Source organism: Chiroxiphia lanceolata, chromosome 5 (assembly GCF_009829145.1).
Source record: "Chiroxiphia lanceolata isolate bChiLan1 chromosome 5, bChiLan1.pri, whole genome shotgun sequence".
NCBI lineage: Eukaryota > Metazoa > Chordata > Aves > Passeriformes > Pipridae > Chiroxiphia > Chiroxiphia lanceolata.
The window spans coordinates 20,808,110-21,384,825 of NC_045641.1; the positions used below are offsets into that span (position 1 = coordinate 20,808,110).

General features: G+C 36.8%; 2 protein-coding genes and 1 long non-coding RNA gene across 9 annotated transcripts; 2 read left to right on the forward strand and 1 right to left on the reverse strand.

The window, feature by feature from the left end:
* The first annotated feature begins 31,507 nt into the window (after nt 1–31,507).
* On the forward strand, nt 31,508–76,116 carry ZNF800 (zinc finger protein 800). Of its 4 annotated transcripts, XM_032688866.1 has the most exons (9): nt 31,508–31,518; nt 34,332–34,334; nt 46,265–46,376; nt 46,968–47,078; nt 49,219–49,314; nt 52,850–52,993; nt 55,377–57,132; nt 75,669–75,832; nt 75,937–76,116. In XM_032688866.1, exons 4-9 carry the CDS (start codon nt 47,018–47,020, stop codon nt 75,975–75,977), a joined length of 2,262 nt encoding a protein of 753 aa, XP_032544757.1. In that variant the 5' UTR covers nt 31,508–31,518; nt 34,332–34,334; nt 46,265–46,376; nt 46,968–47,017; the 3' UTR covers nt 75,978–76,116. The 4 variants fall into 4 exon arrangements, with proteins under 4 accessions (XP_032544757.1, XP_032544758.1, XP_032544759.1 ...); XM_032688867.1 differs by lacking the exons at nt 31,508–31,518; nt 34,332–34,334 and having other exon boundaries at nt 46,245–46,376; nt 46,971–47,078; XM_032688868.1 differs by lacking the exons at nt 31,508–31,518; nt 34,332–34,334; nt 46,265–46,376 and adding an exon at nt 46,520–46,637 and having other exon boundaries at nt 46,971–47,078.
* Nucleotides 76,117–92,875: 16,759 nt separating this feature from the next.
* Nucleotides 92,876–423,936, forward strand: GRM8 (glutamate metabotropic receptor 8). 4 transcript variants are annotated; one of them, XM_032688651.1, is made up of 12 exons: nt 92,876–92,997; nt 93,265–93,523; nt 100,357–101,197; nt 158,047–158,263; nt 241,527–241,662; nt 242,143–242,297; nt 243,255–243,392; nt 298,762–298,962; nt 352,646–352,782; nt 377,212–378,147; nt 417,622–417,923; nt 422,831–423,936. In XM_032688651.1, the coding sequence occupies exons 3-11, from the start codon at nt 100,595–100,597 to the stop codon at nt 417,916–417,918; spliced, it is 2,820 nt and encodes a 939-aa protein (XP_032544542.1). In that variant the 5' UTR covers nt 92,876–92,997; nt 93,265–93,523; nt 100,357–100,594; the 3' UTR covers nt 417,919–417,923; nt 422,831–423,936. The 4 variants fall into 4 exon arrangements, with proteins under 4 accessions (XP_032544542.1, XP_032544539.1, XP_032544541.1 ...); XM_032688648.1 differs by having other exon boundaries at nt 417,622–417,868; XM_032688650.1 differs by lacking the exons at nt 92,876–92,997; nt 93,265–93,523 and adding an exon at nt 94,667–94,770 and having other exon boundaries at nt 417,622–417,868.
* LOC116787224 lies at nt 377,764–380,690 on the reverse strand. The gene is made up of 2 exons (XR_004357218.1): nt 380,586–380,690; nt 377,764–378,016 (listed from the first exon to the last, which is right to left on the reverse strand). It is a non-coding gene; the product is annotated as an uncharacterized LOC116787224 (long non-coding RNA).
* Nucleotides 423,937–576,716: the final 152,780 nt, after the last annotated feature.

Genomic DNA, 576,716 nt, shown 5'->3' on the forward strand with positions numbered 1-576,716 from the left:
ATCTCAGATGAGAAGAACTGAGTACACTTCTCTGGCACGCAAGATTTTTCTTTTTATAGAAATATTTACATACCATCTGTAAGTTTTAGAATGTAGGTCATGTCCATGGAGTGTTTCAATTTGAGGTTATGACAGATGTTAGGTGGTGAATTAAATATTTGGCTCTAAGTCTGTAAATCTAACTTGGTTCCATTGAGTTCCCTGGAGTTAGTTCTGCTGACACACATGTAATGAGATCAGATTTTGACTATCTAAGTACTCAGTTGAGCTCAGCAGAATATAAATCCATCAGTGATATGAGGGAAGAGGCTTGTCAGGAAAATAATGTGCAAGCTACGGTGGGGACACATAAAGATCAGTGCCAAAGAAGCCGAACTACTTGATCTCTAATAGAAGAAAATGTAGGCAAAGCTGTATTTCCTTGTTTGCTGTTCAGTATTTTTATACCATTCTTGAGAATAATAGATCATGCTCTCATCTCTAAATATGGGATTTTTAAATATATAACAATATATATTGCTAGTGCAGTTACTAGGGACACTCCTATACAACACTCCACAAGTCTGTGCCGAGATTTATATATGCATCACAGTTACTCTGTACAAAAAACTTAAAAATCAGTTGTTACAGTAAAGGTCTGCGAAAAATCGATGTTTATTCCACTCTATTGATCATTTGATGTATAGCTGTGGGCTCTGCCAGGTAGGTGAGGACATTGTTCTGTCAAGAGTTGCAGCGAGAATACCCAAGCTCTCCAGCCTGACATTCTAAGCTAGCACAGCTCAGTTGCTCTAAAGTGCTACCTGTGCGACAGGGCTGGGCTGTCTGCGGCTGCCTCATGCAGGACCTCACAGGGCAGCCCTGTGCACTACAGCCCTATGCAAATAGGTGGAAAGTGCAGTGTTTGGAAAGTTGATGTACTATGTGCCTCAAAGCAGACACTGTTAATCTCATGGCCAAACACATACTGCTCTAGCTGTAGCTTCCAGATGGTCTTCAACACATGTACGATGTATTATAATAATCTCATTTGGTCCTCATCCAAGCAAAATGACTACAATTTTGCCAGAGAAGACAAGTTGTCAATGCACTTTACTAGTGTGATGACTGGTCAAAATCCCATATCAGAAAATGCAAATCCTTCTTGTTTTGGCAGGTAAGTCCTGTTGCTATAAATATTCTAAATATTTCATAACAAGAATATAGTGTTTCTGTGGGAGAGATACAGAAGAGCCATATTGTGGTGCTGCAGAATGCACAAGAAGGGGATAGGGAATGTCTTTATCAGAAGTGGAGGAAAAAAGTTTCCTCTTCCCAGTAAACTAAGGCTAACGAAACATAAGGAACAGATAAAAAACTCCAAACAGAATGTGCTGCCAGTCACTGGGGCACGTTTCCTGTATGAGAAATAGAATTTCTCAGCTTCTGCTGAGCTTATTCCATCTTGAGAGGTGGAATAGGCAGTGTCCATTACAGAAGCAGGAGATCACTGATTAGCAGGTTGATGGTGTTTAGTTGCACTGAGAAGTAGTGGCTCCTGGCCAGCATACCTTCTGCTGCGTGCAGGAACTCTGGGAAGGCAGCACCTGGCACCAGGTTCTTGAAGACATTCTGGATGAGGTTGTTTTGCCCCAGAACAGGAGGAAATCCAACACGGTGTTTTAGGTTGACATGATCGTACCATTTTCAAAATATTATTCATCTATTTTAAGTCAGGTAATGGCTTGAGCAAGATTGCTACCTATATTCACTGTTCAGCTTAATATGAGTGTTCACAAAATGTTTTTGTACTCATTTGATTTTTCTGAAAAAGGTAAAGTGTTTGTATGATACTATTATGCCTATATCATGTCCAATTTCATAAAATGAGGAGTCAGTCAAATATCTAAATGACTTTTATAATGTATCTGCAGCCAAGCCTTTAGCTGGGTTAAATGGTTAATATCCTTTCACCTTGCTCTTCAAATTACAGACCTCATCTCATGAATCCCAGAGAACCACTTTTCAGTGGGTTTTTTTTCTGCTTTTTATGAAATTCCACTGCTCAGATTTCTACCATATCCATGACTGCAAAGTATGTGCAAAATAGGTGTTTGCATCAAAATAGATTTTAATACTACGACACAGCAGGTGTAAGAGCAAAATGCATCTCTTTTATCTCCAAGCAATACCTATATACCTTCAGATAGCTTCATCGCTAAATCAGGTATAAGAGGTTTTATAGAAACAACAAACCAATATTGACATTTAACATTATATTCTGAAATAATGATTCTGACTTTAATGATGGAGTGATCACTGACAAAAAACTGACATGGATCATGAAGAAGGCTGGTCAGTTGATAAAAAGTCTAAAACAAGTAAAGCTAATAACATCACCGAGTGCTCAGCAGCACAAGTTTATTGATTGATGGCAGAAAAATTTTTAATTTGCTCGAAAATATGTTTTTAAGAAAGTTGCATTCTTGTGTTTTGACTCACACAGTATTCTGAGTCTTTGAGAACACTCTATTCTTCCTTATGCAGCAAAGGTAGTAATTAAAACATAAGAATAGCTAAACACCCAGGATATATGCAATTATTTTGTCACTCACAAGTCACATATTTTAGTTCAGCATGAAATGTGCATATTGCCCTTAATACAGTACTTGCATAATTCCTTTTCTGAAAAAACGCAACCTCAATCCCAAACCCAGCAGTAAATGTGGTAAAAACTATTACAAAAAAGACTAACATTGAATTGTTTGTAGTATACTGGAGGGAGTTGGCAAACTGTGCAGGAACTGCAGAAATGTTAGTATTTGATAATTTTCACTGGCTTAATCTCTAGGTTCCCTCATTAGATCTGTAAACCAATTGTAGGTGTTTCACAAACATGTAGTAATACATGGTCCTTGCACTAATGAGTGTAAAAATTAGCTAATGTAAGGGATGTGAGGGTCCTTTCTCAGCAAACTGTCCACAGGTACTTTTCATGGGAGATGTTACCAGTAGGTGGAGTTCTTTTTTTCTCTTTCTCCAGTTTTGTTTGAAATGTTTATTCTGCTGTGAATAAAGGTTTTAGTTTTAATGAGCAAGGTGAGAGTAACAGGTTTCAAGCTACTGACTCCTGTGATTTGGTGTGGGAATGCCACATTTCCTTGTGACTCAGAACATCATGCTGGATCTATATTAATTCAAATATATTTACAGTAAAGAAGGTAAAAATAAAAATAGTTATATCATTTCTCTTTCACCCTTCTGTCTAACAAAGCTCAGTATTTTCATTATTCACTGATACCATGGTCCAGAACTGTGAAACAGCCTGAACCATAACAAAGAAAATCTTGTTTGAAGTCTTGATCACCTTGCATGCAAGTGAATCTTAGCAATTTTGTACTTTGCATCCCAGATACAAATGACTGGCACAGAAAATTACCTCTGAATAAATCATGAGATAGCTGGGGGGTGAAGAGTCCTCCAGGATTATCAGGCTTAGATCTTATTCTGAACACTGTTCAGTTTGGCTAATCATGGCCTACCAGTCTAACTTACTTTCTGCAGATTTGAATATATGGGCTGATCGTAGTCCTCGTTTTCTTTCCTGTAAATGCTGGCATCACAATAGTGCATAGTGCACATCTAGGAGTCAGTACTGTGTTGAGGAGATGTAGTAATATTCTTTGGTCAAGACACCATTCCTCTGAGGAAAGGAGGGCAAACAGGTCTGCAGACAGGTTTTGCAAAAAGGTAAACATACGCTGTAGCCCATACATGACACGAACTAGGAACTGGAGGGTTTTTTGAACTCTCATTTACCTTGGAAGAGGAAATGTTTTTTAATGTACTGAAGGCTGAATTAGCTATTTAACTGTTGAAAAGGAGGCTACCAATCTCCAGCCAAGTAAAGAGAAGACTATTGTGACCTTGAATGACTACATGATTTGCTACCAGTTCAATTTAGTGTTCAATTTGTTGCTGATGTTGCTTCCTTCCAAAAATGCTGGAGCCATGCATACAGTAGAAAACACAGGGAACATACTGAAACATTGCTTCTTAAGTCAGCAAGAGTTTAGATGGCTGTTACTAATGTGACACTTTTCTTTGCTAAATACACTGTGGAGCAGGGTCATGAAAGTTGGCTTTGTCATTAGGTGCTGAACTTGGAAAGCCTCAGTTCTCAAATCACACATCTTTGTTCTGGAGGGTAATTATAGTAACTGACTATAGAAGTGAGTCTTTACTGTCTGTGAGGGCAACCAGTAGAGAAGCTTGTTGTTATGCTGAAAAGCAAGCAGATCCAGTTGCCTCTTTGTTTGTTTGTTTGTTTTTTTCCTGTAAAGCTTAAGTCCTCATTTAGCAGACTCCATAAAAAAGCTCATGTGGAAACACAGACAACTGCTAGGATAGGAAGAATGTCACAGTACATTATTATTCTAGTCGAACTCATCTCACTCTTTTGCAGGAAGCTAGCAATGAAAAAGATACCACATTGCTAGTTTGTTCTTAAATAGCTTTCATTTAAGCTGCCATTTTCCTGAAGACTGGTATTTCATTTCCAGGTTCCATCTTACACTTAAAGGGATCCAGATGGAAAAGCTTTTGTGACTAAATTACTATATGTCTTTCAGTGATTTTCAGGATGTAATGCTTACTACAGTTCACATGCAGATGTCAGGAATGCTGAAAGAGTCTCTAGACATGAACTACGTGCTGCTGTGTATTGATTTGTTGTACCTGTTGTTAGACCTCAGCTGCACATGGATATCAGGAGATACGGATATCTACTTCCAGAAAGACTGACTATCGAGTCTTCAGGTTTTTGTCTCACATTTGGTTCTTCATATCCAGGTGACTCACATGTGGAGATGGAGGTGTACTGATTTAGGTTGATCTCCTGGGTCTTCTGAAAATGTAGGATTGTAAAGATGCTGTTACAGTTTGGCACACTTGTTACCAACAGGTGTCAGTGTTGCGGCGTGTTTTTATTGCTCAGGGTCTGCTCGGACTCTGCTCGTTACACGTCTTTGCTCCAGACGAGTAAGTAATGCATCACACAAACGATGCACATATAGCTTTAACACATCCTTTCCTCAAGAACTGCCACAAAGAGTAGCACCTTTTTCCTGGTCATAATAATGAAGGCTATTTGGAGAATATTTCATATTGCAAGTTGCTAAATTAAACAAAGATCTTCTACTGATACAGTAATAGATAATGACAGTATCTGGGAAGTGAAAGGAAGAATACAAAACAGTAAGTCTAGCTGATGGCAAAGAAACTTGTACTGGCAGCTGCTGTCTTCTTAACTAAGGGCTAAACTTCTTGTCTCCAGTTTATTGGCTTGATCCATCAAAACAAAATTGTTAACTATGTTACATTTAGATGTTTATGGAAAAACATTTCATAATTATTTTCTGTACAGTAACAAGTAAATATAAATTTTTTTCTTTTATTGAGAGTGACAAGTAGTGATTGATAGAGACTTTTAAATGAAATTAATATGATATGTGAGGGGACTAAGATTTGCTGGATCACTTTCAAACATCAAAGCCAAAATACTTTAACAGTCTAAACTAAAGATCTACATTCAAAGTTAAGCCCATAAAAAACAGATTTTTAAAGAATCTTCATATCTTCCTCACAAATATTTTCCTTACTGAGTCTTCACGCAACTCATAGAGCCTATAATTTGTACCAGAAACCTGATTTTTATCTACATTTCTATTAGAAAAGGGCAGAGGAACTCCCATATTGGCAAAGTAGAACAGCTCAGCATCTCTTTCTGTCCAGAGACCTTCAAAATTCACAAACGGGATGTCTGTATGTTACCCTGCCTGGCAGGGCTGATCTGAGCATATCTAGTCCAGAGTGGCATCACTGAAAGCAAAAGATAAGGACATCTCTATTTCACGTCTTTCATAAATGTGAAAGCAAAGACGTTCCTGGTTTATCTTTTTCCTTTTCAGGGACAAAGGTTTTTTCTACTTACTTCAACATCATATTGAGACACTTTTCTTCAGCTTTGATCCCATCTGTTATCACCTATCAGGCATTTAACAACCTTCTGTCCAGATGAGTCAGGGTATTATTCATTTTTCCAGTTTTATCACTCCCTGGGGGTACTGTTCTGAAAATAAAACATGGAGACAGGTTCTTTCAAGGTAATCAAGATTGACTTTGGAAAATCTTAAGTGGGGCTAAAAAAGGGGAAGTTTAACTAGGTTTTATGCATAAAGGCAATATTTTGTTGGTGATTTTGTAGACCTGGGTAGTGTGAAAGATATATCTAAAAAAGTGTTTGACTCAGAAAAAGAAAAAAGGTTTAGATATAATATATTATATCTAAATATATATAATATATATATTAATATATATATATGTAATATATTAATCATTAGTCTGTAAAATGATTCATTTGTCACTAAGTCTTCCTTTTTCAAGCAGTTGTGTGATGCAGGACTGTCAGTCTCAGTTTTTCAAAAGCTAGAAATTTAGCTTCCAAAGCCTTGTGTTAAAAACATAATTTAAAAGATAAGGGGCTATATTTGCTAATTTATCAAGCTTTTCTTTGTCACAGCACAATGCAAAGCAGAAAAGATAACTTATTTCACTCCAGAAATGGATAAACACACAGTAGTAACATGCTAGTCATCTACTTAAAATTGCATTTTGCAGCAAAACTGTTGCGTTTGGGAACTAAGTAATCACTACTGCAGAAGAATTAGCTGCTGCAAATGTGCTGACTTCATGCTGTATATAATAGTTATAAGGAAGTATACTCCCTGAAACAACATCTCAGCCTTGGCCATATTGATCACCATAACTGGTCTACTCTGGCCTCCAATCGGAAGGCCTGGAGACACAGCATCTATAACGCAGCTGTCTCCTTTGAGAACACACGCAGGATCACTCTCGAGGAAAAAAGGCAACGCAGAAAGAACCGTTTCTTGCAGAATACACCATCTAAGGAGTCTTTCTGCTGCGCCTTTTGCAATCGGATATGTCTGTCACGTATTGGCCTCATAAGCCACCAGCGTGCCTGTAGCAAATGTGGATAGTGCCTTCCCAAATCTTCGTTCGCGAAGCCCAGCCATGATGATGATGAAGGAAGTAAAAAGCACCTGTTACTTAAATACAGCAAAACATGCAAATGCAGTGCATAGTGCTCTATTGCATTGGCTCCTTGAAAAGAAAAGGTAGACAGCCTGTAGCAGGTTTGTGTAAAATAAATCAATAAATATTCTCTGATTCAGTCCTTCAGAAAGTGCTTCACTGTGAGAAAGCTCAACTTGACAAAAAAAGTTAATAGCAAAGGACTCTTTTTGCATTATTTAGTGTAGATGTTTGTGAAGAAACATGGGAAAGAAGGAAATTTATATTGCTACTGCTGATGCAGAGGATATTTGGATTGTATAGAGTAAAGAAACCATTCAACAGAAGTTAACTCATGAGCATATAATGTTGTTGCTAAGATTAGCAAGAAATGAGTCATAGAAAAGTTGGCTCTGTGACACACCTGCAAGTGTCTTACTGAGCGTATATACTGGCACTATTGATGTTTTAGGCTACTGATGGAGGCAAAACCAGGTTTTAACTAAAACCCAGTATCAGAGTTGCTCTACCTTAGGCGGAAATCATAAAACTTATGCAGTGGGCTGACCCTAGCCAGCAACTGAGAACCCAGTCACCTGCTTACTCCTTTCCCCCAGTATGAGGAGAAAATAGAAAGTGAAAAGACTCGTGGATTGAGATCAAAACAGTCTAATAGTTGAAGCAAAAGCTGCATGTGCAAGGAAAGAAAAAAAGGTATTTATGCACTACTTTTCAGTGCTTGGAAAGCAGGGCCTGAGCATGTGTAATGCCATAAACACAAGCATCATCCCTTACTCTTTCTTTCTTTGAGCTTTTATTGCTGAACACACTTTCATATGGTGTGGAATATCCCTTTGGTCAATTCAGGTCAGCTATCCTGGCTTTGGCTCCTCTCAGTTTCTTGCCTGTGCAAGTGCAATTCAGCCATAAGTAAAACACTGTTGTGTTATCAACACTGGTTTAGTTACAGATCCTAAATGCAGCACCATACAAGATGCTATGAAGACAGACAACAGTATTGGAGCCAGACTCAATACAGCTTATCAAGACAGAACATGTTGGACATGAAGGATTAATTAGAAATTTGTCCCCTCATCTCTCCCCTTGCCTGCCCCCCTGCTCCCCTTACTGTCTGCTGCTTAAAAGAGTAGTGCTCTGGATAAACGAAAGCATGTTCCTCATCAATATCTGTCATTCTTTGACAGAAAGTGAGTGAAGGTTGTATACTGGTTTGTTGTGGTAAGACATCCTGTCTACAGTCATCTGAGTTCTTTCTGCAATATCAGATGTCACAGCTCTTCTTCTGGAGAATGGTAATTCCACAGGACATGCTGAAGCAAATTAAGCAGGAGTGTAGGTTCAACTTTAATAAAAAAGATGGTAACAGTACTTGCAATGTGTCACACTTTATATGAGGTATGAAAGAAAATCAAATGCCATTTATAACCTGTCTTATTCATGTCAGTAGAAGTTACAGATACAACATTGCAAATGCTCAGCAAAAGTAAAATGCATGTGTTACTTTATTATATTAGTATGAAAGATGATTGGCATAGTATTAATTATTATAGATGATTCATATTAATAAAAAATGATTAAGCATAAGTTTTATGATTTAGCAGTGGGTTTTTTGTTTATTATAGGATTCCAAATGCTGTCTAAATACTTACACTGTCTATTGGGAAATAATGTACTTCACATCTATATTGTAGTTGAGTGTAAACACAGGAAAAGAATTGGTATCATAAGTATTTTACATAGGACTTATTTCTGATCACTCTGCTGGGAAATGGAATATGATGTTATTACATAAGTAATGTGAGGGACTGAATTTCCTTTCTTAGAATTGGCTGTGTCACCCAGGTCTGCCCTGATGGCACAATACTCACCATAGGCTTGCCCAGTTCCTACGGTTATCACTGGGCCTTCCAGTAAAATGTTCCTCTGAGGTTTTGAAATGTATCCTTCAAGTAGAAATGGAACTTCAAGCTGGTTTAGCCTGGTTTCCAAAGGAAATCAGACACACGTACCTGCTTGCCTACCAGTATTCTGCAAATAATGTTGACAATTCATCAGTTGTAGTTACAATTGACAAGGCTGTAAGTTTCTCTAAGATGATTTACTTTAGATCTTACAAAAATTACCATCTGGGCATGACAACAATATAATTAATCCACAGGAAATTATGGTTCATTAATTTTGTTGATAGGTTGGTTTATTCTTTCTTTTTTTCCTTACCTGAACAGCTCTATTCTCTTCCGCCTGCCTGACAACCCTCTTTTATCCTCTGTATCTGGGTCCTTCAGACTGTACACCCAAGAAATAATCCTCTGAAGACTTGTAAACACATTAACAACATCTACAATTGGAAGCATTTCTGAAATGATGAGGCCTTCTTTTGCGTTCATTACATTTCTATCATAGAATGTGAAAAACAGAGAAACAGAGTATCTTTAGTCCTCAAAATAGGGGAAATATTTTTTGGTTTGTTTTAGATTTTTCCTAATAGCTAAAGTAGGGTAAGAATTTTCTAATGAAAAGAAAAAGGAAAGAGAATGTAATGTTATGCTTCCTGCAGTATCTTTCAAATATATTGTGCTTGTAATTCAAATAAGCAAGGATCATTAATTCTTCTAGCAAAATTTTATTTACTTTTTATTGCTTACCCTAAAATGTAAACGTAATATGAGAAATTTAGCTCACTAGTTGTCAGACTTTTATCTGTTTTATTTTCTTTGTCATATTCTTCGATTACTTTGTACAAAATATGATTATTTCAACTGGTTTTACTGTATTAATTAAATTTGTTTCAAATTTTTCTGATGTTAAATTCAAAATGGAATTAAAACATTAATTTGTACAAATGAGAAAGCAAGTAAAAATTATCCTGTAAGCCAAAATGAAATATTAAAAATAATTAAAAAAATATTAAAAAACCCCCTTAAAACAGTTAAAAATAATTAATGTCTGCTGTAGAAAATTTTATGGAGTACAATCCCAATCTTGAGACAAATTATGTATTTTCTTGTATTCTTAGAGCTGTTTATTTACACTAATCAAAAGAAATGTACAGCTTTACAGAGTTTTATTCATCAAATTAGCAGATGTTTTTGTTTTAGGGTCCTGTTATTCTCTAGCTTTCTTAAACATATATGTAAATATTAACAAAAAATAAAAGCTACTTCACAAGAACTTTTTGTAAAAGCTCCACAAATTTGTAATGCATCTTGACAACACTCTAAAATTATCTAAAAATGTTGAACAAATGATATTATTACTTACTAAGTATCAATTATTAATAACATTACCTTGTATGCTAGTACAACCATTTGTTAGCCACCAGTTTGGAAAACGTTCATGGGAAAAGGTCTGATAGATGACTTTTGCAGGCAAAGTCATAGAGATTGTATAAGCAAATGCTATGGGACAGCATTCCCTTAGCCTCTCTCTGAAGGTTCCCACCACTGAAGCAAAGAGTAAGATGCTTCAAAAAATGAAGTAACATATTTGCAGCTACTTTGGAAATGGAAATGTATTGCTCCATTCAAGGCGGGGTGGATGGCCCTGATTGTACATAAGAGACTGGCTTTTTATCAGCAGAAATTACTCTGGATGGAGGTGGAAAAGGGAACCAGTCCCTTGCCTTTAATGCTGCTTGTCCACAACAGGTGACCCACATTGCTGTTTGGTCCCCACATGACCAAGATATTGGCTGAATTGCTCTTTAAAGAGTTGTTTGTGTTTGTTCCTAATAGCAATATATTTTCTGCCACTTCAAATGCTTGAAAATTATATAAATGAGATATATCCAGTGAATTTTTGCATTGCCCATTCCATGTCTTTCTATGCTTTTTATTAACATGGATCACAGGATTTAATTATTTATTTTAAATTTATGTAGTAGATAAAATAAGGAAACTACACAAATTTTTTTGTAGGCAACAGTCATCTGGACAAGCAAATACTGTTTTTAAAAACCTACTTATAATTGAGATGCTTTCTTTCCTATGTGTCTTGGTTAACATAGTTCTCTCAACAAGTTTTTTATCTTGACTGTTTTTAGAGTGTATGATCTTCAACAGGTGATGCAACTTTTTTTCATGCTTTTTTTCTTCATGGCTACAGATTGTGACATGATAAACTTCATACCGTGGTCTATTAATGTCAATAATCTGAAGAAACATGTGTTTTGAAGCAGATAGCTGTTAATTAAAAGTGCATAATACAAAAAATAAATTCATCTGAGAACTAATAAAAAGTTCTTCACTTATGAAGAAATAAAAGAACTTGTTTTTTTACAATAATAAAATATTTTTCTAAAGGAGGAAAGCCAAGAGGCAGACATAACAATTTCCTAGCTAAAAAGTGCTTAAGCTTACAAGATGTCATCATAGTTTTTCTTGAGACTTGTATTTCTTTTCCTGATGGAACTGGAAGCCAGAATTCTCCCTTTAATTTTGTTGGGGATGTATTTTAGCTTAAAGAACAAAGTCTGAAGGGAAATCAGTCTTGTAATACATAAAAGATAAATTGTAAAATAGATAAAGTGGAAAGGAATAAAGTATGCTCCATATCCACTGGAGACCGGACAAGAAATAGCCACAAATGCCAGCAAGGGAAATTTGGATTTAACATTGAGGAATTTTTAACAGTCAGAACACATAAACCCTGAGAAAATTGGCCAAAGGCAGCTGTGGTGTTAGGAATTTTTAAGTATAACTCAGATGAGAGGTTTAAAGAAGTTAGACAAGATTTTAAAGATGAGGTTAAACAACTGTGGGAAATTATTTAGATACAGTTGACTCTGCTGAAAGAACCAGGTTGGTTAGGTGGTGAATTTAGGTCTAAAGTTATTTGTTGAAAACAATTCCAGACAGGCTTGTTCTGTCTATTGCTGTGCCCTTCCAGGACAAGATTTAATCAGAGGCTCCTTCCCTCCAGTCTTAGGACTGGCCCTAGAAATCCCTGTATCCCTAAATTTAAGCAAAATGGGGACATTTTTGCAGTATGTCTTTGACCCAGTAGAGCTAAGCAAAATGCAAACTAGTAAACTAGAATATGAGACATTCCAAAAGTTTCTACCAGAGTTAAAAAGACATTAGTTTAATTCATGATATATTATTTCTTTGACATTGAGAATTTGCTTTGTAGGATAGAAAATGCTCTTTGTCACCCACCTTTCATTCTGCGCAACATACACGCACACGTTTGGTTTACTGAGAAATAGAGTCAACCATAATGTGGAACTTTTCAGCATCATTTTGCTTTACTTTTTTGTTGCTATGGTTTTTAGAGGAATTATTTTGAGATCTTGAGGCCTGTTAGGTTGAGGGCTGAATATTTGGTGGGTTTTTTTTCTGAGCTTCTGTGTACTGATGGTGAGGGACAGAAAGTTCAGTAAGCTAAAACTCCTGTCTACTCCCTTTGAGGATATTTTTTGAGTGAGGGAAAATAAAAGTTAGAGCAGTTTGAACATTCGTTATATTAAGTGACTTTCTTTTCTCCAGGCTTAGATTTGTTGTTTGTGTGTTTACTTTTCCTAGGCTGGTGGTGTGATTGTATGGAGCAGAAGAAATTATACCACAGTTGCATTAACACCATTTTCATCTTTTCTGTGACGTTGTCAGCTGTTTCATCTTAGTAAAGATCTTGCCATTGGTTAGTAATTTAGTTGAAACACATTTCCAGAAATTTTCTGGAGAATAATACAGCAATGAGGTAGATTCTACTTTTTGTGTATTATTTATTCTTGATCTTCTTGGAAAGACTAGCTGTTCATTCCTTAGTAACTTGGTGCTGAAATTCTTGTTTTTCTTTTTTAATGGCATTATTCTAGATATTACATCTTCTCTTACCACACATGGATTATTCTGAATCATGGAAAAGGACAAATGAGAAAAAAAAGTCCCTGTATTTTATATTTTACATACATCCCTAACCTCATAGGTTAGGGATTTTTCCTAATGATGTAATAATAGGTCTGGTTCCCTTCTTGGGTTTCATCTACATTTCTGATTTACTTTGATGAGAACCTAAGATCTGACTCACATCAAGGAGTAAGGTTCTGCAGATTTTACCTTCAAATATTAAACTCTGACAATAATGCAACCTTAAAAAATACACAATTCCCTGCTTTCAAAAATTTTACAAATTGTCCATTCCTAAACATAGGGCACACCACGTACTCTTGAAGAAAATGGCATCTGAAAACCTTAAAAAAATTGTGGAAAAACTATAGGAGGGAAAAACTATATAATTTTAAATTTCAAAGCACTGCATGTGAATGCTTCAGGATTTAACTGTGTCTACAGTGTGCAGAAAATGAGTGCAGTGAAAATTGATAATTTTTCAGATATTTTCACATTATTTATATGCTTTCACATAAAATTTAGCATTTAATCTCAACAAATATGGCACATTTAATTCATAAATACACGATAAAATTAAGAAACGGAAAAAAAGAAAGTTGTATTGCTCATGCTTTGGGATTATTCTCTATAGTCTTTTGTGAGGGCAGGGATGTTCACAGAAATGTTGTTGGAGAATATTTGGTCAATCTAGATTTTGAATGTTTAAAGTAAACCTTCACATCATATTCTAGATTCTAAGAGAAATACTGGCAGGAATCAGAATCAAACATATGTGATGCACATAAGCAATGAAATCTAATTGAAACTTTTTAAATTGCACATATTGAAAAGAACTGCTTGCTAGCGAACAATCTTCAGAGCAAAACTCGTTCATCTAAAAGTATCCACTGTGCGACTCTGAAGAACAAATATAATTGAAGAAACTGTAAGCTACTCTTGAACAACTCCTGAACAGAAACATGCTTGATCCATCCAGTTATTCACAATGTATTTGCTCAACTGTAATAGAAGTGGTATCTGCAGAGGTTCCCTCCATCAAATTATGTCACCACTAATATGATAGCCCCTTGCCTGATAAGTTTATTCCTATAAAACTTCTGTGTCTAGAGAAGGGCAACAAAGCTAGTGAAGGGTCTAGAGAGTAAGTCATATGAGGAGCAGCTGAGGGAGCTGGGGTTGTTTAGCCTGGAGAAATGGATGCTGAAAGGAGACCTTATCACACTCTACAGCTACCTAAAAGGAGGTTGTAGCCAGGTGGAGATTGGTCTCTTCTCCCAGGCAACCAGCAATAGGACAAGAAGAAATGGCCTCAAGTGCCAGAGGATGTTCAGGTTGGACATAAGGAAGAATTTCTTCACTGAACAGCTGGAACAAGCTGCTCAGGGAGGTGGTGGAGTCACCATCCCTGCAAATGATGACTGGATATGTCATTTAATGCTATGGTTTAGTTGACATGGCAGTGTATGCTCAAAGGTTGGACTAGATGATCTGGAAGTCTTTTCCAACCTAAATGATTCTATGACTCTGTGATCTCCTAATGTCTGCAGAATGTCGAAGCAAAGGCTTTGGGGTGGGGTGTTGTGGCTGTGATGGAGAACTGCAGACATGTTTGAAACGTCCAATACTGTATAACTTTTTGTGTCCATGAACACAAATGCAGCAGTGACAGATTATCAGGCCTTTCTACAGCTTGTGCTCCATTGTTACAAAGATCATAAAGGTTCTTCTCCTTGTAGTATTTCCATATTTTCCTTTTATTTTTTTTTTAATTATGGTATATATCTAGCACAGATATATTGGAAATTCTTGTGCTTTTCACAGATGATGTATGAACAATGAGTCCAGTCTTTGAGACCCACAGGCCCAGATGTCATACTGAGTGTACTTAGGCCATATGGACCCACTCGTGTACCTGATCTGTAGGGACCTACATGCAGGATGTTTCATTCTTGGTTCCTGCCTGTTGTTCTAGGTCTGTCAGCAGGAGCAAATCTGCTCAAAATCCAAATATATGGTGTGGGCCCTATGAACTTTCTGCCGTTTTTCATCACGTTAGAAATGTACTTCATGCTTCCATATTTTACTCTAATGGTATTGGTTGTGGTTGATAAATATTTAGATCATGTAACCACATAACTTTCTTATCTTTTTAAGATAACATGCATCAACTTGTACTCTCATTACTTCCTCTTTGTTATCTTGTCTGGCATCATGACCTGAAGCCTGGTATTTCCATCATTCATTATTCATGCCCTTTAATTCTCTAATTGTTTTCATTGTGTCACCATCTGAATTAAAGCCATATTCCCATGAGAAGACAAAGAAGCTACTCATGTTGGCAGAAGAGATTACTAACTCTCAAAGCTGTAAGTTGTCCTGAGTACAGGTGCCCAGATGCTGGCCACTGGGGCTGTGGAGGAGAAGCTGAGGCTGCCCCGTGACGGACATGAACAGTTCCAGCTGTCTCCAAGTGATCCACTACATGGCACAGCTGAGCTCCTTGGCCATACTGGTAGTACCCCTGGGAAAATGTATTTTAGAAAGGGTAAAAGATTTCGTGGCAGAGGTAAAAAGTGTGAGGAACAGCCCTGCAACACCATGGTCAGAGAAGGAGGAGGGAAGGAAGTGCTTCAGGTGCTAGAGCAGAGAATTTGCAGGCTGTGGAGGACAACCAGGGAGCATATGGATATTTCCTGAAGGACTACAGCTTATGAAGAGCCCAAATGGAATCAGATTTTCCTGAAGGACTGCAGCCCCTTGGAAGCATCTGCACTGAAGCAGGGGAGAAGTGTGAGGAGAAGGGATTGGCAGAGGAGAGCTCTTCTGGACTGACCATGACCACAACCACATAGCCCCATTCTTCATCCCCCTGTGCAGCTTGAATGTTAGGATGGGTGGAAGAATTGGGAATAAAGGAGTGAAGTGAGGACTGGGAAAAAGCTGTAGGTAGGGGGAAAGTGTTGCTATAATTTGTTTTTCTCTATTCAAATCTAATTTAATCATCAATAAACTAAATTTTCCCTGAGTTGTGTGTATTATGCCTTGATGGTACTTGCTAAGTGACCTTCCTGTCCTTATCTAGACTCATAAGCTTTTTTTTTTTTCCCCACCTTATTTTATCCCCCTTGTCTTGGTGAGAAGGAAGGTGAGAACATCTGGGTGGGTGCCTGGCAGCTGGCCAAAGTCAACCCACCACACATGTAACCTCATGAAGTCAAAAGTACTTTAATTTAACAAGCATTTTTCTACAACTAACACTGAAAAGAAATATCTGACTGCTATTTATGAAATATAAAAAAATCTACATACACCTAGGATCTAGTGTAGATTGGTTGGATCTTCCATGTTTCCACTTTCCACCATGTTCTCTCTTTTGAGTTACCAGACTTCGAGTTTACAACGCAAGAATTGTAAATTCTTATTGTGTGAATCCCTCCTCACTTGGTCCTGTCAAGTGGTTATTTGAAGACCTACCTTCAACTAAAAAAATGCATGGCAAACAAGGAAATGCCTTTCTACTATAAAATCTACGTGATATTTCCTCATTGAATGTTACAACATGGGGTTTGCTGTATTCTACTGACAAGAAAATGTCCATGTTCAAAATCTCCATATGATGTCAATGAAAATAAGGACTGTGAAGAAAAAATTATTTTCCTGGTGCCCAGAAGAAAACAGGAACAAGAGACCAGGTCCATTAACCCTGAATACTGAGTCTAGGCTATTTTAAGAACAACTGCTGTAGGCCTAATTCATGAGGTAGGTGGTCCGTTTTTTAATCTGTATGGGATTTTATTTTTAATGTTTGTAATTCTTGATTTCTATTTCTGTTTCTCTTTCTAGATACTTTTTGTAATAAAGAAAGAAGGAATGGGAAAGCAAGGAGATGCAGAATTGTGAAGAACACATTTGAGAAGGGAGGAAGAGAAGTCTTGAGCCTTCTGGAGACTTAAACATATATAATATGATTATGTATTTTCACAGCAACCTCACATGATTTCTGATAACTAAGTAACAATTAGCAAGATATTCTCTTTGTATAGTGAAAAACTTGATGAACTGGCACCTCTGAAACCTTATAGACTTTTAAAATATGTTACAGAGCTACCATAGTTAGAAATATGTAACTTATATAATATGTAACATTTTTAATATGCACTCCTCTGAAAGACTGATTTTAACAAAAGTTTTACAGACCTGTTATTCCACTGGTATTAGTAGTATAATTCCAGGTATAAATAATGCAAGTATTGGCCTTGAAACTTTTATTTTAAGGTTTATTTTATTTTTGGATATGGAATCTTTCATTAAAATCCTACCCAACATCCTTTACTTTTGCTCCAAGATAATTTTATTCATATTATTAAAAATGATTCTGGGATCTTAGTGTGGTTTACTAATTAAAGGGCTGAAGGATATTTGACAAAATACTTTCTTTATACAAAATCTAATTGTTTGTATTCAGAAATATAAACTATGCTATAGTATAGGCTTACTGCCTGAAATGCAAAGTATTACTGAATCTTTCCCTCTGGATTTTGAAAAATGCTTAAATTTGATGAAGAGCTCACCAGTTGAGAAGGTGGGATACAGGATCTTACAAATAATGTAATTCTGCTTTTTCACTCAGCCTTACAACTTCCTAGTGTAGTCATTTATACCTTAAGGCTGAATTCTTACCTCTGATGAACTGCTGCACACATTTCATCCCACTGAAGCCAATGAAACTGATCAGAATTGCACACGTGCTGTATCTAGCCCTTAGCTGGTAACTTTCCATGACAAAACATTTAATTTGGTTTTACTCCTGTGAGTGGTTTTAAAGCTTATAAACAGCTAAGCAAATGACACTGAAACCAAAACCAAATGAAACTAACAAATAAATCAATCCCCTAACAAAACAAATAAGTAAAAAAAGGCTTATCCTTTGGAAGAGAGGATATACTCAAAAATACATATTTCTGGGGGAGAATCATCAAGGAACTCCTACCCCACCTTTCTGGGACTGGATAGTAAAACCAAATAATTTTTATCACTTAGATTTGGGAATAGGCTGGAGAGGCACCAGAGTCCCTAGGTTTGTAACTCTTATCATCAACAGTACTGAGGTAAAAGTGTTCAAAACTTGTGTCAAAACAGTCAAGTGATGCTGTAGCTATACCTTTGTTCTGTTGTATAAATAACCAGGATGCCAAGAGATGTGCTCATTGCTGTATATACTAGACGTTGCCTGTGCAGGTGTCTGAAAACTAATCATAACAAATACAGATGTTCATCATTAATTGTCCCTGATATTTCCCTGCTGGCCTCTTTTTCTGTTTACATTCAGGAATGCAGCATACAGCTCCGTGTTGCTGAAGTACACAGGACCCAGAGTATTTTAGCTGTGGTGCTTTCAGTTACAGAAGTGCTCTCTAAAGCTATAAGCTCCCCCTGTATTTTTTTCAAAAAAGAGGGTTAGTCCATTCCATAGTGTAAGAGTAAAGGGTGGAAAAGTCTCCTATGTTTAAAAAAAAAAATTAAAGGCCTTTATCTTCATACTCAGGATAAGGGATAACAATTTGCACAGTGTGCAGAATCAGTTTCTGTAAATGTATTGCTCCAGTGGCTTTTCAAGGGATGTTGACTTTTTTTCAGAAATTAAAGGTAATACAATCCAAGACAAAGAGAACTAAGGCTTTCTTGTCTGGATGTTGATCAGGGGCTAACCTAGATTAGGAACCCAACTGTGAAATCAATATTGTTTGCAATATACCACATGATAAACATCTTTAGGAACTGCATGTTTTTCGGAAATACAGCAGCAAATAGTCTTAAAAAAATTGTGATTGTGCCTGTCAAAAAAACCAAATGATTATTTTATACATATGAATGGCTCAAATTCAGCTGGGAAGCTAAATGTGGGAAACAAACATAAACTCTACCAGGGCTCAGTGTAATAACTCACTGCTTAATTTTAAAGAGCTGTAGTATCATTTAGCTTTCAAAATACTACTGTTCCACTTGCACAGAAGAAAAGCATGGAACTTTGTAATGTTTCCGTATGCTTATTTTACACACACAGCTTTTTGAGAACAGCATTTCTATGTTATCCTGATGTTAAAAATTAGACAGGAGTATCCACTGATAGTGCCAAGATGTAGGTGATAGTAACCCAAAAGACTATACTGTTGAGGATAGTCCTTTTGGAGTTTTCTCAAGTAAAATCAGTAAAGAGCTCTTCTGTAAAGCCCTTGAAGGCTAAAATTTATAAGATACTAAAGGCATTTTCCTCGATGACAGCAGAAGCCATGTGTGCTGGTTTTGGCTGGGATGGGGTTAATTTTCTTCTAGTAGCTGGTATGAGGCTGTGGTTTGGATTTGTGCTGGGAACAGTGTTGATAGCACAGGGACATTTTCATTGTTGCTGAGCAGCGCTTACACAGAGTCAACACCTTTTCGGCTGCTCACCCAACCCCACCAGTGAGAAAGCTGGGGGTACGCAAGGAGCTGGGAGGGGACACAGCTGGGACAGATGACCCTAACTCACCCAAGGGATATTCTATACCATATGACATCATGCTCAGTGTATAAAGCTGGGGGAAGAAGGAAGGAGGGGACATTTGGAGTGATGTTATTAGTCTTCCCAGGTAACCAGTAGGCGTTATGGAGCCCTGCTTTCCTGGGGATGGCTGAAAATCTGCCTACCCATGGGAAGTGGTGAATGAATTCTGTGTTTTGTTTTGCTTGTGTGCAGCTTTTGCTTTACCTATTAAACTTTCTTTATTTCAACCCAAGAGATTTCTCACTTTTACCCTTCTAATTCTCTCCCCCATCCCATTGGGTGAGTGAGTGAGCGGCTGCGTGGGGCTGAGCTGCCAGCTGGGGTTAAACCATGACACCATGAAATACATCAAGACCTGGTTCCAGGCAATGTCAAGTGTAAGAGTTTATGCCCCATAAATTTCAAATTACATCTAACTTCTTAGTCCTGATTCATGGACTCTAATTATAAAGTGTCCTTTTGGCTCCTAACACAGAATGAGTTTGACTCCTGCAGTGGATATACACAAAAAAGGTGGCCAGCTGGCTTGGAGTCATGTTGTGTCTTGTATTGTCTGAGCCCTGCACATTGCACATTGTGGTAGGGCAAAAGAGGCTGCTTGTAGGCAGAAACAATCAATGGATTGTCTTTGAACTCCAAGCCCTTTCTTGCAGAATGGAAAACATTTTTGATTTTCACTACAATCAGAAAGCATTGAAGGAACTCAGCACCTCCTACAGTGTATTATGAGTAATTCTGAGAGATTTTTTATAAATGAAAGTAGCAAACCAGAAGTTAATGTGGAAACACATTAGAAGTGAACATGCAGAGTACTTCTTGGGTACCTACTAGGACTAATCTTATCTCTTTCTGCTTGTCTCAAGGGCTGTCTGGATTCCAGGTTCTTCCCTCTATTGAAGTCACTGGCAGGACCTATTCAGCCCCACATATCTTCTTCCTTGCACATCTTGCTGACACTTTGGTTTCTTCACTGTCCTTGTAACAAATCAGGATAGCAGAGAGGTCTGTGGTAATATCTGTACTGTGACTAAGGAAATTCCAGGGTCTAAATAAATCCTTCAAGCTGTGGCTATGTATTAATGTACCAGTTGTAGCAAAAGACAACAATTTTTATTAGATCAATTAATAAAAATTAATACAAACTGATTGGAAACGCACAGGCACTTTTTCAAAGCCAAAGAAGGGTGAAACTTCATCCTATATGTTAGAAAATAATTTTTATCTTTAGGATGTCACAACTGCTGCTTCTGTTTCTTGCTGTTTATGCTTACTACTATGATGACTTTTACACTTGACATGGTTCTAACGTGACCTCTTTATTATCTAGACTCAACTTTGAGAAATTATGTAGGATTCAAATGGTATATATAGCTTGTGTTAATTCTTTATATCAGGTAAATTTAATCAGATATTAATTACAATTTACAATTTATAATTTCAAACAATTATAATTTGTTTGAAAACCTCAAGAGACTAAAAACAACCACAGAGGGGCAGCAGACATTTGGACTCAAATGTTATGATACTTGTATGCTTTTCTCACCAAATCTGTTTACTGTTTAATGAAAAAAACCACAACAATCCTGGAAAATTGTGAGGCTAGGATTTTCTTTTGTGAAGCACAATCTCCACTTCCTTCCTGAAAATGTCATAAAAAGATGTATAAAAATGCATACTTTCAGGCAAAACTCTTTATAATTTTTTTTAATTAGTACTTTTTTAACCATCTTTTTCAAGGAGGTGTGGTGCCTATTATTGAAGTCTGGACCTATTATTACCCCTCTGTCTTCAATTTTCAGAGATAGTGTTAAAAGAACACACAAGAAATGACTGATCCTCACTGGTACAGAAATTGCTGACTTTTGTTGTTTCTGCATTAAAGGCATCAAATAAGAGCTCTGAAAACTCCTTGAACAAGTTGTTTCCTCTGCAGCACGTAATTTTTACTACTGATAAGAAGATTGAATGTCAGTTTTGATATAAGCCTTCTACAATGTAAGGGAAACAAAAAAAAATCATATTTATGAATGACATCACCTATTTGCTGATTTTCAGGACATAAACTTGAAGATACTCTGGTAAACATCTTGCATATGAATATACTTAACATTTAATTTTTATTACTGTTTTATGTCATTTACATTATGTTTTCTTTGTTCTACTGTAGAAACTACTGTTTGCATTAGTGGACATGCAACTAAGAGATTATTTTAAATAATTTCAGATAATTACAACATTTAAAAACAGTAGTTTATGTACACTTGCATATCGAAGCATCAATAGTGTAACTTGAGTAAGATCTTATCATAAGCTTCAAGTAATACACAAACTTACATATCTTTTCCTGAAATAGGACTACTTAAAATAGCTGACGTGCAACATTTCATTTTCTGCATGTGATTTATTGCAAAGTTTGTGTTGCAGTTACAGACCTCTAAATAAAAGCACCCTGGAATTTTAGTCTCTCAGTTTCGGTAATTTAATTTTTCCAGAATGTGATTACATAAGCTGAAAATTCTTATGTTTGTTCACTCAGATGTGAACATTTCTCCAAAGTTAAAAAGAAATCTATTCAGTTCATTTTTAATGATCTGAATATTGTGAGAACCCTGTGGTTTTCATACTTATAGAAAATTGCTCAGTTGTTAGTTCTTCCTGGGTAACTCAGAAGTCTGTTGAATGTAATATTCCAAACTTGTCATGAACAAAATTACTAAAATGGAATACGAGGTTTACTAAATTTAAATCAAAACAGCAAAACCCCTCAAACTTTGCATATACAAGCTCTGCATCTAACACACTCCACATACTCAGTATGTAGTTTTCTACTAATATCTTCAGATTTTGATTCTGCAGGCACTGATACCTCCATATTGATGCACAACAGAGTCATAATTGTGCACAAAGAGACAAATAGTAAGCTTATTATTGTGCCTGAGCAGCTAGGCTGACTGAGTTCTTTCAGGAGGTATTGCTCTTCTCTTAGCTATGTTACAACAACAAAATTATGCCATAGGTGCTTCCTTTGTCTGACAGCTTGAATTGTCCCTATCTGTGTACTACCCATGTAGACTCTGTCCAAGCCAGAATAAAAATACAGTGTTATTCCTTATTAAGAAGGACTTTGACCCTGTTCAAATTCTCAGGATGCTGACTGAGATGCTGCTAAAAGGAAGCAAAAATTCCTTTTCCAATATAAAAAAGTGTTGGCTGCACGGAAGGTAAAACTTGTCTGTGACTCTTTTCCCTCCATTTTTAATACCGAAAGCCATGTTACTCTCTAAATGTGATATTGTACCACAAATGAAAAGACAGGTGAAAAATCAAGTGATACATTTCCCATTACCTTCTTCAGAAGCTTTGTTTCTAGGTTTATGTTTACTGAAACAGTCAGTTCAGATAAATTTGAGTTAACTTTCTTTAGGCAGCTTACCCACTTTGACTAAAGAGCAGTCACTTACACCAGTCTTGCTAAAGCAAGAGTAACCACATTTTGTGATGATGTAACTCCAAATAGTCATTTGATTAGCAGCTCAAAATCTTAACAGTTGGATTAAACTGTCCCCTGTTGGTACAAGCTCAGAACCTGCATTTGCACAGACTTACCATGCACCTATTCCTCTAAAGTATATACATGAAATGATTTCCCATCCTCTGTTGGTTCTTCACTCATGCTGTGATTTGGTTTTTTTGGTTCTCATGGTAAACCAGATCAGTGTATTGAATAGTTGTTTTTCTTGTCAAATTGTATTTCGGTTGCATCAGTGAGTCAGTCCAGATCTCCACACAGCCTTACAAACCATTGGGTCAGCACAACTAAGACTGGTAAATAAATGTCTAAGGATGGTGAAGATGATTCCTCAAGACCTCATTGCTGCCAAGCAAAAGGTGCATGGGTTCACCCATGAGCGTTAGGAACATTCAAAAGCTTCCAGCCAAATGCCATCAAGGTTATGGCAGAAATGGACACATGCAAGATAACTCAATACATAAAACTGAAGCAAACCACCCTTGTGACAGTAGCTTACAATAAAGCTGTGCATCTGAAAGCATGAGAAATAAATAGACTGTGTATTGGAAGGTGTGCAATTAAAATGTGACAAGATTACCTGTGGTTCATCCAAGGGTAAATCTGTCACCACTAGAGCAGGGTCATATTGTCTCTAGAGGTTGAATCTCGTTTGTGGTTTTTAAAAATTTGGACAGCTTAAAATACTGGTTAACTCATTCATGTGTTCATGGTTTCTGCTGGATCTGTGGATGATGCATTTACTGTAGAAATATTGTACTACTGTTAAGGTAGCTAGCCCAGGTACTTCCAGTTATGTGGGCATTTAGCCAGTAATTCTGTGGAATTACTGTAATTCTGTAGAAGCTATACTATTAAATGCTTATCCAGCAATTTCAGCTACTGTTGTAAATCTTTGCAGTAGCATCAAATTGCTTACTCGTCTCAGAAATGTAGGGATGAGGGAAATGTTACAGAAAACTGTGCAGAAAGTACATGCTGCTCCACATATTATGACCTACGAAGGAGCATTAATACTCACTTGAAGGACTTCCACCAAAGAAATTCAGTCAAAAGAACGCTGGAAGTCTTTTAAGCACCAATAGTCAGCATGACTAGAACCAGGGATAACGTTTGCAGTGACAGAAAAAAAACGTAGTAATAGAGGGTGCCACAGGCCTATAAAGGTTTTCTGGTAGGAAAAAAGAGCACCTTTTCCACAAATGCAAATTGGTCATGAATAGGGCATGCAAGTGCATTCACAAGTTTGAGGACCTCTGATGAACTAGGAGTGGAAAAAACTGTGCTACTGCAGATGATGTGCATTTGTTCCTTAATCACTTGCCATGTCCTTTCAATTAATATATAGTTGCTGCTTACTGAATGGCTTGGATGAGCAGATTTTATTATATCTTGTTAGTAACCTATTCAAACATTTGTTGTTAACTATTTCATGGTTCTGAACAACAAGTTTCTTCATTAGTGTGTCTGTGCCACAAGATAATTGTAACTTTGCTTTTATGCTAGAGTATCAATTGCTGAACAAACCTTGTTTGCCTATAACAAGTTCTTACAAGGAACAGCAATTTCTCAAGCACTGCCATGAACAAAACTCCCTTTCCATGGATGCTAAGAAACAGTTAATAACAAGGGGCACTAAAAGCATCACAAAATCCAAATGTTTGGAATTCAGATGAGGGCTTGAGAAAACTCCCTTACTAAATGCCATGCCACATTTATGATTTCAGGGCAAAATATACGCGCACCAGACAATGCGAATACATTAATTAACGCTAATTACATCTCTGCAGTACATATAGGTTCTATTCTCTTGACATGAGTATACAATATATTTGGCATAAATGTCAGTTAACGTGTTTATGCAGAAAAAAAATCTGTAGTTTGCAAATACACAACCAGGTGTCTTTTAATTGTGAAGACGTTATATGCTACAGCCCATACAAACTAACCTGCAATGTGATGGTGCAGATTTTCACCATCATATTTACTCCAGTAACTCCTGGGAATCCTTAAGGTTTTTAAGGTTTTTGCCATTCCTACCGTGTGACTATTAGTAGAACACGGATGTAGATGCAGTATGGGCAGATGTTGCACAGCCTCCTCTGTGTCACATAATTGAGGATGAAGGGGAGGAAAGATTTTGTCCTTCAAAATCCACTCTCTGAAATCCACTCCTTGTACAGGTTCTAAGCATAACTCATGTACATCTGCACTACTTCTCTTGACTCCAGTGTATGTTCCTATACTATATGTACAGGTCTTTGCGCCAGCTGGTTATTCTCACTGGTGTGAATAGGAGGGAGGATTCCTGTCTGTCTTCATCTCCATCCCTTTGGAGTTCTTAACATCACCATTACTGACCTCCGACAAGTATTCTGTTCATAGAATTACGGAACCATAGAATCATACATGGGTTTGGATTGGAAGGGACCTTTAATGGCCATCTGATTTAACACCCCCTGCAGTGAGTGGGGGCATCTTCAACTAGATCAAGTTACCCAGAGTCCCATCCAAGCAGATCTTGAATATTTCTAGGAATGGAATATCTACCACCTCTCTGGGTAACCTGTTCAGTGCTTCACCACCTTATTCATATAAGATGTCTGAATCAACACTCTTTTAGTTTAAAATAATTTCCCCTTCTCCTTTTGCTACAGACCTTACTTAAAAGTCTATCCCCATCTTTCTTATAATTTCCCTTTTAGTACTAAAAGGCTGCAATAAGGTCTTCCCAGAGCCTTCTCTTCTCCAGGCTGAATAATCTCCATTCCTTCAGCCTTTCTTCATAGCAGAGATGTTTCATCCCTCTAAACAGTTTTGTGGTCCTCCTCTGGATTTGCTTAGACAGGTCCATGTCTTTCCTGTGCTGAGGACCCCAGAGCTGGATGCAGTATTCCGGGTAAGGTTGTACCAGAGCAGAGAATAGAGACAGAAACACCTCCCTTGATCTGCTGGCCACGCTTCTGTTGATGCAGCCCGGGACACAGTTGGCTTTCTAGGCTGCAAGTGCACATTGGCAGCTTGTGTCCAACCTCTCTTCCAGCAGCACCCCCAAGTTTGTATTGATATTGGGGATTTCCCTGACCCAGGTACAGGACCTTGCACTTGCCCTTGTTGAATCTCATGAGGTTCACGTGGACTCACTTCTGGAGCTTTTCCAGGTTCCTCTGGATGGTATCCTGTCCTTCATAAGTGTCAACCACACTACTCAGCTTGATGCTGTCTGCTCAGTGGACCAGGGAAGTGTAAGGCCTGCAGTTGCATCCAGCCTTTGCATGCAGACATAGACTAGTAAAAGGCTATCCAAAAGTGAACTTTAATAAAGGCCAGACAAATCAAAGATGGGCCACTTTTGCAGTTTACTGTTATATTTTCCATGGTTTGAGTTAGGTGGATATTTGTCTTAGCTCTGTCAGGTCCTCGTAGAACCTTTCCAGAGGGGATAATTTTATTTTATTTGTTTTAATTTATGAGCTACTATGTTTATTTAGGCATGGAAATAGCAAACTTCTAGTGTGCTTCTGTTTACCTCAGGATATTTTTAAAGTACATAATCTCAATACACATAGTGACATACAATTCCATCTGAGGAAACGCAGTTACTTGTAGCCTAGCTTCTGTCAGTTCCTTCCTATCCAATTTTTTTCCTTTTTTTTTTTTTTTCTTTTTTCAACATAAGTTACCCTTCCATTTGGAGCAGGCATGGGTGACAAACGTTAGGTATCAGATGTTCTAGGAATATTATACATTAATTGTGAACCTGACATTCATTAATCGTCTGACAAGCTGTTATCATCTAATTCTAAAAACATTACTACAATAATGTATTGTAGTATTTATTTTGCACAGTCATTGTAATATATCCCTTTCCCTCATTCTGAGTCTCGTGTGGTGTCTGGAAAACTCATCTCACACTGGGTTGAGGTGTGGGAGGGGGCTTGGACTAGGGAATTGGATTTTGGGGTTCTCAAACCATGACAATTAAGCAGCTAAAAAAATCTTGGGGTTTGTATTACAGTTTTGGATCTCTTATACGGACCCTGTATTCAAGTGAGTTGCCTTTCTTATGTAAGCTAGGTGAAGGCACATGGAATCACCAGGGAATGGGATCCATGAGCTTAGTTGTTCTGTGGTTCTGAAGAGAGTTTTTGAACACAGTTTGAAAGAGCTCATCCTTGTTCCGACATTTCCTCTCCATTGCAGTTCACTGTTTCTGTCTCTAGTCAGGAAGTTTGGACCCTTGCAAAATAATCTCAGTAAAATGTCCCTGACTGGAGACAGAAATAATTGTGAGAGAGGAAAGAATTAAGGCATAGATACTGTTTGGGACTTTTCCCATGTGATTGAACTTTATCTTTCTTCTAGGTTCTACCATAAGAGCAAGCTCCACTTGTCCATGCTATTTCATACCAAAGGGAAACCCTTGATTGTGAGAAAGACAACTATCCTTGTGCCTTGCACACTACCTTCTTCCTCAGTCAATTGAAAGTTCTTGTGTGGTCCTGGAACTTTCTAAGGCTCTGCACTAGGAAAACACAACTTTCTAGCTCAGTGGAAAGAGAAACTGATGGGATTAGGGAAGCTCCTGGCTTTTATGATGCGGTAAAGGCAGCGCTTCCAAGTGTTACAATATTATTGTCTGACATTTTCCAGCTTATAACATCCAGGTTTTATTTCTCTATCACATTGCAAATATTAACTGCTTGGGCTCAAAATTTGTTGCCTAAGACTGACTACTAAAAATCTTTATTACAGTAATAAGGCTAAGGAGAACTATGTGTTTTTGTCTTTTTTTTAAAAAAAGGTCTGGCAATGATTTGAGAAGTTGTACTGTCAGTACTTTGGTGCAGGATTCTTGAAATTTGCTGTGCTGTTGATCTTTAATCAGAGGATCACAGCTAGTCAGTTTAAAAACTTTTGAAAAACTACCACTTTGCCAGTATTACCAGAGATGTGCCTCAAATTCTCAGCCAAATTTCCCAAAGACTCTGCATTTGGCATCTCAGGCCCAAGCTGAGAAGAATTTTTCTGAAGTGGTAGTTCCTACCTAACTGAGATAAACTGGTTTTGAGTAAGGTTTTCTGTTGTCATCTGTCATGTACTCTCACACTTTTACTCTCAAAATTTATGCTTGGACCAAATTGAAGAGGACATACATTGAATCAAGTGTTGATAGATCAAGAGTAGAAATTGGAAAGCGGTGTAGGAAGAGAACAGACTGAAACAATTTGTGAGCAGAGGAACAACTAAGGCAACTGAACTTGCAAGGTGAAAGAAGAGAGGAAATTGAGACCGTGTTGAGTGACGGAGCAACACAGAATCTACTGTCAGTACTTGGGAGAAAGGCCTAGAACCGAGGGGCCACACTTGGACAAAAAATTCTTAAGTGATATGCAGGTTTTCTAGCACTCAGAGGTACTTTCTATGCTCTGGGCTGTGTAGCCCTACATTATAAGAGGTAGGAATGTTTGGTTACTGAAGGTGATTGTTTCTTCAACTCCTTGGTGTGATGAGAAATAAAACAAGGATAATTGTTGCTATAACCTAATCCAGACCTGTTCTGCAATGACTGATGGGATCCTTAGGAAGCCATTATCATCTCTTGCCTGTCACTCATCCTAGAGTTCTCCAAGTATTGTTACTCAACCACTATTGGCATCCAGTCCATGGAATCCAAAAGGTTGGCTATTCTCGCAGTAAATGGTAGAGAATAAGCAATCAGCTGTGGGAGGCAGTGCAGTAAAGGAAAGAGAAAGTGGGAAGAACTGGGCTGATATGATTGGGTAAGCTTACTTTTACTTTTTTTACTTTCTTTTACTTTTTTTTTTTTTTTACTTTTGCCTTTTGTCTCTGTTACATAATTATATATTATGCAAGTACCTTAAGCTAGGCTTCTCTTATCTTACATGATCACCAATTTTGTGTTTGTTTGCTGGATACTGGACTTAGCAGTTAGTAAATGCTCTTAAAATTTAATTAAGTCAGTATTATACTGCTTATACTGAAAAATCACATCAGAAGAGTCACAAACTGACTACTTAAAATTAATAAGTACTTTTGACCTTTGTGTCTCTCTGTTTCACAGTCAACAAGAGGAAAGCAGTATCTCTAATCTCATTTGTGAAAATAAATGTTTGGGAAGCAGTCAGTTCCCATACTGATGTGTATTATGAAAGAATCTCTAAGGAAATTATTAATTCAGAGCAAGAGTTGAATTGTGTACAATAAATAGGGCATAAAATACACCGCATAATGAGGAGAAAACAGTTTATTGGAGAATCAGTTGTTAAAGGAGCTCAGTACATCACGGGAACTTGGTGAATACTAGCTTTGCAACTTCAGTGTTCTGCTAATGTAGTTTTTATGTTTAATATCTGCAGCAGTAGTCTGTAGTACTTCTAGAAGGATTAAGCTTAGGGTTTTGGAAGACAATATTTAGAATCTAATTTTTAACAGTGAAATAATTTCAGGTTATAGAAATTATGGAAGACAATTTTATGACCTGTTTTACTGCATAGAAAATACCGTTTTATGCTGTGAAATCGGTTTCTGAAATTCCTCTTATCTCTATATGTTACAGTTTTGTGATCTTTGAAGAAAATCAAAGGTATTTCTCTCTCTTAAAAATAATTTTCTGATAATTTTCTTAGTTTTAACTACAGAGATTATTAAGTGGAATTGTGATAAGAAAGCGAGAAAAAGTTAAGCAGTCACAGCGCAAAGGAACATTTTCGTTTCTATTTGTTTCTTTTAGTCTTTTAAACTTGTTATTTACTAATCCCTATTTACATAGCTCCAATAACAAATACAGAATTCAGTAGAAGGTTTGGTACCTTTTTACATCCTTTATAATTATTCAACAGCAGAATCAGGCAACCCTAGGACTGACATTTATATTATTAGTCTGTCAAAAGCACATAAAATTAAGCAATAGCAAATGAAGTTAAAAACATTTCAGGACTAAGAGCAAGAAAACACAATAAAAATATTTATTACCTTTGAGAGTCAACATGAAGCAGTGGTTTAGAGTAGATGTATACTCTTACAATTTTCCTGGGCATATATGAAAAGAATCAGAAGGTGTTCGGGACAGCTCTTTAAGAATACTGTATTTCAGTATTGCAGATCGTAGGGTTGGCGAGTGCAGCAGGGCAGGAGGGGATGCCATAAAATCATATGAGATATCTACAGGAATTCTAAGTGAAAACCATTTTTTTAAAGGGGTGAAAACAATAGACTTAAATAAACTTCCGAGAATCAAAGAGAAGATAGTCAAAGACCTTGATCTTAGCAGCCCGCAATAGGGGAGTGAATTACGAAAACTTTAAATCTTTTCTGGTACAACAATATCACTGCCAATCAACAAAAGGGAGAAACAGCACATGTAATCAAGGAACCTTAAGCATATCAAAGGATTATGTACATTGAGAGGGATGACTATAAAAGAAGTCCCTCTGATTCTCTAGTAGCTTTCTATGTGGAATGCTAAAGGGTTTCAACTTTGATGGCTCATTTCTGATACTTATTCAGCTGGCCTCGATCTCTCCTTGTGTACTTGATCAGGCATGAGCAATCTCCCTCACAGCTATTTTGTCATCATTTGCCGCCTCTTGCCTTACTCTAAAAGGAAGGACAAAGTGACACATATCTCTGACCCATGTTATTGTAGTTTAAAGGGTTTGTAGAGTATATGCCTCCCTGCCTCTGCGTCTAGGAGATGAGTTTGTCACAAGCCGTTTGAAGGCTTTTGTCCAATTACAAAGACAAATATTTGTGGCTTTAGACTTTTATTCCAATCACTTTGGATTATAACAGGTACAAAGCTGTTACCTACCATGTAGTTCTGCACAAAGATATAACCTCGTTTGTTTAACATTCTGTGGTTCTATGAACTGACAGTTTGTAAAAATGACATTGCTCACTTAGATCTTTATTCTGCAGACAGTGTTAAGTGAATGAATAAATGTTCCTTTGAATAATAATTGAGACTGTAATAGATATGGATGATTTTGTATGTCACCTCCTCCTTTTTTTTTCCTTTTTTTTTGTTCCCTCAGAGCTAGATTTTCAGAAAGTAGGAATAAATACCTTTGAAAAACATTATTTTTGAGGGCCTTGAACAAAAAGTTAGTAGCTGATACTGAAGATTCTAGAAAGATTATCTCAGGAGACTCATTTCCTCCTCAGATGCATTATGTGTGGCTTGTTTCTGTTGCCGGACTTTTCTACTATTACTTCTGCTGGTACAAGTAATAGGAAGTACACTTGGAGCATGCTGACCTGTGTCTCTGCTCTAGTGATCATAATCCACAAAAAATCCTACCTGTTCCAGTCAGCAGATGCAGACGCACAGAACGTTATGAACACTAATCTGCTGTGTTCTTGATACTCATTTAGTATTTTGTTTCTAAGGAAGCATTTGGACACAGGCTTCAGAGTTTTCTGGAGGAAGAAAGCTGGTACCTGTTCAGCACCTCAGTGCCTGCTTAGGCTCTTCCTATGTGGGCTGTCCTCCCTAGGCAGAGAAGAATGTGCCATTGAGGAGGTATCGTGCCACAGGGATCTCAGGGTCCACTGTGGCACAATCACAGCAGGCAGCTGCTAGTGTCAGGGATAAAGAAACATGTATAAATCTTTGTCATCTTTCCTTCTTGTTCCTTGCCTCATCCTGCAGGCCTAACCTTAGAGTGCAAATGCTGCCAACAGCTTGCAAAGCAAAATTTAAAGCAAAAAGTATTTCTCCTCCAAGAATGATTAAGAAAAATATTTAGGCAACTTTACCTGACCTTTTTACTGAAGGAATAAGTATTCGCTGAGAGAACATATTGTATAAGAGGTGGTACTGATCTTAGTATAACATGCTGAATTGTTGCATATCTTGGTTTTAAAGATAAATAAAAACAAATTTTAAATTGTCCTTATGAAAATGAGAACAAATCACCACTGACTATTTGAAAAATGTGACAAAATACAGGGAATAACACTAAGTGATGAGTGTCAAACCAATGGAGACGAATTTGACTGTGATAAACAGTTGCTGAGCATGTAAATAAAATTATAGATGATTAGAGATGAAGTGAGAAAGAAAATTAATATACACAAAGACAGCATGAATAGCTGCATGCTAGCATGTGGTCAAAATAGTTTCAATTTTTCACACACACTTCAGACAAGCCATTCCTCAAATGTCAGAAAAAAATAGGACTCTAATGGATGTAGAACACATGTAGCCCACCAGCTGAAATTTAATTGTAAAGATATAGGTCTAACAGATGTCTGAAAACCCAGGAAGATAGAGATTCTACACTTCCTTAGCCAATCTACACAAATATTTTGGATCTTCCTGTTAAAAATCCTCCCTGTGGATTTGGATCCCAAATCCTCTTTGCAACAGCTTTCTATGTTTTATTCTTTATTCCTATGATACAGTGAACAATTTTTCTTTTTTCCTTGATGCCAACTTTACCATATTGGAAGTATTCAGTCTACATTAAAGATTTGTAATATTTTTCATGTCTCTTACAGGTCATATTCTTTGGACTTTTTTGTGCTTACAGATTTCTTTTTCTGGATATTTTTGCTTGAAATGCAATGCCAAAACCTGGCCAGTTTTCCAGGTATAGATTTACCATAGTTGAGATGAAGGGAAATATTCCTTCAAATTCATGTCTTCCTTTACCGCTTGATGCTTTTCATTTTCCAGAGCAGTATGACATTTCTGACTCTTGTTCTGCTTGTCATATACTATATCCCCAAGAATCTTTTCTGCAGAACTTCTGTCTAGAATATCATAATAATTTCATAAGAACTCGTGGCCTTTTACGCCTGACTGAAGGGCAGTGCAACCCAGAGCCATGTTCACAGCTGAAGCCATTATGCACAACTTCCAAGAAGAGCATAACAGTAATCCTACCTCTGCTATATCTTCTCAGTTAAAGAGCTTCCTGGACTGTAGGCCATCGTATTTTAGAGCTACAAATGGACTTTTCCGCATCCATTTATCCATCAATCCATCACTTTTGGAACTCATTTGTCCTTTTAGTTTCCAAAGTATTCTGTGACAATGAGATCCACAATTTAGTTATTTATTATATTAAGAATTAGTAATGTTTACATTGCTCTGAGGGCTTGATAGTTTCTGTGAATTTAGAAATAATTAATAAGTAATTAATAAATTCTAATTCATCTTATTCAAACAATTAACAATTTTATAGCTCTCTATCATATCCCTCTGTATCTTCTCCAAGCATGGAAAGCATTGGCCCTTTGTCTCATCCCTTGTACAGATGCTGCTGTTCTTCTCAGTGACTGACTCTCCCTTGTAGTATTTTTTAAAAAATTCTATAGCACCTCTTTTCAGAATTCTATAGCACATCTTATCAGAACTGTATGAAGTGTTCAAAAGGAGCATCAAGATGAGTTGACACAGAGATAAATGGGATTTTCTGTTTTGTTCTCCCTATTCCTAGTAATTTCATCATTTTCTTTGCTGTTTTTTCCCCCACCTCCAGTGGTTCCAGACCTCTTTCTGAAAGATAACAGATACCATAGTTTGAGACAGCTGTCAGATATTTATAACTAAAGTTATTTTTATCTCACTTGCATGGTATTATACTTGTCACAATTTAATTTGGTTGTTTTTACTGGAAAGATCTTCAGTATTCAAGGTCTCCGTGGATTTCTTTGCAGTCAGTTTTATGTTTGTCTAGCATGCATAATACTTCATCACCTGAAAATTCTTTTTTTTCATAATTCCCTCCTTTTCCATATGGTTATGTTTGCTTTACAGACCAAATATTCTACCTCAGATTCTCAGGGGGTCTCCACTCATAGTTTCTTCTCATTGTAAAATCTGATTATTTAACCTTATGTTAGCTAGGGTATCAAAAGTTTGGACTTCAACTTCATAGATATTCTACTTGTGTTGGGGTTTTTTCCCCTCTTTTGAGCATGACTACATTTTTAGGAAGTTATTTCTGTATTTTAGTATCTTTCTTCACAGTTCAATCAAAACAATGTTGTTTTGGTTTTAAATGCTTTTGATGTCCTCTTAATGACACTCGGCCTATAACACGATGTTTTTATAAAGTCCCCAATACAATGAAACATTTTTTATCTTCTTTTTTTAAGTTTCCCTTTTCTTTTCAAAATTTGAATGTTACCGTTGAAGAAGTCTTGTCTCATTTTCTTCCTAACTTTTATCATCTCAGGATGGGCTATTCACTCCTGATTGCTAGGAATCTTAATAGCATGACAGCAGATAATCGAAGCCTGTCATTATTAGAATTTTCAACTTCACTAATTTCTTCAGCAGCTGGTGATAATTGTCACCAGTTTGGTAATCTGATAAACTGCAGCTCTAATATTATACTCCTCATTTTTAGGAATATGATTCACAGAGGTTCATGTACACACACATTCTGGTAGCATCCTTACCTTATTCCCCTGTATGATTTTTTTTAAATACTAATGCCTGTGTGCCACCCACACATTGTCTATTCTTAATCGAGAGCAGAATTTCAAATTTCCAAACTTGAAATATACCTTGTGCCAAGAGGATGGAGCCAGGCTCAGTGGTGCCAAGCAATAGGACAAGAGGCAATGAGCAGAAACATGTATAGGAAGTTCCACTTTAATAGGAGGAAGAACTTCTTCACTCTGCAAGTGACCAAGCACTGGAACAGGTTGCCCAGAGAGGTTGCGGAGTCTCCCTCACTGGACGCAGTCCTGTGCAATGTGCTCTGGGATGACCCTGCTTGAGCAGGAAGTTTGGACCAGATGACCCACTGTGGCGCCTTCTAACCTTACCCATTCTCTGATTCTGTGATACTTTTTGTAGATTATTCTTTGAATTCATCAAAATAATTTTAAAGTCTCATGTTGGCCTTGTGTGCTGGCAGGTCAGTCAGCTTGAAATCATCTATAAATTTAACAAACACACCCAGTTATGAACAAATGTATTTAATTGTATTGGACCAGAATAGAGTCTAAATATAGTTTTCTAGTTTGACAGTAAAACACTGATAAATTCTCTTTGCATGTGGTTTTCTAATCATGTTACCTTGCTTATGAATGAGAATCCCACATAAGAAAACATAAAAAGCCTTCTTGAAATTCTGCTAGATTCTCTTTTTCTTGAGGTCTATTACTCATCAAGAAGCAAATTAGGTGACCTGTCATGATTTGTACTTGGCAGATATATGTTGCCTTTTACATATCCCATTTATCTTCTAAATGCTTAGCAACAGTGTCTTCCACTACTTGCTTCATTATCTGGGGTAAACTGTCAGGTTTGTTAAATCCTTCTCTTGATAGTGAGTTTACTCTGTTTCAATGAATATATCTTCTAACACAGAATGAGTTAACATCACTGATGAGTTCATGGAATCCAACTATTCTTTTGCTACTACAATTCTCTATGGGCTATAGCTCATTCCTTTGGACATAACTAACTGAATTCACTAGCTGTCTGGGACCAAGTCTAGGCTACATACTCTCTATGGTGCTAAAAATTGGAAGATGCAACATGTTCACCAGACTAGTGATAACACCAACTTCACATGGTTTTCAGAACTATTCTCTAATATCTATACTGCTTAATACAATATGATTACTAATTGTGCACCAGATGTCTTATAGGCAAAGTAAATGACAGAATTAATTCATCTAAGAGGCAGTTGGCATGATGCTTGGACAATATATTTTGAATATATTTTAAATACCCCATATTAAGTTAGCTTGTTGGAAGTATCAGAAAAGTGTGCCAAACTAATGAATGAAAAATGATGATTTGCGCCCCAACATTTTCTTTAACAGATTAAAAAATACAATTAGTAAAAGTTGTGAGATAAGAACAGTTTGAGCAAGAGTCATGATTAGCTCCTCTATGGAAAAAACATCCTGTGCCAGAATACATTCTGAGAACCTCAGTTCAGCTGACTTTCGTCAACTGAGTTGACTCACTCCAGTACTGTCAAAATGTGGCACAGAGACCCAGAAGGTCAGCACCAGAGCAGATCAGTCCTGCTCATTACAGGGATTGATTCTCTGAGGTTTGATCCTTTGAGCCTATTTGTCATTACTGTCCAATTCCAACTTGAACAAGGCTGCTGAAATATGTTGTTACTGATGTAACTATCCACTTTTATTGCTGGATACTATTTATGCCATCATTTCTTAACCTTCCAATTCCTGATCTTTTAGTGTACATCCTTCTTATGCATTAATGGATTTTGAACACTGAAATAGGAACAGCATTGTGTCAATCTTTTCTGTCACATTTGTTGTACAGTTTCTTTTACACATATTTGTGTTTTACACCTCCCAATATGTACCTTAGTTTACTGTTATTGACTTCATTTTAATGAATGTGTCCTTTATTTTGGATTTCTAGTCCAAATTAGGCATGCCATGTACTGCCATCTAAGAAACAAATCTGATTTGGAGTGCAAATACAAACTGCATTCAGCTTTAAGGTAGTGGCAGTCAACTATCTATCTGAATAAATATCTCATCTCTTTTTGCTTCTCTACAGTTTTTGCCTCACTTCCTAAGGAAGCAAAATTTACTTTGTTGCATATTCTGTCAGTCCAAGTCTTGCATTAGGTTTGGAATCTTCTTGAAAATTTCAACCAATTTTGACAGTGCTCAAGGTTCCAGTGTTAAAACATTCCCACAAATTGAGTGGAGCCAGGCAGAGTGTAGAAAGCCAATCAGTCTCCCACTGAGGGCAGAGCTGCACCTAAGTTCATTGATATGGATATGCTCTGTCTCAGACAATGTAGACTAGCTCATTAGCTGCCTATCACCAGTTTTCTTTAGGCTGTGCCCCATTTCATTTTTCTTTCAGTTCATCCTGTGATTTATTATTTGTAGTCCTTCTTTATATGAAACAGTAATTTTATGCTGATTGCATTAGTTGTATTTAGTTAATTTATTATGCTTGGGGACTTGAATCCAGGCTGCCAATTTATTTATTTAGTTAATTTTTTGCATTTCTACAACTCCTTGTTCTTAGTACTTTTATTATTTCTGAAATTCAGCTTGCTTTTTTTTGTTGTTTTCATGGCTTGTTCTCAAACATCTTGAAATACTTGCATTTGTTCCTTGATGTCGAGTAATATCTTGTAAGTTTGCTGATGAAATCAGAATCTCTGAAACAAAATTTAAAAGCTTGCTATTGTCCTGTAATACAGCCCTTGATTTACATACAGACATATACACATATATAAATAAGCTTATGAAAATATCTTCTTCCTTTTTTAACAGAAATACTCTTCTTGTTTCTGGATTTGTTAAGCACTAATTAGACCCAAAACCTGGATGCTTTTGTTATACCTCCTTACTTTTACTACAAAGCCTAAGAGATTGGTCAGCAAACAGGATAATATTATTACAAGTCATAAAACCTCAGGAAACTTGGCTTAATGAATTCTATTGCTTGTTCTTTCTTTCTGGGCTTCCTACTTCTTCCCCTCCTTTTCTGCTATACTTCTTGCTGTCAGTCTTGCCTGCATTATTTTTAAGCTACTGCACTTTATTGGATCCTTTCATTCTGAATCTTTCCAATTCTTTCTCCCCTCTTCTCATGAATCTCTGTCATTCTCACTTTCCTTCTTCAAGACTCCTCCCAGATATATTTCTCCCACTCTTCTATTTCCCTTATGTCCTAGTTAGGACAGTTGAGACCAGTTCATTACTGGATGGGTGCAACCCAAAACTGTGTATTCTATAGCCTTCCATGCCATTTCCCAGAAACTGTTATCAATGAACCATTTACACCATCTGCCCATAGAGCCTGACTCCTCAGGCTATAAACTAGGTGCTAAGAGGCCTGTGAGATAGGAGTTGCTCTTGTCCTCACGCCCATTAAGGAACCCCCTCGCCCTGAGGGAGGTACTGAGCATTCCTGCCTGAACTGAAGGATATATAATCTTGGTGTCTTGGGACCTTTTTAACCACTCATGGGATCCAGAGGAAGACTGCAGATCACCGCTCTCAACCAGACTGCAACCACCACTTTTCAACCAGACTGCAACCATCACTCTCGACCGGACTGCAATCACCACTCTTGACCAGACTGCAACAGCACTTTCACCAACAGGTTTTCCCCTCTCCTTTTCCTTTGTACTCAGGGGGCCCAAAGAACACCACTCTGTTCATGCCCCAGGGTGCTGGGTTATGTATTTGGGTTTTGTGGGTTAAAACCAATTGTTTGTCTGTATAATCACACTTATTGTATTATTTTATTAAATTGTTATTCTGACTTATAATCACTCTTTTGAGTTGAGTTCATTTCCCCTGCTGGTTTACCTTTAAACCAGCACACCTTATCTGCCTCCTACACTCATCCCTTCCCATGCTATATCCATACAGTTTCATATGTATATACACCACATATATATGTACACACAGAGAACACGTCCTTGTCTACTTTTCTCCAGTACTTTCCCCTCACCAGGATATTTTGAGATAAGTTTAGGAACATGCTTTTTATATTTTCATCCGAAAGAATTAGGAATTCTTATGTCTTCCTTTCCCTCTCTTCCATCTTCAGCAGTCTAGATCCTTTGCCACCACCTACATAAGAAAGAGACAGCTAGCAATGCTTTATTTTAAACGTCACTAGATCCATAATTTGAAATAGCTTTTATATACACTATGTGGTATGGAACATGATCACCTTGTGAATAAGCATGCTAGACCAGGTCTGCATTTGGCCTCAGATCACTTATCCAGATGCATTATCCTCCATTTCCTGGAGCACATCGTAAGAATAACTAAACCCTTAGAATATATATGCCTCAATTGAAAGATTTCTAAAAGCACAAAGCTCATTGTTTTGCATATCTGTATGTATTTTGTAATAATCAGATTAATCAGGGATGAGAACATAAATTAAATTAACTTTATGTTCATTCTACAGGAAGAGTTTACAGGGAAAAATCACTGGACTGAATGAAAACTGAACGTGGTAAGAAGATGCAAGTTCATTATATAATACTGTAAGCAAGTCCTTCATTTTTCCTAATATATTTCATTAAGTTAATTCTTTTGTTAAGTAAACTATATGTAGTGTGAAAAGCATAGTTTTTTTACCCAGCTAGGCAGGTAAGTAAAAAGGAGAGAATAATTACACAGAACAATGCCTTTCTTAAAAAAAAGTATGCAAGACAAATTATTTTAAAGTTACAAATCATGCTGTATTTGTTATTGATCCATGAGGAGGAAATGAGAATACTGCAACTTTTTGACTTAGTTAAGGGTAAGTTCCCGATGGTACAAGTGTCCAAGTCCTACTCAAAACACCCAAGTTGTGTCTTCAATGCAGTTAGATTTCTTCCTTGTTCCTTGTAAGCAAAGCTTACTGACGACCCCCATCTGACGATTCAGAATGTCTTCTTGGTGCATTACAATGGTCACTTCTTGTAACCTCAGTTGCTTCCAGCTACACAGACTTTTTCTAAAAAAAAGGCCAAACTCTGTATGTTCTCTAACTCTCCTGCCAGAAACCACTGCCAGAAGAAGGGGCAGCACTGAAATGGGCAGCCTGGATTCCAGTCCCCAAGCAGCCTTGCTGGATACTGAACCACCAGCTCATGCTTTCCACAAAAGTTGCTGTAATCATAAGCTAAATACTTCTAGGCCAGAAATTTTTATGCCTCCCTGTGGAGCTCTGTCACTGTGAAACTAGGAATCAAAGCTGAAGGGTGTAAAAGGAAAATAACAGAATAGTTTGAATCTGTGATCAAATGATGACAAGAACCTCCAGGGGAGAGATGCATTGCAAATTATTCCCTTTGCTATACTTTATAATTGTGCACCAGAAAGTACAGAAGGGAATTAGACCTCATGAGAAGTCTAATTAATTATGAGTTTTAATAACTTTGTAAATAAATGAATTATGGGCAAGATAATACACATAGCAATTTATTTTTATCCCAAAAGAGTAATGAAGCTTTATGTTTATTGGGGAACAGAGCATGAAGATGCAGCTGCCTGTTAGATTGGAATACATATTGACTAAGATTCAGAATTATTCTAGCCCAGGGATTTTCTGTAAGATACTGTCAAGGCTAAGGTATAAGGATAGTGTAAATATTGCAATTATGCAGATGTGGATTTGATGCAAATATAACTGAATTCAACGTGAAGATTCCACCAAAATATGAGGCATATAAATATATAGACTTTAAAAGTTTTCTATGCACTACAAATGAAATTATGTGAGCTGGTTATCCAGATGCAATGCAACTTGCTATTTAATATACTTTTTTCCAGTGACTGACACAAGAGAAAACAACATAGAGTTGACTGAGTGATCCCACCTTTATCTGAAAGTCAACATGTCTGTGGTCTAAAGACTAGTTTATTAATTTCCCATTCATGCATCTTTGGATATAAACAAAAAAACAGGATTCGGACTAGCAACAGAACTCAGCGTTATTTTTTCCCTTCCCCAAGTTAATCTCACTCTAATAGAATCAGGCTGTCTTTGTTAATTTCTCTTTAGCCCCCCAGCTCTTGAATTCCTGATTGAACTGTGCCTTGTGCTTAACAGAAAGGGTCTCTAACCTGTAGTTCAGGATTTAGAAGTCAAAGTCCTCTGCTTCCTTGACGAGTGTGCTATCCATCTGGCAATTATAGTCACAGAGACTCTATCAAAGGAGTCTTAATGGGCCTGAAACTGTCTCAATTTCTCTCAGGCATCTATGTCTAAAATCTGTTTCATATAGAGTTTATAAAGGTACAGTTCATCGTGGGATGCTTTTAGAGAGAACATTAGATGAAGACACATCAAATCAATAAATAGACAAAGAGTGATACATTAAGGAATGCTTGAATATCTGTATTTGCAGTGAAACACTTTATGATTTGCAACACTGCTTGATTAGCACACATTACATGTGAGATCTGCCAGAGTTAATACAACTTTACCTTCACCTCTGCAAAAAATGAACTCTGTTCAGTGCAGCATCACAGCATTAATTTACTCCAACACAGAATTATTTTCTCCTAGGAAAAAACAACTGTGAGGCCAGGTGCTTCATCCAAAATGCATCCCAAATACAGAAAAAAGTGTCAGTGGTCATAGCGTATGAGGAGAAGTTTAGTAATCAATTCTTACAGCTCTTAGATGTATAAACAGATGGCAAGGCATCTTGGCAGGTGTTACTACCAGCCCTTTGGCAAGACAAAGCCTCTCAGTGGACATCAAGTTTACTATCACAACTATTTGAGATAATGCTTCAATATCCTCTACCAAACCTCCCTTGCTAGAACACTTTATTTTATATTTTGGAAGCACAATCCAGTAACTTAGAGAAATTGTTCTGAATTTTGGATTTCACAAAGCCATAATCACAACCGAAAAACAATTAAAAAAGAATTTGACCATCAAGTTAGTGCAGAACATCTCACTGGTTCCACATCATCTAAAAGGCAATGAATAGATAAAGATGATGTTTCAAACTCCACTGGTTATGTTGAAAACATTAGCCAGAAAATGAAAGCTAGACTCAAACCCCCTCCCCTAATAATATACTTTATGCCTAGAATTTACATGAAATGGATCAAAAGGGTTTTCATCCTTATCTTTGTTACATGGAAGTGCATCCTGCACTTTTTACATTGTATGTGGTTTAGCTATGAATTTCCATGTTTCCTGGACACAAGTTAATTATGGATTGTGTGAAGTACTACTTCTTATTGTTTTAAAAATCTCTTTCATTTTAATGGAATCTTTCTTATCTATATAAAACAAAAAGTTAGTTTACCCTAATTTCCCCCAAGTTTTTATTCAGGGAGTTTTATTATAAGTTATTATAGATTCCAATTGTGATTCTGTGATTCATATTTAACAGAGGACTACTCCATTTTTCAAAGTCAGGCAACATCATGTTCTTGTTTCTTTTACACATGAAACTCAAATCAGATCTGAGTTCCAGTTTATCCTGTTGGATGAACAACTAACTGCAGCAGTGTGTTGTGAAGTGAGCTTTACCGGGATCTTTGCCACCTTGATCCAAAGTTCTCATACGCAATGCCCAGCCACTGCTGAAAGGAATCCCCTGTGAAAGTGCCCTCCTGAAAGCACCTAATGCTAGGTCAGGTAGAGGTACCTGATCTGTGCTGGCAGCTTTTATCAGTACCAGAGGCACTGTCCACATGACTGGCTTTCTGACTGGTCAAAGTTTGGGTGCGTTTGTTTGCCCACATCACTAATTGTTTACATTATAAACTACATGATGAGTTAAACACAACAACATACAGATCAGGGTCTTCAACTCACAAACCGGTTTCAAGGTCAACCAAGTTACTGAGATTCATACATGCATGCAACAGTGGCCATTTTTTCTGATCTTTCTTAAATGTGGAACACAAAAATTATGGAAATGCATTTAAGATAGGATAAGACTTCAGCTGCTATTTGGCTACCCTCCAAAAATATGCAACTCCCCCTCTCAACAAACAAAACAATAGAGAACTGAATGTTAATTTGAATTTCTGAAACTGGAGAAGGCAAATTTTCCATAACTCATGTCATTGTCTTTTATGGTGAAATGGCGTCTCTGTGGATGAGGTAAGAGCAGAGGGTAACATTCACCTTGATTTCAGCTGGAGTTCTCATGGCATCCCTCTAGCCAAATGTAAATGTAACTGGGTCGAAAAACTATGGGGTAGGTATACATGGCATATAGTTGGCTGGACTGTCAGGATCAAAAGGCTTGCAATCAGTAGTTTGAAATCTTACTGGCAGCTAGTTATATTCCTCAAGGAGCTTATTGGGGCTTATGCTGTTTGACACAGTGATCTGATTGGTGAGTTGGAATGTATCCTCAGCATGTGCATGATGTGAAACCAGAGAAGTGGCCAACATGCTGGAGAACAGGGTTGCTGTGTGAATGGCCTGATAGGACAAAGTCTTGCACTCAGGACAAACCCCTCCCATGAAATGGTGGGGACTGACTGATGAGGTGGCAGCTCTGCAAAAAGGGACCTGTGGGTCCAGTTAAAAACTGGAACAAGGGTCAACACTGCAGCTTTATTACAATTAAGGCTAAACACATGGCATGCTACATTAACAAGCATACAGCCAGCAGATGAATGGCAATGATTATTCTCCTCTGTTTAGCATTTGTGAGGCCAACATCTGCAGTAGTGTCCAGTTTGGGCTCCTAAGTATGCTAGATACTTAGAAGATGAACAGTATACAGAAGAAGGTAACCAAGCTGGTTCCAGGGATTGGAGCATGTGACCTAAGGAGAGGTTAAAGGAATTCAGATTTCTTATCTTGAAGAAGAGAACACCGAGAGTGCATAATCCCAATGCTTCATAGAATGGGTTATGAAGAAGGTGGAACTATATTTTTTTGGAGGTGAATAGGGGAAGGACAAGAGAGAATGGCCCTGGCTGGATGCCAGGTGCCCTCCAAAGCCCCTCTATCCCTCCCCTTCTCAGCTGGACAGGGGAGGGAAAATATAATGAAAGCTCATGTGTTGAGCTAAGGACGGGGAGAGATCCCTCGGCAAAACAGACCCAGCTCGGAGAAATTAATTGAATTAATTAGCAATCAAAATCAAAGTAGGATAATGAAAAGTAAAATGAATCTTAAAAACATTCTTCCCACACCCCTCTCTCCTTCCCGGTCTTAACTTTATTCCCAATTCTCTACCTCCTTCCTGCCAGCAGCGCAGGGGGATAGGGAATTGGGGTTATGCCACATTGTTTCTGCTGCAGCTTCCTAATCAGGGCGAGGAGTTCTTCCCCTGCTCCAACATGAGTTCTTCCCACAGGTTGCAGTTCTTCATGAAGTGCTCCATCATGGGTCCTTTTTTTCAATAGAGAGTCAGTCCTTCAGGAACAAACTGCTCCAGTGTGGGTCCCCCGTGGGATCACAACTCCTGCCAACAAACCTGCTCTAGTGTGGACTCCTCTGTCCACAGGTCCACAGGTCCTGCCAAAAGCCTTCTCCAGTGTGAGCTTTCCACAGCGTCACAGTCTCCTTTTGGTATACACCTGCTCCAGTGTGAGGTCCTCCATGGCTACAGGGGCACAGCTGCCTCACCATGGTCTGCACCACGGGCTGCAGGGTAATATCAGGTCTGGCACCTGAAGCACTTCCTCCCCTGGCCTTGATGTCTGCTGGGCTGTTTCTCACATATTCTCACTCCTCTCTTCTCTGGCCACAATTACTTCTGTGCAGTAACTTTTTTCTTTCTTAATTTTATTATCACAGAGGTGTTACATTGCTGACTGGCTTGGCCTTGGCCAGCAGAAGGTCGATCTTGGCCAGCAGAAGGTCTGCCTCGGAGCTGGCTGGCATTGGCTCTGTTGGACATGTGGGAAGCTTTCAGCATCTTCTCAGAGAAGCCACTCCTATAGCCCCTCAACTACCAAAACTTTGCCAAGCAAACCTGACACAGGCCATAAAGTGCAAACAGAGAAACTTCAATCGGATTTGAGGGGGAAAAAAAGTCACATTGAAAGTGGCTAGACACAGAAGCCCAGATACAACCAAGAGATTCTAAATTTCCATTGCTGATTTCTAATTTTCAGGTTGCTTTTCTCTTTCTTATTTTTTGATCACTCAATAAAATTATATTGGTGACAAGGCTACCAGCGTTCATAGTAAATAACCAACACACAAAGTTAAGCAGTTTGTTACTCTACTCTTTAAACCTTTGTAGTGCAGTGGCATCAGAGAGAATGGAAGATAATCTTTGAATCTGATTCTCACATCTCCTGGGAGATGTGGAATGTTAATTCTCTGAGTTCGATACTTGGTCAAGTACAACAGTCAGTAGGCCGTTGTGCGGAACTAGAGCTCTCAGCCATGTTCCTTGCACTTTGTTACCCATGAGCTTTGCAGTTTTACCCAAATGCTCTATATATGGGCTGAGCACAGGTGCATGGCTGGGTGGACTTTAAGCCTCTTCCACTCTGTGTCTAAAACACAACAGAGATCAGGAAATAGCTAAGCTCAAAGTGAGACCTCTGCACATATGTAGAGACCCAAACCCAAACCCTGTGTTTGGTTGTCTGACATAAAGGTTTCAACTGACTTTTGCTGTACTTCAGAGTTAAGATGCTACTTTGGCACTTGGCTGTTTGAAACTGTTCTCTGATACCTGAGGTGTTCCCAGTTTATTAACCAAAACCCAAGTGCAATTTATGGACTCTGAATTTGTCCTCACATTGCTTTGTAAAAAGAAGTCTGTTTAATGAAATCAATGTCTATGTTTCAAAAGAAGACATTATTGTGTACAAGTGGATGGCCACAGACGGTAAGGTCTCTCCATGTCTGATTTGAGAAAGTGTGAGACATCTTACTCTAAGATGAACTGTAACCTGATTTGTAACTTTGTCTGAAACCATGATCCCATCTCCATTAAGAAGTGATGCTATTACTAGTCAGAGCTTGACAGATTGTTTCCGTGTTAGTACCATCACTTAGCATTTTTTTTTCTGTAAAGATGTGCTTATTCTCTACATTTCCTTCCAGGTTTTCCTTAAACAGCCGAAGCTTTTCCTTACATGTAAGAAAATTTAATTGCATCCTTTCCCTTGGCAGAAACTGAGTATTACCTTTCCATCAACCCAAGCTGTCCACAGAAGTGCACTACAGGAGTGCAAGACTAAGCAGGCTCCCCGTGGAAACGTACCTGGAGACATCTGCTGCCCGGGCAGCGACGTCCTCTTGATATTTGCAATACCGATCACATAATTCTCTCTCTGAAAAGGAGTTTTTCCTCCAGGTGTTCAAAAAATTGATTTCTCTTTTGTGGGTTTATTAGAACTAGGAATTTAGTTTGTATTGGTTTGGGGGCTTTGTGTATGTGTTTGTACGTGTTTAAATTGTAACAGCACAGACCAGGCTGAGAGAGGGCAGAAATGCCACTTCAAGTGATGGTGGCTGCTCCCACTGGTGTCCGAGCAGCGGTGCCCTCAGGGCAGCCCGGTACATCGCGGGCGCGCGCGGGATCAGCGCGGACCTTTCTCCCGCAGGGACAAAGACGGTACCGGTTTCCGCCGCCCGCCGGGCCAGCCCTGCGGCGGGCGCTGCGCCTCAGTCCGCCCCTGCGGCCCCCTCGGCGCGGCAGCATCGCCCCTCGCCCCTCGCCCCTCGCCCCGGCCCCGGCCCCGGCCCGTCCGGGCTGTCCCGCCCGCCGGCACCTGTGCGCCCAAGCCGCGCAACGGTAGCGCCGCGCCTGCGCATTGAGCGCGCGCTCGCTGCCAGGGCCGCAGTCACTTCCTGCCCTCGTGCCCATCCGGCTCCGGGGTCAGCGGCCGCCGCTCTGGCGGGACAGCGGCGAATAAAGTTTAATTCGGGGAGGGGGAAGCCGGCCGTCCTCTCCAGGTAGGGCCGGCCCGCCGTGCCCGCCCGCCGCGCTTTCTCCATCCCGCCGGGCGCCCGCTGTCACCTGCGGCCGCGCGCCGCTCCCGCCCGGGCTGCGCGTGGCGGGCGCGCCCGACTCCGGCTGCGACAGCGGCCGGGAGCGCCTGGCCCGGCCCGGGAGCGCTGCCGCCGCTGTGGCTGTCGGGGCGCGGCTTTACCCCCGCTCCCGCGGGCGTCGAGGGACCCCCTCTCGGTGGCAGGGCTGCGGGACGAAGCTGCGAGGTGGGGACGGAACGCGGCGGGAGCCGCCCTCGGAGGGGGCGCGGGGCCGCGCCGGGCCGGGCCGGGCTGGGCTCGGGGCAGGACGGCGGCCGGGGGCTCTCCCGGGGCCGGGGCGCAGGTGGCGGCAGGGCGGGAGCGGAGCCGAGCTCGGCGTGGCCGTTGCAGAGGGCGGTGTGGGACCTGCCGACAACAATGGGAACTTTTCCTGCGCCGAGGGTGCCGCTGCCTCCGGCCTGCCCGGCCCTGCCGCCGCAGGATGTGGGTGTGCGGAGTTAGCGCTCTGCTGAGCCGCCTGTGCTTCGGCAGTGACAGCTAATTTGCTTATTTCAGCAGAAGCGAGCTGCTGGATGTAGAAAGAAAGTGGGTCGTGCTCACGGAAAATGCCTTTAAGGGACAAGTGTTGTCAGACTGACCACCATCACCATGGATGCTGTGAGCCAGGTATAGTGCTGTGTGATGCTTCACGTGTTTTGCATATCCCCTTCGTTTAAAGCTTGCAGAAACCTTTGCGATGGTTTCAAATGTGTACCATTAGTGTCACTTCTGGATATAAAACGTTTCTGAATTTTGTTTGGAAATATTTTTTTGGTATCTGTGAACTGTCACTTCAAGATTATTTCAGGAAGAGAATTTTTCAGTTCCTACAGGATGTGCAGGAACTACGTGGAGTTCCTGAGCCACTACGTGGGCATTGTATGCAGTGAGCAGAGGAAGGCAAGAAACTGTTTAAAACAACTGGTCTTTTTGTTTCCAAAAAGTACAGTGTTCCGAACCTTTTGTAAAATGATGTTTCTGGCAATCTCTTACATTCGTTGTTTATATTTTTACTCTGTGTCTTCTCTGGTGAGCTCTGATGAACTCAAAGATCTTATTCTCAGAGAAGAAAAAACCCACCATGTCCTGAAATGGCTGTTTGCATTCCACTGCTGTGTGATGTGGAAGGTACCATCAGTGGAAAATATAATGAATGCCAACCTGCTAGACATTTTTTAAATTGTTCTGCCTACTGTTATAGTTGGTATCCTTAAAGAAAATTTTGTTCCTTTTTTTTACCTTCTTGTAGAGTTTATTTGGATGCTTTCACCTGTGTTTTGGAAAGAAAGGTGCTATTTGGATGCTTTCACTTTTGTTTTGGGAAATTAATAGTTCAAAGTGTGAGCGTGGCCACTTTGATTATGCTCCTTTAATTAAATGTAATTTGAAAGTAGTTATTGTTCAGTTAGTAGAATAATTTCTTTGTGTTGATGAAATGGTTTTGAGTTGTTCTAATGCTTTAAACAAGCTGAAATACTTTTCTTGCCTGACAAATTAACAGTGGTGTGTTACATCTGTTCACCTGCATTACTCCTGTGGATGTCAGTGGGTGTTGTACATGCATATGTGTAGAGGCAGCGTGGAAACTAAAATATATTATTTTCAAGTACAGGGAGTAGGCTAGTAGAATACAATACGTCATTCTATTAGATGATCAGCTGATTTGTAATGGTTGTTATGTGTGTATTTAGAGTGTTTTTCTTTTGATGTTCTTTTCAGTTTGAATTTATTTATAACCTTACATTTTTTAACTCAACTTTCCTGTCAAAATTTGTTTAATTTTTAAATAGTAAATCTGTAAGTAGTTTTATACTATGCCTCTACTGCTCTTTCTTAAGAAAAGATTTCTTAGAGGTGCTCTGTGCTTCATTTAGAAACTGAAACCTTAAAATGGGGTTAAAATCAAACCAGATGGATAAGGTGGGAACTGATTTATGAAGTACGAAGCTAACTGTTTTGTCAACAAGTAAAAAAAAAAAAGACCTAATTAATGATTTTACAAACAAAAAATTTGGTTTTCTCTCTGGGCAAAGCTTAATTGCCATATGCATATACAGCAATGGGATGCCATTAATCTTCACATGCATAACTACTGCATATTGGAATAACTAATAATCATCCTGATCAATATATATTTTAGTTTCAATAGCTTTTATGAAGAATATGATGTGGCATGAAACATCAGAAATAAGATATTATTTCAGTTTGCTTGAACCAGAAGCATGTCTTGAATGTGGTTTTGTTGGTTAAAAATATTATGATAACTCTTTTTGATATATACTGTGCAGTTATGCTTGTGGTTTTTTTCTGGTCATTGCTACTTTAAATTTGGATTCATTGTTGCATACTAGCAACATTGAAGGCCTATAGTATGCTGTAAAGTACAGTATTGGTAATGCTTTTCTGTACATTTGTTTTGGTTTTAACAATGGGATTGTTCTAGGGAATTGCTTTAATTGACAGAAATTTCCAGTGAGTTAATTTAGTTTTATATATTTATATGTTTTTGTGTTTGCTACAAGTAACTTTGAATACGCGTTTTCTTTAAATAGTCAAAATTACGGCAAACTGTCAGAAGGTATCATGGCTGCAAAATTCAGTATTGACTTTTTTAATTCAATCTAGATGAAAATTGTAGAATAAGACTAATTTTACTATAGTCCTGGCCTTTCTTTTTATCTAGTTTACTGTATGTGTGGAAAATTCATAACTTATAGGAATCACCCGCATGTTCTCTAATATCTTATTATCCTTTTATATATTTCAGTACACCTGTTGGAACCTGGTGATCCTCCGTTACTGCAGCAGCCTCTGCAAACATCAAAATCTGGTATTCAGCAGATCATTGAATGTTTTCGATCAGGTATGAAACTATGCCTGACTCTGAAAAAGTTCCTTACCTTTTTATAAGAGTTATGCATATTTACTATGTTAAAATAACCAACACCTGACTTCCTGCATATTGGCAAACTGTTCGCAGATTTTTGCAATTAGGTGTTCCTTTTAATAAGAGTTTTCATATAAAGTAATGAAACAGATCTTTCAGAATCATTAAAAATTATTTTTTGTGCTGCTTTGTGTCATTTCACCTGCTTTTATTAATGAGTTTATCATGAAACTGCTGACATGAAGAGAAAACTTTACCTTGAACTTCTTAAATTGCATTATCATGCTACTTTTAAGGTGTTTCTTGATTGTTTTTGGGAGTTGCAATACATAGCAATGAATCTAAGAACAACAACTGAGCATTTCGAGGGAGCATCCCTCAGATGATTGAAAGGTTTAATGTTTTCTAGCTGTTTCTTCACTTCTGATATGGCAAACCAAACATTTTATTTTCATAACCCTTAGTCCTTAGTGCTACTAAGAATATGTGTTTCTAGATTTTTCTACATAGAGCTGTTAAGTATATGAAATGTGTCATATCTAAGTCATTGCTGCTGTGCAATGGAATGCATATCTGGTCTGAGTCTTGTAAAAAGGACACAGAGTTCAAGTTGTCCACTAGCATTTCAACAACTTAATACAAAAACTGGATGTGAGATTATTCATTAGTAACATTTTTTAGTTTGATTGAGGTTGCCTGAGGCCTCAGATATGTGTGACAGGCTTCTTTCACTTGAAGCAGATCAGTGTAATCCCTGCTGGTAATACCACAAACTAGTTGCAAGTATTTTGTCTCTGGGGTGCTTCCAGATTGTCCTCACTGGCAGGTGTTAAATTGATAGCTTACTTTGATGTCTTCAGTCATCTGCATCAGGAAAGTTGGACAGAAGGCAAAAGGACCTAGAACAAGATTTCTGGTTGGCTTTAAACATGCAACATTTCATTATGGAGAGTATTTTGACTCTTGTGGTATAGAAATAGAGATTTAAGAAATTTTATCAAAAGCTTCTGTCGCCCAAAGCATTAAGAGTAACAGGTGAATTTGAATCTATTTTTCTTTTCTAAAAAAAGAAATTGTTTGCTAAAGGCACATACTTTGGTATTCTGAGAGAGGGAGGTATTAGTTATGATCAGTGTTTTCTACTAATTTCTTGTGACTATGATGTTATTCTAGCATCAATATTTATGAATATTAAGAAAATGGGACAAGGTATCACTGCCCCACTTAGATGTAACTACAAAATAGAGAAGACTTTGGTAAGCTGGAGGCAGCGTATGTGGGCAGAACTGACCGCTTTTTGCCACAATCTACAGTAGGTGAAGAATAAGGAGGTGATTTGCTTTTCCTCTACCTACTGTGTCCACAAAACCAGTGGACGTTGTAAATTCATTTGCAGTTTTCAGAAGTTCCTAAAGGTCTGCAGTTTAATTCAAAAGGATCAATTATTTCTGCTCCCACCAGTGAAAAGCTTCATAGTTGCATAAGGGTGATTTGAAGCCAGAGTGACTACTGTGTCATATAGTGTGACTTTCAGTATCTTATAAATCCTTTAATCTCATCCCGTAATTTTTAAACCCAGTAATTTGTATTGGAAAAAAAACATTTCAGTGCTAAACAGGGGGAGACTGAAATATCACTATAACAGGAGAGAGAATGAGGAACTTTTGTGTCCCTCAGTTGGGAAGTAGTGGAGATGATTCGATGATTTTTTTTTTTTTTTTTCTTTTTTTGGGAGAGGGGTTTGTGGCTAGAGTGTGCATGAACAGCATGAGTGATTTCTGGTTTATTGTGTGCTGTCACCAAATTGGAAGCATTTTGTTTGAAATATAATTTGGTATGAATTATAGTTTTGTATGTCACAGGAATTTTATTTGCATGGAGGATCTTCAGTTTTGTTCAGACAGGTTTTTGTCAGTGGTTGTCTTTATATGCAGAAATTCAAACGTTGGTTGGTGAGATCTGAGTAAACAACTTGCTTTTGGGGGGAACTCTCTACAATTTGTTTGTTACTGTAGCAAAAGTGGATAGTGCCTCCCCAAATCTTCGTTCGCGAAGCCAAGCCATGATATCTAAATATTTGTGCAGTAGTCTGTTTGTAAAAATGCAGGTCAAATGAAGGTGAGGTTAATAACACTAAAAGAAAGAGCAGTGAGAGGTGGCCCAGGAAGGCATAGGAGAGGACAAAAACTGGATGGTAGCCTCAGATGGTCAAGTTCGGGTTCCAATTTTAAACAACTGTTAAGAAGACAATGACACTGTACTTTGCTAAAAACTCAGTTGTAAAACATTTTGTGGTACTACTGCACCAAGAAATAAAAGTTTTTCTTGGTAAAGCCTATTAGTATTGAAGAACTGCTAGGCAATATGAAATTATTCATATTTGAAAGAGTTTCATTCAAAAAATAGTTCTGCAGTGTGACTCTGAGTTTGGTCTTTAAAAGGAATTCTTAAGAGAATTGTATGTGGTGATAGAGCACTTGAACTTTTATTTCAGTTTGAAGAATGTCTTGCTGCTGTTTCATAGGTGTCTGATATTATTTATTCATGGTCCAGTTTCATTATATTTTTGCTTGTTTGATTAGTTTTGATTAATTCAGTTCTAAGAAAAATCAAGATAGAGAAATTAGCTGAATCTGGTTAGTGTTTTTTTTCTAATTTGGAGTGGGTAAGTATTCATCATTCATGCTAATTGTAGACATTACTTTCATAATTTTCTTGAGGTAAGAAATGAAGGCGTAAGTTTGAAGTGTAAAAAACTGTGTTCTTTATTTCTTTAAGGATGGCAGAGGCTGGAATACATCAACAATGCCAGATCTAATTATCTTTAGATACAATGTATAATAGTCTCGAAAACTGACATATTTTGTCACACTGCCTATTTTTTAATTGAGAAGTTTTGGATTTAATTATCTGTATTTTCCTTTCATTGGACTGAAAATATGTCTACATATCTACTGTGTCACCTAAGCATCATCATCTTGGTATTGGGTCAGATACCTAGATGCAGTAACATTTCTTCACCTGTTAGTTATTCTATTTGCTTTATTTCATGCTTTAGTTTTTTGCCTTACCGAATGCTGTTTTTCCATGAAATAGCTGTATATATCTTTTCTTAGCATTGTTGGATAACCCTAGAGGTAAAAATACTACAGGCTTTTTTAAATGCTCTAGGTGCTTATTCCTTCTTGTTGGGCAGTTGTATTGCAGCAACCTAATACTGTAGTGTGGACTCTTTCCTAACGTCAGCTGTTAGTTTTTACCATAAATCATTGCACTTCCCTGTAAACTGTAACGTGCGTAATCCTGGAGGGTTTTTTTCATACTAGTCTGGTTTTCATAGTGAAAATTGGAGTATGTATCATAAACTTATAGTGCGATGAAGTAGCATTAACAAAAGATAAAATGCTGTTATAATTATTCATGTTTTAAAATGTTTCCACTTTCATGGGATGATGTGAATTAAAAGCTGAACAGAAAACCTTCCCTAAGTGTAATATTTCCTTTATTACAGGAACGAAACAACTTAAACATATCTTGTTAAAAGATGTGGACACCATTTTTGAGTGTAAATTGTGCCGGAGTCTCTTCAGAGGATTACCAAATTTAATTACTCATAAAAAGTTTTATTGTCCTCCAAGTCTTCAGATGGATGATAGTAAGTCTTACTAATTGAAATATTTAATAAAGCTATATGAAGTTGAAAAAATTACCTTTCTTTACCATTTATACAAACACGTCTGAAACAAAAATGCAAAAGAAAAGGTGCAAAATGCAAAATTTCAGTAATAACGTGTAGATCACTTTTATGGTATTGAAGAAGTTACAGCATTGACTTTATATGAATTAACAATCACGACCCATGGCGATTTCATAATTAGCTAGGTAGTTTGTACATCCAACCTTTTGATTAAGAGTGTCACTCTTAACACTTTCTATTCCTCTGTCCCCTTTTTCTTTCCTCTCTGTCCTTCTTTACTGTGAAAGATAGGGAAAGTATGTCCAAGGACTGAGAAATAATCTCGCAGAAAGAGTGGGTCTAAAAGATGTTTCAGTTTTAGATCATCATAGCTGTGGTGGACTTCAGCTGGATCCTGGCTTGGGTCAACATCCACAGTATTCTCCTGTGCTGGGGAAGCACTTATAGTGCTTGTGTCATGGATACAATCTTTTAGTCTTATTCATTATGAAACACAGACTAAAAAGTTTACCTTTTTCTTTAACGACCTGTGCTTCACTTCACCTTATGCTGCTTTAACATAATTGATGTGATCATACCTAACCCAAAATCTTTGTTGTAGAAATTAAACATTATTATTAAAACAAATAACTTAAATGATGAAAAAAATCGAAAAACTGTATTTTTATGGAAAAAGAAACTTATTAATAAATCTCATTCCAGTGAATATTTTTGTTGAAGCTGCTTACTTTGAAAATGTGCCAACATTCAAAAATGTTTTGTAAACTTTTCTAATTATCTTGATCTCTTGACTAGATCAACGTAGGTGCAGTGAGGATTTTTCTTTCCTGATTAATACTTTTCTACCTCAATATTTAAAATATTGGGAACAAACAGATATACTTAGATGACTCTTTTCCCACGTAGTGTCAGCTAGTGCTGTGAAGGAGAAGGTGAAAAGACTGGTACTGTCAACTTCCTTAAATACGTGTGCTTGGCTAGTTAGAGAGTCACAGAGCTTCTCTGTGAAAAGGGATGACTTGTATTTTCAAAGCAACGTTAGAAGTGCATCTGACTTAGATGCAATAGGTTCTGAGTGAAACAGGATGATGCTGAGGAAACACTTCATGTCCAGCTCCTGACATTCTAGCTGTTGACTGATTAACTTCCATATGTTTTATGGAGTAACATAAAAGTAACATACTCACTGTTCACTATGAGAGGTGAAAATAAAGGGAATAACAATACATGCTCTGAATAAAATTGTATAAATAGTTAAATTTTCTATAAAAATGAGTATAGTTATTATTGAATTAAGTGAGAGTTTTTTTCAATAAATAAAAGATAGTGAACAAGAAGCAGGACCCCATGGTAAAGAATTCCAAAGACTATTCCCTCATAACTTTTTTGAGATGCATTCATTTAATATAGTCACAAAGTAGTCTTAAAAGTTGCTATAAAATAGGAAGGACTTTTTACTTTCGGTAAAAATTATGTGGATAGTCCCATCTGAAACTGACTGCAAAAGCTGTTAAAAATTCAGTGTTAAAAGATGGGTCCTGAGTAACAAAAGAGCGTATTTCTTGTACTGACGCTCTTCCTATGTGTTGCTGAGAGTATTAAAGGAATAACTGAGTAAGTGTGGGTTTTTAATTAGCTGTTACCGGGAATCACATCTTTAAAATTATCCACAGTGATTTGAACTGTGTCATCTCAGTACCTCACCTTTTTGCTGTAGTACCCTGGCTTCCTCTTTATGCTAGTGCAGATGCTTCATGTATTATGCTGGGAACTAGATCACTGAACTAATCTGGCATTTAATAACAGAATATTACTGAGCCCTGTAAAATAGTATCTACTTATGTCCTCATGCAATGCTCAGGTTACACAGATGTTTCATTCTTTGTAAGGATTGTTCAGAATTCACAGAGAAGAGCTTATTTCCAGAATTAGGTTCCTTTGTTGATAGTGCCTGTTTCCAGCAGTAGGAAAATTGGTTTCTAATGATACTTCAGGCTTAGTTGCACACCTGCAGAACAAGCTCAGTCAAATGATAAATGATGTTATTTTTGCAATTGATACAGATTTTTAAAGACCAGCTTAATTCTGAGCATACAGATTTTTAGTTCAGGTGGCTTTTGCATTAGCATGCTAGAAGGGTGTATTTCCAATGTTGGCTTTTAATAAAAAAGCAACTTGTAATGATTACTCGAAACCTCCGAGTGTTCAGAGAGTATAAATACAGGATTTGTGCAAATTTGGAGACTGAATTCACACAGTGTTTTTGAGATTTTAATAATTGGAGATTTTAATAATTGGAAATAACCAAATCATTAAAAAATACCTTTTCCTCTTTTCACAGACCTCCCAGATATAAAAGATAAGCAGAGTCAAGCCATAAATGACCTCCTTGAAGCCATCTATCCACGGGTAGATAAGCAAGAATATGTAATTACATTGAAACCTATAGAAACTAATCAAAATGCTGTATTTCAATATGTGTCAAGGACTGATAGCCCAGATGAGAACACAGAAAGTAGCCATACCCCTGATCAAGCTCCAGTACAGGTACAGGAACCCAGCACTGAGCAACCCAAGACTGTTTCAGCTCCAGCACCAGTCTCAGCTGGGGAGACAGTAGAATTACCTCCTGCTGATCCTGTTACAAACAAGGTGATACCTACTCCTGAAGAACAGCCTCCAGCAGTAAATCCTGAGTTGGACTCTCTGGATAATTCTGATTATGGCCACCAGTTGATTTGTTGCCTTTGTAGGAAAGAGTTTCATTCAAGACGCAGTGTACGCCGGCACATTCGAAAAGTGCACAAAAAAAAGATGGAAGAGCTAAAGAAGTACATAGAAACAAAAAAGAAACCAAACCAATGCTCTGCAAAAGGACGAAATAAGAATGTTCTTGTAGCATTAGGTAGAAGTTGTCCTGTATGTTATAAATCATTTGCTACAAAAGCCAACGTAAGGAGGCATTTTGATGAAGTTCACAGAGGATTGAGGAGGGATTCCATTACTCCTGATATAGCTACCAAGCCTGGGCAGCCTTTGTTCTTGGATACGGTTTCTGCTAAAAAATCTTTTAAGACCCGAAAACAAAAGTCATCTTCAAAGGCTGAATACAATTTAACTGCATGCAAGTGCCTTCTGTGCAAGAGAAAATATAGTTCACAAATAATGCTGAAAAGGCACATGCAAATTGTTCACAAGATAACTCTTTCTGGAAAGAACTCTAAAAGAGAGAAAGGACCCAACAATACTGCCAATGGCACAGAAATAAAAGTTGAATCAGCAGATTCTGTAGAACCTTCACCCCCTTCCATTGCCCTTTCTCCGCAGAATGAATTAAAGGGAACAAATCATTCAAATGAGAAAAAGAACACACCATCAGCACAGAAAAACAGAGTTAAACAAGATGCTGAAAACCCTAAATCAACTTCTAAATCAACCACTAAATCAACCTCCAAATCAACCGCTAAATCAACCTCCAAATCAACCAATGCATCTGCTGCAGGTGGCCAGCAAAAAAACAGGAAGCCAAAACTTTCAGCTGGCTTTGACTTCAAGCAGCTTTACTGTAAACTCTGTAAGCGCCAATTTACTTCTAAACAGAACTTGACAAAACACATTGAATTACACACAGATGGAAATAATATTTATGTTAAATACTACAGGTGTCCACTCTGCTCTTACGAAACGCGTCGCAAACGTGATGTGATAAGGCATATAACTGTGGTTCATAAAAAATCACCACGATACCTTGGGAAAATAACTGCAAGTTTAGAAATTAGAGCAATTAAAAAGCCAATTGATCTTGTTCTAAATAAGGTGACAAAAAGAGGCCCTCAGAGGGATGAAACAAAACAGATTGGTTCAAAACAGGATATCGCATCTAATTCTCCCAATAAAAAGTATGAAGGAGCTGATGTTGGCATTGAAGTAAAAGTAACAAAAAACTTTTCTCTGCACCGATGCAATAAATGCGGGAAAGCATTTGCCAGAAAAGCTTTTCTAGAACATCATAAGAAAACCCACAAAGCAAATGTATCTCATTCACCTGAAGAAAATAAAACCAAAGGCAGAAGTACAAGATCTAAAGCTGTTGTCTGGTGAGGAGAAAGAAAAAGTGTTTTGTCTTTTTTTTGTCCTTTTTTTTTTTTAAACCCCAACAATACCACTGAATTTCTTGTCCTGTTGTTGATTTGTTACCAAAAACATGTTTTCTCATGGATTTTATGGTTTAGCGGCTTAAATGCAACGGTAGATTTCAAATTCGTTTCTTATATTTTGGTTTTAGCATTTTTGAAAAGAGGCAAAATCTTAATTTGTGATTGTAGGAAGCTGGAATATACATTAAACTGTATTGAGTCAACTCTTTAAATTGTCTTAAGGCATCTGTTGTAATCAAGCTAATATTTTTGAAATAGCAATTTTTTTAAATTAATAATAATTTTGTTTGGTTTGGATAACATAACTTGTTAATTAACAGTGACCAGTTGAAGAAGTACTAAAGTTACTACAGTAAAAGCTGTTAAAAGTCTATGAATATACTGGAATTGGCATTTGTAATTTAATTTTTTTTTTTTTATTTAATGTGTATTGCCTATACCCTGTCAACAAAAATGCATAGAACGGTTTTTTGAATGTACTTTGGTTGCCTAATTGCTTTGATTTAAAATCATGGATTAGGTGCCTGCAAACACCTTTGAAATAATCAAATTTAGGATTTCATTCTTTTAATGCTTATTTATATAAGCCTGGGTTTGGAAACTTCTGGTCATTATTGGTTTAAATTGTTCAAGTCTTATCCAAGTTTATTTTTAAGCATCAAAATGTATAAAAGTATGACCAAGAATTTTCTAAACTTGTGCTTATATGGTACTCTGGGAGTTTTTTTGCATTTGGAAGGGTTGTACTTGTAGTTTCTCAGTTTTCCATAGCCTTCATGTTAAAGGTGGCCTATTTTTAAAGGACCTTTTATAAAAGGAAATATTTGTATGCAGTCAGTTTGTATTTCAGAATGACTGATGCCTGAGGATTGGGGGATTGTACAAAAAATTATAATGAAGAGAGGTAGTACATATGATACAGTGATACTTGTAAGAGTTTTTAACATCCTTATTCAGAATTATCTTTCTAGCATATTTGGTAAAAATAAAACCAAGTATATGTGCCTTGTTCTGTATTTCAACTCGGAAATGCTGTTTTCCAGGAGGTAACTTGATTTGAGTTTAGCTTTCCTAGTGAATAACCACGCAGATATGTTAAATTGTAATGCGGTGCTTTTGTGACTTTCTAACAAATCCTGGTTAAGTGGGACAGAACTTCAAAAATTATGTAAGTTGGACCCTGAATTGTGCTGAATTTAAGAATTAAAAATTTAGTCCTGTAAATTATTTATGTTGTGTATTTTTGAACAGAATTATATGGGTAAACTCAAAGTATTAATTAACTCCCATTTCTCTTCAGATAGGTTCAAGTGATGTTTGGAAAGTTTGAAGTACACTTGAATGAAAAAGACTTTTTAATTTGTTTTGGAACCGCTAAGTCTTGGTACTACAAGGAGGAAGTATTTTCATAAGCTGTTTTTTTTCTTAATATATTAGTAACCACTGACTGCCTGTGGGACAGTGCCACCTCCCAAAACACTGAAGTAGTTGAAATGCACATGCATCTAAATTAGCAGTTATCTATGCAGTTGTGGTTTGACACAGGATAGAAAAAACTTTCTGAAATTACAAAAAAGTACACCAGAGGCAAGTCAATGAACAACAGCTTTGGAAGAAGGTTTCTGTTCCTCATTTAGGAAATCATCTCCAGAAAGCTCATCCATGGAAATCATCCATACTGGTCCTCCCTGGTAGTGCTAGTTGATGGATAGCTCAAACTTTGTGATATCCTACTTTGGTAAATGTTGTGGTATATACTGTTTTAAATTTATTACAAATGAATGTATAAGAGCAAACAATGTAGTGTGTATTGGCTGAATTGTACTAATTTTTAGTATTTGCCATAACATCAGTTTGTTCATATTGACTAATTTCCCAGTCCTGGGGCATGCTGAATTTCATGTGCTGAAGTAATTTCAAAGATCTTCATGTTTCCCTATGTGGTTCATAGGAAAACTCTGTAAACATTTGGGAAGTTTACAAGAATATCCACATTCCTCTATTCTTTAATTTTAAAAAAAAAATTATACACAAGCACTTTAATGATAGTTGCAGCTTATTTTTTCAGTTTATTTTTGAAAGATCAACACACTAATGTTAATATGAAGGTAGTGAATATTTGCTGATGTATTATAGACAATCTGTGCACAACCACTTATAATGGTAGCTTATTTCATTAAATATTAATAAAAAGGGAGGATAGTATGGGAGAATCTCAAAATATATTTTCTCTCAAGATCTTAAATGACCACTATGGGTAGCACTTGACTTTGTGTAATTTGAAAAATGTTTTAGATACTTTTTTTTTAACCTTTTAATCAAGATTGTAGTAAAACAGTCCCATGCCTACCATTTTGAAATTCTTGGCAGGTTTCATGTGTCCATGGGTTTGTTTTGGGGTTTTTTGTCGGTTTTTGGTTTTGTTTTGTTATTTTTTACCTTTTAGAAAATACTTTGTTTAGTGATTTGTGTCAAATTGTTACAATTTGAAAGGTATTGTACATCCGAAGAAATACCATGTTTTTTATATAGGTTCACTCCCTTACTTAGGGAGGTGCCTCATGTTCATATATACTTTTTGTATAAAATATATCTAAATGTTGATCACAAGATCAGGAGTAAAAATACTTTTATGGATAGAGGACTATTTGGCCCTGTTAGTGCATTGCACTAAAAATACTGTGAATGGGAACTGAGATTGTAGCTGTTGCTCAAAATGTTCTATATTGAATGTACATGCTTTTGTTTGGATAAACGTACTGTATTTGATGGAAAATAAAGCAGACTGGAAATGATTTTTAAGTGGGCATAAACAAAAAGATGATGTGTTTGTAAACTTGGAATATCTGTCACTCCACAATTGGAACATTGTTTGCGTTTTGTAAAGTTTTATTTGTTGATCACTGAAGCTAGTTGTTTGTAATATTCTGTTGTAATAAATGGGGTTTTTTTATTAAAACTTTGGCACTTGTGGAGTGAACACTTCACACTGATGGTTGACCCTTGCTATATTTGTAGAAAACACGGGCTTTTTGTTCCTTGTAAAGGAACCTCTTCCTTAACTAAGCAACACTTGTTATTGTCCTTTTAAAACAAAATATTAATATTGAAGGAGATAAGCTTTGCTGGGGTGGCTTTTTTTATAAGAAGCATCTAATTGTTTCTTCTTTCTAAACCTTGTTTTCATGGTTGGATATAAGAAAAGAACTTCCATAATAATTATTCTTTTGTAAAGGAAGACATCAGGCTATTAATGTAACTGCATTTTAAGTCATGTTTCTGACTACCTACTAATTAAGAATAGGAAATTAGAAGACAAGCATAGTGATTGTGTAACCGTTCATTTCTCAGCTTATCCTTGTGGTTTTTGTCTGTTCTGGGTAAGTGTGTAGTCTGCATCTTGAAATATGTGAAGGTGAAGTTACTCCTATTTCAAGGTAAGCTATCTACTTACCAGCATATTGGATATGAGTTTTTAATTAACATGCAGTCTTGCATCATTGATGGGGCACATTGGTTTGGCTTGTTTTGCTTAGACTAGCCAAACACAAATGTAGATTCTTTAGTGGACCTTAAAAATTAAGGCTGAGTCTTGTTAAAAGAGTTTTTTGTACAGAATTAATGTGAAATACTTTACAGAAGACTTCTGGGACAATCTAAACAGTCTGTATGGAAGTCTCTCTTTTTTTGAAGTGATACATATCTAAGGCTTGAGGGGCTAGCTTTCAGGGACGTGAAATCTTGCATTATCAGCAAGTGGCACCATGCTTGCTGAAGTCTAAAAATGCTGGCATCTGTCTCAGAATCATCTGTTCTTTAATTTTTTCTCAGCTGAAGATATCTGGTCTTCCTGGTTTTATTTTTTGTCTTTGTTTTTGGAGTAATTTCTGGGTTTATGTTTTATGTGTCTTTTCTATCTGAAGTGTTAGATTCTTGAAATCCTTGTAGTGTTTGATTTCTTCAGTTTTATTGGAGAATAAAGAAATCTGTAGCTTAGATAGTTGGTGACCATTACCACCGTTTGTTTTTGATTGGATTCCATTGGGATGAACTTAAAGTTACTGCATAAAGATTTGTGTGACTGGTCTGGTCCTTGAAATACTTTGACAATGAGAACAGTTTTGAGTGGTGGCTGAAAGATCTGTGGGCAGGTATTTCACATCTTTCTCTTTTGCTGAATGGTGAAATACAACAGTTGGTTAACCACGAAGGTAGACCAGTGTGTTGGCTGGGGGATGAGGAGTAGAGAAGAACAGGCCCTAAACGATTGTATTGATGGAGAAGCCCTGGTGTTCGCAGTAATAAGGGGACTGTCTGGGTGTAAAGATTCTCCTCTCATCTTGAGAAGGGGATCAGAGGGGAAGTGAATGATGTGGGATACACTTTAGTTCTGTTTTGTAGGGAGCTTGCTTCCCGGTGTCCGTCAATTACAGTCTTAAAATAGTAATTTCATAGACACAGAGTGGAATTTAATTTGAAAAGTTAGGATTGTTTGGGTTCATTCATCCCTTTGGGGATTAGCAAAATACTGATAATCCTAATAAAAGTGTGGTATACTTGGAACTGTGTTTCAAATGAAGAAACAATATCATTTACTTTAGAAGATTTAGTGGGAAATGAAAATTGGCCTGAGCCTTTGATAGCACATAGACCAAATACATTGTACTCCAAAACAGATGAAACTATGTAGAGTTTCGCTGCATTGCCAGGAACACCGTGGTTGTTCAAAACACATGGTTGTTTTGAAATGTGGATGGGTGAGGACCATGTGCTTTTCCATCTTGCTCAAATGTTATTCTTCAGAAGTAGATTTTACAGTGTTTTTACCTCAGTTGTAGGAAGGATTGAGGTTCTCTGTGTCAATAATCCACTGTGCTAAATTTGTTAGCATCTGGTAATACCACTATTTTTTTGTTCTGACACTTTACTGCCATTTCAATCTTAAAGCAACTAGGATTTATCTAGTCTGTCCTCAGCATAAACCTTTCCTGGTTCAGCTCCTTGGCTGAACTAGATTTGCTCTTTCAAATTATTTACATGCTTTGAGCCTGGAAGTTTGCTCCTTTATCAGGGGCAAAGCAGTCTGCTTTGATGATCTTCCCACAGCTGTTGATGTTACTTAAATCAGTTCAGTGGGCTCAGGGGCAGAGCATAGACCAAAAAGCAGTCTGGGGTTTGCAGGTCTTGTGTATACATGCTCTTACATTTTTTCTGTCTGTTGCTCAGATACTTTCTTTCCAGGATGTGGTTTTACAGTTCTCAGCTTGTGACTTCCTGCAGCAAACAAATGGATGGTTTGAAGTCACTATCTTGTGGCAAGGTAGGTTGCATTTAGCTTAGACTGAAATAGATGTGGATGTGCAAAAACACTGTAATCAGTTTCCTTCATAACATATATCTAAATTTCAACTGTCACTCTCTCTTTGAAGAAACAATTACCTAAGAGTGAACAGGCCTAAAATGGATACATTTCACCCTTTAAATGTAAAGCTGCATTTTCCATCAGAAATACATTCGGGATATTGGCAAATAACAAGATCAATAATTTTTCTCAAATATAAAGGTGGAAAAGGCTTTCCTAATTAATTGAGATTTCTCTGCATGGTGTCAAACTGGTAATAGATTAGATAGTGACTGAGTTCACAGGGCTTAAAATCAGGTGTCTGCTGTTTCAGAGTGCTTGCTCCCATTAGTATAAATGAGGAAAACAAGGTGCATGTTTCTGTTGACATTGCTCAGAACTGAACAGATTGTAAGTGACTTTGGTCTTTTTTATTAAATCTCCATATGTAAATATGGACATTTGCTCCTCAAAGAATACTTGCATATAGTGGACTGCTCTGTGCTACTTCATACTTTTTTTCTGTGTGTATGTGGGACATGGGAATGGATAAGGATGTAAGAGTTGGCAGATGAGTAAGGATGCATGAGGTGATCTTTTTGGTATGCTGACATGGAATTAATTGTGCATGTGTAGTACATCTGTATAAAAATGAGAAAGCTTAGAGAATGTTAATGGACTATGTGGGGAAAATTTAGATAGGAAGACTGTGGTATATACATCCATCTTTAAATGATGGAGTTGAGTTGACTAGGGCCTTGAGGTGAAACTCTCACATTTTCTTTCAAATTACTACAACAGCAGCCTTCCAATCTGAAATATGGATGCTATAAGAACACAAAATATTAAAATAGAGGCATAATACCTTGTATTGGAACAGAATCTGCCAGTTTAAATGTAAAAAACGTTGAAACAAAAAAATCTCCTTTTGCCATCTTTGCACGTGGGTGTCATTCTTTTTAATATGGGAAAAATTTCAGGGTCTTTCTAGTTTCAGCCAGCTGTTTGCTTTCTCTTCTGAGGTTTGTCAAAATTTCCACTGTGACTGTAGATTTTAATTTTGCTGCAAGTCTCTTACTTCTCTTAGAAGCCCACTGGTGTTATCACAGTTTCCCTCCTTCCCATGTTTGTCCAACAGCCTGGAGGTGTCTCCCGGTTATGTCCAGTTATCGTGAGGGAAGTGGCAGCAGTTGTCCCATGGTAAACCAGCGTCTTTTTTTCTTTTTTTTTTTCCTGAATGTAGCCTATACATTACCTGTGTCCTCACAGCCTGGAGACAGAGCTTTTGTAGAGAGCCATTTGGAAATGAAATAGAAAACTGCCTGTTAGGGGCATCTTTGGTGATAGGCACTGACTACTCTTCTCTCTTGGTGTCCGGAGCTAGAATTACTTGTGGTAAACCAGAAACACCCTTCTGATGGAACAACCTTGCCCCATGTGATAAACTGTTGCCAAGATAAGGCAGTAGCAATATACTCTCTTTGATCCCATATTTACGTAAGAGGAGTGCCAAGGTGGACTATTCTGACTTGAGTCTTCAAGAATTTAATATATACACAACCACAACCTGTGATTAAAGATATCTTGGGAACATCATGAACATTTTGGGTTTGGTCTTTTGTTTTGTTTTTTTTGTTGTTTTGTTTTGTTTGGGTGGTTGTTGGTGGTGGTGGTTTTGGTTATGGTGATTGATCCATTGTAAGTGTATTGTGTTGATGATTTCAGAACATTGGATGCCTCAGTTACATGCACAAACATCTCTTAAAGAGTTTTGACTGCAGTGTCATTCCTAGGAACTGAAACCAACTCATATTGCAGATTCCTATAAGTGAAATGGTTGCAGCTGGTATAGAAAGTATGTTGGGAACATGCTTGGAACTACTAATAAATTAGACATTGTGAAAATAGTCTTTGACACTTAAAGATTGAAGGAACTGTTTTCTTAAGTGTCAATAATGTCCTGAAGCTCAGGCTGGAATCAGTTCAATTTGCACAAGCCATTGTTTCTTCAGTGTAACAGCATGCAAACATCTCATATATTGTACTTCATCTGACATTGGCTATTTTGCGTTACAGTTTACTTATCATTATTTCATGATTCTAACTTTAGAATTTGTTTTTCTGCTATGCAGGGTGATATTGGAGTTGTTCCACTTTGAAGAGCTGTTTCCAAATTTCTCTTTTCAGTAAGCTGTCTTTCAGTTTACAGTTACCTCACTGGGTACAGTGAGGGGTACAGTGATAGGATGTTTGTTTTCCTTATTTTATCTCTCTGTAAATGTTAAGGCAACTAACTGATTGAAGCAATGCAGAGTCAGGTACTCAGTTATGTTTTGAGTGAGACTTTCTTTCAAAAAGAAATTTCATCTTGGAAAAACATATTCTCAGAAGCATGGAGGATGTCCCTGAAACTCTTTGAATGCATGCACAGCCGTGGTCTGACCAACAGTGGTACGAAATGGCCAGCAAAGTATTAGCATTCTTGGCTTCAAGACAAGACTGATAACGGACTAAAATACTTCTGCATCTTGAAAAACAGAAGAAAATATTTTTGTATCTTAGAGCTAATTTTCTCATCTCAGTGGATTGGTTTCTAATGCCTGCAACAGTGTAATGCTGGGCAATGTCATCTAAAAGTAGTAGAATTCCTAATATATTTTTAAACTGGTTTTGGGGGCAAGGCTTATTATGTGAGTGAGAATCAATTAAAGAAGGAAAAGATAAAACTGTAGCTTTGATAGCTACTGTAGCACAGCTATAGGATGATTCATTCTTTCATTGAAAGGTTCTTCCCTTGTAGAAGGTGTTTCCTTTCCTATTTGTGTTTCCATTACTCACCTGTGTAGTTCCCAGTTCAATTTTTAACATTTAACTGTTTGGCTGTGGTTAAGTTACGCTAAATTATTATTTGCTTATTATGTTAGCTTCTTTAATAACTTAATTTTTCGAAGTAGAATTTTTTGTTTGTTTGTGTTTTGAAAGCTGCCTTGAAAGCACTTAACATGTGATAGTGTAGGGCCAGTGATTTTTTTTCTAGAGAGTGAGGTGATACAAGCGCCACTGATTTGAGACTTCAAAATTTGGTTATGGAGTCTCCTAGAAGGTGATTTTCAAAGAGGCAAGGCAGAGCTGGGAGAGATCCAGGCAGGAACAATGTGGATCCTCTTATATTTATGCCTTTAAAAATAGATTAGAGAAACAGTTGCCAGGAGTAATATTTCTCTCTCTGCACTAGGCACCTGATAAATGGCTTGAGAACTTCTGGCCCTGTCCAGCTGTATTTTCTCACTGTTTCTGTGTGCCCGAATCTGAAGTGTTTATTTTTCTCTTGGTTTTGTTTTGTTTTGTTTTGTTTTTTTTTCAGGTGAGGTTTGGTGCCCTTGAATTGTTTTCTCCCTAGTCATTAACTTGTTCTGAGATGGTGAATGGTAAACTGTAATTAACTTCAAATCATTAAGAAATCCTGGTTTCTCTGCTAGGTAGGAACTTGCTACCTGTGGACCTACACTTTCTTTTTATCTTTGGAGCAAAAATAAATGAATCAATAAATAAAATTAATCAGAGTAACAAGGTAACTATGGCAAGACTCATGAAAGCTTTTGAGGCTAGTGTATTTTTTTGAACTGCCTTATACTAAGTGCATGTGAGAGGAACAAGGTAATTCCTGCCCTGCAGCATTCACAGCCTTAAAAACTAATTTTGTCTTTAGTTTAATATAAAGAGTGAAAGGCTTTGGGCAAATGTTTTGTGTGTGGACAGGAAGGGCAGTAGGGCTATTATTGTTATTAGACTGTGTCTATAAACTGCCATAATGCCACATCATGTTCCCTGGACCAGGGGGACTTTGGAAGAGGAGTCTGAAGACCCTGAGCCAGGAAGGAATCTTGCTTTTGTAGCAGTGGCTGCAAGCAGAGCAGCAGAAAATCTTGCTGTGAAGGCAGCTCAGAGTCGGTGAGAAATAAGGTTTTTTGGGTCTGCAGTGGCTTTTGAGGAAGGAGTCTGAATGTGGGTGGAGAGCCAGTATCAAGGAAACCCAGCAATGCCTGCAGCCCACCTGCACACCTTGATTCTTTTCTGGGATGGAAAAGGCGAGGTTGGCAGTCATCCTGCGCTGCCTGAGCTCCTGCTGCTGTGATTTTCAGCGAAATGAATGAAAATCGGTCATTGCAGTTTTGTGTTGTAACTGCTTTCAAAAAAGGTCTTTCCAATGTTCCTGTTCCCTGTATCTGCCCTCCGAGCGACTGGGTGCTGCAGGGCTGAGCCGGGCAGAGCTGCCGCGAGATGGCAGCAGGCAGCCTGCTATCTTGAGAGACCTCGACAGGCGTTTTGAAGATGGCAAATCTGCAAGTATTTTTAGTACGCCCTTTTTCCATAAGCACATCTTTGGAAAAAGAGGTAGCTATTCAAAAAGCAGAGATAGGTTACTGTGGAAAAGTCGGCCTTAGTCAAGTCTGTGACATAGAAATGAGACATTAATGTGATTTCTCTAAGCAGTTCCTAGGTTGTGACATCTGAAATTCTTGAATGATGTTTGTAAGGATGAAGACTTTGTTTGCTTGATTTCGTTTATTTTTTGTCCCCAGGGCTGTGGGATATCTGGGGACAATGCCTTGTAGCAGGGGTAGGTGGCATCTGCTGAGATACTCTCTCAAAATTAGGGCATCAAGAATCTGTGCAGCTCAATAGCATTTAAACTCAGTGCTGTTATTGAGTCCCGTACTGAATATCAAGAGAAGAATTGTACTTTAATAATGCCTTTTACATCCTCCAAGATTCATTTAACTTACCTCTACATTTAAAAAGCAAAATGATGAAAACAAAATTACCTCCACCTTTTAAAATGCAGAACCTTTATCTTGGGGAAGACATATCATAAGCAGAAATTTTTACATTGTTGTTTAGCATGATAACATATAAATCTATAAACATATTGTTTTCAGACCTTGAATTCTATTCTATTTCAGACTTATCATTTGGAGAGGAGAAACATGGGTCATGTCTACAGAGAGATACCATCTTTTTTACACATTTGATAAGGACAACCACCTAACTGGTCAAGTCAACAAAGCTTCTGTCAAAAGAAAAGGAATAATATTAATTAAAAAGCAGTTAATGTATTTTCCAAAGGAGTATTTGTGTGGTTTTTGGTATGTCTTTTTGTCTTTTTTTTTTTTTTTTTCCTTCTTCAAAATGGAAAATATCTCAGTATCTCTCATATTCTGAGCAGTGACTGCAGGGAATACAATACTGTGTTGGTAGCTATAATGAGGCATATACAGGTTGGTAAACCAATGTAGTGACTCTTCTATATCTTGGATGATGGCTACAACCATATCAGAACCCCTCATTTTCACAGCTTATAATTCTGCCTGGGAAGTGAGCTCTGTTATTCTGTTTGTATACAGTCAAACCAGACCTCCTCAGGACATATGGGATTTAATGCATGGATGCTGATCAGTTGTCTGTGGGCATATTTGCATGTGTGAGCACTCTGTAGCTCTTTGTGTGAAATTTATTGGATCCACACAGTGCACAGCTTAAATTTGATGTTTATGTGAAATGATGGTTTTGCTGCAAATGAACGCTCTGCAGCGGTTATATCTGCAATTTTGAACATCCAGAAATCTTGAATGCTTAGACTGCACACCAAAACTTAGCACTGCATGGGCACTGTGTAAGTGCATTGAGTTAGTGAGGAGACTGGCTGGCTCACTGATATCACGATCACCTCAGTTCCCAGCTTCTTCTATGCTGCTTACTGGGTGTTCCTGCTGTACCCCAGCCCTTCACTACCTGCAGCACCTGCAACTAATGCAATATTTCGGCCAGCTTCCTTGGAACCATGGCTCTTTGTGAGAAAAAGGAAAGATATGTCTTTTGCAATTCCCAGGAATGCCTTTCCTCTTTTGACCATCTGTTTATCTCTGCTTGCAGACAGCCCCTTTCAATGAAGTCAGATCTCTTGCTCTTTCTAAGTTTGGGATATGCAATATCTCAAGCTTCAACTCTGTAAATAGTATGCTCCAGGCTCTGAATAATTTTAGTTGGGAGACTGTTCCATCCTCAATTCAATCTCCCCATTGTTCCTGTACAGCTGTTGCAAGTACAGCATACACCTAGCAACTAGATGTTTTTAACAGACATCTGATGGCTTAGGAAGTTATTTGAGTCACATCCATGTTAGAATAGATTATTATTTTCCTGCTGCAGTCTGTGTATTGCTTAAGGTGAGTGAAATCCTACCAGTGCCAGCATGAACTTTCAGTCCTTTCTGTTCTTTTGGGATTTGCAGATCTTTCTGTTTTAGCTGAAAACAGCAGTTGAGTAGTTTCTTATAGGCAAGCGGTGCCCTGTAATTTTTAACAAAGATGACACATTATTCCATTAAATTCTTCCATTTTGTCTCAAGAGAAAAGAGAATTGATATGCGAATAGGCTTTTCCTTTCGGGTTATTGTTGTGATTCTCGTAATATCAGTGATGGCCAGATAGAGTCATTAGGGAGAAGCTGTTCATCCAACATAAAGACTAATTTTATCTGCAGGGGAAATGAATTAACAGGATGCTCCACCTGCCAGGTTCACTGTCATGGTTTTGTTGCCAGCTGATTCACCAGACTAGTACATATTTTTAAGGAATGCTCAGCTTTCAGTGATCCCTAAGAGGCCCTGTGGTGACTGGTTTTCCCTCCAGTAACTGAGAGCATGTGAACCATGGTGAGGTACACAACAGCACCCATTTTTGGATGCAGTCTTTCATGGAGCTCCAGGCAGATAAATCCATCCATGCTGTTGTAGGATGACATGCTCATCAGTGTAGTTTGCATTTGCATCTTTCCATCAAAACACACTTTTAAGCAGATCTAATATGTACTATGAGTGTTCACGACAGGACCTTTGACCACTCTAGCAGTGCTTGTCAAAGGACCTGGGGACCCCCTGAGACTTACTGACCTTCTGATGAGTTCATGCCTCCCTTTTTCCCTTCCCAATCCTGTAGGACCCACTGCAAGGGAAGACTTCAGATACATGCCAACTTTTATGTTGACAAAAGTAAGCCGGTTAGTATGTATTGCAATTTATCATAGGCCAGAAGGGTCAGATTGTGTTTACAAGTTGAGGCTTCCAACTCTATCATGTTGTGCTGGTAAACAGCTATATTAGATCCACTCAGTCAGAGCTGTTCAACTTTTATGGCTTTTAAATAATGTTCCAGTGCTAGAAATCTGTATGAGAAGATCATATGTTATAAGTCCAGTGTTACCCTAAGATAGGAGAGTCAAAGAGGATAATAATTTTGGCAAAGTTGTCCCATAGTCTTTCTTCAGAAAGATGCCAATCAGCTATTCCCTGTGAGACATATCACTTCCTATGAAGACTGATAGAAGGGTAAATACTTGGCCAGAGATGTCAATAATAAAGTTAATGCCTTTTACATACTGCCTCTGCTGTCGTGATAATAATGTAAGGGTTTTATTTCAACTTAGATTTAAACCTTTCCTTGATTTTGTGTATTCACTTCTGCCTTCATACAGCTGTAATTTAGATTTATGAGGATGGAAAGTACTATTATGATCAGGTAATCTGACCTGAACAGAGGAGGCCATAGACTTTTGCCTAAGCTTGTGCCTACATTACAGCTATCCCTTCTGGCTGACTTCCAACAGGTTACTGAGAAAGATCTCCAGTCGTGATTTTAGTATTAACCTTCTGTTGCTCATTCCCCCCCCCTCCCTTTTGTTATATCCTCTGTTACCTGTCTGCTGCTCCTTTTGGCAATTTCTATCATGCTTCATGCAGATGGAACCCCTTTAATCTTTAGTTAATTGCTTTCCTGTTCTTCTATTAAAGCCCAAAGACTCCTTTCACAGTAAGGAAAAAGGATTTTGTGTTAATTAGCCTCTGTGCATATGGTTAGTGAAAAAATATTCATGGTGTTGTGTGATGGGACAGTAGGAGTCTGGAATCTAATCTGTGCTGTGTGTCAAGGATTCATGAAACTGTTATATAACATAATTAATTTCAACTTTTATTTTTCATAGCAGGAGCTATCCTTTCAATATAACCTGAGAAATTAGAGCTGGTCTCTTAATGTAGTGACTCAGATTCAGAAGAAACTGTTTTTTAATTTCTGATCCAATTAGCTGTTTCTTTTGATACCTATTGTCCCTGCCTGTTGAAATAATAAAAAAATTAGGTGTTTTAAATTATACACTTTGCTACATGATAGCTACATATGGAGTCTGAAATACTGCCTCTTGAATATATTTGAAGTTTACTGATCAATGGTGGCTGGGAAGCATCTTGCCCACCTGTCCCTCTATTCTATGTCTCAATGACAAACACACAGAGTATCAGAATTCCTAAAGCTGGTCCTAAATTCCCTATCTAGTCAAGGGAAAAGATAGGTGGCTTTGACAGTTTTCAGGCAGAAGTCATCTTTGCCCTAAATTTGGGCATTTAAATCATCCATGAAGTACAGTCAGTCACCTTTCCAGACAAGCAACACAGCCATGTGGTGTTCGAAGATAATTTTACCAAAATAGATGTTTAATTGGAGACTACTTTGTGTAACACACAGGAGTGGTGACTAGATTTGATATTCTTTGTATGTTAGGCAAATAAGAGGCTTGTGTTTTCCTTGAAATAGTTGTTCAGAGTCTCAGAAAAAATCCCAAATTTTTGATGTCATCTTTTCCCATAAATGAGATGTCATAGGTATTGCACAGGCAGGTGGGGGTTTTGTAGTATGCAAAAGTTACTTATAAATGCTAGATCCTTATTTTGTCATTTAATTTACATAACCACCATATGGCAACAGTCCATCTACCACATACTGGCTGTAACTAATTTTAACATTATTATTCATCTTTCTTTCAGTAACAGAAGGAAAGAACTTCTGCTGTTTGGAATTGTATACATTACCCAATGTGTAGTAAAATGGTGTGTTCTCCCTTAGATAAAATGCAGTCTCATCATTGCAGAGCTGAAAACTGGAAAATAGAATAAACAGAACTGAGAAACAGGACTAATTCCTGAATTATTTCTGTGTCTTTAGTGACAATTGGTTTTGGTCAAGGTCTAAGGTTTCTCTGCTTGCCCATTGAGAGTGTGCTGGTGATGATCTGTTGAGCAAAGTGGTGCAACTTGGGAATAGTTGTCCGAATAGATGGTTAACAATGGAGAAAAATGACTGAAAGTGAGAGAGGTGTTGAACTGAATATTCAGTCTGACTCTTGGAAAGAGCAGAACAGAAGCTGGCCAAGATCTAGATTAGCTGACTGATCTATAAGATGTAGTTTCTAAGACAAATCATTAAGCCTTGAAAGCTAACTATTAATCATCCATAAAGGCTTTTGTATCCTCTATAGAACATTGCTCAGGGAAAGCAGAAACAGCCCTGGCATATGCACAGGAAATTGGAGAGTGGTGGCAGCCGCCCTGGACCAAGTACAGCCTATGTGCTAATCTGGGGAAGGCCGAGAAATGGGAACACAGCAAGACACGGTTATCTAATCCGTGAAAGAGGCCGGCTAGTCATGACGAAGAGATTGCTTTTAAGGATGCAGGATGTTAACTTTTTTTTTTTTTTTGGCAATATGTAGGCAAGCTGAGAATGATAGGGCTGCAAGGAACATGTGGAGTTTATCTTTACTCTAAGGCAGGGTCAGGTAACTTTTTCGAGGAGGGTTTCTCAGACCTCTTCTTCAGGCAGTCCATGCCCACATTTCATTATTCTTGCCAACAGAGAAAATTCCCTTGTCTTGAAGTGGAAACTTTGCTGTTAAAATCTAGACCTGTTACTTTTTCCTCTCTCTGGGATGAACATAGGGAACTAACTTCAATCTTTCCCTGCAGCAGCGTTTTATGTGCTTAAGGGATGTTAGCATGTCTTATGTTCTTTGGATTCAAAATCTCACTACTCTACATTTCCTCCAGGGTCATGTTTCCTAGAACTGTTCTTGCAGCTCTCTTCTTCATTCTTTCCAGCTGGTCCAGTTGAATTTTTACTTATTTTTTGTATTGTGAGAACAAGGCAGTATCACATCTGTGCCTTGTATGGCAGAGGGTTTTTACACGTTTTACATTTTATATTCTGGCTCTTGGGTGCATGTATAATTCTGTTGGTACCTTAAGAAACCTGTCATAGCTTGACGTTGACTTTATGTTTGGCTGCTATTTGATATCATTCAAGGTCCTTTGCTACAGAACTGATTTTCTAGTTAGCTGTTTCCTGTTCTGTATTTGTGTGATTTATTTGCTTTTATAATATCTTCAATTTGTCCCTGTTGGGCAGCATTTTTCCCCCAGACATTAATTCCATTTTTGTCCAGATTATTTCGTCTTTTGCGATACTTTCATTTTCTTCTAGGTTCTTGCCATCTGTATATTTAATATGCATTCTCTGAATCATGGATACTGGAATGTATTGCAGCCAGGACAGACCCCTGGTGAACCCCATGTGACACATCCTTCTGTTCTGATGCTTACTCATATATGGCAATGCTCCGGGAGAGATGCAAACCTAGATTCACAGTTGGAGAATTTTTTGGTCACAGGATTGTAATTTTTACTTTCTCCCGGCTTTATGTGTTACATTAATTACATTCTATCTACCTAATTTTGGGAAACATATATAATCGTGAAATCTAAAAGAATGCAGAAGTTGAAAACTGTGACTTGCAATTGCATATTGTTTGGGTCTGTTTGCAAAGGACATACTGACTGGAAGAAAACGAAAGAAAAACTGCGATGTTGTACTCCCTCCATACCAACCATAATGTCCCTCATGAGATACAGTTTATCTCAGCTGGCAGCAGGTCCTGCAAACTTAAATGAAGACATGGTTTGTGGTGAAAAAAAAAAGGCAATTGTGACTCTTTTTTTTATGGTGTTTTTTTTTTATTTTTTTTTTAAAGTTAAAAATTGGAGCTGCACCAACAGAAGTTGTGTTTACCTTACAGCATTGGCTCATTCTAACTTTCGTTTTTCGTGATGAGATCAGAGGCATTAGAAGTTAACTTCTAAAAGCACTTCTTATTTCCAGGTGCTGAGCGTTAAGGAGGAGCTGAGCATTTATGCCATCTTCTTTTTTTTCTTGAAAATACAATTTTTCAAGAAAGACTACTTCTTTTGGTGCATTCTCCAACCTTGGTCATCTGTCTCAGGTGTTCTAACATCATCTCATGAGAGCAATAGCTACCTCTTTGCTCTTGAACTCAGTATTACAAGAAGTTAACTGACTCAGTTTAGGATAACTGAGTTACCTGGATGATGGGAAGAAAAGACCTTGTGTAGTTCCATCGCTCTGTTTTTCTGCTTTTGCTACCAGCGATGTCATGACTCCCAGCTTTCCGTTATCCTTCATTTCACTTTTGACTGCTCTTTGCTTTCCCTCTTCATTCTCTTTGGTTTGTTCTCTTTTGCACCTGTCTTCCCTGCTGGAGGACATTTGGTGTGTGGGGAGGTGAGGAGGCCTGTTACCAGTCAAAATATCTCATATTTTTCTGCTCCTTTCACACTTACTGCTCCACTTCTGACAGCAGTGAAGCTTCCCAGTGTGAAAGCCTTCCTTCTTGCTCACGTAGTGGGGACTGCACTGAGGGCAGTCATCTTTCCATCCCTGATGGGACTCTGCATCAGGCAGTCTTTTTTATATTATATTCTAACTAAAGTTAGGCTAAAGTTGGTGGTTTGGTTTTTTTAAACTTCAAACAAAGCAAACTTTATTGAATAAAAACTAGAAAATTAAGTTTTTAAATAGAGCAATCTTAGAGCTTTTAAGAAAGACAAAAAGGAAATTAAAAAATTGCAACAATATCTGCTCTTTCAGGCGAGTCCTTGGTTTAGCCAATTCAGTGACTTGCTGAGTTATAGCAAACTCTACCCAGTCTCCTTGTCCCTGGGAAGTTCTTGTTCTTCCCTGAGCTGGCAGGCTCCTTGGTGCTCCTTGGCATGTTCTCGTTCCATGTGATGATTCCGTTGCCTCATCTGTTGCCTTAAGCATCCCATAAGCACAATAGGCAACTCTCCAAAGAAGACTGAGGTTCTTCCCTCTTAAGTTCGGGCTGACCCAGTGTGTTTTCAAAAGAAAATAACAAGAACTTCGAAGCAGTAAATAGAACAGAATCTGTCCCGCAGCGTTTGAGAAAGAGAGATTGTCTTGAGCGCTGGTGGGTGCGTGGGGAAAGAGTAGATGAATAGGACATGTATGGTTACAGTTCTGTTTTGTTAGAAGGAAACTCCTAATGAAACAAGATAAATGAAGAGCAGAATTCTGAATGTCATTGCTCATCTGGGATTTTGGAAGAGGAACTTAATGGTTAAATCAGAGTGTAATTTTACTTAAGTGCCCCCAGTGGCTATGGTATTATTATTTATTTATACCTGTGTCCACACTTAGCTGAACACTTTCCAAACGTTCAGGAAAAGACAGTCTCTGGTCTGAGAAATTGCAGTCTAAGGCTAGAGAGAGGTGAGTACATACAGATTAGCTGTATTTGTTGAATTCTTAATACATCAGGAAGATGATTGCTTATCTGATACTAATGGAAAAAATTGCTTATGATTGATCTATTGTGTAAGAAGAGGAGTTTTTACCTAGACTAAGAAAGATTTCTTATACTGTAATAGAGCTTCACAATCTCATCTCTTTATGTTTTCAATATTAATAAGTCTCTTTTCCTGAAACATGAGTTATACAAAGATTAGCAATGTGCAAAAATGTATATCTTAATCTGAAGCTGTAAGTTAAACCAATTATTGCTAAGGATTTAAGAGGTATAATTTATCAGGCATATGAGATATTTTAAAAAAGCTAAGGTTGCAGTTGCCCTTGCAGAAAGACTGACTGGCAGGGAGGAAGCTGAGTCAGAGCAAGGTGAGGATGATCTGCATGGGAAGGGGTCTTTCTTGCAATATCTAGTGTTCAGTGTGTTGAAGCGTGGTGTGTGTTGATAATCTTTACCTTTTAGTTCTTTGTACTTTAGGTTTTACCTCTTTGCCCCCTGTCCCCTGAGATATTATTGAGCTATGTCCTGAAGTAATTTTACCCATTGGGTCCTGTTCAGACAACCCACCCTACAATTTGATTTATTACTGTTAAAAGGAATCTGCTAATCTTTTTTTTCTTTTTAGCACTTGCAAAGAAAGTCTGAGGGGAGATCAAAAGTGCTTTGCCCATAGTGCTGTACCTGTATGGCCGTGCTTATTTCAGAGTATCTCCTTCTGCGCAGATCATCACTGCAGTGAGTGCTTTGCACTGCAGACCCTGGCCCCTTTCCTCCTTGTTGAACCCTTTGGTAAGTGATGCTCATTCTTGCAAATATGTATTGGTTACAGAAGACAGATGCCTGACCTGAGCAGTGATGGATTCCTGCTTTTTTTTCTTTTCCCCTATTCATAGACTTCAACCCAGGAGCTGTGAGAACCCCCCGCACAGTATGAGCTGCACAACGTCCATGCAGAAATTCATTATTGAGTCCTGTGTTTGTAACAGAGCTGCAAGCATGCCTTTCAGGAAATGATGTCATCTTAGAGGCTCCAAAAAATTACTGATTTATGGTAATCCCAATTTAGTTGTTCCAATGGGTAATAAATGTTCTCTTAATTTTAATTAGAGTTTCTTTGGCTTGTGATTCTCATGTTAGGTCTTGCTATGGTTCTGTTGGTCTAGTAAGCTAAGGAAACATCCAAACCCTTGTTTTTAAGCTGTATTATTAAGAAATCCAACTTCAGATCCTTCTTGTGGTTTGTTTATAACATTTCTTGGCTTTCTATATTCTTAAAATACTGACATTGCACTCAGGTTCCAGTATTTGAATTACAATCTCAGCTGACAGAAGATATGGGATATCAGGAATTCTCTCTGCCAGATCAGAAAAAAAGAGAAGATATTAACAATTTCTACAACTGTAGGCTCAAAAGTAATCTTACAGCAAACATGAGACATTTCATTACAGTTTGACTTTTAAGAGTTTTATTTTTAAAATTTTTAATATGTGATGACACCTAAGATGCAGAAAGCATATTAAATTTAAAACCAAATCATGTATATTTAAAAACATAAGAGAAGTGGCATGAAAATCAAAACCTTTTGCCACTTTTTTCTAAAGGGATTTATTTAAATTCCACCTCCCTCTGAGAATATTGAGTTTTCTGATGGAGCATGTCAGGAGAATAAAATCCCAATTAGCTCATCTCAGTTGGACAGTATGCAGTTGTCCTACTTGTAGCAGATTCATTCTTATTTACATATCTGAAGATCATACTAGCCCTCATAATCACACAGTCATGTTAGGAGCTTATTTTTCATTTACTATTTCCCTTAAACCAGAGCTCTTCTCTAAATCGTTGAACTACAGGATACTGCTTTTCCATATCTGGATATTTGACCTAAATTCTTTGTTTGAATGAAAGTAGCACTTCAAGCACCACAGCCTCTATGTGGAGCTGACCCATACTTATAATTTTGCATGCTGCCAGAGTTTGTACTTTAGCTGCAGTGATCTTTTGTATTCAGTTCAATAGTAAAGGTATTTCATATTGTTGAGCCAAGAATAGAAACTCTGTGCAACACCATTTGAAATACTTCTGTTTAGAAATGTATAAATCCAATTTTCATTTGAAATCCATTTTATATTCAAGAATCTGCAACTGGATGATGAACTAGATAATCTTATGAAGTTTTTTCAGCTTATTTTTCTTATAACTCTATACTTTTTTTTGGTACAAAACTTGTTTTTAAACAGAAGATCCTTTGGTATGATGTAAAATACTTTGTCAAAGCCAGTTATGTCAGTATAATTTACTTTATCACCTAAACTTCTAATCTCCTCCAGTAATGGTATTTGTGTGACAAAGTCTGTTCTCTATAATTCTTACTGAAGAACGTTAATTATGCTACCATACTCTACTTGTGGCAAATGATATCCCTATCAGCCTTCCATCATTTTGTGAGTGATCAATACCAGTCTATCCCTTTAGGTCATCCCTTTTAACGTTCTTAATATCTAATTAGCTTTTTGCCATTCTTTCTTCTTTCCACATTGTACCAATATTTCTTAAAAATCAATGTCAATCTTCTCCCAGACTTTCTTGTTTTTTTGAAGAAGCTCAAGGACAAAGCTCTTCTAGCTCCTATGGAATGCTGAGGCCTTATGAACTATTCACACATGTCCCATTCCCAGATGCTGGGAAGCCATTTGTGCCACAGTTGTATAACATCTGGACATACACAGTGGGGAAAGGTGTTCCAGGGTTCGACTGTAATTTGGAGAAATGGATTAGACTGTAACCTCTGTAAAGTCTTAAAGTGGTCTTGGTGAGACCTTACATATTTGCCTCTCATGTCAATGTTGGCAGTGATTGGCCAGACAGAAAGGTAAAGCAGCATGAGAAAGGCAGCATGTTGTAAGTCCCTTAGCCTGGCCTGAAACTGGGAGACAACAACTTTCCTGTGTCCAAGGTCACTCCTGCCATGCCTCTTCCATGGTACTTTGTGTACCTTTCAGGTAACAAACTTTCTGCTTCCTTTCCTGAAAAACAAAGGATGACATCTATGCTTGTGTGGTAGATATCAAACACTCCAGCTGAAAATCTGACAAATCACTGTGAAATTTTACAAATGGTTTTACAGTTTGCAAATCCTACAAATGTACATCTGTCTCTTCACTCTGGTCAGTCTGGTAAGCCACAGCTCACTATCTCCGTTCTGGTAGGAAAAGAGGGAAAATATGCAGTCACTAAATGTGTGTGCATGTATGGAGAACCTGACTGAGGATTGTCTTTCATGACAAAGGTGTACAGGCAGGAGGGGAGAGGAATTTGCTTTACTTTGAGTTTTAATAAACTTTCTGATGCTCTTCAGCCTTTTATTTGATGGTTTGGTTTACCACACTGCAGCAAGGACCTTTGCTGTGGTAAGCTGAAGTATTGTCATTGTCACCTGCAATTTGAGATTGGTAAGAAGATGACACTAAAAAGTCACCAGCTAGCTGATGGCCATCTTAGTCTCAGTTATCAGAATGGATAGGTTAATATGTAAAAGCCAAACACCAGGTCAGCACATGGCAGAAATACACAATGATTTTCAAGTTTTCTTAACTGTTTTTATAAACCGTACTTATACTGGCCTATTGATCTCCTCTGGCCAGAGAAACTGGACTCATGACTTGTTCATACTACAAACAAGAAAGTTTGTTGAGTAAAATAAGTCAGTTTTAGACATAACTATCGGAATGGATCAAAGCATCGTTTGTTGCACATGACAGAGGAAGTATGATTGACCAGAAAAAGGTTGAATGCTATGGACTTCAGAATGTGCATAAAGTTTTGGCTTTACAATGCCCAGGATTTAAATGTTCAGATCTTCAAATGTCCAGTGTTCCTGAAGCACATTATTTTAATAAACTGGTCCCCTTGAAGACTGCAGGAAAAAAGCCTTAGGCTGGTTGACCAGGTTCCTATTGATTTCCAGCTGGCATGTTGATATCATCTCCTTCCTCCTGCTCACATAATGCAACCACTAAAAAATAATGTCTTGCTTTCTGTATTGTGATTGAGTTTTATTTCTCTGAGATTCTTTTCTAGCAAATGTGTGCATTATCAGCCTTTGTGACTGAAAAAAAATATCAAATTTTCAGTATATAAAATCGGATATAATTTCATCTTAGAGTTCACTACCACTAATATTTATCTGTGAAAGAAATGTGAGATCCTTGTGACACTATTTTGGGCTGGAAATGTTGAAGGCAATAGTATGCAAAGCTATCATTGTCACACAATATTTAAACTGGTTTTATTATACTCTTGTCTTTATCCACCCATTTTGTATCAGCTCTGGAACCATGTGTATCATCTAGTTAGGAACTATGTTTGCTGTGATTACACTTGCCATGGGGTTTGCCAAATTAAACGGAAATTGGCAAAAGCCTTCTCCATCATGTATCTAGAACAAGCAGCCTGCTTCAGTAAGCACTCAGTCACTATGTTGTTTAGATGCTTTCTTTGCTCACAAATTTCATTGAGTGGGCTTTCACTCTAGAACTAGTGTTTTTTCTCTGAAAGACCCATGGATAGATTTCTGTGTCCATATAGCTGTAAACTATTGTATGATCTGATTTACCTCAAAAAGAGAGTGAAATTGCAGGCAGCTGAATCTAACTTTATTCTCTTCCCACTTCCCACAGGCTTCACAATGTGCATCTGTAGAACTAGGGCTATGCTTTGACATGGACTGTTTTCTGTAACATGTTATTAGCATAGTAAAATACACACGTGAACTTATTTTCAACTGGTTTTCACTTCTACCTAATTAGTATTTACTGCTGCTGACAGTATCTTCTCAGTGTACCAAAGTCCAGAAGCAAGGTAAAAGATTTCTGTTCCTAATGTGGGATTTGGTCATTACATAGGCTTGTTGCAGTTGCTAAAACTGAGTCATTTAGTTCCATTTAAGAAGCTACAGTGTATCTGCTGGCCTCCTGCTGCCACTCCAGAGAAATGGGTATCTCCCATGTGGCCGGTGGTGATCTCCCACTTGTACCTCCCTAGGACGTGACAAACATTACTAGACACCTTTTACAGTTGGACAGCTGGACCGGGCTCTTGGTGTCTTTTATCCAAACATCCCAAAGGCTTCTTAACCTTGAAGGTTTCTAAATGCCTTTGGAGATCTTCTTCAACTCAGTCTGCAATGCAGTCTGCCTGTCCAATCTTCAGTGGATCTCAAAAGTAGGCAAAGCAGCATACAAAATCCTTTGAAGTGCACCTGCCTGGCAGACTGCCAAAACTGTGTCCCTCCCATGTGGTAATTATGTGGAAGGTGTTTCTAATGGGCCTCTCATACCTGTAGCACTGACCCAGGAGGCAGAGACATGGGAGGGATACCTTCCTCCAACTTCAGAGACTTCAGGCTCATACTCCCTCTCCTGTAGCACAGCACTGTAGCCACAAGGCAGCATGAGGTCTCCTGGTGAAACCCAGGAGGGGGTAAGGCTCAGCAGCCTCACTAGGATTTAGCTATGAAGAGGCTGGATGCAGTGGAACAGGGGAGCAGGGTTCTCTCCGCTGTTCAGGAGTCAGTTCTTCCCACTTAGTGGCCTATCTGAAGTTGTGGAAGGAGCTCAGGTATCTGACTCTGAATATCGTTCTGAAAATCAGCTTAAAAGGCGTTGCCACCTTGTGGATCTAATCCACAAGGACTAAGAAAAAATATATACTTCTAATGATTTCATTCATGTCTTTACAGTTGTTCACCCTGTAATGTTAATGGGTAAATGTCAGTGCTGACTGCTCTTGTGATTTGGGCCATAAGTCTTGTGAAATATGTGACCATTTGTAAAGACCTGGAAGGTGGGTGAAAATGAGGATGCACTAAGTTTCCATAAAAAAATAAAAATAATTTTTTCTCTATTTGGTATAAAAACCTTGAGAATTTGTCTTCAGTGGAAAGCTGAGGCCCAGAAGACAAATATGACTCCAAGTATAACAAATGACCAACATTCCTAATTTCAGCTAATACAACTCTGAGCCCTGACATGATTTTTTGATTGAATTGTAGCTGCAGAACCAAGCCTGTCTGAGTTATAGAAAAGTCTCCTGAACACTAGAAGTGATAAATAGATGGTATTGGTATCAGACTGATCAGGCTGGAAAACAAGAAATCTCAGGTCATTCCAGAACAGATAAATTATTTATTCACCTGACATTACAGATCACTTAATCATAGATAAACTACTGTCTAGAAAACTTTTAAATGATGCTTTATTGCAAGCTTAACAAGTGTGTTAACTTCTTCAATCCTAAGGGAATATTTCAGGGTGATTTTTGCAAGGAGTTGGAGTCCACGCACAAGTTTTCTTCTTTCCCTCACACTATTTTACATAATTTTGATTTCATGCCTCTTTCTACTAAATAATTATTGTGTTATATGGAGCACATACAGACACTGATATCAAATACAATGCAGCGAGTTGTAGTAATGTTGTTAGTACCAAGTATGTCATCAATAGCTGCTGAGGACTGAAAAACTTTTAAATTTTTAAAAAATTGCTAAATCCCTCTAGTCTTTATCCAAGTAAGTAGTACCAGCAGATTAAAACACGTTCCTTTAACAGAGACATTTCTCAAAGCAAGGTTGTTAATGGATGCAAATGTAATAACCTCAGGTTTATTTTAATTTTTTAATAGGTCACGTGTTCTACATACTCATTGAAGGCAGTGCTATTTTGAAGGGGTGATTGTTAAGAAAAAAATCCTTAAGCAAACATCAAATGTATGAGAAGAAAAAAATCTGAATATCTCTATTACCTGTTCGTTAAATCCCAAAATTAAAATTGACTCCACTGAGGAAAAGCTTTAAAAATTACCCACATTAACCCAATTAACTTCTCTAGAGATTTTAAATTTAATTGTAAAAGCATATTTTTAACTGGTAAATACCAGATTAAATTACTTTTTTATTTTAGCAAATGTGTATATGTTTTAGTCTTAACTTCCATTCATTCAATTAAAGTCTTCATGGATGATGTGACAACTATTGCAGCTCAGAAGCAGAAGCATTTCAGAATCCCAATGAGGAGTGTGTGAGTCAAACATTCCTCCACAAGGCTGCAGTTATGAGTGTTAAGCATTAAAATCCTATTTATCCAATAGCTAATTCATGGGAGATAGCTTTATTGCAGTGAGAAACCTGGACCCAAATGGACCCCTTTCTGGAAGTCTGCCCCTACAGACAAAAAGCAGATTTCTAGAGAATATGGATATGTTGGACACCAGTTCCAGCTTGCTTCAATTTCGAATTCCTCTCTGGAAGGTGTTACACAAAGGGACATGGCCCTTGTGGACTTGCAGGAAAAAACCCTGTGCTGAATCAGGATAAAACCCTGTTTCCAATTAAGTTGTGTGTTTATTTCATTTCCCCAGAGTACGTGAGGCTGCAGAGCTCCTCTGCAGCCAATACATCTGTGCTGACAGTGGTCTAGACTGGGCAGAGAGGCTGGATTTAGGTGGAAATGATCAGATAAGGTGCTCATACTGACACAGGCACTTACAGCTGTGTAATCAGAGCACATACACAGCCCACTAGCGCAGAGGCAGCCCCAACAGCCAAGACCCTCTTGTGTGACTGTGCTCCCTGCACCAAGAGGAAGAGTGTGCCCCATACATGGTCGTGGGTAGTGGTGGAAAGCTGTGATGAGGCTGTCTTTTTGTCTCCATTCCCAAAGCCCCTGGAGCAGAAACAGCCCTTTCACAAGAAGAGGCAGAGAAACCATGGCTCAGAGCAGGAGCATCAGAGCTGTCTGCACTGAGGTTGTGGAAGAGGATATTGAGGGCAGTGAGGAAAGGGCAAACCCATCCAGACCCTCCCACCAGGAAACTCATTACTGAAACAGGAAAAAATCCCTTTGATTTACTTATCTTTTTTCTTTTTTCAACAAAATCTCAGGTCCTTATGTCTGGATAGTTGTGGCTGCAGATGTCTAAAGCTAGTGCCCCCTTTGCTAGTCCCCTGAGACTCCCTCTGCAGTCAATGGAGAGTGTCTGCTACATTTGTGAGTCCATTTCCCAAACTTTCTTAAGACACCTCTTTCAGGATGAAGTGATTGCTCTGGAGAGGACTGTTTCTCCTCCCGGTCTTTAAAAAAAATCAGGGTTACTGTTATATGCCTATGTGAACTGTTATACGCCTAAACCAATGGGCATATGACTCTTGACATCTGGACTTCCTGGAGGATCACTGTCTGGCTCCAAAATCTGGCACAGATCATGATGCACTATTCAGCTTAGTGGTAAATACATTTAGCATGTTCATCAACTGTGACCTGCAAACCCAAGCCTGAAAACCACTGATGTAACTAACTAAAGCCAGTATTATTCCATAATATGGACAAACTCAATCAGTGTGTGCCAAAGCTACTGAATTTTGGTTTTGCTCATTGCTTCACGTGTTCGAAGTTTAAAACAAGAGTCTGTGTTAATGTTTTAAAAGCTCATAAAGACAATATACTTAGCATATTTTAATCCAACCTTATTGTATTTTAAAATGAGCATGAAGCATAGCATGTTGTAATGCTAATTTTGTAGAAGTGTAACTTCAGACCTTAGCAAGTGCAGTTAACACTTATACTGGAATACAGTACAACAGCAGGAAAGAAAGGTAATTTTAAGGTCTTTGACTTGTAAATTCATTGAAATAATATGATTAAAATGTTTCTTTCTGATGATCAACAAACTAGTGTTTTTATAAACCACTATGTGGTGTTTATGTTATTTTTCCCCTGTTATTAGGAAATAGAAGTGACAGAAGGGAATACAACTACTGACTTGCAGCCATTTCTTCTGTGGGCTCTCATCCAACAGTTAGCAATCATGCTTATGTGGATCTATCCTCACAAAACTGTTTCCTGACAGAACTGGCAGGAACTTGATTTTTATGTTGCTGATATTTTAAAACATCCTTTTTTTTTTTTTCCTGTTTGAGAATGATTACAAGATGCTAAAGTTTTCTGAGGAGCAAAAATAATGAAAAGAGATGTTTGGGACACTTCAATACATAATCATTTCCAGATAAAGTATATCTCCTGGTCTGAAACTGATTAAAATCTTCATTATTTTCTCAGTGTTTATTCAGTATTTCTGCAACTGAAGGGATAATATCCCAAGCAGCAGGGAACTGGGGCAATTTTACTACAGCCTCCTGAGCTGCTTGAGCAAAAGACAGAATATACCCTGCAGTCAGTACATGTGTTTGGGCTAATTCTTGAACACAATCTCTGGCCCAGTGGGTATTTTTTGACTGGAAGCAGGAAACACTGCACAAGAGAGAGGTATTGAAGATGTGTAGAGCACATCATTTAGCACAATAGGAACAGATCCATGGGGTGGGCACTAAGGGCCCTGTGTTCACACTGTCCCTGGTCCAGGCGTGTCACCTGGGAATAGAACTAGTCTGGTTCTGAGGTCTGGCTGCCCCATGGAGTTGGAGCATAGCTTATGTTTTGGCTTCATCTGAGATGGTGATCCTGTTGGTTTGGTCCAAGACAGCTCTATGGTACAATCCAAGCAGTTTAAATAGTGGTGAAAAAGAGGCTTACATCAAAATAACAGTCCTAATCCAAGCTAAAATGCAAATAATAGACATGTGCAATGAAACCCTTCTTGGAGTATATTTGAAATTAGAGCAGTTTCTTGATGTCAAAGCATACTGGTTTCAATCATTGGTTGCCATAAGTCAAAACCAGAATGCCTTCATGTGCTTCTGTCATGGAAAATGAATAGCATAGCTACAGGATTGGAGGAATGGGTCTACTCATTAGTTTCTCCTCTTGAATTGCCCCAGTCCTTTATTTTAAAATTTCCTTTGATTTTTTTTTTGAAGTGTTGAATACAAATTAAAAAAAGCCAACAAACAACCCAAACCAACAAAACCAATAACAAAGCAACATAATAGCATTTAGGGGTAAAAATAAATAATGAAGGAGAAATATTCTTGTCTGATCCTAAATAATTTATTTTATGTTTATTTAATTCATTATTTCATCATCCTTCAAGTGTTCAAATGTTTATGAGTTAGTCTGCCAAATATGTTTTAGACTATGGACTTTTTCAACTATATCATCCCCAGTGGAAATATGAAGATACTATATTCCCAAAGGGACCCCTGGTGGTCTAGTGGTTAGGATGCAGCACTCTCACCGCTGTGGCCTGTGTTCGATTCCCGGTCAGGGAAACTCCCCCGGGCAGATGGAGCTCGTCAGCCCTGTAAGGCCATCCATCTAAGAGAAGGTCACTCTAAACAAACCTACGTCCTGAGGACCTCACTGCCACTGTCCAAGCTCGCTCGGCCCTGGCAGATGAACCTCAAGATTAAAGGGTGGGCTCAGCTCAGCGCACACTGTGTCTCACCTAAAAAATCCACTGCGGAGGCTCAAAGGGTAAAGACCTTTCCAAATCTTCGTTCGCGAAGACTGGTCATACATACATATTCCCAAAGGAATATTTTATTTCTCGAAAGCTCTTGGCTGGATACTTGAAATTAATTCTTCGCTGAGTGAAGGGGCTTCAGTTTGAGTCAGAAGCTTTTTGCTCCATTTTACGTGTTTGATCACGTAACAGGCACACTTTTTTTTTTAGTAATACTTTGGTGGGTATTGAGAGTTAATATCGAGGAGAAACATAAGACAATATGGGAGAAGCAGCAAAGACATTAATGAATACGCAAATTTTGTGCCAAACTTTTATAGCTATAGTTGCTACAGTAGTTGTATTTCACGTTTTAAAACAGCTCTATGCCATTCCCAAGTTGTTGCAATAACACCAATGAGGTAGAATTTAAGAACTTGAAATGTTTCTGCTGCAGAAGCATCCCTACTCAGTAAGTGTCTGGTACGACACTGACCTAATTATACCACTAATGGTTACTTGTCTTCAGGTCAGATCTAAGCAAAGAAGCACAAGAAAGCAAGAGTCATTACCCTTAATACAAAGACAGGACAAAGTGGCTTTTAGATATTGTAGGTTATTTTTTTTGATACAAGAAAATGCCACTATCATAAGAATTCATTGCAATTAGTGTTTCTTGATTGAACTAATATAATTGATTGTTTTGTAATTTAAGTAGAGTTTAAATAATAAAGGGTTTTATTAAGATCACCTTATCACTGACAAGTGATTCCCAAACCACAGATGCAGTCCAGAACACTGGATGAATGTTGCGTCATTGTACACTTAATCTTCCTCCCAACAACACTGATAGGGAATTCTCTGTTGTTTCAATTGCATGGAACCTACAGCAAATATGGTTACAGATAAATTTTCTGATCCTCCAGTATATTAAAAAAGTTTTATCTTTACACACATAAGATAGAATTGTGTACATTATTTACGGCTGGTAACTTAAACAAAGTGTGAACCTTCCTTGTGAAACATGCAATGCATCATGCTAGCCTTTCATTAGTTACAAGGGCTAGCTATCTTAGAGCTTCACTGCAGCCTTTCAGCTCTGGCCCACAGGGAAATACTGGGATAGTTTTAAAGACTGTAACCTCAATCTGACGTGGGCTGTAAGTCATCACATGGGCCAACACAAGTCTATAGAGAAAATATTTGGTGCTGATGAGTTGATGTTCACAGCACGTGTGGACATGTGGATCAGACTAGCTCTAGTTTGGTCTGCTAGTGATTGTAATGCTTTAGGTGCACTTCTGGAGTGCAGCTTCAGCTTCTAGTTTTCCTTGAGAGGAATCCAGTCCATGAGCCCTAAGACCACTCTGTTACATTAACCAAAGCACATCGTAAGAAGGGACAGCTAGAAGGTTTACTTCAAGTGTGCTCATGATCCAAGATGAAATGTTAATGTGAACTCCCCCACAAAGTACCATATGGATGTGAAAAGTCATCATATGCGAATCTTGAGCAGCAGCTCAACTACGTCTTGTTCATGTAAAAATCAAGTAGAAAAAAATGAACTCTGACCATTCCTTTTTCCACAGGCAGTTAATTAAAATGATTGCTTAATTTTGTACCAATTAATTTTTAGAAAAAAATTTGCAGAATTGTTTCCTTCTAAATGTATAACTACTTAGTAAATACAAATTTTTCTAAGTCATTTTCACTTTTGAACGCTTGGCACATGGTCGATTGACTCCTTAAGACCATTTGGAGTATTTGTCAGCAACTCACTGTGGGAAGAGAAAGGGAAGAGGAAGGAGTCATTTATGCTGTAATATTAGCTACCACCAGAACAGACATAATAAGAAACCAGTCATGAACTGGTGGTGTGTGCTCTCAGAACCTGAGTCTGACCTGTCTTACTGTCTGCATCTTCCCACACTCCAGTGGGGGATATACCTCACCTCGCTTCGATCATCTACACTGCAGACATTTACATCTGAGCTGGTTGTCTAGACGCCTTTTATAGTTCATGGAGAGAAAAAGACACTTCTCAGGCATGATTTACATGTTCTATTTAGACGTCTATGGTAATATCAGATGACTCACTGCCTGGAAAGTAGCTATTTCTTTCCATTTCCATATTTTGCTTCTACCCAGGGAGCCTAGAGGAATGTTTTAAATACAGGAGTTGACATCTTAGATGGCTGAGAATCCATCCTGAATTCCTGTGTATTTTGCCCAAGAAAACTCAGCTCTAAAAAGCCAAAAATATATTTACATGATTCTTACAGAACAGTTTCAGGAGGAATGGCTAATAGAGCATGCTCCCCTGCTTATTTTGATTTTATGGATCTGGGCACATGAAGTGACACCATAATCTACTTAACATCATTCTTATGAGTTTACATATCCACTCAGAGAATAACCTCAGGCCAAATGCTGTTCTGGATATATATCTGCTGCCTGTATGGACCCTGTATGAAAGCCATGGTTTTAGGGGAATTCTCAGAGCCTCATCAAAAATGCTCTCCCTGCTGCTTGAGGGTGGGTCTTGCAACATTTAAACGTACAATCACATCTAAGTAAAATATTTTTTTACTTCAAGTGAGTCTTCATTCATGATTTTGATGATTTCTAGAACTGCAATTCTATTTCTTCTGCAGCAAGCCATGAAAACAAATGTTTGGCTGTGCAGTGCAATGCCTTGAACTCTAGATGATGGATTAATGGTTTGTTTTCTGGCTGTCTAAGAGGCAGTATTAAAAGTAGAATCAAAGTTTACGTTATATCAAGCCTTGAGGAAGTTTTTTCATCTAGGGACTACACAGGCATTTTGTGCACTTAGTTTAGAAAACAGTCTCCTGACAAATTCTGCTGTCCACAAAACCTATAGAAATACCAGACTTAAAGATTAGCTATTTCCACGCATTGCTAACTGAGAGGATTTTGCCAACATCCTAGAAGGTGGCTGAAACAAGGCAGAGCCTTATCAGCTTCACTTGCTGTTTGGCAAATGACATTGTATGCAAATGACTTATTTGGAAGGGTGAATAATTTTTTTTTCCCCGTGTAAAATAGCTGTATCCATCTGCTGTCTTTTAAGAGGAAAGGTTATGGCTCACATGTTGAAAAGGTAATGTGGCTTTACTTTCTGATTTATAAACCTTTTCTGTACATCACCTCAAAGATGTCAGCATTTCAAAGGCTGGTGAAGTAATCACTATATATAGCTTTTTATCAGTTTTTGTGAAGTGGCTTAGAGTGAAAGGCACTCTTAAACATGATTTCATTTTTCCTTTAGTGAAGGACAAAATGAAAGAGTAAGGTTTTAGAAGCTGCAGAACTTAGTACCTATATAGATACTTTATAGATAGAAACCCATACAGTCATTATATAGATACTTTATAGATAGAAACCCATACAGTCATTATACTAGAGGACATGCTAGTGGAGACTGTCCCCATTATAAAGGTATAAGAATGGATAACTCCCTTTAGGGGTGTTGTAATTTTTAGTTAATTAGGATTGAGTCTCTCTTTTCTTTAGCAAATATTATTTTTCTTCACAACAGCCTCTGCTGACTTCAATGTTCTGACTTGCGTGGGAGAGGATTTTGCAGACTTATCATCCACTTGTATTTTGGAAACTGTGTCTGATTCATGAATATACTATATCCTTCACTTAAATGTAGTATGTGTCCACCATTTTTAACTTCCAGATGTGTCTCCTTAACATTTCAATCATATTGAGAGGCAAATTCTTACACTGCATTAAGAAAATCTGTCAAGTTTTATGACAGTGTTCAGGACAGATATGTCACCGTCATCCTCTAGTTCTGTGCAGAGAAAGGAGATGTAAGAGAATATGACACAAGACTGGCCAGTATACAAGTGAGGGCCTGCCCTACTTCCATGTTTTTGGCAGCCTATGGTCAAGGCCAGCTCTGACACAACATGATGGTGTGACCTTGAGTGAGGCTCCTGAGAACACAGCTTTATGAGAAAGCTGTAAGAAATCTCATTTGGGCTTCCCAGCATCACTCAGGAGCTTTTTTAAACTCTGATATTCCTTTGCCCTTCCCTGAGCTGTTGCAGCCATGCCTGTGCCTTGCCATGTACCCCTCTAATGAAGACGATGATCCTTCAGCTTGATTTCTCTGCTTGACCTCAGATTTGCCTCACCCCTCCAAGTTGTCTAGCAATCTCTGAGATATGCTGACTGTGGTTGCTGTCACCAGACCTGCTCAGCAGTTTGGCTGCTAGGGAACTGTGTCTCCTTTGGAGGGTGCTGCCTCTGCCTGCTGTTTCAAAGGTTTCAAAAACCCATTTACAGAACAGTGTTCTTGTGCTGCTCCTTCCAGCAGAGGAATGATTTCCAACTGCTAAAATCTTCTAACATACTGGAGTTTGTTAGACAGATTTGGAAATTAGATACCAAAAATATTCTGATTCTGAAAATATCCTCTCTGGAAACTATGCTACCTTTCCTACATGGTGGCTATCTTTGTTTTATAGTTTAAGCTCTGACATCTCCTGTTCACTGCTGAAAAGTTTATTTGAAATAAGCCACAGTCGAGGCCTTCTAAAGGTATGTTCTATTTTACAGATGGTTGCACACTTTCTCTGGCCTCCAGATAATGCTTTCTGTCATAGTTACTGCTGTGAAATGCCTTTTCTCCACCTTTTCTTTTTTCACCATGCAATAAATTTTAAAAAGAAATATTAGCCTTAGAGAAGTGCACATAAAGCACTCAAGTTTCAAGTTCTTTTTTTTTAGTGATTATGTTTCCTCTAAAATTTAAACACTCATATTCTGAAACATTTTATAACTCAGAACCCAGTATTCACTTTCACTTTCATGGAAATCACTTACTTTGTGACTCTGTATTCCTTAATGGCTATAATCAGCAGGCCTTTGCCTAACAATGATTATTCAAGAGATTTTATTGCCTTGGTAGGTTTAATTCTCATGTTTGAATAACTTGGAAAGTCACATTTCTCACCTGAATAGCAATGAAAAGCCCATCCAGAGTGTCTAACTTCACACTATTTCAAAGTTAAAAAAAATCAGCCCATTTCAATGTCATTAAAAACTGTACTGGTGAGTGCAGTTATGGAATAGAGCCATTGGAACATGAGTTGCTCTGCCAAAATCACTGCTTGAATGCACAGAGGTTCAAAGTCTTCTGTATAGGAGAAATAGAGGCACAGAGATGGACTGATTCACTTGGTTTTGCTTGGCTTTAAAGAGATGTTTCCATCAAGCATTTATTTTAGGCAGTAATCTCTATGGTCCTGACATTTAGTATGACCATGCCAGTCTTCTAATGTGTAAGATGCTTCCTGTGCGAGTCAGGAGTTCTCATTTGAAAAAGAGTAATTTAAGAGCTCCTTTATGACAGCTTGGTCTCCAGAACTGGATTTCTTGTCTTCCAAGTTAGTTGTGCAAGTAGTAATTGTCACCAGTTCTGACATTAGTCTTCTCTGCAAACTGACATTAGCTACTGTTGGTTTTGAATAAGAATGAATCCTACTCAAAGAATCATAGGTGTGTTTTGCCTCTTTTTTTTTTTTGTAATCTATCCTTACCAAATGGCTATTTTCATGTAAAGCTGCTCATTCTGCCCCCTCCCTCCCAGTAATTTTCTCTGTTTCCATGTAGTTAAAACACAGCAAACTTCAGTTATACATTTATTAATCATACTCCCACAAAAAAGTCATCATGGTACTCATTGTAAACCTATGTAATAAGATATAGTATCAATACCCTCAAAACTGTGCTATAGAAAAGATGTGGCTAGAAGAGATAGGGCAAGGCATCAGATTACATTCAGGTTGGTGGCCAAACTAGAAGCACATTGGAGGTTTCCATATCCTAATCTTTTGACCTCAGCCTGGTTCTCCAGTTGCCAGATTTACACAAGAGTTCAAGCATCAGCTGTGCCCTCTGGACATCACTTGGTTTTGCTTTGCTGAACTTTCTGTTAAGCTGCTGAAGATGCAGAGTATAAATGAAGTTAGAAATTGGTCTATCCAACACAGATGATAACTCATGCATGGATTATTTTCCCAATGCGAGTAAAGGTGGATATCCACTTTAAAATAGAATTTTGCTCATGATTGAACGTCAGGATTAATCTATATGAATATATTCCTGATTTCTGTGATAGATTGCTGAAATCACAGCTCCTTAGTTTTCTTTTATGGAAGACTATGAAATAAAACAAATGCAAACATAAGTTAATATATTCTGTCTAAGACCTGGCTCATTTCCCAGTGCCATTTTGCAATTGTACAAGACCTTTTCCATGAGAGAAGTTACAGGCTTGAAAGACTCATCCATCTGAGTCTTGTGGTTTGCCTAGGGCAGACCTTTAACATTAATCCATGTGGTACCATATAACAGAGATGATCATGGAAACACTGGCTGGATATAGTTGAGCACACTGGGAATTCTTCCTCCTTCCAGCAATGGTGTTTTAAGTAAGCAAGACAGTCACGGCAAAGCAAAGAAAAATGTTATTTGTTATTAAGGAGTAGCGTGAAATGGGAAGATGGAAAAGATCCGGTTGATGTCAGGAGCCTGGCAAACCGGCCATCCTGCTCACACCGTGGGGTTTGGAGCCCTCCCCAACTCCCGAGGCCGGCGGCTGAGCCGTGCCGAGCCCCGCCAAGCCGTGCGGGGGCCGGGCACCGCGGGTGCAGTTGCGGGCGGCGCCCTCGAGGTGGAACCTTCTCACCGAGGCTGCGGCAGCGCTGCCGGGCGGGCGAAGCGGCCCAGTCGGGACTGCGCTGTCGGCTCTGCGGGGCCGGCCCGGGCGCTCCCACCCGGCGGCGCGGGGCATCCCTGTGCGATAGTCGTGTGGTGGGGAGCGCCTTTGAGGAGAGGAACAAACTTCCAGACTCCTCCGGCGAAATACTCCCGGCTGTGTCCCTTATCCTTCGGGGGCCTGGCTTCGTCCTGCAGAAACCTCCCGGGTGCCTGGGGGGATAAATCGGAACTCCGCCACCCGGCATCTGAACTGCAAGACGAAACCGTGGATGGGGGACAAAGAGCGTCGGGAATCTTACCCTGTCATCGATCCTTTGGCGGGGGACACGGCTCCGCCGGTCGCGGAAGGAGGGATGGGGATGGAGGCCCCGCATTCTCGGGGAAAGTGCATTAAACAGCCCCAGCTCAGGCCGGTGACCCCTTCCTTGTCTCCCTCTTTTCTTCCGCTCGCCCACTGCTACCGCCTGAGCCTTTACTGGCTCCCTTTCCCCACGAATCCCGCGGCACATGTGCGCGGCCCCATGTCCCGAGCGGAGCGGGTGTGTCGGCGGAGGGCGGTGCCGGCCGCGGGCGGGCGGGCCGGGAGCCGCAGCCCGTGGCCAGCTGGGGATTCACGTGGAGCCATGCCGTGCCGGGCTGCGCCGTGCCGGGCTGTGCCGTGCCGGGGAGCGCCGCCGCCTTCAGCACCAAGAACAGCTACAAGTGTGGCGCCGCGCCCGCCCCGCTGTGCCGAGCCGAGCCGCGCCCTGCCGTGCTCCGCCAAGCTGAGCCGTGCCGTGCCCGTCCCGCCGGAGAGGTGGTAAGCGCAGGCGGTGCCGCGCCGCTCCCGCCGGCGCCCGGGGACACCGAGCCGTGTGGCTCCTGGCAGGGACCGCTCCACCGGCGCACGCGGACGGTCTGGGGGTATTTTCTCGCTTGGCTGTGAGCGGCACGGCCGGGCCGATGCGTGTGTCCGCCGCTGCGATTGAGCGGTGAGGCGGCGCAGGGCTAGTATCGTCACGGGGGCTGAGCCACTGGTCCCAGAAAGTTGGCTTTTTTTTTTTTCTTTTTTTTTTTTTTTTTTTAGGCGAGGGGAGGAGAAGTGAGGAAGGAGTCAGTGGAGCAGGTTCGGCTTGGCTGATCGCAAGTGTTATACAGCACGACTGAAACCGCTCTCCTGAATACCTGTCCCAGGCTGAGCTTTCGCATATTAAGCTGACGCTGCTGGGGGAAGCTGTCTGAGACGAGGATTGTACAGAAATTACCTCATGCTATTCCCGATCGGCGCCGAGTATAATTCCAGTGACCTCCACAGTAATACGGATATGCAACTCTTTTTGATCAAGGTATTTATGTATCTGTGTGTGTCACCTTTAGTTCTTATTTTAAGGACCGAAGAGCACACAACGCGAGTTTTGCCTCAGTTAAGGTTTTTGGGCTGTGAATCCCGGGCAATCCTCTCCGCCTGCTTTGTGGCTCAGGGGTCTTTTATATTTTTGCTTTAAATATTTATCATTTTTATTGTCGATATCCTCCCCCAATCAGCTCTAACGAAAGAGATCCCGGACACGGTGCCGTCACAGCAGCAAGCAAAAAGGGAGACTCTCGGAGTTCCCGAGCAGTGAGATCTCCCCCTGGCCGCCTTAGCCAGGTCGTCTCCCACCCCCCGGGAGGAGGGGGGCACAGGGGTTCCCCCGCGCTCCCCGCCGCCCTGTTCACGTTTCGCTGGCCGGGAGGGAAGAGGGGGCTCCCGCCACTTCAGGGGGACGGGCCAGTCTGTCTGCCGCCGTCAAGTTCTCCGGGGCCGGGGTCGGGCGAGCTGTCGCCCGCCTGCCCATACATTGTCGGGTGGGCTCCGCTCCCTTGGCTCCGCAGGGGAGACCCCCGTGTCCCTGGGGAGGGAAGGGACAGGAGGATCCCCACTGGACTCCGGGGGCTTCTTCCCCGGAGGAAGAGGGCAAAACGCTGTGCCGGCACGAGGAAAGAGGTTAGCTGTCCTCGTCGTGGAGCAGCATCCCCAGTGTTGGCATGCAGGAATTCGAAGTGTTGGCAGATGAATCTACGACACGGTTAAAAAACCAAACCAAATCCACCAGCCAACCAACCAAAAAAACCTACAAAACAACTCAAGTAATAAAAATCGATCAGTGACCAAAAGTGCATGGAAATCCAGCATCGGCATTTTGGAGTTTGCAAGCTTCTGACCTCTGGGACCAGGGATTCATTAAAAGAGACTTAGGTTTGCATCGAGGGGGGAGCAGAAGCGCATTAAAACTGACCAGTTGATGCAAGGAGAGGAAGGAATCACCGGCGGCTGGAAATAAAGGGCGACGCTTGTTTTTGCATCGCCGCTGACAGAGGTGCATTGCTCCCGGCCGGGGAACAGGGTTCGGAGGGGACTGCTGAAGCCTCGGCTCCAGCCGGGAGATCCGCATGTACCCGCCGTCCCCCGCCCACGGGCCGCCTCGGCTGCAAGGCCGCGGCGAGAGGCGGCTCAGACCCGTCCTACGGCCGCAGGCTGGAAGGAGCGAGGCCGCGGGGAGAGCCGCGACGAGGCTGTGCCGGAATCCCTTAGCAGCAGACGCCAGCTGGGGTACGGATGAGCCAGGGAAAAGAAAAAAAAAAGATCATAAATCGCTCGGCTAAGTAAAGTGGAGAACAATAGGGGGCTCCCTTCAAGAGAGAAGCCCCGCGATGATGGGCGATGGTCGCGGAGTTGCGCGGGGAGAGCCGGCTCGCCCAGCCCGGGGGCGCTCCCCGGGCCCCTCCACCAGGCGGGGCCGGCCGGGCTGCCGTAGCCCTTCCTTGGCCCAGGAAAGGTGCCGATCGCGCTAGGATCCGGGAAAGCACGGAGAAGCCGCGCGGAAAGCCGGTGCGTGGTCGGCTGTTCGCTCCCGGCGGCGTGCGCCGGAGGCGGGCGGAGAGGGATGGAGGGGTAGAGAGCGGGGTGAGGTGTACGCGGGGTGCGGTGCCAGGCGCTCGGCAGGGTGCGGTGCCGAGTGCCTTGGAGGATGTGCGGGGTGCAGTGGTCGGAGTGCTGTGCGGGTGCGCGGGGTGCACGGGTTGCTGTTCAGGGTGAGGTGCGGAATGCCGTGTAGAATGCGTGGGGTGCTGTGCGGGGTGCTGTGCAGGGTGCGGTGGTCGGACTGCTGTGCGGGATGCGCGGGGTGCGGTGCATGGGGTGCGGTTCGCAGGGCGCGGTGCGGAGTGCTGTGCGGGATACACTGGCCCGATGCGCGAGATGCGGAGCGCGGGAGGTGGTGCGCTGCTCGCCGCGACCTGGGCGCCCGGGGAACCCGGCCGTTCGCAGGGACCGCCGCCGGGGTCATGCGCGGACACAGTGGGGGACTTTCCCGCAGGGTGCCCCGGGACGGTTTCGGTGGGCGGCTGCGTTTCTGAGGGCAGAACCCTTAACGCGGAGCACTGGACTATGCCAGCAGCGCCTGCTTTGAATCCAGCTGTGCCGGCTGGGGAGTCTAGTGCGAAGAGGGTCAAATGAAAGAAAAAACAACAGACGAAGCTCTCCTAGGGTGCCTGGGAAAATCTCCTCGATCATCACTTGCCAGACCGGAGGTGAAACCAACTCTAAAGGTGTTAATATTGATGGGGTTCATTAAGCTCTAAGTCCAACGAAAGGCAGAGGAAAATATGCGATGCTGTTTCTTTCTTTATGAATTGTAAGCTCCTGTTAGTTTCACCCCGGCAGAAGGACCTGTGCTGGATTTTCACTGGGTAGCTTGTTTGGTAAATGGATATTTGCAGGGTGTGCAAAGGCGGGTGCTCTAGGGTACTTGAAAAGGGGCCGATCAGACTGAGGGGAGACATCAGACTGCACAGGGAAGAAATAGTTCCTGTAAACGAGACACTGAGAGTGATTTGCCTTGAAGTCCTGATTATTGTGTAAAGGTTACCTCAGTGGCAGGGGCACAGCAAACCATTACAGAAAAGCTGAGGTAGATAAGACTACTTACATCAGTGAAGAATTCTCTTGTAAGTTAGGAGTTGTGATGCCAAGGCCAAAGGTTTTCCAAATTCCCTTTTGCTGGCAGCAAAACCCATTAATCTTCTATATATGTCAGGTTACTGTATGCAGGTGGCAACTCTTTACCTGGTCTGTGTGGAAATTTAGCTACTTGTTCATTGCTGAATGTTGTATGGGAGAAAGAAGCGACTGTTATGAACATTAGCAAGATAATTCTTTCGTAGTTCAGAAGTAACACACCAGTAGTAAAACATCAAAATAGTCACATTTGTTCTTTATTTTTTCCTCCTCAGAACTTAAGAATGAAAGTTATCATTATTTTGTTTTCATTCACTAAAACCACATCAGTTTTGCATTGACTGGACAATCTGATATTTTGTGAATGGGTTTTCACCCTAGGACTCCTCCTAGCCTAGTTCATAGAATTTTTATTTTATTTTATTTTATTTTATTTTATTTTATTTTATTTTAGTGCAGTTCCAATGTGCTTCAAATGTAATGGCAAATTAATTTTTTTGCTCTTAAACAAAGTTTTAAATATTTTTTCTCCAGTATTTTTGTCTCTCACTAAATAGCTTATTTTGTCCCTCAGTGAAGGGTTCAGATGTGTCTGTCTGGCAACATCCATCGTAAAATATTCATCCTCCTTATCCTGCAGAGAGTACTCCTTGCTCCTGCGGTTGTCTTTAATTGTGAGATTTTTTAAAACATATTTCCTGATGAACATATTGAATCTTTCTATATATTTTCAGCCAAGACTTCAGAGCCAGCTGAAGATGGCTCTTTCAGGAACCTTGTTAACAAAATAGAGACATTTTCTGTATTTATTTAAGTATTTATCTGTCACTCTCAGCTCATTATTTAGACCTTTTCATTAACATGAAGAGATTCCACAATGAGCCTGTCGCTCAGTTGCAATGAGTCTGTGGTTGGAGTAATGACTGGTCTGGGCACATTCTGATACACTGACTCTGGCAATGTGGTACCAAAATACCCAACACTGAGTACCAAATATCTGATAAAGCTGAATGATTTTATGAAGGAAGTAATTTCAGAACCAGACACTACATGCAGAAGTTTCCATCTCCCCTGTCTTGCAGTACTCCGCCTCCTTAGGTTTAAAAATACATATATATTCTAGCAGAACAAGTGGAGGTTTGTGCTGAAATCACTTTAAAAATAGCAATATGTTCTGATAATGCCAGATATTTTTAATGAATTAAACCCAAGAGAAGCATGTATTACAAGATGACTGGGAGAGAGGCTTTGTGGTGCACTTACTCTTGGACTATGCTTGGGAAATGTATGAATTTCTTCTCTGAAGTCATGTTTCTAGTGAACACCAACTACTACATATATATAATTAATGTAAATATATTTGCATTAATTTTAACTGTTATGGTCAGTTGGAAAAGGACAACATTTTACTTCAAATGAAATCTCTGCACATGAGAAAAGTTCATTCAGGCTTTATAGCCCAGAGGCCCATACTTTTTCACTAAAATTCATTGTTAAAAATGGAATTAATTTAGATCATACGCTTTCTGCTTAGCTACACAGGCTTGCAATGTTCTATAAAAAATAATATTAATCAATATATAAAAAGCAGTGTGGCATGAATAAATTAGGCAGTATAATAGAAGCTTTTATTTCTTAGGTAACATAAAAAAGACTAAAAGGTCTTAAATTTTTAAAAAGAACACTTTAAAATTTTATTTCTGTTTTATAGACAAGCTATGGACAGTTGCAGCAAAGAAACATTTTTTCAGGAAACCATGCAAGCTGAGGCAGAGCTTATGTAGACTCTAATGTTGAAAAATACTAATTATCAATTCATTTGATCTTCAACCAGTTCTAGATAAAATATTGGACTGAGGATCTTGGGCCCACTGTAGCTTCACCATTGTTGTTAGAATTTGGGTTGCAATAGTTGAATTCATCACTATTTGTTTTCACAAGGACTGAGACTTGCTTTAATTTCTGGTCATTCTTTGGCTGTAAGGAATTGACCTGTGGCTGAGAAAGAGAAAAAACTGTGCTTCTTTCCTTCACGAATATTTTTCAGTGGTGCTTTCTTGTTCTCTATACAGTGTTAAATAAGAGTAATCTTATCTTTTATTCCCTCGGTGAATTGCTCTTTTTCTGGTTTGTACATACATGCATGGACTAATGAGTTGGTTGTTCATTGTGGAATTGTAAAGAAAATTACCTCCATACATATTTTAGGTGTAGATACAACTTCTACTCTTTACTATTTTGAACCCTTCATTGGATTTTTCTACTAAGACAATCAAAACAACAGATAATTGTGGCTAGGTAATAGTTTGGTCTTTTCTCTATAACGTGGAGCATATAAGAAACGTCCTGTGGGCCTGAATCAAACCACATGGTAGTGTGAGTCAAGTTGTTCCATTTGTGACTGAGTCTGTTTGGCTCATGGAGCTGAAGCCTAGGCAGCTTTGTAACCTGTGTTCCCAAAAGGAGCCAAAGGAGGATGATGGGATTATCACATAAAACATCACAGACTTTGTTTCATTTAGATTGAACCCTGAGCCAAATTCAAGCAAAACTAAATGTTAAGAGGCACTGAAAGTCCTGTCTGCTGCTCTCAATTGCAGTGATTTTTTCCTGCACATTAAAGATGTTTCATTTTCAAGTCGTTCTGTTACCAAATCACAGTGATATATCTTCACATTTAAAAGAAGACTTTCCATTGTGAAACTTTTTCTCAGGTCTTCAAATAGCTGCTATTTAAAAACTCTGATTCAACTTTTGTGAGCTTAATATTATCATTTGGAGAGAAACATATAGCAAAATAAATGTAAAAACAGGATTACAAATTTAAACATTATCAATGAGCATTTTTAGTTTTGTTGTCACATGATATATAAAAATTTTGTGGAAGATAATTCAAAATGTTTTTGAGAAACAATATAGACCTGTCTTCTGATTTTGTCTGTAGTTGTGTTCTAGTGTAATCATATTTTTGATAGGAACCAGTCAGATCACTAAGGACAAAGTACATATCTGCAGTTGAGCCTGATGCCCAGATTTTCTGCACAGGCTGTGAGGAGGTGCTTGGCCAGTGTGATCAATTTCATAATAAGTAAAACTTTTGTAAAGGAAAGGATCAGGCGAATTGCACCCTAGGGTGTCCACTGCTTTCTGTAGCCTATAATAGATGTCTTGAGAGACTGCCTCAGACACAGCTGCCCACAGGTGCCTACCTAGTATCAAGTAAAATTAATTCTTTCTTCTCCTCAGAGCTTTAAAAATTTATTGAGACGTGTAATCTTGTTAAATATTGAAATAAATAAATGCCTTCCTTTGAGAATTAAAGTGTGGGCAATTTGGAGATATTTATAACAGTCAGTCAGGTGTTTAGATATGTAGGCTGAAATTCTGATCTTGTTAAAATCAGTGAGACTTCTCCAAATATCAGTGCAGGCACAACATTGTTCCTATTTAATGTGGTCCAAATGCAAGCAGAGACCTTGTTAATGTTGGACCTCAGCTAAAGTAAAATGTCAGAAAGGGAGTACTAGATGTTGAGCTGGTTTCCTAACATAATATGTTGTGCTCCTTTTTCTTAAGAAATCAGCTACCTTTTCATGAAAATAATTGAGTGTTTGAAACTATCTTAAAGGAGATTTAGATATATTGTTAGCCCCCTGCAAGTGAATTCCCCTGGAGAAATAATCAGTTTAACATCCAAATGATTTGAATGTGCTTGTGCAGTGGCTGAAGGGTGTACTTAAATTCAGAAGCCCTGATTACTCCATTGTCATAAACGGGACCTCTCCAGGAGGAGAAGTAGTTACTACATTTTTGTAGGCTGGAATAGAATGATACAGCAAAGCAGAAAATATAATGTGTTATGGAGCAAGTCTGTTTCTGGATGTCAGGCATCATGAAGGTAAATATGAACTACTGTTCAGAATCTGAATACCAAGCTAAGTTTAGTTCCCCTGATTCGGCTGTTGCTCTGCTGGCATCATCAATTTCCTGGCTTGTAGTACAGTGCAGCCAGGTGTTCAAATTCACTGAAGGCCAAGAATTGCTCACTTAAAGAATATGGAAAGTGAAACCTAGGGAATGTAACTTCTATTCCAAAGTAAATACACTGTGTGACAGGTATAAAACTGCTGAACTAAATGGTATTTCTCACTGTTTGTTTTTTTTTTTCTTTTTTTTCAGAAGTACCTCAGCTGTAGGGCAAAATACAAGGACATAAGCTTCTGACTTCCTTTTACCATCAGGACCAGACATACTACCCTACGCAGTCAATTAAGAGCAACTGAAAACCACATCTCAGAAAAGCTGGTCAACCCGTTACAGCAGTGGACATCTTTTGTAAATCACATTTTATGTACTTCTGCTGAGATCCTTTTTCTACCTACCTACCGCATGGTTCTATATTACTTATTGGGCACTGATGGTAGCCTCCAGAAAGTGCAGCTTCAAATGGTCAGCCTCATTCTTTAGCAAGAAGAAAATCTGGATACTGGATAGCAACGTCTTCAGAAAAATGGTATACGAAGGGAAACGATTGGTTTCCTGCCATTGTTTCTTCCTGTTAACAGCCAGATTCTACTGGATACTCACTCTGATGCAAAGAACTCACGGCCAGGAATATGCCCACTCCATCCGACTGGATGGGGACATCATCCTGGGAGGACTGTTCCCTGTTCATGCAAAAGGGGATAGAGGGGTGCCTTGTGGGGAGCTCAAGAAGGAGAAGGGGATCCACAGACTAGAGGCAATGCTGTATGCAGTTGATCAGATTAATAAAGACCCTGATCTTCTTACCAATATCACCTTAGGTGTCCGGATCCTTGATACATGTTCCAGGGACACTTATGCATTGGAGCAGTCCTTAACATTTGTGCAAGCATTGATAGAAAAAGATGGTTCAGACGTGAAGTGTGCAAACGGTGACCCACCTATTTTCACTAAGCCAGACAAGATATCAGGTGTGATAGGTGCTGCAGCAAGTTCTGTGTCCATTATGGTTGCAAATATTTTAAGACTTTTTAAGGTAAGGAACATCTTCTATCTTTCTTTTAAATTTCAAGAAAAATGAAGTAAGTGAGCTGGTTGTGTTGTGTTACCTTCATAAAAGAAAGAACTCTACCACATTCAGAAATCTGAAATGGCTGGTTTGCCCTTTCAAAGCAAAGAGGGGAAAAATACCCCAAAGCAACATTTGCAGACCCTATTTTAAGGTCTAGAATGTTTCTTTGGAGTTCTAGGCAACCAAAACTCATTTTAACTCTTTAGGGATTTGTATCCTTATTTTTTTATTACTCACATTTGCTCCACATTGAGCATTTATGCTCATCAAGACTATGTTGGGATTGATTCCCAAATTTCCGGGAGAACGAAATATAAGATTTTAACACAAATACATTTGTAGGAGGACCAGATAATTTCCTTACCTAGAAAGATATGCCAGTAGTAATCTGGTACTATTGATGTACAATGTCTAGCCAAATGAAGTGTACTGTAATACCTTTGATTTCCTTGAAATCTTAACCTCCTCCATATTTTTTACAAGGTGATATTTTTTTTCCAGACTTTATTATCACCTTGTAAGTGATAATTTTTAGGCAACAGCTCTGACATTTCCTTCCATGTACTTTATTAAGCTCAGACATTCTAAATAATGGAAAAGTAAGCCTGCCACTTTTAAATTTGCTAAGTTAGATAGGAAGATGAACACATTCTGATCAATCAACTTGGATGGAAGAAATCAGGCAAGAGATATTTAATTTTTAATCCTATGCAATGGCAAACAGACGATGGTAAGTTGAGCACTTTTTTCTGTATACAGAACGACTGCAACTTTTGTCTGAATCTATTAGTGTCCTACCACCTACTGTTCCTTCCATCCATTCAGAAACCCTTCCTTATTTCATACAACTTTACAACCAACAAACACTACGTAAAGACTATTTCTTTGACTTTGGTGCAGAAGATTCTGGTAATGTTAAATATTGCTCTTCTATATTTTGAAAAGTGTTGTACTTGTTTTCTAATTGTTGTAACTGAGAGATTGATTAGTAGTAAAGAAAGATTGGTTTCTTTTTTTAAGGTTTCTCACATCAGCAAAGAGTATTTCAGTCATTTGAATGGAGATTTTTGTTCTTCCCTCTGGCTCTCCCACAAAGGGTGTAATGATGGATTTACAGTTCAGTGGAGAAGCAAAATGTCTGCTGTATTGTGGTCAGGTGTCCATTTCATTCTCAAAACTGATCTGCAGCTGCAATTACTGCACAGGTCTGAGAGTAGTGGACTTGTTCTAGTCATATGTTTTGCGTGTGAGAATCAGGTGCAAAAAATTGAGCTAAGATTTAAAAAATATTCTACACGGAGAACACCTCTGGAGTTATGCCTGGTGGGGAGACCTGTCTTTCCTGGGAGCAATCATACATGTTGTGGGAGGTGATTATTTTTTATTTCACATCCTTTTTTTAAGTTGTGCTACCCTATTAAATAATGTATAGTTCTGAAGTAATGATAGATGGAATGGTCAGTTTAAGAGCTATTATAGTGCAGGGCCACACAGACTATGGCTTACACCCAGTTTTGAGTTGAATACGATTCTGTAGACTGATTTAAGAAATTAAGCCTTGTAAGACATGCATTAACTGTGAAATAAGAGCAGCAAGAAGGAAAGAGGCCTATGAATTGTCTAAGATAGCAGCAATTTGTCTTCTGAAACCTTGACAGCTACCTTCTGATTTACGTTATGCAATAAAATTGCAAATAACGTTCTACTGCAGTCTTAATCAATAGAAAGCCATGTGATATCCCCTCTGGGGAAAGATCTTATTTACCCATTTAATTGATGTAACACAGCTGCTGGCAAAAGGAGGAGACATCTCTTTTAGTTTTAATTATAGATCCTGCACAAATATTCTTAATAATGTAAAAATATGACAAATTATACCCTTTAATGTCTGATGGTGGACCAGCATCTGAAATCCGGTTTTACACCTTCCTCTTAGAAGTGGATCTCTTCATGTGTAAAGGCTTCTGGATAAGGCCCTTGGTTAGCAACGCTATAGAAACCATTCACGATGGTTATTGTCAAGAGGATTAGGAAATTAAGGGTCATTTGCCAGAAATACAGATGGATAATCCAGTTTGGGTTGTAGTCAGACCAAAGACATAGGCTGAAATTCTCAGCTGGTGCATCTGCACAGCTCTGTAGCTGAGGACCTGGACCTTGGCCCATGCTCACAAAGGCTCCAGGCATTACTTACCCCAGCTGAGTGACCAGCCTTGACATATATCATATATGTCAAGGCTGGTCACTCAGCTGGGGTAAGTGCCTGTACTTTCATAAAGTCAGTGATCACCATCATGCAAATGCCTGTTTCCATTATATCCAGGATGAGTGTGATTTATCCATATTTCTGTCTAACAATTCTATTTAGCAAGTTGAACCTGTAATTGGAAGCTCAGTAGTGCTTTAATACCTGTTCTGAAATTCCTGAATGTCAGGGCTACATATTTTTTGAGAACGCTATTATCCAGTGAAATTTTAATCTGATGAGATTGTGTGAAGCATATTGTATCATTCAATGTGAATACACAAAGATATACTGAAAAATACTATGCTCAGCAGCTTGAATTTTTATGCTGCTATTTTTCTTTTTCTTGCCATTTTTTTTCTTTCTTTTATTGATTTTACAGCAGAAAACATACAGGTCAATAGTCCTATCTGATGATCTGGTGGATAGCATAAACTGATTGATAGTCATGGTATTCTTTTATCTAAGTGTTTTCATGAGAAGAGGGGAGGGAGGCCACCACAGAAAACAACCTTGATCTATAGACTTTTTTCCTGATCAAATGGCTTGCCTTGAGCTCTTCTCTCTCTTTTCTCCTTTTGCGAATTCTGACGTACACTGCTGCTTAGCAGGTGATTTTCTGTAGGTCTTACCGTTACTAGATCCAAAACATTAAGGTCCAAATTCAGACAGACTAAATTTCACCTCTTGGTGGTTTTAGACCTTTCAGAGGCACTTTACACACAGAAAACACTGGGTTATGGAATTAATTGCTGTTATGCCTTGATTATCGAAAGGTGGTTGTTTTTCATCTTGTATGACTCTGGTACTTGGTAAAAAAAGTTGCTTATTAAACTTTCAGAACTTGGAGCTGGTCTTGCTGCAAATACAATGGAAGAAAGGCAAGCAGAAGACTATGCTAGGTAGTAACACAGCCACTGCCCACTTAACCAGTTCATCAGGGATCTCAAAACAGATTGTGCCCACTTGAATTTGCTGGCTCTTAATTTTAAGTTCTTTTTATCAGTGAACATCAGGAGTGGGCTGCTTCACATGGCAAATAGAGACAAGAGGACAGAGGCTATTCAGGAGCTGGCTGTCTCTGGGTAGCTTTCACAGTCACAAAGACAACCTTTCTACTAACTCAATCTGTCAAAATATTACTCTTATATCCTTCCTTATATTTATTTTACTGAAATTCTGGTTTTCTGTAGCGTGCTCAGGCATGACTAGGTGGTATTCTTTATCTTATAAGTGTGACGCTTATAAGCGTCTGGGCTGCTTCCCACTCCCCAAAACTTGGCATGGAGGAAACAAGAGACTCTTTAACCTAGCTCAATTCATGTATTATGTTCCCTGTATTCAAAGCTTCTACTTGTTTGATGGCTGAATAACTCATGTCAATGGTTAAAATCAGCTGGAAAAAGAGAGACATTTGTTTATGGTAGTGTCCTCACATCTAAAACCCTCATACTATTTCTGAACTCCTTGGTACACTCCATCGGTCACCTTCACACATCTTCTAGCCAGTGTCACACTAGGAGCAGCCTAGAGATGTTGGTTTGCATGCAAACTGAGAGGGGTGGACAGTATGGTTGGTGGATTGTGATCTTAAGGTTTTATGTATATATTTATGTGCATGTGTACAAAGCTAAAATATTCATCAACAGTTTTATTCTTTTCCTTGCTTTGCTTTGCCTTGCCTTGCCTCATCTTCTGTTTTCTCCTCTTTTTCTAAGGCTAAATTACTTATTTCCTCTTTTTGGTCAAATTCCCTTCTTGCTGCACCGCTGTAACCCGCTTTAATAGCTGCTGTCTTATGGGACTAATACTGCATTCACATTTGCTTTATATATTTCATACACATTTACTTCTTCAGAAGTACAAGTACAAATGACATTACGGAGTTACTCTTTCAACTTTATGGCAACCATCCAAAATGCAAGGGATAGCTTCTTTCAGTAAATCTAGAAGGGAATATGTTAGTTCTACCAGCATTTTGTTTATTTGCTTTGATTGTTTCCTTACCTCATTTTGGATCTTTGGCTGGCAGCTTTGCGCAGATACCAGGGCTGTACCTGGATGATGCTATTTTTATGTTTAGTTGCAGGTCTTTTTATATTTGGCTGCCATTTGGCACTTTTGCTGCTTTGTGTTCTAGACCTGCATGAAGAAGCAGACAGGCCTCCCAGAAATGAGGGCATTACCGTTGTACAGAGGCTAACCTCACTGAACTTCATAAATGCAGGGCTACGTATTTAAATTGTGGCAATGGAGTGCATCTCATGTTTGAAAGGAATATGATGTAAATAAAATGTAATAACATCTTACCACATAATTTCAGAGATCACAAACATATTTTTGTGAGGCAACCTGAGCCATACACAGATCCTGATCCTGTCTCTATATCTATGGAAATATTTGCACCTCGTGAGCATTACAGACTTCAGAGGCTCTAGGGAGATGCAGAAGCCAGTCTGTTCCATGTCTTATTGCAGGGTCTTTCCATAATGGGAAAGCTTTATCATATACTTTAATGAAGTGAAGAAGGAGCTCAAGATTTTACACAACATATTGGCGTTCATTAATAAAACATTGTGCTACACTGATTGGAATATATCCATTTTCTGTTCACTGTGTCATGATACATGTGTCAATAACATTTGCTGCTGCATGGCATTTGAAATTCGAAATAGGACAATTTTTTTCCTGGTGGTTAAAACATATGTGGAAATTTTTGTGTGAAGTGTGAAGCAAAATTGCTATTAGGGAGAAGACTACTGAAACATTTTGAAATCAGCTCTTAGGATGAACAGATTTATTTTACCTTTGCTCTAGATAATATTTGTACTTGAATAATTTTTAATTATAAAAGGAACCCATTGCCAATATGTCCCATCCAATTTTACAGCGTTTTTTTGTAGTGCTTAGTACAAGCACATATCTGTTTAGTGCCTGAGCATCTTGTCTTGGCTGGAAAATACCTTTATTATAATTTCTTTCTTTTCCTTTTTTTTTTTTTTATAATTGAACTTCTTTTACGTAGAAGATACATTAATATTTCTTTATATTTCCATGGCCGTAGACACTTGGTTATGCAAAAAACCCCTTTTAACTCAACCATGATTCTTCTGTCAGCACTAGGTTAAATGTTTTGTGGTTGAGAGAGGCGAATGCCAGGTCAACACCAAGATAAAATTATAGGTATGAGAGACACTTTGCTAGTGTCAATAATTAAACAGTTGCCAAATTTTTATTTGCAGCCAGAGGAAATAATAGGTTTTCAGATTCTGTGAAAACTGCTAGCACTGATTAGCATCAACTTTTATTTGTGCTAAGCTGTTTGAGGCAAGGGAGTACAAAAGCAACTTGATGCATTCATTTAGTATTTTACAGTATATTAGTTCCTTAACTGTTCCTCTAAAGATTTAATAATTTTGGTCTTCTAACATTCCTAGATGAAGCTATACCAATGGTTAGAGCAAAGGGGCAATCTGCTTTTCTTTGTTATTTTCTGTATTTGTAATTCATTTGCTATAAGGCTTGAGAAGAATCTCTTGACCTTTTTGTGCTTCTCTTTTGTCATTTTGATTCGCTTGTGTTTAAGCATTTCACAGGAACAATCGGAAGCTTGATTAATGTTTTTTAAATGTTTCAGATGTCTCCCCTCCTTTTGTAAGCATGCTGAAGCTGTCTAAAATGTTGAGGTTTTTACGTCATTCCATAAACACAGTACGTGAGCACCTTACAAAGAGAGTGTAGCTATGAAAGACCAACAGTCTGATTTTCTTTCTACTTCCCTGAGGGCAGTTTGGTATATATATATATACACACACACATCTTTCCCTCACACGAAGGAAACTGCATATGCAGAGAAAATTGTCTTATCCTTTCACGGATGAAGTTTTTCTGAGTTCCTACCACTGTATTAGGGTTGTTTGTATATGACAGTGGTCCCTGAATTATTTGTTAAATAATACCTGTAGTAATACAGATATTAGTCATAATTTCACAAGTGAGAAGAACAAAAGGCTGAGAGGAGCCTAGCAGTTCAACAGGAGCTCACTTATGCACAGAAACACAAATTCTGCAGTGAGGTTTTTTAAAGATCTTGTTTAATAGGAGGCACTTTGTCTACCAGTAAAAAAATATGCCTGGCATAGTTGTCTGGCACCTGGCACCGAGGCCAGCTGACACAGAAAATCCATACCCACATCATACACTCCTTTATTCCTCCAAATCATGGGGCTTCATGGAAATTACCAGAGGGGAATGATTCCTGACCCATGCTGACTTCTGAAGCCTGTCGGGAAATTCTAAGACTTGGCTGGCACAGTCGCGGCCGAGTTGTGGACTGTCCTGACAGTCTGTCAGTGAGGCAGCTGAACTGTTGCTGAGAGATGTGCTCTGAAATGATGTGATTAACCAGTGTAGACATGCTGCTGATTTCTTGGGACAGAGCTCCTCTACTCCTATGTCACGCTGAAGGGGAAGCAAAACACTGCAAGGATCATTGATACTGTTTTAGTGCTTTTGTACAGCAATGTTAGTTGTATTAGCCACAATGAGACCAAATTAAGTTGACCCTTTCCCTTGGTGTTTAATTTTTTCAGTACAGTGACAGTACAAGGCAATATGAATAGTCTTGGTTTCTGACTGTCATCAGAAACCAGGCACTATTGTGTTATAGCCAAGTGGTAGATTTTGGGGGTTGGGTATTTCTATTTCATTATTTTCCCTAAAGCATATTGTGCTTTTAGGATTAAACTGGTTTACAGTGCTTAAATGTATATCTTTGTGTTTGCTAGCATTTATCAGAGAAAAGTAGTCATCCAAACAAAGTCTTACTGAGGGACACTAATTCCACAGGAATGAATTAAATAGCCAAGAGCAATATGCTCCTCTGGGCTGGAATATACATATGCTCCCAGCAAGATGTTATGTCTCCTATCCTTCTGACAGGACAATTAAGCATTTAAGTGAGGCCTTAAATTAGGAGGCAGTTGGCCCTTGGCTGTCTGTGCCCTCAATAGAGAGAATAAATGCTTTCAGAAGGAGACTGGATCAGGCTATGAGCGTGTATGAATCTTTCATGTTGAAGAAAGTTTATGTGTTGATCCATGCTTGCGCTTGCACTTGCACCAGACAGAACCTCTTCTTGTTGGAAGGCTTTGGAAGCCCTGGAGGAAAGTGATAGGTGGCTTTATAAGATTTTAAACTCCTGTAAGGGTGGTACCAGTTTCTTAAACCCTTTCTCACTTTTCTTTGGAGGAATCTTGCTCATCTCCTTTTCTCTTCCTTTTCACACCTGCTCTATTTCTCTCTTGTTATCTTAGGAAAAGCTACTTTTGGCCACTGTTCCCAGTATTTTTCAAGTGACTATTTCATTCTATAGTGTCCAAAGAAAATTTTTTTCAGACGTGCTGAATAAACAACACTCTGACTGGGTCTCGGTTTCTGTAGGTTGTGAGGATGAGCAGGTCAGCAGGAGGTAGAGCTGGAAACTGGACAGCTTAGGAGGAGGGGACTTATCTGTGGGGATAACAGGAAGGAACTGCTTGTTGAAAGATGAGCCCTAAAGGGACAAGAGTCTTTCTGTTTTGTACCGCACTGTAGGATTTCTGGTCTGGCACTTCAGATAAATCTGGACTCTAACTCTTCTCCAACATAAACTATTCCGATAGCAATGCTGAGATATGCCATGGTATTGTTGAGATCCCTCTTTCAACTGTATCTCTTTTACAGCTTGAGGACTGTGGGACAGGAGCCAAAACTGATTTCTCTGAGCTGGAATAATTAATCTTTTGAGTTTTTGGCTTATGTTCTTTCACAGAAGGTGCCTCCAGCATTTAGTTACATAGCAGTAGTATTGTAGAGGCTGAATCTGAATCTTCATTCCTTCTTCACTGGTGCATTTATGCAGATGGCTCTTCTACAAGTTGAAAACTAGAAAAAGGGTGATAGTCCATTTTGGGTATCATTCTATGAAAAGTGCCCTAACAACTTCCCTTAGATTTTTATTTGATAGTGGCGTCTGTCACATTTAAAATGCCATCACAATCTTCTTCCAGGCAGGGCACAATTTTGTCAAGCAGCTCCATTGCATTATGGTAACATTGATCCCCTACAGTCATGGTTACTCTTATTCAGATAAATTTTCTTTGGTTTTGTTTGCAAAGTACTGTGAATATTAAGATATTAGTGAAAACTATATCATCACAGTTGTACTTAGGCTATTCACTAGAGAAACATTTCAGAGAGCTTGTGAATCCTGCAATAGTTTGTTTAGGCCTGACACTTCCAAAAATGAAGCCCGAAAAATGAGCTGAAGAAAGGGCTGGCTACACTACAAACCTAACACTTCAAATTCTACTCATAAAGAGGAGTTAGTAGAGCACAGACATATATAGCTAGAGGTAGGATATTGTTTCAGGAATGAAAATATGGGTTTGACTATTAGGAAAAAAATATTACCAAGAAGTACCCTGTTAAATGTTGTCTAAAGTTTTCATCCAGTTGCGTACTATGAGAAAAATGCCAATTTCCTACTTCATAGCTTTCTGAAAATTAGGTTGGATAGAAGTATAAAATATACATTTATGTATCAGTAGGGAAATTTTCTAGGCAAAGTAGCTAGTGTTTTCCTCTCCTAACTTTGATGATTCTGTTTACGATTCTTGCATAACAAAGCACAGAATTTAAAAGTTACCAGCTGCTATATTTGCTTTCCAAAGTGTGAAGAAACACGTATTGTCCTGAGGATTAGAGACTGATTCTCTTTGTGCTCAGTTCAGCAGAACTGAAATGTTTGTAATGAAAGTTAAAGCTATTGAAAGCATGAAACATAAAAGAAAAATAATGTGTTATGTCTTCTTTGTTGGACAGGATTTGATGATGCCCTTAGAAAGTTTTAGGTGTAAACATTTCTCTTATTAACAAGCATTATTTTGGCATGTTTTAAACACTTCCACTTGCAAATCCTAAGTGCAGTCAGAGCTGTTGTTTCATCCCACTGGGAACTGTTTTGCCAGATATCATCTGAACAGCAAAAACTCATCATCTGTGAGATGGTTCACATCTCCAGTACTGATTGAACAGCATTTGGAAACTGGATGTGTAAGGCATTTGAGACTGCAGAGAAAAAATAATATCTTTAGGGCTAGTTTTGGAGACTGGAATAAGATGGGAAGGTAACTGTGCTGTATATGGGAGCATGAAAAGCTTGCAGTTGGAACAGATGCTGAGGGTGCCCTGTGACTCAAGGTATGATTTCCTGCCATTCCTGCCAAGTTCAAAGATTGTGTTTCTTTTTTCTCTCCTTATTTCTATTTTTAGGCTGAATAGCAAGAACCTGTGCTTCAGGAATGAAGATTCACCATTCCGTTATACCTATTTTACTGTGTCTTTGCATATGCATCAAATAATGTTTGATTCTGGCGTGCAGAAGAGAATGAGAGTAAGATGTAAAAAGCTGACGAAAATGCAGGGTATTTTTGGTATGGATCACATAATCACTTGGCTCAATGGCACGTTGCAAAGGTTGGTCTAAGTGTGACAGACTTCCCTTGCTGTGTGGTAGTGCCCGTTGAAGCCTTACATCTTTTGTCTGCATCAGCATAGATTTTCTCTGTGACCTTGGGCAAGTCACACAGCAGTGAGTCTTCAGCTGGTGGATGATGCCTGTGGAGTTGGGTGCCACAGTGGCCCTGGGAGGACTGATGCCCAGGGTCCCCCGCCCCTGCTTCCCTGTTGGTTAGAGCACTTCTGTGGCTGAAGGGATTTGTGAATATAAAGGTCCTTGATAATCAGATATAAGAGTAAGGGTGGGGGCATATAAGTACTTCAGATAGCTAGTTCTTAATGAGAGATTCCTTGTATCCTCTACATAGTTCTCTCCCTGGGTTTTGCTATGAAAGGAGATTATCCAACTCACAGTATGATTTAAATATGCAAGTCATAGGTCTCAGGAGCAAGTGGTGAAGCCTACCTGACCTGTAATCAGAGGCTGGACATCCCCCTTAGGAAACCGAGACAGTCAAGAGAGCCTCAGAATCAGGAAAAAGTATTTGGATTTCTGCCCAACAAAATTAAAATTGTTAAATTTATACACTGCAGTCTATATCAGAGTAATTGGGAAAAAATGAATGTCTGTAATTGTTATGCCAAAGCAAAAAATTAAGTAGTGCAGGATGAAAAAAATTAGGACAGGTGTGCGTGCAAATGTATGTTCTACTTAACTGAGTGGATTTGTTTTGTTCTTAAATGCTTGAGAAGAGAGACAGTCAAATTAGTTTTGTAACAGACTTGCAAGCTGACAATTATACAGTTTATTTCTTGGTGTCTTAGGAACCATTTTTTGTTTGTTTAATTTTTCACGTAGATTTCATTAGAAGTTTTTTTACTTATCTTTAAATTGAGTAAAAATCCCTAAGAATAGTGCAACTTCTGTCAGCTGTGTGGTAATTAGCTACCTCATCTATTTATCAGGAGTGGATCAGGAACTAAGAAAAAAGCTGATTCCTAATGTTAAATTTCCTCCTTTTCAGTTGTTTTTAATATATCTAAGGTATGAATGCAATATTGTGAGCTAGGGTGTGCAAATAATTAGTCAGTTTGACAGCTAAACTGAAAATAAACATTCATTTTATTCTTAACCAAAATGATCATGTAGAAGTGGAAGGTGGAACTTAGGGGCTTCTTTATTTGGCGGTGCTTTTTTTTAAATTTTTTTTTGTTGTTGTTTTGTTTTATTTTGTTGAGGAAAGCTTTCCACAATATTCTCTTTTGTGTTAAATGATAACTCATATTTCATGTAAAACAAAATGTTTTATTTCTATTTTGGAAATTTCGTAGTGTAAAATACAAGTGATGGGTTTGAAATTACAGTCTTGGGTATCATGCATTGAGTGCTGGTGCCCCTGTTTCCAAACCGTGTTTACGCATGGCTTACACAAATTCTTTCTTGGGCAAATTCTTTCTTTTAGATTCAGAGAAGGGTATCAAATATAGCTTAGGAGATGGGACAGTTCAACTCTAGTCCCCACAGCAACAGACAAGACTGCTTTGCAGTAAAATTAAGAGTTCTGGTCACATGGGGTGAGAGCTCTGCAGAAACAGGGATGCCAGGGCACTCTGTATGTGCTGAACTTCCACCCTGTGAGTTTTCTTTCTGCCAGAACAGGTCTTATCTCACCAGTCTCCTGTGTGCAGGACTTTCCCTGGAGGTCTCTAATATCAGAACTGTTTGTCAAAACAGGCCTGTAATGGTGCATCTTCTTGAAAACTCTTGCCCGCTTTTCTACCTCTGAACAGCTGTATGCACATTGACACTGCTGTTACCAGACGCTGTCTATTCACTGCTGATAAGCTTGCACAATGGGAACATTTTATTTCATCCATGCTACAATTCATTAAATGTTCGTTAGAGTAATGATTTGAACTTAGCTATTCCCGTTCCTTGCTAAATACTGGACTATGCAGTGAATTACTCTCAGGTGGGTCCAATGGAAGTTTAATTGTTTGTGAAAACATGAACAGCTTCAGCAGGAGAGACTTTCATGTCCCAAACCCCTGTAACTCAATGGTTAGTTGTTCCCAGCTGAGTACTCTAACCACTAGGCTATTAAGTATAATTTAGGCAGATACTACAGCCTCATTTTAACTTTTGGAACATATTTGTGCATTGAGAGGATAAATTACAAAAAAGAAAATGGCAGATACGCATGACAGAGACCAGTACCAAAGGAAAAACCTTCAAAGAAGTCCTGTTGAGTGCCATGGGGTGACCTAACAGTAAAGAACATTTGAATACTGAAACATTCCTGTATATGCTTTAGCCATGAATTTCCAAGCTTTCTATTTAAGATTAAGTGTGAAAGTCTTGGCCAGAATGGTAACACAAAATTTATCTCACCCCTGTCTTCATCTGCCTAGTTTAACATAGACCTCAAGGATAGACCCAGGTATTCACCTGAATGGCTGAATCAACCCACGTGAGTCTGAAGTGCAAGTGGACTTTGGAAGTGCCTATCTATGTTTGTTAGTCATAGAGAAAGACGAAGTGATTTCCAAAGACTAGGAGTTTCTAACCACCTGCTGCTATCTCATTTCTGAGCTGTCTAAATGCCAAGCAGGTCCTTCAGTATCTAGGGCTGATAACTCTGCAGTGCAAAACCTGTGCCATGAACTGTCTTATTTATTTACTCTCATAAAATATAGATTGTTTTTGTCCTTGACATACAGGTTTGTAATTATTTTTGATTTACTTTACACATAGGATGTCATAGAAGGAGTGTAGATATTTTTGGTTTGAATATAGAAAATTGGAAGACACCCCCACAGCAGTGATATTTTTTATTCTTTCTTTCTTCAGGATATTGTGAATATTGTAGATGCTATAGTTATTTACGTAGACTGATTCATGATAATAAATAATGTTGTATTTTACTTTACAGCTCCTATTTGCAGCAGTGCTCCAGGCACATCCCTAAAAGTACTACAGATAATTAAAATATTAAAACACACAGAAAATTAACCATAAAAATAATGTCAAATGGACAAATAAAACAAACAATTGGACTATGTTGGGAGCTTACAGCCAACATTTCTGCAAGTCATAATGAAATTATACAGTGGTTGTGACTTTAGTTGGGACACTTTTTAGATCCACTGACTTAAAAAAATGGAGTTATGGAATTAGATCTCAATATATATGAATTTCCCTGATTTAGTAAAAGCTTCTGTTGTAAAGATTAAGGGGAAAAAAATTAAGAAACATTATATACATAATTATTCCTACTTTGTAAGAGCTGAATTCTGCACTCCTTGCACCATGTCATGTGCAAAGGAGAACAGCAAATGATGGCAGGAGCCCGAGGTCTGAGTGCAGGCAATGCTCCACAGCCCCAGTTGCCACCCATGGCAGTGTACTGGGGTGCCTGAGAACATGAGAAATGCAATGTCACTAGATCGAAGTAGCTACACATTTGGAGAAGTAGAGCTGCCCTGTGCTTTGAACCAGCTTATGTATATGCTGCTATTAGCATCAAATTTTATCTGGCAACATATCTAATATGGTCTTTGCTTTGGTTTACAAAAACGAGCCATGTGTGCTCTTTGATGTGCTGGAGCAGCTTGCCCTAAGCCAACAAGTTAAAAGTCATTCACCCTGCCTACAGTGGCAGGTTGTCCTTAGTGTCAGGAAAGCCTTCGGCAGCTGAGCACTGGCTTTGCAGGAGGGAGGTCTGAGTACCCTGGGCCAAGTGTTCTCTCATGGGCATAGGCTCGATTTCCATCCATAGCAATGAGAATGTTTGAAGCTGGTTTACGATCGTTGACTCACTGTAATTTAGTACAAAATGACACATGAAAGTTTCCTCTTCCTTTGGTTACTGATGGAAAACATTACAGAATGGTGTAAATTAAGAAGCATTTATTGCTACCTTAGAAAAAAGTGAAATGAATACTTTGGTTTTCTCATCACACAGGCCAGTGTAGAAGTTTGGTGTGGCTGATGATCATAGGAGTGACTTGAAAATTCTCTCTAACAAGCAAGTGAACAAACCTTGATAATACTGCAAAATGCAAAATGCAGCTCCACACTAGAAAAGCTCAACAGCATTTAATGTATTTTTAAGCAAAGAATTATCAAGTAGGCACCAGTAGAAAAGCAAACTTAGGAGAATTCTGTTGCTGGTAAAACCAAAAGTAACATTAGTTCCATGTGTCTTTTATCATTTTACAGTGCCCCGTGCGTGTTTTTTTTTTTTTTTTTTTTAATGATTTAACTTGCCACAACTGATGTCTGAACTGGCCGTCTATCATTGCACAGTTTGTTCGCAGTGCTTAGGAATTTAACACCCAGAATGACAAGTGTAATTACATGCTTCTGAAACATATGCCATAATTTATGGCTATTAAGCAAGTATAAACAAGAGATCAAATCCTAGTATAAGCAGTCATCCAAGAAATCATCTTGACATTTATTTCATTAGAATCTTCCTTTCAGTAAGGCAGAACTTACCTGTGTACCACTAACAGCCCATCTGCAGATACTCGCCAATTATTGCGTGTTTGCAAAGCAAAAGGTCAGGTACATGCATGCAGTTAACCTTTAATTTTCAGTTACCTATCGCACATGTAGTTATGTAAGTGTTTATCATGCTTATTATTATCCCTTATTATTATTACTATTACTAATCTCCCACAGGTGATTAATATACAGGATTTAAATAGCAACAACCCTTTTCACCTGTTTACACTGTGTGTTAGCATTCACTGTAATTTGAATTAGAAAACTGAGTAAAAAGCCTCAAGCCCTGTAGAGCTGGTGGGTTCTTTACTTGAGATCCTGCTAGGAAGAGGAGCAGAAAAAGAGGAGTGAGGTGTGCTGAGGGAGGTATCCACAAAAAATTGGTGCTGTATGTGCTAGGTTAGCTGCAGACATGGTGCTGTATGTGCTAGGTTAGCTGCAGACATTGAGCACGGGAGCAGGCTGGGCACTCAGACTCCCAGTTGGGATCTTCCCCACCCTCTATTTTAACTGCAGTGCTGAGAAAGCAATAGGGTTACTAATATTGTGTAGATTATAAAGTTGATTTTTATTTCTTGTTGTCAGGAAATGTCTTTGTCTGCCTTATCCCTTCTGCTAAGCAGTGCTTTACTCCATGAACACTGCCAGGGAACTAGAATAAGCCAATATTTTGAAAAGAAGAGAAAAAAAGATGAATCTGGCAACCAGTCCCTGCCAGGGGCAAAATAATGCAACAACTGAGATAAATCAATATTACTATACAATGAAAGTATTGTAATGCCAGCCTGTGCAGAGGGATAGAAAATAGGTCTTGGTAAATAAACCTGAATATCTTAGCGAGACTTAGAGTTGTAAAGCTAACAGCACTGACTTTTGTAAACCTTGGTGCCATGTGTCATTCTGTGAGGTACTGTAACCTTACTTTAACCTTACTTTATCTAATAAAATCATCATAATTTTTTTTATGTATTTCAGTTTTTTACATTAATACCAGTGGTAGCTTGGGGTTTATCTGGATAAGCTTATGATCAGGGATAGGAAGGTTCATGGGGAAAAGTCCTTCTCTGCTATCTGCTGCTGATGTTCTTATGTCAATGCCTGTCACAGTGAAGGAAATGTTTTCTTACCAGATTGTCAGTGCCTTTCCACAGCCACTCTGGGTAAACCCCCAAGCTGGGGGGTTGTTGTAGGAGTTTTCCTTGAACCTTTTTAATTATCCAGCTTGTTTCTAAGGTTTTCTTATAATATTTGTGACACATAAACAGAGCATGCTGGTGGAAGCTAAAGTCTCTGTATTTGCCAGGAGCTCTCTGATGGCCTTCGAGAGAGGTGAGCAGTGTGGAGGAAAGGAGAGAGAACTGCCTGTGAAAGGTGAGGAAATAAGACTGCGTAGGAGAGGAAACCTACAGAAAAATTACAGCAAGCATATTTGGTCTCTGTTGGTTGTGCTATCTGACATTCGTGTCATCAGCTTGGCAAGCTGATACTGGTTAGTTGTATCATTTGAATGTATTGTTTTCCTGTTAGTTCTGTCACCTAAGCAATTTTGAGACATACACATTGAGCCAAAGAAATAGGATTTGTGGGTCGAGATTATTTGTGTTCTCTATGTGTTATGATCTGGCTATTAAAATTGTTAGAAATGCCTCTACCTGAATTAAGATGCAAATGAGACCAGATGCTAAAGGCAATAGTATGGGTTTTATTTAATGGTAAATGTGAGGGAGAGAAAGAAAGGTAGAAAGCAGTGAAAAAGGAGGGGGGGAAAAGAAAGTGACAGAGAGATTAAAATAGAAAATGTATCACCAATCCGTGTAACCTGGTGGTATCCCATCAGTCCAGTTCTTCTGGTCTTCTTGGTGGTGAGGGTCCCACAAAATATGGGATCTAGTGGATTAATACACATTCAGGAGATGCCCAGTCACCTCCCCCGGGGGTGTGGGGGGGAAGTTTTGCAGTCTCTTGCAACAGGCTCTGGATTTGTTGCCTCACTTGGATCACGTGCAGTCCTCTGGTGGTGGAAGGCCTCATGAATGAGCTGGGGAGGCGCCTGGGGGGTCTTTGATCGGTTATCACCCCTTCTCAGCTGCTTCTTTCGTGAATGTCCCATGTGTATGTGGTCTTCCCAGAGCAGGGGGGAGTGTTATCCCAAAACCTTTCTCCTCCACCACCCCCTGAGCCTTGTTTACTTCTCAGACCTGAAATGATTTTAGACAATAGGCTCGTCTCAAGTCTCCCTTCACAGTCCAAATTCCGGTCAGGTTTCGATGGTCGAAGATAGGCAGTTGCTTCCTTGTAGTTTGACAAAAAGTCTGTCTATGATTTTGACAATGTTTTATACATTACCAACATTTTAGTCCATCAGAGTATGCTGCAGTGTAAAATTGTCTCTATAACTAAAAAAAAATAATTTTGCAAATACTGACTTGATCCACAAGTTGTTGCTAGAATTGTCCTGTAGTGAGCCTGATCAAAACCATGATGATTTATCATTAGATTAGGAGAACAGCTACTGCTTAGTTTGTGCTTTAATTCTAATGATAAGTAGCACATACAAGGTTGGGAAAGAGTAGTCAGGAAGAATATTTGAAAATTAGTCATAGAATCATAGAATATATTCTTGAAAGTTCAATAGATAGAAGGCAAAAATGTCCGAGCATGGTACTGTTGGTACCACTGCTGTTGCAGCAGGAGGCTGACAGAAGACGTCTGTTTCAGCCTGCAACCACCATGTGAGCAATACTAACTTACTGCTACAATATTGTGGCCTGCAGGGTCCTGAGCCAGAGGACTATTGAAAAGATTAATTGACTGGAAAGCATTTGGCACCTGAAATCTATCTCTGCTGTTCAACTTTCAAATAGATAAAATCTGAAGCTCCTTTGCACTTGAAATGTCTTTTTGGGCTGGAAACAATCAATTTCCCCAAATACACAGAACATGTGCTTGTTTATAATAAAACATAGTCTTATAAAGGATGGCATGAAATGGTGAAATACAAACTCCCATGGTTACTGTTTTTTCCCCCACACCTACAGTCTTGAACAGATGTATTAGTTTTCAGAAAGTTATTTTCTCTGAAATTTTCTACATTTATTGGACATATTCAAGAATAGCCTAGATGCATTCAAGAGTAGCATAGATGCTATTCTTGAAAAGGCTAGTAACATCTTTGATTATTATTCCTTTCACCTGGAGGTTTCTGGCATATGCAGGGTGATGGGAAGATAGGGGATTATTTGCAAAAGTCACAGTCCCTCTGCAACTTTCTTTTATAAGGGAACAAGCATTATTAATATTGCTGTCTTAGTCCATTCCTTCTAAGATAATAATATCAGACCTTTTCTAGTATCATGAACTTTACTGAAATAAACAAAATTTGCTTTAGGAATCCCTAGCTTTAACAGAGCCTATTCATTATTCTTTAGCTATTCTCCTAAAAGCTGTTGGCTTTTAAAGTACTTTGTACCACTCTGGAATTGGCTGCAGAGCAATCAAGCGTGGAGCAATTTGCTATAAGGCTCATTACTTTTTCAGTTCTTTGAGATCTTTCTCAGTTATACCTCCAGTATGCCCCAATATTACTTTTAAGTAGTACATAACCCATATTCTGGGTTCATCTGTGTCTGCTGCTCTACAGGTTCCACTGCGACCAAGAGTATGACAGTGATCCATTTTTTCTGTTCAGACCATCATCCCGTGTTTCAGAAGACTTGGAGGCATTGGTGTGTGATAGGCTTCTAAATCTCTTTTGTTCAGTTGAAACAATGTTTACATTTTATGATGATAAACATTGAGCCTGGTGGGTAAGGAGGGCATTGGTCACAGACAAGCATTCTTGAGTGCTGGGGGACCTGCTTTTGCTCTTGTGCAAATATGGCAGTCAAAAATCTCCAACTCATTGTCTCAGACATGCAGTTCAATTTTTTTTTCAATTAAAAAAAAAAAGTTAGGAATTAAATTAAATTAAAAAATCAAGTATATTAGTAGCAGCCATTCAAATCTGCTATTGAGCTGTTTACTAAGAGCAACCAAAAACCCCATCCCTCTACTTCATCCTGCTTGGTATTTCTGTTTAACTTTTGGCATAACCCAAGGAAACATGTAAGTCTTTATTTCCTGCATACCAACATTTCCTGTCTCTGATCTTCTGTGTGGCTTTTAACGTTTGCTTGCTTCATAGGACCCATTTGAATAGCTTGAGTAGCAGAACTTCACATATGATTTATTTTTTCAAGTTTTAAAAATAAACCAAATAAAAACTATCTGTTCAGTTTGCTTATGGAAATTTATACATGAATGGAAAAAGGAGAAATTTCAATATACATGACTAATAAATTAGCAGTTTGTGCTCCAGAGAGAAATGGAAAATTGCAGCATTAAATCAATTTTATGTGGTAACATAACAAAACAACAGATTGTTTGGGGTACTTGAGGTAACCACCTTTCCCTAATAATATATGATTTTCAATAGCACTGAGCAACAAATTCTTTATCAAGTTTATAGTGAAAATTTCTGACAGTAGCAGGTGAGGAATTAGTTTTAAGTATGATGTCCTTCTGGTGGCTCATGCTGAGAATGATATTATTTATATTAACTGGCAAAATAGCCTGGCAGCACACAGGCAATTACCTCAATTTTATGTTTAGTGCTCTTCTCATAAATCTGTGTAATGATGGCACCTCTGTTATGAGCTTACATTAACTTACTGGTTACAGTAATTGTGTTGAAACAAGTAAATGTCCACTCTGTGATGAAGGTAGTACAGTTATGGTATTCCAAATAAATAATTGCTTGAGCTATATATAAGAAGAACAGGTCAGGGCTTTATGAAAGGAAACGTTAATTGCACAATTAGGTAGAGCTTTGGTAGTGATTTTTCTTACATAAGTGTGAATTTGTTCTCCATTAGGATTTTGTCTTAAGAAGGTAAAATGGTCACTGTTAATTTCTTTTCTGGCTATGTACTGTCCTCCAGACTGGTGGTTAAAGTCATTAACGAAGGTGAAACAAAATGCAGTATGTGTGTCCTTGATCTTGCCAACACTCCTTTATTGCCCATAACAGCTTAGTCTGATATGATCTATTCAGATAAACAGCAGATCTTCTGCCTTTGCATCTTGCTCTTTCGTGAGGCATTTGTTACTGACCACTGCCAAATACACACCATTGGTTTGTCCCGATATGGTTTTTTTCTCATATGCTACTGTAAGAGGAACTGCAGAGGTTTCTGTGGGGGATTTATGTTTAGTATGAAGCTGGAATTTACAAGAGTGGATATTCAAAGTGTCAGACCAAGTAATTACTGGAATCACACTCCAAGTACAATTAACTTTGTGGTATGTCAGCTAATATATGTGTTCTTTTCTTACAATATATGAAGTATTTCTTTGGACATCCTGGTCAGGTGGGAAATGGGTATCCTTGTATCCTTTTAAATATTCCTGTATTAGTTAATGGAGAGGAACTGTAACTTCTGTTGTCATAGGGGAAAAGTTAAGTTCCAAAAATATTTTCTCCTTCCATGAACATTAGAAATTTATCTTAATGTGCTGACCTTGGTTGTGCACATTTAAAACAGATCCATTAAGGTAAAAATAGCTTTTAAATTATCCAATTTGGTACACTACCTGACCTGCTAAGTACCTGCAAAAAATTAAATCAGGTATTTTCTGTCTGGAGTGCTTTATTATCTGGTGACGAGTGCTTTATTATCTGATAACTGCTTAGGCCGAGCTGTCAATAGGCTTTAGCAGAAAACATTAGAAAAATTCAGCAGTCATCAGTCTTAGGCATTTGACCTACAATTCAGGTGTGCCAAAACCATTGCAAAATGAAGCAATGAAGTCAGATTTGCCATGGGCAGGGAGTGAGGCAGACCGCTTGAAGACCCTTTGCGTTGACTTAAAAATAGTGGTGATTGTTTACTTGCGAGTAATTCTGGATAGATGGTTTCTGTGCTTCCAAGACAAATTTGTAAGTGTGGCATTTCAGGAAAAATGCAGTTCACGAGTACTATCACTGGCAAAGGCCTGGAGTCCCACTCTTTTAACAAGCAAACACATTGCTTCCTTGCCGATATCCTCAGGTACTTTTCTGATATCACTGCTCTGTTACAGCCCTAGTAAGTCACATCTGTAGCTTGATGCAATAAGGTCATTTGGTGTGTCTGGGAATGCTCTGTCATTGCCAAGGGTTATGTGAAATAGGCTGGCAACTCTGGAAGCAGAGTGGGAACATGTCAAAGGACTTGGAAAGTTTTTGCTTTCATTTCCTTTCAGCCTTATTGTTCACATGATAGCTTTGGAAAGGGCACAAGCCAAAGATGCTGCCCCTCTTTTAGAGGAATGGAAATTCATAGAGATTTTGGCTATGAGTCCAACACTTAAATTCTAGCTGTTACTGCTCACTTTCTGGGTGGCAGCTGGCAGGCAAGAGTGAATATCACAGGACCATGTTGAAGGATATGGTCTGTATTTCTGGGTAAGGTAGATTCAAATAAGCAGAGGAGCAAGAGAAGATGAAAATAGTGACATCACTATAGCAGTAAAGAGAGAGGGAACTAATTAAAATCCACACACTTGAGACACCAGAGGATTATTTTTGGTTTAGTCCTGTCTGATAGTAATAATAAAAATGATAATATTATGGGCCCAGCTTCAATGGGAGAAGTGTCACTGTGTCAAATGGCATAGCTTATAAATTAAAGTTACTGATGTTTCTGACATGAATAAAGTTTTTTCCTTTAAGAGTACCTTTTTGAAAGTAGATTTATCTCTGCAAAAGCAGTAAAGCAGATTTTAATATCCTACAGCATTCAGAGATACTGTGAGGTTATTGCTGTAACTTGTTTATCATTTCATCAAGAAATGTTATTCACTGAAATGTCTGGGCCTCTTCTTGTCAAAGAAATTTGTCTCTGAAATAGAAGCAGAACAGAACTCCACAAGCTCTGCTTTATGCCTTCCCAGTTTTTAGCTCTGTTATGTTTTTCTCCCTAATCAAATGAAAAAGGTCTTTCTTCCCTAGGAGATCCTTTCCCATAAAAGACCATTTGATTACCTTAAATGTTCCATATTAGTCAAATTAGTCAAATGGCATTACTGCATGTGACTTGAGAAGTTACTGCATTTTCTATTGTTGATGTGTTTTAAGTCTGCTAGTTTCATAAATGAAGTTGTTCTTATAGCATTTTTTTTTTGTGTTTACTGAGAGGCACCAACCCAAAGACAAAGTTAAGGGAAAGGTAAGCAGTAGACAAGTGTCCTTTGGCTTGGTTTAAGATATTGTACAAATAAGATAGGGATAAAATATGTGTTACTTAAATTCCTGTAAATCCCTGATGGCCATGTTGGAGCTGTGTTAAATTGCAGTAGCATCATTATTACCTTTATATGTCTGTGATTGCAGCCCAAAAGTGCAGACTGGAGACAGACGGTACTAAGAAACAATAAGTAAAAGGTGAAATAGAAAGAAAGTATTGTCTGGAGCAGTGGTTGCCAAACTGGAAAAGGGAAGGCTTTTGAGCTGAGGATGGCATTGAAAGATAAGCAGGTGGACCTTCGCACATGAGAAGTGGAGCGAGGGAGCGAGAAGTGTATTCCTTCTAAATAGCAAAATTACTTCCTATTTTCAAATCTGTGAGATCCTAAAAAAAGATTTGAAGAGGAAAAAGTAGGGAATTGGAAGAGGTAGCTATGCAATCTGACTATCAGAAATGATTCAGTCATACAAGGCTGTCCAGAAGAAAGCAAGGTAACTTGAAAACTTCATTTGAGACAAAGGGAGCTAAAAAAATAAATAAGAAGCATATAAAATTAAATGTGACCTAAAAATAGTCAAGAGATTGAAGTCCCTTTTTAATATTGCCTTTAACAAGAAACAAAAGAAAAGTAAGTCTTGGCCGTTAGAAGACAATTGAGATCATGTGACAACAGCTACTGTCAAAAAAACAGATTTGGGAGTACTTGGGAAATGTAAACAGAGGGAAATAATTCCAGATGATGCTTAATCACTGAAACTCTCTGAATGTCTGACCACTCACAAAGACCACTAGCAAGTGGCATGGCGCAAGAGACTCAAGAAAAGAAAAGGCATTGTCCCGTGCCAGAAGAGGAAAAAAAGGGAAGAGTGATAACAGGAATTACTATCGAGTAAGGACAGCAAATATATAAAATGTGTTATGTGATAAAGCTACAGAAAAGGACAGTGTGATTTTTGTTGTGCTCTCATGAAAGGATCAGAACACAGAAGAAAGAGATGGCAGTTTATGTCAAAATTTATGGCCTTTCACCCATATTTTTCTTACTATATTGACAAATTAGAGCAACATTTCAAAGGTGAACAACAGAAATTATTGTGCTGTGGAGAAATCACTGTTAGGAAAGATTTAAAGAGCTAAAGTAGTACAGCAGTTATACAACGTCTGAGAGAAGAAAATACAGGAAGAAATGACTACTTGGAAGATTTGAACAATGAGATGAAAGAAGACCAGAGATGTCTCCTTGTAGGAAATTATTAGGTCATAGAGAATTACTATGAGTCTTTACCCTGGCAGAGAAACAGGTAAGGAAATTCCATAAATCGCATCCATCCCTACTTTCAGTAGGTCAGATCTGTCAACATTTAGTTCAATTTAACCAGCAAATAATGTCATAGACCTCTGGAGATCAGGTATTAAGCATAAATTCTGATGGTGAATGAGACTGAATGCTCTTGTTCCTTGTAAAATATAGACAAAATTGATTTGGACTATTTTGTCTCTCTTTTTCAGCCTTTGAAATTTTATTTTTGTCCTTTGTGCCAGGTGCTCATACCTGTATAGCAAAATTCTTTCTTCAAGCTAAGACTGAACATATTCTGAGCTGATAGCTGTTGAATGAAGCCAAAACTCTGTCATGGGACTTTTTGAGGTTTCTACCGTGTAGATGATTTTATACCAGCATGAGTCTGTCTTTAGTCTTGTTATGTTTATTCCAAAAGCTTCAAAAAGACTTCTAAGTAAGAGGAACTGACATAATATCAGTCCAGACTGTGCTTGAGCACACTTCGTGTCACGTAACTGCATGACTCTTGGGAAGCAAAAGGAAGGACACTGTTGGTATCCCTGAATGAAAGAAAAGAAATTATATGCATGATTAGGTCAGACAGTCCACATACAGACAAGAGTGTTCATGTTCCCACCTTTTAGAAAGCTACTGGGAAATCCACATGCACTCCCAAATGGGACAATCTTTCTATCTCATTGTACTTCTACTGTGCAGCAGATCTGAAATTTCAGCCTTATATGCCTAAGAAATTATTTAACGATCTGTAAAGTTTAAGAGGCCTTGTAATGACCACTTCACAAAGGAAATTGTTGATCTTGGCACAACTACAACCTGAGATAATGAAGCCACTATTAGTAAGGTTTTTTTACAATGTCTCATGAAATCCTAATTTTTATGCTAATTCAACTAGTCTTTTGATGTGACAATTTAGTAACTGGACCGCAATTGAAAGATAATATAAATATCTAGGCAATAAATTAGTGGAAGTTGTCTAGCAGAGTGCCAGAGAGATCATTAAACCCTTTCCTACAGGAAATTATCTGGGAGGGAGAATTGACAGCAACTGATGACATTAACAGATGATAGCAAGAAAGGAAAGGAGAGGAAGTGAAGATGTATTTAAAGGCTAAGTGAGAATAAAAGAAAACAAAAAGGTAGAAGCAGATACCAAGGATGGAATTAAAACTCCAAAACAGAACAAGCAAGAAAGTGAAGCAAAATATCTGCACAATTTTTCTTAGAAAATGAGGAAAATAGGCTTCATCCCCTAGTTTTCAAAATTTAATGGATTTTAGTTCAGGGAAATGTACTGGTGTTCTTTATGATGCAAAAAAAATGACAAGATTTAATACCTTGGAAGATATAAGGATGGAGCAGAAAGCAAATCTGGTGAGTGACTGCAGTGTAGGAAAAGAGCAAAAGCAGCCTGTACAACATGAGACTGAACAGCATCGAATAACTCAGGAGTATAATGGCTCCTGTTCTGGTCCTGTTGCAGCAGTGTGGCTGCCAGCCTTTCCAGGCATGTTGTCTTCACAAGAGACTCACAGACAGGAAAACTTCAGTTAGGAAACAGGAGAAATTATAGAAGGCTGATCAACTTGAAATTAAATTTTGCAAGAGTTAATAGTCCTGAGTACTGGCTTTCAAAGAAATCAGTAATTTCAGGCTATATTTAACTTAGTTGGATGCAGCAGTTATTCTGAGAAGGCCTGTTACTTAATCCATATGATGGAGTGACATTTTGGCCCCTTTGATTTATCAGTGGGGTAGATAAGATTTCTTTTTTTGTATGCTTGCAGAAAAATGATTCTGGATGATTAGAATTGTCCTAGAGTTTTTAACAAGTAATTAAATGAAATGAAGTAAATAGTCATTGACCTTGACTATCTTTGTTTTTATATCTGCAATATTTTCTGAGACCAAGCAGCCTCCTGAGGAAGGAATATGTCATATCTCATGTGACATCTAACCTGGACTGAGCAAAGTGGCAGAAAATGCCCTTTCAAAAGATAATCCTGTCCTGACAGATGGATAGAGTACATAGATAATAATAATACTTTTATTGATATAAGATCTGCTTATAAGAGATAATAGCTCTTTTTGTTTTTAATTTGTCCAAGTCTTACAGTTCAATATAATAGATCTATTGAAGAAGCAGAGGATTGCGCAGGCAGTCCTGAAGACGGAATTAGGCCCTCTTATTCCATCCTGCTTCTTTTGTTCAGTTTGGGCATTCCTCTCAGTATTTACAGTGTTTAAATTCAATCATATTCAGGCATGTCTTCTCATCTTGGACATAAGGATTTCAAGCCTGAAAGCACTATATCCAAAAGCAAAATTTTTTGAATCAATTTTCAGAAATAAAAATGCATTCAAAAAATTTGGCAATGAGCTAAAATATCAGTGGTTCAATGAAAACCAAATTTCTTTTAATATGTTTCAGTGTCTGAAAGCAACATGATATGGTGTAAGGTAAACATACACAGGTATTCTTCCCAAGAATGCCAAGGCAGTGGAAGGATTAAAAAAAAAAGGTTTATTTCAGATGCAAGGAACACTTTTTCATGATGCAGCACATTGGATCTTTCAGGGACAAAAAGCAATGTCCCGCCTTCTCCAAGGCGGTTTGTATCTTCTCTCTCTCCTCCCCCACCCTCTCTGAACCAAGGAGGCTTTGTACACGTTTGCAAACATGTTTTCTTTCTGCATACCACAGTGAAAGAGAGCTGCTCATAACTTCTCCCTGCAAATTTTTCTGAAATGCAGAAGGAAAAAAAAGCCCCATCTAAACCGTTTGAAAAGGCATTTTGCAGTTTTTCTAAGTGAAACAATTCTAGCTTTCTGTTACAAATTTTTGAGCAATTGCACCTATCCCTACAGATGGACTAATTTATTTGTAATTTTTAAGCCTTTAAAGCTGCACCAGATATTTGCTTGTTGTCAGTCTCCCAAAAGAGTCACATCCATTTCTCACAGAAGGTATATACATGTCAGTAGTAGATCAGAGAAAACAATTGTGAGTCATGATGGAGGAAAAGGAGCTGTTGACTCTGCATTTCCGTTGGTTTAATGATCCCAAGAACAGAGATGTGGTTGGAACATAAGTCTGCAAGACTCTTACAGTTGATCAGCTTTGCTCTCAGGTTGTTCACCTTGCTAGTAAAGCTTTTATAGGAAATAAATGAGTATCAGAAACTAGAAAGTACAGTTCTGAGTATGGGAAGATGTATAATTACCTTATGAATTGTATGAATTTCCTCTTTTTTTTTTTTTAATCAAAGGTACATTTGCTTGAATTGTTGGGCTAATGTCACAGCAGAGAGGATCTAAATTTATATGGTCTTAAGAAGTTAAATCTTAAGAAGTTAATTCTTAAGCAGCTAATGTCTAAGCTTTTTAAGTTTCCTAATCAGAATAGCTGTAGACTCTGCATATAATGAAAAAAGCTGAAGGAAAAGGAAGGAGATGAGTAGAAATCTTTCTGTTGATCACAACGAATTCCAGGAAAGGAGGGAAGAAATCCTAACTTCCAATTGTTGGAGGTATCTTACCCAGCAGTTCGCATGGTTTTTGGCTAACAAGTAGAAGTACTGTCTAAAAGAAGTATTGCAATGACATTTGAGCCTTGGATTCTAAAATCTCTATCATTCTGTCAGAGTGTGCCCTTTATAAACTTTTCTGAATGGAATGTTCTGCCTTGTTTCTCTGTGGTGTTGGCATTGTAAATAAACCATATGCAAGCAGCTGGATTATCTTCATCTGAGGCATCCTTGGTCCAGCTATATAAGGTGGCTCATTCTGAGGTGCCTGTGAGTGGACTTGGAAATTCAGAGAGAAGAGATGCCATCCATAAGTAGATGACCTAAACCAGGGACCTCAGCTAACCTCTTCTACTCTCAGTAACACAACAGCTACTTGTGCGAGTGCACAGTGGTGTGTGATGTAACCACGGTATCTATACACACTGATGTGAAATAGACTCAGCACTGCTTTAAGAGGAATGTTGGCAATTAAGATGTACCAGACTGCTCGAAAATTGGCTCATCTTTTGAAGTTTTAAAACAATCTTATGAGAACTTCTTTGGAGTCCTTATGAACTAGAACAAAACAAAATATCTTTGGGTGTACTAGCATCTGTTTGTGATCTATAGTATTTAAGAAAATCCATTTAAACTAAGGAGCAAACTGTCTGGCCTGGTGAACCTGCTAAACCCTGCCTTTGCTGCAATATGTTCAGAAAGAAAGGGTTACCTGAGATAAACTCAGCCAGCTGGTACTGGTGCAGCTGTGAGGGCTTGGGCTGTACCACCCCCAGACTCTTCAGCCGTGGCCCATCTCAGCCACACCAGCACACATCCCCTTATTAAAGCCCCATCTTGCCTTTGCTGTTCCAGTTGAAATTCTTGTTTCTCTGGGAGATTTTCCTGATTAAATGCTCAGGGTCCTGCTGATGTGTGCAGTTCTATTCTGCTGAGTCTTCCCTAGCACAAACATCTCACAAAGTTTTAAAGCAGAAGGCACTCTATTTTACCTTAAAGTAAAGGTTGAGACTACTTAGCAAAGAAACTCCCAGAGTAAAGCTTTCATGATGTAGATGGGATTGCAGTCATCATTTTATGGGTATTTTAAGCCCTGTTACTTTTACTATGCCCATGAAGGATCAGATTATAAAAGAAAGATTTTTGCAATTGCTTATAAAGTTACAGAAAGCATTTTAAAAATAACTGTATTTGTATCTAAAAATTAACTATATTTAGGCAAAAAGATAAAAGATAGCATTTCCAAAAATAATCTCTGCGTATATCTGGGATGGATAATATTTAATAAAGAGGCACTGGTCCCATTTTTGAAAGACACATGCTTATGTTTAAGCATAGCCCCCGTAAATTTGAAATAATTGTTCATTCATTTCTTAATTTCATAAAAGTTAGGGGAAATAATAATACTTTTAAAAACTGCATTGATCCTGATAAAAACACTAGTGATTTCACAATGATTACATAACACCTACTCCAATGTCAATATTCCAGAAACCCCAGATGCTGTATCAGATCCTGAAGTGCTTGATTACTATTTTTATGCACTGTAATCAATAGGAAAGTTACTTGCATTTAGTACTTTGTTGGCATACTTAGACTAAAGCATATTTGATTGCTGAGAAAGACAGAGGAAAACAATCTAAGTTGTGAAGCTGTAAGATTAAAAAATGCTTTTCAAAGTACAAGAAACTTATCCTTCTCTAGTGAAATGAATAGCACTATGAGATGACAATTGTCTTATTTTGGGATATACTCAGAATAAAAGATTATTCATTTGTTGTAGACAACATAATATTGATAAAATTTATCTGATTCTGTTGTTCTGCTTTTGTTGTTAGCCTTTGTCATTGTTCTTTCAGAAGGTAATTACATTTAGACAAATTAAGATTCAGTCAAAGCATTTCACATTTTAAAACAGACAAAAAAACAAACCACAGGCCATACTTCAAGTCTTTAATTGGTGCAGTATATGAAGATTAATACTCTATACTTGAGCTTAGATAAAGTGGCCAGGTTTAGGTACAAGAATGTTTTAGTTAAAAAAGCAGCCCTATTTAAATAGGTGGTAAGAATAGCTTAAGCTTACAGGCAGTGTGAACACAGAAGTCAGTTGTGCAACACAAAAAGCGTCTTCTGACATAAATAAGTAACTGCTTATGTGAATAAGCATTAAGGCTGGAGGATAAAGATCTTACCCTTCCTTTCAGGAAGGAGTTCTCCATCCTGTTTCTATCTTCTTTAAGAACTCAATAAAGCCACTCAATAGATTGTAAAACCGTAACCTTTACTCTTTCTTGCTTAATTTAACCCCTTTCTAATATAGGTAGCTTTTGCTCTGTTTTGGCTTGGATTCTTATTTCTTTTATTTTTCCCTTCCTTTTTACTTGTAAAGTGTTTTTGCTCAGTTGTCATTTCTATTCTTTGCTTAAAATAGTGACAAGAATCTGTAATTACAGTGATGGAATAAAGTTAAGAGAAAAAGTAATGAAGCAGCAGTATTAATTCCTCAAAGAATTGTTGGGCTAAACGAGTGTCTAAGCAGGAATCCTTTAAATTTCCCATGGATTAAACAAATGTAGGTCTGTGTTGGTAAATTAGCTCTTGGATACAGATTTTCTGTGAGTTTTCTAGGTGCAAGAATGTTGGCTTACAGCCTGGGGCAGCTGGGGAGACGAAAGGGTGGTTGAGGACTGCACTTTCTGCACGGACCCCCAGGGATGTACTTAACTGCAGTGGGACCTGTTCAGATGGGCTGTGAAAGAAGTGTGGGAGGTTCAGATTACTCCTCTCCTGTGCTGTATCTACAGAGCAGTTGAGACTTTTAAGCAAAGAACTGACCTAATGAGTCTCTCCTGCTAAAGCATCTGTGAAATGATGAGGAACCGGGAGGTCAACAGATGCTTTGTGAAGATCACAGAGCTCTTGAGGGTTGGTTTAAGCCTTCTGGTATATAAGATGGTGGTCAGCAGTGAACTGTGATATGTGTTTGTATCACTCTTTGCTAACACAAAGGCATGTGGGCAGTCTGTGCAACAGAAAGCAGTGTCCTTTCTGAGTCTACTCATGGTACAGTGTGTGCATATGCCCTTGGCAGAGTGCAGGAGCTGTGTTTCTCTCTTCCTGTAGCACAACAGATCTCTTTTCTCACCATGGAATCCCAGGCACCAGAAGTGTAATTGGCTTTTGCCTGTGGGTGGACTGGGGAAACCTGCCTGACCGTTCCCCGCACAAGAACCACCGTTAGGTTGGCTATGTTGCTTGAGTTCACATTTCACATCTGTCTGTAGAGCTCTCTAGAAAAAAACAGCATTCTCAGACACAGACATAGTTGTGCATTACTATGTTTAAATGAAAACTATTGTTGATAGAGGTGATTAGGATGCTTTGCTCCTGACACTGATTAAAGGTGGGTAGTATGTTTCATGGGTGTATGTTCACACAAATTGAATTCGAACTGGCAAAATCTCTTGTAGGGGGAGAAAAACTCCACCTAGATTAAAGATTTAATAAAAGTATGTATGCTGAAACTATGAAAGACAGGACCATACTATTTTATAATTTAAAACAATATCAATAAAAATTACTGTCCTATAAGATTTTTCATTATACCCATGGAATAGTGGATTATTGTCCCTATATACTCTGCTTAAATTTTGATGCTTTAAAAATGCCATTTTGGCCACCAGAGGGCAATAATTTCTTCTGTTCCTCAACACCAGTAGTAATTTTTTTTGAGTGAGAATCAGATATTAATATAAGCCCCTGATATTTTTGAGCTTTGTAGTATGCACACTTTCACCTCTAAGTTTAAAACCAACTGCTGTTCGTAGTGATGCAAAATTCTTCACTTGTGATAGTTAATTAGTGTATGTGAAGCAACTTTGGTCTTTTCAGTTCATTTTTTTGGGTACAGATGTTCATAGCACAGAATTGATACTTTATCCTGTTCTTGCAGGTCATTTAAGATCAAATGAAAATGTTTATGGGAAAATTAGACAAAATAAAACATTAAAAAATAGCTTTCCAAGACTTAAAGACTAAAAATGTCCGTTTCTTGGGTTTCCTTTTGTCACTAGCACTTACATTTATTTCTCTATTTACACACAAGCTCTCTATGTTTAGACTCAATAGATTTCATTTTTACAAGAAACCATCATAAAATTCTTTTTGTATGTGATATTTGAATGTGAATTAATTTGAATAAGATTTATCCTTATTATATGCTGCTCATGGAGTTACTTTTTCCAACTGGATTTTGAGACATTATCATTTTAATCATTACCATTAAAATTTCAGCAGAATGAGTTAGAAGCTATTCAGGGAAAAAGTATTGAAGGATGTTATCCCTGTCTTGTAAACAAATTTCATGCCAAAATGAAGATTTAGTAGACAAGTTGCCAGAAAGATGCTGACTTTTTTTGCCACAAAGCTCCTAGAGATATCATTGAATAACTGGGGTCAGCAGATTAGCATATTTTTCAGGTTTTTTAAAGTTTTTTTGAAGTATTTTGAGTGAAGACTCAAAGCACTAATGGGTTAATCCTGATCAATCTTGACCTGTTTTGCAGAGTTTCTGAGTGGTCAGCTGTCTGTTTCTGGTGATCAGGCTCCCAAAAATCAGGCCACTTGTCTGAAGTGGAGCACAGAGATATATCCTTAGTATTTGGATGGAATTATGGACTTGAGCTATGTGGAATAGATATAAATAAGACCATCAAGATTTCTCCAGTATGCCCCTGCCGTTTCTATTTGCATCATCTACTAGAACCTCTAGACAGAAGGGAGGAGTATGTTTGCAAGAGAAAGAAGTTTTAGCATCTGTTTAAGAGCAGATGCTCAGCATCATGTGCTGCCCAAATCAGCTGGCCATCAGCCTCAACCTTGCTGGAGTCATCTCCTGCCCTAATATTTGAAAGAACAATCCTTTGCAGTAGGAACTCTTGCTGAGTGACCTGTGGATTTATTAATTACAAATCAAGCTGAGCTGTCACATGAACCTTCTGTTTCCATGTTCAAAGCCATAAAAGTTTTCACTTAGAAAGTACTGGTTGCAGCTAACATATTTTGTGAGATCCTTCATAGATATTATTCCTAAAACATATCAGTGATACTGAGGGAAGTTTGGAGGAATATTTGTTGTAGAGAAGCTTAAAATATTGCTACCAAAAAAAAAGATGAGAAAGCATTTAGGATATTACGAGTTTTCAGACTTACCAAAGAGAGTAGTTTGTATCTGACGTGTCAGGTTTGGAGTCTTTAGCCTTCTGTGTTACCTGAGACTCAAGTCTGTACAAGACTTATTGGGTCATCCCCAGACAGGCTGTGTGTGCAGCCTCAGTGCATATTGATTTAATTTTATGTAATGAGATTCATAAATTTTCCACATTAGCACCAGCTCTGCTCCTGCAGCAGAAAGTTAACCAAGGAATAATGATCACTGAAAGTATTCTGAAGGGAAATCCCCAAAAGCCTGAAAGTCTGTTCCAGGAATGTAGCTTTTTTCCTTCTTTCATGTTCATCCCATGATGCAGGGAGCACTAAATACTCTTGTGTGCTGCAAAGGAGGCAGGCAGAGAACAGAGTGGACTGTAGGCAGCTACTTGGTGGCATTTGCCATATATCTTGCAGAGATCATGACAAAACAACTTGTGAAATATCCCAGTTTGTTTCACTGTTTCCTGAGGATGGGACTTGGTGGGATTGCAAGCAAGAAAAATGGGATACCACAAGTCTATCTTAACTTGGTCAGGACCTCACCACACATTTCTTTCATCTTTGGGGGTTACCAAACACCTGACTTGGTTGTCAAGCACCGGAACAGGCTGCCCAGGGGAGTGGTTGAGTCATCATCCCTGAAGTTATTTACAAGATATGTAGAAGTGGCACTTAGGGACATGGTTTAGTGGTGGACTTGGTAGTGTTGGGTTAACAGTTGGAATTGATGATCTTAGAGGTCTTTTCCAACCTAAACAATTTTGTGATTCTATGGGGCAAAACTGTTGCAATACATGAGACTGTGGTCCTTTGTGCAATGAGGAGTGCACGAGGCAAAAGAGCCACTACAAAGACAACTTGATTCTAATCGAGAGGAGTTAGGTGACACTGCATTTCTTTTTATATACTTTTTCACCAGTGGTAATGTCATGCAAACTAAACATAGGTTTCCAGGAGCAAGGGCTACCTTCTTGAGTTGTACCCCACTAGACTGCCTACTGACACCCCTTGTCCTCTTTGCCAGTGCCCTGGTGCTGTGTGGCGAGGACACTCATCTTAATGTACGGAGTTTGTTTAACCTGTTTGAACCTGTTTAAATCACACTGATTACGTCTAAGTTCAGCAGGCACTAGAAGTGTATATACACCAGAATTAGTCATTCTGGGGGTGGGCTTACATTCTTTAACAAAAAAAAGAGCAGATTAAAATAAATCAGTGTAAAAAGTAGATTCAGAATATTAACTATGCATTAGTATTCTAGATACTTAATTTGAAAAGTATAAAGCTTTTCTCTAAAAAGCAAAAAACCAGAGAAACCCTCAGACATTCCTAGCACTTTTTAGTGATAGGAAAAATAAACTAAAACCTGTTTCCAGTACCTGGTGATGACAAACAACCAATGCATATTGATTTTATCCCAACATTTTTTTTGGTGTATAGGCAGAACAGTTGCAACTTTTTCAGTCTTGTGAGAAAGAGCTTTGCTGTGTCTGCAAGTTAGCCTTTGTCATGGCTAAAATGACAGTTTTTATTTCTTTTGAATGTAAGAAATGAATGGAAGAGCAATTCTGTAAGTGAATTTTGGAATGTTTTCCCAGTACAAGATAAGAACTCACAATTTACTAATAGGATATTATGCATTAAGTTTATAGAATACATATGGAATGGACGCTTTTAATAGGTTGCTTTTGGTCTAATGATTACTGTGGTCTAATGTTCAAAGTGGGAAAACAGTTTCTCAAGTGAGTTAATCCCTATTCCTTTTTGACAGAATCAAAAGGGGAGATCTCATTAGTTTATGAGTCATAACGTTGACTACATCTAATTAGATAGCTGGTTTGAGTAAGCACCACGGTCTGAAATTGACTGTAATTTTATTTTGATTGACAAATGATTCACTTGCTACAGAATAGTAATAAAAAACTCCATAAAGATAAAATGAGTACTATATCAACATTTGGATACTAGCAACTACTGCTTGTCTAGAATTTTGTGATGAACATTTCCTTTCTTATTTGAAAATGACAACTAGTTGAATCCAGCTTTTTAATGGAAGTGTATAGTTTTGCTAAAACTCTAATCATGGAAAGTTTTTCAGATCCATTAGGCAGTTTCTGTGCTTATAAACATGTACAGCTTCCAGATAACCCCACTGAAATATCAGTGTAACATTTTTGAGTTCTGAGTTAGACATTTAAATTTTGATTTTCCACCTCTTAGAAGCATCTCATGTGGTAAACCATAGTTTTGTTTTATTTTTGGTGGAAAAGTTGGACAAGTTGTGTTTCTATCCTCATGCAAAACAGAAAATATTTTGAAATCTTGAAATTATTGTTGGAGTATAGAAACCTTTTTCCACCCAGCTCTGATAGCATCTAGTTGTAAACTATTTCAATAAGTATGTCTGAAAATTTTGTATTCATTGTCTTTAGTACTGGAAAGAGCTTACCATAGGATTCTTTGTAATTAGCTTCAAGTGTCTTCAATGATATTTCTATTTGCAAAGTGCATATAATTTCTTCCTTGTAGTCATGCACTGACAACAGAAAAGAACAGCACAATAGGTACCAAAAAGCAAACAAGAAATGTCCAATGTAAGAACAACACACTTTGTGGTTGCATTAGGAAATATGAGTGTTGGAAGAGCTGATGTTATGAATTGAAGTTCCTTGTATTATGAGAATAAATGCTGTTTTCCCAAAAAAGGTCAATAGAAATACTAACATTGTATTTCAGCATAGATATATGCTTATGGAAGACATACTTCAGATGCCAAAGGAACTTTTAGACAAGCAGAAAAGTACTCAGAGATTGCATGCAGATTAAAGGGCTGGATTGCTTTTGGAAGTATAAGGGGAATTTGTACATTTGCATTCTGGCTCAGACAGGATTTAGGAGAACAGGATCTGGCCTCAGGTCTAAACTGTGATATGACCAGATATTCCAGGTTGTTGTGCTATATCAACATGGTCAATATTATGTGCAGAAAATCTGATGTATCAAATATATTCAAATTGAGCATTAAACTGAAATACAAGCCCTTTAGGTAGAAAAGTTATGAAAATGTTTAGTCTTTTGTAAAGTTATACTCCTTCCCCCCCCCTGTCTTTTTCTGCAGTACTAAAAAGCTAGTGTTGTAAGGCTCTTTATACCATATTGACCTGAAGAGATACAGAATCCAAAATAGGGAAAATTGATACTATAACTTGAAGATTGCTATTAATTTTCTAGCTCTAAAGGGTTTTGTGCAAAAATGCATGGCTACTGTGTTTTAGCTATAGCAATATGCTTGGAACATCTCTTTAAAAACCCTTGAAATTTCCTGAATATCTGTACACCATGTTTATCTCTCTGTGTGCTATGGTCTCCTTATTCTGTGCTGTAGTAAATACAGTCACTTCCTACTTTCTGTTTTTTCACTCTTAGGTAGTGGTCATAGGGACCGAAAAGGCTTTCCTCAAGGGATGTAGCTGCAGCAAGAGGACAGTGAGAGATTAAATAGATTAGTGAGAAAGAGAGGAACTATGGTAATTTTGTTTGTTATGAGTATATGATTTAAGATTTCTTTGGCACGAGAATTTCTTAACAGTTATACTTGTACTAGATAACACAAAGAAAGTAAAAAACAGGACAAAATTTCAGTACGAGTGTAACTTCAGGATTTTTCAGATAACTGAGTACTCCACAGAAGAAATTGTCTCTCAGGCAGGCAGAGCCCAGAGTTACATATGCATTACTGCGCATTTGTAATCACCTATGCAAATCCTTGCAGGCAGATTGGTTGGTGAGGACCAATTTGCATAACTCCAGTATGATTATTTCTCAGTAACTTTATCACACATAAATCCCTTCCTCCTGACAGTTATTTGTCACTATTACCTAATCAAAGTACAAATATTTATAATAGCTGTGATTATGGAAATTTCTGGCTTTATAATCATTGGGATATAGCAGTAATTGGTTCTAGTTTTTATTTTTATTGGTTAGAGACAGTAAGCTCATCCCACTGATGGGCTGCTTCTTGCAGCGATGAAAGCCTGGCTTTGGGCACTCTGAGAGAGCGAGTACAGGTTTTGTCAAGAGAGTCATCATCTTTCAGAAGCACTTTACCAAAAGCATTTTGCCAGAGGCATTCTGCTTAGCAGAAGATTTGTCTAGGGAGGCATTCCCTGGAAGCATTTTCCTTGCAGGGACTTGTCTGTAGAACTGTTCCCCTGAGGCTTTTTCCCAAGCAAAGGTCTTATTTATGTCATAATTCAAATGTTTTAACAACATATTGCTTTTGTGTTTTTTAATATATATTTATATATATGTGTCAATATAAAACAGACTAGCTATAGTCTTAAACTGACATATGTAATATGTGTCAGAAACAGGTTTCTTCAACTACTTCTTCAGTTTAAGATCTCTAGTGATGTGCTAGCTACAAAAATGGCCACTTCAACTTCCCACTTCTTTCATTTGGAGCAAATTCACTGCTACCTTCTCACATTCCAGAAGGCACATACAGAGCCAGAGTTGCTCCACCCTCAATTCACATACATAGCACTCCTTTCTGTTGTCACACATACAGTCCAAGAGGAAGATACCATTCTACATTTAGTTATTTCAGGCATCAGAACAAAAATTAAATTCACCGTCTCATTTTTGGCTTCCTATTTTTCTTGAAAATGATCTGGGTGAAATATTCTATTGCATTTTTCAGTTTCTAAAAGCTCGTCTGTCACCTTCTAGTGAATATGAAATGTCTTTGCTTTGTTTTTAGCATTTGATGCTTTGCAGAAAATGTGTATGCATGTGATGACAATTGTTAAGTAAAGCCTGCAAGTGAAATGTGCACCTGCTAGATTTCCTTGCTGACTGCCTTTACAGAGCCTTAATCCACTGCTTCCTACAGACTCATTCTTCACTTACAGCATTACAAATGAAGTATTAGAGAAAAGCTTTCAGAGCAGCAAATAGAACATTTCCTTTGTGGCTTCTGGATCACCTGAAATAGCTCACAGGGGCAAATCTTTGCTGTATCGACATACGTGAAGCCAGAGAGAGAGCCCATGTGCATAGAATTGGGTAGCTCCTACAGGTGCCTACTCTTTGCTGGACTGGACTCTTAACAGTTTTTGAGTCCAATCGTTGAAGCAGTTAACTGTAAATAATGCTTTAATTTGGGAGACAAAATACAGTCAAAAGCAAGGTAATTCTCTTTTCAGTGTACTGTACAGAAGTTAGGTTTTAGACAGCTGCATCTTTTCATTGCTGCACAGTGTTTACCACTTTCCCAAGATGCTCTTGCCCTATTTTCAGAAGTTTGCCTTGAAGTACTACTGATTTTCTTTGGCCTTTAATATTATGCATTATAAATATGATTTGCTTAGAAGTTTGTAATGCCTTTTTATCAGTGGTTGGTGTGACTGTGCAGCTGTTCTGCAATTACTTACTATGGAGCTGAGCAGAAACTTTTAAGACATGAAGCATTTTTAGAGAAGTTTGGTAATTGAAAAAACCTAGTTTAAAAGTGAAACCTCAAATACTGGAAAATGAAATAGACTTGTCTCTGAAAATGTTATGAAGGTTTGGATTGTCACTGCATTTGAAAGAATATCCGCAAGCAGAGTGCTAGGCTCAGCACCAATTTAAATTGTGTTCCTTCCAGTAGAGAAAATTAATTTTAAATGTCATCTGTTTAATTGTTTGTTATGCCTAATTTATTTGATTTATTTGTAGCATAGTTAGTATGTTGCTTTATTAAAAAATTACAGAAGTTTGATTTCTAATTATAAAGACTGAAGATTTGTTAAAGCATGTATTTAGAAATATTTTTATTTTTGACAAAGTTGAGACCATTTTGGTAATGTGGAATTCTCTCATTCCTGAAAGATGGATAATGGGCAAAGGAAACATTATATCTTAACAACATTATTCTTGCTTTCTAGATGGTAAGCATGATAACAAGTAAATGCTCTTTCTTACCTTCAGGAATATTTAGCAACCATACCCCATACTTATTTTCACAATTGCTTAACCATAGAGGTTTTTTTGTGGTCTAGGACATACAGCACAAGGAAAGGCTCATCATACTGAGGAGGCTAGAGCTGAAGTGGCACTTATATTGGAATGGTAGCTGTAAAGACTGAGGTTGGAAAGCAAAATAAATCTGATATTATGTATTCTGGAGGAAGATGTAAATGCTTGTAAAAATTAATAAATTTTTTCAAGAGCTGTTTAATGGAGCGGTATTTAAGAGAAAGAAATTGATTAGATGAGATGGACTTTTTTTATGAACAACATCTTCAAAATAATGTGGAAAGGGCAGAAATACAGATAAGGTTTTTCATCTCTTTGTTGCAGTGAAATTGACCTTTTTAGCTGGTTAGTGGAATTTTTCTTTCCTTTTTTTTTTTTTTTTATCAAATACAAAAAGAGCATGTTGCTAAAATATCTTGAGTTTTCTAAATGGTGAAGACTATCCTTCTCAGCAAGACACTGCTTTTGTGTATGAAAAAGAGAAGGAAGTCTTGGAAGTCACCTTTCTTAGTGGTCTTTAGGGCTAGTGGTGCCCCTCATGGGAGAACACCAGGTACCTCTGGGAACTGGACCTTAACAGAGAGAGGTGCCTTACGTTATTTACTGCCTATATTATGGTATCAAAATCAGGATGCATGAGGAGCCAAGAAATTCCTTGCATTTTGTTAGTGAGGAGTGCCACTGGAGATGCTGCAGGGAGGAGTACCACTTTTACTAATAGTCACAGGACCTCATTTCTTGGTATTGTCTATTCCTACACTAAGTGCATGTGCACATATGCATATTTTAAGAAATCATGGGTGTTTAATTCTTGGTTTAATGCAATATCACCTTATTTCCTATTCTTGCCCATACAGTTGGAATTCTCTTTATTTACTATGAAATCTTTCATGTGTGTTTGCTGCTGAGGTTCAGCATCATTTTTAAAATCTCCTTTACAATTTTCATAATTTACTGTATGAAATTTGATAAACCTTCTTTTCTCCATTGGAAGTTTTAGAGAAAGGAACCCCAAAACCTGACTGTGCAGCTGCAATTCCTAAGGCAGCAAAAAATCTGTACAGGTTTAGGTTCTTTCATGTTTTCAGTGACTGTATTATATTTACTTTCCTCTGTCAGGACATAGAGAAGGACTAAAATTAGGTCAGATGATGCCTACTTCCATTCAACTACATTTAAATGAGAATTGAGGCAAATATTTGCTGGTTCTTTGGTACACAGAAAGATATCTGAATATTATTGAGTCTGTGACTTTAATCAAAGCTCTCTCTGGAGTCACTGGAGACCAATAGGTCTCCAGTAGAGGTTTATTAGTTCATTTAGATGTGAATTGCACAATGGTTCCTATCTTTCTTGATGAACTACAGAGAGCACTGAGGGCAACTTAACTCAAAGCTCAGTCTAGTCACCAGTAAGGTAGGATGAGACAGTCTCCTGCTCAAAGCAAGGTCAGCTATGAGATCATACCAGTTTCTCGGGTCAGATTTTTATCTGGTTGGGTCTTGAAAACCCCCAAGAATAGAGGGAGACTGTCTGGGCAATGTGTTGCACTGCCTGACTGTCCTTATGGTGAAAAAGTTTCTCCTCATGTCAGTCTGAGCCTTTATTGTTTCAGCTTTTGTCTGTTGTCTGTCACCCTGCCACCACATGGCTGTGAAGTCTGGCTGTATTTTGTGATGCTGGAGGACTGATGTTCAGTTCCCCTGGAGCCAACTTTGCTCCAAGCTGAGCAATCCCGGCTACCTCAAATTCTCCTCACAGGGCAAGGACTTCAGCTCCCAATCATTGTGGTGGCCCTCTGCTGAACTTGGTCTGGTTTGTCCTTTTTTGTCTTGTACTGGGGGAATCAAAACTTTGCACAGTATTCTAAGTATGGTCTAAAAAGCAATGAATGGAGGGTGATAATTCCTTCCTTTTATGTACTGCTCCTATTACTGGAGCCCAGGATATTGCCAGTCCTCTTTGCTGCCAGAGTGGCTCGTGCTGTTGTCTTCAAGGGCCTTTTTTGCAGAGCTGCTCCCCATTCATCAGTTTCCAGTTTGTATCATTGCAAAGACCATTTCTTTCCTAGGCATGGATTTGCATTTGTCCTTATTGAATTTCATGAGGACCCTATTGGCCTGTTCCTCAAGCCTGTCTATGTCCCTTTATATGACAGCCCTGCCCTGTAGCATATCCAGTGTTCCCCCCATTTGGTGTAATGATGAGAGTGTACTCCATCATCTCAGTAACCTGCAGGTCACTAGTGAAAATGTGGGACGGGATGGGTCCCAGGATAGACCCCTGTGGTAGTCTACTTGTTACTAGCTTCCAGATGGGTTATGGCCCATTCATAGTCTGACTGGATTTTTACCTGTCCAGTTGTTCACTAGCATATTGTAAAGTTGTAACTTGAATACCAGAATACTGTGAGATATGGAGTCAAAAGCTAAAGTCAATGTAAATGGCATTCCCTGCTCTCTCATTTACCACAGACCCCATTACTATACTGTACAGAGATATCAGGGTGGTCAGGCATGATTTGGTTTTAAACTCCTGCTCCTGGTCCCTGCATCCTCCTCCTGTATATTGCTTTTTAAGGTCTCCGCATCATAAGTTCCCTCTTCAGTCATGCAGATTTCCTGGTAAATTTGATGGTCTTCCTGAATATTGGTGAGGACTGCTCTTGCAGTTGTAGGATGCCGTCTGACAGACCTGCCAACTTCCCTGAACTCCTTTGCTTTTCAGAGCTGCCATAGGATCACATCCAGCAGTTTCCTGAATAAGTTGAAGTCTGCTGATCTGAAGTCCAGAATGTACTCTGCTGTCTTATGCTAGATATCAAGAAGTAGAGTCCAGCAAAGTTTTCCAGTTATTTGTTAGTTTTGGCATTCAATATCTTTACATGATTTGTAGTCCTAATTTTTTTACTTTTCTTATTTTAGCTACTGGATCATGTAAAGATTTTATTTTTATAAAGAAATAAGTTTTCTGTGAGTTGAAGAAACTAATGTATTAGACTGTCAAATCATCTCTTGATCTTTAGGTGTTGAATTCACTCTTATCTCAGCTGCAAGGTACTATCATTAAGAAGCAGCTGTACTAACAGGTGACTCATATAGCAGGTGCAAATTATCTGAGATATAGAAAACTTTCCCTCAAGCAGATATAATGAAGTATTAGAGCAGAGATGGTTTTTAGAGAGCTGCTGTGTCTGTAGTCAGTTGGAGGAAAAAAAAACCAGCTTAGATTTCTATTTTGTTATTGTTTGAGTTAACAATAAAAGTCAAAACTCAGGGAGTAAGTTTTGACTCCGTAGAACATCTGTTGACTAATCAAAGCAAGTATTGCAGACTCTACCTTCCAACTGTTCTTTAGATTGAATGTTTACAGTCAATAAAAAGGATAATATATTTTTTCATATTCTTAGAGAGAGTTCAGTATTTAACATGCTGCTTTTTGCATTCTAAACAGATAAAACGATTTAATCTGTTCTGACTATACATCAACAATTTTTTATTAACTGGTAGGTTTGCGCATGTTAATTTTTTTCTTAGATTTCATTTCTACAGCAGATATGAGCTGAAGTGAGATAAGATGTGGAAATTGATGCAGTGTGAGAAGAATCTCAAGTGTTCCTTATTTCTTGAGAATGTGTAGGTGTGTATATAGAAGTTTTTTTTAAAAAAAGATGTGTGTGAGAAGATCAAATTTTGATCATCTGTTTTATTTTTAAACATCAGCTGCTGCTTTCAGGTAAAATTCCACATCCCTGGGAAGCTTCCTTGACCTTAATAAACACTTGAATAGTGAAATGAAATAGTTTGGGACTTGAACATCTGATTTTCTGGGAAATATAGGAAAAATGCTTTAGAGTTCTTTTTGCATTGTCAAGAGCTGTATTGAGGAGTGGTTGATGTTCACATCACATGAAAGTCTTATTTTAATTATCTTTCTGGAAGTTTATTCTGCAGAGCTGAGAATTCCATAGTCTAGGCTGAAATTGTAGCATGTTGACAACTAATTCCCATGCAGAAGGGCTTCTTCTGCTACATTCTGTATTGTGTGACCCAGATGTATCCAAACTGTGAAACAGAGGTCTGAAGAGGGTTTTCTGTTTATTTCTTTTCTATCAGAAAAATCTGTGAAAATACTACTAATAATAGCAATAATTTTTGGTTAGAAGTGGTCAGTCCTGGTGTGGGAGGGGGGAAATAAAAATTGTCTTGTGGAGAAGTGGTGGAATACTAAGGTTGTCCCAGCCCTTGTGCAAAGATTTAAATGGTCTCTTGCCTAGCCAACTACCAGTACTTGCTGAGCTTTTTTTGTCCCTATAACTTAGTCTATAGGCCTTAAAGTGCTGATCCCACCTGAGCACTTAGTGTCTCATTCCCACTGATGTACCCCTGACTAGGAGGACAGTAAATGAAGTGTCACAGAAATGCTGTCTTTGTTTTGTTGCTGCAGTCATGAGGTGCTCCATGCATTCTGGTGCAGAGTAGCTCCCTGCGTGCCAGCTCCTGGCTGCGATGCCCCAGACTCCACAGAGGGGCAACAGCTCTAGCACCTTACTTGAGCTGCAGAAGCTCAGAGGGAGTTTTCATTCTCAGAGTACTTAATACAATGCAAAGTCTTTGCTCACACTCCAGCCTGCCATGGCACTGTGGTGGTGCTTTGCCTCCAGTGAGGCTGCGATGGGGTGAGGGACCCAGCACTGTTCTCACCTGTGGCTCTCCAGTTGTTGGCCAGTGAGGCAGAGCACTGCGTGCCAGGGCCTGGGTTTCTGCAGCCAACTGCCTGTCTGAAAATCAAGTTTTGCTCTGCAGTTGCCTGGAGAACAGAGCAGGCTCTGGAGACTCCAGCACTAAGGCTTATGTCCACCAGGCTGTGCAGAGGGTCAGCTGGCCTCAGAAGGTGCCCTGTGCTTTGACACCAGGGTGGCAGAGGGAATCTGGGGCTATTGGCCACCAGCACTGGTGGTATCTCAGCTTTTACTCTTGCATATTCTGTACAAAACTTTGTGCATAGATAAGTGTATTTGAAACCATTCACTCTTTATTAGAGTCTGATTGTTGTGACACCTGTGTATATAAAGCCAAAAATTTTCTCTCTCAGGTAAAATATTGTTAATTTTTGGCTCAGTCAAATTGAGTTAATGGAAAGGATATATATTATAAAGTGTAAAGGGTGGAAAGGGAAAAACGCTCAGAGATAAGAAACTGATTGATGTACAGACATAGAAAATAACTTCATTCAATTGTATGGGGAATTCTGGCAGGCAGAAATTTCTCTTGTCCTAATAGGGAGTGAAATTGCAATACTTTAGAAATCTGATACAGAAGATTTGCAGATTCATTTCGAAACTGCATAATGCAACTGTACTCCTTAATTGTTTTCATAGACCTGAAGAGTTATATTTGGACTACCTAGCCCAGATAGAAAAAGTAAGACCTCACAGAACCCTCTTATGTGCCTAAAGTGGCACTCAGGCATCTCAGTCTGTGATCTGTTCTTGGATCTGTGAAACTGATGCTATCTAATTTTGGCCAGTGAAGTTCTCTTAACGTTTGCAATTCCGTGACTGCATTTTCCCAGGGGGGCTGTCACCTTGTCAGTTACCTTATTGCCTACATGTTTGGCAAATATTCTATTCAATGTCAAACGTGCCTCAGGAAGTCAAGGCCAGACCCTGGTACCTGCACCGGCTCAGATATAGTGCAGAGCTCTGCAGTTCTGTCTCCTGCACTGGTTTGTTCAGCTTCATGCAACTCATCCACAGAGGATCCTGCTGCCATAGAAGGGTGAGAGAGTCCTTCTCATCTCAGTCTGGCCAGTGTCTCAGAGCAATCCCTTAGATATGGCTCAGGCTGTATGCATGCTGAAGGTGCCATAAGAGCCGTGTTTCATCCTTTGGCTTTTGCTGTAACTCTTTCTGTATTGGTTTTTAACCTAGAGGAAAGAGATTTGATGACCTCCCATCAGCCCTACACAAAAGAACGGCTCTCATCTAAGAGTGAAGGTGCAAGTGCATAAGTTTGGATTCAGTGGCAACTAGCTTTTCTTTTAAAAAATAAATAGAGTTGGCAACATTATCCTCTTCTTCAGAATTGTTTTTAGAAGATGTCTGAACCAATCTTTTGTGTAAAAGATGACTTTGGGCTACGAAAGAAATGTGATCTTGGACACTTCTCTTGCTTAATATTTCAACTAACTAACTTGGGAAGTATAGTGTGAATCCCATTCCAAGGTGCTGAACTTCACCTTATGTTACATAAGCAGCCCACATGCTGATGAAGCCCACAAATTGTGTTTCAATAAACCTCAGTGCTTTGTAGCCTTTGTGATTAAAATGTAAGATCTACAAACTGTGAAAGGGAAGACAGACTAAAGACATCAAAAACAAATGCTTCAAAGTTGTGTGGGTTGGTTTTTTTTTTTTCTTTGAAAGAGATGTAGACGACATTGATATTCCATGGAAAAAAAATGTGTTGATATCTTTCAGTTGGTAATTTTAAACCAATTCTTCCAGTGCCTGGAACTGGATAGGTGACACTGATATGCAGAAATATATTTGTGAAGCAATTTCAGTAAGTAGATAGAAATGGAATTGTATCAGGCTCAGCACAGGCTGGCATTCCCACACCACTTGTCATCAGGAGCATCCACTCAGGCTTTTGATGTCTCCAATGTTTATTCAATGCACTTGACACTTTAAAATCTAGTTTAGTGTAATTTTGCTTTTGATGGGGTCTTTTAACATATGCAGCAACAGACTGAGGGAGGACAATTTCAAAATAAAAGATGTTCACTCATCAAAAGCTGCTATAGTATTCAGAAGTGTTACAGTGGTACTCTAGTTCCTAATACAAATCATTTGTGCACAGTATAAAAGAGGAGATTTCCAAAGACTACTGATGAGTGCACTGATGCACTGCATACAGTAGCTGCAGACTGAAACACTGTCAGATAAGCTTAGGGTTCTCTTTGAAACACCTGTACTAAAGCTGGGTTTAAAAACACGTATTTTGTATCAGTCATAGGAAAAAACAGTTGAAGTGTGTTAAGGCTCCCAATATTTGGTCAGAACAGAATCAATTGGTTTCTTATTCTACCCAAAGAAAGACACTGAATTCTGTGAAATATATTATGGGCTGGCGTGAGCATTTCAGCCCTTTTAGTTGAAAGCAAAGCTTTGTGTGGCACCCTGGGGCCAAGGCTCCCTTGGCTGCCATCTGAAGCACTGCCTGGCTGTGCTGCATAGCAAAGGTGAGCTGATCCCTGCAGGTGGGAAGGCAGGCAGGGGAGCTGCTTCTCAGGGCACTGGAAAGTGGTTGTCAGTAAAGTCTGCCTCTGACTACTGGCATCTTGTCAGAAATATGAGGTGTTACTGGGATTGCTGAAATGGGAAAAAAATTGAGTGGGGGAGCTTTATGAACTTATTGAAAGCTCCTCAGACCCTCTTCTTTCATCATCCTGCTGAGCTGCTGAAGTAGGATGTTGATGGTGGGGCCAGACTTACAGGATCAAGCTAACTGAGGAGGACTTTTAAGAACCTTCAAAAAGACATATATCATTCTGTTTTTGGACTTAGAGATATTGGAGAGTCAGAACTAGGGAGGAAATCTCCATTACACTACCCAGCAAGGCTAAGGCTAACACACTCAAACAAGGCTGTATGGTGGTGATAACAGTAAACTGATTTGTACTTAAATTGCAATGAATAAAAATAGGGAAAAGGAGAATTTGCAGAAATGCTCATCCAATATAGGCTTTTTTCCTGCATCAAATACTACTTTTGCTGACTTTGTGAATGTGTTCCCGATGCAGTCAGAGAGCAAAAATGCCTGTTACAGGGAAGGAAGCCTTACTCAGTAGACAAGAGTGAGGGTTGACCCTGCCCAGCCGTATTTCATAGAAGAGGACTTCCCCTTTGCCCTTTCCACAGGGCCAAGTGGAAGCACCAAGTATCTCTGAGCATGGGCTGCCAAAAGAGAGAAGCAAAGCTGAGAAACCTAAGTCACTCTTTAGGAACCAACCACTGTCTACTCTTCCTTCTGAGTTCAGGCAAGTTGTTGAGGAAGAGGGAGTGAGAAGAGGTAGAGAAAACAAGTGTGAAGGAAAAGGGGTAACTGGGAAGAAGATATACACGTAGAGGAAAGAAAGAACATCAAGAAGAGAGTAGAAGGGAACTGTAGGTTGTTGAAATGTCTGAGGAAAGAAAGTAAGTATGAGATATAGGAAGAAAGGGGGAAAATTTCAGGGAAAAGTACATATACATAGAAATAAGTTCAATAAGAAATAGCATTGAACTGTTTTAAAAAATATTTACTCCATATTCTAATTATCTCCTTTAAATGGAGAAACTAAGAATATACTGCTGTACAGGTAAGAAACCTCTGTAAGATTTCTCTGTTTCTTCAAGTGAGCTTATTCCCTTTAAGCTGTGCTTTTCCTAAAGCTCATGTTGTTCAATTTGAGTCAGTAACCATATCAGCTTAGAAACAAAATTTGGGTAGCCTCGCAAATGGGCAAGTATGAACCACTAACTACTCTGTCAGAAAGGAAAGAAAAGGTGCACACATATATGTGCACACATGGTATATGTGTGCACATATATGTATGTATATGATACATATGTAAAAATACTTTTATATAGAAATATAATAATTTCACCTGTAATTCCTGACTTTCAGGGCAATCATTACTTTTTGGAAACTTTATTCATGACTACTGACAGGGTCAAAGTATGTGGTGGATAAGTTCACACTTCAAGGGTATCTCTGATATGCCTTACCACAGGCACAGCCTCCTTGTGTTGTGATCTGTTTGTGTGTGTTGAGTATAATCTGTAAGTCTGTACTGATCCTATCAGAATGACACAATTTATGAAATACAAGTAATTGTGAAAGGTGATTATTTTGCTTTCTATTTGATACCAAGTACTACTGTGGGTATTTTATGGATGCTAGGTAAAGAGCTATTTTTCCCCCCTTAACCTCTAATTTTTTTTTGTATTCTTTGGTCTGACTGGTTCTTTGTTCTTCTAAGAGTTAGAAAGACTCTTAGCAGTTTGTGCTGTTCTGACTTTTTGGCTGTGGAGCAGCCTCCAAAGTACCATAGCCTTCATGAAGATCCCAAAGTCTGCCTGCAGGATACCTTGGTGGAAATGATGGGTACTGAGTCGTTGCATGTGCTTGGACATGCAGGTTTCAGTGTAGCTTTTTGGTGGAGGGAGAGGATCAGGCATACTTATATACTTTGTACAATGTACTTCTGAGCCCATATTACAAAACTTCTTTTTTCTACACTACGACTGCATAGTTATTCTTGTGGACAATCCCCAAATGATAGATAATGCAGTTACATTCACTTTTCTATGCTGCAAAACTGGGATTTCCAAAAGAGACAAGTAAGATTAGGCCCATCTTAGCCGGGATGTACTTTGGAAGATTCCAGACTCTGGCCCCATTAGACAATAGGTTATTCCTTTTATTTGATATCACTTTTTCACATTATTAATGTAGTCAGTATTCTTGTTTTGGTTTTGCCCCCCTTCACTTCATCCTTCCCTGTAAACCCTTCCATTTCCAATATACCTGTCCAGTTCATGCTGGTTTTCACAGCTTTCTGAAATTCTGTAGCACCTGTTTCAGAGAGTGTTCAAACCACTGACAACATACCACAATCCTACTTTGTAAATACACTGCTGTGCTCTCACACCAGTTACCTGGATTTTTGTCTCTCTATTTACCATGATGTTTTAGCTAAGATAATCCATGGATCAACATACTGATAAAACATAGTGTTCAAGTCAGAAATCATAATGGAAATCTGGTAATGATGGAAAAGAGGAGATGTTGCCCTGTGGTGTTCAGGAATTGTGTGGAGGAGGATGTCTTTTTTTTCTACAACCACCCTACTCTGTCTAAACTAAAGTATATTTTGAATAGAAAGGAAGGCTTAGATATCACACCCTTGTCCCTAGAGATTAATTCATAGATAACTTGCAATCTTTCGATTGGAAATATTTTTTTTTTCCTTCAACTTTTCTACTGGTAGCAACTGGACTTAACATTTCACTGTGGTAATACAGGAAATACTGAACTTTTTTGGAAATGACTAGGCACTGCCTAATGTTTAATTGTAACTTATAACGCTAAAAACTCAAGGTAAAATTGTTTAATTATCAACCCTGATTGTTTTAAGAATCAAAGAAAAATCATCTCAATACACAAAAAAGGGACACTTTTAATTTTTCTTCTTCCAAGTCGATAATACATGGGTTTAAATGATGCTTTATAATCCTATATGAACTGCCTGTGCTGCAGAAGGAATCCATAGCTGTGGTGAATCATACGGATTTCCTTAATGCACTCTGATACGAGGTATCAAAGCCATTAGCGTGGGGCAGAGAGATTAATGGAAAGCTGGGCTTTCTGGGCTATAGCTGAAGTGTAGGCGGCACACTCTAAACATGTGAAAGCACCCACTAAAGCACTGGACATATGTGCCTGGCCAGCTGAGTCCTGTTTACGTATATTCAGGTTGTCCACAACTGTGGAGAGAGCCATCAACAATATAGAATTTACTCTTCCTCCTTGTGTTATTTTTCAGTCACTTGTATCTCATGATGTTAAGCTGGCAGCATGGGTAGCAAAAGTGTAGTACTACTGCTCAGCCAGTGGTGTAAGCTGAAGTGGCCTCACTGTGGTAAAAAATGAATGCAAAGGTCAGAGCTGTCCCTTAAGCACAGCATTTGTCTTTCATTCTGCTGAGAACACCCTCCTCTTCGCAAAAATCACAGGATCATTAAGGTTGGAAAAGACCTCCAAGGTCACAGAGTCCAATCTTTGACCGATCTCCACCTCGTTAACTAGACCGCAGCACTTAGTGCCACGTTGTTGTTTCTTGAACACCTGCAGGGGTGGTGACTTCACCACTTCCCTGGGCATTCTGTAACAATGCTTTCCCATTTCTTCCAGTATCTCATACTTCCTTCCTTCCTTAGTGATGGTCTTTGTAATCAGAAAAATTCCTGTGGACAGCTGTGTGCCCCTGTGGGTGAGTCTCTGAAGTTGCTTGCTTTGTTCTCTATGGTACCAATTATTAAATGAATGTAAAGGAAAACTGTTTTGGACTGAGGAGTACTTCATGAGCTACTGGGTAAATTTGTTACTGCTGAATAATAATAAAAAGTTCACTTTTCTAGTTCAAACTAATAAATTTTTGTGTATTTTTCTCAAACTCATCAAAGGAGGTTAGAGTTTCAGACACAGACACGACAAGCTCTAATGACGAAAATAGGGCTAGAAAAGCTTTGAAATATCAGAGTTCACACTGTGCTTAGCAGAGGCTGACATAAGTCTAACATATTGATACACATAATTGAGTGTGGGTTTTCACAAAAAGTAAAAAGAGAATTTTAATAGTTTAAGAAGTCCCTAAAGCTATCTGGCCATCCTTGACTTCTCATTTGATCTGATGATTGGAGAACATAAGATTCTGTGAAGGAAGAGCTAACAGCCATTTGCAAGCTCAAGGTCCCCTCCATCCCCCCTCCTTGTGATCTCAGTATGAATATTACTCATTTGATCTGCTGCTTCTTTAGTTTATCATTCAGTGCCTGGACCTCAGCTGGGCTTAAAATATTTAGAAAGAGGCTGCCTACAGATGTTGGAAAATTTAATGTGCAACTGCTTAACGTAGTTGGTTTTCAGAGAGCAAACTCCAGGATTTAAAATGATGTGGAAATACTAGAATAGAGCTCCCATACTGAGCAAATACCATTGTTAAACATTTATCAATAGACTCACTTTCACAGAACATTGATGACAGTTCAAGCCGTCTTTAGATGGATTCTCATCTTCCTGGAGTTACACGGTGTTGCACAGTGGGACAAGATGTGCTCCAGCTGTAAAAATGTTCATAATGCATAAATTTCCCTTTAATATTTTGGCCTAAAGTGCATCCCAGATTTTCTGGAGTGGTGAATTTGTTTTGTATATGTTGCATCTATTGTGGGATTTGAGGTTGGGATTTTGTATTATTATTATTTTCTATGGTATCCCTTGTGTGTAATTAAAGGTAATGACTTCTAATGAGTCCCTGACCTACTCTAACACACTGGAAGGAAGCTCCTTCTTAAATTTGAACACTTTATATTTCATATTTTATATTATACACATTCTTTATTTGTTGCATCCTGTTCTACAAGGGCAGCAGAGGAGGTCATAAACTGAAATACGCTTGCTGTAGCATATCTCATTAGACTTTGTGAGAGATGCTTTCTGGCAAGTGAGGATAGAATGCAGTGCAATGGAGATTTAACAGTTTTTCATCCCATAATCTGATACTATGCAATTACATGTATTAACTAGAAAAAATGACTTTTTCTAGGGTAATTCAGTTTATTCAGAGTGCTGTAGTTGCTAGTCCATTTGACGACCAGCAATAACCTCAGAAATAAGTATGATAGATAATTAGTGTGTTTGTAGTGGTGAAAAAAAAAAAAAAAAGAGAAAATCAGTAATGAGAGAGGATTTGCATATTTGATTTTACCTCGATATTTTCACAGGGCTAGTGATTGCATCTGTATGTGCAATTTTTCACATACCAGATTCATATACCAGATGATTGTAGAAATAATTTTGTTGGCAACAAACGGAGCTGCATTGATTCTCAGCTATGTCTTTTCATGAAAAGATCAGTGCAGATAGTTGAAGTTCTATTCTGTTCAGGAATATGTCTTCAGAAGGTAACTGGGAAAAGAAATAAAGCCAGCGAAAGACTAATGGAAGAGAAAAGAAAGAATAGCATAGTTTATCCATCCCAGATCAGAAGCATTTAGGTGTTATGGATCACTTCTGTCCCTGTGTTTTTGGGCAAAAAATAGTGACAACTGTACTGCATTTAGTCACAAAACCCATATCTTTACACAAAACCCATCCAAACATATAGAGAACTTTCAAAAGATTTGAAGGAATCTATCATTACCTCCTCATCATTAGGTGTATGAATTGCAAGCATCCTTGACAGAAACCACTATGATATTTACTGCAAATAGAATGACTTGGAATAATTCAAATGGGTTTAAAAAAAATCCTACCTACCAAGTGAAATCAGCTAATGACAGCTTTCAGATTATACTTTTGTTCTTTCAGTTTCCAAAGCTTTTAAATTCTACTAAACTTTTTTTGAACTAAATGGATTTTAAATTGTATTCATCTGGTTCAATAGCATATCTGTTTTTTCTTGCTTTTGCTCTAGCTGATGTGAACATATTTTTGGGGGAGATGGAAATCTGTGGTAATTTCTGAACAACATGAATGCTGGACACATGATAAATACTGTAGCTGAGTGTCCTTAACATACAGAGCATCAAGTGTTCATCTAAATAAATATAGCTTAGAATTGCTCGTGTTTAAAATGTAAGTGAATACATGAATATATCTACTGGGAAGATGTATTATTGTAGGTTGCTCCTCCTCATGCTAAAATCCGTGGAAAGAGACTGAATCAGAAAACTTCATTTGTTGAAACTTTTCCATGACATCAGAGCTAGCAGAGGTAGTTTGTAGCTGCTGGAGTTGGCAAGGTGTCACCCTGTTCATCTGCTCTGAGCATTGAATGGGGCATCTCACATCTCCAAAAGCATTACTGAATCTTAATGTGCTACATTTTCATGGGGTGATTTGATGTTGGTTTATTCTGAAATGAATGAAACAAGGTCCTCTTGATGGCACGAGTGACCTATCCAGTTTTTGTCGCAGGTGGAAGGATGAAGACATTGTAGAAGGTAGTTGAACATAAGATGCCTTAACAGCTATATGTAGCCAAAATGAGTGAGATTGTGAGATTTGATGGAAGACATGTAGCTGTTTACAGTATTGTTCTATGTGGTGTGTATAGAATAGTCGAATTAATCTCCCAGGCTCTCTTTATTGTCAGTGGACCGAAATGGACAGTTCCAGGATGCATTACATTTCCTCCTATAATTAGTACAAAAAGGGACATTTTTAGTATTGTTTGATATAGAATAAGATATTATTAAGCTTCATCAAATTCTTTTGAATCTTGAATGTCCTCCCTGAATGACTTTGGCATTATGGTGCTGCAGACTGACACGTTTTTCAGAAACGAAAGCAGACTAAGGTGGTGTTCTGGCTGATGGGATTTAAAAATGTCACTAATAGCTAAAGCATGGTGACCTCAGCTCTCCTCTGGCAACTGTTCAATATCTAGGCCCTGAGGATTCATTTCACTGCTGTGAATTTTTTGTACTCAAAAAGAACTCTTTCTTGTTATACAGAAGAGGGAATAAAAATCTTGAAAAGAGAGGGCCATTAATGATTAATAATAGACATTTAAAATTCAAAAAACCATCAAGTTCAAAACATGTTTCCACAGTTAAATTTTATTTCAAGTACTTTTACTCCTTTGCAAGCTTTATTAGTTGGTGGTAAAATGCCAGTTGATATTGAGCAATCATTAACTTAAAGTTTATTGACTGCAATTTTTTAGCTGCCTAAAAAAATGATTGCTTAGTGATTAGAGAATAGAAAAGAGAAATAAGATACTAGTTGATATGTTAAAGTTAGTGGTGATAGGACTGAGTGGGTAGTGAAACTGAAGATGTGAGTAATTTAAGCCCATTACTCTGTGTGACTGTACAGCACAGTTACTGCTGTGCGTATAACTCATAATTTGTAATGTTCAAAATTACTGGTGATTCCTTTCCCAGGTCTTTTTTCTTATGAGCTTAACTCATTTCACTGTCTGCTGTTCTGTTCCTAAATCATGTTTTCAGCTGAAAGACTATATAAAGGAAGATGGCATTTGAAATGTCCAGCTGATGCTTTACATTGACAAATGTAGCATGCAAATGGATTTAAAAGCTCAATAAAAAGGATTGTAGTGAACTTTTGCCCAAAACTTGGACAACATGTAATTAAAAAGAAAGCCTACTAAGAGATGGCTCCTGTAATGAAGACACTCTACTGGAAGGGCACAACTAGGTCACATTGCTTCCTCTGCCACCCTCAGTTCAACTCTTCTATGTTTTTGGGTTTGGATCCCTGCATTGGACCCATCAAACAGATCCAGGGTAATGCTCCTCTATGAACAGTCCTGAATTTAGGAACAGTGGGTGGCTTTTGTTTTCAGTGTAAGAGGAACTGAAAGTGGTTTACCACTTGGTTGGAATAAATCAACAGTTACATTAGCTGCCTTTGGCACTCATGAAGTTGTCCACACCTCCATAAGAGAGTACCAGTCTGTTTTGTAATAATGCTTGGTGGATACCTTGTACAGATGTAGTTCCCTCTTTGAAGAGCTGCCACAGTCACGCTTATGGGCAGTCAGTTCTGAAAGTACCTGCTCCATCTTCTCTAATTCTTTGGGAAGTGGATATTTTAGAGACAGATTTTACATCAGATAGATATATATAGAAAAATCCAGGAAAAACAGACTCTTCTTTACTGTAGATTTTGGTTTGAATGTATCTTGAAGGATTAGGTGCTCTGCTTAGCAGTTTGGGTTTTTTTTGTTGGTTTTTTTTTTTTTTTTTTTTTTGTGTTTTGTTTGTTTGTTTCTTTATTTGTTTGGTTTTTTCTCCAAATTATTTTATTTTTTAAGCATGCAGAACCTTTTCTTTTTTTTTGATGCCAGTGACTGAATAATAGAATGAGATGAAGCCACCACTGACTTAGATTAAAGTAACGAGGGATCACTGGTAGTTTCAGCAGTAGTTCAGTGTGTATCAGGATTAACACCAGTATGTAACTAAAGCAAGATATTGCTTCAAAAAATTACACTAGGATTTTTTTTTTTTAAATAGATAGCTTAAGGTTTAAAAGTAATAAAAATAAGGTTTCTATGAATTCCTCTGTATAACAATTTCAGAGAGTTCAAGTCACTCAACCCACTAGAAGCTGAGAGTTTATCAGCAGCTTATAGGTTAATGTGAGGAAGTGGCCAAACCATAGGACAGGAAAGAATAGAAAAATTGTATCAATGAGCATGCAAACAGGAATGCTTTTAGCAATTGTCAGTGAATGTGACAGCTGTTGTGCGAAAACTGATTCAAATGTGGTTATATAATTGATTTTCTTTTCCCCAAAGGAGAAGGAAATACACTATTAACAGTGATATATATCACTTAGGTACAATGTAAATGTTACAAGTATGGTATTTAATTTAGAAAACTTAGGCTGAGAAATCTAAAATGAGAAATATAAAACTCCTTTACAGGTCTCTTTCAAAATGCAAATTTATGTCTCAAGGGGACAGTGGAACTTAAAGTATAAATACAGTCTGTATTTAGGGAGTTTTAAAAACACATATTACTGAATTGATAGAGCATAACAGTTCCCTTGCTTAGGCAGCATTATGTTCTATCTTGTAAAATGTACTTGGGGTCATGTAAAATGCTTTATTAAACTTACAGTCCATAACTAGAGTTGTTACATTTTAATGTATATATTTTTTATTCATGGATTATTGAAACACTAAATCCAAACAACGTTTTCATGCCAAACAATTTCTTTGAGTCTCATTCTGAGTCTTTTCACTTCCTGTGTAGCTACCCCAAATCCTCAAATTTTAAAGCTATTTTTCAGAGCTACCCTGTATACAAATGTACATTTAAAAGCAGGCAAGGAAGAAAGTTTCTGTTTGCTTTGCATAAAATACTTTCAAAAAAAGAAATCAATGAGGCATTTCTGGGTGGGAGACCTGCAATTTTGGGGAGAAAATTCTTGAATGTTGTGTTGGTTATAACCATGAGGGATATATACAAAAAGAAATAAGGAAAACAATTACATATTTCATTGCAAGAATCCTTTTTTCCTTGAGACTTAGGATTGACTTGCTATTTGGAGAGTGTCTTACTCCCTACTTTTACGTGGTGTATTGTTTTTTTCTGTTATTGAAAAGTTGGCAGAAGTTACAAAACAGTGGTGGTTTAAACATACTGTTGTGCCCAGTGATTGCAGGGTATTGGTTTTGGACTGTATTCACCTTCTGTTTTCTTCTACTGTTATTATAAATAACTCTAGGGAAGAAGTTGAACTGCAAAGAGCTGAAAAGTAGGAAAGTAGCATCTCTTTTCTGCATATTCCAAGCCCCTAGATAAGTGATATTCATAGTACGTATAATATCTTTATTGATCTGAAATGTCTCATTGCTGTGGTTGAACCAATGACTCTCCTACAAGAACATACCTAGGATTTGTTATTCATCTGATACCTGAAGAGAAATGGGAACTGAAAAAGTTAATGGATATAAGTCTGTGGTCTGGGCTTCAAGATATTCAATGCCAAAGTGTCCATCTAAAAGATTTCTTACTGGTGTTGATTTTATTGACATGATTGATGAAGTAACTTTCAGCAACGATGCCATAGTATTTGTGAAACACCAAGGAGTAAAATGGGCAAAATCACAAAAGATGTCTTTATTTTTTTCCATATGTAACAAAATTGACTGGTTTAGAGAGTAATAGAGGAAGTTTAGAAAGGGAAAGATATGTGCTCTAAATATGCATAATTGTGTTATTACATGCCAAAAATCTCTTGTCTGGAAAGAGATAAAGATGTTTCAAACACTTTATGAAAGAAAGGGAATTTATACAAGGCAGGTTTTTTAAGAACAATTTATACTTTGTTTTTACCTGGTGTATCTTTGTTATATTAGGAATATTGATTTCCACAAATTATAACTTTTTCTGTGATCTTCCTTCTTCTTTTTTTCCTGTTCTCACTGGTCATTATTATAAAAACATTTCAGATTATTTATTCTGAGGCTTTTCCATGTGTAGAAAATTTGTTGAAGAAGAATACAGCCAAGATACATAAGAGTTTATTTTGTTTGTTTCTGACTGAGCAGTGATTTTGCCACCCCTAAGGCAACAAACTGTTTTTTCAGGCTGTAATAGTCTACACTGTCTCTGCAGGTATGGTTAATGACCAGACTCTTTGAATCCCTTACATATGCCCCAAATCCCTTTTTTAGTTTGTACTGACGAGGAAACACTGTACTGGATGTAGTGGTTGGACTGAAATCTTCTACTATAGCATCTAATAGGACAGTGAGAATTTACAAGATCACCTGTTGCCTGGGGTGCTAAATTTGGCTCTCAGCAGAGTCAATTTAGTAACTCCATTCAGACTGCTTTCTCCAAGATTATTTCATGTTTTGTGAGACATGAATTTAGCACGTATTATTAATATAGATCACAAATGCAATGCAATATATGGAGTATTTTTCATTTCAAGATAATGACTATTTCATCAGTTTTACCATTTTGAAGGAGAAAATAATTCCCCTTTTAAGTTAGTGTAAATGTTAATTTAATTTTCTTGCACCAAAATATGCTTCATAATAATTGAGTATTTCTTACAGACAGTTTTTTCTGGACATCTCTGAACCATTTATTTAAGACAAGAATTACCAGAAAACTGCCCTAGTTGTTTTTTTGTTTTTTTTTTTTTTTTTTCTAAGAGAGTAAAAATGTATTTTAAAATGTATTTCAGTTATTTAGATTTGTTTCTGCTAAGAATATTGAGGTGTTTTCTACAAAGTTTACCATCCTTGTAAGCTTTCTCCTCCTCTATATGTATGTCATATACAGGTAATTTTTTTAGGGTTTTTTTTTCATCAAATAGCTTTTGCTATTAAATACATAGCTTTCATATTCTTAAAGAATGTACAATGACATATTAAAACTGGAATATGAAAAATCTAGAGAAATCTTGAAAAATCAAGAGAAAGATTTAAAAATGGTAATAAAATGGGAACACACATGCACATGTACATAAGTAAAGAAAACAATGAAATGGAAATAATCCACATTTTACTTGTCGAAAGTAAGTGTAGCATTTTTAAGAATCGCAGTCATAATAACTGACCTTTTCATCTTCTGTAGTAAGATTTCCTCCTTCCCCCTCCCCTTTTTTTTTCTTCACTTATTTCTATCAGAGCCAGGATCAAAAGAGAAGTTGTAACACTTACATGTCAAGAACCATGACACCTGGAGCAAGACTGAATGCATTATTTCTTGATGAGAGTGTTATACAATAAGGCTTGACTGACATACAAAATCTGAGACGCTTTCTGATCAGCTGATATAATTAAAACAAAATACTTGGCTCTGCACAATGCCTGTGCATAATCTATTTTGAGCCTTTCAAACATAGAAGCATATAGTGTAAAATGCGACTAGATTAGCTTGAATGACTTGTCATTCCATTTGCAGATACCTCAAATCAGCTATGCATCTACAGCTCCAGAACTGAGCGATAACACCAGGTATGACTACTTCTCTCGAGTGGTCCCACCGGACTCCTACCAAGCACAGGCCATGGTGGACATCGTGACAGCCCTTGGGTGGAACTACGTCTCCACGCTGGCTTCTGAAGGCAACTACGGAGAGAGTGGTGTGGAGGCATTCACCCAGATCTCCAGAGAAATTGGTGAGTGCATCTTTACCAGGTTTTGTATTTACAGCTGCTGAGTTGCAGAGCATCACTGAGTTCTGCTTGGGTCTATGCAGTGTGATCAGAACACCCATGGATGTGTTACCTGGACTCAAGTGGGTGATTTTGCTTCTCGCACATCTGCCAAGGTGATGGTTCTGGCAGTAATTTAAGAAGAGAGGCAAAAAATGTGTGTCTCTTGCCCCTTCTGGAAAAGAGGAGTTCCTTGATGAGTTAGGGGCAAAAAGCAACCACCAGCTGAATTACAACCAGATTTGAGGAGATGTGATTGATTTAGCTTAGGAAAATTGTAATCCAGTGAGAGCTTTTTCCATGTTCCAGCACTGATAAATCTAGGGGGTTTAATTTTGATGAATTTTTAAAACAACAAAAAAATCCTCTGAAATAAAAGACATAACTTTGCTGTTTTTCTTTCATGATGAAATGTACTGTACAAATACAGGCATTATGATGAGAAGTATATTTAGGTCCCTTTGATCCTTTTGGTTTTTTATTTTTGTCATACTATAGTTATTTCTGGCCTGAAGAAAATGGCTGTTTCTCAGGAGCAGAAGGTTTTGGATAGCAAGTAATAAGATGATGAGTAGCAGGTGGTTTAAAAGAAGGTGGAATTGGTCTTTCACTAAGTGCAGTGTTAAATGACACACCAAAAAACCCCTGCAGACAGTCTTCCTGTCCTTCCTCAGAAAGCCCAGATTAATCTACTGGATTTGACTTTCAGGGCATGTACATATGAAATCTGGTTCTTTTGAATCAGGTTGGGTGAGAAAATATGACAGTATCTCCCACTTTCAATAACTGCATGTGAATACAAAGACCATTGCAATTGTACAGGAAGGCGCATGTGTGTTTAAAGTACTTATGCTTGAATCATAAAGGTAAGTGATTACTCACAACTGTCTGGCAGAAGGACAACACCACAGTGATTCATGCCACTAGAGAATCCATGTATATAATATGCTTGGTAGTTTAACCACTAAATACTCCTTTTCTAGTTTCTAAGCAGTACTGTCAGATCCTAGGTGTCTTCATGGGAGAGACAAAGCTGACTAAGGCATGGATAATTCTTTCGCAGTTGGTATCTCAAAGAGATGGTTTGTCTATTGCAAATAGATTGGCTTCCCCAGACCCTCACTGAGTAGTTTATTGGCTGAAAAATCACTTTTTCTTGAAACAATCTACAATACAGCTAGTTCTGCTGAGTTCTGAAAGCAAACAAATGAAATAGAGTGTTCAGGACTTCTTACTGTTTCCCATTTCCAGGAATATGAGACATCTTCCGAGGGGTGAAAAAACAACACCTATGATTCAACAATGACTTGAGTTTATGTCAGAGGGATCCTAGAATAAAAAAGACCATTGTCATTTGATAAATAATTTACATGAATAGAATTAAATAAATATTTTTAACAGGATTAAGAATCCAAAGCGGTTACAATCATGAATGGGTGTCCTAAACATTACAAGATCTGTGTAATACTAAGAAGCGCAATAAATCATGATTTGTGGTTTGATTTATTTTCCCTCCCCTCACCTTGTGATTTATGTTTTCTACTAGAACACTTGATTTTGGCAACCTCTGTGCTCTCAGTAACTTACCAACTATTGTGGGTACCAGGGAATCTAATGGTTCTAAAGAAGGAAAGCAGAGGGAGGCAGGACAGACAAGTAATTTTTATTTTCTAGAGAAGTGTTCAAGTAAATAATCAGGTAAATCATATGTAACCACAGGGACAAGATTGATAGCCAGTACAGAATTGTCAGGAACAAATACTGTCAAAGCCATCTAATAATTTTCTTTGACAGGATAATAGCTTGTAGCTGAAGAAAAAGCAGTGGATGCGTCACGTCTCTAGAATTTTGTAGTGCTATCTCAACTGTCACATACAATATTCTCCTGAGCAAATTTGGGAATTGTGATCTAGGTGAAAATATCGTAGACTGGATGTAGACCTATTTAGAAAATTTTTCTGAGATTTCTGTTTAAATGAAAGAATGAGTTGTGTGGTATTTGACAGTTTATGCTGGCTCAGGTATTAGATAATATTTCCATGTTTAACCCAGATGGACTTGGAATGAGGAATACTGTAAAATCTTCCTTCCTCAGAAGGACTAGGAGTGTATTGGAAGATACTCTTAAGAGTCCAAATCTGAAGACAGTCTGGAAAAGTAAAAACTTAAGTGACACATGCAAGGCATTGTGCTTCAGCAAAAAGGATCTGAACAATGAGGAATTCAGATGGACTGGTCAGAAAATACTATTTAAAAAAATGATGCGAGAATGACAGTAAATTATAACCTGTCTATATTCCTCTTGTTTTAATGGAACATGCAGATGGGCATTCCATCTGTACAATAATTTGAGTAATCCTCCAATTTACCTGTCAGTTGTGGAACCTCTTGCTCATAACTGAGCAAGGGGGTTAGCCTAAAGAAGAGTTGACTAAGAAGGGAAGGTGATGGAAAAGGTGCTTTCGGTTAGGCTTTTACAGAAAGATAGAGGACACTTGTTCGTCCAAATACAGTGTATGTAAACAGAAGTAATGGAATTAGTCTCTTGTATGATTCTATCTAGATTTGGAGAAAGCCCCTTTTAATATTTAAGACAAAGCATTATACTGGCTTACTTGGGGACATTTTGTAACCTCCATTGCAAAGGATCTGGGAGAATGCATTAAACAAACACCTGCCCAGTGATTATGTAAGTGCAGTTAGTTCTTCCTTGGGGCTGGGAGGTGGATTGAATGATTTCTTAATGTCCCTTTCAGCCTGATCCTCTTGTTCTCTGTCCTCAGACTTTTCACCTGAACCATAGGACTGGAAATGCTTTTAAAATGGAAAGTTTGGATAGCATCTAACTATGAGGTCTGAGACTATAGAGTTTACGTAGGTTTGTAAAAATCATCATATAGTGTAAGACTGCACACAACAGCAAAAGTTACCAGCTCTGTGTTAATAAACTGTGTGTTAAGAGAACCTAATTAGGACACTGCTCCCCTTGTGCAGCTGGTATGCAAATGAATAGGACAGCTCAACTCTTTGCTGAGTATTTTACTCAGATCCTATCTAATATAAGTAGCCAATGACTGGAAGCAAAAAGAATGTGGAGATAAACATAATGAAAAGCAAAAAAAAAAAATTGAAGAAAGGATGTGAAAGATATTGATATATTCATTTCTGAAAAAATCAGTTCATGACAGGCCATGAGATAACAGATTTGAAAATACAAACAGAAAAGCTTGGGGTTTTTTGTTTATTGTTTTTTTGATTTTATAAAGTTGAGAGTTGTGAAAGGGGTTGTGTTTTACATATGTTTAAAATAGAGATTATTTTCATGTACTTATAATTTAGTGTAATTTTTGTTGTGAGCTTGACTCCCTCTAATTTGCAGTTTGATTGACCCTCTGTTCAACTTCTATTTCTTGATCAGTAACAGAAACAGAAAGAAAGAAACAGGCTCCCAAATGAAATGTCGAATACTGAAAAGGTCAAAGTGTTGCCACCCTGACATGTCACCAAATATATTATGTATCAAAATCTCCTCTCATTTTAATGACAAAGATCCTGTCTACAACAAAGCATAGCTGGAAATTAAATATTTTACATGACAATGATTGGAAGGAGATTAGGGAATGGTCCTTATTCCAACTCATTCTCCCGTGCATTATTGTTTGAAGACAATGATTAAAATTTATAGAATTTTTTACTCCCTTTAAAAAGTTAATCAATGATATTACTGTAAAAATATTGACATCATCATCAAATAATTTTGATAAATTGACCAAAGGAATGAATTAATGTAAATTGCTTAAGACTTTCAGTAAACTGTAACTTGACTCAGCAATAGAAATGAAAACAGGGAAAAAAAGAAAGCACATTTTACTAAGTCCTCATTAAACTGTCATGCTATATACTCATCGTCTATTTACTTTGCTGTTAATTATCTTTGACAAAATAAATGTTGTAAAGTCTCTAATCTGACTTTCTTTTAATGGTTCATTCCCTCTTATTAGAAACCAAAAGAATGTACCATTAGAGATAAGATCATGGGACGCTTTTGCTTTTTTTTTTATTCAAAATGCAAAAGCACTTGGTTCAGACAAATCTCTTTGGGTTCAGAATACTTCTTCAGTTAGTGCAATGTTTGTACTAGAAAGGGCAACAAATCTACAAATAATAGATGAAATGCTATATGACAGATTTTTTTAGCCACTATTGGTCAACTGCTGATAGGTACTGGGAGTGAAACTCTTATGAAAGTATTAGAAGAGGAGGCAAAAATGATAAAGGCAGGGAACTGAGCTGATCATCAAGAATAGGTGAAAAACTTTAGTGTTGCTTTCCCCTTTTTGCTTGTAAGTTGATTTTGTGTGTCTTGCCAGAGCTTTAAAGAAGACAGCAAAGTGCATTTAGGACCAGATCTTTGACTGAGGCAAAATGACATAACTTCATGGCAGCTTTTCTCCAGAAGAGAATGATGTATTTATTGTATGCCCTTGAATACCTGTTTTTAGGAACAGTGGTCTGTAGTTTTACTTACTCCTTTTATACTGATATATTGCAGTTAACAGCATTTTTCTGAGGAGTTAACACAGTTACTTTATGACATTTCATAATATTTTATCATGACAGTGACATTGAAAACTATATACTTAATTATAATGAATGCATATGCTAAATGAAGGCTGTAGTAGCTTCATTTAAATTGTTTCAGACTTCAGCATAGGTAGCTATATTTGGTGTACACAGGAAATGGCCTGTGGCATTTCTTTGATATAGTTCTTAAATCATATTTGTCTCTTGTCAGTTCTTTTACTGTGTTTACAGCTGTGCATTGTACCTCTGTTTTTCTCCAAATTATTCGATTTCTTCTTACAGAATCACAGAATAGTTAGGGTTGGAAGGGACCTCTGGAGATCATCCAGTCCAACTCCTCTGCCAAGGCAGGGTTACCTAGAACAGGTTACACAGGACTGAGTTCAGGTGGGTTTTGAATGTCTCCAGAGAGGCAGAATTACCTTTAAAAACTTTTGAACTTCTAAAATTTTCAATGGATAAAGTGAAAATCTATTGGGAAGTGGTGAGAGAGGTTTGAGCAGGAAAATAAAACTTGAGGGATGTAACCTTTCCACTTAGACTAGTCATTGATAATTTAGAAATAGGATGGATTGCTGTTAAGATTAGTTCAAATTTCCTGCAGTAATCCTTGTATATGTTCGATATAAATCTAAAGCTTTTTGTATTTTGTAAAGTAAGATGATGAATAGATTTCTCTTCCAACCCCAAGGTGTTATTTAATAGAAGATTAAAAAGTCTTGCAACATGAAGGTGGAAGAAATACGGTACCTGAAATGTAACCTTTTCCCCAAAGATATTTCTCCTTTAAAGGTTGTTTTCAAGCTTAACAAATTAATTTTCACAACTAAGAATATTCTAACATACCCTCACAAAGGGTAAACAGTTTAATTCAATTTTAAGTTTTACTTCTATATTTATGCGGCTAAACTCTATTGATAACACTGTATTTCAAGCTGCAAGCCGTAATTAATAATAACATGATATAATTGGCTATGGGAGCTTCAAAGTAATGTTTGAAAAATTACAAATTCAGATGGTAAGTGTATTAATATTGCAAAAGCTTGACAATTATTCCAGCAGTTTTTAATATTCGTGCCAATTAGTACCTGATAAAGAACAGTGTAATTTCTAGGGATTTATAGTGAAGGACCATTTTCATTTCTCTCAGTGGTGCTAATCAATATGATGTTTTTTAGCTATAATTACTTGTTTTCTCTATAGTTTTGGGGAGGTGTCTTGGAGCAGTAAGAATACCATCTTGGTATGCTCTCTGACCCTCCAGAAACTGTTGTGACTTTAATAGCTCTTGAAGGGTTTCCTCATCCATCAGTTATCTGAGGCAGTTTTTAAGCATTCTGTAGAAAGCTCACAAGTTACAATACTGTAAGCACTACAGAAGTCATTGGACTATGACTTTTTTTTTTCTTTTTACTTCATCTGAACACTGTTGGTTGTGAACACAAATTCAAAGAATAATAAAGATGTCCAGAAAAGATATCTAGTTTAAGTTTTTTAAATGTAAAAATACAAACAAAATTATAAATGTGTTGATGCTAATTTTAAAAAAGCAATCTTATTAGATTAAAAATTAGATTTAACAGAAGTATTTTTGTTGAAATATATTGTGTGATGTTCATAATGAATACGCATTTTCATGATGAAAGCTGGTTTTTCAAATGCGGAGCTCTTTGCAGGAGTGGTTGGGGATTACGAGTTTCAGTGTCTATAAACTGAAGTTAGTTTTAGGGAAACCATTTCAAATAACATGTAAGGTGTACTTTTTAATATTAGAGGTGGAAAAGCATTTTAAAAATACTAAGAGATATTGGTATATTGATTCGATTAAGTGAAATCTTTCTAAAAGGAAGTTCACTACAAAATGTTGGGCCAAATTTAGAAATCACTACTTGAACTGTAGTCTATACTATACTTGAGACATATATGATTGTAAGGATTTTTTTCTGGCCATATAAACTGTTACTAAATTTCTGAAATAAAACACAGGATAAGTATGTAGGTTTTAAGGTGATGACAGGAAGGAAATTTCTCAAGTGCTGCTGTTCTGTGTATTAGCGTGTATTACCATTGAACTTGTAGCTTCTCATAGATTCTGTGATTCTCTTTTGCTAGAAGAAGTCCCAGAGCAAACAATTCATACATAATTAAAAAACTCCTGTGAAAGCAAAGTTAGGAAATGTCTGAATCAAAATGTAGTCATTCTAGTTGTTTATGACCAAATTTCCATTAAGAGAAGGTGGATTTTAACAGAGTTAATCCCAGTGGATATTCTTGTGTTAAGTAAAAGTATTTGTGAGTGGGATACTATAAGGGAAAGCATTGAGGACACACAATATGATTTGCAGCCTGAATAAAGCTACCCGTGTTTGGTTTTTGCATTATAATTTTATTGTGGTGCAAGACAGAGGACTGTGGAAAATAAATTGACAGCTTATTTTCCATGATGGTTGTGCTTAATTGGTTTAAAAAAAACAATAAATGAGTTAATAATAAGTTCCAGGATCTTCACAGATTCTGCCATAAGTGAGATTTTTTCCCCTCCTTTATTTAGAAATGAGCCCTTTGTCCTCTATGTTTTACATAAACTTCTGTTACTGTCATTTCTGCAGAAAGCTTGTTTTCACATGAGGTTCAGCCAAGCACTTTTTGTAGTGGTGCAAAAGAGTTCAGCTGTAATCAGGGATCAAACAGACAGACTATGGCCCAGCTTTGATCAGAGTCCATGTGAGTGAACTTTGCCAACAGAGCTCTTAGTGGTTTTGCTTTGCCACCATCCAGACTTTTGTAAGGACAACCTTACAACCTTCTGTATTTGAAGACACCATCTGAGTAAAGGTGACAGGAAAGAGCATGGTGACATGGGCTTGGGCTGTATTTACATGGTTCTTTTGTTAACATGTCAAAGGGCTCACAGCATTTAAATGGTAATCTTAGTTATGCTCCTGTCAGGAAGAACTGTTTCTGATTTCACAGAATATTCTGAGTTGGAAAGGACCCACAAGGATCAAGTCCAACTCTTAAGTGAATGGCCCATGCAGGGATCAAACCCACAACCTTGATTATTAACACCACGCTCTAATCAAATGAGCTAATCCCAGGGTCTTTGCTGGTCTGTGATCAGTAGTCTCATTCACATTAAGAAAGTACACACAAATTTTTGAGACCCTTGAGTTTGCTGAGAAAATTTCACTTGTCTGTCTGCGTCTTCAAACGATTTCTAGTAGTTTTAAATGTTTAGCATTTTTTGCAGCTTTGCTTTCTACCTAGAGAATTATATCTTTTAAAAATCATGTGAGAGAAATGCCTTACGATTGATATTAGCAATATACTCTTAGTATCAGCTCTGTTGTGATCTGTGGCTGCAGTTAAAACAATGAAGCTCTGGAACTGTCAGACTGAGTCAAACACTGTGAGTCAATACCTTGTCTCCAGTGGTGGCCTCAGTATATGGAAGGGAAAGATATCACAATCTTACTTAGGCACTGGCAGAATTACCTATCTAAGGAGTATTCTGTAACCCCAGGTATTTAGTGATTGATGCTTAGATTTCCTGAAGCATGAAAACTTATATCTATTATAATTTCTTCTTGTTATTGTTTTAACCTCACTCGTTAAATGTCCGCTTGTTTGGATGCTACAAATGGTATATAGGAGAATCCAGTTAACCTCCTTCATAGTGTGCCTTCTTACTTAACTGTGGGTTAGAAGATATGAAGTAATTGTCATTTAATGGTTTCTGTTGTCAGTTTCTGGATCCCTTATTGCATTTATATCTCTGTTAAGGTGCATAGCCATGACTGAACACTCCAAGCAAAGCCTTACTATTGATTTATGTAGTGTCATTGTAATCTCATTTTTATTCTCAGCCCCACTCTTTATACATCCTGACAAATTGTAAGCTTTTTCTGTTGGCTGCTGGGTAGCAAGCAAATTATTTCCAAAAGCAATCTGTTCTGACACTCAAAGTTTATTAACAAATGGCTACAGCTGATTTAGAACTTAATGATGTGTGTGAACAATTCCAGGTATTCCTGCCAGTCTGTGCTCCCTTGTATTTGTCAATAGTCAATATTTTTCTATGACATATGTGTTTATCTAGCTTTGTGAGTACTCTGTCTTCTCCCTCTGCTCTTTTTTATTTCAAATAATTTTATACCATTTTCTTTCTGTTCAATACTCTCCCTCTCCTTTCAGAGAGCATTGTGTTATCCAAATCAAACCCTAGTACACATTTCTAGAGCACATGTTTATCAGCCTTTTCCAGTGCTGAATTTTGACTGTATCTTTCTATTCTTCCTATTCACTGTTTTTGATCCTCAGGAATCCTTTCCCTTCCCCCACTCCTCAGTTTCTGCCTATTCAAAGTTCTTAAAGTCTTCTAAAAACTCTGTTATGAGCTTTAATATTTTATCTGCAAGGATGATACATCTCTTTTGGTAGTAACTACTTTTGCATGCTACCTAAGTACCAGTAGGAGCAGAATGCAGAGATATTTGAAGTTACCTTATAAATGTGTCTTGTATAGCTATATGCCTTTTCTGAATGTATCTATTCTTCATGGTGCTTTAAATTATGTAAGATTATACTATCTATTACGGAGCCAGTGGTGCCAATAGTTTGAGGGTGAAGGTTAGTAACTATTTTAAGTTGAATTCTTGTTATCATCCAACTCTACATGAAGCCACTGACTCAGTCACATAGCCCATGTGACAGAGAACTAAAGTCTTTCAAGTATTAGGTTAACCCTGAATGAAACTTGGATTTTCTCTTTCTTTAGAACTTTTGACAACTGACAGTTTCATTATGAATTGAGACAGAGGGAAATTGCATTACAGTTTTTTGTACAAACTTCTGTATTATAGCTGAAGCATGTTTTGTTCAGATTTCAGTATAATTTTATTTTTAAAAGCTATAAAATGAAACAGAAAATGAGTGTTTAATGTGATTGCTTTGCAGTTATGCCTTCTGATATTAAAAAGAAAAAATGAACAAATACAACTGAAACTTTGTTTTCAAGATTTGTCAGCAATTTTGTCTAAATGGTAATGTCTATCAGAAAAAAAAAATCATAAAGATTAATGCTACCCAAGAATCATCTTTCCTTCATTGCATAGGCTTAATTCTGGTAATAAATGGTGTGTGTAGATGATCTATGGTCTACTTCCCTGGGCAGTCTTACTGAGATCTGGGAAGCTGTTAAAGCAGATAATGTTGTTTTATTTTCTCTGAAGAGAAAGCAAAACAAGAAAACAGCTATTCATCATTGTGTATGTTTATGTAACATGATATGTTACTTTATGCACATTGTTGTGTACTGTACTATGACATATCATCCACCTCAGAAGTAGAAGGTTGATAGTAGGAGGTACCCACTTTCATTCTTCCTTTATATTACCGTAAATTTCAATGTGTTCTGGGCCTTACCAGTGGGATTTTCACTTCTCATTTTACTTCTTTATGACTTTCCCTACTTGTTCTACTGTTTTCTCCTACACAACCCCAATACAGAAGTATCGAGAAACAAGTTTGCAGTTGTCACTGGCTGCGTTTTTTAATATGCCACGCTAATACACAAAAATGCATTTGGGCTTTGCTCAGCTGCATGATATAGAAGGGTTGAGTGAGTTGAGTGTTACAAGGCTGACAATATTCTTGCAAGATTACAAGCAAAGAATGTCTGATTGGAAATGTCAAAGAGATATTCTTGTCTTCATTTTATTTATTTTCTTTCTGTCGTTGAAGGGCAGGGGGTCATACTGTGCTCTGAGTCACAGTAAACATACATTTGTTATTAAGCTTACAATGGGGTAGCTTAGCAGTAACAGCTCTCTCTTGAATGCTTGCATGAGTCTGCAATTTCAGGCTGGCATAGTAGATCCTGTAGTCAGATACAACTCATTCTTTCAATTCTACTACCTAATGAACTGTCCACAGAGCTCCAGAGAATTCTGTTCAAAGAATAGTATTTCAAAGAATTGCTATTATTTATTTCAGAAAAAAACAGGCATATGCATATGCTTCACTAATAGTTGGAAAGAATCCTACACTTAATTTTTTCTGTTATAAATGCAGGATTTTTATGCAAATTGCAAGCTGTGATGCCACCACTTTAAATTGAGACAGCAGAAATATGCATATTTTGAAACCTCGCAGCTTATAAAAAAAGTTAATTCTTTTTTTTCTCTTACTGGAAAACAAACTATTTCTTAGGTAAAACTCTGTCCTCTCAAGGACAGTTTTCTGTGATGGAAATAGTGTTACTTGTTCCTCCACTTTCGTCAATATAGAATGATTAGTGAATTTTTATCACTTTTTTAGAAGAAATTGAAATAAAATTAATTGTTTTAAATGCTGATATTCTAACAAAAATGTCAGTCTGTCTTTAACATTGTTAATAAAAGCAGGACATTTTGACTAGACAATTAATCAAGACAATGAGTTACAAAATAATACCCTTGAGTAGCAGAGGTGTCACGCAGATAAATCCCTATATGCTGCTGTGGCTGTATGTGTCCCAAAAACTTCCTGCCATGTACTTCCTGAGCATACTATACAATAACATACAGAAGTGCAGCACACCCTCTGTATGTCTTCATAAGTCGTCTTCTCCTTGGGCTGCTTGCCAAAACGCTGTTGTTGGATTGTCACAGAGAGAGGGACGAAATTTCAAACCCCTTGGAAACACAAGAACAAGGGAGTTGTAGATTTCCAAACTGAGGACCTAGTTGTCATGGTTTGAGCTGCACCCTCCCCCTGGGGGGGCTGGAAGTGGTTGGTCCCAGGTGAGTTTCCGATGAGGGGCCAATCAGAGCTGCGTTTCGCCCCCATGAAATTTGGATATTACAACAGCCGGAAGGAAGTTGTTGGCAGAGAGGTAGACAGAGAGAGAGAATCAGAGCCCCGAGGGATGGTCAGGGGCCCCCATGGCCTTGGTTCGGTCAGGGCTGGGGTGGTTTTTTTTGCTGTTTCCCCGCAGTGCCCAGGAGAGGCAGTGGCATGGGCTTGAGAGCCCAGCCAGGGGGTTGGAGCTAGCCCTCCCCCGACAGGCAGGCACGGCATTGGAGCCGAGCCAGAGACGGGCCGAGGGGTGGCCCGGAGCTGCAGAAGCAGTGGAGATCGTGCAGAGCTGGAAGAATTCCAGGCAGAGGATGAGAGAAAGCCTTCAAGCAGTCTCGCTGTAACTTTCCTCCTCCCACAATGGCGGGAGAGGAGGCGACCCTGAGTTGAGACTGAGCAATGGAGAGACAGGCTGAGGGGCTCGGAGGAGGCCCTATTGAGGTTTGGGCGGGGGCAGCCGAAAACCGAAGGAGGAATGTGGGGGAGAGGAATGCCTCCCGTGACACGTGGAAGTCGAGCTGAAGCTGCAGCAGCTGAAACAGAGAGAAGCCAAACCAAGTAGGCTTTTTCTGGGTAAGGGCTTTTGGTGAAAACTATTCGGGGTATAAAGACTGAGCAAAAACCCAGAGAATCCTGCAACCTGGGGAGAAGAGTGGACTCAAAGTGGAGAGTTCCCTGAATCTTACTCTCTGGGAGAAATCTTCATGAAACAGAGAGAAAGGACTCAAAAGCTGACTCCCTGTAGCTCATGATAAAGACCTGGTAAAGCAAATGCTCCTTTGCAGTCCAGGAGGAGACCTCGGCAGAGGCCGAGGAGCTGGTGGGGGTGCAGAAGACCCCTTCTTCGATACCCCAATAAGAGAGAGACTTTAGCTATCATCGTGGAGAGTTATTCTTCTGGATTGATGTGGAAGGACAGCAGGGGTGGTAGAGATTGTATTAATATTGTGTATTTATTTGCTTTTTAGTTTCTATAGTATTTATTGTGTTAGTAATAAACTTTGATATAATTTCCCCATACTAGCAGTTGTGTTATGTCTGAAAACCCTCTCACACTGAAGCAAATTGTGGGGAAGCTTGGAAATTGGATTTTTGGGAAGCCCAAACCACAACACTAGTTCACTGAAGTGCATGCACCTATGGAATTTGTAAAGGGAGAGCTAAGAAAAACAAAACTATCCCAACACCTCAGTGATTCCTGCGAACATTTATGCTGGAAATGCTTAACTGTAATTAAGTGCTCCAGGGCATTTGCAGGATGTCATTAATTCCACGGATGTAAATGCTCTCTAAAGTAAGATCAACTACTGTTTTGGTGGAATACCTGTTTTCAGGAATACCAAGTCAAGATCTGCTTTTTTTCAAAAATCGGAACAAAAAGTCTAAACTAAACTTATGGTGAAGTTCTTAATTTTTTATGGGAATTCTCATTGTCCTCTTTACTTATTTTCCTTTATTTTGACAGTGGGTGGGTGTCTCTTTACCTTCTGCATGGCTTACTTCCTTTAAAACAGCATGCAAATCTCAGAACATCTTAGGCCCCAGAAGGGTGAGAGAGAATGGTATTGTGCAATCCTAGGACATAAACAATCTTCATTCTGTGAAAGTTTAGGCTGAAGTTTGGTATGAGTATCTGTTTTCATGGTAGAATAAGAAGCTATATAACTCAGCAGAGCCTGCCCAGGTCTTCAGTGCTGTCCCTTTGCAGATTTCCCATGGATGAGGGGAATAAAGCACAAATCCATAAACCAGAAACCCTGTTTGCTGCTATGTTCAGACAGAGCCAGATGAAGGCAATACTTCTGCTTATGCTCTGCCAGCTGTATTGTCATACCTTTTACTGGCATATTGGATTTGCTGTGAGATGCATTACAATGTTTGCTAAGGCCAGTGAATTGAGTTATATGATTGTAAGTATTTTACCCAACATGTTATTGCACTTAATGAAGTGCAGATAATCACACCGCTCAATTTATAAGAATTGTCAAACCTCCTAATGAATTCCATTATATTGTAGTATTTTAGAGATTAAATCCTTTCAGAGCTTATTCAGGAGGTAGAAATATTATTTAACTTTGATTAAAATATTTTAATTAGTTAATGTTTTAAATTTTTTCCCAGAATAATTTGTTTTGTAAAGTATAATGTCCCTTTCACAGAATTGAGATGTTAAAGTCAACCTGGAGATATTCTTTCCATTGCTAAATCAAATGCAAAATATGTGATTTTTTTTCTTTTTTTCTCCAGTTAAATGTAAAGAATTTGGTTTAATAGTAAAAAAGCAACCTACAGAATTGTATTGGTGGCACAAGTTTTTACAAACCTAGTTATGGACTTCTTACTGTAGTTAATGGGCATTTCATTATTAAACCTCTTCACTGTTTTGATATTTTAATTAATCAGGTGTACATGAGTTCACAATGTCTGTACAGAGGCTTTTAAAGTCATGGACCACTGAAGATGATTTTCTCCCCATGTGGACCTTGGTAGAGTCTGAACATAGGGTCAGCTGAGGGAAAGAGGATTTCAAGTGTTAGAAAATGTTCAATTGATATGAAGAATGACTTCTCAATTTGAGAGCAATAGTAATGGCCAGTTTTCCACAATAATGTCCATGAAATTGTAAATTTCATTAATTAAGGTCAGTTTAACTGGAGTTGTCTTAGCTTTCTTTGTCTTTCTGTGATAAACAATTACAAAGGAGTCAGCTTTTTGAAAGAAGGACATTTGGATGTGTTCAGGAAATGTGTTAGTTATGGAAGAGCATCAGTTCCCATATGTGCACTTGCCACAGGCATTGCAAGCTTGCGACAAGCCCCTCTGGGCTACCTACACCTCAGGTGCCTCTCAGGAGGAGTGGTGAAAGGCATTCAAGGACTTCTGTGCAGGCTACAGTTGCCTTCTGTTTCCTTCTAAATAACTCTTTCTGCTCATTTTTTATTTCAGTTGTTATATGGGCATAGAAAACCTTGTGTAAGGGAAAGATTATGTACAGGCTTAAATAGGAAAATACATTGTGTTCAAATTCTTTTTTCCTCTAGTACAATGACAGTCTACACAGAAGAAAACAGGGAAAATGGGAAAGTGGAAGAAAGAACATAAAGGGGAAAAATTCTAAGTGGATTTCTTCTGTTATTAGCCTTTAATTTACATTAAGTTCAGCCTAAGAAATGCTTAACAAAATACGGTTATGTTTTGTTAGGATGTGGTATTCTAGGCAGTGTAATGTGTTGCTGAACAGGGAAGTAAACCCCTGAATTCTGCCCAGTTTGGTTTAATTTCTGCACAGGAAGGGAAAGAAAACAAAGCAGGTTTCAAGAATGACCCTTGAGCAGTTTATAAAAAGGACTGTTCAATGCAGGTCCTAAGATCTGTTGATCTTAGGATTTGCTCGGGCTCAGAGGCAGAACAGTTGTGCAGGCTCCAAGCTTGAGAGTTGAGCTTGGCTTCCATCAGCCCCATAAAAACCACCATTTTTTGCTCAACCAATTTACCATTTCTTTCAGATAGTATTGCGATTGATGACTCTGTAATTTCATTCAATTTTAAATGGATTTATTCAAATGAAATTGCAAGTCTTTAGTAAATGTTTCTCTTGATGAGGCACAAAATCCTTATGCTCTCCCTCACTCTGTCTTAACTAAGAGAAATATATCCACAAATATTGTTTTTTCACTCCAGTTCTGAGCTATGATTTTCAAATGTAACTACGAATATGGATCTTCTGGCTTGGAAAGTGTGCTTTATACTAAATCACTGTTTCAATTAGAAAAGCCTGCTGTTGAAACAGTTGCAGTTTTATGGATTATAGGGCATATCAGATATGACTGCTTTCTTTGAATTTTGGTTAATTAACTAAAAAAATGCCAGAACATAGATAATAAAAAGGTTAAGGCAATACCAAATATTTACCTCTGCAATTAAGCTCAAATCTTAGTTATTAGTGCAAAAGCTCCTTTGTTGTTTTCAAACTTCCTATCAGAAGATATTCCAGTAGTACGAGATCTTCATGATTCACCATTTTAGCAGTCTATGCCATGTGCAGCTGAAAGCTTGGTGAGAGAGTTTACACAGTGCTTTTGCTTACCCAACATAATTAATTCTTCACAGCACTGAATTTCCCACCATTCTAATTAATTCCTTTCCATGCATGTGAATAAATACATTTTAGACAATGAAGGAATACAAATAAGACTGATGCCACTAAAAAGCTAGCTTGTCCCTGATTAATTTGTTCAATCAACTGAAATCGCTGTTCCCTGCTAACCAGACAGAAAATAAATCAATCATTCTATCAGAGGCAATGTGAGTGGAGGGAGAGCAAGAACCTGTAATTTGTGTATTAAAGTAATCTTAATACTTCTGAATCTGTAGGACTAAGATAATAGATACAACAAAAATGCTAAAATGACATATATTCTTCTATCTTTTGCATTTAATATGCTAATTATAAAAATTAATATTGGGCTTAATCTCTTGATTTTTGATTGATGGTATGCCACAAGAGGAACACAATTATTGAAGTAAAACAACTTTTGACAGGCAGAAACAAAGCTGGTATTTGTCTGTCTATTTCAAACTTAGGAAAAGAAAGGAAGTAAAGGTGTCTTGTGGACTAGCACTATTTAATACCTTAAGCTGGTGCCAGAAGTTAGTTACAGTTTTAGGTGCAACATCCTGTGCTTCATTTTCCAAGAACTGAGCCATTCCCGCTTTTATAGGGGTTTTTATTGATTGTGTTGAGTGGCAGAACTTAAGGTTTGTATACATACATATTTGTGGTAGCAATGGAGAGTTAAATGAATGGTGCTTGTATACAGGTAGAGACAGAGATTATAGCCCCAAGCTGATGGGAGAGTACTAGGTGAAATGAAAGCATTACGGATACTATGTGCTACCACAAGATCTTTGTGGTGGGGAAAAAACATTTAATTTGTCATAACTTGCTTATGACAATCTTTCAGATTAAGAAAGAGGGGAAAAAGGGAAAACAAGAGATGCAGTTTCTTGATGATAAAGAGGAATTAAGGATGAAGAAAAGAGAATTAATTCTGTAGTATGTCATGAATTGTATTCCTTCCATCCAGTTGGAGCCCCAGATGGCCTTCTAGCTGTTGTTTTTTCCCTAATTAACTCTTAGACATCCAAATTCATTCCTTTAAAAGTTCCTGCTGAAGGCTTCTGGTTCTAAGCCTGTCCTGTCCTCAACTCTTCATAAGTCCTTGGAGAAGTCTGAAACAGTGGCTGTGGTAAGGAGACTGATTTACATCATCCAATGCGGTGATCATCAATGTCATCTCTGGCACTAGACTATGGAATTACTCTAGGACCAGTGGTGTCCTAGGAATTACTCTAGGAATTACTCTAGGACCATGCTGATTTTTGGGATGCATGAATGATCTTCCCAGGCTGACTGCAACCAGAGCCTACCTAGCTGGGAGCGTGTTGTTACCTTTCGGTTTGCATGAGACTGAGCCACTTGCACACTCAGAGAAGCTGGAAAAACTACAAATTATTTTGGGAAATTAGTTTAAGTAGTGCCTTTCAATTTGGGATCTCTAAGGTTGAGAGTAGCGGGCGTGCAGGCTTAGACCCACATTCTCAGATAAACACACAGAAAAACGGTATTGTAAATTTAGAACCTTATTTGGCATAAAATAAATACAAGAACATGAATGTACAAACTTATTTATTTTCTTAAAGCATGCCTTAAAAACAGCTGCACTTTAAAAAGGATTTCTACTATGAACAACGAATCATATCTGTAGTCAGTCCTTTGTCAATTTAACAACTTTTAGTTTCATCAAATAAGAGTTACATTCCCAGGATTTCCTGTGACAAAGGAATCCCCCAAAATCTGGAAGATCATACAATTACAGTTTAAAGAAACTCACAACAAAGACAACTAACTAAAGATAGAAGTCTCTGAGAGCATCAGGAAAAGAGAAAGAAAGTGTGAGAGGGTGTGTGTGAGAGAATGAGAGCTTCTCTTTTGTCTATGATTAAAGCAAGGGAAATTACCCCTGTCCTTTATTTTTGTAGTTAATGTAATCAAGATCCCTGGTCTTGGGTTTGGACCTACTTGATTTCCTTCCTCCCTTCTATTCCCCCTTTTTTTTCCATTTCTCTCTCATTTTTGTTTTGAACAGACCCCATATTTATATGAAAAACTGACATTTGATTTTAATTGAGTGGTTTTAGATCCACATACGTTAACAAAAGTGATCAGTGGTCTGCTCCAGAAGGAGGGAGGTGTATAAGGAGAATGAGATCTTCCTCTGTATTTTTCTATTGACTGTCTAAGCTCTCTGGAGAGTCAGTTTAAGAGGACTGAGGAGTCCCCATTTGGGCCCAGACACTTAAAATTTCAATCAGACAGTGCCTAACTAAATCATCTCATTAGCAAGATTGTATTTCATCCCATGTGTGCCAACAGAAGAACTCTTGCAGGAAGGAAAACAGGGAGTTTTGATTAACCTATTATTTAATATTATGAAACAGAGACACCATTTCATTTAAGGGACATGATAGCAAGCATCTGAATTTTTCTTGTAAGAGAGGTCAGTGAAACTGATTAAAGTAATTATCCAAAATTCAGAAATCATAAGAGCCTTAATGCAGCTGAATGGGGTCTAGTGAAAGGTCCAGATAGCTCAGGTCTCTGTTTGTGGCAAAAAAAACCCCTCTAAGGAACAGGATGTATGTGGAAAGTGATTCACCAGGATTTCCTAGACCATGAAGTGTAGCTGGACTGTTTTATTTAATAGCCATTTGATCAATCTGTGCTCCCTGAACTTATTCATTTTTTGTAGGAGCCTGAAAGCATATAAAAGGCTTTGGAATTTTCTAAACTGTAAATATCTCTGGTTCTAAACATTAAAGGAAAATGAATTTCAGTGAGCAGGGGCATAATGTAGTCTTGTTAGCTACGGCTTGGTATTTCGTGGTTGAATTAGGTGGGAACTTTGATTAAAGTTATATCTATTGTTGGGGCATTTGAAATGACTCTGTCCTGTTTGGATGCTATGGTGTCTAGCAAAAGCTGAGATTAGCCTTTCCACAAGTGAGACCACTAACTGAATCTCTCGTATCTAATCTACCTTGTGCTTTCACAAAAGATGAATGTACTTAATAAGCTTTTGGACCTCTATCTCTCTGTCAAATTTGACAAAACTGTGAAAAAAGCTGGTAGACCTCTTGCAATATGCCAGAAAAAGGAGTACAGTCGTATCCACATAGAATATCATAGCATTATTGCATAAGTTTTGTTTCTTTAGGAAACAAATGAAAGAAAATCTGTAATGTGAAAAGCATGCTAGCAGATAATGTGGTCAAAAGTTGATTTGGGGTGTTAACAGTCTCTTATTTAACCCCTGAAATTAAAGCTATTTTAGTAAATACTGATTTCCCCTCCTAGAAAGCGATTATTATAGATAAAAAGGGAGAAAAATTGTCTTCCCAAAACTATGTTTCCCTTTCTCCCCAAAGAAAAAAATAAAGGCTCAAGTCAAGGCCTTTATTTACTGATGATTTATATGTTGTTTATAAGACACTATCCATGCCTACAACTTTCCCGCATGGCAGTATTTACCTTCCATGTAGTATTTGTGACATTCAGAACTCAATGTGGCATACTGTAAATATCACAGTAACTGTAAGTACTGTGTGTGGTAAATGTCAAGATTTTAATTGCAACTACTAAGCCGTTGGCTTCTTATTACTTGTTTGGAAGAAGCATGTAACGAGCATCTCCCCAGGATATTACATGATGAAGAGATTCTTCAACATAGTTTCCCTGATGCTGCTCTATGAGTGAAGTGGTTTGTGTGTGTAGCTTTAGGCTGTAAAAAACAGAACCTGAGAAAAGGCAAAAGGAAAAAGGTGTTTCTGTGGTGGTGTCTCTCCCACATACACAGTAATTTAATATCACAATAGTTAAATAAATTGTCAGTACCGTAATATGCTTTTTGCCTAGATGCTGCCTAACCTTTGCAGGATATAAATAAAGAGACCATTGTCAAAGACTGCAGCTGGAAACAAATAGTGAAGGAATTTAACTCCCTGCACTATTTTCAGCTGGTTTAAGAGTATTTTCTGCAACCGTGAACAGAATTTATTTCTTACTATACAGGCCTGACTTGGTCCCTCACAGTTCTGACATTTGGGAGCATTTTTCACAAAGATTCAGACAGCCCAAGGTCTGCCTGAAGAGCTGACTGACTTGGACCAGGCAGGTAAAAGATCTCAGTGACATGCTAAGCACAAGCTTCCACATCAGTTACTGTAGTTACTAATGCCCAAGATGCATACATTGTGGAAGTGTGCTTGAGATGGAGTTGCAGAAGGTTCAATGTTATCTCCTTCCTCTGGCACGACAGATTAGAAAACGCTCTTTTACCTGAGTCATTTTTACAGCATCCCTCTCTGACGTTTCCTCAATTCTCCAGCACCAGGGAGCTTACTGGTTTTCCTCTGAACTAATCTTATGTGAAGATTTATTGAGGGGCTAAAGAGCTTTTAACCTTCTTTTCCTTCATATTATCCCAAGATGTGTTTTCCAGTGTTCCTGCAGTAGCAGTCCATACATGTGTCCTTCACTTCAGATCCTCCAAAGCAAGATACTGAAGAATGTTGAGCTGTGGGCCACAAATGTATTATATGTAGCATTTGTTCCTTGATGTGACACAACACAGGGAGAAAGAGTTGGGTCTTCTCTCTCAAGGGTATTTCTCTCTCTGCCTATACCTCCCAATTCTGTGAACAGAGAGCTGCAGGTTAGCTCTGGATGTAGAAACACCCCTGACCTGAATGTTAGCACAAAGATGCCCAAGGAAGCAAATTTTCTACTCAGCTGTTGAAAAAATTTTCCTTGTAAGCTCTCAACCTCTGCTAGTGGCTTTTAGGTATTCATCCTGTAGCAAGATTGCTCTGTAAGCATTTTATATTCTGTTGCATTATGTGAATTGCAGTAATGCTTGGCTGTTATTTCCTCAGTTTGCTGTTTTTTTGTAAGTGTTTGGAGACAGACCTTAAACTTTTGTTTGTTATTGAATGAGGGCCCAAACTGATGTTCAGTGAATCTATTGCCAGACAGTTTGCAGGAGTAGGCTTGAGGACCAATCCAGTTTCATCTAATATCATGTTCCTGTGCACTCGAGCGTAATGTCCTCTGAATGACAGAGAGATATAGCAAAGCTGTTCTTTTTTAGGCAAGCAGAGATTTTCCAGCTTTGTTAGGATTTCTCAAGGGAATTAGTCTGTTACAGGTCACTAAAGGAATACTTATTATGTTGGTCATATTCTCAACTTAGCATTTTATGAGATTTTTTATAACACTTAAATATTATTACTCCTTTTCCAGACTCCTAATTACATTATACATCATCTGACTGCATAGAAAAAATACTTTGAAATCTGGAAATAGATTAAATGAATGCTTGGGTTAGTCCCATAGCATAATATTTTGTTCTAGAAAGAAAAGAACATCTTTAATTCTTTACTCAGAAGGAGAAAAGCGGGATTGGATTTACATCCATTATAATTCTGCCCCAGTGACTTTCAGCACATTGTGTTGTGTTAGGCTCTCATGTTCAATTATGGAAATGATGCTTTAGAAGAAGCTCTTTTTAATAAAATGCATAGAAGTTATAAAAAACCCCAGGCTGATGATCACTGTAAGGTGACAGAGGTAGAATAAACAATTCAGAAGTAATATTATAGTATTCTGTGGGTAACAATTGAAATCTGGGTCATAGACAGACTCTCTACTATACATATTTGAATAGGCTTTGCAAGTTCTTGGATCCCAGGGCCTGACAGCACTGAACAAATCATCCAGATAGCTTGGATATGTCTGTCTTAGCACATCAGCAAATACATCCTGCTTTTCTGAAGCAAGTAGAAAATAGACCTGCAGCATAAATGTGAGTACTGTGCTTTACAGTTTAATTAAGAATATTTTTGATGCTCAGTTGTGTCTGGATGACTTTTTCAGACTGAGTATTCTGGTTGTGCAAAGAACAAGAAACACAATGTACTCTTGTGCTGCTCCAAACTAGAAACAAGCACTTCTAATAGTCACTCTCTAGAAAGCAACATGTGTGAGCAAAAGGGCCTCTGAGCCTTATTGAAATGAAAGGAGAAAATAGATATCTAAAAGCCTTTCTCAGCTTGTCATGGTGGGATCCAAGCATGGCATTGAGTTAAAAAACATGTTTTTTAGCTGCCTCTTAGAAGCAATGCTGCCAGTGTTAATAATGACAACCCCTAACTTGATAACTGCAGAAGAGCAGGCATGTGACATTCATTTTCCTTCCTACTGAGGCACATGATACAATGGGTAGAATCCCCTATTGCTTTCTTGGGGAATGTGACCTCTTGATGACAGCAAAAATGACCTAACTCAATATGAGAGTTTAGGATGTCTGACCTAATGAAATGGGCCATATTGGAAACATTTTCCCTTAAAGCTTGTTGAAAATAATTTGTGCCATCTGCCTGTTGAAATACCGATGCTCTGATATTTTCAGTAAGAACAACTCATGTGCAAGCTGCCTATCAAGAAATATTCATGAAAAATAATTGGATACACCAGTTTTGAAACACGAGTCTAAGAACTGCAGACTAATTGTATCAGTACTGAAGCATAAGAAAAGACAAAATTCAATGAATAAATGATTCATCATTAATTACTGCCATTTCATGGGCACTCAGTATGACAGGCATGTACAAACCTTGCCCAGAAATCATCTATTAAAAAAAAAAAATATGTTCCTGATGATTGCATGAATATTAGGTGCAGTCCTCATCAGCAATGTAATAAGAATTTTTTTTGTGAGAAGTTTGTTTTAGACTGTTTTTTCCAAGCTAAATCTCTCAGTTATTATCTGAAGTCAATCATTTCTTTTGCCTCACTCACCCAACCTAATTTGGTTTCCTCTAATGCACCCACTGGTTCTTTCGAAACCCATCTTGATACATTTCTGCAATTCTAAGAGGAGTTCATGCCTTCAGAACCAAGGCAATGTACTTGAATGTGCTATTTTTTTGTGTGGATGTGGCAGAAGGACTTGGTTTTGCAGAATTATGGGATACTAGGGTTGTGCATCCAACATTACAAAACAATTCATATAGTTGTCTTTATTAAATAAAATTATGGGAACATTATTTGTGGCTTTGTAGAAATTGATTTATTTACCATTATGTAATCAACTGAAAGATTCATGCCACTAATAAACCTTCTGCTTTTGAAGTGTCTGCATTCGTGTAAAGTGAATCAAGGCCCTTCCCTGATAAGCACTACAGGGTTACAGAACTGAAATGTGGCAAGTTCTGATATTTAACTGGCTTTAATGCTACTGTAATTTGAAAGAAAATGAACAACTGCATACACTACAAATGTGTACCACTCTGCAACATTTAATTCCATTGTTGGTGATTACAACAGACAGTGCATGCACTGGTGCCATGTGTAGCAGCTGTCACACAATATCATCGGGTCTAAATTTTCCTTTGACCGTAGAACACGAACTGCAACTAAAGAAAATGTGGAGCTGAGAATCTGGGAAAATACAAACTGGGATGTATTTGGACAGTCCTTTCTGGAAGTCAAAGGAATAATGCACCTGTTGATATCTGGTGATAGACATACATAAATTTTAATTCAAACTGAATTAGCTTCCTGGATATACTGCACACAGATGATTTACAGCTTTATAATTGGTTATGGCAGTCCCTAGAACAATTCCATAAAGCAGTAGAAGTGGTTTGGTTACAGACTATGGTGAAAATCATAGTCTTTGAGTTTAATTGTACAATTTAGATATAAAGAACAAATGAAGACTTTGTAAAATCTGTCTTGACACAACTAAACTGAACAGTAAGAAACACTATGGAAGAGGATGTCATGGTCAAAGAACTACAAGTGTTCATGGGTGTGAATTTTAAGAGATATGAAAAACTGTTGAACTGTATAAAACTGAGGTCATACCTGCTGCTGCAGAAAACAGCCAAGGTGCCCATCTGTCTGGCCCACTGGGATCACCATACAGCACAATAATAGCCCAAAGGCTTATCTGAGCTGCAGTTTGGTTTGTTGGTCACTGAGCCAAACTCTCCATCTACTAAATTCGAAGAATGTCTTTTTAGCACAGAGGAATCTGTATATAGATCAAATCCTTATTTTCTCCTCTCTTGAATAACTAGGGACTCATGTTCATCTAATATTTGCATAAATCAGAAATGTTAGAAGGGTAATAATATGTAACTTCGTACCTTTTTTTTTTTCTGAATTCAGAAAATCTTTAATCTTTTGATGATTACTGGACTGTGTCTGGGTATTGAATAATGGACCTTACCATGTACTCGCCTTTTTTTTTTTTTTTTTAATCTTCTCAATTACAGAACACCTGGCTGGTGTGATAATATTATGACTATGGAGGCAATCAATCTGGACACTTTGAGTAAGACTGTGGGAAGAGACTTGGCCATCTTGCCTTTGCATTTCTATCTCTTTTCTTGGATTATAACAAAATGAAGCTGTCAGCCCTATGGTCTACTGAGAATATTTATATTGGGGAAAAAGAGGCAACACCCCTGTGTGTAGGAAAAGGTAGTGGTTTTGATATTTGTGGTTGTATGAGAGTTTTAGAAACTGCAGTTAATCACAGATGAATTGTGTCTGTTGTAGTTACTTCTGTAGTTTTCCCAGAATACATAGCAAATGCTGGGTTTCAACCTGGACTTTAAATATGATAAAGTTTTGATAATACTGAACAGATGATCTTTCTTTGAGGTATCAAAAAAAGATAATAAAACTAAACAATCTTATAGTTACTGAAAAAGGAAAACTTGCAAGTGGTAAAATTTAAATACTGGGGAAAGTCCTAATATTTGCAAGAAAATACATCAAATTCTCTGAAGAACAGATCGTATGTGTGTTCTTACACTGTGTCACCTGTTGTTAGGGTAACTGTTCTTTTGAAGATAGTCTTCAAAAAACAAATAGCTTGAGGATGCAGATTGATATGTCTGCAGGTGAAGAGTGAAGTATGTACTGAAGACTTCACTAAATGCAATATCTTCATACAGTGGTCTTTGTGAAAGCCTAAAATTACTTCTGTCATTTATTAAATTCAGTAGTATTTTTTTATTTATTTGATTGATTTCTTAAAATATATTTGAGAATACAAGCCTGTGATGTCTTTTCATGATATAACTGTATTGTTTTATTATTGCCAAGACTATTTGAAATAAGAGGGCTATTAAGGCAGGCAGATGGACAATGAAAAAAGACTACAAATATTTTGTCTGACAGAAAAAATATAGCCTGAAAACTAAGGGATTTGTTATTTCAGTTCTCAATACTTGTTGTAGTATTTACAAGAAGCTACAAAGATATGAATTAACAAAGAACATTAAAAGTTAATTATAAATGGTTTCAACAAGTGACAAATTTGAGGCTCTATAAGCGTAATATTACCTGTCTAGTTCAAGTAGATGTTTTAGCATTTGGAGTGGCTTCTGTTCACTTGGCTGTAGATCCTAAAAGTGATAAATGACACAAGCAAATTTAACAGACAGTGCTTTTAAATTCCGTGAAGCAAAACCAACTGATAATCTGTTTTAAGATTATTCTTTTCTTTAATAAAGAACCTTTAAATATTTTCTGAAGTATTGCATATGTAGGCTTCCTCCCTTATAGAAAATTTTAAAAGTCTTTTAAAGTAGTAGAAATCTGCCCACGAGAGAGCTAATTTCTACATTGCCAGAATGCAGACACCTCAGGAGTGGAACCTGCCATGTTCTCTGGGATGGAAAAGAAATTTCTGAAGCAATGGGAAAGATGCTATAGCAAAATTTGGCCAAACTTCTTGTTGCATATATCAGAACTAATGTATAAAAGAAGAGCTACCTGTTGAAAGAGGATATACAGTGATATTTCTGAGGTCGAGAGAGATTTTTAATAAAAACAAAAGCATAAGAGGAAGCTTTGGTTGTTAAAGTTCTTAGTAATAGAGCACTCTGACCTTTTAGGTGCATGATTATTGTAATTCATAGAATCACAGAACATACTGAGTTGGAAAGGACCCACAAGAACCACTGAGTCCAACTCCTGGCCCTGCACAGGACCATCCCCAAGAGTCACATCATTTGCCTGAGAGTATCATCCAAATGCTTCTTGAACTCTGTCAGGCTTGGTGCTGTGAAATTAATACAATTTACATGGCAGTGAACTGACAGCAGAGTTACAGATCTATTAAAAGCTGAGAAAAGAAAGAAGGACAAAATGTTTCTGTATTCTTTAATATCTGTTTTGTTCTTTAATATCTGGTGTTTTGTTCATGGTGTAGATTTTATTTCAGATTCACTGTGTCAATAGTACTAAGAAATTTTTTTTGTTGCCGGAAATGGAAAAGAAACTGCAGCAGTGAAATGAGAAATGTGTTACTGGGGGTATTGGGAATGTCTGTGTTAGTTAAAGGCACTTTTTTCCACCTCAGTAAGAGGAAAAGATGCCTTAGATAACATTCACAATAAACAGGTCTGTTTCCCAAGGGACATATTTTGTCACTGGTCTGTTACAATGGCATATGCTATGCCCATGATCACCCTGATGTTTAGACAGTATTTGAGAGTAGCTGGAACAGTAGACCAAGACCTGTCTGTGTTCATATTCCTTTTCTCTAGACTCATGTCTTGTGTATATCAAAGGAAAGGCCTGCTGCACATCTTCTGGAAGCAGACCTGATACCTATAAGTATCAGAACTTGTCTTACCCATAGACAAAAGTCCTTGTTGTGTGGTAGAGAGAAACCCACTATCTCAGCTCACTGAGCGTTTGGGTCACTGCTGGTACCAGGCTACTCTGGATGTGCTGAACATTGAAAACTGCTGTTTTCATTTGGTAGACCTGGTGTTTATTCCCAGGGGCTGTCTTGTCCTGTTATTCTCAGTAGCTGTCACTTCCTTCCTCTTACTCTTTCCCTTCCACTCCCTTATTGTCCTCCTTTTCTACTCTTTAGCTTTCTCCTTCTAACTTCTCTCTTTCCTCCTGACTGGCATACCAAGGGCTGTTGATACGCCAGTAGTTCTTTTGTATGCTGTATAAGCACTCCATGGTTTTTGTTTGGATCTTTTTTTTTTGTCTTAAGGGTTGACAGCACAAATAGTGTGTCCGAAGTATACAGTAAAATGGTACAGTCCTGTAGATGTTACCAAAATGTAAATAATCACTTGAATATTAATTCCTGATTTTTTGGTGTCTAAAGGTCAGAAAGCTGTGATTCATTGTGAATGCACAAGACATTTATTTGGATCCTGATACTGTTGGTATACAATGTATTCTAAATGCTACAGTCAGAAATTAAGTAAGAGCTATAATAAGAAAACATATGAAAACAGAGTGATAGTAACACAATTATATCGTCAGTCTTTGTGGTCTCGTTGGTGTTCATATCAGGAGCATGTAAGGTGATTAGGTTTAACCCCACCTGCAGCTAAGCCCCATGCAGTTCCTTGCTTACACTCTTGCCCTACAGCAGGATGGGGAGAGAATTGGAAGGGTAAAAGTGAAAAAACACGCGGATTAATATAAAGACAGTCTAATAGGTGAAGAAAAATCTATGCACATAAGCAAAGCAAAACAATGAATTAATTCACTGCTTCCGATGGGCAGGCAGTTGTTCAGCCATCCCCTTGACAGCAGGGCTCCATCACACATAACATTGGCTTGGGAAAACAAACACCATCACTCCAATCCATCCATCACCATCACATGTCCTCCCCTTCCTTCTTCTTCTCCCAGCTCTAAATGCCAAGAACAACACCATATGGTATGAAGTATCCCTTGGGTCAGTTGGGGTCAGCTGTCCTGGCTGTGTCCTCTTCCATCTCCTTATGCATCCCCAGCCCACTCACTTGTGAGGTGGCGTGAGAAGCTGAAAAGTCTTTGATTCTGTGTGAGCACTGTTCAGCAGTAATGAAAGCATCCCTGTGTTATCAACACTGTTCTCAGTACAAATCCAAAATATAGTTCCATACCAGCTACTGTGGAAAAACCCCCGAACCTATATCGTAGTCAGAACCAGCACATAAGGTAAGAAATTAAGCTGTTTATATATATAGTGAGGGAAACTTTATCTCCACCATTTTCAAGTGTAAGTCCATGTCTGTGACATGTGCAGTAGAACATGTAGTCAGGCAGGGTGGTGTTCACCTGTCCTAATTTTAAGGTTCAAACACTGAGTATTTGTGATGGCATTAGTTATCATAAGCTACTTCGTGGACAGCTTGGAAAGATGAAGGCAGCTTCAGAAGCCAATTCATCTGACTTACCTTAAGTATTTGCAATGGGATGAGATTAGCACTACTCTGTTAGGTGTAGTGCTAACCAGTGATGATAAACAGAGCCTGGATAGCTATCTTGTGTTCTAGCTTTTAGACAAGTGAAATTTCAGTGATGCTGCTGTCATTTGTGATTACCTGATTTATATACACTTTTTGGAGAAGAGACAAAATATTCAGGCCTGGGGCTAGTGGAACATCTTGATAGGTTTTTTTTTGCTCCCTACATCGTCTCATTCCACACATACTGCTTCACAGCACAATGAAAATCAGGGCAATGAGGTCTGCATGGAACAATCACATGAGTGCCTTTTGGCGCTAACAGATGTTCAGTAGTGATTCTGATTTTGATTTGCTTAGGATGCACTCCCCTGCTTTCTACAGCTGTCTGTCCAGCTCTACTGCTATGTAGTGGAGTACCCATAATAAGGGTAGCAGAAAGGGCTGTGTTTCTATGTCTCAGTCACCTCTGGGGTACAATGATGCCATATCAATGACTTTCTGATAAATACTCATTGTAATTCTATTTTATCCCTGTAGTGCTGTAACCATAGCACAAACATATGTTTTCTGGCAGAGAAGCAGGGTGATCTGATGCAGTGATTTCCAAAGTGGAGTTTGCACAACCCAGAAGATGTGCAAACTAACCTATTGGAGAGCAAAAAGATTTTATTCGCAGTATTAATAAAATAAAAAAAAAAATCTTAAAGCAGTATTATGTGTGGGAAGAGATTGAACTTGTAGTAACAAGGGAGATTGTATCTTCATACCATTTTTTCAGTCTAGTAATAAAATTTTTAGAGCATTTTAGGATCTTTGAGTGTGGTTTGCCAGACTGATTTTAAGTTCTGAGCATCTGAATGTTCAAATGAAGTCTGTAGTAGTGGTACAATTAAGCATACCTGAAAATCTGTTCTCAAACATCCTTTATGTGTCTGTCATTAGTTTTTTTTTTCCCTTTAGTGTTTTTTTTTTTGGAGATTAGTTATAACAGTACTGCTTTCCTGATGTAGAACAGTGTCTGCATTTTATTAATAATTTGCAGCTATTTAAGGCTGCAGGATGTTGATGTGATCCAGGAGCCATTTTCTCATAATGATGGACGTTACTTTTGAGTTGTACTTGGAAACTGAAAACATCTGCTAACCTTTCCTAAGGTTACTTCTGAAAATTTCCCAACTCTTCCTTCAGATCTGTCAAAATTTCTTAACTGTGCTTTTCAAGATTGGAATTATGAAATTCTTTTGGGAGAGTTACAAGCTCTCCAGCAAGTATCTCCATTTTCATAATTTCATCATTTACAAGATGTCACTTTAGGTAAATGTACATTAACAAATTATGAGGGGACATAAATTTAGTGTATCATTTATAATACTACAGCATCAGAGAGATGTGCTTCTGCCCTAACTGTGATGTAACTTGTCTCTGGAGCATGTATGTGAGTAACTGCTGTAGATTAGTGGCAAATATTTTTTTATATTAATGTACCAGAATATCTGATTGCAATTTGTCTGTGTCCCAGTTCCACAGATAACCAAATGACCTGTACAGTCCAAGCCTAAGCTTTTTCTGAGACTGTTTTTTTGCACTGTTTAAGTCCTTTAGTTTCAGTGTCATGATGGCTTGGTTTGCATTCTAATGTTTGCCTGGTACGGTTCTTGTCTTGAAGTGAGAAACAGCCATGCTCCTTCTGCTTCTGTACTAGGGAGCACTGACAGCATAGCTGCGAGGATCTGTAGCATACATAACACAAAAAAACTGGAGACTACTGACTATGAAGTTTAAAAGAGTCTTAAAAATGCATAAAATTTGCATTGATACAAGCACTAGTGAATGCTATTGCTATTCTGAGTTCTCTTGAAGGTTATTTAGGACACATACTTGGTTGAAGTGTTTGTGGCTTCCGTTTGCAAGTGTGCTCAGAGATCTCACATTTCATATTGACACAGTTAACCCAGGTATGAAATGTACTGTGTATACAGAAGAGGTGGAAGATAGGTTAATGTCATTTGGGAAGAGAAGTGCATCATAACTTACCAGTTGTGTTCTCCCACTCCGTTCTGAGTGCCTTTCAAGTCATCCAAATCCAAGAAAGAGTTTTGTGCTTATGTGCTTAGGTTGCTTCATAAGACTACAGTCTTGGTTTTTTCTATCTTAATTCTGTGAAATAGTTTGAGTTCCTTTTTACTCAATAATTCCCACAGGTTTCAGTCAAATTTGGGATCCTCACTTATTGCTCACTGTATGTGTACACAGAAATTGTCCCTGTCCAAAGACTTCATAATATATGGAAACAGGATGTGAATTATTACAAATAATGGCTGAACTGGAGGAAAGTAAATGAATATGGAGGGATATAATCACTGTCTGTGCATTTCAGTTCTTTCATTTCAGTTAAATATAGCTAGATAATCCTTTCCACTGAGATTTGCATTGTTAATCAACAGATGATTTCAGAGAGGTTGTAACAAAAGTATATATTGAAAAGGTCTTCCACAGGGAAAAGCAAGAAAGTTTCATGGATTTTTCAGATGTTATCTTACCTTATGGAGAAGGAAAAAAATACAATGAAAACTTGACTGAAGCATTTTTTTGCAGAGAGGACCTTTTAAAATGAACAGCAAAGTTTGAATGTCTTGCTGGAGCTGAAATAGTTATTAAAAAATATTCAATGCCCTTTTTTCCTGAAGATACAGACTGTCACTGTCTTATTCGGAACCTGTCTGGTGAAAACCATGGCATATTCTGCGCTCATTACTGAAACCTCACAGTGACCTAAATCACAATATGGGCCTTGCAGTGGAAATCTGTAGAGAAACTCTAGTTCAGATTGATTTTATGCTGCATTATAGGACAAAATTTGACATATGGTTTTCTGTCAAAAATTTTAAAATTTTATTGCTAAAATTTCTTTTCATCAAGTTCAGGAAGGAAATCACAAGTAAATAAAAGAGAAAGAATTATCCTATTTGTTCAAGTTGTGTTACCAGAGAAGTTACAAAAGTAAGATTTAAAATAAACCAAAATCATTTTGCTATAGAGCTCTGGCATGGTAATACATTTGTTACTAGTATAACCACGTCAAGAAAAAACTAAAAATAATTAGAACCCTTGAAAATCTTTTCCTTAGACTATGTTGATTGTGGAGCTTTCTTTTTTTCTTATCCCAAAATCAAACGAATGCTCAAAAACTGTTTTGCAGCAGTAAAAATGTGACTGTGATTATACATTGCAGCTACAGCTGGTCTTCATGGAAATGAGCATGCAAAGGCTAACATGCTCGGTATTTCATGATGTTAAATAGGATTCTGTATAACTTCTGAACTTCTAAGTAGGAGGGTTCCAGAGATGAAGGGACTGTTTGTCCTCAGCAGTTGGTCCCCTAATTCCCTGCTGTTACTTCAGAAATCTGTGGGGTTCTGATGTGGCTTTCTCAGCTTCTTGCTTACTTAGTACTGTGCCTGACACGACCTGGTGAGAGGGGCAATTTCATATTGCAAGCTTAGTGTGGGCTGAACTCTGCCCTTCACCCTGGGCCCGAACTTGTCTTGGTGAGTAAACCATTGGAGCAATCTCACCATTTTTGTTGCAATTCAGAAGGGTGACCTTGGCTGCAAGTGACATTTTAATCCTGCTCTAGACCTTTGAATAATGATTTTGTGTTCCTTACTAAAGGAAATCATCCTTATTTTTCCAGGAAAGAATGAGAAGATGGTAATTATGCACATATTATGTGGACTTTTTCATGTAAATCCACTGAGAGAGTGTTTCAGAGAACTGTACTGGCAGGCTCCTAGAGAAGATTTAAAGAATGGGTGGGAAGGAAGATTGATTATATCTGGGGGAAAAATAATCCCAAACACCTTCAGCAGGAAGAAGATTGATGGAAATCAATAATGTTGAAAAGCAGACCTATGGGCAATAATAGACAATTAGATTTAAGTTTGTTGTGAAATACGGCAGCAAAAAGTCACAGCAGTTTAGAACTGCAGCGTATTTAGAGACATCACAGCTAGAACAGAAGGTGACAATGCCCCTTTATGATTGCTGCTAACACTACAGTTAGAAAAAATGTTACAGTGCTGGGCACTTCGGAACTGGAAAGATGCTAAAAATAATCGGGAAAGTGCCATGGATAACAACCTCTGTAGCCAAGAACACAAACCTATTATCTTGTGAAAGAACAGTAAAGACTGAAATTTATTTTTGATTAACGCAACATGAAAAATGTGACTGTGTTTTATTTGTGGTCATTATAGTGGTTGTTGGTTCCCCACCCAAAAAATATAGCTTTATAGATACTGAAAAAAATTGTAGATATAAAAAAATCTTTATTTTTACCAAAATGGAATTTTTATTTTCCAGAATTCAGTGGATGAAGGAAAGGCACTTAGTGAGGTTTAGGTACTTTTGGAGAGGTCATTTGGCCTCCAGCTGTGGCTCCCAAAAGGCATGGGTCACCTGTTGCTCCAGTGCAACACCTTCCAGGGCAGAGTACTTCAGGTGCTGCTGTGACCACAGGAGAGTAGGCACTTCCAGCCCCTAAAACAGCTCTGGATGTCCATTTTGCTTGACTAATTCTATGTAAAGCATTCAACAAAATAATTTCAATTTCATCATGTTGTTTTCTTTCTTAATTTCTTAATTTCTTTTCTTAGAGAAGATGGCAAAAAGAATCCTCTCCAAAGAGCAGAATTCGTCTCTAATAAAAATCTAGCAAAACTGTATAAAGATACAGAAAATAAGAAAGGTAAAGAATGAAATATAGAATCAAAAGAGGTTATTTATGATGTCCAAGAATTGAAGAGGACTTTGATGACTGCTAGGATAGCTTTTGAGACTGCCTACCTTCCTCGAGTATCAATCTATATGTTAGCTGCTTAGCTGCCACATGGAAAAGATATTGAAATTAAATGACTTTTTTATGTTTCACTTGATACTTTTATGATAAGCTCAGAGCATTTCAGCCAAAGCAGACTTCAAAGGTGAATTTACTACTGCTTTAAGGTCAGCTTAAGTAGGCCTGAGGTAGGACTGTCCCACTTCTGGGCACACCTAGGGTTGCAATTTTAGATATGGAAGGAGTTTTGGTCTCTCTATGCAATTAAACAACTTGGTGTATAAGTTCAGGAGAACTGGTTTTCTCGGTTGTTCTTGAGGTTATTAAGTGCGTAAAATCTCTATATTTCAAATTAAGATGATATAAAATAGTCTGGATCTTGTTCTAAGTGAGCGATAAGATGAAGCTGGCTATTTCATCTACAGTTGCCCTTTCTTTTTCACCTGTGAAAAATCTGGGATATTGTTCACTGATTCTTCAACAAGCCATTTCTGTATAACTGGAAATATCTACTCTAGTGATATATCTGTAATATTCCAATGTGTTACAGGATAGGAGATTGCAACAGTGTTACCAGGACCTTAGTGGTAAAGACAGGAAGCAAAGGATTTTATATGCATGGAGACCAAGTGACACACTTGTTTGAGACACAGACATTCACAGTTATAATTATACAGCATATCTTTCATATTTAGATATGTCTTTCCTTCATTCCTCACACCTCACCTACCACATAAGAATGTCAGTTTAAGAATATCAGTTTTATGGAAAACCCTTTAAAAAAATCTGGATACATCAATGAGGCAAACAGTGTTCTGAGAAAGGAATGAATTACTGAGAAACAAGTTGTTCTCTTTCTCTCTCTCTGTACACATCTTATGTACACTTAAATTCTCTATGTGAGAATGTCCTCTTTTCTTTAGACAGAATTAAGGTTGATATATTTTATTTTTATGCCTAGAGGAAAGATAGTAAATGAATATTGGCAGCGTATAAACTTGTTTGCTTGAAAGTCTTGAGGAAAATAGAAATTATTTGGACTAAATAGCACTGAAGTGTGTGCTTCAGATCAAAGGAGTGATATCTGTTAAACATCTTTAACAGAACAATATTTCTCCAGCCCTACAAATCTTTCCACAGATGGGGACTGGGGAAGACGAACAAAAGGCGATGAAAATAGAAATGTCTTTACAGATTTTGCTACATGGGATGCTATTAATGCAAAGAAGAAATATTTAAATTGATTTCAGAATCATAAAAAAGCATCAAGATGTATGATCAGTTGTGACAAGGTGCACAACTGAACTGTAAAAATGCAAAGGGTATTGTAAGAAAATGCGATGTTACTCTATTTTAAAAGTTTTCATGTACATGACAGCAATTGACAGCAACTGGGAAAGCAGTTGTTTTGTTATGTTATATATTTTATAATGTGTAACATGAGCTTTTTATATAATCAGACTGTACAATTGTCATGATTAAACCGCCGTCATGAACTACTCACCAACAAGCTGCTTGATCACTTCCCTGGTGGGATGGGCGACAAAATCGGCAGGGTAAGACTGAGCAAACATACGGGTTGAGATAAAGGCAGTTTAATAGGTAAAACAAAAGCTACATACACGAGCTAAACAAAACAAGGAATTAATTCACCACTTCTCATGGGCAGATGGGTGTTCAGCCATCCCCACCACAGCAGGGCTCTGTCATGCACAATGGTTACTTCAGAAGACAAATGCCATCATTCCAAAATGTCTGCCCTCCTGCCCCTGCTCCCCACTTCCTCCTTCTTCCCCTGGTTTTATCTACTCAGCATGATGTCATATGGTCTGGAACATCCCTTGAGTCAACTGGGGTCAGCTGTCCTGGCTGTGTCCCCTCCCAACCTCTTGTGCACCCCCAGCCTCCTCATTGGTGGGGTGAGAAGCTGACAAGGTTTTGACTCTGTGAGCACTGCTCAGCAGCAACAAAATCCTCTCTGCGTTATCAACACTGGGTCAGAGATCCAAACCAGAGCCCCATACTACCTACTATGAAGAACATTAACTCTATCTCAGCCAAAACCAGCACAGCAATATCAAAAGATGAACATTATTTAAGGTTATTTTTATTTACAATTATTCACAATCTGTTGTGTTGCTTACAATTTATTCTCAATCCATTCATATTACTTTATGTAACTACACCAGACTTGAGATCTGCAATGCAGCATACAATTATTTAAGGTGCTGGTAGATCACTCAGCATCATCAACTCCCACTGACGTCTTCTCAGCTTCAAGAAGCCTCTCGGCTCCAAGAACAACTGTAAAATGCTATATGTCCCCAGTCAGAATCACTGTGATGAGCAAAGCTAGAAAGCTGTTGAGAAGGATTTTTTTTTTAAAGTTTTAACCTTCACTTTGATATTCTTCTAAACAAGCAGGCAGAAGAGTATTTGCTTAATAAAGTATCTGTTTCCATGTCCTTTATACTTTTTGTGGTTGAACAAACGCTCTTGTATGACAGGCATATCTGTAGGACGTATACAAATACAATTGTCTCCTATATGTTCACACAGTACTTAAGCAACAATTTTGGTTCCTCAGAATGAGTAGAACTGTATTAATGAATTAAAACAGGAATCTTCAATTGGGAGAACTTATCAGGCAACCTGTTCATTTGATCTCTCCTCCTAAACCTAATTCAACAATTTTCACTTGATGAAGTGATCAAAGCCTGCAGTGCTGGCATTATTTTGATCAGGTTAATAATCAATAATCAAAGGTTGATAGTACATAACTTCAGACCTCCTGATGTGATTGCTTAAGCTTAGTTGTCAAATTTCACAGAAATTTTACTATTCTCTGTGTGTGTTTGTGCACATAAGCACAAATGCAAGACACAGAGATTTTCAGATGCTGTGAGTGTGTGGATATTGCAAGACAATTTTGTAAAATTACTAATCAGGACTTGAACTTGGAATTTTCATTCCAATAGGATGAATTTAAAGAGTTTTTCAAGTCAGATGAAGAAAATCTGACTTATTAATAAATTTTGCAAAAAGTGAGTAGTGGTGAGACAGTAAGCTGTGAGCCAGTTTAGAATTCTAGCTGTTCCATGTGGTTGCTGTTGCCTTTTGCATCTCTCTGTGAGTCTCTGGCAGATGAATCCTAATTGCTTTCTCAGCTAGTTCTGCAGAAACACGAGTGAAGACTGTGCCACAAAACTGTGATACTACTCTGCAAATGTCTTGTCACATGAAATAGGCTGCACGTAGAGATAGGATGAGGAAAAGAGAATCCTTCATCACTTTACTTAGTCAAGGTGAAAGGCTAATCTGTTCTGGTGGCCTATGAAGTCTGGAAATAATTTGGTGTCTTTTGGAAGGTGGTTCAGTCTGGAGAGTTCATAAAAGCCTTACACTGGTATGTAAACTCAGACATTATGGAAGAGTCTATGGTGTATAACTGAAAGGACTATGACCTACTTAATTTATTCAGTGAATAAGCTAGTGAAAACTTGTTAAAAGGGCCACGTGCATCATTTGACCAGAAGCAGAGGTGTATTTCCCATGTATAAATATAAAAAATTAAGATTGAGGGAGGCACAACTTATTGGGTGGGAAGCTGTTGAGGTTTATAGGTAATGGAAAGGATAATGAAGTGGTAAAATAAACCTATAAAAAATATAAATCAAACAAAAAATATGGATGCACTTGAGCCACAAGAATTTGAAGACATTTAAATGCAGGGTAGTACACGAAGGGAAGTGTCCAATAGGGAGCTTTGGCTAGTTGGTTAAAGAAATCATTAGATATATAAATGAAGAATTAATTAGAATAACAAAGAGATATTTCCTCTGTGTGTGTTAATGAGACTAATATTGACATAGTGTATGCAGTTTTGAGTCCTGCAGTTAAAATAGATGATTCAGAGAAGGAAAAAGTTTAAGAGCTGGAAAGTATATTTTATGATGAGAAACGTAAGGAACTCACTGAAGAGAAGGTCAAGAGGTGATTTGAGGTAGTCTGTGTGTTTCTTCTCAGGAAGTGAAGATAGTCTTTGTAGAACAAAAGACATTGCAAAATTCAATAGCTAAAACTCTTGCTGCAAAAATTCAGGGATAATTTTTTTTACCAGTATTATCATCTAAGATATGAAAAGTTCAGCAGAGATAAGATAATTCCACTGCTGAATACTGTCAGTGATGTCTGGAATTTTTTCCAGTTGAATTCTTAAGGCTGCTTGTGGTGTGCTAACTGTTGAACAAAAAGATGAACTCTTCATCTGGGAATTCAGAAACTAAGATGAAAACAAAAGAAAATAGAATTCACCATGTCAACCTCAAGGTATGTGTTTGAATTAAAAACTTCTGAGTGATGTAGGGTATACTGTGCAGATATTAGTAATAAGTTCTAGATTTACTCTAAAATAAATGAATTACAGCTCAGAATAGAAACTGAATGAAGGTCATAGGAACCTTTTTCCTTTACAAAACATTCAACAGTGACTGCTGAAGGGGGAGAGAGATCAGACATGAAAGACTTCTAAATGTAGGCTTTTAAATGAACTGCCACCCACTCTCCAGTCATCAGTAAGAGCCCAGAATGCAGTTTCCAACCAGGACTTCCTTGAGTACCCTGGCAGATAGGGCCATAACACAGGGAAACTCTGCACAAAATATCAATGTGATTAGAGAGAAAATTAGTAATATAATTGCTTTCTAGTGATACAGTTCCTATTCAGGGATATTTGAATCATGAAGTGCCGCTTTAATACGCTGTTGGGTATTAACTATCCAGGCAAGAAATATAGTATTTGGCCACATATTGTGGAATCAGAATCTATCCTGAAAACACTGAAATGCGAGGAAAAAAAATCCTAGAAGATGGAAAAAGAAACAATTGGACACTAGATAAGCGAGTAGAATTATTACAGTTTGAAGATGCTGTTAAGCCAGGTTCTCATTGCACTTAATACCTGTGCTCATGGGAGCAATTTGTTGTGTTATTACTTCCCATACGGATGTTAGGGAAGGGAGAATCAGATTCATTGTGTATAGCCCATTGAGTTCCTGTCCTAGCTTCTCAAATGGAGATCTACAGTGACGTGCAGGCCATGTTTACATGTACAGGTTTGGACAGTTGTGCTCCAGTTCCATCTGTGCTCTCAGACAGTTGGATGCAAGCCAGCAGCACGTGTTATCATAGTGCTAATCTTAAAATAATAAACCAGTTAACATGGTTGTGCAGTTTTTTGGCTGGAGCCAGCCTATATCCAGCCAGATCAGACCTCAAGTGAACAAGTAACAGCATCTGCTTGTGTGGATATGCTTGTAAAATCCCACAGGATTTTGTGAAGCTTTGCATTCCCAGGATGTACATATTTGATATTACTTTTGCTTTCTTTCCATCTGTTGTTGAGTTTAGGGGGTAAAGGTAGGGCTGAAAAAAAAAGTCATTCACTGATATTATGCTGACAGTAACTCAGCTAATTCTAAACTTTTTATGTTTGTGGATTATACTCTGTTAAGTATGGTGCATTTTATCTCAATATCAGCTCTTTATCATTCTTTCTCTTAGTGGAGGAGAAGGAGAGAGATCAATACGCTCTTGGTTTTCTTGGGTTGTCAATGAGCAGCGTATTTCTAGCTCAAATTATTTCAATGGATGTTCTTGGAGATGGCACTTGAATATGTGCACATAAAGGCTGCAGATTTTGTTTCTTTTTCTTTTTAAAAATTGTCTGTTGGTAAGGTTTCTTCAACTGAGGCTGATAGAACTGATGATGAATAAACAGGCAGTTCAATCAAGGCACATAGCACAGCTGCGTGCTTTGCTCCTCTCTAAAGTGTGGATATAGAGTAGTTTTTCTCAGCCAGCTCTAAACTCTGACCTCCTGTGAGAAATTATGGCTTTTGGCCTTGAGTCTCTTCTGATTAGCAGCTGTCAGGACTAGGCCCTGTTGATGACCTTAAAGTGGTTCTCAAGATAAGAGTGTTTTTAAAAGGTGTAAAAGATAAAAAAAAGCAGGCAACCAAATAACAGTGCAGTATATGAGCTAGCTTACAATCTACTCTACATACCCATCCATGAAGTTACACAGGGTCATCCTGGGAAGCAGCAAGGTAGAAGAAAATCCATCTGAGTGTTTAGTGCTTGACCTCCTGTCCCAAAAAGAAGGACTAAAGCATGATTAAGGTCAGCATTACTTAGCAATAACTAAACCATCAGTGTGCCATCACATTATTCTCATACTAAAACCAAAATGCAGCACTGTACCAGCTACTAGGAAGAAAATGACTCTATTGCAGCCAAGAACAGAGCAATACAAATTTCATGTGTTTTCTGTCATAGAATGAGAAAGTCTGAAAGTGCTTGTCTGAGAAGGTAGAAGTACTACAAGACTCAGGTTAACATATAAACTCATTCTAAGGTATCCTAATCAAGGAAAGTTGCTATCTCCATTATGAAAGTCATTGCCAATGAGTGTTACTGGATTTAAATGTGTTCACTGGGAGATATCCTGATTAAGCAGATCTCCTGAGTGTATATCCTAACTAAATAGTGCATCTAATAATAGATGTTGCAACAGGTCACTGACTGGGTGACAGGATATTCCTCCTGAGCAGGAATCCTGAAATCAGGTTTATTCAACTATTATGAATGACTGAGAACACGAAAAAAAAATCATTCCATATAATGAATTCTAAATTCCTCAGAAAATGTTCCAATTACTTTATTGGGTTTAATGCATTCACAGCACCTTATAAAGAAAACAGGCAGATGCTTCTAAATTAGTGATTAATTGTGTAATAGATTAGTTATAGCAATTTCAACTGAAAAGATTGACATAAATTGGTGAAAGCAATAGTAGACATGGTTGTCAATAGGTGGGTTGAGAATATTGCTTTTTTTGATATTACATGTTGGGAAATGTTGAATAGGTGATACATCTCAGATAGTAAAATCTTGATTTCATACATTTATAGAATTCCAAACATTTCATGAAAGAAAGTTCAGAGCAAGGCATGAGGAAATCTCTATGTTCTGAAACTTTTACTGGATATCACAACTGTCCGGTACTGCCAGCTCCTGAGCACTGAGGGAGAGGATGATCCAGATGCTGCCAGAACACTGAGTGCAGCCAGGAGCAGCATCAGCCCCTGTGGGCTAAAGAGGGGTTTCTGAGGATCCGTCAGGGCTTTTGCCCTGTCCCTTCCTATGCTTCTGAGTGGGCTGAAGTCAAATCTGAGAACAAAGACCTGTTTTGTCGGGGAGGTTGTTTAAACACTCTCTTTCTTTCTATGCTGTGCTACCTGATTACTTTGAATTTTCTCTCTATAAAAAGCTAATTATAAAATTCTAAGCTAATTATAAATTCTAATCCTGACCATTTTGAGTCTCTACAACTACCTGAGAGGAGGTTGTAGGCAGGTGGGGGTTGGTCTCTTCTCCCAGGCAACCAGCAGCAGGACAAGAGGGCCTGACCTTAAGCTGCACCAGGGGAGGTTTAGGTTAGATATTAGAAAGAAATTCTTTACAGAGTGGGTAATCAGCCATTGGAATGGGCTGCCCAGGGAAGTGGTGGATTCTCCGTCCCTGGAGGTTTTTAAGATGAGGCTGGACGTGGCACTTAGTGCCATGGTCTAGCAACTGTGGTGGTAGTGGATCAAGGATTGGACTTGATGATCTCAGAGGTCCCTTCCAACCCGTCTGATTCTATGATTCTATGAGAGACATAAATTATTTTTTTATAACCCTGTGATATGGAGAAAATCTTGATAGATCCACACAAGACTTTCTTTGTGAGGCAGGAATGGAGGAGGAAAGGGTAGGAATTTTTCACATTCCCAGAGCTCACACTTTTAGCAGTTGTCTAGAAAACAAGCAAGTGGAAACAGGAGGAAAGAGAGAAGATGGAAGTTGTAAAAGCATTTCAAAGACAGAGTGATAATGGAAAAAAAAAGAATTAAATATTGAAATATAGAAGTATTTTGATGTAAAAAACCCCCCAAGTAATTGTAACAGAAGTGAATGATGAACAATAGACAAAAGAAGCAAAAATGTCCCAACATTAATTATACTGTTTCGAGCATTAGAAATTACCAAAAAATTAAGGACTCTTAACTGTAAGGTGCAAGTTTCCAAATGTTGCACCTACCTTCTGCTAGAGCTGCTTTCCATTGTTCACAGAAGTTGAAGAAACAGCAGTTTCCTTGCTCAATCTGGCTACATCTTTTTTTAGAATTCCAGAGTCCTCTATACTTCTTCAAGGTACTTATCCTTCTGATATTCTCTGCTTGTTCAGAAAACTATAAAATGATTTGACGTTGAGTCTATTTTTCCATAGTACTCTTTTTTTAGGTTTTGCCTAGATATCTCAAATCTTCTATTTGTTGTAAAGGACTCTTTTTAATGGGTTCAGAAACAAGGTTTCAGAGTGTCTCTCAGCATATATAATAAAAAGGAGGTTTTCAAAACGTGACATATTTAATAACCAGTTATAAAAGGAAGATGGAGATGTAATGATCAAGAGGGGAGGAACTTTTCACGTAGAGTATGCAATATCAACAGCTATGTAGTAACACTTTTAGTTTTTATTATTTTGTTATCTTACCTGTCCTTTCCTTCTCAAGATCACAATTAATCTCTTTTATGTGGATTTATGGGTCTCTTTTAAGAATTGTCCCTTGCAATATTGATATCAAATATTCTGGCCCCTGAGAATTCAAGTGGTATCTTTTCATGAACTGAACAATCTTGGTAACTTTTAGAATTCTCTAATTGCTGATCAGAAAAAAAATAATCCACATATTGTAAATTATCCTGGCCTCGTATTCAGGTGGCAAGGAAGATTAAGAAGAAGCAATGGTCTAAGCATGAGAGTTGTCAAAGTTGACCCTCATGCCTGCATCTTTAAATATAAACATGCTCGTTTTTCACCTTTCTTCTCACATATACATGAGAGCAAATAATCGTATGGACATAACTGTAGCTAAATAAAACCTGATCTTATAGAAGTATATATATTTGTCTACACTATGAGGTGCCTTTGTGTGTCTAACATTAGATTGCTACCTCTTGCTGCTTCTGCAATGATTCTTATGAAACTATTTCACACTGTATTACATTCTTTTCATGCAATCTTTCCTAACATTAAACTTATTGAAACCACATATAGAATTATGTGTTAAACTATTCAACAAAATGCCTACAGTTCCTCCACCTATAGTTCCAGACTGCTAAAATAAGCACAGCACTTGTGATCATCAGTAGGAGCACTGGAGAACTTATAGTAATATACCTTAATCTTTGGAAAATATATTTTTTTGCTTTGACAAAAATCATTCAGAACTCAAATAGAGACTTCAGAGTCAGCCGAGGATTAGATATAGTGTTGTTTCAAAGATTGATTCAGATTCAGAATCCAGTTTAAGGTTCATATTCAAGTTTTTGGTTTGATTGAGTTCAGATTCTGGTAACTTCCAGTGCTCAGATTCAATATTAGGTATCTGGTAAGTAGGAGTATTTAATCCATGTTGGTTACAGGTGCAGCTAAGGCCCAGATTCTTCCCACCTCATTTTAGATACCCTTACATACCTACTTGTGAGAGAGACAGAGCAAGAAAAAATTGTTGAGATTCTGAGTGGATTGAGAAGCCTGTGGACAAAGCCTGTCATTTTTGTACAGGCAATGAAGAGAGAAGAATGATAAGGACATCTACTTATATGTTACAGATTTAAAGTTGTAGTGGATAATCTTTGGGACTGTGGAAACACGAGCATTTAGTCTTCATGATTTCAAAGGAACTTAACAACATGAGTAAACAAATGGTCCAACATTTGGTGAAATATGACATAGATGTAATGGAAACTCATTTTTCAGAGTTGTGATTCTCTCCCTCTGCTCTTGTGAGACCTGCACCTGGAGTACTGCATCCAGCCCTGGGGTCCTCAGCCCAAGAATGGCATGAACCTGTTGAAGGAAGTCCACAGGAGGACCATGAAGATAGTCAGAAGGATGGAACACTGCCACAGCGCATGGGGGTAGAGGGAAATGGGACCGGGCACTGCAATCAGGGTCTTGACACAGTTGAGGTCTCAGGAAGCAATGCCAATTTATTGAAGTAAACAGGGACTTACATAGGGTAGGTTCAGGGGGTGGACTCAGGCTTAGGGAGGAGCATGAGATGGGCAGCTCAGGGAAAGCAGTGATTGGGGGAACAGGGAAAGGTGGGTGGCAACTTTGGGTCTCCAGGGGAAAGGGCCAATGGGAGCTCTCTCTGCACTGCAGTAAACTATAGCCAATCGGGTGCAGAGGAGCGGGAAAGCAGGGGAGAACAAGGGAGTAAACAAGTTTTGGAGGGAAAAGTGTGAGGGGAGAAGAAGATAATATGGATATGGAGGGTATAAAATTTTTAACAATAAACTGGGGTACACAGAACTTCACAACAATATAACAATAAACTGGGGTGAAACAGGGGAAAAACTGTCCGTCCGGTGAATGTCCAATCCAGCATAGGAATGTCCCTTTATTTTTCGTATATTTTTCTCCACGCCTGGTATCTCTCCCACTCTGATTCTTCCTCCACCACAGAACACCTCTCCTAAGAAGACAGGCTGAGAGAGTTGGGGTTGTTCAGCCTGGGGAGGAGAAGACTCCTTAGAGCAACCTTCCAGAACCTAAAGGGGACACACAGGAAAACTGAAGAGAACTTTTTACTAGGACATGTAGTGACAGGACAAGGGGTAATGGCTTTAAACTGAGAGAAAATAGATTAGATTTTAGGAAGAAACTCTTTACTGTGAGCATGGTAATGCTGTAGATCAGGTTGCCCAAAGAAGGTGTGAATGCCCCATCCTCGGAAGCATTCAAGGCCAGGTGGGATGGGGTTTTGAACAACCTAGTGTAATGGAAGATGTTCCTGTCCATGGCAGTGGGTTGGAATGATGAGATGATGAGATGATGTCCCAGGTCCCTCCCAAACAAACCCAACCCATTCTATGATTCTCTGACCTTAGTTATGCAGCTGAGCTAAGAATGTCTATGTAGTATTTGAAATCCTGGTTGACAGACTACTTGCTCATTCTGTTCAATTACTGTTGAGTTTCATTCCTATCCCCTAGTTGAGTTATACACATTTAGCTCTTTTATGAACTATTTTTTTTTCATGCTGTTGATATCTTTCTTCTTTCATAGGTGTCTGGAATATGGTCTATTGTATTGTTTTACTAAAACAAGTTGTGAAAGCTGTTGTGTTTTAGTTATTTCTTATAGTTTACTATTTTACAGGGTAAGATGAAATAAGCTGATTATGATGTTCCTTTTTATCTGACATAAAAAAGGGAATGTCATCATTGTCCTGCTAGGCCTATGTATCATATACTACACATAATGGGGAACAGAGTGAAGCTTGCATTGTTGATACAGGTTTGATCCTCTGCTGAGAACTGTGATTCACCTGACAGTGAATAAAAAATTCAGTTGAAGATGTATGGGCTAAAGTCTACTAAATACCATTTTCTAGAAATGTGAGTGTGTGGGTGTAGTGAGCAATTAGACTGAAAAAATTCAAAGGATAGGGTACAGTATAAGTTTTCGAACACTTTTAGCCTGCAGAGATCAGCAAAAAGTCTTCTTGTGTTCTTTTCTTGTTTCCCCTTAAAAGAATAGAATTTTGTGCTCAGTACAGAAGAATATACTGTTGTTCACAATGTGATAAGGCATTCACTGAAATGCTGTTAATTTAAGTGCTACTGGTTTGGGAATCAACAGAACATCTTTATTAGAGTACTTAAAGTAGCCAAATTAAATTTAAACCTTTGATCAACTCATCTTTAATCTGATCATTTCTCTAATAGAAAATCTAACATTTAATTATAGAGGCTTACGTTAAAGTTAGTGTTCTACTGATCTTTTCTATGTGGCTTTGAAGATTGGGAATCTTGCTTCTTTTGTTACTACCATCAGAGAATTTTCTTAGCTTCCTTGTCTCCATAAAGCAGGCAATTTATCCATGAATCTTTTTTATGCACAGAAGTTAGATGTCTTTTCTTAACTTTTTAATCTTATAGACTACTTTGTAACTTAAAAATAGAGCTAGAATTTGATTATAACAGTTTTCCAAATTGCAGAGGCTAGGAGTGACTAGGCAAAATTATTCTTTACAAAGTAATTCTCAGTAAAAGATTTTGAAGTGATAAAAGAATAAAGGAAAAGGGATGTGGGAGAGGGTTACAGTTTCTTTGTGGATGGCCACTTTTTATCTGCACTGAGATACAGAACAGGGGTGTTGTTAAGCACAGAAGTGTTATGCCAATTTTCATTCTGCTAGAGGGAAAAAAGAGCACAATCACCTTTCACTGCTCCTCGGACCCCTGCACATACATTCTCATTCAGCTGTTGCTGGGCTAGCTGGGAGGGTTAAAAACCCTGTGATCAGGGTCACTCTTCCCCTTCATCTTCCCATGCAACAAACTCAGATGCTCATGATTTTGTGTCTTGACCATAGTGAAATCGGGTTGAACTAAAGTAGTGCAGGTACTGTAAATAGTAGTTTACTATTACTGGAGTTATGACTACAGAAGCTTTTGTAGCTTGGATCTTGCCTTTGGATTGTGTTATTGTGCCACTGCAGAAACAGCTTCACTGGCAGGTCAGAAATGCAGTGTCGATGTAAGAGGTGCACATGGGGATGACTGCACATTGTGATCCCCTCTACTGGAGTGAAACAGGCTGTGTGGTCGCTGCCGTGGTGCTGTGGTACTTCTGGCTTCATGGAACACAGATTCAGATTTCTTTGGGTTACTGGTGTCCTCCTGGATATGTACGTACTTCTTGTCTTACTACTTTTCAAATGTTTCTGACATCAAAATGTGTAGCTAATGGCATGAAGATAATCACTGGAGAAATTGAAGCCTTGACTAGAGGAGATATGTCTAAGTCACTTTGATGTAAGTCATTGGTATTTTCATTAATATTTTAATGAAATCTTGCTATTATGAATGAAAGTAATATTAAGGAATGTTGCATTATGTAGCTTTTCTGGTGGGACTTTCTTTATACTTGCTTCTTTTCACCTGAGCCATGTCCTTTTATGAGTTTCTAAATCCCAACTGGGTAAGAAGAGTAGAGGGCAAATTTCTTATCAGTTGTACTCTTGGTTATAAGAAAGGCTTTTGCTTTCCCCTGAATTCTCCCACTCTCTGTTTTAGAACTATCCGTTCCCTAGGAGTGTGTTTTCTGCTAACAGGTGTTGAAAGAATGAAGAAGGCTCTAAAAATGAGTTCAGATTCTAATTTAGAGTGTAGTATAAACTTTTTCAGCCCAATTTTTGAACTTTGTAATTTCCATGTCTCCGGCACATTCTAGAATGTCTGGGATAGAAGGGACTGCAGCAAGATTGACAAGACCTGTAACACTTCAAGGTAGATTTTTGGTTATGCTATTAGATATCTGCAATGACAGGCAAGTCACAGCACCCCCAAGCACTCTACTGGAGTGCTCTATCTGCCCTGGTTCTATAGATGCTTTTCCTGTTTCTTACCTGAATCTTTCTTGCTGCAATTTAATCTCACTACTTTTTACCCTTTATACCATGACTGTAGAGAACATATCAATGTCTTTTGTGTAAGATATTTCAAATAGCACTGCATTTCATCTGTTATTTAGTATTGTGAATTAACAGATAGGTATAAGCTTTTTAAGTATGACTAATTTGACTGAAATGTTATTGATTTAAATGTAAGAAGAAAAGAACAGTAGGCAAGATATGTGCTAAAACCAAGAGAATTACATGGACATTTAATGATAAGAAATGCCAGTGGAAATGTAAGATACTACTGTCTGACAAAAGTCTGCATGATAACAAATGCTATTAAGAGTTCTTGTGCTTGACCTGAGTAATTTGCTGGGAACAGGAGAGTCAGTGCAAATGTGTAGTCATCAAGGGAAAGAGAATTTGGATTTGTTTGTTTGTTTTGTTTTTATGGTTATTACAACAGTTAAATATGTGGATCCAATAAGTAGCCAATGTTAAGAAAACAAAATAGTCATGATCTCCACATTTGTTAATAAATTAATGTATTTTTACTTGGTTATTGTTGAGATGTTTTTCAAACAATAAGCTTTTCTACTACCACTCACACCAAGTTCTCTTTCGCTATATACTCCCAACAGCAAAAGTACTTTTACCAAAACCATCATGACAATTTGTCATTTCTGTAGTGAGCATAGTTGAGATTTTTGGCATTGATGATGTACAGACTCCTTTGTAGTGATTTCAGAAGTACCAGTAACAGGATTTCCCTGCACAGCTTCTTAGTTGTTCAAGGGCTGTAGAACGCGTTGTAGGCAGACACTGAACCCTACCAGTGTCTGGAAGAGGCTTTAAAGAAGCAGCAATTCATAGCACAGAGCAGATTAAATGTGTATTCCAAGAGTTACTTTCCCTTGCAGTCATGGTGCTAAAATATACCTCATCACAACTTGACATGCACAGTGGAGCTCCTGTTACCTTTAAGGAATAAAAGCAACTAGTTTATTTTAAAGTCTGGAGAAAGGATGGTTTCTACCACTTCTGCTCTGGATGTGAGATTTTCAGGAGGCATCATGAATCTCACAGATGTGTTCAAAGATAAAAGATCAATGATGGAGTTGTATCATTAGGAAAACTTTTTTTTTTTTTGAATGGGAATTCTACAGCACTTCTGTTCTGCAGAGCTGTTGTGAAGCTGAAAGGTTGTTCATTAAGAAACATCGGTCCATTTCTACAAACTGCAGCTTCACAGTAGTTTTCCTGGGAAAGGCTAAAAATAGTTTGTGGAGATTTTTCTTATGCTATTTCTGGGTTTTCTGATGATGTGACATACTGCTTTGATGTCCCTTGCTACATAACAACAAAAGTCATCTGCAATGACTTCACAGTGCAGAGAAAATGTGGAAGTTTGCAATTGTTTACCTACTGTGCATATTTGATGTAAAGTTTGCAGTGGGGTAACTCATTTTGTTTGTTGTGGCTCCCATTAATCTGAGATGCACTCTGCAGCTGTGCTGGCAGCACTTCAAACAAGGGAGAGTCAGACCTCTGTAGATTGAAATGAAATAATGAATTTCTACTAATAATATAAAATTAAAAAGTAGTGTAACCTTTATTAGCACATTTTCAGCATGCATTTTATGGAGGAAGAAAAAATATCCTGAAGCGATTTGCAAAAATATCACTGGTTATGATACCTGTGTGGGCGCTCTCACCTTGGAAAGGTGATAAAGCCAGTATGTATTCACAATGTAGGAATCTTTCTGCTATGCAGCCCTGTTTTAATACAGTGCTGACAAATGTATTCAACATATTTTCATGCTGTCCTATATTTAGTTATTCTCTGTAGTATTTGCAGCCAGTAGCTCTATGCCTTTAGATATGCTATGCAGAAAAGAAAGGAAAATATGAAAGTAGGGAAGAAAACATTCTTTTAAAATAGAATTTTTTAACCAAAAGAATCCTGTGCTGGTAAGTGGAACAAATAAAAATGATGGGATATAAAAAGATTGTTTTCTTCTCTCTTTTGCATTTGCCTTTTTAATTAAAATAAGTTAACAACTATGTACTATTTAAAGCTTTTCTGCACATGCCACAGGGCTTTCCGTGTCCTGTCATGATGAATCATCATGTGTTAAAACTTTACCATGTCAGATAGGCTTTGCTATTTTGTGATAGTGTTGATTCAGCAAATGTGAGATAGGAATTCAAACAGTAGGGTACCATTAAAATATAAAACAAGTTTCAGAGGTGTGAAGTTACCTTAATGACATGAGGACTGACAGAACGGTTTTGCACTCAAAATATGAGGAGCAGGTAGTCACTCAGTCCTCCTGTCAATCACAACTTGCACCTTCATGGGCCTCACAACATTCAACTGTTGGTGGAATGTGTCCTCAAAATAAGGACCAAAACTCTAATTCAAGAATCAATATGTTTTGTTCCTGTATTAGGAACTGAAGTGTGTTCAGTCTTAAAAAATGACATGGTGTTGGCATCACCTACATCTTTTTTTATGGATAACTTAATGGTGTTAAAAGAACAAATGAGTAAAGTCTAGAGATATGTCTGGACATTTCTCTAGCAACTTGATGTTATCCCACAGCAACGAATCTGCTTGTAGATCAATAGATAAACTGTGGTCTAATGCTTCATAAAGGTGAGAGTATGTGTGTATCTTCAGATAATATAATCTCTGTGCTCGATTTCGGACAATGTAATTGATATCCCTGTTATATGACACACATACAACGTGACCTGGGTTTATGTGTCTTTGGCAGCACTCGCATAGAATGATTTATTGTAATTGCCATCATCTCTGTAATCAGTGGGAGTTTTATGTAAAGAAGAGAGACTGAGATGGACACATATCAGAGTGAGAAAAAAAAAAGTATTTTTTTAAATGAATTATGTGATTAAGCTCGAATTACTATGTTTGCATGCCTTCTGCATTTGCTTTCAGAAGTGCTACATTGAATGACATGAGTACCCACACAGGGACTTCAAGCGAATCACCAGAGTCAATGCTCTTATCGAAGTAGAGGTGTCTGATGGTATGTCTAAAACAAGGCCAACAAATTACATGTCAGAGTAGCCTGAAAAAAAGCAAACTAGAGGTGACTTTACATCTTCCTTACATGAGTAGTATCACAGCCTCCTATTTTTCCTGACTTTGCCTTAGTGGCTTAAGCAAAACAGAAACTTTGCTGTTTTCCATTACACAGCGCAGCTGTTGAAAGGACCACATAGTCTTCTGTTAAAGATCACACATGCTTCCAGAACTCTTAAAAAATTAAATAAACTGATAAATAAACATCTCCACTCACAGTCACTCACTTTTAGAGCAGACATGCATAGAAAGAAGCAGATGTATACATCTGCTGCATTTACCAGATGTGATTACAAATGCAGTGAGAGGCAGTCCTTCCTGGAAATTTTCTGAGAACAGTTGCATCACAAAATGTCTCTTTGTTAAACTCAAATGCTTCACTCAGAACACTTGTGGTGTAAAAACTTTTGAGTGAATTTTATGAGTTTGTGCCTAGCCTCTTGTTGGACTTCACCATTGTAAACTTTCAGGGATTTTGGGTGACTTTCTGTAATTTTGGGGAGGATTTATTAACTGGACTACCTCCCCCTTAGGAATGACTGCTTCCTTAAAAAAATGGGCCCCATGAAAATGTTATTTCACAACTGCTATTAGCAGTAAAAATGATGGGACCATAAGTTTCACTGAGCAGATGCACTATCTGCTCACAGTAGGCAAATATCAGCTTCAACCCCAAATTTAGATAAGAAATTTAAATTTCTTGATAACCAGACATATTGTGTTTATCTGTCTAGTCCCAGCTCCTGTCATTACTGTAAGTATTTCAGATAAAAAGAAGCATGTGCTTTCCATGTAAATAAGAGATTAATGGCAGGTTTTCAGTATTGAAGATCTTCTTCAGTTTGTTACAGCAGTCAAAGGGCTCCTGCAATTTGACTTCCTCATATAGCTTTTGATCTCCCTCTTGTTCTCTCATTTCCTTCTCTTTAAAATTGAGTACAAGTGTCTACGGTTTGTACTCAGCTAAGTGTTCTTCTCCAGATACGCTTTTATTGAATGCAGTTTTTCTAGGAGAGATCAGTCTTAGCATATGGCTGGAATGGAAGAGTTCCTTCCCATCATATTTATCAATCCTGGGGTTTTTTTTGGCATTAATCTAACTGTTGTTTTCCTGTAAGGAATGTTTCATTTTTCCCTTTCTCTGTCTTCTTCATAAACACTTTTATATTCCTGTGGATTTTACTTTATTCTTGAGCTACAAGATAATGTGGTTTGTGCAGTGGTTGAATATTAATTATAAAAGTTTTTCATTCATAAATGCTCAGTTTTTAGGAAATTCAGGTGAATAACCAAATCCTAATATTCAAGAGTCATTCCATTGTTAGCTCTCGCTATTAGTCCCATTACTGATGATTTGTATTTGATATAATAAAGTCAGTAGTTTTATTACCAAATTAAAGCACATTAACAGATTTGTTGGGTGGAAGCTGCAGTTTTACTGAATTGCTTATGATATTTTGAATTCTTCTTTTATGATATTTTGAATTCTTCTTTTGCATGAGGTCTAGTCTGCAATGCAATCTGTTCTCAGAGAGAGAGACATTAAAAGCTGCCTCTTTTGTCTCAAAATGGGAAGACATTATCAGGTATAGTAGGTTGTATGCTGTATTGCCAGTTCACATGGCAACCAGTTAAAACAAACAAACAAAAAAACCAAATCTGGACATAATATAAACTGAAGGAATGAAAAAGGAGTTTACTGTCCATCTTCAAGGATACTTCATCCTCCTTTTCCACTTTATTCTGCTACTGTGTAGCAGGCAAGTATTTCTGAATGCGAAAATGTTTTTTTAGTTGACCAGAGCAGTGGTCAAAATAACTTATCCTTGTAGTAACAACGGAAATACTTAGTTTTGGGAAATTAGGAAAATAATAAAGCTTAAACATATCTTGCAAGGGTGCTTCATATTTCTCAATGACATTATTAATAGTAAAAAGAAATAGTCTATACTGCAGTCACAACAGAGAGCTGTCTCATCATTTACAGAACAGGGCCAGAACAATCAGAAGAAATGTAGAAAATTAACTAAGCTGTAGCTGAACTTATTCAAAATTCTAAATATATGCTGAAAAAATTAACAGGAAAGTCCCTTGCATTTTATTCATGTGTGAATATGGCTGGTGGCATAGTAAGTAAGAATAAATTGTTTAGAAAAATTTCAAACTTTATATTTTAGCTGTAAACATTTTCCCCTGCTGGCAGGAGCTAAAATTAGAGTAGATACAATTATATTGTTATATAAATGCACATTTTGCAACAACTGCAGATGCTGCCTGTCCTTGCAGCAGCTCAAAGAGACATCAGTAGCTACATGGGGTGATTAGGGGAACTTGCATATGTTACGTGGATTCCAATCAATATTACAGAATTATGCTGTAGTTACGAAAATTGTTGTATTGTGAATACTTCTTTGTAAACATTTATCTACATTTACTGACAAGATTTCCAGCACATACCTTTCAGCCTCAGGACAATACTTAAAATTTAATGACTGTCCCTTGACCAAAAATGAATATACTTTATCAATCTGCAGGAAGAGGGTGGAATATGACTAAACACAGAATAAGGAGGCCAAATTTTTTTTATATATAGACAAACTCCCAGCATCACCTGAAAAGCCTGTCACAAAACACTGCAGGTAAAAAGAGAGGAACTGATTGACAGAACCTTGCCACTGAGTAACCTGTGTGTACATGGCTTAAATGTTGGTCTTGCTAAATGGTGAGCTGGGCTGAAAAGACTCCGGGGTTCAGAAGTAACTCTCAAGATACACTGGAATGTCATGAAGATAATGAAGGTACAGCTTAAAAGAATGTTGAACTCTTCATGTTTGCAAGACTTACCTATCTCTAGAACCACGTATTTTTCATATTTTAGTAATGAATAATTTTACTTTAATCTCTAGGTATTGAATGCCTCCAGTGTGACACGGTTAGGCTGAGGAATAGCTCCCCTGCCTTTTTGGCATGAAGGCTGTGGAGAGAACTGGCTGGTGGAGTCAGGGGACTGTCTGTAAGGTTAGCACAGGGACACAAGGGAGATTAATTGTCAGGCAAGAGCTGCTACGTGGGCCCTTGAAATATTCCAGGAGGGAGCAGTCTGGTGGAAGTCCTGTGAGGCAGAGCTTGATCAGACCTGATCAAGAAGCTGGTTGATGGAACTGGTTAGTGGAACTACGATAGCCACAAGCTTGAATGGCTCTGAAAAGTAAAGCTTTATGGGCTCTTCATGATTTTTGCTACTATTTATTTAGCAGCAAAGTCAGAAAGACTCAGAAACTTGTATTTGTCTATGAACATTTTTCTTATCTCCACATATCAACATCCTGTTTTCTGCAGAGAGCAGATGGACATTTACAAATACTTGTTTACAGTACTTTCCAGCAGTATTTTCCAAAGAACTCACTCTTATCTTTACTCTGCTGGAGTAGTATTTTCTGATAGGATGAACATCCTGTACTCATGAATAACTAAGCTTGGTGGGGTGGGAGGGTGAGTCTATAGCTCTGCAATTCACCAGGGAGAGAAAAGGCTTTGATCTTGGCTTTTTCTCTGCGTACCTCAATACATGGAAATCTGCATGTGTCTGGGCCAAACTGCATAAGCCTTGTTTGAATGTGCATTGGGGAATACAGGGGCCTAAAGCAGGTTGGTGTTATTTTACTATGTTGTTATGGTGTTTGCACACAAGAATTGGCCAAGAAAAGGCATTGTGGAACAATAAGTAAGCCTCTGTAAACATTGGTTGCCTTTGCTAACTGCGGCAAGTGGGAATGCCAAATTCCTCTCCTTCTGCTTTGAGTTAACTCATCTCCAAAACAATGAATTCTCATCTGAATTACCCTGATCTAGATGTGAAAGAGACTGATGTCTTGTGTCTCACAGTCTCATTGGACTCTGTGTTTGAAATCCCAATTGTTCTCATTTCTGAGGCTTGCAGCTCACTTATTCCAGGAACAGGAAAATGTGTTCTGAAAAAAAAAGTGGTTAGGGTTTTTTTGTTTGCCTGTTTTTAGTTGTGGTTGCTTTGTTAAGGAGACAGAGGGTAGAGAGAAGGTGTGGTTTGGTTTGGTTTAAGTTTTTTCTGGTTTTGGTTTGGTCTTGGAAGGAGAATTTGAGGTTGAAAATTGTTTTTGATTCTGCCTAGAAGGTTGATGTTTTATCAGCAGAAGCAGGTTTCAGCTTTTATTCTGTGTGATTTCCTGACCAATATTCAGATGCTATTCAGTCACAGTTAGACATCAGTGTGATTAGCACACAACCTTAACACCCTTCAGGATGCTCTGTGCTTGCTTGCAGCTCTGTTGAAATGGAAAGTGTGGCCTTTTAACAAGGTCACAAGCAGTTTTTCACCTTTCTTATGTAAACTTTAATATGCAGAGAAGGTCATTTTTCTCAATACCATCCTCATTCAACAGAAATAAGTCTTCAGTGAATGCTTATTTAACCTAGTACCTGAAGCTGAGCCAATATGGTAGTACATGAAAAAAACGTGATTAATGTCTCTGAAGATGAAGAAAATAGACCACAAAGCTTTTCTTGTAAAATTATACTGTTTATCTAATAAGTCTAATGACTTATTTAAATAGTATTTCTTTTTTAATAAACTGTCTACTGGTGATTCAAAGGAAGATTTTAGGTTTTCGGATATAGAGAGTTGGCCTGGAGTTCTGTGCTATGTAACAAAGGCTGTTTGTTTGAATAATGAACTTCTGCATAATAGCTGTTGGACCACATTTTTTTATTTCCTTTATAGATGTATAAAATCATTTTTCTAAAGTAGTTGGGCATTATGTTTTTGGTATGCTAAATGAGTATGGGACCCATAAGGTTATTTGATTGCTGTCTGTCTCACACATTGTAATCCTTAAATAATGCTGTGTTTATGTGACTGACTATACTTTAGATTGCTTAATAATGACTAAAATTGCATTTACTCTGTTGTGGTTTAACTCCAGCCAGCAACTAAGCACCAGATAGCCACTCGCTCGCTCCTACACCAGCAGGATGGGTAGAAGTGAATTAGAAGGGTAAAAGTGAGAAAAATTGTGGGGTTGATACAAGAGCAGTTTAATTATTTTTTATTTTAATAATAATAGTAATAGTAATAAAAAGTAACAAAGAGACAAAAATAAAACTCCAAAAAGGCAAGTGGTACAAATGGAAGCAATTGCTCAGCACCAGCTGACTGATTCCCAGCCTGTCTCCGAGCAGTGGTTCCTCAGCCAACTTTCTCCTAGTTTTATTGCTGAGCATGACGCCATATGGTCTGCAATATCCCCTGGATCAGCTGGGGTCAGCTGTCCTGGCTACATTCCCTTCCACCTTCTTGCGCACCCCCAGACTACTTGCTGGCAGGACAGTATGAAAAGGCCTTGACTCTGTGTAAGTACTGCTCAGCAATAACTAAAATAACTCTGTGTTATCAACCCTATTTTCAGCAGAAATCCGAAACACAGCCCCTAGTAGCTACTATGAAGAAAATTAACTCTATCCAAGCCAAAACTGACATACTCAAACATGTTTTAATTATGGTTCCCTATACACCAAACTATAGTATCAAGGCATATGTCTTTTATGTTTTTTTTTTGTTTTGCTTAATGAGCAGAGGCAAAGTCTTACAATTCCCAATACTAGATGAGAATGCTTTAGAACTGCAGCATGTTTTTCTTTTGTTTGACATCCCCTTCTCCCTAACGTTTTTCTAATCCTATTATTTCCTTTCTTTATCAGTACAGAGTACAGTAGTTATATCCCTGAGAGGAAAGGACAGACTGACAAGATGACTTGATACTTATGCTGTGTTGCTAGGTTGTTTAAATCCTACATTTGTAATGCAGATGAAAATAGTTTCTGAGCAAAAGTTGGTTAAAGAAATTAGTCAAAATTTTGTATCACAAAGTATTTACTTAAGCAAAACAAAAACATTGATAGAGCCTTAGTGATTAACTGAACAACCTCACAAACCCTCTCAAAAACCAAAAGCAAATCAATAAAAATCACAACAGCCTCACAAGATACAAGCCCTCAAAATGACCAGTTTCATGATGAAGTCACTAAACTTTATTAATTTAGCATGAGGTTAAAGGAGTCTAAAATACTGAAGCTGTGGGATCACATAGCACTTAAGAGATTTGAACTTCAGTTCTATTAAGGTGAGGAAGCCCTAAGGTTTAACAAGTTTTGAAGCAGGATGTGTTTCAAGGAAAACAATCCAGTGAGTCAGTACGCAAAAAACCCTTTTCCTTCATTTTCTGTTGTTATGCACAGGCAGTTGCTGTGAATGTAAATGAAAATGAGATAACTTCTAATGAGAACCGAGCCCTTCTATTCCTTTCACTTTTTGGCAAGTTTGGGCTTAGAGTCCAAATCCAATATTGATTTTTTGATTATTTGAGTTAGCCCTGGTTTCTGTATGGGGATAAAAGAATTCCAGGCAGATATGGGTGTGAACTGCTGTTAGCCCAAATAGCGCTCTGTCTTCTAAGCTATTGTTTCTGCAGTGCTGTCGACTCTCTACTAACCCATCAATAAAGCATATTTATTGAATTTATTCTATTTTCTTGAATTTTCTGTGGCCTTCCCTTCTTGCCAGTTAATTTGAATTTGTAAGCTTTTGTAATAAAGATCTGTTCTTTAATAGGTAGCCTTTGGTTTATTTAGAGTCATCCTCTGAAATGGCCCACAGGGAGCTGTAATTTTACTTCACTTTCTAGAAACAGGAATCTGACTGTACTGTTAGAAGTGGAAGTTTAACACTGGAGGCAATCTGTGAATTTTAGGCTAACAAGCTAGATGTATGACATAGCTACAAAATATGTATGAAAAAATCCTAATTGAATAACATGCTACAAAAACAGTGTTCATAGGAAAGACACAGAAGAGTATAGACTCCGGGTAGCAACAGAGATACAATTTTATACATAGCTTTTTGATATTTTTTCTGACTGTTAAATACAGATAAGCTGCATACTAATCCCAGTGTTTCCTTCTGGGGATGCAGTCATCAGAAGGCATCCACCAGGTAATAACCAGCAGACATGCAGCGTGCCAGTACCTGAACTAAAAAGCAGCTGTGATGGTGTCAATGGCAGAGTCATCATTTGATGTAGCAGCCAGCACCAGCTCAGCACCTCCCAGGAGAGCAGGTGAAACTAAATTTTTTTCCGTCAGAGATGCCAGACTGGGCCTGGCCAAAGTCCTGTTTCTCCTGGTATGAGCAGGAGTGGAGGAGGATGGAGATGAATCAGGAGGCAGAGAGGAAAGGCCCAAAGAGGCAGCTGCGTTTCTCATGCTGAGGGCTGTGGGAGGCAAAGGATAGCCATTCCTTATGCTCAGAGGGGTCCAGTTCTGCCTTCCAGCCTGACCCTCTCCCTTCGCACCCACACACAGACACACACAGACACGCAGAGACACACGCATTCTCCCTTTCCCCTTGGTGCAGCAGCTGCGGTGCGGTCCGGAGCTCCAGACTGGTCTCAGTAGGCAGCACAACCACAGCCAGTGTGTCATCCCTGGCTGCCTCACTTGCTGGTCGGTGCCCTCTTAGCAGTGCTTCTGTCACCTGGTCTGAAATGCAAATGCCAGCTGTGTGTGCTTACAGAGCTAAGGAGCCTGTGCCTGTAAAAATCGAGGTTTTGGAATTAAAAGCATGCTGTAAAGGTAGTTTCGTGATTTCAGCTACTCTGGTATTGGTCCTTGTACCTACCTCTGGTGGTAATAAGTATTTCCTTCCATCACAGATGAAAAGCTTTTGGGATGGTGATGTGCCTGAGGAAACATGAGAGATGAATAGCAGAGCAGCGAACTGAATCCAGGTCACAGCCCAGCCTCCTAGCCAGGAGCATGGCCTTTGTTTGCTTGCAGCATCACAAGTCCTTCTGAGCCTTCAGTGAAGGACCGTGGTTCTTTCTTACTGCTTATAATTCTGACTTGAGCTCAGGGAACATCTCTCAACTGCATAAATGTACATAATTGGAGAAACATTGAGCACTGATTAGAGTGATCAGGACGTATGATTCCATTCATAAACTAGCTTAGGTCGCTCACTGAAAACCTCTGGGCTTTATTGCTCTCTCTACGTCTACTGAAATAATATTCTGTATTTCACAGCTAATTAAGAAGTTTCTAATTTCTAGCCTAAACCTGTCCATAGTTTGTGTGCCTCTATTTCTTCACATGTTAACATTATGGTTTATTTAAATAGCTCTTTTGTCTTCCAATATTTTTTCTGTAACTGCTAAGAGAAACAGATGATCATAGTGGGACTGAATTTGAGGGGTTTAATTCAATGCAGAACTTTGTACTGAGTGCTTTTTTGCAACTGTTAAACATAATTTACATAGGCAGAGATCTGAGGTGCTTCAAAAATATTAACTTAGACATCCTGTCAGCTCCACCGTTTTGTAGGCAGGTATTTTACCACTTCATAGAGTGGCAATTAAAGCATTGGTGGGTCTCACCCTTGAGAGGTCTTCTTTATTTGACTTTAATGTGTTGGCTTTTTAAAATATGTAACATAAAAGCTTATCAGGGTACAAAATTTGAATATAGTTTTGTACCTGATTTTATGTTTATTGCTGCAATATCTGACCTCCTAAGGTCACTGGTTGGGAGTCTGAGCAGTGGTTTTTAGCTGCCTACACTTTCAACATGCAGAAAGGTGGCTTGGCTGAACAGGAATCTTCTCTTGGAGATAAGGCAAAAAAGGGAGGTGTATGCCCAGTGTAAGCAAGGTCAAGTGACATGGGAAAAATACAGAGAGATGCTGCTTGCTGCTGTAGGGAGAAAATTCATGCAGCCAAAACTCAGCTGGAGCTGAAGCTCACCAGAAATGTGGGGGACAGTAAAAAGAGTTTTTTGCATATATATTAATGGCAATAGGCAGTATAGAAATATCATTGGCTCATTACAGGATGATGATGGTCACCTCACAAATGGGGACAGAGACAAGGCAGATGTGTTTAATGCTTTCTTTGCCTTTGTCTTCAAAATGGATGATGGACCAAGGGGATTTCAGTGCCCTGAGCTGGAGGACCATGACTGCAAGAATTATCAACTCCCAGTTGACCCTGAAATGTGCAGGATATCCTGGTCTAGCTGGATCCCTACAAATCTGTGGGGCCAGAATCCTCGAAGAGCTGGCTGATGTCATTGCATAACACCTCTCAGTGATTTTTTGAGCAATCTTGAGAATCCAGAGAGGTGCCAGCTGACTGGAAACTGGCAAATATTGCCCTGATTTTCAAGAAGGACAAGAAGAATGACCCCAGAAACTACAGGCCCTTCAGTCTCACTTCAGTGTCAGGTAAAGTTATGGAGAAGGTTATTCTGGGAGGTATTGAAAAACACCTGAAAGACAACACAGTCATCAGTCACAGCCAGCATGGCTTCGTGAGAGGAAAGTCTTGCTTATCCAACCTGATTTTCTTCTATGACAAGGTAACCCACCGAGTTGATCAAGGGAAGCCAGTTGTTGTAATTTTTTTGAATTTCAGTAAAGCTTTCTATACTGTGTCTCACAGGATCCTTCTGGACAAAATGTCCAGCACACAGCTGGATAAACACATCATGGAATGGGTGGGCAATTGGCTCATGGGTGGAGCACAGAGGGTAACAGTGAATGGGGGAACATCAGACTGGAGACCTATCACTAGTGGTGTTCCACAGGCTCTATCTGAGGCCCTGTGCTCTTCTACATCATAAATGACTTGGATGCAGGATTTGAAGGGATACTAAGCAAGTTTGCAGATGACCCAAACTGGGAGGAGTTGTTGACTCCCTCAAAGGCAGGGAGGCCCTGCAGAGAGACCCCAACAAATTAGGGGACTGGGCAATCACCAATCATATGCAGGTCAACAAGGGGAAGTGCTGGATATACCTGCAGACTGGAGAATAAGATGCTGGAAAGCAGTGCCACAGAAAGGGACCTGGGGGTCCTGGTGGATGGCAAATTGAATATGAATCAGCAGTGCCCTGGCAGTCAGGAGGGCCAACTGTGTCCTGGGGGCATCAGGCAAAGCATCGCAAGATGGTAGAGGGAGGTGATTGTCGTGCGTGCTCTGCTCTGCACTTGTGAGGCCTCACCTTGAATATTATGTGCAGTTTTGGACAGTGTAATATAGGAAAGATATTAAGCTATTAGAGAGTGTCCAAAGGAGGGTAACGAAGATGGTGAAGGGCCTTGAGGGGAAGCCGTAGGAGGAGTGGCTGAGGTCACTTGGTCTGTTCAGCCTGGAGAAGAGGAGACTGAGGGGAGACCTCATTGCAGTTACAACTTCCTTGTGAGGGGAAGAAAAGAGGCAGACGCTGATCTCTTCTCTGTGGTGATCAGTGACAACACCCAAGGGAATGGCCTGAAGTTGTGTCAGAGAAGGTTTAGGTTAGATGTTAGAAAAAGATTCTTCGCCCAGAGGGTGGTTGTACACTGGAACAGGATCCCCAGGGAAGTGGTCACAGCACCAAACCTGACAGAGTTCAAGAAGTGTTTGGATGATATCTCAGGCACACGGTGTGACTCTTGGGGATGGTTCTGTGCAGGGCTAAGCGTTGGACTTGATGATCTTTGTGGGTTTCTTCAAACTCAGCATATTCTATGATTGTGTAAAATAAGAAGAACCTGAGATTAGCAAAGATTTAAAAAGCTTTCTTTACTTTTCCAGGGGAATTACTATCTGTCTTGTCTTTCCATCTCCTAATTTAAAAACATTTTGATGAATATTATTGAATTCCTTTTGATCTGTTAGTTGATTCTGAGATGGCATACAGTGAGATTGCATTATTCTTATTTCCATCTTCGACTAGGCTAAAAAAGTTATATTCACAATTGTGTTATCAAGCACATCTGTACTGGCAATCAAAGAACTATGTTGATTGACACCATCCAGGGAGTATTATCATATTTTCTAAACAATACCAGTGCAGGATTTTGCCAGAAACTTAAAAAACTTCTCCCCTACTTCAATTGTGATTGGTGCAGTACAGCCCTTCATGAGTGGGCCTGACGTTAGGTAATCATGCCTTTGAGGAGTTATTAGGTCACTGTGAACATCTTGAACCTGTGTTATTTGACTGTTATTTTGATGATGTCAGGATGCTGGAATTTTTTAGACTTCTTTTTGAAGACTAAAATGACTATAGATCATAGACTATATTGTGTGCCTAGATAGTTGCTCATCATAAAATGCAACTGTGTGTATAATACACCAAACACATAAATCTCTAATATATTTTTGGCTATTTTTGTTGGTGTTTAGGTCTTACAAGTTTCCCCTTCTGATATCAGCAGGACTTATTTTAAATTTAAGAGTATTTCAGGAGAAATATAGTTAAAACAATCCTTATGGCATCAGACACAATATTATTGTAGTAAGGATTTTTAATATAAACTATTATATGTATTACGAAACTATATAGGCAGTATCATTTGTAAGGTATTTTGAATGAAAAATGTTTGCTCGATTCTGAATTCTCAGTTTAACCCTATGGATGTTGGGATTAAAGTGCTTCATTTAAGAAATAGCAACATAACTAAGTACACTTGGATATTGGTTTGGGTTCTACATATACCTGAAGTGCAGAAGAATTTCAAACAATTGAAATAAAGAGGCAATGTAAGTATGAGGCTTTCTTAATTTATGCAGTGATAGTATTCTTGTTCCCAAGATTTTGTGTGTTTAAGAAGTTTGCCAAATCTGCTAAAGCAAAATGGGATGATTGAAGAAGATATGAATGGGGGTAAAACTTTTCCAGAAGAAACCTCAAAAGAGGAAGGGTATGGCGAAGACAGTAAAGTGAAGCATGAGTTTTGGATGTACAGATAAAACTGCCTTGGGGCTGTTTTTCATGATACATGATGATCACTTGTCTAAATCCTGGTGCAAACTCATCTGAAATGTGTGAGAGTTTTGCATGCATAAGAGAGGCAGGATTTAGCCCCATATGGCTTATCACTTTGATTTTCAAAGGTCAATTTCATATTGCTGAGCCAGTTCTGAATAAGTCCCCAATTAATTAGGAAGAGAAAACACTTCTGTTGAGAAAAAAGGTGCATCTGCTCAGTGTTACTTTTTTTGCAGCACAGGAATTAATGACCGCAAACAAAACAATGTTTCCCGTTACATTCCCTCTGTCCTTATGGAACAGCAATGCAGAATACACCTGCACTCGTTCTTCTTACGTTTTCATCATCTACCTTCCCTGAATAACTACAATAATAGATATAACTCTTGCATGAAACGAACTCTGTTTTCTTTGGTAGAAAGAAATTAGATTATCCTTAGCTTTTTGTATAACATCTTTCAGGTAAACTACATTCCAAATCATATTATAGAGGAAGAACAGCAACAAGAAAAAAACCAAAAATTAAAATAGAGAAATCTAGCTATAGACAAGAGAGAAAATGTAATCTAAAAAAAATTTGTATGTCAATTAGATCAGATATCAATTTCACATGACAGAAAAGACATTCACACCTAGAAATAATAACATTAAATGAAGAAGCAGAGAGGCCCTTGTTAAACGAACTGAGGAAAAAGAGAACTAATAATACCTTTAGCTGAATTTTCTATATGAATAAGTAAACCCCTTTCAAATCCGGAGACCCAACTCAGCAGTCTATTTCTGCTACTTTGCAATGCTCAGCTGGTTTCTGCGGTGGGATGGAATAAGCCTGAAAAAACTGAAGGTTTGTTTTGGTTTGATTTTTTTTGAAATTAGGATAAGGAAGCCATTTTACCAATATTGTTATTGTGAATAACAATATTTTTTTTTATATTTGTTTCACTACTATAGCATCAGAAATCAGCAAAACCTTAGTCTGCTTGGTCTACAAGTGAAATAAGAAATATCCCTTTTTTACACAGAGAGGAAGAAGAGGTTATAATTCTTCAGAGTTGTTTGTGGGTCAGTTACAAACACATCCTTAGTGTTTTGACTGGAATGAGATTACAAAACAATTTCTTCTGCCACAGATCACTCTCACAAATGGCTTTGCATGTCACATGAGTGAAATAGAGTGTTGTTGGCAGATATATTTTGGATGTAACAAGCTAAGAATTTGCATTTTGTTTATGTCAGACTGCAAAATTTGGACTTTAATAAAGTCTCTACAGGAATCATCTAGCACTGCAAGTCAACAAGAAGCAATGGTCTCAACAATAAATGCTGCAGATTTAAGACCCATTCAGCAGGGGACTGTTGTGCAGATTACTTCAGATGTATTCAGAATCCCATAGATGCTTCCAGAACCTGCATGTTCACATGCTAGGAAGAGATCAAATAAGGAAGTCAGTTTGAGATTTATGATAATACTGCTACTGCAGATTTCTCAAGGAGTACTACGATATGTCCCTAATATTATGCTTAAATTCTCTAGAAGAAAATACTTTGGGACATTCTGTGTAATCATGACCTTTGATTTTCCTCATCCACAAAATGTGTGTGGAGGTGTAGAGTGTAGGTGTGTGTGTAGAGGAGATCCAAGGGGATTAAAAGAGAACATTCACAGTTGAACTGAGCTCAACTGGTTGCTGTAGATTATGTGATTTACTCTAACCACAGGTATTCCAAAGAAAGGGATTCTAAGTCCTTTAGTAAGCATTTACAAAAAAGATTTGTCTGCAACAGGGTTTTGCTAATTATTATTATACAAAGTATTGCTAAAAGAATAATAAAAAAATATTGTGGAGTAAATTCAGAGATGTAATGGATCTAGGATCAGTAGAGTCCTTGGATCTTTTTTCTTTCTTTTGTATACTGTCTACCTCTCAGGAACACAGGGATAAAAAATGAGTTCCTAAACGCAAATAATTTTGTAAGATGTGAATGTTATAATGATGAATCAAAGATAATTCGATTCGTATGGCATTTTTCCACACACCTACTCATCTCGAGGAAGGAGAAACGTATCTGCCTTTCCACCTACATAACACAAGGCGCCTGAACTTAGATAAAATAAACTCTGAGTGTTGATGTACTCACTTGGATAGATATATTTATCATGCTCTAAGTACATGTGAAAGAAACACCAAAGAAAATGTGTGCTGTCCCAAGGATGGGTTCAGAAATACAAAATGTCAAAACCTGTCTTTGTGCTTCCCTTTCACTTTAGCATCAGTGGGCTGATAACCAAATAACTTTTGGTTGTAATTTGTCATCATACTGGAAACTCTTTTTTCTATTATCATTGGTTGTTCTAAACCACAGTAAACCTAGAGAAGTGACATACTTATAGTAAGGAGAGGGTCTTTGAAGCTCCTTTCTTTAAAATATAATGCTGTGACAAATGTTTTATGTTATTATTTAATAGAATTTTTGATTGAAATTTTGATGGTAGGATTTGGCCCTAACTTCAGAGGGCTATAATTGCACACTATACCGTGAGACAGTAAGTAGTTGCTTATAAAGTAAGTGGGTATCTCAAACACAAGGGTATTTCAGAAATCAAATCATGTTCCTTCGCTCTGAAAGCAGTCTCTAAAATACCATGCAAGAATCACAATTAATTAAATATACATTTCTGTGTCTCTGCAGCTTTTTTTTTTCTTAGCAGGCAGAGCTTAATGTACTGCCACAGATCTCATTTTAAGTTATCGAGCAGTTTACACTGTGGGACTTAAGGGGGAAGCAGAGGGAAGCAGAGGGACTTTGAGGAAAGGGGAAACAGGGGGAAGTAGAAGGCTGCAGACACGGTCTCTGTCCTTGACCTACCCGGACAAGGTGAATTTTCTGGCTCTAGACAGGCTCAGGATGTTTACAAGACAGGTCCCCTGCTGCTGTGGTATGTGCCTTCTGCCTCACTGGAGGCAGGGAGGAGGCTAGTTCATGGATGTCACTTCTGACACCTCAGGCTGTCCCTGTGCTGTATCCTACTGGAAGTTCGTACTTGTCTATTCATGATTTTGGTGATGATCCAATGTACCATGGGACCTACCTCCAGCCCTCTCACCTGTAAAAGCCAGCTATAGTGGTCACCGTGTAGTTATTGCATGGAAGGGAGTGGTGAGAACAAATTACCTGCCTTATTTATTACTCTTAAAGTAGAGTGGGACAAGCTTACTCATTTTAGGGTTTTTTCTCCAAGAAAGGAGGAAAAACAACAGGAATGGATATTTCTACTTCTAATGACCAACACTTCACAGTTCACTGTGCTGCACTCTAGTTTATGGTTGTGGTTTTGCACTGTATTGAGTGAAAGACCCCTATCGTTCTGTGTACAGTCACTTTGGATTCTCATGGGAACTTTAAATCACTTTCTGCTTTCCTTTATTTTAATTCCTTTCCTATATTAATTTGTCTGAGCATCTGTTTGAGATTGAGCCTATTTACCAGAAGTATGACACAAGCCAAAGAGGAAGCTGTAGACAAGGAGTTTTGTAAGATGCATTCACTGATAAATTGCTGTAAAGATGTATAACGTTAAATGATAAGGTACCTGTAAGGTAAATTATGCTTAAGCAAATAGGACACAACTTTGAATTAAAAGGAAAATCAGACTAATCAGACAGATCACTTTTGAAACAGTTAATCACAGAATCACAGAATAAGCTGAGTTGGAAGGTATCCACAAGGATCATTGAGGGCCTGCACATGACCATCCCCAAGAGTCACACCACACACTTGAGAGTATTCATTGTCCAAATGCTCTTGAGTCCAGACAGGCTTGGTGTTGTGACCAGTTCTCTGGGGAGGCTGAGCCCAACCACCTCTGGGTGAAGAATCTTTTTCTAACATTTCACCTAAACCTCCCCTGACACAACTTCAGACCATTCCCTTGGGTCCTGTCACAGATCACCACATCCTGGTGCTTTTTAAAGACCCTTTGATCAGTGGTTGCAGTGGGCAAAGTGTTTTACTTATTCCAACATTTTTTCTGAAGTGTATTGAGAACAATGAAGATAATTGTGTGCATTTTATATGCTTAACCTTTCTACATTTAAAAAGGATTTTCTTTATCTTCGTTTTCTGCAAGCCTTGAATAAATACAGTTTTAGATATTGCACATAAGACTCCATGTGCACATAAGGGAAGAAGATAATTTATGCTTTCAACTGTAGGTGTATTTCAGGGTGATATGTACAGTATGAAAGGAATATACAGGGGATTTGCCTTCCTCACTTGAAAAAATGGTCATTTCATATCCTAAAGAATAAAGAATTTAGGAAATAGAATATAGGAAAATGAAGAAGCAAAATGACTAGAAAATGCATTTTAAATCGTAAAGAATGTCATCATCTAGTTCAATTGATGTCTGACTATGTGAGCCATACTGAGAGGAGTCTGGACTGAGATAAGGAGATGTGAAAGTCCCTTGAGCAGGAATGGTAGTCAGGGAGTTGATTTCACAAAGATCCAGGTAAAGAAATTTTGGTGCCATATTTTGTCCAGTTTACTACTGAATGGATGCTTTGATGGAAGGTACTTAACATTTAATTATATTCTCTTCAAAATAAACTGTGTGTGAGTAAAGCTTCTGTCTAACCCTATAAATTACTGGCTATGTTATACCCTGGAGTGTGAGAGTTTACTGCCCTAAGAAATTGCTTTTGTTCTATCTACTGTAGCATATTTTTTTCCTATTTTTCATATAAATATCTAATGAACATTCCAAACTATGAAAAATGAAACCCTTTCAGTGACTTCAGTGGGAGTTATGTAGTATGAAATAAGACTTCTAGAAGCAAACTTATGAAATTGGTAAGCTCAAATAAGTGACTAATTTTGTCTTGTTTAATTTATTATTATAAATATGATTATTTCAGATGTATGAGAAAAGCTTCTTCAGCATCTAATATGAGAACGTTACCTTATAACAGTGCAATTATTGGACAGTTACAAACTGAAATAGATGTAGAAAATCATAATATTTGAATACATAACAAGGAGTAGTTCACTATGTAAGTAAAAGATAACTGTGAGGCCATTGTAAAAAAGCCACAAAGAAAATATATATGGTATTACACCATAACTAGTACTTTGAGTAATTAATAAAAAAATAAAGTTCTCTCGATTCCAGAGCACCAAATTGCTTGTCAAATATATCTGATCCTTGATTTAAGTTGTCCTAGAAACTAAAGAACTTGTTACTTCAAAAAGACTTTAATGCAGCCTTTAGAGATGTGCGTATATGCCTGTACATATGCTGTTTTTCTTGGCCAGTTTTCTGGGGTCCATGAAAAAAACCTGCAGACGCACATATGGGGATATAAAAATATATGTACAGTTTTAGACACTAGAATATTCTGGGAAGCTGCATAGAAACGTATCTAAATATACATGACAGATCTATTCATAAAAGAGGGGGAAATAGTGATGAAGTGATGTGTACATATGATGCATAAGACCACCAGCTTAAATGCAAAGTACATGCAGGATTGGAGAGACTTTGCCATGGTATTAGGATCAAACTATGTTTTTGGGAGCTTAAGACTAATCATGGAGAAGTAAAAAAGAAAATTGATTTTTAGGTACTTTGTAGTTTAGACTTAGTGATGTCTAGGGAACCCCTGGACCATCTAACATAGCTTTCACCTGTATTCAGAAGGACTAGATGTATTAACAGAGAAAAATTCTATCAAGGGCTTTTAATGAGCATAAAGGCACCCTCTCTCCCTGGAGCTAGAGATTACTGAAGGCTGGAACAATGTTCCAGCATATATGTTTGGTCGATTCTTCCACTCTTCCATTGTGAGTCATAGCCAGAAAAGGGACTATCAGGCTAGATGAACCCTTGGTCAGACCCATAATGGGTGTTCTGTACAGATTCCCTTGCCACTGGAAAGCCAGTGAGCTCAGTTGGTGAAATTTAATTAATCTGATAGCTGGCAGGGAACTTTCAACCACAACTATTTAAAAAAGAAAAAAAAGAAATGGAGCTAAGTCCTTCTCTGAAGATGTAAAAAGGAGGTCCTTTCCTATCATATATATACTTATATTAGAAGAGAAGCATTTTGTCCATTCTAGACTTTGATCACAATAATAATATGCCTTTTTCCTAGTCTCTTCAGTGACAAACAAAATGTAGCAAATAATTTATGCTTTGATTTTATCTAATTTTTTTCATCATTAATTATCAACAAAGAGGTGTTGCTGCTCACAGATGATCTGAGAAGTGATGGTGAGAGTTTTCATCTGTCTGTGAAGCTCCTGTGAAATAAGACGGGGGATGAATGTGTGTTTAGACTCCAGTGTAACTGTCCTGGTACATGTTGTTACTCTGTGATGAACATGTTTCCTTTCTGACAGAGTAGAGTTATCCTTCTCTTAGTGGAGTGGAAATTTGCATAGCCAAGCTTACATTAGAGTAAATATTTTTCAGTCATATCCTCTCTGGGAAAACTGATTTTGAGTGAGTCATTTCAGTCCTATTGTACTGGTTCATGCTCTGAAAGGATGATCCTGGCTTTATAGACAGAAGTATCTGAGGAAAATTTAGGAGAGAATTTGACAGATATTCAGAAAATGCTGAGTGGGAAAATACCAGGAGTCTGTGGTATAAGAAAAATATTTTCTTATCGTTTTCATTGCTGGTCACTAGTCCCTGGATTTAGCACTTGAGAGAAGCTGGGCTTCTTTCTGGCTAGCTGTGAGAATGAAAACTAAGTTATCTATTAAGACATGATCTTGATTGTTTCTCAGAATTTACATCTCTGACAAGTAACTCTGTGTACATGCTCTTGTGCTCTGTTTGTTTTTGATAGGTCCTTGCCTGTTTCATTTCACTGCCTCTGTTTGAAGGACCAAGGCTGACTGTAAATTCTCCAGTGCCACAGGCACCATTTCACTGTGTCTTGTTAAAAAACCCCAAAAATAGACAGAATATGTTGGCTTTGATTTTAAATCATACTCTCAATGTACCTGAGTAGAGCTTTGTATGCAGTTCCAATATGAGGCATGCAACTTGAAGGAAAACATAGGAACATTGTGAGAGAGCAGGAATTCAATTTAGGAAGTCCCATGTGAGATTGCCTCTGGACTTTTATCATCAGCAGCATTGCCCTTCAGCTTCTAAAGGACTGCCCTGAATCTATCAGCCACACAGATGGTTAAAGGTGATTGCTAGGGCATTCGTATATTATTTTCCAATAAATGATTGGACAGCTTCAAGGAAGCTGATCAATAGTTCATTCTATTGCACATAGTTTTGTGCTCTTAATGTCCTTTTTCCATATAGGGTTTTACAACTAACACTTCTGTAGCTGCTGGAGTCTCTTTAAGTGCATGACAGACATATTTCCTTCATTAAATACTTTTGGGCTTGACTACAGTGATGGTGGTGAGGAGACTAAGCATTCCTGTTCTTTGTCACAAGACAGCATATGACAGTGTCCTTATGCATTGCTTGAAGTTGGAGCATGTCTTGCAGATTGTACAAAAACATCTGAGTTCTAGCAGACTTCAAGTTCATCTGCCACTGTCCCTGACTTGTCCTGTCTTCTTGTAAACAGATATTGTACACAGCACCTTGAGTGTCTTAAACTGTTGTGCATGTGTATATATATATATGTATATATATAATGTTGCTTTTTTCATTGGAATTAAATTTATTTTCAGACAAGTTATCAGGAGTAGTGTTCTGCAGTTCATCTCTTTTTTTTTCTTCTCCCAAATTCCTTTTATTTTCATTTTTTGGCTACTCTGTTCTAAAATAAGTCAGGCCTATGCAGGAAACAAGCATAAGAAAAAAGAGGGAAGAAGGTGTTTGTGCTCTTCAGAGCTATCTCTTAATCTCAACTGGCAGCTAAGCCCCGCACAGCCCCTCACTCATTTAGCCTCGCAGTGGGATGGGGGAGAGAATCAGTAGAGTAGAAGTGAGAAAACTTGTGTGTTGAGATAAAGACAGTTTAATAGGTAAAGCAAAAACTGTGCACACAACCAAAGCTGAATGATGAAGTAATTCACCACAAATGCTATCATTGCAAACATCCCCGTCTTTCTTCTTCCCCCAGCTTTATCTATTGGTATGATGCCATGTGGTCTGGAATATCCCTTTGGTCAGTTGGGGTCAGCTGTCCCAGCTGTGTCCCCTCCTATTTTCTTGTGCACCCCCAGCCCCCTCACTGGTGGGATGGGGTGTGAGGCAGAAAAATCCTTAGCTCTGTGTAAGCACTGCTCAGCAGTAACAAAAACATCCCTGTGTTATCAACATTTTTTCATCCTAAATCTATGGACTGTACAAGTTACTATGAAAAAAATTGACTGTATCCCAGCCAAAACCTGCATGTTACTGGAATTGATTTCCTTCTTCTTTTCCATCTTTTCATCACTGAAAACTTTCTAAATGGTGGGAAAGGCATTCTGATTGATACTGTCTCTTCAAATACTCTTTGTACATCTTTGGCTGATTGTGATGTTGCTAACATACAGGAAAATATTCTCAAAGTTCTGATACTTTGTCTGCTATCAGAATTCAGAATTTGAAAAGGCAAACATTTTAAAACTCAAATTTCTAGTAACTTTTTTTGAGTTCTTCTGGGATTTGAAAACAGACATTTGACTTCAATATTTCAATGCAAACTCCCATAGTAGTTTTATTATGAAGGGTTTAGAAGACCCTTGTTCCTCTACTCTTTCTCTTGGCAGAAGTATGTAGTTCACTGATGAAACTGGTTTAAATAAGCAGATCAAGTTTTTTGGAAGTCTGGAGAATAAATGATTCATTCCTACTGCATATTTTTTCCACTTCAAAACTTGACAGTGATTAATCATAAAGCATTTCAAACAAAGGTATGTTATTATTTTAGCGGTAGGCACTTTCAAAGGACTTTGTTTTAGGATCAGCACTATTATTTGTGCATTACACTGAGTAATGAGTGACTGTAGCACAGCTCTCCAGTCATTACTTGCTTATCTTTGCTTTGTCTTCTATGTTATCTTCATTTTTTTTATTCTCACTTGCTACTTTCAAGTAATGTAAGATGGATTTTTTGTTACTGCAAGGTGGAGTTTCTTTCTCATGAGTCCATGGGACTAATCATATGTGTTTATCCAAGATATAACTTAGAGTAAATTGAAGTACCTTCATTTTCCCTGTTACATCTTCTGACAGATTTGATGGGCAATACATTTTAGAATTAATTAATTTTGAAAACATGTATTTCTACATTTTTCTTTTATAATGTGTGAGATAAAAATTGATGGATAATAGATTTTTGTCTGGTATAATTTCTATAGCTTTTGGGAAAAAGAAAAACATAATGGAGGATGCTTAAAAATGTTACATGAAATAGAAGAATTGTCTTAAATTACTGAAACCATGTGATCAGATGAATAGCGTGGACATAATTCAGAGCCTTGATGCAATAGTTTGTTGATAAGAGTTCTATGTAGAGACTAGATGCAGGCTCAAATAGGCTTTTATTTCATCTTGTATTAACATCATAATGGTGTCCACTACTGTGCAACGCTCAGTAAAAGCAATTTTGTACTTAATGACTATTTTTCTGTATCACTGGTGGGATGGTTTTTTTGGCCTTATTGTCTAAAAAATGTGGTGGATCTATCTAACCTTGTATTAGAAGGGGGTGAGCTGCAGACATCTTTTGTCAGTTATTAGATACCATGAATATATAATATGTGACACAGCAATCAGTTTCTTCAATTTCTTTTACAGCTAATGGTGATTTACTGTAGCGCAGCTCATATTTGCATGGAAAGAGTTAGGTCTGGATTATTCTAATTTTAAAACATTAAAATCAAGGCAGAAACAAAGCCTGAGGCAAGATTTCATCTATGGTAGAACAAAGAATGATGCTGCTCTGTGACAAGGATTAAACCATGGTCCAGCCACCTTCCCAGTGTTTGATCTGTTTTCTGTGTCCTAAGCCTTCCTTGACTTACAGACATTGCTTTTCCTCCATTTGATAACTACACTAGTAAAAGTATCCAGATTTTCCTTTTACTGTAGTGTACTGTTAGCATCTTTATTTCTGAACAGAGTTGCATCCATTCATCTGATGTCACTGAGCAGCTTGACTGAGGTTCAGTGAGATCCATATATTGTAACTGAGATTTTCCAAGTTTGGACTAGGAGAGCCAAAGCTCTTCTTCCCACTAGTTGCCATTCTTTACAGGTGATTTTACATTAACTGTGCACTTTGATGAAAAGAGTAGGCTTTTGTGTTTCTGCCTGCATGGATAGCAGCTTTCTCCTCATGTTTTTCCTTCTTTGATGTTAGGTAGAGCCTTTGTACCTTTCAGAATGTTAATGAGAATGAAGCCATGTTTCTACTATCGGAAAAAAAGGATAGGCGTGGTTAAATCCTGTCCTAGTAAAATTCTTGACAGACCACATAACAGCAGAATTTGATCCTGTTTGCTGGTCATTTGCCAACAAGGCAAGACATTGCATTCCCACTGTTTTAGAAATAGGGTGATCTGAATCAGATCACCCATCAGACCTTCTACCCGGAATCCTTAGTATATGCCTGCTGTATGATTTACAAGAAAGAGTTAATTCAGAAGATTAATTTGATATTTGTGTCCTCAAACAAAAGACAGATGTGAGTAATTAGACATTTTATAAAAGTAAACACTGCTGTATTACTGCAATTTATTTTATATGTGAAGGAAACATTCCTGTCTGGTCATCCAGGAGCCTCTCTGGCAGTCACACTTGGACCACCTGAGCTGGGACCAAAGCACCTTCACAGCGGGCAGCTCCAGTGAGACAATAGGTGCCCTGCTTGACTCCCTACACCCACTCACACAGTCAGGCAAGGTTTCCTTACCTTTTGTACCCTGGCAATCTAAGTGTGTGAAAGTCTGGGGTAGTTGGCTCCTGCTGTGTCTCTCAGTGCCCGCTCGCTAGACTGGTCCCACAGGTTCCTGTGCCTTTTGTGCAAACGGCAGCTCCAGTTCATGGCCTCTTGCCCTGGGCTCCCACCCTCCAGAGCTCAATTTGCAGCTTGCACTGCAGCTGAACACAGAGCTGCCTGCACTAATTCTATGTTCATAGATAGTAACTTTTGTCCAAGAACAAGCAAGCACCGTTTTAGCATTTATTAAAACCATTTCAGTGCTTTTACATTTGTCCTGATGTTTCTACACTGTTGTTACATACCTTACAGCATATTAACACATATTCAGTTTGCAAGGTCTTTTTTGATTTCAGGCATAGGTCTTCTGAACACTTTCTAGCTGCTTGCTTCAGCTGTAAATTCTCAGGCTCGTTGCAGCCCTCTGCACATGTCTACCTGGTTAGTCACCTTTGACCCAATGCCTTTTTTTCTCTAGGGCTTTATGAATTCAGCTAATCCTGTATCCCATCATGCTTTGAGAAATGACCAATTAGCTGATCCACTCACTCCTGGATTTCTCAAGAGATATTTTACCACTTGGTATTAAATGCAGAGACAATAGGCTCCTCTCATTAACTTGGTTCTCTGATCCAGATCTCACAAAACAGTGCTGTAGACTTTCTTAAAGCTACCGTATCTGTGTGGCCAGCTTTAATTCAGTTACATTTTTAAAATTAAGGTAATCTTCGGTAGGTTTATTTACATGGAAGACTGCAGAGTCACTAACTCATTCCCATATTTTAGCTCCTGTGCTACAAAAGAAATACTGTTGCTGCTTAATATCACTTTATTTTCAACTGGTATAAAGAAATATAAAGACCTGAAGCAATATATAATACTTAGCCTCATTATCACAATTTTTTATTATCCTCAATGGTAAAAAGTCAACAGATAAAATTCCTTAATATTTTTAGATCCTAATGGTGTTTTTATCCAAGTGTCCAACTCTCAAAGTACTTTAAAGTCAATAAATACAGTTAGGTGCTAAGATCAAAATAGATATATGAATTTAAAAAATGTAACTTGAAGCCTAGATACCTAATTAAATAAACTCGGCCCTCCTAATTTTTAATGTAACTTGATCACAAAACTTAATAATGTAACAAGTTGTTGTGTTTGGAAGAATGAGGAGGTGAATAACTATTTTTAATGAAAAAGGTGTAAACAGACCTAATTGTTTACAAACTGAAGCTAGAAACATTAAACATTAACCTGATTTAAAGGGACTTTTTTGTCCAGTAATGAGGATTATAAATAATATGAGAAACTTCTACATGGGTGTGACACACCCTTCATATCTTGAAATTGCTTATTTTCTTAGTTCTATACACTTCAACTCAGATGGAAACCATCTGGTTTCAGACATTTTAGGGTAACATTCTTTGACTCACTACACATGGAATCAGTCAGAAATTATATTTCCATTGCATTGAAAATTCTGATATTGAAAAAAAATAAAACAGAGACTGAAACTTGTTTTGTGACATTTCAGAATTCTACAAAAAAAATAAAACATTTACTTCCCAAGCGTTTAATTTCTCTGTCTCAGTAATGCTGGCATGTCATCGTGTACTGAATTAAAAAAAAAAAAAGCTCAAAATGATACATTTGAAATAAAAAAATTAAATTTTACCTTAATGTTTTAATATTGCTAAGACAAAAGGAAAAAAATTAACCACTATGTCATTTCATCCTTTCAAATTTTGTCTAACAAATCCAAAATATTTAATTTTTAATTGAACTGCCTTTCCAAAAGCTAAAATAGGTTTTCAAAAAAGATTCTGATCACCTTTAAGTGTGGAAGAGGCCAAGGTAGATGATAATTGTCCCTTTGGGCCTGAAAATCTTTTCTTTTTTAGTCTAATCCACGAACAGAGCTGCACATACATGGTGTCATCACTGTAAGATAATCATAACTTATAAGAGAACTTCAGCTTGTTCCTGCATGGCTGAAACCATCATGGCTCTTGATGAAATTTCCATGAAAGTGGACAAGGCTCCTTGAGCACAAGGTTGCAAGTGAGCACTCGAATAATGTTAGCATGGGCTTAACTTCAGTGTAGGTGTGCTATGTAGAGGATTTCTGCAGTAAACCTCGTTATTTCCATGTGCATCTCCATTTTATTGTAGCAGACTGTAAATCTGCATTACATTTACTTTCTGGGGGTTAGATTTACCTACAAGATTCCCAGTCAGAAGTGATCCCTTCTTGATTTTCATTGCAAATTTGTTCTTATAATTTCATGTAGAGAAAACCACAGAATTCTCTTTTCCCAGTTTCGGACAAAAATCAGCTGATGGTTATTTTCTGAGGTTATTTTTTTGAACTTCAAATTTTGAGACTGTTTTTTGAATGTCACATTCAAGCTCAAATATCGGTAGTCAAACTTAGATTTATCTTCATCAAAGTTAAGTAATTCTTTATATGCAAACTATTTTGGTAGTTCACATTATGAGAAAATAAATATTGGATGACTAGAGGTAACCTAATATAAATAACACATCCCTAATTTTAAGAATAATTTTCTGATACTGGACTTTATGGTTACAGAAATACATGAGGAAAGACGAAAATTGATTTTGCTACATACCTTCTTGAAGATAGCAAAAAGTAAAATGTTTTTTTTAAAACCCCAGTGAATACAAGAGATCTGTGATTATTTTATGATCACAAAAGAGAAGAATGTCTCCACTTATAAAAACAGACCAAGAACTTTCAGAATGAGAACATTAATCACAGCTACTATTTTTCTTAGAAGGTATGATTAAAAGTCAGGTTCCACTGCCTGTGTACAGCATTTCAGTTCAAAGGAGGTGCCAATACAATCTCTGAACACCATGATAGCACTAAGAAGCATGTAAGGGAGAAGTAGGATACCAGCCTAGTATTAAAATAAGGCAACCCAGGACAACTTAATTGAAAACAGTCTTTTGTATCACTGGTAAAATATTTAAAATAAACAGGGTGGAGAATGGAACAAAAAACAGTTAAACCAAAGAGCACTGTAGGGAGCAAAGTATACTGAAAGCAGAAAGAATATATTTATTTCGAAAAGAATATTTTAGCAAAATCCAGCCCTCCTTGTGATGGACTTTCTTTTCCTGTTTAAACATAGTTGCTTACAAGGAATGCTATAAGCTCCTGTGTCATCTTCATGATGCTCTATAAACCACTGTAAGTTTTCCAGATCTTTAGAAAAAACCACCAAGAATAAAGGGGGTCTCCTTTCCTCATTAAGGGTATACCTGGCATGTATCCAGAAAACAGAAAATAGCAGTAAATTTCTTTTTTTGTATTATGCCTCTGCAAGTTCTAAATCTACAACTAGGAAGAACAATGCTTCCCCAGAGGAAAATATTCACACTCACTGTGATGATAAAAAAAAGACATATCTGTGAAAGCATTGCAGCAGTTGACCAGTAAATGTAAGTGGAGGCCAATTTCAATTAATTTTTTTTTGGCCACAGATCGTTTTGAAGTTTGACTGGGCATCCCATGTCCTTTCTGAACTAGTTATACAGGGATTTACTGTGGAGAGGAAAAATCCTCTCTCACAGCCTACCAGGCTTTTTTTTTTTGGCTGGCTATGTGTTTTTTACCCATTCATAAACATCTCCACTACAGATGAATTTTTCTTTTAGCGTCTCACTTTCAAGACTGTGAAAGCTGGCTTTCATTTACACAAATAGCACTAAAAAGTCAAAGGATGAAAAATGTGTACTTTGTGGATTGGATTCTTTTTTCCGAAATAGAAAAAAAAATCAGTAGGTTTGGTGATAGTGAAAATATCCCTTGCAGTTATTTTCCATCTATGCTGGTGTTAATGGAATATATAGTGGTACACTTGGAACTGTTGTTTCTGGGGAGAACAAAAAAAAAAGAAATAAAAATGAAAAGTGAATATTTTACTGTTCAGAATGGAAGTATGAAATAGCAGATTTCTCTTCCTTCATGTCACCTTAGAAACTGATTCTGATGACTGAAGCCAATAGCCAGTGGTCTCATATGGAGGCAGAGCTGTTTTTTTCTCTCTTCATTTTCTATTTTAGAATTAGCATCTGCTTTCCCCATGATGTAAGGATCTTTGTGAGCACATGTGTTTGTGAAATATGCATGGCTATATGCCTGTGAATGTACATGTAGGAATGTAAAAAATAGATTTAAAAGGAATGGATGAGTTGTCTTTATCATAATGTTTTGCGTTCTTTCATGGTCTCACTTAATGCTTTCTAATTTTTATTTTTTAAATTTTTTTGCAAAAGAATTAATAAATATAAGACACAACAATAAACCTTTGCTAAAAAGCCTTTTCTAGAACACTAAAATAAACAAGAGGGATTTTGATATCCTAAAGGATGTTAGTTTTGGGTAGAAAAGCTCATGACTGTTGCTGACAGGTTAGTGAAAAAGCATCATTGACCTGCTACTGCAATGAAAACACATTTGTAAAAAATATTAGGGGATTTTGAGGAAATAAGTTTTACTTAAGGAATTAAGACACCAATATATGGGCTTGAAACGAAGAGAGTTTTTGTCTGTTCAAAGATTATAACAAAATCCTTCATGCTCCATTATACTTTAGGGTATTAGATACTAAGTGCCACTTTTATCCATTCAGAGTTAACTATTGTTTAAAATCCTTATTTTTTAAATTTATTTTCTTTCTATTACTGTATATCGAAAAGTAGTAACACTATTGGCTGAAGAATTAACTGTCTTTGCAAAAGTAAGTCAGTGAATTTTTTGCTGAGGTATCTGGTGAGCTTCTGAGGAAATGGAAAGCCATAAGGATTTAGGTTATTTCCATACTACAGTTAACTTGTGACTGCAAAAAAGGAGGTGCATTGGAGTGAGATTTTTTAACTTGATTTGGACATGAATAGCAGTGAAGTTACCCTGGTGTGGACTTATGCGGAAGAACAGACCCTGCTGAATGCTCAGGTTCTTACTCATAAAGCTAAGCTATCCTGAAGTCCATATAACTTCATCAGAAAACATATGGTTTCTTGGGGAGTTAAATGAAGGTAGCTCTGGAAAAAATGCAAGGCTGCATTCAGACCTCCCAGCCATAGGACTTTGGCATTGAGGATACATTTAATTGTGAAGAATTATTGGTTGAGAAATTTGATCTTCAACCTGTAATTATATCTTCCTAGATATCACTCCCTGTTGACTCATACTCTAGAAAATTATTTTTAACAGAATCTGGAGACACACAAGGGGATGGCAGCAAGTTGGTTGTAGTTTGAATAATAAATACTAAAAATTATTGATTATCAACATTAGTGAAAGTCTCATGCAGAACAGTTACTTACCTTATTTTTCTTTAACATTCAGACCCAAATTTGTCAAATAATGAACTCTCTACTTAAAAAGAATGTCTTGATGGACTCACAGACTATCCTGATTTTTGTGCACAGATCTTGAGTTTGGAGCATCTTGTAGTTTTTAGTATCTTCAACAATCTTTGTGCTGATCTAGGTTCCTGGCAATTGGAACAGATTTTTAATATAATCAGGTCTAGATTTTCTAGACTTCCAATATAACCAGTGGAAGCACCAGAAGAGGAGGAGAAATGGAATTGTTTGGTTTTCCTCATATGTCACACTGTCAGAAGTGTGCAGTGTCCTGTCAGACAGAGGCTCTCTCTGCCTGTGGCAGCACTCTGTGAGCCTCACAGGAGTTCTCACTGAGGCTTCTTCTGAGTGTCTGACTTCTGTTCCCCTACTTGGAAGAAGAACTTCAAATATTTCTGTAATGTCTTTTTGAAACTTTCCACAGGCCTACATTAAAATTTTTTGGCCTAATGACCAGTCATATATAATTCATCTTAAAACCAGCTGACAAATTCCTGCTAGGTAGAACTGCATCCCAGATATGCCCTGGCTATTTGTCCTGAGCTTTTTCAGGAACAATGTGATTTGTGATGAAGCTGTCATGAAATAATCGACTTGCAAATGTGTATACTGAGTCAGGTGAGGTATACCTCCTTATGCTAAGAAATAGACAGCTTGTCAAAGCAAGTGCATAGCTTGATCCCTTTCCTATTACAATGCTAAGGCTAGTGTTATATTTATGTGGGGAAAAAAAAGTTTAGAGGGTAAACTAGTTCCATGTAGTATGGTTGTGGTTCCAACACTGATCCCACTTGAACTGAAAACTGTCTTCAGCTTTTTTGGTACAAAGACAGTACCCTTTCTTGCATAACCTACTAAGGTGGTCCATAATGTAGTGCTGAGTCCTACCTGGGGTGGGAGACAATACGGCCCTTGTATTTGCATTTATCTTCATCGTTCAATTTTTCTTCAGGAAATTCATTTGTTTGTGCAAATTTTCTACCAAGTCTGTCTGATATTTTCCAAATACACATTCAATGTCGATTCAATTAAATTATGACACCCAGCTTCATACAGTTGAGTATTTAATGGTTTACAAGCACCATGTCATCTTGTGATTTCAGAACCCCAGGGAGTAAAAACTAGTATTTATTATTTTAAAATCATTGCAATTTTAACTGCCAAAATTACGCAGGTACTACATATACTTTTTTCCCCACTTGGAAGAATCACTTCTGTAAGAGCTCCAAAAGAATAGAAAACGTTTATTGATCCTGTGTACTGACAATATCTTCAAAATCTCCCTTTTTTTTTTTTTTGTTTGGTGGTAATGTGTGTTTCCCACAAGCTGTCTTATACAGACCACCTGTAAGCAAACCAAACCTAGCCTTGAACAATTTGTTTAAGATATGACTTTTATCACAATGGAGAAAAGGACTCAGAAACATGCTTTTGTAGATCAGGTCTGGTTACAACTCCATTTTTAAAAGTGGGTTCCCAGCTGCTAACCGTGGTGCAGAGTGGCTGGACTGAGCACTGGATCACAAGTGAGGCAGCTTCTGCCATGAACCTGATTTCCAGCTCCCACCTCTGCTCTCCTTCTCTTTATCATCGCCTGGCCCCAGGTGCTGGATATCGCACTTGATAGGTGCTAGACAGAAGAGAAATGGATACTTGTCATCACTGACACAATGCAGTTCATATTAACTGTTTTCTTTCTCAAATCAAGCTCTAGGATGGCTGAGAATGACCTTAGCTTTACAGATCTGAGAACAGACAAAAGAGGCTTAGCACAGTTTAGTGCTAAGACTTTTATTTTCCCCCAGAGTAGCTGAAGAACTACTTTCCATCAGTGGCCTCTTAATGTCTTTGAAATGCGTGACAGATGCAAACTCTTAATTTCATTTCCTATGTCATATATGAATTAGGGAATGGGTACAAGAGCAGTGGGTAGAATACTAATCTCCATAGTAGAGCTACCTGAAGTGAGTCTGTCTGGCTGACTTTGTTTTTGGTCTCAATAACAGCTTTTAGCGCAGTGCCCTCTGAAGCCTCATCATAGGTTCTTTTAATTGATAGGGCTTAAACATCTAATTTCCTTCTCAGTAAGAAGAAAGTTACTTCTCATTTCTTCTTAAAAATGTTAGATTTATCATCATTTTGGCCAAGGGAAATTTAGACCAATATATTTTTTTAAGTACATCCCCAGACAATGAAGGATAAAAAATATTTTAAAAACCAGCCACAGGGACAAGCAGTCATCATCCCAAATCAGTCAGAAATGCTGACAGAGTGAAATGTGTAGATGCTATTTGTTCTTATGATTCAGAACCATAAATTCTCCAGAGACATTAGATGCCTGAACCACCTGCCCTTTGGCACCTCTGCAGCAAATGGTAAATCCATTGGTATCACATATGAGACATCTGTTCTCAAACCCTATTTCTTCTTGATTTGGGGAAATCTCTCTTTTGTTCACGCTTCATAAGATAAATCCTTACAGCTGGCCTTAAAACTTGTCTTTTTAGTACCTCAGCTACCTATTTTGGAGGAATGATTATTCCTTATTCAGTTTGCTGGCGCATAAGAATCCTTTTCTTAGGCACTTATCTCTCTCTGTGTCTGGGCACTTAGCCCAGGCTGTAGATTTCAAAGCCAGCAGGGCGCCAAGAGGTTAGACACTGTAATGCTGTGAGTATCTTTCTGGATCTAGCATTTCATCATTAGCTGAAATTGATACCCTGTTATTTGTTTGAGCAACAGTTGTGTATGCAATATATAGGTAAGGATGTATACAAGGTGGTTTTTGTGTTGGAAATAGCTTACACAGTCAATTATAAATGTACCAACAAGTCTGAAGTGCATTTTATTTTGTTCCTAGTAGTACTTAACACATTCTTCAATGCAGAGATGCTGAGATACAGAGTACAGTCATGGCTGAACTTGCTGCCACAGTGATGGAAAGGTGTTTCTTCTACACTATTTTCATGCAAATAGCCTCTTTAGATACTGCAGTTTTTCATTGCTTGATAGCCATTTCACTCAGATTGTAGATGGCTATATGTAGTTTATTATATATATGCATTTTGTAATATTTGCATTTGAGTTTTATGTGGATAGAATGATTTTTTTCCTAAGGGCTTTTGCATGAGTAGAAGTAGTTGAAAAATGCGCTCTTAAAATATATGAGGTAACAAATTATTAATTTATGTCATTTTTAGGATCTCTGTTACTTTTTGTGCTGAAGGACTCTGGGGACATCTGGAAGCTTGGCATTTTTTTCTAGTTTTTATTTTTTTAAAAATGAATTGCTGATTGTTTCATTTACAGGTTATCTGCTAAATATTTCTCTTACATTTCTGCCCTGTTACTTGGGAAAGAGGTTGCAGTAAAGGGCTTTTTGAGTGTCTATCACTATAGCCTAATATCATCTTAGATAATTGGCTGAAGCTTTTCACAGTAGAGTGTCCATCTTTTCATTAGTGGATTTTCAAAAATACCATATGAATATTAGGATTGCCTGCTATAAAGGCTTATTTGTTGTTGTTGGCAAATTAGTTGTCCATTGTGGAGGAACCAAGATGTTCATAAAAATGTGAAGAAATTTAATGCCAGAAAAAGGCTCTATATTCCATTTTAAAGCAGATGAGTAAATTATTTATGTTACGTTGTGACACTATTTGTAGATGGTAAAGAATTATGTACAAAAAATTTTTGTTAGAAATGGTAGATGTTCTGACTTGCAAATATTTCTTTCACGTAAAGCAGAGAAGAATTCAGGACAAGCCTATGCTGTAGAATGAATTTCTCAATCTAACAAAATAATAATGTAACCACAACTAATTGATATCTAACTGAAAAAGGTGATATGTTTACCTGCGAATAAAACTGGCTGATATAATTTAAAAGTTGTTATTTTTACACTGGCAGTTGATAATTCTGTGCTTCTTTTATCCCATATCTAAACCTGTTTGCTTGTTTTGCTTAAAGATTAAATACATTAAGCTTAAGAAAGCTTACAAAAGGGGCCTCAGTAAAGTCTTCATGTAAGTCTACATCCCAAGCTTCACCTGGCTGGACCCTTGTTTTTGTTCAAATCCTATCACTGATAGTGTGCATCAACCTAATAAGCAAAGTACTTTCAAAAAACAGAAGGTTGACATTTTGATAGGGGGATAAGACTGCTGAGACTGTTGGAAAGCCTCCCGATACATGACATAGCCATCTAACTATGACTTTGGTTGACTAATTACCCTTAATACATAGTAATGTATGTGCCTCAAATGATCTTATACATCAGAAAATAAATACTAGCATTCATTAAAGATAGAACATCTCTCTTAAAACACGTTCATATTCACACTGAAGGCAACCTTCAGTGTAGAAGTATTCAGATGCAGAGATGCAAAACATATTTTGCTTTGCTTTTGTCTAGTAACATGTCACTTTTTGTTAGAGTTAACATTAATTTTCTTGATTTTCTGGGTTTATTAATGATTAGATTCTCCACAAGAGGCTTTTATGCTTGGAATAACAATGGGCAAGGACAAATACTTTTGGGATGCAGTAGACGTAGTAATGAGAATCAGGTAATAGTTCTTAAGAAAAAATAATTAAAATAGGCAAATCAGCAAACAATAATATATCACCTATGGTATAGGAAGCTGGTGCCAATATAGACTCAGTGATTCAAGCAACAGGCTGAAGGAATTTTTCTCCTTGCATGCATACACAAATAACAATATTGTAACTAGGAAGTAGAGGTTCCCTTGAACTGGTGTATGAAAGCTATTAGAAATCCCTAAGTTTCTGTAGAAATTTGGCCCTTTTTTTCCTGACAGGTAAAACATAAAGATTTCAATTAGCACTTTCCTCCCTCTGTCAGGAAGAGATATAAAAAAATATCATCTCTGAGTTTGTGTTCATTTGCTGATTAGTAATTTAGAATATTCAATGATAACCTCTTAAATAATTAAGACAACTTAATTAAGAATGTCATAATAACAATTAAAAGTGATCTGTATGTATTCGTTCATAAGAGGACATTGCAAATTCTCTACATTGTACTCTCTGCTGAGAAAGTAGAGGTGTATGACAGTACCTGATACCAAAGAGCCACATTAGGAACAACTCCCTCAGGGGAGAAAGAGGAGGGGCAGACACTGATTTCTTCTCTGTGGTGACCAGTGACAGAACCCAAGAGAATGGCCTGAAATTGTGTTAGGGGAGGTTTAGGTTGGATATTAGAAAAAGGTTCTTCACCCAGAGGGTGGCTGGACACTGGAGCAGGTTCCCCAGGGAAGTGGTCACACCACGAACCCTAACAAGAGTTCAAGAAGCATTTGGACAGAACTCTCAGGCACGTGGTGTGACTCTTGTGGATGGTCCTGTGCAAGGCCAGCAGTTGGATTTGATGATTCTTGTGGATCCCTTCCAACTCAGCATATTCTGTGATTCTGTGAACATAAGATAACTGTGGAATTGTGGCTCCATGGTTCAATGCAATGCTGTGGCAAGGCTGAGTTCTCAGGTGCTCTGAATTAGATAAGTCTGTGGAACTCAGTCCAGCTGAGCCAGTGTGGTGCTTGACAATATACATCTGGATTCTGTTTAAAAATGTATTCAAAAATTAAATAACAGGTAATGGTGTTGTAATCTTTAAGACATTAAATGTGCAAGTAAGTACAGTGAATATTTCAAAATACACAGATAATTTTACTTTTGCTGTGCTGCTGTATCTCAGATTAGCACCTTACTTTCTTTACCTGCCTGGCTAACTCTGGATTATCTGAAGTATGGATATTTAGTGTGTTAAAATTCTTCTTTTTTTTTTTTTTTGTATCATTTTAATTTTTCTTAGGAGGTGTTTGCATTGCTCAGTCACTCAAAATCCCTCGGGAACCAAGACCAGGAGAATTTGAAAAGATCATCAAGCGCTTGTTGGAAACTCCAAATGCTCGAGCAGTGATCATGTTTGCGAATGAAGATGATATTAGGTGCCTGTTTCCTAATTTTGTGTATTGAAGATGTTTCCTCTTCACAAAGATGCTTGGTTAGCTGGTGCAGAATAGAGTAATAAAGGAGTTTCAGATTCAATCCCATGTAAAAATTCTTGGAAATCTGATGATAAGAAATTGAGTTATAATTGTACGACGTGCTAGTCCTTTATTCTGTGTAGTTCTAACCTGTTCCTAGCTCCAAAGAGTCCAGTGCCAATAGATTGTTATTTGGTGACTGAAAAGGAAGAAACAAATAAGAATACTAGAAAAATACTGCTAAAGATGAAACAAATTGACTTGTGTAGTACTGTATCTTGAGTTCATTACAGATGTTGTTGAATATGCTTTAGACTGTGAAAACTATTGACTACATGATTAGTGTAAGTTTACTTATGCATAGCCAAAATAAATGCTGGGGGTTCTCAGGTTCTTTGTAAATGCAGTTTGTTTAATTAATCATCTGTTGTTTGTTTGCAGGCGAATACTGGAAGCAGCAAAAAAAGCTAATCAGTCTGGACATTTCCTCTGGATTGGCTCAGACAGCTGGGGGTCAAAAATTTCACCAGTTCAGCAGCAAGAGGAGATTGCAGAAGGAGCAGTAACCATTCTACCCAAAAGAACATCAATAGATGGTAGGGGCACACATGGCACAAAAACCTTGTTCTCTGCCAATGTTCAAGTACCATAGGTCTCTTTAAAAAATAATTAAAAAATCATGTAGTCCTTGATTACAGGGTAATCAGGAAAAACTTTCCAACTAAGTAACTTGAGTGGACCTGATCCAACAATCATTTAATATCTCTGTTAAGATGAGGAGATGCTGAATCTGCAATTAGGCAATCTTATAATTGTCTCCTAATTAGGACATTTAGGGTCGAGAGCTTCTTAACATAGCCTGGTGGTTTTTTGGGACAAATAAGGAGAGTACTGGATGGATGATAATGAGTCAGCTTATTCTCTGGGGAGGACATCAATCTATGCCCTTCTTTCCTCTCCTAAACTTACTTTAGGAACCCACTAAATTAACTAAGATTCAGACTTAGTGGATGAAGTGGAAGTTGGCTTGAAGCACTTTATTCCTGTGAGGGTTCTGGACATTGTAACATCACTTAATGTCTCGTTAAGTGCACTAAACTGGTAATTCATTAGAAAAAAATGAGCACTACTGATGTTACATGGAGAATTTAGCCACAGGGAGATATTTGTAAAGAGTGTAATCCAGATGGGATGTGTTAATCATGATTTGATTATGGCTGCTGGATTGTAAGGGTAAGGCTGGAGATCAAGTTTCAGCAGGAGTCTTTACTTTCTCATATGATGTCATTAGATATATAAATAAAAGCGGAAGTTTAGGTGTTCTGGAAGCCCTCTGGTTCAATGAAGAGGGCCCCCATTATCTTAAGTGACCTTGAAATGAAATCTAATCCTTAGATTAGATTAATCTACTATGCTGATAAAATATCTTATTATAGTAGTTTGTATCTAAAACTTTTTCTTGTTATATTTATACAAAATCTGTTATTGTCTTTAAATTACTATTTTGATACAGTATCACATTTTAATGCTTCTTTCCCTTCTCTTGAATGTAGGATTTGATAGATATTTTCGGAGCAGAACACTTGCTAACAATCGAAGAAATGTCTGGTTTGCAGAATTTTGGGAGGAGAACTTTGGATGCAAGTTAGGATCACATGGAAAAAGAAATAGCAATATCAAGAAATGCACAGGTAACTCTGAAAGTAAAACATTATCTGTAAATTGTTCATTTACAGGAGTGCAGGAAAGGAATCGCTTTCTTTTCATCACTTTTCTGTCTTGCTTCAATTCTCCAATGCATACTGCTGAGCTGTAAGAAAAGTGTGACATTTTTTCTTAAACATGAAGAAAAAATTCATGGACAATGTAAGAGAAATCTAGTAGTTAATTTGCACAAATCCAGTGATGGTACACAATTTGTTAAGGACCTGTGGCAGTGGTTCAATTCCATTCATGTTTTCAATGACCTCCTCTCTGATCCTATCTGTAGTTGTCAATATGATTTTTTTTTTTTAGTGAATGGGTACATCACAGTAATTCTCACGTTGTTATCCCTGAAGTATATACGGCGAAAATTAAATTTCTGTTTAAACTATTGAGGTCTTGATGATAGGTCAAGTCTTGAACTCCTTATTTAGTTTACAAACTCTGAGGGTGGAGTAAAAATCAATACGTTCTTATTGCTTGTCCTCATGTGTAAAAAACAGGATTCTATATCATATTATAAAACTGAAAGCCTTTATAAAGTTTGAGCAAAAACTCTAGGTAATTATCACTTGTTTTCACAAACCTGCTTGCTCAGGCATCAAATTGTCACAACAGTTAATAGAGCACTCACATCAATAGCTGAGTTTGATCTTATATTTTCTTGTTGTTACTTGGAAAGTTTATTACAGGAGTGTTACCTTCTGTGACTACAGCAGATTGCTTATGTTACTTCTTGTGTAGATACCTTTACCTAATGTCAGGGTAATTTCTTTAATTACTGCCACTACCCCCAGCATTACGGGTTGTGACCACCCTCTCTGTTATTAGTGGAAGCAGCAATACCCAATTTTCTGCGCTATGTACATAAGTCACCTGTGATGTGCCTTGATTTCCCCTCTTCCACTAAATAATGCTCTCCACATGGAAAATGAACTTTTTTGTTCACTGGCTCTCCCAAGGTTTTTGGCTGTCTGGTGACACTTTCACACAACCTTTGTTATAGAGGTGCTCTTCCAAACATTCTGCACACCAACACTCCTGTTCTCCTGGCTTTGTCAGACAGATACACTGTGCAGTACCCAAGCACATGCATTCCTGCATTTTCTGAACCATCAAATTTATTGTATATGTACTGTACCATCAATTCAAACACTGCACTGGACTTCTCAAAGATTAGATACATCTCACAGAAATATCAGAGCCAATGCTTGCACTCTCTCATTTCAGTAATGCCTTGTCTTCTGCCTTTTACCACATACTCCACCAAAAAAAAAAAAAAAAGAGTAATATTCACTTCCTCACTGAGCTAAATGATAACTCATTACTCTAATCCTTTACTTATTGGCCTTGATTCACATAGCAGTAAGTCATGGCTGGATAGTTACCCATGTCTGGAAAGGAATTATTTTGTTTTTACTATTTTAAGTAGAAAATACATAGCTTTAAGTTCTTCAGGTGGAATAAGGGCTGTGAAGCTCTAAATGTTACCACAGATGGTTGTATGACTTGTCTCAGCCTCATCACATCTGTCAAATTGAATTACCAAGTGAAAAGTAGTGTATAAAAGGCACAGGCTATATCTTGATAGATCCAAAATAATTTCTGATTGAAACAGATATCCATATATTTTATGAAACAAAATTATGGTATGTTCTCTGTGCCTGAAAATAGAAAGAAAACATTCTCTGTACCCAGGAAGTTAATATGATCAAATGGTGGGATGAAGGCATGGGCGGTCTCATATGTTGGTTGCACATGTATTTTCACCCACAGGGGAAAAACCTATGAATTCTTCTGCAAGAGCACCTACAAGTGATAGGACTCATGACTAAAACCAGTTAAAAGTAGCTTACCACAATAGAAAAGACACTTGGACAGCAGCAGACTCGAAACCAGCTGGTGATTCATCATGATCCCTATGCTTATCTAACTCAAATTTAAAGGGTTGGGTAACAAAAATATGTTCATTTTAAGTAAACTGAAACAAGAGTTTGGGAGTGGGCAAGTTCAAAATAAACCTCCTATGATTTAAGGAAAATTCTAGATGGAGAATGGGGGAATGACCTCAGCCAAGTATAGGCCCAGATAATTACAAACGACAACTTGATACACCCCAGTTATTTGTTAGGGCCTCCCATGCACAAAACAGAGACAGCAATGAAATCCTGGCTGGTTCTTCATACTACAAATGAGTCAGTGTACTATGATCTTCTATGTCTACTAAACATTAAATATCCCACTCCTGAAATTATCTTTTCCTTGAGAAGACAGAGGTTTACTTCATGGCCAAGTCTGCTCTGAAATAATGGTGGTAAATAAAAGAAATGAATGAATCCCCAAATTTCAATACAAATATAAGAGCCGTTACATTTAGTTATTTATAGCTTAATATTGAAATCCGAACCTTGGCCTATCCCAGTTGTCATTTGTCCTTCCAGTGGATTTTCTCTGATATTTTATGTGTAGTTTCTCAGTCCTAATTTTCAGCTCAATTCTTAAAAAGAATATGCAGGTGACTGCACACAGGAACAGGTTGCCCAGGGAGGTCGTGGACTTTCCTTCACTGCAGATATTCAAGAACTCTCTGGATACAGTTCTGTTCCATGTGCTCTAGGATGACTCTGCTTGAGCAGGGAGGTTGGATCAGATGACCCCTTGTGGTCCTTTCCAGCCTTACCTGTTCTGTGATTGTATGATTCTGTATTCCTGTCTCTAGTTGAGGACTTGAAGACTGAACTTAAAAACACCATTTATCCTGATTTTCCTGTATTTTTATCTGGACACTGCAGATAATAAGATTCTTTTTGTGTTTTGCCCACCAGTCCAATTTGTGTATTGTGTTCCTGTCTCTAGAAGTGTTCAGGAGGCTTCTGGACATGGCACTTGGTAGTATGGTTTAGGGGTAATTATGAAGGTGTGGGATTGACAGCTGGTCTAGATGACCTTGGAGGTCTCTTCCAAGCTTGAATGATTCTGTGATTCTGTGATGTCAGTAGGCAGTAGTACACTGAAAGATATCCAAAAGCTTGAGATACAGCCATAATCTGAAAATCTCTCTCTCCAATAATATTAAAAGGCAAATTGATAGATATAAAGTTTTCTCAGTCTTGAGATGAGTTTTATTATGCCTTCCTGTTTATCTTACTTAGGAGGTGCTTGAATCTTTTTCTCATATAACATTTGTAATTCCCAACAACAAAACTGATATCCTATTCTCTATTTAGTCGAGTTATTCATATTCAAATTTTTACTAGCTGCGGTGAAGATGCTACTGATTTAATCCAATTTCAAGCATTTTTTTTTCCCTGTGAAGACACTAGAAAATGCTTAGTAGTGAAAAACCTTTCTCTCTTTTCTTTTCCATGTAAAATCAACAGTGTTTTTAGCACTGGAAGTCCTGAAGGGTTCCTTGAAGGTTAGAATTACACAAGGGTATAAACCTTCTTATTACTTCTGTTCTCATGCATTACTGATTATTACAGTCAAGTGTTGTGATGGCTTGAACAGTTTTTTTAAATCGTTATTTTAAATATACAATTGTTATTTATTTAAACTTTATTTTAAAATCCTCTTTATTTTTGTTGCTGTTGCTTCTTATTACTAAAAGAATTTGTGCTTTGGAGAGAAATAAAATAATAAGTTTCTCTTGAGTTTGCCTGTTTGTTTACTTTCTGATTTTTGCCATTTTACAAAAAGCAATGATTCACCTAAACTTTGAAAAAGTAATTTCTTTGCCACTATTGATTTGCTGCTAGCTCTGTGTGTTTCTGAATTTTAGTGTACATTGATCAAATCCTCAATATTAGAATAGTACATTGAAAAATGTTAAAGATTTGTTCCAATTTCTCTGGAATTAAAAAAAAAAAATCAAATTGGACCATTAACTTAGTGAGCACGAATATTTCAATGACTACCTTTAAACTTTTTTATTCAGGGAAGGAGAAAAGCATTTGCAGAGAAAACTCATTTGTCTTACTACAACAAAATGGAAAAGAATGTAGCACGACTAGGATTGAACCATATGTGGCAGTTACCAGAAGCCTTACTTTACATATTTTTTCAAGGCGCAGGTTTTCTATATTCATAGATATAGAAAATAAAAAGAACTTTCATGAGATGAGACATGAATCTTTCAGGGTCCTCCAACAGTCTTTCTTTAGCACTGGGATCTCTGTGGGAATGGGAAGTGAGGAGATGAGAAGCTTTTTGCTCATCCCTGTGCTCCCAGCAGAAAACTGTAAAGACAGAGACAGTATTCATCCTTTGATTCCTATTGATTCTTCAAGACAAAGGACTTTCACCGTGATTACAGGAGATGGCAGAGACTCTATGCCTACTTTAACATCCTGGAGTATTTTCATCTCCCTCAGCTTCCCATTCATCCGGTGGGCCAAGTTTCTGGTAGCTGAAGTTTAGGCATTATTCAGGAACATTGTGGACTGACCAGATTTATTCCTGTCATTGTGTTCTTAGCTCTTGGTTGTGGAGCTATTACTTGTCAGTCCTGCCTTAAGATAGATTTCTAGGTCTTGTGTTTCTCAAGAACTCTACAGAAGGATGAATACAAATATTTGAAAATGAAACAAAGATATTGCAGAGTACTATTTTAATAATTGCATTAAAAAGAAGTTCTGAAAATATACACCATCACTCTTTCAGAAAAGCAAAACACAGTGATAGAAAAAGAAAGCAACATTAATGATGAAGAGTAAAGAGAGGGGTAAGAATTAAATGAAATTTACTCAAATTTGCTTCCATTAACTTCACAGGCTGCTAATATTTGATTTCATTCTAACAAAAAATTCTGATGTCCTTTTTATATATATATAAAGTATTTCTATGTATATATGTGCTTCCACATGTAGATATGTGTTTGCGTGAATAAGTAGAAATGTAACATGTAACATGTAACATGTAACAAAGTTGGATACTCATGTTTTAATGGATAAAAACATAGCCTCAAATTCAAATCTGACATAAGAAGACACAGTTTGATTGAGATTTGTTCCGGACTTTCCCCACAGAATCCCTCAAAGGCATGCATTTATCATAGTGTTTACAGTCTTTGAACAGCAAAATGTGGCCCTTTAATAAAACCTCAACAAAAACATTAATTAAGAATCTTCATGTAAATCCCTACAGAAGTAGTCTCTTCCCTTGTTTTGTATGGTTAGTATTTTAATTACTCTTCAAACCTAATCAGCCTTTAACTGCCTATAATGGCTGACTGTGTTGCTAAAAATGAAGGTGGAAGAGTTTCCAAAAGTATAGAGAGACCTGTGTAAATTAGTCTCATTTGAATTAACTCTATCAAACTGAACTATGTGTTTCAATGAAAAAAAATCACAGTGCTGTATAGGAGAAAACATGAATACCTAGGAATTTTACAGATATATTATTTAATTATTTTCTTAACTATCCTCTTTGAAAATACAACTGTACTTAAAAATATTAACAGAAAGAAGTAAATTTACTCGTGTGTATGCAGCCACATTCTGAAAAGTTTATAGAACAAATTGAAAAGTGGAATGTGAATCTTTTAGAGGTACATTGCGTTGCTATTTAGTTTGAGTAATGGTTCTATTACCATAAAATCTCTCCTAAAGTAGCTTTTTTCTTGATGAGACCTACAGAAAGTTAAGAAAATCAGCACAGATGCAGTTGAGACACATCGGTTTGCCGCATTTTCCAAAGGCACTAAGGCTCAGGAGGAGTGTTTTAGAGCACACAGAAAGAGCTGTGTGCTCTGCCTCTCTGCGATTTACTTCTGCATTGTAATCTGGATGTTTAGGCATGAATTATAAAGGGAAATTCATATTCTTTCTATTCTTTTGCTGCTCTTTGGTATTTTCTTGATTTCTATTTGAAAAGTATCTTCTGAACAAATCACAGAGGATTTTTGACTTTTTATTTATATTTATTAAATGTCTGTTGCTGTTTTGTGTAAGTACAGTAGTTCCATGTAAAAATCACAGTAGCTAGATTTGCAGCACAATAAGCAGGAGCCAAGTTACCTGTTGAATCTTTGCTACCCATCACATCAATTGGATCCAAAAGACTTTGAGGAGTATTTGTCAAAGTCTGAGCTGTTTCTTACTCTGCTTTATACAATATCTCAGAACTAAGAAAATTTTGTGTTACAGGTAGCTGCACTGCAGTGGTCTCATGCTGCCTCTAACGCAGCACTAAATCAAACAGCATCATGTATGATTAAATAATACACGGAGTCAGAAAGCATTTACTTTTGAGTTTAGGACCATAGATCATGTCTCAGCTGGAATCAAGACCTCTTTCAATAACTTGAATGAAATTTAATCTCTTTAATATGTTATATCATATGCAATAAATTCACCATTTTTGCTGATTTTGTCTAGTTCCAAATTTCAGAAGCCTTGCTAGTCAATTCCAAAGAAAAAGTTGATTGTCTGAGAATAGGGAGTGACATTCTGTCAAAATTAATAAGACAGAAATACAGAGTTTCTTGTGCTATTCATCAGGTCAGAATGTTTAGACCAAATTCTCTCCTCAAGGTGGAGAACTGACAGGCATGAACTTTGCCGTCTCTCTTCTGTCAGGGTCCAATAGACCGATAAGTGATAGAAGACCATAGCTTAAGGTATATTTGATCAAAATATACACATTCAGTTGTCTTACAAAGGACCAGTCTTTGGATACAGAAATTACAGAATTTCAGAAGATTCAATTTGAATAGTATTTCATTCTGGCAACTGCTAATGTTCTTAAGTATTAATTAACATGACCAAGAACTGTCAAATCAGGGGACCTAACATATGGTACCCATTCACTGATTTGATTTCTTCATTTCACTTGCTGTCATCCATTTTGTTGTTTCATCAGTTGTTAGTATTTTTAAATCTCTACAATATATCCAGTGGAATAGCACTTCTAAATCCTAAAATTTCAAATCTAAATTGTTAAAGCTTAGATTCACCTACAAAATTTATAATTTAAAAAAGCTTCTTATTCTAACATGAAAGAGAAATTTTTTATATACTCCACAGAGGTTTTTAATTTTACTAATAAATAGGAATTCAAGTTTAATATTCTGTCATGAAATGCATCAAATTTAGATTTATAATATTTTACAAAGTTATGATTCATAATCTACTGCACAGTCATTTAAATAGAATATCTTGCCATTTTATATTTGATATACCTCCTGCCAAGTTGGAATACTTTTAATATGTATGTGTATATGCATGTGTTTGCTAATAGCATATGAATCCAGAAAGTCTTTTTCCAGCTCAGAGTCACTAGAAGGTCATATCCTAGTGGATGAATTGCCATTTTAAGTACAATTTTGTGTGAATTCTTGAGCTGTACCTTACAAATGTAGCCTCTGAAAACTTTTAACCATTATTACTTGTGACATAATTTGGGTATCACACATGTAAGAATGTCATCTGCACTCAATCTCTTGTTCCTGGGAGACAATAGTAAATTACTCTGTCATTTCCAGTACAGCCCAACTTTGGGCAGATGCTAGTAGAACAGGAAAACTGATAGTCGGTGTTGCATGCCGTTCTTCATTAGTTTGCTCTCCTGGTCTGCCACAAACAGACCCTTGCTGTGAATGGAAAGACATGTTCTTTACAAGCTTGAGTACCTCAAATCCTTCTTCAGGTAGAAAAGGTATTTGGTTTTTCAGTTTTGAGCATGTTCTTGTAATCCTGCCTTGTGAGAGAACTGGAAGAACTGTGTTAGTCTTGCATATACGTGTCTGCCAGTATTCAAGCATTTCAAGTTACAGTGCTAACATTTTATAAGTATTAACATTTGATGTGAATACTTTCTGCCTAAATAGACACTTAGTTGGAATACAAATAGTACAATAAAAATAGTTTAAATCTTCATGGACCATTTGCTGCATGGTTTTCGATGTCCTTAGATGTGGTCAGACAGGCTGATCTGCTCTTTGTACCCTCACAGGAGGCTAGTCATCCTTCAGACCTGTTGACCACTGCCCAACCACTCTAGCACTGTGCTGTGAACTAATCTGTTTGATAACTTTGGACGTGAAACTTCATTACCAAAATCAGCAGCAGGCATGTTAATTTGGTTGAATATATTTTTCCGTATTCACTAGTAGTGGTCCATGATACATTTACTCCTGGTCTAATGCAAGGTGGGGGGATACCAGTTGGGCAGAGGAAGAGTGGTTCTTTGTAAGGTACCTTCTTCCCTAGGAGGCCAGGTGCCCTGAGACCACACCTATGTGATCGAACAGTGCGCCTCTGCAGAGTGAAGCAGTTCATGGTGAGCATCTGGGGTCCCCATGGTACTCATTTCAATATATTTTACTTCAGGTTAGTATGTTCCTTTGAGCTGGAGGGCCACAGCTGTATCACCAAAAATCATACGATGGATTGGTTTGCCCTAATTGCTGTGCTATGCATTGAGACACAGTAAGGCTGCTCCACCAAGTGAAATTGGAGGCAGTCAGGAAATTTGTTTCAAAAGCACATTCCTTATCCACATAAAACATGCGTGTAGCTGCACACAAAGGACTGAGTGGGTAAAGCTGAAGAAGGGTAGACCCCCCATCTAATGTTTTCAGAGTCTGTGTGGCGAAGAAAAGGAAATTGCTTCCATGGCACTGATCTCTCCAAGTCAGTATGATATAGAGCCTCCTCTCTCCTCAGCTCCTGAGCACAAGCATGATTTGACTACTCTTGCCCTTATATGCAGAAGATGACTAACTGCAAACTAACATTGCATTATTTCATTTATTAGCTATTCTGAGCGGCAAAAAGTCACAGAATTACAGAATCACAGCATATGCTGTGTGTAAGGGACCCACAAGGATCACTGAATCCAACTGCTGGCCCTGCACAGGACCATCCCCAAGAGTCATGCCACGTGCCTGAGTATCAACCAGATGCTTCTTGAACACATGGACTGTCAGGCTTGGTGCTGTGACCACTTTCCTGGGAACCTGTTCCAGAGCCCAGCTACCCTCTGGGTCAAGAACCTTTTTCTAATATCCAACCTAAATCTTCCCTGACACAACTTCAGGCCATTCCCTTGGGTTCTGTCACTGGTCACCACAGAGAAGAGATCAGTGTCTGCCTCTCCTCTTCCTCTCACAAGGAAATTGTAACTGCAATGAGGTCTCCCCTGCTTCTCCTCTTTTCCAAGTTGAGAAGAGGACACTGAGGGGAGACCTCATCGCAGCCTACAATTTCTATTTAATACATAGCTCAATATTTTTAAGATGTTTTTAATATTACTGGAGTATCTATTGATTCAAAATGCATTTCTAAATTTACCAGTGCATAGTTTCTCAGTACCTCAAATAAAGTAGTATATTTGTTCTGTTTTGTAACTGCAGAAAAATATTGTCTCACACGTACACTGGAATATGTAGTGACTTAAAATATAAACTGTTAATGCAGAAATTCCCATAAAACAATCTTTCTCTATTAGTTAATACTTGATTTACAGGATATCGGCATCTTAAAACAAATATGAGCACAAGGGCAAAGCAAATTTTAATCTTTCTATTGTGATCTCTTCAGTGATTATGTTTGATATTAAAATATGTTTCAACCTATTCTGATGTTAGATACCACTATAGTACAAGTAAATATATATTTTAATAATTATATATTAATATATAATTAATTGATAATTATTTTAATTTTATAATACAACGAGTAAAGGTAAACTAAGTAGTTTCATAATTTCATCAAGTAGCAATGAAAATACATTAGATTGCTTTAATATCATGAACACTTTCAATACGTTGAATAATTATTCACCTGTGAAATGTCCCTGATTTATAAGTAATTGCTCATCTTTTATGGAACGGAGTTCAGACTGATCACCTGTAAACAGATGCAGATGCTTTTTAATCTACCAAGTAGAATTTTATTGAAGAAGTAGTTCCAGCAAAATCAATGGGACATACATAATGGACTGTAGTGTAAATCAGTGTAGAAAAGGAGGTCAGAATTTGGCTTTTAAGGGATGAGTGTAGCCATTAAAGGTACCAGCTATAGTTCAATATTTCCAGAATATTATTTGCATCCAGTATTTGAGAGAGATGTTTTTGTATGGAGGGTTCTTATGAGGACAGGTAAAAGTACAAGTGTACGTAATTTATGTTAAAAATCAATATGCAGGGGAGGAGGAGTATATTTGTTACAGTGAACTTTTACTGGTTTAACTGCATCGCTGGACATAATGATTTTGACTCTGGACTAGTGCATGTTTAAGGCTTGTGGGCCTGCACTTGGATAGAGCTCATGAGACAGGATTTACTTAATTCTCCAACTTCTGACAGGCCACCTCCATACGTCAGTAACCTGCTTAGACTGGTACGACTTAACCTGTGAGGATGCCCATCTCTCTTTACAGATTTCAAATAGACCTAGATGACTAAATTGGACGAGGTGTCCCACTTTTAGATTCCTCAAAGCAAGTGAAGTGAATCCTATTCCATGGTTGAATTGATCATCATCTTCTCAAAAAAAGCAATCTGCCTTCCCAGTTCATGTAAGATCCTGGTGATAACTCTAATATCTGCTTGTATTAATTCTGACTGAATTACATAAATGTTTAGAGGTAATTTAACATTCTTATAGGCATTTTCATAAATAGAAAAAAAAGGGCAGTTAATACATGACAGTTCTCTATACATAGGTCATCAGCAAATAATCCTCAGATCTGAATATATGACATTGATAATATCATGGATTTTCAGAATGCAATATCCTGTTGAATTATGCAAAATATTTGTTGAAAAAGATGTATATTTCAGTTTCATATTTAGATTTTATTTAAAAAATGAATATTTAATTATTCTGGATAAAATAATTTTATTCTGTGATGAGATAATACCAGCAGACAGACAAATTAAGGCTTGAAAATCTTTGATGAATCTACATAACATATATGATCTGTCACTGAGACAAATGCACCTGGCATTGTGATCTCATGTGCTCTGCTGAAAATAAGTTATTTTCAGTTTATTAAAATGATATTGTGGGGTGAGGTGTGCTTCCTTAAGTGGTATCTTCGGTCACATCAGTAGGCAATGAGTGATTAATGCTGTGAGGTTTTTCTATTATGTCTTCATCATTTACTGAAGTTTTGGCTGCCGATGGTCTTGGTTGATTTGTTATTTAGCTAAAATGTAAAATAGTGAAACGGAAAGTCTATACACTACATACATTCCATCCAATCCCACAAAATAATAAGATTCAAGTGTCTTCGCAAGCTCTACAGTCATGGGGCAGGTGGTTTGTTGGTGGCATGGAACAACATATTGTTCAGGGTTCCCTTCCTTCCGATCTGTTCTCTACTTTTCCATGTGCTCAAATATAGATTCTTTGGGACAGAGACTACATTTTTCAGATTTTGTTGTTGAACATTGTTTGCCTGTCCTATTCCTTCAAACAAAGAAGAAGAAAAATTAGGGGTCATTTGCACACGTCATAAACCTGTTCAGAGGAGTCCAGTGGAATGTAAGTGCCACCTAAGCATTGTTTGACTCAGAAAATAAGGGTGCTTTTTTACTCTCAGTGTTGGCTTCTGACTGTTGGCAGACTTTTTCCTGAGCCACAATATAGAAAGAACAGTTCTTCAAAGATTCTCAGATAGACCAACAATTATTCTCTGATCTTGAAGTGGACAAGTTATTTCCAGCACCAGAAGCACTTCAAGGTAACATTTTAAATTGATTGTGACTTTTGAAACTACAGCAAAGGAAACAAATTTATTCTATTCCTTTTAAATTTTGAAAAAGTGACCGAGTTTCTAAAAGTGGCAGTTTTAAGAACGTTGTAAGTGCTGGATTGCACAGTGATAGAATAAGCTCTGCAATTCACTGAACCTTCTTGCAGGATATATTAGAATCATAGAATAATGGAATCATTAAGATTGGAAAAAACCAGCGACATCATCGAGTCCAACCTTTGACTGAACACCCCCATGTTAACTAAACTATAGCAATAAGTGCCATGTCCAGTCATTTCAATTTTAGAAATGACATTTTATATTGCATATAAAATCTGAAAATATAACAAACACATGGACTGTATGCAGATTACTAGAATAACTGGGTTTTTTTAAACTTTTTGGACAGAAATGTTAACATCTGCCAAAAGGCTACAGTGGACAAAAAAGTGGTCATGTTCTGTATTGTACTTAAAAGTACATAACATTCACCAATCTACAGATAAAAACTATCTCAAAAAAAATGCACAGGTGAAAAATTAGAAATTGACTTTGTAATTAGTAATTCCAAATAAATAACGAACATAAGTTTACAAATGATTTCACAAAATTTGGAAGAGAAAAAGAAGTTAAATTTTCTGTATAAATTGCTAATTATTTACTGATAGATAAGGTACACACATTCAGGGATTTAATTCCTAGAACTCATTGCATTTTTTTTTTTAACTGGACCATATAAACACACACATATATATATATATGTAATTTTAACTGTTTTGCAAAATTAGAGTATAAATTTTAGAGGAAAAAACTTGCTCGTGAACTTTTGATACCTTTCCCCTGGATTTTAGGGGAAATCTGTAGTTGTAGTAGTGTTTTAAAATGGTGAGAAGAAAAAATAATGAAAGTAAGAAAAATTAATTTGCTGTGTTAGATCACACAAGTCTTCATGTCAGCTAGCAGAACTGAAAGTGAGCATGTAAAGATCTTTCACATTTGCAATTTCTATATGCAGTGGGATAGCATAGAATGTAAAGTTTGATACCTGACAGGCCTGCAGGAAAAAGGTCAGATGAACCTATACAGCTTCTGCACTTTTCAGCAGAACTACCTATGACCTGGATATCAGCATTCATATTAAAACTTTCCCAGAACTCTCTGTTAAACATTGTTCTCTTAGCCGGGCTCTGATTGTCCCACATCTCTGCGAGCTGAAGTATGTGACTTTTGGGTCTGCTTAAAATTTGGGTTGAATTTTGAATGAGTATTAAGGTCACTTCCCATTTTATCTGAAATGTTTTTACCAATTCCTCTGTGAAATTATCATTCATGTGATTTATGATGACAATAAAGGAAACTGGGTTTGAAACAAGAGACCAAATGTTTTGCAACTTAGTTGCACAGAGATAAAATACAAAGGCTGTATGGTGGCCAGATCTTCAATGCTGTACATCAGTGCTGCTTTATTGACATGAAGTGTTATGAGATTTGAGAGGATGTGGCCCCCCAAATGAGAGTAATAGCTTGATTCTTTGTGGAAATCATAGAGAGGTCAGTAATCAAAGGATGAGTAGAATAAGAAAAGCTTTAAAGGAATGATCAGAAAGGAATCTACATTGCTTTTCACTTCAGAAGAGAAGAGTTAGATCTTAAAAGTAGGGTGAGAATAAGCAGAACTTTATAGGTAGGTTTCACAGAACCTTGAAAAAAAGACAACTTTAAACATCCTATATAAAGGTTAACCAACCAAGAATCTGATCTCAGCAATACTAAATTATGAAATTTTGTAGAATTGATGGAAGAAAAATTGCATGTGAGAGGGAATTGTGGTACATATTACTCCTTGAAATCTCTTTTGGTCTGATGTTATGTGGTTCTGTTTTCCATGGATTAAATTTTTTCTTTTTGTCATTTAGCATGAATCATTTTTCTGAAAAAAGGAATTAAAATTTCTTGCAGCTTCATTCACTGTAATATTGAATCACATTGGCTTTTACTTTTAGAACCTTTAACACCAAGGCTATATGTTTTCTTCCAGTAATATAGTGACATTGAAAAAAGAAAGTGCGTTTTTAGAATGTGAAAGGTGCTTTTACCACCTACTTCACCTTTTTACAGTGCTCCTTAAAGAAAATGAAAAAAATTCCCTTTTTTTTTGTTAATGTTTTTTTTTTCTTATATTTTAGAAAGGTGTATCTGAACATGTGCTGGTTGTGATTACAAAGGTGCTCATTGTAGTCCTATCCCAATCTGAGTCTGATGAAGTCATCCAAATAAAAAACAGCATCCTTTCTCTTTTTGAGGTTCTCTACTTGTTCTTGTTGGTCATTTACAGTATCTCTGGCTGATGCTTCATTATGATATTTACTCCTCAGAAATGTGGCTATGTGAAATTTCAAGGGATCATGTTTTTATGATGTTCAAGTCCTTAGTAACTCTTTTTTTAAATGATGTTTTGAATGCTAGTTTAAATTAATTCTCATTTTAGAGTGAGGTACTTAATTACATCATGATCAAGCATTTCAGGTGTAATTATACCTTCAAACAATTTACTGTCCTGCAAGGTAGAGGGGGCCACTTATGCATCTGTGCAAGACCACACTGAACCCAGTAGCATTTCACAGATGAAGAGTCTTAAGAACGATTATGGCAACATGAAGAATATCTTAAATATATTATTTACCCATGTCAAAATATTCTATAGCCAGTTCTACAATGAAATAGAAATTTGGAGTGCTTGTACTTTGCTGCCTTATGATACTTCCCTAGAGAGCAGGGGTTTATCTGGCAAACTGCATTATTAATAGTCATATTGTTTGTTCTTCAATTTTGTTTGTGATTGACTATCTGATCAAATGATGGTGATATAATCCTATTCCATGCTTTTTGCTATCCATACAGGTCTACTGTCTGGAGCATACAATTTTTAAATATTAATATGATTTACAGTATATGTGTACATATATCGCAGTATGCATTTATTCTACTGAGTAAAATCTTTCCCTTAATTCTTTTGTCATCCCTGTCTGTATGCAGGTCTATGGAGGATGCTTTTGGAGAAAAATATTTTGCTTTTCCCAAACCCCTCTCCTCCCTCTAATCTTTGTGTTACTTATTTTCAGTTCAGCATAGAAACTCTCAGTGGGAGGTGAAGAAAGGCTCAGGGAGTTATTAAGAGTAATAGCATTCAGCCTGGAGGGAGAGGACCTGATGCTGTGGGAGCTGGGCCTTGGGGCTGGACCTCTTCGTGTTGACATGCACTGGCAGGCCACGGGAGAACAGTTTCCAGTCCCCTCTCCCTCGTTCCTAGTCTCAGACGAAATGGAACATTTTCAATGACTACTGTTACACATTCAGAACTTATTTAGGAAAGTGGGAAATAAATGTAATAAGGGTCAAAGCCTTTATTCTTAATTTATTATTCAGGAAATCCCCTTGAGAAGCAGAACTGCAAAGAAGATCAATCTTCTATTTCAAAAAGGATTTTGACATTTGGAATTGAAATCAAACCAGACCATTTTACAATTCAAAGCAAAGAGAATTAAACCTTACTCTATTTCAATGAAAATATTATAGTGCGCTATCTAGCATAAAAATCAAATACATGTAACTAAAAGTTTCAAACTGCTTTAGTTCTAAAATATAACAGTCACATTTTCAACATAGTCCTTGTTTTCTCTGTTGTTTTCCCTAAAAACCAAAATGTTGCTAAGCTTTTTAGAAAGTATTTTTACTGTGATGGAACTACATTCTATATTGAAGTGTAACTCTGTAACAAAGTCACCCCATAACTCTTAGCTTAAGATGAGGACAAAAATGTATGATTTGGGATGCAGAAAAAACCTCATTTTTTGTCAGAGTAGTGTGTAATATTTTATTGTATGTAGTACATGCATAAACAGCTTTAGCTAGCACACAGCTGATGGAGTCAACAATGACAGTGTGCATAAATGATGTAATGATTATGACAAATAACACAGATAAAAACATTGACATTGATGTCTAGTAGTTTTTCATGTCCCTGGACAGTGGATAAATCCTTCTATGAGGCTATTTTTCAGACGATACTAAGTTAGGCATTTCACCTCTTCCTCAAAATCAAAGATATGATTGTAGAAGTAGAATGTCAGGCAGGAGCTGAGCATACTCATCTCTTAACAGTTATGTATTTCCTGAACCCCAGCTCATCATCATGGCTAGACTTCGCTAGCGAAGATTTGGGAAAGGCTCTACCAACATTTGCTACAAGTACCCTCGTGGCTAAAAAGGCCAATTCGAGATAGACAAGTCCGGTTGCAAAAGGCACAGCAGAAAGACTCCTTAGGTGGTATCGGCGAGACACGATTCTTTCTACGTTGTCTTTTCTCCTCGAGAGTGATCCTGCGTGCGTTCTCAAAGGAAATAGCAGCGTTATAGATGTTGTGTCTCCAGACCTCCCGATTGGAGGCCAGAGCTGACCAGTGATGATGATCAATATGGCCAAGGCTGAGATCTTGTTTCAGGGAGTCCTTGTATCTCCTCTTCAGGGCTCCTCTCTTGCGGCAGCCAGTGGCAAGTTCAGCATAAAGCAAGATCTTAGGGAGGCGGTGGTCCTTCATCCTGGAGACGTGTCCTGCCCATCTCAACTGTGTTCTCAGCAACATGGCCTCAGTACTGACCCCCAGCTATGCCAGTAGCTATTCTCCTACAAGAGAATGAAACTCTCTGAAGAATCCAAATCTGATGATCTTATAGATTTTTTTTTTTTAAATTTTAAACTTATTTCCACAATTTGGAGCCTATGTGTCTCTTCTGTTGTCCTGGCTTATGACCCCTTAAAAAAAAATAGGATGTGAACTTTGACAGGTTACTGTATATGTGTTACAGAGACATGTTATTCAGCTATTTTGAATGACTAATTTTTGGCAGTATCATGACATCAGAAATGGAGTATATTTGGTATCTCATGAATTATTGTTCAACAAAAATGTGGTTTTCTTTGTTTGTTTTTGATTTAAAGTACATTGTGAAAATCTCATCTTTAATACAAGCTTTTTTTGTTTGGAAGATTCCTTAGTGTCCTTCCTTATTTGTGGGGACTATTGTATTCAAAGAATCATAAAATTGTTAAGGTTGGAAAAGACTTAAGGTTATTGAGTCCAATATTGCCATGTTCACCACTAAAGCAGGTACATGTATTCTTCTGACATTTATTGAAACCAAGCCACTCTTTCTGATGGATAAACCTTTCTTGGGCAGGTGTTAGAGCAGATCTCTCTTCCCTTGGCAGTATCATGCCACACAACAGAAAAATTCTTGGTTACTCATAAGCCACACAGGGTAAGATTTTCACTCAGCTACATGGACACAAATAGCATCCCAGCTGTGAAATTAGGTGAGCTGGTAATCTTTGGTGGAGGGGAAGCAGCCAGTGACTGTATAGGCTGAACGATTTTCAGGGCTCAAAGTAAAGTCAAGTCTCCAGTCAGATAAGAAGATATTTTACTTTTTGTTAGGCTGTATACAGACTTTGAGATTTCCTGTTTCAAAAACATGCACTGTATTCATGCACTATGGTTTCACCACCACTTCATGAATTGGTAATTTAGGTACAGAAATGTTCCCACAGTTAGCAACCGATAAATCAAATATATACTGATTGGTAATACTTTTGGCTGTGATTTTGATTCTTAATGTGACTGCTTGTAAATAGAACTATGCTATTCAACCTAGTCCATTCATACCTGCCAAAAAAGAGAGAGAAAAAAAGAGAGGAAATGTTACTTATATTCTGCCCCAAATCATGCATTGTCTACCTGCCTAATTGCTTATCTGTTGCATGCAGTAGTTTATTATTTATACTATCCCATGAAAAGCTTTTACACCTGTAGGTGCTGTCTGGCCTGTCTTCTTCCACTTCCCTTGGACTATGTTACCTACATAAACTGATCTTAATAAGGTGACTCTGAAATGAATTTCCTCTTTTAAAGGTTAAATATTGTAAATAGAATTCAATTGTGATGAAGTTTAGAGGACTCACATGGAGGTAGCAGCCTGAGCCTGGTGAGGTCATGTGTCATGCTACATGATTTCATTGTATTGTGACGCTTTCAGCTTTGGGAAGTGGATCCCTCCCTGGTTTTATCTTATTTGCAGCATGTTGCTCCATACTATAGCAAATTATTCTAATTGCAAGGGGAAAGCAATAATTTTCAAACTTGCCTTTGATAGTGGGGCAGTTTGAGCCACATTAGAAATCCAAAATCCAATTTCCAGGCTTCCCCCACCCCTTCCCACAATTTATCTTAACACCGAAGAGAAAACCTTCAGGTCAGAGGTTTCTATAGGGGAAGGGGGAAGCATATATACATTTATTTACACAAATAAATATACTGTACAAACTAAAAGCAACTCTCTCTCTATATATATTACACTTCTATCAGTCCCTTCAAAGCTCCTCCCTCAATTAGTCCAGGAAAAGCCTTTTCAGGCTGATAAGTAACCAGTCTCTCTCTCATGGGAGTGTTCGGGGACCTGAACGCTCCCCCCCTCACCAAGCTCCAGCTGTTTCTGGAAGTCCTTCCTTCCTCACGAAGTCCAAGGTAGCTCTGAGTCCTTTCTCCTTGGTCCTGTGTCATTTCTGCTGTGTGATTTCTCCCTCTCGGTCTCATACCTTGGTTCTGTAGGCTGCTGTAGTGTAGCTTATCAACGTACGCATCCTCCAAGCCAGTTTTCGCTGCCCCCGGTCAAACTTCGGCAGGGCAACTCCTGAGCCCTTGGCCTGTCTCCAATTTCACGTGGGATTCTTCTCCCTAGCACTGAGCTGCTTTGTTATCAGCCCGTCCACTTGGCTCTGCTTCAATGCTGAGCCTTGCACCACTCCCACTAAACAGCAACAGGGAAAAACAGCCCCTTTCTGCAGCCTGGCTGAAAAGAGGGGGGAAAGAAGAAGAGGGCCTGGCCGCAGGGCCTGCCTCTCTCTCTCGCTTACCAGTTGTTTGTGAGTCACGTCCCTCACAAACATACACTCACTCCATTGCTGTCTCTAACTCTGGCCTAGGCAGAGTTGGGGGGCTGCAGGGCCCCCCTTTCCCCGGAGGGGGAAAGAAGGAGCCCAGCCACCCCCTGGCATTCCACACCTACACGCAGCAGCAGACACCAACAGAGAAACTGCCAACAGCTTCTGGTGGCTGTGTATATATGATTTTTTAGCAGAAGCGAACAAGACGAGTGGTGATTGGCTCTCCAGGGAACACTGCCCTGGCACCCAATCACCTCTGAGCCCCCGACTCTCAGGGGGGGCCAATCTTAACCCATGACAACCTCCACCCCTCGCTGCTGCGAAAAATCATATACCACAACAATTCCAATACTCTGCAATTAACATAAAACCTAAAATGAAATACAACTCCTTCTACTATACATTAGCACATTACTACAAACTTAAGTCTATATCAAGCACTTACATTCCAGCTAAAGCTCTACCTTATCAACAATGATATAGCCTACTATGTCTGAAAGCTTCTCTTCGTTATCTCAACACCTCTCATGATTCTACCCACAGCCAATTACGATCAGAGTCACGGCACCAAAAAAATGTGGCAGTTTGAGCCACATTAGAAATCCAAAATCTAATTTCCAGGCTTCCCCCATCCCTTCCCACAAGTTAGCTTAACCATCTTAAAAAAGGACATTCAGAGAACAGAGGATGTGTAATTTATAACCCAGGTATTGAACTTTTCCATTGAGATGTGAGAAATTGGGTACAACTGAAAAAAATATGAAATTCTGGCTCCACAACACCCCAAGATATGTACAGGACAGAAACATAGATAATGAAGACGAGGAAGGAAGAACCCCAAACAATGCCAGAGGCTGATGCCTGAAGCAGAAATTGCTAATTTACCTCTGCTATGAAATACAGAGTTGTTGAGCCCTAGAACAGATGGGAAGAATTAGAGTGTTTATATGCATTTCACTGTGAGAACGGGAGAAAGGAAAGAATTTTTTTTTTATATTGCCTTCTTATTTAATTGTTTTATTTCTCTGTTATTTTTATATCTTTACCTTCTGCTTGCACCATAATCCATTCCTCCTCTTTCTAATTTAATTTCAACTCTAGAGTTTATTGAACTATGTCAAATCCCTCTGTACAAGCAAGTTTTTGATTAGCCCCCCATTTGTTAAGTCTTACAGTATAGTAATTAGGTACATTCAGGTAGGCTTAAAAAGGAACAAGTAGCTTGAGTTTTCACAGCAGCTATTCAGTGTGACAGTCCTACAAGTATGAATTGTTTCGACTTTTCTCACTTAGAGATGCCAGTAGTCTTTTGTGGCAACTGATCCCCAGTTGAGATTTATTCTCCTGTACAGCTTGAATGCATGACTTGTTTCAATTAGAACTGCCAGGGTATTTAAAATCTACTTGCAACTTTGTTTCACCTACATGGTGACTCAGTGGTAGAATGTATTAATAAAAGTTTAGAAATAATAATGGTGTTTACCCTTGAATCTAGCAGACTTTGAGGATGTACCTTAATAGTGTCACAAAACTGATGCAAGTTCACACAGGAATAGATTTATTTCTTATGCTCTGCTAAATTTCCTGTGGAATGCTGAGTGCATTAGGATCCATGGTAACAGAGCCTGCTACAGCACTGTATTACTGTGCTGTTGATAATGCAAGTCCATCTAATTAGCACCAAATGTCAGGGTACTAAGAAGAGCAGGTGGCACCATTTGTATCTGAAGTAAATATAAACACAGTATTTATGTGCAAAACCAGGCACAATAAAGACTTTTGTAAAGTCTGTTATGTCTGGTTTGTGTGATTAATAAGATTTGAGAGAGAGAAGATAATTATAAACTGTGACCCATGAATGGAACTGATAATTTCCAGTCCAGGTTGAACCAAATGCTATTGATAGGAAATATTTTGGGCTTGAGACTTTAAAGAAATAAGATGCATTACTTTAAGAATAGAGACTGTGATATTTGTTTTTTTTTAAAGTCCATGGTTCATTCTTGATTCACGTTCTGTTCTAAAAGTTGTGAGGAGTAAAGACAATTGTGAATAAAAAGAAGGTGAAGAATTTTAATGACCTTGATTTCATGAAACTTTAAGGACTGCGAGCAAGACCTCTTATGCAGGGTCTTTAGGTGGACTTTAAGGACCTAAACATCTGAGTGACTTGTAATAGTTGTGAATGGGTCTGAAGTGAAACTGCTATTGATCTGTCTAGATGCCTTTTATAGACATAAAGAAAGACAAATGCCTCCAGAAATCTAACAAAAATCACTGTTTGAAGATGCTTTACACAGTTGTCAAACAAGGAATACATGTTCAGGACAGATGTAACTTATGGACTCCAGTAAAAACTTAAGTGTAAACCATGTTTATGCCACAAACTATTGCAAGACCAGGGAGCAGGAATAGGACTGAAAATGTATTTCTATCTCAAAGATACTGTTTCTCACTTGCCAGGTGTCAGTTTTTGTCAGAAGAAAAATAGTCCATGATGCTGTGATCTCTTGTGTCTCAGATTTGATCCTATCATAGAAATCTAGGTGTCCAGGGTGGGACCCCTGGGGTGACACCTTCCCCAGGTGCAGCCAGAATGCCAGGCTGCAGAACAGAGCTAAACTGGTGCTTGGGCACCATCTTTACAGCTCCATGGAAATTTAGAAGGTAAATAGCTATAAGATATGGGGAGCTTTACGTGGGTCATGACACTTAAAAAATTTCACCTCTGATGACTACATGACCATCTCTACACTGTAAACACTAATTCATCTAGTGACATATGCTGTGTCAGCTTTCTTATTCATCTTGCACACAAATATTCACTAAAATTAAATATATACTCTATATTAAAATTTTAAGCATTTTCTGAAACAGTTTGGTAAATCTTGCAACAAGATTTTCAGTGTCATCCATACTGTGAAAATACTGCACTAATTCCATATTACAATTTAATTAAAAATCTGTGCTATTAGCACATTATTAAAGGTATTTTATTCCCTTCCATTTGTAAATTAAATACTGTCTTCCTTTTTCCTTTCTTTTTTCATTAAAGTCAATTTGATGTTGAGAGAGAAAGGGAGACCATGATGAATATTTTAACGTATTTTGTGAAAAGCCCAGAGTCTGCAACATAATAATTTTAAATGGGTGAACTTTTAAGGAGAGATAATTAAGTAAATTTAGTATCTAGAAGGTCTGGGAGTACAGAACATATAGTACAGGGTAAAAAAATAAATAAACTTCCAGATGAAAAGAATACCCAAACATATCCAAAAAAGATTAAGATATTAGGGTAATTAATTAATAAAGAAAAAATATAAAAAGCAACCTTTCAGAAAATAACAACATATTCCTCGCAGCTATATAGGAATACAAAAGAACCAAGCAGCTTAAGGGGAAAAATGTAACTGGGCTTAAAAAACCAAGTAAAGCTATTTTTTTAATGCTAAAAGTTCTCATCATAAAACAAATATTTAAATTCAAAGCAATTGCAGAAAACCATCCCATTCTTAAAAATAATATTCAGAGAGATAATATTCAGCACAAAATATCAATTAGTTTAAGAGAAAACAATTTTTTTAAGAGGAAACTAATTTTTTTACATAAGTATGGCACATTCCAATAGTTTTGTTGTCTTACTCATCTCCTTCACAGGGCAGCTGGAAGTAATGCATGACTTGTTTTTGGACTGCTCTAATGCAGTTAGGGAGAGAGAGGTGTTGTAGGTCATAGTCTTTGTTGCTCTCTTTTTGCCGCTTTGGAAAAACATAAACGGCAGCTGTTTGAAATTTCTCATGGCATCTCCAATGTGCTAATATAAAAAGTGCTTCAAGTGGCAGCCCCTGTTTCCCCCAGTACCTTCAGAGATCACAAAATCACAGAATGTTCTGAGTTGGAAGGGACCAACAAGTATCATTGAGTCCAACTCTTAAGTGAGTGGCCCATACAGGGATTGAACACACAACTTTGGTGTTATTAGCACCAACCTCTCAAGATCTGTGAACTCTCCTCTATCCTAACCTTCATATGTTTATGAGTCCAGAGAAACCCTATTTCTTTAAGAGTGAAGATACCAGTGACTGGCATCACCTTGCCTCTTTCTGAGGGAGTATTTCCTGGTGCTTTCAAAGCAAGGCACTTCTATTTGCACAAGGTAAATGAAATTCTTATGTCCTTGCAAAGAGGAGCTCCAGTTCCTACTGGAGTCCAACTCTGAAGCTGCCCAAAGTCATTCTCTTGCCACGGAGAAGTGTTGATCAAGACATCTGAACAACAGTGTCCTTCTTACCACAGAGAAGTGTTGATCAAGACATCTGAACAATGGTGTCCTTGCCTCAGAGAAACAGAGATTTTCAAATTGTTTTACCTTACAGTGTCCTTGGAAACTTACAGAGAACAGGTGACTGCTTTTGGACAAGACCGCTGCTGTGGCGGAGTTCCTGTAGTCAGTCTTAATGTGACTGTGCCCTCCCTCCAGCCCTGAAGAAGTCAATGATGTGTTTATTTTGAAAATAATTAGTATGATAAGTTGTCATGCAACTGTGTGCTAATTGCACACAGGCCAGATCAGCCACTGGAAATAACTGTGATAAGTACCATCTACCACTCACTTTATTATATGTGTACATGAATTAATATGGATGAGCAGCAGGCAGGAAGGCTGCCTGTTGTCAGTGCTCATGCTGCTACAGTACCAGTATCAGGGTACCAGCAAAAAAGTGAGGAAACTGCTTTTTTTTTTTTTTCCTGGGGACAACTGAACATAGTTATGGGGGGAGAGTGAGGTAGGAAAAATGGGGATTGGTATATGTCATGAGTTGGGATGCTGCTACACAAGTAAAGGCTGGTAGACTTCTAAGGGGAGCATAGAACTGGCAGAAAATCTGCAGGGGGGTTGCAGAAACCTCCCCGAAGGAAAGAGGATCTTGGTGGGGACCCTGAGCAGACCATAGTAAATTTGCTGCAGTCCAGAAAGCTGATAAAAATTGTTGACCTAGAAAACTAGAATTGAAGTACCTACTCTGTGAAGTACAGTGAATAAAGGGAAGATTTATTTGCAAACCCTTTTATTTTACTCTGTCTCACCATATTATGCTTAACTGGACATGTAAAAGTCACTTGTTTTAGTGTGTGTTTTAATAAATCCTTAATGCTGCAAGCCATTTAGCGTCTTTAGTCTGGTCACTTTTAAGAAAAGAGTACAGTGGTTCCAACTTCAGTTATGGACAGCTGAGAGCCTGTCACAGTAATTTTTCAGTTACTTTCTATCATGTCCTGCTCACTTGCACAAGGGCAAAAAGCAGTGGCTTTGCAGAACCTATTAACCTCTTCTGCACTGCTTTAGTACACTGCCTAAAGTAATAAAGGGAACTCTTTATGACTCTCAGTATTTATTTGGGTTTTACTGTGCAGAAATATAACAATCATGCTTTTATATGGATTGGAATAAACTTAACTGTATGTAAAGTCACATAAAGAGATCTTAGCAGGAATGTAGAAATGTTTAGAGATTCTCATTGATATATGTGTGTTCTTTGAATTAGATGAATGCAGATTCTGAATCTCAGAAAAGACTAAACTGTAAAAGATAATGGCCACCTTTTAGTGCCAGAGGAAATCACTGATCTGTCATGCTGTGAAAAGCCTACAAATGTGGCTTAGATCTCAGATCCATCAACAGTGATGACATTCAAAAGCAAATAACTTTATAATAATAATAATAATTGAAAAAGTCTTGTCAACTCCTGAAATCTCAGTCCAGAACCTACATTGTTCACAAAATTTGAGGAAGAGAAGAAAACGTTGGGTCCCAAATCTGTCATTTGTGCTGCTAGCATTTCATGTGCAGACTCTTTGAAGATTTCACAGAGGATTCAAATGTATGAATCTAATAACAGACATGTCACTTGGTCCCACTATGCTGAAATGATCCTTACTGCAAAGAAGTCTGAAACAGAGAATATGTTCAAACATATGCAGTAGATAAAAAAATTCAAAGTTGTTTAGAAAAAGGAAGGAGAAGCCTCATCCATAGGACAAGCCATAAAAATGTCTGTTTATCAAATCAACAATTTTATAATTCAAAGGGATGGGAAAAATTCAACTTTATAATCTCCAAAGAGAAGGAGGAGCGAAATTGTGATTGGAACTCTCTCTGTTTAATGTACACAGTTAACTCTACTGAAATATTAAGTGCCTAGTGTTAGTCTTTAAATAAATGCCACAGTTCTTTAATGGCAAGGGTTTTAGCATTTGAGGGTCCTTTAATGATAACTTAGATACCTACACTTGATGAGCAGTTCTTACACCTGAGATTGTGGAATCAAACAGCCCTTTTCCCTTGCAAAGAATGTAAGTAGTTTAGATGTTAATTTTAGAAGGGTTGGTTCATACCAGCTGAGGGTAGCAGCTGGGGACTCAGTGTAGACTGAGGTTTCACAAAGCTTTTTTCCTCACAACTATTAATAATCTTGACTGCATGTCCTGCTGATAAACAAACCAAGAGGGTTGAAAGACAAGGAAGGGAGAGTATCTCTGATGAAAGATAATTTGCTTGGAGAAAGGTCTCTTCAGAGCAAACTTAGGTTGAAGGTGGCAGGTTTGTAGGTTTAACTTCCTCAATGAGACAGTAAAGTTGTACAGTGGTCAAGGAAGGAGATTAGCCAAGGGAAGAAGAATTTCAGAAGTAGGTGGTAGAATTGTTCACAAAGTCTCATCATTGAGATAGGTGCACCAGTTAATAACTATCAGCAAAACAGCATCAGCTGGCTGTTAAGTCCCGAGGATGTTGCATATATTCTGTATTTACTATTTTAAAAATGTAATTTCCTGTTCTTAATGAAGTATATAACATTTTCCTTTGCTAAATGAAAGTTTAACCGTAGCTAGTTATAGAAATTATCTTTAACACTGAGAACAATCTTGCTCAAGAGCAACACAAGTTTGAGAGTACCACAGTGTGCAGGCTTGCTCTGCCTATGATTTCTGAGGGGTCTCAGAAGCTGGCAATTATTTTCTCAGAAAGCTGTGGGAGTCAATTTGAAGTCTAATAGTGCCAATGGAGAGCAGTTGCTCCGAGTGGATCAGTATAAACAGCACACAGACAAATACAATTTCTGATCCAGGGAGTAAATCACAGGCATCAAACACTTCTTTCAATACATTGATACCTGTGTCATCTCTGTCATGTCACATACAGAAGGTGAATGTACTGCCAAAGAAGTGAGGTAGAGGGGATGACTGGAAGCAATAGATGGATTTAGCACTTAAGCAGATACTGACAAAGAGAATGTATCTGTCTTCTGGAAGAAAACTGGAAAAGTTTTAAAGAATGTGAAGATTTTAGAGCAGCTTTTATGTTTTCTAAATAGACCAAGAAATATTAAGTTTAAAATTTATGAGGGAAATCTTCAAAAAAACCAAATAATATAAAATGAAAAAGAATGAAGTTTATATATATATATATATATTTAGCTTGTTTAACTGAAAGGACAGGAGGAAAACAGAACACTTTCTTCAATTTTAAAGAGGCTGCCCAAGGTAGGAATTCAGTTGATAAACTCTTGCAGAAGATGACTCAGATGTCTGATGGCTTAAAGACTAAAGTAGGTAATGCAAACACTAATTAAAGAAGAATTGTAACATAACATATAGAATATATTACAGAATGGTGATTATCTTTGCATATGTATTGGTATGAGAATTTTGCCTTTGAAGTGTTCAGTTAATAAATACTATTTTACTTTCACCCATTTTCTGTAATTTTTAACTGTCTTTTACATGGATAGAGAATGTAATATTTACATAGGATGACTTTAAAAAGTGCCACAGCAAAAGACTAGTCATTCATGCCAAGATTTTTTTCCTATTCTGTCTCCAGAATGTTATTATTTTATTAAGTTCCGTTATTATGTTCTTATTCTGTTTTAGTAATATTAGTTCTATAACTGTGTGTCTAAAGGGCAGCTGAAGTAATAATTTTCAAACACTTTTTATCTGCTTATGGGTTACTGTAATCTTCCACATTCCATTAGCAATAGCCTTCATGGTCCTTTTCCTTGAAGGAAGTATGGCTACCTCTGCAGCTTTTGAAGTGCAGCCCTGTGTATCTTTGATTTTCTGCAATACTGCTTGAAAGATGGAAATGTCAAGCTGGATGACAGCTAATGAACTGAGTGTTCCACAGTTCATCACGTTGGTTTTACCAGAAATCATTTAGTAAAAAATTTGAGGTAATTGTCTTTGGTAGAATAAGATCACTTGCCTTTTCTGATAGAAGAGTTGACACTAGTCAGAATGGCAACTAGTTCTGGAAGGAGCAAATTTAACCTTCGAGTCACAAAATGTTCTGTGAAAAAAAACCTGGCTTGATTGTGGACAAATTTGTGATGAATGCCACTGATCTTTGCAGCTTTGGCCTCGTTGAGGAGTCAAAGAGGTTTGTTCTTCAACTGTTGTGAGTTACTTCTGTTGACTGAATTTGTTGTTTGGTAAGAATTTAAACATGTGCCTATCATCATAAGACTATGAGGAATCTCTCACAGCTTATCAGTGCTTGTGTGGGAGACCTGCTCCAACTCAGACCAGCAGGGAAATAGGATTGGGTTCAATGTTGAGCATCTGTGTCTGAAGCAGATTCTACATATCACGTCAGTTTTATGGCCACAGCACATCATGGGGAGACTGTAGAATTCACCTTATAAATGATTACAAGAAAATGAGGTGATTGAACTGAAATTCTGTTGAACCAAAAAATAAAAATATAATTGTCTTACTGCATTTACTTGACATGGTTCCTAATTTTATTTGGAAAGCAGACACTGATTTCACACAGTGAAAAAATGTTTTCATTAGAAAGGCTTGACAAGCCTAGCTAAAACGAAAGACTTGGAAAAACACACTAAGAGAAAATTATACTATAAAAGGGGCTGTTCCATGCACTATCTTGTGCATTGAGGCCTGATGTTGAACTTTTTCTGGTTTTATAGGTTGGAAGCTTTATGAATAATTATCAAGAAGGTATTTTTCATCACAATTTCATTCTTCACAAAACCCATAATGTTTTTACTATACAGAAATACAAAAATATGCATCAAAGGCAATGACCTTACATTATAGTTGTTCCTGTTCTGTGGTATGGCAGCAATCCTCAATTATTCATAGCAGTCAGAAAAAATATCTGTGTAAGACAGAAGTCCTAGAAAAGGTCTCATGGGTCATTGATTTAAGTTCCCCATAAATGAAGGCTGTTAGATTACACAATCTAATTTATAAATTTGATGGTTTGTTTTCAACTATAAACTTGCCTCCGTCACTCTGTTTTGCCTGATTTGGGGAATGGGATGTTGGAATGCTCCAAACACTTCTCCCCTGGACATAGAAAATCTTTTTTTAGGTTTTCTGTATTTTATTTTACTCATTGCTCATGTACTCCCTGGTTCATGGGAATGTTTCACCCAGGTGCAGGACTTTGCACTTCAAATGAGTCAAATCAAAAGAAACACAAACTTTAGGAATAGGCAATACTCGTTTCTTTTTTTTTTTCTTTTGGTCTAAAATTCTGGAGCAGATTACCTGTGAGATTTTGGGTGTTAGAAACATTATATTTATTCTGGTGATGAATGAGAAAGTGCTTGAAAAGGATGTAAATGACTTAAATTTCTATTTCTATTTTCTTATTCTTTTTTAAGCACTTTATCTAGGTGAAAGAGAAAAAAAAAGTCATGAAGTTATAGTGCTAATTGTACAATTGCAGTACCAGAGAAGGCATGTCTCACCCCCGTTCACTTTAGGAAAGAATTACCTTGATATAGACATATAGTTGCTGGGATGCCAGAAGAAATGTTTTTTTTCCATGTTTGATGTTCAGAACAAGGAAGGATGTTACTACTCAAGCATGGATTTGAGTCTGACTAATAGAGAGGTATGCAGTTCCTTTCTTTGAATTAACACTGGCACATCCAGAGCTTAAATTTGTTCTCAGGTGATGTAGATACAATTGTGCAGGTATAGTCATTCCATTCACATCACCGTGCTGTCTATCCCTGCTCATGATGCTATTCTCACATTTTACTGCTTTGTCTTTTCTCTCAACACTGAATTTTTTGAAAAATATGATGATTGTAGTCCCTTCCTCTTACAAGTCATTATTTATCTGGTTTTATTTCCTTTAGCTACATGGTGTTTTTTTCTGCCCCAACCCCTCCAATGTTTTCTTTTCCTTCATCCTGCCTGAACTTTCTGTTTTCCTGATTTTATAAGAGCTAAAGGACTGCCTAGATTAATAAGAGTAAATGTGCACCAGCAAAAAAGTAGAGAGGGAAATGTATGTGCGTGTGTGAGGGAAAATGTGCTTCAAAAGCAAGAACACTCAGTATAGTATTTCTAACTGCCTTTGTTATTCAGAAATTGAAAGAAGGGAGATGTGATGAGCTGTCTGATAGCTGTCAGTGACAATAGAATAGAATCCAGGATGTTAGATAACACGGGACAACACCAAAACTCATCTTTGCCTGCTTCCCTTTTCTTGAGTGAGATTCTGTACTTTCCATGATGACTTATTTCAGTGCTATAGTTTAAATCCACTCGAGTTATCTGCAGATATGTACATTAATTAATCCTCATTCCTGTTTTTAAGCTCTTCCCTTTTTCTATTTCTTTCCTCTGCCCACTGCCGGGATGAGAAACATGCTTTTTTAATGAAAGTTCAGATTCTGAACTCGTAATGTTATTCCCATAGCTACTGCCCTTATCTCAGTCCTATAGTCCGTAAACATTAATCTGGTCGTGCTTGATTTAGTCACGTTTTTGTCTCTTGTGTTTGTTTTTTTCTTTAATGGGATAGTTCTATTCTGTCATGTAGATGACTTGCAAAGCATGAAAAAGCCCCTGCTACTGTTTAATTCGTGTTTGTTCATGCATTTTAATTATCTACCCTTTAGCTCAGAAATATGAGCACTTTTAAATGAGAGTTATCTTAGCAGAACTTTGTTGTAGGATTTGTTTGAGTTTTGTTTTGTTTTGCTGTTTTTTGAAAAAATAAGAGTAAATAATTAACAGGATTTTGCAAATTTACATAACTGCTGGTTTTTCCATTTTAGATTTTCTTGTTGCTATGGCTTTAATTTTTTTCAGCCTCCACCATTTATTTTTACATTTGAAGCAAGCATTTCATCTACTGTGATGTATACCTGATACTCATAATAAACAATAAATCAAAGGAATAGAGTTCTTCCCTCAGAATTTGATTGTCTTATAAAATGCTGGAAATTCTGATCACTAAAGTTATGCAGTAATTATACTGTGTTTATCACTGCCAAGAGTCTTTCAGATGTAGCAGCCACTTGTCTTCTTAATGATTATTCCTGTTTATAAACACACACACAGCAGGTTGGGGGATATTTACAGCTCTACATTTTTATGATCTCTATAGTCACCTAAATGAGCAAGTTTAGTCCTCTGAACTAAGTAGGACTAGTGAATGAAATTCCTCTCTGAAAAACTGCATGAGCAGGTAGATATGATGCTGCTCCAAATACAGTACTTTTGCCTTCTTTTTCCAACTCAAACACTTTCTACTCTCATCCTACTGTCATTTTTACCTTATTTATTCTGGGGCTTTTTGTTTGTTTGTTTGTTTTTAATTACAAAACAAGGACTGTAGTTTTCCAGGAGATTTTTCAAGTTTTTAGGACATAGCTATGGAAGTGCAGGGACACTTGAGTTAACAGCCCACCAAGAAATGGGAAGAATACACAACAACATTACTGCAACACTGTGTGCTAGATAATAAACTCTAATAAACTTGAGGTTGTTCACTTCCCGGGTAAAAACCTGGAGATTAAGCTACTGTACAGAAAGGAGCAACAGCACCACCACCAGGTATTGAAAGAAAAGAACAGTTTTATAACATTCAACCTTGAGGATGAAGGAAAATGGAAGAGGGTGCCAATGGGCAGCTCCGGTTCATTCCTCCACTCAGCCTTGTAATTGTTTACTGCTGCTTCTGGCAGCTAGCTCTGTTTATAGCTATTATAGATTTGCACGTGAATTGTTTTTAAAGCCTTAAAATCACGTGTATTCCTCTTTCTGGATGTGAATGGGCGTATATTAGGGAGGCTGAGCGTTCTGCTGGGCAGCTGAGGATTTTAAAAGTGATATACCACTTTTCAAGATTACTTTTTTAAACTTACTTTTTATGTGAATCAAAGTATTTTGGCCTGTTTTTAAGTTATAATGTTGTCTGGAACTTCAAAACAATACTGTAGTCTGAAAGATAATGGTTTAACAGTTGAAACAAGTCCTAAGATATAGAGTCCCTCTTATTGTATTTTTCCTCAATTCTAAAAAGCTATGCATCAGAATGACAGCAGTCATATAATTTAAACTCCAAGGCAGATTTACAATCAACAATTTGAAATGTTTAAATAACACATATATCCATAACAACATCTGGAACCACAGTACCCAAGAGTTTCTCCCATCATCACCTTTATCCTTGCTCTATTCTGTTTGCTCTTCAGCCTAGCTGTACAGTTCCATTTCTTCTTCCTTCTTCCACTACTTCTGCTTCAGTCCATCTCTCATCATCTTCTTTTCTCCTTTTCTCTTCCCCTTTTTGTTTTTCTGGTAATACCTCTTCATTTGAGCAGTCTTTCTACTGATGAACTGACTGGTAGATTTCTTCTCTGAATGTTCCAGACTAATCTGATCTACACAGCCAGCTATCATCAGTATGTTCTCAAGTATTGCGTGCTGAGTGCCAATGTGTAATCTGTGCAAAAAATTACCATTTTGTTTTATGGTTTACATAGACTAGAGTGTAGAAAAAAGTAAAGGATTTTCAGAGGTCTGCCAGTTTCACTGAGACAGTCTTAATAACTGAATGAATGCCTTCTGGACTTAATTTGGTTGCACTTACCATTTTTTCGGAAGTTTTTGAAACTGTCATACTGTGGGGGGCATAGAGCTTCGTATTACACAGAAAGCTGCAGAAAGAGTCCACTTCTCCCCGCCTGCTACCTCTTCACCCTGCCCTTCCCCTTAAAGTTTGAGTCTTCTGATTTTACTTTCCTAACTATAATATACTTTGGTATTAGTGCTATTGTTATCCATCGCCAACAGTATCTGTGCAGCACTATTTGTTTGAACTTCAGATACTGCAACTTTCAGGATTTAAACAAAACTATCTTTTCCTTTAGATTTTTTTCTGTAAACTACCATAATTTCCTGTACCTTGGATTTTTTTATATTTATCTTTGTTCCTTTTTACTTTGATGGTTGAACTTACGTTATTACATACTAATATAAAAGTGATGCAGTGAATTGCTTACATCTGTCACTGAAATGACAGATACAGACTAGCACTTAGACGAGCTGGCTAGGTTCATGATGTAAGTTATCAAGATTACTTTCCTTTTGTCATAAAATACACCCAATAACTCAACTCCTTTGTTGCTACTCAGTCTTTTCAACATTTTTTTCCATCCGTTGTTGCAGAAACTACAATTTTGATTCTTCATGAAGGTAGAAAAGACACATTTAAAATCGTACTTAATAGCTCTGTAGTTTGCGGTTGAATTTCTTGGAGCTGTCTTTGAGATCTGAATATCCAATTCCCAACAGAATGTCTGGTCATGAGGCTTCTCTAAAACTACCTGTACTTTAACAGATGCCAGTCTATATGAATGAGAAAACTAAGCTATCACTCTGAAATTTCAGAGTGACTTGATGATTCTTGAACAGAAAGACACCTCTATAGGGTTGATTTCACATTTTTCCTTTAATCCATAGCTTTGGACAGTTGAGTGAGGTGAGATTGATGGATAAGGACTATATGTCAATTTGCTTTATGAAGTATCTTCCTTTGGTGTTTAATTTCTCTGGTAAAAAAAGTGAAGAAAAATTACAAAGGACTGGGGTCGCTAACTTAGGGCTGCTCAGAAAGTGCCTAGAATTATACTAATATGTTGCCAAAGTATTTTTCATTATACAGCATTTTGCGCCCAAAACAGCTTCAGCTTTTGAATCAGCACAAGGTCATGTTACAGCATTGTACCACAACAGTATTGATAGTAAAATTAAAACGGAATTCTCTGTTAAGAAGAGGCACTCACTTAAAAATCCAGTCTTGCGTTAGATCAAGAGCAGATAAATAGTAAAAATCCAAAGAGCCTCCACTTCAGATACTAGTCTCAGGTGCAGTTCTGGTTTGACAGAGATGTGAATAAGCTGACTAGTTCTGTGTTTTGCCATTCAAATGGCGTGTTAGCTGACCCCCATACAGCTCACCCAATCATGTATATGCTGAAGAGCATCTTAAAATGAAAGATTTGACATCCAGATAGGTCTGTAATGTACAAAACTTGATTGTTGCTTGTTTATTAAAGAATTTGAAGTCCATACACGCCTTTAATAAATAAGTAATTGATGATAATGTATGACATTTGGTAGAAATATGGTCCTGTAGTTGAGCTTCTAAGAGTAAGTTGGGACAAGAGCTACCACATTATATTTGCTGTCTATTAATCAAAGAGAGACTATAAGTGAGAAAAGTACTTTTTCTTAATATTTTACTAAAGAAGTAGGATGAAAATTGCATTATTGTATGTTGAAACAGACTACTCTATGGCCCACGTCCTTGAACAGTGTAAGACTGACATATTTGTTGCCAACATGTCTACTCTCCATAATTACTTTACTGTTGGCTCTCCTACACAATCTTTGGAGATGGTTCTGGGATCATCATAATTTTCAATTGCCATATTTAATGTGTTCCCTTTTTCCATCATCATAGAAAAAAGAGAAATTATTTTGGGATGAGTAATAAACAATACTAGTCAGTATGTTTGGTATGGTTAGTAGCTTAGTTAATTGTTTTGATTAGCTTTGGATCTTTGCAATGAAAGAGATTATTATCTCTGCATAGCACTTCATTTAACTTTGACAACATATTCTTCTATTGGTGTACAGTGTAATTTAGTCAAGCATTGCTGAGCTTCTTTCCTCCTCTACCAAAAATAAATAGATGGCACTAGAGATTTTTGCAAGAGCTTTTGTCTGCCTCAGCTACCATCACTGCTCTGCAGTAAAAAGCAACCATAAACTCAGCTGGCTGCTTATGTGTTCATCCTACAGAATCCTTAGGATGCTACTGTGCTAACAGTATTTTACTTGGGATGAACACTTGAGAAAGGTACAGTGTAACTGAATTACTCTTCATTCTTTGAGTACCAAAATACTGGGAAACAACAGAAACTCCTTAATTGTGCTAGACCAGTGCTTTTGGAAGACCAGAGCAGTCATAGGGATTTATGTGAGTACCTCAGCTACCGGGAATCTAATTCTTGCTTTTTGTCTTCTTTTTGCCGTAGTTTGTATCAGTCTGAATAAGCCATGCAGGATGGGAATACAATGTAGGGAGAGAAGGAATGAAAAAATTCAGCACTTCAGTACACTAAAAAGCTATGCACTTGGCACTCACCTTGTTTCTGTCTACTACCACTACATTAATTTTTACAGGACTGGAATCTTTACAAAGAATTCTGTTGTAAAAAGGCAGGTTAATGGGACTGTCCTACTAAAAATACTTATTCCTCTGGGAGAATTCACAGGGAAATGGAATTCAAATGTATATATATATTTGTCTGTTTATTACAGCCTTCAGAATACCATGGCTGAATTAACCTAGATGAATCTGAAAGAAATTTGTTATTGAGGAAGGTGGGCTATTTTGAGGATATATCAGATATCATAAAGGGTTTAAGATGACTGCTGCAACTATAATTTGGAATAGTATCTTTTTCTCTGGTCTTCACTGATTTTCCACCTGCAAGTCCATCTAAGTCTATGGAGCTTAAGCATCTTCTCTTGACTCTGAATTTGAGATGAATCAAATGCAGTAATAAATGTAGTAACCTTAACCTTGTTGAGTAAAGATGACTGAGTTCAAATGACTCACATCTGAAGAACAGCCTGCGTATGTCTCCTGATTGGATAGAGTGGATGGATACACTTAGCCCTGCATCATTGACATCTAAAAATGCATTCTTGGCTCATTCTGGTCGTGCAAAACCAAACACTGGTTTATTTATATTGTGACTCTGAGATTAGCTCAGTTTGTAAGAGCATGGTGCTTATAACATCGAGGTTGTGGGTTTGATCCCTGTGCAGGACGTTCACTAAAGAGTTGGACTTGATAATCTTTGTGGGTCCCTTCCAAATCTGAATATTAAGTGATTCTGAGAAATACAGAGAAATTTATACTGATGGGTACAGTTTATATTTTTTTTGCAGTTTTCATCTCTTAATTCCTAATATTTTTCCTTCCCTGTATCCATCACAATCTCTGAAATATGTGCCTCATTAAAAACACAAAATAAGCTAACACTGTAGTATAGATGAGAAAGAACAATGATACTTTCTTTTTGACAGTCATATTGTCCAAATCTCAAGTGAAACTGAAGCATAGCATGATTCACATGACACTCCATCATTAAATGAAGGAGTTCTAATGAAAATAATTGAGCAATGGCTGCCCTTTCTGTGTCACTTCTGTATGGCCCATTAATTCTGGCAAGTCTGTGTAAGAGTAACTATTATCAACTTCACAAAGATAATCAAGCATTAATCTTAAATCAGTAGCTCATTATTTTAAAACTCAACTTATTTTATGACTAGTGGGTTGACTTAGAGGATCTAATAGGGTACTTCTTGGGTTTTAATGAGTGAAAAATTTTACTTTAGAACCAAGTGAAATGACAGAGTCCTGTCAATATATTTTAATAATGCTACTCAGCATTTAGCAATTAAAAATTTCTCTAAGAGAAAAAAAATCATCTTTTCATCTGTTTTCATTTAGGACTAGAGAAATATTCGTAGGAATTAAAGCTGGAGACATTTCAGCAATAATTCAATAATAGCTGAACTACTTGCTGACTGACAATATGACAAGACTTGCTGTTTGTTTCACTGAATTTGTTAGAAGTTTGTCATACAAAGGCTAGCTAAAGTTCAGCTAGCAAATCAGCTAAACTCAGGAATTCTAGTACCTATGCAGTCATCCTTTCTAAAATGTACTTCAGATAAAATTAAATCTTTCAGAAAGGGCAGACTGAAGAGATGAAATCATATCACTTCTCAGTTTCTGAAAGCTGATTTCTACTGAAGAGATGATGAGAAGGTGTAAAACAGGTATTACAAAGTAACTTTTTCTTTCTATGTCACCTTTAGATGACAATTATATTTTTTTCAGAAAACTGCTATGAACATATCTGGGATCTGCTGCTGGTGAGGAACAGGAACAGCCCTACTGCTGCTGCTATCCCACAGCCCCTGAGCAGGGTAAGCAGAGCTAAGGGTTGCAGCAGCAGATCTCATCCAGCCAGGGTTTATCACGCACAGATGTCCTGTCCAAGGTCCATCCTGGAAGTATAGTGGGGGTCAGACACCTCTACAGAATTGTAGAGCTGGATGCCAAGCAAAAATGGGGCTTCAGGGCCCCTGGGTTGGGATAAGGAGGACTCGAGGAAACCTGGTCAGGTCCTGACAGCATCAGTTACTAAAAGGTAAAGCAGACTGGCAACAGGTCATGAGCTTCTGTGAGGTGACACATAAATACGGCTTAATTTTCTTACCATCCCAAAAGGAGATGGCTGTGTCCCAACAGGATATGCTACCCCACAGGACCTGGCATTATTATCCCAGGATAAACCTTTAATAGAATGGATGACTGCACATTAATGCTGAGGCTAGAAAACCAGCCCTGCCTCAATTACTAATATAAATGTGGCCAACCATGCCAGGAGAAATCTACCTTAGTTATATTATTTTAAATTCAAAATGTGTGCAATTCAAATATAGATCCTAAAAATATGCCTTTGTAGACAAGAAAAATATAGCATAGTTCTTAATTGCTGAATTCACTCCTTCAGATGAAACTTCTGATGAGCATTGATCATTGAGTTATTTAAGGAAAACCTCAGGTAAATATGAATTTCATCAAAGAAACCTTTTTGAGGACCTTCAGCTATCAATTAAAAGAAAAGGAGGTGGTGTTAAGTGATTTCAAATAAATTAAATCCATCTCCTGCCTTGAAACTCCAGTTTTGTCTGTGGGTGCATATATATCTATCTGACTGTCCAGCTGTATACAAGTTTGTGTAGACTTACTCTAGCAACTCAGACATCTTAGCCTTCAGTATACTGTAATGGCAATCACATATATGTGTCCAAATGTGATGAATGCATTATCAAGGTGTTAGGGTTATGGAGCTATTTTCAATGAAACAGACTTCTCCGTTTCCTCTGCTAAACCCTTCAATTCTGCCTAAGACTAAAAGGGTGTAACTGAATAGGTCTCCTAACAGTAATATCAAGTTGCTGCTAAGAGCTGTGAATTATCTTAACAAAAGTGAGAAAAAACTGACCTAAAGCACTAATATGAGCATCCTGGGAAGTAAATAATTTTATTAGAATGCTCCTTAAAAGTAAATTCTATTACACTCAGTGATTTCAGAATGTAAATAATTAGCTAGTTCTGTTTTGTGTATCTTCTGTGTTTCTGTGGAAGTTCTAAATATTTTACCTAAATCATTGCAGAACAACTATGGTAGCTTGGCTGCGATCTTCATAGATTTTATTTCAAGTCATTGTAGGTGTCATGCAGGACTTAGATATAAGTGAGACACATAATCTGATTTTTACAAGTTCTTCCCAGTAAAGACCAGGTTCTACTCATTACAAAACCAGACAACATTGACATCAAATTTTTAGCCAGCCTTATGAGATTTTTTTGGTGTTTTATGTCTATTCATAACCAAAAATTTTACTGGGCAACTTGAAAAACTTAAATTTTACTGAGAAGTGGTGCCAGTTTTACTGTATTTCCCATAAACTCTATGACCGATATGTCCTGTGAGAGCTTGGAAGCAGAATTTCTAAAATTTGTGATGCCGTGTTCATTAGGGCTAATGTAAACCACTGTCCAGATCTTTCCACACTTTATCACTTTCTTCTTTTGACGTATAATGTCAGATGTCGTGAAGAAATTTTTCTGTGACAGATTGACAGAGAGGAAGTATTCTGTAGACTACATGGGGATCTAAAAGTTTCTGGTTCACATGCTTATTGGTTATCAATGATTTCCACATTGGTGTCAAGAATCAGGCTCTTAGATTAAAAAAGATGAGGACTCTGAAATGAAGCTAAATGCAAGCTCTCTCTGTCCTGCTTAGAAAATATACTTATTTTACATACTAGTAATACATTAGATCTGTCTTACAGAAGTTACATTTTAATTAACTAGAGTGTTATTATGACTTGAATAACAAGAGTAGTAGTAAATACCTACAAAAATACAAATCCATGCACTCTTTCAGAATTGAAAGAATTAAAAGCTGTCCTATTTTCAGTGCAGCTACACAGCAACATTTCCACAGTGAAATGAATCAATGTCTCTCTCAATAGTGTAGTATTTACACCAAGAACCAAAACCTAAATTAGTTGAAACTATTTCCGTTGTCCACTGAAAATAAAAAGTAAATGCTTAAATGAAAAGATGTAGTAAGTACTGGGAAATTATATATTTAATTTTTTAATCTTTGTATTGTTCTTAAAATGTTCTGTTAAATATTTACTTCATTTGAATTTGATACGGCTTGGTGAATCGTCCTACAAGAAAGATAGTTATTTAAGGCATTGCAGAGAAACCATAAGTGCAGGTGACTTACAGTGAATGAAGATTCACCCATTTTATTGTATATAAATGTATCGCATCTATATATAAATGAACCATTATGACATTTAATGGTATTGGCAAACCATAAAGTGTATTTTTGGAGATTCCGAGTCCTTTTCATTACGATAGGTATTTTCAATATACTTCTAGAACAGGTATGAATAAATATTTTAGTGAAAAGAAGACCTTGTTTGCTGATAGTGTTTCAGTTTCATCAGATCAAACAATAATTAGTTTCATTTAGTTCTTCTCTTTCCAGAATATGTTCCATCACTTAATTCAAGTGTTTGTATGCTTAAGCTTACTTTGTCCCTAAGAGGTAAATTAATCTTCCAGGCAATGAGGAGTGACCCGGGTAACCCTGGAGAGCAGGGAAGTTGACACTAACCAGTTGAGACTAGTAGTAATCTCATGCTGTGCAGAAGGTCTAAGTGAACAGTCTGCAAGGTTAATGTGTTAGTACTTCAAGACGGTGTCTTAGGGGAAAAAAAGTAGATGATTAACTCACCCAGAGCCACAGGCTATTTTGTGTTTATACTGTCATTATGATGATAAAGATAGATTAAACAGACTCTTTTTTTGAGAGTCTGTGCTCTGATGAATTATAAAGGCTCGAATCAGAGCAGTGCTTACCTGTGGACTTAATGCGGTTAAACAGCAGAGCAGAGGGGCGTTCTGAAACTCTTACAAGGTGAAGTGTTTTTGTCTCCTGGTAGCAGAATTGGTAACTTTGCTTAATGTGCTACTTTTCTAGCATCAGTGGGACAATACATAACAAATTTACAATTTATATTATTATTAATGTTAATATTTACGTCTACAGTAGCTTATGTTATTGTGGTTTTATGCTGGGATGAATATGCTGTTTTAAACTGGAATAAATTTTTTGTAAAAGAATAAAAGGTTAACCTCTTTAAAAAAAGATTACAGTTTTCCTCTAAGAAGAGTCTAGAATTAGGGGAAATAAAATAGTAATTTGCTTTGATTGTACTAATAAGGATGATAAATTAAAAAAAAATCCAAAATAACCTACAGACCTCATGGTATTCTCTCTCTTAAATCCTGAGTTGTTTCAGCAACAGCAACAGAGGTGGAAACTTAAAAAAAAGTGAAGCTTGTAATTAATTTTATTCATTGTGTGTGTGATGCTGCCAAAGGAGATTCTGAGTGGCGTAGAAATTAAAAGTTATCAATAGTCTGGTGACATCAGGATCGTTGGATCGATCTACGGATAAATGTAATTATTTTTGAGTTAGCAAGTGAGAACTGTGGCTTGAAAAAAATTAACCTTATCTCAATCACATGAAGGCAGAAGTGATGCCAATGAGTCCACTAAACAGCTACCTCCTAATAGGATCATGAGGGGATTGATGGGACTATCAAGAAGAATCATTGATGTTTTTGCCACAGTTCTCATCTATACATCAAGTCTGTGTTTCAAAGAAGGCCTCCCCAGCCATAGCTCTCCTTTGCTGACACGTTGTTCACATGTAGCCTTTGTTTTTTACTTGAGGAGCAATACAATGTGCTTTCTGCAGACTGGTTGTTCAGAAAAAATTTTGAAGGTCAAACCGTGAAAAAGGATTAGCAGGGTCTGTTTATTGATGATACTCAGGGAGAGTTTTACCTAAACACAAGTCTTTGCATAATGCTAATTTTGTGTATTGCTTCATAAGATCTTTGTTACTGTTTCACTGAAACCACACCAATTTTACAAGTTCACTTGCAATTATTTCAGATAATACTGGGAATTTATTTTAAATAAATGGATTTTAACTCCAGGGCTCCTGTTGTTCCTACTTAGCTGCCTTCCTTATGCAGAATTCTCATTTTACACATTTCTGCCCGAAAACTTTCTAAAGGAAATAAGGGCAAGATAGGACCAAATTTGACCTAGGCAAAGTCAGCTGTTGTTTAGAGACTTTGCTATGCCTCCCCAGCCCAGCAACCTGGAGAGTCAAGCTGGCTGCTGTCAGCTTCCCTGAGAGTTACAGGAAAGAGTGGCTTCAATTGGCAAATGGGTGAAGTCATTTGTGGTTATGGCAAATACCGTTTCCAATCTTTTCATCCTTTGGGGACAGTGTTAGGGAACAAGACTAGTGTTTCGGAGCTCTACAAGATTTCTGTCCTTCTCTTTCTGCATCGAAAGTGGCTCATCCTTGGCATCAAAAATTAATTTTTGCCTACAGAGTTGGCAAGAGTATTTTGGTTTCATTTAGCTATGCTGTCTTGAACTAACCTTTCACACTGGCATGTCATAGGTCCTACCACAGCTATGCAAATATTTTTCTTCAAAAGTAGCAAGCATTCAGTCATGGGTGTCTGGTCTTCTAGATTGCACTGAATGAATGCAACCACCTTCTTCAGTACAATGCCTAGCCTGCTTAATAATTTTATAAATGGTAATTATATAATTTATGCACAGCCTGACGCATACATTTTCCATGTCATGATGGAAGGTATGTATCTTGAGTATGAACTGACTCTTCCTGACTCATGGTTCCTATCAGAACTACCTATACATTCATTTTTTATGAGCAAATATTATGTCTATAATTATTCCCAGAAATCTCTGGGACAAAAAATGTAAAATAAATACAGGTCAGATTCTGCCATTACTCTGTGTGCAAAGCTGCTTCATTGATTTGTAAGGCATTTATTATGGGATAATCTGTTTTATAAAATAATTTCCACTAAAAAATACATAGTAAAGGTATTGGCCACAGACTCTGAAGCTTTAATAAAATCTATAGTCTTCCCAGGCAAGAAAAAGAGAAATAGTAAAGAAACAATTCAGTATATATGATTCCCTCAATGTGTGTGTATATATATATCATGTACATTTAATTTTCATCTTTTGAGAACACTTTTGAGAAGGAATCAGTCTATCATAGATGATAGTGCCATTTTTATTTTTATATATCTTTGCATTTCTAAGAATGGGATTTTTTACAGAGGTGGAAAAATGTGTAATAAAGCCAACTGTATCCTGTTTAACCAATCACCAAAATAACCGGTTTCAATACTCTCTATGTAGAGTAAACTTTGTTTGCTTGTATTTTTTCATTAAATAATGATGATAACTAATAAGGATAAATTAGTAGGTTTATTCACTTGAAAGAAGAACTTTCAGCTATCACCTCTTTCCACAACTATTAGTGGCCAAGTCTCCCACTAATCCGTGTGGATCCCATTCCACTGGAATTTCACTAAGACTTCATTTGTTTTCTTTCAGTGTCCTAGCCATATAATATGTATAAATCAATGGAGAAAATAGAATTCTGGAAATGTTCTTTTAATCTGAAGACCTATTGACAAAGTTCTTATCCCTCTTTGTTTGACAAGGTTTTCTTGAAGTCAAGGGATTTAGAGGTTGAAATCATAACAAAAGATAACTGGATGCCTTTTTCATGTTAACGATCTGTAATGTATGTTTATCATTTAATTTTTTTGAAAAAAACCTTTATTTTTGGTTTGCTATTGAATTATTTCTCATTACAATATGGAATCACTTTGTCCTTATGCCTTGCCTTATTTAAATTAAATAAATGAATAATTTTATTTGTCACTCCATTTTTTAGTAAACTGGCTTCACCACAGCATTAACATGTGCCTCTGGATGATTCTACTGATGAAGAGAATTGCAGCCTAAGGAACACGGAATTGCATTTGTCCATAAGGTCAATGAAGATAAAAGGTCTGAAGAGACCACAAATTTATAGCATAGAGCAAGGCACTACTTTCTGGCTGTTTCTTTATGTGTTGCCTTGGTTTTGGGACCATAATTACATACTGATTACAGCTAGGAAAAAAATTCTTTCCATCCTGAATAGTAATCACTGTATTACAGTGTATCATTCCCATCACTTTCTTTTACTCTTTCTGAATGTTATCAGATCTATTTTAGATTTTAACATAGCTTTTGCAAAACATAAATTAAACATAAATTTCAAAATATTGTTTACATTACTTATAATGATGGCCATCTTGTGAATTATATATCAGCTAGTATATATTACTAACTAATTAACTTAGTTTAACTGTGCATGTACCCATGAGTCTGGATAATGTTAAAATGAAAGTCTGACTACAGCTTCCCTGAGCTACATGATCTAGGTTGTGTTTGAATTTCTATCCCTTCAAGTGCCCTCACTTCAATTAAATTAAAATAGAGAACGTCAGAATTGTGTAAGGAAGCAATAAAACTACTGTAACAGAAAATAGTGCAATTTGTCTTAAAAAAATATTCTTGTTACCTCTCTGACATTCTCACATTACACCAGATTTTGAGACAAAATTGGAGGGGCTCTAAATCACCCTTACTCAATTGACTTCCATTGAAACTGAGCTCATTCAGACCAGCAGAAGAGGTCAGTGTCAAGAGTTCCAAATGCTCTCAACCATGAAACATGTCACTTGCAGATCATTAGGATGGCTTAAAAAGGATCCTTCCAAAGTACATTTTGGCTTTTCTCTCTGTTTTTTAAAACCTCAGTACCCACTGTGGTCACAGTAAGTGAGCTCTCTACTGATTAAAATGTTTGAAACATATTTAAAAAGAGACCAGGGTTTTCACCACCACTTTCCATCAGTACACCTTTTTATCTCCGTCACAGAATTCCAGGCTCACGAGATTGAATGTAAAAGTCAGTTATACAGTTCTTGCACTAAGTGATACAGTAGTCACAATAAAAAGCATCCAAACTCACAAGACTAAATGTAGTGTATCCTGATCTAGGTACCATGTCCTTAAAATGTAGATACTTTACATGGTGAGGTCAAACATAATAATATTTTTTAATGCAAATTCACCTGTTTTTCTATTTGCCTTGAACTGTTCTTGATCACCTAAGGATTGAGAGAGAAATCAACAAAAGCCCCCAATCTCAGAAGTCTTGTTATCCCAATCTGTCTTTTAGGTCTGAAGACAAGGTGAGGGGGGAGGTTAATTCTCCACCTGGGATGTCCTCAGAGCTCCCTCCCAAATGCGTGTGGTCTAGACTGTTGTGGACTTCCACATGCTTGTCTGCAAGAGCACACATACCTGTATATATGCATAGGTACATAGACACTTCAGATTGTTCTGTAGCATTGGCTAAGACATTTTTGGTGCAGTGGCATCTTAACAGTGGATCATGGAATATTTCAGGTTGGAAGGAACTTCAGGAGGTCTCTAGTCCAACCTCCTGCTCAAAACAGGGTCAGTTTGAGGTTGGATCCAGGTGACTGAGAATTTTATCGAGCCATTTTTTTAAAACCTCCAAGGATGGGGAGAGACTGTGCATCTTCTCTGGGTAGCTTGTTCAGTTCTCAGAGCATTCTTACTGGAAAAAACCTTTTACCACTTTAAACCTTTTATTTCAAATTATGCCCATTATGTCCTGTCCTGACATCATACACCATTGTGAAGAATATTGGCTCATCTTCCTGTTTGGATTTGCTGTTTGGGGGACTTGGTCACAAAGCTGTTTCTTCTAAAGACTGAGCAAAACCATACCCCTCATCCTTTCCTCACACGGCATGTGGTGCAGCCCCCTGAACATCTTCATGGGTGTTGCTGAACTTTCTCCAGTTTATCGATATATTTCTTATATAGAAGGGCTCAAAACATATTTACACATCTAATTCACTGGTGAAACACTGAAATGATTTTGAGAATTTTCCCATCAGTCTGTACACTAGAGGTCATGATACAAGTTATAAGAATAAGAAGAAAAGAAACAGCCTTGGTAAAATGAGTTCAAACTGCACTTGGTAAATTGGAACATGAACTGCACAAGATCGTAGAATTCTGCAGAGAAGTTTTGATTTCTTCAAAAGTGTATCTATAATTGTAAAATATGTTGCAAGAAAGTAGATAGGAGCATTTCAATTTTGTTCAAGATCAGGTGAAAAATTACTTTTGAATGGCCTTAGGTTACTGAAATACGCTTATGATAATATAATAGTCATCACAGGTGATCTTTTTTTTAATCATAGTACCAGAATAGCTAAAAAAAAGTCATGTCTTTTTCATTTGATTTCAGACTGCATAAAAACAACCAAACAGGTGCTCAGTGTCTCAATGTTACAGTGATATGCACAAACTATTAAACACCTGCTTTTTAGGGGTACATATTGCCAACAGGCTCAGAATACTGTTAAAAGATTGCACACTGCATTGCAAGTCTGAAGCATTACTGTGCTAATAGTGGTTCATGCTAGGGGACTTGCTGATTTAGGTATGTAAAGTATGGCAATGTGACTACCTCCTGTCAAGAGAAAGCCCGTGCTTTAACAGTACTTTGCATATTTATTAAGTTATTATTATTAATGTACTAACACCTAAAGGGGCTATTTGATTCCTGAGAAAGTGCTTAATCACTAAGTCTTTTAAAAGTCAAAAATGAGTATCAGGTGTCTATATATTGTGCTAAACTAAGTATAAATCTGTTGGACTCAGATTTGTTTGTTGGATTCATCTTCTGTGAGGAATGAAACTTGTTTGTACCACGAATTCTCAATGGCCCTTGGCGGAAGGGAAAGGCCCCCAAATTCTCAAGATGGTTCTGGTTTTAGCTATGTGAAATAACAGAACTTCAGAGACTTTGGTAGAGTATTGAGTTTTAAAGGTATTTATGCAGTTAAGGATGTTTTCAACTCCTTTTTAATATTAGACGCTTAAAGAGTACTGCAGGGACCATTATACTTTTCTGGGTGTTGTTTGTTGCTTAATCACAAGCATCTTGTTCAGCACCACTTGATTTAGCATGTCTTAGCTAGGGCAATTCTGAAATTTGCTGTAAAAGCTCTGACAGCATATCTACTTCCCCCACCCCCAAAACAGCATCTCCAGACAAGCCTCTTCCATCTACCTCCTCAGCTTTTTGTAGATAATTGTCCTGACTCACACAGGCAGGGCAAGCAGAGCAAATTGATTCTCTCTATTTGAAAGGGACAACACTGTCAGTGAGGGAACTTTTCTTCAAGTTGCTGATTGTCACCGTTTTGCCCCGGTGAGGATGGGATATGTGCAGCTGTAAGACAGTTGCCAATGGAGTGTGTACAGCCAACCTGCTAAAGGAGCAAATGTCTGTAATGTCCCTAATTTAGTAATGAAGCCAATCAGTTCTAATTAGTTTGTGATTAAAGAACTAGCTATCTTCTAGGCTGTGCAAAGAGTAGTGTTTGTGGGTAGGCTGTCTTCCAGTTTTAGACTGAAATCTCCTTCCAGAAGCCAATTGTCCATGTCCAGTTCATGGCATCAAGCAGTCTTTTAACTAGCTGCTTAGTTCTAATTTTGATGCTGCTCTCATTTTTATCAGCTCCTGAAAAAACGCCTTTAATTAGACAAGTGGGGAAATTACAGATTTTCACCTGTGGAAAATCATGTGTTTCAGCTGTTGTCTACATAGCTTGTAGAACAAAATGATGTTTCACCATCTCCTGTGAATTACATAGGTTTACTTTGACAGTAACACATGATAAAATTGTAGTCTATAGCAATTCAAAGCTCTTGAACCCGTTTTCCATTCTGACCGTCAAAAGTTGCCTCTTCTCATACAGAAAAATAAAAAATTGAAATAAAAAGTATTTAATTTTCTATGACCATGTAGCATTTTTCCTACTGGTTGCACTAAGTGAAATTAATAATTTCTTTTCCTCATCATACCCTACTTGCAGTGTGATAGGATCACTAAAATGGGGCACAACAGTAAGAGACGGTGGATAGGGCAAATGGAAAAGTAACATTTTCTTCAGCTTTTAATATTGCAAAATGTTGCTATTAGATCGCTTATGTGCTTAAATTTTACTTGTCTCTTTACTTTGAAAAGAATGCTTTCATATATTTGCCTTTTTGGCTGCAGTTGAAAAAATCCTCCCACTGCTCCTTCCTGAAAAAACCCACTGTCCTTTCCACAGAAAAATTCTGTCATGAGTACTTCTATCTTGTCTAGCTCCAAAAATTTCTTCTTGGAAGTTAGATACTGTGAATACAAACCTAGTAGTAACTGAGAGTGAAATTATTTTAAGATTCATTGTTACATTTATTTTTATTTTACATTGGTTTTCCTTGCATTTGTCTTGAAATCTTTTTATGTACCTGTCTCCTTAGCAGTAACATGCAGTTCTATGAATTAATCCAAATGTGATATATATTGTTGTAACTATAGTCAGTCCTTGTAACCACTGCAAGAAAATATAACAATTTTTGTTCTGCTGTATCTTTCTCTCTCTCTGCATAGCAGTTGACTAAACAGTAGATAGTATGTTCGATACTGTTTTATACTAGCAATGGGCTTTATCTGAGGACTGCAAAATTGTCACAGAGACCAGCAGTAAAATGTGATTAAAGAGCACTGGGTAAGCCAAGGAAAATAATACAGGCCATCAAGGATGAACAGAAGGGATGGAATGAGTGGGCTGGTGGCTGAGGGATTTCAGGTCTTCTGTTAATAGAGCAACACCTGGGGCTGAGTGGAGTATGTGGGAGCAGAGAAGCTAAATAAGAGAAACCATTTTTTCAACAAAATGCTAAACATCACAGTGAGAGTATCTAACGCCTAAGAAAAGGGATATTTTGGTTATTAAGCTCTGTTTAAATTCAAGATTTAGACTCAAGAAAAAGACTTTAGACTGGTCTTTAGACCAGCAAAAGACTCTTTCCTTTCTTCTCCCTCCCCTCCCCTCCCCTCCCCTCCCCTCCCCTCCCCTCCCCTCCCCTCCCCTCCCTTCTCCTTTTTGGTGAAGTGGCCACAAATACTTCAGAAAGTTATTTGTTTGAATACTTCTTTGTCTGTTTATACTTCCAATAAATGCTTTCCAATTGCAAGAAAGGCCTTTCTTGAACATGATATCAATCAAGTTTGTATCTAAGACTAATAGTCCTGCGGAAAAAATTCCCTTGAGTTTCTGGTCTGAAGCTTAAACTTAAAAGCTCTGACAGTCAATAATCAGAGGAAAGTATTTTTATACATACTGCTGTTATGCACTGAAGGTTCTCTGAGTTTAAATGCTAACAGACAATGAATAAATTCAGTTGTTTATAGTGAATTTTTCCTCTTGCAGATAGCCATTGCCATAGGCTTTGGAGTTACACACTGAAACCTGCATTAGAATTGCTTGCAGCCTGTGGGGTTTTAAAATGGTATCAGTTATTTCCACCTATGTGCCTGGACCAGTACACTAGCAACTTTTTCCCATAGATAGAAAGTGCCATTGGTAATGTTTGTTAGAAAATGTAGGTTCTATCTACATAGTTACCTCGAGATATGATTTGTTTTAAACTTGAGAAATTCAGCAAAATATTTGATTGTCTATTCATGTTAAGACTCACCTGAATACTGACATTATTCTCAGTAAGAAATAAAGCACCTAAAGTTCAAACAACATTTAAAATATTTTTGCTAAGGCAGTTCTTAGATCTCTGTGTTAGCAAACAATAAGCAAGTTGTCTCCTTTATCCTCATGTTATTTTGTTCAGAATGCTCATCTAAAACTTTTGACATGGTTTAATTATGACAAACACATCTCATTTTAGAACATAATTAAAACATTTTTCCTGTACCATTTTGATTTGGTGAAAAATCTGTAAAACGATATTTCTTATTCACAAATCAAACAGACAACTTTTGAGGCTGAAATTCTCTATTTTTTTTAGAATTTAGGGAGTGTTACTTAATGGTAAAACTCATGGTTTTACATTTGAAACGGAATTTCATGTGTTGTTAAGTACTGATATACGTAAAACAAAATCTTAAATCCGACAAATATATAAATTAACGTTGTGCATTCAATTTTTATTTTTACAAGTAAAGAAAAATATATATAATTTGACAATTAAAAAACTGTAATACCATAATAATATAGAATCAGCTGCCTTCCTTTAATATGTGCTGAAACTAGAAATATACAGGAATGAAAGAGACAGTAGATCACTAATACTTCTAAATGGTATATGGTACAAAATTTGCAGAAGTATAAGACTCGAGCATAAATGAGATGTAAATCTCTGATTTCTAAAATAAAAGCAGAAGAACCAAGAGGGGACTTGAGTGGTATTTAAATGACCATGTAAATATTTAAGAAACATGCAAAATATATGGAATTATTATATAGAAATCTTTGTAAAAGTTAAGTGTGATTTGCTCTCTGGTGTAAAACCTGGATAAAAATCTAACAAAACCTATTATGATGTCAGATTTATTAATTACTGTGAATCCTTCCTTAGCAACGCAATAGTCTCTCTCCCTTTTATTTAAACTTCTACAATGTCTTTCTTTTTTTCTGCAGAAAATGAACTGGTATAGGTGAATAGATTTCTACCAGAACACCATTTTGAGGTCTTCTGACAGTAAGATTAGTAGTGGTCTGCCTGCAGTTTCAAAGCTGAAATCTGTTTACAATAAGAACATAAAACTTTTTAAAATCCTATATCCACTTCTAGTTTTGTTCATACTAAATATTATACTCCTACATGGGCAATTCTATTGATATTGACTAGTCATGTGCCTGAAAGAAATATTGCTTATCCCACTGTATTTTTTTTAATACACTTTTGCTTTTAAATGCATAGTGTGGTTCTTAGTGTGGTTGGTAGAAACCATATCCTATTGTGTCTCTCTTATTTTAATTAAGTCATTAATGTTTAGCTTAATATACACATGTTAGCAAATCTTGGCTCAGTAAGATGATATTTTACATAATATTGTCACTGCTAGATGTGGCAGACTTGGGTTTTAAATGTTTGAGAGCTCTGAGTGCCTGTGTTCTCCAACTCTATTCACTCTTTTAATGAGCTATAATCAAGCAGTGTGAAGGCATTAATTAGAATAAGGAAAGTTTTTCACTCTGATAACAACATTCAAATTTTTGTTAGGGACTCTCTCAAAGTACAGAAATGGGAAAAAAATTCTTTTATTAGCAATGCAACCTTAGTTTGCTTTTCTGAGACAAAACACTCCAGTAAATGTCACATATAGTATAGGAACAAAATACCCCAATATAATTAGGATAGTGGTTTAGTTCCACTTTAATATATATTATTGTGAATTTTATGAAGTGTTTTGCTGGAACAAATGCCCAAGTTACTATGAAGATCAGGAAAAATGTTGTGGTATTTCCAATGAAAAATATTTGTGGGCAGGGTAAGAATTTTTAAGGTGTTTCAGTTACAGAACCAGGCAAAGAAAAAAGTTAGTTTTTCATTTATGATGGTGTTAAACTGAAAATTATTGAAGCATATTCACTCAATATGAAATGTTCTTGCTATTTTCTGTTTAAAAAGTGTTTAAAAGATGTGAGGTTTCAGCCCAGTTCTGAGTAGGAAGTTTTTTTAAAAATCTCTGTATTATTCTAGGGATTGAAAAACTGTTTCTTTCTCAGACTTTTGCTAATTGGTCTTGTTGTCATGTCATTTTTTGATTTCGTTTTGGTTTGGATTTTTTGTTTGTCTTTTTTTTTGTTAGTTTTTTGTTGTTTTGTTTTGTTTGTTTGTTTGTTTGATATTTGTGAATTGGTGTAAAGAGGTATAACCTCCAAATAATTACGTCAAGGACCAGTTGACTAAATTGCAAACCCATATCCATCAGTTGTTGGAGAACAGTAGACAGTCATTTCACTGTTGCTGCTTCTACATTCTCAATTTTCTTTTTTGGAATGGCTGAGAAAATTGATTTAATCCTTAGCTTCCTCTCTGAATTGCTTCCCAAACTGACACTGTACTATTACAGAGGAGCCACAGGTTTTGTGATGCTCTCTGTAAACTAACTCATGTACAAAGCAAACATCACTGTTACCATGCAGCTATCAGAAAACTCAAATCCCCCACCATAAAAGTATATAATGGCCTTAAGTTTGAGTAAAAGAAGATGATGATCTGCATTATTTGTTCAGAGAGAATGCACTCCACAATGTGCAAGGAAAACAACTGAATAATCAGGAAGACTTCAGTGGGAACAACATATGCTCCTGGTGCTTCCTGCTGAGCCTGCTGAAATGGCTTACAGCTAAAGCCATTCCACAGCTTTCTGTGGAAAAAATTGTTGCTGCAAAGATGGGAAGTTCTAACCAATTCTGACAAATAGAGGATTATCATGCCTGAGCTGAAGAGCGGGAGACCACTTACAAATTACTGTGTTTTAGTTGTGATTGGGATTGGCCCACACAGAAGATCAATTGCAACACAATATTTATCTTTGATTTCATTTGCTTCCAAGTGCAGCTTAAATAAAATTGTTTTGCAAGCCAAGTAATGGCGATAAATAATTTAACAACGAGCAAAAAATGGACATTGTAGCTATGAACTGAAAAAGTGTCACTATCTATCCAAAATCCAGGCTGTCTGCTATCTCAGCAGTTATGATAGTCTTCCCTCACTGTTCCCCCATTCTTGACTTACTTCTATACTATTTCTTTATGTTTAGGTGGAGCTTGAGTGACTTTAGTTATAAATACCTTTGTTACTGATTGATGTAAAGTTCTCTTGCTTTGTATTTAAGGATGCAGTCAAAAAAATATAGAGCATATTCCCTGTTGGGGGTGGTCGTACTTTGGAAGTAGGTGTGTGTTAGTATTACAATTAGGCTTCCTCATTCTAGAAGAGAGATTTCACCACAGTTGCTCAGCAGCAAGACATCTTCTCCTATCTCCCTTGGTAGAAAAAACCTGCATGATTTTATCAACTGCAAAGAAACATTGATTGCCCCTCCCTGCAGGGATTTCTACAGAGCCTGGCCCAGGTGTCTCCACTCTGCTCCACCCTCCATTCTCTCCTCCTTAGCAAGTGCTTACTGTTGTATGGAGAATCATCGTTGAGCTGCCAACCACATTCCATCCAGGGAGTAGCAGCTGCATATTACCCCATAATTTCCATACTGCTATAAATTCTTTTAGGATGTGAATATAACTTCTCAGTTTCCTCTAATTTTTACCCCCAGCCATATTTCCACAGTGTCACAAGTTGCAAACCAGGTATATCCAATTACCTTATTTAAAATTTTTTATATTCTTAAGAGAATAATTGCTAGGAACTTTGCTCTGAAGTTTTCCTATTGTCATGGACTTATATGTCACAGAAGTTATTTCTACATGTGCTTTTAGATTATCAATAAGAACAGACTTTCTAAAGTTTAGTTGAATTATGCAACAGTTGTCATCTAGCAGATTAGTGTCCTGCTGGAGAGATCAGCAACTTAAATTTTGATTGTTTGAGACAGTTGTTTCTATCTCACAGGTGATATCATTGCCCATGTATGAATCCATTATCTGATCTGTCTTACATTAACCTTTATTTACTTAGTATATGCTGTTAAGTTTTTAATGAAGATATATTATAAATTATTGTTTTAAAGGCCTGATTTTTCTTGGTTATGTTCCTTGTAATCTCTTGATTCCCTGTTGATACCTATGGAATTGACAATGTCACCTACTTCACTTTCTTCCCCCTTCAGATGAGCAGACCCAGTAACATCCTTTTCCATCTAATCCATGTCTCACTTTCCTACTATTATATTCCTTATCTTTCCATGTCATAGCCAAGTTACACCATGCTGAGCAGGATACACAATTACCCCTACAGCATAGGAACTACAGAACGAAAAGAGGAAATGATGAGAAGGTATGGAGGTAATACATCCAGCAACAGTCCAGCTTGTCACTCTTGCTCAGGAAGTGCAAGAGTTGCTGTAGCAACTCTTTCACCTCTACAGGCTCTTATAGGATCAGTCCTGTGTTTCACTTCAGGATTCCAAAAAGAGATTTCAAATTGTTGCATCCAGGAACAGCTAACACATTTCCTGGGCTAGTGTCCCCACTCGCCTAGATCTTCTCTAGTAAATGTCTACGTATGTCTGTCTATGTCTTGACATCTTGCTTATGTCCAGTTTGCACTTCTCAACAGCTGAATTGGAAGACCTGCTGGTAAACACCATGGCATATTTCCCTGGATTTCTGTTGTTTGGAGATCAGAATAGAAAGGGATGGTGTGAGACCAATTCTTGTCTCAGTTCTTGACACACTGTCAGACCACAGGTCTGACAAGTGCAGTTTCAAGAGCTGGGAACATCTTCTCACTCTTCGTGATAAAGACACAGCCTAAGCAATTTTAACTGTAGGATGAGAAATTGAAGTGATCAGTAAGAAAGCATTAAAACATTTATTTTACGAGATACAAATTATACTCTTTCAGATCACCAATGTGTGTAGAACCATGCCTCACAGAGCTGAAAGTCAAGCTATAAATGAAACTGTTGTTACTTGATATACAAGTCTGAATAAAAATCATAATAACATCTTCCAATTGAGTAATATTATATCTGTAGGAGCTGACCTTATTTATGGTTAGACAATACACATAATTTTATTGCTATACATTAACATTTATTTAGGGCAGTGCAGTGAAATTTAAGTTGATGAGTTCTTGTCATCTTTATAAATGTTAGTTTATTTATCTAGAAAGAGAAAATGAAAAGAAACCTCAAGAAGAAAGAGCACATAATCCAATCTTCTTTGTTTTTTTAGTTATGCAAAGCACAGAGATTTCTCTTGTCTATTGCCTTCTGGGTTTGACAGGTTTAAAAGTAATAATTCTGTGATGTTCCTCACCCCTTTGTATGCACAGACACACATTCAGTCCCAAAAAATTGGTTTTTTTTCCTCTGTAATGTATAGGATAAATTACTTTATGGTGATGTATCTGTGAAGAGTGAAGGTAAAATATTATGCCATGCAATAAATTTATGCAAAAATGTTTTATATGTGTTTAAACTGCAATATAGCATAGTGGAGAACAGTATTGTTTTTTTCCCCTTTTAAAATCTGTAACAGTCAATGCACTTGCTTAAGTGTTTGCAGCTTTTAGTGTTTTATGACTTAGAGTTTATTACAAAAGATGATTCCTCTCTGTCTTTCACCAACCCCCCACCCTTCAACATACACAATTATCTATTTGATATATGAAGGGAATTACATTTATCTTGGAAATTGAAGTGGATGTCCTTCAAACTCCTCCGGTCCTGACCGTCCTGTTTAGAGGATGTGGAAGCTTTGGGGGCACATACAGGTTATTGACTGTGTGTCACCAGCAGTTCTGTAAACCCTATCCTTCACTTGTTGTCCCATAGTCCTGAAAAAGGCAGGAGCAATAAAAGTGGAGATCATGAACTCTACCCATCACTTAGTGTTAGAAGGTAGTTCTCAAATGAAATAAGTTAATAAATCTGAAAACTAATTAAACTACTTGTCTTCCATCCTTCATGTCCTCTTTTATGTCCGGGCAATGCATTGCAACTAATTTTGTAAATTTCAGCACGTGCAAGGAAAAGTTTTTCCTGTTTATTTATTTATAATGGAATAGCACTATTAATTATTTTGCCATTCATTAGGTACCATGTCTTGAAAACTGTCTGCAAAGTTACTTGTACAATCACAAAAGTGAGCTCTTTGCCTTCTTCTTTAAGTGGTTGGTAGCTTTTCAAGAGGTAGTGATTTTATTTCTTTTAACTAATCCCTGAGGAGAAATAAAAGCACATCATCATTTTTCAAGGCTATCTATTGCTCTCAATGCTCAGGGGTGTTTAAAGCACAAACCACTACTGCTTGTCAGATTACAGATTTGTTCATGTGTTATCACTGTAATGTGAGATGGTGGTACTGAAGTGTAGCAAACAGAAGGAAGGTTTCTGAGTATATTCCTTAGCTTTTTTACCATGTCAAATGGGCTAAAGAAAGGTCTTGTGTACAGTATGTTTTCAGGCATAAACAATATACTTTTACAACCTTGAATTCCACAAAATTGAAATTTTAAACTGACAAAATCCTGTGTTTCGATATAAAAAAGAAACATAAATAATATAGAAACTGTTAAAACTTAAAAAAAAAGCATAAACTTTTGCCTCATTTCTAAATAATGATGAAAAATGTGACTGGATTTTTTTCAAGTTGAATGAGTTGATAACTTGGTAGATAACCTAGCTGTTCATATTTGTCTTCACTAAGGCAAGAGGAACTTGACAGTAAATTTAGCAGGGCAGATTTCACATCAAGATTTTCAGATCCCTTTTTCTGAGGAAAATTAAGATTTTGAGCCTTTGAAATCAGCATCTGAATACCTATAGAGGACATGGGATTTCATGTTGGTTATCCACTTAAAATATAATTTTCCTGATTTTTATTTTTTAACTTTTCCACTTAGTAATATCACCTATTAATGTAAAAAGTTCTTTGGATTTGGACATAGATGATTAATTCAGGCAATTCCTGCAGAATACAAATTATATAATGCATTGTTTTCCTCTGTATTCCCTCTGAAGGATAAATGTCCCTGTAGGAAATAGCAGACAGTACATGATTCTCAATGTGAAGCATAATTCACTAGCAAATACAGGAAAATGTCACAGAATAAGCACTTCTCAGTATAGAGACAGATGGTCACATCACTTGGCAAGCATTCAGCTTTTTTCCCTGAGATGTTTAAATAATGTTTATCAAACAATAGACAGGGACAAAAATCAAGATAGCCTTAAATTTATATAAAACAGAATGGCAGGCTGCTCTAGAAACATACTAGGTAACATCAAACAACTGTTGAATGAAAGTCAAAAAGGTGGAAAGAGAATTTTTCTACTGGACTGTAGAAATGCACACATCTATATATATCTTTTCCTTGTAATGAAATGTTCTGTCACCTTTTCTAGCCCAAAGCTCAGTGTATGGTTTATATACCTAGCACAGTGTAAAATGATGAGAGGCAAAAGCAGAAGGCCATATTTTTCGTTCTTTTGTTTATTTATGTGTCAGATAGGTGAATCCTGACTTTACCTGTCAATCCAACTGTAATTACTTATGTCACAATGTGAATTTTTGCATGCAAGTACTCATGCAGGTATGCACACATGCACACACAAATAGAAGTAAACTCTTTCTCTTTTTTCTTTAGGCTTAGAAAGAATTGCGAGAGATTCAGCCTATGAGCAAGAAGGAAAAGTTCAGTTTGTCATTGATGCAGTGTATTCCATGGCCTATGCACTGCACAACATGCATAAAGATCTCTGTCCTGGATATATTGGTCTATGCCCAAGGATGAGCACAACTGATGGTAAAGAACTACTTAGCTATATCCGGGCAGTAAACTTTAACGGTAAGTTACATGCACTCTGTTTTTGCCCCTCTCTTCTTTAAATGCTTCAGAGGTGACAAGATGTGTTTTATTCTTTATATAGGATACTTTAAGACACAGTGGAAAACAGGATTAGAAGCAGTTCTGCAATTTTTTCCACCTGCTCTGAAACCCTGAGTATATTTTTCATCTTAATATTAAGTTACTCCCAAAAGAGGCAGAGGAAAAAATAAGAATCTGTTGATCAAAATATTCCGGTGAAAAACTGCTATTATAGAAACAAGCTGAGGACTCATGCAGTCCTATTGACAGATTAAAATCATCTAACAGATGTTCTTATGTGTTTGCAAGAGAATGAATTGAAAAAATACCTTTTTTTTTTTTTAAATTACCTTCTTCTGACACTAGTTAATTTCCTTACAGAAGCGAGTAGTGAGAAGTTTGCTTTCAATGTACATATTTAAATCTCAGTTAAAACACTCTCTAGCAGTTCCAGTGTTTTTGCAGTTCATTGGTTTTGACTCAGTAATTTAGAGAGCTTTAACACAACTAAAATATATATTTTTAAACAACACTACAATATATTTTTATACAACACTACACAATGTTCTGTGCATCTGGCATCTGCCTGCTGGAGAAATATTACAGGTGCTTATGTTGTTAACAGCAGAGGCCAATGAAGAACAGGATTTATTTATGAATGTAGATTTGAAAAGTGTAGAACATACTTGATGGTGAAATAAAGTTGCTGAAAACCTAAATGATTGCATTAGAAGTCAGAATTATTGTAGACTATATTTACCGCTACTTACAAAGAAATGGAGCAATGTTCTTTGCTCTGTTTTGGTTGGAGTTTTTCCTTACTTGGTGGTAATTCATGTACTACACATGCCTTCTAACTATGCAGAGAGAAACACTGTCTATCACAATTTATTCCAATGACCTCAGCTGCCAGCCTTGTTGAAAAAAACACAAGGTCATTTTGAATTTAACTTCTGACTGGAAGCTTTTTTTGCTTTAGGTAATATACCAGACCATTTGGTTTATAAAAATGTTGACTGTAGTCCACAGTTTTTTCTTCCTATGCAATTTTCATGAAAAGGGAATCCCTGTTTCCAGGAATATAAAGTTGGAAGGAGTCTAAATGATTCTTTAGTGATTTTAAAGAACACTTGGAACATAATATGTTACTGGAAAATGGGAAATGTGATGATGACAAAGGTAGGCAGCATATTGTAAGGTTTGCAGTGATAATTACCTACATTTCCAGTAGATGTTGTTCTAGGTCTTCTGGTGTTGTTAAAGCACATAGTGATCTATTTTCATTTGATAAACTTGAAAGTTTATCATAAAAATATAAACTGTACATTTTATATGAAACCTTCCTCTCCCTAGATAATTGTATTTCATCAATATCTGTCATGATGTCTGTTACTGACTCTAAGTATTGCAACAAGGTGAGACAAAAGCATTCTGGACACTAATGAAAAATATCTCTTTTTGAAATAGTGATTTACTGAAAGATAGGAAAAAAAGAAAAAATAAAAGAAACATTTGTTTGAGGTTAATATTCTGAACCATGGGATGTGTTAAATGTTCCCAGTACTAGACTGATCCCCATTATGTACTGGTGTACCAATTTTTTGGGTGTGTTATATGCCCAAATATTTTATTTTCTCTGTCATGCATTGGGAGGCATAAACAGATGGTCTTAAACACTTTGCCTTTTCCTATTAATCCAAAATTCCTGTTGCTCTCGACAGCATTACTATTGTGTCTCACATAAGCAAATATTAACATAGGTTACCAGACCCCCTTGCTGGCACTTGACAGTAGTGCTCTGTGTAGATTTTGATGTGCATCCTAGGCTCAGTCATTAATAATGTGTTATATTAAAAATGAGCTGACACATGATAGGAAAATCCTACCTTTCTCAGACATTCAAAGTACTGTTTTTTTACCCTAACAATCACAGGATAATAGCACCGCTGCAGTTATCAGGGACCTCTGGGGATCACCTACTCCAAACCTCTGCTTAGTTCAGGATCAGCCAAATCAGGTTACTTAGGACCATGCCCAAAAGGTGTTAAATATCTACAGAATTCTCTCTGAGTAACCAATTCCAATATTTTATCATCTTCACAGTAAAAAAAATAATTTCTTATGATTAAATACTTTTTCCTATGTTTTAGAATTAAACTTCTGCTCTTCAAGGTGATAGTAATTTCTAATATCAAAAAGTAACTGGCATTTTTGAGACAGGCAGTTTTTCTTTTTATTCAATATATCCATTTCCCCCCATGATCTTACCCTTATGCATAATAAACCAACTTCTCACCACTCTTAATTCAGTCTATCCCTCTTAACCAATGTGGTAATGACTGGGTGCAAGTCCAATTAATATGTTGTCACATTCAGCTTAGTGGGTTTCACCTCACAAAGTGTGACCTCTGTTATGAAGGACATCTGTCTGCCTTATGGAGGATATTTGCAAGGGTAAGAAAACATATATATTTCTGTTTATGGGAGTAACTGTTTTGCTTTAGATTGCAAGAAATCACTTTGAATTGTGTTTATTTTTGTTTGGTTGGTTTATTTTAATTTTAAAATGATGAAGATTTGTTCCCCTGAAGGATTCATCTGTGTAATATTCCATGACACCTTCATGACTGAAGGATGATCATAACCGCCAGTGCACAGTATACTGATGTGATTGATATGACATTTGTTTCTGCTTAGATATTCTTTCAGTTGTGTCCTAAATGCAGAAAACCTCACAGTTCATCATGATTTTAAAGTGAATAGAACTTCTTAATTTTTAATAAAAACAAAGAATTTTTTTTGTACACAAGATGTGAATTACTGTAGACTCCTGTTTTACTATTGCCTGTGTTTTTCATTGGACAGCTAGGAAAGTATGTGTCTAAAACCAATTCCTTTCCATTTACAATGTTTAACAATTAATTTAATTTCATAGGATAAGAAACTACTGTGTATATCTAAAGGGTTTTTAAACAGTAGGAAATCTAAAGCAGTACGGTGAGGCATGGCATACTTAGTTCCTTAAGTTCTTGATGGTCACTATTAGTAGATCGTAACAAGCCCATCATGTTTCTTTGATGAAAGAATACTTAGACCTTTCAAATGTTTCATGGTTCTACTTATCTTTCTTTTTCCCAGGCAAAAAGTGAATGCTATCACTTTATGTTGTTCTTATTTTAATAAGGTGCCACATTTGAAAGATTTTTTCCTACCGCTCTTTGTATCCAAATGAGATATTTATGTGAAACTGATGTTTTGTATTTAAAGCTATGTAAAGTGAAGAGTTCTTCTGTTAATTAGGTTTATAAATTGTGATATACCCAATAGTAATTGTGGCATGATCTCCTATCACATTACTTCAGTGTTCTCTTTCTATTTAATTTCGTTATTCTGTCTACAAAACAAGTAGATACTTTATAAGAGTTTTTATCCTGGCATGTATCACGTGCACAGAAGTGTTCTGCTGAATCCAACACAAGTGCTTATTATTTAACACAAATAGGACTTGAGCGTGCATTTGTGGTGGATGGAAGTGTTTCAAAGGTGGTTTGGTTTTGGTTTTAAGAAAAAGATTTATCTTTGCATTTTCTTTTAGACAAAGAATGACAGCATGGATACAGTGCTATTTCTTGGGCAGGAATAACACACTTTCTTTCTCTGTCTGTCTGTCTGGCTCTCTCTCTCTTTCTCTTCCCTCCCCGCCTCCCTCCCACCTCTCTTTATAGACAGTATAGGGTATGCCTACCTTAAGTCATGTATTTGTATTTATATTTACATTAACTAACATTTTAGTATTTCCAGGGATAAATGGCAAGAAAACATTCCACACTTCAACAGAATATATTTACAGATATTACAATATGAGTCTTACACTGAGTCATAAAGTAAAGGCAGCACTTGACCTGTACTCTCATACATGCAAACAGACATCTTATTTGCTTTGGTGGGCTATTTATCCCGGGGGTTAACAGACATACTTTCTACTTTGACTTTTTTTATGTGAACAGTGATAACTGAGAAAGAAGTAGAGAATAGGTGGAAGCACTGTCTCTCCCTGACATCAGTGCTTAGGTAAATGTTGTCTGCTTCTTCTGGAGGTCACTGCAATAGCACTTCCTTCTCCTGGTCAAGAAAAGACTTAAAATATATTTTAAATCTGTGTAACCTTTTGTTTGTTCTTCTCTGGACAAAGTAAAGCAACTATGTTGCTTGCTGGGATTTTGTGGCAAATATGCAATAACACTGGAACAGGTTGCCTGAAAAAGTTGTGGTGTCTCCATCCTTGGAGACACTCTAAACCTGACTGGACATGGGCAGCCTACTCTAGCGGAGGAGTTGGACAAGGTGATTTCCAGAGGTCCCTGCCCACCTCTGTCATTCTGTGATTCTATAACAGTAACTGGACTTGAAAGAAAGAAAAGTGTATCACTTAACCCTACTTTACAATACTTTACTCTATTTTTCTTGAACTAATTTAATAATCTAAGTGGACTTGTAAGCCTTGCTGTTACTTAGTTTTTAGGTATGTTAATTTAATGCCTTTGACAAAAGATTTATTTTAGCTGCACACACAGACACACTCATACATGCAGAGTTAACCCTGTTTAAAAAGGAAACACCCCAAAAACTCATCCAAAAAATTCATCCTCTAAGCGCAGAATAATACTAGAGAATAAAAATAAAAGAACATAAACTAGCAAGTTAACTCAAAATAAGGTGTCAACACTTGTAAACTAAAATCTAATGATCACTTTACATTGTATTTTTTTAAATGAGAAAATGGTATCTACATAGGACTTAAAAAAAAAACAACAAAAAGAATAGTGAGATATCTCATGGAGAATTTTGAACCCTCCAGAGAATCATTACTGTGGAATCATCTGTTTACAAAATTAATCTTCTCCTGCTATCTTTTGAAGTTGCAAAGACGTCAATCTATGCAAAACTCTGCTGACTTAATATTCAGCTCAGACTGTTTTAAGTGTTTTCTAGAAGAAAGCTGAAACCTCTCTATTCTTTCACTGAGTACAAAATTTACATTCTCAAGTCATTATTTATCATTAAAACAGAAACTTTAAAATGGTGCACTTACAGGCTGATAAGTTTTGACATTTTTTGAGGCATAAAGAATAATAGAACTAAATGTCCCACATAAAATGTACTGGTGTTATGCTTTTCTCTCACATTTTTAAAAATCCTACTATCAAGTCTATAACTACCCACAGAGAAAAAACCCACCCATTTTTAAGATAGTTAAAGTTGGGCATACCTTGCAGTTTTTGCAATTTATGAGTTCTTATATGCAGTGGATAATTTAGGAGTTTGTACTTCGGAAACACTTAGCGTCATATGATACCACTGCTACCACGTTCTGATAGGGTTAAAAACTATCTAAGTATAATGTGAGATAACAGCAGACGAGTAGATCAAATAGGGACAAATAAGATTAACAATGAGTTGGGAAGGGCGGAACTCTGCTGACCTTGCTAGGATTTACTGTGGTAGCAAATCTAATTTCACTAATCTGTACTATGCCGAAAAAAATAGATACTAATTTCAATTGCAGAAGTGGGAGTGGCAGGGGGGAATGTCTGCTGCAGTTTTATTAAGATCTGTGATGTTTGTTTTGTCATAATTAAATCACATCATGATTCTATGTAATTTTTTTTTTTTTTAAGTCTTGGTGGTACAGAGGAATGTTTGAAAACATGGTTAAAGCTTAAACTAACATAGACCTACATTCATAGAACCCCAGACTTCAAAATTATTTTCATACGCTTTTGTCATGGTTTCAGAAGGGTCTGACTTGTGAATGCACGGGGGACTATGGAAGACCATTTGTAACAAAGATTCCTGATGTCTAGTTTCCCTAGCCTTTATGTTACCTGAATAAAGGAGTTGTTACCACTGTTAATTTATTATTGGGGATAAGTAGGGAATGATTTCAAATAAATTCTGCTTTAGCATGCTGATTATTTCAATGGAATTAATCCAAGTGGCTGTACAAGAAACTAAAATTGTACAGTGATCTGAATCACTCTTAATGGATTTAAGTAATGTGTGGCCATAATATAAACATGCACAGCAGGCAAAGCTTGGAGCTGCTGTGATTCTGAGATACCTCACGATTTCATGTGATTAAAACCAGTGATTATGAAAATGCTGGGTGTGAAATTAGAAGGTAAAATCTAAATGCGAGTTCAATTTATAGCTGTGCTCTTGCTTATGTACAGATAAGTACTGATTAATTGAGCAATATATATGCTCCACATACAAAATTCATGATGTAGAACTTGACTGAGGTCAATTCTGTTTTGAGGAACAAGGTCTAATTCATAGGGTATTTTGATAATTAATACGTAAAGGAAGGTGATAAAGGATGTACTCTCATTACCCAATGAAAATTGATTTGCATCTCTTGATAGGTAAATATATTCAGATATATTAGACTAGAGTTTTCTAATATGATCAAATGAAAAACTCAAACTGTAGTAAAAACCAACCCAGTGAAAAAGTATCTGACTGCAAAGAAACTGGATCCGTATTGCATGTATTTTTTTACCTTTTAATCAGCGTAAGACACATCACAGTTTCAGTTCTACAGTGTTTTAAGCCCTTCGGATATCCTTACCATTATTAACAGGAAGAAGGCCTAGTTCATAGTTTGAGGAAAAGAACACCTTGACAAGCTTCCTAACTGGACTGTTTAAACTTAAAATCTCCTCTTAAATCTATCAAATCAAGTAAGAATGTTAGTACAAGTTCTTAATTTTCTTGTATGGTGATTTGATAAGATAACAGCAAGCCATCAAGACAGTTGTGAGGGGAAATGGATTGTTTTTTAGTACCTCTGTAACTGAATAATGTGAGCCTTTTTCATTTTCCTAGAACACCTTTTACTTACAAAATGAAATAAAACACATTAGAGAGAATATCAAGGTAAAAAAGGCAAGAAGGATTTTATTAAAGGTATCTGACAGTATAAGCTGTATTTATATTTCATTCATGTAAAATGTGATCTATCTGGTAGGACCCAATATGGGACAAACTCAAAAAGTAGAGCAATTCTTCAGGGCGATCACTCTCAGGGAAATTATCTTAAAAAACCTGACATTCTAATATAAGGTGACAACAACAATTTCTTTATGTTAAGGGGAATGACAGTGAAATCAGGTCTGCTAAATACTGTAAGGTAGGAATTATAGTGAGGAGAGAATAAATTTATAATTAATAGACATTGTTGACATCATCAGACAGCACTGTTTAGTTTTTCAACTCTAGGGAGATGCACTCAACAGTAATCAACCAAGTTCAGACCTATAGTCAAAGCAGTACTGGATCCAAGAGCAAGTTAGGCATGTTAGACCTTATTACCAGACGTGACCTTAAGCAAAGACAGGGAGAATCCGAGCAAACTAAGCAAGTAATTCAGGAGGAAGGTGGTGGGATTCATTTCATCCCTTACAGACCAACAGGTTTCCCTCAGTTTTGGTATCCGGTGAAGTCTACTGTGTCTCATTCTTCAGCAGTCAGCTATGAGTCACAGAGTTATTCAGAGGCTGGTTAAAGCATTTCTAATAGCATGAATTATTAAGTATGTGGAAGATAGTTTATCTTAGAAGCTTCTCCATTTCAGCAAAGGAAGCATTTCCTATTATTTCTGAGGATTAAGATATCCAATAGTTTTGGCCACACACCAGGTTATGTTTTATGCTGAAGAGATTGGACCCAAAATGTTGCTCCCCATAGTCTTACCCAAATCTCGTAAGCCTGAAACAAAATAGATTTGATGCACAAATTCCCGAGGTGTTCTAATTTAAATAGAGACTGTTTCTCTCAATCCTCTATAATCAGAATTGAACATTTGATAATTAAAGGGGAAATAATTTGTTGTAAAGGTTTTAGTTGCAATTCTGTGGATTCTATGCATTCAAAGTGATAATGCATTAGTGAGGCTTCCACATTAACATTTTTCAATTTGTGCCAATTTCTTTAGGTTATTAACTTTTAGAATTACATCACCCTTTAATAAAAAAAGTATTTTGGAGTATAGGAAATACAGAATACTCATTGTTATTAGTTGGATTTGCAAGCCTGAATTCTTTTAAGCTAAGTCATAGCATTTGACACAGACACGTGGCTTTGAAAGTAGTGCTTCTCTCTGTTACTTACATCTCTGTTAACAGTCAACTTGACTGCTACTCTACTTGAATACAGTTTTATTTGCTGGTATTTGAGCTGATTTTTTTAAAGATAAGAAGATTTTTAGAGGATATTCATCTACATTTCAGAGTATGGGTGTTTAGCTACTCTGTCGAAATTTACACACCAGCCACAGCTTCATCTTTAAACCCACCAGTTACAGTGGGTGAGGTTTTATTATCTGGTATGATTAACTTTGATTCTGGCTTGCCTAAATTTTAGGAGTTCAGCTGGAGAGTGAAAGGATGTGGTACCACCCTCAACATTGTCGGGATAAAGAGGTTTATGCTTCTGAACAGTTCTAGAAGGGAATCAGAAATATTTAGTGCAACATTACTAACTCTACTTTGGATGAAGATGGTAGAAACACTGGAGCTTTGTTCTTCCCCAAAACTTTTAATATTAATTTGGGATTCAAATGTTCACTAGACAAATAAAGCAATTGACTTCTAAGCCTTTAACCCAAAGGAGTCTGAAGTCATTTCTCAGGAGCTAGCCTTAAACAAACACAGGGCATGACTGGGAGAATATTCTGCAAGACTCCCTGGAAGTCCTATCCAAATGGACTCTCAATATCCTAACTCAATAGAACTAAGTGGCTCTTAGTTTATATAAAGTCATAATTTTCATTGTATTTTTACTCTAGTGAAAGTAGAATTAGATATTAGGAAGAAATTCTTTACAGAGAGAGTAATCAGGCATTGGAATGGGCTGCCCAGGGAAGTGGTGTTTTCTCCATCCCTGGAGGTTTTTAAGATGAGACTGGATGTGGCACCGAGTGCCATGGTGTATTAACCACGGCAGTAGTGAATCAAGGGTTGGACTTGATGATCTCAGAGGTCCCTTCCAATCTGGCTGATTCTATGATCCTATGAAACAACTATAAAAGCATGACTCCTTATTTCTACCAAACCAGAAATTAAACAAGAAATCTTATGCCGTTGTTGGAATTTTTTATTTATTGAGCACCATACACAAAGAAGACCTGTCATCAGTATCTGGGTAATTTTTCATTTTCATTCAGATGAAAATTTTCTGTTTTATAAAAGATGAATTACAAGTTACTCTTTGGTATTAAAGCACTATATCTGTATTATCTCCAAAAGGTTAGAGAAGCTGGCACAATTTTAAAGTATTATTTTTTGCTAATAACCTTTTTTTTTGCCCTATAAGAAAACAAAAGAAGCCAAATCAAAACCAACATTGGATAGAGAAAGAAACTATCAAGATATTACCATAGTTTTAATATAAAGGAGAAAACTTAGCTTTAGGAAAAAAAAAAACAAACAGACTTCCTTGTAATAATGATGTTTGATTATTCTATCAATCGCTTTTAGTTTTTTTCAACGAACAGTGAAAAGTTAGGTGTTAGGCTATCATGAAATAAGTATCTTTCAAGTTTCTTGTAACATCCTTGCAATGTGTGAAATGTAGCTTGATTACATAGCACCCTGATTAAAAGAGTTTTCACAGAAATGGGAGTTAAGTTAGTTAAGTTCATTCTTGCAAGAGCCCAAAAATTTGTGCAATTTTTTAAGCAACAGTTTTGCTATCTGTCTGTTCCTGCAGTACTTTTTTGAGCTTTCAATTCTAGGTCTATGCTATCTACATGTCTCCTTGTAACATTTTTCCACATTTTAGCTTAAAGCAAATAAGGATTCAGAGTTGCTAAAGACATTTGTAATTAGAATTTAAAAATATAACCAATAATAAAGGAGTAGAAATTTAGATCTATTCATGTTTAATTAATCAAGGAAAAAGTGATTGCAATAAATTTTTCATCTTAAATCTATGAAAACACAATAACATGCAAATATCACAGCAGTTAGAAATTGGTCCTGGTTACAACAGTCCAGATGTTTCCAGTGCTTGGAAGCATTAAAAGCTATGGAGTCAACCTGAATGCCTTGGGATTAATTAATACTTTCTTAATTAATTTAACTCACCCTTTTTATTTCACATCCTGAAAAGGAATGATATCATTCAGTTTGCACAAATTTTTCTTGAAAAGTAGATATTAAATTTTACCTGTTCATTATTTAGTTGAAAAAGGAAAAATCCGTCAGCCAGTCAGGAACTCTCAGAGTGTTTATCAACACTCCGTTGATAAAGTTTCAGTAGAAAATATAATGTTTATTTTAATGGGTCTGGAATACTGGTGTTGATCAACCGTACCGGAAACCAGTTGTAAAAAGTAGTCACCTTAAGAGTTTTAAAGAAGTGCTGAAAAGAGAAACATATAGGAAGAAGTTGCATTTACAACTACTTATTTTTGTTATGAGTATCATCTAGTCACTTAGATGTGGCTTCAAGCTTGGTTGTTGCACTTGCTCTATACTGGAAGATAGTTCCTAAGAACATGAAAAGCATCTTAGGAACATAGTGGTTACCTCAGCTGTCTGAGGAATACAAAACATCCTGAGATTACAGACATGCTCCCTAACAGGTATGTTTATTTGCAGGAGTAGAAGAGCAGTACAGTTAGAGATAGTCCTTGACATTCACTAAGTGAATATTTCCCTGGGAGCTGTATGTTTTTCAATGGAAAGGCGAGGGAGTTTGTATTTGCTTGTGGTAGGCAGAGCATAGAGTTTGTACAGACCTGATGGCAAGAAAGTACTTTTGTATCACCCATGCACGGTATCCTACCCCCTCCTCAGAATTTCTTTTCTTACATATACTCATCACACTCTTTAAAATAAGAAGAAGTGAAAAATTCTGTATGTTGCATCTCATGGAGACCTCAGTACCTTTCGACTGTAAGGCTAAGCAAACAGATATAATCACAGAAGAGACATTATTGCTCACTCTGAGCTCCAGCTGGATCAATGTTTGGTTTTCCTGTTTGACTCTGCAGCTACCCTAGGGCTACCGTGGCCTTGCTCCAATATAGCTTGATAATGAGTTGAGATACAAAACTGTATTGGCACTGTTCCTGTATCACACATAATCACATTTTATAAATATATCCCTAGGTAGTGTTAAGTCACAACTCATAATATGGCCAGTTATGGTAGCTATGTCCCACTTTTTAGAGGTGATTATTATGCATTTTAAAAGCAAATAAAAATGATATATTTTTGTGAACCTCGAGTCATCATCTGCATGCAGGATGCGCAGCTACAGGGCAGTTAGACTCCTTGAAACATGCCAGATTGTGCAAACTTGAAAGACTTAGTGCAGTCTCTTGGTTCTTCCAAGTCTCTACCCAGAGATCTGAAGAGAAAGCCTCAGGACATTAGAGTCCACTGCTTATCATGTTAGAGAAAAACAACTAAAGGTGCTTGGAAATAATCCGTATATTGACATAGAGCCACTGTGGGAAGGTTTCTGCCAAGCCAGCTGGCATTTGAAGGCTCCTGCTCTTGATAGTTACAAATTGTTGTATTGATCCTCCCTTGTACATGGACTAACTGCAGCTCAAACACTGATAATTTTTTCTGCATTTTTCACTTTCACCATTTCTTACCAGCGAGGGATATTGTTCATGCAGAATGGGTTTAGGTAAGTTTCTTTCTTACCTGAACTTAAAATATTCATGATTTTGTTCTTGTTGTAATAAGTAAATTCTCCTAATTCTGAGGAGTGCGTACAATGAAAAGAAATTAATATTCAAGCAGATGTTCTGAAACCTAAGTTGCTATTTCAAGTTCTTACTGCTTGCATCAATTTACACAGCAAATGTGAATGCACAAGTGTAGATGTGGTTTAAATATAGTGTTTTAATGAATTATGTAATGGTACATAGACACAACTGGCTGTTATCTCAGTCTACAAAATTTTTGAAATAAAGACATGAACCATTCTCTCTAAACAAAGACTCTGAACCCCTATTCAGAGGTAATTTAAGCTAAATTATTTTGTTTTGAATAGCAGAAACTTGCCCCTCCCATGGAGATGAGAGGCTGTAGCTGCTGAAATAAGGTGAAGAGCAGAAGACAAAGAAGGTAGCAAACGGCAGCTGAAGAGTCCAAATACACAGAGAGTTTTGTCTGCTCTGTATTCATATATAATCAGATTAAAGATTTCCTATGAAGATAAGCTAATAGACATTGACTGTATATGCCAAACAGTGAATAATACCAATGTCATTTGAGAAGCACATACTATTTTTTCCACCTGTGGAAAAGAGGTGGCAATTTGTTTTTAAAGAAGTGGCTCACTAACACCTCTAAACGCATACCATGTGAGCTCAGTGGCCAGGGCCCAATCACCTATCTCAGTGTATGCCACGTCTGTGAATCTCTATAGCAGAGAGGTTGTTATGTACTCCTAACAAAGTGTGTTGAAGTCAGGTTTTCCAGCATCAAACACATTACAAGTGTTTGCCTAATGTATGGACTATTGCTTTTCAGTAGTTTGTGGAATAGTATAGTGTATTCTAATTCTGAAGTCATTAAATTCTAAAAAATACCCACAAAATCAAAATGCTCATAAAATAGTTAAATTCTTACACTGGATTGAAATAATAATACAAACCATAAATGGCCTTTAGAAAGAAATTTGTTTATCCTGTGTCATTTGATGAAAAAAAACCCAAAAGCAAACAAACCAAGCACTGATTTAAGGATTTTCCTTTTTATCTTCTTATTATTTAATTATTTCATTTTGGTCTGAATTAAACTAAAATTAATTTTATGATGAAAGAGAATCTCTCCAGGCCCTACAGCTGTACTGGTGAGTGATATTCTTATCAGTTCAATCACTCACGAAAACCAGCAATCAACTGATATTCCTGACAAGGATGTTGATTTCATTGAGCAATTTCAAGAAACTCTTTGTGTGGCTCTGGTCCTTGAGTAAAATCCTCTGGGAAATCAGTCCCAGTCTTAGCTTCCAATATTGCTAACCTTCAGGGTAAGCCCATGTGAAGTTTGGGCAGGGCTCCCTTGTACGAAGGTAGTGCCATGTCAGCAGAGCTGAGAGTTGCCTCCCTCAGCATCCAGGATCCCTGTGAGCTAGTAGCTGCAATTCTCTTGATTTCTGTCCAGAGGGGACAACTCACATCAGAGAAATAAATAAAAAAGAAGTGTGCCTCTCTCTCTTGGATCTGAGCTGCAAGGGGGTGAAGAAAAAGCTGTGTGTCTCACTGGTTGGGCCAAAGAGCCTCTGAAAAGGGAAGTGTAAATGCTGGCCCTACAGTTACTTAGAAGTGCAAATCAGTGTCACTTGGACAGTTCTTAGGTAATTAAATTCAACTCAGGTCTTGGTCACTAAAATAGGCATCTGAAATCTGACCTTTCTTGTTGTTCCTTTTCCTATAAAAAGGTTGTCTTGTGAGTGATTTTCAGATTGTGAAGTCCTTGGACTCTGTGATAACATAGACCTTGTAATTGTAGGTGTACAGCAATTAAATGGGAGGTGGTCATAAAAGGGAATAATTATCATGAGGTTCAATGTCTTCAGGGACTACATATAGATCTATTATTGAGGCTCATATATGAAAAATTAATATAGATCTATTGTTATAAACTTTTACCTTTATTTTCTTGATTTTGTATGTGTATCTGCCACTCCTGATATTGTAAGGATGACTAAAAATATTCTTAGCTTTTCTTCCTTGCTACTTCTTCTTCAGAGGTCCCTCTGGCTGAATCAATAGCAACCAGATCAATGAAAAAATATTTCAGAAAACGTAAGTCTTCATCTTCATGGTCCTGACTTGCTAATGATTTCTAATACAGTATTAAATAGGAATGAGCACAGATCTTGATATGAATTCCCGGACAGATAAGTAACAAGAGGGATTCTGAGGAGGGAAATGTTGAAGGATGATTAAACCTGACAATAATAGAAGACTGTGGAAAAAGCACTGAGGGTGAGAACAAATGAACATGACTCCTATAGAACAGGGCCACAAGCCCCTGCCTGAACCATATGATTTGTTGCCAGGAAATGGGAAGTAATAAGGTTAGGCACAGAAAGACAGAAAGGCTTTAACTTCAGCAGATTGACATGCTACAAATATTGCACAGTAGATAGATTAGAGACAAGGACTATTTATAATGGTATTGGTTTTTTCATTTTTCCCCCATGAGAAATAACAGCAAACAGTACAGACACACGATGATGCAGGTGATAAAATATGCAGTTTTTCCTAGCACTGTGAAAGGTAGTAGCAAAACTACTATGAAACATTGGGTTTACCTTATTTTGTGTGTGTCAAGCAACCAGAATAAGTGGAAGAGGGAACAAGGATAGAAATGGAATAACAGAGAATTTAGCTATTCATACAACCAAACAGTATAGGAATAGAATTCAGTTTGTTTCACATTAGATATGAAGAGTGGAGGTGTCTACACATGAACTAGTTGATTACACTGCTTTTATAGTGAATGGAAAGAGATTAACTTAGTGGGGCATGGTTCACCTCATCATTTACTTCGCTAAAATACACAAGATGAGTTGTGCTGTAGAGGTGCCTCCACTGACAGCAGAGCAAATCTATAAAACTGTATCAGCTTTAGTTGTCTATTGTGAAAAACAGGTGAGATTACTCCAATACTATTCTGATTTTTGGAAGAAAAAAAGAGCTTGAGGATGGAAACTAGGAATAAAGTGATGAGTTATTATTGTAAATCACCTAAAGGGTGTCTACCAAATGAAAGAAGAAATAGCAGAAGCTTAGAGGACATGCAAAAGCCATATGATAGCACTACTTTGCAGAGAGATATTAATCTAATTATCAGTAACAAACTTAGTAATAATAACCATAAATTATTTAATAATAAGATTAGACTATTATTTGTGTCAACTTTAAAAGCAGTGAAAGGAGAAGCCATCCACATGGAATTCTTTCTTGTATGCACAGAGGTTGTATAGACTATTGAGACACATCCAAATGATAAAATCTCCTTAAAGACAAAACTTTCAACATTGAAGAATACAGTTAAAATGCATTTTGTCAAATAAGATTTTAAACTATACCAATATGAAAAAACCTTTAAAACTGAAAATAAATCTGCAGGTTACAAAGCTGACAAAGGGAAAAGAAGAGGACAAAGCAGCTCAGGAAAAATAAAAATAAAATTGGTCACAAAAGCCTACCAAAACCTGTAGGAAAAATTGGTGGATAAAACCATGCAAATGTAGATGATAACATATTGTGTGTCTGTACAACATTTAGACAAATAATTCTAAATTCAGGGGTTGACAAGGCTGGGGAACTGAACATTAAGTAAAAAAAATTGTGCACGGGAGCAAGCAACAGTACATACAAAGTTATTTATTATTTGAACTCAAGCAGACTGGAGAAGTTACCCAGGGAAAAGAATTAAGTGTGGTAGAAGAGTCTTCTATTTAAGACTCTGGGGATCCCAATGAGATAGTGCTATTTTTCAGTTGTCATTTTTCAACACTGAGAAAAAAGGAAGCAATTTTGACCATTGTGGCTATAGAAATGAGATTAGGAAAAGAGTTATATAATTCGTTGTTCTGTAGCATTCATCCTTATGGTATCTGTCCATCCAGTTCAAAATGACCAAGCATTTCCAAGAAAGAATGTAGCATATTCTAAGAGATATATGCAAAATCATTTGATATGTGAGTGAAAAAGAAACAAGAATGAAAACTTATACAGAAAGCTGGAAGCTAGATTTAGAAGAGATGAATTCAAAAGTTTAATAACAGGTTGTCTTTCATTACTTATACAATGGCCTATTTAGGGATCTGAGAAGATATATATAAAATAATTGCAAGATTTACTGCTCTGGGATTATAATAAGGAAGGTCTACAAAACAAGACTGGGGAAAAGTTTAGATAATATAGTGAATACCAATGTAATTATATTAGAGATAAAAATATGAAATAAAAATAATTTTACAATGTTACAAAAGTAGATATAAATCCTTAATGTGTCTGAAAAAGAGACTGAAGAAAAAGACAGGAATCTAGTGTGAGATTTGTCTGAATTGCTATACATTTTCTCTTCTCTTGTATCTAGAAACACAGGTACTCTGTAATCTTAACCAAGTTCCTATTGTTAGCCTGTAAATGCATCAGAATACACATACGCTCTTATTTTTATTTCCTCAGTCCCTAAGATTACCCAAACTCTGCCATGTGTTGTTTGATCTTATTCCATGTTACCAATGTATCCCATCCATCTTCATGCTATTGTTACATTTCGTTAGGACATCTATGTCCCCAGAGAGCAATTTTTTTTCCCTTTGAGGGCATAGACAAAATTTCCTGAAGTAGACTGAAGAAATGCACAGGGAACCTACCAATACCAAGACACTTTCAGCACAGCTGGTTTGATCTCCTTTTTGATTCACTTTACAGTCCAGCTGCTGATGCGCAGCTTACCAATTTTAATCAGTCATCTCCCATGGAATAAAACTGTGAAATCCAGAGGGATTATATCTGTCGTGCTTTCCTTGTAAATAAGTAAATAACTTCTCTATCAGAGATACATACCGGGATCATTGGCATCAACCATTTCTGAAAAATTTATGTAGCCTTTATTCTAATTTGCATTTCTGTCTGTATCATCTACAGAGATCTCTATATGGGTAGAAAAACTATTGATCATGAAAATGCAGCCTGAAAGACTACATCAATAAAGTATAAAAAAGAGGAATTAAGAATCCGTTTGAAGAAATAAGAGATTTATTTTGTAGATAAGTGATCCTTGCACAAACCTCATTATAGCTTTTGTGTGTTCAGAGTTGCCCCTTGAGAATATCATAGAATTGTTTTGGGAACCCAGACAAACAATATGTCAGGAAACCTGACTTCAGTGAATTTTTTTCAGAGGACAGCAGGCAATAAACAAGGTTTTCTGAAGCACTAATTTCAGAGCTGATTCTGCCTGTTGGCAAACTGGATTTAACTAGTGGTATCTGGAGACATGTTAATGAATTTCAGATTAACACAAGTGCTAAAACTAATGCCATAATTAAGAAAGACCTGCCAATCACTTCCTCGTTTGCACTGGCACAATTTATTCTGTAGATTTTTGTTGCAACATTAGCATCTAGTGAGAACTGCAATTAATTGCTAAATGGATCCTAAAAGAGCATTTCACAGGAATGAGAAAAATGACTGTAACAGAAGATTTTTACGGCCCATTCCATTGTGTATATTCTAAGGTTATAACATTTTGTGTGCAATTTTCTACATTTACCTGTCCACTCTTATTCCTAGAAGCAGATCTTCTAAAAAGTAGCACTTCAAAAAAAATTGGTACTCATGTTAATTTCTGGTAATATTTGGTGCATTATCATAGAATCCTAGAATCCTTAAAGCTGTAAAAGACGTCCATCTGTAACATACAAGATCTGTACAACAAAGTGCAACGAAGGTTTTCACTCTCTCTGTATGACAATGTGTTTTTTTCATAATTTCCTTGGATCTGTTACATGTATTGTATTGTCTGCATCTTTCTCTGTTGCCTCAGCTGAAATTGTAAGAGACATTGTAAACTTCATTTGGCTGTGATAAAATCTACTTTTTATGTACTTTCAAAATCAGAAGAAAATTACTTATTAGTTTCTAATTATAATCTAGAGCTGCATTTTTAAAGAGAGAAGATTTGTTTCCATATACACATATTTGCAGGTATTTAGTTTGTTATTCAGTCTTTCTTACTTCTACAGAAAAGTATGTGCCAGAACAAGTATAAGAATCATATATATCATAACAGTGCCTTGACTACAAGTGTAATTTCTTAAATGCCTGAGCCTTTGTTAGCTCCTCCAACACAAAGCTGTTGAGGGCTAAGCTCCTGAAGCCTTTCCACCAAGCTGACAATTAATAATGTGGGTGTTTCATGGGCCATCTTCCTTTCTCATCCATGATTGTGTAGTCTGCATTCCATAGATTCACACATAAGACAATACAAGCATAGAATTATAATATCCCTTTGCTTTTAAAGATGAGGCTCATGAAACACATTAGCTTAATTTTTCAGATACTCCTCATTTGGTGTTTAATAGTGGGAAATGAAACAGTAAAGGTTGCTCCCTGTGGCTGTTTTACACCTCTCCTGTCTTGCTGATGCGACCAAATGGCTGCAAATATTCATGTCATTGTCATTGATCATTTGCAACTTTCTGAAAGTCGGGGATCATTAGACATTAGAGAGAGTGTTACTACTCAGAAAACCAGTGTGGTCCTCTGGATATGTCTAGTCCAGCCCTCCCTGCTCAGAGTAGATTGAACTACAGCAGAAGGCTGCTCAGGTCTGCATCCAGTAGAATGTGGAATATCTCCAGGGATGGAGACTCCTCAACCTCTCAGGGCAATCTATTCCACTGTTTGACTGCTTGCACACTGAAAAAGTTGTGTGGTGTTTTGTTTTTTTTTTTTTTTTTTTTTTGGTTTTGGGGGTTTTTTTTGTTTGTTTGTTTGTTTTTATGCATAAACGTAATTTTCTCTGGTTCAGCGTGTGCCCATTGCCTCTTGTCCTGTCTCTGGACGTAAATGAGACAAGTCCGTCTCCATCCCACAAGATATTTATACGCACTCATATAAGATTCTCCTCTGACACATTCCCTTCTCCAAGCTGAAAAGTCTCATCTCTCTTAGCTGCTTCTTCCATGACAGATGCTCCACGCCCTTTACCATCTTTGTGGCCATTTGTAGTACTCACTTCAGTATGTCCATATCTCTTTTACTGGTGAGCCCAAAACTGGACACAGCTATGGTTTCATCAGTGCTCAGGATATGGGAAGGATCACCTCCTCAACCTCGTTCTTAGACTCTGCACCTCGTCTGCTGTCAGCACACTGACCCTGTTCTGTGGTTTCACATCAGACAAGGAACTTTTCTCCTGCCATTACCTGTCTCAGCCTTTGACATCCTGGGAGTCTCCATTTCTGCACCCAATAAGCGCAGGCCCCTCCTGCCCCTCCTTAGTGATAGCTCCCCTCTACTTGGTGATGTGGATACTCCCCAGCACAAATCTCAGGCTGGCAGGAAGCCCATCATCCCCTGGCCCCCTTCTCAGTAATGGGCCTACAGAGATGCATCATCCTCCCTTCCGAGCCTCTGATATGCTGGGATAGCTGCTAAGGTGTGTGTTGGGGACACGCTTTGTCACACACTCCCACCAATACTGGACACACAAAAGCAGCAGGGTTTCCAGCCAGCTTTTCCACACCCTCTGCAGAAACTTCTCCTGGTTGGGCTGGCCCTTACACACACCTCTCCCAGCACCTGCTAAATACTTGATAGATACCTGCTAGATACTTGATTCTCCTTGCTTGAAGCTCAAAGAACCCTTTGATCAGGAAACAGTTTCACTACAAGCTGCTACTAGTCACAAGCCCTGTGGCTGCCTTTTCCCAGTGCAGCAGGCGCCCTGACATTCTCCAGGAGTTCCCGGGAGTTCCCAACCATCCCAGATGTTCACAGACTATCTACAAGTGGAGCTCTAGAAATTGCAGAACATTGTTAAATGGACTTTTACTTACATGGAACCAAACTAGTTCATTCCTCTTCATGATCAGTAGTATCTTTATTGACAAGGATAATGGTCTTACTTTACAGGAATGACCAGATAATATGCATAAAGTTATTCAGGTTTTTACCTATTATGTGTTCCTGATGAAATGCTGAGACACAATGGTGCTGGTATACAGTATTGTTGTTGTGCAGTCCTTGAGTGTTACAGTGATATTATGATAATTTATTTCACCTTGTAAATATCTTAGTGGTCTTGAAGAAAAATGAATTTCAATCTCTTCTTATGGAATATCAAATAATACAAAAAGATTTAAAATATTTGAAAATCCAGGTTATAACCTTTCATTTAGGCAAGCACTTAAAAATCTTCTTAAGGCATAAAACTGTAGTTAACATTCTGTGTAAAATTATGCATGTGCCTAACTGTTTTGTTAGTGGTCACCTTTAATGGAATTGTAAGTAGCACTCAGATGGCAGAAATGTGATAAAGATGCATTTTAAACATGTTAATAACTACTCTTGACAACAGATAAAAATAAATTTGACAATATAAGAAGATTCCTGGTGACAATGATATGAATATCCTTTCTTTCAGGAAGTTTTAAGTAACAAAAGGTGTATGTATAAACAGTAGAGATGACATATAAGTGCTAGCTAGAAATCATTATAGATTTCAGTTGACAAACACATAAACTTCTTTTTTTAAATATGTTGTCTGCTCCATATTTACAACTAAAGGACTCTATTCAGAGTTAAAGATATGCCCCTTTATTAAACTTGCTTGAGATTCTGAAGTGGCGGATGCTGATCACTGAACAGAATCATAATCATTTGCTGTTAAAGGGCAATTGGGTTCCCATAGTCAGAACCATTGAGAGGATGAGGCATGAGTAGAGACCCCAGTGAAAGAAGGAAGGAGGGATAGCAGAAACTGTAAATCACTTTTGCTGCTTTGAATACCCTGGCTGACGGCTCCTTATCCACTGCAAATTCAGCACTAGCAGTGCAGTGAAGATGTGACAGTTTCAGATGTTCTTGGATATTTTATCAGTCACTGTTATCTGCAGGCTTGAGGAGTTCATCTTCTGAAGGAGTACATGGGCTGTGTTGTTGAAAGGGAGAACATCAAACTGGTATCTTCTCCATAATGCTCAATATTTGCTCTGGTTATATAAATACTGAATAACAACGTTAAAGGAGAAAGTCATTTAAACCCTTTAAAAAATAGAAAGATGACAAAAATTGTGGCATAATTAAATTTAAAATTCCTATTGATATCAGATGTATGCTTTTTTAGCCTTAAGTTCTAATGCAAAACTAAATCACTTCTTATGCAGACTTACATATTTCCCCTGGGTTCATCTCAGACATAAAGGTGTTTGAGTTAGCAGTCTGATTATGACTGAAATCTGATTCAGAATAACTTTTAAATCTTGTCATACGGGTTTCTGCAGGTTGTGATGTGAAAATTAGAACACTTCTGTTTCCATTTCAGAGACATAATACTGAGAGATTCCAAATATTTAAAACTGAAAGAGAAAAGAGGTTTTCAGTTGTGGTTGGTTGGGGTTTTTTTGCTTATATATTGATTGGTTCATTGTTTTGGGGATATGTTGGGGTTTTTTTGTTTGATTTTTTTGTTTGTTTTTCTCTTCTTAATGGAATCAGTATTACAGTACATAAAGAAGTAATATGTGAATGTTTGTCTAAAGAAGAAGGACATTTTTTTAACTGCTTTATTAGAAGCCTGTTATATATGTGGTTCTAAATTCACATATATAACATATCCTCATATCTATATTTAAAATTTAGACCCTTATTTCATGATTTTCATAGTTTCAGACCTTGAGTAAATGCTCTGGAGCAGTTTCACCATAGGTCAAGCCTAAATTTTAGTTTTACAGATAGTTCGTAAAAGTTACAATGTTCTTAAAAGTTACTTATATGTTACTATATTGAAACTGCGACTTAAGTCCTTAAGCTTCTATTTGTGCAGTGACATAATTAGCACTCACTGTAGGATCATAAAAACAGAATAAAATAAATTTTGAAGTGATTTTGAAGAATTATTGGTTCTATCCTACTACCAAAATCAGGGTTAAATGTATGATTTTCAGTGCTAACAGATGCTTGTCCAGCTTGTTCGTGAAAAATGTCTGCTGGGGGGACTTCACAGCCCTTTCAGGGAATCCATTGCTTCACTGCCTTCTAGAGTTTTTCCTTAGGGTTAACTTAGTCTTCATTCTGGCAAATGCAAGTTGGTATTCTATGTCTTGGAATAGTGATCTTTATTTTTTTAGTTTGTTTTAAACTCAAATCCGCAGGGTAATTAAAATAAGAACTTTTGCTGTCTTATTATTCCTATTTTTTAACATTTTAGATATGATCATTTTGCCCCTCAGTCTATTCTTCTTTGGACCTAACCAACCTGCTTCCTTTAACCACTTACTGAAGGTTTTGTTTCCTTAATCTCTCTTCTGGGGTTTATCCTGTTGTTCCATAAACATTTCCTAGAATACTATTCTCAAAATTTGATATAATATTCCAGCGATGGTGTTACTGGCATTGGATGGGATGGAAGAGTGTTTAAAAATAATCTTTATACATCTCAAAATGCCATTTTTGCATAAAATGTTGTCACATTCAGCTTTTGACAGAGCCAGCAGTATTAAACAGATTCTATTGCTCTCCGCCAGTTGTTTCCATTCTGCAATGTCATAGTTTGAGACCCCTAAAATCCAATTCCCAAGTCCAAGCCCCCCTCCCACATCTCAACCCAGTGTGAGGTGGGTTTTCCAGACACTACACAAGACTCAATATGGGGGGAAAGGGAATTATATTGCAATCACTGTACAAATAAATATTACAATACATCATATACATAGTCTTAACTATCTCTCCTATGATAAATCAGTATTTACAATGGATCAATCTCTTCTCCCTCCAATAAAAGTCCAGAAGGGAAAAGGAAAGATCCTTTCCACTCTCAGGGCAGCAACCTCTCTTTTTCCATGCTGCAGCTGTAGTTGGTTTGTTGTAGCTGGATCTCTTCTCAATATGCACAAGGAGGTCTCCTCTCCCCCCTCTCTCCCGTGGGCTGCGTAGCAGGGACAAAACTCGCTTCACCATGTCATATCATGGGGTGTAAGACCCCCATGAAGGTCCCTTCCTCAGGGGATTCACCTGAGTCAGAACGTCTCGGGCAACTTTCAGTTGAAAGCTTTTGCCTCAAGAGTTCTATCAGAGCTCCTGTGCTCTGTCTCAGGCTGTTGCTTGGCAGTAGCAGCAAGGGGGGGCCAAGGTCACCCCCTCCACATTCTGTCCGGTCATCCCGGTCCAGGTCCGGGATGTCTTGAGCTTCTTAGCTCCTCTCTCTCTGGTGCTGCAGCACTCCAAGACTCCTCTCAAGTAGGAGTCCACCTTCTTCTCTCTAGGAGGTCTCAGAGGGGTTTGGGGAGTTTGTTTCAGTTCTTACCCCAAAACTCTCTTTGTAGAGCTTAGCCCTGCTCTGTAGTCAGCTCTCTTTCTCTTTCAGACAACTCTGTGTCTTCCTGATTGGCTGCATGCTTATTTTGCTGCTCCTCATCTTCTTCTGGCTCTCTGCCTATGTTCTTCGTCCACTGCTGCTCTGCTACTGCTTTTCAGTATCTCCTGCTGCTGCTTACAATGGAGAAACTCCCTCATCTCTCAGTTTAACACTGTTCCAAGTTCTTGTAGCTCCCATGCCGGGGCTGAGGGGTCCTAGACCCCAACGGGACTCCTGCCCCTTCTCCTCATGGCTTCAGAACATGGTCACTCTCTCCAGCGACTACTTTTCTGGTCTGCTTGTGATATGTTTATATTTTGCAGGAGCACTCATTGGGTCCACATCAAGTGACATCATCCCCTCGAGAGTTACCATTTTTTAACTCCAGGGGGAAAACTTTTTTCCCCCACCACACTTTTCTATCATAAAATGCAGATCTTGCCCTTATTTGTACTGAATTTTCTTCAGACTCCAACCTGTTGCAATCATTTTTATACAATGCATTTGCAGTTCTCTCAGCATGGTGTTAACTTCCAGATGTAGTAACCCTATTTTTTATTTCTTTATTTAAACTGTTAAAGAAAGCAACTCAGACCCTTGTGGAACAGTACTGCAAATCTTTGTCCAGCCTGACAGTAAACTATTAATAACAACACTCACTAATTCCACACAGGGAGTATTTCCCTAGTTTGCTTATCAAAAGGTCATGAGAGAGAGCACCAGGCAGCTTTCTAAAGGGAATCAGGATGATAATGTGACTGCTATTCCTCTACCCAAAAGGCCTATTATACTATCATGGGAAAAAAATCATTATTTTAACATGAGTTGTTCTTGATGATCCACTGTTACTGTTACTCATCTTCACATCTTTCTTATTTATAAGTGCTCATACAGTGTTCGATTACCACTTTTTAGGAATTGAAATTAAGCCAATTGGAATGGTCTTTTCCCTACTTCTCCTAGTTTAGGACAAGAATCATGTTTATTTAATTCCACTTTCCTTGAATTTTATCTTCCCTCAGTCCTTATCAATGAGGAAAAGTGTTATTTATTAATATCTGTCAAGATCATTGAAATCTGTGAGAGCAAATATTAATTATATTAAAATTTATAATTCCTTTGTATGAAGAAATGTATGTGCCCTTTAGAAATGTGGGTAAAACTTGGAGGTATGAACTAGTGCCTCTATTCGATATAGCACATTGCTATATATGATAAATTATTTTGAAAATCTTCAAATTGTTTTAGAACAGTATAATATTTAGGAAAAGTTTAAGAATCATGGAAGATAAAGTAAATGTGGAAGTGCTCAAAACTTGCAGTAATAGGAGTGAAATTTTGGGTGTGATTTTTAAAAGGACAGAAACATCTGAAACACTTTTCTCCTAAAACTGACATCAATTTGCTCCTTCTTACCAACAGTTTTGAAGCTGTTCCATGAGAGAAACTTCTTTTCTTGGTCCTTCCTAGAAAATATCAGTGCTGATTTGCTTTACAGCTTCCCTACTGAGAACTTCCAGTATATTCATATTTCGAGTTGGTAAGTGGGTAATGCAGAATAATCATAGGCCCAGCAATGGCCAGCTGGTCCCTATTTTGTTACGGTATCTAGTGAAAAAAATGAATATTTATTGAATAAACTGTAGTATTTTATACAGGAAGTAGTCTAAAATTCAGTCTTTAGATAACATTAAGAGAACAAAATGAAAATAGTAAATTTATTCATCAATAATTAAAACAGATCTGTTTTTAACAGATATTCTAAGAGTACACTGAGTTAGCAAATGGGAGAAATGATTGACATCTGCCCAGTGCTACTGTATCTCTAAAACATGTTCAGGTAACTTTTGAAAACATATTCACTACAATCTTTCAAGTGGAAATTACTAGAAATGAGAAATGGTATTTCAACCACCATTTTATTTCTTTGCTGTGGAATGTAACTCCTTTTCAGCTGTGATGTTCAATGATACTTTGAGTCAAATTGATAATGTTAAATGATTTTATGAATGCATTCCATTATAAATCTGTCTAGGTTTTTTAAGAAAATCCCAAAACCCCGGACCTACACAGTTAAGATCTATCTATTCTAAATCTCATTTTATTCTAAATTTCTTTATTGGTTGCTCTTCACTGCTGTAAGTCTTGTGATGGCAACTTCTTTTTATGTTTCTTGTGGTTGGAAAAGAAAGAATTAAATGGGAAGAGAAAAAAAAATATATTCATTGTTATAATCAATTTGTGTGATTAAAATCATTAAAATAATACCTTTGTCAGAACCACTTTGCATTACATATTCAGAATCTTTCTGACATGGGAATTTTAATGTAGAAGATCAGACCCTTATTGTGAATGAACACGTGTGAGAAAAGGAAGGGGAGTGAGGGAGAGTGGGGGGGAAGTGAAGTAACATTAATCCATCATATTAAAAAATTCAAGGTAGCTGAAGATTTCTATCTATCTAGATCACATTTGACAAAAATTTCACTTAAGCATATACCATCTGAACTTTTGGAGAGCTTGTGAAGTGAATTACTACAACTGAGTTCTTTGTGAAAACATTCATATGGAATGTTTGCCAAGCTGTCACCCTGATATTACTGATGCACTAGCAACTAAAAATAAGGACCATTGCAATGTACAATGCATTGTATTTAAATACTTTTTATTTCTGTATCTCATTTTCATCCTACCAGTTTTTCCTAAAAGTTATAAACCTTCTATCTCTGCAAAGGGAGGATTAAGAACAAGGAAATGGAACCTGGTTTAATTTCAGGGCTGAAAATTGCTTCAGATAGTTTTTGGAGCTGCAAATTATTCTTAGGTGGATGTTTTAAGAGAGTTTGCTTGTATACTGTCAGACTTTTTGGCAGACCTTATTAAAATAAAGTAACATATTGGATTTCTGTAGGAAGTACTTTAGAATAGATGCACATTTACTATTGGGCTGCTATCATCATTAATAATTTTCTAACTGCCTTTTCATGCTGTGCATTTTCGCAGGATTTACTGCATTTGTACTCCTAAAAATGTCATTTTGCTGAAAATGTACATAGATTGGATTTTTAGGGCTTTTATCTCAAGCAAAAATTAAAATTAAGTTTTTGCATATACCTGTGCTCATCACCGAAATCACAAATGTGAGATATGCCTGCTGGATTTTTACAGGTGTTAAAGTAATAAAAACCAATCCTTTACTCTAATGGTTTAACTTTTATTTGTTTCTTTCCTATATAACACATATAAAAGTGGTGCCAAAATCAAGGACGGATTAGGAGCTCGTGGTCAGTATGTACGCCAGGCTTAATCTCCCTAAAGGCTTAAAGAGCAGTGATAAAAGCCAAATCCACTTTCTGCTAAAGCTAACAAATAAGCAAGAGGGAATATATCAAGAGGAGGAATAACCCTATTTTTTTCCAATAATAAATGGCTTTGCATACTAATATGGAGACATGCCAGCCTGCTGGAGGTGAGGAAGGATTAGCATCAATTTGTGGTTTAGCATTGCAGGAGGTTCCTAATTCTAGTACAGCCCCTGTCAGACTCACTCTAGAGAAGCAAGGACTGAAGTATTTTTTCCTACCTAATTCTTATTAAATGGCAGGTTCTTGTAAATACAAGCAGAGAAAAAGAGTACTCTCAACATTATGCTAGCATCAGACCTGTTTTTAAAAGTTGATTTCAGTCTGCTCACATTAATATGTCTTTTTCTTTCATTGCCATGAAAGTTACTTCTCAATAAATTTTCTGGTCTCCTTATGCTACTTCACCATAACATTTTTTTCTCTTTGTTTCTTTCTTTCTGACTAGTCAAAATAGGCTTCTCCTTTGAATCATTTAAAAGCTATCTCATACAGCTGTATCTTTTGACAGGAAAAAAAAAATCATGAACCCTAATACTCCACTTATGCACCGCACAAATAGGGCTGTATTAACACCACAATATTTCTGCTGATCTGTCTTTTTTGGCTTTTGGTAGTGTTTTATCAGAAGCATAAACAACCTAAAACCTTTCAGTCTATGCTGCTTTACTATTATCCTGAGAAGAAGGAGAGGTAGTGGGCTTAGAGAAGCCAAAGCTGTTACGGTATTAAGCTATCATTGTAGCTTACATCTTTTAAAAATAACTCATTAATTAGATGTGACTGGTTCAATACAGAGTCTCAAATAGACAGAGATGAATAAGAACCCTCAGGCTCCTGTCTTAGAACAGTGTTTTTCTTCCTTTTATGAGACCTTTCAGTTTTTAGCGCTGCAACATCAGCCCTTGCCTAACCTTACTATGAAAATATAAGTTCCATTTCCCCAGGATCTTTTGAGATAGTTATGATTCTCAAGTGGCATATATAGAGGAGGGTCATAGAACACTGACAAAACCCTTTTCAACTGCAAAATGTTAATTTCTAGACGCTTAAATTCTTGCAGAAATACAGCAGTTTTGACCACACTTTCATCATCAAACCTTCATGTGAACATTTCCCAGTGAATGGACACGGATAAAAGTAATAGAAGGGGGCGAGGTAGGAAAAATCATGATAAACAGATAAATAGTAACTCTTTGACTGGAATGTGAGAGATCCTGGTTCAGAGAAAGGACTCGAACTGGTGATGAATTGCGATCCCATAAGACTTAGCCTGTTTATCTTGCTTTTCTAAAGAATCCACAACCCCTTAAAATTGTTTCCATTTTGTGATAGATATTTATGCTGGAATCTAAAATACTTCCATAAAATATTCATAAAATTTATAAAGTTATAGCCAGGCTTACTGTCAGAGGTGTTACTCCTCAATGCTACAATAAAAATCATGTTCAAGTCAGTATAGCATCAGAACAACCTTGATTTAAGTAGCTATTTACCAGTATTTGACAGAAGGGTGTTCTCTGTAAGAATAACTCTTTTTATTCCTCAAAATACTGTGACAGTGCATTAATGTTATATTAGAAGTCCTAGTACAATTTTGAAGGTGATCAAAGCTCTCTATGTATGCAGTTTGAACAGTGCTAATGGTCACATTGCTGGGGTAAATCTCTCTCCCTCCCCCAGCCACTCCATCCAATCTAAATTAGTAAATAGAGAATGCATTTGTTTACCTTCTGAGTTTTACAGAAAATCAAGCTCTAATGAAACATTAATTGCTTAAGATGTGCAACACTTTATTGTGTTTGTGGAACAGAAACAATGATTTATTTCTTCTTCATTATATAAAAATTTTGAAAGAAAACACAAAATGTATTTTTTGCTGAGGATCTGAGATTGAGTTCATGTGAAGCCCCTGGTACAGTTTTCTGGTCTGCTGTATCTTGTTGAGATGCCTCATATCATTTATGTCACACTGCATAAAAGAACAACCATGATATAGCTGGATATCATCATTCTCTTCAGTTCAGAAATTCAACATGACAGAAAATGTCTAAAATAATTTTGGGGTGGGGGGAATTGATTATTTTGCTCCAATTTAGAAAGCAGTTTTTCTGATTTTGTCTGAGGTATATGGATAGCCCAAGTACTCCATTAATATTTTAATGCTTATATGTGACTAATATGATGTTATCACAATTATGTACTTTTTGTAACATGCTTACAATTTTTTCTGTTGTCTATTTGAACATTTAGATCCAAATTCTCCTCCATCTGCATGGGGTTGTGCATTATGCATGATTTGCACACTAGAAATCTCCATTTGTACAATGATATTAATACCTGGAAGACACAACTGGCTTCTCAGGTTGCAGGTGGTATTTGCAGATCTAACAGAACACAGTTTTAGTAGTAATTTAAAAAACTTATTTCTTGTGTTGTGTAGTCGTTTGGGCTTGATTTTCATGGGCTGTCTCTTGTTTTTCTGAAGCTGCCTCTTTTTGCTTAGAAATGCCTAACTGGCTTTTTTGCACTTGCAGAATTCACACTTGATGTGTGTTGCTCAGGGGGAATGACTCACACAAAGGTTTGCAGATGCTTGTAAATACTTTATGTTTGTATATATGCATCCCACAAGATCTGTGCTTTTAAACATAGAGACTGATTTTTGAGCATCCATTTTCTTTAGAGGTATTTAGCAACAGATGGGTACTGCACTTCTAAAGTGGGAAATGCAGAGATTTCCCCCATAATCATTTTGGATTATGGGCATTAGTAGATTTGGTAGTGAAGAAATGTAGTTTTGATTTTTCATTTAACAGATCTGTTTCCAAACTAAATATGCAAATTTCACCCAAATTTTGTCCTGAGCCTAAAAGCATACACCTGACCCAATTCTGATCATGCTACTCTAAACTTGAAGTGATATTATTAAAGTCAAGAGAGGGATCTAGATCTTCAGGGTGCCATATGCCACCATTTATCTTCAAGAGACATTAAATTCATTGCATTTGTTTTAATCAATCTTATTCTCCTTTATGTTTGAAGAAGCCCTTGGGCAGAAATTTTGCATTGTCAAGGCATAGGGCTAATTACTGTCATTAATTCAGCACACAGTAAGTAAAAGCCTGGTGTCACAGATAGGAAAAGGGATGTCACTAGTGTCATTAATAAGTATTTTAAAAATCAATCTGAAATTTGTAATATCCACTGATTGTATAGATAGAATAAGTAATGAAGGAACAGATATTATAAACTAATGTTAAGGGTGTCAATGAAGATAATTTTATGAATGATTCACCGTCTGGGACTGAGGTTTAAATTCTCCAAATTAGAAATCTCTCAAGAAAACTCTGTCATCGCACATTTTATTTGAATTTTTTTCAGGCATGAGACTATCTTTTACCTCGGTAGCTGCTTGCTGAAAAGCTACACCCACTTTTTCCTAACATATGTTGGTATGATAGTATGTTAGTACAAAGTCTTGCTGGTGGCTTAGTGAGTTCACTCTTGCAGTGAGCAGTCCACAGTAGAGGTGTGAAATAGCTGCTGATGCTGACGATTCCATCAATGGGCTTTGTTTAAACTGAGGTGGACATGAAAATGTGTGTAGACTTGCTTCTGAGCTGACGCCAGCATAAAACAAAAATGCAGTTATTGAAATCAATATGGTTATAGCAACATATTATCAGTGTTGCTAGTTAAAGGATTGTAAGGCTTGACCTTGTCTTATTTCTGTCTATGATTTCAGTGAGAACAATGCCTGCACAAACCAAATTTACTTGCTTTCTGTATGGTCTATTTATATACTGTTTATATGGCTACATTTTATTAAAGACTGTCAAGGTCTCTGAGATACAGAGTTCTATAGAGAAAGGAAGATATGATAATTAATTTACCTTCCTCATATATGAGATGTCAACACAGCACACAAAAGAGATAGTTAATTTTTTTTTTCATGGCAATGAACAGCTTGGATACAGAAATGCCTCAGTTGTTATGCCATCAGTGTAAATTGTCTATGTTCTCATATGCAAATTAAGGACAGTTTTGACAGACACATTTTTTTGCTCATAGTGATAACCATTTTAATGACCTAAGATACTCTTTTGGACAGCAACTCAAGGAATTTATAGTAGTTTAAATTCTGCTAGTTCTTTGGACAAAGTTGTTGCCATGTGGTTAATTTCTTTCACTGTTTTAGACTCATTGAAAATGTGGAAAATTACTTACAGATCATACTTAGTTCTTTGGGAGATCTAGATTTATTTTCTTGTATAACTCAGTGCAACATGTAATTGAAATGAACTGAAATTTTTATTTTAGACTGAAATTTAACCTTGTTACAAATTTCTCTAGTTAAGTGAGGTAGTCCTTATTTGGACTGACGTTATGTTCTGTTATAACAGCGATTCAGCTAAAAATTCAGGTATAAACATGAAACCAATTCTCTTACATGCCACTAGTTTTACAAAATTAAACAACAACAACAAAACATTCTGGAGAACAAAAAGACAAACAGAAGTAAAAAATGTTCTGATAGATTGATCGAGGAGATATCAAAACTACAGCATTGCTCTTTCTTAAAGGTGCCCTGACTCCCTTCTGGGAAGCGCTTGTCAAAGTTAATGGAATTCTGTCCAAAGAGCCTTCTGTGCTAAGGCTCTTGGTCTCTCTCCTGCTTTAGCCAGGGCCCTCACGTGCATTTGCAGAATTGGATGATGCAGAAAACAGTGAGAGGCCTCCAGGGAAACAGAGGGAGCAACAGCATAGAGTTCTGTTGACCTTATTTCATTACTTGGTTAAACACGGGTTTTTTAATAGAATTAAATTTGATATCAGATCTTGTTTAAGAAATATATATTATTATGTTATGCTTGTATTTTTCCAGGTCTGCTAAATGGCTGATGTAAAATACTTGTTCATCTAAGATGCTGTAATGATTTAAGACCTAATTATGTAGTTATACTCCTACAATCACAGTTCAATGAAATACTCAATTTCATAACTCTTTTTTGTAAAAATGACTTCCAGTGTGGAAAAATCTCATAAAACTCTTTGGCAATCACATTTTCTAGCTAAATTGATGTCAATAGTGCCTGGCTGGTATAATATTTCTTACAGCAACTATTGAAGCACAGTTATCTTGCTTGTGCTTAGTCTGTTTCATACTGATTTCTTTGTGTCTGTATACACCCACTCACCATATTTCATAAAAAAATACATTTATAACAACTAATTATACTTACATGAACATATCTATATACATATATATATAAATATGTATATATAAAAAACATAGTACTTTACCTGTCTGTAATTTCAGACCTTTATCAAAAATTTTTTTTAGTTTCTTGCACAGACTGAGAACCTGGATTGCATTACCTGGCTTTGAAACTTTTGCCTTCAGTTTATTTTTTAAAGTTTGAAAATTTTGTGAGAATATTACTGAAAACCTTTTTCTTAAACACACAAGGAAAAGTATCTTGTCATTCTGCTGACTGGCAGAATGACTAGGTATGGGATAGCTATTTGCTTTTAAAACAGATCAAAATACATACACTCCTGAAATACTGTAATGTAAGCTTTCTTTTTTAAGAGTAGCCTGGGAAATAACCTTTGCTTGGATCCTAAAGGAATTAGGATGCTGTACCTTAATAAGTTTTTACACATGTTTAAGTTATTGCCTTCTTAGGGAAGACATTTTCAGTGCATCTGGAAAAAACAGATAAAGTGAGGTCTATTAAAGCAGTACCCCGGTCCTGACTTTCATGTTCAGTGGATTTGACTTTTATATTTGTTACTGTTTTTTTCCAGGAAAGCCATAATTCTTAAAACAGTAAGAAACCCTGTAGGAAAAAGGAAAAAAAAAAGAGCAAAGAGCTACTTGGCTTTTTAATTAATGATGGACTAAACCAGACCTTGCATGGTTTTATATAATCTCAAAGTGGAACCTGATTTTATGCTACAGAGGTGTATCGTAGAAATACATGGGTGCTGAAAAATAGACTTGTGACCACTGGTCCAGTTGAATGAAACAACACTAGGGAACTTGAGTCAAGCAGTAGCTGTTGGACATAACTTGAATTGACAATTATCTTGGGAATAACAACTAGCTGGTGACTTGCTGGCAGGGTTGCATTGCAGAGATTATACATTTCCTATAAAAAATGAAATTGCATAAGAAAGCTGGACATGCAGCACTACATTCGAGTAGCCTGTTCCTTTTCCTTTTAGCATCTGCAGCTTTTGCACATGCAGCATCAATTGGCTTTAGCTACTTTTAGCTTTCTCATTTAGAAAGTTTGCCTTTGATACAAAAAAATGTTCTTAGACCAAAATGTCTCTTCTAACATTGAAAAATAGCTTGGTTTTCAGAAGAAAAGTAAATGTCTTGGGAGAATCCACTAAGTTGAAAAAAAAAAAATAGATAGGAACCATGAAATTGTGATTTGCCATTAATGATTACCAAGACTTGAATTTGTCTCATTGTGATAGCTACTGCTATATATAATGAAGGAAAGTCTTTAACTGATAAGGAATTTGTTCAATTCAAAATACACTCTTGAAATTAAATCCTATAAAAAGAAATCAGAAGATATAATATGCCTGAAGCTTATCTTCCCAAATGCAAAATCTTTTTTAATCTGCAGAAAAGAAAATCAATTTTGAATAATTCAAATTAGCTGTTTATTTCAAAAATAGAATTAAGATTAATTTTTACCATTTTCTAATAGGGTTTTGGTTTGGATTTTTTTGTCTAGAGGACATTAGCCATGATGTAGGTCTAAAGAGCTTTTTTTTTTTTTTACTTTTCATTATATATCCTAAACATTTAAGGCATCGGGGATTTTTCACCTAAATTTAACTGCAAATTTATTTTATTTTAGCCATTTAGACACTTTCAACAGTTTATCAAAACTTTAGGAAATTTCAAAGGGGTGATTCGCCCACTTGTATTAAAACTAACTTTAGAATAACATGAATCACATTGGCTATCTCTTTCCTGGTTATATAATAATTAAAAATAGCTAAGTGAAGTGTGATAAATCCTACCCATGCTGACTGCGTCCAAGCTCCCTTAACTAATTCATCACATGACATACAATTAAAAATGCCTCTTCTAGACCCCACCAGACACATATGTGAGGCAGGTTTCTTCAAACTGGGCTTTCCTTTGATATTTCTAACCTAGGTGGTAATGTATGTGACCCTTTTTAATTGATCATCATTGATCCTGTTCACTTTTCCTGGACAGCTTTCAAATGAATCAGTAGATTGTCTTTTATGTTTCCTACTAGTTTAATATTATTTATACTTTATGCTATCTGATTAAAGAAAACATGTTATTATATTGACACTTCCCTAATGCAAATAAAACCGTAAAGCAAAGTTAGTTTATATGTCACAGGAAAATGCAAAAATGAGGGCAGATCTAATCATGCTTGAGGGAATTTTTGGTTATACTCTAATAGAATTAAAAGTATCTAAGCAGTCACTTTTGGCATTGTACAGGCATATTTGCTGCCTTTCAATTTTTGCTCATATTATGCACCAGTGGAATTATTACACTATATGTTTGTGTAGATAATACCTTTCAAGAAAGCAAACTACTGATTTCATCAACATTTTTGCAATATGCTTCTTATACATCTTTTAATCTCACTTTACCAGGGTAAATTTACTAATTAGTAAAGTTTACTTTTCTAATCAATTAGTAAAGTTGCTTCACTGCTGACATTGCTTAGTGATTTATCAACTTTTGTAGGCTTAGGAAAAAATATGCAAAAAATAAGCAAATTACCTAAGTTTGGTTGACGTTCTTGTCTGTGAATTTATATTCTGGATTTTTTTTTAATAAACAAAAAACCCCATACAATTAATGAACACTGAATTTTGTCCTAATGAGTAAGGAACCAGAAAATAATTTAGTGCTCGGGATAGATAATCATCTGAACCTCAGTTCATCATGACAGTTTTGGAAAGGAAACAAATGTGATTCTGAGCGTAAAAACGGCAGAATGAAAAATGTAATTAAAATTACTGTCTTTGGCATTTGTGGTATTATCACTGGAATTCATTATCCATTTCTAGGATTCACCATTTAAATATGGTACTTGCATATTGCAGAGATTATAAAAGGTGTTACAAGATTTTAGCAAGCATTTTTTTAATAATGAAAAACTTGAGAATCTTTATCTAATTAAAGAGGTCTTTTGTATTCTTTCTTGTCTCATGAAGAAATATACTCTGATAAAGAACCTAATTTTATCGTAATTTTGCAAGCATGGCATGGTTTGAAGCTTATATGTCCCTAGAGGCAAGTAAGGAGTTAACCTGGGAAGCAATCATATGAAAGCTGAAAATGAGGTGTCCATAGCCTCACTGGGTAACCTCTTGCAATGTCTCACTGACTATCAAGGCTGAAAGAACAGAAGAACAAAAGGGAATGTCTCCACAGCTTTAAAAGTGTGGAAAGCAGCTGATCTTGAGGAGATATCAGCAGAGTTTGCCAGAAACTGGTAGATAAGACACATGGAGACAGGAGGGGTAGACTGCAAAGGACTTGTCTGTTCAATGGAGAGAAGGTGCATCTTGCTCTGCTTGTTTAGACAAGGCTGAGAGAACAGGGGCATTTCCTCACCACTTAAATTCCTTAACAAAATCAGGCTTCTGCTGAAGGGAGGTGCTCCAATCCATAGTTACTGATTTGAGGCAGGAGTCACATGTTCAGGTACTCTGGTATTTGTCAGGTAGGATGTCAACCTTCTTTTGGTACTTGGTATTCTCAGGGTTAATGTCAGAATATCTGAGTTTAGTACACTGAGTTCATATGCCGAATGGATGTTCCTAGCTCCTCCTGCATTCTGTGGTGTGTAATTCTTGAGGGGAAAAAATTAAGAAATTTTTGTTATAGGTGCTTACAGAATGCTCCCTGCTGTCATATACTTTCAGTGGAAAGTTGCTTTAGTAGGAGACAATGATATTTTAAATTGTTAGGATTTTACTGCTTTTGTTTTTAGACATGTTTTCAGAACAATATCTTTAGCTAAAAGAGAAGAATGGAGTGAATCCTGTGACATTACATCTCAAGCTCAGTAAATCATTTCAATAGCTGTATTCCTGCTAGGAAATAGGCTTCCATTGCTATAAATTAAAAGTGAATTAACTCAACTAGATTAATTCAGTTATGAGCAGATTAAGAATGGCTTAGGCATCCATTTGTTCCTTTCCATTCATCAGTAGTTGACTTAAGACCACAGGAAGTTTGCTGTGTATAAGATAAATTCATTACCATTTTACTTATTTGTTCTTCAATTTCTTTATTTTTTTTTTTAAGGCAAACAAAGACAAATCAAAGTTTAAGCTTGGAAGTTACTTCCATGTAGCAAAAATGTCAGCACAATGAACTGTCTTCCTGCATCTTGCCTTGAGATACCAGAGGGTAACTTTAGGTCTTTCCTTCTTTAAATAAGTTAGACAAACCAAATCCCTCCTTTCAGTGGGCTTATCTTTTGTCACCTGAATATTCTCTGAAAATGCTATTTCAGAATCCAAAATATTCAGCCTGAGCTGATAGGTGTAATCCCTTAATGTTACTTTTTCATGGTATACGTTCTGTACCTTGCAGAATGTCCAGAGAGATGACAGAAATGTGGAAAGCTGGTGATTAACTTTCTTGAGTAGAAGCCTAAGGCTGTTAAAAACTTAGCAGTTTTCATGGTAAAATTTAAGGGCCACCTGTTTTAATATAAGATATAAAAGAAAACAAACTACCCTACTATGTTCAGCAAGAACAAGGGAAAGTATATGATATTATCTCTCCTGCTACTTTCTCCTTCCTGATTTATAGGTACTTTCTAGGGGAAAATTTATTTTCAATAATATATTAAAGCACCACAGTTAAATGTCTTGTACTTCTGAAATTTGAATATTTACCATGTGAACAGAAAAGTAAGTAGGGGATAAGCATGAGTAAGAAACCCCCAAAATAATGGATATTTCTTTTGAGGTACTAACAGGAGGACAGATTAAAATGAATTTATTAGCTAAGGTTTTGTATGTTAATGATTTGTCAGGTTAGTGTCTGACCTGTACTTTGAATTATGTGAACAACAGTCTTGTACAGCAGATTACACTTTGTTCTAAATGTAAAATTTATTTATGGCCAGGATATTTGACTGTGTCTAAAATATAGTCATGATTAATAAAAAGAAAATTAGCTTGTGTTGACTTCAAGATTATTGAAAGCCCTTTATGTTACTAAAATGATTCATATGATGAATATGAATGCTGGATACAGGTGAGAAACTTGGGACTTAAAAAAATTCTTTAATTTAAAATGTCGAGTTTTAGGTTTTATAAATAAAATAAAATCATGACACTTCTCATCCTGAGCTGTCTGATATTGAGCGGGAGTCTTTCATGAACTTTCATGAACTGCATCTTCTATCTGTCCAATATGTAGGAGAATAACTTTGATATGTTAGTTGAACTTTAAACAGTTTTAGCTAATATTACGTACGTGAGAGAATGATTAAATAACACTCCTCAATTTTCCATTTTAAATTTTAACTTAGTTCCTAAAATTACTTGTTAAAAATTATAAATTGTGCATATTTTTATGTGGTAGTGAAACAGCAACTTTCCTATTCTGTAATGAAAGAAAAAAAAAGTTGAAAAAAATTTCAGGACTTAACTACACTGAACTAAGAATTCACTGATACTGTAGATGTGTAAATATACAGATGTTAGACTAAAATATAAGATGAAAGAGAAAATAAAATACTGAAAGTGTTTAAAAGACTCAGAGAATAATTGGCAATATTGGCAATATTCTTTACTACAGCCTTCTTTCTTCCCTTCCATTCAAAGATGTTTGGCTTTAGTCTCATGATTTGTCATTTACAACATAAATTTTTGCACAGAAGGCATTAAGGGTGGAAAAAATATTGTACAATTCTGTTCTCATTTCTACAACTTTTCCATTTAAGAATGGAGACAATTTGTTTGTCTGAGATAAAAGTAAATGTGAATCCAAAATGACTATAAAAATTCGGAGATACCCAGTACAATTTGAAGTATTTGTCTTTAAGCATTTTTTCCAACAGTTAATATTACCCTAAGCGTATTGTGAATTTTTCTACCCTTCTGCTTTTCCTTCCTTTTATAGCTACTTCAAACTTCACTGTAAAACAGGCAATGTTCCTTTACTTCTTTTTTGGTCTGTGGAAATATTTTTAATTTGCCTTCCCTTAAAAGCACAAAAAAATGCTCATCAAAAATCATGACTTTTATTTTTAAATAGCAGACATGACTGTTCCTAGAAAAGAAATGCTGTTAAAAAAAATGAAGAATCCTTTTATCTACATAAATTTCTTCTTCTGATAAAAAATTTGATACAGAGAGCTAGATGCAAAAAAATAGCTGTATTTGACTCTTCTGTTTCAGTGAACTTGGCACTGTCCGCAGATTGGAGTTGACTACAACAATCAGGTTTTGCTATTGTGTGATAGAGTCTACACTGCCAAGTGAGACACAGCTCCTTATTAGAAACCGATTTATCCCAATTTCTGTATTCAGACAAACTTCTGATGGAAGATAATGGCTTTATCAGTTTCATTTATGCATTATAACAATTTTTGGGAAAATACAACTATTCCAAAATCTCCTGCATATGTTATATCATCGTAAATTTTTTGATAGTTTATCTAGTCCTTGTGTTACTGTTTACAATGCATTTGGTTCAGCCGGCTATGGTCTAAAGGCATCATCTGTCAAAATATGTACAGGTCAATGAACAGGGATGTTAGTCAGCATGGCATGGACTGCATATAAAAATGGGTCATTTCCACGTATATATCTACATGGGTTCACTTTCCTCTTCTCTGCATCAAACTTAATGTGCATTCTAGTCTCAGTATAAAGCTCTTTGTCTTTTAAAGCTCCAGGCAAGCATGTTTGTTCTTTTCCCTGTTATTGACATTACTTGAAAAAAAAAAATCATTAGCTTATTTAGCAAGCCCTGGAAAGCACAGTCTAAAGAGTGTCACTGTGTCCCTTATAATAATAAAGTACACAGCATGTCTTTGAAACTGTGCTCAATAACCAAGAGGATGTCTTTGTACCGCTATGCCAGCAGCATCTCTTTGTAAAGAGGAAATATGCAGTAAATTTTAACAAACCATCATTTTGAATTTTGAAGCCTATCTAACTAGGATTTACTTTATTGGCCTTTCTGTGAGTATTACACAGATTTTTATGTGCCTATTTCTGCAATTTAGTATTAAATATGTAACACTAAAAGGTAATATCTGGGAAAGGGCCTTTTTTTATTTGTACTTGAAAAATTATATCTGAAAATGATAAAGGTTTTTTTATTTGCTTATTTTGATTATATATTTTCTCTGTTTGGTAATTCACTGCATATAAACCAAACACTAAAACACCACGAAAAACAGACCCTTGGATTTCTCAATTAAGAATAAAATTATGAATTTATCATAGAATCATAGAATGATCTGTGCTGGAAAGGACCTTAAAGATCAACTGGTTTCAACCCCCCTGCCATGGGTAGGGACATCTTCCACTACAACAGGTTGCTCAAAGCCCCATCCAAGCTGGCCTTGAACACTTTCAGTGATGGGGTAACCACAGCTTCTCTAGACAAGCTGTTTCAATGCCTCACCAGCATCACAGGGAAGAGTTTCTTCCTAATGTCTAAACCTATCTGTTTTCAGTTTAAAACCATTCCCCCTTGTTCTGTCACTACACACCCTCGTAAAAAGGCTCTTTTCCAGCTCTCCTGAAGGCTCCTTTAGGTACTTGAAGGCTCCAACTAGGCCTCCCTGGAGCCTTCTCTTCTCCAGGCTGAACAACTGCCTCAGACTGTCTTCATAGGAGGGGTGCTCCATCCCTCTGATCATCCCCATTGCTCTCCACTTGACTCACTCCAACAGGTCCACGTCCTTTTTGTATTGTAGTAAGGTGAAAAAGGATTTGTTTGAGTCACTTCTGTTATACTGCAAAACAGGAGGAGAGTTAAAATTCTTTCATTTCTTTTTACTTCTTGCAGAGATATCATACATGTGACATACTTATTAATATGAAGTGGGTTAATGTAATAGGTTATAAAAAACAGCTTTCACAGTTCAATCATGCATTCCTTGGGTGCAATTAGTAGGCCAGATAAATGGAGTTTCATGCCTGTGAAGACATGAAAAAAATTTTACACAAATTGCCTAATTTGCAAAAATTGGTAAAAATTGGTACAAAAAAGTGCTAAAATTGGTAATAAGTAAATTGCTGAAGGTTTAGATGATGTGTGTAGTTCAAAAAGGCTTACAAAGTTTATTCTGCTTACTCCAAGGTTAGCTCAACCTTTTGCACAGTACCAGAAATCTCAAGCATGTAAGGATGTGGTTTGTTTGGTTTTTTTCTGAGATTTTCAACAATTCTACTCTATTGTGAACAAAACTTTACAATGAAGTAACTTACTGCTGTAGAATGGAACAGTTAGCATTCTTTATGTTTTGGGGTTTTTTTTGGTTAGGTTTTTTTCTTTTGTTTTGTTTTTGGTTTTGTGTTTGGTTTTTTTTAATGCAGTGCATCCAGTTTTAATTCAATTTCTTTTTCTTTAAATATACATAGTTTTATATTAATTGGTGCTATCTTAATAAAACACTTTTTTGGTTTTAATTCAAATGCTTCTTAGAATTTTACTGAAAAAAATTGAAAATTTTCAGTGAAAAGCCACACTTCATTGAAAAAGATTTTTGGTTGATGGTTATTTAAATAAAAATAAATCTATGTTTAAATTCATTTCTAAGTTCTGGTATGAAGAGTCATTTGATAGGTGTTTCTTTATCTTTAAAAATATTTACTACAGGGGTTTTTTTAAAGAAATACAAGAAATATTAGAAAATATGAATTTAGTAATAACATGTCCTAAGTTCAAATTTGGTTACATTATTTCTATTGTGCTATTAGATTGAAAGAGCTTTAAAGTTAAAATACATTGCTAAAGGTTATTTTCGCACCGTGATATAAAGTAATTCTAAAAAAGATCATTTAATTTTGTAGCTTAACATGTACATTACATGACAATTTACAGACAAAGAGTGAAATTTGTTCAGCAGAACCAAATCGCAAAAATTCCTTACTTATGTTTTGACCCAGAAGAAATACTCTATATGAACACTGGGGGAATATTTAAATAAACAGAATGTGATTAATTTTATAGGATTTGGGAGTCTAATACCTGCAGCATATCACAGGTGAGATGTGTTGCTGCAGGTGTTAAACACTGTGTTTTCATATATTACCATGCATCACTGACTAGATTTAGGTGTCTGTATTAGGAAATAATCATTATAGACCTAGATGGATACTGTGATGCTCTCTTTGTGGTGTTTTGAATCATTGTCCCGCTCTTCTAAATGTTCTTCATTACTTCACATTCTCAATCCTGGAGCAGATGGTGTACAGGTGGATTTTAGCTTCCATGAATAGCTTGACTGAAGCAAAATAGGCTCTTCTTTTATAGAGCTTATTGAAGCTGTAGGGAGCCTGTATAAAAAGTCTGAAGCCTTTTTGATATGTTGGATTATATCTGTAAAGAAAATCGCAATGAGTAGGCATTTGTAAGTTACTTTTTGCAAAATAGGAGAGGTGTTTGGTTTTTGGTTTATTTGTTTGTTTGGTTTTTTGGTTAGTAGGTTGGTTTGGGTTATTTATTTTTAACTTTGCTTTAGTATTTTAACATCTGGACACAGGTTATAAATATGATACTGTGAATCAACTGCTTTCTGGACAGATTTTTGGGTCATGAATGATCTCTCACAAATTATTATCTTTGCTTTGCTCAATGAAACACCATTTTTTTTAATTTAAATGAATCCATCAGACTGTCAGCTGGTGGAAATTGGTTTAGATGGATGGATTTCTGGAGAATGTTTCTCAAGAAAGCAACTCATGATTTTGGTGATTACCCATATTTATTCAAGAACCCTTTATGAAGCTGAACTCTCCTCCACTACTTGATTTTGTTCTGATAGAGAGCCATCCTAAAGAAAAAATCACAAGAAATTAAAGCAGAGTAAGAAAGGAATACAATGATCAGAACAGGATTTTATATTCAAACAAAAATGCCACAGTGAGAAAGAGAGTGGAAAAAGAGTAATAGAAGGCAAAATATGAAACGTTATCTGACAGGTATGAGAGACAATCTTGCATAATCATCAGGTGAGACCACTCTGTCTGAACCTTGATGCATGAATGCATATATTCTGACTGCAAGAGAGGTGAAAATTCTCAGTTTGGCACCTGGAGAATTCACATTGATTGCAAGAAAAACCTCTAAACCCTGCAGAACTGCGTATGATGCTTTCAGATGTCACAATGCAGACGAGAATACAGTGCTGGGACATGGGGCTGGCTGAACCCGATCCGACATGGTACTAACAAAGCTGTGCTGGTTGTGGACATTGTGCCGCTAAGGTACAATGTGCTATAGTATTTGGGTGTTTTGGCTCCTCTGAAGAAGCTCAGGGATATCTTCCTGCAGTCTTTCCTGCCTAGGTGTGTTGGGACAATCAGCTACAAATATGACCTAAGACTTCTTGGGCTGTAGAAACAGCAAAAAGACCTGATGACTTTCTAGAAAAAAGGATTTTATGTGTATTATTTTCTGTTATTTAACTTACTAAGATTGCAACTACATACTTCATATGTCAACTTGTCCTTAAAAGAAAGGACTTCAGATAACTGCAGAGATATAATAGTTTAAGACTCTGAAAAGGCTTTGTAATATTTTCATGAATAAAAAATTGTGGTTTGGTTTTTCTTATTTTATTGGAATTTTGATGGGTGATAAAGCCATTGTTCCAAGGGTCTGTGATATGGGCATGGAAAGAAGCAATAATTCTGTGGACTGAATTGATGGAGTTTTACTGTAGGAGAAAGCAGCTGAAATCTGACAGGCTGTGGTAATAACACAGTATTATTTCTCTGGGATAGAATCCTTCCTTGAAGCAGTTTTTGTAACTCTTTGGAAGTTTCTGTAAGATCAGCATCCAGAGTCTTGTCTTTGTAAGGATTTGGGAGGGAACTAGTCGGTAAATCATCTTTTTATGAAACCATTCAATGGGATTAAAAATTTCAAATGCTGGTCATGTATAATGTCAGCTGCAGTTCACACAACAAGATCATCAAATCCTAAATCTTTATCACTTTGGACTTAACATTGCCTATAGATACATAGATGTAACTGTGACTAAAGCTTGTGCAAATTGTAATACTTAGTACAGGCTGTGTCCCATTGTGCTTGCTCAGGTCATAGTAAGCAGAAATGCCCATTATCATCCTTTACTTTTATTATCTTTTAAATAACACTAAAATTTGGACCAAAAAAATTACTTTTTTTTTTTTTTTTAAGTGATTTGTTCTGCTCTAAAGGTTGCAGGGGCAAATATTGATTTTTTCTCTTACAGGGTACAGAAATCCAACTTTCTTACAGGGACATTGCTAAAGGAAATGAGAATCTATACAAGACCTTTTCCAGTTTATGTCTGCTAGGAATCTTGCACATACCTACTGCAATAACAAATGAGAACATTTCCTCCAACCACCTGCAAGAATGATTAATTTATTTTAAACAGGTAGAGCTACAACTGGGAAATTGGGAGCTTTATGTGGTTTTTGAAATACTTAATAGTAGTAGTTAAATCTTCATATTGCATTATGATTATCAGTGAAAACACTAGATTTACTGACATTTAAAAAATTGAACTTGTGCATGATGACGAGTAAGCACAAAATGCTGTTTTCTGTGGCTATTATTAGAGACTTCACAAGGCTTCAGACAGCTGGGAAGACTCTGCTTACATTAAATACCTGAGGTAAACTATGGCTATATGAGTTCCAATAACTGCACTGAATCTAGGTACTAAACTTTAAATTATGAATTATTTTTAAATGCCATGATCTTAGATTATGGACACCTGGGCATAACCAGATGAATTTGGCAACCCAATTATCAGTTTCTTCAAGTCAGTCCTAAAAGCTTATTTTTTGATATTTTGAATAGTAGTACCAGGAGCAAGATGCTCTTTTTTGTTTGTTTTTTTTTTAGGTGTTTGTTTGTTTTCTTTTTTTCCTTCTGTTGGAGCGTGAGTCTCTTTTTCAACCTAGTATTGCTGGGTTCAACCCTCTTGTTGGGCACACCTTTTGCCAGCTCAAAGTATGTGACTTCATCTCTTGACAATTCAACATGCCCCTGCACTCCATGAGCTTTCGATAGGACTACTGACATTTAAATCAGATAAAATAACCCATTTGTGACAAGCAGGACAGTATCATTACTGTTAATACTGTTGAGTACAATTTGAGAGAAGAACGGTGTCTATTTTGTTTTCAAATAATATCTCTTTTAGAACTTTAAATCAAACCAGCATATTAAATCTTAAAAGCCTTGATAACTGTGGCAAGAGAAAGAAAAGGTGAATGTACGTTTTTATGTGACTCTCACTGTATAGTGATAAACTAGAAAGATTTATTTTAGAAATTTTGAGCCAAACACATCTATAAAATATCTCTCTTGCATTTTTGATTTTTTTAAAACTTGTGTGTTTTTTTCCACAATGCAAATTAGTTGCAAACCCAATTTAAGTCACTAGTATATGCCTTCCAATCATTATATAATTTAGTTACATAGGGAAGATAATGCCAAGATTTGAGGGATGCCTAATGTTATAATTTTTCATTATATCACTTACTATAACTAAGTGTTCCAATACCATGAGTTCAGATGTCTTGAGTAAGGCTCCCAAAGAAGCCTTAAAATTCTAAGATTAAATATATTCTTGGAGCATTTCTTTTGCACCATCTGCTTTTTTGACTAGAAGTTTGACTGCATATGAAAGCTTTTCTCCATGGCCCTGAGAATTCAGAACTTTTTAAAGCAAGCTAAAGAGATTCTTTCATGTTACATGAACCTAGTATCTGGGCTCCAAAATGAAGTTTTTTGAGATTAGCCTTAAAATTTCAGTAATACTAAAAATGTTAGTGGTTAGTATTTCTACTTTTTGGAATGTGAATTTCTCATAGCAGTAGTCAAGATTTAGACATACAACCTGACTCTTTACTGCATTAACAACATGGCCTGTGTTCACTAACATTAATATAGAACTGTACCTGTAAAAATGTGTTAAAGAAATGCACTCATCACCAGTCTCCTTGGATGGAGAGATTAGCTGTTCAGAAAATATGTTGTTTTTCTGATACAGATTTGTTTTTCTTCGATAAAAGTAAGTTACTGCCCCAGACACTGACAGCTTCTAACATGATCCATGTAAACAGGTGAATGAACTTGTATCCTAGGCAAGAGTCAGGGAAAAAAATTCAGTTATACTCCTTCACAACAACCATAAAGATTTAAAACTAGTATAAACATTGGCATGTAAGTTTCTGAAAAGTTTATACTGAAAGATTCCATGGACTGACCTCCTGAAAGTATGATCTCTAAAGTAGTGTCTTTAAAAGTGGGAAGAATGGGAGTATATAGGCTACAGTTGTCTTAAATTGCTTCCAAATTTAAGTAAGTTACTCAGTAAGACTGTGACCTGTAAACTGCTTGTAAAACACTGTAGAATAAAATTACTTCTTAAATGTTTTATAGCATTAATATAGTTTTATGTGTTTGGAGACTAATAGCTCTACAATTATCTTAAAATAACCATAGCAACAGAGTAAATTTTCACTGGACACCAGTTGCTTGCTAATGGTTGTCATAATTACAAAGAAACAAGCTAGTAAAACCCTATAAATTACTTATCCTTTGACTCCAGTATATTAATTATTGCTATGCAGGACTGAAGGGCTCAGGAATTTCAAACATTTTTTCCCTTGCTTTAGCACATCAGACTTCTCGGTAACCACTTTGTAGTCTTGCCCCTCTTTCTGGCATAAGGTAGTACTCTAATGAATAACATAGTATTTATTGTGAATTCTGTTAGACGGTTTTGCGTTCTAGAAACATTAGAGAATAAAACATGACAAGGTCATGAGCCTGAAATAACCTTACCTTGGATACTTTGGAAAAGCTGAGATTCAGACAGTGATGTTTTTGCTCGATGCCTCTCTCCAAATTTTTTGTGGTAATTGAAGCATGACCTGAAACTCTGTGTGTATGTGTGCATGGCTGTGTGAGTTAGTTCATTTTCAATGTAGACTGTACAAAAGAAATCTAGCTATAAAATGTGTTATGGATGTTTAACAGTTCCACTTTGGAGCTTAGTCCTCTCTAAATATCAGAGTGTAAGCCTCATATGAAGTACTGGAAGGAAGGTTGGTTTTGATCCCTTCCAGCTGATAGAAATAAAAATTAGGAAATACCCTGATATACTTTTAATCTACTTAATTATTTTAACTATCAAACAGCTTATTGCACTCAGGGAAAAACAACAAATAGCTTCATGTCAAATAGGACCTTGCTCAGTAAGATGAACTAGCCTCATGGGTAACTCAGAATACATCGGTCATCATAAACTGCATATGAAGGAAAATACTAAGTGGAGCTTAGAATCTTCTTCTTACAGAGAAAAAATGGCATTTATGTTTCAGGTGTCTGTTAACTAAATGTTAATGGACTAATGTGTCTGTTACATAATGACAATCCCAATGAGAGAGCATTAAGGACGCAGATGTGTCTTGTTTGAGAAATCTTAAATTATGTATGTGCTTTCAGAACATTCTCATAGCTGATTGCTTTTTGCTGTGGGTTTGTACGTTGAGTGTTGGGGGTTTGGTGTTTTTTTTTTTGTAAACTAACTACACTTTGTATAAGCCTTAGGTAGGATATTTTTAAATTCCTTCATTCTCTCTGCAATCCATTATTTCAACTATGATTATGGAACAATGGTTTTGTTTGTTTGTTTTCTGTTCATTTTTATTCTAGCAATATATCATTTCTGGAAAAATAATGAAAGCTCAGACAAGAAATACCACAGTCATTACATATCAGTATTAGCATGATGGATCATGTCTTGCTATCTGAGAACTGTGACCATGGTCGAGGATTTCCAAGAGAAGAGCCTGGAGACAGAGGAGAAGAATCACAAATAAAAGCTCTACTGGAGTTGAGACAGCAATCCTCGTACTGGGGATGACACCTATTAGCAGGAACATTTACCCCCTTTCCCATTTTGATTCCATTTTAACAGTTACTCTGAAGATGGTTCTTACCTTACTCACTAGGATGCTGCCTTGCTCCCCAGGCCACTATCATCTGAGCTGAAGTACTTTTAAAGGCCTTCCATTGGCCTCAGGAATCTGTTAGTACAGAAGAGTTGCTTGAGAAGCTGAACAAACTCTCAAAAACTTCTGTCCAACAGCACCTGGAAATATAGATGGCTCTTCAGATATACCCTTTTTCTGCAGACATCCCTTGCAGTTTAACTAGTTCCTGCACATCAGAGTCTGTATTGATTCCTGTAGTACTGTGTGGATGTCTGATTGTCTTCCTTGTATGAGCTCGACCACCACTTGGGCAAGGCTTTCACTGAGTTTCACATCTTTCTCTCACATGGTTCAGTACCAGTATTGTTCTGCAGTAGAAAGGGAAGAAATCTTTCATTCTGAGACTGTACAGGCACTTGTGAGTTACTAATATTCACTAAAGTTGTTTCTTTATCTGAAGCACTTTTGACTCTGAAGTTCACAGAGGTGTGTATGTGTTTGCTTGGCATGTTTTCATCCTGGACTGAAGTAAATGCTCAAACTGGGGTCCAAAGCGGAACAGCTGTAACCCATCTCTGCCTTGAAATTAGAAAAAGCTGATGAGAAAAGTCTGGTATCATCTGATATCATCTGAAAGACACTCTACCAATTGTCAGCTTGATAGGTTCTTACCTGAAATGTGACAACAAAATGTTACAGAAGTCAGCAGTGCTGAAATAAGCTCATCTTTCTGGGACTAACAAAATGAAATTCCCCCCCCCCCCCCAAAAAAAAAGAGGATGGGGGAAGCACCACAACACCCTTCCCACCTTCCCAAATGGTACCCTGAAGCAGGAAAAATAGAAAAAGTAGAATAACTATGGTCCTCAGTACCTCATGAGGCATTGGAGACTGGCTACTGCTGATGACAGATGCAGGCAGGGTTCACCCAACATCTTCACGCCATGTAGTTCTCAAATATGTCTTGATGTGTCCATATATACCCTCAGATAAACTGATGGCCATATTTATAGTCAGAATGGAATTGTTCTCTGCTTCTTAAACACATTAATTATAGTTTTAGGTAACTAAAAGCTGCAGAAGATCTTGGATGCCCCCGGTCTCTTCTGATCTCTTCGAATCGCACTATATAGCTACAGCTTCTTGGAAGAGGTTTTTTGCCTGAAGAATCATGAGAATAGGAATAAATGATACAAAGACTCTTTTAATCTATGCGTGTATTGTGTGACTGTGTTTCTGGGGTCTTCAGGTGACCATGATTCAATAGAGAAATCTGTGTCTACTTAAAGTGTATTCAATTTGGCAATACTAAAACAAATTACTTGCAGTTATTTTCATGGAAAAGAAAAGATTCTTTGCACTTTCACTCCCACTTACTTCCCAGCATATGTGTAAGCTTTTTTTTTTTTTTTAATTATAGAAATCATAACCAAGAACATTTGATACTATCCAGTCTATAATACCATCCAAACAAAATTTTATGCATCTATTCACACACTTTTATAGTTGTTACCCCCAAAACATAACTACCTTCTTATAGTCTTATACTCTTATACAGCTTGTACTTCCAATATAAAGTGTTAGATGGTACTAGATAATGTCATATCACCTTGCTACTATTTTAGGATGTTTCTAGAGTAGTATTTATCTTTCAGTTGAATTTTATACCATGTGTTCATTTTTAGGGCATTGAGTTATCTGTCCCCATTGTATAAAATGTCCATTCCCTGAACCTGTTAGCTTTTTTTGACTTGCTGCGTTCTTCAGCTGCAGAACTGGATCAGTCTTCTCTGGAATGCAATGTATACCATAGATTTTAGGACGAAACCTGTCTCTACAGATTTTCTGAGTACAGGTTAAAAAGAGTCTGGATTCTTTCAAATATGATAGTGGCATTGAGCTTTTATGGCTATGTGTAGGGAACAGCAAAGGTTTTTTCACACTCTCTGTCTCCTCTCTACTCTTCAAAACCCTCTCCCTACTACTATGTCACGCGTGGACAGAGTTGTCCATTTTCCAGAGGTGAAAGGAACGAAGATAAGATGGCAAGGGAGGGGCAAAGGGGCTCATTTTCTGTCCCTTAAGAGTTTCTTCCCCATCAGAACCTCCTTCGTCACATTCTTTTCCTGGGACTGTTGGAGGTTTCTGACAAGGCTTTAGTTCTAATGTAGCTGTGGCGCCTATGTGTGAAGTAGCTCATCTACATCTCCTACCCTTCCTGTTTTTAGCAGTGGAGTAGGGAAAGTCATTCACCTTTAGGAGGAGAGGTGAAGGTAGAAGCATAGCCCTGCTGAGCAGAGAAGAACGGGAATGAGCCCACACTGAGAGATATAAAACTATGTTCCCAATACTAAGTCACCATAGCAGGACTGGTGTCTACCAATTTTAAAGGAGTTGTATTGCAGGTGTATGTATTGTCTGATAGTAGACACAAGGTGCTCTAGGGAGAGGAGCTAGAGTTCTGTTCTTTTATATTCTGGGGCAAGTATTATTTGCTAGAGGATAACAAGAAAAACAATCACCACTGTGGTACATTTACTGAGAAGGACCAATAGAAGATGCTGGGAGAGAGAATGTAGGGAACAAGGAAGATGTAAATGAATTTTTCTCCTATGTATTCTTGCTGAATTCTCTGTATGAATCAGAGTTTGCATCTAGATCACTGCTTTTAATATCCAGTGAGTCTCATCTCTGAATTTTATTCATTTTATGGTAAGTTTTATGAAACATTGTGTCTCTGTGCTTGCTGTGGCAAGAAGTTCTAATACATTCTGTAAGGAAAAAAGGACTACTTGTTATTTATTATTTTAAATACCATGTGCTCATGGTACCTGCCCTAACTGATGTTCCCATACAAAGGTGGAATGAACAGTTCCTTTCATAGAAATACACAATTTTAATTGTTCACTGTGCTGAAGATCAAGACATCAAATAAATTATACCCTTCTCCACAGAATCACAGCTAAAGTTCTTGTCCAGCACCTTCAATAATATAAAGTTGTACTGCCTGACCTGGAATCAATTTATACCAGGTTTTTTTAATACCAAATTTTTTACTTTCTCTATAAGCCTTGTAGGGAGTACCACCATAATTTACATTACATGTGCCCCAAATCTGTATATAATTCATTTCTTGTAGCACCTAGTTTCTCTTTCATTCTGTTTCATTCGTACATGAACAGCTGGAATCTACCCTGTGGTAAGATAAATTGCCTAAATGTGGGCATGGAATGCCATTTAAGATACTCCAGGGCATCCATCTGGCCTCCAGCTGCTACCTTCAAAAGGCACAGATTCTCTGTCATACGCATATTCTGCATATCTGCGTGGATGTCTCCAGTATCTTATGATATTTAAAATGTCAGTAAGGGCCTGCGTTTACAGCAACTGTTTTATGGTCCTAATCTTGAACTGAGACATGTAGGGTAAGCATGAAGAACAGTCTTTTCAGAGTTTGAATAGGTGTAAGACAATCATTGTTTATTATTTTACTAACTAGTTCTGATTAGTTGTTTATAGTTTTCTGTGGGTTTTTTTCAAGCACTAAATGTTATAACAGCTTGTATTTACTCTTCCCATTTATTCCATTTCAACCTTCTACTTAATTTGCCTCATTGAAATATTTATCAGTGATAAATTTCTTGTTTAATTTTACAAATATATTCTTCTTCTCAGGGAACTCTTGGTATTGAAAGTTCAAATTCGTTATTCTCCCTCTTTCTACTTCCTGAGAACAATTATTTCATGTACAGCTCCATCGTACTTTTTCCTTTTAACAACTAATTAAAACGAAATTAGCATTAAAAAAAAAATCTGAACCCCTAATTCTAGTATTTGAAAATAATTGTATGAAATAATGAAATAATATAAATCTGAGGAGTCTTTTAGTAAAGCCAAATTCTAGCAGATGGTGTCTTCTGAAGTTTTTGATACACAATATTAACTGTATTATAGTGTACAACAAACTACTTGACTTCCATTCACCTAAACATACCCTTGAATCCATGCTTATTTCATTAGATTTGTAACAGATAAAGTAGCCTATGTGGGGCAGCTCAAAGGATGAAGAACCAGTTAAAGTAATTTTAATTTCAGTTATAAAAAAAGAAATTAATATCCATCCAAATCTGATGAAATAAAGGATTTTTATCAAACTTCATACTTAAATCGACTCCACTAGAGTTAGAATATTCTGTAAATGGCAGTTGTGAGACTTATCAGTAGAAGAACTTTTCTACACTTTTTTGTCAAAGCACTGAAGTAGCAGTTCTCCACAATAAATAAATGTTTTAGAAATTTTCTTAGAAGAAAAATCCAAGGGTGTTTATTTAATTTAATATAATATTTTTTTTTAAATAAGGCTCACCACTGTTCTTAATTTAAGAACCTTTATAGATTAATCATTTTTATATGCAGTTGGCCACTACTGCACATGAACTTGTGATTTTCAAGTCAATCCACTCCTTTTCCACTTCCTGAAATGTAAAGGGAACAGCTTCACCAGAAGGCATCTGGGCAAGTGTGTGCTGTAACCTCACAGGGAACTAATATTGCAGTTTGCAGTAGGAGTGAAGATGTTTTAGAATCACGTGAAATATAACTTGACGAAGTAGGCACGTGCAGGATAAGGCAGTTGCCGAGCAGCATCTCAAGAGCGAACATCAAGGTACATGTTCAAAGATTTCTTCAGAAGAATGTGATTTTTCAAGTCCGATGTACAAAGGACCTGTCATAAAACAGTTCATCAGAAAAGGGTACCACTTGATATCTGTGTAAGGCATTGAAAATTCAAGAGAGTCCATTACATCCTTGATTCTGAATAAAAAACCTCATGCATTTTACATTTTTTTTCTTTGCTAAATAACATTTCTCATTAGTTTAACCTGCATTTTGAAAGGTCCATAAACAGCTGAGGTCACAGATACATCGCTTCAGAAATGTTTCGCTAATTTAACAGCCAGAGACCCAGAGCTGTTTAATGCTGCTGACTGTAAACTGGGAAGGAGGAGGGTGAATTTGTTTCAGTACCAGGTTATATCTACAGTAAGTAAATATGTCCTTTACTTAGCAAAGAGAGACTTCAGAAACAGATATCAAAATAAGTTATTAACTATGTTTTTGTATTAAAAAACTACAATCCAACCCAAACTAAACCCCCAAAAAGATGATATTTCTGAAAACAGATCACACTGTTATTGCTGAGCATAATAATGTTTTAAGTTCCCATTGGTCTTAACTGATACAAAGGACCTTTGCTATCCATTTGTAAAATAAATAGTTCTTTCCATGAGCTCTTTAAAGGCTGCTGAGTGGAAAAATTAATTCCATCATTATTCAAGAGTAATATTTTGAAGGTTACCTCCATAACTGCCATAATTTCATTGCTTGGAAGATTGTAGACTGGCATTTTTCTTGCCCTTCATTCTGTCAAAATAATTGGAAGCAAAGCATGAAGAACTTTTCAAAATTTTCTGTTGAGTCTCTTCTCTCTTCATAAGGTCTTAAGTCTTTATCACACATAATTTTTTGATACTCTTCTTCCATGGGTGCTCACGTCGAATTTTTGCAGCCAGACTTTTGCTGGTAGAACTGTGAAATTGGCACTGCATTTAATGCACCACTTGTCACTCTCAAAACACTGTTTATTTCACTGGATATCGGTTTTATATAAAAGCTGCTATACAAAACAAGAGAACAGAGAGAGAGACAGACAGACAGACATACAAGAAGTACTTATGCTGAAATTTTGGTGTGTGTAGAATGCTGTTCCGACTTCTACTAGCTAGCTTCTACTTGATATGTATCTAGAATTCTGAGCTTTTTTTTTTTTGTGTTCTCTGGAAATCACTCACAGTAGATTCAGTGCCTCTAGGTGCTACATTAGCATGTGTTATACTGTAGCAATTTACTATTAACTGGATAATCCTTTCATGGTTGTTTCCGTGGGGAAATATGAAAACATTCTGGAGTGCATTTTTTGGTGGTTTGGGTTTTTCCCTCAGTAAAGATTTAATCTCCAGTCACTGAAATAGAACTTTAACATACTTGAGCTTTTCTTCATTGGACCTAAACTATAAATATGATTCACCTATATTTATGAATTTGAGGAATAGGTGAAAATGACATTGTGTAGTTTTTGAAAATGTCTATAGGAGTGCAAATACTTGATGTCACCTTGAGGGAATTCATCAAAATATGTTCTAATTTAGCTGGCCTGGTTGCCAAGGTAGATATGTTGTTTTCAGTCTTTGAATGTTTCATTGATCGAACTAAGAACAGAGTGCTTTTTTATAACTTTTGACAGCTTCAGTAATGTCCCTTTCTGTCTCACAGTGTCATGTATAGAGGAGAGAGAAACAAGCATAGTTGCTGTCCTTAATTCATTTTGATAAAACACTTTTACACAGGTGGTCCGTGCTAGAAACTTACCATATTACTGTGACTCAGTTTAAACACTCGCATCTCAAGGTCTCTTAAACTGATGATATTAATTTTATTTTCGTACTTAACAGGGAAATTTTTAGTGTAGTTTGTTACAAGATTGCTATTTTGTGCCTACTGCATGTATACACATCCTAAAGTGCAAATATGACTTTCTGCATGTCAAAAGGAATTTCTGCACTTCTGTTTTATCTCAGAATTTCCTAATGTTCTGTAATACACACACACACAAAAATCCAACCTTTCAACCAGAAAAAAATATTGTAAAACATCATATTTTAAAATTATTTTCATGGAATCATAGATAGGGTAGATTTTTGATGATGATAATAATAAACATTTTCTCTTTGTGATTTTTTTTAATTTATTATCATACTAGATTTGCACTATGAAGAACCTGGTCAATCTCTAATTATTATTTTTCCTGTAACATTTTTTTTTTAATTGCTCTAAAGGTATGTGTCCTAATTGCTTTTTAATTTTTTTCAGGGAGTGCTGGAACACCTGTTGTCTTTAATGAAAATGGAGATGCTCCTGGGCGCTATGATATTTTTCAGTATCAAATCACCAACAAGAGTACAGAATACAAAGTAATTGGTCAGTGGAGTAACCAACTTCATCTAAATGTAAGTACACCATTTCCCACAGTATTCTTCCGGAGAAACTGGCTGCTCAAGGCTTGGATGAGTGTACTGTTCACTGGGTAAAAAACTGGTTGGATGGCCAGGCCCAGGGAGTGGTGGTGAATGGAGTTACATCCCGGGGCTGGTCACCCCAGTACTCAGTACTGGGGCCAATTCTGTTTAATGTCTTTATTAATGAGCTGGATGAGGGGTTTGAGGGCACCCTCAGTCAGTTTGCAGATGAGGCCCAAGTTGAGCAGGAGTGTTGATCTGCTGGAGGGTAGGAAGGCTCTACAGAGGGTTCTGGAAAGGCTGGATAGATGGGCCAAGGCCAATTGTGATTAACAAGGTGAAGTGCTGATTCTGCTCTTAGGTCTCAACAACCCCATGCAGAGCTACAGGTTTGGGGCAGAGCAGTTGGAAAGTGGCCCAGAGGAAAAGGATCTGGCTGTGCTGGTCAACATCCAGCTGAACATGAGCCAGCAGGTGGCTAGGAAGGCCAATGGCATCCTGGGTTGTATCAGAAATAGTGTGGCCAGCAGGACCAAGGCAGTGATTGTCCTCCAGCACATGACACTGGTAAGGCTGCAGATCATAGAATCATAGAATCACTAAAGTTGGAATAAACCTCTCAGATCACTGAGTATCACCATTAATCTGACACTGCCAGGTCTACTAATAAACCATGTCTGCATGTGCCATGTAATTTCCTCTTGTCCTGTCACTTCTTACCACTGAGAAAAGACTGACCCCAACCTATCTACAAATTCTTTTCAGGTAGTTATCACTTTCTACAGCTTTCTACTTTTAAATACTCCAAGAAACACATTGAGGTGCCGAAGCATGTCCAGAGAAGGGCAAAGGAGCTGGTGAAGGGTCCCAAGTTCAAGTATGAAGAAGAGGAGTTGAGGGAGCTGGGTTAATTAATCTAGAGAAAATGAGGCTCAGAGGGGACCTTATTGCCCTCTACAACTGTCTGAAAGAAACAAGTGGCAGGATGAATGGAAAAGGCCTCAGGTTGGGCCAGAGGAGGTTTACATTGGATATTAGGAAAAATTTATTCCCTGAAAGAGTAGTCAAGCATTGCAACAGGCTTCCCAGGGAAGTGGTTGAATTACCATACCTGAAGGTATTTAAAAGACGTGTACATGTGGAACCTAGGGACGTGGTTTAGAGGTGGGCTTTGCAGTGCTGGGTTAATGGCTGGACTTGATCTTAAAGGTCTTTTCTAATCTAAAGGATTCTATGATTCTGCTGGTTTGATTATAATACTGACAGTGAAGAATACTCATTTGAGTATTACATTATTTTAAAACACTTAAAAATATTCATTTTTTTCTCTGTTAGTTGGCAGAAGAAAGTTCTTCTGCTTTACTCTTGAGAAAACAGTAAAAGATAGAACAATAACCCAAAACAAATTCTTTATATATTAAAGTTAGATGGATGGATGTGTAGTTACCTACTCCTTCCAATGATATTTTAGAATCATTATATATCTGTTATTCCTCAGACTGATTAATAAGTTAGGCAGGGAAATAATAACTCATCCTTCAAAAAAAGATATCAAGCAAAATGATGAGGACATGTATATTGCCCAGGTATTTCAAATAATATAAGGGCATGGAAAAGTATTTAGTAAAAGAGAAGTTTGAATTCTAACCAATTCTGATCTAGTTAAAACACTGGGATGATGAACTACTGCAATAAAAATACTTCTTAAATATAAAGGGAGAATTTGGTGCTTTTCCATATAAATAACTAGGATTTTTATTGTCCCTTATTACTTCATAGAAAAAGAAATAAAAGACATAACATACACAATCTTAGATGATGTTTCAAATTGCTGTCTTAATGTGTTCTGCAAGTTTGGGGAATGTTAAGTCCCACCTGTGCATGGAAGTATATTTGGTTTGAAAATCACCATCCCAATAGAATTCAGAGAATATAATATGCAATATTTTTATGACAGACAAGCATCAAGTTTTAACTTAAGAAGTTTTTGGGTCCAAGGCAGTTCTCTCTGTCAGAAGATGTTCTTCACATGAAGAGAGTAATGAGAAAAGCAAAATGAAATTAATCTGTTTCTTTATTAACTATGCAATATTCACAGGTCTTACTTGAGTTATGTTAGCCATTTGGGTAGCTCTGTAAATGTACAATACCAAGTGTTGTTTTGCTAGTGGCTGATGAGAAGGGCAAGAGTGTGAATTGATGACTAGATCCAAGAAAGGGATTTTATGCAGTAACTTCAATCATACCACAAAAAGTAGGTTTCAAACACCTCTGGTTTTCTATGTGAGAGGTTCCTGATGAAGAGTAACAAAGACAGTGTAGCAAATATTTAGAAATTATTCTCCTGTTAAAACTATTTTGCAATAATTATCTGAGTGCTGCCCTTGATAACACATATGATAACTCCCCATTTTCAGCCACAGCTGTTAAAACACTTTACCATAACTACCATTTAGTATCTATAACTACTTGGCAGGAATTCATTTATTTAATTATTTTGCCCAAATAGAAAAAACCCTACCAACAGAAACTGTGTGTAGCAGACTATGTGGCAGTGTTATTTCCCTTCACTAACCTGATATCTGTCTGTTGAAAGGTGTGGGAAAAAAAAAAAGGTTACATGAGTTTAAGGTTAATATTGAACATTAATTTCTGGAAAACCCTACAGTTAGATCCTTATCATAACTACTAGGAAATACATTCCAGATCATCATAATTGCTACATTTTTCTGTAAAGTTAGTGTTTATTAAATGAACTCAAAAACTGATACACAGATTTTGCACAAATGTTAGTACTAACGCAGCAGTTATGTAGTACTTGCTGAAAGCTACCTAAGAATTTGCTTCAATTTTAGTTCCATTCCAATCTGCCTTTTTCTATCTCCCCTTTTCATTAAGCCTGTAGCTTTTCAGCCCCATTATTTCTGCCTCAGACATGTGTACTTGAGGGAGTTCTCTGAAATATGATTAGATTGATGGCTACTCATACTATTGAAACCACACCATGCTAACCACATTGACCACAAATCTAACAGGAAAGAATTTATCTAAAATGCATCTCATCAACTTTCATTGGAAATGGATGTGTTAAGATGTTGTTTCCCTCTTTTTTCACCTCCATGATCTCACATGCTGGATGCAACTGGTTGTTCAAACTCACAGGCAAGCTCTATCCAGTGTGTGGAGTTGTGGAGATGTGAATGTACTGGTAAACTGCTCCATAGCAGCTGCTTCTGCTCCCAGCCTTGTGCCAGGGTCCTGCTCTTGTCCCACTGCCCCCCACTCTGCTGCACACCCCCTGCTCACAGGGACCAGGGCAAGCAGGCATACAGGGCTCATTATCCTGGGGACTGACAGGGCATTATTTCTTAAAGTTTGTTAGGGCTTGGGATGCTCAATGCTGGTTTTCATCAATGTGTGCAGGTGCTGGTGCAGTAACAATGAAGAATAAATTGTAAAAGTTGTGGTACAGTCCGTTTCCATCTGTTTCTACATTCATTAAACTTACTTAGCATGTGTTGATGGTAGTTCTGACAGATGATGATCTGCTGTGGCAAAGCTGTTTCCTTCTCTCACTAGACAAAATATATTAAACCCAAATAATCGTTGTGGATGATTGTCAATACTCCAAATCATCATATTGCAAATTAGGTAGCACTTTTATTGCTAGTGAATCAGAGGGAATGCAGTGGATGTTTTCATTAGTTTCTGTGAAAACATCTATATTTATTGAAAGCAAAACAGTATTGAGATGGCAGAGCAATTTTTACCTTGCTGTTCTATAAAGGAGACGCTTTTAAAATATGCTTTTCCCACTGTATCCTTCTTTCTCCTGAAGTTTCCTCTTAATGAAGACACATGAAATTATAAGTTTTAGTGAATAATTGTCAGTTAGTTATCCTTTATAGATACTTCTACTCTGGTTTTTACAGATATTTCTTCCTCAAATTCTGTGGTAGCATGCTGTAGCTATGACGTGTTTATGTAAGAAAAACAGCCTTTTGCATTACATGCAGCAAACTCCAACAGAAACTCCGTGACATACAGAATAAGTGGTGGACCAGTCTAGCTGAAAAAACACAATTGTGCACTGACACAGGTGATCACAGAGGATTCTGTGAAGCCCTGAAAACAGCATACGGGCCTACATATCAAGCTCAAAGTCCTCTACTCAGTGCTGATGGTCAAACACTTCTTACAGATAAAACCTCCATTCTGAATCGATGGTCTGAACACTTTCAGACCTTTTCAGTACCAACCATGTAGTCCAAGACACAGCCATTCAGTCCATCACACAACAACTGCTGAAGTACGAATTGGATACTGCCCCCACTTTAGGAGAAACCCTTAAGATCATACAGCAGGTGAAAATTGGCAAGGCAGCTGGGGTTGATGGAATTCCACCCGAAGTCTGGAAACATGGGGGCCTTGCACTCCATGCTAAATTTCACGAGTTCTTACTACACTGTTGGGAACGAGGTGAACTACCATCAGACCTTCAAGATGCAGTCATCATCACCCTATATAAGAAGAAAGGAATTAAATCAGACTGTTCAAATTACTGTGGTATTACTCTACTCTCCATTGCTGGCAAAATCTTATCAAGAATACTCTTGAACAGACTAATACCTGCTATAGCAGAAGGAATTCTACTTGAAAGTCAATGTGGTTTCAGAGCCAACAGGAGTACCACAGACATGGTATTTGTTCTCAGACAACTGCAAGAGAAGTGTAGGGAACAGAACAGAACACAACAACAGACCTTTGTTGATCTCACCGAGGCTTTTGATACTGTGAGCAGGAAATGTCTATGGCAGATTTTGGAACGTTTAGGTTGTCCCCCCAAGTTCCTCAAAATGATCATCTCACTCCATGAGGGTCAACACAGCCAAGTCAGATATGGCAATGCACTTTCTGAGCCCTTTCTAATAACCAATGGTGTGAAACAAGGCTGCGTTCTCGCACCAACCCTATTCACAGTCTTTTTCAGCATGATGCTCCAAAGGGCCACAATAGACCTCAAGGATCAGGATGGTATCTACATTTGATACCATACTAATTGAAGCCTTTTCAACCTAAGGTGACTGAAGGCCCACACTAAGACCTTAAACCATCTTGTCTGGGAGCTGCTCTATGCTGATGACACCACCCTTGTTGCCCACACAGAAGCAGCTCTGCAGCGTTTAACATCCTGCTTTGCAGACGCTGCTGAGCTCTTTGGACTGGAAGTCAGTTTAAAGAAAACAGAAGTTCTCTATCAACCAGCACCTCAGGAAGTCTTCCATCATCCCCACATCACCATTGACGAATCAGTGCTCAAATCAGTCCAGCAATTTAATTACCTAGGTAGCTTCATCTCCTTGGATGGTTAGGTTGACGGAGAGATAGACAACAGGTTAGCTAAGGCATATAGTGACTTCGGAAAGCTTCATAAAAGCATTTGGCAAAATAAACACTTGAAGAAAAGTACCAAGATCAGTGTTTACAGAGTTATAGTGCTGTCTACTCTTTTATATGGATCTGAATCATGGGTCATCTACCGCCACCACCTGCGACTCCTAGAACACTTCCATCAACGCTGCCTTCATACAATCCTAAACATCCACTGGGCAGATCATGTGACCAATACATCTGTTCTAGAACAAGCAGCAGTCACAAGTATTGAGGCTATGTTGCTGAGAACACAGTTGTGCTGGGCAGGGCACGTCTCAAGGATGAAGGACCCTGTCTCCCTAAGTTCACCGCTTTACGGTGAACTTGCCACCATCTGCTGCATGAGAGGAGCCCCGAAGAGAAGATACAAGGACTCCCTGAAATAACATCTCAGCCTTGGCCACATTGATCATCATAACTGGTCTACTCTGGCCTCCAATCGGGAGGTCTGGAGACACGCCATCTATAACACTGCTGCTTCCTTTGAGAACGCATGCAGGATCACTCTCGAGGAGAAAAGACAACGCAGAAAGAATCATGTCCTGCAGAATTTACCACCTAAGGAGTCTTTCTGCTGTGCCTTTTGCAATCGGACATGCCTGTCTCATATTGGCCTTTTTAGCCACCAGTGCACTTGTGTCAAACGTGGGTAGAGACCTTTCCTGAATCTTCGTTCCCGAAGTCCAGCCATGATGATAATCATCTATACAGCTGGTATTGTGCTTCAGAAAATTTATCATTTTTATTCATTTTTGTTTTTTTTCTGTGACAGAAGAATAAATCATGAAAGTATATAGCTAACATTAGAATAAGTCTTGCATCTAAATAACTGAATATAAAAGGTTCCTTTTTGTATTTCTGATCTCCTAATTCCCCTTCCTTTTCCTTTTCCTTAGGATGCTCTTTGATATTTTATATCTGGTTTTGGCAGTAGGTCTGTTGTGTGAGCTATTCACCTGGTAGCCAGCTCTGGTCCTGTTTCTGACCCCAATGCTAAGGATTCAGGGTTCCTCTGCTGATGTCTCTGGTTCCTCAAAGTTTTCACTGACACTGCAGGGTCCTTGTCATCAAGCTTCAGACTTGTTCCTTTCCTGGTGCGGTGCTGGTTTTCCCTTTGGGCAGAAAGTGCTGACTCTGGCTAGATAAAGACTCTATATCATGCTCCCTAAGGGGATCTTTGTCAGCAGGCTTCACCAGCTGCAGAGACCATTGTATCTTTGATGCTGTTTTTTCCCTATAAACTTCAGTAACACTAATGCTCTCCTTTAGGCCAACTGGCCTTTTAGATTTCATCTGAAGCAACTATAACTTCCAGATATAGGAACTTCATGATACTGATCAGTAGTACTCTTGCAATTCTTAAAAAACAAACACATGCATGACAATGCTGAGATATACAGTAGAGAAAATAAGAAGGAATAATTAACTTAAAAATTTAATTTTTTGTGTGATTCTTGAGTTTGAATACGGTATCTCAATCTTTGACAGACACAAAGAAACTCTGAAAACAGGTATTTGGAAACATCAAACCATAATCTCAAAGAGCCTGCTGATTCTGACCATGTACATTTACACCTCTTTTAGTAAAGAGGTGTAAAGTCCTTTTGCTCTCTAAGGTTTCCTGGCTTTAAGTGATCTTAATGTACTGGAAATAACCAGACCTCAAAAATTTTTAGTATCATTTTGAAGGAAAACAAAATGAACTTCTGATCATGGACTACACATTAACTGTCAGGGTTTTCTGTTGTTTGCTTTCTTAATTTTCTTTTATTTTTCAATAGAAAAAGAGAACTTATTTTTCAAGAAACTCTAATAGTTAAAATCCTTTTTTCAAAAAAAAAATTCTGGTTTTCAGAATGAATAAAAATCCAGGCAAAGGTAGATGTTTCTGCAAAAGTTATGTTTTATTCATATTGCAACAGCATTTTGCATACCAGGTCACACGTAAAAGTTCTCTACAAATATGTGGGCTTAGCAAATTCGAGCTCTCAACCATGTAATCTCTGTACAAGGAAAGTTGTTAAAAACAAGCTTGCTTTTCCTGGCACTTATGGTTTGAAATCAAGTTCTTTTTATGATTAATAATGAATTCTCTCTTAGAAACTATGTTCTGTATTGCATGTGTTGTAATAAGGGCTAGATTGAGATGTTGACTGATGGCTTTTGTCAGTGGTAGTAGATGGAAATAGTCCCAATCCTGAAGTTTTAATAACAAGTTTCTCAGTTCCTTTCCTTAGAAATGTTTTCAGTTTGTTCTGGTTCATTTCTGAGTGACTTTTTTTCTCCTCTGAAGAACTTTCTATTTTTAAAACTGAATGCCAGTTGGAAAAAGAAAACTTGAAATGCTAAAGGATTTTAAAATCTTATATTTTGACTTTAAAAAAAAAACCCCACACCTTTTTAAATTCGGTGCCACACATTTTCAGATTGCTTTTCAAGCTTGTACATTACTTTGGTCTACCAAAGTCTGTGTTTAAATATCCCAGTATGAAAAATATGTAGACCCAAGTCCATATTCTTCCAAGCAGCAATTCTGATTCATGGGTCTTCAGGCAGACACAATTATTGGTGCTTTCAAAATCATGCATTTAGCTGATGCAGTTAAAATGCTTGAGTGGATATCCATTACTGTGATATTACTCCTTAAGGAAAAATCCGAAGCATATCAAATAAACTGTATGTTTCCCTGGAAATTTTCAAGACCAGATTAGATAAGGGTATGAGCAACCTGGTCTAGTGAAAGGTATCCCTGCCCATGGCAGGGTAGGTTGGGACTAAATGGTCTCCAAGGTTCTTTACAACCTGGGCCAACCTATGATTCTTTGTTCAAGTGAATACAGTGACATTTTAAAGGCAGAATTCACTTGTGTCTGTTTTGTTGTCTGTTTTGTTTTGGTTTGTTGGTTTTTTTTCCACCAGAACCCAAGAGTTCTGTTGAAAGACAAAAGAAATTTTACAATAACAGATTTTTAACATTCTCTTAGACATAATAAGGTGCATAAGCTTTCAGATTTATGGAGTGTATGAATTGAGGATATAAATGACTCAGGGGCATCCATTTTTCTATAATGATCTTGATTTATGACTAAGTGAACCATAAATTAAAATTACACTTCTGTGATGAAGTATCAGAGAGACAGCCATAATCATCATCAGCCTTAAGCAGAGTGTTAGGCGAACTAGTAAAAATTGGGAACCCCATGTTGACAGAGAGCTTCCCCTCAGGCAACCAGATCGCAAAGATATTTGAATCAGTTTTTGATTTCTCTTCTTTTCTAGGACTCTTGTCTTGTATCTAATCCCAAAGGAAACCATCAACACTGAAATTAGTCAATTCTTTTTGGAAGTTACAGATTCAAAATGCATTAGTTTCCTTTCTAATGGTAAAGAAAATGACTCAAAAAGCTTCTGACATTTTCTGTAACTGCACCAAATAAATTTCAAGCTTTGCTGTAGGCCACTATATTTCATTAAAGAAGCCAGAGAGCTTCTTTTTTTCCTGTGGTAACTATTATATAATTGATAGATGTTTTCAAATATCTGAACCTAAGCCCTTTTTAACAAAAGAACATAGTACAGTGAAATACATAACAGGAGCACTTAGTGCTGTATATGATTATATCTATAAACAAAATATGACAATCATATGGCCTGCAGGGTGTTCTTCTGCCCATATGTAATAGGGCAGTAGAGTTCAAACTTACACTCTATCCATGTTATCTGACTGAAAATTTTTGATGCTGGGCTAAAAATATAACTCAATGAGACAAGCAAAAATGTTTTTAGTTCTTCTCAAAATTATACTGCTGTCTTCCTTTAATCTACAGAGGACTGAAAGTAGAAGAAGCCATTATGGTTTTTAGACTACTTAGGTTTTGCAAAGCTAGTCCTGCTCCTAGCACTGGTCAATAAGTATGGTTCAGAATTTGTTCCATTTTACTGTCAGTATCTTAGGTCAATATGAAAAATGTAGTCACCAAGAACCAATGCTAGACTGAAGGGATAAGTCAACAGTAGGTTACAGTAGTTGCAAAATGTAGACAAGACAAAAAAAGTACAAGAAATGTGGAGTAAAATTAGGATTTTATGATTTTGAAAGGTTGCAGATTGTATTCATATAAAAAGCTTTGTAATGGAGAGGAAATAGGCTGAGAAAGCATTAAAAGATTTTCAGAAGTGCCCATAGTAGAACAGATGCTATTTCAGACATGACTGAAAACAGAACTTGGATTCAGAAGCAAATGAGCTTAGAAGAACCAAAGAATGACAATATGTCTTCCTTCCCAAGTTTTTTACTTTGTTGGTCCTAATAGGCTTTTTTCTCCCCAGACAACTAACTTCGCTGATTCTCTGGAGAAAAAAAAAAAAGGAAAATGGATAAAAGATAGCTACTAGGAAAATATCCTGAAATTTGATAACCATTTTTTCTTCATTAGAATGATACCAAATTGCCAATGAAACAGTCTCTGCTTGAGAGTTAGGATGAATAAGGATTTTTTCCTACCTTGTCAAGGTGAGTGAAAGTCAGGTTTCTCAAATGAAACATAGCGTTGCAGTTGCATACTTGGCTGTGAATTTGTCACAGAATTCTTGAGTGGATGGTAGATATTTTATAGCTTTTCATGATCATCCTTGGTAAGAAGTGGTATGATTAGGATGAATTGTCCTTTGAACAGCCATAGCCAACAGGATCATGGAGTATGCTTGTTTTTTTCAATAAACCGGAAAGGAGGCCTTGTCATGCACGACAAATAAAATAAATCACTCGTGTTTTAAAATATTCTTTTCTCTTCTGCAGTAAAAACAAGTGTGCAGTGATAGAACAATAAAAAATCAGGAGCTTTTATATGCATTCCTGGAGAGTTCTGCATTCATATATGGGACTTTAGAGCAGGGTTAGCTGCTCCCCTGGTACAAGCTAATGTTACGAGTTTTAGCATAGACAGACAGCTACTGGGCATAGCAGGTTGTTTGTATTATGCATAGCTGGTAGCAATCTGCAGGGAATTTCTTTGTGAGGTACCAGTGTAAAATGTGGACTGTGAGCATGTTTCTTCTCCAGTTTCTTCCATCTTTCTCCTTTCTCCCCATAGAAATTTATGTATGTATTGTAATTTGAAAACTGAACTGCCCTTTAAATCTTGAAGCAAAACGTTCATGCTTAAAAGCAAAAATGGTACATTAAATTACTATAATTATTATTCGTTTTCGTTACATAATGAAAGTCTACTATTAAAATCGTTAAATGGTAAATGAGAGGGATTCCGTGGTTATGATATGATGAAAGAGAATAACTGGCAGTTAGCAGAACATTACTATATGATTATTTTTTCTATTTGCTTTGCTGTAATTTCTCTTCATCTTCCAATATTATTATTTTAATTTCTTTAGGATAGTCATCTAATATTTATCCAGGATTTTTCATCCTGATAAATCCCCAAACAATTTTTTTAAATTATTTAAAGATAGCAAGTGAATTATTTTCTGCATTTTTCAAAGAGATATCACTGATTTTAGTGGTGATGCTGTGTTAATACATCTTAAGGCAGGGAACGATTAGAACAGCTAATCTCATTGTAACTTCAGTTTGCACGAAATAGATTTAGTGTTGAATATATCAGTAGGATAGGCTGGAAATGACTGGATCAAATAGGGAGGATTGCAGTACTGTTTTTGGTAACTACAGGAATTCAAGCGAACCCCTACTTTATGGAAAGCTTAGACATAAAGCTAGGCAACGGCTTTGGAGTGGTTAACTGACCTGTACAGCCAGAGGTCATTGCAGCAAGGAACTCCCAGACTTTGTGATGTAATTCATCTGTTCTCTTCCCCAGTGCTATGAACTCATTGGTAGAACTGTGACTTCACTCGGAAAAGTAGAGTAGCTGGAGAGAGTCCAGTTGCAAGCAATCATAAAGATCAGCCATCTAAATGTAGGCCTGTAGGAAATATTTAGGCAAACTAGGATTGTTTAGTCTGAAGAAGACTACACTGAGAGGGGTTATGTTAATCTCTTTCAGTACAGAAAAGATTATTCAGGAAAAGAACAAACTATTAGACATAGTTAATTTGGTTGTTAGGAGAAGTAGTGGATTTGAATTACAGTGAGAGAGACCTAATGGAGACATGCTGAAAGATTCTAACCGAGCACTGGGCTGCCTTGGGAGGCTGGACAATCTCCAGCACTATGGGCTATTTGAAGCAGGTGAGCTGTACAGACTGAATTTGCGTAAGTAATTCAGAGGCAGGGACATTTCCTTCAGCCATCACTTTTTAAGTTTTCTGGTTTTCATTTGTTTGATGGGTTTGGTCTGCTAATAATCCTCTCAAAGGCAATGTCCTGTATGCCTTAAGCAAATGCTGGGAGGGATACAAGTAACTGCACTTCTACACTTGAAGTTTTGTGAGTAAATACAAGACTGTCTATATTTTTAGTAAGAGCTGTAGAAGAAAGCCATATCAGATTTATCAGTTTATAAACTTGGTTACTTATTTAGGATCTTTTTTTCCTCTGGGTTGTGCAAGGTAAGGACAGCTTTCTATCAATCCATGGAAAGTTTTTCATTCACATATAGGCCTCCAAATTGGACTTCGTTTTCCACATGCTGGGTGTTTAATATTTTACAAGCTGATTTAAGTTCCTTTAAGTCTATGTGGAAAAGAGTTTACTGTTGCAGCAGTGATAATTTCTTTTACTTAGACCTTCTTTCCCTAGCACTTCTTAGAGAAGCATTTTCCTTGTAAACAAAAACAGAAAATTGTTCAATTTAGTCACATAGAGCTTGTTTTCTAGACACACCTTATCTTTACTGATTTCCTTTGGACTTCCCATTTGATTCGCCTTCAAAGTGAAACACAATGATTTAACCTTCAGAAAGTGTTCTGGCTGAAGTCTCGCTAGTGCAGAGTACAGCAGAAACATCATTTCATATATTCATGAGCGCAGAGCAGAGGGGAAAGATTATTGTATCTATCCATGTTTCTCTGGATGGCATTTACCCCTTTTGCAACAGTATGACATTGGTTCAGTATATCATAATCTACTAAAGCCCTGAGATCTCTTTTTCTGCTGAAGAGCTGCTATCTCCCTGTCCTTCCTGACCCATAATGTACTGTTAGTTGTCCCGGTTAAACTGGATGCTTCATTTTTTCAGATTCCGTGGTATCATTTGGAATAAGTGTCCTGACCTTCAGCGTAGCTTGAATCGTTTCCAGCGTTACTGCCCAAATTTGATCACCATACACTCTATTTTATCATCCAAACTGAATGGTTATTACAGGTATTAAATAATAGCAGACTAAGAATAGACCTTTACGGGCCACACCCTGAGTCATCCCTTCCCTTCTGTCAGTAAATCAACTACAAATTTTGTCTTTCCACAGCTTTCTAATATAATTTGCACCTAGCCTTTAGGGGCTAGATCTGTTTCAATAGATTGCTTATGACTGAGAGTGTAATTTAAGGTGATGTCAAAAATCTTTCTAATGTTAAGATAAATGACACCTGGCTGCTTGCCTCTCATCCATGCTTCCTGTTACTGTCTCACTGAAGGAAAAGTGACAGCTCATTGTTGACAGATCCCTTTTGACTGTTATTTGTCTTGTTTGCTTTCTCTAAGTTTTTGAAATGTGTTTGCTTATTTCTTTCTGTATTTTTCTGGGAATTCAAGTTAAACTGAATGATTGATAATTCCCTGGATTATTCCTTCCCCCTCTTTTCTGAGTGTAAGCACTATGCTTCCTATTTGCAAATTCTCCATACTTCCCCATAAAGTGTCAAAAACTTTCTATCTCAGCTCTGTATAAATTGTAGAATAAACCTCAATATGTCCAGTCCATACGAAAGCCCCTGACTTCCTTTCATTTTCAACATATTCGTATCTTTCCTTAGTAAGAAGGATTTTTGGGTTTGTTTCTGTTTTTTAACCTCCCCTGACTAAATGTGCTGTGTGGCACTTTCTCTAACTTAAACTTCTTCCTCTTGCTTGTTTTTGTACCTTCCAGATCACCAAGTCTCTCCACAGAATTTTCAATTTAATTATCGACTCTTCATTCTAAGCAGCAGCACAGACTTGGCAGTGAGAGCTCTTCCCCTGCTGCTGTAAATCTCAGTATAAAACACAGCCTGTTTTCTGTCTGTTCTGAACTAGTTTTTTGTATGGTTTTGTTACCTGGCTGGAACTATGTTTAAATGGCCAGTGTGTCTTTATTTTGTTTATCTAGCATTGAAAATTCAAAATTATTACTATGAAAAGATCTGATACGTGCTATTATAGTGGGAAACCGTCTCAAAGTTGTGTCGAAATGTATGTCTTGGTGTTTAGGGTTTTGAAGTGCTTCAGGGTAGAATGTACTACAGATATTAACGGGTTTTTTTTCTGAGAAACAGGTTAGACAAATATGTCAGGAACAGTTCAGATATAGTTACTCTTTTCTTGAGACATAGAAATAAACTCGATCCCTACATTTCATCTGAGCTTGTCTGTACCTCTGTCACACTCAGTGAAGGTTGCTGAGGTGAGGGCAACTTTTCTCAAAATTTAAAGTGCTTTACTTTGGAGAAACACTGTTTAGAAACTGAGAAGCACAGGATATTCCAGCTCTGTTTCATGTTATTCTTTGAGAGGCCATTGATGAAACTGGTGCCTTTGTGCTGTCTGTCTTGCTGCTGTTAATGCTTGAATGGAAAGCTCAAGAAATAGATGCAAAATTACCCCACTCTTTTCTCTCAGTTTCCTTATTAAAAATATTTTTTGGTAATATTTCCTCAAAAAGCCACAGTTTGGAGGTGTACTATGGCTGCTGACTATCATGCTGATCATTGTTGCCTTATTGGTTTTAGCATGTTCTGTTCTGTATTCTGCCAATACAGTGCTCTTCTTTACCTTATGATTTGACTGTGAATTTTTTAGGATTGAGACCACAATTTTTTCTTGCAGATTTGTATAGTCCTTAGTGCAACTGAGGTCTTGGTCTGTGAGCAGTGTGGGAATAAAAAGAATATATTATCTGTGTGTTGGTACTACTTCGCAGGAAAGGCTGTGCAGTTTGGAATTTAGAAGCATTCATTTCAGAGTTCCATATACCCAGTGCCTTTTGCTCAGACCAAGATATAGGAAATAAATTAAACTACTGAAAAATAGTGAGGTAGGATTAAAACTAAAACCCATCAACATCTTTTTTTCATACTGAACTGGGGCTTTTTATCATTGACTAATTTCTAGTTTTAAAGTAATTGAATATTAAAGACAATAAAAAGAGTGACAAGTCATCTCCTTAAGAAATAAAAAATATAAGTTTGGACCATGAACTTGTTAGCATAACAGCACTGAAGTTACTGGAGTGACCTAAATGTGCTGAAGGTCTAGCCCAGTATGTTTTTTACAGGTCATTATGAAGGAGTTTGGGGGCAACAGCTTCTTTTCTTGACAAACTTATCATTTAACCAGTGCAATAATTAAAAGCATGCTATGGTGGATTTTTTTTTCATTAAACAACGGGATTTACTAAATGACGCAGTCTTAAAAATAAAAAAAAAAATCTGTTTTAAATTTCTTTAAAGTCAAATGGCAACTGTGCTTGACCGACTGTGTTCCTTCTGTTTACTCTGAGCTGTGAAGTAGGGGAGAATTTGAGCACCATTGGGATTGAAAAGCATCTGACAGACTGGAAGGAAGTATAGTAACTATTGAGCATTGGGCTTGGGAAAAGCCAACTCTAACTTAGGTAACTGTAGCTAAAAGCAGTGGATTTGAGAGGGAGAATCATCAAGAAATGCGACTAAGCTATTAAACTAGTAATGGGCCTTGGGCAGAACTGAGGAGATTCTCCAAAGTGATGTAAAGAACTCTTTGCCAAAACCAGGCTTCTTCTCTTTTCTCAAAGCACTAAATTTTTTAAGGTATGCTTGCAGGCTATTTCTGCATCATCAGTTGCAGGAAATAAAAAGTACTTCCAAGTATTATGGTTCAAATGGCCTTAGTACTAGAGACTGTCAAAACTAATCAGCTGACAAAAAAGGGTGATGGTAGAAGATTTTGTCTTTAAAAAACCATTTCTTTAAAAAATGTAAATCTGACAAGTTTTTTTGTGTTTCATTTGTTTTTAATTTGAGTTGTTTTGAACATATTTCATTATATAGGCAAAGTTATGGTACAGTCTGCTTTTGGTAGCATATAATGACTTCAATCCCTGTGTATACATGATGAGTTTTATTTATAAGTGCTCATTAAATTCTCTCCAAATGCATGTCAGGGACATGTAATGGCAGTGAAGTCCTCTAGGTAAGGATACATCATAGAGATTGTCTATGTGAAAGTGGTCTGCATAAAGATTAACTTTAGAAACCTGATTTGCAGTCTGATCCATTGGTAGTAATGATGTGCTTTCAAAATACAGAAAGTAAACCGTTGAAAGCTCTTTCAAAAATTCTGAATTCTGCTGATGTCATATTGAATGGGATATTTCTGTGGTGGTGTACTTTTCTTCATTTGGATTCTTTGATTTAACTGTGGGGTTTTTTTTGTCTCATTTGTAAATCGAGAGACTATCTCCAGAAACAGGTGCTTGAAAATCAATTGTAATTCATGCTTTCCATAAAGCAAAAAAATGTGGTATATATTGAATAGAAGTGCCTAGTAGATTGCTGTAAAATTCCATGCAGTGGAATTAGTTATACAGTGTAGTAACAGTAACTGTGCGCTTTGTGTTAGCCTACTCCCTAAGCCCTATGAGAATAAAATGATGTTTCCCAGGTATTCCATTTGCATTAACGTTTGCTGTTTGGCATATTGAAGAAGAAAATACATTGCAGCTCCTCCTGTTCTTGTATCAAGAGTCTGCTATGTTCAGCACTTCTGTAGCCCATCAGTACAAACCAAACCACCAGAGAAAAGTAAAAAAAAATAAAAACTAAAATTTATGCCAAACCATATAAAGATTGGGGTTTAAAGTCTGTATGGTGCTGATAAACACTCTCTAGTTTAGATTACCACAGTGTGTTCCTCTATGTAACTATTCAGCAGTCATCAATTATATGACTTAATTAGTGGGGTTGGTTTCTTGGAAGTAAAATTACAGCATCAGTGTCAGCCCACTAAATAACATACCTGCATTAATAAAGTAAGGCTAGTATTTAACATTTTCTGTTTATGAGAATAAGAAACTTTTTATTTTTTTATACTGTTGCTTTTTATTTTTATGTATTACCTCACAGCATCCTTCCCTTTAATTATTTTGCCCTAGCTGAAAATGACTTGTTAATATGTCCAGAATATTAAAAATAATTCCAGAGATTGGTGATATTGCAGTTCTGGAAACTGCAGCTGACAGGAAAGATTTTGACATGCTGAGGAAGCACAGAATTATTATGTTTCTGGTATTAATTATTTGAAAAAATATTGTTTAACTCTAAAAGCAAAAGTTATTTTAGAAGTTTTCTAAAATATAGGCCCTGTTGGGCAAAAAACCTTCTAGACCTGAGCGATGGACATCAGCTATATTTCTACTTGAACTTTATAGTCACATTTAAACTTTAGCATCTCCACTCCTCCTCTCTGCATGACAGCTTCTTTCCAGTCAATAGAAAAGTTGAGATGCAAGCAGGTCAAATAACTTGCCTAAGTTCACTGAGAGAGTCAGACTGTATCAGAGCTACACAGGCTAAGTGTAAGCTTAGAGACCAAAGCTGAAACGCTAATAATATCACCTTCCTTCCTTCCTGTAGTCCAGGACATTTTATATCATACTTGCATATAAATAATTATACATACATACATGTAAATAGATATTCAAACGAAAATAACATTAAATTTAGCCGTTTTTCCTTTAAGGAAGCTGTGAGATAGAGATAAAAAGTGGTTCGCCTAGGAGGAACTTTGGGCAGGTGCATTCACAGTTAGGAGAAATCCAGCTTCCATTTGGGTTCTATCAACAACCTGTACTTCTGATCCTAAAAATAATGAGAATTATTTGTCTTGTAGTATTTCAGACAGATCCTTTAATAGTCATTGCACCTGATCAAGCTTCTCAGACTCCTTTTCAAACTGATATTAGACTGCAGTAATTTTTAACCAGTACATGCTAAAACCAAAGTTATAATCCCATGTTCTTTGTAAAAGTCTTGGGATGTCTATGCCTGAAATTCCAGAAAATGACACCTCAGCTATTAGGAAAAACATCTGTATTGGGTGAATGATGTAAATAATTTGCAGTAATTATGGCAAATTTGGTAATGATAGTGATTTTATACTGGCATGACAATTTGGAGTCACTCTAAGTTGTTGTTGTTGGTGTTTTTTTTTTTTTTTTAATTTTATTTTGTTTTATTTTAATTTAAAATACATTTTTTTCATTGACTTATTTCCTTTCTGCACATGCCCACTTAAACATTGGTTTAAGCTTTTCCCTAGAGGGATAAATCTGGCAGACTGAATGCAATAATCATTATGTTTAAATGCATAATGAATTCATTTTAGTTGAAACAGTTTCAATTTAATTTTTTCTGATGGTTAGGATGACTTGACTGGACAAGGTACATTAAAAACTTCAACTTTTACTGTGAGAATAAACATGCTAGACAATTAAAAAACCTAAATATTTAGATGAAATTACCTTAATTAACTCACTTGCTATGCTCCTTTGATGAACATTTTTGTCAGAAGGTAAATACTTCCAAGAACTTGAGACAGAAATAAGAAAAACTCCTAGTGATAGCCAGAGGTGAAATTTCAGCTCTTTGTCATATTTATAACTAAGAATCTGAATATATATTAAAATTCATGCAAATTTATATGTAAGAGTATTGATGTTTCAAAAGTCTTGGCTGACTACAAAATAGGATGCTTGTCTGCTCTCACAACTCTTACAAATACCACTTGCGTTCCTCTGTCCAGAACTCATATAATTCCATCTGTTACAATAATATCCTTAAACACATATTTTTCATTATTTTTAATAAATGTCTGGCTCTGAGATAAGATTTGAAAAATGAAAATTCCTGCAAGTGATAATGTAGCATAATCAGAAACATTTAAATATTACCCACCCAATGTCCTCTGAAATAAACTCTCTGAAGACTGTCCAGGTATCTTTGTATTGTTCATCAGTTGTTGAATTAAGTTTTTCCATGGTAATGAAGAATGGAAAACAGAGTGGTTTTGTGCACATTAATTGGACACATGATTCAGAAATTATATTTGACCTATTAATAGCATTTTTGATCACTCTCCTCCAGTTGCTGAGGGCATTGCTTAATGAATGAATTGCTTGACTGTTGGAAGAACATAGGTGCCAGAAATGTGAATGTGCTACTCATACTGTACCATGTAAATCTCATATTGTTTTAGCCCAGTTCTCACATCATTAATTTTTAGTGCTATTATTAGATATTAGAGGGAATTGTGTTTGTAATGTTCATGAAGGACAGAGGTGTTTACTTCGTTTTGATATGAAATGACATTTCGTCTGTATTTGAAGGCTTTAGTGAACTGCGAATCTTAGTCCTGCACGTTAAAGAAAATTGCAGCTCCATCAGACAAATATCTCATGTAGAGATGATTTTTATGTCTGTTGAAATAGCAATGAAGCCATTCTCTTTTTGTCTGATGATGCATTTCATAGAAAATTAAAACGTGTCCTAGAGATATATTGTCATACTATTTCTGATGTTTTCACTCTGATAAGCATTGGAATACTAGAAAATGGAAACAGATCTTAGGGAAATGTGAGGTACTTCATGATAGCACATCAATCTATCAGACACTTTGTAAATTCAGAGAAGCTACTCAAAATTAATAATAATGCTTAAACTATTATGAATAATAGATACAGAGCTAGGCTATCCCAGTCCAGCTGACTTAGATGAGTTCAGATACATTTAGTAATGAACTTTGCCTTGTCATGTATCATACTGTAGTGAACAGCAGTTAGATGACACACAAAAATTAGGGTGACAAAATAAGTCTTCTAGAAACCATGTTTACCCAAGGGTACTTAACAATCTGAGACTTGCTCAGCCTTGGCAAGGTCTGAGAAGTATAAAGAGTGCTGCAGACCCAATCATTAAAGGCTGAAGAAATGCAGAACTTCTTAATTCTTTTTCAGTGGCAAAAAGCCCCTTCTTTTCTGTCTTCTGTCTGGCTTTGGCCTCTTGATTCCGAAAAACTTGGTCTGAAAGATTGCTCAGAGACTTTTTTTAATTTTTAAGCAGCAAGGTATTTGTTTATTCAATGTTGGGAGCAAGCCAGTTCGCACTGGACAAACTTGCTCAACTTGAAAGTGCAAAAGCAAGCTATTTTATACACTTTAGTTACATGGTTACATCATTTCACATATATATTAATAAGTAGGCTAGTCTGTGGGTGGAGTCTTTCCAGACATGCACAGTCTTCTACTGTGGGGGTCTTCTCCTCAAGCCTTCATCCCTCTGGTGGTTGCCATGGACGTCTTCCTCAATTTGACCTCTTCAATTAGGTGACCTGAATTCTTCAAGCTTGCAAAATCCTGGCTCTGGGCCTTCTAGATTTTACTCAAACATCTAGTTTACCTAGTTTATTACTGTGTGTGTACTACTTCTATTTTTTCTACCATAAGGCCTTTGGTCCGGTGAGCAGAACAGAACATGATATTAACCAGTGGTCCTAAAATGTTCTTCCAGCAGAACAGGTATTGGGGTTTCTTAGCAGGCCAAGATATCTAAGTTAACTCTTCTAGGTCTGGGTCCTGTTTCACGCTTTGTCAGTTTCTTTCTCCCATGAGAATCTCTGCAAATGTGTGCCTGAAGTTAAGTTACCCTGAAGTTAGTTTTTGAACTTTTAGATCACATTGGGTCAGGTTTTCCAAAGTATTTAGATTATGAAAACTGGAGATGGAAGCATAGTGGGATTTTCCAAAGCACCTGAACAGATAAGGCACTTAACTCTCATTTAAATTAATTAGCTCTATTAAGTTCCCCTTTGCACTTTTGAAATTTCCACCACTAAGTGTTTATGTCTATACATAAAATTACAATTTTCTGAAGGGGCTGAGCATCCAGCAACTCCCTTTAAAATTTGGATATTACAAGTTTTCAGTAGTTCTGGAAATTATACAGTGTCTCCGGTTCTATGTCCCCAAATGATCCTCCTTCTCTTTCTTGTTTCTTAACAGTTTCTACTGTCATTTATTGTCTAAAGTTAATCTCAGAGAAGAAGTGGGATCAATAGTACTAGCACATAAAGAGAGAAAAAGAATGACATGAGTGCATCTTCTGCATGGGTTCTAGAAGCTGGGACCCTTGATATATACATTCAGTATCCAAAGAAACTAGTAGAACTTTAAGACCATTGTAATTGCGTCTTGTATTGGATTTACTTGTTGCTTTTATATTATGCAAAATGATAAATCACAAATACATTACAATCAAAGAGTGCTGCAGTCTGGGAGAGCTGGGAGTGCACCAGATGACCAAAAGTAGAATGACATTTCAGTTATTAACTACTGTATATACAGAAACCCCTGACAGACCTGTTTGGGAGTAATAAAAGCACACCGTGCTCACTCTGAGGTATAGTTTCCTCTGCCCTATACTCTGCCTCTACTACAGTATTGTTGAAATAGCAGTCTGAGGGTGTACACACATTAGCATTTTAGTTTCAAACAAGAGTCTGCTTTTGAAATAAATCTACTATTTATTCCCACTTAGCACACTTGCTCATAGTGGTGTGGGTCTTGGGCCTTGTGAACTGGATTGCTTTTGGCTGAAATGAAAACAGGATATGCTTTCCAGAGGGACATTTATTCTTTGTTAATTATTACCAGTGTTCAATTCACTGAACTACATCAAAATTAGGTCAAAACAACCTTCTTCTGCAGACTCTAATTTCAAATACAGACCAATGTTAACGTCAAGCCCTCAGTTAACACCTTTGCTCTGTTGGTTAGTTCTTACCGTGCCACGTTACTTACTAATGTAGCTATAAACAGAATTGTCAGATAGTTGTGTTCATGTGAGAATCCCATCTTTCCACCCACTTCCAGAGTTAAAAACCTACAATACCAGAATTTTCTCAGATGTACAGGTATCTTAAAGGGATTTCCAATTTCAAACACTGGCCAATGTTTCCTGGGAATATATCTTCTCTTTCTTCTAAAAAATAAAATGAAATAAAAAACTCATGAGCAAGAACTCATAACATTTTTCTTAAGAGTTTTTTGAGAAATATAGGTCACCTTAAATATGTTGTTTTGCTTAGAAAAGTAATCCAGACAATAGAGATTGTACAACATACCTTTTATACCTTGTACAATCCACCTGCCCTAGCCATTCATTCTGGTTATTCTCTGCATTTAGAATTTTTTATGCTTTAAGAGTCCATTCTTGTTTAAATTGTTCTATCAGTAACCAGCTAATAGTGCTTATATTAATAATTAATTTATTAGGAAAAAAAGTTTCTTTATCCAATGAATTTTCCAACATTCATAACTTTATATTTCCATGCTGGAAATTATATGTTTTGTAGTTTATGTGTCACATGTACCAGAATTAAAAACCTAATATGAGTCTTTACCAGTGAGCTTCAGAAATAGGAATTTATTATCAGTTGTTGCCATTGGGATGGATATCCTGAGGCACTCTAAAGTTTTGCCAACCAGGAAGAGCTTTTAAGCATATTTTTAGTCAATTAAAATACTGTAAAGACAGAAGTATGCAAAATCATAAATAGCTGTAAAATAAAAGGATTTTCTTTCTTCTCTCTCCCTCTCTTTTTTTTCTTTTTTTTTTTTTTTTAATTAAGGTAGGAACTCTGAGAGACAAAAAGGAATTCTTTGAACTTATAAGTCATGGATTCACAATACAGTAAATGTGACTTTAGGATGCTTACTACCAGATAAGAAGCACTGTAGCCTCATGGTATTAAATGCTGATCTGGTACAAACTCACTTTACTAGTTCAAATGTGTTTAAAAATTGGACACCTTAGCTTTATCCTCTCAGGCTTTCTGCCAGATGAGATAATGCCTGTACATGCCATTCTAAGTTTATGCTGGATAAGGTGTTGTCTGCTCTCCTGGTGATTCTGTATTGTGTGTTATAATCTGGCAAATATATATACATATATATACAAATATATATATATACTGTTCTTTTCTGAGTGATCCCAAATTTATCCAGAGATCTGGATTAATGAACATGCCTACTGTTACCCCCCTTATCTTAGTATGTGAAGGAGAATCTGTCTTTCCTATCACACTGATTTCCTCACGTTTTCTCTCATATCTAGTAGATGAAACAGCAGGGGTTATGCGGGCTTTGAGAATTTCAGTGATTAAAACCTGGAGATTGTAACAGAGGTGGACATTTTCTTAGTATGTCAAATGCTCTGCTGGAGCTCTATCAAAACTGTTTCATGCAGTACTGGGTTATTCTTGTGGGTTTTAGGAAACTAATTGCTTAAATGACTTCCTTTTCCATAATCACCAGACAATGTATTTTGGGTAGTCACCACAGCCCTTGATATAAAATCTTGTTAACTTCTGTGGCTTCAGGACCAATCCACTCACTGAAGTCCTTGATAACTCTGAGGGTTCACAGAGCTGCTTGTAGGAACGTTTCTTGTCTCCTTGTTACTGTGTGGTCCCTTTTTTGCCCCTTCAAGTGGAGAATAATAGTGAGGCACAGAAGAGAAAAAAAGCCTGTCTGCTTGTTGCAGCTTCATTCACCCTGCACAGTGCTGTAACTGGTGCTTTGGCTCTCTGAGGAAGGCAAGTAATACTGGCAATGCTACATTGTGATTTCCTCTCAAATCTGTTAAACATTTCTGGAAAAATAAACTTTAAAGGCTAAAATTATCCCTTTTGATAAGCTGTCCTCATTCTGTCCTCCTCCAGAAGAAACTAAAAACATTCCTGACTGAAGTTTTGTTACTGCTGTTCCACTTATAAATAAAACCTCCAAATGAAACAAAAGTACTAAGTACTTAGTAGGCAAGAATAAGGAAAGCCCTTTGTCCTTGAGAGCTCACCACCTAACAAAGCAATGAAAGGTGGGGCCTGGGAGCAGCACGAAGTGATTCTGGTGCCTATAACCGGCTCTTTACTCCGTGCATTGCTCTGGTTCACTCAGTTTGACCTCTGCATAACATGTTTTTACTAAGGGTAGGCTAAGGACAGCTGGAATAAAAAAAAGTGAGAATTTAAAGTAGGAAATGCTTTGAATCCACAAGTTTCAATTTCAGATTTTGTTTGTAGAACATGCAGGAAGAACAGATAAGTGGATGAAAAAAAGTATATTTTGTTCATGTGCTGGAGTGGAGAAAGCTGGGATTTATATTGTTCTGTGCTACAAAAGGATCCCCGGACTTTTTATATCAGGAGAACTAAAATAGTAACCATGATATCTTTTTTCCCATTATTATTCAGAAAGCAGTATATACTCATTTTAGTCTTCTAGAAATATACACAAAACACTTGAGCATTTCAAGACTTGAAAGGTGGAAAAGTAAAGGTATCCACATTTGTGGAAGAGGTGACATCACACATCTTTTTTCCTGGCACTCTTTTTCAGCTGATGCAAGTAGATTTTAATCCATTTCTTTATCGTACCAGAAATTTCTCTGAAGCTCACATAGCCTTATTTTGTAATTAAATGTTTGAGAACTACTGATATTTATATTTGCATGTGATTAACTTTTAAAGCACTGCGTACAGGGCTTTTTGCTTTTAAACTAGCCTGGAGTCAATAAATATCTTTACAGATGTCAATTTGGTCAGCAATAAAGAGGTAAATAGAAACTAATGACACTCATCAAGCTTGTGGCATGAATGATTTATTGGACACAATCATTTAACACTTTTATAAAGTCAATGCAAGGGAAAGAAACAGGTTTCTTATTATGGTAAACTGTATTTGTGCTGTCAGCATGAAGTGATTTATGACAAACCTGTAGCCAGGATTAGGATATTATAAATGAAGGAAAATAGAAGTCTCATTAATTTTTTATACCCACAGGTAGAAGACATGCAGTGGGCTAACAGAGAACGTACTCATCCAACATCTGTCTGCAGCCTGCCCTGTAAAGCTGGGGAAAGAAAGAAAACCGTGAAGGGAGTGCCCTGCTGCTGGCACTGTGAACGTTGTGAGGGGTACCATTACCAGGTGGATGAATTCAACTGTGAACTGTGCCCCATTAATAAGAGACCAAATGCCAACCGTACGGATTGCCAGCTCATCCCTATAATCAAACTGGAGTGGCATTCTCCTTGGGCCATTGTGCCCGTCTTCATAGCTATTCTTGGTATAATTGCTACCACCTTTGTGATCGTGACATTTGTCCGGTACAATGACACACCGATCGTCAGGGCCTCTGGCCGGGAGCTCAGCTATGTGCTCCTGACTGGGATTTTTCTCTGTTACTCCATTACTTTTTTAATGATTGCAGCTCCAGATACAGTGGTCTGCTCATTCCGAAGGATCTTTTTAGGACTTGGCATGTGTTTCAGCTATGCTGCCTTGCTTACCAAAACAAACAGGATTCACAGAATATTTGAACAAGGCAAAAAATCTGTCACAGCTCCCAAATTTATTAGTCCAGCTTCCCAGCTGGTGATCACTTTCAGCCTCATATCCGTGCAGCTTATTGGAGTCTTCATCTGGTTTGGTATCGATCCGCCTCATACCATTGTAGACTACGGAGAGCAGAGGACACTTGACCCAGAAAATGCCAGAGGAGTCCTCAAATGTGACATTTCAGATCTTTCTCTCATTTGTTCCCTTGGATATAGTATTCTCCTGATGGTTACATGCACTGTTTATGCTATTAAAACAAGAGGGGTTCCAGAGACCTTCAATGAAGCAAAACCCATCGGATTTACTATGTATACAACCTGCATAATTTGGTTAGCTTTTATTCCAATCTTTTTTGGTACGGCCCAATCAGCAGAGAAGGTAAGTTATATATTTACATACCAAAACACTATTCTTTTTTAATTTTCATTTCTCAATAATTACAGCATTACAACATTTCCACTCTTACAAATTAGTATTTTTGAATGATAATTGCAAACAAACTGTCCGAATTCAAAGATAATAAAATATATGTTTCAAAAGATATGTTTCCTATATATTAACACAAGAAGTTGGATGTGATTGTAGTGTGGCTGGCATAATAATGTTGACATTTCCTCAATATATTCTTAAATGACTGTTTCTTCGAACGTTTGTTATTGCCCTTCAGTGAAGCTCTGGCCTATTACATAAAGCACTATCAATCTTTGTTATTATCTACAGGTCTGGTAGAAATGGTTGCATTTCAAAAGCGTAAGAAGATCAACTTATATTTGTCAAAAATAATGAAGAAAAATGCTGTGACAGAATGAAAAGAATTACTTTTCTTTCTGGTTGACATACAGAACTTAAAAAAAAAAAAGGAAAAAAGAATAGGAGGAATGAATAGTGAATGAAGTATATGTAAAGTCATATAAAGCATAATTCACTAATTATTTTCCCAGTACAAAAAGAAAACATTTTCATGATAATTTAATAGGAAATGAAATTGTTCATACTTGGATGGTTAGCAGCACAAAACACATCAGACATTTAACTGTCCTTCTCTCAGTTCTAGTGGGAAGGCAGAGGTAAATGTCGACTGTGAGTTTTTATCCACCTGATAGTGGCAAAAATGACAAGTTAGGTAAGAAAGGGAAATAATACTAGCATCAATCATCAAAACTGTAAATATTTGAAATATGGAAAATCTTAAAAATAAGAAATTAAACTCATCAATCTTTTACATAAACTCTTGTTTTTCCTTCTAGAAGGTGTTTTTTATGATGTTTTCAAACATATATTTTAATTTAATTGGAAAAGTCAGCATGTGTTCACTTAAATTGTGCAAATATTGGACATGTCTCTGGTTTAGAGGGCACCCTTGCCTGCAGAATTAAAGAACAGGTCTGTATACTTTGGTAAAACACTTGCTAATCAAAGCAGAGGAATTGTATGGGGGATAGAGTGTGACAGAAAAAAACATTTTCATCACTAAAAATTGGAGTAAGCAGGCCTACCGAATTGCATCAGGCTTATTTTCATGGCTCTTTGGATTAAGTCAGGGGAAGTAAGTACCAAGGTAATGGCTTATCACAGATAGAGTAAGTAAAAAATTCCCATTTGACATAGGAAAACATGGTTAGGTAAATTGTTTTTAACTTCTGACTGTTTTGTATGTGTAGCCTTAAGTCAGAAAAACACTTTGTTATATAAATGTGTGGTGCTTTTAGCAGCTTGGGCCAGTCAGTTCTGTGGTAAGTACCTGAACCAGAAGAATTGAGTCTTGAAATGAAAAACATTTCTTTGCTGGCAACTATGCAGTGGCTTTGCAGTGGTTTTGATTTACACCATTGGTTCACCTTGGCTTGTAGTAAAAGATGATTTGGATTTTACTTCTAAAGACAAGATTAATGAACACCTCTTTGGAATTTCTTTTATGAAACCCAAGGCTGAACACATAAATGATGCTAAATCGCACAGCTTCTAATACTAAATTTCACTTGCAAGTTACCCTTTTTTTTTTGCACATGATTTGTTTTTCTTCAGATAATGACTTTCAGGAGGGAAAAAAATGCTAATAGAGTAGCTATGTAACTAAAATAATTCTTTTGACACTGCTTCTACCTTTTGCTGCAAATAAAAACATGCTTCCACATAGTGTTACAGACATCATCATAATAGTTTACATATTCCATATAATTAAATTGCTTCTCTGAATAGGACAAAAATGTAATATCCTAATGCATACAGTCTGATTAAACTCCAAGTTTCTTGATGAGTGCATAATACTATAAGAAGCATCTTAAAAACAAGTTAATATATTCTATTACATTTTATTTGAATTTTGATATTATCATCTTTTTGAAAGATGAAACAAAGGAAAAACTTAAACACACTTTTTTTAGTGCTTTAAGATCCCAGGCTCATGCTACGAGCTCATTGAAGGGGTTTTACGTTAAAAATATACAAGGCTCGAAAAAATCTACAAGGCTCAAAAAATCTACCCGATAGATTTATTAAAAGGGCCTTCAGTTCTTTTTATACCTTGAGAGAACGCATGGGGGAAGACACTACACACGTTTCTTGGGAGGTCAAATAACATGCTTTTACTGGTAAACTTTAGAAAATAACATAACTTGGCCAAAGTTCAAAGTGCAGCATTCAACTAAAATAAAGCATTTCACAAAACATTGACTTAGCACATGCTTACCCCACACAATTTAGCAAAATTCAACCCATCCAGCTCCAAGTTACCCAAATATCAAGAAAAAAGGAGATCAGGAGAAGAAGAAGTACAGGAAGAGAGAAAGAAGAAAAGAGAGAATTATAGCGATTACCTTAAGTTCTGTGCAATTCAAGCTTCCACATGTTCAGATGGTAGATACCAGATCAGTAACGACTGTGTCAGAACCACCTTGTGGGGAGAGTGTGTGTGTCTGTGTGTGTGTGTGTGTGTGTGTGTGTGTGTGTGTGTGTGTGTGTGGAGGAGAAAGGGATGAGTAGAACCTCACGGAGGTGGGGTAACATCATATCCCTCATGTCAGCCTCTGGAACCCACATGGGGAAGCCCTGGAGTATCTGTCAGTCACAAATAACCCAGGAAAACTTCAACACACCACACGACCTGGAGCCCCCTTGGCAGGGACAGTGAGGACACTGCCCCTCACCCTGACCTGGAACCCCAGAGATGTTGGTGTGTCAGAGGCCTTGCCTAGAGGATTTGGCCACAAGGACCAGAGCAGACAGAACCAAATGCATATGTTTGCCACGTGTCATGGCCCTGCCATCTGGAAGTGTGAAAGCTGATCTTCCATAAGAAGCTTCCAATGGTAGCTATATAATCTGTCTCTCCCTCTTTCTCCTTCTCTCTTCTTGTTCCCTCTGCTTCTCTTTCTTTGTTCCTTTCTTGATGTTTTGGGTGACTTGGAGCTGGAGAGGTTGGATTTTGACTTAAGTGTTGTGGAGGAATTGGATTTTGACTTACGTGTTGAGGACTTGTGTGTGCTTGGTCAGTATTGTGGTGGAACATTTTGTCTAGCCTGTGTGGCACCCTTTGGAACTTCTGCCAAGTTCCCTTCTTTTCTCCTCTAAAATATCAATAAAAATACCTCTTGGGAACAAGTCTGAGGCTTATTCTCTTGACACTATCTCGAGGTATTAAAGAACCCTCTGTATATATTTTTAAGTAAGACTCCTGGCTGAGCCCATGAGCAAGCAGCTCCGGGGTTGGAGTGTTACATGAGACAGTAGGGCCGTGACAATGTGGAGGCTTCACGGTGTTGGTTTTATTTGCTCTGGCCCCCTGCGGCCACCCTCCCCAGGTGGGGATCCTGGTGTGCCCCTGGGTTAGGGGCTCCAGAGGGTGTGATGTGGGTCAGAGCTCCTGGCTACACCAGTGATCCTCAAGGAGCCAGGAAGGAGGGACAGTACCATTCCACCTTGGCAGAACCCCCCCCAATCTGACCCCCCCACACACACAGGTAGAGTTGCTTTGAGCCAGTGAATTTCTTTCAATCTATCAGAGTGCTTACTCACATTGCAGTTATTTAAGAATCCTGAAATTATTTTTTTTTATGGTTTGAGTTTACTCAGAGAGAACAGAACAATAAAAGCTGAGGATCTTAAAGTACTGTTTTAAAGCAATGTTTCCTTTTGTGAAATGTTGACAGTAATAAAATTTAATATGACATCAATTACCAACTACTTGTACTTCCAGTTACTAACCTTAGACACGATTCTGTTTGAATAATAAGTATTTAAAGTTTTCCAAAATGTTTTGAGGAACTCCAGTTTTCCTAAGCATCAGCAGTGCTTACAACGATAGCAGAAATCATTAGGCATTTTATGAAAGAGAGGTTGTACTTAATCAACTATTCGGTGAACACATATGAAATAGCAAGCCTACTGAGAAGTTTTTTTTTATTTTTTATTTCACTGTTCACTGTATTTCCACTGATAAAAAAAATATGACCGTTACTGCTGAAAACATGTATCTAGAGCCAAGATTCAGAGATCATCCTGGAAAAGTTAACTTTACATTTAATGTCCTTGAGATCAATTTCCAAAAGTATAAATTCTGGATAGAATCTAGAGGGGTATAAACCTGTAGACTCAGCACAGATCTATAAATTGAGTGTTAGTGACCATCAAACTTCAAATATGTATGATGAAGGTCATTTAAATAAGCATAAGGACTTATCTGCAGACAGACTAGGAATCTTGATGATATGTTCTTGCTGTGAAGCACAGAATGGGTAACTCCTGTCTTTCCACTGTGCTTATGAGGATCCTTGGGTCTTTAGCTTGTGAATACAGTTGAGTTAAATGCCTGAATTTGCATGCTGTGTCATATCCATAAGACAAAACATAGTAAAAGTTAAGGTAACTTGACAAGATGCAGTGGGAATATGTTGATTTATAGTCTTGACATTTGTAGCATTTTTAACAGATTTATAAGAGATGCTGTTCCTATTCATTCATATTATTACAGTTTACAGGTAGGTTTAAAACTAATATAAAATTGAGAAAACTACTGTATCACATTTAAGAAATTAAAAATAATATATATATATGGATAATTAACAACAGCTTAAAATGCCAATCCAAAATAACCTTGTGTAACTCAATCTTGCTGGCTTTTATGGATCTCCATGTTTAGTGATTTGTCTTAAATCTCAAGCAGCAGAATATAAACCCTCTCTGTTATTAAACGTCATTTTTAGATTGTCGTCTTTACAGATGTTCTGCAGAGAAAGTAAGGACATTGATTTTAAGTCCTGTGTGATTTTTATTTTTGTCTAATTCATGATTTTGTCCATTTATGTTCATACCTGTTTTGGCAGCAGCTGCTTTACGAAAGGAATTCACTACAAATAGTTAAATTATTCAAATGTGTCATTAAACTGAATGAAAAATGGACTCCTAAGACATAAACCAATTTTCTAACACTTACGTAAATGTCAGCAACGTGCTTTAGAGTCAAGGGAGAGAAATTCTGTGAGAAGGCATTCTGCGAATATAATCTTCATCTCTGTCCTGCATGTGTACCTGGCAAAACACTGGGAGTACTGGGATCATCTGAGATGGAGATGTCTGAAATGTCATGATGACTGGAATGCTACAGAAAAAAAATGCTGAATTTAGCTGAGTGATTAAAACAGATGTTTGATGAACGTCTGGGTAAAATAAAGTTAAAATGGCAGACTGCACAAAAACCATCTGAGGATAGATGGCTGTCTAAAGTACATCCCTATCTGATAAACTGAACTTTGTAAATTTCCTTCCTTTCAACCTTTTTGACAGGTGGATAAATCATGTTTATTTACAGATAATAAAGCCATCAGTTATTATATTAAACTGGAAATACTCTGTTTTGAATGAGAAGATGAATACTTGTTTCCCATATTGAGAAAAAAGAGAGGTTGCACTTTCTGCTAAGGAAAGACCATAAAAACCACTGCATAATATCTTCCTTCTCCTCCAACCTGAAGCAGTTGCAAATCTAACAAGACAGATAAATTTTAATGTATTTCCAGTTATTTTGACAAGTCTGACCTCTCTTTTCGTAACTGCAGTATAGGCAAAATAAATTGTAACATATGGTAGAAATCTTCCCATAAATTATTATCCTTATGGTCTTACCATTCCAGCTGTTATCATGTTGGATTTATTGCTCAGTGGATCTTATACATGGATCCATCTGGTTTTTAGTAACATTAAAAGAAGTTAGAAACAATACTAAAATTATTCCAATATTAATATCTGGTCTGTAAATTACTGCTGTAGTTGTCAAAAGAAAGAAATCCAGGTCTCAGTGGAAGGGAGAGGTAGTTCCAGTAAGTTATGTAGTAAGATATGTTCATTATCTTAAAGAAAACAACTACTAATGGTAATTCAAGTAGCGACCCCTTATTTTCCCCACATTTCTACAAAATTTATGCAAATCGTCTTCTTTGTGTGTGTTTATGCTATGAATTCCTGTATTCCTGTGACTGTAAGAAAAGAAAGCATCTTCACAATTCCTCAGTGTGTGCTAATGAAGCAGACAGCACTGAGCTTGTTCTTCACCGGAAAGCATTCTCTTCTAATCTTGATCATACTCAGAGATCTAGCTCGGTAGTTATTCCATGCAATACACATCGTAGGAAAAAGTCCAGAAAGGCAACTTATCATTTTAGTATTTCTTTCATTTTATGAATAGTGTTTGGCTTGATTAAACTAGAAACTTTGCTGCCAACACTATGCATATCATGAGGATTAATATGAGGAATATTTGGAACAGTTTCTATTTTTCCTTATTACAGGAAAGAAAGTTAGAAGACTGCTGAAGCGATGCTTTCCACATTCATCAGTTTATCATTGTTCAAAACTCAATTTCTGTACTCTTAATTTTTTTTTCTCAGAATCTTTAGAATAAGGGAGGACCTACAAGATTATAACAAAACTATCAGCCCTTGAATTTTTCCATGCCTAAACTACAAGTCTCAGGAAACTGGGCTTACTTAACCTGGAGAAAAGGAGTCTCAGGGTAGATCTTATTGCTTTCTGCTTTCTGAAAGGATATAGTAGTGAGGTAGATGTTGGTTCTTCTCCCAGGTAACAAGCAATAGAACAAGAGGAAATGACCTCAAGTTGCTCCCGGAGAGGTTTAGATTGGATATTAGGAAAAGTTTCTTCACTGAAAGGGTGGTCAAGTATTGGAACAGACTGCCCAGGGAAGCGGTTGAGTCACCATCCCTGGAGGTATTTAAGAGATATATAGATGTGTTGTTTATAGACATGGTTTAGTGGAGAACTTGGCAGTGTTAGGTCAATGACTGGACTCAATGTTCTTAGAGGTCTTTTACAACCCAAATTATTTCATGATTTTATGTTTTGGAACAGAAAATTAGTTAAAATTCACCAGATTGTCTGATAGAAATATCCCTCCCTTTCACTGGAAATTGTATGTTAAGAAAGAAGATTTTGAAGTGTTTTCTCATTGTATGTTTTTCCAAATTAAATATTTTATAAGCTAAATTATTTCTATGTTGGTAATTTCCTCAGCTTTTTCACCTAATCCTTAGCAGAAATTAGAATTTTGTTTTTCTGCTTTAGAAGCAGAGTGTTAAAGAAGACGTGAAAAAGAGTATGACTGAATTGCAATTTGTTGCTCAACTTTCCTCTGTTCCCTTTCTGTCCAAGAGGGAAGTTCCTTGTTCTTCGCTTATCCATGAGGCAGCATGTTTCCCTCCAGCTGGTGAAGATATTCAGTGCAGGTCAGGTGATGGCCCTTGCTGGGTCCACCCAGCCGGCTGAACAAATGGTTGCAGCAGCCCCATGAATCTCTTCTTCCCTCCCCAGCCCTCCATGAGCTGATTTTCTGTTGTTCAGCATAGTGCATACCTGGGTTTCAGCAAGTGTTCTTGCTAAAGCGGGACTTTGTGCAAAGCTCTGCATACATAATTTTAAAGACTCGGCTTTATTGTTTTAAGATATGCTTATTGTCTTTAGATTGCAATTTCATTTCCCTGTTTACTTTTATACTAATTAAGCTACTATAATTTTGAGTATGTACACTGAGCACTGATTTTAATTATAAGTTTGTTTGGAGATATAGGAGAGAAAATGCCAGCTTCTCTAGAAAAGAGGTGGAGTATTTAGTAAAACATAGCCTTTTTTTTTAGTGAAGTAAGACGCTCATGTGTGCACCTGAAGGTTGTAAAGCCCTTTTCTTTTCTGCGTAGTTTAATGTCTGTTCCAGTATGAGCATTGAGCTGGCATACCAAGTTGTGTACATTGAGGAGATGTGCATCTGCCACATAATGGAAAACACTAGCATTTTGCTTGTCTGACATGTTTGCTTCTGGCCCCATCATGAATGATGGCTTTTCTCCCAAAGACAGGAAAGAGCTGCCAGAAAAATTAAATTCATCTGTGATCAGCTCCTTATCCCATCGTAGAGAATGTCAGAGAGTTGGTAACGTAGTTGAAGACAGTCTTGTGTGCTACAGAATTTTAAATAGATCTTTTTGGCTACTTGCTGGTTTCTGTGGAAAGTAATTCATTCTAACTGAGAAGCAGAAACAGTTTTGTCAAGCATAGATAGCTAAATAACTCTTCATCTTTTTTTTATAAGTGAATGATCAATAATCACAGAAAGTTTGTGACAGACCAGAAATGTTTCACTGAGATAATTTGGAAAAAAATTTATGCCTTATCTACTGTATTTCTAGAAATCAGATTCACCTCAAAAAAATATTGATCTTTTGGCTCTGATTTCTCCAGTGCCAAAAATCCGGTTGTCTTCAACAAGTGTAGTTAAAGATAAATCCTTCCAGCACTTAAAAGATCTTAGGTTCCTGGGGCACTGTAAGGGCTGATTTGCATAAGGCAAAACTATGATAAAACAAACTGTAAAGAAAACAACTTTAAGAAAATTTATCATTTACTGAAAAATTGTAAGTAGACAGGAAGAGGGATTTTTTTTCAGTTAAGAATGATATGATAAACCCACAGACTGGGAAAAAAAGATATCAGTAGTAGGAAGTTAATTGGAACTATCTTTTACACTTTTACCCTTGTTAAGTCAAATAGAAAATCTTTAAATAAAACACCATCTAGAAATTGTGTTGGAACTATTTCTGGCATAGTGTTGTGAAATTTCTTTTACTTGCTATCTCTTGCCAAGGTGGAAGCAATATGTAAATGGTTTTTGTTGTAGCTTTAACAATGCTTGTGCCTTACTGAAAACAAGTAAACACATGCATGAAAGTCAAAAAACCGAACAAACTGAAAATGCTTTTGGGCTTTGAGTAGATATTCAGTTTCTTGTCTTTCTTATCTCCTACTACAGTAATTCCAATTTTGCATAACACTATCAACATTTTGATCTTACAGATAGGCTAAAATGCTACGGACTGGTAAATTGTCATGCATAGGCTTAACCTAAATAACAATGCATATACAAGCTCATCACATATCAGATCTTGAACTTGACACGTGATCAGCACCTAATCAAAGACACATGACTCTGCATTTCCTTTAGAAAAATAATATTTGGAAGCACAACTATGGTGACTCAGCTAAAGTTAGTTATGGAAAGCACAGTTGGTTTATGTGTGTTTCAGCCCCTTGTGACCATTTTGTTAAAGAATTGTTATAATTTGTGTAGCTGAGAAGATGTCAGTAAATTGGACATCCAATCAAAATACACAATCCAGAAAAAAATCTAAATTTTTATAAGCCCAGTAAAATTTATAACAGAGTTGCTAAATATAATAAAATTCTAAAATTTTCTGACTGTGAGGGACAGTGACTGTTAATTTCATATCTCATAAAGGTGGAAATACTAGGAACCAGAAAATGATTGAAGTCTGACTTCACACAGACTCGTAAGCTTTATGCTTACTCTTAAAAAGCAAAACTAAATCTATTATGGGAATAAATATTTAATTAAATTGTTAGCACTGAATATGCATGTGTGTGTGTTTACAAGTATTTCCTTCTACATAACTGTAAGCTCTTTCTTGCATGAAACCAGAAAAATTAGTATAAAATGCCCAGCAAAAGTGATGATTTCAATACATATATAAGCAAATTCTAAAAAAAAAAAGACTTAAATTGGTTATACACAACTAATTTTTTTTAAAGTGTATCTTTCAGTCTACAGTGCAGCTTCTTGACAGGGGATAAAATAACAATAGAGAGATCCATATGAGCTATCCAAGAGGATCAGAATTTAACTGTAGCAGAACATTATTTTTTATACTAATCTAGATAAAAACACAATAATTATGAAATATCTTCCTAACTTTGGACATGCATTGTCAGTGTGTACCTAGAATTTTAATTTTTCTCTTCCTAAAATGGTGTTTTCCAGACTTGAGAGTGATTTCATAATCAGTCAATTTAGTAGAACAGTCAAATTATTGTTTTCATGGTGATTATTAAGGTCATGTTCACTTGATATTGTGAAACATATGAATAGGGTTAAAGTGATGTTATGAGGCTTGTTGCTAGAACCCATGGTACAGCACCTGCATAAACCTGTTTTTTACAGAAAATATCCTCTTTTCTGTCGTTGTACAAAAAAATAGCTGAACAATGAAGGGAAGAAAGGAAAAGGACTAGATTTTCATTTTTTTAACTCCACCGAACTCAAATGGAATAGATTAACAACAGGTATTCACATGTATTGTGAATGCCATTCAACAGGTGCTGCAAAACATTTCCCAGCTACAAATCAGCAAGGTCAGGAGATTAGTTGAGAAGTAGGGAACTATTTAAGAGACAGTGTTCAGTGGAAAATTGTGGAAAATATTTTTAGATCTGATGCTAAGAAATATATGACATTGCAGTTTCTTTTCTAGTAAGTCAGCAGTCATAATTGAGTGAGGTATAGCAGAAGAACTCAGAGCAGGCAGATCATCTATCTCCTAACCTAGTCATCAAAAAGACACAAGCAAACCAATGTGGCGTGATACTGAAATTGGTCCCAAAGCCCAAAACTGCTTTTCAAACAGTCTCTGTAAGGGAATTGTTTGTACCATTTGTTTTCCTTAAGAACACATCTACTGAAAGTGTGCTTTAGAAGAAGTCCTACATATACAGTGCAAATTATGGTACAAACTGAAGCACCTTCCTCCAGAACACATCACCTTATATCCCTTTGAGCCATCACACTGCATAAAATTTTATTGACCCTCAAAGATCACATATCTCCATCAAGGCTTCCAGATTTCCAAGCTGGAAATTTCTCTGCTATTCCCTCCACACTATTTGCCTTGTAATGAGACTTGTAATTTCTTTGCTTCCAACCACCACCAAAGCTATAACCTTTGTCCTTTTCCACTTTCATTTTTTTACTGTTTAAATCCTCTTGTTTCCCTGTTAACTTACTTGTCCAATCCTCTTTTATTTCCCTGTGAGCTTGTCCAAGATAGAGCAGTCATTGCAGCTAGTGCCACCTTTCTTCTTATATCTAAATATGTTACACACATATCATCTTACATTCAAAATCCTAGTTCTCTTCTGTGTGACTTAGGACTTAGACCCTCCACACACTCCCTGTTTCACTTCCTCCTCCCTCTCTCCCTTCGCCCCTCCCTCATGCATCATCCTCAAATTTATCCAAGTTCTACTTCCTTTATTTAGTGCTCTATTTTGAAGGGTTTGGATAAAGCCACAATCAAATAAGTGGGACTTTTGCCAATATTAAGAAGCATTAATGCCCCAACTACTCTTAACTCTTCCTTTAATCCTTCCTCTATACATATCCCATCTATGTTTCAAGCTGCTGGAAGCTTTCCTAAAGGGATCCGTGTAAGTTAGAATTTTGTGCAGCTGTGTTACATATGAATCTAACTGGGGAATTTGACATTGTATTTTGTTTATCTAAGATATAGGTCATATTTGACCTGGATTTAACTTGAGCTGGCTATTCTATACTTTTGTGTCATTTTAATAAACAGCCCATGTGTATTTGAATTCTCCTGCATATCAGGAGAATGGTATAAAAATACATTGCTGGTGGTTCTGATTTTCTAAACACCTAAAACAGGAAAAGTGTCAAATACATTATGTCCTTGAACAGTGTAATACATTGCTCTCCAGCAGAAGTTTGTGAGCACAAAGGAGGCATAGATGGAGGAAAGAGAAATATGTGGTGTGCTTTCTCCTGTCTCCCAGGCAGGAATGTAACAAGCAGATCTTGTTGACTGACTGTTTCCCTTTTTTTTAGTGTTTCCCTTTGTACTCATGTAGCTCTGTATGACAGTTGGGTGAGTTTCATGCTAGACTGTGGGCTAGAGGGAAGCACTGTCAGTTGGCATTGCTCCAGCTGCACTTGCTCTGAGAAGGTGGATCAGAGCCAGGCATTTTAGGATTTGACTATATCCATTTTCTCTCTAGGTAGCCAGAATATACAAGGAAATGTCAAAACTATAGTTAAACATGCCTTTTCTCTATGACATAAGTTAGTGTGGTTTCTACACCTCTCTGCTGGAAAAAGTTATTTGTGTTTCAAAACATTGACAGCAGGTTGAAGATCTACTTGATAGTCTTTTTATTTTTTTCTTAATTGAAACGAAGACAGTTTTAAGTGCTGTCAGTTTCATCTTATAGAATGTACTAATACCTTGCAGAGCACTGTTTACTATAAGCCTAATTAGTAATTTCTGTCCCCTCTACATGACTAAAATAAAAGCTTTTGTAAAATTATACTAGACTTTATATCTACCAAATTAAAGGATTAAGCCTGATTTTAATTGTCATCTGAATGCTAACATAAGCTCTTTCGACCTCTTTGTCCATGGATGAACAGACATATTCCTCTTAATGTTAAAGCTGTTGTGCACACATATTGACAGAAGACTAGACCCCCGTGTTGCAAAATGAAACCATCGGCACCTGTCCAACACATGTAATGCCTGAGTGTCAATGCTGAGACCTAATTTTACTGCAGTGAGTGCTACCATGCTGTTTAAAATGACGGAGTATAAGCAAGTAACTTAGATCTAACCTGTCAGGTTAGCCAGCTGTGATGTGTTTCTGAGCACCAGAGTGCTTATTTTCTCAGTGATTTTTTCCCTTTTTTGTTCTAGTTTTTCAACTCTGGTAAACAATATTCTCTTCCTCCTACAAAGCCACCCACTTGGGTGAAGGATATTTCACAGAGGCCCCACACTCCATACCTTTATACTTGTTGAAATCACTTTTTCAATATATTCACAATTCATCTTTCTCTCTTTTTTTCCCATTAACCAAGGCCTCTTTCACTTATTTTGAAGAATTCCGTTCTCTTTCCTTAAGAGGTTTAAGTGTACATGTTTTCTTATTCAGATGATGACTGCATTTTACTCACAATCTAAAGTGTATGTGTAATGTCTGTGTTAAAAAGAGAAAAAGGAAAGAAAGTCCTCTGTTGCTTCCTAGAAGCTTAAGTACCTAGATTTGTCAAAGAACATTAAGGAAACTAGAGTACATGTAATTTTTAAAGACGAGTCTTGTTGTCTTGTTTCTTCACTTAGACAAGTCACCCCCAGATGCAGTCTATTAAAAGTATACTTGTCTGCAATTTCATATATCATGTCTGCTTATTTCAGATGAATAAACAACTGTCTAATAGGAGATGTAGTTATTTTACAAATACAGAACAAACATTGAGGAAATGTTTTAACAAACATGTTGTTTGTGTTTAGGGAGCAGGCTGGAAAGAAGCTGAAGAAAAGCCTGGTTTTCTTGAAAAGTCTAGAAATCTAATATTTTAATATACCCAAGACATTCTGTTGTAAATTCATCCATCTAGCACTTGACTTCCTAATCCTAATTTTGTATCTACTAGATATATACAGTTCATGCAAAGTCCAGTCCCTTAATTCTGTGTTTGTCTTTTGACTCAATATGCATGATAGACATTCTTCCTTGTATTTGTTACATATATTCAGTTGTGTTCTAATATTACTGAAGAATTTTGAGAAGAAACAAAACATCCAGTAGGTGTTCTGGAAAGTTTATGAAAGCAGCAGGTTTCTGTTTTCAGTGAGCAACTTTTCTGGACTTTTTTTCCAATGACTGACTAGATAAAGATTGTCATGAAAGGTCTTCTAGGACTGCACAAGGAGAAAGTTTTAGTATAGGCTTGCCTTTTTATTTCTGTGTTCTGATTTGGTTATGCAAATGAGGAGAAACTAGCTGTCAGTAGATGGAAAATCACATGTGGTAATATTGAATTAACTCTCAGCAAATGGTGTTTGGATCGCTTATAATATTAATGAAGGTGGGCAGGACATTTGGTGGAGTCACTGTCCCGAAAGTTTGCCATTTGGACAGAATTTCACATGATCACTGTACAGAAAACATTGCTACTTTGTACCTAGATCCTGATTTTTTTTCACAGCATGAGAGTACCAGGTCAGTGGTCTTCACCTCTGTTCCCAGTATTCCTACAAATCCAGGCATGAAGCTCTACTTTCAAATTTCAGTTTAATTAAGAGTTTTCCATGTGGATTTAACGTATGTTAAGCCACTTTTTTGAGTCTATGAATGAGTTAATACATGTGTTTGAAGACACACTTTCATACCCAAGCCATGCAGGGTAGTTTCATAGCAAATATTGCTTACAGTTATATCTAATTCCATACTCTGACCAGCCATTACGACATCGGAAGAGCTATTGATCAAGAACTAGAATGGAACGGAATAGAATAGAATGGAACAGAATAGAATAGAATAGAGTAGAATAGAATAGAGTAGAGTAGAATAGAATAGAATAGAGTAGAATAGAATATTCCGGTTGGAAGGGAACTACAGCAATCATTTGGTCCAACTGCCTGATCACTTCAGAGCCAAATTCAAACACAGTTCTGGAGATATTATAATTGTTTTGGTACTATGAAGTCCAATGGAACAGATCAGCACATCAATTAAAAAGATTAAATTCATTAGGAGTTCTTTTTGGTTATGTATTATTTCATATCACACAGGACACTTCAAAGGAGGCAAAGAGCCACCTCTGCTGTACTGGATTATTTGACAAAACCACATCAGCAGATAGTTTGTCTAGTGTTCCTATTTCTGCTTTCAGTTATTTTTTTATAATAATTGAATTTCCATTTTGGCTCAGAATAAAATCTGTGCAAGCTGACAAAGACACAAAATAAAGCCCTCTAGTAAATGCGGTATTTTCGTAATTGAAGCTTTCGTGCACCCTTAATTTTGGCACTCTGAGACACATAAATTCTGTAGATCTTGAAGTAGCTTCCTCTTTTTTTTGACTGTGCCAAAGAGTGAAAGGGAAGGAGCAGAAAATATCAGTCCTTGTTCTTTCTTGAATATATAGGCTGTTGAAGCTAATATTTTGGACATGAAAAAAACACAAAATGGAGCACAATAGGAGAAGAGAAAGGATTGACTAGGTGTATAGAGAGATAATATTCTATAAATTCTGAAGGGAGTGGGTCATCTGTGCAAGATCTCTTATGACATAAGGATGGCAGAAACATCTAAAAAGCTTATTATGGCTTTGGATCATACTTTTTCCTAAGAGAAAAGATTATGCTATGCTGTGGGATGTTGCCACATTCCAGTGAACTTGTATGATAAGTTTGGTTTCTTGCAAAACAAGATAGAACATGACTCCTAAACTGGTCGGAGGAGTAATTTCTGCACAGTACTTTGTGCCACTTAAAGTACCTGGAAAAGACTGGGAAACATTACTTCCTAGTGTGGATCTCAGTGTATCCCTCCAGTGTGGTCAGCCACTGTGTGCAGTTATTATGTGATCAATGAAGCCTTCACACATCTATGTTGTTTAGTAGAACATAAATGGATGGAATTCAATTTTCTGAGTTTGGACTACCTTTTACAGAAATATAGATGCCTGAAGATGAACTGCAGATCTCTCACCACTGGTAATGTAAAACAGCAAATCTAAATGAACCAGCATGGCAGACCCAAGTCCTACCATGCATTTTAAAATCAGTATAAAACTCTACATAGGAGGACTTGAAGGTGGTGAACAACCTTTCTGGGTAATATTGTGTCCTCTGGGATGCAGGGTACTCTGAAATGTCACAATGTTGATCACTTGGGTTAGACAGCTGTAATTTATAGAAGACATTGTCCAATTATTAGTGTGTGAAATCTTTGTAAAGAAAGGAAACATTCTTTATTTAAAATAAAAATTAAAAATCAAGGAAAATCATCAATATACAGGACACATTGGCTACATCTCTAATGCTGAACAAAGCAGGAATAGAAACTACAGTAGCTATATCCATACAACAGGGCACATAAAAATATAGCTCTTCTGGGTCTGTTGTGGTGCATCTTTGGACCTGGAACATAACAGTTACTTTTTTGGTGCATTTTCTTTTCCTTTTCAAAGTGTCTGAAATAATTTAAGGGCACACAGCATATGAGATAATTTTTTTTTATAGAAATCTCACCCTTTAATATGGAGCCTTTACCATAGGATCATGCAAAATTTGTGAATTCATTTCCTGCAGGGATAGTGACTGTATAAAATGGAGAGAGGCATATTTGCCGAGGCTTTGTCAATACTGCCTTGGAAGAGGTAGTTGATTTTATCCCTGAGCTACTCCTGAGCATTTTCTCTGAGAATACTACTCTATAAAGGAGCTAATTAGGAAAAGAAAGTTGGGATTCTGGCTTCAGTGAGTCTTGAATTGTTAATTCATGTAGAAAATTTCGATTTGAAGGTATGGAAAATAAAATTCCAGCATGCTCTGTAGCAAGGTTCTGAAGCTACTATTCCGGGAAATATGAGACAAAGTCCCTCCATTCTCAAGAATGGTTATGAGGCAAAACAACAATATTTTCTGAGGTAAAAGGGTGCCACCAACTCTTCTGTCTCTCATAGCTCTATTTAATTTCATTTGTTTTTCTTTAGGGGCCTTAAGAGAAAATATATTATTCAATGATAAATATTAATTAAAATGGTTAACATAATTGAGTTTGGTTTTTCTATGAGCAAAATCAGAGTAAATACTTCTGGTTCAATTTCTGAGTGATGTCTCATTTGCCAAACCAGAGGGAAAAAATTGTCCTTGATTTAACTTCACTATCTTGTGTCCTTCCTTCATGGAGTGCTGTATATAATATTCCACAGTAGCCCTAGGGGAAACACAGCCTTCGGCTACAGTTACTTGTAAATGGGAACTGATGACTAACATCGAAAAATTGCACAGCTCCTTTCCCAGTAGATAATGGATATCTCAGGATATCTCTGCTGAAATGATTGCTGACCTTGAATCTTTTAGTGACATTTAAAAGTATGACAATAGTCTTTGTTACTGGCAATTCCATACAGAATTCAGTGTAGTCTTCTCTAAATCCATTGGCACTCAAGGCAGATACTCGCTGGCCTGCAACTCTGCCTGGCATTTGCAAGCAGTTCCATACCTACCTTCCTGAACAGTCAGATGTAGCTTCATGATCAAAAATACAGATGTACCTGAATATAGAGGTACAGAGTGGGCCCTCAGTTGTAGTGAATGTTGTAGGGATTCTACTGTGGTAGGAGGTTTTCTCTACTCAAGGAATAAGTATATTACTTTTATAATATTCAGAGGACCTGAATGCAGATGAGTGAGAGAGTAAACTCTGAGTACCAATGCACATTACCATGGTCTGTTATAGACCCATAAAAGTGTGGAAACAGGTCATAGAACAACTAATAGTTCTGCAGATACTTGGATAAACCTGTCAGAGACCGAGAATCTAACAATATTCACAAGGAATTATATTATAATAATAAAAAGAGTGTATAGTAGCATATTTTTAGTGCTAGAAACAATTTTTAAGGGAATGAAATATCATACTTAAGGGCTTAATACAGTCTCTAGTGATTAATAATGAGATAAGGACTTCATGAGAGTACTTTTCTTCATGACTAGGTCTCTTTTATACCTTCCTCTAAAGTACCTTGCTTTGGCCACACTTTAAGACAGGGTATTTGACCACAAGGATCATACTTCTAGTCTAGTAACTTCTACATTTTTAAACATTTAGAAAACAAGGTATTTTTTCAGTTTATAGTATATATTTCTAAAAATAAAATAACTATTTGTTGTTATTGTAGAAGTCTATGGACTTTGTGTTACCAGTTTTTTCCTTCTTATTAGTTTACCTTTATATGGCATTTCTAAGCTCCTGAAAACCTTTGTGAGTTCAGGCTTTTCAGTTTTGTTCCTCATCTGTTTTTTGCAGCCCTGCTTCATGTGAGAGATCTGGTCAGCTGTTCCATACAAAAAATGATACAGTAAAACCAAACGCCAGCACCTCACCTCCTATCTTTAGGTAGCTGTGGTTATGAAAAACATTCCTTCTTGTAGAATTATGTCTTCATCCTAGGAATTTTGAAATTTGTATTCTCTGCATCAAAAAGAATACACATCTGCAAACATGCTGTGATTTTCTACTTGCATAGCAACAGTATACTTCTTAAGTGGAGACAACACACACTTGTGTCACTCAATTATTTGTGATTAGTCCAAGATGCTTTCATCTGATAATGCAAACCACTGTGTTAAATACCTTCCAAATGCATAATGTATGACTTTTCGTCCTAGTAGAAGCTTTTAGGTTTTATGCAGTTCATGAAATTTCCTTATCTGACATAATTGTTGTGGCACCAACTGTTTAAAAAGTGCCTCTTCTTTTAGAGGAGGCTCCTAATCTACAGGATGCCTGTTCTGATGGAAAAGTACTGTGTGGCTTATGAACAGCCTGCTTAGTTACTTCCTTGGAAGTAAAATGGGGACAGGTGGTCTTACTCACTTGGCCTGTCTTCTGGACCTGTCTACCTCACAGAGTCTGACTGCACCCTAACACTGCATGAGGATGGCCTGAGTGTTCAGCACAGGAGAAATCTGTAGTCAGCCCATGAGCGGAACGTAATATGTGCATCCGTGACTAATCAAATGGCATAATGGTTTGGAACAAACTAGGGCTTATTTTGCAGTGTAATTTATGAGAACACTTTTAAATTGACTTCGTAGAATATTTCCACTTAAATTCTAGTAAGACTTTTAAAAAAAATTAAAACCTTATAATTACTGTAGGAAAACCAGCTTGCTGTATATTTCAACAAAAAAGGTAAATGAGATAAAAACATACTTACTGGTCACATGGATATTTGTAGAGTTGGTGGATAGAGCTCAATGAATAAAGGAACACAAGATCATAGTGAGCTTGATGTAAGGGAGATGTACAATGTAGTTTACTTATTGCAATTTTTTTCTCCAGACAGATAAGCTGGTAATTATTTGTCAGTATGTGAACACATAGTATACGTGAACATAGGCTAGGCTTCTAGTCAGTATTCTGAATCCCAAACCCATAGTCTTACTAGAAATTTCATTTAGAATAATCATAGAAATATCAGTGTGCACCTGTCAATGGCTTGTCTGTGACCTTTCCTCATTTACAAGTGCAGTAATTATCAAACACTGTGTCTCCGAACATGAAATGTATGTTTTCAAACATAAAAGTGAATTTTATTGTAGCACAGAAGCTACTATTTTGTATCTGCTAAAATGGTTAACACAGAGTAATTACCTGGGATTGTAAAAAAATATCATAGTTAGAGTTCTTACTCTTGTGGTACTTCAGTGATCCGCAATGGTGAACTTTAAGCAAGCAAACACTGTATTATACAAGAATTTTACTAAATGTCTTGGCTATGTCAATTTTTCAACCTTTGCCAATTGTAAGCATCAACCTTATAGCTTCTACTTTTTATAGAGAACATTACTGTGGTTGTTGAATTCTTTCTCAGAGGAAATGGAATGTATTTCACATTAAAGAATTAGAGTTAAAGAGTATTTCAATTTTTTCCTCTTTTTGGTTATCAGAAGGCATATGATTTGATATGACTTCCAGAAGACATTATTATGCCTTTGCATGTCTCTGATATTCTATATTACCTTGCTATGATAAGATAAGTTTTTTGGTAGTTTATCCCACACATAGTTTCATTCAATCACATTTTCACATATATAATCTGTCCCTTTAAAATTCTGTTTTTATTACCAGATCCTTTAACAACCTGTAACTTCTGATAGTTTGTTGCTGTGAGTTATCTGACTTTTTAGTATTGAAAAGAAAGGAAAATGAAAAATGTATGAAAACAGTGGAAGAACTCTGTTGGCAGAAATATGAGTAAGCTTTGACAAAGCACTGGGAGGATACTTTGTTGTCAGAGGGGGAGCCTAGAGGTAAACTATCAGTTTTTATATCCGTGTATTCAGAAAAGCCTCACTGCTGCAGAATCACAGGGTTTTTAAAGAATGAAAATTAGGATAATTTTCACCCCCCAAAAAGCATTGTCAGAAAACCCTCCCAGTGTGATAGTCATAGGAAAATAAAAGCTTCGAATGACTACTAACTTGAAAGGTTTTCAGTGAGAAGAAGGATACAGTTGTGATTTTAAAGTACATTGAGATCCACAATTGAGAGTTTAAAGAGTTTTACAATAGCATAGTATCACTATTCTGTTGAAATTTTGAAATTCAGAATGTTCCTGAGATACACTTTGTCTTTACTGCTTTGTTTAAATTGATTTCGATGTTTGGTGAATTGTTGCAAAAAAAGGTTTTACACTCACATTCCCTTCAGTCACGTAATCAATGTCATCAAAATCTTTCCTGTTTCCCAAGATTACAAACATTAAATTTCAGAATCTTCATATATAACTTAGAATCCCTAAATAAAGGGTAATATGTATTAAGCTTAATAGTTATGTAGGCGTATGTAGTTAGTTTAGTCTTACTTTGTGCTTGTGTTTTTCTGAATTTTAGTTTTCTAATGAAAATATGAGTAGACATAGAGTAATTATTTTAGGAAAGGGGGCATTGTTCATGGGATCAGTCCTAAAGTATTAGCAGCCTAAAACATAAATCCACAAATATAACGTGTACATTCCTTTACTCTGGACACAACTGTACTTTTGTTTCTGTTTCATGGACCTGTTTATAAGTCATAAAGAACATCTAATCTGATATGATATAAAATAGAGTCTGAAATTTTGGAAAAAGGACTTCAGTCTATTGTGTAGAAACAAAATATCTAAACAACTCTGTCCATAGCTTAGGAACATTTATATAGCAATCATATGCTTTTTTCAAGCATATGATTGCTATATAAATCGTGTCAATAAAAGATGGAAGGTCTTTTCATCCACTTACAAACTACACTTAGCTTTTTCAAAATGGAATGACGCAGTGATAGATTAACGTAAAAATACCTACAGAAAAAAATTTAAACTATGGATTCCCTTAGATCTCTTCCGTTCCAAGAAAATTTCTTTAAATGCTCTTAAAAATAGTATTAAGGAGTTTACTGTTTCCTCGGAAATTCAGAGATAAGATTTATAGGCTTCAGCATCTGCTAATACAGCTTGAATTTACTTGGAAAAGGATACAAAGGTAAAATGCATCACATTGTCTGATCAGTACTCAATCTCTTTTTTCCAGAAAGCAGTGCACATCATGTAATTTCAAGGGCATTGGTTGAGTTGTACTCACAACTGGCAGCAAAACTACAGCCATTTCCTCATCTCATCCCTTTTGGTAGCAGTACTATATATACCCTTGTAATGAGGATCATCAATAGTCAATATGATGAAGGCAGGAAAGGATGACATGACTTCACTTGTGCTTTGTTGAAAGCTGTCCATCATGCAACCTGATGTAAACAGTGTAGACATGAACATCCAACATATACAGAAACAACTTTAAATGCTGCATCTGAAATGCTCAAATGAGGGGAGGTGATATGTCGGCAATTGAAATTACAACATGATAGTCTATCATGTTGAAAAAATGTCTTTCAGGGTTCTTTGGTTCATGTGTTGTAAACATTCACAGTCACAATGCTTGTTAAAGAATCCACTAATTGGCTGAAATATGTTGCATAGGGTGATGCTCATGTGGAGAATGGAATCTCTCAAACAGAATGGGTTGTCACTGACTAGTCCTTGCAATGTCATTGTCAGCTGGTTTGGATAAAACTCCCTGAACTGTTTTTTGCTGAGTTCAACTCTTCAGCAAGTGCTTGCACTTTTTCCATTTTGCAAGGCTGATTTGGAATGGCAAGGCTGATTTTGGACTACTCTAGCAACTGATGAGTAATTATGCTGCATGTGTACAAAAACACAGCCCTGCTTACTGAGCTACCTCATGATTATATGTAAAATACTAGCCTGAATTTCACCCTCATGTAACAAATTTAACTTGAATTCCATAGATCTTGCCACACACACTAAGTCTTTTTCAACTTTTGGGCTCAGACACTCTCTGTGAAATGCATATGAATAAGCCACTGAAAGCAGAAATGAAGCAAAGCACTGCAGCTAACACTTACATAACATGCGTTGTGTAAAAATCATCAAACTCATTTTCCTTCCCTGCTGGGTCAGGATGAAGAAGCACATATGGTGAGGAAAGCCACTTGCTGTTGGGAGATCTCTGCATTCCCTCCGTACAGGGAGGAACGATTTAGCCTCATCCCTCACTCTCTTCTGCTAATCTGGCACAAATCAAATGCAAGAGACAGAGCGAGAATGTGGATAAATGAGAAGATTCAATTTCCTGTCTCATATGGCTAAACATTTCTTGTTAAGTGTCAGGTTTAGAGCTGAGTAAACAGTGGAATAATATATTTATGGATCAGTTTATGCAATTTGACTTGTGATTCAGTAAGCATTTTCCCTATTTTCTTACATTTCTGTTACATCTACAAAAAGCTTTAGTTTGGCTTGGAGCATAGACATAGAGGATAAATGGGCTTTCAACCCCTCTTTGGTATTCCTACTTTTTTGTAGATTTTGTATTTTCATAGAAGTGGAGAAAAGCTATGAGTAATACGGATAAGAAAAGGGGATTAATGCAAAATATCTGCATTTTTGAAGCAAAATATAGCATCATGATATGAAATAATAATAAAAAAGGCTTGTGTATGTATGAGCAATAGAAAAATTTCTTGTGAAGATAACAATTGTATAGCACCTCTTTCTTCAACGGTATGGTGCAAGAGTGTAAGAACTCATTACTTGAGGGTAAATGCCTGTCACAGTCTGAGGAGAGTGGAATGTTTGCTAAAGAGGATGAGTTATGAGACAGACCAAACTTTTCTCTCTCAGCAATTGTAAATTCAAAATTAAGGGGCTTTAATAGAGGAAGTGTGGAAAAACAGAAGAAATAACAACCCTTTATTGAAAGATATCTGTATGTCGGCAAAACCAGTAACAGAGCACAGGAAAAAGAAAAACTAGACAGTAGTCCTAGAAGAAAAAACAAAAAAAAAGTCTGAATGAATACTTCTCTGTCCTTTAGCACAGTCCTAACTGTGGCCTGCAGGGGACGCTGTTGGATCGCTGAGGGTGCAGAGCCTGCAGTACTCTCCTGTGGTCGGCAGGGGGCTCTGGCGGTCACCACGCAGGGAGAGGGGTTGTTGTTCCCAGATGACGGTGTTCCAAGGCTCTCCCCTTCTCTCGCAGCAAGTACAGACCTCTCCGATGAAAACCCAGTAGGTCCCGGCTGGAGTCACGAGGCAGCGTGTGAGCCGACTGAGGCCGGTGGTCCGGCCTCACCAGGACGGAAAGCCAGAAAGAAAGACTTCCAGGCCTTCGCTCCAAATGCCCACACACAGATCCCCTTCCCGTCCCCAAGAGTGAACTCTGCAGTCTGAATCTCTCCCCTCTGAGCAGAGCCCGTCACCCCCTCCCAAAACTCCTCCCCTCTCCCCCCAGCCTCTCTGATGGGCCATTAGCCAGGAATTCGGTCAGGTCTTTTGTAAAGCTAATCGGCTCCCTTCCCCCCACTCACTCCATTTTTCTTAGAGTGGAACAGGGGAAGAAAAATTCTCCTGAATTTCTAACCTATAACAATGCCCCATGAAAACTTACTTAGCATTTAAAAATGCCTTGGAAATATCCAAGGAGTGAAAGGCAGAGGCTACCAGTGATTAGAGTGATCAGCACTGGCAAAGGAAGTTTGAGAATGGTTGCAGAAATAGCAACTATTTGGTAATAAAACGGTAAGAGAAAGGATCTGCAAAATTTGTTAAATATTGTATCTGATTTAGATTTCACTGTTCTTTTTCACCTTTGAAAGGTAGAAACACAGCTAATATAAACTCTAGAGTTCACATTTACAGTCAAAAAACGCCAAAAAAAAAGCTGTTTCAGGAGTGGGGGGAGAGGCTGTGGGAAAGGAAGGGAAATTATTTTTCATCTTTTAAGTGTTCCCATACTTCTTGTCTCTTATTATATCCCTCATTCTAAAGTACTCTTAACCTTCACCTGAACAGTCTCAAGTCATTAATAATGATTTCATTCATTGCTCCTGTTGGCAAAAATTAGGTCATCCAGTCAGAGAAGACAGTGAAGGCAGGATACTGTGTCAGTGATGTAGGCAACCTGTCGGATAATAGCAATCTAAAAATGCTTTCAGAGATAAAGGCAAAAGATGTTACAAAGGTAGGACACCAGGAAACAAAGTAAGTGTCCTGAGCTAAGGGTTTATTCTAAAAGGCTCAACAGGGAGATGGTGGCTAGGACCCCTTTTGGCTATTAGGGGGTTTGTGTAGCTGGTAAATAGTAGGGCTTTCCTTTTCATAGATATTTTATCATGCACTATGTATTATTTTACTTCTTAGTGAAGCTCAATAGATGGAATATGATGGGTTTATTGGTGTGTTACACCAATAATATATTTTAGTTAGAATTGTTGTGGGTCATCTGTTACTTCCATCCAAAATATTGTACTGTTATAGTCTGTCACAAACACAATTTACAAAAACCACTACAGCATAAAAACAATGGTGTACTAAATTTGACTGTTCTTACTCCAGGCCAGATTATTTATACAGTTATAAAGCTAAATAATTAATAAAATAACAACATGCATCTTACTGCACCGTGTTTATTTTTTGTTTGCTCGTCATCCGGATTTCCAAAAGTGTGAAAAAACAATCCCTTTCCTTTTGGAAAATTAATATTGTAGATGTCTGAAATACAGGCTAGATTTACCAACCACTGACAAAATAACAGCAACAGCTACTTGGTTCTCCAGGTTTATAGGAATGATGGAAGGAAATAAAATAAAATCTGTCAGGCTAACACAGGGATTGGTGAGGTTATGCCAGGTAGAATAAAGTATAGAGAGCATATGAATATGAAAAACATTTGGAGTTTACATATGACCAGGCCTAGTTATCTTATTTCCACCAGAAATTAATAAATAAATAAATAAATAAATAAATAAATAAAAGTTTAGCATTCTGTTTCAGCCAACTTTTATGTAAAAGTGGAGTTCCTACACTGACAGCTAAAGAAGAGAAGAACAAACTGTAGTGTGAACTACACCTTATTACCCCTCCACTGCAAAATAAATCTGTGACTAGTCCCATGTAGGAAAATCTTCACATAAAGACTGTGGAGTTTCTGATCAAACAGCTAAAAGAAACATTTCCAGTGAACTGTTTGTTTCTAATCAAATCAAATAGAAGTCCTTAAGGGTACTTTTTTAACCTTCCAGTACACTTTAGTAAGTTAAATACCTTATAGAGGAAAGTCATTTTCAGTTGCCATTTTGATCATTAAGAGTAGCATTCTTAGGCCATATCTACAAAGACTCACCAAAAAATCTGGAGAGAAGAAAATAAAATAAACCAACCCACACTCACATACCAAACCTGACTAACATAGTTACACTGGCAAAATCCCAATATGTAGTTATGCCAAAAGAGGAAAGCTAATGTTAGTTTTTCATCTGTTGTTCAGTGAAGCGATGTAACTGTGCTGGCAGGAGAGCATCTCTTCTTGGCACACATTGAGGGGCTTTGACAACACAGCCCCAGCAGACTGGCTACTTGCAGAGGCTTTTTAATTTAGACAAGCATTAAATTTTGCATTGAAAATGGGTGATCTGGTAAGATAAATCATTTAAATTGGAATAGTCAAAGAAATCAGTTAGGCAACCAACAAAGTTGGCTTTCTTGTCTGGCCACCATTTTGCAGGCTGCAGGCTGTAGTCCAGCCTATTGAATCGTGTTCACCAAAAGTGAAACAAATAGATCATCTCATTAGTTTAAAAGAACAAGGAGTGTTGGTTCCGGTATTTAAATGCATTGGAACCATAACTAACAAATCTAGGGATGGTTCTTTTTTTTACTGGCAGAAAATAAGTATTTACTAGCTAGCAATTGTGTGGTCATGTTCCATTTGGCATGCAAATGTTCTTTGTCATTTTGTTATACGACAGATATTGATTATAGTTCAAAAGTAGAAAATACAGAAGTGCCTTTTAAAATTTATTTTAAAGAAGATGAAGGAAAACTGCCTTTCAGTTCTTTCACCTAATTGAGTTGGTTTTCCTCCAGAGGTGGAGCGTTCTATTTAATCATTACAGTAGCTATCTGTATACAACAACAATCTGGATATATGGGAATATAAACCAAAGGGATGTTCTATTTAAAACATTGGCAACATCTTAAAATATGCAATCTGTTGAATTCTGGTTTGACTTTGAGCACTGGGTGCATGGTACTGAAGAAAAGGCTTTACTTTATATTAATAAGTAACATTTATAAAATACCTTGAGGACTGGAACCCTTAATTTGTGTAAAATAGTTGAGTAAAATATGCCATAAAAAATGCAGATTATTAATTGAACTGATGGTAATCCCACATATTTTGCACATATTTCACCGTATTTTATCATCTCACTTTGAATACTAATTTGTTATTGGTATCATCGTTATTTAGGTTATTTAAATATCCATAATGTGTAAATTGAAGCACACTGAATCAAATCAAAGCAAATTAAAATATGGTTGCTGTCTCAGTCTTCTTTATTTGTTCGAGAAGACAGAACAAGGAAGGTCAAAATGTCAAGCGTATACCGTGGAGAAAAAAGAAAGAAAAATAGTAATAAAATCATTAGGTAGTTCAGCAACACTACTCCATTTTTTTATTACAGATAATTCAGCACATCTTAATTATTACTACTACTACTAATATAAGACTTGTGAGGGAATACTTCCTAATTATAACTAATACTATTATATGGTTTGTGGTGACACCTTTTGTTTCCCCATTTTCATATAAGTAACAAGGTAGTATTCAATTTTAAGAACAATTTTAGAAGGTGAAAAAAATTCAGATATATGTGCAGGACAATTTGTCTTATTTTGGCCCCTGAGAAAACCATGGAGCAAGCCCTCTTGGAAGATGCTTCTGGGCACATGAAGGAGAAGAATGTTACTGGAAACAGTCAACATACCTGACCAACCCGATTGCTTTCTTTGATGAGACATCTTCTTTTATGGATGAGAGGAGAGCTGGGAATGTTACTTTTAGCAAGACTTTTGACACTGTGTCCTGCAATATTTTGGTTCCTAAGTTTACGATGTTATAGTCTCAGTGGGTGTACAATGAAATAGGTAAGAGTAAGTTTAGATGATGGCCATCAGAGGATCATGGGTCTATGTCATGCTCTACTTGGAGACAAAAGGTCTGTTCTGGGACCTATCCTGTTTAACATCTTTACCAATGACCAAATATTATATGGTACAAAATTGGGGTATAATTGTCAACAGCCTTGCTAAACAAAAGAGCTGTCACACAGAGACACCTAGATAGGATGGAAGATTGAGCCAATAGGAACTACATAAAATTTAACAAGACAAAATGCAAAATTTGGCACCTGGAAAGGTAGAGACCATACAATGGTACAGAGTGAGAATTGACTAGCTGGGGAGAAACTCTGTGGAAGAGGCCACAGAGGCCTCGCAGACATCAAACTGTGCATGAGTGAAGATGGCCATCAGCCCCCTGGGCTCTGTTAACAGAAGCAGATAGACAGATTGAGGGAAAGGATTATCTCTTTCTACCTAGCTCTCATTAGATGACATCTGAAATACTGACCTCCTTGTACAAGACGCACCTCAACAGCCTGGAGCAAGTTCATCACAAGACCATCATGATGGTTGGTGGCTGGAGTGCTTGCTCTGTGAGGAGAGATTGAAGAAGCTGGGCTCGTTCAGCCTGGAGCAGAGACAACTTTGGACAGACTGAGCAGCAACCCCCAGTGCCTACATGGTTGTCACTGAGAGAATGGAATGAGGGTCTTCATGGTGGGTGTGGTAGGAGAGTAGGAAACCCTGGGCATAAATCAAAATAAAAATAATTTGTTTGAATAAAAGGAAAAATGTTTTTCCCTCTGAAGGCAGTCGAGTTCAATAGGTTGCCCGGAGAGGCTGTGCAGTCTCTCTTTATCTTTGGGCATTTGAAAGACTTAACTGGATGAAGACCTGAGTCAACGGTTCTGACTTCACAGCTGACCCTGCTTTGAGGAAAATACGGGAGTAGAGACCCGAGGTCCCTTCTACCCTAAACTAACTGTACTATAAATGAAACAGTCTTTTTGGAAAGAATGTAGTCAAACTATTCAATTGAACTGAGTTAGATTTTTGTATGTTTTTTTGGATTTACAGATTGAGGAAAAACAGTTCTTGATCTGGTACAAGAACTCTTTCACACTGAGAAGTCATGAGGGACTCATCACACAAGGGATGAGCCATTTCCCTCTCAGCAGTAATGCTGGCACCATTGTACAATACAGTAGATCAAAGAGTATTGCAGCTATTAAAAAGTTGAGAGATGATTTTGCATCGACTTGTCATGGTTGAGGCCAACATGACAATTTGATAAGTTTAGAGTTCAAATTTGAACAGCAGGAAACTGAAATCTTTTGGTAGCTGTACTTCACATTCTGCTTGAATCTAGGTCTGTTCTGTCCTTGTAGACAATATCTTTTCATATTGACAACAAATCTCTCCTAATCTTGTGGCAGATGATAACAATGACTATATAGGAAGCATCGCAGCTTTCTAAAGGGAAATTGTCTTCTCTATAGAGAGAAGACCATAGCAAGAGTAGATGGATGGGTAAACATCCCAGTATGACAGATGCACCTTGTATGATTAGATGCATTTGGGAGAGTAATATAAAAAGTTTGGGTAACTCATATTTTCCCTGGGGGTACTACAGCCAAGGCATACTAGAGTCAACTCTGAATCTCTTTGAATTTATACACATCTACTGCTACATACATTATACACATAAGTTCCTATCTCCTGGCATTGCTCCAGAAAGGTTAAAATGTTAGGTTTTATTTCAGGATTAAAATTCTTGTCAGTTAGGAATGACAGAGGGAAAGCAAATGTTGGATGTTGACATCAGAGATACTCTAATGCTGAATCTAGTAAAGATGCAGTATTACCTATTGTAATAGGTAATTGACATTTTAGCTGGTGAGGGTGCAAATGCATAAATAATTGTCAATAGTAACATATAAAAATTATGGAAGGACTACACTGTATTCACTGTATTATTATCCAGGATAAACTAACTGAAACCTCACCAGAGAAAGTTCAGTTAAATTTTAAAAAAAACCCAAAACCAAAAAAGAAGGCAGATTCAATTCATCCTGAACACAGAAATAGCAAAAAGAAGGTGAATGGTAGAAAGATGATTTGCATGGATGGAGCAGGGGGGCAGAGGCAGGTGTGTGTGTCTTCACTTCTCTATCAGATGGACCTCTAAGATCATACTGCACATTTCTGTGGGAGTAAGCAGAATCGTGCCTTGCCTTGAGAATTCTCCAGGTAGACAAGAAATATAAAGCTTATCAGAGCAGCACAGAATATATCATGTTTATCATGCAACATAGACTCTTTCAAAAGTCTTGAAAAGACTTATTTTGAAAAGTCCTATTTTGAAAGGTTTTTGCAGAGGACATTGAAAAAAGGCTGTGGGCTAATTGCAGCACAGAATGTATTTTGTTTAGCACGCAACATACTTTCTGCAATGAAGCTGGGAACCTGGTACTTGCTTCTAAAATCCCGTTCAGGTTAGTGGGTGTTTCTTCCTGCTGCAAAATGAGGCAGAGAATTCACAATGGTCTTCTTCAGGGAATGAATCAACAGAAACTCTATACTGGAGCAATGTCACAATAAATTACAGAACAAAAAAATCAGAGCGATGCCAAGGCAACTAAACGCACATGTGAGACCTTTTGAGATTAGTAGCAAAAGGGAGGAAATGTTCAGATTTTTAAGTCTAAGTTTGGCCACTACTACTGCAGTTAAGTTAATTTATTTTTGTTACAATACCAGAGAAAAAAATAATGAAAAAATATTTTCAATAGTATAAGTTTTGATTAATTCACTACTTGGACTAATTCAGTGTAAATTCACTGAAACCAAGGAATCGGTGGATTCATCTGGCTGCGATTAAATTTATTCTGACATAAGGAATGGACATAGCAAACATTTCTAGAAAAGACTAGTACTCGAGTACAGCCACTGTAAGATTTCTGTTCACAAATTGCAATGGAAATGCTTGCTAAGGGCTGCAGGGACATGTTTGAGTGTTTGTTTTTCTTTCTGTCACTCCATTTTAGCTGCTTCCTTGCTCATTACATTGTTCCCATTAGCATAATGTATTGATTGTGTTTGCACAGCTTTTCCTGCCAAAGGCTGCCCTGCAGTTGTACAGCCATTGGGGTAACCAGCTGTTACTTATTTAAGCCTCCATTATTTTGTATGACAGAGTAACTTAATTATACCCTGCTTGAAGATGCTAAGTAAAATTATCTTCTGAACATGTGTAGTTCACTTAATATTTGTCTCTATCAGGTACTTAAACTCTGACACTCAAGCTATGTGCAATAAATAAATAAACACATTTTAAACCTAAACCTAGTAGTAAGTTAATTATTACAGAGTTGGAAGTTGTTTTACAGTATTTTTAGGGCACACTTATCTCTTTACCTCAGGTATAATACATATTTTAAAGACTTCAGAAAAAAAGAAACTAAAATGTAGTTAGTAGCATAATAAAACAGGAATTAAAGTTAATCTTTTTTATGTTTTATGATTATAGGAAATAGATCTTTAGTCAGCATTGGGAATTTTAAAAAGACAGGACTGCAATAGTATATGTACTTCAAAACTGGACAAAAAAAATGCTCTCTCAGCAATATATTCTAGTTATAAGAATGTGTTAGTCAACATCAATGGTCTCTCTGTGGAATAGAAAAATATTTAGTTTTTACTTTAATCCTGGGATATGAATTAAATTCAGACCACACTTTTTTTTTTTCCCCAAGAAGCATCTTTTCTTAGTTCACTATAGGCAGTTGTCTTTCTTTCCCTTTTTCATCACTAGACAATTATGCATATAAAAACAACAATTTTGGGATTGCCAACTGGGTCCTTAAGTTTAAGTGTTCCAAAATGCACCTCCCATATTTTCAAATGGATTGTAATTGAAAATGTTTGAACCTACGTTAATTTATTTTAAATAGTTGTCCACCTGCCACATTTGCTAGTTGATTTAGCCTTAGAGTAAATACAATCTGCATTCAAAGTAAATAGCTGAAGACTGAATTAATAATAAACAAGTTATATCATTTAAATTCTGCTAAAAACGATAAAAGTGCAAAAATAAAATTATTCTCTATATTGTGCAGCATCTTATCTCGATGGATAAGTCTAAGTTGTGAAAATCAGAATGCATTTGATGAAAGAGAGTTTTAATTTTCTAAGTATTTGAAAGTAATATGACAGTGATATGAAGGCTTTTTGGAAATCTTATGATAAAGGAATAGTTTTTATCAGATAAAATGGAAGTAAGGTTTTGCAGAATATCCAGCTGCCACTCAATAAATATAGGGGGTGGGTTTTTTTACTAGGAAAAGTCTACAGACGTGTCAATGTGGGTATTTGGGATATATTTTGGCTTATATCCTGAGCTTTTGTTGGTTGTGGTAATGGTTGTCCAGCAGTTGGGAGACTATTGCCTAAATTGTTTCAGCTTAACTTGGTGAACTGTACACGGTAAAGATCTAACAAACCTCTGAAACCACTCAGTAACAAAGTAACTGGGACTTAATTGCAATCAATAAGCAGTTAATGGGTGGACATAGACTGACTGTAGATGAGAACTCATTTTTAAAAAAGAGCAGATAACACACAGTGTTAGAAAATGTGTTAATATAACCTCAGCCAGATCCAAGACTAAGGGGGATGGAACACCAGACATCAACAATAAGCACTTTCTCCTGGTGAAGGATCTTGGGATACTGGCAACATTACTTTTGATTAGCTCGGTTGATTAGAGCTTGGTGCTAATAACACCAAGGTTGTGAATTTGATCCTTGTATGGGCCATTCACTTAACAGCTGGACTTGATGATCCTTGTGAGTTCCTTCCATCTTAGATTATTCTGTGAAATCCTATTTATCTTGTGGGGGGTGGAATCTGTTGGCCTTAGGAACCAGAGGAGTAGGGAGAGGGTGTGTATCACTGGAGAAAAGGGATTAATTCTCAAAATTTTATGTGTATTCAGATTTAGTTACATTAATAATGAGATTTTCCTGTAATGATTAAATAATCTGAAAAGCCAGTATAATTGTAACTGGATTAATAATAAGATTTGCTATGGTTTTGAGTAGGCTGTTAAGATATTAATTAGATAAACAATAAATTCTTTGCTTGGCATTTTGTCAATAAGAAAATCTTAAGTATAACACAATATACCATAAAAATCCTGCTTCTATGTTATGTTGAAGATTCAATTAATATATAAATAGGAATTACTATTAAACAATCTCCTTTCTCAGTTTTTCCATATAGCAAACTTTTCCCAATATGTTCATTAACTATTTTCACTTGTATTTGAGGATGGCTTAGATTAGCTTTACAAATCATGAGTGCTAAATTTCTACTTGAACTTTTGGAACTCAGTACTACTGAATATCAGGACTGACATATACACTACAACAGACATAGTAGAGACTGATCTTTGGTCAATTACTGACTACAGTGGCTCTATTTATAGTAAGTTGATGAGAAGTGTGATTCACATGGACTTTAAAAACCATAAAACTGCAATAAATTGTGTGCTGTAGTATATTTAAGCTATAAGACTGTGATATTTAACCTATCTTATGAGAAGAAAAAAGAATTAATTTATGTAATGATATTTTAAATTACTTTAAAGATCTACTAGGCAGTGCACAGGATGGACAACAGTAAAGAAACAGACTTCAGTTTATTACTAGTTTATTATAAAATATTGTAATAAATGTTGTAGATTAACTAAATACGAACATTTCTTTCCCTTCAAAAATTTTGCTCATTCCCAATGAGCAGAATGTTTAATAATGCAACACTTCTTTGTCTTATCTTTTCCAACTTTTGTCACAGAACAGCATAATTTCTAGTGCCAATGTTCTGTGATGTTTTCTGTAAAATCACAGACTATGTCTACAGGTGTCACAGATGAACAGAAAGCTTTTTCAAATTTAGCAGTTATAGAAGAACTAAAGCATCTGAAACTGGCATACTGAAACAAGCAAAGGGAAGAGAAGAGAAAAATAACTTAAAAATTGAAACAGGCAAAAAAATTAATTTTTTTTTTTAAATTTTATGGTAAGAGGTGCATTTGCTAATAGAAATGACAATTGGCATTACTGTCTGTCATGTTGAGAAAGTATCATGTCGCTATGAATCATAGAATCATACAAATATTTGGGTTGGAAGGCATCTTTAAAAATCATCTTGTTCCAACCCCCCTGCCATGGGCAGGGACACCTTCCACTGGAGCAGGTTGATAAGGGCCCCATCCAGCCTGGCCATGAACACTTACAGGCATGGGATAGCCACAACTTCTCTGGGCAATCTGTTCCAGTGTCTCACCCTCATTGTAAAAGATATTTTCCTTATGTCTAACCTAAATCTACCCTCTTTCAGGATAAAACTGTTGCCCCTTTTCCTGTCACTACAGGCCTTGGTAAAAAGTCTCTTCTCTGCCTCTCTTATAACTCCCCTTTATATGTTGAAAGGCCACAACAAGATGCCTTCCCTCTACAGCACAGGGAGGAGGGTTATGAATGCTTTCAGTGTTTTCCTGAGAAAAGACTCATGTTTTCTCCACCACAAACAAAGAGGGACCATTTTGCTGTCTTACCCAATCTGAGGGATGCCTGTAGATAGATGACATTTTATGATGTATCATTTATTTCCTGACTATAAATGGTCTGTTAAAGGCTTCTAACAGCTGAGAGTGAAGGTAAAAAAGCTATCGAGGAAAAAAGCTTGCCACAGGTCTGGTCTTATAAAATCAAACGAGCTGAAGGAGCTGAGAAGATTCATATAAGAGACATAAAAAATTTGGTAATAAGTATAAAGGAAAAATTAAATCATAATTCAATCTTCTTCTCTGTTACTATCAGTGTGGGATGTGTTCAAGAGTGCCTGTCTCTGTATATCTGTCTCAGCAGGATGGTTCAGACTCTAGTGTTTGATACCAAGGCTATTGCTATAGCCTGTGGAGAAAGATGCTTCTAAAGGGAAAATTGTATAGAATTAGCCAATGAGAATCATTAGACCAGCTGTGTCTTTTTAAACATCTGTTTCTTTTTGGTCTGCAAGTAGCTGAATTGACTCTACACTAGGCACACTCATAGTTTGAGATGCACTGAGTTCCCTCTGGTTTAGCACTTCACTAACTGCTGGACTTGTTCATATGTGTTACAACTACTAGAAGTTAAGAGAGCTTGCACAAAAGTGGTGCAAATTTAAAATTTACTCAAGGGATCACAGTAGCCATATCTCCCACCTTTCCAGAAAATACTATCAAAACAGATTAGGGAAGAGAATGGTTGAGAGGTACTCTCTATTTGACCTATTGAAACCGAGTAGAAAAGAAAAATAAATAAAAAAAAATTAGCAGTTCTGGAGAGAGCCTGGATATAATCTTACGTGTGAAAATAGGGGAGGACTTAAACCAAGGAAGCAATCTGGACAAAGTTGTAACATTACCACTATTTTTGTTTTCCTCTAGTGAAAGGGGTTGCTTTGTCATGAACTTTACCTCAGCAAGCACCAGACTGATGGGATGCTTCTGAGAAGCTGGGGGAAATTTTGTTTCCAAGCAGTGAAGCCTAGCTAAGACATAGTCATTCAGCTATCTGCACTGGGACAATTTGGTACACACACCTGCTTTGATGAATAGAAATTTTTCAAGTTACCAGGGGGGCAATTCAGTTTCAAGTACTTTAAAATTGAAGAACTCATGAGAGTGTCTGTGTTTTAATAAAATAGCATCTTTCAGTGCCACAATATTTCCTATGTAACATTTTAGGTTTCTAAGTAGAAAGAATGAGATACATAGTCCTAGAATCTGTGGTAGAAGATAGAAAATCCCTAAATAACTACACACTAATTTCTATTTTAGCTGCTGAAGCTATATTACCAAGCTTTTGGGATCCTTCTGATGAGGAAAGGGTCCAGATCATTTGTGAGATAGAAAGATCATATGTCTAAGTGGGGATCTAAATCTTTTACATGAGAGACAACCTATTGTGAGGAATTTTTTGTCAACTGGGCAGGTTAAAATCTGTACATAAAAAATCCTATATCAATTTTGAAGTGGGGTTGGGGTGGGGGATGGAGACAGGAAGATATTTGGGCGTCAAGTTTTTCCCATAGCATAAAGTGTTTTTTTTTCTTTTGCTACCCATATTTTAGTTTTCTGACTTATATCTTCTGACTGTCAAGAACAAGGAGAATAGATATAGCAGTCTTTGTTACATCTGTGAAAGGCATTATTGGACAAAAAATTTGTAGTTCAGAAGGGATTTTAGTGTGAGGAGGACTGAAATTCATTTCAGTGTAACTATGAATCATTTTGAGAAAGGAACCTTTATTCTCTTGTAACTTCGAGTGAGCTACCACTGTGAGACACATGAAAAACTATTCAGACCTCATATCTTATTAAACTGAACTACTTTTGTTGCTCCTTGATTTTTAGAGCAGCTAATTCTGTAAAAGTTACAGGTAGTTATGTTACCAGAATAATAAAAGTACTCAGAATGCACAACCATAAAACATCATTGTCCTCTAGTCAGGGATAAAACAAGGGAAGAGTCAGACAAAAGTCAAACCAAGTATGTGGTAGGTATCCCGTTTGCTAGACTTATGATTCATCAGGCTGCAAGAATGGGGATTCCAAAGACAGAAGGATTAAATCCAGGAGATGTTTCTGTCCTATAAAGAGACTCTTAACTTGCAAATAACCATTTAAAAAAGAAGTAGGGCTTGTTGTGATAGGACAAGGGGTAATGGTTTCAAACTAAAAGAGGGTAGATTCAGACTAGATTCAAGGACTTTTTTATGATGAATATAGTGAAGCACTGGAAGAGTTTACTCAGAAAGTTGGTAGATGCCCCATGCTTGGAAACCTTCAAGGTCAGGTTGGAAGAGTCTCTGAGCAACCTGATCCAGCTGAAGATGTCTGCAGGGGGACTGAACTAGATGACCTTTAAAGGTTCACATCCAACCCAAACTATTCTATGATTACAGTAGGAAAAGAAATCAGACTCAGACTACCATTGACAACTCAGTCAGTCTCCAAACAGCAATTCATTAGCATATGAAGTCAGACTAATGTACACACTCCACACAATGTGTACATGTGTTCAAAGCCTTCCTCTCAAGGCCTAGCAAGTTTCTTGAAACCCTTCTTTCTCATTGGCTTCATTAAAGGGTAAGTAGTATGAGTGATCCATGAGCAACAGGATCTCTAAAACTGAAGCCCTCCAAAGACTATATTCACCATTTGAAAATTGTCCCGTCCAAAAACTCCCAGCTCACTCTGTTTTAAATGTTTCAATAATTATAGCAGCTGGTTCAAAAACACAGCAATCATTAGAAATAAACCGCACTGCAGAAGAACTGTAATGGGTAACATGAAAGTAACATTTTTTAAAATAAGCTGTTGTGCTGATCATCAATTAAATCCATAGAAAATAGATGTAATGACATACCTCACGCAAAATATTTTCACTAAGTATATTGGAATCCATGGGTTCTTATTATTTCCATGTATGTATAATTAGATTTAGAGTTGTTTCACTTCTGAAGCTTAAATAAATGTAAATGTCTAAGCAGACATTGACATAATAAGGGAAGCCTCTTTACTATTTCACAGAATCACAGGGTATGCTGAATTCCAAGAGACCCACAAGAATCATCAAGTCCAACCCTTAGCCCCATACAGGATCATCCACAAGAGTCACATTATATGACTGAGAGAATCATTCAAGCCTTGAAATCTGTCAGACTTGGTACTGTGACCATTTCCCCAGGGAGCCTCTTCCAGTGCCAAACTACACTCTGGGTGAAGAACCTTTTTCTAATATCCAAAAAACTTCTGTCACTGATCACCACAGAGAAGAGATCAATGTCTACCCCTCCTCATCCCCTCCTGAGGAAGTTGTAACTGCAATGAGGTCTCCCCTCAGTCTCTTCTCCTCCAGGCTGAGCAAAACAAGTGACCTCAGTCACTCCCCATACAGCTTCCCCCCAAGACCCTTCACCATCTTCGTTGCCCTCCTTTGAACACTCTCAAATAACTTAATAATTTCTTTATATTACAGTGACCAAAATTACATCTTGGCACTCTGGGACCTCTTATTGCAAAAAAGATCACTGAGATCTACTATAATGCATAGATTTGTTGTTAATATGGCTATTAAATAATGTATGTATTTTACCTGTAACATTCAGAGGTTCTTTATTCTTTCTATCATCTCACCTTATACTGAACCATGACAGAAGACAAGCGTCACAGCTTGGGTACTTGATAAGGAATAAAAAGATACATATTTAAAGGCCAGTTTTTGTTACAGAATCCATGGGTGAGGCTTAGCTAGCCATTTAACTACCATGACATGGTTTTTAAAAATGGTAAGACTTCAAAAAGGATTTTTTTATGTTTAATGGAATTTTCATATTCAGTACAGTTTTTTAAAGGTATTACTTGCATTGATTTCAGTTTTGAAAATCCCATTAGGAAATTTATGCGTCTTTAGGAATCAAAACACTTTTGCTTTTGGACACCAGTTAATTCAATGCTTAACCCTAAAAGCCACCTACTGTACCAGTTTGATTGGAGATTTGGTTCAGAGGGAAATGAATGCATTGGTGGTGCTATCTGCATGTGAACATGCATCTGCACAAAGATCCTTCCACAGAAGTCCGAAAAACTTGCTTGTTAATGTGACCATGTAAGGTTTTCATTAGAAATGTTCATACGCAATATAGCTCAAGGTCTGCTTTCAGGCATACCACTGTCATTTTGGAGATTGAAGGGAAGAGAACTATTTCACTGGTGTGAGAAAAGATTATATTGCATTCATTTCCTCAAGTATTTTCTTGATATATTATTGAAATGAAAGAATATGTTGCTCCTACAACTTTCCTCAGCACAACAGAAAGGCAATGCTAATTGTCTTTTCAGTCTGGTGCTGTCCCTGAAAGTGGGTTCAGCTTCTTACAGATTTTGAAGAACTGATAGTCTTTTCTTAAAGAGTAGATTGGCCAACCCCTCCTTTTATGGTACTATTTGACAGTTTTCTATAGATATATACAGTTACTTTATAAAATGGTTCAGAGTCCATGCTTTTTTTCTTACCTGACATTGCTTTAAGTGGGAGAACAGAGTTTATTTTGATCTCTAAGGAGGAAGTATCTAATGGAAAAACTTTGTAGGCTGAAAGGCATTAAAAATTATCAACTATAATAGTGACTGCAAAACAGTTTATTATATCTCTACTTTTCTGCCAAGGGCCAAGTCACCCAAGGGCACTTCATAAAAACTGATGATCTGAAGCTGACGTTGCAGACAGACTTACCACCTTATCTCCAGGTTAATGTGATGGTATTGGCCAGTGCTTAAAATCATGCCTGGCAACAATGTCAGTGAATCATCTGCCAAGGTATTGAGCAGGTTTTACTTCAGTATCTTTCTCGGTATAACAAAGATTACTGAGAGATTTCCTACCTAACACAGAACTGTAAAGTAAAATTCTTTTTTCATAATATGGCTAATAAAATATAATTTCCTAAGAAAAAATAAATGTTGAGCAGCACTAAAATTAGTATTTATAATATACTAGCTGAATATTTCTTCAAATAGAAACTTCTCTCTGCTGTTCTTATGGAGTGATCATTGTCATCTTCTTTTATGAGATCATGGAAGACTAGAGTTACCTTCTTTTTGTAGGTGATAATGAACAATAAATAGATTTGCTCAGAGATGCCAGATTTTTCCTTTGTATGTATAGGGAACTGAGATCCTCTGTGATGTAATTTCGTGGTTCCTCAATTTTCTGATTTCGACTATGACATATTAAGAAGTTTATTGTGTGCCAACAGAACATTGTGATTAGAATTCAAAAGTAGGTGGGAAATGTTAAAAACAAACGAACAAACAAACCCCAAACAAACTCAAGAATATTCAAGCATCACTATGAAGAAAGTAATATTTTTTATGAGTTTGAAACTCAAAGAATATATCAAAGATTTTATTAGATTCTGGATTATGCTGCTGTCAGTTGAGCCATACTGCATACACTGTTGAATCACATGGTGTATTGGTGTAGAAGCTTCTGTCTGTTAAAGTAGGTGATACACAGCTAACCCTATTGTCATTCCTCTTTTCTTGTCCAGACATACTGTTTCTTTTCTAAAGCTTTGTTTGCTTCAGCATCTTGGTTACTTTTATGAGAATGAAGTTTCAGGAATATTATGTTGTTTCTATCACCTACTCTTAAGGTTATAAAACCAACATGAAAAAGCCATACTCAGCTGCAATTAAAAGCAACCAAAGCCAAGAGTCCTTCTGATGTATGTTCCCTTTCCACATATTACTTTTAAGATAATTACTTTGTTTTCCTTCTTATATTAAATCAACATAACAATGATTTTTATGTTGTTGTTTCTTTCCTTTCCCAGATGTACATCCAGACAACTACACTTACTATCTCCATGAGTTTAAGTGCTTCTGTGTCTCTGGGCATGCTCTACATGCCCAAGGTTTATATTATCATTTTTCATCCAGAGCAGAATGTTCAAAAACGGAAGCGGAGCTTCAAGGCTGTAGTGACAGCTGCTACAATGCAAAGCAAACTGACCCAAAAAGGAAACGACAGACCAAATGGCGAGGTCAAGACTGAACTGTGTGAAAGTCTTGAAACCAACAGTAAGTCATCTGTAGACTTTCCCATGGTCAAAAGTGGCAGCACATCATAATAGATGTACGTTCACAAGAATGCACTTTCTTTTAATAATAAACTTTATTATTTTTGTTGCTTGTTCTGCATGAATCCAGAGATGTGTCAGAATTCATGTACTGCTAAATACAGGAATGTCTAGAGTTGTTTCAAAGAATTTGATTTTCAAGGATGCTAGTAAAGAAACAAAAAGCACAAGCAGATTTTGAAAAACCACATCTTTCAAAAATAATTTGTTTTAGCTAGTGCTAATTTGATGTGTTGTGCATTGCTGTGCCAGTTGTGATATGTCCTGACAGTTCATGAGGTGTATTTATGGTCATCATTGTATATTCAAAACTCAAAGGCTCTTGAAAAAATGTATAATGGAAACAGTTAACATTGCTTTTATTTTGCAGTTAGATATGGTAGTGAAAATTATGCTTTTTACCTTTCCACTCAACTCAAATTTGTTGACTTGTTCATTTATCATGACTCATGACTAACACTTTCCAGAATAATGCTTCCCATCCAGGTTTTTGTTGTGGTCTTACTCATCTAGGTACAAAATGGTGATAATTCATATAAAACATAATCATTACATGTTCTGATATGTCACTAGCTTGTAATGGGAAAAAATTCTTTCCCGTGTCAGGAAAGTTCTTGAATCTTGCTACATCTCTAAGTTGCTCTAGAATGGAAGAAAACAGAGTTTATAGCTTCCATTCTACCATGTGACATACAATCTTATAAATTGGACTTCATAATAACAATAATAATCAAATATGAGCAGAGCCATTAACTTTACCCCCAGTGCTTAGCAATGTAGAATTGTTTTCTATTGAGCAGTTAGGGGTCGCATGGGATGGACAACAGCTGTTACAGTTAAATTTTTCAGTTATTTTACATATTTTAGATATGACATGGTTTATTTTTAGTTTTTATTACTTTGTGATGGTGTTGACAGATGATTAAATAGTACTATTTTGGTTGAGGACATTAAGACAAAGCAGTACCAAATTTTCAGAAAAATATTGTACTTATTTATGAAAATTGAAACCCCCAACTGAATTCAATCAGAGTTTTCCAGATTGAAGGCTATATAATAATCTGTAAGTTTACCATACTATAGTTGCTGATGCATGGAGGATACTGAGAACAAACTATTTCACTTGAAAAACTCATGACCCTTCAAAATGCTTAAAACTGCTAGAGTGAGCTATGGGTTTATACAGATTCAGATTGTGATATATAACAAAGGACAAAAAAAAAGATACATAGAAATTTGTGGATCAAATAAGAGTGTAGGAATATGAAGAACTCAATAATTTTGCAAATCTTCAAGATTCTGATATTCCTTAAACTATGATTATGCATAATTCATGGCAACAGCTGCTATTGGAAACAAGTCTGCTTCTCTGGTAGTGCGTGTATGCAGGGTAATGCTTATTTACTGTGCTCTAAACACGATTTTAACAGTAACAGATCTATATAATCCCAAGTAGGAGTGTATCCTGACTAGGCTTTTATCCAGGCATCATAATACTTCATAGGCAAAAATTCCGAGTCAAGTAATTTGCACTCCAGAGAGCTCTCCCTATGTAATTGAGCTCTAGACCTCAAGGTGGGTTTCTTTCTTCTGCAAAATAGTTATCAAAACTTTTGGAAGTTCCTGTGAATTACTAGTGCACAATGCCACATAAGCCTTTTTCACTAGGCCAATAGGAACAACTTCTCAACATAGCAAATTTTTTTCTTTCACTGACTCCATGTGAGATAGATTTTTCTTTGCAGCGATAGTATATGAGGCTGGTTGCAAAATATCAGTCTACTCCTAGGATACCAGAAGTGGGTAGTGTTTCCCACCATTTACCAAGAACAAATACTGGTAATGATAGCAACACCATAACTAGGTGAGAAATAGGGTGAGACAGTCAGATAATTCCTTTTTCTTCCTATCCAGAGACAACTCTGTCTAGTCTGTCATGTTCCATGTAACATACTTTATTCTATGTTGTCTCCACATAAATACATTCATGGTTTTGTTTTGTTAGTTTTTGTTTGTTTGTTTGTTTTGGTGTCTTTTTGGTTTGTTTTTTTTTTTTTTTGAAATACATTCGTAGTGGAAAACAAATTGTTTCTGGGAGATAGGATGAAAAAAACCATCCAGATGCAGTTACAGAAGGCATAGCAATGGCAAGTGCTTTAAATGCATATAGGTCAGATCAGAATAATCATTCCGAATTGTTTTAGATCCTATTTTATTTTGTTTTATTTTATTTTATTTTATCTTATTTTATCTTATTTTTTATTTTTGTCTTGTTCCAACAGCAAAGTAGTAACTGGAGCTATAAAAGACTGTTAATTCCCAGAAATATTTTGAGCCAAGTCCGTTACTTTTTCTGGCCATCTATGCTTGCCAAATGTGGTTCATGTTGTTACTGTGAAATGCTAACAGTCTTCAAGAGTAGGACACCAGCTGCTGAAGCTTTCAGATCCCCAAACAGGAACTCTAGGCTTATTCCACTGAACAATAAAGATATGTGCAATGTTTATCAAGTGAAAAAAAAAAACAAACATTGTTTGGAGATGAGATTAGATTTAATATATTTCAAAATACTATCTACACTAACTTCCTGTGCTGTCATTTTTTAAAGTACAAACACTCAGAACTCAGAAGGATAATTTTTTCTTGATCAATTCTCGACTAATTATATTAAAACTATTTAATTCTCAGATATACAACAGAATTACAAAAATTTAACAAGTTACTCTATATCAGATGAGGTGTAGCAACTACCATATTTTTGTATTTTGAGCTTCTTGCAAATGCCTTCAGATAATTCAGCTTACTGAGATGTGATAAATCTGATTATGTTACATTGCTGTAGGCTAAACACACGCACATGTAAAGTTATTGCAGAACTCAGCTCATACAAGATAATATGGTAAGCTAGCTTAACCTGATCGTGTATCTCGGCCTATTTTCAGGGAAAGGAAAAAAATAAGCTCTGATCATTTTGTTCTTTTGTTCCCAAGTGTGCAGAGTTTGCAGATGTGCATTTATTTGTTATTTCTTAGCTGGGAACAAAATCCTTTTATGCTTTAAAAACTTGGTGCCATTTTAGCAGTCCTGCGCTATTTTCAGTAGGAACTTAATGGGCAAAAGGAAAAATAGAATCCTCTCAGAAATCCAGCTGTGGGAGCATGGAAGAGTTCAGTTGGGATCAGTACATCCCATCTGAAAGATCTGGAAGATGTAAATGAGGCTATATTTGCTTCAAGTGTCCCAATACATGCAAATAAAAATATTTCATATTGGTGCTCAACTACTATGATCAATTATGTGAATGACTTCCTTCATGTGCCAAAAGTAATCCTTTCATGAACTAGCTTTTCCAGACACAAAGTATTAGAGCTACCTGTGCAAATGAAAGTAAGAAATATTACATTTTGAAGCTTTCTTTTGATTATTCATTCTTATATATACCTTCTTAGGGAACAAAGTTTATAGTGATATGTTAATCATTATGGTTCTGCTGTGTCTTAAAAAATTATACATGCAGTATTAGGATCAAATTTCTCAGAAAACCAAAGAAAATTTAGTTATTTATACTAACCACTATTATTTTGTGTCAATTTTAATGATCCTTTATTTAGTTTAATCTTTGTTGTAGAAGTGAGAAATTGTCATCACTTAGTTTCTGTAGTCTATTCTTCACGTATCATGAGATTGTTGGGCTGAATTTAGGAGTTAGCAAGAAGATTGTTTTTCATCTATCTCAGCAGTTGTCACCAGATTCTATACAGAAAACAAGAAATTGAAGGAAGAAAGGAAAGTATCGGAATAAAATTTTTGAATCTATAGATGAGGAAACTTTTTTACCATCAAATTATTTTCATCTTACCAGCTGAATTCTTCAGTATCGTAAGCAGAACATGTCTGTACCAGATGGAATATAAAACATATTTAGAAAGCCAAATTCCTCTTTATGCAGTCTAACACAGACCTTATTATAGAGACAAAAAAGAGACTCAGTCCCCCAGCAGTCTGATTTTTCATGTACCCAACATAAAATTAGAGAATTAACTGTAAGAAAGACCTAATGCCACCACTTTCATCCTCCCACTGTTACATTAATCTTGAGTGATATCACATGTCATATTTTTATAGCATATTTTTAATATTTTTATAGCAAAAGGATAAGATATAAGGGCTAGAACCTCACACAAACTTTCATTAAAAAATCAGTTTTTCATGTTAACGATAGTAAAGATGTTGAACTTTCTCAACATTTTGCCTCGTTCTGAACAAGGGGTATCAGCTTTGCTCGAAAGAAGACATGATCTGCTGACCATCAATATAAGGAAACCATCCTTCTCTCCAGATAATAGGTGCTGTAGGGACTACCTACTCAGTTTCACTAATTTGGAGAGATGTTTCCTAGATTAGTCTTTGCTCCTTTCAAGAAACATAAGGCTTCTTCTAGATGGACAAACCACCACTAGCTGCAAAGTTGTCTTTAACCAGTAGAAGAGAAAGAGAATTCCAATCTCTAAAGTAAAAACTGTCTATATACAATTCAGTCAAAATAATACTTGGTGTTGAAATTCTATTGTGGGTGTGCTGAAACCACTCATCATTATTCCTCTCTATTGACCTCTGCTTGCACAAGTCATCAACAGAATACATTGCTATCAAGGGCACAGAACTTGAGATCCAATTTAATCACCATTTCTATACATTCTTAAATAGTCTTACTTTATTCCATGAATATAGACCATATTGTTAAAAAATATAGCAGGACACTGTCTAAGTTCAAATGCTAAGTATGTTTTTTTTTCCTTCTCTCTTGATTCTAAAAATCCTGAACTTTTTTGTTGTTGTTGTTTGTTTTTTTTGTTGTTGTTTGTTTGTTTGTTTTTGTTTTTTATTTTATTTTTATTTGCAGCCTCCTCTACCAAGACAACTTATGTCAGTTACAGCAATCAGGCAAACTGAGCAGGGATGAAATTTACTGGAAGATCTGCAGGATTGGATCTTGCAAACATAGACTTTACCACCACCAGAATTCAGTCCTGAAAATGTCAGTAGACTACATTCAAATAAATAGTCAGTCTCCTAAAGAACAAGGATTAAACAAGAGGCAAAAGGCAAAAAGAGACAGGGGAAGGAAAAGTCCAGTTTTATAACACAGAGGCAGAGTGTCAAGCTTCTGAACTGTTCACTCACAAAAGGAAGCAAATCACAAAAGGAAAACAAATGTTAGCTTGTGAAAAAAAATGCTGTTGAAATAAATCATGTCTGATGTTATATTTGTAAGTACTTTTTTGTGATTGTGACGATTTCCTTTCCTGTCCTACATTGTTCAACTCGTAAAAGAAGATGAGTTTGTTTCTTGTGACGGCTGACTGAACTAAGTCCTGGGTTATGCTAAAATAAATGCAATGGTCAACGCATGCTAATTTTTATACAAAATAATTTATTTCTAATAATAAAGGAATGTTTTGCAAATGTTGAGACTTGTTTTGTTGCAGTTTTAAGGGAAAAAAAAGTCTTTACACTGTTGTCTATTGTTTGTTTAGAATGTGCAGTAAAGGTGGGTGTACAAATAAAATAATAATCATGGCATCAGAAGAACGCAGTGTAAACTCTAAGCATGTGTGTGTGTGTGTGTATGTGTGCACCCGTGTGCGTACGTTCGTGCATGCCTGCCTGCATGTGTGTGTGTGTGTGTACTCCACAGTGTGTGAATTTATTTGTTCAAAGCTTTGTGACTATATTTTCTAATGGAAGGATTTTTTCTCCCTTCTCACCCTCAAAGTAAGTGCATTTTATATGTTTGTAAAGTAAAGAAGTCCTGATGGTAATTATTTTGTATGATTGTATTATATTTTTGAGTCTCCACTAATAATTTGGATCTTTTTCATTTCTGGAACTTACAGTTTGTAAGACTTTATGACAGCCAGACTGGATTAAGCTGAAAGCCTATTCAACCTAATATCCTGTCTCTGACAGGGGAATGTAGCAGTTGCATATCTCAATAAAGGTGACTTTGAAATAACAGAAGAGAAATCAATGGAGAATTTGGAAAGCAGAAGCCTAGTGAATATATGTACTATTGCCTTATAAACACCTACAAATCAATGAAATAAATGTCCACCTACAATCTTCACATCTTCTAACTCCCATGATTGTATGAGCATTAGAAATTATTATGCAAAGAGAAAGAGAAATTCATATAGATATCTATCATGTTAATAAACCCATCTAAAGAATTTAAAAAAGACAGCTAGGAACTGTCCACTTTGTTACTATACCTATGATGTTCTTTAAGACTTTTTCACTCCGTACAGTACTTACCATTCGTCAAGTTGATGGGTCTTCACATTCAGCTGATTATTAAATGTTATGTCTCCTGACTTAGCCTGGATGGCTCCTCGTGCTTTTATCCTCATAGCAGCTGTATTTTTATAACATATCTTAAGGGAGCTGTAGTGGGTCCTAAATTACATGAATGAAAGTTGAAGTATCTGAAACTGAATCTCTTTCTATTGCAATGTCAGTATTTAAACTAAAACACAGTCAGCAACTGCATGACAGTGAGTTTCCATTTTCAAAATATTTGATAAAACGTTCTTAGTTTTCCCCAGAAATTAAATGTCTGAAGTATTATCTGATGATTGGTTTGGTATAGTGGTGTTTTTTGTGTTTGTGTGTTTGATATTTTGTGTGAAATTTCCTTTTTTGACTATGCCACAAGCACATCAAAGCCACACCTATAAACTAATATATGCTTACTTTTAAGCATATAGGTAATGCAGGTAATGCAGTGAGACCTGCCAAGAAAAAAAAAAGTCATAAATAAAGCAATTCTAGTTCTGTTTTGTTAGCTAATATCAAAAAATCTAAGTTTTCATGTGAAAATGGATTGGTGTTTTAACAAGACAGATTTCATGTCTAGGATGGATTTCCTAAAAGACAGAGAACCTGTTTTATCTGAAAAACAATATTTTAAAACCTTTGAAAAGTTTAATTCTCAATCCAGAAGAAAACTGGTTTTAAATATTTTGAAATATCTATACATAATAACTTCAGCGTAACAATATACACTTGAAAAAGCAGTATATGAGAATTGCCTTTAAAGCACATTTCATATGTCCATAAACATATTTTTTATACACATAAAGTATATGATATATAAATATCTTCCAGTTTTACAGTAGTCCAAGAAAATATTTTCTGAAAAGGTTTACCAAGACCAATATACAACTTTTTTTTGGTTAAAGAGTAGGTTAGAAATGCAAATTATTCTGTGTATTTTCTACATAATTCTATCAAAAACATGGAGTATATTAGGACTCTAAGTCCCTCTGGTATTAACATAACTAATCAGATAAATTAACATGTGAATTAGAGAACGCCACTGTTCTACCAGTTTCGCTTTGATAGCGTAGTTATGTACAGTTTATGCAATTGCATGGAATGGTCCACTCAGATTTCACAGACATTCAGTAGCTGGGATCTTGAAGTTTAATAACTAACTGTTATGTGGGCACAGTAACTTTTTTCCATCTAAAATTGTAAAAAGTCTTTATTGTACAAACTTAGGCTTTAGCTCCAATCATGGAGAAACAGACTATTCAATTGCTGTTACTAATCATTTTTATGTGATCATGCTGAAGCGACTCCATCAAGACACACAATTTTGTTTTACTGACATCAGAAATAAGTCCTTAATGTTGTTTTGTAACTGCAGGATAGATACAATGAGATCTGAATGACTCTGTGCATCAAGTCAATGAACCAGAAATTAAACAGAACTTATAGACAGTACCTTAGCTGTTCTGCAGAAAGGGTAATGAGGCACTTCATCAAAAATCTCCTTTTCCAGATATGCCTAAATAGCAATTTCCACAGAAAGGTTTTTAACTAACACCATTACCTCTCTTCCAATTAATAGATAATTTTTATTACTAAACAAGGAAAGAAGTTAAGTAAAGTATTCTTAACAGATCCAGTTCATAAATCTATTGCATTAGAAGACAACTTGCTTGTTTATGCATCTACGTAAAGGCAGAATATGAAAGCAGAAGACATAGAATAGTGGATGAAGCAGGAACTTTTGGTTTGAAAATGGGCATAAATGAACCAGTGTATTTCACCACTCCATCAGCCCTTAAATCAAATGACATCACTACACTTTTAAATAATTTATGTGCCATGTGGCAAATTAAGAAATTACACATACATCTACAATTTCTGGTAAAATTTTGAGAGCAAAATACAATGACAGAAAAGATAAGCATTACTTTTCCTAGTTTCAGTAGTAACTAATCTAATAGCATCTTTAGTACTTGTCATACTGCAATTATTTGCATCCAGAAAACAAAATTTCATGTTTTATATGCATGTTGCATTTGCTGTGGATTATTAGCTCCTGCAATCTAAATGCAAAATGATCTTTTTCTCAGCAAGAAATCATTTCTTTCAGACTTTCTCCTGAAATTTCAGTAGCTAATAGGAGACTAAGGTATATGTATCACTAGTCCTTATTATGTTCCTGGAAAAGTAAATTATTGTGATTAATGGGATATAGCAAATACAAGAAAGAACAGATCTTATCTGCCGACTGCATAAGATACTTCTGAATATATGTAAGTTGTATTGCCTCCTTTTAGCTTTCTACTTAGCTTAAAATTTACCTTCTTACATGACTTAAATTTACTAGTAAGATCAAGAGAACGGCAAAATACATTTGGTGGAAATAATCTGTTGCATCTGTGCAACAAAAACAAGTTGGCTGATGAGAAAGACAAATTCATCTGGAACCATTTTGGTTATGATAAAGGAAATTGGAAACCTTAGTAATGACTCTATTAAGTTTTATCAGGAAATGAACTACAAATTAGGAGTGTGCTCCGCTTGTTTGTGAAATCTTAAGATGATTTTCAAAGTTTGTAAAAGGTTACTGTAGAATTTTTTGTACATTTCACGTTTTTTTTATAACTATAAATTCTTTCGTCACATTGCAACACTAAACTAATGGAGTGCAATACTTTTTGTCATTTGACATTACAGTATGATAACAGGTGGTTAGCTTTAGCTCCCAGAACCTTAATATTTTTAGTGGTGCAACAACAGGGAAAACAGCAGTGTCTCCCAAAGCTTAAACAATGTCAGGAGTACAGTAAGATGCACAATATCCTGTATGATAAACAAAGCCTCTGTTTCCATTACACAAATGACTTGTCTCTTGGTAGAAACAGAGCAGTGTGACATGCAAGGTAGTATGAAAAGAAAAATAAAAGAGCAGTGAAAGAATCACAATATCTAAACCCCTCCAAAAGCAGCACAAAATGTTGAAAAATTACACTATTGAAGCACTGCATCAGCTCCAAAGGGTACACACTGAGTTCTGTCAAGGGCACGTGCCATCCCCAGTGTGTGTTAATCTTACATATTCCACAGAACTGCAGTGAGAAAACACGACAAAGTAATCAATGGGAGCCATCAGAGTTCAGGTTGAATGAGGTAGCAAATAAGAACATTCAGTCATTTTTCTTTGAAATTCAAGAAAATATGATGATGTCCAAGAAATACATACAACTTCCACAAAGACCTGCACATACATGTGTTTTAACATTTTATTCACAACGCTGTGATCAAAGATTGCAACATAATAAATAAGACAGTACCTGTCTTTCTGCAAATGAATTAGCTCCTTCTCTTCTGTTAATGACTAATTCAGTGCTGGGATTTCAGAAAAACTCTGGGGCTTTCCTGGCCCATCATAACTAAGTCTGAGAGGGAACTGGACATTATTTTCCAAAATAAAGAGGAAGATTTCCTGTAAAATTGAAATTTTCTGTCTTAAAATAACTCTGAATTTCCAGATCATCAATATATTAAACATATCCAACTAAGTAAACCTGACAGCTTTAACTACTTTCTGTTAGAATTGTGTCAGAATTTTTTTCTTTATTGGTTAAATGTAGAAGACACACAAGTAAAAACACACACACTGGCCAATACAAGCATTACAGTGTCTTGTTAGCACAGGGTCATATAATATCTGCAACACTGCAAGTGCACTAACTTCATCGTGATCCCAAAGGAAGCAAAACTTAAATTGCATGGCTGGTATCACTTCCTGGTTGATGCACATGTGTCTTGGAGGCTCTTTGAATAACTGACAAGCCAAAGGTTAGCATTGTTCTGCAAAATTTTTCTGCAAGTTTGATGTCATTAAGAATTACCATCTATAATGCTAGTTTGAAAGCCTTCCTTTTGTTTCCTGTTTACCTGATACAGCATGTGCTCTGTTTCTGGAAGCCTACTGTACTCCCCAAGTAGGCTGCAGTGTCTTTACTGTGTGATCATTATCACATCAATATCAAAGTACAACCTTTCAGAAAATAAACTAGTCTTATTTCATTTTTAAGTTTTATTTTTCCTAATCTTACTAGAGAGTTGATGAACTTTCCAATAGATATGGTTTGATTTGACTGGTCACAATCTTTCCTTGATACAGCTTCTAGTAGTCCTCTGGTACTCCCTGGAGAGCTCTTTATCCAAGTACTGACTTTTGTATCATGGAAGAAAACGTATCAGTGGAGTAAATACATGGCAAAAAAAGGATAAATATGAGGAATAAGAGCATGAAAGCTGCTTAAAGAAAGTAAGACAACTCCAGAAAACATTCCTGGTTAGAGAGACTACCGATTGCTTTCTTCTGGGGAATGGAATAGCTACATCTAAAGACAGATTCCACAGGCTGCTACTGGAAGTCTGCCTCAGTGGCTGTTTTCTTAGAAAATCTTAATACTGATTTAAGACTTTGAATTCTGTCTATATTTTTAGTAGAATTTTAATAAAATGAAAAAAAAAGAGAGTGAACAGGTGAAAATGAATGTTGGAGATGCATATGATATATTGAACTTATTGAACATATGGGGACTTACTAGTAAGTCTGCATCAGATGAACCTATCCATATTTCTATTTATCTATCCATTTCTTTACATATCTCACATACTGTAGAATGTAAAGACTAAATCTCAGTATTGCTTTTCTACTCTTTTTAAATCAGATACGCAGTTGTTATAGTGTTCATAGTTCTAGGAGGATACAGAGTTGTAAATATAAATATCCATATATTCTGCCCTAGCTCCACACAGTTTTTCATCACAAGTGATAAACATTTCTAAAAACAATGTTGTTTATTTCTTCATTTCTATAGTTCTTACACTTATCTGAAAATACAGAACAAGTTGCAATAATTTTGATATAGATGTTATCCTCTCTTGTGAGAGCTTTCATCCTTTGTCACCATCTGCAGTGTGATGTTGAATAAGGAATGACAGAAAGATTAGTTTTATATGAAATTCACGATATTTTTCACTGAATGATAGCTATGAAGCACACAATTTGCAAGATAAAATAATGATAATATGATTATTTCAAATGCCAGACTGATGGTACTTTATAAATTACTGCCTAAAGCATTGAAAGTTTAGGACAGATGCCTTGAAAGTGTGTTCTAGAGGTAGTTTCAAATGTCAGTGTTTCAGAACCTGTTTCTTCACTTAAGAAAAATGAGCTGTTACTTCAAGAAACAGACTACATATAAAACTAGAAAAGAAAGAAACAACAGCACTGGCAACAACAACATAAATATTATAGATGAAAAAAAGGAACCACTTGTTTTCTTAGAAAGTTTGATTAATTCAGTGAATTTTATAGTTATGTGTATTGCTTTGCCAAGAAAACAGAAATGAGACAGTATAGGTAATATACTCATGAAAAGTAATCACACCATGCTTTCTGCTTGTTCTGCCTACAGAGCAGAGCTACACGTACTTCAAGTCCTATGACTTCCTCCATGGTGTTTTTTTCTTGAAAGAATCGTTATCCTTTTGTAATAAGCCTCCTTAAAATACATCATGCTTTGCTTTCAAGAAAAAGGAGGGTCAGCCATTCATAGGTGGATGACCTCTTTTTAATGAATCCTGTGTGTCCACTTGAAGGAAATAATACTGCCAAGGCAACTGCTTGCATTTTTTCCATCACTGGATCCTACTGTATACCTCTTAGCACCAAGACATCCAACACAGTTCCTGACCTATGTTTGATGAGACTGGGCTTGAAAGCCAGGTTTGCCCTAGGCAGGACTAATGACAGCAGAATGTTTTTTGTGGTAGGAAAACATTACTGAAACTATTCCCCATCTGGGTGAATTTCCTATAGATATGAAATCAGGGATCAAAGCAAGAGCTTTTCTGGAGAGTAAGAAGTGTAGTGTCAGCTTTCCTGCATGATGCAATGGAATTGAGCTACCAGCTGCCAGGGCCAAAGGGCTGGTGTGCTACTGATGCAAATGAGACTCGCAGCTCTCTGCTGTGGGGAAGCAACACAACTCATGCAAAAAAATTTGCATAACATGGGACTTGCAACACATTCTAACCCAGGATGTAGATGTTAATGTTTATCCGGTAAAGCGGCAGTAACTGGTGGATTGTGTTTTTTCTTTCAATTAGATAATGACATTTCCAATAAACAAGCCCCTCCAACCTCACAGGGGAGTTTATGAAATTAATTTTGCAATAAATGAACTCACAGTTGCTTGTAGACATTAAACTGAAGAGGGTGGTATCAAGTAATTTTCAAGGTTCCAAAATATCTTCACACATAGCTGTTTTCCACTGAATGTTGAATTTGACAACAATCAGATATGTAGTACACAGCCAGGATTGTAATTTTTCATGGGGCAGACTGGGTCAGGCTTTGAGAAAGGAAGTCAAAACCTTAAAAATGTAGATTGACTGACATACCAGGTGTGAGACACTGGATTATAATATTAATTATTGTCTCGGAATAACGCAAGTGTAGGGCCGGGGGGAGGGACTGGTCAAGTTTCACGAAGGTGAGGTGATGCCCTATCCCATACCCCAGCCTCTTGGAGTCTCCTTGGGCAAACTCTGGGCATCTGTGCATCAAAACAGCCCAGGAGCACTGCCCTACACCACACACCCTGCAGTCCCAAATGCATCCCCCGATTGGTTGGCACAACGCAAGTCGCACCTGGGGGTGGGGGGTTTGGCCACCGGGGGCCAAAGCACATAAAGTAGCATCATATCCTCTCCATGCTTGTTTGAACCCTACCCTCTTTCTGGACCCCTGTACCTGGATCTATGCTGGGTCTAGGGGTGGTAGCAATAATTTTCTTTTTCCTCTCTCTTTCTTTTCTTCTTCTTCTCCTAATCTCCTTTTTTAATATTTTAGGTAACTTAAAACGGGATGGGTTGGATTTTACTGAGATGTATGGGCTAGCATTTACTAAGTCATTGCTCTGTGGAATGCTTTATTTTGGTTGAATATTGCCCTTAAACGTTGGTCAAGTTCCTTTATTTTCTAAAGTTTACTAGTAAAAGTACCTCCTGAGAAAATGTGTGCAGTGTTTCTCATTTGTGCTCTCTATTTATGTTTTAAAAGAACTGAGGGTTCCTCTAATGAGTTTGGTGGGTGAATTTTTGGAACCTTGTATATTTTTATAGTAAAACCCCTTCAATGAGCTTGTAGCTTGGAGCCTGGGGTCTTACACCAGTTACCCTGGTTTCTATTCCAATGTAAAATGCAAATAACAATGTGCTGACATGCAAAGAGATCAAAGTATTCAGTCAACCAGATCTTTGCTGAAAAAATAAGTGAATCTACAGAGGTACTACTGCACAGAAAAAAAAGTCACCAAAAAAAACCCACAGAAAGTGTTCTGCAGTAAGATAAAACAAATTATCCAACATTCTGTGAAAATAAATTAGGATATCCTACAAAGAATTGCTGGCTGTTGGCATTTTGTACGTGATAATTTCCATATTTTATTTAAAATACTGCTGAACCTGATGAATATTTTAATTGCAATAAAATAGTAACCTTTTTTTTCTGCTATAGTTCTACTCCTCACCTAAAAACTTTTAGCTTATGTCAGCAAGTAGGTACTAATAGAAACCCAGGACATAGGCAGAAGTCCATCCATGTGAAAATAAAAATTTTTAGACAGGTACTTCCCTGTATATAAGGGTCAAGTTAAATTAGCAGGTGCAAGTCAGCCCTCAGAGACCTCCAACAGAAGATGAGTGTAACAATATCAGAAGCTGGTGCTTGTTTTTTATATGAGAGTCTCCATCAACACTTCAAAATATTTGGTTCTGGCAATTAGTCCCCAGTCTGCATGCTCAGAAGTTGGTCAAAGAACAAAAATCCATATAATCTTTTCTATGAAATACAGTCTATAAGAAGTTTAAGAAGGTCATCAAATACTGCATGCACTGTTCATACCATTGAAATACAACATCATTTATCTTTTTGAACTAGGTTCTCATGGTTGGAATACTGTAGCAGGATGATGTATTCTAATTATTATCATTTAAGAATTTGCAAGCTGTGTAAGAACATTAGTTTGTATTTCAACAGCAGTGTCTGACAAAGGTACTTTGACTCACAGGAAGTATATCCAGAGGAGCACAACTGATGAATCATCCTTAAAGATAGTGGTAGCAGTACTGAGACTCACAGATCATTTGTCATTGTTCAGCACTGCTGTAATTCATCAATTTTAAGACAGTTTTTGAGAATAATCTGGGATTTTACTTGATTTTGGAAGCATTTTTTATTCTCCAAACTACTGGTTACACCACCAGCCTGCAACTGAGATGCATCCAGCTTGTAAAATTCACTGTGAGTAATTCACAAAAGATAGGAAAGAAGTGATTGGGAAACATCAGCTCCATGTTGTAACAGCGCTATCTGTTTGACTTACCTATGATCAGAAACACTGAGAGAACCCAAGATTAAAGAATTTCTCCAAAGAAATGCTATATGGTTGGTCTAAAGGTGTCTACCTGCCTACCTGGCTGTTTGTTTAGGACAACCTAGACTTGTCAGGCCAGGGTGATCTATATGCAACAGACATTGACTAATTGACCTTGTCATAGTAGCCTATGTTTTGATGATGTAACCCACTATCTTTTAACAATAATACACATCTCAGATTTGCAGGTGTACTCAGTACAGTCAAAGTCTAATAGATCTGAAGCTTAGGAACTGAAGGCTTTTCATCCTTCGGGAACTTACTTCTGTTCAGAGCTGTAGTGTCCCCCAGGAAGCCATTCAATGTAATGGTTTTTGAATGGTTTCAGTGATTTTGCTTTAATAGTAATGCCCACTAGGCTGCTCCCTGCACTTTAGGTTTTTTCCATGAAAATCTCTGACTGACATCTGCTTGGAGTTCACTTTTTTTTTACTTTGTTGTTATTTCTAGAAGCTAAGAAAAGTTGAATTTTTTTATTCTGTGAATATGTGTAACCATGTGGCTCTGTATCACACTTAAGGCTGATGAGTTAATGTCTGTAGTTTAGTGTAGAAGCCAATATGACATTTATGGACATTTCTGTGCATGTAAAATGTATGGCTGATGGTAGTTTTTGATTATGATTTACTGAGAAGTCTTCTATAGATAGGAATATGCTTTTCAGAATGCAGTAAGCTTTATCATTTATGAAAAACCATAAGCACTAGATTCTTCACACTGTGAAGTTAATCAAAGGTTTTCTGTAAGATATTGGTGTATCTAAAAGTTGAGGGCATCTAGTTCTCCCTGAAATATCCAGGAGGCTACAAATTTAACAGGAAGGTTATAATTTCTAGGTCACTAAATTATCACTGTCTAAAAAAATAAACCTGGTTATTGCAATAGCTTGCCTGCTGCATCCAGTTCCTGATCTGATATTTTCTGGGAAATAGGAAGAGAATGAATAGCTGAGAGCTGTGATAGAGGTTATGACTTGGGCACGGTGCCTGGTACCTGTAGCAGTGCCACAGAGCTGTGTTATTTTGAGGTAAACGCACAAAGCAATTTAGGTGTTACAATGCTGCACTCAAAGGATCAGTTTCAAAATTAAAATCCACTAAAACCTAGTTCAAACCAGCCCATAACTTGTTTTTAAATGGTCCTGAACTGGAGTGAAGCTCTTAATTGACCACAAGCTAAAGCCAAACCAGCAGCTTTTCTCCAGAATTATAGTTCAGCTAAAATCATGATCACCCCAAGGGCAGACGTTTTGGATGTTTTCTTTGTGTGTATATCTACTTCTGTGCACATATGGATTTACAAGGGTCTTGAAGGTGAGTCTTCCTACATTTCTCACCTGGTCTTTGTTCTTCATTCTCTACTTCAGAACTCTGTCCCCAGCCTCAGGCTCAGGCAGCAGTTTCTCTCCAGTTCATCAATCCTGAATAATGGACACAGGGAGAGGGGTGGGAGGAAATGGACTGGGCCAGATGGTGCCCATTGTCTGCACTGAAGAAAAGTTGAAACTTAGCATTTGCTCTACTGTAGAACTTCTCGCAGTTTTAGTTGTAGGACTTTCCAGTAGGCCTGATTTGAAGGAATTTAATGAATCAGCTGATGAGCTATTGATTACCTGAAATTAAAATAAATGGTAGTAAGTTCCAGTACATACGAATTTCTACAAGAACTACCTTCCAAAAAAAACCCTCAGGTCTATATGTTGGCTTGGCCCAAAGACACCTGGTTTTATTGTGTAATGCACAGTCCCAGGACTAGACACCCAGGTTTACAAACACTGTCCTGGATTCACACAATCCTGAGCACATGAAGAATAGATCATAAAACCTTTTCAGCCTCAGGTCCTAATAACACAAACCAGGTCTTGTTTCTTGGATCAAAAAAAACCACCAAAAAGAACATGTGATATCCTATTTCTTCAACGTGAGTGAAATTATCTGGGATGTGAAAATTCAATATTCTAAGCAGGCCAGTCTTGTCCATATAAAACGTTTGACACCCCTTGAAAGACATTCACTGAGAAGTCTTCAAGACAACGTTTTATGGCAGTTTTGAACATTTTTCAAACTATTTGTCACCAAATATTTATTTATTCTTATAAACTAACAGAAGTGTCTGAATCTAGTAATGACTATATTTACCACACAATATCAGGAGATAGATTTTGTGTAGGAAAACAGTAGTGAACAGAGTGGGAAAGTGTGGAAGCAATAACATATTACATTGAATGGAATGACTGAAGAAATAAATGAGGGATTTAAATACTGAAAAGATAGTTGTCTGGAGAGTTTATGTGATTCTAGGGTTATCTCAGAGGAAATTTAGAGGATCCTTATTTGGACGAAGCTAAGGTCTTTTATGGATAAATGTCCAAAGACATTTTAGTTAGATAATCCTTTCTCCTGCAAAGTACCTATGGTTGTGTAGCAAAAAAATTGTCATTAGGACCAGCAAATGCAGAAAGAGCATGGAAGCATACATCTCTAAAGCTGTTTGACATCTTCCTTGAGGAAACCTTTCTGATAATCAAAGATTTTTGTAGACATTCCTTTATCAACACTGTGTTTGTAATATGTAACAAATGAACTAGTTAAGCAACATAAATCCTACCAAGAAGCTGTATAATAGTGTTTTAGTTAACTCTCCAATATTCACTTTTTTAGTTACACTGACAAAATTGAAGTATTCTTCAGTAAAAATAGGTACTTGTAGACTGAGATGCATCCAGAGAGCAAATCCTTTGGAGAAGACAGATATTTCCATAGTGAATGCAGTTATCTTTAATACATACCTAACTTCTCTGCAAAAGAAATTCTCTTTGGAACAGAACAAAATAATTCTTTCAGTTAATGGAGTAATTTAAGGATAAGGAAATAATATTGTAATTAAGATGAATGATGAAATGATGGCTAAGAATATATAGCTAGTGAAACATAGATAAGAAAGTCTCAAACTTGACAAGTATTTTGATTGTAGAAGAAAAATCCAAAGATTAATTCAATTAGCAGTCCTACAATGTATGTTAAAGTATCACAACTGTGTTTACAATGGATATCTAAAACTACTATCAGAGGTAAAAGTTATCCAAAATGTATAAATTACAAAAATGCATAATGAACTGAAAAAAACCCAAACTTACCCACTGTGTATAGCAATTTTCTTCATGAAAAAGATTATCTGCAATTAGATCTGGAATCTTTCAGCTATTAAACAGTGAATTACCTTCTCAAAAAAAAAACCTTCTTTAGGTTGATATAATTTTATTTAAAATATTGATAAAAATTCTGGCAAAATGTTTCTTTAAAAATAAAGATTAAAACCACAGATAATATAATTATAATTATATTAGCAGAACCACAAACCTATTAGAAATCAACATCAACCTAGAGATATTTGCTACTAACTATCTGCTAGAATTCTTACGGTAGAATGGAGAGAGTTGTATTTCTTTATTCTACATGGATGTAACCAAGGCAAAAACATGAAAGCTGTAATACATTCTGACACTATAACAAGTGGGGCCATGTAAATACACTTCTAGCTAGTCAAGGAAACTCACCTAAAAGAGACAACAGAATGGGTATAATAACTGAAGTCATAAGCTTGCCCAAAACAGGAGAAATTGCATCATATTTTCCAGTACCATAAAAGACATATGCTTGAGAACTCAAACTATGTTTGAAAGCTTGAGCTTGACAGAAATAAAATAATTTATTGCAGCTTCTTTATTATGTTTGTTGCATTGATAATACCTATTTTATTTCTCTTTTGATATAGTAATCCCTCTCTTCTCCCTTTTCTGGGAAGGCATGTATTTATGATTTCTCCTTTGTGATGGGAAATGGATCTGTTTTATTTCTGAGCTTTTTAAAATGTGTTCTATGAGTGTTTAAGCGGGTGTTCTCTAATGTATTCCTGATGTTTTGAAACTAAGAAAAATTTATGTGTTCGTTAAAACAACCCAAACAGCTAATTGCCTTCCTAGCTGGCATACAACATACTGGTGAATTTGCATGTTTTAATTGTCTCGAACACTTTTCACTCAAGAATATTAAAGATATCATAAATTTAAATAAGAAATTATTACAAGTGTATCATCTAGTTTAAAATACTTAGGTTAAAATCTTGTATAAAATGTTAAGAAGCCAGCAGTTTCCATTGACTTCAAGACTATTGAGTTGGCGTAACTCTATCTTTCTCTATGTTCTGTAATACGTCATCTTTTAATTACTCTGTTCCTAAATCAATTCTCATTTTGGCAGATGAGCTGAATAAGAATACAAGGGATTTCTTTTTCTTTTAAACTTAACTAGCTGTCAGTGAGAACATAATGATACTAAAAGGGTATAGGAGATAATTTTTCCAAAGTAAGGATCAACAAAAAAATCCATATAGAATCTTTCTCTATGGGCAAGACATTACATCATCTTGATAATAATCACAGCTAGCAAATAAAAGCAGAAAAAAACCTCACCATAATTTGCAACAGGCTGTATTCATGCAACTGTGTAATCATTGATCAACCATGCAGTGAAACGGTATATAATAGAAGTCACAGTGTACTCAATTAGAAACCAACCAGCGAGAATAATGCTTAGATTCACAAGGGGGGTTGCATGTAGTGGTACTTAAATTTTAGGCTTTTGTCTCAGCTGAAGAATCCACACACCTTAATGAGCTGCACAGATTCCTCAAGAATACAACTAGGGGAGTGCCTCTGAATGGGCTCTGTAGAAAACAGGGTCCTGTGGGGAAACGTGACTACATTAACTAGTAGGAAATGCAGAAAACAGGAGAGTTGCCAAAATCCTTATTGTGACAGCATAGGACCTTTCAGCTGCTAAGGGTCTACAGCTCTGGTCTCTCATCAGAGACAGATGCATTTTAGGAATCCAAAATATGGAAATCTAGGTAACATAAATCTTTCTGGGAGACATAAGAGGAAGATGTCAGTGCTGAGGCACTCACAATTATCAGTGAAGAGACTTTCGCTTATCAGTGAAAGACTTCCCTGTCTTTGGAACCAATCCATTCCATAGTGTCTGTCCTCAAAATGTACCAACTCCTGGGTTATGGAGAGCTATGAACATGACATGAGGGTAGGGAGGAGACAGAATGAAGCATGATCAGCCTCTGAGTTGCTTTGCTATAAAGAAAATAATGATAGTTTTGTTGGATTTCAGAGAGGAAATAATTGACGTAATACCTTGGATCAAGTTAAGCAGCCACAGGACAGGTCTTTAGGATGTCCCTTTGCACCCTTACTGGGATATTGACACAATAAAATACTTCTGTAAAGCGTCTGTACACCAACGCATGCAGTATGAGGAACATACTGAGATCTGTGAGCAGTCATAGGGCTTTGATCTCATTGTTATTATGGAGATGTGGTGGGATGCTCCCATAGCTGGAATGTTGTCATGTAATGTTGTCAGGCAGAAACTTATGCACAGAAAATTCCACTTGGATATGAGGAAGAACTTTACTGTGTGGATGACGACGCACTGGAACAGGTTGCCCAGAGAGGTTGAGAGGTCTCCCTCACTGGAAATATTCAAGAACTGTCTGGATGCAATCCTGTACAATGTGCTCTGGGATGACCCTGCTTGAGCAGGGATGTTGGATCAGGTGTCCCACTGTTCTCCCTTCCAACCTTACTCATGCTGTGATTCTGTGATTGCACCCTAACACTGATCAAGGGCTCAAATATTTTTCGTACAGAACTTACTCCCAATACGTCCCAGTTGTGTAACTTTGACTCAGACTCCTGAGGACAGTAAGAAGTATGTGTGAGAACATCAGCATAGTAGAGCCATGTGGGATAAAGATGATAAAGCTGCAGAAAGAAGCAAAAGTTTTGAGATGATGAATATTAGCAGCTGAAGAATAAAAGATGGAAACTCTTAAATAAAAGATAGAAAAATCTTAAAGGGAAAAAGCAGGAGACAGCAAATCAGCGAGTGTCAGACCACTCCAAAGAACATCGGAGACAATCTTTTCCACCTGAGTAATATCTGCATCGCCAGCCAAAAGTCATTAACTGGCTTTTGGGAGAGGTGAGCACATTAATACCTAACCCAACAGTTAATTTTAGCTATCTGTTGTGTGCGCTGGGCAGTAAGTAATTGTTTTAAACTAATAAATTGTTTTATACAATGAAGAATAGTGTTTTCACACAGTGGAACCTTGAAAGTATAGATTTTTTTCCTCTCAAAATATCTTTTCTCAGTATATCCTGTATTGTCTTCTGTTTCATATTCAGCTTGTTAAGTGGTTTGGGATAGAGAATCTTTTTTCCACACTTGCCCAGTATCTATGTATTTAACATTTTACCTCACAGGTTCAATCCTTCAGTACTATTTTGATACCAAAAAAATGGATAATATTAGGTCAGAAAACCCTGCAAGCTCTTAGTCTCCTTCTTGTAGAACTACTATTAGAAAACAGATGAAGGCCAAGTCAGAGCCATTTGAATTATCATCAATCCAAAACTAATATAAGAAACATAGTAAGACAGCACTGATCCAAAATACATCTGATGAGAAGTATATACCAAGGGAAAGAAAGAATGCAGTTTGTAATATGGATAGCATCATTCTTTGGGGGAATGCAATACAAATTATCTGAACATCAAACTCACAAGAGAAATCTATTCAAAATGTGCATCTGAGGAAAAAACAATTATTCTAATGTGAAAAAGGTAGTCAGGCCATGGAATATGTAATATCCATACCCTGCAGATTATGTCTAGTCAGGATTATAGAGAACTGTATTAATAAAAAGAAATTAAAATTAATTTTAATCAGCAGCTTAGATAATGTACATCTCAGTGTGCTAGACTGATAACTGTGGAAAAAATCTGAGAGTGGTGTGGATGCTATGCATATGCTTAGAGAAAAAAGAGAAACTCTATCATAAAATAATTTAAAATGATATTTCTTTTTCAGAACAAAACAATTGTTTCAGCGCCACTGAAAACCAATGAGAAACTCAAGGAATTTATATGCATTGAATCTGTTAAAGAAATGTAGTATTCCTGAAAAAAATTTAGATCCCTCTTTCCGTGGTTATTTCAATAGAACAGTGTGAAGCAGAAAAAGCAAATACCAAAATCCAGTCATTCCATTCTGATTTCCAAAGAGTCAAGTCTAATTGCTATATTTATAAAAGAAATTGGAGGGGGTTTTCAAATTATCCAGACAAAACTTTCTGTTTTCCCTGATACCTGTAAATAGAAAAGTTGATCTATTTCGTTGAGCAAATAGGAAATCCATGTGCAGAGTGATAATTCTTATATAATGTCCTTCATATAGAGGGCTGTGAGATATTGCAGATGAAAAGAGCTGTATAAAGGGATTTCTGGAACACTGAATTGTTGTAGTCACAACATGTTAGGAAATGAAAGAAAGTTGGAAGATAATAACATCTTCATATCTGTTCAACACATGCCTTTTCAACTAAACTAAATTTTCATGCTTCTATTTTTTTTCTACTGCAAACTCAGATGTGCTGCTTTAATTCCTTAACTCTTCTGAGAGATGAGAGAAGTTATGAATAAAGACACATATATGTGCAAACTAAGATTTTATTTTCATACACCAGATTGAGTAGTAATCTGATGTTGACATCAATTCTTCTGTTTCTATGCAATAGGATGATTTTGAACCATGCAGGAACAATCTGAAATTACCAAGTCGGAAGGAAAATGTAAAAGGAAAAAAAATATGGATTCTACATGCGTTAGATTAGACCTATAGAGAAGTCATTAAAAGGGAGCTATTGAATGGTAAATATAACCAGTACAACAGAGCATACTGAGACCAGAAGCCTCAACAGGGTAGTATGCTGAAACTAATCAGTAGAGTGAATTGAGATAAAAATAACAAAATAGAAAATTTTTAAAACAGATTTATTATTGTAATTATATGATAAATGTTAGGAACAGTATGGAAATAAATATGGATTACATGTTTGAACAGCAGAACTAGGATGCTGCTATTTTGTGGGTTATAAAAGAAAAAGAGATGGTTAGTCAGCCCATATGAAGAATATTTGTGATTAAAATTAAGTGCTATTCTGTCAATGTAGGTCTAAATGTTATAGAGGATGTATCCTCTCAACAGGTCAAATGGCTGTTTGAGTTCTATTGTCAGTATTATTTGCTGTTATATTAATAGATTCATAGATTACCTATCAAAAAAGGGTCACATAGTCTGACCTTCTGTAAAGGAAAGAAGACCTTCTATAAAGGAAAGAACTTTCATAAATTAATTCCTGTTTGAACTAGAACAAGACTTTCAGAAAAACGAAATAAAATCTTATCTCAGTTTAAAAAATCTGAGTGATGATAAATCTACCACTCCTCTCAGTAATATGTTCCAAAGGTTAATATCTTCACTATTAAAAAAAAAGATCCCTGTGTCTTTTTTCTCCTAACCTGAATATATCTATATTCCACTTTCTGTTTAGATGTGCTGGCACACTGACATCTCTGGTCTCTTTATAACTACTTATAGACTGTAATGAGGTTGCCTTTTAACCTCCGTCTTGTTAAGCTAAAGAGAGAGAATTTCACAGTGTGATTTTTTAGTTAATCTTTTAATCATTCCTGCAACTCTGCCATGAGAAAAGTATCATTATGACTATTCTTGAATGGAGGCATCAAATACAGACAGAAGCTCAGTGGAACGTGGAAGTCATTGGCTCAGTGAGAAATGCACAGACTATACTTGTACTACTAAAGGTGTGCTGTTCAGGAGTGATTTCAGGCCTCCAAGCCAAGAGTTGCAGATTTTCCTGTGTCTGTATGAGTGATGAACCCTTAACTTTGGAGTTCTGTTACACTGTACTGTATCAGACAAAAGTATCTTCTGGATTTCCTGTGATATACCCTTGGCCCCAGAATAAAGCTACAGTGCTTGAAAAATAGTATTGTTTCATAGGGTTTCAAAAATTACGTTTTTGTACCATAACACTAAGTATCTGTTTTTCAAGTATAACAAGAAACATATATAGCATATAAGAATCTATTTTCCTTTCCTGAAGGAAAACAGACGTGAGGCAATATGAAGAATAAGGGTAGGTCTTACAGGCTTAAGTAGGGTGAAGGAAGCAATTTTGTGCATTTCATTCCTTTTTTTTCCCAGACAGAAGAGTCCCTGGAGCACAGTCATGAGAGTTTTACATCTAGATTATATCCAAAAGTAACCAGTTGGTTTGCTTCAAAAGAGAGTTCAGACTGGATCAGGGAATTGGACACCAGGCACCTAAGCCGTTTGACAAGGAAAACATATGTCCAATCTACTATCATTTATGCCAGTTCTTATCTATGCAAGAACAGTATTTGTCTATTTGGCCAGAGAGAAGCTTCACGAGAAGTTTAATGTGTCTATAGCTTCCCAAATTAGTACCTCACATACTGTCAGTATACCCTAGAGAACAGTTTACCATCTTCTGCTGGGAAAACCATCATTCTGTATTAAAGCCGGTAGCTATTTGTCTAATGCGAAAAATGGCCTAGAACATTTTCCAGCTGTTCTTAATTAGATGGGTCCAGAGTGTTAGCCTCATTTGGTTTGAAGTAAGGTAAAACAGAAGAGCAGCTGCACTATACTTCTGTTTATTTTTTTTTCGAATAATGAGCAAAAGTGTTATTTCTGAGCGAAAACTTTCTACCTAATTCAGAGTTAATATTCTAAAACCTTCTTATTCAAAGTAGAACATGCTCAAAGTGGAGTCAAATCCTTGAGCCAGATATATTTTAAGACGATATAATATCAACATTTATTTAGTTTTTATCGTGTAATGTCTAGATTTATTTTATTGTCATTTAGCAAAATATTTTCAGCCTTCTAAGAAGTTCACTTGTGTTATTAGGTCTTCTGGTAAATCATCAGGTACTCAAGGCTATAAGAGTCTACTGTAGTTCATTGAGATATCAAAGCCCATAGTAAGTAAGGCTTAGATATTATATGTAGCATTACATTTAGCACAAGTCTGTCCTGTGAATACCGGGGGTGTGTGTGTGGGGGGGGGGGGGGGGGGTGTTTAAGAGAAAATTGCAAAGTTTTAGCAAATCCAAAGGTTAATGTAGTTATCTGGCCTTTAAAGTTAAACTCACAGTTCTGCATTAAATACTTAATATCCCTCTTTACTGCATGCTGCTACCATTTCCTGAAGTCCATGCACTACCAAGCAAGGTACCTTCCATTATCCTAATCTAAAAAAATCAAGACAAGAGAACCCTTGGAATTTCCTGAAGTGTAACTATACTTTAAATATACCAGAAACAGTATCTTATTTGACTATAGTAAATTTTATATACTTACTATCCACACTGCAGACCCACTCCAAGAATTAAAGATGGTACAGTCTCACATAGCTTCAGGTATAGATTATGTGAGTACCTACCTCTAAGAAAGTCATACTAGATTCCTTTTATTATGGAGATTTTTGAACTAATCCATATCATCTTAAAGAGGATACCTCAGAAAAGCTGGATTACTTGCATGTATTTGTCTCTGACTATGAAGGAATCTACATAATTACCTTCAGTGTACATTTCACGCTGTCATGAAAGTCCCACTCTGAAGTTAAGACCGTTCTTTGAAAAAATTGAGTTTGAGTCATGTTTTGGTTTCAAAGCAAGAGAAGACAAACTATGTTTCTCTCCCCTCTTTACCCACAGGTGTCTTTCTATGGTAATATAATATACAATTCAGCTAGTGTTTGATGATTTTCAGGGGGACTGTTCAGTGGTCAGCCTTCCGGATGAACTCTTAGAGTCTGCTCACAATGAGTAAGAAAGCAAAGTGCTTCATAGTGAGTGATTTTCATCCTAATTCTACAGTGTTTGACAGGGCACTATATCACATATCATTTCTAAATTCATCACACCAGTAACTCTTTCATTATAAGAATACTATGCAAAAGAATTTAATGCTTTTAGTTCTTACTCACAAACATCTTCATATCCAGCTTCTTGATAGATGGCCTTACAAAATGGCTCAGAGGTAATATGCTTTGCAGATTTGTGGGCTAAAACCAAGTGGTTGGAGAATCATACTTGTGATAATGACTGATGTGATATTGGGTGATGGGGAACAAGTGTATCTTCTGTTTGCAAGAACATCAATCTCTCTAATTTGTTTCTCTGTAGGTATTTGTAAAAGGCAAGTTCATTGTTACCTCAAGGCTATTTTTAAAACCCTTTCAGACTTTCTGTTCCAGTTGAAATCTATTCATTTCACTATTGAGCAAGACAATCTGATCAACACAAGCTGATATGACACTTCACAGGGCAACTCATTGCTCAAGAAATGTAAAATGGCAGGATCTCTGTCACTTTGGTGAAAGAATATGCTCTTTGGAAAAGAAATTAAAAACTTGTAACAGCATGGACTGTTAACCTGTCCCCTGTTTCCCTGTAATGATAAACAAAGAAACCAAACTAAGAAAATCAGATACTTGTTTACTGGTTTATGGTAGTAATATACTCTAGCTGCTTAAGGTTTGAAGCATATGGGATTTTTCGTCTTCTTATGTAACAACTGCTGAAGGATATGTCAAGGATGCCATAACCCAGCTGTACTGTCAAGGGGTCAACTGCTTTTCCTTCAGCTTCATTGAAGACTAATATAATTATGTGATGAACCTTCTCTTTGCTCACTATCTGATGAACTCAGAAGAGAAGCATTCAGAGGAGGTCTTGTCTCTCCAACAAAGACATAAATGATGCCAGCCTGTCCCTACCAAAGCTGCAGGAGTTTGGGCTGTAAGAAATCCATTAACTAACCCTGTCAAAAAAAGAACATTGTCATTTTGCATATCTAGAATGAAATTATCTCCATCATGACTGTCTGTCTCCAGAGCAAGGATTTTTTTTCCCTTCTGTGGGAGCTTTTGTGTACTCTCTCACCAGTTCAGCAACGAAAGTGCAGGTCTGTGGTTCGGTTTTGGTTTTAGACTCCTCACTTTTAAACCTGATATTCATCACTTCAATATAACTTGCCTCATTGGCCTAGTTAGTACTGCTAAGTAATTTTTCTCACTGAAACAATTGAAATCTCAGTTTTAATGACTTCTGCATTATCAGCAGATTTGATTTGTTCCCTGTACTGCTGCTCTGTAGGTCATTTGTGTTATTTGAAGGTAAAACATGCACAAACAGCTATACCTGGCGAGTTCAATTACCATTAAACCAAGATAGACACATTTTCTATTTTTTACCCTGTTTACATTTTGTAACTTGTACCTTCAAACTCTCTTTCCATTTGTAGTCTGTCTATGCCTAGCCATAAATTGAACTGTGATACTGTTAAATTCTCAGAAAATGATGCATCAGAAATATTTACCTACTGAAGAACTGAAATCTTTCACCCATATATTTCAGACAATTGGATAAAAAATGGTGATAGAAGACGGAAACATAATATTTTTATGTGATCAGTCTAGTATGTTGCCTTCCCTAACGGTTACTAGGGATCATCTACTGTGATCTAATAGTGCTTTATTTGCCTCAAGGCTTGAAACATAAATGTTTTGAAGTATTTTCCCCTTTCTGATATTGAACGCTCCATTTTTAGTAATTTCATGTATTTTTAGGTTTTGATTTTAATATATTAAAGGTCTTTTCTTGTTTTGAATCCTTGGCTAGAAAGTATTGACGTTTCAGAACATTAGCTGTCTGCTGTCCTACCTTTTGATGAAAATATGTCAGAAGGCAGATCCTGTGCTCACATGGTAAGAATGGATTATTTCCATGCAATTTTTATTCTTGTTTTTCTCTACTTGCACTACTTACATTACATGCATTATGTTCTTTGATGTGATTTAGTAAAAACTCTTTAAATGTACTGTAAGATATGTAAGATATACACAAACCAATAGGTGTGGATCGCATACAACTTCATAATACAGTTTTAGCTAGTATGGATGCTTTACTCCTCACTTGACCTCCTGCGGGGGGTAATCAAGAGTTTTACAGCAAAATTTACAGATATTGTAACCAAATGTTTCACAAGGACTGAGACAAATATATATATAATCCTGCATGAAAGAATCTGTTTCTTCCTCTGCCTTATCCCTCTGCTAAAACACATCTCCACACTAAAAACATTTATTCTTCCATTCCTCTTTTTCTTCCTTTAGAGGGAAAAAACCCTCAGCCCTGCTTAGTAAGGTTGTTTAAGTAAAAGGTTTTAAGACAAATCTATTCACTGTGTTTTGGCAGAGTGAGATCTTCCCTGAAATCTTCCTAGTGTAGAAGTAAATTTGCCCAGTCATATATAAGTCTGTAGAATAAATTTATTTCCTTCAGTTTAAAGACTGTCTAAACCTTTGGTGCCTACCAAAATGTTTGGGTTTCTGCTTTTTGTTTGTTTGTTTGTTTGTTTGTTTTTGTTGTTTTGGTTTGGTTTGGTTTGGTTTGGGGTTTTATATATATATATGTGTATACATCCTAGTGATGGTTTTCCATGCTTATACTCTCCCTTTTGTTCTGCCTGATGACCCCTGCACACCATTTTCCCTTTACAGAGCACACCCCTTTGTTTTGAAGAAAGATACAGTCTTTTCTACCCTCCAGAGATTTCTACTTGCCAGTTGATGCAAACACTGATCAATGTGATGGGTTACCTGGCTACAAATTTCTTTCGTAGGATGCACAAAATATGACACAATCCATCCCATTAAAGAACCCAGAGTGGTGTATGAGGCTCTACATCCACATTCAGACCAACTTCTTGTACCTCCTTGTCTGACCTCTGCTGCCTGAGCCCAGCCAGTTCTAGGCGCTTGCTGCCACAGCACCATGCCATGCGGCTGAAAGAAGTGGCTCATCCTCCCTCATGGTGCCAAATGCCTGTAGAGGGCAATTTATGGCTTTTGCATGCAGATCAGTGAGTTGCTTAGACCCAGCCAGAGGCAAAAAAGATGACAAAGGGTATGATCTAGGCAAATGTGTCCTCTGCTTCAGCAGTTTAGTCAGGACCCATTCCATCCTCGTGACTCCAAAATCTTTTCTTGGGGTAAGCATAGCTCCTAGTGAATAAAAGTGGTGGGGTTTATATAGTTGCTTAAATGTTAGTACACATTCCAGTTTTCAAGTGGTTTAAATACAAAACAATAAGGTAACATAAAAGGGAGCAAGTCTCCATTCCACCTGTTGAAATGAAAATGCTGATGCTTCAGAGCCCAGAGAGAGAGCTTGGAGAAGGAACCTACTGGAAAGAAATTGGCTAAAGGTTATATACTGTTGCCTTCTGCATACCCAAACTCCATACTCCAAATGAAGTATACTAATGGTGGAAAAGTGACTTTTACATGTGAATTAAAAATTCTATGTCTACTTTTCCTGAAAACCTTTCTGAGAACATGTTCTGTATGTCTGTGAGAGATAACTGTATAACAAAATTCTCATGCTTATTAAGGAGAAATTACCAAACATATTCATCTGAGAGAACAAATACTTTCTTCATTATCTACCAATGTTCTTGCTACAATAGCTCAAATAGAATGTTGTCTGTAATTTTCCTCTGGTTTATATACTACAATAAATATGATTTTTAAGAAGCATTTTAATTTTTAGCATCTATGGTTATACAAGATTTCCATGGCCAATTAGTCACTTAAATTGATCTAATCATACACACAATAGAGTTGAGCCTGGTAATTAACCCTATGAAGATACTAACAGCACAAAGATGGAAGAAAATCTCATAGAACATATTCTGATGTATCTAGCACTTCGGGAATACACTTGCTGTTGTACATTCCCTCATTGTAACATTTAATCTCAGCTTCTGTCAAAAAGGCAAAAATGTCCTAAAATCTATCCGAATCTAACAGCAAGGCAAAAGAGCTGATGTCAGTGGGCCAGTGTCATGGGTTTACTTGTTCTAAAAAACCAAATGGGAATTTTTCTTTCCCCTGCTGAATGTGGAGGAGGGTTGTTGAATGGGGAGGACAGTTTTCTGCCTTGGGTGATTACCTACACAAAGGAGCTGGCTGGTAGAACTACATTCCAGGCTGATTGCCCTGTCTGGGACTGGGGGGGGGGGGGAGTTTTTCTCCCCTCCTCTCCTTGAAAAGTGAGACTTCACTTTTTGCCTTAATGGAGGCAAGGTGTGTGTTGGAAAAAGCTCTGAGACCTTTCTGCTTTGGACCTGGTCATCTGGCTGCTCTCCAGCCTCACCTTGCCTGCGCGCTGCTCTGTCTCCAGCGCGAGTCTGCTCAGATTTCATTGAAGAGTTTGTGCTCATTAATAAACAAGAGGGAGTCCTGACTACAGCCAGCCGCAGACAGAGTGGGAAAGAAACTACCTTTCTTTCCACTTTTCCCCTTTCCCCTTCTCAGTGGTGGGGGGGAAAAACTCCATTTTTCGTGATTTGGTGCCCCCACACACATCTACCAGAGCCCAACACCGCCCCCTGCTGATCAACACCAAGCAACTGCAGGCTCTGCTCCTCCACTGATCCAACAGCGCCCCCTGACAACCGGGATTAGAATCATGCTAGAGGACAGAGAAGTATCAAACTGTTTCCTTTTTGAAAGGGACTTTTGGGTACAGGATTATTGTTCAGTATTGTTCAGATTATTGGTTTTGTGTTCTGTTGCTGGTTTTGCCAATATACACGTATCCTCTAATAATGGGTTGTTATTTTTTCCTTTTTTCCATACTTTCTTGATTGGAGCCTCTTAATTTCGCATTTACAATTGCTGAGAGAGAGGAGTTTGGTCTACCCCATAACTCATCCTCCTTAGCAAAACACTTCAGTCTCCTTAAACTGAGACAGCCAGTACTAGATATACAAAAGCTGGAAGGCTTGTCAGAAGTCTCCCCCTTTCTGAGCATCACTGAGAGTGCTCATGAGTCAGAGCAGCCAGCTGAGGGAAGAGGTGCTGCCAGCTCACTAGTCAGTTCCTACAGATCACTGGTGGGAAGGGAGCCCTATGACGGCAACAGGAGCTTCCCTTGGCATTTCAATGTATGCAGCACACAGAAAAACGGACTGTACTGTAAGTCACTTATGGTGTGACCGATCACTTATGGTGTGACTGATATGTGACTGTGCGACATAGCAGCAGCTAAAGGACATGTCAAATTAACTCTACATCTGCTCAGGTGAACTTACAGTTAGGTGTGATCTGATTTTACAGACAACTCTATTGGAAGACAGTTCTTACATGATTATTTATATAATAATAAATAATCAATGGAATCAATGTATATCAATGGAATCCTGGCCCGTATCACAATAGTGTGGGCAGCAGGACTAGGGAAGGGACTCTCTCACTGTATTTGGCACTGGTGAGGCCACACCTTGAGTACTGTGTCCAGTTCTGGGCCCCTCACTTCAAGAAGGACATTGAGGTTCTAGAGCATACCCAGAGCGGGGCAACAAAGCTGGTGAAGGGTCTGGAGCACAACTCTATGAGGAGTGGCTGAGGAAGCTGGGGGTGTTTAGTCTGGAGAAAAGGAGGCTCAAGGGAGACCTTATCACTCTCTACAACTACCTGAAAGGTGGGTGTAGCTAGGTGTGGGTCAGGCTTTTCTCCTAGGCAACCAGTGACAGGACAAGAAGACATAGTCTGAAACTGCACCAGGAGATATTTAGCTTGGATATTAGGAAGATTTCTTCACAGAAAGGGTGATTAGACTTTGGAATGGGCCCACGGAGGTGGCAGAGTCACTATCCCTGGAGTTGTTTAAGGAAAGACTGAATGTGACACTTAGTACCATGGTCTAGTTGACAAGGTGCTGTTAGGTCATAGGTTAGACTATATGATCTCAGAGATCTTTTCCAACCTAATTGATTCTGTGATTTGTGGTTCACATGTCAAAATCATCTTTCTTCTGTACCTTTCTCTCTACTTCTGTACTCTCCTCAGTCACCCAAGATGCCATACAAAACTAATTCTTCCATGGTTCAAAGGCTTTATCACATCCTCTTGGGACAACCAACATTTCCATCCATTTTGTCTTACTTCTTGCAGCCTTCCCATGCCCACAGGTAGTTTGTATCATCATTAGAGTTAAATGAAAGAGTTTTTGTTACAAGGTCAGTTTTTCTCTCTACTATACCTGACTACCCTCTGGCCTGGTTGTTTCAGATCCCACGAAAAACACTCTGAATAATATTATTTCCCAGTGATTAAATGGGATTGTGATGTACTGCAAAGACTCTTTGGGAATACATGTCAACAAGCAGAATCTTGGGAAAACTAATAAGCAACACGTACTGAGCAGAAGTTAATATGTTTAGGGGAACCTATGGTTGCAGAATCACTGTCTTGCACAAAACATTCAGCAGGAGTGGTCAACAGGGCCTATAAAAATGAGCTCATAGTCAGCTCACTGTGCTGGGCAAATATAGCCTAATTCCCTCCTCTGCAAGTGGAAAAATTGAATTTCCTGATTAAATATCTTCTTTCCCTTCAGAGAGTTATTATATCTAACATGCCATATGAAAAGAATGCAGACAGATAGCTATAGACTTTTTTTTCTGCAGGTGGGAATAACTTGCCCTGAGATGGATAATGCAATTGCTATCCTTACCTGTTTGCCCTCTGAAGTAGCTTTAGAACTGCCACAGTTAAGTGAACTGGAATTTGGTTCATGGGTTTCGGGATTAGGAGAAGTGGAGTTCCTGAGGCCAGGTTGGTGCAGCATACTGATCTTGCACTTTGGTTAATTTTAAAATGCTCAGCTATAAACTTCTTGGCATCTGTTTCACTAGCAACTCTGTCAGGAGACAGAGGAAGGAACAGAGATGAGTTGCAGCCTGGTCAGTCTTCAAAAAGAAAACTTCCAGTCTCACGAGGTGAAGCTTTAGCTTCTGTCATAGGCACTTCTGGAAGGCAGGAGATCACACTGTACTTCAGGACCAGTGTGGTTTTGAAGCACATAACATTTAAATTTTTAAGTTGTTTGACAGTACTATAATTTCCAATTACAGGTGACTTCTTTTCAGATATCCTTGTCCTTTTTCATACAGTGTAAATTGCTCTATGAATGACTGCATGGAAATGTGCTACACAGTTTTGATCAGGGTCCCAACTCACATTAACACACATCAAATAACAAAAATAATGACCTTTAATAATTTTATTTACCTATTTTATGAAAGAAAACTTTTAATTTTCTTAATGAATTTTGTGAACTGTATATATTTTAAGAGGGTGGTACATAAAGCCTCAGCTTCTTATGCTTCTTCATTGTTCTGAATGCTAGTTTTTATCCATTACATAAGGTACCAAAATTTTTGTAGCATGAATGAATTTGGTCTTGTCAGAAGGTTTGGAACACGATTGATCCTATGATTCTTCAATTTTTTTCCCAGTTCACATTTTGAAGGATAGTGCTAATTATATTTTTACTTTGAGAAGTAATAATTCCTAAAAAAAGGCAAAAAATTGTAAAAACTACAGACAATCAATAAATAGATGAGGATGTGCAGAGTCAATTTCAAAGCACACACATAAATGTTTGCAACTGTTTCAGAAAAAGTTTTGAATATTTTAAATTATGCAGGGAGCTGATATTGTAACATTGTCTCAGATTGCTGAAACTATTCAGAATTTGTGTTCTAGACTATACTTTTTGTTTCACCACAATAGTTAACCTTTGCACTCTAGCAGATACTATGTTCATATGAGATAATATAGTGTAAGTCACTGTTAATTTCATAATAGTAATTGATAAAAAAAATATAATCACATACATTTCATTTTTTCAAGTATATTTTTACCCATTGAATGAAGTATGGTAGCATATAAAAATTTGCTTTTTAGTTTCATAATTTTTAATTTTGATAAAAAAAGACTTTTCAGTATGAAAAGGAGTATCAAAGTTCACAGGAGAGAGTTATAAAAAAGATAATTTTGATCACTAACTTCAGTTTTTGTACCAAAAAAATACTTTTTTTTTTTTAATTGCATATTTCTTATGAGGAAATGGACTATCATTCGGCCAGAAGCATGAATACTTCTGAGCTCTATCTGGAAATGCCAGTTACAATGCTCGTTGTCCCAGGTGACCACATGTAGTCCCTGAGTGATCAGATACAGACCCTGACCAGAGAAACTATGGGATGAGAGAAAAAGTTGAAGGCTCTACCATGAGGGCTCTGTTCTTCCCTGTGTGTCAGCAGCAAAGACATTCTCCAGCATCAAAGGTCGTTGTTTTTAGAGGAAGAACCAGACAACTCTGAAAAGGTGAACAGCTTATGGAAGACAGCTATCTGTGAAACTAGAGTTGTCTTAATGGCAAAAAGAGTTAGATCTTGTTTTGCCCCCTTTTCTTCTCCTCAGGATAATTACTTGTGCCTGGAAGTCAGTGAGTTCATATCTGTTGCACTGTTAACTGTGGAGCCAAAATACCTCCAAGTGTGAAATGTCGAAAGATGGGAGATTGGAGGAGTTCATTAAATTACCTCCCAGTTCATCATCTGCTCTACAGCTCTGTGAGGCAGTTTAGTTTCTTTGACAGTCTGACCTTTCTATTTAAATAGGTTGGCTGCCACAGAGATGGTCTTCTGGGGCTTTTGAGGCCAGAGATATTTTGTGCTTAGTAAGACACTCTAAGTTAAAACTTCCATTTATACTCATTCAGATTACATTTTGCTGTCATTCACCTCTTGCACTTATCCTTGCTTGTCCAGCCTTGTTGATTTCTTTCTTGATTTTTTTAAATGCATTTCTTGCTCAGATAATTTCCTGAAGAACAATCAGGATCAGGCATAGAAAAATGCAATACCTTTAGGCAGTGTCTCCTTTTTACTTCTTTTCTCAGTTACCTGAGAATCAATCAAGATGTGCAAACCCTACCCTTTCAATAAAGTGCTCAGTAATGCTTCCATTCCTCTTTCCCAAGAGGTTAATTCACTCTTTCCAAACTTGAGAATAAGATCTCACATTTAAGAAATGTCATTTTTTGCTAGTGCTACTGTATAATTTATGCCTGGTTTCTGAGAGATAAATATGCATATACATATATATATATATATGTATATATATATATATATAAAGACTCCACCTAATAGTAGAAATATAGAGCTGAGCATTGGGGAATCTATATATATCAGGTTTTGTTTGTTTGTTTGTTTGCTTGCTTGTTTGTTCTTTTTAAAAAATTTGGCAAATATCTTTGTTCTCTGCTGCATTTTTAGAGTAAACTACTTCACCAGGACAGACAGGAAAGGAAGAAAAACCCACAGAAACTTGCAAAATAAGCAGTACACAGTACAACAAATAACAAACAAGAGCATTAATTAAAATGTAGTCTACATCATTCCTAACTACAAGTGTCAGAAATAGCAAGCAGTCCAATCACGCTTAGAAATAATTAGTGGGAACACTGTAGTAAATTAACATGATAAATAACATTATAATTACAGGAATGATACATACAATTACTAAGAAATAATCATCATTAGCAAGAGAGCTTTGTTACCGCATTTGTGTTTACATAATTCACAGTTGTATTATTCATTGAAAGTTATCCCAAGACAAATGGCAACTAACCAGTATTAGAAAATAGCAAATTTTGAGATTTTCTTCCGTTATTGGGTAGCCACTGTGGAGTTGAATAATTTGTTTTTCCTTAGTGAATAGTTAATTCACAAAAAAATCCCCCATCAAACACAGAGTTTTGGTTGTCCTGATGTTACTTGGATTGAAACAGTAGTATTTCATGCTTCTCGTCTAGCATTTCAGGAGGTGGCACATATGCTCTACTTAGAATTAAAAATGTCAAATTTTTAATCAATATTTGTACCCACATTACCTCACCTACCTCATTCAAATGTATCTCACCTTGTCTTGCTGTTCTTTTCCTGTGGTGAGATTGGGTAAGTGGCTCTAACCTCTCAGTTGGATCAATGGATGCATTGCTTTTCTGCTTTATGTAAATAATTTAAATGTGTAAATATTGGAACTCAGTTTTTCTACTTTTGTTTTCTGATCTCCAGGATAGTTCACTGCTCCATATGAGACACTGCATATGTACCTAATTTGAAATTTTCTAAAAGGAAAGACAGTCAAGCCATTCACCTGAAGCAGAGGATCTAAGTTCAAATCTGTTCTTCCTGAAATGCAGGAGAGGGAGTAGAATATATTTTTTCTTACATTCTCTACGTTCTAGTAAGCTGAGTGGAGTATTATGAGGCATAATACCCTTAATGATGTCCTTGTGGAATTTTGTTGTTCTGTGAAAAATACTTAAATTCTGATGTCTCTGGGAAGCTGGCTGGACCCTTGTATATATTAGTGGCATTTGAGTAAAATTCTCATTTCCCATTGCTCAGGAACATATTTTATTTACTCAGGGGAAAACCAAAAAATTCTAACTATATTACAGTACATTATTAACTTATGTTCCTTCAATTTTCAGTCAGTTCTCAAGGTATGTTGAAATGATTATGTTTTTAAGACAATAACTATAAAAGAATATACTGGAATTAAGTATAGGCAAACACAGGGTTGCTTGTAGGCTGTTTACTTTTTCTATCTGTAATGAGGCTCTAGAGATGTGTAGGACTCCATGCCAAAAGCTGTAGAAGTAAGATTAGTTTTTCAGTTCATTATGCATTTTAATTTTTAATTAAAGTGTTGTCCACATTTTAATTTGTAATGAAAGAGTTGGGATTAAGCAGAAATAAAATAGTTACATCCGTGGAAAGACAGGGTTCTGTGTATTCTATTTATAACACGGTATCCCTATGGTTAACTATGAATTGTCACATAGGGGACCTATATTAAATGTAAAATAAACTAAATATGGACAAAGAATACAAAGTGAATGGCGATGGAATTGAAAATGAGCTTTCCTACTTTGAAAGGAAGGCAAAATATGCTTTCAAAAACATTAATAGATAATATAATGAATGTCAAGTAACCTTTAGAAACAGTCTTGAGTTCCTGGTGTCTGCTTTTTCTTGTTTTCCACTTCCTTTCTCTAGCAGTTTGCTGAAGGTGTAAAACAAGCATTTAAAATAATTTAAGTGCCTAAAGTTTCCAACTGGTATCTACTGGGATTTCTAAAAGTGCTTTACTGCAGTCAGAGCCAGGCACAAGATGGATCTTCAGGGCACTCTGCAAAGAGAATTTTCCTTTATATCAGTGAAAATCAGAAACTTTTGGAAACCCCATGTATCATCCATCTGTCTTTTAGGTAACTGAACCCTTTTACAATTTTGCCTTGTAGTCCTCTGTAAAGATTCTCCTTTCACACTGCCATATTGATGTTTTTCACAGATTTAGCTAGAAAACTACTCGAAAGATGTGTAAACTCCCCAAAATTCTTTTTAATTTCAAAGATGTGTGCTCAGTGACTGTTCTGGTAGCATCCTGTATTCCATTATATTTTTGAGCAGCAGGATTAGAGAGAGACCAAAAAGATGTCATCAACAGAAGGGTTATTGCAGGGAGTTATTTCTTCCTCAGCATAATGAGGTGTGCACGCATCTTATAACAGAAGTAGATCAAAACTTTTCCAGGACTTTATGTCATATTTTGCATTAGAACAAAAACCAGGCTGCTTTTTCTTCAAAACCAAATCAGTACAGCAGATGAAATTCCTCCTTTCATGTGCTGTGATCCTTCATTTGGCATTTCTGCTTGTACTTACTATCATAAAGAACTCCCTGGGGGATTACTGCTAGAGTAATGTGGTAAATTATAAGATGCTAGTCAGCAGATCAGCCGGTTATACAGAAAAGTCTATTGGTTCTGCTGGTTTTAAACCATAGGTGATTAGGTTTGACTATAAAGTATAGGAAAGCCCACAACACTGTTTTTGAAAAGAAGTCTTTCCAGTCTCTGCAAAGAACTAGAGGAGAGTCTTTTGTAAATATAGGGCACTTCACCCACTCACCTTGCTTTGTTTCTGACGTTGCTAATCCTGTTGCTGCTGCTCTGTGGCATTTTTTCAATTAGCTTTGCAAAGAACAATTTGTCATCTTTTCTGGGGAACAGGCTTGAGAGCTTGGACTTAGTTTCTCCCTAGAAAAATTAATTTCTGTGGTAAATCCCCTAGATATTAACTGTCTTTCCTAGGAGATTTTAAGCCTTCATTATCTCTAAGGGCTTGAGGTTACACTAACTCTTGTTTTCTTTTGAAATTTTCACTATTGCTTGTCTATGCTCCAAAATATTACTGGCAGAACAGCCTATGTTATTTATGTTCTTAGGGGATAAGCCAGTTTTGGATACTCTATTGGACACATGCGTCTTCTGTATCACAAGGCATGCTTGTCCACAAGAGAAATTAAAATGTGTTTTAATAGTGACTATTAAACTACTGATTTGCTCAGTTCCCTGACTACAGCATCTTGTGTATAACTTTCAGAGCTTAGCTGGCACTTAGGTATGAAGGAAAGCAGTCACTCAGGTCAGAGGTAGAATCTTAGCAGTGACAGAACAGGTACCACAAATACCAAGAAAGCACTCAAGAATTGTATATGTTAGATTTACCTTGTCCAACTTCAATTTAAAACAAATTTCTGCTATGTTGAAATAACAGGAGGTAGAAAGGAAGGACTAGGTTTTAGAAGTATTTGAAGTATGATTTAAAAATAGTAAAATATTTTGATTTTCATTAAATTAAAGTTGATATGTATGTTGCTACTTAGAGATGGTTATTTATACTGTTAATCTATCACTGCAAAAACTCACAACTCTCTGCTTTTCTGTATTATGTTGAACGTAAGGGTGGGAGATTAACAGTCCTTGTATTTACCCCTTAGCTCCAAATTCCTTTATAGGGAGGCTAGAAATACATCAAAGGCTTATGTATCTTGAACTCAGAAGAATGCCCAGCAGCTCCAGACAGTATGAAAAGGTAATTCTAACTAGTTAAGTTACAAGAACTAGATTCCATGTAGGTGATGCAGATGGACATGTAGGTGATACAGATGAAAAGGGATAGGTATAGTTTTCTGCTCAACTCACCTATAAACTTCAGAAGCTGCAAATTGTTTGTTATTAATTTATTTAAAGATGGATAGGGGAGGGGGAAGAAGCACTGATTAAATAAATACTTCAAGAGTTACTACAGGAAAAAAAAATGTTCACAGAATATTATTTCATTGCTGGAATTCAAAGAAGCAGATGGATTTGGGATTCCCAGTAAAACATTATCCAGTAGTTGCTGGAGAAACAACCAGACTGAGAAAATAGGCTTCAGGAGACAACTTCATATTTTTTTGTAACTTGCTCAGACAAAGCACAGAGAAACCTACTGCTGGGAGAATTATTCCAAGGGACTTTTGCTTCTGCCATCATGTTACAGGTCTTTAAAATGCTAGTGGCTTCGATTAAGAGCACAGAAGAAGTATCTTTCTTTTTTTAAAGGTGGGTTAGTGAATATGTGTCCTTGCAAATGTGAGACTCGAGGAGATATAATGAGGCCTAGAGGTCCTCTGTTTGTTGTGCACCATTTAGTTCTATATAGCTAACATATAATTTGGGGAAAATACATAAGAGGAAAATTTTGTTCCTGTGGCTGAGTTCTGTTGTTATCAGCCAACATCACTCTTAGAGTTCTGTTTTTTAGATTTTTTTCTATTTCCATTTTTTCTCTCAGGTTATGACTTTTATTATAGCTCAATGGTTAGAGTCAACTCTTCATTACAATTACTTCAGTAAGAAACCCCACATATTTTATACTTTTTTTCTTAATTCTGCCTATTGAGCTGTTCAGAAAAGTGTGGTCTGATCACTGAAAATATCTTTATTTCACTGTATAATTATAATAGGTAAACAATCTTGTTTTATCATGCCTGACATACAAAGCTTTCACTGAGGCTGGAAAACAATTATCAGTGATGGATTCTTATTAAATGTAGTCTATTCTGCTAGCACTGTTAAGAGATTTGTTAATTAAATTCTTTCCATTCCTGTGTTCCTCCTAGGCTCAAAACAATCTGACGTTATTTGTGGTTAGAGCATATTTGCATATTTCTTTAGGCCTCTACAATACTAATTGTATCAAGCCTTCTACCAGCAAATCTTTTGGAGGAAATGGTGATGGAGGTGGGGAGTAAAGATAAAAAATAATAACCACGGAGTAGGAAGCAAAAAAGCTTAAGTTACAAAAAGTTTAAGTCTCCCTTAAGAAGGGAGAATAGAATGTAGTTCATCCTCCTATCAGTAAAATGCTTTTATTACTTTGTGAAAGAATCGATTGTCCTTATGCTTGTTCTTTCTTCCTCTGATTCCAGTTAATCCTTTAATATTCCAAGCAAAGATGAACTATTGTTTTATCTCTTCTAAAACTCTGATATAACTTAGTGGTTCCAGACTAACCTTATTGAGTCAAAAATGTGAATTTAGTTCCTGTCAGGAACAGAAAGGATTTGGATGCAGGTATACCACTGCCTATCTAAATCTCATAACTGCTGAACTGTTGGCTAAAATCACTTGGCCTTGATTTGAAGTAAACACTTGACTGATGTTTTTATCAGGAGGACTTTGGCTACAGCCTTTATGGGAGGCCTAAGTGTCGTAAGTGCTGAGTGAATTGCAGAGTCCTTACAGTTCAGAGGTGCCTTGAAAGGGATAGGATTTGCACAATCTCACCAGTGAAAAAGACTAGCTTGCAACCCCCTTGTGGGGTGGGACCTCAGCTTCTCCTTTGAAATGGATGCAGCAGGAGTTGATAGGACTCTGAGTGCACAGATAAGAAGGTGGGAAGGAAAGAGCATTTAGCTGCTGGGGAGAGAGTACATCTCCCTTTGCTCTTCTACAGGAAGGCAGAGTGGAATGATCCTGGTAGAAAGAGTATCAGGCTCCATTTCAAGCCACCAGCCACCATGTCAGTAAAACACATTCTGTATTTCTTTCTCACCATGTTGACTACAGGATCTTTTATTTTTTTCTGAAATAGCTGATTTTTTTTCTCTGTGTTTTATAAACCATGTAGCTCAGGGTTCTGGATTTTCATTTTGTCCCTCCCATTTCTTTTCATTTCTAAATTTAAATTTTAGTTTTCTTCAGAAACTATGGGAGTGGACTTTTAACTACAACTGTTGCATTAACTGTGCAACAGTGGGTTACCTATGACAAGCAGAATGTTGCCATGAATGCCTTTAAAGAAAAAGTATCAATCATAGAGTCATAGAATGGTTGGAGTTGGAAGGGACCTTAAACATTATGTGGTTCCAACCCTCTACCATGGGTTGGGACACTTTCCACTAAACCTGGTTGCTCAAAGCCCCATCCAGTCTACCCTCGAATACTCACAGGGATGGGGCATCCACAGCTTCTCTGGGTGATGCAATTTCAGTGTGATTTCTTCTGTGGTATAAAAAGAACAGACAAACAGATGGGAATTCTGTATATTTCACTAGTCTAATGGCAACTGTTATGATATTATAACAGCTATGATATGATGTTATAACCATATTCTACTGGTACAATCTTTCAATGAATCTAAACTAGCACTTTTAATTCAATATTTTTTGGTATGCTAGTCAGTGATCTAAATGTCTAGACAGCCGAGAACCCCCCCCCCCCATAATTTCTTCCTTTACCCCGGATTCTTACACAGCTTCAGATGAACCTCTTTTTAAAATATATTATTGTTAATGAAATCAGTTTCTGTCTCATTTTCTTGGAATCTTCTCATAACTTCAAACATAACATTTCTCTTACCCCTGTTTAAACTCTGACTGGCTTTTGATGTTCAAGACATTGTGTTTTCCTACCTCAAGACTTGTAAAAGTGAACACACCATTGTCTGCACAATTATCTTTTAATAATGAATATGGTAAAAAATATTAGTAGTTGACATGCATAGAAATATACCATGTTGTTATCTTCTACAACACAGAGAAGTCTTGACACACTAAAATTTACTTGTTTGACACACTAAAATTTACTTGTTTGTTACTTATTTTATTTTTTTTACCTATAGAATATGCTATTTCACAAATAAAGAACAAAGAGACTGTTCCTAAGTCTCTGCATTCATGCCATGTGTCTCTAACCATTTCTAAATCAGTGGTAGTCTTGAATATGAAGAGTCTACAGTTCCTACTGAATTTTAAAATTTTAAATCAGAGTTATTTCCACATCGGTCTTCCCCGAAATATCTATGGTAACATATTATTTTCTCTGCCAGAAATCAAATGTATTCCATACAGTATAATGAAGGACTAAGTGTGTTGCTTTCAAACTTAAAAGAAAATGTTCCATTCAATACTTTGAAATATTATTTTGTATGTATGAACAAGCAGAATATAATATGCATAAACACAACACTATCTTTGCCAAAAGATAATCACAAGCTTTGAAACATCACAGCAATAAATCTTTCCAGAATGCTGTGATTAGAGACCTCCTAAGTACTCATGGAAAAGAAAAAAGAGATTACAGTTTAGATGATGAATAATAGGTTCAATCTAGTATTGCTGAAAAGAAATAACCTTTTTATTTCTTGATATATATTTTAAATATTATGCAGTTGATGTTTATTCAGCTGTAGCAAAGCAAATACTGCTATTGTGCTTCTTTTACAACTAACAATATGCCTTCAGTAAAAACCAATCTCTTGTCTTTGTTTTAGAATTGTGGAGGGAGAAAATGTGTTGCAAAGCTACAGTCCTACAGACACCCACTGGATCACTATTATGTATGGGACAATAATTTCTTTCTGTGTGTTGCAAAGCTCTATGGACTGGGGCCTTTAACAAGTTGCTCTTGTTTCTGTCCTTTCCTTTTTTAAATGTTTTGAACTCTTGGTAATACTAAATTTATGTACAGGAAGGACATGGAGATGACACAGAGCAGTGGGCTAAATTGTCCCTTTGTGAAATTAATATCAGACTTTTCACTTGTGGATTTTTTTATTGATTTTTAAAGAGTATATGGTGATGGAAGGCATATACACAGAAAACCAACTACCTTTAAAATACTTCTGTTATTGACAATAGAGAAGAGCAATACACATAAATATTGAACCATTTCTATCATCTACCCAAATGTAGTTAGGGTAAGTTCTCTGGCTCCAAAATTACAAAATAGTATAAGATAATAATCATAAATTATACAGACCTACATTATATGCATTCTGTTTAACTACTATGGTTATCATAATAGGTGCAATATTCACTAAAACATCTTTATGGTGGGTATTGCATCATTCTTTTTTTTAAAAGTCCAAATTTTATGTGAAGAAATACATTTTGTTTCCTATGAGAAATTAGTTTCTCCCTAGTGGTATCAAGGCTTTTCATGCTTCTACTTTCTCTATCATAAATGAAGTCTTGAAAATAGATAAACATTAAATCTATGATATATGTTTGACTATTGAATATTCAGAAACATCTTATTATTGCTATAGGTTTATAAAATAACCCCATCCTGTATTAATAAGAAAAAAAAGTGTGACCATACTCAGTGAGTGGACTACAATACATCAGATTAATTAGTTTTGGTATAATTCAAACTGTGAATAAAAAAGGAGAGTGACTGTCATTGCACTTCAAGCATAGCATCAGGTGACCATGCAAAAATCTTGGAATTGTCCCCACCTAAGAAGACTGAGAAAATGTTTGTGTAAGGATGTATGGCCTGTGAGACCATCTGCTTCAGTAAGATTACCAGATCAAGGAAATTTTATTTCCAGTGGGATAATAAGTGAAAGAAAAAGAGTAAACAAAACTCAGAACTTAGAACATCCCTTAGCAGCTTTGTATCCATGGAAATGCAGATGGTATGTTAATAAGCATAATAAACACTTTCTCATCAAAGCACCTCCTCTGTCAATTTTGCAAGAGACTCCACTATTAATGAGGAGCAGAAGCTGACCCCATACTAGTCTTTGCAGAAGCACTCACTAGAGAAAATACTGACATAGATTCATGGTATGGATTATTACAGACTAGAAGGTGTTACAGATTGGTTACACCAGATATTGAAAATGCCTACTGTTTTTTTTTATACATATCCATAGCAATAGCCAGGAAACTTTCTGTATCTGTTTGTCCAAATTGACACCAAAATGACTATATTGTCTCTGTTATATCAAATATATTATAGAATTAAATAATTACATTTGTTTTCTCTGTCAGTGACAAAATTGATGAGGTTGACACTTAAAACTAGATAACTGGTTTTTAAAGACAGAAAGTGTAGGGCAGACAAATGGGAGTTATTTGTGTCTAAAATATAAAAGATAGTCTTTTAATGTATATACTTAGATTGCAAGAGTGAGTGTGAAAATTAATTTACAGCAGTGAAGGGGAAGTACTTTCATATTTAAAGTAAACATATGTAGACAGTAGTGATGGATGTATTCAATCCCATGATACAAAACACCTTACTACAGCTTACTTTATGAAAAGTAAAATGTTTGACTACTTGAAGTATTATTTTAAAATGGTTGAATATTATACTATTGGAAATTTGATTAAGCAAAGAAGAGGGATGGCAATTTACAGGTCTCTAGTCTACTGTACTAAAATCAATAAAATAGTACTGATATGCCAATAAACCATTTAAACTACCTGAGAGCAGAGGTTTTTTGTGGCTTGAGCCACGGAATATGAGATTCAGGCTATCACAGAAATAAGAAAAAAGATTTCATTTGAGATATTAAAAGAATAGCTCTTTGTATTCCTGTATTATAACCCATTTGTGAACTTAATTAAAATGCTAACAATAGCCTGCAGTTGCTACAAAATGTAATGTAGTGACAGATTTCTGTGTGTGGAATCAGAAGACAGATAGAAACTTTTAAACGCATTTGTACAAAATTACCTTCTTTTTTTCTTCAGAAAAAGGCAACATGAGGTACCTAATGGAAGGAACATTACACTCCAGAATTAAGGCGTAACATTATGAACACTGTGGGTCTTCTCTGCATACATTTTTTTTCCAAATAAAAGAGTTGTTTTGAGTAAAATCTACCGTGTGCTTGTAAAAATTAAAATATATTAAATCTCAGATCTATAAACATACTAGAGACAGCTTTGATACTCTTTGGAGGTGGGCACACTTATAGAAAACTATTTAAATAATGTGATGCATGTATATGGTTTATAGCAGTGACACCTGTAACAAGTTGCAATATCTAAAATTACTCAAATGTCCACTTCCATTGAGAAACTAGACATTTGAAACAGAATAGAGAGTCTTATTGCACTTTGATATTACTAGGGTTTGGGGTTTTTTCACCATTTATGAGATTTATTTTCTTCAAGTAAATATGTTTTCCTCCAATTGCTGAGTCTTCAATTAATTTATACTGTAATGAACATACCTGATATGCAATTATATTTTCAGATGCTTTCTCAGTGTTATTCAAAATGACAGTTGTTGTGTCATAGATCTCTCTGATATAGGTGAAAGAAGAGAAAAGAAAAACCTTGGATACAACAAAATCAATACATTATTTGCAGTACTGGTAGCTAGGTGACTCACAAGGGTCAAACTAAGAAAAAAAAGAAGGTTTTACTGCAGGCATTCTAGTTTTTAATCACTTGGAGACACTTTTCTTTTTAAGTTGTCCTTTTGTCTAAGGTATAGTCAAAGCATGGACACTTGGTCTCCCACATGGTCTATTTTTCTGACATTTAGAACAGTATATATGAAGTAGAAAAGAAAAGAAAGTTCACTGTACCGCACTTGGAGGTCATTTGTGAGAGATAAACAGTTCTTTGCTATTTGATGATCTTTCTCGGTCAAAAACCCAAGTAAATCAAAAGAAATCCCAACCAACCAAAGAGAAAATCCTATTTGCTCTAATATAACAAGTAGTGGATGATTATATGTTATAAACTTTAATTAAGTCTTCTTGATGTTACAAAAAAAAAGTAGAAAATTATGTTCTAGTAATTTTGAGTTCTATCTAGAAGTGGGTATGGCTTGAAATTTAAGGAATGTTCAGAAAAACTTTTTACTGTGGTAAAACTGTGTTAATGATTTCTGTGCTGCTTAATTTTGCACCCAATGCATTCTGTGAGAGTTGTGTAACTGATTTCAAACACAAAACAGACATGTCAGGAGTTCAGATTTCTGAATATATTTCAGGCACATATATAATACCAACTTTTGTGATTTTAAAGTAAAAATAATAAAGTAGGTGGAACTAGTCAGAGAAAAAGTACAGCCTAAGATTAGGCCATAATAAATATGGTGAACTGACCTCTGTCCTATCCAAGAAAAAAATGTTGTGAACAATAATATTATATAAATACTTAATATAATAATATGAATGATCATACTATTAAAAAAAATAGGCGTTCCTGGTTCCTAAAGCAGCATCTTACTGTTTAGAACCAAGCCTGACAGAGTTCAAGAAGCATTTGGATGATACTCTCAGGCTCATGGTTTGACTCTTGGGGATGGTGTTGTGCAGGGCCAGGAGCTGGACTCGATAATCCCTATGGGTCCCTTCCAATATTCTGTGATTCTGTGAACTGTGGTTGTGATAACATTATGCAGCATATCCTAAGTCCATGGTGAGAGGAGACTGCCCTGAACATCACATCATTATGTCCCTGAGTTTTCTTCCAAAAGAAACAGAATGACAGTTGGGAGGGAGAGATAGTGTGCTTTTTCGTATCTCCTAGTGTGGATAAAGGTTAGGAATTACAATTCAGAGGTGCTGACCAGGACACGCAGCATCCATCCGTGGATGCAGCAAGGATTCACCCTGGGAAATGTGATTTCTGATTTGTCTTGGTTTGGTTTTTCTTGTTTGTTTGTGGGCTGGTTGTTTGCTTTGTGGTTTGTTTTGTGTTTCTTTTTTTTTTTTTTTTTTAATGTGTGTGTGTTTTTAATTTATTTTTCCCTTACTGACTATTTATGAACATTCAGTATGTTGGAAAAATATAATTTTTTCAAAAATGTCTTTCTTTTTTAACTTCTTCAGAGTGTTACAATAAACCAATTATCATCATCTAACACTACCTATAAGAAAAAAATATAGCAGTAACTAAGTTAAGAATAATGCAAATAAAAAAATACACAACAACAACATCGAGGAAAATATTTCTCTGCTTTACAGAAAGCAACAGATGCATTTCCTTTAAGTTCTTTTAAAAGTATACTATGTTTAAGCTTTTTTTTGCATTTTCAGAATTCTGTATCCATGTTAAGTAATGAAACAGACACAGGGCTTGACCACAGACATTACATTGCTGCCTATCCTACCACTATAAGATCAGAAAAGAATGAGTTTCCACTTTTTACACAGAAACCAAACACATAGGAAACTTCACAGATGGCTTTGATTTCACCCTTAATTTGTGCGCTTGTCTTGTTCAAACAGGCACACAGATAAACAGAGTCTGTATCTTTGTGACCCAATTTCTTCTGAAGGTGCCATATAGTTAAATACATCTGTATCTTGTCTAATGTAGGCTTATGATTCTCTACGACACGTCATTAACCTTGACATCCATTTTATGCACCATACCAAATTAAATTTTAAGAGTTCAAAAAATTTTAATTTGGAATTTCTGATTTAATTCTGTTTTGCTGATTACTGATGGTGAGGACATAATGTCTTCTGTATTCATAAAGTGTTCATAAATAAATACTGTTGCCTTCATACTCCATTTATAGAGGTAAAGTTGACAGCAGTTTCATGATTTACTAAACAGGCCTCATTGCATGGGTGGGGAGTAGAAATCAGATTTCATAAGCTATTCAGAGAGTGCCTTATAGTTAGATATGCCAAGCAAAGAGGATTTGGATTCCCTCTCCCATGATTGTATGGGGAACTTAAATATTCTTCAGAACCAAAACTAATCGAATAGTATTTAAAAATTATTTAGAATTAACCATTTTCTAACCCATTTTTAAAATATCATTTTGGAACAATATAATTTCTTCAATTAAATGTAAGACTGGTGATTTACAAGATCTAGGCATTAAAAATGATTTTGACTACTTCGTAGAGTTAACAGCATAGAATACTTGGATATTTTAATCATAATTTCTGATATGTCACTGGCTGTAAAGTGACAGAGCTTTTACCTTGATTAAAGCCTGTCAAGACTCAACTTTTAGATTGCAGAGAAAATATTTTAGATTACAGACAAAATCAGAGACCATGAAATCACGATTTGGAATATGATACAGCTAAACAATCCAAAAACTTATCTAAGTCTTGGCATTGAAATGATGATTGCTCTGACAACCTTAAAGAAAAATTGTTTTTCATCACAAGTTGGGATTTCAATGTGATCATAATTTGCTGAGTCCATCAAGGGAATGAAATGTTTGAGACACTGCTGTCTACTCTATTTGTGAGCTTTAGGATAGTCTACTTGGTCAGAAATCCATGTTTCAAAAGAATAAGAAAAGAAAGAAAGAAAGAACTGATTACTTCAGGTCAGTTCTGCAGGAAAAGAAGGAAAAAGTAGTTCTGACATCTACAAGAAACAAGCTCAAACTATGAAACACAAGATTTGATTATACCCATTGTCTAGATGATGAGTTCTGAAAGTTATAAGTTTACTGACAGTGCAGGTGATCGTATACTCCCTGGGACCCACGTAGAGAAGCACTAGGAGTGATACTCATCCATTCACAGAGGTGAATGATAGAAAGGACTAAAATGAGTACAAGAAACAATTCCAACCCCACATATTGGAGAAATATTTTAACTCAAAACTAGAGTCCTCTCTTTCATGGGGGGGAAGACAGTTTTAAGTAGTTTGTAGTGGAATGCTGTTCCATCAACTTCAGTGAGAGGCAGTACAAATCTATGCTAAGAACTGAGTTATGATTTTAGGAAGTATACATTTCTACTTTTCAACTGTTCCCACAAATGTCAGTGAACCCAAGGATCACATGGAATGTACTAGTAACTTGTCCTTCTCAATATTTTCTATCCTGTTGTATGTAATTTTTAAAGTTTTTCAATTCAGATTTTCTGTATTTATTATTCTATATTAATTGAGATCATAAGAGAAAGTACTAAAGAGTGAACCAAAAATCAGTCACTTTGAGGATCCCCAGTAGAAATGTCCCTGCTCATTATTACCTCATCTGTAACAATTGTATTTTGAGATATGTCAGTGAGATAATTTTCAGTTCCTTTGATGTGTGACTGATTAATTCCCTAATGCAAACTTATTAATAAAAATGTTATGTAGAATTAAAATGTCTTGAATAAGCAGGTGTGTCAAAGCAATAGAATTACTTTTATCAATGTACAATTCTGTCAGAAAAAAATACTACCAAAAAAACAGTGACTTTGCTTAATGAGGCCTTCTGTTCATGAAGCCATGCTGGCTTTAAATCCTTATTGGTAGAGTGCAAAAATAGCCATTTGAATATTTTACACAGAAGTAACACCAAACTGGTGTCCTCTGTTTTATCCTCTTTTATCTTTTTATAGAATTAAGCATATGTTACTAGGCTTTTTTCCCCTAGGATTGCTCCAGTTTGCTAAGACTTGTTAAAACTGAGCTGTGCAAAAAGCTCCCAAGGTAATTCCCTTATGACTCTTGACTAAAGTATCAGGGATTTTTGACTTAATGAGATGTAATCTTAACAGATACTATATCTCTCATTTTGTTTGAAAACAGAAATCATCATGTGGGCTTTTCCTATATTGTTTTTCCAGGGACTTAAAACTTTTATTCTGCCACTAAAAAACTTTAGTGCTGTATTTGCCATTTTATTAGTAACAGAAACAGAAGGGAGAAGAAGGGTTAAAGGCCAAACCAGAAGAGTTTCTGGTTTGAATTTTAACGTTGAATTTCCAACACTTTAGGAAAATTTCGGATCTGCAAAAATAAGTTGGAGACCAACAGTGTAATTCACTAATGATAGTAAATGTGAGTTTATAAAGGGTAGGTTTGGTCTTTTCTGTTTTCCTGGAACAGATATCAACACTGAGGAAGCTTTATAGTAAAAATTAGAAGTAGGTAAACATCTTTTACATAAGGTATCCCTTATATACTACTATTAAGGACTCTAATCTTACTAAGATTCTAGTTATCCTGTTGAGTATAACTAGCAAATGAAAAGAGAAAAGTATCTTTAGAGAATGAATCATAGCACCTGAACTCTTTTCTCATGGTGTCGGCCTTATTCTTTACCATAGTGTATGATTCTAACACAGGTGACCTAAGTACCAAAAATTATATGGAGCAAACAACTATGAAGAACAAATAGGACATCTACATGAGATGGGCATTGTACAGCATATGTTACTGCAGATCTTTTAATTATCACAAATAAACCTCACTGAAGAAAATATAGTTATGGGGTTTTTTTTTAATTTAACCACTGAAAAAAATTATTAATTCATATCCATATATGAATAAATAATATTACATAATATTAATTTGAATAAGGTAAACATAGAACTTGATATAATGCCTAAATCAATGAATTTTATGTTATGAAGATTCTCATTCATTCAGGCACCTTTTCAAGCATATTTGGTAGTATAATTTTCTGTTCCTGGAGGACTAGGGCCTTCAACAGGTTTTATGCCATCTGTTGCATATGGTATGACATTTCTGCCTAAATCCTTCTTGATATTTATTTAATATTTGAAACCACTGTTTATGGATGTAATAATTTTATTATCTGAAACCAGGATTATTGTATAAAATGTGTGAAATACTAAGAAAAAAATGAAATGATAAGTAGGACACTTTGATTTTTGATATCAGGAGCAGAAGTTAAAAATAAATGTGGACAGTATATCATATATATTGTAGTTTTACAGCGTAAAAAGAACTTTGGCAGAATGATTGCCGAAATCAAAATTTTATTCTCTATTGTCATTATTTACTCAGAAAGAAGAGACAATTCATCACCAGTATCAAGGTGGAAATTCTTTATATTTAAATATATTACACCCATTGAACTAACAAATGTACATACCGATGAGTATCCTTCTAAACAGGTAAGACACATATAACTGATATGGCTTCAAAAAGTCCAAGAAGAGTACAGTGTGACAGAAACTTCATTTTGTGTTATATGTAATTTTTTAAAATGTTCTGTATTAACCAAGCAAATTGTGATCTGCTCACTTCCAGTATACACTGGTAGACATCAATGAAGTAAAAAGACATGCAAACTGCATATGCAATCAAAAAAAAAAAAAACAGAAAAAATGGAAAGACATGGTTTCCTATAATCTTATACTTGATTACTGTGACAACTTCAAGTTTCTCATTTCAAGTAAAAAAATGCAAGCAGAAGCTGTGATTTTCCTAGTAAGATTTCGAAGACATCTTTGGTATGAGACCTATGGAACCTCCACCAGATCTTCTCCAATATCAGCAACATATTATGGAACCTCCACCAGATCTTCTCCAATATCAGCAACATATCTGAGTTTCAGAAAGGGATTTTTTATTTCTTAAGCTGTGGAATCAATAGATATTTACTAATATTTAGAAATTGGATTATACTATTTTTATTCACAATGTAAAAAACACAGTACAATATATTTGTTAGAACCATATGTGTGTGTTTCAAAATGGCATCACAGCCACTAATGTATGACTTTTTTTCAAAAGTTATCTAGGTTCTTAAAAAGCCCCATTTTTGTATGTTTAGTCTCCTATAGAAACATGGTTGTCCTAAAATACTTTGCACCATACCTTTTTCATCCCTCGCCTGATCCATTGCATAGAATAAGACACAAAAAGTTTTAGACTTGCACATGTAAAACTTAGTTGGAACAATTGTAGTTAATACCCTGTATTAATTAATGAACTACATTTGTAAGTGTTATTCACAGTAGTCTGAGGACACATAGCTAAAATATGGATATTAGAACTGACAGAACATGGGGAATAAATTAACTTTAGACCAGCAATTAATGCTTTACTATTAAAGGTAAAATAAAAAATTAACATGTTTATAGTTATACATATGAAATCAAAAGTGATAATGTTCTTAATAATTGAATTTAAGAGATTCATTCCACTTGGGATTAGAAGATCGAAAGCAGACCCTGGTTGTGACAAGAAAAAAAGTTACACACTTGGGGAAAAAGAATTGTTCCACTCTTTCAAAAGTGGAATTGTTCCACTCTTTCCAGAGTTCAAAAGGAAAAACATAAGGAGAATGGAGAAGCCATTATGGAAGACAAAGAGGAATTAAGTTCAATACTAAAAGTGTATTACCTGTACCTGTTCAAACATATCAGGTGGATAACCTGAAAATTCAATAGGAAAATCAAAATTGTTTCTAGATGGCAAATAAAGACAAAGATGAAAAACAGGAAGTAGAAATATTTAGATTTATAGCAAATGTAAAATAAATCTCCTTGAAAATATTGTGTATATATTTGTAAAATATGTCTTTTTGTATAGCTGCAGTATTCAAGACTTATAAATTCTCTTTTCCTATTTGTGGGATCTCTGGCCTGTTTAATAGAATTCACTTGGTGTGATGAAATTCCTTGTTACACAGGTAGTACTTTTAGGCTCTAAAACTGTGCAATCTGTGGAAAGAAATTCTAGCTCCTCTGAAAAAAATGGAAGAACTATCTCCTGGTGAGCTTAATTGATGCAGACTTCAACTTTCTGATTGTAGAGCCTCCATTTAATTCCCTCTCTTTCTACTTCTATTTCTTGAAAAGGTATCAATACAATATTGTCCTTATCATAGGAACAAGGAGTGGTTGGTGTGAAAACTGTATTGTTCTAGAAATAGATGCCAAAGACCGGGTGTTATAGAGATCCTCATGCAGAATGAAGTTCTTCCTTCTTTCCCTTTGCCGTTAAAAAAGGAAGTCCTCTTGTAGGGGACTTGCTGTTCTTGCTTTGCAAACATCCTATCCTCCTCAAGATGATTTCTTTCCAAATCTTTTGTAGAAGATGTACCTAAAGATTATAGAACATTCTCATTAGGACCTAAAAAGTTTAACAGTGAGTCAGAGGGCTTATTGCCCTGTCTCAGAGGTACAAATGTAAAATTTGTCTTAAAAGAGTTTTAAAACATTTCCAGTATTCCCTGTTGTTTACATAATTTTACAAGACTGGAATTTTAAAATCCAGTATTCCTACGTAGCCAGGTTTGCACAGAATACTATGATAGGATATTCTGTGTATAAAAAATTGTCAGAATTAAGCTCTGATATAGACTGTTTTTCTGTGTAAAAACAATTACTAAAATTAAGTTCTGAATAAGTCCCCACTATTGCTGATTATTTGGACTCATTAGTCGTTTTAGGTAATGCAACATCTAGCAGCATTTTACAGGTCTGATAGCTCATCGTTAGGGTTAATTGAATTCAAAGGGTTTTTGTAAAGTCTGAAGCCAAGTATTTGCGATGTGGCAAAACTAAAAACACTACATCTTTATTATATTGGTGTGGCCTTAGGAGATGGATATTTGTAATGCTGTTGCAAATATATGTTTTTATAATAAGAATAATTAGCAGGAGAATTAATACAAATGAAAGCTAGTTATATTGCCATCAGAAGAACATACTACAACTGTTCAATTAATTAGTATAATTATTTCTAGAATAGGAGGAGTAATACACATGTGCTTTTTTTTACCCCTCCAGACCTAAATAACAAGCTGAAAGCAGCTATTTGAGAATTATACACATTACCATTTATTTTAGAAGGTTCCTTTCTTTTTTTTAGTCATGTGTTTACATAGAAAATGCAAAAAGTTATTTTTGGTGCTTATAGTATTAGTTCCATATACTAATAATATGTTCTATATATAGTAAAAGGCAGTCTATACATATTCTATATTTGGCATGTATTCTTTATACATGTTTAATTCATGTCTGGAAAACACTTTCATATCTCACAGGCACTACCTACTCATAAGGGCATTAAAAAATCATGGAATAGTTTAGGTTGAAAGGAACCTTCAAGAACATCTAGTTCCAATCCCCACTTCATTGGGCAGGGACACCTTTCACTAGACCAGGTTGTTACACAATCCTGTAAAAAGTCTCTCTCCAGCTCTTTCGTATGCCCTTTATGTGCTGGCAGGCAGCTTTAAGGTCTCCCCAGAGCTCTCTCTTCTCCAAGCTGAACAACCCCAATTCCCTGAGCCTGTCTTCGTAGGAGAGGTGGTCTAGCCGGTGGACCATCTTCATGGCCCTTCTCTGGACTCATTCCAACAGGTCCCCATCTTTGCTGGGGTCTCCAAAGGTGGGCATAGTACTGCAAGTGGGGTCTCATCCGAGCAAAGTGGTGTGGCAGAATCACCTCCCTCAACTTACCGGTCACACTTCTTTTGATGTGCATTTCTAAACCTTTTCTTTTATGTTTATAATTTGCCAAGCTGCAGAGCTACTAAGCTATCAAAGGTGCAGTGATAGGAAAGTAAGTACTAGAGTGGCAAGTGTGCAAGCCATTCATATTACTAATATTGAAGTCTTGCATTTGTCCTATATTTGTTCTTACTTTGTAGCCAGACTTCATTTAGCAACTGTAGACAATTATTCAGGTATTCACTTTTTTCCTTAAATATACATCAAAGTAGATTTAGCAATGAATGTTCCTTGCCTTTTTATTACAGTCTGCTTATCAATATGGTCTCTCAGAAATTTTCTTTGCGGACTATGAGTGGACAATCTCAACAACATAAAACTTTTTTCTCTTTTACATGCTTATTCACAAGCTCTTTTTTCATATATTCTGTCTTCCCTGAGCCTTTTTCTAGCTATTCTGCTGCAAACCATTACTTCTGCACCTCTTGTTTGCAACTGTCTTCCTCTTTGCATTCAAATCTAGTTTCTTATGTTTTACTTAATTAGTATAACCTACAGCCACATCTAGTTGTTTGCTTGCGACCTTAACACTCAGTTGCCTTATGCTGAGCTGGCACAATGTATACTGTGGGTTTAGATATGAGTGCAGGATTCTAAGGAATTAATATTGGCATTTTGTACTCTGACATTATATAAACATTCCTGAAGATTGAAAGATAACTTTTGTCAGCTTCTGATACATTTCTAGTCAATTGTTCATATATCCTGCTCAGCTTCTTCTTTAGAACAGGAGACTGTATTTGCCTTGCCTGAAAAGATGCCCAACCAAAATGCTACCATATTGAACAGTACATGTCAGGCCTACAGAGAGATTTAGATTTCTTTCCTCATTTTCTTAGGTTTCTCTGCGGTTAAGAAAAATTATTATTGACTTCCAAAGACTCCTTCTGCAGATTGCAGTAGGCTTTCAGGTTCTATCGAACTGCTGTTTCCAACAAGGCTCTTTGATTTGGCAAGGTCAGCTTTCTTACAGTGTGCAGCCTTTAACTTTGGTCACTTGAAAATCTTGATCTTCAAATTTTATTGGAGTTTAAGTATACACAGTCTTGGGCTAGGACTTTTCTGAGCAGAGATCAGAACTTGAGTTTTACTGTTTAAAACACTTTTCACACTAAAGTAAAAGTGGTTATTTAAGTCTGGTACTCCTATGAAATACAAGGTATGAAGTTTTGTGGATCATGTTTTCCCAGTTAGATTCTGTTGTTGTCTACCTCTCCTTTTCCATACCCTAGCAGATGTTTTAAACATGCCTCATTATTTTTGTGACACTTATTCCCAAATCTTGTTTTCTTGAATGAGTAGATGAGGAACTAGCTACCCTAAAGGCTGTACATGAGACAGCCATTCACTTCTGCTATAGTCTGATCCAATAAATTTCAATTAACCTAACCCTTACCTTAAAGTCCTCAGGTATTTGCCCCCAATGCACTCGAACCCTTATGTCTGCTCAAACTCCTTTTTTACCATTTAACCATTGAAGACTTTTTTGTCATTGTTGTTATTAATTAGACACCCATCTGCGATTTCTTAAATCTTTTACTAAACTTATTTTATTTGAACCAATGAACCACAACTCTCCTTCTATTCAATTAGTTGTTTTTAATTGATCTAACTGATGCAAGTTCCTAACCAGTTAGCTAATTTCTTCAATTAATGAAGCCAGCTGTCTCACAGTCATGTTATTGATCATTTTCAGGCCTAAGCATCTGTTATTCCAGGCATTTTAATGGTCATTTCCATTTGCCTCAGATATCATTACACACAATCATTGCACTGTCTTTTTATTAATTTAATTAATCCTAGGCATTTTCACTTCTCTTTTCACTCTAACACTCCAGCCTGTTGTCTTTAAAAAGAAGCATCCTTCCATGGCTAGGAAATATAAAAATACTGCTTCTCATTTCTCAAAGATTTTTTAGAACACATTGCAGACATAATGCCTAAAAAACCCTTTGGTTAGTAGGGGATTACTGCATTTCAGTTTTAAATTAATACTTCACTCTTTTTTCCTTCCAACTTTTACAGCTTTACTTATTAAACTACGAATTTTTCAGGATAGACATTCTCCCAGTAATAAATTTGGAAAACAACAATTATTCTTTTATTACTACAATTGCACAAAATATTATGAGGAATAATGTTCTACTAGCTAAAACCAGGAGACAAGAATACAGACACCTTCTTCTCATGAAGCTCAATTATTTTGATTGCATTATTTTGATAAAAGAGGATAGAAAAACTAAGTTTATATTAATATCTTTCAACAGATCGAGACCAAGACTATCTCACTGTAAATCTTTGTTACTCAGTTATCCAAAGAATGAAAAAAGAAAAAGGAACTGCAAGAGCAGATTAAATTGTTATGAATGCTCAACCTCCCTGCAAAGGCAAAAGGATAAAACAGAGGAATGGATTGCTGTGTGAATCCAGTATCTTTTATAGAGTTATTTTTCAGGAAAGTAGTATCAAGAGCATTGTGGTCCTGCATCTTGCTTTTTTTTTGAATGTTCAGGATTAATGAAGGATTAAACTTGCCACTACTTATTAGAATAATATAAAACTAAAATCTTCTCTCAGCAGTCACTTGAGTATTGAAAGCAAAGATTAAACTTAGACTCTACATGTCACTTAAGAACACATAGCATTTTAATTACCTGAATAATCCTTGTAAGCTGCATGGCACTGCAAAGGTACTAGAATTAAACACATTTACTAACTACCATTTAAATCATAACTTGAGAGTGGTGTCCCAAGAACAGAGTGGAGTACTGAATAACTTTATTTAACCAATCACTGGTTATCCAGAATTTCCAAAAGAGATCACTAGATTTTTTCCATCAACTAGACAGATATACAGATCAACTAGACAGATATCTGGCTTACTTGATGTCATTCAAATCTTTCAGATAACAGAGGATATAATGGAAAAAAAATAGACTCAGTTCTTTTCTCATTAAGAAATATGGAACAAAGAAGTATCTTTGCTGCAGAAGAATTGCACTGCAAATTCCTTATTTCTATCAAAGAAAAACAGTAGACATTTCCCAGAATAAAAATAATCTATATTTTCTTCTTCAAAAAAGAGCAAAATGCTCTATTTAATAGCTACTGGCTAGTGCTTACTGCTCCAGACAGAGTATGTACTAGATGAGCTGTAGATTGTTAATGCCTTTTTTCATCCTATTTAATCTTCTGATCCATTGGGATAATACAGCAAGGTGCTGAGTACTCTTTGGCATGTGCTGAGTACTCCAAGCACACGACAAAGAGCTCACAATACTCTTTGGCATACACTGTGATACACAGTGTATCACAGTACAAACATGTCCTTGCTTCCACAGCACTTTGCAGATTTGAGCTTTTGCACTCGCGGACACCCCAAGACACATCACTGACATTGTACCCTTCATTGCAACCTTTAAACGAGTCATTGCCAGACATTGCCCTCCTGCAAGACAATAGAATGGCCAATGAACTCTCAATTTCAGGCACAAAATTAAACCACAACCTACTTATAGTAACTTTACCATGAAATCAAGAAAATACTAGAGACATTTGCTAATGCATTCTTTCCCATAAGATGAAAGGAGAAAGAGAAAAAATAAGTGAAAATATTAATTGTGTTTAGTTTTCAAATTTTCTCTTTTCTTTCATTCTTGCTTTTCTGGCTTCCCACTTTCATCAATTTGAATATAAATTTTAGCTCTGAAGAAATGGAACGTCTTAAATACTTAAAAAAAAAATCCTTCATTCTCTGAGCATATGTTAAAAAGTATGCATCTGTGTATGAAAGCTGGAACTGTGATACTGAGTCTCAAAAGGCTAAACTAAAAGAATTCTTCAACTAAAAATGAAAATGGAAAGTGATGATAATATCTTTAGCATCCTTCTTGCAAACTACAATTTCAAATGAGCTGTGTCAAGGGTCAAACTCTCACGTCAGAAAGCCTGTGCATAGAAGAAATTGTGAACACTTCAGCAAAATCCTGTTTAATCACTGTTGTGAATGCCTCATGCTGATGCTCTAATATCTGGTTGATTGCAATGTGATGTCCCCTAAGTATAAGCTAATTCTATTCTTCCAGTTCCATCTTTGCTATTGACCCTATTAAAGAGCTGTTCATGATTAATTCCCTCTATTAACATTCATTGCTGTTAAAGAGGACGAGCATGATCCTACGAACTGAATATGTCAGTAGCATGCAGCTTTCAATCTTACACTTCATAAGGTAAGACATTAAAATACAGATGAGGATTCAACCAGAGACTGATCTTATTAATTGATTAAGATAGAATTATGCGATAATTATTAACATAAATATGCAATAGTACTGAATAATTATACATTGCATTTCACAGATATGTTCAAAATGGGAATAGACAACTGAATATTTTTCAGTTAAGTGTCATAGCAGTGAAGTTATAAAATATGTAAATGTATTAGTGTTCAGGGCCATTATTTGCAACAGGTGTCTATTTCTGTTTCACATGTTAGCCTCGACATTGTGTCCTTCAGTGAATCCCAATGCCTAGTGAAGCAAAAGACATTTGTCTTACAAATTTTAAATTTCTGGTGTATAGGTCACTCATGTTGACCAATGTTATTTTCCTACTCTTTAAATCACTTCTCTGACATTCTGAATCAGCAGACAGCATTGCCTTGGGTAGAAAGCTCTTCAATATTTGATGATATATAACAACAAACACAACATTAGATAACAAACTTGTTAAAACCTTGTGGTTAACCTTTCCTGTTAACAACAATACTGTAAACCTCTATGACCACAGGAATTGCCTAGCCTTTGCTGACACTGAAATATGCCATGGTTTTTGCTCAAGGCATCTGACCTAACAAAGCTTCATTGGAAATAGCAGAACAACTAGGATCCTGAATAAAAAATGTGTTTTCATATTGTTTTATGGAGGATATTATATGTAAAAAGTCTCAGCAGCCCGTGAGAGTGTTCTGCATTTCCCTTTTTTACCTGCACCAGATTCAGGATTGTAAAATATAAATAATTCCATGCCCATATTTGAAAACATTTTGCATTGAAATCTATTCAATAAATATTAAACAGAAAACTAATAAAAAAAGCAAAATTTGTTCCCACTTCCATAACAGGGAAAAAAAATCAAAACACTGATACTCTTTTCAATGAAGTGGTCTCTTCACTGTTGAATAGAATAATATAGTTTGTATTAGTTAGTAGTACTTGAATTTTCTGAGTATGAGCAAAAGAATAAAACATACCAAAATAAAACAGACAAAAAGACTATTTTTCCTTCACAAGAAAATCTTTGAAATTTATAAACAACTGAAAAATTTAAAAAAAATTCAAAGCTGACTCATAAGTGCTGCATAAGCCTCAAAATGCAATATGCACAAAATCTAACAATTGCATTCTTACAAAAATTCAAATTTTTATTTGCATTTTTGTATTAATTCCATTGTACCATTTTAAAATGCTTTGTGTTTCTGTTCACAAGTTTTCCAATTTTTTTTTTTTTTTCTGGAAAATGTTCACAGAATGAACTTAAAACAGTTGCAATTGTTTGTGGAATCTGAATTCTGATTATCAAAGTAGAAAATATGTGCAGTAGGATAATTTGTATGTGTTTTAATAATGGAAAAGAAACAAGGTATATTGTTTATATAGTGTAATGATACTTTGTAAGAGTGATATTTTGTTTCACAAAACAAAATGTTAAGGTGGAACAGAACATAGTAAAATAATTTGTCCTAATTTCACAGATTTCACAGATGGAGTTGTAAGTTTGTATTTACTTTAAAAAAACCCCAAACAACAAACAGCTATTAGGAGTTGAGTCTAATGACTATTTGTTTCAGAATATTCACTTAAATGCATAGGAAGGCTCTTCATAGCAAGACAGTCACTAGCTTCTCATATTGACATAGAGAAAAAGAACATTTTTACAAGCTTCTGAGTTTTCATTCCTTTTTACTTCTCCCTTTTCTTATTTTTATCATTCCTTCTAGAAGTTAATAAATCTTGTTGTCCTAGAAAACATGTGAGTTTTCTTTATATCTCACCTGTTGTCTGTCTGAATGTAACATAAGCACGTTTATACTTTTGTCTGGCAAAGCTTGTAGAAATACTGCAAGAAGCTCTCATCCATTTTGGGGAAAAAAAGCATGAAAGCTTGTATGAAAACACCATTGTAAGACTTCCAAATCTGTTTCTTTCTGTCTGCTTTGATTTTTGATAACTTTCTGTCCATATTAAGATCCCTGAAGATTACGGCAAGGGATTTCAGAACATTTTGAAGAAAAAAGAGTACGTTTTGAAGAATACTTTTTTCCTTAATTGGAAAACTATCTTTATATTTTCTAATTTAATGTTGATTGTGATTAATGTGTTTCTGAACAGACCAATAGGAAGTGTATTAATAGATAAATATATAGAGCAGTTACTCACTGTAGTGGCTTGACCCTTGCTAGATGCCAGGTACCCACTAAAACCACTCTCTCACTCTCCCTCTGCAACTGGACAGAGGAGAGAAAAAAACAGCAAAGGATTCATGAGCAGAGATAAGAGTTGGGAGACATCAGTGACTGATTACCTTCACAGGCAAAACAGACTCAAAGTCGGGACAGTACTTAAATTTATTACTAACAGGATCAGAGCAAAAGAGTGAGAAATAAAATAACCTCAAAAACACCTTCCCCCCACCCCTTCTTCCTTCCATGTTTTCCCTCCTCCCCGGCAGTGGTGTGGGGGGATGGGAACTGGGAGTTATGGTCAATTGTCATTTCTGCCGCTGCTGAGGGAGAGGAGTCCTTCCCCTGCTCCTGGGGGGTCCCTCCCACAGGATACAGTCCTTGATGGACCTCTCTGGCGTGAGTTCATCCCTCAGACAACAGTTCTTTCCAAACTGCTGTCCCGTGGGTCACTTCTCCATAAGCTGTACCAGTATGGGTCCCTCACAGGGCCACAAGTCCTACCCAGGAAAAACCTGCTCCAGCAAGGGCTTCCCTCTCCGCAGGCTGCAGGTAGGACCCTGCTCCATCTTGGGCCTCCCACAGGGTCACAGCCTCCTTCATGCATCCACCTGCTCCAACATGGGCTCCTCCATGGGCTGCAGGTGGGTCTCTGCACCCCAATGGTCCTCCATGGGCTGCAGGGGCACAGTTGCTCCACCATGGTCTGCACCACAGGCTGCAGGGGCCTCAGCTCTGGCACCTGGAGCACCTCCTGCCTCTCCTTCTGCACTGACCTTGGTGTCTACCTTGTTGTTCCCATGTTCTTACTCCACTCTTCCCTGGCTGGAATTCTTCCTGCGCCACAACCTTCTGTTCTTAAATATGTTGTCGCAGAGGTGTTACTATCACTCCTGATGGGCTTGGCCTTGGCCAGCGGCAGGAAGTCCGTCCTGTAGCTGGCTGGCATTGGCTCCACCGGACAGGGGAAGCTTCCAGCAGCTTCAAACAGAAGCCACCCCTGCAGCCCCCTACTACCAAAACCCAGGCATAGAAACCTACTACACTCACCAAAGTATCTCAGCTGTGCACCTCACAGTATGCAATTTCGTGTTGTTTTAAGCTTTGTTGTTATTGTTCAGATAACAGGTATGAGGTGTTTTTATGAATTCTAGGAAGTCAATTTCCCTAAGTGTTTGTCTTTTCAAAATGCTATAACTGGACATGCTTATCCAAATTATCATTTCCACCTGCAAATTCTGATGGGCATGGGATCCCTGCTGTGAGTATAATTCACCAGTTTTAACCTTACTGAATGTAAAATGTCCTTGGATCTAGTAATGATGTACTTCAAATTTCTGGCACTAAATGTATTGCAGGCTGGAATTTTGGTCTATTCTCGTCCCTTTTTAATGACTGGTTGAAGCTTTGTTGCATAAATCTAAGTACAACATGATGAAAATTATCATACTGATGATTGTTCAGTTTAGTAAAACTGTAATCTAAACTACATGCATGTGTGGAAAACAAAATCCATATTCAGAGTTAAATATCTTAACCAGTTTTCTTAGGAAATTTAGTAATTAAAAACTTCTAGGGTTAGAACTGACAAAAGAATTAAAGAGACAGCAGGGACATAGTGCTAATCCTGTAATCTTGAAAATGTCTACTGCCTTAAAAAATATAACTGTGGAGGTGTACAAACTGTACAACATTGGCGACATTTTAAGTATCCAAGGTGCTAAAAGGTTCTCCTTCTGTGTTTGCACAGCACTGATTTCTTGCTGACACAACTAGATAACTTCTGTTTGTCTCAAACCAAAATGTATTCTCCATGCAGAAAGATGTCCCATTAGGACTCAAGTTCAATTAGGTATTTTCCAAAACTACCTGATCTTTGCTTTTTAAATAGACACATAAAGTGAGCATCTCTAGTCACACGTTTTCTTGAAGTGAGTAATTACTCAATGGTATCAAAGACCTACAAGATTTTTAAATATTTGTCTCTCATATTTCTGTTACAATTTAAAGCAGAGAATAAGAAAAAAGTAATAACTAAAGCTGAAGTAAATTCAGTCCCTTTGTTTTGAATGATCTTGAAACACTTGTCTATTCATAATCGAATGTTCCTCAACTGCTATTTCCCTTAAAAAAGGACAATTTTATGTGTCTGGGATTAGTTTCATGAAGAACTCCTATGCTAACATGCTGTGTGATTATCAGATATCTTGTCAGACCGTTGAAGTACACATGAAACAAAGACAGCAGCATTTCTCTTCAGAACTCTGACTTTCTTTGTGGATATATTTTTCATTTCTTTGGGTTTTGCACACAACAATCTTTCTTCCACTTTTGACATTTCTATTTTCTGTCCCATTTTGTCCAAGACAACAGATTTTTACACTATGTTTCACTTTTCCTTTTTGTTTCTCTTTTGCACAATATGGCCTCCAATTTTTTTCTGATTAGGAGAAAAATCCATTGATGTCTCATCTGTGCATGATCTTATTTCTTTTGTTGTTATAGTTCATATTCAGCTAGTGTAATATTTCTGTTTTAGCTGTTTTGGTTCCTTTAATTTCAGGATATGTGTTTTAAACTAATCTATCCACCTATAAAATAAGTTGAGGGAGATTGTTTTTCTAAGATGGAAGTCAGCTTCTAATAGTAGTTAAAGAAAATAAATTTAGAGTTTACAGATCTTTTAACTGGAAAATAAATCTGCAGCAGAAGAAGTGGAATCACTTATGAAAACTATTTGACAATGTTGAAAGTTCAGTGGATTAGAGATGTCACGTGCAAGATCCATTTTGAAGACCTGCATTTCATGTTTGGTTGCCTGACTAGCAGGAGCTGGGAGATTTTTATATGTTAATCAAAAAACTTTGTTGGTGGCCTTGGACAGGAGTTCAACCTATTCTTCTGTGCCAGAAGAATAGAAATAACCACAGGAAATCCTAATGTGTATGTAAGGCAGGGAAACAAGGTTTTCCAGTAGTGATGCACAGATGCAAAAGGAATTTCCTGAGGAAAATCAACATGTGCGTTTGCCTGTATGTTTCCGATTTGAAATAGAAGAAACAAACGGAACCCTAAAGACAATTCTCAAGACAGTTTTAGGTGACAATTTTGAAAATAATATGGCTACACTGATAGTGGAGGAATAAGATTAAATATATGATGATGAACTTTCTAAGCTACATATTTCTTTAGAAGAACAAGGATAATTTATTTGACTTCTTTAGATATACTCCTTAAAGCTGGTAAAATTTTATATAACTATTAAAGCTGTAATCACAAACAGAAACGTGAAAAGTTGAAGGTAATGTGTTTTTTGTTAAAAGGTTTTGTATTTCACAGGTCAGGATAGTTTGTCATATTTATGTAGAAATGGATGCAGCTGACGTAGACATGTTGAATATGTTAATAGCTTTCTCCTGCTTCCTCCATAGTTCTACTTATGGAATCTGGGCAACTTCAATACATTTATGCCTCAGCTCCTCACCAATGAAATGAGGTCTTTTAAATGCTATGGAGTAGAAATATGTTCTATCAGTTGTATGCGTAATTCGCAAACTACCATATACTTTTTAGTTACTTGAAGTAACTTTCTGCAGGAATAAGGATATTTGAATCCAAGAAAGTTATCTGTCAATCACTTCTTCACCACAGATGTCTCATTTCAATGCCAAAAAATGTCTTGAGGTTTTATTCCCGAGTACATTTAAAAGGTGAGTGTCCCTTCATCTTTACCAATTCCAGTCTTATCTTATATTTTTTCAGTAATTTAGGACCTGGACCACTCTTTATTGGAGATTTGTCAATGGAACAAGAGAGTATCAGAAAGAAACAAAAGGATATTTTAATTCAGTTTCTCTCTTCCTTTTCTTTTGAAACAATAAGTGCAAAAGTATGATTAGCTTTGCAACCTGCACTTTTATTTTTTTCTTCAAAATTGGATAAAATAAGCTGGTTATTTGTTATAATATCTGGTATTATAATAAACCAGATACTCATATACACACTAATTTTTTGCAGTGAACAACTGAAAGCAAGTTATTTAAATTTTCTTTTCATGAGTAGTTTTTTATTTTTTCCTAAGTACAAAACAGCACCTGCAAATGATAACAAGAATGTTTTTCAAGCATGGTCACCAAACAAACCCAATTTTTTTTTGAGATAAATAATATTCTTCAGCTTACTAAAATTAAATTGCAGAATACTCCTGAAAATGTTTTACATTGCTGTTTGAAGATTCTTTGCTGCCTTTAACATTTATTAGTCTTTAGATATTATTTACCATTAGAGTAATATTGATAGTGATGGCTTTCCATATTCTCAGACCAGTTTAAATTCTTCCAATGAATACATAAAATCTTTGAATGCATTAAGAACTTAATTTCTTCTGGAATTCCCATATGCCTGGAACTTTCAGTGTTTTCTTCACATTAAATAGTAGACAAAATTTATTTTTCTTGACAGTGTTGACTTCCAAAAATACTATTGGGACTCTTTAATACAACAGATTTTTTTCATACAGATCCTACACCAGTAAGCAGCTTTGCTTTCTTGTTTTCTCCTTATACCCACTTACCCTTGCCATGTTGCTTATTTGAAGTGGATATATAAGGTAAGAGCTAAAATAGCTAACTGGGACACCTCTATATTTTGTGATAGCTCAGGATTCAGCATTTCTTGTGCAGTTGGACTTTGCTTAGATGCAGACTGCTCAGGATGTTTTGCTAATAGTATCAGAGTTAGTCTTAGTTTGTATATAGTCTTAGTTTAACAATATAGTCTTAGTTTAAAGATATCTACAGTACACAACTGTTTGTGGTAGAGTATAAAGATATCCTCAGTGCTGCCTGGTGTATGGAGTAAAAGTACTAAATCCTAAGTAATAGTTATTGCAAAGTCAATAGAATGATAGGCAACAATATTCTAATTTTAGCAATTAATATAGGATTAGAATAATTCTGTACAAAAAAAAAAGTGACTATGTCTTTTTCTGTTGCTAAAAGTGTTTCCAAACTTTACTGAATTCAATTAAAATAGTATTTTGCACTACACATATCTACATGTAATTTGAGAATGCTAAAGTACTGTATAGAAGAAAAAGGTAGATAAAGGAAGATAGGTTGGTTTCCAGTTCATTAGAAACTCTGTAGTGGAAAACCAGTATTTGCTAAATGGAAGACAGAAGAAGTAAAGGAAAAATTTGTCTCAAAGCATCTCGCTAAAAAAAGTTATGTATGATTCATTAGCAGCTGAAAACACAGTATTGTATAAGTCAACTAGTATAGTAAAGTCATAAGAAATTTACTAGAAATTAATGTTTTTCTGAAGAACTTTAAAAGCCACTATCAATTTTCATGATGTGATGAACTTTTGGTGATTATCAGGGTACCACACCAGAATTATCAGTATGTCTTTGGTATATAAAGGGGAAGGAAGTAGAAAGCAGCTCTTTGAACCAATCTGATTCCACCATAAAAGTTTGTAGTTTGATTCCCAGACTTGGGACATGGCCTATTTCAAGACTGTGAGCACATCCATGGGGTGGGTCCTTCCCTTACATCTTCTGATACAAAAGCAAGAAAATAGCAATACCTTGGTAACGCTTTATGTATGTCAGAATTTTCTCTATAGAGATATCAGTCTGAAAGCCATCAGTGGCAAGAGTCCAATTCATTCCACTGAATTAATGATTTTATCCTTAAAGTTCAGTCTAAAGATAAATATTTTTGATTTTTTGGTTTGTTTTGCTTTTTTTTTTGTTTTAAGTCAGAACAACATTAAATCCAAGTTGGATGTCATAAAGCTTTGCCCCAAAGCTAACCAGAAGATGGTAGTTGAATGTGAGATTTTATTGTCTTGATACTGTAGATCAGAATAGGTCCAGAAGACTACTTTTTTTGACTGAGGAAAACTACAGACTATTTGTGCTGGGTTTTATAAAAGTTTTATAGAACAATCTTCTGGTGGATTTCTTGAAATGTTTTTATTTATTATCATTAAGAAAAACCTAGACTTATCTTTCAGAAAAAAAGTAAAAAATCAGTTTTCACTCAATTACTGTTAGCAGACTATCACTTGCTATATCAATAGTATTATCCTCTTCAAATAATGCCAGGTAATGTGATTTAAATTTTAAAAAACAGTCACCATACATGAGCAAATGAATGAAACACTCAACCTTGTAGCATAAATCTAGGACAAAACTGCATCACTGGCAGCTGCACATGAATGATCAGGGCATATATTTTGGAATCTGAGAAAGAAGTAATCTATGTAATGAAAGGTCAGTAGGTGTAAGCATTAACATTAAATGTTCAATTAAAAGTAAATTAACTCACGATTCATACAGAGTGAATTTAAAATCAAGACAGATCAATTGCCAAGGATTGACTCATGCATGTGTCCATTGCCTAAAATACTACAGACATTTCAAATTCTGATTCTTGGGGAAAGGTAGAAAAAGTCACTGGAAATAACATTCATTTTTAAATATCTTTAGCCATTGAATTTTTGTGTCAACTACTTACCTATCCTCCTTCCAAAGTAGGCAGACCAACACAGGTACTTCTAGAGGATGATTCATAGTTTTCTGAACTACATGACCTTGGTAGGATGAATGATCTTCTGGAGGTAACTTCTTGAGGGACTAGAATAACCTAAACTGTGGCATTAAGCATAAAAAATGCCTAAATTTAACAGCAAAGTCTAGGTGAGATGAATCATACCTCAAGTTTGACCTATTTTAAAAAGTGCTTATTTTTTCTTTTTTTTAAAGTAGCTCTGAAAAAGATTTGATAGTAACTGATAACATATTCTCACTATATAAAAATAATTTTCTTTGTAATTTCAGATTTCCATTGGGAATAAAGTTCTGTATTTTATCAGAAGCAATTTGTGACTGTTATTATGGTCTCCTTAAAAAACAGTTAGTGGACAAACTTGAACAATTTTTGAGTTATCCTTAAGGGATGTCGTGGTTTAACCCCAACTAACAGCTATGCACCACACAGCCACTCACTCATTCCCCCTGTTAATCCATAGTAGCTACTATGAAGAGAATTAACTCTATCCCAGCCAAAATCAGCACACGGGACAAGATCCTAAAGGTTTTTGGAGAAAAAGTTGAGATTAATCCATGTTTTGAATCTAATTTTCACCAAGTGGAAACAACTGAAATCAAAGGAAATGTGTCCTTTCAGCAGATCTTCAGATCTGGACCATAAATCCTAGGTAGTGACACCTTCCCGCCAATGAAAGAATGATTACATCCCGCCAATGAAAGAATGATTAATCACAAGAGTAATTAGAGAAAGATTCTTCTTTTTGCAGGAATATTCATTCACAATGCACCCTTATTCCTTATAGACATTTGAGGGACAGGTGACATATTTTGAATGTTGTTTATGTCTTAATTTGTGTGATCTGTCATTTGTGTGAGAATGTCATTTGAAATAAGGAAAATGAGTGAGTAAGAGCACAGCAATAACAAAAAGGTACTAGAGTAATTCTATAGTAGTTGGTAGATTATAAAACTGTGTGATTTCATTGTTTGCCTTTTCTACTGTCTTGGGGAGTCATAAAGTAGTGAACAAAGGAATAGGAAAATTACAGATTTTTCTGCAGATCTTGGCACACAAAGTGACTAAACAATTACTAAATGAGATATTTCGAAGAATAGGTTCGGTTTGAAAGAAAAACAAAACATATTTTTCTTTATTATAATCATAACAAAGTTCAGAAATACGAGAGGCGAGAAATTTAAAAAAATGGAATAGATAAAAGGAAATTTACAAAATTATTCCTGAACTGAACTATTTTTTATTATTATTTTTTATTTCTTTTTAACTGCACAGCTCTCTACAAAATATGAAACAAACCCAGAAAAGCTTCAGTGTTTTGTTATTTTTTGATGGGGTGTCTGTGACTTCCACTGAAAAAATAACTTTTAATGTAAAAAAAAGAAGAGAGTAGAAGGTTCCACAACAGGACTCAATGTTATGTACAAGTTTAGAAAGGGTTCATATTTTCTCTTTCTTTGCAGTGTCAACACTGGGGCTTATCTCTTATTTTAAGATAGGTAGCCAAATGAAGATAAACAACGTTACTTCATTTTTTATCCTCAGTATGAGCAGTCTTCTTTTGTCAATTCTTCCTCCTCCTTTTTTCCATCCATTTTCATTAACCACTTGTCAGTTGTTATTGGTTTCCTTTGTTCTTGACAGTGTTTCTTAGTGCAAGTTTTCTGTTTCCTGCTGATTTTGATTCAGTTCTCACATTGACAAATAACACTTATACCAGACACATGAGACATGCCAAAAGCCTTCACTTGACACAGAAAACACACTTGCGAAAATCTGTTTTTATAGCCCACTCTCCTTCATAGTGGTTCTTAAATGATTGGGATAAGAAAATAAGTCACAGAAATTTGTCTTATATAGACCTACATAATATCATTAAAACAAAATTACCAAATAAAAGAAAAATGCACAGTTTCAATCTCATTTGATCCTAAATGCTAAACAATTTTCCATTCAATATTCAGGAAATAAATATAATAGCCAAACTACTACTACATCTTGGCCACTGCATCAAAGAACTTAAAAACTCTAGAGCAAGAATCATGAAACAACTGTATCTGCCTGAGCACTGAGTATCCAGTCTAAACCAATTGTGTAAGTTACATCTTAGTAGTTGCTGGTGAGCAAGGAAGCTTTACAGGGTAATTTATATCCTATATTAGATGTCTGAAGTAGATGGGATCACCTAGTCTCTTTGTCTTCACTGATTCTATAGGGAGGCTTAAGTTGGTGTCTTATAGTACATGTATTCAGTAATGCTATGTGATATATATTCTAATCCTAACATTGTTATGCATTGGTTTAGTACTTTGCACCACAGCCATCTGCAAGGTAGATGCACTATGACCATGCCCCATTTGCAAAGTTGTCTCAGGAGATCTTATGGGTGAATTCTACCAGTCTTTCCAGTAGTTATTCCCCTCACACCTAAAAGAATGTGCAATTTCTTCTTTTTCAAAATGCATGATGCTCTTGTGAAACAACTTATTGTTAAGCACTTCCATAATTGTGATTGGCACTTGCTTATCAATCTGCGATGTTTACATGGGTGCAACATTTGGCCTATGGAAGCATAGTGAAGGAAGCCTGCAGAATGAAAACCAGCTAAGGTTACCATTATAGCATAAATGGTTGTAGCAGCTTCAATGATCATACTTCCCTCCAGACACAAGGAAGGATATTCTGTATGCTGATCTCTAAATAGATAGATATCACAATTGAAACAACTAAACATACATATGGTGAGAAAAATCTTTCTGAAACTGCCAGTGAAGTTATTGTTCAACATGGGTTCATAGAGGCTTTTCTGGAACAAAGATCACAGAATCACAGAGTATTCTGATTTGGAAGAGATGCACAAGGACCATCGAGTTCACATCTTGAGTAAATGGCCCATACAGAGATCAAACCCACAACCTTGGTATTATAAGCACCATGTTCTAGCCAACTAAGCTAATCTCAGGGTCATGTGTCCTTAACTTCCATATCAACACAATCAATATCACAATCAATGAAATTAAAGGATATTAACTTTAGTATTCTTCCTGTGCATTTCAACAATTTGTACCATTTAATAATAAAAATAATCATTCTTTTTTTGTTGTTCTTTATTACAATGTTTTCTGCAGCTTTCAGACTGTGTGTGCATATCATAGTGTGAGTATGCTATGTAAACTCTATAATTTTAGAGGAATTATTTAAGACAATAATGTATTGATTTAGAGCAATAATTTAAAAAATGGTGTGATAGACTGAAACGTTAATGTCTTAAACATTGTCAAAACCATAGAAAGACTTTTTCTTAAACTGGAAGGAAGTAACTGCCTGTCTGGGACCACTGAAGCACCCCCCTTCCACTCCCCCCACCCCATCGTGACAGGGAGCATAAGATAAGACTATTGTCTAAGTATTGTCTAACTATCTCAGGTCTAAGAAGAAGTAAACAAAGTTCAGTAAGTGGAGGAGATGAAGGGTTTGGGGTGTGTGATGGTGAAATCTCTCTACACAAAAAAGGAGTAAAGCCACAGGGTTCCACAGTGGTGATACAGTTTCTATTTAATCTCTCTCTGTCACCCTCTTTCTTTCCCTTGCCGCCTCCTTTTCCCTATTTCTTTCTTTCTCTCTCTCTCTCTCTGCCTCACATTCTCTGTTAAATAAAATCCATACTATTGACTTTGGCATATGATCTCATTTACACCTTAATTTGGGCAGAGGCATTTCTAATAATTTTAATAACCAGATCATAACAACCAGTTAAACAGCAAACAATTTTACTAAATACTTTACTCTACTTCTTTTTTTTTTTTTTTTTTCATTTTACCACTTAGACTGGAGCTTTTTTACTTTATTCCTCTTTTCCTCTCCTCTCATTTTCTTTTGAAATTGATGACCTCACCACTTTACTGGTGGAAAAAAATTCTCCTGAGTAAAAAAATCAAAATCTCAAACTCGAGTTCAAACCACTCTCTGAACTATGTATTGGACATCAATTCTTATTGAATAATAGCTTCCCATATCCTTTACTTCAAGCTGTTAAGTACATTTTCTATTGGACAATTTAAAGAATTAATATGATTGGTATTGTTAAAGAGCATAAACCTGTCTTTCTCAAACCACGCTGTTAAGCAACCCTTTCTTGATGAAGATCTGCCCATTTCTTAACATGGGTAAATAAAGGACTGTTTCTTCTCCCATACTTTACATCATAAACCGCAAACAAAGAATGATGTTTTCATTTCCAAGTGAAGTTCTTTTTCCAAACTACACTTCATATCAATGGAATTTCATACAAACTAACTTCCCAATGCCAAAATATTTTACCCAGAATATTCTGGCATAAGCAAAATCAACAATCTTTTTATATTGTTGATTGAAAATTCCTCTCTCCCTGAAGTTCTGTTCATGTTTCCAGTTTTGTCATTAGGTCTTTTTCTTTCCTTTTCTATGTTGTCTTATGGGATAGCAGAGACAATGCTCAGCACAACTACTTCTGACTCAGCATAAGAATTTTATAAAATACTTTTGCAGGAAAGAGACCTGGCTATACTTATCTTTCAAGAACTGCTTAATACTAGTCCCCAACCTAACTAAACCATAGTCTTAGTGAATTTCAAAGACAGCTTCTGTGGCTTTGCCATTGTGCTGATAGTCACCCAGGTACAAGCAGTTATGGTATCTGAGGATGCTGCCTTGAAAGACCTAAAGGACAATATCAAGGAGGAAATCTGTCAGGCACACCGAGGTTTCGCATATGAGAGTCTCAAGACCTTCACGGAAAGAGGTGACTAAATAGGTAGAAACATAGCAGAAGGAATTGTTTTTTGGAAGAATGATGTGGGATTGGATAGAGGCAGGAAGAAGGAAGACATGTTTGTGTCAATGCTTAATCAAGTGTTTGAACTTTTTGATCTACTGCAGTCTACCTCTTTCTTTTTTGAGGCAGAAATGGCATGTTGACCTACTTCCCCATAAGGTAATAATTTGTACAGCTCATTCTTGAGCTGTACAAAAGATACCAAGGGCCTTGCCCTAGTGCATCTACTTGTGAAGCTCTGAAGGGTAGTAAAAAGGTGATTTTCTTGGCTGATGTTGAGTAGATGCTGCATTGAGATAATTAATGTTTACTTGATATAAACCTCCCTTCAAGTTTTGTGTAAGATTAAAGGTTTAAATAAGGGCAGTATCAACTACTGACCATATTTTAACTCTATTCAAGCTCTATTCAAATGTTTAAAAGAAACATAGACACAGTTTCAGGGGATTTTTTTGCATCTGTAAGGATGCAAAATGCAATGGATTTGGCTACCTCGATCTGTAAAATCCCATAATATACCAATATTATGCCAGTAAAATGCCATAATACGACAATGTTTAGACTCATCTTCATCAATTAGTTCTAGACTGTTTCACAACGAATGTGTTCACTTCCAATAACTATTTACTGGTTGTTCTGGATACATATTGGTCAGATGTATAAATACAAATTTTAGATACTTCAATTACTGTTTGCCCGGCAGGTGACACTAGAATTTATAACTGCTGGATGGAGAGGAGGTCACAGTAAAACCTATAAAGGAGATCACTCTGTTATGACATATCCTTCTTTGAAAATTGGTGTGATCATAGTGTGTATTGGAATCATATCCACCTTTAATTATTTGTGTACTCCAGTTTAATTTTTTACGTCTGTGCTGATCAAACCTGTGATATACACGCAGTTTAAAAATGGTGTGACAGAATAACTGGCAAGAAAATGAGCTATATACTTTCTATGACAAGGTAGGCATGTAAAAGGGAAAAATATGTTAAAGGATTTTTTGTCTATAAACAAGTGTTAGAGAATTTTTTTGGTGGTTGTAAAGGGAAAATACAGTTCATGGATGGCAACATTATTATTACTATTATTACTACTACAATTATTTCCCTCCACAGTGTAGATTATACATTTTGTTTCATGGTGATAAATTTCAAATTTTATTGTTGTTGAGTAAATAATTTCATTGCTCAGGGGAGGTATGAAAATTGTCACTTGCTTCTAAACAGTTTTTCTTTCACTTAGGGGTTTCAGAAACACCTACTAGAAATAAATAAAATCACAATGCACATTTTATATTTATTATTCCTTTTATTATTTGTAATAATACCGATAGTGATAATTTAGAATAATGATTTGCTGTGCAATTCCTTTTTTTGTCTGTAACGGTAATGTAAAATAAAATCCAAGGTCTTCTCTAGGAAATTGAAGTAATTTTCTTCCAGCTGGTAATGCCTAAAGTTCCCATTTTTCCTATTCTGCTTTGAATGCTGAAAGAATATCTTCATTTAGACAATCAGAGAAATTTATAGACCTTATGTATATATAAGTAATATAGGTGTCCAAGGGGAATAAGGATATTTATGTATTACACACTTACCTGACTCATGCATACTGTGAATATGTCACTTGGAAGCTAATATTTTCTAGAGAAAGAAATGTATTTCCCCTTTAGTCAAGAAGAAGGTCTTTTTCCTTAATTTTGTTTTCCAATGTTTAACAAGGTCATTGGTGTTTTTATTCACCTTATATGTTAAGGAATGTAAATAGCACATAAATAAATCTACTTTATAAAGGTTATATAATAAGGATCAAGTGAACCATAATATGCCAGAAAAAACATAGCTTTTTTATCACTTATTTCTATTTTTATAAAATCTTTAGAGTACTTTTAGTTACAAATAATTTCCATATCACTACACAGAGAATTGATTTAAGTAAAGTATTCTTTTGGGGGCCAACTGGAATACGTCTTTAGTGCTACACATTTTGAAGTAACCTTCCATAATACGGATGTACAAGCAACTTATATACAAATAAGTATTTTCTCTCTGCATATAGAAATAAAATTGGTTATCGTTGGATGTGAACATTTCTGACCTTTAGGCACACTGCAACCTACTATAACCTTGGTCCCAAACTTGAAGGCCAGACTTCTTATGTAGAGTATAGAGAATCTGGTGCCTACCAATAAAAGCTAACAGCTACTTACAAGATGGGAATGCCAAGATATGGAAGTACTTTAAGACAGGTATTGAGAACACTTGGCATTATATATTTACAATAAAGTATCCTCTTCAGGAAAAAAAATATCCAGTTCCAGGTCAGCTGTCTCACAAATCCTCTACTCTACAAAATCTTTATTTTACTCAACAGTCCAGAGCTCAAAGCATTAAGAGAGAGGAATCCATTTTCAAACATTTGTGCTTCCTGATTTGGAGTTCTGATTTGCCTGTTTCAATTGCAAATAAGTGTTCTGCTGGATCATCTGGTATGAGTTTATCTTGAAGCAGTTTTACTGTGTATAAATTATTAAATATTCACTGGCATACGAATTGAAGGAGAGGTCTCCCAGTATCCCACGGGAGTACCCTAATCATCAAGATATTGGATATCCTAGTGTAAACTCCTCTAGGTATACAGTTGAAGTTATTTCTCTTAGTATAAATAATTAAACTGAATTTTGGAGCAGAAACTTGTAACCTGACTTTTCTGTATCCCAGAGGAGAACACCAACCAACAAGCTGTACAATCAGGTTTACACTTTCTCCTTCTCTTTCTCAGTCCCACTGAATGTTCAATTATTTAATAGGGAGTGAAACAGTCTCAGCTGGCAATTTTACTAATCATACTAGCTAATAGTCTGGATGTAACGATATTCCTTTGGACCTTTAATTCTTTTTTTTTTTTAATAATTTACCTGTCTTTATAAATTGGACAAAAAAGGAATTTTATGATCCTAAATAACACAGTTTGGGCCAAATTACAGTTTCCCCTGAAATCCAATCTCATGTAGCTCAGGACTGAGCCAGTAGGAGGGAGGAGACAAACAATAGAAAAGATTTTGAACTTTCCCATAAAAATATCTAAACCGACAGTGATTCTGAAATTGTGGAATAGTACCTTCAATGGGGCCACAAATCAGGAAAGTAAGAAAATGGAGGCAGAAACTTATTTTAAAATATTGGTTTTTAATACCAGGTGCTGTATTCAATACTTCTAAACATATGTATTGAAAGTACACTTCAATAATCTCAGATTCTTCATTGATTTATGTCTATTAATTATAGATAAATATGGGTGTATCTTGGTAGGAATGTCTAAAATATAAAAAGAATGTCTGTGTAGTAAAACATAAATTCTGTACATAAAAATAGGTGAAAAAAGAAGGCAGTAGCAAGCCTGAGTAAATAGAAAGAAGTACCCAAGACTACAGTTTTAAGTGTTTGAGACTGATATGTAACCTTCCCAAAGAAGGTTAAGCTGGTTGGCAGCTTTATATGTATCGAACCTGTGTGTAATTGTCTAATGTGCAAAAGCTTACCAAGCCTCTGATTGTGAAATGTAGAGTACGAAGGATCAAATTTTATATGTGGGTAAAAATAGAAATTATAGCTGTAGCAGGCTGAATTACTGTTCCTAACTTTTTGTGCTTTGGTCAGAAAAAAATGCCAGTACTATAAAGCGCCTAAATAAAAGGGAATTTAATATCAATTTTAGTTAGGGTCTATAGGAGTCAAGATCCTTTTGATAAAGTGACTTACTTGTCCTCTCTCAAAAGAAGAAACAGCACAAACCACGTTGCATTCCTACAGTGAAAATACATGAAAGATAAACAGTTTCATCTCGGATGTTCTAATGGAAATGAGCCAGCAAAGGATATTGACTTGAGCTGAAAGGAGCAGACAGGTTTTCCAGAGGGGATTGTACTTACTTCAAACAACTCCAACGATTCTGAAAATCAAAGAGAAGTTTGGAAATTAACAAATAATTATAATAATTAATAATAATAATATGTAATAATAAGTATGTGGCTGAACAGCAGTTAGTGTTTCCTGAATTATCTTTAGATAGATACAATAGAATCATAGGTTTAAATGCTCAGTCACTGAGCTATCATTAGGAGGGAATGCTGATCTGGCAGTTTGCTTCAATTACCTCGCACTACATCAGAACTCCTTTGGCTATTTCAGGCACACCTGCAACAGGTTCTGACCAGATTCTCACTGAGTTCTATGAATATTTTGTTGTACAGCATCTTGGCCAGAAAGTTTAACAGGATAGAACATCAGTGGAAAAATAAAGAATACTTTGAGAGAGACACAGCTATCTAACTAAAACAATAAAAATACAAATCCCAAATATTGGGAAGGAGGAGGAGGAGGTGTTCCAGGCACTGCAGTCCATGATGAGGACCATGGTGAGAAAGGCTGTCCCCCTACAGCCTGTGAAGGTCCGCATTTGACCAGATATCCATCCACAGCCCGTGGAGGTCCACTGTGGAGCAGATATGCAACCTATGGGGGACCTCACACCAGGCCAGGTGGGTGCCTGAAGGAGGCTGTGACCCTGTGGGAAGCTCACAGTGGAACAGGGTCCTGGCAGGACCTCTGGAGTCATGGTAAGAGGAGTACACACTGAGCAGATTTGCAGCAGTACTTGTGACCCTATGGGCGACCCACACTGGGCAGTTCATTAAGAACTGCAGCCACTCAGAGGGGCCCACACTGGAGAACTCCATGGAGATCTGTCCCCTGTGGCAGGTGCCCGTGACTGTAATTGCTGAATAACATCCATGTCCTTATCCTGATCAATAAATCTTTTGTTATATTTTCTCTCCCCTGCCCAGCTCTGGAGGGGACTGATAGAGTGGCTTTCGTGAGCACCTGGCATCCAGTCAGTGTTAACCCACTATATCCAGTAAGAGCAAAGGATCTTTGGTCAATAGTACAATAGGATTCTATAAAGAAATCATATGCCTTTCCACAGGTTTTCTTTGGGTTTTTTTCTTTTCTTTCTTTTTTTTTTTAACTAGAATTTTCAAAGATATAAGCCCAAAACACGTTCGATTTAATTTTTATGAGAACTCCAAATGTTTAATGTTTAAACCTGTAGGAAACATCAGTTTATTAATGTACTGAGATGAAACTTCTCCGGCTCTTTTTGTTGCAATTTTTGCCTTTTAATGACTGATCTAGGCTATTAAGACAGCTTTTGGAAAACAGGAACCGGCAACCGCAAGAACATCAAATTCATAAATCATATTGCCTTGCCTATGTGAAGTCTGAGCTACTCCTGCAGTAACCAGAGACCGTGTAATTCCCAGTATGTTGCAAGAAAACAGGTTTATGTAAAAGCAGCAAACTGGTCATTTACTTAAAGAATTTATGCCTCAGCCTGTCTGCCTTTCTTTCTTGACCTCACATAATCAGACCTACTGAAGTCAGTGAATAATATACCACTATGAAATTTTTGAGTCTATATTTTTTTATATCTCAGATGCTTCCAGTGGCTTGAATGATGTAATTTCACCAGAATATATTTGTATGTGGACCATGCAATTTTTGATTCCCATTACAGGAGTATTTTGGAATTGTGTACATGAATTTGCTGCAAGGGTTGCTGTAGGAAGATGGCTGGGGTTAAAAATTATAATAAACAGAAATTATATTCACATCCTAACAGAAGTTATAGCAGTATGGAAATTATAGGATAAAATGCAGCTGCTACTCCCTGGATGGAATGCGGCTGGCATTCCACAATGATTCCCCATATATACAGTCTGCAATTGTAAGCACTGGCCAAAGGGGGTGGAATGGAGGTTAGAGCAGAGCAGAGACACTGCGGCCAGGCTCTGTGGAAATCCTTCCAGGGAGAGGAACTCGATGGTACTTTGCAGCTGATAAACTGCATAGTACCTGTCAACCAAGGGAGATAGGAGAAGATGTCTTGCTGCTGAGCCGACAATAGTGGCAAAATTAGGCAAAATTGTTCTCAGATGAACTTGGTTCATTAAAACCTAATTGTAATGCTAACACACACCTCCATGCCAAAGTTACCCGCTTGAAAGGGACGACACGCCCCTTGAACATGTACTCTATATTTTTTTGACTGTATCTTTAAAAGCAAAGTGAGAGAATTTTACACCAATCAGCAACAAAGGTATTTATGACTAAAGTCACACAAGCTCCAACTAATCATAAAGAAATGGTATAAAAATAAGTTAGAGTTGGGGGGGGAAATGAGGGAAGACTCCATCATAACTACTGGGATTGGTTGACAGGCAGAATCTCTCTTCTCCCCCATGGAGACACGTTTGGGTAAGAACTGTACCCTAAGCATGCCGAATACTTGGGGATTAGAGTTTGTCTGTATTGCTTTAAATGTATTTTTTTTAGTCAGATACTATCACTAACAATCTTTAAACCTTAACCTGTCACAATTGTATATTAATAAAGAGTGTTATTTGTAAGCTGTTAGGGATGGTCCTTCCTGGACACTGGCAGTTGCTGGCAGCAGATAACACACTCGAATAAAGTGGGAAGACCCGCTGAGGGGTCTCCCTTACGCTGTTGGCTTAGCTCCATTAAAAGGCCAGTCAAATTTTTCTCCAATCCAGTGGGACTTTTTTGGTGAAAGGTTCTCGTAATGGGATGCTGACAGACTGGTTGGGCACAAGGGTCTCGGTTTCCCTGGGACACTGACAGACAAATTAAACAATAAAGGTTGAGGTAAACTCTCCACACTAAGGGTTGAGGAAATCTCCCCTTTTCACATGACAGAAACTTGGTGTCAAGGACGAGATTGCCATGGACAACCTGCTGAAAAAATACAGATGTGCCCCTTCCCAGACTGGGAAGGAGTGGGCTTAAACATTTTGGAAGGACAAAGAGAAAGAAGTAGAATGCATTGAGCAACATCAGGCTGAGCAGAAGTGTAAAAAAGGAAAAGGTAAAGGTACGATTTGTTCAGTTTTAGAATCCCGTTTTTCTTGTACACAACAAGAAGCTAAAAAATTCACTTGTTTCTGAATGGATTTCTGATGTTGAGTATACTGTTTTGAAATTGGAAAATGAGGTGTTGAGGTAATCATTAGCCTTTGAGAGTAACTTAGGAGAGAAATTGGAATTTTGAGTTGATAAACTTGTTGCTGAAAATAAACTTCTTAAAGCTTAAAACTTTTTCAGTGTCTTATGTGGATATTGAGACTTGGAATGGGGATATTTGGAGTGGTAGTGATGATGAAGAATGTGTGAGGATCTTGGATTCCAATTCTTGGAAGGTTTCCTTGCGGTCATTAGTTTAAAACCAAAACTACAGTTGATAGTGATGATGAAAACTCATACTACGATGCGTACAATCCCTTGGATGCCAGCTGAGTCGTTAAAATTACAAGAAAATATTCTAGGTGTCCAGGTGAATCTGAGTCGAATGTGTGTAATGAGTTTCTCTTACTGGAGGTGTACCAAGTGTTGTTGAGTGAGAAGGAACCAAAAAGCTACTGCAGCCCAGGAGTACTTCTAATTTCCACATCAGGAAACCATGATTACTCCTTAACTGCATGGGCTGCGTACTAGGCAGGAGGTATGGACCATCGAGAGAGGAAACCTGCTGGTAATCAAAACTAATGGTCTCTCTGAATTGGCTGCATCAGTGCAGAAGGCAACGTGCATATGGTCAATGTATGATAGAGATCCTACAAGGAAATCTCCAATGTAAGCCCTCGTTGATCCAGCGTGGTTAAATCCTCTCATTTGTCTGAAAGTCTAAAGATGTCTGTTGCAGTCATTCAGGATCACCTGTAAAATGACAGACACAATATTCACAGTTGCAGATGGGTTCAGTGAGATCTCAGTCTCACTTGGGATGAGTTTGTACATAAACTGGTTAGTTACAGTCACCATATGGGCTGGACTATTAAATCATCTGCAGAAAAGCTGCTGAACCATACGTGGCAAGTTCCCCAGCTTGACACTTCACAGCCCAATTTTAATGAAATGTCTGAGGAAAGGCCCAAATTTGTTAGAGAGGAATGACTTGTGGCACCAAGCTGGGAGTATCTCAGTTTTGGTTGCAAGGTGCCTCAAAGGATGTCCTCCATAAGCTTATTCAATCTTTAATCGCAGTAAAGAAAAATAGTGGAAATAAAGCAAAACAGAAAACTGGCATAGTCCTCCTCCAGTCTCAGGAGAAATCTCTGCCTCAGGAAGAGCTCACACCTTCTGCACTGAGACAGAACTTAATTGAGTTGGCAGAATCCCCAGCAAAAACTCATATCCCCAGGGAGGGCAATGAGTCACAGACACTGACAGACTGGTTGGGCACAAGGGTCTCGGCTTTCCTGGGGCACTGACGGACAAACCAAATACTAAGAATTGAGGAAATCTCCCACCACTAAGGGTTGAGGAAGTCTCCCCTTTTCACATGACAGCTGTGTAACCTAAAACTAAATGAGCAGTTAGGTGAACGGTTTTCTTGTGGTATCATGTGGGAGCTGAATGTTCGGTAAAGTCCTGCAGTATTGTAGTGCTTCTTCACCAGTGGGAGAGTCTGTCATTCGACTCATATTTCTCACAGGACACCTATCTTTACAACAAAATATCACTTCATTCTCAAAATATATGGAAATACATATTCAAGCATGCTGTATAGGTACTCTCAGTCAGAGTAAACTGAGAACTAAAAAATACTCCAGACTGAAGGGGTTGTGCCTAAAAGGAGCTTGAAAACAATTCAGCATAAATTGCTTTTGAAGCACATTTTGAGGTCAGTTGGGAGAGGAGAGCAACATAGAGTGGAGATACTAATATAGCAGTTTTAGGGGGCTCCACTGAAGGTTGAAATGCTGACGCTACCAAGAAATTATTATGAAATACCTAAGGAAGGGTGTTGTCACAGATCAGAGCAGAGTTAAAAAGAACAGTCTGTCTAGCTCTAAAATGTTAGTTTGGGTGTTGACTAATATTGTATTGTGGCAGTCTTCCCTTGGGACTATGAGAAATGGGGTAAAATAATTTTGGAAAATACATGAAGCCAGGGGTTCTTCAGCACTCAAATTACTTCATTCAGAGGTACCTAGGGTCTCTGAACAACTTCAGTCTTAAAAAACTAATTTAAAAATAAACCAAAGTGTAGTCTCCTATGATTTGATTAGTCTGTTTATGGGTTTTTTCTTTATGAGAACAATTTCTTTTTTCAGCTGTTTGAGGTTACATTACATTGTTACATTTCTTTTTATTTTTCCATATTTACTTTGAGACTGGGCATCGTATATGTGTCTTCCTCACTTAACTGATGCTGTAAGCTGCTACACAAATTTCTTGGAGGGTGCATACAATGAAAATACCACATCTTCAAGAGTTACATTGAAGACTTTGGAAAGGCCAAACCTAGTCCAGGTAAAATGTAGAAAAGAGGCATTATTAGAAGCACTCTGGATTGTGTCTATACACAGGCTGTTTTTCCACATTGTTAATATAAGCCCAAAATCTTCAGAGATCCAAGAATCAACAGCTGTCAGAATAAAGATTTCCATCTCTGTTTGGGCTCCTCTTTGACTATGGAACATTGCCCTTCGGTATCTGTGCTGTCACACTTGCTAGTTCTCTGATGTACTCTGCAAATACAACACAGTGTACATATCAAAATACATATTCAAAATACACAAAAGCCCAACAAATGTCCATGCTGTGACATTTCCTGCTGAGAGCAGGCTACCACTGAACCTGTCCTGGTTTCCTGCCTGTTTTTGTAGAAGCTTTATTCAAAACGATATGACTATAAAAGTTCTAAAGAGTTGGAGGTCTTGTCTACGGGATGAGATTGAAAATTTCCTAGTCTGTTGCCTTAACTGCTGCCACCTTCCAAGGGACTTAGGCTAAGATGTCTGTGTTTTGGATATGAGTATAATAGCACTTGGGCACATGCTAGCAGGTAAGTGGGCTTGTGAAAAACCTGCAACACTCCTTGGTAAAGACAGTTATGGATATCATGTTACCCAGGTTTAGACACATTAGCTGTCCAAGTTGCTCAGTGGCAAAATTAACCACAAAATTTTACATTATCTGTAGAAATGGAAAAAGATCCTCCAGAGACCATATTGTCAACTCTCAGAGCCAGCACATATCCCAGATTTAATCCTAGCTCTTTTCTGCATCTTGATTGATGAAAGAGATGGTTTATATCTCATGGGTCTAGGAATGAAGCTTGTATGGTCAGGGAAAACTGACCACCTTACATACTAAAAGGTATCTTTTTTTTTTTTTAATGTGACATAAATATTTTTCCCTATTATATCTAAATTTAGGAGCAAAGAGGCTTCCACATTTTTAATGACAATCTTTTAATTGATGTATTACCTGTTGATTGGTATATTAGGTACATAGTATCATTATCTCACTATTTCTTTGTGTTCTCTGTCCTTCACAGAATTGTAGAACATATAATCTTAGAATGGTTTGGGTTGGAAGGGACCTTAAAAGTTCATCTAGTTCGAACCCCCTGCCATGAAGAGGGACACCTTCCACTAGACCAGGTTGCTCAGAGCACTGTCCAACCTGATATTAAACACTTTCAAGTATGGAGCAACTGCAACTTCTCTGGACAGTCTGTTCCAGTGTCTCACCATTTTTATTGTAAAATATATCTTCTTTATATCCAATCAAAATCTACCCTCTTTCAGAACAAAACCATTGCACTTGTCCTGTCACTAAGAGGTCCTTCTCTGCCTTTCTTATAATCCCCTTTATATATTGAAAGACTGCAAAATTTTCTCCCGGGGCCTTCTCTTCTCCAGTCTGAACAATGCCAATTCTCTTGACCTTTCTTCATAGAAGACATCCTCCAACCCTCTGATAATTTTCGTGGCCCTCATCTGGACCCGTGCAAGGGGTTCACGATTTTTATTGTACTGGGGATCTGAGCTGGAAGCAGTGCTTCAACTGGGAAGTGAAGTAGAGGGGTAGAAGAGTAGCATACAGAGAGGGAGTAAGGTCCTCTTTTCTGATTATATAGGCTTCTACAATGAAACAGGATATTTTTTGCCTCACATACTAGGATCTCAGCTTATTGTGGCCTATAGGTGCTACTGAAATACAAATAAATAACAACTGAGTTGTTAACATTTTTATACTTTGTTCAAGATATTTCATTGACCCAGCTAGTGACACGTGAAGCAGCACAACAGATTTAAGCTATGTTTATGCCGGAAATTAGTGATCCCATTAACATAATCACTGTAGCCACCTTTCTCTGCAGCAGCTGTGCCATCGGAGTCTCTTTAGTTTCATAGATTGCAGCAATAATAGGTAACTGCTGACAAAGAGAAAAGGATTCACAAAGAATGATGAACCTCTGAGGTTATGGGAAAGTGGTTAACTGCTTAACAGGAAATATGGATGGCAAATGGGAAGTGAAGTGACATTTCTACCTCTTATCTGGTAAAACATTACAGGCCAATGTTTGATTTAGAACTTGTTCTTATCTGATTTTTAAATTATTTTTTTTCTCAAATTTTCTCTGATATTTTTTCTTTCTTCTAGTGTTATGTGGATGTCATCATTGATACTGTGATATGTGTGTTCAAAGCCTGTGATAAAGTATATTTGTAAAAATACTTCAAAACACATCAACAAAAATAACTGGATTTTCTATGGAAACTTTGACCTCAAGCTTGTGTCATTTCCTGACAGTCTAGTTTCTTTTTTTAAACTGAAAATGTTTCAGCCTTCTCCTCTTGAGCTTTGAGTTCCTGCTGTTGTCAGAGGGCATACTCAGGACAGGTACAGAGACATGACTTTTGCATTAAGGAAGGCTGCTTTTGAAGTACAGTCACCTTTTCACAAGGTCCAGCTGCTCCTCATTACGTGAGGACACAGTTTAGGTTAAATTATCCAGTCCTTCCCCATCAACATAAGGCAGAAGACAACTCTCTACTGGCTGCTTCCCAAGACAATATTTTACTGTGCCAAAGAGTTGACACAGGCCTTATGCGGTGGGATGAAGTGGAATCACGACTCCCATCAGAGTTAATAGGAGTTTTAACATTTTCCTGACTAGACATAACATTTCATGAAAAGATTTTGGGGCATTTTTTTCCCAATAACTTGTTATTTTAGGCAACAATCTGTCTTGTTTCTGCACTTCTTCCTGTGAGGACACACATTTTATTAGACTTACAAGAACAACAATAACAAAAAAGTTTTAATGGCTACTTTAAAAATATAAACTTGAGTTTTCAAAGTGAAATGAATAAGTTTTTTTGTGTATGTATATGTGTACATGCTTTGTCTGAGTTTGGCAAAACAAGAAACAAGGATGAAAAACATTACACAATGATGAAAAAAAATCCATTTTCAAAATTCTGAAATCAAAATGATGCTAATACATCACAACTCAGGTCCCCATCAGTGACAGGAGAAAGCACCCCTGGAAAATTGGCAGCTACAGCCTTCTCTGCAGCCTTCACTGCAGGTGTGGTGCCCTGAGCAGTGGTACAAGCTTGACCAGGCTGCCTGGGGAGCCACTATGATGAAAAGGACCTGGGTGTGGTCATGGGCAGTAGGATGAGCATGAGACAGCTGTGCCTTTGCAGCAAAAGTGGCCAAGAGCTACTGAGCTAGCTGGAGTTGTCAGTAGGTCAAATTGAGGAATATTATCCTGTTTTACTGGGAATTTGCTTTTTTGTCTGAAGAAGTAAAATAAAAATAGGGGGAGAGTAGGAAAAAAACATAGGGAGAGGGTAAATAACCTTCTGATATCTACAAGGAGGTAACCAAAGAGATAGAGCCAGGCTTTCTACTAAGATATCCAATGAAAGAATGAGAGTCAGTGAACATAAATTGAAACAGAAGATGTTCTGACAGCCTAGCTATGAAAAACCAACTAACCAAAATGAAACAAAACAACATTACGATCAGATTTATTAAGCATTTGCATAGCTTGTCCAGGGAATCTGAGTTCTTTGAGTTACTCAAGACTCTACTGGAAAAACATCCTAAATCTCATGTTTGAATTTAATGTTGACTCTGTTTTGAGAAAAAAGGTGGACTTGGTGACTTCTCAAGATTCAAATATGAATGATTCAGTGATTCTACAGTTTTTATGGCTGTTCAATAAAACCAATTTGACTCAGTAGTATGGAATGTCAGAATGTGCTGGTACTCTGAATGATTATCAAAATATAAGCTGAAGGAAGTCGATGAAAGTGGGATGTGTTTATCTTCAGGAATAGCTGAGCCTAATAAAGCAGCATTTATCAATAAGCCTCAGGCAACATGGCATTTTTTTAATATAAATATTTTATCTATTCTGTCACCTTTGCCTGAGATGTTTCAATTCAACTAAAATTGAGAATTTTATTTTCATTTCCTCTTCTCAAAGATTATATATGACTTCCTTCAAGTTTAAGATGATTTTTTATGGTCTGTTTAGATGTAAGGCAACTCATTCTTGACATTATGCAAACCAAATTAAATTTATACCACCAGTAGTCTTTGAAGTGTCAGTTTTACTAATATCTCCATGTGTTTGCAGAATAAGTACTTTGATTAATTTTACAATCCTGAGTAAGCCTGTATCATACCAAATGCTACTGTGATGTCATACCTACCTATATGTTCGAATTATGATGTTCAAATTATGATGTTCAAATAAATATTTAACCTATGTACATCGCAAGACTGAAAACCAGCCTTTTTTTCTTTTATGGACTTTACATAAAGCAAAGTGAAACACACAAATATGTAAACACAACAGGCTGAGCTAAGATCTAGACCCAAAACCTGAGCCCATTCCATGAATTTTCACCTATCTCATCTGAACTGGAGATGAATTGACATTGCTTGCGGCTCTTTCCCTCAGGTACATTGAGTCACATTACCTCACTTTTAGTTCCCAGACTCATCTCCTTTGCTCTGAACTCAAATCTCTGGACATCCTCTGGACCTGGGTCATCACTTACCATATTTGTGTCTGTTGATGGACCCTGTTACCAGCATCTAGGTGCTGCCTGCTGTGCCCATACCCCATGGGACTGTGCTCCTTAGTGAGGACACAGGCCAAGCTGGGTTTGACCAGTTCTCCTGGAGCTGCTGCTCCCCAGCAACCAAATCCTAATTAAGAAACATTTAAGGTTATATCCCAGGTGGTGGCTAAAAGAGCCCATGAGGTCAGTTCTCAACAGTTATCACAGTGCAGATTATTCACAGATAAACAAATAAAAATAGAACATATTTTTGATATTAGGGGGTTTCTTCTTTTTTCTTTCCATCAGAGACTGTGTCCAGTATTTCCTATGTCTAGGAAAAAGTGGAGGACAAAGCGAGTAGATACTTCTTCAGATATATCCTTTTAAAATTTGTGTCTGAAGCGCTTGAGATAAAGGTTTCTCTAAACATCCTCAACGAATTTGTCCAATCAATTTTTGAACCCAAGTAAAGTTTTCATGCATACAATGTCTTGTTATAATGAACTCCAGAGCTGAAGAAAGTGCACCTTTTGTTTTCAACGTCATGAAAAATATGATTTGATTCTTGCCTACTTTTGGAGAAACTGGGAATAATTAATTTCTCTCTACCTTCTCTGTGCAACTCAGACTTCTATATATCTCTTTTCTGACAAACAAGGCCAAAGAATTAGTCTTCGTAACTTCTATTTACATGGAACCCACTCTAGCACTGAAGTAATCCCAGCTCCTATCAGTTAAAGCCTTCTATGGTTGTACCTTTCTAATAACAGAGATTAGCTGCCAAATGCTTAAATCTGTGATTAATTTATGTACTGGCATAAGGATGCTTCTGTCTTGCTGTAATACCTGCACAGTCTTTCCTGGGGTTTATTTGTTTGCTTGTTTTTCGTTACTGATATTGAATTGACTTCAAAGAATTATTATAATTTTTCTTTCTTTTTTTTTTTCCTAAGGAGGCAATACCTAGTTCAGAATACTCTTTCCTCATATGCTTTACTTTTAAGTTATTGGCACTGAATGTCATCGGCATAATAGGGATAATTATTAGGAGATATTTCTACAGATCCTCATGGCCATCACCAGACTTTATAAACTTGTAGTTCCTCATCATTTTCTAGTCCTTTTATGACTTTTGTAAATAAATACATCATTCTTTTCTATCCAGTGCTTCTTGAACCAGGTGTAATGTGAAGATGATAAGAATTTCTCTTAAGACCGGTTTTTATGGGTTAAAGAAAATTAATAATGAGGACTAGCATGAAGCTAAGCAGCGAGTAAATGTAGTAGGTCTATAACAAGCCGTTTTAGTTAGTGTTTTTATGAACTAAAGTATGAGGAATATATTAAAATATTTAAAGTTATGATAAATGGGCTTATTCACAGAACCTGTAGTTAAATCTCCTACCATGAGAAGTACTTATAATTATTGTGATGCTTTCCAAATACAATATCTAGAGTTATCTTGTTAGTAAAAAATTTATTATCAACAGATTCTGGAATTGGACAGTTCACACATACTCGAATAACTTTCTCCTGATGAGTGAAAGGACTTCTTTTCCTGCAAGGATTGATTTTTAAAAACACTTTAAACACTTCTGAGTCAGTAGACAGACCATCTCATTGGTTGGACTGATAGAAGTACGTAAAACTGTATGGAAGTTTAGCTCATTCCTAAAGCTGAAGTGCAGTGGCCACATTTCTTAGAGATGTAAGAATAATGTCTTACTCAGCTTTTCAACACTTCTTATTGTTTAAAGTAAAACCTTCCTTGCTTATGTCAGTGACTGCTTACCTGAAGTATCTAATTCTTCATTGTATTGAGATCCTAGACACCTAATTTAGCGCCTAATATTATAAAACCTAGGCCATGCAGTACACGAAGCCTAAATTTCTTAGTACTTTGGAATAGAAAAGAATTTCTAAAACAGAATATCGGCAAGTATTTCTACAAGGGGACATTCATCCTTGTTAAGGAGAAAATACTGTTACGAAATACCTTGAGAATATCTTAATCCTCAAATGGTCCAATTAGGGTTGCAATTACAAGATGAAAGAAAAAGAAAACAACTTAGTGAAAACAATCATGATAAATGCATATCTCATTTAAGATTTTTTACATTGCCTTATTTCTAAAGTAAATATAGATAACATGAAAGCATGGAAAGTAGAAAAATGTGTAGAGAAGTTAATGTCATTTGCAAATGTAGGAACACAATTCTATTGTGATACCAGAAGGAAGTGAAGATCAAGTTGGTTTGTACCTTTTAGAGTTAAAAATAACTTCACAGAATCATAGAATCATAGAATGCCTTGTTTTGGAAGGGACCTTAAAGATCATTTAGTTCAACCATCCTGCCACAGATCAAGTTACTAGATCAAGTTACTCAGGGCCCCATCCAACCTAGCCTTGAACACTTCCAGGGATGGGGCATCCCCAGTTTCTCTGGGCAACCTGTTTCAGTACCTTACAACTATCTGAGTAATGAATTCTTCCTAACATCTAATCTAAACCTCTTTCAGTTTAAAACCACCTCCCCTTGTCCTATCGCTATCTGCCTGTGTAAAAGATCACTCTTCCTCTCTTTTACAAGCTCATTTTATGTACTGGAAGGCCACAACCAGGTCTCCTCACAGCCTTCTCTTCCCCAGGCTGAAGAATGCCAACTCCCTCATCATCAAACAGTTCCTGTGTTTTAACTGTTTGCAATACAATTTCTTTGAATTTCTACTAATTTTAGTCACCTTTCTCTAGAGTATTTTTTCTTGGAGTGGTAAAACAGACCAGTTGATAATATATCATATTTCTTACCTTTCTGTCTTTGCAATTATGTGGGTTAAAACCAGTTTAATGAGAATGTTAATTCAAATTTCATCCAGAAATCAAATAGCATCCAAAGTTTTGATAAGTTCAGAATTACATCACTTCTTCTTAGTGTTAACATAATACAATACTGATGCATCATCATGGTGCATCATCCCATGCTTCTCTGCAACTTGCAACCCACAGAAGGCCTGAAGACAGAGCATAATTTTCTATACTTCTGAGACTATCTTGGAAAAGATCTCTACTCTGAAAGCCTATTTCTCTTAAAATGTCTTTCATTAGAATTGAATGGCTAATTTCATTAAATGTCTTTCATTAGAATTGAATGGCTAATTTCATTATGCATTCCCAACACTTACTTACTCTCCACCATCAACCTGAATTCCTCTCCATCTACAGCAATGGGTGCATTTGTTTAAATTGATATCACTCTTTATCCTGAGTCACTACCTGAAATACCCTTATGATGCAAAGTTTGCTAATACAGATATCTCTTCTCCATTTACCTTCACTTTCATGAATGGCTCAGATGAAACCTAAAAACCTAACTTTTTACTTAGAGCTTTTTCACTTTTTGTAGTTTATTCATTTTTTTACTTCTTTCTTTTTCTCTCACTTTGTGATTGCCTATTTCCATATGCTTTCTCAAACTTCTTAGATACATTTGGCTGACAACATATAAACATGAAAAACTGTTTGAATTTATCTTTTCACATGAAAATTAGGAAAGAAAAACAGGACTTTTCTGGGGTTTTTTCTCTTTTTTTTTTTTAATAGATAATGCCAAACCCTTTCAAAATAGAAGGCACAGCAGTTTGATTGGTTTTCTTATTTCTTTTAAACTGACTGTGATTTTTAAACATATTGTGACATACTGGTAGCCTTTGCTGTTAGCATCAGTCCTTACTCTCAGGAGATGTCCAAAGAACAACCTTTGGATTTTCAGGTTTCAAGATGATGGAAACCTATTTACAATTTCCAAAGACAGAAGCTTGTGCAAAAAGTCTTTTAACTTCTTTAATAAGAATTGTCAAAAATGAAAGGATATACATGGTGTTCAATTCTGATAAAGGTTTGACATCCCTGACACAGAAGTTTTAAAGTATCTTGAGAAAACAGACAGGAAAGAAACTGTTAAGGCAATGGCAGCATATCGTGGACCAATTAAAAAAAAAAAGCTCGAAAAAGAAATCACCTAGGCTTTCTTGTAAAGAAAACTGTATATTAGAGATAGAGATATTTTACTCTTTTTTAAAATGTATGTAATGTGTTTCTTTGAAAGTTCAAAGTGTTGGGTTTGCACATTTAAGCTGTAACATGCAGCGCTATGAGAAAACATTTAAGCAGATATAAGAATAGGAGCATACATTGCCAGTGAACAGTAACTTCTGGGTATAAAAAGCAAGAAAACAAAAATTCTGCATGGAGAAAGAGAAATCCTAATTTAAATAATAGTTAGTGCAAGAATGTTAAAAATTAAATCCGAGCTTTCAATTTTGAAAATGGAATCTGTTTTTCACTTGGAGATGGATTGTTTAGAGTTGATCCCCCAAACAGTCCAACAATAAATATCATAGTTATAGCATAGACACCTAAAAAGACATTTAGAAAGCTAGCTCTTGCCAGAGAGTTATAAAACTGAGAAAGAAAAAAAAATAACTACAGTTGAATAATTTTATAAACTTTCAAGACCTTCAATTTCCATCATACCTGAACATGTTGTTTCTTCTATACAGTTGATTCAAGTGTTTCTGGAAAGCAAGAATCCTTTTTACCAGCTTTAGTGCACTTTGATTACTGGAACCGTTATGATGCTAAAACCCATGGATTCTCACTCATGGCCAGTCTTCGCGAACGAAGATTTGGGAAAGGTCTTTACCCTTCAAGCCTGCGCAGTGGATTTTTTAGGTGAGACACAGCGTGCGCTGAGTTGAGCCCACCCTTTAATCCTAAGGTTCATCTGCCGGGGCCGAGCGAGCTTGGACGGTGGCAGCGAGGTCCTCAGGATGTAGGTTTGTTTAGAGTGACCTTCTCTTAGATGGATGGCCTTACAGGGCTGACGAGCTCCATCTGCCCGGAGGAGTTCCCTGACCAGGAATCGTGTTGACTGTAAAACTTCATTGCCTATATGAGCATTTTTCAACTAAAAAGTTAAATAGATTTCTTAGAACCTGTAAGTTTATGAGTCCATGAGTATGGAATGCTCTTACAAATACATGGTCCCATGATGTTCCATGTGAGTACACTCACTATTCATACATATTGATTTAATAATCCAGATAAACTGTTTCAGCATCTGTTATCTGTGAAGTGTTTGCAAATTGCAAAGTTTTGATTGTGTTAGTGCTTGGATTTGTCATACTCTTTCTCCTTTTTTAGAGATTAACATTTTAGAAACAGTGCACTTGGCAGGGTAAATAAAATTGGAAAAGTTCTTCACCCTATAATAACACTGAAAAGTTCTCGCAATCATCAATTCTTTTCAATCACCATATGTTTGAACATTCAGTAACAACTGAGCAAATCTCTTTAATATGGTAGATAAATTTAATTTATTTCTGATGTTAAATCTTATTGCCAACCCCCAAACCTGACAACCATGATCATTTAATAATATAAGCTATTAATTTCTTAAATGTATTTTTACATTAATTTCTTTGCAAACTTTTCCTTCTTGGCTATGTAGATCTTGCAAAGACCTTCAGTAGAATAGACTTGATACGTGTTTTAACAGCAAGGCAGACACATACCAACTATTATAATCTGCTGAAAGAAGTCCTGGTTTTGTTGAAGTTATCTCTACACCCACATTGAATTGGTCAATGTTTGGTTCAGAAAAATGAGGAAGAATCACAAATGTCTCCATTCTTTAACTTAGGCATTTTTAAAGTGAGACTTCTAAATTATTTATTGTGAAAGAAATATATCTTACCATTTTTGTTGAGGTAATATATTTTTAATAAACATAAGCAACATAAAATCTATTCTTTAATCTAAAATATTTCCAGTTAACCATCAAAGTTATAGCTGTACAAAATGCTGTAAGTCATACGTGCATATCGGGTATAACTTGTCCTCATATAAACCCATACATTTTTGATTTGCCCTCTTTTCCAAAGCACAAATCACTGAAGACAAACGTCTACATTTTCTGCTTGAAGCTAGTTCTATTGCATTACATTTCCTACCCAGTCAGCATGCCTTTCATCTTCCTTTCACACAGGTCTCTCAAGTGAGTAGAAAATGTTATTGATATTATAACACCTGTGTTATACACTGAGCAAAGAATAAAACATTTCTGTGGTTCCCAGCTGCCACTATAAAAGTGAAACTACTGAGGAAAATATACATGGCAACATGCACGTCTCAAAAAAAATATCAGAACAGATCAACTGAATAATTGTTCTGTTTCATAATCAGGATCTAAAAATGCAGGTGATCTTCCAAAAAAAATAATTTTTTGCCGGAATACTTAAAGATAACAGGAAAGCTAAATAACAGTTCTTTTATGGCACCAAGGGGATCTTCAAGCCTTGATTGCAAAGCTCATTTTTCTGTATATAGGTCTATAGGTTGTTGCCTTTTATTCATCATGTACTCTATCAATTCAACCATCCATTCTGATGAACAGACATGCACAGAAGCTCTCTATTTGGTAATGATTCATCTGTGCCATCTCACACAGAATCTCAGTACCACTTTATTTCCTGTGAACAATTTTATCATGTTTGCTCTTAGGTGAACTGTGATTCATGAGTGTCAGCATTTCTTTTTCTTATTTTTCAGTTTAGCACCCTATTACTTGCACCTTTCAAAAGTGTAGCTATGGCACAGTTTGCTCAAGCAGAGCAATTTACTGCTGTAGGATGCAGGTATACTGGGAAATACAGATCAAGAGTTTCACCTCTTTTCAGAAGAAATAAATAATGTCCAAGAAATGAGAGCAAACTGGAATCAGGTTAATAAATTTTCTTTCCTGAAAATCAAGGTTTCTGAGTATGTGATTAGTAGAAGGGCTGTGCTGAAGTTATTAATTACTTAAAAGTGAAACTTCTATTGAATAAAAATGAGGGGCTTTATTCAATAAAATTGAGACATTTTTAAAATTAGGAAGATATTATAATGAAAATATGTTAGTAATCAATCACACGTTAGTCTAAATGCTTGTGCTTACTCTTCTTTGTAAGGCCAGAACAGAAAGGTGATATTTTGAAAAAAATTCTCCTATGAATATACAAATGATTAGAATAAAAGCCAATTAATTCTGTTCTATAAATTTCTTTACATTCCCCAAGAAGCACTAATGGTCGTTATTTATCTTTCAGCATTCAACCGAAGACCCCTGAAAAACCGATAGCCTTTTTTTCTCTTTGCAAAGGAGATCTGAGAGCAGGATAAGAACAAATTGCACTCTCACCCTAGAAGAATTAAAAACCTTGTTAAATTATCTCTTCTGACTAAATTTTCCTGGATGAAAAGAGAGATTGTGATGCAAATTGACTGGTCATTATCGAGTGTGGTTATGGTCCTATTCTAAACAATGAAAGTCTCAGCTAAGGTAGTAACTTTTAGGCAGGCTGCAATTACTGTGTACAGATAAGTGCTCATATCATCCTCCCACTGCCCCTAAATAAACTATTAGCAGATGCTGCAGAAGTTTTTGTTTACATAAAATACATACCTTACTTAATGGCAGAGAGGAATGACACCACAGAAGCACAGTGAAGAGTTTTGCTTTACCTTCAATTGTAAAATTCAATTTACAGTAATTGCCTGCTTCCTAAGTTATCATTAGAGCTTACTACAAAAGAGTCTCCTTGAAATTCACTAAAGAAGGTATTTGTTCTGACTTATGTTTTTCTTAACGACTGAACTTAGAGAAAGCCTTTCTAGTATAATCTGAGGGGAGATTTTGTTTCCCTAATGTATGGCTGAAGACATTTAGACATGGAGATAATAAAACAAGCGTTGCAAATTTGTGTTGATCTGTACAGAGAGGGATAAAAGACTTGAAGCCATAACAAGGAATGAAACAGGGTACCTGATCAGAGTCACTTAGGCCTTCAAACTCTGAAGAAAATGTTTAACCTAGGATATAAAAACTTTCCTACTTTCCTTTATTGACTAGACTCACAACTCTATTCTATATTACCTTTATGTAATAGAAGATAAGAGTGGAAAGCATGTGCTTAGTCCTTCATAATTAAAAAAGAGATTTTTATGTGAGAGTTTACTTCAATAACTAAAACAAAGTGTTTATCCCTTTATTCCAGATATAAAAACAGTTGAATTGACTTTTTATACAAAAAGATGGCCTTAAGCATAGTGGATTAAATAAAATGTACTAGAAAGTTGAGTAGGGCTGCAAGAATACTCTGACCATTTGCTTGTTTGATGGCAGTACATGTCTCACAATCATTGCTGGTATGCAATTTTGTTATTTCAATACCTGGGCAATTTCTTTTATTAAAAATTCTCAAATTGCCCATAAATTTTGGAGTCTCAGTAAGGTTAGGCTGGCCTAGAGCCATGAAGTTTGATATACTAAAGAACCTTGAAGTGCAGAAACTCTGATTGTACATCAACATTTGAATTAACTGATAAAGAAACCAAGGAAATTAATTATTTCACTAGCAGTGTTTCAAAGAGTTCTAGGTCTATGATGATCATGAGTGCAGAAACATGACTAATTCATACTCCTCTGACATTCTGCTATATCTGATATCCAGGATTCAACAGGCAGAAATGCTTCAGTGGGCTGAATTTAATACTATTGAATTATATTTCAATGTAAATTATGTTAAAACAAGAAACAGAAGGAGAACAAGCTTTTGACCTGAATCTTAAAAGTGTAAATATCTCCCCTTTTCCCCCGAACTCCTTTCTGTCTTCAAATAATGCTAAATTAATAAAATGAAATGTCTGTGTCAAATGTTTAGGTAAACGAGTTGGCTCCAGCAAAAATGGTATCTTGATCTGAATTAAATGGATGAGCATTCGGACCTAGTATCAATTCTTCAGCACAGCACTGCTATGCAACCCCTCTTTTTTGCGGTAACCTCTAGTAAAGCAGTAAGAAACCCTAAACTTTTCCCTAAAGCAGGATACGGATAAAGTAGCAAGGAAATTTTACTTTTTGTGTCAGTTCTATAGTTTCAATTATTTCTCTCAAATCCAAGAAAAACTGTACCCTTATTTTTATCTTTTCTTTTAAACACTAATAATCCACTCCATCACCTTCAGTTTATTTATTCTCATCCAAAGACAGAATCAACCTTTAATCCGCAACAATTATTTCACTCTGGTTCCAAAGTTAAGCTTGTTCCTCCTGAACCTCAGAGTTTGGAGATTTGTAGAAAATTAAGTTAGATGATTAGCAACAGGCTTCTTATTTTTATCTCTCACGTAGAGTAAATGACTCTCATTAAATACTTTGAGCCCCGTCACTGCATAGCAGTTAAACACCTTCTCACATTTAAGAAAGCTAGAATATCTGATTCAGTGAACTTAAAATCAAATGACTATTTATATTTTACAGAGTGGGATGATTATCCACCAGCTTGAGTTTTATGCATGCTGAAATGAATATGTAAAAATATGCTGGGCAATTGGTATCACAGAATCATAGAATCATTTGGGTTGGAATGGACCTTCAAGGTCGTCTATTTCCAACCCCCCTGCCATAGGCATGGACAACTTCTGCTACACCAGGTTACTCAAAGCCCCATCCAGCTTGGCTCATCCCTTTCAGAGACTGGGCACCCCCAACTCTGGGCAACCTGTTCCAGTGCCTGACCACCCTTACAGCAAAGAATTTCTTCCTAATATCAAAACTAAACCTATTCTCAGTTTGAAGCTGCTTACCCTTGTCCTGCTACATTCTCTTGTAAAAAGTCCCTCTCCATCTTTCCTGTAGGCCCCTTCAGGTGCTGGGAGGTTGCAATTAGGTCACCCCAAAGCCTTCTCTTCTCCATGCTGAGCAATCCAATTCTCTTAGTCTTTCTCTATCAGAAAGGCACTCCATCACATAGTCAACTTAGTGGCCTTCCACTGGGCTCACTCCAACAGGTCCATGTCCTTCCTGTGCTAGGGACCCCAAAGCTGGATAGAGCTCTGGACTATGTAGATGAGTATGTTAATATTAAATAAATCCATTATATTTTGCTAAGATACTGTATTTCTAAACACAATAGCCAATGAAATTCTACTTGATTATTGAGGAAGTACATTGCAAGACAAATGTTGAATCAATTTTGATTAAAAGCACATGTGCTATTTGGCTGGTTGAATATTGAAAAAGGATATTTTTCTGATAAAATATGGCACCTCAATGATCACACATACATTTCCCAGATAAACTCTTAAATTATAGCTGGGAATGACTTACTTAAAAAATAAACTAGTATATCTTTAACCTTAGTGTTTTGAAAATATACCTAAATTGCAATGTCTTATAACATTATATGAAAAAATCTTTAAATGTATAGACTTTAACAAGTAAGGTTCAATCTCTTCTGTATTTTGACAGCTAGTCCATTCTTAACTCTTCCACGTGAGTTGCTACTACTGTAAAGTGATATGGACCCACTGCACAAAACTATTGAACATTAAAAAGATCAGAGCGCTGAGGTTTACTACTGACTGCCAAAGAGGGGATGTGGCAAGTTATTAGCATTCTGATACAGCACTTCTCTGGCAAACTGTCATGGGAACAATGAGGCAGAGCAGCATCAGCCTATTTTCAGGATAATTAGAATAATGAAAATATGAAATAATACAGATGTAACTGCCATCCATTATATTTTTTACAATGAACTTATAATTTGTCTCATCTTCATTGAGAACTGTAAAATATTTAAGGAGATTGAAAAAGAAAGAGAATTCACAGCTATATTTTGTAGTGTTTCTTTGGATTGGTATGAAATTTCTAAACTCTTCACTATCTCAAGCTGGCACCATGAAATTACATTTATCAGCCTCGTTGTTAGTGCTTAATATTGGTATTATATTATGTGTAAATAAACCACTGTGTAAGTAAAGAATGACTCTGTAGAGTAATAATATAGTAATTATGGGAAAGTTAGAACATTTGAAGATAAACTATTATTTCAATCTGAAAATATTTGTTGCAAAACTTAAAAGTGTTGTTAATTTCAAAAGAGTTTCTACTCCTTCCTCCATTGCAAAGGTTGAGTCAGCTGTATCTGTGCCGTTTCTGAATAAACAGCTTTACAACCTGTTTTGAGGAAGTAGATCTGAGGGAGTTGCCACAGGCTCCCAACAAACTCCTGTAGTACTTCACAGTCCTCACTGCTACACATTCTAACACAGACTTTCCCTTCCATTATTTAATGTCTGAGCTGCAATGAGTTTTGAGAAGGGAATAAACTTCTTAGAAGCAATGTTTTACATCTATGAGCACCACTACTGTCTTTTCCTTTCTGTAGTCTAAATATACTTAAATCTTTCATCTTTGTTTTGGTGTTTGATTTTTCCAGACCTTTGACAAGCCTCCTGCTCTCCCTGAGAACCTTTTAGTTGAACCACTCCTTTTAACTTGCATTGCCCCAAATTTGAAATGCCAAGGATTTATCAGCTCTGAACTGTTTTATACTCAACATTCCTAATTCTGGATCCATGAATAGTGTTTGTCAGCTAGTGTCATAACCTGTTACTCTAGAGAATCCTGTTCTTTGTTGATTTCAATTATCCTATCTTTTGTGGTAACTACCAATGCTATTAATGATGATAAGAGGAATATGTTCTAATTTAGATTTCCATTTTGTTTGCAATAAATTTTTTAGTGGAAATGTGCATTCAAACTGTATTCAATTTTTTTTCAAAGAATTTATTAGAGAATTTAATTTATAGAGAATTTAATTTAATTTTTCTTTAGCCTCTTAAAGCAGTAAATCTATTTAGGTAAGGTATTCTAAGAAAACAGAATTTTCCTTTAATTTCAAAGGATATGTACATTATGGCAAATAATTATGTTGCACAGAAGACAAATTTTATCATTTTTCTGTGAATTATTATTGATCTATTCATATTGTGCTTTTCAAAGTTGTACTGATGAAGAAAAAGAAATTTATTTCATGTTTTGTGGAAAGTTTTCCTCATCTGAACAGTGGATAATTTGCTGAAACCTGTAATGGTTATGGTAGCACTTCCAGCTATTTTAATCCAACTAGAAACAATACCCTTCTGTGCTAACCTCTCCTTCCGAATCAAAACTCTGAAGATTTAATACCAACATTTGATTGTGCCCCCCTTGTATAAAAACATAGTGCAATGAAAAATGCTACGTTCATAAGATAGAGAGGTACTCAATTCAAACACTGTTTATTAAAATAGAAGGCTCAAATGAAAAGTAGAGCGCGTGAATACAATATATTTAGTTTCACTTCATAGTAGTCAGGAAGTAAAATCTTGGATAGAAAAGTTAAAAGTGGAGGCACTGACTGAGCCAATAGTTTTTCAGGTGCCATTTTGCTACATAAGTCTCCTGGCTAATTGAGCTAAAATCCTGTTATTATATCAAATAAAAAGCTCTACCATTTACATTCAAGGGACAGGGATTACAGAATGACTCAGCTGCCTCTCCATGTCGACCTAATCTTTTTTAGTTCTTTGTTTACAACTGACTCATTTATACCCCAACAAACACAGAAGTTCTCAGTTTTTAAATTAAACCATACAAGAGGACAAATGTCTCCAACTTTTACACTTGGTGTCACAATTAGCTTTTTATAGCATGACAGGGCACTGTGCAGAAAAGGTTTTAACAGCCTCCTTGGGGACTGCAGCTGATTGCCACCTGACTAATTGAAATTCCTCTGCAATGACAGCTATTGCTGGGCTGCTGTGGAGCTGGTCATCCCCTGCAGTCATCGGCGTAGTCTGAATTCAAGTGAAGCAAGTTCCTGTAACCCATAGGCACCGTGAGGGCTCTGTGCACTGAAGTTGCGGTGGACATCAGTCTACCGGCCTTGGCGTGGATGCCTCTGACATGTAGCACCATCTGTCTGCCCTGTGACTCAACGGTTCAATACCATCATGCAGTCTTCACTTTTGCTGGAAATAGTTTATCTTGCACATCCAAAGATGGAATTAAATATGTGTAAGATGCTCATGAAACACTAGAAGGGCTTACATAAGTAGGTTCCACATTTTCATTATAAATATCACACAATGGCACAGGTGAGGAGTCCTACCTAGAAAATAAATGACAATTTGAAAATGGGGTTGAAAATGAGTCATCAGCATCATCAGTCTGAGAGTTTGTTTTCTGTTTGTTTTGATTTAATTTCATTCCATTTCCTTTTTTGCGTTCTCTCACTTGTAGAGAAGGCATATTTCAATTAACTCCAAGATGTTAACTGAGTGATCAATAAGTGATCTCAGCACTTCTCAGGCATTAACTCTTCATATTTGTCACAGAAAATAGGAAAGATTTTCAAAGCTGAGCTCAAGGATATTCATGGAAATGGCATTCTATTTGAACATCAAATTTCATGGAAATTAGTATTGAAATTTTTACTTTTTAAAATTACATTTTAGTGTCAAGAATCTGTAAAGAAAGCTTTTGACAATGATGTCAACCCATTTGGATTATTATCCATAACTTCAGATACTGTTAGTACAAGCTGTAAACCTGGACGTCTCAATGTAAAGTCTGCAAATGTCATTGAAAATGTACTTTGAATAGCAGGTTTTTTAGTGTTAATGTTTGTGTGTGTATTATTTATTTGAAATAACAGTAATACTGAAAAATTAGTAGGAAAATGAAGATAGCAGAATTGGGACTTACGTAACTCATTATCACAAGCTGATCCAGAATATGCATCCAACTTCAGAATCCAGGGATATTCAACCTCTTCCTCTGCCAGAAGGAGAAGATGGAAACTCTGTCCTCATAGGAATACCCTTACAACGATTTGGGGCTAAAGAGAGGAAATACCATAATACCTATTTAAGAAAACACATTTAAGGATTCATATGACCACAGAGAAGAAATAGACATTGAATGATTTTCTATGATCTTGCTTAGGACATTATTTTAGAAATTATGAAATATTTTGTTAATCGTAGAATCAGAAGTAACATATTCTTTAGGAAATAGTGAATGGATATAGTGTTACTAGATATGGTTACGAAATACATGTATTTGAAGTTCGAACAAAAATACAGATCTTTGCATACAGAATTATTAAAGTCTAGAAACTTCTTCCTGTCTCTATTTTCCATTTCTCTTTCCATATATTTTTCAGGATTTCCCCCCTTCCTCACCCTCCCCAGATATAAACTTAACCTATTCCATCAGATTTTGGGTGACAGAGGCTATAACTTTGCCAGACGGTCTGTTTAATGGTTGCCACCCTTATTATTAGCAAGACTTTAACTGTCTCACTGCAATTTAAGCTGGTTTTTATTTCCCATCTGCTTTGAGAGATTATTCTACTTTTTGAAAGCTTTTTATGTTCTTGAAGTCTGAGCATCTTCAGGCTGGAAATCATCACTCTGTGTATTGAATAATGCAAGTCTTTCTTTGTTCTCTTTCTTTTTTTTTTTTTTTTTTTTTTCTTTTTTTTTTTTTTTTTTTTTTTCCTTTTCGCTCTTTCTTTGTTTTTCTTTTTCTTCTTTCTTTTTCTTTTTTTTTTTTCTTTTTCTTTCTTTTTTTTTTCTTTCTTTTCTCTCTTTCTTTCTTCCCCCCCCACTCCCCCAGAAGGGACTCCTGTTCACATACATCTGTGTGATGCTTTTTTTATTTCTCAACAGCATGATACTGTTGACTCATGACCTAAAATATTTTCTGAAGAACTGTTACCAAGCCAGTTATTTCCTGCCTGGTATTTATGCAGTCAGCACTTCCTGAGGACATCTGTGAGCTGTGAACCCTGCTCTATGGACCACCTGCCAGTAAACTATGTGTTGTAATGCTCCATACCAATGCCAAAGTACCTTTTGGAACTCTATACGGACTGTGGTATTTTTTAACCTCTCCATATCAACACTGAAGTTAATTTTAGTGGTAGTATCATTCTGGACCTAATATTTTGCTGTTTAACATGATTTACAAAACTATGAGAATGTGAGGCAAAGTGAAATTAATGTTTTTCCTGCAGATATATAGCAGGTCCAGAAAAATATTTATGTTTCAGGTTCTTGCTTTTCTAATAACCCAGTTTCCATCCTATGGAAAAACCCGGTGATTTTACAGATGCAATTTGACAGGGCTAATGCAACATCAATGTCCAGTCACTAACAGGGTCTGGTGCACTCTCCTGAATTGTGTAACACAATTTAATGGCTTAGTAGCTCCAGAACCTCCACTAAAGTAGGGCTTAATCAACTCCTGGTGTTTTCTTTTCCCCACATTTCCCCACTCTGATAGAGTTCTAGGCAGTCCAGGATTTTGGACAGAATATCTGCTCAATCAGTTTCTGTATATAGAGACACAACACTATTTTCAGGTTTGTGAGCATAGGTATGAAACTGGATCATTACCGTGTGCTGATTCCATGATAGTAACCAATTCTTCAGTAAGAGAAAATCATGAGCAGGAAGTGGCTGATGGGTCTTCACAGTATTTCAGGGGGTGTGCTGACCTGCGTACCTTCTCCACAGTCTCCACACTCTCACACTCCAGTCTTTCAATTCTATCATTGCTTCAACATATGCTGCAGATCAGCTCCTTTTACACTCCTACTCATTTAAGAACCCAGGAGTCTTTTCTCTCTTCATGATTTCATTTTCTGTCTTATGGCCAGAAGTACAGCAGGGAGTGATGGAATATGAGATGAAAACTGGCAAAAAACCCCAAACATAACTGCAGTTTCACACACACACAAATACAGCCTGCCTATCTATTTGTCTATCTATCTATCTAGACAGACAGACAGATACAATATAGGTTGTAACATGGTACAGTAAGTGTGTGAGCAGAAGATAACAAACACTTTGAGAATACAGGCACAGATGATACTGTGTGTTCTGGAGACGTAGCTGCAAATCAGAAACAGTCAATATCTGATCACTAAAGGAACACAACCTTGAAAGCTGGACAGAGCTTGTTTATGGTGTAACAAAGAGAAAAAAAAGCATACATGAAGCAAGTGTAAATCACCCCATGTGTTACCAAAACAAAGGCAACAACACAGAACTTAAATACTGAGGGAAGTGATGAATAAAAAAACAGGAAATATTCTAATAATGCCCTTGTTTTAGGAATGCTATACCTGATCAATACCATTGTTTATCTGCAGAAATTCTTCTGTTCTCTTTGGTAGGCAAGGAATATTGTTTTTTTTCATCTGTGTTACAACCCATCCTAACAGGTAGGAGTAACTTTTATTTTATTATAAAATCCCTTGGAGTGAATGAAAGTAAAATGGTACTAGATGATCAGTGTTTGCAGATAGATATAAAAGATTTATTTTAGAACAGTTTGGTTGAAAAGCAAAACAGGTGTGTAGCCGTTTTGGTTGTTACTGTCTACAGTAACATGGCAATATAAAGGTATAAAGGTGTGAGAAAGGAAAACAGGTATTTAGCTATTTTGGTTATAATATAGCCACCTAAGAAAATGTGTAAGGAAAAAGAGAGAAGGAAAGAGAGAAGGAAAGAGAGAAAACAAAAAAAATTTTATAGTCACCACTCAGAGGTCTCTGTCAAACTTCGTTGTTGTGGTCACTGGTGTCTTAGTCCATCAGGGAGTGGTGTGGGAGAGAAGTCCATGAAAAAAGTTTGATGTGTTTATATAACCTAAAAAACCCTCCTGGTGCCTCCCCTCGTGTGTGCTGTAGGGGGGCTGTTTTTGCAGAGGCATGATGTTTTTGGAGAGGCTGGAGTCACTTTTTTCTTCGCAAAGTGTTAGGTTTGAAGGGGGGGGGAGGGATAGGTTGTATCTCAAAGGCATCCCTGCTACAATGTCTTCTCCGGGGTAGTGATTTGTGTGTGCATACAGGGCCCCTTTTGACACAGCCTGGTTCATAGGAGATAGCACATACCCAGAGAGCGCCACTGGTCTCCTTTAGATAAACACACACACCTAAAGAAGCATCAGACACCAAAGAATTCGCCTATAGGGCCTCCTCCCCTCAGCTTTCAATCCCCTGGCCAGAGGCTTGCACAGCTTACTCCAATAGCAATGTTTTAAGGCAATTTAAAAAAGTCCGGTTCCTCACAACATTCTTTCACTGTATTTTCCTATCTAGGTACACGTAGTGTAATCTTTTACATTATAACTAGGTGAAGAATAAAAGAATCTTTAAAAGCTGAGCATGTGTTTTTCTGGTCCAGTTTTCCCATGTGACAAGGTGATTGATGCCATAGAACTGAACCAGATGGGTGCTGCTAGGTAGGTCAATGGATATCTTAATAGATTGATATCCCCTATATTTTTATTTGTTCACTGGAATGGAATCCTACTCTCTATAACTGATGAACTTCATTGATTTGATAGACCTACAGGATTTATTAAATGCCATAGACAAGGAAAAAACATAAAACTCAGATATTGCAAAGATACAATCAACATATATCAGTAAGGAAATATTACTTATTCAGTATTAAAAAACTCACTGCATATCTTTTTTTAAGATTGTAAGCTAACAAAATTTGTTGGAAAATACAAATCACTAGCTTACTGAAAGTTCATAATACTAGAGGCAATTTCAAGGCTTAATAAATTTCTAAGAATAAGAAATTGTTTTTGTTGCATGGATATTAATTTGATATATCATAATCATGTCCAAAACATTCAATAGGGAATAATAATACCTGAAACCACTAACTTAGTGTAACTCACTACTTGTGAACAGCTATTGTTGTGTACAAAATAAGTATGCAAGATTTTGTTACTTGTGAAAGATTTTGTGATGCTACAATACTTGTGCAAGATTTTGTTACTGTAAAGTACAATCATATATACTTTCAGTGAGAAATTTGGCATGTAATACTTCCCTCATCTGCCTTCCCAGGAACACACTGAAACAGAATCATGGAATAATTTAGATTGAAAAATACTCTTAAAATTGAGTTCAACTGTTAACATAACACTAGCAAAGCTACCAGTAAATCATGTCTTAAATATATAAGACAATATTTTTACAATTTTTGTACTACTATGTTTTTAAGATGGTGATGTGCTATTTGATAATGGCATAGAATTTCTAATATAAAAAACCCTTTTTCTTCTACCCCAAATAATGCATATCCACATATCCATACATACTTATATGCCTATTTAAAATAGTAGACATATGCAAAGTACTGATCAACAATAATGAGACTTTGATTTCTCACCACCTTTCTTTTCTACAGTTCTGCATTTCTTAAAAAAACCAAAAATTAGGTGGAAGATTTTAGTATTTCATACTAATAGATCATACATTCCTGCAAAGGAATGAAACATAAGAAAAGTATTATTGAAATATATTTTAATATATTGCAGAAGGCAACAGTGCGAACAATTATGTTAAGGTTTCAAGCAACTGAGTGGTCATGGCAACCTCATTTTAATCAGTGATACTAGGACAAGGTACTGCTTCCAATACTCACTGGGCATCAACCATGAAGTAGCAGCAGAACTGATTTGTTCCTATGAAAATTGTGAGAGAGAAATCTTGTATATGAAAAATTGGTAACAGACCATCATTTTTTGGACTGTGAAACATCCAAATGAAGTCACCAGCCTTTGAAAAAAAATCCTGATCAGGATGGGGAATGAGCACAACCCATGCTTCAGTAAATGGATAATCTGATGTTTCTAACTCCATTTCTTCATTTAATTATTTGAGAGGATTTGAATTCCAGCAAACACATCTTAAGTGGTACCAATGTTTCTGAAGAACTTAATAATCAAAACACTCAAACTACTTCAAAGACTATTTTGGTTGCCAAATTAACTTTAAAGCTCCAGACTAAGCAGGAGGTGATTTTCTCAGTAGAAGGAGATTGCTCATTAGAAGCACACTGCTTATATGGCAGACTTGCTGTCTGGACTACAGGCTGTGAGGTGTGACCCTTTCCAACAGAGGCATGTCCATCACTGTCCTGAGTTTTATAGTTTCTGCATTATTTACCTTGCACTTAATATTTTCCCCATATCATAGTCTCACATCCATGTGGCTGAACATTATTTAGAATTATTTATATTTAGATTGCATTATTTTATTCACTTGTAATTTCTATATGAAGCAGACATAGCACTGAAATAATAATGTACCTGTTTGAGCTGGTGCGTTTCACAAAACCATCCTCTAGCTATAAATCTACTATATTTTTAGAATCGAGTTCCATTATTGAGGGATCATATCAGCAAATACCTAAATGAAAGCTAATGAAAAATTATTGTTACTTTGGCTTTTTCATTTTTATTACATTACTTATAAAATTGACATGTTCAAATTTATCCAAAGCTTTGTTATAGCTTAGATAACAAGAGGAGTGCATAATATGATCTATGAAAATCATACTGTGTCATCCTGAGGATCCTCAGCTGTTTTCTATTCAGAGAAACATACCTTGACCTTTAACAAGAACCAAACTAAAACTGATAAAATCCCAGGAGTACAGATTGTTTTGCAACACAAATATTGTATTATTTGAGCCTGTCTATTCCAGTAATTCAATTACTCTGTCAGAAAGAAAAGCTTTGCAACCTCCCTAGGTTGCAGTCTTCTTTTCACTTCAAGTTGTCTTGACTTTAGCATCACAATAATGGTAACAGAGAAATGCAAATTAAATGTAGGTAACTACTGCTAGTCTCATTAAACTCTCACAAGAGTATAAAATTTAGTACAGCTTAAGTAATACCTGGAAAGAATATGAAAAACACAGAGTAATTGTACACTGTAGTAATAGGACAAGGAGTAATGGGTACAAATTGAAAGAGGGGAAATTTAAGCTAGATATTAGGAAGAAATTCCTTGCTGTGAGCTTGGTGAGATACTGTAAGAGGTTGCCCAGGGAGGCTGTGGATGCCTCAGTCCTGGAAGTGTTCAAGGTCAGGTTGGATAAGTGCTTAAGCAGCCTGGTCTAGTGAGGCGACGTGTCCGTGCCTGGCAGAGATGGGGAGGAGGGTGGGGAGGAGTTGGGACTAGATGACCTTTAAGATCCCTTCCAACCCTTAACATTCCATGATTTTATAATCCAACTTTTCACTTAGACATCCAAATACAGATAAGGTTAAATAACGTTTGTAAGGAACTGCCATTTATATGGCTGAAACCAGCTAAAACTCCATGTGCTGCCATTCATTGACACCCAGGTTTTCCACCTTCAGTGTTATAATCTGTACAGGTTTGCAGTTATTTTAGTATGTCTGGAAAAAAAAAGACTATTAATATACCATTTATGTTTCCCTGTATCACTATAGGGCTGGAAATTTAAACATGACAATTTTCTTTTTCTTCTCACGTTTTTCATCTCGCTTCCATTTATCTCTATGAGGATACATATGTTCAATCTAGTTTTGCTACCACATTCTTTTGCTTTTGAATCAATGGTTTTTTTACCTTCAAGATGATCAATTTTTTCAAGCACCCTTTCCCCTGAAAATAATTTGTTCTATTTCATTTCTCCATTTCCTCAGCTCTTTTTCTGCCCTATTGTGCTTGCTTTGCTTCTATTTTTGCCTCTAAATTTTTTTACATTCTATATCTTTCAGCAGCGTGATATCCCCGCTTAATTAATGCTATTGGTACACTACTTTTATTCACTATTACTCTCCCATGGAGCACCAGCAACACAGTAATAGCATTATCCCACCAACTTTTTTTTTTCTGCTGCTTGTAACGTCATGTGGAATGGCTTCATAAAATCTCTGTCCAGGTATTGTTAATCATACTTTGTAGGTTTTGTCTGTTTGGAGAGAAATTCTGTCAGATTTTCAGGAGATGAAAAGTATTTTGACTGAGTCCTGGGACTCTAAGGACCTAGTTCTGTCAGGAATTTGCTAACTTTCAGATGATAAATTCCAATTGATTCTAATGGGACTTGAGATCACAGTCCTTGATACTAATGCATTCCTCTCTCTGCGTAGTGCCAACAGTTCACCCTCACACTACACAGTTTCAAAGCAGTCACTCAGTGACTGAAATCTACCAAGTCCAGTCATACAAAGAACAAAAAAATGCATCATACACCAGCAGGGGTTTCTAACATTAGTGTCTGTGAGTACAATAGGAGACAACAGCAACAATTTAAAGGTAAATAACTTGTGATGCTACAATACTGGCAAGATCAAAACCTACTTATTCTTATCAGGTTTCTGATTTCTTGCTTACAAAATTTCAAAGACCTGATTGTCTATAAGTATGTTAATAAAATGTAATGCTACACTGTAAAGAGTCAGTGTAATGTGATTTCACAAATCTGTTTTGTCTACTAAAATGTAAAAAGAACAAATTTCATGCTTCAGAAAATTTTGTCTGCAAGTGAAAGCTATAGACTAGGATTTAAATTTTGATAGAGATACCAACTCACATCAATATCAGTCAGAGATCTCATATTACTATCATGTAATATTTTTCCCTTCCATTTTCATTATTTAGCATCACAGAAGTCTTGAAAACAGTGATCCAGTATGAGGAAACTAGAGGACGAGAATGCAAGTTTCTTTGGACTGCAAGGGAACAGTTACTGGCTATATAAAGACTAGCAACTAGAGGTCATACATTATATAGCAACATTCATGGAATGATAGAGAAAAAAGTACAAGTTGCAGAAGTAAAAAAAGTTGTAAGGAAGCATCAAAAAGCTGACCTTTATGCTAGATCCAGAAAGGTATTGATTGTTACCATATATAAGCAATAAGTTATTTTCTTTTTAAGGAAAAATCATGGTTTGCTTTTATAGAATCATAGAGTATTTTATGTTACAGAGACATGTGGAGATCTCCTAGTCTGACTGTTCCCTCACTGCAGGCCCAATTAGATCAGGTTGCTCAGGCACCTGCACCTATGAGCTTTTAATATATTCAATGATCGATATGCCACAACAACTTTGGGTAGCCTGTTCTAGTGTTTGACCATTCTTATGGGGAAAAAATTCCTTTTGTAATCAATCAGAGTTTCTTTGCTCCAACTTTTATCTACTGTCTCTTTTCCTACCCCTGTGCACCTTGGAACAGAGAGTCTGGCTCTGCCTTCTCTTCACCGTCTCATTGGCTGCCTTATTTTCTAGAGATTGAATAAACCCAGTTCTCTCATCCTGTCCTTCTGTGTCATGAACCTTCAATCATCTTGTTGTTTTTTCTATTGGACTTGTTCCAATCTGACAATGAGTTTCCTGTGTGAGAGAGACCACAACTGGACACAATACTGCAGATGAGGTCTCACAAGTGTTGGAAAAGGGGAAGGTTCACCTCCTTGGAGCTGCTGGTAACAGTTTGGCTTCTTTGCTAGAAGGGTTCATCTCATTCAACTTTTACATCAGCTCGTTTTCTTGACTCTGCTTTCTATCCACTCTCTTCTGTTCCAGTGGTTATGCTGTCACAGATGCAAGGCTTTGCACTTGCCTCTGTTGAATTTCATGAGTTTTCTGTCAGCCGATTTCTCCAGCCTGGTGAAGCCATTCTGAACATCCAGCATAGAGACCATGCCACCCAGCAAAGTTTGCAGTCTCACTGAGAGAGCACTCCATCCCATCACCCAAGTCATTAAAGAGGACACCTTATTAAACAAGTTAAATATAAAAATCAGTGGGTTTTTTTCACAGATAACTGATTTAAAAAAAAATAAAAAGAGAGCTGTGAGAAACAACATTTATATTGCCATTTAACCACAGATTATTTTTCCATAAAGTATTGCAGTGATAACAATATATACAAGATCAAGAAGACAGCCCAGGTAACTGAACATTTGATAATCCTTTTCATGATAAACAACAGATGAAGAAAAATGGAAAAAAGATAAGGGCCTTAAAAAGAACCAGCAGTTTCCCTGTGTATCAAATAATTCTGAAGCAGTTGTGGTCTTTATTTGTCCATTTTTTTATACTGAGAAATTTTTAAGAGTGTTCATTCAGCACTGTTCTGCTGTGATATGAATGATAAGAAAGAGTCACCATTATTATTGTGAATGGCTGCTTTAATTTTGGTGAATTTTTTTGTGCTGGACCTTAACAAAATATATCAAACTGCAGAGACAAAGACTGAAAAAGCTCCAGGTGACTTTCAGCCTTACATATATGACCTGTGAAATACTCTCTACTGTTTAGACTGTGACCGTGTCATTATCCATCATTTTATCTTGTTATATCACTTTCCAAAGAACATCTTACCGAGGAAAGGAAATGTTTTTCTGACAGATCATCAACTACTTTTATCCAGTGTTCCCAAGATTTTGTCTGCCTGCATTCCAGCCAGTTGTGTATGAAGGTCTGAAGACACAGAAATGCCATTCATATTAGACATCAGTTAATTCCACATTGTTTCTCTCACTAACAAGGCTATTACTTTTATAGCTAGATAAAGCAAAGAATATCTTGGTCAGCTTTTGAACAAATTGTTTCAACGTGAAATGAGGAAAGAACATCCTACTGCAACTCATTCTTGCTAAGAAACAAATTTACATGTTATATACATTTAAGGTTAAATGAAACTCATAAGAAAATATATCTTCCCTCTGCACCATTTTCCTCCTACTAGGCAGGTGCTTTGACCAGGAATTCAGAGGATCACAGAAACACTGAATTTTCCCATGTTTTTTAGAAAAGCATTAAGTTCAGTGCTTACTGGAACTATAACTAGAAACTCATGTTTTCTAAGTTCTCTGTATCTGACAAGCCATGACAGTGATTGTTTTGTGGTTTTATTCCCCAATGATGTAACTATAAATTCTTACTGCCTGTGATTTTCTAAAGTGTAGAACATTTAACCAAGTAAATAAAAGATATAAGTTTATACTGCATGAATAATGCATTAATATTTATTTATTAATATAAAATAAACAATACTTTTTATTACATTATAGTACCTCCTTGAGAAGTTCACAGTGTTTCTAAAAGTATTATAAAATAGTAAATTTAAAAAAATTATCAGTGTCAGCTTCATATGTATGTATGCACATATAAACATATGTTTTGAGAGAGAAAGAAGGAAAAACCAAGAAAATAAAATTAACTATTTTTATTTTTATTTAAGTACGTTAGACCAAGTCAGAACCTTTTGCTTCATAGGTATAATCCTAAATACACAATTTAAACAAATGGCCCCCAGTTCAGTAAGGAACACAAATAATTACTGCGTTATTTTTTAAGTCTTTGTGTTATAGGTGATCGAATTCAGTCCGCTAATCTTCTATAAATTATGCTTCTTGAAGGACTAGAATTCAAAATATAACATAGCTGATTTAGCAACATAAATATATGAATAGGACACAAAAGCAATACCACATAACTACCTCTGCTATGGGAAACTACTTTCAAACTACACCTGACTTTCTGAATTCTGTTGTTTACTGTAGATAGACTGTATTGTGACTTTTTTGTCCTTCTGTAGGTGGCAATAACAGTTGTGAGAGAAAGAAAATCCATTTTTTTTCTCAGAAAATACTTTTTTTCCAAGAAAATCCACTGAAAAATACTGAATTTTATAATCCAAAGAAAAACATGTTTGTAGCCTTACAGTGTGAAGACTATCCAGAGGGTGGTGACATGATCACTAAGTGCCCGTGTTCTGGTTCCAATATAACATAAGTGCCACTTATCTATATCCTCTATATTTTGATATCAAGATCTGCAATGAGGATACTTTTACATGGAAATTTCAAAAAGACTGGAATAATACAGAAAATAAAGGTACTAACCCATGCAACATATAATGGTGTGTTTTGTGTAGCAATCAATTACTTTTGTTACTGCTCTTCAGATGCTAGTGTTCGAGTAAATTTAACTTCCCTCACTTTCTCTAAGAGCTTGCCAGCATTTTAAATACCTATTTGTAAGGTGTCACTGGCTGTCTTTTTCCCAGTCTTGTAAGCTGCTTTTGTGGCTAAGCTAGTGTGGCACTGAGTAACTCGGGCTTCAGTTAAACTAAAAGAAACTGAACCACAAATAAACAAATAAAATGGAAGCTCTGAAAAAAAAACAGGAGGAAAGAAAGAAATAAAGGAAAAATGATATAACAAAACCCTAAACCAAAACCAAGAGGAAAGCCAAGAGGACTCCTTTACTTAACTCTTTATCAGTTCCAATTTTTAATCAATTATAATTCAAAGACAGAAAACTTAAAAGTTAGAAGTAATTTATGAGTAAAAACTCTTAATAATAGGGACATTTAGGAGAAAATTAACAAAATACCAATTGGAAAAGATGAGTATTCTTTCACACACTACAGAGTAGTCTTTCAAATATTTAATTCAGTGTAATATCTCTACAAAATTTCAGGAAATAGATTATTTGGAAAGCTTAAAAAGTGGTACAGTAATAATATTCTAACTGTATATTAATAGGATGTTTAAAGTTCTTATACTAATAAATCACTTTTCTACTGCAATTGCAAGGACCTTCAAGCCAGTGTTAAATGAATATCCACAGATGACAACTCTCATGGCACCAGAGAGTTTCTTTGTCTCTCTGGAAGAATGATCAAGTCTTCATATAGTGCAATAGTTGTCTTTTTGCTTGTTTATGCACAAATTTTTGATGATCTTGTGTTGGAGATAAACAAATGATCCCTCCCACCCTTTCTGCACTTTCCTTACACTGTTGGCTGTCCATGAGGTAGCAGTGCCTCAAGTGCCAGGGAGAGCACAAAGATGGCACTTGAGATTGCTTGATGAGCTGGGGCTGCCCTAGGAGACCAACCCTTCAGGCTGAGTTCTCCTGAGATGGTGATTGTCCCCTCCTCTGCTGCCCTTGAACATCTCTTCCAGAAGCTGTCACACCTGTCAGCATGCAGAACCTTGCTGGGACTCAGAGCAGAGCACAGACTGCCACATGGCCACTACAGGAGATGCCAGCATTTGGGAACAGAGAGGAGTAGGGTCCCACTGGCTGAACCTCATGCCTAAGATATCAAACTTGCTGGTCCAACGCTTGTAAGATTTTGTCCACATGTAAACTGGTGGCAAGCTAAGGATCTATCTTTGAGAAAATATGTGGGGAAAATTTGTAGTGAGATGGTTTAGGAAATGGAGACAACAGATTTTGGGAAATCCCCAGTCTCCTACTTCAGGGCACCTCAGACCAGGCATCTGAAAAAAAACAAAAACAAAAGCCAACAGGATACTTGGGGAACCAGAGGATGGAGGATTTTGTGATCCTACTCCTAAGAGGCTGAGGGCAAGCTGGCCTAAAACCAAAAGCAAAGATGAACAAGGGAGCTAGCAAAAAACAGATAGGAAAGTGAACTTCAAAACTCATCTGTCTTGTTAGCAGGCCTGATGGAGTCATCACATTTCTATAAACATGTTTGATCTCAAACAAATTCTGTCAGAATAAGGTTACAATAAAACAGATCTAGTGGTTTTTCTAGTAAGAAAGGCAAAGAATTGAAGAAAGGAATACACAATATTTTTCTGTATGGTGTTATAGGTTAGAAATTCAGGAGAATTTTCTTCCCCTGTTTCACTCCAAGGAAAAAACAGAGTGTGTGGGGGGAAGGAGGTCATTAGCTTTACAAAGGATGTAGCTAGCTAGACTGCATCCTCACTATGGCCCATCAGAGAGGTTGGGGGGTGGCTGGCTCTGCTCGGAGGTGGGAGAAGCAGACTACCATGTTGGTTCTCGGACGAAGATGGAGGTCTGTGTACAGGACTTTGGGGAAAGGGACTGGGGATCTGGTTTTTGGCTTATCCTGGTCAGCTTCGACTTGCCTGGCTGTCCCGCTCCGCGGATCTGCTGTGTTTCATCAGAGATTTGCGTGCCTGCGGGAGAGAAGGGAGGAGTTTTGAGATGCCGTCACCTGGGACAGCGGTAAGTCCAGTGGGAGTGGACTGCTTCCCTTCCTTTTTTTTCCTCCCACTGAGGAAAGGGTCCCCCATTTCCTTCTTGGTTCTTCCGCGGTCCAGGACCGTCCCCCTCGGACCCCTCTCCCCGTGTGGTGACCACCAGAGCCCAACAGCGCCCTCTGCTGGCCACGGTTAGGACTGCGCTAAAGGACAGAGAAGTATTCAGTCAGACCTTTTTTTCCTAGGACTACTGTCTAGGTTTTTTTTTGTGTGTGTGTTCTGTTACTGTTTTTGACAATATACATATATCTTTTAATAAAGGGTTGTTATTTCTTCTGTTTTTTCCACACTTCCTTATTAAAGCCCCTTAATTTTGAATTTACAATTGCTGAGAAAGAGAGGTTTGGTCTGTCTTATACTCACCCTCTTTAGCAAACATTCCAGCCTCTTCAGACTGAGACATATGGGTAGCTTGAATCGAGACCTAGGTAAATGGATTCTATTACTTACTGTGCCATGAAACTTCATGAGATGATAGGTAAAAGAGTTGACTGAATTTTTCTGTGTCCCTAAATTCTACAGACTGCTTATGACTGCCTTAAGAAACTGGATTTTTCTGGCAGGAATTCTGACAAAAGTTTTGTCAGTACTTTTAAGTTACATGTTGTATTTAATGAAAAGCAGGTTGCAAAAACCCCATGCATTTTAAATAAAGATAGAACCTTTGTGTTCATTCTAGCATCTAGCTCAGTTATCTACTGGAAAGATAATGGAAAAAGAGTGTTATAAAAATGGATGCCTTTGAAAAACTTCAGCATGCTAGCAAGTGATGAAAGCCATAAAAGTACGTAAGGAAATTCTTATTTCTTTCTTCAGATCATAGTTTGGATACTGGGCAACCATAAAAAAACCTAATCTTAAAAGCTTATTAGCAATAAAACACAATGAAATATTAATCAATGTTCTATGTCTCACAAGCTTTCTATGATTTTGACTGAAGGAAAGACAGGCTATGTGGGAAAAAGTGTGACCATATAAGAGAAGACTATATCAAAACACATAAGAATTAAGCTGTTTGGACTGCCACATATGTGAGAGTTCATAACTTTTGAAAACATTTGGTGGTTGAAGTAGATAACCTGTAAAGGTCCCTTCCAATCCATACTGTCTATGATTCTATAGCTGTATGATACCATTGCAATGTTGATTATGTTCAGGGAATGGCCTGAAGTTGTGTCAGAGGAGGTTTAGGGTAGATATCAGAAAAAAGGTCTACCCTTCTCCAGAGGGTGGTTGGGCACTGGAACAGGCTCCCCAGGGAATTGATCGCAGCACCAAGCTCAACAGAGTTCAGGAAGCATTTGGGCAACACTCTCAGTCATATGGTGTGACCCTTGAAGAGGGTCCTGTGCAGGACCAGGAGTCGGACTTGATGATCCCTGTGGGTCCATTTGAACTCAGCATATTCCGTGATTCTGTGATTTTTCTGAAGATCTGAGCATCACAAAAAAAACCAAAGAGAAAGTTCTAAGGACAAGTTACACACACATACATGCATATATATACATGTATATATATATATGTCACTATAGAGATATACTGGACTTCATTATGTGTTCTGAATTTTTTCTCTTAGGGAAAAAATACTAATATATTTATTTATATAATTATATATGCTCATACATATATATATACACATTGCTATAAAATCATATATATATATATGTAACTGCACTGGTTTTGAAAGGAGGTTGGTGGGGTTCTCTGTTATTGTTATTGTTGGGGTTTTTTGTTTTGTTTTGTTTTGGATTTTTTTATGTTATAGTGTGTGTATATATATGCACACAAAATATAGAATTGTTAACAAATAATAGTCTGAGGTACCTCAGCAGTAACTAATTCCAAATGTGACATTTAAGGCTAAAGTACACAGTAATAATACTCATTAGGTCTATAGGTTGCCAAAATCTTACAGCTATACTATTTCTTCAAACAGTAGCGTGCTGTGCTCATTACATATTGGGAAGCATATAAAGTAAGTTCCTATAGTTATATATATATTGCTTCTCCTCAGGTTCATGCTGTGTAACATCAGTAACTTCAGCTTATTTTAACTAATATAAATGAGGTTAGAATCCAGCCTATGATTGAAGTGCAGTCGTACTTTTCTTAGGGAAGTAAATATTTACTTATTTCTAAAATCTATTTTAGTGATTGAGAGAGACAGTTTTACTCTCATTTGTAGGATAAAATGATTTATAAATCCTTAACATGAAAAGGGCTTGTGACCACAGCTTCCTCAAAGTAGTCTATAAAATTGGTTTACATTTGTTTACTCTTAGCTCTATGTTGTGTGTGCATGTGTCAGAGTCCCAAAGTTCTGTATAACTTTGAAAGCACCTTGTCCTCAAAATTGAAAAGAACAAGTTTGGTTTCAATTTTCTCCTATTTTATTTCTGCTTTTCCCCTCCAACACGCTAGTCAAATAGACTCTGCTGCATGAGTAAAACAGATGACAGATGAACACATCACACCCGATGTCCTTGGGCAAATTTTGTTGACTTTAAATAGTATCTAGCACTTCATGACAGAAAATCATTTCCATTTTAGAACTTTACCAGCTGAAATAACAAAGGAAAGGTAGCCTAATAGTGGTTCACTAAATACACAGTAAGAAACGCTTCAAAATATGTCCTTGTCTGAAGTCTTTCATGTATCATTTAATAATCTGAGAAACTGATTGAATTACAGTTAATAGTAAAATATTACTTCTATACTTTTAATATCGAAAAAAGTCTTGTGTTCCCTCTCCCACTGAACTATACAGTAACATGCCAGCTAGGACTGTTCACATTTTGTTGGTCTGAGAGAACAAATTTAAGGATCTGCCACAGAGTATTGCTCTAAAACTAATCGTAATTCAGTCAGTACTCACATTGTATTAATGACCTATATATATTTCGCTACTGGGGTATAAGAAGAATGAAATTTCCATTCCTTTTTCTTTTCAGCAATGTTCTTGAAATGTGAGTTATTTTATTCAATCAAAGTTTGGAAGTATAGCCTTTCCTATGTGATGTAGGAAGGATGCTGGAAATTGTTACAGAATGCTATACTTGTAGCTGGTTTATGAAAATGAAACAATTTTCAGCCATTATTGAGATACTTCTTCCTCATGTTGTCCATCTTCAAATACAAACCTTATCTCACTTAAATTTAGTAGGTGTCTGCATCCAAGAAAGTCACTTCTGGACCCTTTAAAGTCACTGAAGAGAACAAGTTCTTTTTGGGTATGACTCATCTAATAGATGAGTACATTCAGATGATATTAAATTCATTTAATCCTAAAGTGTCTTCCTGTTCCAATTGACTACAAAGCAACTTCAGATGACAGGTTCAGACATAGCAGCCTCTATTTTAGGCTCTATGTCTGGTAAGATTAATCCTGTTAAAAATGTCCACTTTCCATCTACAGAGTCAGTCACAAAGAGCCAGTACCACCTGAAGAGGAAAACAGATGCTGAAAATTGAGCTGGTGGTACCTACCTGGAATTCTCTTCTCTACCTGTTGATGGAAACTATTTAAAAAGTGTATGCAGCTTTAGACTGTCTGTCCTATCACCAGCTAAGACAATCACCAATATTCATGTGGATGGATTTTAATGTTCTGAATCCTCACAGACAGAACAGTTTAAAGCTCTGCCCTTTTTGACTAATGAGCAATGAATTCTCAATGTGCTTTTCCCAGATAATGTTTAACTTATTATAGATTAGAAACAATGTCACATGTGTTTGTATGAATAGAAAATCAAATAATGATCAAAAGTCATTAGCTCTGTAAGATAATCTTTCCAAAGAAATGGTAAAAAATATTGATCTGTTGGAAAATGGTCAATAAATTTTGAAAAAAGTGAGAGAATATAATCAAATAAAAAATGAATTATGGAATACTTTGTGATCTTCAAAATATCTGTAAAGTCAAGTTTTCCAGACATTTGAACATTTAAATTAAGTATGCTTATGATGTAAAACACTTAGCTTTACATACATTATTTTGAAGTTACTGCTGCACATTCTTAAAAACAAAATTAGCTATATGCTGACATGTCCTTTTGAACAGAGACAGTTTATCTATTTGATATGTGAATAGACTGGAAAAAATACACATGAAAACATCACAATACATATAATCAAATTTCCTACAGGGTCAAAATAAATCTCCATTATAAAGTATCGGGTCTTTAATAACCTATACCAATAAACATTAAGAAATATTTGAATATTTAAAGGTGACCATTGGAGAACTGTTTAAGAAGTAATTTCTCAGTGAAAATGTCATTGTTCTGGCTCCCATACCTAATCTAATGCAGTGTAAAATAAAATGGATAAAATATACAATTAAATTATTCTGAATGCAAAATAAACCCTTTTTTTTATTTCCGCTTTGAACATACTGACAATGAGCACATATTCTGTTAATTTTTATGGAATGGATAGAAATTTAAAAAAAGAATCTATGAAAACTAGATGTAAGGGAGATTGATTTTTAATACTCGAATGGCATCACATAATTTTCAATGCATCAGAAAATGTGAAAAAACAATGCTACCTCAGTATAGTCAACTCCTCTGCTAAGAACCAAACAGGAAAGCATTTACCTTACTGTACATAATACATAATAAAAGTTTATCTCAATTGACAGGATGGTTTCTCCATACAGAGCATGCCTTTACATTTCCTGTGTTTTGAGACTCTCATGGAATAATCCACACATAGTTACAGTGGAGGAACACTTCAACCTTGTCACATCAGCTTCAATCTTTCAATTGTAAATATATTTTGGTATAAAAGATATGTGTCATTTGTCCTTCAAAGAACAACTGTTTCTTTAAATATAATAAAAAGTGTTGAATGACAAATGCAGAAACTTCCAGCATGTTCTTTGATTTTGTTTAGAACAGATCAAAGATGTTATCTCATATTCTAGGAATTAATTTTTTCATTACATCTAGATAAACATACAAATTATACTTGTTTTGATGATAAATCACCCCTATTATATCCTTGTATTTTTGCACTGAGAATATAATTTCCAAACAACATTACAAATATTATTTTACTTACAACTAATTCTTCCTCTCTTTTTCAATGTGGGGGATAATATGGATACACATACCCAACAAACATCCTTATGTATACGTGTGTGTGTGTGTGTGTGTGTATGTGTGTGTGTGTGTGTGTATTTGCATATAAGGAAACTGTTTTATTCCTATATGTAGGGACATGGTCAAAACATGACAGGGAACAATTTTGAGCTTCATGTGTTTCAAATCCAAGCACAGGCTTGATTTTACAGATTGAAGTTACCTCAGGCCTAAAGTCATAACCTAAACCTCTCCAATATCCTGACTTTCCTCATTTCAGTACCTCTTTTTATAGGTTGATGTAAGTCTATTTAATATAGTTCACATAACATGCAAAACTGAGGCAGGGAAGAGGTACAGTCCCTAGGTCATCTGCTTTCCACTGCTAATGTTTCTTTCTAGAACTAGAGAACCTGGCTGTCAAAAAAATTTCTAAAATCTTTGTTTCAAATGAAATGTAAATGTTCAAGTGTATGAGAAGAATAAAAGAACAAATAGTGAAGGACTATATGGTAGTTTATTTTCTGAACATCCACACTTTCAACCTTTTGAATTCCTATCACAATGCATACATAGAAGCTTTGCAAAATGGCTCTTTCTGTCAGTAGTGGAATCAATACTTTAGTTACCGCAGGTTTTGTTTCTTTACACAGAGGTTCTGTATGGATTCTCAAAAGGCTACTGTAGCTTTTTCTGTCTTATAGCATTGTCTTTGAACATTAGTGGATCTCTTCTTGGTATTTAGCTGCTAGTTCTCACAAAAATTACTGATATCTAGTATTTTTCTTTTTTTCTGTGACATATTATTCTGAAAAAAATGGTTCAAACTGGTCAAAGGTTCAAAAATGTTTGGGTTTTTTAGTGTGGTTTGTGGTTATTTTATCTTTGCTTTGTTTTTGGGTGCTTTGGGAGGGGGCAATTTGTTTTGTTTTTTTTTCAACAAAAGAATATGCCAATGTGTTATATAAAATAATTTATTTACCAAGGGGTGGCTGGGGAGGGAAGGACAGACAAACAGCCAATCCCCATCAAAACAAAGAAAAAATGTTCACTATTATTGATAATGTTCTAAAAGCACCACCACTTTACTTAAAAGTCTGGTGTGCTCATAGCAGAAAGATGAATTTAGATATTTCATTTCTAGAATCTGCAGAGACTTCTTAGTCACCAGTGAAATGTTTTAAATTGCATAGATAGGCATAGAATCTGTTTTCTAAAAGCAATACTTTGACAATATCTTAAGGTCCATTATAATAAATCTGATTTTATTCCTGGATTGCCCTCTACCACAGGTCCAAATAAAGATGTTCACATTGTTGCAGGCCTGGAGATCCCTGTGTATCTGACTTATTCATCTTAAGCTCATTCACATGCAGTCCTCAATTGATTTTATTTTATAAACAATACCAAAATATTTTAAATTTTTAATCAGAGTTCTTTAGAAAATCATTCAGAGTGAGACTCTCTAGAGATATGACCTAGATTTGGGTCATAACATATGGTAGAAAGGGATGAGTTGCTGAAGCTGTTTCTACTGAAGCTGAAAAAATAGGTAAAGAGGCACTGTCTATCTCTCTGATCCTACTCCTCCCTTCCAAAATAACCATAAAGGGGACTGGGGAATATTCATACCACAAATGGGATGTTGTATAACCATCTTCCACCTGGATCCCTAACACTGGGGACTTCCTTGAATCAGGAGGCAGCAAAGTCCCATAAGATTAATGTAGCATGCATCAGTGGCCAGATTCTTTGATATTGTACAGCTGTTCTGTATCATATCTCCAGCATAAGCTCAGTTGATTTAATTAGCGAGTTCAGACTCTGTGTAAATGTAAACATACAGTGATGTGATAGAGGAACATATACAGGGAAGTGGTTTGTGTCATCTAGACTGCATCTAGACCCCTCTCCATAGCAGGAATGAGTATGACTCTCCTAAGATGGGACAGTTGTTGCTAACTCGATCAGCTGCAGAGGTTGCACCTACATCCCTGGGATCCCATCAGATACCCCTAGAGGTAACCCAGTCGACCTCTGCCCCAGTGATATGGAGTTATCATTATTCTCTGCCTGTTACTTGGACTCACTGCCCAGCAATAGTACTAAATAAGATGAAACAAATTTATGGTAATGAATTTAATGTGCTTGCTACCCAAAGCCTGGGCCTCAGGTTTTTAGTTGGGCACAGCCAACAGTTGTTACTTAAGGTGTACTGTTGACTTATATTACCCTCACACTAATTGACTGATTTGACAAAAGTTGACAAAATTAGCCAATCAATGCAATTAATGTTCATATTAATTGCACAGACCAGTCCTTCAGATCCTTCAGACTGGAATGACATCCTGGCCACATATTTGACCACAATCCACAGTGTACCAGTGGAAGATAACATTGTTTTAATGACATTTGAGTTTTATAACTCTGTGGTTGTCGACATGGAGGGGTATCATCCTTCCATCCAGTGGGAGGGCTTGGCCAGGTATCCCGAGGTATATGAGGTTCCTACCTCTGAAAGTACGTTGTGAAGAAATATTAGACATAGTGGGGAAGAAAGTGAGAGTAGCGAGGAAGAGGAGGACAGCTCTCTGGTGCGAACTCTCCTATTCTGGAGAGCAGCACAGGTCTGGCTTCAGAGGACACATCAGTGGTGAAGGTCCTGGACAAAAAATCCATCATGTCCATGCTGTAGAAACCAGATAGGTTGAGTGTAAGGGCTAATCAATCATTTAAAGAGATCCTATGGGAGAAGGAAGATTTTGTTTCAATGTGCCAAATGTGGAAAAATGAATGCAAAATACCACACTATCACCTGCCATTCCCCACGATGTAAATGGGCTGAAGAAATGGCTTGGACTGGAGAGTGGACCTGTGAGGAGTGAAAGCAAGAGCATCTTGGAATGAGAGTAAGAAATTTAGTGACTTGAGATAATAAATATATGCTTAGTTCTGTACATCATTCATGATCACAATTTGATTTAAATTCCAAGGGCTATAAGAAACCATGCCCGGGTCTCTCAAACTATATGTATTAAATTATCTAACTAGATAACGAAAAAGTTATTTGATTTAAAATAAACCATGTTACATCACAAGTTCTTTGAATAAAAACTGCCACGGTCCGAGGGGGGATGGGGCCATGACACAGCACAGATGGGTCTGGAGACAAGGTAGAGGTGCAAATGGAATGCTTTATTGAGGTGTCCAGAGGTTTTATGGGTTTCGGGTGGGGAAAGGGCTAGAACATGGGATGGAGCACGAGACAGACAAACAGGGGAACAAATTGGGGTAGGGACACAGGCAAAGGGAGAGGAACGTGGGAGGAACTGGGGAAGGAGAGGGTGAATGGTAACTGTCTCCTCTCTGCAGCTTCTGCAGCCTATCAGAGAGGGGAGCGGGGAAGCAGGGAGCAGGCAAAACTCGTGGCAAGTCCGAGCATGCCCAGGCTATGCACTGTGTAGTGTGGATACAATGCAACATACACATCTGAAACTGCAAAACAATGGCAAAGTCCATATAATAACTGCAAGGTCCATACAATAGTCCTGTCAATTGCTGCACGCCTTTCTCCACGCCTGGAACCTCTCCCATCCTGAATCTTGTTCCTTCACAAAAAGCAGATGCAAGATCACAGACAACGTAGTCTTCATAATAAAAACTGGGACACAATCAGTCAACATGTCTGCCTAACAAAGTGGTTGCTCATAGAAAACTAAATGACAGAACTTGTACATAGAGGAATTACTGTATGATGGTGTTTCGGAAGCAAATGTTTGAAATGTGATGCCAATTGGGATGCGTAGTTACTTCTGCAATAAACTCCAGTTAATTTTGAAACTGAATATGACTTTCCAGGAAGTCCCAAAGAGTTTTGAATTCCTGCAACTTAAAAAGCAGAAGGAATGGAAATAGAAGGAAGTGGAACTATAAGAAAAAAGAATTATGAATAATTTAAATATACCTTATCAGGACTCTATATATACATCATAACTTAGATATTAAATTTGTGTTAAACTGAACAAATGCCTTCTTGACCATGTTAACCTGATGTGACTTAGAACTGCTTTTCACTTTTAGGTAACCCTTTAGTAAATATCAGAATATCAGAAGTAAAAATTTTCCACAAATATTTAAATTGGTTTGAATTTACTTTATTCTTTGTAATCCATTGTTTCATAGGTATGCTTGCTATAGGGGTTCCTGTCAGGCTATCTAATCCAACTTGACATACAACATACATCATTAAGTTTCATCCAGACTAAAATAATAGATTTGATATTTTGAAGGGAAAGAAAATTTCCAAGGAGAATAATGGATGCATAAACTCATTAATATTAGTAATAATACTAACACTACTGCTATTAACATTGGTTAGTAAGTAACTCCTTATTCTGATATGAGTTTTGTCACCTAAAATTCTCCTCCCATACTGAGCATAAAAAAAAGTGTTTATCATTCACAAGAAACAATTGTAAGAGGACCATAAATAGTGGCATTTCAGTAGAACTGATTAAACCACTTGGAATATTTGTAATATAGTTTTGTAATATAATGAACACTAATAGTAAAAGGCTGTTTTTCACATACAATTCTTAAAGCAGTATGCTACTCTAAAGAAAAGTTGTCATAGGTCAGGAAGTGATTTTTCCTATTGAAAAACCCATTACAGACTATACACTACTTAAAATAATATTATTTTAACAATATCATTAATGAATAGGTAAACAAATAATTTAGTAATACTTGAAACAGCTATAAATTAAGTAATTTTTAATAAGTTGCTTTAGGATAAACTGTATCTTGTCTCCTTATTCCCACTATCTGCCAGTTTTTCTTTGAGTGATATTTTGTTTAAAGGAATTGATTCAATAGTAAAACTAAAATTAAAAAAGAGTTTATCTTCTTGTGCTGGTTCTGGGTTAATGAGTTAATGTTGTTCACAGTGGCTAATATGGGGTCATGTTTTGAATTTATGCTGAACGCAGGGTTGATAATATAGAGATGCTTTTGTAATTGCTGAACAGTGTTTACACGGAGCCAAGGCCTCTTCTGCTTTTTGTACAGCCACAGTGGCACAAAAGTTGGGGATGCATGGGGGGCTGGGAGGAGACACAGACAGCACAGGTGACACAAACTGACCAGAGGGCTGTTCCATACCATATGACATCATGCTCAGTATATAAAGTGAGGGAGAAGGAAGGAAGAGGGAACATTTGGAGTGATGGTGTTTGTCTTCTCAAGTAATGTTATGTGTGATGGGACCCTGGTCTCCCAGAGATGGCTGAGCAGCCACCTGCCCGTGGGAAGCAGTAAATTAGTTCCTAGTTTTGTTTTGCTTCTGTGCGCAGCTTTTGCTTTCCCTATTAAACTGTTTCTATCTCAATCTCAAGCTTTGTAGCTTTTAGCCTTCTGATTCCTCCCTGAACCTACTAGTGAGCAAGCTGGTACTTGGCTGCAGGCTGGGGTTAAACCACGACACTTCTTTACTTGATGCTTAGGGTGCATCTTGCAGTAAAAGAGACCAGTCTCTACTGTCATTAAATATGTGTAAAGGTTTTTTGTTCCTGGGAAATGAAAAATAAATATTGATATTTTACGTTATATTATGCATAGAGTTGATGATAAAAATATTCATACCATCACATACTGTGTTTCTATTTAATCTTACAGGTATCCTCAGAGTCTGCTAAAATTTCAGTTCATAGTTCAGTGTCATACTAAACTAAAACTAGGTTGTAACAGGAGACCATTAATGAAGATGCTAAATATGCATTATGCACCAACATACCAACATATGTTTGTTTTGTTTTATTATAGACAGTGCAAACTAGAATAATTCCTTCTTGAAAATCATGCCTAACTATAAATCCTTGGTCTAAAATGTAAGAAAGTTTCGTATCTTGAATGTCTCTGTGGGACCAGATATATCAGAAAACACATATGTCTGACTAAGTGTACTTTAAGAGTCTTAATTTAGAAAAACAGTTAAACCAAAGTTTATTGACAGCAGTCAAGTTGCTAGCACTAGGATGAACATTTCAGTCATCAAAAAGTTTCACAAATGTTGGTTTAGAGAGTTTGCTGACAGATTCTTCTGCAGCTGAATACAGGGCCAGATATGTATTTGAAGTAACAGAAGTTATAGGTTCATTTGTGCTGGGATATTTTACAACCGGTCCAATAACTCCACCTAAATCTCCATTTACAATCTTTCCCATGTGTTCAAGTGGAAAGTGAGACATCCAAAGACAAATTTATTCATAGTCATTTTCTTCTAGCAATCTAAAATCCACACAATACGTTCTCAGTAACATGTAGCTCAGTTTCTACTGAAGGATCCTGGTTGGATTAGGTTTCAGGTACATATCTTAATTAGGGAAATTTTATGTTGGAGGTGAGTCTCAAAACTCAGTGGCATAAACCTGTCTTCCACAAGTTTGTAAGACATATAAATGAACAATAAAAATGGACAGAATAATTGTAAGCTTCATAAATTACTGGAATTCAGCTACAAAAAAGAAGCAAACAAGCTGTGTATGAAATGCAGTTTAAAAAAGTGGCCTATTATTAGTAGTAGGACCAGCAAATCAAATCAGTTGGAAGTAATAGCTTGTGAAGTTAAATCTGAAAGAATCATGAAATTACTTCAAATTTAAGACGTAGACACATACTAAAAAAATATTTTGTCTTTGCACTCAAAAAAAAGGAAAAATAAGTTGATTAATGGAAATAAATATCCAGAATGGAAACAATCACAGCTCAGATGAGGCAAAAATAATATTACTTAGTTCATTTTAGTCAAGAAATTTGGATGTTGCCATCTTAGAATAAGAGATTTCTTCAGAAGCTCTCTGACTTTAATGGTTTAAAGAGTTTTACAACAGAGAAGTAAGAATATGTAAAGATTTAATAAATAAAAAATGAAATGTGTAACCTTGGTTTATCAATCATAAAATATGCTAACATAAATTGTAACAGTTTTGTGGGTTTTTTAGATAGATGAGAACTGCAATACTTTCTGTATTTGGACTAGATCAGGGCATCTCTTTCAATTCTTTATGGAAAAAAGTAGTAAAGACAGGTTTATAGTTCAATTAAAAAGCATGGGAGAAACAACCTGACAAGAAGATGACAAGAGATTTTGAAAGATCAGATACCAGTTCAGTGGTATTTCACAAGTACAGTTTTTAGGACTATTTATTTATGTATTTTTTTATTTATATTTATTTTTATCTAAAACACAGAAGACAGGATTTGGCTCAGAGAATATGTGATGAAATAAAGTTGGGAAGTGCTGTCTATAAAAAAAAATTTAATATATACAGGAGGAACCAACTACTGTGATGACAAATTTTGAGATGCAATACAATTGGTAAACATGGAGGATCATATGCTTCAGGCTTAATAAGATAAACTTCTGTGACATCAGTCTAGGAACTTATCTATAGAACAACAAACGAAAGGACTTCATTCTGCTTGTTGATCACAGAATAATTTCTAGCTGCTAAATTGACAGAGCTGTGAAAAAGACAAAAGAAATCTTAATACAGCAGAACAGAGCTTTCCAGCAGAGGCAGGAAGATACTGATCCCTCTGTACAATTAATGCTGGGTTAGCCTTCTTGCAGAATGCATATATGACTACGGTTACTCATACTTATAAAAAAAGAGCTCAGAATGGAGCAAACACAGGAAGGTCTAGGAAGATTCTCAGAGAATGAAACAGCTACTGCTTGACAGCAGGCTAAAGAACGTGACTTGTTTAATCCAGATAAGAACGATAAGATGTTACTTGATTACTGTCTGCTAACATCAAAGAAGTATTTGCAGGTATAAATGTAGTTAATAAGAAAAACAAAATGTAGCGGCTAACAAAGAACTGTCATCTGTTACATCTACATACCTTGACAAATTATTGGGAAAAAAAAAAACTAAACAGCAACAGCATGCAATTCATCTACCCTAAACTGGATTTGAGGAAAAGTACATCCTAACATTTAGTTCAAAAAACCATATCCAAACTGTGACCAAAAGTTAAAGTTGATCTGGATTCTTGGGCTGCGTAAATACAGTTTGAAGACCCAAATCTGCAGACATCTCTTTATATAAACAAAACTGAAACATATATTGTAAAGAAAGAAAAATTTGGCTTGTCACATTTAGATTTTCCTCACTGAACAGTTATGCAACATATTTTATCATTTTTCCGTCATTTTGCCAGAGATTTGCTTTGTCATACCAGCCAGTGAGAGAAACCAGAGTGACATTTCTGGTGTCCAGAATGTGGACACCACAATGTGGTGGTTCTGGAATTCAAGGTCCCTAAATACTAATTACTGAAACCCACAGACCCTGCAGAAAAGTACAGCAGCATTTATGTGTTGAACTATCATATCACACAGAAGTGCAAGCTGGTGATGAAAAATTTAATCTGCAGTGAGATGAAATTTCTTATTGATCAGTTAGACATGTTCAGGAACAGATTGTTGGGGCTGAACAGAGGTAAAAAACTTATCACTTATGAGACAGAACTCAGTATGTTTATGAAAGGGATTCTGAGATGAAATGACTAGAATAGAAGGGCAAAACTTTGCCCACATTTTTTCCCATTCTTTTTTTTTTTTTTTTTTTTTAGTTTTCCTTTAATAAGTAATGGAAGGATGAACTACTTACTGGTAAATGTAGTTTTTCATGCAGGTTTTTCTCCCACCTCCCTTCCACATGCTGTTACATTAATCCTTGTCATCACTCATTATACCAATAGGCCCTCCAGTTACCTAAGTCCTCATCTGCACTTCCTATATAGAGGAAATGAACAGTTCAAGCAGAAAAACAAAGTTTTATGAACCACATTTGAAGAAATCTACTTAATTCCATTTCAACATTGAAAGTAAGTTCAGAGAACTCATCCAACCCTTTTTCCAAATAGCAGTAATAGAAGTACAGATCCAATTGTTAGCAACTGTTATTGCAAATCTTTATTCCTAGCTGTAATTCACTGCCAGCTTAAGAAGAATATCAAACCCTTCAACATCACTCCTACTTGTGTAATATGCTTTTATACTCTCTATTTTTGTTAATAAGATTCCTAGTGATAAAGATAATAACAGAAATGCAATTAAAGAGTTAAATGATGTTTCCTATAACTGGATGAACACATAGGTTCAGCTTCAGTTCCCTTCTCAAGGCTTGATATCGTGTTTTTTTTTAACTTTCTCTAATTGCTTTCTGATATGTGCTCACCCTATACAGATTCATGAGGTAAGTGCTGTAGGCCTACTAATAGGATTTTTAAATCTATAATTATTCAATCTATTTGGCCTGTGTCCCTTCACCAGACATTACTGAATCCCAGAGAATTTCCAGCCTTGATAAGAACTGTGGGGTGATAATCCATATAAAAGTTGACAGTCTCAAATACCAACCTGTGAAGAATTCCAGGAGCCATAAGCCACACCTGAAGAGAAGAAACATATGGTATTTAAGTATTAAATAGTGCTGCTAGATGTTTTGTAGTCATCTTAGGACCTCTCTGTCTCCACTAAATATTTACCTTTAATGTGTCATTAACTCAATAGACCAACAAATTGTAAAGTAATAAGTTATCCAGTTGGAAGATAAACATATGGAAAATATATCTAAACCTTATTTGTGCGTATCATTAGACTTCACATTGGCTGCATCATAGTTCCTGTCACCTCAGAACCTGCACTAACACTCTGTTTTTCTTATTTTTTTTCCGTGGGATGTGTCTGATATGATTCAGTTCTCTCCTTGTGTCCCAGCTCTCACTGAGGCTCCACATCTTGTCTCATGCCAGTTCCCCCACTACCACCCTCAGCTGATCCCAGACTGAGCTCTGAATATTTGGCTGAGGCTTTTACATGTAGTGGTCAGGAGGAAGCACAAAAAGCTCATTGAATCCTTTTCATCAGAGGACTTTGAAGAATTCTTCAGAGAAAATGTGCTGTTTAGACAGACCTTTTACAATATTATGACCTGGCTACACATTCTGGTTTTCTTACAAGAGAGGGAATAAACTCAGTTAATCTGTTTTCAGGACTGTATAAGGTAGTTTGGTACTTTCCCACTTAAAGTGAAAAATTGAAAGTTAAGACCTCTGGGCATTCTGTGACACTACTGATAGATCTGAAAACATATACCTGTCAACATGCATGAAATGCATCATTTGTTCTTGACTAGAAAAAGCTTCCCATGTAAATTAACAAAAAAACAGGCAGGAATACTTATTCTTGAAATAATTTTTGAACTACTAATGAAGTGAAAGAATTTCTGTTCCTATGAAAACTTGTTTCAGTTTTACATTTTTTGTTTGCTTTTCAGAAAAAAAAAATGAAAAAAAAAGAAAAAAAAAGAGTAAATTTTTCAGCCAATAAAATTTCCCACTAGGGAAGTCAATGAAGCTAAAGCTAATATTACAGATAGCTAGAGGAAAGAGAAAGCTATATATTGTTTGTGAGTAAAACAAATACAAGCATTCCAGGTTGTGGCAAAAGGTAATATGACTTTTTTTTAATTAGATTTTCTTTTAACTTGCTTATCTAAGCCTTCGTTTGATCCAATTTTACATTTGTTTTCAGAACTTTCTAACTTTATTTTTCTTCGTGGATTTTTTTCTCTTTTCTACACGCTTCTTTTATTCCCTTTCAATACATCTTAGAATAAATACAAAAACATATAAGACTGAAGCAAATTCAGGATAGCTTGAAGTTGGAAATAACTAATTCCTGGTTTATGTTCTCTGTTGTCTTTATGATTAGTTACTTGAAATATGCAGTGTTTTCTTTTTCCAACAGCACACCTTGTTAAAAGAAAACTTTTCTATAATCATATTTCTCACTGTGAGAGAATAATTCAAAATTCATTAGATTTGATCTGACTCCCTGCCTGTTAATAGCATGATCATATTTTGATCCACTGCTCTGTCTTCGTAGGAAGAAAAAAGAAAACTACTTATTACATTCTTTTGCAGGAGGTGCAAGAAGCTAACATTAAGGTACCCACATATCAAACCAATACCTGAAATTCTGCAGCATGTTTGTACAGTATTTATGATCTTTTCAGAGTTTAATCCAGTGTTACATTCTCAGGGAAGGGTGCTTTGAACCATGAAAGAAAGGGCTGGATATTTGGAATGGCCAGGCTATATGACTGCCTTCTTGAAATGGACAGTCTACACCATTTGAAAAGTAAATGTGACCCATAGCCACCATTCTGAAAAAAAAATGAGCAAGTTATTAATTTCAGTAAGTTTAGACAGCTAAAGGTTATGTAGATGTATGGTGATTTTCAGCATAGGAAAAGATCAGTAGAGCCTTCACATTGTTATAAGAGATAACATTTCTGGTGATTTCAAGGTGTTTGCTAGAACCACTGCACAGTACTTATAAAATTAAGAATACTCACATTAATGAGCTAAGCTCGCATTAGTTTTATGACAAAACGAAATTGTAGTGAAATCCCAATTAGATCACATGATAGAATTTTTAAAAATCAAACTAAGACAAAACAGACCCCAAAGCTCCAACAAAACAAACTCTCATAGAAACGATAACTCCTGGGAAAAAAAATGGAATATAGTGAGAGACGACGTGTTTAAAAAAAAAAGAGACAATATCCAGTTCTTATTGGTTTTGAAATTCCCAGTCATAATAAATGAATAACACACAGTTCTTTTGAAATCCAGAAGATCCAGCAATTGCAAGTGCAGTCAGGTTACATTTGCATAAAGGATACTCTTGAGAATTGCTGAACCTTTGCTGAAGTATTACCATAGTGTTATCTATTTTCTATTAATGCTCTTGTGAACTATCTGAAATCTGTTTTACAGCAATAGAATATGTCTTTTAAATAGTGCTTACAGAGACCAGAGATAAAACTCCCACAAAATCGCGATGCCATTCTGTGTAAAAAGGGGAATTAACACAAATAAAGCTATTTAAATATATTTATCACATTACATTGTTCTCTGCTTATAAAGAATGATTTATTAAATAAAGGGTAAGAAAAATATGACATTTCTTTTGTTGAAAAAGTTATTCTAGTAATATGAAAATTCAAAAATCAGGACTTTACTAACAAGTTCCCTATTTTGACTCCTGGTCTTTCAAGTTGTAGAACCATTAGATTAAATAAACCCTAAATTTATATAGATTATGCAAAAAAGGAAAAACTTTCTGTCCTCAGTATTAGTTGGAGCTTTTAATCTGTAGAAATACCAACATTTTAATGATGGAGTCATTAGCTGAGTTACTTCACTGATGCACTCCATTAGTGTCATCCCTTTCCAAAATAATGTTGAGAACTGACAAATATCTGACAAATAAGCACACAAGCAAGAAACAGTATTCTCCATCTCAAAAGTTCAGCTGAGCAATACAGCATACTAAAAATGTTGAAAAGAAGCCAGTCAAAGAAGATTTCATTCGCCATGCACGAAAGAATATTTCAATTAGTTTTGTGTGGATTTTTTTTTTGCCAGTTGAATATAACTGTATGTGTTTTCTGAGAACATTTGTCTTCCTGTGAAGAGCCTTACTTTCCAAATGGAAGGCTCCAGAATCAGTGTTTTGGAAATTGTTAGATGGAGCAGAGACTACAAATCCATCAAAACTAAAGTGTTTGTGGGAGACAGTTCAATTTTAACAAAGCTGTGACAGAAAGGATGAGGGTTTCCAACAGTAATCCTCAAAGCTAGCTCACCCACCTGCCTTTTATGAAGGCTGTTGGTGGACTTCCAGGCTACCAACTTTTCAGCAGTCCACATGGCAAGCTGTTAGGAACTGAGTCCTGACTCCCAGGTTGCTCTACCTAGCCAAGTCTTCAAGGCTCTTGGCTTGCTTTCAGCTTGCCAGGTGGAGAGTTGAGAACTCCCCACAAAACTTGCATTTCCTGCTCCAAGTGCACAGCTGCTCAGCAGACCAAGTTCTTATGGGCTATGATCAGGGTCTACCTTTCCAGGTGTAGACCCAGATACTTTATAATTTCTTGAATCCATAGCATTCCAGTCAGAGAAATTTTCTGCATTGGGTTTGCATGGCCAAGTTTTGGCAGGGGGGCTACAGGAGTGGCTTCTATGAGAAGCTGCTGGAAACTTCTTCCATGTCCGGTAGAGCCAATTCCAGCCGGTTCCAGGTCAGATCCGCTGCTGCCCAAGGCTGGGCCAATCAGAAATGGTGGTAACACCTCTGTGATAATATATTTAGGAACAAAAAAAAAAAAAGAAAGTTATTGTGCAGATATAATTGTGGTCAGAGAAGAGTGAAGTGAGAGGAACAACTCTGGAGACACAAATGTCAGTGGAGAAAGGTGAGGGAGGAGGTGCTTCAGGTGCTGGGGCTGAGATTCCCTTGCACCCTATGGTGGAGCAGGATGTTCCCCCCTGCAGCCCAGGGAGGACAGCGGTGATGCAGAGATCCACCTGCAGCCCATGGAGGAGACCTGTGCCAGAGCTGATGGATGCCAGAGCTGATGGATGCCTGAGAGCTGTGAACTCATAGGAAACCTGTGCTGGAGCACGCTCCTGGCAGGGACATGCAGACCCATGGAAAGAGGAGCCCACACTGGAGCAGGTTTCCTGGTAGGACTTGTGACTCTGTGGGGGACCTACACTGGAGCAATCTGTGCCTGAAGGACTGTACCCTGTGAAAGAATGACCCATGTTGCAGCAGTTTGTGGAGAACTATTGCCCATGGGATGGACTCACATTGAAGACGTTCGTGGAGGACTGTCCCCCCTTGGAGGGAACCCACGATGGAGCAGGGGAAGGACTCCTGTCCCTGAGCAGTGGCAGAAACAACTTGTGATGAACTGACTGTTACCTTGTCTCCCTTGGGAAGGAGGGAGAAATGGGTGAAAGAGTTTTTAAGCTTTATTTTACTTCTTATTATCCTGTTCTGATTTTGTTAGTAATAAATTCACTTAATATCTCCAGTCAAGTCTGTTTTGAAGTATTTGGTGAGTAATCTCTCCTAGTCCTTATCTCAATCCCAAAATGCTTCATTATATTTTCTCTTTCCTGTCCAATTGCAGAGGGGAGTGATGGAGTGGCCTTGGTGGATGCCTGGGTGTCTGCTGTCCAACCAGGGTAAACCCACTACATTATTTTACAGCTGAAACATTTTACCTTTCAATTCAAACAGACAGATTGATTCAAACAGACACACAGATTCAAAGACATATATTATTAACAGAAAATTGAGGTCTGTGAAACAGAATTATTTTTATTCTCGGGTCTTCTCAAACTATGATGAAAAATATGCTTTGTAAGGTTTTACTTTCCAAAATACAGTTACTTTTCAGATACATCTACAAATAAGATGTAAGAATAGGTGAATAGAGAAAAAAATAATTTGCTGAGTTTACATGCTACTGTTTATCACTGGACACTCCATTTGACTTGTGGCTATTACACTGCTGTAAAAAAGTTCTAAAACAGGGATTAGGCTCATCTGAAACAGCTCTGCAGTTCCCTACCTTGTCTTCACTTTATTTTTAAAGAAACACTAAATGAAAATTTGTCTTTAAAAAAGTCTTTGGAAAGAGAAAGTCTTATACAGAACCTACATGAACTGTAGTCAGTGGCAGCTTTTAAGGAGTACAACCGCATGCTCGTGATGAATGTTGTGATGTGCAAGAAGAGAAAGTCCTGTGTGTTTCACAGTTTTGTTGAACAAAAAGAACTAAAATGCCATGTTTCATAAATTCAGAAGTTCTTGGCAACTGAGAATGCTAAAAAGACTGCATAAAAGGGTAGGGAGAAAAACAGCGAAGAGGAGTTGTAAGGACATAAAGATCACAGTTGCCTCTCTCAAACGCTCTTAAGGCCACAGAAGGGCTTTGCCATGAAATAAGCATTGAATGGAGTGACAGGATGGTGCTAACTCCAGGCCTGGTGGAGCTGAGATCTGGCTAGCATATCCTGGGTGTATGGCCAGTCTTCGCAAACAAAGATTTGGGAAAGGTTTTTACCCTTCGAGCCTGCGCAGTGGATTTTTTAGGTGAGACACAGCGTACGCTGAACTGAGCCCACCCTTTAATCCTAAGGTTCATCTGCCGGGGCCGAGTGAGCTTGGACAGTGGCAGTGAGGTCCTCAGGATGTAGGTTTGTTTAGAGTGACCTTCTCTTAGATGGATGGCCTTACAGGGCTGACGAGCTCCATCTGCCCAGGGAAGTTTCCCTGACCGGGAATCGAACCCGGGCTGCAGCGGTGAGAGTGCTGCATCCTAACCACTAGACCACCAGGGGTCCCCATATTCTGGGTAATATCAGGGTAATAGCATATCCTTGTCTGCATCCAGACAAAAATTCTCGCTTTGGGAAACTGTGCAAAGAAGCAAGTGCTCATGTGCATATCGTTGGTCAAACAAAGATCACCCCAAGTTATGGGACAGACAACCACTGAAGACTCCTCTGAATATACCTTCGTGGATACATGAAACGTGGACTGTAAGTTAAGCCACCACAGCAGAAACTTTAGATAAGATAAAGGTGGTACAATCATCCAGAGTGCTATCTGAGACCTAGGAGGAGGTTAATAAAGCTGGAGAAGAAGAATGTATCATCAATAAGGGACCAAAAAAAAAATGCAGAATTTTTGGGCCAACTCAGAAACCGTGCTGAAATCAGCTCTGCCTGGGTAAAAGGTAATTGCGGTGGGGGAGATCACGACCACCAACTCACATAATGGAGGTTACATTTTTCACAGTTTAGGTCACATTTTCTTCCTATTTTATTTTGGGAAACCATAGTGCAAAACTTCTTTCAGTGACTCCTATTGCAATCTCACCACTCTTCCCAGTTTGTCAAGGGATAAAGGAATGTTATTCCTCCCCAGATGCTGGACTTTGCATTTACCTTTACTGAGCTTCTTAAGATTGCTGTCAGTCCATTCCTTCAGCCTTCTGAGATCCCTCTACTTGACAGCACAAACCTCTGGAGTATAAGCAACTCCTCCCAACCCTGCACCATCAGCAAACTTGCTGAGTGTACACTGCCCCATTATCTGAATTATTAATGAATGTTAAATGGGACAGAACCCCATATTGAACCCTGGGGTACACCAATAGCTACTGGCCTCCAAATTGTCTTAGTGCCAGTAATCGTGATTTGCAGTACTAGTCTTTTTCTTCATGATAAAAGGGAAAAAAAAGAAAAAACTCAACTTATGCTTAGTACCTTCATTAGAATTTTGACTTTTTTTAAACTTAAATTAATACTCATGCTCTTTGGTGTCTTCAGAGGAATATCAATTATGTGGTGAGGACACAAAAGCTTCTTTAACTCAAATTCGTTTAATGACTTTTTTCAATTAAAGAACATACACTCTGTGAAAGCTACATCTGTGGGTTTAAGTGAAAAATAATTTGTGCCTAGAAGCTATTCAACAGAAGAAAAAAAAGCACCTCTGATCATTTCCAAATGCAATCACTGAAAAAAGTCAAAGGTAAAGAACAGGCCTGTTTTCTTCTGTTATGCATGCATGCAGAGTTTTCTTCTTTTACCTCATTCTACCACAGTGTAGTCTAGTTTCTCAGACAGTACTTCCAATCTGTTCTCATTCTATTCTTCAGCTTACTGTGCTTTTTAAAAAAATCTTTTTTTGTATCTTCTATTAATATTTTCCTCTGTTTGACACCTGTAGTCCCCTTTACAATGTGATCTCAAATTAGCAATTACAAGGGAATCTCAAATATGCCTTTCAAAATAATATACTGACCTAGCAGATGTAGATGTTAGAAAGCTTTATAAATTGTCCTTTTTTTCTGATTTTGTATGACTTTTTTTTCCCCTTTAATTTCTTTTACTTTTTGAAGGCATTATCATTTGAAGTTTTAGGAATGTCTTCTAGTTAGATTACCATTACTCACTTAACACTAGTGGTTTAAAAATACCTAAATCTCCTGGAAAAGAAAGGTTAAAACAGAAAACTGAGTACCAATAAAAGTAAAAATTCAGCTGTTTTTTGCTTATCTTGCATTGCAGTATCATTGTATCATCATTTGCAAAACAATGTGACAGATCTCTTGTCAGGACTACCTCTAGTGCTGCTGCCTTACCTGAGAATTAGAGCAATGCTGAAATCTTCACAGCTTATGTTCTCATTCACTTTTTCTCCATTTTATCTGTTTCCACCTCTCATTTCTCTCCATGAGCTATTGTTAAAAAGAATGCTTTGATCTGAGGAATCTTCAGTGAAGTAAGGTGCTAACTAATGTACAGTAAGAAAGAAGACTGTGAGGGAGAGAGATCTCTGGCTTCTCTGTCAAACTGTTGAAATCAAGTGACCCTATTTTTTTAAAACCTTATTTGTCTGAACCAGAACATGATCAAATCTTAAGGAGTCAATTCCCCTTATAAATTATCAATGTTATTACAGATTTAAAAAACTCATCATATTATCTACAAAGCATATCATTGAACTAATCTGCAAGTCTTGCATTGTCTTTGCTTTCTTTTTTGAACAAGCTAGTCTGCAACAGAATGAAAGATCAAAATAGTTTATTATGAAAAGCAATCCTTTTACATTTTCCTCATGTAAGGTACAGAGTTCTTTTACTTCAGCCCTACTCCCAGTAACCCTGCAAAAAAGAATAGCATTGGGACTTGGTGTTCTTTCATTTCTACTCTAGGTATCTGTTGCGACCTGCCCTACAGAAGGGGAGGATAAGCTAGGTTCTTATTAAAAAATCCGAGTGGATTAGAGTGAAACCACACTGAATAATGGGTGTTTGAAAACGTATGTATGTAGGATTTATTTTAGGACACTTTTGTTTCAAAAGTAAACAGATATGTAGTCATTTCAGGTGTTATCATCTGTATCTATCATCTATAGCAAATGGCACAGAGATAGCAATACGGCATAAAGATAACCTTTGGGAAAATGCATAAGGGAGAGAAAGGGAAAGAAAGAATAGAGATGGAAAGATATACATAGTCACTGCCCATGGGGTCCAGTGACGAAAGCTGGCAGCTGCAGCTTCCTTGTCCATCAGCCGAAGTTGTGGTCTTGATCCGCAGGGGCTAGAAGAGAGAAAACCCACACACTCAAAGAAGTTATGAGTTATTATATACTTCCAGAATGCCTTTGCACCTCTCCAAGGTGAGGGTTTTTTGCTATGGAATAGTGTCATGGGCCATGCCACAAACCCCCAAAGTCTCCAGGGCACACACAGAATTCCTGTGAGGGGGACGGTAAAAGGGTTTTCCCTGCCTTTCAGGATTGGCGGGAGGATGGGTTTTGATAGGCCATGCCGTGAACCTCCAGTGTCTCCAGCAGCCCAGACTAGACACACAGAGTTCATGTGATGGGCGTGGTAAACATAGCTCTTCCTGCCTTTTAAGGACTCGACCCCTTCAGCAGCACTGGTGGAAGGGGATTGGGTCCAGCTGTCTCTTCCCAGCGTGTGAAAGCCCCCTGGCAATCTCAGAATGTGTAAATCATTAACCATTTTAACCTATGACAGTACGATGAGAGGGAAACTGAAGTCTACACAAAAAAACTGCAAAAATATCATGAGTACCAGGGTTGTTACTTTCTTTTTTTTCTCCAGCTATAAAAGAACAGGCTGGGGAAAGGAGAAGATTTGGAAGACAAAACAAATTAGAAAGTACCCAAAATTAATTTCAGATGATTCTCTGCAGCAAAAAGCAAAACAGTCACAGCTTGCTTGAAAGGAGAGGTAAACTCAGTTAAGCCACAGTAAAGACCATAAACTCCTGCCAGTCCAAGGATTCCCTTGCTCAGTCTTGCATGTGGGGAAACCCTCAATTGATGTGGGTTATCAATAGCTAGGGAAATAGGGGTTTCAAGAGACTTCTCAGTGATTGTTGTCTTTCTGGGTAAAAAGAGTAAACTGTAAATTAATTACAAGGCATAACTTCTGTTGTACTAATCAGGTGATGGAAATTTTTTCAACATCATTATAGTTCTGTTCTCATATATTAAGAACAATTCTGTAGCAACCATAATTGTGCTTCTCAGTTTAACTTTTTGCTAAATCAAAAGCCAGATTTCTGTTAAAAAAATTTCTATCTTACTGATTATACAATTGAACACGCAGAGAATTGTATCAAGACTTTTCAGAACACCTTAATATTATTCTTTTTTTTAGTAAGCAAAGGTGTAACACAGAAAGAAAACTTTATGATTTGAAACACAGTGAATCACTTTTAAATTAAGAAATATTAGGAAGTGAATTTACTACCATTCTTCGCTGCACAGTTTCTTCAAAACAGAAGGTTAACAAAAGATTTATATTTCCTCACTTTACCGCATACATGTAATAGCTTAGGTCTTTCTCTTCACTGTCTTTTGGCTTGGAGTAGCTTCTGAGTGTTCATACTCTGGCTAAAACACAAAAAATTTGTCAACTGGATTTTTCAGAGCTTAAATAAAAATATGATGGTTTAGTTTTTAGAAACTGTGTGAACAAATAAGCCTTCTGACAATATTCAGACTTAGAAGCATTAATTAGTCTGGAAAATTTGTATCCTGGCTTTATTTAATCGACTAAACTGGTATCCAAGACCATTTGAGGTATATAAGGATATCCTGGTTGGGTTGTAGCTACTTCCCTGGAAGGTGAAGGTCGCATATCCAATAATGCTTCTATACTACACTATATTTGCAAGTACTGTGTAAGTGTCTTGGCTACTGTATGGCATCTCAGACAGCCTGAGATTATGACATTTAGGCAGCTGGACTTAGCTTAAGTGGTATAATCAAGTGCAAGAGTAAGATAATTATATTTGGATGTCCATCTGTAGACATATTAGTGAGATAGATTATAACTAGTAGAGACCATGTCAATACAGTCCACAAAGTCTTCAATAGTATTGGATCAGTCTAATGTAGAAATGTAGAACTTGATTCAACTGCCCACACAGAGATGTTTAATGTAATTTCAGTTGACCTGGGGAATTCTCTCTGACACCCATCTACCATTCCAGAAAGTAACCAGTCTCCCACTGTGGACCTTTGCATATTTCTCAGATATCCTAGGGTGTCTTAAATGTCATTAGATTCTTATATTTAAGTGAACTAATTAATGCATCTTTGGTTAAGGTAATCTTTTTTCACTGACTATAATATCTAACGTATACAAAGACTTTAACTTGAAGACAACTAAAAGCAGTACCTTAATTTCAAATATAACCACACTTGGGATTCATGTGGGTGCTTTTGCTAATATTAATTTTCTCTTCTCTGCCTCAGTAAATGGATGTACAGTACAGGGATAATGATGCTTCTGTATATTGTTTTGGATTACATTCACAACAGTCAATAATTCGTAAATCTCCTGCTTCCCAAAATTTAGCAGAAAAAAAGATATTATACATTTGCAATTAAGGTTTTGTCTCTCAAAAAGTTTTTCATTGCTGCATATTATGATTTACGTAACTATATAAGCTCTCTTTATTTTCCTGATTTCCAGCCAAAGCTCTTTGTTCAGCCTGATTGAGACTTGACCATGAAGATCTTTCAGTTTAGCTCAGATGTAGATCTCTGCATTGTAGACATCTAAATTCTACATACAGAAATGAACATTTGGTCCCATTTAGGGAATTGCCTTAATTCTTATAAAATATGTGAAAAAAGTTTGTGGCTTCTGAAGATTTCCAAAGAGAGTTTTGTGCCTAACATTGTATTGTAATAGATTTTCTAAATATGTTATCAGGAGATAAGGCTATGATATATTCTCTGACCTAGTCACACTTTTCTACATATAAGAAACAAAAGACCCCAAAAAATCTGGGATATTAAACCAAACAAAAAAAAACCAAAAAAAACCCAAACACATACACCCACACCAAAAAAAAAAAAAAGAATACGACTTTAGGTGTAAGTATTAGACATCTGAAATTTGAGGGTAAGAGGTACAGGCAAGTATTCATAGGCCAGTATTTCATGCTACTTGCTGAGAAAAATAATTTCACTATTTCAGGAAATCTCAGTGATACAGAGTCCATGAATGGTGCTGAATAAGGGCATTTAGATAGGAATATTTTCCATGTGAGACTCTTCTGTCAATTGTTCTGTACAGACATCACAGCCAAGGTGATTTCTGCTTTAGAGGCAGAAGAGATAGAATTTGGAAATCATTATTAGTGAGTTAAAAATGTTACTGAGTTGTATTGTAGGGCCACATGATAACGTGACAAGAGGGATAAGATCATGATACAGTAAAAAAAAGAAAAGAAAAACTGTGGTTTTACAAATTTACAACACGAAAAATATGATACCACATCAGTAGTTGCAACAATCCTCAGTCTTAGCCACTGGGTATTCTCCTGGAAGCTTATCCCAAACTTCACTTCAAACTGCAAAGCAGAGATGCTCTTTACTGTGTTTGAAGACACATACTTTTTCTGTATGAAATTATTTAAAAAGTTAGCAGCAGCAACAGCCATTCTTTTCTGAAATAAGAAAATATTCAATCACAAATACAGAAAAAAGATGGTGTTCTTTAGGAATATTGCTGACAGAGACACAGAGGAATATTTGGTTCTACATGAAAAAAAAGTCTGTGCTTTATCATTTTCACTATCTCTATGTGGGTTTTCTTGTGAACTGCTACTTCCTTTATTCTGTTATTGCAGAAATGCTAAACAAACAAATACCATGCCAGCATGTCAGAGGAGGACAAAGAAGAATGCAGGTGATAATTTTTTATCACTTTCTGCTTCTCAGAAAATTATTTTTGTTACCTGTCAGGAGCTGAGAAAAAAAACTCCGGAGCAGTTAATTGGGGATGAGATAAGAAAAGGGTTTAATTTGTGCATAGGCATAAAGATCACAAGACGTGCGCACCTTCCGTGCCTGAGATGTTACAATTTATAATACTGCCCGACCAATCCGAAGTGTTTCCACCCTGTACCTTTTGCCCTGGTCCACCTCCAGCCCACCCCCTAGAAATTGGGTCTAGGGTGTTTTTTGGGACCACCTCTTCATCACCTTCATCTTCTTCAGAGTACAGAGGGTCCATGGTCACCCAGCTCTTGACTGTACTCTTGCGGTTCAGGCCAGGATTAGATGTCCTCAAACAGAAGAGGCCTGCCTTGACAAAAGACTAAACATTTTCTACTAGAATTTGGGGGTAGGATTGATACGGGGAACATAGAATGGGATGATGGGATAGGGAGTGTATAAACTATTGTGCTAAATGGGGAGGGATATAATATAGCTACTTCTAAAATCTACTTCTACTATAATTACATATAAAGCTTATAAAAAATTAGCAAAACCAAAAAAACTAAAAGGGTCTTTAAGTATCATTTTAAAAAGGCATAATTTAATGATTAGTTTTAATTTTACTGAAGGTAGCTTTTCTTACATCAATATTACCATTATTAATAATACTTTTTAAATTTGCTTGCTTGTCTGTAACATTCAGAAGTGTTTTGTGGATTCATTGTTGGTGCGATATATCTGTGGAATATTTGTCTCAATTGTTATTTATATCTGTGATTGTTTCTTGCACAGTGTAGGAAAAAAATGTACAGATGTAAAGGTTGCAATCTTCTACGTTTCAATTTTATAAGTTTTCACAGGTATAAATACTTCTGAAATCTTTCAAAGGTTCATGGAAGAATTGTATGCTGAAGAAAAGATGTATGTAGCTTAACTTTAAATATCTGTGATGTATACATCCAGAACATTGCTCAACAGAGAGGCTTTTTATAAAAAAGAGGTAATTAATGCCTTTTAGGGTGTGATTAATCTAATCTATTTTAGCTTTTTCCATTATAATGAGATGAATTAGATGTTCTAATTCGTCTCTATTTACAGTAAAGGGAACTATAGGTGACCAGCTAAGATCTTCAAGTCAGCTCCTTAAGTTTTACATCAGATGAATTTCAGCCTCAACTCCTGGTTTCTCTGGTTTTTAACAGGAATGGAACATTTATTGAACTGGATGGCTTTGAAAAATGTCATTCTGCTTTTCTAGAATCCTCCTGTACTCACCATTGTTCATCAGATATGTAACTTGTTTTACTACTCCCAAGGTTTCATTTGCCGCATCTAATCTGCTGGAATCCAAATCATGGTCTTCCTAGGTCAAAATTAACTCTTGACCTTTGAGCAGCTCTCATGTCTATGGGGTAGAAGCACATCAAGGATACTCATTGCCCACTTATTCTATAAATTTTTTCCTGCCTTTGTGTTCAGGCTGTTTCAGGCTACCATGTGAAAAGATATGAGGAACAAGGAGAGTAAAGTTACCCCATCCTTATTTTATTTTGTACATTCTTCAATCATAAATCTCCCAAATTTACCTTTAACTACTGTAATACCTTCTGTGGGACACATCATTATATTTCCCTTTTAAGTTCATACTAACCATCATATAAAACTCACTTTGAGTATCCACATATCTCATGTGCAATACAAGTCATTTTTCTTTGCAACAAAACTGGTGTTCATCTTCAGAGACTAGAAAATGAAACTTAGTAATGATAGTGTCTGTGCTGCCTTCATGTTGCTGACTCATCAGCTAGTATTATCCAGTAGTGAGTGCTGTGGGAGTTAAAATATATAGAGAGGATAAAATAAAGGCGAATAGAAGAGTAAAATGCAAATTGAAGACTATATTTCATGGGAAGTAATTTCACAGAACAGAAAATGGCTGTATGCTCTAAATCTGTAATAACAACTTTAAAGCCATATGCTGTGCCGAATCTGTACCTCTGACATCTTGCATTAGGGCTGAAATTTGAGATACCAAAAGCTTGAAGATTTTCCTTTTTAAAAGTCAATGTATTTCCTTACATTATAATCATATTATCAAGGCTAACAAAGGGTTGAGTTAGTGGGATCCTTCTGGACTATGTTTTTGATCCCTACCTATAGTTCCTAAATAGTCAGTAAGACTCTATAAAGCTCTTTTTCTATTGGATATGACCAGAAAATACCCAGAAAGTAAGATCTCTGCAGTTACCTTAACAAAGTCATAAAGCTATGAACAAATAAACCCAACTCACTGAAAAAAAACCAGAAAAAAAACCCAACAACCCAACCAATCAAACCAACCAACCAATCCCACAAAACCACCATAGTAAAAAAGGAGTTTAGAAAAGAGAGAAAGAGATACATAAAGTGAAATAATCTGGGTCCTCTAAGAAGTCATGAAGAGGAAAGAGAACGAATATAATAGTGTCAGATAGTCATGGAGAACCACAAAATAATCATAGCAGGATGCCTTAATATTGCCTTGCAGTGTTTTCACTGTGCATCAATACAGGAGTACATGAAGTCATGTCAGGGTGACATGTTGCAAATATTTTGTACTTGCCTGTGGCTTTATTAATTGACTTAATCATCTCTTCAATTCTTCACTGTTTTATACCACTCAGCTAAGTATTCCAAGCACTGGATGTCTCCTAATATGATTTAAAATGTCACACTTCTGTGTTCTCAATTGTTTTTCAGGTCACTCTTACAGAACTAGTTCTGGAATGAATCACCTTAAAGTTTGAATAAAAAAACAACCAACCAACCAAAAAAAAACCCCAAACAAAAACCCACAGAAAAACCCCAAACAATAAAACAGTCCAATTCTTATTTTTTAAATATGAAAAATTAGGGAAGAATTGACAGAGCAGATAGAAAGTGCTTGAATGGAGTTTTTTAAATGTTTTGTCTCAAAGGGTAACTTTATGTTAATTAGAGACATTCATAAGAAAAAAATATAATTAGTGGTATTAAGCATAATACACTCTTTTTAAATGTCTTATACTTGTTTTAATTAGAATTCATGGTCCTAAGAGGAAAAAAAAAATTCTTGTAAAGCCTAGGAAGTAAAGCTCTCATGATCAAATTGATCCTTGAGAATTTTTTATATCTCTTGAGCATTTAGAAATCAAGAAGCATTTTAGCAACAAGATAAAGTGAAAGGGTTCTAAGCAGTGACAGATAATGGATCCATATGCTCAACATAGTAAGAATAACTCAGGCAGAGTATTTCCTGCCAATGACCCATTCTCTCATTTGTAATGATGAGCTTAGTGGGAAACAGAAACTGAGTAACATCCAAACTAGCAGATGTCTCTCAAGAAGTGGTCTTTTCTATACTCAGCATATATATAGTTCAGAGCACAGTAATCCCTCTGCATCACAAGGAAGTACAGCACCTAATTACATTTCTTTGCGTGGATACCACAAATAACACAAATAACACAACAAACAAATTTTTTTTCCATCACTAACAAATAATCCTCTTCAAAATCACATATTATTGATATTCTATCTTCAAAAAGAGGAAGATTTAGTTTCTATTTGTCTGCAAACTATCTGTTTAAAATAGTTCTTTATTTACATATTCCCTTCCTAGTGTAAAACATAATGTAGCCATTGCTGCCATAAAATAGGCCTAGCTGGTGCAAATGATATCAAGACCAAGTTTTTTTATTTTTAGAGCAGCAGAGTAGGCTCCTGAAAAAATATTCTGACTTCCCAAAATACCAAGAAGCAAAATCAAAATTATTTTTTAAGAAGTTATTAAGTATTATGGACAATACGGATCAGAAAACAGATGCACATATAAGTGTTAATATAAAGTCTTTGTTAGAGAGGTTTGTACCATTTTGGTTTATAATTTTTGTAGTAATAGAAAAGTAGGTTTCTCTACCAAGAAGATAGTGTATTTTTTAATGACCAGATGAATTCCAAGTGGAGAAAAATGTAAACATCATGACAGTTTAAGGGTGTGTATATATGTAAGTATCAGTCTATCTGTCTATCTACCTAGAGTGCAGAAAAAGCCTCATTTGAGTTAGACAATTTGTCACATGGTTGGAATACTGAACTTTACATATGGAGTGAATAAAAGAAGAGAGAAATTAAGGTTTTTTTGGTCATTCGCATATGTTCTATCACAGAAATTTCACATCTATTTTGTTTTTGAAACCACTAAAAATGAAAAATTATAATGAATGAAATTTTAAAGTAGAAAACCGTTAGCAGGATAAACAACAATGCAAATTACAATGAAAAATACAATCAGCTATGCTTATCCTTCAATGCATGTATCTAAAACCTTTTAACAGTACTGAAAGCGTAACTGGGAGAATTCAAACCTTGTAATTTATTGATGACTTCTTTATGGTCTTCAATATTTCTGTAAATTTTAGCAAGGATGCATAATTATAAAAACCATTTTCTCTTTGGTAGTAAATACTTCAATGAAACAATCCTCTTATATTATATTGCATTATTATTAGAACAGAAATATAGCAAATCCAGGCCTGTAATCTGCCAAAGTTGACTTTAAATATGACTGAAACTGCCAAGATATATTTAATTAATTAACTTGCTGTGCATGTTTTATTTTTTCCCCTTTGTTGTCCCCTTTATTTTTACTTATCAGAGAAAGAGGATTTTGCTTTGGATTATACACCAAAAGCTGGGAAAAATCATTATCAAATTTCCTTTACAATGATTCATTCAACTATGATACACGATCAAGTATGCACTTTTTAAAATAATCTTCCATATTTTATGTCACAACAACAATGAATTTGTTTCATGTGGTAATTAATAGTAGTTCCTGTTAAACACAAATCATATTTTGAATGCAGAAAGAGAAAATCTGTAAATTGCCTTGTCAAGACTCATAAATCATCTGCCATCCAAAGCATATAGCTCACGTGCACTCTTCTCCCTTCATGCTTTGAAACAGACTTTATGTTTCCTAAAAAAAAAAAAGAAAAAAGTTAGACATAGCATCCATTTATAGAGTAGATGAACCTTACTTGATGAAGTAATGGAAAATGAAACATCAAGCAAGGACAAGGGAAACTGAAGCTGACTGTGTCAGGTTTAGTATCAACATAACACTTCAGGAACTCCAGAGAATTTTCACTGATTGTCCTGTGAACTTTGTCACCATTCAAACTCTGTGTGTAACATGCATCTAATTCTGTTTGTAAGGGGCTACTTTCATTCTACTCCAAGACCACCATTCTGATAGGCAGAAATTATTGGAATGTGAGAATGTCCAAAGGACATAATCATTTATATCAGAAGAGACACTTTACCACAAACTTTGAAAGATATAACATAACTCATTGTGCCAATTATCAGCCCATGCTGGATCATTTTTATTAAAGGAGAACTTTCAAGGTAATGAGAAAATCGTAGTTAAGATTGAATGGCAATCATGAAAAGCATTGCCACTGAGTGTGAAAACTCAATTTACATTTTGATCATTCCATATTATTCTAATTTCAACATAAAGCTTCATCACATAAAAATATTAGCACAACATTTACTCTGTGTGGGGCACCTGCCTGCAACAAAGACAGTGAAGAGCAAAGCCTCAGTGGAATGTTTTGGCACAGGAACTCTGCTGGCATTTGCTTTTTACCTCAGACTAATGAAAATGTGAATTAACAACACTATTATAAACCACTGCATGATATTGTAAAACAAAAAACAAATCCTAGTAAAAGAACAATGAAATGCCAGAGAGGCTCCTCAGCCCGATTTCTTTAGGAAATGAATCTTCTGTCCTCTCTCTGTGTATGTATCAGTTGTTATGTCATCAGGGTATCTCATCCATCCCCTCTTAGCATTGCCTTGGCAGTAGTAGGGAGAGCAATCCAAGTGCCTGAGCCAAAGGGTGAAATCAGATGCAAATGTCAGAGAAATGACAGATTTGTTGTTCTGCTGCAAACTCCACTGAACTTGTGGAGGGCTGCTCAACAGAACACCCTACAATCACTATCACACTATTTACTTTTTTCTCCTCCCAAGTTCACCCTGCTTACCACCTTCATTCCCTCTCAAATAAGGGCCAACTTCTACTTCACTTTCCTCATTTGCCACAGTTTTGTTGGCTTTATATCTTGATTTCCTATTTATCATAGGGTTGCTCACATAAGGTTTATGCTACAAAAAAGATAAAAAGCCTGTGCAGATTTTCTGAATGGATTTGCTGAATGTGCTTAGGACAAGAACCAAGAAACACCTGGTCCTCAGGCACACAACTCCTGTTACAGGTTACCTTTCAAAAAACTGAGTGTAGATGGGCCCTGTACACATGGAAAATGATGTGATCTGTGGGAGGAAGTTGCAATGAAGTAGAAAAGGCAGCTGGCTTGAAACCCTGTTGTTGAGTATTGAGCACAGGGTGCTGAGTTGACCAGATCAGGGGGAGGTCTACGTCTGGAAGGAGGGAAGTTGCAGGCTCCACCTATTCACTGACAAATTTTTGTTGCTATGAGACAGATTACCATTTCCATTGAGGGAGGATGTCTCTAGAAAGGACTCACATTCTCCTCTGTGTGCTAGAAGCAAGAAGAGGCTTAAGAAAGACATGATCATACAGATAAGACTGCAAGGATCCTTTTTCTTGGTCTCAATAGGAATAAATCTTCAAAGTAATTTTACTTATAGAGTAACTCATGTAATCTGTTATGTATCACATAGTTTGAGCTCTTCATATATATATATATATACTTATATACTTAAATATTTAGTACTGTGTAGCAGTATAAAACTTTTTTACTCTTAAAAGAAAGATATAGGCAACTCCAGAGAGGGATTCATCCTATTCTGAAATGGGTTTATGAAATTAGTAGGATAATTCTTTGAAAGCTCATTTCTCTCAAAGTGAAGCTTTAGATCTCATGCCTATTTCCTTAGCTAAGTTTGTTAACTTACCCAAAGAAAGTTTTCTTTATATCAGTGCAACTGTTTTTATACCAGAACTTCATATTCTACAATTGCTAAGACATAGGTAAGCACAAAATTAAACATGAATTTGAAAGACAGAGGCTGTCAAAAGGGGAGATTAAAAGTAGGCAAATATATGGGAATAGATAACAGAAAAGTTGCCAAACCATAAATAAGGGAAACTAACCTCTTGTGTGAAAAAGGCTGTGCTTAATAATTACAAAAAATCATTGTTACCATTTAGTGACTTGATATAATTTCAGCTTGATAAGAAAACAGCATTTTTAAGTGATAAAACTACGATATTAAGTACCTTAATTTTCCTTTGAAAACTAGAAAATAAGTTTATATCAATACACTTTACAAAGAAAAAATATTCACTATTTTACTAAGATTAGATTTAGCTGCTTTCCTCACACTACATAGATATTCATATTTCATGAGTGATTTCATTAGAGCCTTCAATTCAGATTGGCTGTTTCTGTCACTGTTATTCATATTAAAAGGTGATTGTCCTGCTCTACTCTGCAGTGGTGAGGCCTCACCTCAAGTATTGTGTGCGGTTTTAGTCACCACAAAATAAGAAAGATATTAAGCTATTAGACAGTGTCCAAAGGAAGGCAACGAAGATGGTGAAGGGTTTGAAGGGAAGCCATATGAGGAGCAGCTGAGGTCACTTGGTCTGTTCAGCCTGAAGGAGGCTGAGGGGAGATCTCATTGCAGTCACAACTTCCTCATGAGGGAAGGAGGAGAGGCAGACACTGATCTTTTGTCTGCAGTGACCAGTGACAGGACCCAAGGGAATGGCCTGAAGTTATGTCAGGGGAGGTTTAGGTTAGATCTTAGAAAGAGGTTCTTCACCGAGAGGATGATTGGGTCCTGGAACAGGCTCGCCAGGTCACAAGCCTGACAGAGTTGAAGAAGCATTTGGATGATACTCTCAGGTACATGATGTGACTCGGGGATGGTCCTGTGCAGGGCTAAGGGTTCATGATCCTTGTGGGTCCCTTCCATCTTGGCATATTCTGAGATTCTGTGAAAATACATCTTAATACTTACTGATAACAATGGATTAAGTCATGATCACTCAGTGGTTTGGAATTGTCATAGATCAGCAGAACTTGAGGATTTAGCTTATCTGTGGAAAAGATTCCATTGAAAAGAAACATTGGGAACATCTGGACTACAATGAAATTATCAATCTCATATTGTACCTGATTGTTGGAAACTTGAAGTATTTGGGGTTTTGGGTTTGTTTTTGTTTGGGGGGGAGGGGTGTTGTTTGTTTGGTTGGTTTTTGTTTGGTTTTGTTTGGTTTTTTTGTTTGTTTAGGGGTTTTTTGTTTGGTTGGTTTGGTTTTCCTTATTTTACATTATTTCCTAATTATTGTTGAACATATTTTCATTACTGTGATGGAAATTTTCATTAACTATTATGGAAAAAACTCTGCCAAATTTTTAATTTTCACCTTTAGTTAGACAAAAACTACATTTAAAGCATTTGTCATTTCCTATAACATATAATTTTTCTATATTTTAGTGAGAAATAATTAAAATGTCAATACTACTTCCTTATATTCAATTGCAACTGGTGTTTATTATTTCTTTCTGAGAAGCAGAGGATAATGTAAGAGGACATAACTTGTCATCACTGATTCTAGTTCCTGAATTCTTTGACTTGAAACATATAAATAATAATATGTTTTTCAAAGTAGCAGCAACTGGTTTTTAATTATGTTAGTAACATAATAATAAATTTTCTTACATTATATTTGCTTGTTGTCACTAGATAGTATTAATAGTCACATTATTATCAGTACTTATTTTAGAATAATAATGTTAAAGAATATTCCTAATCCGCAACTAGGGTTATTCACCTTTGTAAGCCCTTCATTATGTTAAGTACAAATGTGATAAACTAATTGCACCAGATTTCTTTTTCCTTGAAACATCTCTCCTAGAAGCTCATATTTGAAGTGGTTGCATATAATACTGTCAAAGATGTATCTCATTTCTGCAGAGGTGTTTCTTCAGATGCTAAAGTGTGGTGAAACAGCATCTGTTTTCCAGAATAAAACCTTATCACTTAATTTTTAATTACCCTAACTGTAGATTTAGGAAGGAAGGGAGTCAAATGATTGAGTGACGATGGTATGAGGAAATGGAGTATAAGTTTTCTCTTCCATGCTGTATTCCATCATACAAGCTTGTTTTGAGTGCACATATTATTGTATGGAATCCATATTATAAATATATTACTTTTTATTATTTTTGCAGTTGGAGTTTACTGCAATATGATAACAAGATGACAAAGAAAGAAGTCTGATGATATTTTTGTTGCTGCTGCACCTAAGAACTCTAGTTGTGTGTAAAGATGTATCAACAGAGACTGAATATGTGTTGAATTAATCTCATCTAGCTTCAGGTGCTTAAATGAGGCTCTAAATTAGAAGCGTAGTACTGATATTTTACAGTCCACCTAGCAGAAAGCAATAGATGTCAGTGCAACTCCATGCATCTAAGAGCTATTTGAATTATGAGATCCATCTGAGTAGTTTATATAAAACTCTATGAACTATATATACATGCATTTACAGGGTTATTAATCTTATGTCGAACATTAGTAGTCTATGAATATTCCACTTTACATAAAGTTTGTGCCTGTGAGAGAAATTCTCTTGATCATTTGGCTGGGTTGATGCAACCTTCTCTCTATAGACACCTTTATTCTGGTTTTATTGACATTGGTAATGACTTTCCTTAATCAAAATCAATATTAGGCATTCTTTAGTAAATGTACAGTTACCATACCTATGGTGTTGCACTGAATACAATTTTGAAATGAGGCCAATTTTTTTTAGATAAGTGTAGACTGTAGATTTACTGATTCAGAAAACGGCACAAAAAGCAAAATGGTTCTAAATTGGATCTGCATCACCAGGCTTGGGTACTGTGGAGACTACAAGTGTGGCTTCTGTGAGAAACTGCTGGAAACTTTTCCCATGTCCAACAGAGCCAATGCCAACCGGCTCCAAGACAGACTTGCCACTGGCCAAGTTCAAGCCCATCAGCGAATGTGGTAGCACCTCTGTGATAACATAGTTGAGAAGGGGAAAAAGAAACCCAGTGCAATGGTAACAGCTTTGGCAGCCAGAGAAGAGAGCAGTGATAATTTATGAATGAGAGAGAAGCAATTCTGCAGACACCAAGGTTAGTGAAGAAGGAGGGGGTGGAGGTGCTACAGGCACTGGAGTAGAGATTCCCCTGCAGCCCGTGGTGCAGACCATGATGAGGCAGCTGTGCCCCTGTAGCCCATGGAGGACCCCACACCAGAGCAGGTAGATGCCCAAAGGAGGCTTTTATCCTCTGTGAAGCTCACACTGGAGCAGGTTCAAGGCAGGCCCTGTGGACCCATGGAGAGAGGAGTCCTTGCTGGAGCAGCTTTTCTGGTACCACTTGTGATCCCATGGGAGACCCACATTGGAGCAGTTTGTGAAGAACTGTAGTCCCTTGAAAGGAGTCACATAGGAGAACTGTCTCCTGTGGGAGGGAGGCATCCCATACTGGAGCAGGGAAAGAGTTTGAGGAGTCTTTCCTCTGAGGAGGAAGGAGCAGCAGAGACAACATATGATGAACTATCTACAACCAGATTCCCCATCCTCCTGCAGTGCTGATGGAAGGAGGTAGAAAAATCAGGATTGAAGCTGAGCCTGGTAAGTAGGGAGTGGTGGGGGGAAAGAGTTTTAATAATTTTTCATTACCTTACTCTCATTTAATTGGCAATAAATTACATTATTTTCTCCTCACTGAGCCTATTTTGCCCTAAACTCTAATTGCTGATTGATCTCTACCTGTCCGGACTTCAACCCACAAGCCTTTCATTATATTTTCTCCTCTGTAGAGCTGAGGAGGAGTGATAGAGTGGCTTTGGTGGGTGCCTGGCATTCAGGCAAGGTAAAACCAACAGTTTCTCTGCACAAACCTGTGGATTTCTGTTTCCCTGTGCCTTATGAGGGTGAAAGGCAGACACAGAGTACTCAGTTAAAACAAAGATATAATTGTAAATTTTCCACTGTAATAGGAGGTGCATAGGTATTAAAAGATAACTGGGAAAGAAACCCGATACAACCAAAATCCAGTGTTACCACATCATGTTTCCTTATCTAGTTCCTTTTTATATTTCTGTTTAAGCTTTTTTTTTAATCTTCAATAATCTTTTTTCACAGCTTCTATATTAAAAGAAGAAAGGATTGGCCTGTCTCTGAAACCCCCAAATTATTTCACATAAGACCTTGAGTTTAAATGCAAAGAAAAACAGGAGCAAATTCCTCTAAGTATTATTGTGTTTTGCATTCTGAGATATTTGCCCTTCCATAGGCTTTATTCAGATCTGAAATGGTCTGACACTTGTTTTCATTTTACTTTCATTTTAGTTTTTTTAATTTTATTTTCTTCAATTAAAAAGGCCTTTAAAAAATTAATAAAGATAAATTCTGGTACCTTTAACAGCAAATTCTTTTTGTACAAAATCCTAGATTCCTCTACATCTGCTGAGGCACTCCTTCTATCCATTCAAGATAAGGGACTTTGTTTTGAAATAAGGTCTAACTTCTGCACAGCAACTTAATTTAAAAATTCTTAACATTTTCTCACTTCTTTATTCTTCAGTTATTGTGTTTTGTAGTTCATTGATTGTATTTATCGAAAGATACTTTTAATTCCTGAAGCCTCATTTTATCCCTCAGTTTCTTAATGGCCTTTTAATAAGTGCTTATGCTTAAAATTCACCGTGATTATGAAAAGCTTCACCTATTTTTTTATGTTACATTTAGTCTTGTAACAGACTTTCAGAAGAGATTGGAGAATTGAACCATTAACTTTCTCACTTTTCTGATCTAATTTTCTACTGATAAAGTCATTAGCACACATCCTCACCGGGAAAGGTTTGTTTATTCTTCTGAGTTGGTTCAATTAAGGTATTAAGTCAAGCACTGAATGTAAAACAAAAATTTAAGTCTTTTCTGAAAAAGGACAACTCATACTTCTCACATGAATAACCTCCAGTATACTTTTCATTTTCAGTCTCAGTATTTTTCACATCTGAAATCAATGCAATGAAATTGCTCCATGCTAAGACTAGGACTGTTTCTGCACATAACATCTCTACTTAGCAAGAGCAGAAATCCACACTTGACAAAGTCGTGGAGTAGTAATATCACTTGTAGGATTTAAAAGCTTTTTACACAGAATAACAGGAATATTTTCTAATTAATAGCTACTATATATGCAATGTTTTAGGAGTTTTGTTGTTTTGTTTGTTTGTTTAATTTATCATATTGATACAAATTAATAAAGTCTCAGAGTGTTTGGTGTCAGTTGTATCTTTGTATTGTATAGTTGTATAGTTGTATTGTATACATATGGTAGGTGGCTTAAGTGTTTAAAATTTTGGAAAGCATTTCGGAAACTGTATGCTTAAGAAAAATGCGAACTGAGTAAAATCACAAGTTTTTCAGACCAGAGGGCACTTATATGCGACAAGTGGTATTTTAACAGCTTTTTTTCTCTTTTTCTCTTATTATTTGTGGAGGATTTTTTCTTTTTTCTCAGAGATGTATTTGTCCAAAGAAAAAGCATTTTTTTTCATAGTCTTTATAAGCACGCTTTTTGAATGTGAAGATTTCTGAATCAATACAGTGCCTGATATTCTGGCTTCCAACAGCCTGTAGAAATCCAATATGAAATTCATTTAATCATTTCTGCTCCTCAGGCAACATTCTTATGTCTTTCAACCCCTGTATAAGAGGTGTTCATCACAAAGGACACAATTTATCTAGCAATCTGGGTTGTCCAGAGAGGTGGTAGATGCCCCATCTGTGGAAACATTCAAGATCGGGTTGGATGGGACCTGAGCAAATTGATCTGGTTGAAGATGTCACTGCTTATTACAGTGGGGGTTGGAGTAGATGACATTTAAAATTCCCTTCCAACCCAAAATATTCCATGATTCTATGATTTTTCTAGTGTCTGTTCTGCATCAACACTGAACAGACACTAATGATACACATTGTAACATCACACTATGCTTACTATCCTATTTTATTTATATCTTGCTTCATGTCTTTTTCACAAATAATCTAAATTTCTGTGAAGAGTTTAGTGTTATATAGCTGAGACCTTTTGGCTCACAGATTTAAATCCGTTGTTGTTAGCCTTATCAAGGACATACTAACTATAAATTTTAAAACATGAATTGTTACTTCCTCAGATCACCTCTTCTTGCATCTTGGTCCAATCCTCTTAATCTCACTTAGCAAGAATTTTAGGCATTACCCGTATAATAGTAGATTCTTTTTCCTACTAAAGTCCAGACAATGTTTTTTCAAAAGGGAGTCAAAATGCAAATACTGAAGAATAAATGGGAAAAAAAGTTTCCCGAAAGGATCTTCAGTTGATATCAAGAATAGCTAAATAGCAGTCTTTAGCGATGATTAGTAAAAGTCTAAAAATTGCTTTTTTATTCACAGCAGTTTACTGTCTCAGTATCTTCAAGATTTCTAAACAGAGGCATGAATAAAAGCATTATTGTAATCCATTCATGTTACCCCAGAGGTTTCTCTTTATGAATTTGACAGTTTTTTATAACTAGCTTGTCAATCAGAATCTTAACTTTGTTACCTCTTGTTTGATGTTTTCATCTCACAGGAAATATCTTTGCCTAAATGGGTTGCTGCAGTTATGCTCTGAAATAAATAGTGTTAATAGATTCCTCATGTTGTGTAAACACGAGACAGACTTAGCATTGCCTTGGAATGGAACATTCATTGATAGAGTTCTGATAAATTCACTGGGAGCTGTGCTGGACTTGGATATTCCAGACCATATGGAGTCATGGGCAGTAATAAAAGCTGGGGAAAGAAGGAGGGATGTTCTCAGTTACAGTGTTTGCCTTCCTAAGTCACCATGATGCACAATGGAGCCCTGTTTTCTGGAAATGGTTGAACACCTTCCTGCCCTTGGAAAGTGGCAAAGAAACTTCTTGTTTTGCTTTGTTTGTGCGTGCAACTTTTGCATTAAGTATTAACATTGTCTGTATCTCAACCCACGACTTCTGTCACCTTTACACTTCTGATTCTTCTGCTTATCCCCATGGGATAGGGTGGTGGTGAGCAAATGGCTGCATGGTACTTAGCTGCCAGTTGGGATTAATCCACAAGAGGTGATTAACTCTGATACATTTAGTGTATTTCTTTCAACTTTTTGTTTATTTTCCTCTTATACTCTTTTTATAGCTTTCTTGACTGAAATAATTATATTCTATCCATGTTATTTAATTTTTTAATGTTATTTTGTTATTCTGTATATATATTACAGTTTTTCCTTAGAGTTTGATAGATAATAATGCATCATGACTTTGATCAGATCCAAGGAATACCACAATCTATATAGTTACACCACATAGAGTTACTAGTCAGTAATACCTGACTAGTTCTTAGTGTCTTAATCTGGCATAATATCTTTATTTTAATAAAGAAGTCTTCATCTAATTTTTGCTCTTATATTTTCCCTGTTCTAGAATTACTCTCATTCCTTCAAAGATTTTGAGAAAAAACACTGCTTTCTCATTTGGAAGTATACATTATGGGGTTGTTTTGAAAGAAAACTAGAGATTCACAGTCTGTGAACACAATCATTGCCTGGGGTAGAATCTTCAGTGTAGATTGATTGCTTGAGTTTTAATTTCCTTGCTTTTCTTTTTCCTGAGTACATTACCACATTTGTAGTTTTCTTTCTTTTGCCTGCACTGGTATCCCTACATTTACATAAATCCAGATATAAAGCATAGAAATTGGTCTATGTTTATCTTTCAATCAAAATAATTTAGCTAGAAAAAACACCTTAGTTTTCCTTTATCATCACCAAAATCTTCATGATCTGTTTGAATACAGAGAATAAATGAAAAGACATTCTACCTTCCAATCCATCTGACTAATCATATTAATGATTGTTATGTTTTTAAGTGGTCTCTGTAGGAGTTCCATTAAACATCACAAGATGATCTCTGAAAAGGCAACTATCAAAGGAAAGCAACAAAACACCAAATATTTGAACAAAAATTAATAAAAATAATGTAAAATGGGGAAAACAAAAGTAATAGACAATTGATTTAAGCTTAAGATAAATTTTATTGTGTCATGTGAAAAGGGGAGATTTCCTCTACCCTTAGTATGGGGGAATTTCCTTGGCTTTTATTGTTTAATTTGTCTGTCAGTGCTCCAGGGAAGCCAAGACCCTTGTACCCAACCAGTCTGTCAGTATCCTGTTATGGGGACCCTTCACTGAACAGTCCTGCTGAATTAGAGGGTTACTTGATTGCCCTTTTCATGGATCTAAGCCAACAGCATAAGGGAAACCCCTTGGCAAGTCTTCCCACTTTATTTTAGAGTGTGTTACCTGCTGCCAGTGACAGCCAGTGCCTGGGAAGGACCACCGCTAACAGTTTATGGAATAACACTCTTCATTAATATAAAATTGTGACAGATTAAGGTTTAAAGATTGCTGGTGATAGTATCTGACTGCACAAATGTATTTAAAGCAGACAAGCTCTGATCCCAATACAAGTATTCAGCATGCTTAGAGTACAGTTCTCACCCAAAGGTATCCCAGTGGGGGAAAAGACAGGTTCGGCTCATCAACTGATCCCAACAGTTACAATGGCATCTTCCCTCACTTTCCCGCATTTTCAACTTTTGTACTATTTCTTTATGTTTAGGTGGAGCTTGAGTGACTTTTTTGCTAGTTGGTGTAAAATTCTCTCGCTTTCCTTTTAAAGATACAGTCAAAAAATATAGAGCACATGCCCAATGAAGGGTGGTCATACCTTGGAGGAGGGTAACTTTGGGATGGAGACTGTGTGTTAGTATTAGGCTTTAATGAACTAAGTTCATCTGAGAAGAGAGATTTCACCACAATTGTTGGCTTAGCAGCAGGACATCACCTCCTGTCTCCCTTGGTTGACAGGTGCTATGTGGGTTATCAGCTGCAAAGTACCACCGAGTTTCCCTCCCTACAGGGATTTCCACAGTGCCTGGTGATGATGTCCCCACGTTGCTCCACCCTCCGTTCCATCCCTCTTAGCAGGTGCTTACTGTTGCATGGAAATCACCATGGAGCTGCCAACTGCATCCCATCCAGGGCGTTGCTGCTGCATGTTACCCTGTAATTTTCATACTACTATAACTTCTGTTAGGATGTGAATATAACTTCTCAGTTTCCTTTAATTTTTACCCCCAGCCATCTTCCTACATCTTGTAAATTAAAACTACCACGATGTACAATATCGTTCTTGGATTTTGTTTTTCTTCAAAACCATGACCTTCTATTTAAAGATTTGAAAAGCATAATGTATTTGAAATATCATCCATTATATGTCTTTACAGTGAAAGGTGAACTAAGAGACTGGTGATTCTCAAAAATCAGTACAATAAAATAAAAGTAATCCTTGTGAGTTCAATAGGGCTGTCCTTTAATCAAAACTAAGAATTTGAAGAATGAGTGACTAAAGATCATAGCTAATTATAACATGAAGAGGACTTCAGGTATTAGAAAAGGTATTTATAACAAGGATAAAGTATTGGAGGAGGAAAGATGAACAAAAATTTGGTAAATGTGGCAATGATGCTGACAGAGATGAGACTGAACAGCAAGGGGTAGAGCTGCAGTGGATCCTCCAGAAAAGAGAATGTTTGCATTTCATTTTCATGAAAAGAACAAAGGCAGAAAATAGAGGAGGATCTGGAAGTGAGCATGCACAGGAAAGGAACAGAAGCATCCCAGGTGAAACTGGTCTGTGGGTCTAAGTGGCAACGTTCGTGTTTCTATTAACAGTATAGACCAATATCTAAAGAGAGAGTATGAAGATCTTGGTAGATGAAACAGCAAGTTCAGATTTGACCACATTGTGTTTAAACTGAGGAGAGAACAGTATCATATTTTCTGGTGAAAACAATGTAAGGACCCCAAAGTCTACAGAGTGCTCATGCGGGAATACTGCGGGTAGAGAAAGGGTGGTCAGTACAGTAAAATGTTTCATGAGGCAGAGATCACCTTTTGGTTATGCTAATATACTGTCCCTAATTCATTTGCCTATGTCAGTCAGCATAACACTATCATAGAATCAATTAAAATATCTATTTAAAATAAAATTAATTTAGATAAAAAGCTCTATGTTTACTTTATGTCAGTTCCAATAAAAAGTCTTGCACTTATTTCAAATGTATTGAAGATACTAGAAATGTTTCTTGTAGCCTGTGGTAAAGTCATTAAGGAACATCCTCACAGTTACAGCCTAGCGATTCTATGGAAATTCAAAATATATTAATTTTTTTTCTCCATTTATATCTTTGTTCTAAAAGTGCATCAGTGTCACTTGTGGTACTATTTTCACCTTTTGTTACAACCTCTCATAAGGGTGTGTAACACCCCAGGGTCTTATCACAAGATCATCAAAGGGGTTTTACATTAAAAATATAAAAGGTAGCGAAAATATCCAACCTCCGGGTATATTAAAAGGGCCTTCAGTTCTTTTTATACCTTGAGAGAGAGTGTATGGGAGAAGACACTCCACACATTTCTCAGGTCAAATAGTACACTTTTACTGGCAAACTTTAGAAAACAAGGGGACTTGGCCAAAGTTTAAGGGGCAGCATTCAGCCAAAACAAAGTATTCCACAAAGCAATGACTTAGCGCATGCTAAGCTATACAGCTTAGCAAAATCCAACCTGTACAGATTTAAGTTGCCCAAATATCAAGAAAGGAAATTAGGAGAAACAAAGAAAGAGAGGGAAAAAGATAATTATAGCTACCACCCCTGGATCCAGAGTAGATCCAGCTACCAGAAATCCAGGACATAGCAGGGATGTGACAACATGGAGACCATGTGTGTTTTCTTATCTTCTCTGGCCCCTTGTGGCCACCCCCCTTCCCACCCCCCTACCAGGACTTCTGGTGTGCCAGAGGAGGGGAGGGGAGGGAAGAGGAGGGAAGAGGAGGGAAAGGGAAAACTCACAAAAACACACTGAAACCTCTGAAGTTGAGATGTTTCTGTAGAGATTTCAGATTCTGAAATAAGGCAGATCTTTGCCTTATTTTTAATCTTTGGAAATTTCACATCAGAGAATCACCATAATATAGATAACACAGACAATTTTGTGAAGTTCAAATCTGCCTATAGAATGTGTTCTCCTAAAACAGTACTTTTTATTCAGGGAGTATAAATTTAGTGTAAAATAGTTTTATTATTTGAAGAAGAAATGAAAAAGAATACAACAATAACACCGAAGGGTGTACATAGATAAAATTCAAGGCTGTAGGAAGAGTTATTCATTTGCTGCAAGTCTTGTGCCTTTTTTTCCTTACCTATTTTAGTTCCTGTTCAATATTTGCTTTCAATTACTGCTGCCTCCAGGAGACCAGCTTATCCATGCCAGTAGCTTTGCTGGAACAAATTTAATAATCAGTTTGAAGGGGAAAAAAATTGTTTGACCCAACCTTTTTTTTTTCTTCAGAGAGTTCAGAGGAGTAAATCAGAGTTTAAAAATCAGAAAAATTACAAGAAAATCTGCTCTGATTAACATTTGGAATCTATCTAGATGAATAGATATGTCCCTCTTCTGTAATAATGAACTAAGTGTGTAATTATCAAACAGCAATTGATTTGTACTTAAAGGACTGAAAAAGGAACATGCATACAAAATAGATGATACGCCCAAGTTTCAGAGGAAGGTCATGTTAGGTCTCCTAAATCCTAACCTTGTGCCTAACACAATGACTTACTTGCACAAATTAACTCAATGACAGTTGTGCCTGTTTTCTCTACTTTAGTACTCTTCTTCCTGTCTTCCCACATTAGCTGTCATGAATAATTCCTTTTCAATGTAATATATATAAACATATATATAAACATATATATGCAAATATATAAACATAATGTGGACAAACAAATATCTGACCATAATCGAGTAGACAGTGCTATATTATTTTTCTACCAACACATTTCTGGTGTCTGCTAACAAAATGTAGATAAGTAAAGTTATACTAAAGTTTTCAATACAGAAAGCATGGCTCTATATTTATTTTTTTATTTTTTGTTATAAATGTACCTATAAAACCTGGTATTTCTTACATTTGAATGGATTTTTTTTCACTTTGGCTATTTCAGGTCTCAGTTTCTTTCATGTAAATTGAAAATTAACACAAATTATTAATTGTAAGTATTATTAATGCGAAGAGTGGTTTTGTACTACATTTATAAAATCAAATCTGAGAATATATGGGTTCTTGAGGTCACTGCACACATAGTGTCAT

Coding starts and splice junctions, on each gene's coding strand:
- ZNF800 (XM_032688866.1), top strand. CDS start 47,018: ATGCCTTTAAGGGACAAGTGTTGTCAGACTGACCACCATCACCATGGA. Junction 47,079..49,218: donor CCATGGATGCTGTGAGCCAG/GTATAGTGCTGT, acceptor TATATATTTCAG/TACACCTGTTGGAACCTGGT. Junction 57,133..75,668: donor AGATCTAAAGCTGTTGTCTG/GTGAGGAGAAAG, acceptor TTTTCTTTTTAG/CACTTGCAAAGAAAGTCTGA.
- GRM8 (XM_032688651.1), top strand. CDS start 100,595: ATGGTAGCCTCCAGAAAGTGCAGCTTCAAATGGTCAGCCTCATTCTTT. Junction 298,963..352,645: donor CCGGGCAGTAAACTTTAACG/GTAAGTTACATG, acceptor AATTTTTTTCAG/GGAGTGCTGGAACACCTGTT. Junction 378,148..417,621: donor CGGCCCAATCAGCAGAGAAG/GTAAGTTATATA, acceptor TTCCTTTCCCAG/ATGTACATCCAGACAACTAC.